This window comes from Tenrec ecaudatus, chromosome 3 (genome assembly GCF_050624435.1).
Source record: "Tenrec ecaudatus isolate mTenEca1 chromosome 3, mTenEca1.hap1, whole genome shotgun sequence".
Taxonomy (NCBI): Eukaryota; Metazoa; Chordata; class Mammalia; order Afrosoricida; family Tenrecidae; genus Tenrec; species Tenrec ecaudatus.
Window position 1 is genome coordinate 218178773 of NC_134532.1, and position 560960 is coordinate 218739732.

Below are 560960 nucleotides of genomic sequence, written 5' to 3' on the forward strand. Positions count from 1 at the left end.
ATCCAGCCCAGTCACCTGGGCCTGGGGGTGGGCAGCCCCATGCCTCAGTGCGGCAAGGGCAAACTAGAAAGCCAGGCTCCAGCTTGGGCCTCAGGGAGCTCTCAAAACCCAGAGGGGGACCTGGCTGCCCTGCAAGCGGCCTGGGGTCTCAGGCAGGGCCCCTGAGAGAGTGCCCAATCCAAAGCCTGCAGAGCCTGGACGGTGCAGGGCTAAAGTCCACACAAAGCAGACAGGTATGGTCAGCTGGGAGCCAGGCTGAAGGTGTACCCAAACCAGGTGGTTCCCCCACTGCCCTACCTGCAGAAAACAGGGCCTGGCTGTCCTCCAGTCCCTTATACCTTACCTGGCACTCAGGACCGGGGGTGGCAGGTAGAGTGACCGTGAGAGATTGGAGGGCAGGATGGGGCAGCAGGCAGGCTGTGGCATGGAGTCTGGGCAGGCCAGGTAGATGGGTCAAGGGTCAACCAGGTGGTGGCAAGGGGTGGCCTCTGTGTCCCGGGAGCCCTGTGTTGGTGGTGAGCAGGGCTCATGAGGATCCCAGGGGTTCAGGGTAAGGCGGCGTGCCACCGAAGGGGCTCGAGCCAATTGGAGTTCCCACCATGCTGCTGAGAGCCCCTCTGCCTAGCGGCCCCAGAAGGCCTAGCCACCAGACCACAGCTGGTCCTACTGGGTAGACCGGCCCCTCCTGACATCCAGATGTGGGCTGGCTCATGCTGTGAGCCCCTCTGGTCTGGGGTGAGCAGTAGCCCCCAGGCAGTGACCTACACACCCACAGGCTGCACATGCCCACCATGTCCCTTGGGCTCTCTAGGCCTATGTTCAGGAGGGAGTGAGGTCCCCCCCACCTCCTGAGGAGCCCATCTGTGTCTCAGGAAAAGTGGCCTTGTGGCTGACTGCTCAGCCAGGGCCCAGCACCACTGCTCCAGGGCTTCAGACCAGGCAGCAGGCAATCTGCGCCGTCCCCAGCTCCTGGGCCACCTACAGGTGTCCTTGGGTTGGTGAGGGCCTGGCCTGGCCAGGTGGCAGGATGAGAATCCCTGACAACAGCAGGAACAAACATACACACGCACGGCAGACAAAGCAGACAGGTAATCCAGGTGACACTTTATTCCGTGGTCCCCCCACAGGGCACGTGGCACGGCAGGCCCTGCCTCGTCACAGGAGCCCGCTGTGGCTCAGGACCTGGGAATAGGCTGGCCTGATGCTGCCTGCTCTACATGGCTGCCAGAGGCCAGGCCGGGGCCCCGCCCCACCCCGCAGTGCAGAGCCACCTCCAGGGACATGGGCACCCCGGTTTCTTAGGGGCATGTGGTTCTGGAGTGGTACTTTGGGTTTCTTTGTGAACATTAGTTCGGTCTTTTAATAGATACAATTACTAAATGTGTCCCACCAGCCTCAGGCTTGGGGGATAAGGGGGTGCCCCAGAATCGCCCATCTGCAGCTCCCAGTTCCCGCCCCAGCGGGCACAGGCTGCCGGGTTCCAGCACCGCGCCCTGAGAACCTCTGGAGGGGTTACTTCCCATGAACCACCACCTTCATTTAAAAACATGGGGAACGTGGCCTTCCAACAGGCCCGCAAAGAAAGCCCACGCGCGAGAGTCTGACTCCCCGATTCCAAAGGGGCCTTCAGAGGAGTGGAGACGCTCTGGCTTTCCAAGGCTTCCCGGAGTGGAGACGCTCTGGCTTTCCAAGGCTTCCTGCCAATTTGGCTCCGGATAAAAAGCTGCCCGAAGGTAGCCGCCATCTTTAAGCTGACTTCCGGATCATGGTCTCAGGCGGACAGCGAGGCACCGCACCACTGCAGGGCAGACCCCTGAGCTCCCCTGGGCCGGGGCACACATTGGGGCGGGGACAGTCGCGAAAGAAGGGTACCTGGCGGTATGGAGCAGAGGTGGCAGAAGTTTTCTGGCCGGAAGGGCAGGGCGGACAAGGAGGAAGGTCAGGGCACAGCGGGCCCCATGAGGAAGGACTCACATCCACAGGGCCCGCTGCCCTCGGGCAACGTAAGCGTGTTTTCAAAGTTAGGTACACTTGACAACTGAAAACCAGCCTCCTGAGAGTGAGGCTGCAGAGGTGACTTATAAATAGGGAGGAAGCAGGGAGCACTCTCCGCTCACTGAGCACATCAACCCTTGGGCCGTGGTGAACAACTGCCTGAGCCTACCTGGCAGGGTCACCTTTGAGAGACTCCAGGCCAGCGCTCAAGCTGCCCTTGGACATGCCCATGCTACTGCTCACCTGCCCGAATCGGGTCGGCCCCAAAGGAACAGCCTACCTGGATGGGGGTAGTCGCCAACAGCCCCGGGCAGGCAGGTGGGGAGAGCCTGGATGCGTCTCCCTACCCCACCCCGAGCTGTGCCACCGGGTGTGGGCCTGGGGGGGTGAGGTACCCCAAGTCTGTAGCAGCCACTGCTATAGAGTCACTGGAGTGTGAAGAAGCACCCAGGTCACGTGAGGTGGCTCTGAGACAGACATCTGGTCACCCCTCTGGATGCCACCTGTGGCCCCGACAGCCTGCCACCCCACACACCTCCTGAGCATGGTCATTAAGCTTCATACGAGGACTCAAGAGGCCTGGGGGGAGGGGAAGGGAGACACACAGAGCCCTGCTGGCAAGCTCGGGCTCCCGTAGATTCCAGACCAGAGCGCAGAAGGGCCATCTTTGCCGCACACTTTGTTGGGTGTCCCGTCAGCTACAGGCTGAGGAGTGGTTCGCTGGAGCCGGGGGGAGTGGAGGGGTTTGGGGTACACATGATGGGAATCTCGGGGTGCAGACACTGCCTTCATGTCGTTGCACACAGGCGCTTGGAGTCAAAGTCCACAGATGAGCTTCGGTGTCGTCTTCAGAGATGGGGGCTTTTCCGATGTCGCTTTGTTTGTTAAGAATTCCTATGCAGATGGACGTCTCAGGGAAGCTCTCCTGCCCCAGGCAGCCCATGCCACCGCAGAGCTGGGGGAGTCGGGGCAGGCTCAGGGTAGCTCCCCCGCACGTGGCACCAGGGCAAGAGTCCAGACCAGCTTCCTCCCTGTGAAGGACGGGAGTCCAGGCAGATGGCATCTTCGTGGAATGATGGGAATCACAATTCATCGGATTACGGAAGTTTCTGATTTATTCCAGACAAAAATACTAGCTCTGTCGCTGGGAGGCACCTCAGGATGCCACCACAGGGCCATGGCCACAGGGTGGAGGGCGGCGGGCACAGGGGGCGCGTCCGGGGCGGGAGCCCTCGCACTACTCAGTTCTTCCCCTCGGCTGCCTCCCTTCCCTTCTCCGCCTTCTCCTTGGCCTTCTCCTTCTCCTCCACCTTCTCCTCCTTCTCCAGAGTGGCCATGATCTCGGCCACCTGGCTGGTGGAGATGTGGATGTCTTCCTTGTCGATCAGCTCGATCACCTGTCAGGGAAGGGGCACACACTCAGGGGGAGCCAGGGAGGGGGCAGGGCCTCCGGGGAGGCAGCAGTGTGCTTCCCGAAGGCCCAGAGGTGGGGAGATGGGAACAGGCAGCCGGCACCACAGCAAAGTCGCAGACCAATGACCCTGCTCCCGACTGGGCAGGCACTGGTCTGCTTCCACTTGGGCAGGTGTGCCTGCAACACCTTGCTTTTTAACCCAGAAGGCTCTGACTGACCCGAAACCACTAAGTTACCCAAGTTTCCCATCAGGAACCAGCCAGGTTGTGCATGGAGGGCCTATCCGCCAGGTGGCTTCTACCTCGCTCCTGCCCTCTCAGGCAGCCACTGGCCCTCAGGCTCGTCCTCCCCCAGGTCCCACGGGGCCTAATTGGTCATCCCCAGGCACACCCACAAGCTCGCCAACAGCCCACCTGGACTCCTCCCGGTGTGGGGACCCCGGAGCTCGCCCACCCCAAGGGGCTGGGCAGCCGCACCTTGACGAGGTCGTTGATGTCGATCCGGCCGTCCTTGTTCTCATCCAGCGCAGAAGCCAGGCGCAGCAGTTTGCCTTCTGGAATGTGCTTCACCTGCTTCATGGCACTGATGAGCTCGGGGATGCTGATGAAGTTCTCCCTGCGGGGGGCGGGGAGCAAGCCTGCCTGTGGCCGTGGACAATGGAAGGGCTCTCGCCTGGTGGGGGAACGGCCCAGGCCCCCTTTGCGGGCAGGCCACACAGGCCACCTGCTCAGCCTGGCTGGGTGCTCCCTAATTCAGGGACCAGCACCCAAACAGGACTGAGGGGGACCTGTGGACCTCACCTGCTCGAGGGGGCCCTTTGCAGACCCCGTGGTGGTGGAGGGAGAGGGCACACCAGACTGCAGGTGGAAGGGTGAAGAGTGCAGCCCTGTGGGACACTGACCTGGTCTGGGGGTGGAGCAAGGCTTCCATGAGCAAGGACCTGGAGGACGAGCAGGGTCATGGAGGTAAGTGGTGAGGGGCTCGGGGCTGACCTGCTTGCCACCTCTGGGTCTGAGAGACCCACGTGAGGCAAGGTGTGTGTGAAGGGCCCTGGGCCCGGCTGGGCAGTGTGGCACTAGTGGTTGTGGCAGCTCCTTGGAAACGGGCTGGCTCCTGTCTGGGGCTCAGAGGACATAGGCTCAGAGCAGACAGGCTGCTGCCCTCATGAGCACCACAGGGGGCGAGTGTAGGCTCAGGAAGGAGGGACAGCGAGAGCCCAGCAGTATGAACAGCCTAGGGCTGCCAGGAGAGAGCCACGATTCTGTGGGTGCACGTTCTGCAAAGTTCTGCCTGGCTGCAGTCTGCAGGAAGCATAGGCAAGGGAGGCAGGGGTGTTCAGACAGGCCATGGATAGGCCAGTCACTGACATCCCTGAACACCAAAGTCAAGTCCCTTAGATAATCTCCAGCTTACCCTGACTGAACCAGTTGAGTTTGAGCTGCGAGGGCCTGCTCACGTGGGGTTCATTTCTCCTTCAACCCCTGGTGCCCACTGGCCGCATGCCCCTCTGGGTGAGAGCTCAGTGCTGGGGCACCGTGGGGAGGTGGGGGCGCCATGGAGTGGTCAGAGTTTGAGATAGACCCTTGAGGCACCTGGACTCACTGCTGCAGCTTCCCACCTCCCCATGAGCTGAGTTTCCTCTGCAAGTGTCTCATCTTCCTGGGTGATCGGCCATCCCACCCCACCCTGCCCCACCTCTGGGCCCTCAGGCTTGTGCTCACCCTGAAGGCGTGCCCCGGCCAGGGCTCAGTGTGCCGGCCTTCTGCTCCATCTCCAGCTGGGCGATCATCTCGTCGATGTGGCCGATCATCTGCTGGACCCTCCGGGTCAGCCGCTGGCTGGCTTTGGACTCCTCCACAAGCTGCTCCTCGCCAGTCTTGGACAGCTCCTTCTTGATCTCCTGCAGGTCCTACAAAAATGGGTTCCCAGCTTCACGGACCGCACTAAACGCCACTAAACCTTGCCTTCCTTTAGGCACGAGATGCAAGCCCAAGACACCCACATGGTGGGGTGGACGATCACTGTGGGCACACACGCAGGCACCCAGGTCCTCCTCTCACTCAGTCATGGGGGTGGGGGAGGGGGAAAGAAAGAGAAGAGGCAGGGGAGGCCGTAAAGGCCGCACTTCTTCAAGTCTCCTAGCTCCCTTAGAACGTGATGCAGATACATAAAAACGTGTTAAGAAGTCTTGGGTCGGTCAGTATGCAAAATACAGAAAAGGAGTGGTTTTCATTTTTAAAAAAAGGAGGGGGATTCAGTGAGTCCCAGCTGGCACCAGGCAGTGGAAAGTTCCAGGCTGGGCAGGAAACAGGAAGTCCATTGATGCCCACCGGGGAGGGCTGCTAGTCGTGTTTGTGTTTATCCTCCGAATTTGTTTTTGATTTCTGCAAACACCAAGAGTGTTTCCTTGACAGACGAGACAAGATGAGACCTGCTCAGAACCCCACTTCTCTCCCCCTCATTAAGAACAAGGTGCTCTGGGAGAACTGCGGACGTGGGAAGGTGATGCCAGGACCTGGATGTGCATGTGGGATGTGTGGGGGAGCCCAACCCCCAAGCTGGAGCTGCGTCTGTGTTCTGGTGCAGACTCCCCGATCGGGTCTGGAGTGTCTTCTTAAACCAAGTCTCCTGTGCCCACAGCCAACACCAGAGCTGGGGCTGTGCCAAGGGCAGGGGCTGGAAAAGACCGAGGTCTCTCTGCAGACCACAAGATCAGGCCTCGTTCTCACTGGAGTGAGCGGACTTCTTGGTGGCGGTGGTGCTGCCGGCAGCAGTGTCGACTCTGGAAGCACTCCATCCTTTGACACCCGCAGGTCCACGCCCACCACCCGAGTGCAGAACACACCTGTCTCAGGGTTCCCGGTCTCCAGGTCTTCTGAGGAACTTCCAGGTGGACCCAAACCTCCGACATAGGTCAGTTGCCCAGCGTGCTTGCGAGCGCCTCCCAAAGGCCCTCGGTCTGCCCGCAGTCTGCCTCAGGGCGGGTCGGATGGCCGGGGCAGTGCTCCTCCCCAGAGCTTGCTTTCATTTCCCTCAGCACGCCCAAGAAACGCAGATGGCCGGGCTTCGCTGCCCCACGTCACCTCGCTGTCCAGTCCCCGGCGGCCCCGCCCCACGCTCACCTCGCTGTAGTCCTGCACGTCTTCCTTGAGCAGCTCCAGCTCCTCCTTCTCCTTGGTCAGGGACTTCTTCTGCTCCTGCAGCTTGGAGCAGGCATCGCTGAGGATGTCGATCTCCTCCTTGGTGATCTCTTCCCCCTGAGTGAACACAAGCCAGCCGGACCCTCAGTGGAGGGAGACGGCCCTTCCCACGGACTCGGGGACCTGGGAGCAGTCAGTGAGCCTCCACGGAAACAGATCAGCCGCAGTCACCTCCTGTAGGGAGCCCCGGCCCCTTGCCACTCCAGTGCCGTCTCAGGTGCCCCTGGCACTCCCATAATCAACCCTGCCCTGTCTTCAGGCTGGCATGTGCTTCTGCACCATCTGGCACCCATCTACCTGCTGGCTCCTATCCCTCTGCAGGGCCAGTCTGTGACTCATATTAAGGGGACCCACCTTCAGGGCCCCAGCCCCAGAACCAAGCCTAGCCTCCATCCAGCTCCTGCCCCCACTGCCCTAAATGCCAGTTTGACCTCAAGTCCCTGACCCCTGACCCCCAGGGCCCTGCCCTCTGTGTCAAGGACACAACTGCACGGTTGACGGGTCTGTCCCCCGCCGTCTCAGGAGGGACCGTCCTCCCAGGAACCTCAGGGCCACCTGGGGGCAAGACTGGGTTCTCAGGCCTATGGCCTCAGGCAGGTCAGCCAGATTTGGGGGCTGCAGCCTGCCCCCCAGGACTACCTCAGTGTCCACCTGCCTCAGCCCCTGCTGGCTCTGGATGGCCCCATTGTGTGGGGGGACGCACAGCCACGCACCTTGACGCCCTCCAGGACAGGGGCGGTGTCCCTCAGCACCTCATCAGGCACGATCACGTCGGGCACCTCAGGCTGTGGCTCCACTAGGGGCCTCCCTGGGGGGGTATCCACCACCACCTCCAGCTCACCTTCTTTCTGCAATGCGGCACAATGCTCACCCAGGCCCACGGCGCCACCCTCCCACAGCCCCCACCGGGAGCAAGCAAGCGCCAGGCAGGTGTACCACTCATGACCGAGGCCACACAGGACTCCTTACTGCGCCCGAGGCAGACACGCCTCTGGGAGCCCCCCCCCCCCAACCCTGGGGAGCAGCTCAGCACTACATACCCATGGGCCTGCTTCCCAGCATTGAGGGCGACCCCACTCCGGGCAGAATAGGCTGCGGCGGTGTGGATGCGAGTGAGAGCATGCATGGGATTTGCCTGTAGGTGCCGCCCGTGTGTACATGAGGTGTGATGTGTCCCTGTGTCCCTGAGAGGCGCAGCATGGCTTCCCATGGTCCCCCATGGGCAGGGCCCAAGGAGATTGAGTGGGGGCAGGCTCTGGACACCCTGCAGAGGGCACACAGAGAGGGGTGGGCTCTGTGTTCACGTTCAGGGCCCCTCCTATTGAAGAGAAGAGCAGGGGCTGCGAAGCCCCAGCCCCTGGCTTTAGCAGTGAGACCATGAAGCCGCTGTCCGTGGGGGCAGCCAAGGTGCTGGGTCTGGGATAGGGAGCACACACCGGAATCTAGGAGCAACCCCCCACAGCAGCTCCTCCCCCCAGGCAGGGCGTGACGTGCACGCTCACCGCCGCCGCTGCCGCCTCCTCTGAGCGACGCTCCAGCTCCTTTTCCTCGTGCTCCTGCCGGATGGCTGCCTCCTCCTGCAGCGTGGCCTCCAGCTTGGCCTTGTTGTCCACCTTCTCGCCCTCCACCTCAGCTGCCTTCACCTGCGCCTCCTTGGCCTGAGGACAGACGCCCACATCACCACCGTCCAGAGCAGAAGATCCAGCCCGGCTCCCCCCACCCCCCCGGAGCTGCCACCCCAAGATTTCACTCAAGACGCAGGAACCAAGGGCAGAAACAGTGAGGGCAGCATCTGATGCCCGCCGACCTGGCCACCTAGGCCTAGCTGAGGCTCCCATGATGGGAGTGGTGGTTTGGCCTGGGCTGGGGGAGCGGGAGTCCCCCCCCCCTCCACCACGCACCACTATTTCCGGCAGGGTCTGTAGCGTGGACTTGAGCTGGTCAGCGGGCGAGAGGGTGTCTGGAAGGTACATGGCCCGGGACAGGATCAGCAGCGACGTGGGGATCTCCTGGTTCAAGTGCAGGTCCAGCCACTGCAGGTTAGGACACAGATGGGTCTCAGAGTGGGTAGGGGCAGGGGGGGCGGAGGAGGCTGATGGCAGAGAAGGGCAGGCTCAGGAGGGTGGGTGCTGGCCTGGGTGGCCTTGCCAAACCTCTCCTGGGCTCAGGGAGCCCTGGTGGTTGGGTGGGCTATGCGCTGGGCCAACCGGAAAGCCTACTCTTTGAAACCATCCGTCACTCTGCAGGGGAGAGGCGAGGCTGCCTGAAGCAGTGGGGGCCTTCCCGGGGCCCTGGCTAACAAAGGTTACCTGGGCCCTCGTCCAACTGCAGAGCCAGCAGAGGCCGCCTTTGGAGTGTGGCTCCACAGGGCAGTGCCTGGGAGAAAGGCCTGCTGGTCCTCCCCTAAGAGGGCAGCCCCTGTGAAGCCCGGTGGAGCAGTCAGTCCTGTTCCACACACAGGGTCGCCATTGAGTCAGGGGCAACCGCACGGCAGCTAATAACCACCACTTAAGGGGGAAAGAAAAGCGAAATAAAACCCCAAGCAATCAATGGAAAGGCGAGATGTGAAGATCTTGGAAATCGACCTGGGGAGGCTGAGGCAAAAAGAGCAGAAGCATGCCAGTCACCCAGAGCCCAGGCACCGGGGGAGCTTCAGCGCATGGGGACCAAGGAAGCTGCGGCCCAGAAACACATACTTGCTCGCCCGCCTGCCTGCCTGCCCACCGTTTGGGTGGGCTCCAAGTCATGGCGGGTGTGTTGGAGGTGTGCCCTGCGGGCCAGGTACCTGCTTCAGCTGACCCTTCAGGCGGTCTTCGGTGACGCCCAGTGCCCGCATGCCCCGTGCCCGGCAGGCCGCCTGCAGCTCCTTGACGGTGAGAGTGTCCACCCCTTCCTCGGAGATGAGCTGTAGAGAGAGCACAACCTCAGCCGCTGGGCACAGCCCGACAGGGGCCACTAGCCCACCGAGGGGTTCAGTCCTAGACTGCATGACTCAGGGTCTGGAACGTAAACTTTCTCCTGATCCACAAAAAAAAATAAGTTTTTTAAAAAAGCCCCAAAAGGTGTTAAGAGGTTTTCAGGGCTCCGTTACCACAACCAGGAAACTGGGTCTCAACCCCCCCCAGCATGCACTCTGCCTGCTGAGGGAGAGGACAGCAGAACTCCAGGTGGGGTCAGAGACGGTGGTGGGCGCTCTCTGCCAGCCAGACCCCAGCCCTGCTGCGCCACGCTGCTCAACCCCACAATGGGTCCTGCGGTTGGCTCCACTTGTAAAGCGCTATCTTGCAGCAAGTGCCATCCAAGCTTGGGGTTGCGGGACATAGTGCCGAGTACGCATCTGCATACCCTGCATCTGCTTCCCACCCCCATGGCACCACCCGTGGCAAGACCTCACGCTGACGTTAACACGGCGCACCCAGGGCGCCCACACCGACACGCCCAGCCCCTCGGTGGCCCCAGCAGCAGGGAGAAGAGGCTTGTGTCGATGAGACTGCAGGATGCAGAGGAGTCCTGGCAGCACCAGCTGCTGGGGTGCCCCTTCTCTGGTCGCCTAGCAGGTGCCTCTATCCCGCATGACCTGGGAGGCCGTCCTGAAGCTAGAATCTCCCAACCAGTGTCCACTTTGGGCACCAGCGGCTTCGCCCACTCACTAGGGCTCTCTGGAGACAGTTGTGGGCGCATGCATGGTCTGGAGCCCCTGTGGCGCCAGGGAAGCGCTGGGCTGCTCACCCAAAGCTTAGGGCGTTGGGTCGGCCCACGGGGGTCTCCTGTCTGCCACGTCATCCATGTGGCCAACCTTGTGGATGGGGAAACCGAGCCCCCCCACCCCCAGCTCGTGGAAATGCAATCGGGCCAGCCAAGGTGGAGCACTGAGAGCAATGAGGACAGGCGCAGGGCCCAGGGCTCTGCTCCCAGGTTCTACACCCAAAGGAGGGACAGCTACATGCCCAGCAGCCAACCAACAGCCTTAACAATATGGTGCACGCATACGCCCAGAGGGCCCTGGTGGCCCCTGGTTCAAGCCTGCCAGTCACTCTGCAGGAGCATGAGGGGCAACTAGCTTCTGTAGACTCCAGTTTTGCACAGACACTGTCCCCCGCCTGTCCCCACTCAAAACTCAAACTCTCTGCCGTCCAGTCCACTCCAACTCCGTGACCAGGGCTGCCTCTGGGGGTCAGTGACCGAAGCTGCCACTGTAGGGGAGTAGAAAGCCTCATCCCTCCCCCCCCACCCAAGGAGCAGCTGGTGTTATCGAACTGCTGACTGGGGCTTAGCAGCCCAGCACGTAACCACACCGCCACCAGGACCCTGCTCTGGAAGCACAGTCAGAGTGCAGCAGCCCGGCGAGGACGAGGGGGCGACCCGATCCCGGCATGCAGGAAGGGCCCTGGTTGGGTGGCCCATTCTGCCAGAGCGTCCGAGGACAAAGTGGACTCCACTCTAGGCCCACCAGGGAGGGCACCGCCACGGCGCTAGGCATTGCTGGTGCTCACGGGGCAGGTTGGCGCAGGGAGGGAGAGAGAGGAGGAGGACAAATGAGTGCAGTAAACCCAGGGACAAAGGGGGACGAGGGTATGACTGTCAACAGCACAGAGCAAGTCGGGTAGGACGGAGAGTTAAACACAGAGGAAGCAAAAGACGGGGGCTCGAGCCATGGGTCTCACAAGTATCGGTATCCAAGCCCCATTTCCGGCTTCCTCTTGAATCCCACCACCACAAATAGGGGCTCCCCCCCAAAACACAAGTCCTGCCTTGGACGTGTCCACCTTGGAAGCATAGGGGTGAGGCCACACTAGGGCAGACTGGGTCCCCCTTCTCTTTGTGACCGCGGTCCTTCTGAAAAAGGGACGCAGGGGACACAGCCAGCCCCCATGTGGCATAGGCAGACCGACAGGGGTGATGTGGCCCCAAGCCCAGGAACGCCCCGGGCCACCAGGTTCCGCCCTCTCGGGCAGTGGTTCCCGACCTTCCTCAGGCTGCGACCCTTTCATACAGTTTATGGTTGGCGACCCCCAACCATAAAATTATTTTCACTGCTACTTGATCATTGTCATTTTGCTCCTGTGATCAATCAGGTGACCCCTGTGAAAGGGTCGTTCAACCCCCAGGTTGAGAACTGCTGGTTTAGGGTCTGGACTCTGAGTCTAGGAGGGTATGTCTTGAGCCTCCCGCCAGGGGTTGAACAATACCCGCGAGGGCATGGCAGCCTGGCAGTCGCACAACGCTTTGCTGCCTGCCCGCGTCCCTCCCCAGGACCCCCTACTCCAGGGTGCCGTGTTTAAGGTCATTATCAGGCGGAGAGACTGATGGCAGGCTTGTTTAGACTGAAAGTTAAATGGATTACAGTGCTTAGTTCTTACAGCCCATTGTTTCTGCAACCGTAAAGAGAAGAGGGACAACCATGTGATGTCCTGTCAAGTTATAACATCTTATGAGCCCCAAGGAGTCCAATACGAATTTCAACTGGTAAACACCACACTCACACACGTAGACACCCGTACTTACTTAAGCCCGACACAACATGGATACAAACTTACACTCACATTCCCACACTCCTACACCAACCCCCATCACCTCACACTATATGGATACAAACTTACACTCCCACACTACATGGATACAAACTTACACTCAAGCAAGCAGACACATTGCCACACTCCCACACATGCATATCCACAATCTCACAGTGTGCACACTCCTACACACACACACACACACACACACACACACACACACACACACACACACCCTGCTGAGCGCCCGCCCGCCTGCCCACCTTGTCATCTGCTTTGATGGAGCGGAGCCGCATGGTGAGCTGGAAGCGCAGGAAGTTGTTGGTGCCGATGGACTGCAGCTCCAGCAGTTTGCAGAGCGCCACCAGCTGCGGCCGAGTCAGGTTGTCCAGGGTCAGCTCATCTTCAAATAGCTTCGAGAAGCGCAAGATCTCCTCATTGCTGGGCCTCTCACCAGTCTCTCGGATCTGCGAGGTCATCAAGGCGCTCACCCACTGGGGGTCAGCGTCTAAGCAGCACCCTCCTCCACCGGCCGTGCTGGGAGGACGTACTTTCACGGCCTCATCCCCAGCTGCCCAAGACCTGCCCTTCCCGTCTTCTCCTGCTGGGGTCCCCCTTCCCACCCTGGAGACTCCTAGCACCAGGTCTGCCACTGGGCAGGCACCCCAAGCACATGCACACATTGCCTCTGGGCCCCAGGAGCCCCTCAAGCTGGTGCTCTAGTTTGCAAGCACAAGGCCCAGGGCAGCCTGGCCATCTGCATGCAGGCTCCGACGCCTTCTCCCACCTGAAAAAAGCTGCAGGCAGTGCCCCAGGGCACCCTACTGCCTAGGGGCTGTGGGCCCAGAGGAGCACCAGGGAAAGGCTGGCCAGCTCAGGGTGCTGGTGTCCACTTTTTGGTCCTCAAGGAAGGACATTTAGCAAAGTTATCTCAAGGCTCTTCAGGCAGGTGCCTGCCTTGTGCCCAGCCTGGGCCAGCACGTCTGAGGGCTCAAGCCAACGGGGCAGCTCCAGGAACCTAACCCGGTGCTATGACTCGGACCTGGCCACCTGCCCTGTCCCTGCACAGCCTCCACCTGGAGTCTGTCTCCTCCAGTCCCCAGTGCAGATTCTCCCCTCAGACCTGTGTCCTCACCATACCTCAAATCACCCTCAGGGCCAGGGGCCCCTGCTCTTGCCCCCACCCTGCCGACAGACGAATGAGCCCCCAGGGCAGGTGTCCAACACCGCCCTGAAGGACCAGGCAGGACCACAATAGCCTCAACCGGCAACAGAAACAGCGGCCACATCTCACAGGCCTGTGGACGTGGACACACCTGCCCCGGGGACAGTCTGTTGGCCCTGGTTTATGCTCTTCTGATCGACTCCAGAAATATTCCACGTGTGCTTCCAATGTCACAAGCCTGAGCCCACCCCCTCCTCTGCTTCACACAGCCTGGGGAGTTCCCAGGGGCTGTCCCCTCACTGTCCGGCCCTCTCTGCCCCCCAGCCAGGCCTAGGCGACAGTCCACAGGGCTCTTTCTGGCTGACCTTGGGTTGGCAGAAGGGCCAGCCGTGATCACCCAACCAGTCCTCGCTGCCCCTTATGTCCCCCCCACCCCTGCCCCCCCAGAAGGCTGGAACAGCCATGCGGCACAGACAAAGGGGGCCACACTGGGAGCATATGACTGGGGTATATGTAGGTGGCGCCCGCCGGCAGGCCAGGCTCCTAGCTAGCGCCCGCGGGCTCGGTAAACATTTGCCTGGGAGCTCGGCGCTCTGGCGTGCAGCGAGAAGGGCGGGCGGGCACAGACAAGCGGCTGGCGCAGGCACAGGCACCTTCTGGAAGAAGGCAGAGAAGTCTTTGGTGGCGCTCCCCTTGGCGGCTTTGTTTTTCAGGGCGATCTCCTCGATGGTGTCCTGGAGGAACTTGGCCAGCTCCAGCTTGACCCGCAGCTCCTTCTTCATCTTCTCCTCCTGCACCGCAGAGAGAGGGGGAGAGGGCGCTGCAGACATGAACACCCACCCGCCCCGCCCCAGCCCCCAGTAAGAAAGGCGCCGTCCACCTCACGCAGTGCCCGATTACAGGCGCACGGGTGCACGCGCACATGCCCACCAAGGGCCAGGGCGCGCACGCTCGGAACAGCGGGTCTGTGAAAACCTTTGCAGCAGTGGCCTCCACTGCCAGGAGAACAGACGACCTGGCTGGTGCCCAGCTGCCGCTCACCCAGCACCCTGACCCAGGATTCCACGGTAGAATCCGGACACCGCAGACCAGAATTCCAAATTTCCCGCAGCGTCGACGTTTCTGGGATTGTGGAAACTCCGTGAACTCTTGGAACCCCTGCCCTGAGGTCACCTCTAAGCAAACCTGCCACCAAAAATATCCCTGCAAAAGTCTTAAAACCCAAGCAACAACTGGCTTAGCTAAGTTAGCTTCACGTCGCTGTAGGGACATGCACTGTGAGCCTGTGCTCCCAGATGGTCTCCCCTGGACTAAAGGGGCACCAGCGAGGTCAGGTAAGACACTCAGGGGCCTGAAGCAGGTGCCTGCTGACTGGGGAACAACATGGGTCAGGAGGTGACTGTGGCCCCACATCTCAAAGACTGTCACCAGGGACACAGACTTGGGCGTGTGGGATGTCGTCCTCCCTGCTATGTGCGTTTTCAACAACAAAAGAAAGGAGCAGAGTAGGGTCTTAGGGTGGCTGCAGATCCTTAAGGCAGCTGTTACCCATAAAAGGGGGTAGCTATCTATGTCCTGTAGGCTCTCCAGGGGGGCTCATTATACTGCCCTCCCCCAAGTGGGTTTTAGCCTGTGAGCTTCTAAATGGGGGTGCTGAGTACCCATGAGCAATCTCTGGCACAGTAGAAGGTCTGGATTCTGAGGACAACAGAGCCCCCCGTGGTCCCCTCCCCATGCACATTTAACAGCCCGGGTGGCTGGTGGCAGTAAGGTCCTGCTCCTGGGAAGTGTGTGTGTCACCTTGACCGACTGGGTCTCGAACGTGGACGGCAGCATGTTGGGGAAGAGCTTCACAGCCACGGGCAGCAGGAACTCCATGAAGGGCACCACGATGAAGACCAGGAAGGGCACCAGGCGGAAGAGGTCGGCGCAGATCCGCAGGAACTGGCGGGGAGAGGCTCGCTCAGTACGGTGCAGCAAGGATGGGTGGGCCAAGCCTGTGCTGCCTGCCTGCTCACTACTACCTCGGCAACACAATCTCAGGCACGGGGAGAGGCTCGCTCAGTACGGTGCAGCGGGGATGGGTGGGCCAAGCCTGTGCTGCCTGCCTGCTCACTACTACCTCGGCAACACAATCTCAGGCAGCCCAGCATCTCCATGGAATGCTTGGGAAAGAGGAGCATCACCAGGGGGTGGGATTCAGCCGGCTCACACTGGTTGGGCAAAACCAAGACCTAATTTTGTGTTGAGTTCACCAAACCGTTGGTTACCATAGCGCTTGTACGTAGGGTTCTGAGAGAGCTGTCCCACATGGAAATCACGATCTATACTCCATCTTTTTAGAGGAGTCTTGGTGGGGGAATGGTTACCCACTGGGCCGAGAGCCGCAGGGTCAGCAGTTCAAAGCCACTATCAGCTCTGCAGGAGACAGACTGGGGTTTCTACTCGCAAAAACCGTTACAGTCTTGGAAACCCACGGGGTGGGTGTGCGGGGGTCTGCTATGAGTTCAAGGTGACGCCATGACAGCGAGCTTGGAGCTGAATTGTTTGAACGTTCATCTGTGCGACAGGGTTTCTGGTATCGCACTGAAATCATAAGCTACCTTTCAGGCTATTATTTTTTTTTAATACTTAAAACGGTTATTCTGGCCGTGTTCAATCTGCTGTTACATAATCTGAATCCCACCACTGGGCACAACCCTGTCCTTGGGGCAAAAAAGACAGTGGGTGAACTCTCACAGTCACCTTGCCAGGAGGAGTTATAGAGGCCCTGCTGCTGGGGTCGTACTGGGTGAAGACAACTAGACAGGGACTCAGACCTGCCCTGTAGGTCAAGGGTGGCGAGGGTGCCCACCCATGAGCGTGTAGCAAGGAGACTGGCACCCATTTGAGCAGTGTCACTAAACTGAGACCCTGTAGGAAAGGCAGGAGCTGCCACGGTCTCTGGGCCCAGAGGCCAGGGCAGTGGTGCAATCACAGGCAGCTGGATTCCCTACAGGAGGGGTCACAGGGGTGCAGCAGACCACAGGGTCAACAGTCTGAACCCACCAGCTGTTCTGAGGGAGAAAGACGAGGCTGTTGCTGCTGTAAAGATCTACTATTTCAGAAACCCACAGGGACAGCCCTCCCTGTGCTGCACGGTCGCTGTGGGTCAGGAGTAACTTGATGGCAGAGAGTACTTACAGCACACCAGGACCCAATGCACTGTGACACAGCCATCCCAGAGGGCGAGGCAGCAAAAGCACCGGCCCTCACTAGAGCTGGGGTGGAGCAAAGTCGGGGATGACAGCTAAGGGGCTGGGACTGTCAATAGGACGAGGGAAATGTTCTACAAGGGGCAGCAGCAGGTACAGCGTCACACTCTGTGATCACACCGATACCCACTGCCCTGTGTGCATCCAGTGGATGAGCTCTGTGCTGTGTCTTAGCATGAGCTCTCAACAGAACCAGAACAGAGAGCATAGCAAAAGCTCAAAACACTGGGACCGGAACACAGAGTCTGGTACACAGAGCCCAAGAACACAGAGCATAGAGAAGAGGTCAGAACACAGCCCGGAACCCAGAGCCCAGAACCAAGAACAGAGCACAGAACCCAGAACCCAGAGCCCACATAGAACACAGAACCTGGAACACAGAGCACAGAAAACAGAGCCCGGAATAGAGCCCGGAACATAGAGCTCAGAACAGAGCATAGAACACAGAGCCCAAAACAGAGCCCGGAACACAGAGCCAAGAACACAGCCAGAACACAGTGCCCAGAACAGAGTGCAGAGCCTAGGGCAGAACCCGGAACACAGGAGAAAGTGCAGCACCAGGAAGTAGTGCAGTGTCGTGATTTAAACCTCTCACTGCCACTGAGTCTATTCCGATGCACAACGATGCGACAAGACAGGGTAGCACTGCCCTGGTGGGTTTCAAGGCAGTAAGTCTTTCTGGGATCAGAAGACCTTCTCCGAGGAGCGGCTAGTGGGTTCAAACTTCTGACCTTGTGGTTAGCAGCACGACTACAGGGCTCCTTCGGCTACAATCTGCCTTCAAAGTCAACGGCCAACACGTGTGATCAGGATGACTCTGTCAGTCAGACACAGTGCCTCCCTGGCCACTTTGTGGTCACAGACCTGCCTCCGCAATGGCTCGGCCAAACCACAGACGGGCCTGGAAGGTGAACAACACATCAGGGAGTGGCGTACCCCTACAGCGGCAACCACCCAGGCCCTCGGGCAGCGCTGGCCCAGGAGAGCACAGGAAAAAGTGGGAAGAGGTCTGTCACACTGTGGGGACAGCACCCAAAGTCACCAAGCCAACACGCAGATCACTGAACGGCAAACCAATCTGCTCTGGACACTTTCACCCAAATCCCCCAAAAACACCTAAGGGAAGACAGGATGGTGGAGAGACACAAAAATGACACCGAGTCTGTGGGAGCCGAGCCACGAAGTTTACACCTGTACTCAGTCATCCTTGGGGAACCAGCCTGGCCACAGCAGAGACGACAGCTGCTGTCATGTGGAACAGGGGGTTCCCCAGACCACATGACTCTTGCTCCTGCTCTCCCAGCTCGGTGCAGTGCGGCAGGTCTGCCCGGTGGGTGCCGGGGCATCTCTGTGGCCTCCTCAGGACTTGGAGGGTATGAAGCTGCCGCTTACCCTCTGGGACCAAGTTGAGCACGGGAAGATGTAAGAACGGCCACGCTTACAGATGGAACCCGAGGGGCTGGATGTCTGCATTGTTTCCTGGGCAGAGTGCCTGCACAGGCAGCCCTCTGTGGCCCACTGGCATGACACTCGTTCTCTCAGATCCCGACTGTCAGTGGAAGCCCTCGCCAACAACAAAGCCAGGAGGTCACAAGAGCAGGCCACGTGGCACCTGCCGAACCCTCAGGGACTCCTGACTCCTGTGTGGTGGCACCCAGAGTGTGTAAGTGGCCTCAACAGCCCAATGCACCAGGCCAGAGAAGAAATCATGTCTCAAACGTTCATAAGCACACGCATCCCATGTATGCTACTGAGCACCCTGAGCCAGGAGTCTATGGCAGCCCAGAGTCCTGATTGAAAGGGGGAAGAAAAGCAGGACAGAATTTCAAAATCTCGGGGACTGCGGACTTTCTAGAACTGAAGAGGCTGGGTGAACCCCGGAAACTACTGCCCTGAGATCATCTTCAAACCGTAGACCAAAAGCAAACTCTGAAGTCGCCTTCGGGGGCCAGCAGTACTGTGCAGCTTAAACTAGTAGCAGAAGGTCTGCCTTGAGCATCCCAACAGGGATCCGATGAACAGCAGCCATCAGGAAATAGGCGCCGAAGAGGCAGTGAGTTTCTGTTCCTGGGGAAGGAGCAACCCGGAGAGGGAGCGGAGAAAGGGCGCTCAGCTCCCAGGGCAGAGTCAGGGTGGCCGGGCTGTCGTGGAAGCCCCACCGAATTTGCGCGTGGTCTGCTGTGTGTCTTCCCTACAACAGCGACAAGGAGATAAAGTAACGGTTTTGGAAATGAGCATGACAGCAGCAGAAATGCAGAGCGGAGGAGGAGGAAGGAACCTAGAGGCACAGGGTGCGCGCGCTCCAGGCGTGGTAGGCTTGTTTTTCAAGGCACCTCTGGGGAGGGCTGAACTGCCCACCTGGGAGCGTCCACGCAAAGGTTTCACTGGCTACACCACTCAGCACTCCCACAGAAACCCAGTGCCACGAAGTCGATTCTGACTCACGGGGGGCCCTCACACAGGTTATCAAGCTCTGTGGGCACAAACAGCTCCGGCTTCTCCTGCGGAGCCCCTGCTGGGTTTGCACCACCCATCGCTTATTCCACAGCGGCACCCAGGCTCCTCTGTGGACCACTCCAGGATGCATACTGCCCCAGGGCATCGGAGGCTGCGGGCGGGTTACAGACAATATTCTCAGAGAGGAGGGCAGAGCGAGGTGGCGCCACACCTGCCCAGCCAGAAGCTCTGACAGGCCACAGGCTGGCGGGCACGCCTGCTCTGGGGGGCTGTGCTCTCTTACAGGGAAGGTCAAGCTCTCGGGCCGTTGATAAGACAAGCAGCCTGCTCCAGCGCCAGCACCCGAGGCAAAAGCAAGCTCGGTGTGCACGACGGTGTCGTTGGCCCGGCCCACCCTCACCTGCCTGCGCTCACGGCGCGTCAGCGTGTGGCCGTGCAGGATGCGCCAGAGCATGCGCGCAGCGATCTTGGTGTCGATCCACAGCAGGCGGAAGCCGTGGTAGTAGTGCTTCAGCTCATCCAGCACCCGCTGCCCGATGGACTTCTTTACGGACGCGGGCGAGGGGGGGCTGTACACGGGGCCGCCCTCCTCCAGCTTCTTGTTCTTGTCCTTCAGGGACTTGAGGGACTTCTCCACCAGGGAGTCGTCCCATCGGGGCTGGGACGAGTGCCAGCCACGCAGCGGCAAGGCCCAGGGTCCGGGGAGAACCGCGCCCACCAGGAGAGGGGTCCATGGTGCCCCGGGCCCCGTGTGCGCATGCTCTGGCTTCCGAGTCCAGTGGCTGACACGCTGGCTGTCAAGGGCGACATAGATGGGGCGGGCAAGGCAGCAGCTACAGTTCACGGGCCTGTGAGGGGGTGGACAGGGGAGAGCAGTCAGAGTCCCGCCGTGGCTCCCCCCACCCCTTACACCGCCGCCACAGCCAGACAGCCCATACGCTGTGGACAGAGTGGCCTCTCCTTGCAGGCACCTGCCTCCAGGCCAGCTGGAAATGCCACATCAGGTCACGTCCTCACTGCCAGGAAGTCTGACTCACAGAGACACTACAGGCTGGGGCAGAACTGCCAGCTGTGGGTTTTCTGAGACTGCAGTGCTTTATGGGAGTAGAAAGCCTCATCTTTCTCCCAAGAAGCATCTGGTGGTTTCAAACTGCTGACCTTGGGGTTAGCAGCCCCCAGCAGGGCCCCTTGGAAACATACACTCTATTATATAGTGCACGGCGTAAGTCAAACACAGAGGGATCGAGACTGCACAACCCCACAACAGGCGATGCACACAGACCAAGGCTGACCTGTGCTGGACAAGAGCTGAGAGTGGTGGTGGTGGTGGTGAGGATGGGTAATGGCCTCCACGTGTGGGGGTGAAAGGTTGTAGAGATAGACAAGGGTGCTGGGTAGATGACATGGTAAGTGAGTGTAACACCTCCACTGAAGGGTTGGCTAAAATGGCAACATCGGGCGGTGGGTAGGTGGGTGGGTCTGTTTTTACCACAACAGCACGTGGACACACAGAAACTGTGTCTTCCACCAAACATTAACATGCAGGCAGCCAACACGGTCTTTCACTGTCCTGGTACCAACAGGGTGACTGCTACTTCTGCTCAGCGGCCTGCGGCCCGGCTGGAAGTGATGGGGCATGGTCTGTTACTGGACCCCTGCCCTGAAGCCATGCCCTTTGACACCTTCCCGTCCTGGAAATGGACTCAGCCTGCAGCTCAGCATTGAGCTGGACAGCGGGCACTTCTGCTTGTAACAGGAATGAGGTACACACACCTGCCAATCATCAGCCCTTTGAGACTCCAGAGGCCAGCATCTGTGTGCCCAAGGCCCCAGTTTAGCGGGGTTAGCCTGGGGGGGCGGGGATGGTGGAGTCAGGAGCCACAGGGAGGACTCAGGAAGGCTGTCGAGGACAGGGAACACCAGGTGTGTGAGTTGAGGAGTGGAGAACGGGTTTGCTGTGTATACCTTCTCCCGTTCAAAGTAACATGGTTTTAAGAACAATAGTCCGTTCTGAGCCCCGAAGAGACTCACAATCGTTAACAAGAATCGTATTCACACAAGACCACGTTGGGTGAGGTGGCTGGACATAGGAAAGCATTTTCCCATCAGAAGCCTGTAGCAGTAACCCACGGGTGGGGCTCAGGGAACAAACACACTGGGCTGTGATCAATGGCTGGCAGGCTGATCCCCACCCAGCAGTACCTCGGAAGAAAGGCCTGGAGACCTACTTCCAAAACAACCAGTGCCTGAGTGCTCCAAGGAGCCCAGTTCCACGCCGGCCCACACAGAGTGCCATGCGTGGCAGGCAACTCCACAGCGACTGGGTGGCACAGATGTTTAAGTGCCTGGGCTACGAACCAAAATGTCAGTGGTTCAAATCCACCCAGAGATGTCTCACGAGAAAAGCTTGGTTAGAAATCTACTTCTGCAAACAAAACAAAGCCAGCCAGCCACTGCCCATGCGGTGGGGTGCAGCTCTACCTCTGACCCATACGGGGCGCCATGAGAGGGCATCGAAGCTGCCTCTGGTTTTGGGGATCCCCTTGGAGAGAAAGACCAGAGAAAAGGAGGCCCCGACCACCCAAGAGAAAGCACTGGGGACGCGCTGTCTGCACGCACAGAGCCCAGTCAGATGAGGAACAAGAGGCACAAGGGTGGTCTCCAGGCCCCAGAGCATCAGCCACCCAAGGGCTAGTAGGGAAGCAGGAGACACAGAGGTGACTGACAGCACACCTTGGGCGCTGCTATGGACGAAGCGAAAGAAACTGTCCGAATGACCTGACGTTGCGCCCACCTTCACCCCATCCCGTCCACGGGCAACGGGCAAAGCCTGTCCCGAACCTGTTTCTGAGGTCTCCCTACAGCCAGGGCTCTCCCCTGGGAAAGCGCACACACACCCTGTGTCAACGAGTCCTCTCACAACGGCCCAGATAGTCTCGACGACACTGGTCACAAGGCCAGAGGGACTTTTGAGAAGGGAAGTCATCAGATGCTCATCTAGAATGAACAGAGCGTCAGAGAGTTCCCAACAGCACGAGTCTCAGAGCCTCGTTGCTGCTGAAGAATTCCATGAGGAAGAGGTCTAGGGGCAGCAATCAACAACCCAGAGAAGGGAGGGCAGGCGAGGCCTTGATGTGGCCCTTCTGGCCACGGTCTGGGTGACACCCGCCCCCCCATGATGACTGGGTGGGACTGTGCTGACAAGGTGCTTGTGGCCCCTGCCCAGGAGACTGGAGAGCTTGCTAAAAATGCAAATCAGGTGCATGGCACCCTTGCAAGGGTGAGACTATGCAAATAATATGTGTGGAACCTTAACAAGGGCACTGGCTTTGCCGTCCCTCTAGGCTTAGAAGGGAGCCAAGCCCAAAAGCCGAGAAGGGGACTTCCTGACCATCAAGAGAGACCTGAGCTGAGCAGGGACAGCAGCAGACCCAGGAGACAGGTAAGAGGCGGAAGGAGGGAGGCAGCTACACAGGGTGCGCCGACCCACAGTGAGGGAGCAGCTGGTGGAGTGGGGGGGGGCCTCTGCACACACATTGACAGGGCAGAGGCCCAGGCAAGGCAGAGGCTGGCCTAAGAGCAAAGAGCCCTGAGAGGGATTGTCAAGAAGCATCTGTCCTGAACAAAGCACTGTATGCAGAGTTGTTCCTGCTCTTGAATCATAAGGTGTTAGCTTCCCGAATAAGCTAGTAAGGGCTACCCCGTACTGTGCTGGCTCACAGATGCCCCCTCTGAGAGGGTGTGGAGTGTGCCATGTGGCACACCCCTCCATAGCCACAGGGCAGGGCATTCAGGTGAGAGCCGGTGGGGTGGGGCAGGAAGAGCACTGTCTCCCTGGTCAGGCAGACCCTCTCTCAGGACACTGTCTGACTACAGAGACCACAGAATCGGACTCACTCCCTGCCACGGAGTCCACAGGAAAGGGTGGCATGGCCCCCGTAGGTTCCCGAGACTGTGCTTCTTTACAGAAGTAGAAGGCCTCGCCTTTTCCCCATGGAATGGCTGGTGGTTTCAAACTACCAACCATGTGGTTAGCAGCCTGCTCGTAAGCACGGTGCCCCAGGGCTCCTCGTGAGGAAGGGAAAGGCCAGGGACGGTGGCAGCAAGGACAGCGGGAGGCTTCCAGGAGTTCCTAGAAACTCGGACTAAAAGTGCGGACGTTTTACTTTGTTGCTTGCTTTTGCTCCGTCTTGTTTTTGTGCATATTATTATCTCTGCAGGTCTGTCTAAATAACATAGGCTGGATGAACAATCTGGAGGAGAAAACAACCAGACCGACAGTTTGGGGGGACATGGGAGAGGGGGAGGTGGGGGGAAAGGAAGTGGTGTTAACAAACCCAGGGACAAGGGAACAACGTGATCCAAATCGGTGATGAGGAGGGTGTAAGAGGCCTGGTAGGGTGTGATCAAGGGTAACGTAACCAAGAGGAATTACTGTAACCCAAATGAAGGTTGAGCATCATAGTGGGTCAAGAGGAAAGTAAAAAGAAATAGAAGAAAGAGCTAGGAGGCAAAGGGCATTTTATAAAGGTCTAAATAAAGGCATGTACATATGTAAATATATTTATATATGAGGATGGGGAAATAGATCTATGTGCATATATTTATAGTTTTAGTATTAAGGTAGCAGATGGACATTGGGCCCCACTCAAGTACTCCCTCAATGCAAGAACACTTTGTTCTATTAAACTGGCATTCCATGATGCTCACCTTCCCTACACAATCGCTGAAGACAAAGTAGGTGCATAAGTAAATGTGGTGAAGAAAGCTGTTGGACCCCGGATACCAAAAATATAGCATCTGGGTCTTAAAGGCAAACAGGCGGCCATCTAGCTTGGAAGCGACAAAGTCCACATAGAAGAATCACACCAGCCTGTGTGATCACGAGGTGTTGAAGGGACGAGGTATCAGGCATCAAAGAACAAAAAAATCATATCATTGTGAATGAGGGGGACTGCGAAGTGAGGACCCAAAGCCCATCTGTAGGCAACTGGACATCCCCTTATGGAAGGGTTGCGGGGTGACGAGCCAGTCAGGGTACAGTGTAGCAACGATGAAGCATACAGCTTTCCTCTAGTTCCTAAATGCTTCCTCCCCACCACTATCATGACCCCAATTCTACCTTACAAATCTGGCTAGACCAGAGGGTGTGCACAGGTACAGATAGGAACTGGAAACTCAGGGAATCCAGGATGGATGATCCCTTTAGGACAAGTGGTGTGAGTGGCGATACCAGGAGGGTGGGTGGGGGGTAAGAGAGGGAGAACTGATTATAAGGATCTGCATATATCCTCCTCCCTGGGGGATGGACAACAGAAAAGTGGGTGAAGGGAGACATCAGATAGTGTAAGATATGACAAAACAATAATTTATAAATTATCAAGGGCTCATGAAGAAGTGGGGAATGGGGAAGAAGGGGGAAAAATGAGGAGCTGATGCCAGGGGCTTACATGGAGAGCAAATACCTGGAGAATGATGAGGGTAACAAATGTACAAATGCGCTTTATACAACTGATGTATGTATGGATTGTGATAAGAGTTGTATGTGCCCCCCAATAAAATGATTTTTTAAATTGATGTACAGATTGTTATAAGAGCTGCAAGAGCCCCCAATAAAATGATTATTAAAATTAATATATATAAGAAAAAAGAAAAAACAAACCAACAAATAAAAATAAAGCGTCTTTATAAAAATAAAATACGGATGTTCCCACGTGGCTGTGAAGCCCTGGTGCAGGGCCTGAGGAGAGCTGCGGGTCGGCACATGTGATGAACAACACACAGCGTATGGGAACACTATTTAGGGGAAACTGCAGCACAACACTAAGCAATGTGTAGCAGTGTCTTGCGAGATGACAAACCTTTATTTTCTGAAGATTCAGTAGTGCATGTGGCCCAGATTTTTGTCCAAAGGACAAGAAAGCAGGGAATTCTTTTCCTTTAAAATCCAGACTCCAAGCCCTATGCCCTGGCCAGGTCCTGTGAAAAGGGTCTACTTACACACGACTGATCAGTCCCACAGTGTTGGCCCAGCCGAGACAGGCGTGGTTCCCCAGGCTGCCTACAACACAGATGGAGAAAAGGTGAGTCAACCAGTCCCAAACCAGGCCACCTCCCCCTTTGTAGAGGTTCCGGAAGCTGGTTCCGAGTGTTGGATGGCTCAAGCCAGGGTTTGTCCCAACCAGGGAGGGTATGCAGAGTCACAGGGTGGCCCCCGAGGAAGCTCTGGGCACCCTGAAAGGATCAAGGAGGCGGCCCCATGCCCATGAACGAGTGGCCTGGGGCCTTCACAAGGTGGGCCCACTCTCCCAAGGAGCCCTTGGGGCTGGCTCTGGTGGCCAGGGCTGGGGAGGGTACCAAAGACCTCCAGAACAGTCCCACAGAACAAGCAAGGGCCCCAAGAGAAATCACTGCACGCCCTTCCCCCCAAGTGAATGGGGACAAGGGCGCAGAGAACAAGACAACAAACCCAGAGGTGGCCATCCCCCAGACAGACAAGGGCACAGTGAGGAAGGTGTCGACCCATTCGGGGTTTGGGCCTATTTCTGAGGCTCCCCCTCCCTCATTCCAGGCTTGGGTTCCTGTCAGTCTAAGGTCAGGGTCCATCTGCACAGCCAACTTTCACGGTCTGTCTGTGCTGCTCCAGACAGAAGCCTAGACAGACAGGGTAGACAGGTGTCCACCCACGGAGGCAGGCTTCAGGCCCGTGCAGCCCCATGGGGAGAGGTGAGCCTGGGGCGGCAGGCAGTGTGGCCCTCTCCCCTTAGGGCTTGGTTTGGATTGTGGCCAGGCCACTCTGGGAGCTAGCAGGGGACAAACAAGCCAAGGAGGGCAGGGGCAGCCGCCAGGCACCAAGCTGCAAGCGGCGAGTCCCTTTGCTCCTTGTGTCACTGGAGAGGGGCAGACTGGACAGAGGGCAGGGAGGACCGCGCGACAGGTCTTTGGAAACTCTGACGTCTGCTGACTGGTTCTATGCTGGGGCCGGAGAGCCTCTGCTCAGCTATCCCTCAGGGCCCATGGGTCAAGGGCTCCTTTCCTTATGCCGAATCCGAAAGTACACATCACATTACAAATGAAGCGCTCAGGGCTGGGCCACACCAAACCCACCACACTCGGAGGCCCTCAAATAGAAGCAACTGGGAGGGAAGGCCCCAGTTGGCCACCAGGGTACCCCTGCGCCCTCCCCCTTAAGGGCTCCCAGAGACTCCGCTGGGAAATGCGCCCCCACTTCAAGCAATGTCCACCACCAGCCAGGTACACAGACCACAGCAAACATGGGGGTGGAAACAACTCCACCTTTTCCCCTGTGCTGAGTGCCCCACTCCTCCCTGAGAACAGGGCCCCCCTCTCTCAGGTCTCCCTACAATGAGCACTGTCCCCTCACCTCTCCCTGCAGTAAGTGGCCCCTCTCTCCTTAGACATCACTGTTGTGAGTGGCCCCCTCCTGGGTAAGGACCCCTCCCCCAGGTCTCCCCTGCAATGGGTGTCCCCTCCTGAAGACAGTGCCCCCCCACCACCTCAGATTCTCCCCTGCAGCAAGGACCACCTCCTAAGGTCAAAACCCCGATTCCTCTCTGGTGAAGGAGACCCCCCCATGTTCCATGCCCCCTTCTGAAGACAGACCCCTACCCCAGATACCCCTGTAGTGAGTGCCCCGTTCTCTGAGGATGCAGATCCCCCCACTCTCCCAGGAGTGAGCCTCCCCTTCAGAACACAACCCTCTTTGATCCCCTGTGGTAAACACCCCTCCTCTCTGAGGACAGCACCCCTCAAATCCTCCACAGAGACACCCGCCCACTCCCACCTCTGAGCTGTGCCCCTCTGTCCCCTTGGTTTGAGTCTCAGTGTATCCCAGGAGTCTCCAGCCCCCTGCTCTGCAAGGGAAGTGTTGCCACCAGCCCCTCCCCAGAGTGCCTTTCACCCAGGGCCGGCTACCTCTGGAGGGGGGGCATTCACACAGTCCAAGGGTGGCCACAACTCCACTCCCGGCACACTCTCACCACACCCCCAACCTGCTACCTCCAGAGCCTCCCTGCTGACAAGGGCATCCCCATGCCATCCCTCCTGACAGCCCACTCTCCTCTAACCACCTTGCGGGGACCTCAGTGTGGGCCGCTGCAGGGACGCCCTTCCAAAGGGCCAAGGCCAGGGCCAGGGCGGGACAGACTTGGCCAAGGTTCACATCAACAGTGACAAGTGGGAGGTACCACTGTGTCTCCTAGATGACGGGATGAGAAGGGTACCCCCCTCCCCCAGGTGGTGGTCCTCCCCAAGTCCTCTCCTAAGTCTGATGCAGGCATGAGGCCAAGGGAGGGGGCAACCACCCGACCAGCAGGACTCAGAAGAGTCCGGGTCATGGCTCAGGGGAGGCTGGGCAGGCAGCACAGCCAACCGCACACGGAGTCAGCTCCTGAGGGTCCAGCAGCTCCTTACTCGGGACAAGAGGGTAACAGTGAGGTAGCAATGGCTACTTGCTCACCACCAGTTCAATGTTCCCTGCAAGTCAACAAAGCACTCAGCCCTGCACTGTCTGAAACATGGGGAGCCCAACCCACTGCCATGGAGCCAACCTGGAGGGCAGGAGGGGCGCCAGACCCAGGGGGCCTCCAGAGCCATCAACTGGACAGAAGCAGGCGGGCAGCTCTTCTCCTGTGGAGCGCCTGGGGGGCTGAAACCACAGACCTTTCGGTTAACAGCCAGGTTCTGAGCTGCTGCTCCGCCCAACCATGGCCAGGCAGCAGTCTGTGCCCACTTCACAAGGAGGAAGTGAGGTGGCAGCGAGAGACGGTTCCTCGTCCGGCTCAGAATCAGATCATGTAGTTGGGAGGTAGGCAGTGAGGATGTGGACCAGGGGCAGCACTCTGGGGCCGTGCCTGTGTCCCCAGGGACATACTTGCCATCTCCCATGCCCAAAGGCTTACATGCATGTCACTGTGGTTCTGAATGGGTTTCGGCAGAGCTTCCAGGCAACCACTCCAAAAACACAACCCCCAAAACCAAAACCAGACTCACTGCCATTAGATGCCACCTGACATCGATCTTGTGGGACAGAGAAGAGCTGCCCTGTGGGGTCCCAGACTGCCAGTCTTTGCGGCCTAGAAAGCCCTGTTTTCCTCCTGCAGCCTGGCGGGGGCGGGGCGGGGGTGTTTGGATTTGTTGCCTTTACAGTAAGCAGCCCAATTTGTAGCCCACAAGTGGCACTACGGGCAGTGCTTCGCATCACTGGGTTGGATATGGGGTGTGGGGTCATGATCAAACCATGGCCAAGGGGGTCTTGGACCCCTGAGAGAATCTATGGGCACCAAGGGCCCTCTCTCTAGAAAAAGATCTACAAGCGCTCAGGCTGGGGCAGGTGCTTGTTTCCAAGGTTCCAGGATCTCTCTGAAGCTCACCTCCATGCGTGGAGAATCTGGTGAAAGGCTCTGACTGCCCCTTGGGGCCTACTGTAAACTGGCCTCAGAACCCACTCTTCATCACTCAGAGCCTCCATAGACTCACACCCAAGCACCCTGCCGCCAGTGCATTCCAACTCACAGCGACCCCACGGGACCAAGCAGGGCAGCCTCGGGTGTCTGAGCCACGGACCTTGTGGAGAACAGCCCAGGACACCACCAGGCCTCCTCAGCGCCTCCCGAGAAGCACAGCAACAACCGTGATCAGATCGAAGCTGAAAAAACCCCCGAGTCTATGGGGCCTGTCGCCCTCTCAGCCTGGACCTGAATCCAAGCTCTGTGGCTCTACTTTCAGTCAAATGACAGGTGGACAAGGGCATCAATGAGCCAGCCAGCTGGGCTCAAAGGGCAGCACTTGCCCCTGGAGGGAACTGTGCAGGCAGTCAGGGAGAGGGAATAGGAGGAGGAGGAGGAGGAGGAGGAGGAGGAGGAGGAGGAGGAGGAGGAGGAGGAGGAAGGGAGCGGTAAAGCAAGGGAGGAAGTGGGAACCGAGGGCTGAGCCACTGTGGGGACAGCCAGCCTCGTCACGCCGACAGACGTGTGGTAATCGTCAAATTAGCTCGGTAAACTCTCACCCCAATCGCAACGAAGAGAAGATGAAGAGTAAGGCTTACTATTGAGGACATTAGTGTTCCAAAGTGGATAAAATTACACACATAAAAAATCTTTTCTTCTTACCCACCACTTGCTGTCCACATGTGAGAGGGCAAAATCACAGTCACGGGCATCCCCGCTGGGACATTTCAGCATGTGCGGAGTGTGCACCTGAACAGCGACAACAAATGAACCAGAGCGGGCCTGGGCTGCCAGCCACCAGCCTGCCCACAGCTCCAATGGTCACCACTGCTAAGTTGTTCACTGTTAGGGATGACAAACTAGATGGTGCCCAGCTACCAGTACCAAGCTACTCTGAAGATGCTGGGTAGACTTGGGGAAAAGGGTACAACTACAGTCAAAATCTGGGAAGCAGGCAGGGAGACCATTACTGGCCTGATAGAGGCTAGTGGACATGAAACTCAACTTCCCCAAGGGTTCAATTTCCAGCCAAACAATAGACAGGTTTTAAAAAACATGTGTGCACGTGTGTATGCAGATGTGTATACATGTACATATGTATGTGTACGCATATATGTGTGTATGTATTTGACAAGGAGTCCCGTTTCTCCACAAGCTGGAAAGCACCTTTTCTATCTCACTCAAGTCTCTTTTCAATTTTTTTAAGACAAATATTAAGCTTACCCCAGTCTTACAAGTGGCCCAATAAGGAAACTAATCTGGAGCGGGGAAGTAATGAACAGGGTTCTTCTAGCTGTTGTCTTTGTGATGCCCATGCAACAATTGGATGGGGCAGTGCCAAGAAGGTGCTTTGGGACCTCCAAAGGGTCTGGACAGCTTGCTGCTCATGTTGGTGGCAGGGAAGGACGCCATGATGGAGCACCTGGCCTGGAGCGTGACTTTGGGTGGTCCTCACTCACATAATGCCAAAATTTGAAAGCTGCTTCCCGACTCACCCTGCAGTTTGTCATGTGCTTCTATGCCTGGGGCTACGGTCCATTTGGCAGAGTTGTCGGGCACATTCATGAGTCAGGATTAGGGTGGGTCACTGCCTGACTAGAGTCCCCATCCTTCCTTCCATGAGGGCGTGGTCACTCAGGCTAGCAACCCTTTGGCATCCAGTTTGGGGTTCTGCCCCTAGAACCACCTGAACAGAGAAGCCCCACCACTTTGGAACTTGCCAACTTCCAAGAGGGGGTGGGTGGGTGTGTGTGTGTGTGTGTGTGTGAGAGAGAGAGAGAACACACCAGAGAGAGAGAGAGAGAGAGAGAGAGAGAGAGAGAGAGAGAGAGAGAGAGAGAGAGAGAGAGAGAGAACACACATCAGTGAGCATTTTCTAGGAGCCAAGTGTGTCTCAGCTGTTAAAAGCCTGTGAGTTAGGTGTGATCCAGGAGTTAAAAGCCCTGAAGGTCATGCACTGCAATGTCTGGGTAGGAGGGGCCTCTGGCTGACAGGCTGGCCCCCACATCGGAGTCCCTCCCCGTTGTCCAGCTCATCATGTCGATGTCCCCTGATCCTTCTGAAGTGCTCTCCTCCTCCAGCCCTCAGCAAACTGGGTGCACACACACCCAGGCCAGTTCCACAGTTCCACCTGAGTGCACCTAGCTCAAAGCTCCCCTGCCCCACCATCCCACACACAGTCAGGTACCACACAGGTGGGTGCCCCCTAACTACAAAAGGATCAGGACCCAGAGGTCTCAAGCAACCAAAGCCTCACACTTTAAGATCCCGGACGGTGGCGGGTCCCAACTGTGCCCAGGAGCCAGCTTGCACTTTTCAAAACTTTCCTAAGGTCACAGCCAGGACGCAGGCAGTGACGGGCAAAAGCAAAGCCACCCGACGATGCCACTCGGCACCAAGCGACACCTCTGCGCACCAGGCCCCAGAGATCGTCAGGCGGGGCGGCGACCCCAGCTGCAGTCGCCAGGCGCGGGGAGGCCCGGGTCGCCCTGCAGCCGGTCCGGTCCCGCCCGGCCTCTGGGCGCAGCGCACCCGGAGGCATAAGGCCGACGGCCAGGCGGGGCGCTGCGGAGCCGGCGGGGTGGGGGGCGCTGACCGCTGGCTCCGCCTGGCCACCTTGGAGCCATCTGAGGTCTCTTCCCCGGCGTGACCCCGAGGGAGGCGGGTGCGGGGGGCCCCCGCCCGCCGCCCGGGCGCAGGGCAGGCGCCCCGCTCCGCCCGTGGTCCCAATCCCGCGGAACCCGAGGCCCGCCCAGCCCAGGCCCGCGTCCGCAGCCCGTCCCGCGTCCGCAGCCCGGCCCCCGCCGGCTTACCCCTGGGTGTGGCGGCGCGGGGCGGCGGGAGGCGGGTTGGCCCCCGGCTGCGGCAGCTCCTCAGTAAGATGGACGCCATGTGCCCGGGCGCGGCGGCCGCTGCCCGCCTGCAGCCTCGTCTCCGCGGCCGCGGCTCCTGGCCGTGCTGGCGGCGCCTCCGGGCCCCGCGGGCGGACGGGCCTGGGCCCACGTGGACCGTTGGCGGCGACGGTTAGCTCCCAGCGGAGGACGCTCAGCTCAAGGACCCGGCACCGGTGGCAGCCATGTCCCTACACCGACGTCCGGCGGGCGCGGGGCGGGGCGGCCGGCCGCCGCTCCCATTGGGCACATGGGATGCCCGGGGCCGGCCAGGTGAGGGGCGGGCCTGAGGCTGCGGACTACAGCTCCCGGCGTGCATCGGGTGGCCGGAACGCCCGGGCCGCTCTCGCCTGCGGACTACAGCTCCCGGCGTGCACCGGACTGCCAGACGGCCGGACTCTCCCACTCTTGCGGACTGCAGCTCCCGGCGTGCATCGGGGCGTCTAGAATGCGCGGGGTGCAGCGGCCCAGGTAGGCCGCATTCGGGTCCTTGTAGTTCTACAGAAAGGTCGTAATCCTGGTTTCCAGCCAGGGTGCACTTCTCCGGGACTAAGCTCTGCACTGAACTTTAGCAACCAGGTTCTGAGACATTCTGGAGAAGGGCCCAGCTAGGGTCTGGACGTCCACTAGGCACTTCCAGACCAAGCACCGAGGGGGGCCAGGGGCCAGAAATTCTATCTGAGCACCTTCGGCTTTGCCAAACCCTGGCTGGCTTCTCCTTGCCAGACTGCAGCTCTGTCCTCGGTTAGGCTGCAGCTGAGCGCGCGCAGCCCCGACTGGCTTTCCCCAGGCTCCAGGGTGCCGCTGCCTGGTCTCCCGCGCTGCTTGGAGTTGGCAATCCGTCCAGCTCAGAGGAACCAGAGTATGAGGTCCCGTCCCTGCGAGGAACACCCACACGTGGTGGCGCGCTGGCACGGGTCCTCAAACACCCGCTGCGTCCCCCAGATGACTTTCCGGGCAGTGCTGAGTTCCCTTAAGTTAGAAGTCAACCTTCAACTCAGGCTTGTGAGTGGCCCCGCGCTAGTGGGCGTCAGGATTCCTGCCTTCGCATGTCTCTGCCTGCACCCTTCCTCCGAATGCCTGGATGGGTAACCGAAGGTTAGTTTAGGCTTCCACGATGCCGTGCTAACGGCTCTAACCAAGCTCGCGGGAGCCCCCTCCCTGCCTAGCCTGCAGCCAGCCCCGCTCACTCCTGAACATAGCCAACAGACGGATAGTCTTCTAGCAGCCCACCACTGACCTCCTCTGAGTTCTCCTGGGTCGCATATCCATGGGTGGTACGAGTGTTCACAGAGGTGAGGCAGAGAAAGCAGGGGAGGAAATGGGGTGGCTCCCAGAGCCCAGTGGGGTCTTATCTGGATGATGTTCAGCCCACTCACATTGGCCTGTCCCCAGCCCCACCCTACTGCTGTGGGGTGCACCCCAGTATTGGGATGCATCTAATCGTAAAACTCCTATCGTGGCCGTTCCCCGACAAAATATTTCAGAGGCTAGTTGTATGGCAGGGCCTTCTAGAAGACCCCTGACCCAGGGCCCCCATAACTCACCCTTGCCCAGCTGAGACCTGGATCCAGCCTAAGAAGGAGCCTGGCTTCTCCGAATGGGAAGCACTAGGATCTGTGACCCCCTGCTGAGTTCCCTATCCCCACCGGGAGAGGTGATGTGGAACTGCCTATACCCATCGTAGGAGTGGGTGTTATGAACTTGGATTACAGAGTTCATCTAAAGCACACTGATTCCTGCCCAATATCCTACCTCTGGAGGCAAAAGGACGGCAGTCCTTGCCGCCCCACCCCCCACCCCCAACTTAGAGTCAGGCTGAGCCAGGGCAGGTGGGACTGGTCTCTGAGACCTGCAGTATAGGTATTGGTGCTAGTTAGCAATTGGGTTAGCAGCCCAACCCTTAACCCACTGCACCATCGAGACACCTACTCTAGGCACCAGGAATAAGAGAATGCAGTGTGGGCAGTGGAGTCTCTATTGTCTGGCAGTGCTTCTCAACTTTCCTAATGCAGCGACCCTTTAATACAGCTCATGTGGTGGTGACCCCAACCATAAAAGTATTTTCGTTGCTATTTCATAACTAATTTTGCAACTGTTATGAATCGTAATGTAAATAAATATCTGATATGCAGGATGTATTTTCATCGTTACAAATTGATTATTAAAGCATAGTGATTAATTACAAAAACAATATGCAATTACATATTGTAAAATATTTATTTCTAATTAAAAATAAATGAAATTTTGCCTTGAAGCATGGTGTAGCATGGGTAACAGTCTTCACACTGGGTACTCGTATGTGGGCATATCTGCATATGGGCCGGACCCACCTGGAGACGGATAGAGGAGCAGTGTCTTGGTTCCTAAGACCATTGGAAATATGTGTTTTTGGGTGGTCTCAGGCAACCACTGTGAAAGGGTCATTCGACACCCCCCCCAAGGGGTCTAGACCCACAGGGTGAGAACCACTGGTCTAGAGGACGCCTGACATTAAGGGAAATCAGGTTTACTCGCTTGTCTTTGCCACTTTTCTTTAACTCTAAAATCACTCTGACAGCAATTTTGTGATGGGTCGCTTGATAGTTCCCTAAAATAGGTGCCGGAATTGTAAACCCTATACTTGTGATGACTCATAGTGACCCCATAGAACAGAATTGAATTGCTCCTGTGGGTTCCCAAGACTGGGACTCTTTGTCGTTACTAGGTACCCTCCAGTTGGTTCTGACCCACAGTGACCCTACATACAACACAAGGAAGCACTGCCCTGTCCTGTGCCATCCGCACCATTGTTCACGGATGGCAGCTGCCGTGTCTGTCCATCCAGCTTGTTGGAGGCCTTCCTCTTGTTCGCTGCCCCTCCACTTTACCAAGCACGGTGTCCTCCAGGGACCGGTCTCTCCTGACAACATGTCCACAGTATGTGAGAGGAAGTCTCGCCATCCTGGCCTCCACAGAGCACTCTGGTTGTGCTTCTTCCAAGACAGATCTGTTGGTCCTTCTGGCAGCCCAAGGTGGTTCCAGTATTCATTTCCAGCACCATAACTTGGATGCATTGATTTTTCTTGGGTCTTCCTTATTTAATTATCCACTTTCACATACGTATCAGGTGATTGAAAACACCATGGCTTGGGGCAGGTGCACCTCAGTCCTCAAAGTAATTGTCTTGCTTCTCAACACTTTAAAGCAATCTTGTGCAGCAGATATGCCCAGTGCAATGTGTCCTCCTTTGATCTCTTGACTGCTTTGATTTATTGTGGATCCAAGCAAGATGAAATCCTTGATAACGTCAATCTTTTCTCCATTTCTCATGATATTTTGTTACCTACTGAGCCAGCTTTACAAGATGTAACTCTTTACAGAAGTAGAAAGCCTCATCTTTCTCCCTCAGAGCAGTTGGTGATTTCAACTGCTGACCATGCTGTTAGCAGCTAACTCCAACCCAACTTTTCCTCAAAAATAAAATCACTCTAATAACAGCAACAACAGCAAATTGTTATGGATAGAGTTCCCCCAAATGGGTGTCATTAACCCTAACCCCTAAACCTGTAATATTTAGGAGCCTTGGTGGTGTAGGGGGTTAAGAGGTGGGCTACTAACCACATGGTCAGCAGTTCAAAACCAAGAGCTGCTCTGAGAGGAAAAGAGGAGGCATTCTGCTCCTTGGACGCTAATAGATGGGTGTAGTTGGCCTTGATGGTAGTGTCTGGACAAGGGAGTTTGGGAGTTTTCTTAGTTGTGTTAGTTAGAGTTCTAACAGTGGGACCTAGACCTAATCACTTTTGACTTTTCAGAAGCAACACAAATGGAACCAAGCAGATTCTGGGAGAGTTAAGGAACAAAGGAGTGGGCAGCGGCAGATGTTCAAAGAACCTTCTTCTAAAATCTATGTCCAGAATTCGACCTCCTAAAGGGTGAGAAAATAAATGTCTTCTTTAAAGCCGCTCACTTCCGGCATTTGTTAGAACAGCAGGAAAATAAGGCTGACTCTATTTTTAAAAATAGACAGGGAACCTCCGGTTTGGCGGCTGGCCGGGCTGGCCCAAGGTGGGATTTGGTGACAGGTGGGTGGTCCAGAAGAGAAGTAGCAGAGAGCACCCCGCACGGCGGGCTCAGGCCAAAGGGAAGGAGGGCTTTCACCTTGTTTTCTGCTGTTCTGCTTTGAATTTGCTGCAAAATCATCATCATTAGAGAAAAGCCTGAGAGTGCGCCACGCGAGCCCTGCCCTGGGTGGTCTTTCCCCGCCAAGGAGTCGGAGCGTGCCGGCGGCAGGAGAAATGGCCCAGAAGCCTGCTTTCGCGCCGTCCCCCTGAGGCCGCGTTTCCGGGCAGCGCGGGCTTCCCCTGGAGCGGCCCGACGCGGCTAAGGCAGCACCGCCCGCCGGGCGGCCAACGGGCTCAGGCTGAGGGCCGGAAGCGGAAGACGCCAAAGCGCGGGCGGGGCTGGAGGGGCGGGGCTAAAGGGAGGGAGGCGGGCTCTACGAAGCCGAGCTGGAACGGGGCTCCAGGGGCGGGGCCCCGGTCTGGGTGGGACCTAGGGGGCGGGGTTAGGGCGCTAGGCCTGTGTCGGGCGGGCGGGGTCAGAGTTGGTCTCTATCCCCGCAGGCCTTAGAGGCCTAGGGAGTGCCCTCGGGGTCCAAGGGCCAGATCTCTAACCTGTCAGCCAAAATATGCTAACCTGCCTGCCCCTCGCCCCGCCCAGTCCGCTGCCTCCGCCCTAGCCGTCGAGGAGGTGCGGCTCACTCCCTGGCGTCTCCTTGTGCAGCGGGCACGCACATAGTCTGAGCTGGTCCACCAGTGGGCAGGGCGGGGGTGGGGGGGTGGGGGTGACTACCAATACCCGAGGGCACGGCCACGCTGCCCACTGACTGTTCCCTACATCAACACAGCCGTTTCCTGCAGCAGCCAATGGACTATTTACTTGCCCCCTTTTACACAAAACAGTTTTAGCAACCTGAGTTGTCTGCACTCCTGTGTTTGAGAATAGCTATCCTCCACACAGATTTTCAATGGCTGCATTTTCCCAAAGTCCATCACCAAGGCTTTCCTCCCCGTGCCTTTCAGGACACTCAAAACACAGTTCAGCCTTTCTGCTTAGCAGGGGAGTGTGTGCACGTTTGCCCTGCTCAGGGGCTCCAGTGGGGGGAAAGAGGGTTGGATCCCGCGCCAGAGGAAGTTGCATCCCCTCCAGGTAAGGACTACCTCAAGGTATAAACAGGGTGCTGTGGGAACTCAGGGGAGTAAGCTAACTAGGCTGCTAACTGCAGCTGGGGTTCAAACCCAGCCAGCTAGTGGGGGCGGTGGGGGGGGGGAGAAAGATGAGGCTGCCTATTCCTGCACAGCTTTGCAACTGAACCTATCAGAGAAACGAGGCCGTTTGCTTGGGTAAAGATTGTAACCTAGGAATCAGAACCTAGTAAGGAGTGGGGATTCACTCATCCCCCACCAGCTGGCTGAGGAGTGGCCTTGGCCAGAAAATCCTGGGATTGGAAAAGTAAAGGAATACAGGCACACAAGGGTTCCTGGTGTAGTATTTCATTTACACAAAGATCAAGCATGAACACAAGGAATCCGCTGTTAGAATCAACTTGATGGCAGTGATTTTGTTTTTGTTTTGTTTTTATATTTTTCATTTTAACCTACCATAATCATCTCTACTGTACTCTCTGTGGGATAGGCTATTTACTCCCATCCCTCGATTGTGGTCAGAGGGAAACCCCTGGAGGTATATTCTATGTGTAGATTCTGTAAACGTAATACTTTGGGTAATGGAAAAACTCTCTATCCCGATTTCTGTATTGTGACAAAAAATCATTAAAATGTCCACTTCATTTCTATAATTATTCTTCTCTTTAAAAATATTCCTTAGTATACGTATGTTTGAACCAAACAGACAAAAGCCAAACCCCCTATTCAAGTCAAATCCAACTCACAGTGAGACCCTCCTAAGGCAGAGTCCAGTCAGTCACTCCCTAGGTCGTCTGATGCTGTCAACCTTTTCAGAAGCCGAAAAGCCTTACCATCCTCCCACCGAGAGGCTGCTGGATTAGAACTGCTGACCCTGTGGTTAGTAGCCCAACTTGTAACCTACTTTGCCACCAGGGATCCTTCATTTAAAAAAAGACAGAAGTAAAGATAGCCTTCTCCTGTTCCTCCTCCTTTAGTATTTCATTGTGTTTTAGATGAAACTTTGCACGGGAACTGAAGTTCCCATTTAACAAATGGCTGCAGAATACTGGTTACACTTCTTACACTGTGTCAGCTTTCTCAATATTTCCATCCTGTTTGTTCTGTTTCCTTTGACCAAGCTTCCCTCCCCTGCCTTGGCATCTCCTTTTTCCTTTTGGGTAAGTTTTGATGGTTCAGCCTCATGTTGTTTAAGAAATTACATTACTCGTGGGTATTGTTTCTTTCATAAGCCAATCTGTTACTTGGCTGTCAGGTGACCTTCAAACTGATTGTGGTAGCACTTGTACAACAACGCTTGATACGATTGAACTATGCAATGGTATGATGATGTCTGGATTAGCTCCTAATAAAATGGTTTGGAAAAAGAAAAATAGCTTCAAATTCAAGGTCAAAGGGGATCTTGGGGGTGATAGTACTGGGGTGGGGGTATCAGTCCATCCAGTCAGTCTGATCTTTTTAATGAATTTGAGTTATAGTCTATACTCTTGTCCTACACTATCCAACACGTTCTACTGTGTTCTTGAATGGTCAGAGTGGTCAGTAGTGGTGGCTGGGTACCATCTAGCTTCTTTTAGACTCGGACTGGAAGAGGTGATGGTTTATTGGCTGTTAGCCTGTGGACTTCTTTCTTCTTTGAGCCTTTGGCTTTTTCATTCTCTCCCGCTTCACACAAGTAGAGACCAATACTTGTATCTTAGATAACCACTTACAAGATTTCACGACCTCAGATGGTGTGTTAGGCTGGATTGTCTAGAGAAAGAAAACTAATGACACTCGGTAGGTTTAAGAAAGAATTTGATATGAAGGTATCCTGAAAAAAGAAGAAGGAGGCATCCTAATTCAGTCCAACTCAAGTCCACGGGTCCCATGCTACCCAGAGTCCTCTGCAGAGGCTCTTTGGCTGCGGGTCAGCGATGTAGAAAGCCTAAGTGGGATGCAAGGTATCACAGAATGCAGAGTTGTGTGGATCCAAGGTCATTGGAAAGATAGCAAGGTGCCTGCACCCCCTGGGTTGGTAGTCACCCCTGGAGGTAGACACAGGGTCCTAGGGAGGAGGAAGGCAAAGAGACAGAGACAAAGAAGGTCTCACTGCCACTCTTATAGCAAGGCCCCACCCCCCAGGAGGCACCATCAGGCTGGACCTGACTGACAGGTTCAAGTTGATATAGAATAGAACCACAATGGATGTTATTCACCAAACTAGGATGCGCAATGTTACCTTTATGGACTATGTTAGGCCAATTAACAGTTGTCCCACAAGTCTATGGTCCTAAACCTTTTAATCCAGTAAACCCATTTGAGGGGGGGGTGTCTGTTACTTGACTCCCGCCAGGTATTTTGTCATAGATGTCATTATATACACAGGACACAGGAACATGTTTATACATATGCCTAAAGATGCATCTGTACACTTATTTACACATATACTGGCCCTAGCCTTCCTATACACATACGGATACATGTATACACATGTGACCACACCTATATTTGTTGGCAATCATGGCTACTGTTGCAAAATTGTGTCTGCTATCCCAAGGCTGTGTTATTTTGTAAGGTTCCAGATTATGTTGTGTCACCGCGTAAGCATGCACACGGAAAAGTCACAAGCAAGAGAGCAGACGAGGGTGCTCAGCCGACTGGCGTCAGGGTCACTTTTGTGTGGCTTGGGAAGGGGGTATGGAGAACTGACAGGGTGGGAGAGACTGAGGCTGGGAGGGGGCCCTTGTGTCCTAATTCCCTGTAGAAAGCAGCACTGAGGCCCTGGCGGGACTGGGGCAGAGCTCTGGGCAGGGAAGGGAAGCCCAACCCAAGGGGGTTTAGGAAGTGGAGGCCTGGGGTGGGGTCTACGTCTGCTTAGGTGGAACCTTCAAGAGGCAGACATCATACATCGTGTGTGTGTGTGTGTGTGTGTGTGTGTGAGAGAGAGAGAGAGAGAGAGAGAGAGTGTGTTGGAGGGGGGAGGCAGTTGTCTGCAACTAGGAGACCTAATGGCATGATACTTAAGCGCTTGGTTGTTAGCCAGGAGGTTGGCAGTTGAAACCCGCCAGCTGCTCTGTGGGAGAATGAGGAGGCATCCATTCTGTGTCCAGGAAGATTCACAACGTGGAAACCCTCTGTGGGGGCCCCTGTGAGTCAGCAGGAATGCAGTTCCATAGCAACAGGTTGAGTGGTTTGGTCTGCAGTCCTCCCAGGCTCTCTGGTTGTGGTTCAGTCCTTAGCGCTGACTCCAGAGCCTTCATTGAGGGGGCAACTTGGGTCTCTGGGGGTCCCTGCAGTTCAACCCAGAGCCAGAGGGCCCGAGAGAAGGGTGAGCAGAGGGGTAGTAGCCTCTCAGCCAGGACTTCCCGGGGTGGGGGCTTCTCAGCTGAGGTTCAGTTCCCATGTCCACGTCAGCTCTGTGGAGGGTCAGCCCATGTGACCTCAAGGGCCCTGGCAGTACTGGCCTCTGGCTCTTGTGTCTGCAGCTGCTGCTCTTCAAGGTGGCCCCAGTGGCCTGAAGTGGTCTTTGGGCTGGGGGAGGGGCCTGGAGAGCAGAGCCAGGGCTTGGGGGGCAGGGCGGCCTCCAGCACAAGTAGGAGGCTAGGGAGCAGAGTGGTCAGGGTAGAGAAGGGCCTCCTCATGGGAAGGGACCCCTGAGCCCGCCCCCCATCCCTTGGAAGTGTACTTGGACTTTGCTCTCCTCTCTCAGCAGGCGGGCTGGTGAAGAGGAGGGAAGAAAGGTGGGGCCTCCCTGCCCTTTCCCTCTGTGGAGGCGGGGAGCCACTGAGGGCCACCTGGGGCCCGGGAGGAGGGGCAGCCAGAGACTGGGCTTCCGCTTGGAAGTCCTCTTTCTTCAGCGGAGATGGAGAAAGGCTGGGGTCAGAGAGCACATATCCCCATGGAAACAGCAGCGAGCCTGGCCCCTGGGGGACCCCAGCCCTGGCAGGGGAACAGCAGGCTCAGGGGCTCCTTCGGGCAGCCACTCTCCCAGGGCGGTCCCAGCCCTGCAGCTGCTGGGACTGTGGCCTGAGCCAGGCCCACACAGACTGCTCAAGCTCAGCCCCCCCCCCCCCCTCAGGCAGGTGCAGCTGTGGGTTGCAGCTGGAGGTTCCAGTCTCAGCTGGTTCCTGGACCCCTGGCGGTGGGCCCAGAAGAGCCAGCTCCTCAGAACTTACTGTCTTCCTGGATCTGTGGGCTGGGGCCACAAGATGGAACCCAGAGGAGGTGGCTCCTGCCTTGAGTTTTCGGCCAATGTCAGAGGATTCTGCAGTCTTTAAGATTAAAATATGGCTGAGCTCTGTCTGTTTCCCGGGCCTGGGGTCAGCTTCACGCCGGGCCCCACAGGGCTCCAGGCCTTGCCAGGGGTGCACCCTGGGTGGCTTGCCCCCTGAGATTGACTCCTGCCAGGAAACTGCCCAGGTGCCCTGAAGTTTCAGACATGCTGCAGGCTGCTAGCAGCACAGCCAGCAGGGCACCAGGCACCTGCCGAGGAAGTCTTTGTCACCTCAGGAAGCCACCTGTCAGGGTGTTCTCAGAAATGCTCCCAGCAACCCCTCCTTCGTGCCCAGAAATGTCACAGCAAACACTGCTCCCTGCCCGTTGGCAGAGGGAGCCCTCGCCAGTGAACTAGTGCTCTGGCCATGGCGGCGAGGAGCTCAGGACCTGAGAGAGCTGACACCGGCCGGCCGGCAACTGACCAGCTGGGTCCCAAGAACTTTCTTTAAGGAAACGTTTAAGCACACATTCATCTGGCATGCTGAATAAACACCTGCTATTCTAATTGCAGGTTCTTACTTTTCTCCCCGCCCACCCCAAGCTATAATACAATTGTATCAGAAATCAATATCAGAAATATTTTCTTTTTTTAAAGAGCTCTAATGTTAATGGGTCAGTGGTCCCATTGGGTAAGTGTTGAACTACTCACCGCGAGGTCAGTGATTCAGATGAGGCAGTCTATCCCCATCGTCTTGCAAACCTTAGAGCAGTGGTTCTCAACCTTCCTCATGTCACGACCCTTTCGTACAGTTCCTCACGGGTGGTGACCCCCCCCAAACATAACATTATGTTCATTGCTATTTCATCACTGTCACTTTGTTACTGTTATAAATCGGGTGACCCCTGTGAAAGGGTCGTTTGAGCCCCAAAGGGGTTGCAACACACAGATTGAGAACTACTGCTCCGTAGGGCCGCTAAGAGTTGAACTGGGCTCCATGGCTGTGGGCTTGAGAGTTTTTTTGGAGCACTGGTGGCAGGGTAGATGATTTGTTAGGCTGCTAAGTGACAGGTTAGTGGTTCAAACCCACCAGCCAGTCTGTGGGAGAAAGAAGAGGCTGTGTGCTTCTGTATTGGACAGGGTTCTCTAGAGAGACAAACCAGATTGCTAGTAATTATATATAAATATATTTATAAACTATAAACTATAGCAGCTTCCTTAAAGATGTGCCGCCTCTGAAACCCTCGTAATTATTCACTGCAGTGGGCCACGCTGAACTCCCCAGCATACTCACCACTTACAAGGGAGCTGCAGGTGACAATTCAGGGCCAGGCATGACTTGTGACACAGTTCTTTTGGTCAGGACGGACAACTTTCTCAGTGGCCTGGCCTCTACTCTACTTGGGCAAGCGCTATAAAACTCTTCAGTTTGGTCTTGCCCTGTTCTCCAAGTCTGCTGCTGTCACATCACATGGCTCACCGTCCGATGCCGTCTCTGGTGTTACAGCTCTCTGACTGCTGGGTCTGGGAGGTTCTCAGAACAGGGGCCCCAGGGGCAAAGGACATGCTCCACTCCTGGCGGTAATGGGGTTCCCCCATCTGCTACAGGCTTGGCTCTCTTTTTAGGCCTAGCAAGAGAAAGCTGACCCTTCCCACATTAAGATTCCATACAACGTATTGCTTGGTCCTTTCCTCACACACCAAAAAGAAGGTCTCGTGGTACTGTGGGCTGCTAAATTACAAGCTGATGGTTCAAAACCACCAACTGCTCTATGGGAGAAAAATGAGGCTTTCTACTTCCTTAAAGAGTTACAGTCAAGGAAATCCACACGGACAATTGGGCTGTTGTTGCTAGGCACCATTGAGCCGGCTCTGACCCTTATGTACAACAGGTCCTGGTCCTGCGCTGTCCTCCCCATGGTTCCTCTGCCTGAGCCCACGGATGCGCCACAGTGGACATCCATCTCCTTGACAGTCTTCCTCTTTTCTGCTGTCCCTCCACTGTACCACACTTGATGTCCTTCTCCAAGGACTGGTCTCTCCTGACAACATGAGCAAAGTATGTGAGGCAAAGTCTCGCCATCTTGCCTCCAAGGAGCACTCTGGCCTTACTTCTTCCAAGACAGATCTGGCTGTCCTTTTAGCAGATCCTGATGCTTTCATATTCCCCTCCAGCACCACAATGCACATGTATCTGTTCTTCATTCTTCCGTATTCAAAGTCCAACTCTCACATGCAGGAGAGGCTACGGAGAAGGCCATGACTGGGGTCAGGTGCACCTTAGTTCTCAAAGGAATCTCTTTGTTCTTCAACTCTAAAGAGATACAGTTCTACCTTGTCCTATTGACTACCATCGAATCGATGCAATTCATGGCGACCCCACATGACAGAGCACAACTGCCCTGTGAGTTTTTGAGACAGTCACTCTTGACAGTAGAAAGCTTGCCAGTCATGCCCAACCACTGCGCTACCGCTACCACGGCTCCTGTCCTAGAGGTCTGCTATAAGTCAGAACCTATAGATTCTGACTATAAGTCAGAACTGACTTGATGGAAAGAAGTTTGAATTTTGAGTTAACCTTCACCCAGAAAGGTACCATGCACCTTATTTGCATTTACGGCAAGCTGGCCAATCCCCTTGGTGAACCACAACCACTTTATTTGCATAGCCCTACTCATTTTGTGGGAGTTACAAGTCCAGCAAGAAACGTCTTAGCAGAGCTTTTCATTACATCACAGAGATTCCGAGGCTTGGAGCAGGTTGGATCAGTGCCAAACCAAGGGCCTTGGCCAGGTCTCCAAAACCCAACAACAGGGCCTATAGGTGCCTGCTACTCACTGGTGACCTAGCCACACCAGGTTAAGAGGTACACCTGGCAGGGCAGGGCAGGCCCTGGAGTAGAGGGTACAACCCTCTATTACAGGATGCCTCCCATACTTGGGCACTGGGAGGGTTCATGTCCAGAGTCAGATGGTGGGCCGGAAGCCCCTGCCTCAGCTCTTGGGTCTCCTTCCTGTTACCCACAGTAGCATGGGAGTTGGGGCCTAGGTGGGAGTGAGATCTGCCCCGGTCCTAGGCACACATAGGAAGAAAGTGAACAGAGATCGAGCCTCAGGCTGGCCTCATGCCTCATCTGTACAATCACTGTTCAGTACGTACTAGCACTCACCTTCCCATTTGCAGAAGCTTGGCTGGGGGCCCTCGGCTCTGCCTGCAAGGCTTGGCCTGGTTCCAGAGGCTTTGCCTTTTTCTGTGGGTGCTGCCTCTGACAGGTCCTGGGAAGTGCCCCCCAGAGCCTGGGGGCATGAGAAGCCATTATTTGCCTCCAGCCCCCCACCTAAGGCTCAGCTGATTCTGCTTATCCCCACCCCCTCCCTGGGGTCCCTGGTTCTAGTCCAGGTCCCCTCAGCCTGAGTAATCACAGGTGGCTTCTCCACAAACAAACTAGGTCTTCGTTTCTTGGTGCTGCTGTAACAGAAATTAAACGGGAGCTTTCAAAGAACAGAAGTAGATTTTCTCAGTTTAGCAGGCTGGAAGGCTGAGTTCTGGGCACCAGCCCTTATGGTGCTGGCTCTGGGGAAGGGGTGCCAGTAGCTCGATTTCTGCAGACCCAGCATTTTTTGATTCCTTCCCCTCCATTTGCTAGTTTCTCTGGGCCTCATTTGCTCTGCTTATATTTCAAAGGTGAGTAAGTTTAGGCCCCACCTGATGTGGCTTCATTAACATAACAGAGACGCTGGCAGAGTGAACCAGTTCACATGACTCTTCTAGCTGTAGTCCTGGGGACCCTGGTGCCATGGTGTTTATGCGCTGGGTTACTTCCTGCAAAGAAGCAGCTTGGAACCACCAGCTGCTCCTCAGGAGAAAGATGAGACTCTCTACTCCCACAAAGAGTTACTGTCTTGAAAACTCACAGCGGCAGTTCTACCCTCTCCTATATCATCACTGTGTTAATTGGCATCAACTGGATGGCAGCGAATATGGTTTTGAGCTATAATCTTGTCACTCCTACCCAAAGATTGGGCAGGACTATGCAAACAGTTCCACCAAGGGGATTGAATGGATACCAAAAAAAACCCCCAAAACTAAACCAAACCTCACTGCTGTGAAGTCCGTGATAACTCGTCGCCACCCGACAGGACAAGGTAGAACTTGTCGTGATTTTCCAAGACTGCAACCAGTTATGAGAGTAGAAAGCCCTGTCTTTCTCCCTCAGAACATCTGGTGGTTTTGAACTGCTGACTTTCCGGATGACAGCCCAATGTGTCACCTCTACACTACTAGAGATCCTACAGGGAATTGGATAGCTTGCTAATCATGCAAATAAAGTACGCATGTCCTTGGTGTGTGTGTAACCATGTAAATAAGGTATATGGATTGGTCATTTTTTTCCATCCTGTTAGCCTTCAAAGAGAGATAATCCGAGAGCAGAGGGGGACTTAACTACCAAGAAAAGCTATCAGCAAAGTAGGTCCTTCCTTGGAACCCAGGGTCCTTGTGCTGGGAAGCGCCTAGACCCAGGAGTCAGAGAGCTCTAACACCAGAGACTGAGACATGCTGAGAAGCCAAGGCAGGAGAGAGGCAGAACTGGGAGATTGGCAGGAGATAGTGTAAAGAGAATGAGCTCCTTTGAGCAGACTTCCTGGCAGAGCGGGGTGCCTCTGGGTACTTGGTAGTGAGCCCAGGGTGAGAGCTAAGTGCCTCGGATTGAGGTGTCTTGGTGGCATGGCATGTCTCCTGGCACTTACAACTAAAGAGCGTTGTAACACTTGTAGGAGCCAGGCTAGGCTGGAGCCTCAGGGAGTGAGAGGCGTAGGGCCTAGCAGAAGCCTGCCTGCAGAACTGTATCCTGATTCATTTCTGACCTGCAATTGTCACCTGTTACTTCCTTAACAATGCCCTCCCCTAACTATGAAAATGTTCTGCGAGTTGTGTGTGCCCACTGCAATAGACCATGAACCCACAAGAGAAGTAGGACATGCTGGCGGAGGGGTGGTTGGTATCAGAATTGGAAATCAGGTTGGAGGGTGAAGGCATGTCTGACCTCTGTCTACCTCAGGAGAACCCACCTTGGGCTGATGTTGGTGGTGATTCTTTCCCTCCCTGGAGAAGTTAGCAGGTCAGATGCCCTGCCAAGCCACTTTTACAAAAATCCTGTTCACCAATGGGATTTTATCTATGGATTCCAAGTCAACAGTGTCCTTATATAGTTTCTGAGGCTGTAAATTCCATTACAGATCACGGGGGAGGTGGGGGCACAGTTCAGTTCATCACAGCTCCTGAGATGGAGTTTGGGGTGTGAGATGTTTATTGGAGAACAACATCTGTGTAGGGGAGATGGATTGAGGCGGGAAATGGCCAGGCCTCCAGCCAGCGGCAGCCGTCCTAGCCAATACTGTTCTTCAGAACCCTGAATTCCTCTACTGACCAGGCCTTTGTACCCGGCTCTTCAGTCCCCGGATGTGGGGCATCCGGGAAGGGCGTGACTCTGGGTGAGGCAGCCTCTGCAGCTCTGACCCAGTAGAAACAGGCATGTGGGATGCTAGCAGGGGGCCTGAGAGGCGATCTCCTGTCTGACAGAAGCTGGGCTCTAACCTGGCCAGTCTGCTGGGGCCTTTCCCAGGCATCCCTGCCCTGTCCTTTTGCTGCCCTCCGAGGCGGCTCAGCTCCCCGCCAGACCGAAGGTGCGGGAGGACGGCCAAGCCCACACCCTGTCGTATCCTCTCGCACTACTGGAGGAGGTCCTGGCCCGGTCCCTCCCTTGAGTTTCTGGTTTGGCTCCCTGCAGCCGGTTCCAGGTGCACAGGCGTTCTGATGGGGACCCAGGACCCAAGCCAGGCTGAGAGCTCGCGCAGGCAGCTGCTACCAGCGCAGGTAGCCGCTACCAGCGCCGCCCGCAGCGCAAGGCCCGGTGTACTTGGGGATACAGGGACAGCTGGAACGCGACTCGCCGCTCTCCCGATACGGGCGGCGGAGGCCGGCCAGCCACTGCGCCTCCCGCTCCCAGGTGCCTTCCCTCTGCACTCCAGGCCGGAGCGTGGGGCGGTTGCCGCTGGGCCCCGGGGTCCGCAGTCAGCTTGGGCAACCCCGACCGCCCGCCCCCTGATCTGAGCGTGGGGCGCCCAGGAGGGACGGGGAGCTGGGTGGGGTGTTCTAGGGCCCGGTCCTCGGGCGGCGTAGAGCGAGAGCCGCACAGCGTCTCAGCCCGCGGTTTACAAAGCCCCGCTCGCGTCCTACGTCAGCTCACCCACGGCCGCGCGCCCACGAGCTCGCCGCGGCGCCGCGCGGGGCGGGCTCGCGACCGGCCATTGGGCGCGCGGGCCGTGACGTCAGCACGCCCGTCTGGCTCCTGCCGGTGTCCCAGGATCCGGGTTTTTGATTTTGCCGCCGCCTGGCGCGCACCCGGCTGAGTAGCGGGAGTAGAGCGCGCACTCGGCGCTCCTCGGAGGCGCTTCACGGAGGTGCTTTTCTGAGGCGGTTCGCGGGGTTCCCGGCCTCGCCCTCCGCCGCCATCGCCGCGCGGCCCGGCCCCGGTCCTCCGCTCCTCAGCCGCCCGCCCCGACGCGGCGCCGATTTGAAAAGCCCGGTCGGCCGGCAGCGCCAGCGCGGCAGCCAATCAGCGGCGCGCACTTTTCCCGCGGCTTCTGTGAGGGCGGCGGCGGCGGCCGACCGCGGCGGGCGGGAGGCGCGGGGGCGGGGCAGGCGCCGCGCGCGGAGAGCCTCGGCCTGGCCGCGCTTCGCCCGCCGCCGCCGCCGTCGAGCCGCCGCCGCCCCCTCCCCTTCTTCCCTCCGCTCGTCCGCCCTCCCTCCCTCCCGCCGCCGAGGCCCCCGCCCGGCCCGCCGCGCCCGGCCGCCGGAGCGCCGCGCCGAGGGAGCCGCCGCCGCGCCCGGAGGATGCGACGCACAACAGGTCACTGGAGCCGCCGGCCCAACCGCCGCGCTCGCCGTCAACCGCCGCGGCGGGCGGGGCCGGGTGGACGGGAGGTCCGGGAAGACAACCGGGGCGGGCGGGCCTGGCCTCTGGGCGGACGGGCTCGCGGCCTGGGCCTGACGGGCGCGCGCGGCGGCAGCGGCTAACGGGCGGCGGGCGCGGCCATGTTGGGCCCGGGCGGCCGGGGCGGCTGCACCTGTGCCGACCGGGTCGGCGGTCGCCTTTGTTCCCGGGCGCCCGGCGGCCGAGCCGGCCTTTGTGAGCGGCCGGGCTGGCGGGCCGGGCCCGGTGGGAGGGGCGGCCGGGCCGGGAGCCGGCGCGGGACCGGCGGGCGGCGGCGCTTTGTGTGTCCCGAGCGGCGGTCGCTGACACTCGAGTCCCGGCGGCTGGGTGTCAGCCGGGCGCTGGGCGAGGCCGCTGGCAGGTGGAGGCGGGGGCCTGAGAGGGACGCTGCGGGGGTGGGCGCGGGCCCGGGCCCCGCCTGAAGGCGCACCGTTAGCGGGCGAGGGGACCGTCCTGGGAACCGGGGGACACGTTGTGCAAGGGGCCTGGCTCCCGCCCCGCCCGCGGGCGCGGCGCATTCAAATCTCGGCCTTTCAAACGTGCCCTTGTGGAGTGTGGGCCAGCCGGAAAAAGGACGTGGGCATTGTATGGGCACGGGCTCCGCCGGAACTTGGGGCACATGTGACATTCAGGCTGAAATTGGGCATCGGCCCTGATCTGCTGAAGCGATTTTAGGCGGAGACTTGGGACTCGGCTTGTTTTTTCTCTTCTGTCTCTCTAGGGTGTGTGTGTGTTTTAAAAAAAGCAGATTAACCTCTTAAACACCCCCCACCCACCCCCCCCACCCCGATTCAATGAGTAACTTGAGAGCCAGGGCACAAGTCCCTCAGCACTACCTGCCTGCTCTGGGTCAGACTGGCCAGGCTCTGCCTGGTCTAGGCCCTCAGTAGCAGAGGTGTCACTTAACCACCTTCAATACCTCATGTGGTGTCACGGTCCTTTCTTTGGGCTCTGCTTTAGGGCTTGTGTTTGTATTTTAACCCGGGTGATCATGGTTAAAAATAATCAAGGGGCCATCCCATCTCTGAAGCTGAGCTTTTTAAACTTGGTTTCCCCACATGTTCCAAGTGGCTTAGTTATTTTACTGGGAATGGGGGGAGAGTAAGAATGTTTTAAAAGCACGACTCCAGGGTCAGTCACGTGAAGGAAAGGAGGGTGGGCCCTTGCCCTGAGGCCTGCCCTGGGTGCTCTCCTGCTCTACTCAACTCCCAGGCACAATCAATGGGGTTGGCCTTGGGGGTTGCCAGTGCTTTCCAACTGCTGAGTGTTCACATCTAAACCGCCAGGCTGGAAGTGAGAGGACTCATGCCTTAAGCATGCTCACTTTGAGTCATTTCCTTTCCGTCCATTTTCTCAGCCACCCTCAGGCCAGTGGCTGGTTCCCTGAGGGTTACAACAGGGCTGTGAGTTGGCTAAGAATGGCAGCGAAAGCTTTCCTCTCTCAACTGCACAACTGCAAAACAGGCTGCTAACCAACCCGGTCAACTGTGCTAGGGAAGTCTTTACTAATTTCGAGGGATGGTGGCTGTTTATCTGCCTGTGTGCACACATAACCATCCTGCTGGACAACAAAGCAAGGTGCAAAGGACTATCAGGAACCTGAGAGGCAGCCCAGGTCCACTAGGTTAGGCTGGGCGGGGGAGCCTAGGGGGGAGCCTCCTCTTCCAGCAATAGTCCAATTGTCAGGTGACTACAAACCAGATGAAAGGTAAATGGATTTGGGACTTCCTTTTTTAGGAGTTGATGTTTCAGTGTAAACCACAGAAAGGGAGGTGGAATTCAGTTTCTTAAATGGTGCCAGGGAGAGGACCGAAAATATAGTTCCCAAACGTGCTGGGCGAACTAAAGAGCCCTCGCCCCTGAGTGCTGAGGAAAGATGAAAGGAAGGATATGCTAAGATGGTGTTGCAGTTGGTAATCCAGACTTTGCTCTCTCTGCCCTTGTTCACCTGGGCAGTTGGCCTCAGGAAGGAACAGCGTTGGCTAGCCACATGGAAGCGTTGGCAGTAGGTTGAGTTGGTGCTGACCCAGAAAGCTTGGGAGGCTTGGTTGGTTACTGGTTTGTGTTTGTGGCCATGGACTGTAGGCAGCTTCTAGAAAGCATACAGGTCTTTCTGCATCTCTCTTGGCTTTACGCTCATCCCCCACATCTGTGGTGTCCTCTTCTGACTCCAGGCCCTTGTGTGGGTTGTCCTTGGGCACAGAGCATCCATGCTGCCTTTTTGTTTTGCTGGCTGTGTTCAAGGTAGGACTGCCATCACTGTGTTCGGCTGACCGCTGCTCATGCCTCCTCACTAAATGCTGAGTAAGTGGCCCTAAACCGGAAACACAAACTCACTGCCACTGAATGGCATTTTGATTCTCACAACCCTGTTACAGGGTTCCTGAGACTGTAAAGCTGTTCAGGGCCAGGTAGCCTCATCTATCTTTTGAGGAACAGCTGGTGGGGTTGACCCTCCAGCCTTGAGGTTAGCAGCCCAAGGCCTACCTCACAGTGCCACCCAGGGCTCCTTAGAAGGATATGGTGTGGGCTCGACCACCCGTCATTGTCTGGCTTGTATGCACCTCATTTCATAAGTCCTGTTGGGGCAGAAAGGAATCTGATGGGAGAGCTGAGTGGAGAAAAGGGTGCTGGCCTAACAGGACACTGCTCTCGCCGCAGAGCCAATTTACCAGGGAGGCCTGTGTCCTTTCTACTTCTCATCACCGTTAATGCAGATGTGTGAAGAAATTAGTTATGCAACGTGATAAACGTAAGTGCAGTAAGTGAGAGGATAGATGTGCCTCAGCCACCAAGAGGAAGCCAGCCACAGGAGGCTTCAACTCACCCCCTTGGTGATTGTCACTGGACCCTGGTGGTGAACATAACCAGCTATCCGTGGAGAAAGATGAGGCTGCTCGCCTCTGGAAAGGTTTCCTATCTGGACTAGGGTTTCACAGTGAGTCAGAACCACCTGGGTGGCATTGGGCTTTCGGCATTGGGCTTTCAGCAAGGTAGAAAGCAGACTGTGTGCAGATATGAAAGTCAAACAGGCGGCAGAAGCTGGGGAGGATTGGTTTCATACTGCCAGCTACATTTGTGTGTTTCCAGGTTTGTTTCAGGAGTAGGCAGTGCTGGGCGGGTGGCGGGGAGAGAGATAGATAGATAGATGTTGGTCACCCAGGAACTCACCAGCAGTTTGCATCTGTCTAGTAGTTGCCATGAGGAGCCCCAGGGCTGTAGTGGGTTACTTAGCTAAAACCCACCAGCTGTTCCATGGGAAAAAGGTGGTTTTCTGTTCCCATAAAGATGTATAGCCTCTGAAACCTACTGTAGGGTCACTGTGAGCTGGAATCACCTTGATTACAATGGGTTTGATTCCCTCCACCCTCACTTTATAGGTTGCCATGTAGCTTTTGAAGGAATGGTTTGATGAAACTTGGTTTACTCAGTAAAATCAGACAATTCAAAGTGACCTGTTACTTCACTTGATGTTTGAAGTTCACTTTTCTGAAACCCAGTGGCTGGAGCTTGGTTTTTTCAGAGCTGGCCCAGCCCAGGGCCTGGGAGTGGTTTCAACAGAGTATAGGGGGTGGACACTGCCCAGCATTGGTGTTGCTGAGAGCCCCAGTGTGGCTGAGGAAACTGGCATTTTGCCGTGGGGGCCTGCTTTGCAAGTTCAGTGGGGTTGGCCAGGGCAGATTGGAGTAGGACTTGTGGTTGCCAGCTGTCGAAGAGCATGTGCCTGTTAGTTGCTGTTGGCTCCCCTGGGCTGCAGAGCTTTGTGGACCCATCATGGAGTCCACACTGAAGCCACGCCTTCTTTTGCCTCCCCTCCTTAATGCCCCCCCCCCCAGGCCTTTCTAAAATGCAAATGTGGTCATGTGAGTGCCCTTTCTGCCTCTCCATGGCCCTTGAGGTTAAAGTCCTGTCTCATCCTTTTGCCCGATTGGGCCTTCCTTGAGGGGCCTCTCTCAGCCCCCGCTTGACCTCCCCAGACCTCTTTGGGCTGCCATGCTTCTTCCCGGGCCTTTGCCTGGTCAGTTTTTGTTAAGCCGCTTCCCCTCCCCCAGACCCACATGCATGCTGGCTCTCCTGCATTCCCTCTCAGTTCTGTCCCGGAACCTCCCGACCCCCTGCCTGATTCCATTCAGGAGGCCCTGGAGGGTAAAGCACTGTGCTCTAATGGTGCTGTGGTTAAAACACAGAAAGATGACAGACAGCCTTGGAAACTTCTCTGTCCTTCAGGGCTGCTCAGAGTGGAGATGGCTGGATGGCAGTGGGTTTGGCTTGGTGGGTAAGTTTTTCCATTTTTGGCCTCCCTGCCCCTCATCTTCTGCTTCAGCTCTGCTCTTCACCGGCCACCAGACTGGCTAGTCCTCCAGACTGCAGCCAGCTGTTCCCAGAGACCTGGTCTGGAGCTCTTGGCCCAAAGATCATTGCCCAGATATCACCTTGGTGGTGGCACCTTTCCTGACCATGATAGTGTATCTGGCACCTACACCCTCTGAGCTCGGTCAGGCCACCTCCCCAGCACCCTGTGGTCAATGAGGGATTTGATCAGGCTTATCCTTAACATCTAGAGTGGGACCTCCTTGCCTGTCTGCACCCAGCGGTGTCCTGCCCTTCAGCTCTTTGTGCAGTACCCAGCTGTGCACTCTGGGGATGGCTAGCATGAGGGAAGGGCGGGCCCTGGGTGCCAGAGGCTAGAGGTGGTTTTGGCCCAGTACTAGACCTATTTTCTAGGTGTAGGGAGGGGGAAGGGTGAGCAGATACTGGTGTGGGTGGGTCACAACCTAGAGGGCACGAGGAATCTGGAGGGGGCCAGACTGACATGTGGCACCTGGGAAGCCTGCCTGTCTCTTCAACACTTTTGCTGGGAGATCTCATTTCTTCTATTGCCTGCTCTCTCTTGATGATGCTGTGCCTTTGAGCAGCTTTACCTCCACCCAGGCCCTTTCATGTGCGCCTGCCTCTCTCTCCACTTGTTACAGACCCCTCCTGGGTCCCTACTGCAGGCTTTCAGTTTTCCCTCTGCAGCTTCTCAAACCTCTTTGAGTGCCCGCAGATGCCGGATTTGAGAGCTGACGTACCGCTTGGGCACTTGCCTGCCCCTTCCCAAGATGCAGGCCATTTGTGTGACCTCTAGAAGGGCCAGCACAAGTGGTGGTGGCCTTTGGGTTTCCTTCTGCTTTCCTGAGGATTTCTGTCTAATCAAAGTGTGAATTCCTGGTGGATTCTTTTGGTTTTTTTGATGATTTTGTTGGACCGTGTGTACGTGTGCAGTCCAGTGGCCTGGATTCCCTTTTCCCCGCCTTGTACCCATCTTTACCTTCCCGTTGAAAGTTGAAATTTTTCTATTTTAAATTTCACATAAATATTGGAAATTGAACTGCACGCACCCATGCAAAGTCACTGGCTTTGGCATTACAACTCAGCAGGGAGCCACCTCAGGTTGTGTACTCTGGGACTCCCCTCCCCAGGCATTCTTAGGAACATGGTGCATAAAGTCAGCTGTGGATGAGGGGTTGAGTTGAGCTGGGCCCTGACACCTTGAGTCAGCACGGCAGTATTCTGTCCCATTTCTAGATCAACTGTATGTGGAACAAGAGAATACTTTATGTTACTTTTGTGAGAATCCTATGAGACCTGTGAGAAACCTTCCATTCCTGAATTGACTCTGAGCCTGAACAAACCTCTAAACTCAACCAGATTATAGGAAGAAAATAGAGGCCAAATAACACTACAGAGGTGCCCAGGAAAACTTGAAATGTAGAGAAGGGAAGGACTGGTGTCTTGGCCTTCTTAAGAGGAAAAAAATGTAGGGACTGTGGAGGACCAGCAATTGATGGCCTCTCAAAGGATTGCACATAAGATGCCTCTTCACAGGAGTCAGACCATGATTCAGGATCAGCCAGCCAGCACTTAGGGTACTGGAGGTATGCAGTCACTTGTTGGTAGGCCCCTGGCACGGGACTAATTTGTCTTTGAGGCGTTACTCTGAGGAAGCCCTGGTGGTATAATGGTTATGCTTTGGGCTGTGATCCTTCACAAGTTGCATTCTTGGAAACCCACGGGCACAGTTCTAGCCTGTTCTGTAGGGTCACTAATAGTTGACATCGACTCGATGCGTTTTTCACCCTTTTCAGCTAGCCGGTGGTTTTGTTAGGGTTAAGAAGATGCATGCAGATATTCACAGAGGAATTGATATATGTCTGGGATTCACCCGCAGTTCAGAGGAAGAAGGAATGGGTGAAGGAGAGGTATGGTTAGGCAGGGGGTGGGTGCTGTAGTACTTAGCCTCTCTTTACATGTAAAAAGAGTTCTGCATAGACAGCAAGGAGAAAATTTTAAAAGCAAGATCAGGGATTCATCTGGTAGAGAGATTGGATCCTACTGGGACCTGGGATGTCAGGAAGGGCTTTCTGGTGAGACCCCACAGGTACGGTGAGCAGGAGAGTGCTTGGGCATTAGCTCAGTAGCAGATGGGCATAATGTTCCCTACAGAGGGCATGACCCATGCAGAGACCGTGTTTGTAGCAGGAGGGGAACTGTGTTAAAGATTTGATAGGCACCTGGTAGCCAGACACATGTTCTGAGGCTGTCGTGAGACGCCCTTTGAGGGTGTGAGGCAGGTGTGCACATGGGTGGACTGGTTTGGGAACAGTGCCTTCCTCAGAGACCTTTGTGACTGGAATTGGTGCTGGTGGAGGGGAGGCTAGAAGAGTGAAGTGTAAGTATAGGAGGTGACTTGGGGGACTGTCCAGGGCAGATTTTTCCCATTTTCTCTATTTTGGATTAAACTGCCCCATAAATTATCCCACTCTCTTGAAGTTTGGTGTGTCTGGATGACTTGCTTTGGCCAACAAAAGAGGCCCTTTCATTCTGGGAGGAAGCTCTTAAGAGATTTGCTCCTCACATACCCTCTTTCTCATCTCTCACTGGAGGACACGTGGTGGGGCCATTCTTGGCTTGGGTGCTGAGCCTCCTAGCCAACCCACAGATGACAGGTGGGGGCTTGTCATCACCACATCGATGGTAGCTATCAGTAATAGCTTCATCACTACCTAGTCCAGTGGTTCTCAAGTTTGGGTTACCCACTAAGGGGTTAAACACAAGGTCAGTGGCTCCAACCCACCAGTCTCTGGGTGGAAGAAAGATGAGGCCATCTATACCCATAAAGATCCAAAAAGTCCTAGAAACCTACAGAGGGTTGTTGTGAGTCAGAATCAATTCTATGGCAAAAAAAAAAAAAAATCAACTATGGCAGTGAGTTTGGTTTTAGACTGACTGAGTCATAAACTCTGGCCCAGCTACCTATGTACTAATCAGCAAGCTTTCAGGTGATTCTGATACCCGCTAAGTGGAGAATTATTGTCCTAGAGTTCCCTTCCCAATGGAGAGCACCCAGGAGATAGTGTTGTCAGCCCTGGGGAAGGGTGCCTGCGCTGGCTAGAGTGGGCATTGTGTGTCTGGGACCCGTGCGTGGGCAGGCTTAGCTCCGAGTGACTTTGGAGTGAAGTCATCAGGCTTACTGGTTTGGATGTGAGGAGCGATGTCGAGCGAGAGGCGGCAGTGATGGCACCTGGCCTCTGGTCTAGCAGAAAAAGGGGTGTGGAAGTGCTGGCACCATCCAGAAAAGATGTTCTTTTTCTAAGATTTCACTTTCGGGGTTCAAGGAAAGCAAGGGAAAACCTACTGAAAATATGAAAATTGTGCTGATTCTTTTGCTTTAAACACCAGCTTCTCAAGTTCCCATTGATCTGATTACTTTTTTCCCCATTTTACTTTTAATGTTTAGTACAGTCATTTGCTCCCTTTGGCTCATATATGGATGCACCTTGAAGGCGGGGAGCTTGTGTCTGTTCCACCCGTCTTGCCTCTGGAGTGTGTGCTGCATGGAGGTAGGTTTAGGGGCAGGCCAGTTGGCTGGAGGCTGGTGAGGGGATGAGACAGACCAGGGCAATCTTGTGCTTTTGGTCTGGGGATGTGAGCCAGGTGGCGTGGAGCCTGCCTTCTGGTCGTGAGTGTCCTTACTTCAGAGTCTGCTTCCAGGTGAGTGTGGGGAGAAACTGATCCATCTCCAGTCCTCTCCAATAGTACGGTATAGGGCTGCCTTTGGAGGGTTGCCAAGGCTGTAGGTGCTGATGGAAGCACACTGCCCATAGTTCTCCTACCATCGGAATGGCTGGGTGCTTAAACCACTGCACCATCAGGGCACCTCCAGACAACTTGCTCATTCCACATAAAAAATGCTTCCATAGGAGCAGGACTACCTGAAATAAAAGCTTACAAAATGAGACAATTGAGAAAGTTGCAGGCCCGAAAGTTAGATTTTTCCTCTTTTATTCTCTCTTTTCTTAACAGCAGTGAAAGCACGTGCAATAAAACCCTCACCACCCTGGAGGACCAACAGGAGGAGGGTGAGGAGGGTAGCCCTGCTTGAGGAAGCAGGCAGTGTCATCGAGCTGTCCTAGTGGAGTCAGTCAGTGGGATTGGGGTGTTCCGATGTCTGTGTTCCCAACAGTATCCAAATAAGTAATTGAAAAAGACCCTATCACTGGTTCAGCGATTCCCATGGGCACAGTTCAGCGACACTGGTTGTACCTGGGCCTTTCAAACAGTGGGTGAGGAATTCCATTAGAATTTTTTTTGATGAACTTTTAAAAGCCCTCATGTTCTTTATGTTGTGCAAACAGCCTGTGCTTCTGTCCTTTTCCAAATGATTTTACCACCATGACCGCAAACTGGATGGCCCCTAAGCAAAAAATGCCCCCTTTCCCTTCCCACTCATGGTGAGCCAGAGTCTTTGGGCTCTGGGTGTTTGCTTGGTTCTGAGTGAGCTCAGGCAGTGTGCCCTCATCAATAAGCCTGCCTGGCTCACCTCCACAGTAGGTGCCCCCTGTGCATACCGTGGTGGGAACTTGATTGCTCTCTAGGGCAGTGGTTCTCCACCTTCCTAATGCTGCGACCCTTTAATACAGTTCCTCATGTTGTGGTGACCCCCAACCATAAAATTATTTTTGTTGCTACTTCATAACTATAATTTTGCTACTGTTATGAATTGGGCGACCCCTGTGAAAAAGGGTCTTTTAATCCTCCAAAGGGGTTGCGACCCACAGATTGAGAATCATTGCTCTCAGCCGAGTGCTGTCCCAGGCCAAGGTCATGTTTTGGATACCCATTACCCCATACTGAACATTGTGCTGGTGTCCAGCTCTCCGCTTCTGTAAAAGTGTGCCTGGGAACGCATGTCAGGTTATGTATGGCCCAGCGTTGCCTTCTAGGCAGCACCTTGGATCAGGTTGCTGGGCCATAGTCTTTTTTTGTTCTTGATGTAAAATGGACCTTTATTTAGTTGCTGGTAAAGATGAGTCAGGGTTATGTATCAGGTTTGACAGCTTTCTGAAATCTGCAACAAAAAAAAGGTTTTGTTTTCTTAAAATTTAACTGCTTATCATGCTATTAAATCATCATGGTGACTCTTGTCCATTGTTGGTGTAGAGGCAAAAGGAGTGTGGCTGTGGCTGTATTGGTTTCCAGTGCTCCACAAAGAGCTCTGGTGGCCCAGTTACTGAGAGCTCCTCTGTGAATAGAAAGGTTTGAGTGTGAAGTTACCGGGCCTCCAAGCAAATTGAAAAGACCTGGCCAACTGCTTTTGTAAAGCTGACAGCCCGGAAAACCCCACAGGGCAGTTGGACTCTGCCCCATGGGGTCCCAGTGAGTCCAGTTGACTGGCCGCAGGGCCATAGCAACAGTAGTAGGTGACAGACTGCCTTTGCTTTGTTCAAGGGGATCGCAGCACATTAGCAGATTAAATCAATAAAAGGGCAAGGCGTGGTCCCTGATGAGCTTAATCACAAGATCATTGAGAAGTCTCTGCTGGTTCTGAAGAAAGTAACAAAGCATTCATAGGCCACTGGCATCTTTTCTTTATGGGGGGTCATTTTTGTACTTAACAGTCCAACTTAGAACCACTGTGCCACCAGGGCCCCGTAGTCATTTTTGTAGGCTGATAAACTTCCCAAGATAGAGGAACCTCTGTGTCTCTTCTTTTTCTAAACATTTTTATGGTGATTATGTGAAGATTAACAGATCACCAGTTTTGCATTTGATGAGTCATACACATTTTGTTTTAGTTTAGTTCATCCATTGTCATTAATTCAGTGTCCCATCATTTATTCCCCTTTCTTTGTTTCCTTTTGCCTTCTAAACTCTGAACTCTGTCTTTGGTCAAACCACGGCCCTTTTGATCTTAACTGGTTGCTTATTTTACCCCAGTTCAAGACTGGAAGGGGGACCAAGGGCCTGAGTTGGTGGGGGCAGGGGTGCGTGGAGTAAAGACCTGTTTCTATCTGACCATTAAGGCTGGTCTCTTAAGACTTTGAGGTTTGGAACCTGTGTCTTGATGTGTAAGAAGTAACCAGGTTTTGTCCTTATTCTGTATTTCTGTCCAAGGGTTCCTTGGAGCCGCAGCCTCTAGTCTGGCCCATGCAGGCACCGGGGCTGTGAGTGGAGCTGCTGGCCCATCACTGATTGTGCCCCGGTTTCTTACAGGAGCTATTGTCCACAGATTGCTTCTCTCCTCATCTCTTCCCAGCCAGAGATCTCTGAGCTGTTCCCTTGCCCCTGTCCCATCCTGATCCCCATCTTGCTGCTTCACTGTGAGTTCCCTGGCACAGGCTTGGTGAGCAAAGGCTGAAGAGGCCAAGGCAGAGCTGTTACTACAACCTGAAGCCTACAGGGCTTTTATTTTTATTTCCAAGGATGCAAAATCACACCCCCACCTATTTTTTAATTTTTATTTTATTTTTTCCCCCACCTAATTATAAAAAAACTTTATTGTGAATTTGGTGAAGATTTGCAGAGCCAACCATAGACTTTTCAGATTCAACTGATCCATTGCAATCCTCTCATTGTATCCTCACCCCACTTCCTCCTATATTTCCTGTTTTTTCCACTTTTAGCCCTTGGAACTTCTTTGTTTTGTGTAAATGCCATGTAATGATTTTAAATGGTGGCTCATTCTATTGCAGAGGGATAAGGGCCACCGGCTTGGGGGATTTTATTTTCTAGGGTGCACAATTTCTTGATAGAAAATAAAGATTTAGAATAATTTGTGTAGTCCAGAAAAGCGAACAGGAAATAAACTCACCAACCACAAGCCTTAGGTGTATTTCCATTTTATCTTTTCCTTTATCAGAAGATGGATGCTGAAGACAGTTTGTCCTCCCGTCTCTTTGCAAAAACCCAGTTTGCTTCCCTTCCCCCACCCCAGTCCCACTCCCCAAAGCAACCCCTCATTAACATAAATTCACAGCACCCTGAGGTTCTGTTTTTCAAGTTGTTCTGCTGCTGCTGTTAGTTTGATCCTATAGAGAGAATCCTTGAAAGAGTGTTAATACTCAGCATACCTTTTTGGGGTGGGGTGGGGGTGAGTGGGTTGTAGTGGGTTACAAGTTGGACTCCAAACCATAAGATCAGCAGTTTGAAACCACCAGCTTCTCCGTGGATGAAAGAGGAGGCTTTTTCTTTCTGTAAAAAATTACAGTCTAGGAAACCCACAGGCGCAATTCTACTCTGCTATACAGGGTTGCCATGAGTTGGCATCACTTAGATTGCAGTGAGTTTGGGTTTGGAGTTTTGAGTTAAGCTAACTACTGTTTAGTTTTAAGATGACTTCAGGTACTATTTTTGGTTTAAGATTTAAAGATGGTCTCAGGACCGTTGTTCCAGTTCATCTGGCCTAGTGGCTCTAAACCTCCCTAAAACTGCAACCCTTTAATACAGTTCCTCATGTGGTGGTGACCCCCAACCATAAAAGTATTTTCGTTGCTACTTCATAACTGTAATTTTGCTACTGTTATGAATCATCATGTAAATATCTGATAGGCAGGATGTATTTTCATTGTAACAAATTGAGCATAATTAAAGCATAGTGATCAATCACAAAAACAATATGTAATTCTATATTGTGAAATATTTATTTCTAATGACAAATGAAATTTTGCCTTGAAACATGGTGTAGCATGGGTCACAGTCTTCACACCCTGGAGTACTTGTATGTGGGTGTATCTGCATGGGGGCGGACCCACCCGGAGGTGGATAGAGGAGTGGCGTCTGGGTTGGTAAAATCATTGGAAATATGTGTTTTCCGATGGTCTTAGGTGACCCCTGTAAAAGGGTCGTTTGACCATCAAAGGGGTCTCAACCCTCAGGTTGAGAACCACTGTTCTAGCCTCTGGGGCTTCTGAAAGTGGAGTCCATGCGAATTTGAGATTTCATTTTGCATTTCCCTTCCTCTGATCAGGATTTTTCTATGGACTTTTTCACCAAAATGTGCAGTAATGGTAGCTGAGTACCATCCAGATTTTCTGGTCTTCCAGCAAAGGAAGCAGTTTGTTCATGCAGGCAGTTAGCCACATATTACAGAGCCTCCTCCTGTTCCTGACTTAACCTACTTCCTCTGATATTCTAGGTGGATAGAGACCAGTTTTCTGGGAAGGCTGCTTGTAAGCTTTGAAGACCCCAGGCATTATGTAACAAACTAGATGGGATAACAGACCACTAAATATACTACTCGGCCATTTAACTGCGATATCCTATGAAATCATAACCCTAAACCTCCAAACCAAGGAACCAAATCCTATGAACAGCTTCAGCAGCTATTCTTTTTAAAATCATCATTATGAATATGGTCCTGTGCCATCCTCACAATTTTTTCTGTGTCAGTCCATCTTGTGTGTGGGGGGGTGTCTTCCTCCATTTTGCTGATCCTCTACCAAGCATATTGTCCTTCTTCAAGCTCTGGCCTCTACAGATCACATGTTCAAAGTACATGAGACCATCCTGCTTTCTGAGGAGCATTCTGGCTGTACTTTCTAGACCACAGATTTGTGTGTTGTTCTGGCAGTCCAGGGTCTATTAAGTATTCTTTGCCAGCACCTTAATGATAATGTATCAATTCTTCTTAGGTCTTTCTTAATCTGACTTTCACATGTGCATGAGGCAATTGAAAAGACCTCAAAGTGACATCTTTAACACGTTAAAGAGGTCTTTTACATTGGATATGCCCAGTGCCATTTACTGTTTGGTTTCTTGACTTGTTTCCATGGATGTTGATTATGGATCCAAGTCAAATGAAATTTTTAACATTAATCCTTTCTTTGCCCTTGGTACCCACCCACTCGTAGTAGACTCTAGTCTTTACCTGACTATCCACTGCCATCAAGTCCACTCCAACTCATAGTGATCTCATACAGGTTATAAATCTTTAACGGAACCGAAAGCCTCATCTTTTGGTGGTTTGGCTGCTGGCTTTGAACCACTGTAAGTGCCATCAGGGCTCCTTTAGTCTTTATACACTTGCCCTTTCTTATCTGTTTTGTATCAGTGAGGTGTTACAGTATTCATCCTTTTGTGATTGATTGATTTCTCTTAGCATGATGTTTTCAACTCCATCCATACTGTAGCACGCATCAAGACTAATTTCTCTTACTGACTCTTTAGTGTCTATTCCATTGGATGTATGTACCACATTTTGATTGTCTGGCCATCGATGAATGAGCATTTCAATGGTTTCTGCTTCTGGCTGTGGTGGATGGTGCTGTGGGGGACATTGGTGCATAGCCTCTTTGAATCTCTGCTTTCAAGTCTTTTGGGGATACATCTAGGAGCAGAATTGGGTGAGGTGGGAGTTCTATTTAATTTTTTTTAGTGAATTGACTGACTTTGTCACAGTGGCTGGAAGCATAATCTGCTTTCCTATCAGCAGAATACCAGTATCTCCTCACCCTGGCCAAAATTTTTAAATTTTCTCCCCTTAAGAAAACACATAGCTGTCCAAGAAATCATGGCCAGCACGGCCAGGTGGGCGGGAGGCTTATCTCCTATCTTTTTTTTTTTTTTTAAGTTCCTTTTATTGTCATTTTCCTTTTTTTTTTTTTTAAAGATTGTAGATAAATGCAAAGAAGGAAACCTCACATTACCACCGTTCCTTCTCTTGCTGTTTACGTCCTGTCCTCTCCTGGGTTCACTTTCTTGATCAACTACTGCTTTTTGTGAAAGTTCTGTGTATATTAACCTACCTTAGTGTGTACCTGTGGTTATAATCTCATTTGTGAATATGTTGTCTTTGTTATGTTAATGAGACAGTTCTTACTGGTGTTTCTTGAGTCACTTCTGAGATAGGGAAGAGATAGACACACAGAGGTCTTTTAGGAAGTGGGAAGCCAAAGCGGAAGTGATCACGACTTTCCTCCCAGCCAGCATCTGATTCGGACTTCCAGCCTTTGAAACAGAGAACATGCGTTCTGTTTGCTAGAACCACCGGTCACGGTATTTGAGTTACAGCAGCATTGGAGAACTAATCGCAAAACCCAATGTCATTGAGTCAGTTCCCATTCATAGGGACCTCACTAGGGTTTCCAAGGTTGTGCGTCTGTCTCTAGCAGGCAGACAGCCTTATCTTTCTCCTGCAGAGCGGCTGGAGATCTTAACCTTGTGGCTAGCAGTCCAATACTTGAATCAAGATACTGGGCACTTATTTCCCTAACATTTCAAAACCAGGGCGGCCATCGACGCCTGTGCTTATAGAATCCAAACAAAGGTCTTTAGTTACTGCTTCACTTTTTGTTTTTCTTTCTTACTGAAGTTGGGAATTTAACTTGTTTTTTATACCGATTTAGACTAAGAGTTTCTCCACATCCCTGATGTTCTTTCATTTCACCTCAGTGGAACTAGGTGCTGATTTGCATTCATTTGTCTTCTTGCTCAAAATCCTGTTGTTAGATGCTGTCGAGTCAGTTCTAAAACTCAGTGACCCTGTGTGCAGCAGAGTGAAACACTGCCCAGTGTTGCACCACTGTGTCCATCCATTTCATTGAGGACCTTCCTCTTTTTCACCGCCCCTCCACTTTACCAAGCTTGATGCTCTTCTCCAGGGACTGGTCTCTCCTGACAACATGTCCAAAGTATGTGGGGCCAAGTCTTGCCGTCCTTGGCATTTCATTTTTAATGTAAATAATTGTGTTTACTTAGAAGCATTCAGAATGTCAACAAAACAGTTGCAACTTTTTTTGTTTTTACAATTACAGGGTGGTATTCAGTTAACAAAACAACAGTTATTTTGTATAAGCTGCATCATAGACAACTGAAGAGGAAACAAAAAACAAAAAACTATCATTCCCATATATAACTAATTTGTGCTGTGCACCAACAAGGACCTGCTTTAAATTTCCATGCCAATTTACAACCTCCATACTGTACCAGGCAAGGTTAGTGGCTATTGAAAAGACCACCAGGACAGGGCTACCTAGATGCATTCGGTAGTGTCTTAACTATACAAAAAAAAAAAAAAGACACTGCAGTTTAAAAACAAATCTTACACAGCCTTACATTTCTTTTTTTTTTTTCTTTAAAAGGAGTGAGTTGTATTCAGGGGGGTTAAATGCTTTATAGACAAGGAAAAAAAACACACTAGAACCAACTTGTTTATCATCTTCAGTTTCATGTTCGTCCTCTTCCTCCTTTTTCTTGCTTTTCTCGACCTTGACGATTCCCTTTTTGGCAGCATTGGGCTTCCCTTTAGCCTTGTACGCAGCGATATCCTGTTCATATTTCTCCTTCAGCTTTGTGGCCCTCTTCTCATAGGGCTGCTTGTCATCAGTCACAGTGTTATTCCACATCTCTCCCAACTTCTTGGCAATGTCTCCGATGGACAGGCCAGGGTACTCGCCTTTGATTTTGGGGCGATATTCAGCAAAAAAAGAAAAAGGCTGAAGGAGGCCTCTTGGGTGCATTGGGATCCTTGAATTTCTTTTTTGTCTCCCCTTTAGGAGTGTGTTAGGGTTCTCTAGAGAGACAAAACCAGATTGCTAATAATTATAAGGCAGTACAAATGGCTCAGTGCAAATCACTCCCATGAGACAGTTGTGAGACACTGGCAGTCCTTCAAGTCTTGAGGGCCGCCAGGTAGTCCTGTAGAGCAATTCAGGCTATCTGGACACAGGCAGCAAACAGTAAGACTGGTCACCAACAGTCAGCCAGATGACGGTCTGACAGCCCCCAGCTCAGGAGATGTAAATTCCAATTGTGTGGCAATGCAGGTCTTGAAGGAACCTCAAATTACAGCGACACAGTCCGTGGGTTAGGTGTCTTACAGGTAGTGTAGCTTGCAAATGGAGGCACAGAACAAGCAAGGCAAAGCACACTGGTCCAATGATCAAAGAGCAAGAGACAAGAGAGGCGAGGCTCTTCAATTAATCCCACAGGTGTTTATCGGCCAGGTTGGCACAATAAACTACCTCAAGAAGGGATATGAGTTTTCATTTTTCTCTCATAACGGGCCTTGTCCGCCTTAGCCATGTCTTCAAATTTCCCCTTCTCTATAGCAGACATGGTCTTCCCTTTCTGAGCACTTCTTAGAAAACTGAGAAATTGACAGAGGCATCCAGGTGCTTCTTAGTTCCTCCCTGCAAGTTTGCACAAAAAATGCATATGATGACATTTTGCCTGTCGGCTTCTTAGGATCGCCTTTGCCCGTGTTATGTTTTTATTTCTTCCGGGAGGCACAGAGTCGCTTAGTGCCATCCGGCTCTGCCTGGCCCGGCGCTGTCTCTATGGAGCTCAATGTACTGCAATGGCTGTCGACTTTTTTCCTCCAGTAATTTTATTGGGGACTCTTACAGCTCTTATCACAATCCATCCTGTGTTAAGCACAGTTGTACGTATGTTGCCATCATCATTTTCAAAACATTTTCTACTTCAGCCCTTGGTATCAGCTCATTTCACCCCTCCTTCCCCCCTTCCCCCCTCATGATCCCATGATAATTTATGCATTATTTTTTTTCACATCCTTCACTTTTAAGGAACATTCTGGCTGTGTTTCTTCCAAGACAGATTTGTTTGTTATTTTGACAGTCCATGGTACTTCCAGTGTTCTTCTCCAGCACCATAATCAAAAGTCATTGATTCTTCTTTAGTCTTCTCTATTCAGGGTCCAACTTTCACATGCGTATGAGGCAATTGAAAGCACCATGGCTTGGGTTAGATGTATCTTAGTCTTCAAAGTAGCCACCTTGTTTTCAACACTTTTAGCGAGGTCTTGTGTAGCAGATTTACCCAATGCAATGTGTCATTTGGTTTTCATGATTACTGCTTCCTTGAGTATTGATTGTGGATCTAAGCAAGACGAAATCGTTGGCAACTTCAATCTTTTCTCCATTTATCATTTAACTGTTGGCCCAAGTTGTGAAGATTTTGGTCTTTACATTGAGTTTTAATCTTACTGAAGGTTTCAATCCTTGATTTTTGTCAGCAGGTTCTTCAAGTCCTCCTCACTTTCAGCAAGTAAGGTTGTGTCGTCTGCATATTGTAGGTTGTTAGTAAGCCTTCCTCCAATCGTGATGCCATATGCTCCTTCATATTAACTGGTTTCTCCAATGATTTGCTCAGCATAAAGATTAAATAAATATGATGAGAGAATACAACCCTAATGCAACCCTGACACACACCTTTCCTCATTTTGAACTATGAAGCGTTCCCTCGTTCTGTTCCCACAACTGCCTCTTGATCAGTGGTTCTCAACCTTCCTAATGCCACGGCCCTTTAATATAGTTCCTCATGTGGTGAGCTCCTCAGCCATAAAATTATTATTTTAAAAAATCATTTTATTGGGCGCTCATTAACTCACAATCTATATATACATCAATTGTGTAAAGCACATTTGTACATTCGTTGCCCTCATCATTCTCAAAACATTTGTTCTCCACTTAAGGCCTTGGCATCAGCTCCTCATTTTCCCCCCTCCTTCCTGCTCCCCACTCCCTCATGAACCCTTGATAGTTTATAAATTATTATTTTGTCATCTCTTACACTGTCCAGTGTCTCCCTTCACCTACTTTTCTGTTGTTTGTCCCCCAGGGAGGAGTCGTAAAATTATTTTTGTTGCTACTTCATAACTAATTTTGCTACTGTTATGAATCGGGCAGCCCCTGTGTTGCGACTTACAGGTTGAGAACCAATGCTCTTGATCCATGTACAGGTTCCACATGAGCACAACAAAGTGTTCTGAAATTCCCATTCTTTTCAAGATTATCCGTAGTCTGATATGGTCCAATAGTTGAAGCCTTGGCATAGTCAATAAAAACCAAGTAAACATATTTCTGATATTCTTTGCTTTCAGCCAAATCCATCTGACATCAGCACTCTCTCTTGTTTCATGTCCTCTTCTGAATCGGCCTGAAACTGGCAGCACCCTGTCAATATTCTGCTGCAACCTTTGATGAGTGATTTCCAGCAAAATTTTACTTGCATATTAATTACATTGTTTTTAATTTCAACATTCTATTGGGTCACTTTTTTGGAGTGGATAAAAATGTGCATCTCTTCCAGTCAGTTGGCCAAGTAGCTGTCTTCCATATTTCTCGGCATAGATGAGTGAGTGCTTCATCAGCTTGTTGAAACATTTCAGTTAGTTTTCCATCGATTCCTGAAGCTTTGTTTGCGGATCCTTTCAGTGCAGCTTGGACGTCTTCCTTGAATATCACTGGTTTGTGTCGATGAGACGAGTGACTATTCTTTCCATTCTCTTTGATGCCTCTTGCATTATTCCATGTTTTGTCCATAGAATCTCACAAGGTCGCAACTTTAGGCTTGAATTATTCTTGATTTCTCCCAGTTGAGCGTAAGCTAAGTGGTTCTTCCTTTTTGATTTTCTAACTTTAGAATCCCAGATGCTCTTAATCTGAATTCTCAGATTTCCACTCCTTTATGGAAGCTTGTGCATCATTATCCCCTTTGCTTTTTGATGCTGTTTTGTTCAGGGCTGTAACCCCAGCACCTAAGAACCAGTGTCTAGGAAGTAGTAAGAACTCTGTTTCAACAGTCTAGCTCCCCTTCGTTACTCGTAAATATTTTTTCATCTTTTCTTTCTTGGAATTTTTAACCTTGGTGATTTCAGATTTATCTTCTCATCTATTGCATTTTCTTGCTGTCTAGTCTGTTAGCACATCTGGTTTTTTTTGTTTTGTTTTTAAATACTGCTTTCCTTTTCAAAGGAATCATGTTGGCATAATGGTTACTCACTGGACTGCTAAGTACAAGGTCAGCAGTTCAAAATTACTAGCTGCTCCATGGGAGAAAGATGAAACTTTAAGAAAAAAAAAAGATGAAACTCTCTACTCCCATAAAGAGTTATAGTCTGGGAAACCCACAGGGCCAGTTCTACTGTGTCGTGTAGGGTAACTGGGAGTCGACATTCACTTGATGGCTTTGAGTTTGGTGTGGACTTTTCCTTTTCAGACCTGTTCTGTACGCAAGACTGACCTTTCATATTGCCCTCTGCATAGCTCCTTGAATAGTTCTGATTCACTATTGGTGGTAGAATTGGGTGCTATCTAGCTAATTTTGCTAACGTGCTGATGTACGTGACACAGTTCCCTGACGCTGATCATCATCACAGGTTTGGATGAACCATCTTTGACTATGGTGTCTGTGGTGGTCTAGTAGTGCCGGCCTTCTCTTGCTTCAGGAGCAGCATCCGTCGTCAGCCTGGAGTAGATTCCTCTGAGGTGCGGGTCAGATAGACCTTCATCCTTGGACCGTTTTTCGCACCAGCCCTCCCTGTCTCCTTGCCTTCCCAAGTCTTTCCCACTCTGTTCCCAGATGCTGTATTTCTCTGCTAGGTTTGAGCCATTGATTGTAATGGCTGAGCAGATCACACAAGATCACAGTTAGAGTTAGTGGCTTATGAAGGGAGTAGCAGGGTATCACTCGGGCAGGCTCAGCATCTGGAAGCTGGGAGAACAGTTCAAAAGACTCTCCTGAAGTGGGGGTACCTCCCCTATTTCAGTGTCCATGGAAGCCAGGCACAGCCCCTCTCGGGGGGCGCAGGCTTTCTCTTGGCCCCCACACAGCTAACTGGAACAGATCAGAGGCAGTGTAGCAGTTTTGTTAGTTCCCTTAGCTAGATCTTTAGTGGCAAGAGTTAGCTTTGGGTCTCTCTTGTTGCCAGCTCTGCAGGGGCCTCTTGAAGGCCTCTCTAGGTCTTCAGTTATGTATCTGAGCCCCTGTCACTGCTCTTTCAAGAAGTTTCTCACCTCTAGGCTTCTTGATGAATCCTGTGGAGTTGACTGCATATGTAAGCACACTTCTTGTCCATTTCAAGGTATGGCCTCTTAACAGTGCCATGAACTGAAGAATTCCTCATTTCATAGTATACTTTAGTCACTTTCCTTGAAAAATATATTGCCTGGCCCCTGAAAAAGATATAAAATAGAAAAATCATTGCCCAGGGTCAGATAAAATGTACCAAACCATCATGCTATCCACAGCCCCCCAGAAAATGTCAGTCAAGCTGGACAAAAGTAACAAACCCTCTGGGGTGGAAACTAGGGGAAGAAAAACTCCCCAGGGTATAGGGAGGAAATCACTGAAGCTGTTTTTCCAAAGGACCAAGGTAAAAGGCCACAGGAAGGGACTCCTGTCACCACATGCTGCTGGGATTGATGTAGTTATGTTTTGTAATTGTTCTTGCAGATATACTTTGCAGACATTTGACTGATCTGGGTCTGTAATTTTTTTCCTTTCAGTTTTGGTATGAGGGTTATACCAACTGGTGTGATGTTTGAGGGACATTTTCCCTCCTTATGTGCAGCTTGTTATGGCTGTGAGCTTTTGGCAGCAGATTGTCAGGCCTGTTCTCACTGGTGCTTCTGGCTGGGCTTGACTCACTAGCCTTCTGGCTAGTAGTTGATCTCTTACCTGTATGTGCCCTGCAGGGACTCCCTTAATGTAGGTATTAGGATGGTACATGGATGTGATGACAGATGCACTGAGTTGGGAAGACTGACCTGGGCTTATATGCTGCACTGTGGAGAGAAAATCCAAACAGCAGTGGTGTGAGAATGGTTGTAAATCACAGACCTGGAGAAGGCATGGTGAATTTCTGACCGGGATGCCCTCTGGGAGAAGCAGAGGGCAGTAGCATGCCAGCTTGGAGGGAGACTAGAGTGGATTGCTTCTATTTTATGCATTTCCTCTTCTTCATCGAGAAGTAATCCCTGGAACTGGGATGCCTACTTTGGAAGACTGGTGCCTCTACTTTCCAGCCCTGTGACAGTGGGCAAGTTACTCAAGAATATAGTGTCCTGCTCTGCACACCAGTGAAATGGAATGCTTGTCACAGCTACCCTACAGTTGCTGAGGGCATTTTTGGTGCTGTTGTGCGCATGATTACATGACCCCTGACTTCTCTCATTCCAGGCTGCTCCACTAGGGCTGGGTGCTGCCAGTCAGTTCTTTTCCTAGTTGGTGGGTCTGGACGCCTGAGCTTAAAGCATGGATACTGCAGAATAAATACTAAGATATGATGTTATTCCTAGTTGCTGTTAACTGTGGCCAGGAAGTACAGGTGCCCTCGTGTGTTTTAGCTATTCTGTGTTCAGAAACAAGTTTGAGAATTTTCTGACATCCATTTGAGTCTTCTCCCCCTCCCCATTTCTGACTTTTTAGTAACTTCCCCCCCCCCTTTTCTTCTTCTACGTGTGATATTCTTGAGTTTCAGTGGGACATAATCCACTTATATGGTGTTCTTGATTTTTGTCCTACAACTTGTCTGTTCTTTGGTTGTTAGTTAGTGCTCATTGTATTAAATCTGTTCTTGAGATGGTGTCTGAATTTAGGTGGGGGATACTCAAGGGTGTACTTAGGCTCTTTTTGACTTGTTTTTATCTTTTTCAGCTCAGTTTAGACTGGCATATGAACAACTAATGGTCTTTCCTGCAACCCACCCCAGCCTTGTTCTCACTGATGATATTGACCATCTCTGTGGTCTTTTCACAAGATGTAGTCGATTTGATTCCTGGGTATTTTATCAGTTAAGGTCCATGTGAATAGTCCACTACTTATGCTGTTGAAAAGAGTATTTACAATGAGTAAGTTGTTGGCATTGTAAAATTCTATCATGCAATCGCTGATGTTTTTTTTCTGTCAGCAGGGTCATAATTTTCCAATGACCAATCCTTTGTTTCCTGCTGTCAGACTCACTGCCCTCAAATCATTTCTGACTCATAGTGACCTAAAGGACACTGCAGACATCAGTAATTATCAATTCATCCTGATTGTATGTTTGATCACTTTCAGATGGCAGAAGTTGATAAAAATCTTTAAAATCTTTATTATCTTCATGTTTGGCATTGGTGATTGGTATGTACATGTGAGCAATAGGCATAGTAACTGGTCTTTCCTGTAGATGTATAGATATTGCCCTATCGCTAACAGGGTAGTGATCTTCAGGGTAGATCCTGAAATGCTCTTCTTGATGATTGTGATGCTGTTCCACGGCACTTGCTCATTTCCAGCAAAGTAGACCATGACTGTCCAGTTCAAAATGGCCAGTACCCTTCACTTCAACTCATGGATGCCTGAGGCTTCTCTCTTCCAGCACTCCACTTTATTTCTGGTGACTTCCAACTTGCCTGGATTCATAAATAGTATGTCCCACATTCTGATTACTACTGGATGCTTGCAGCTGTTTATTCTCATTTTGAGTTGCGCCCCATCAGTATATAAAGGTCCTGAAATCTTTATTCCTTTCATGTTGTTAAAGCTGACTCTTTCGAGAAAGGCAACTTTTCTCCAGGTTCATTTAGAGTACCTTCCAACTCGATAGGCTCATCTTCCGGTGCGATCTGTAACGTTTTCTCCGGGTACTTTTTTCAGAAGTACATTACCAGGTCCTTCTTCCTAGTCTTTCGTTGGAAGCCCTACAAAAACCTGGCCACCATGGTGACTCAGCTCATAGATTAAATACTCGTGGTAGATCTTCCAACATCACAGCAAGACATAAGCTATCACAGAATAACAAACTGACACATCAGTAGTTCATTAACAGACTAAAAAGAAAAAACGAAGAACCAGGTGGATGTCAGACGAGACTCTGAAATTTGCCCTTGAATGTAGAATAGCTAATGTGAAAAGGACAAAAGTGCTAAATGTTAAGAGCTAGAACAGAAGTTTTCAGAGGTCAGTGTGAGAAGACAAAGCATTATGATGGCATGTGCAAGCACCTGGAGTTAGAACCCAACTTGGCATCTTTAAGCTGAAAGAACTGAAGAAAAATTCCAACCTCCAGTTGCAGGAGGGACCAGTTCCTCGCGAAGGGCGTCATGCGTAGTGAAGAATGGGGCCAGTGAAAAAGAGGACAGTTAACAAGATGGGTTGACACAAAGCCTGCAAGGATGGGTTCTTTAAACAGTGCTTTACTCTGTTGTGCATAATGCTACAATGAGTCCGAACCAATGAGTGACAACTTGTTTTCATTTATCTGTTGGATCTACACTGCTTTAAAAAAATTTTTTTTAATGTGTAGTTACTCTCCTCAGAATTGCACTGTGCTTTCTTAACTTGTAGTCTGTTAGTTACTATGGTAGATGCCATTGTAACCCCATGTACAACAGAAGGAAACATAGTCACATAGTCCAGCTCTGCACCATCCTCACAGTTGTTTCTTTGGCTAAGCCCATTGTTGTAGTCACTGTGTCAGTCTAGCTCCTTGAGGGTTAATAGAATTGCTCTCTCTCTCTCTCTCTCTCTCTCTTTTTTTAAATAAGGACCTTTATTGGGGGCTCTTACTGCTCTTATCACAATCCATACATTCATCTAGTGTGTTAAGTACATTTGCATATATGCTGCCATCCTCATTTTCAAGGCATTCTCTTCCCACTTGAGCCCCTGATATCAGCTCCCCATTCACCTTGAATATGATTTTGTTTTGGGTATTAGATGCCTGGTACCTGATTCCACTGACACCTCATGGTCACGCAGGCTGGTGAGCTTCTTCCATGTGGGCTCTGTTGCTTCTCAGCTAGATGACCACTTGTTTATCTTCAAGCCTTTAAGACCCCAGACGCTATGTCTTTTGATAGCTGGGCACCATCAGCTTTCTTTACCATATTTACTTAAGCACCCATTTTGTCTTCAGTGGATCCTGTTGGGAAGGTGAGCATCATAGACTGCTGGGTTGTTAGAACAAAGTGTTCTTGTGTTGAGGGAGTATTTGAGTCGAGGCCCAATGGCCATCTGCAACCTTAATTCTTAATATATAGATATGAGTACATAGTTCTATTCCCCTCTGATTATTTACATGTGTACATGTCTGTGTTTAGACCTCTATAAATGTCCTTTTCCTCCTGGTTCTTTCCTCTAGTTCCTTTTACTTTTCTCTTGTCCTCCATCAAGTTCTGCCTTCATTTGGGTTTAGTGATTCCTCGCTGCTACATTGCTCTTGATTAAGCCCCACTAGGCATCCTATGCCCTTCTCAACATTGATTTTAGTTGATTTGTTCTCTTGTCCCTGGGTTGATTTCCCCTCCCCCTAGTAGAGTTGCTCTTGTTGTAAGGTGCTAAGTCAGTTCTGACCCCTAGTGACTGTGCACAAGAGGACAAAACACTACACAGCACTACGCCATCCTTACAATTATGCCTGAGGAATTTTTCAGCTGAGTAATTTATTCCTTGCCCATTTTGTAGTTGTTAATGTGTTAAAATGATATGAGTTAAAATTCTCACAATATTATGTTAAAATTTTGGTTTAGGTAGTTAAATGACTTTCAAGGAAGTGAAGAGGAACAATAAACCTTTGTCTTTTTTTCTTTTTTTTTTTTAAACCTTTGTCTTTCATGTTTATTTAGTCTCCATTTCTGGTGCCCCTCATTTCTTGTAAGTAACAAAATTCCATATGGTCTCATTTCTTTCCAACCTTCCTTGGCAATTCTTACTGTGTAGGTTTGCTGTTGACCAATTTTTTGTTCTTATTTATCTCAGAGTGCTTTCACTTTGACTTCATTTTTTTAAAGCCATCATCATTGAGAATATATAAGTTTGTCCAAGTAGTTCAGTGACATTGAGAACATTCTTTTAATTATGCAACTGTTCACCCCTCCATTTCTGAGTTCCTCCCCCCGTGAGCATAAACTCACTCTTCCTAAGGGTCTGAGTTCATCTTTCCAGTTGGCCATTTGAACCCATACAGATAGTTTTAAAAAGAACTCAATGCTCAAGGCTGTTATTTTTTACTAGTGAAGCAATGGTTTTAAGATATCAGGGATATTTTTGGTTTAAAGTTTAAAGATTATCTCAGGACATTAGTTGCAGGGGTTCATCTAGTCTCCATGACCCCAGAAAATCTGGAGTCCAAAAGAATTTGAAATTTTGTTCTGCATTACATCCCTTTTGATCAGGATCCTTTTATGGAATTCATGATCACAAAGTTCGGTAGTGACAGCTGAGTACCATCCAGTTCTTCTGGTCCCGTGGCAAAGGAGGGAGTTGTTCATGGAAACAGTTAGGCGCACTTTTCACATCCTCCTCACTCCACACTCTCCACCTTCTTCAGATGCTGCAAGTGAATAGAGACTTGTCAGCCCTCAGATAGCTAGCCACTTCCAAGCTTTGGAAGATTCTAGACACTACACAACAAACTAGGGGTTGAACAGAAACAATGAACACATTAGGTTATTTAACTGGGATATCCCCGTGAAACCATGACCCTAAACCTCCAAACAAAGGACCCAAGACTTACGAGGTGTGTAGGTGTGCACAGGCGGCCTCACTTGCCACTCTGTTGTTGCCTTCATTCCTAAAGGGTTATTTTGCTAGGTATGAAATTCTAGGTAGGCTTTTTTTTTTTTTTTAAAACAATTCCATTGTGCTGTTTTCTAGCTTATGTTGCTTTGAGAAGTAGACATTCATAATGGTCTGTATGCAATGGACTCTTTTTAAACCCGACTGATTTCCCACAGTTTGAATGACCTCACTGGAGTCGCTTCTGACCTATAGTGGTCCTTTGCACAACAGAGTGAAACATAGCATGGTCCTGCACCATCCTCACAATGGCTCTTAAACTTTTTACAGCCACTGTGTCAGTCTGTCTTGTTGAGAGCCTCCCTTTTTTTCACAGCCCCTCCACTTTACCAAACATGATGTCCTTCTCCAGGGAATGGTCTCTCCTGGCAGCATGTTCTAACAAGTAAGATAAATTCTTGCCATCCTTCCAAAAACACACCACAAGAGACTCACCAGTTCAACAGTTTGCCCATGCATAATCCAGTGAAATTGAATCCACTCTTCATGTTGTGCTCCCCTTATTTTTCTGTCTTCCCTAGTTACGCCCCCAACCTGAACATAAACTCAGTGTCCCCCAAGCAAAAATTCCTTCTCTCCTCCTCTTTCCCATCCCTGGTAACCCCTTGTAAGCTTTGCTCTCTGTCTATTTGCTTGTTATAGGTGCTGTTGAGTCCCTTCCAACTCATAGTCCTCCTGCACAACAGAGTAAAACCTCCCAGTCCTGTGCCATCTCACCATTGCTGCAGTTTTTTTGCTTGTTGTTGGAGCCACTGTGTCAACCCATATAGTTGAAGGTCTTTCTTACTTTACCAATCATGGTATCCTTTTCTAGTCTGGCCCCTCGCGATAGATGACATGGCCAAAGTATGTGAGCCAAGTCTCACCATCCTAATTTCTAAGAAGTTTTGCTTATTTCATGTAAATGAGATCATAAAGTTTTGTCTTTGAGACTGACTTCTTTTGCTCAGCATACTATTTTCAAGGTTGATTCAGATTGTGGTGTATGTCAGGTCTTCATTTTTTGGTGGTCTCACCCTCTAGCCATTCATCTGTTTGAGTACACTTGGTGGTTTCTTGCTCTTAGCTATTATGGAAAACACTTGCACAAACATTGGGGTAAAGGTTTCTGTTGGCCTTCTGGGTCTGTACCTGGGCTTGAGAGTGCGTTTGGTAGCTACACATGTAGCCGTTTGAGGGAGTGCCACACTCTTGTTCCATAAGCGCCTGTGCTGTGTCACTTCCATTCCCACCAGCAGTGGATGAGGGCTCCAGCTTCACTACATTTTCCTTATCACCTCCTTTTGTAGTGTTTGGATCATTGCTGTTCTAATGAGAAGTGGTACCTTTTTGAGGTTTTAATGCACAGTGGGCTGTTAATCTCAAGGTCAGCCGTTCAAAACTACCAGCTACTGAGGGAGAAAGACAAACCTTTCTATTTGTAAAGATTTACAGCCTCAGAAGCCCACTGGGGTAGTTCTTCCTTGTTCTATAGGGTCACTGTGAGTCAGAATCGACTCCATGGCAGTGAGTTTGGTTTGAAGGTTAATGAAGGAGGTCTTCTGGCACAATGGTTTAAGTGCTCAGACCTACAGACTACATGTCAGCCTGCTTCTGTAAAGATTTACAGCCATGGAAACACTATGTGGTACTGCTACTCTGTTTTTCATGGTTACTACGAGTCAGAATGGACTTTGATGGTACTGGGTTTGCGTTTAGGTTTTAAGGGCTAATAAGGAACCATGGGGGTGCTATGGGTAAGTGCGTGGCCGCTAACTAAACTGTCAGTGGTTTGAACCCACTTGCTGCCCTAGGGGAGAAAGATGTGCTCGTCTACTTCCTCGGAACCCTGTTGGGCAGTTCTGCGCCTTGTAGGGTGGTTATGAGCCAGAATAGACATGATGACAATAGGTTTAGAGCCATGGTGGTGCTGTTGGATATGTGTTGGACTGCTAACTGCAAGGTTGATGGCTTAAAACACCCACCAGACACCTCTTGGGAGAAGGAAGAGACAGTCTGCTCCTATAAAGATAGCCTTGTGTGGCATTGCTTGAGTTGCCATTGATTTGATGGCAGTGGGTTTAATGACATTGAGCTTTTTATGTGTTGGTTGGCCATTTGAATATCTTAAAGAAAATGTCTCTTCTAGTCCTTTGTCCATTTTTTGTTTGGATTGTCTTTTGTTGCTGTTGAGTTATAGTAGTTTTCTCTCTGTGGATATTATACTCTTATCAGAGAATTAATTATTGAAAATCCTCTCCTGGTCTGGATTTTCTCATCATTGTTGATAAAGTTTTTTGGATGATTGGAAGTATTTGAATTTTTATCAGTCCTCAGTTATCAATTTGCTTACTGTTGATTGTCTTGTCTGATAATTCATTGTTGAAAACTTGGATATATAACTATGCCCCTATGTTTCCTTCTAACAAGTTGTGGTTTTTAGTTTTTGCATTTAGGCTTTTTCTCCATTTGGAATTGGTGTTTGTGTATAGTGTAAGGCCAGAATGAGATCTATTCTATTATTTTGCATGTGGAAATTCAATTTTGCAGCAACGTTTATTGAAGGATTGGCTTGGTTTTGTTCAGCATCTGGATCTCATTTTAATTATTTTACAATTTAGGCTGCTTGAAGTCAGCCCCATGCGTGCATTGGCTTGAGATTTGGATAGTTATTTGCTGAATTTGGGGCTCCCCTTTGTGGCTCTTTTCCTTTCTGAGTCTTTTTTACTGCTTCTTATAACTGCTATTTTCCAAAATTCCTCAGGCACAAAACTGTAAACATTGAGAAACTCACTGAGTGCCATTCTCTTTCTTCCAAGTGTTGACGCCCATTCAGTTTCTCCCAACTTCTGGTTGCTTTCCAGTGCCTTCAGGTAGTGATTTCTTTTGTTTTGTCCATAGTTTATAGATGTTACCTGTGGGACAGACAGTTGGTTTGCTATGAGACACTCTTGTCATTACTGGGAAGGGAAATATATATATATATGTGTGTGTGTGTGTGTGTGTGTGTGTATATATACATATATATATATTTCCCTTCCCAGTAATGACAAGAGTGCATATATTTTCCCCCCTCCCCACTATCATGATTCCAATTCTCTACCTTACAAATCCGGCTAGACCAGAGCATGTACACTGGTACAGATAGGAACTGGAAACAGGGAATCCAGGGCAGATGATCCCTTCAGGACCAGTGGTGAGAGTGGGGATACCTGGAGGTTAGAGGAAAGGTGGGATAGAAAGGGGGAACCAATTACAAGGATCTACATGTAACCTCCTCCCTGGGGGATGGATAACAGAAAAGTGGGTGAAGGGAGATGTCAAACAGTGTAAGATATGACAAAATAATAATAATTTTTAAATTATCAAGAGTTCATGAGGGAGGAGGGAGCGGGAAGGGAGGGGGAAAATGAGCTGATACCACGGGCTCAGGTAGAAAGAAAATGTTTTGAGAATGAGGACAACGAATGTACAAATGTGCTTGACACAATGCATGTATATATGGATTGTGATAAGAGTTGTATGAACCCCTAATAAAATGATAGAAAAAGAAAAAGATCAAATTCTCACAGGTGGATATTTTATATGCACTCCTAAAAACGTTCAAGGTATCAAAAACATGGGCAGTCTGACAACTGTTACAGCCAAGAGAAGCTCAGGAAACATGACAACTAAAGGCCATGTGGTATTCTGGATGGGGTCTTGGGACAAAGAACTTGAGGTGGAAACCAAGAAAATCTGAAAAAAAGTATAAACTAATTGAATAATGATATCTCCACATTGGCTATATAATTATAACAGCTATCATTTCATAATATGAGGGTAATAGGGGAAATCTGGGGTACATGCCAACACTCTACTATTTTGACAATTTTTCCATAATTCTAAAACTTTTTAGTTTTAAAAAGCCTATTTAAAAGTAAAATCTGAAAGGGAGACAATGTCAAGGGGTCCGTGTAGAAAACAAATGCTTGGACACTGATTGCAGTAACATTTGTACAATTCTACTTGATGTGTCTGAAATATGGAATGATATGGATATGTATTAAATCCTAACTAATTTTCAAAAAAAGCAAAACATACAAAGCATTTTTAACAGTAGCTTGTTGTTTAAGGTCATTTGTGGGGTAGGCATTGAACTGTTAATCCAGAAGTCAGTAATTCAAACCCACCAGCTGCTCCTTAGGAGAAAGATGAGACTATCTGTTCCTGTAAAGATCTGTGTCCTAGCAGCTCTGTAGAAGGTCACTGAGTTGGAAGGACTTGTTTGATATGGGTTTGGATAATGCATGTTAATGTGAACGGGAATGTGAAGTATTGAAGTTGTTTTACAGTTTTGAGTCTTTTCCTCGGATATCTGGCCGATCATTCTGAGGGAACTGCAGATGCAGACACCAGGGATTGCCAGATTGCTCGCGACCAGCATTTCTCAACGTTGGCACTGGTGACATTTTGGGATGGCTAATTCTTTGTTACCAAAGCTGAATAGTGAACCACGTTCTTAACCTACTCACTAGATGTCAGCAGCTGTGGTCCTCAAGCCATGGCCATCCAATACGTTTGCGTGATTATGTGCTGTCTAGTGGATTCTAATGACATTGCTGAGTGGCCTGGGTGAGGACCAAGGCTTGCATTGGCGGGCACCTCTAGCTCTTACTACTTTCTCTATCTCCCTAGAAGGAGTCTCTTTGTTATCAGTGGTTGGTCCCCTCTTGGTGGATGTCTTCTCAGCCCAGGCACATGCCCTTACTCCTTTCTAATCCAGGTGTTCTTCTCATCTCTGACGGCCCCCAGCCTGGGGATCGTAGCTGCTCAGCAGAGTCTGCAGCCAGAGACGCCTTCCTAAAGCCAGCTGCTTTTGGGGGTCGTGGCCTAGCAGTGCTGCCTACTGCTAGTTAATCTAGCAGGGGTGATAGGGGACCCGGCCTGGACTTGGGCCAAGTGGGGCTGAGTGACATCACAGCTGATGCATAAGACTTTGTCACGTTGCCACGCTCAGCTTTTGCTTCTGGAACCAAAACTGGTAGCTCCGATTTGCAAAGGGGTTCCATTCTGACAACTCTGTAAGTTGGTCCTGATATAATTTTATACCTTCTTTTTAAAAAAAGAAGTTTTAAAATGCGTTTTTTCTAATGTCCATATCTTGATACAGTCTATCTTCGAACATCTGGGAATATCAATGCCAGCAAATGAGCTGCTGTAACATTACATGCAGTGTACATTACTGATGGTTCCCAAACCACCCCCAGTGCCGCCGAGCCAATGGCCGCCCTCTTGGTTGGAGGAGAGCTGCTCCATGAGGTGTCCAAGGCTGATAATCATGACAGACGCAGACAGCCACAGGACAGTCCCAGTGGGTTTGAAGTGCTCACCGTGTACTTCGCGCTCATGGGCTTTCAGCATTGCACCACCAGACTCCTTATCACTGATGCCAGCAGAAAACCCAAGGGTCATTGAGTGGGGTTCTTTGTAACCTGAACACGCCATATGCCAGGCACTACTGTATATTTTCCTAGGACCTGGAAAATGCAAGTTTTAAACTTTGCAGCCTACGTGAACTGTGGTAGGAGGGACTGCGCCAGCTGTGTCACCGTGTATCTTATTTGAAGTTCCACCCTGCACTGTGGTGAAGCTCTAGGCCTGGCACTGGGTTAGTGGCTGTTTGCCCACATGCTTTGCGGTTTTTAAGGTTCCACTGTACTGATAGGTGGACTGTAACTTTGCTGTCAAGGGTGGTTAAACAGACTACTGTGTCCCAGGCCACAGTGCTTGCTCTGGCTAGAGCCAGGGTTTGAAGTCAGTGCTCCTGACCGCCGCCTTGCTTTTTAAAATTTTGGTTGCCTCTCTTTCCGGCTTTATCATTTTTCGATTCTGTGTCATTTTTGTGGCAGACCTGTCACCTGGGACCTCCGTCGTTACTAAGCAGGCAGAGCTGTATGGTGCCAGCGTTTTTATTCATGGTTTTAAATGGCTTTCCCCCCCCCCCCTCCCCTCTCTCATACTGTAGTGTTTTGAGGACGGGAGCATCTGGGCTGAATGGACGTTGGCATCAAGAAGAGTCCTCTTCCTGTTGAGAAAGTTGTCAGGTGCGTGAAGATGAAGCAGGCACCAGAAATCCTCAGCAGTGCTAACGGCAAGCCTCAGAACTGTGAAGTGAATCGAGAATGTTCTGTGTTCCTCAGCAAGGCCCAGCTGTCCACCACTCTGCAGGAGGGCGTCATGCAGAAGTTCAATGGCCATGACGCGCTTCCCTTTATTCCTGCCGAGAAGCTGAAAGACTTCACCTCCCGTGTGTTCAATGGCGAGCCTGGCGCTCATGATGCCAAATTGCGCTTCGAGTCTCAGGAGGTGAAAGGAATTGGGACGCCCCCTAACACGACCCCTATTAAAAATGGATCTCCAGAAATCAAGCTGAAGATCACGAAAACATACATGAATGGGAAACCACTCTTTGAGTCTTCCATTTGTGGTGACAGTGCAGCTGATGTGTCCCAGGTTGAAGAAAATGGACAAAAACCAGAGAACAAGGCACGAAGGAGCCGGAAGAGAAGCATAAAGTATGACTCCTTCCTGGAGCAGGGCCTGGTTGAAGCAGCTCTCGTATCCAAGATCTCAAGTCCCACAGACAAAAAGGTACTTAGGAATTCTGCAGTGGGGCTGACTGGACTAGGAGAGGCTACCTGCCAGCTGGTCCATCTTGTGCAGCAGAGCACCTCAACTTGGCTGCTGGAGGTCCACTGGTTGGAAAGCCTAGAGCGGTTATCCAAACACTCAAGATTCAAATGACTACAAAGAGACAGAACCAGTTTTTGACTCCAGATCTGATCAGTCCCAGGGTTCTCAGCCTCTAGGCCGGAGTGTCATGGATCTTATCTCCAGAGACATTGTTAGCTAGTTTTGTACTTCTGTTGTCATCATCACCATCAGGGCACACCAGGGCCATTTGGCTCCTCAAACAGACTCCATGGACCATGGAGAGATGAGGCTCCTGTCTTCCATCTTGTCCTTGTATCCCCTCTCCCCCCCTCCAGCAGGTGGGCCAGCATGGGGCCTGACTCCTCGAGTGTTGGGTTGGGACTTATGTGTTTATGTTCCTTGTCCCCACCCTCACACATGGAAGACAAGTGGAGAACCACATCTTCAGTTAAAAGAGCACTCGGTGACCCCAGCTAGTCTATACCACCATGCCTCACAGTGACCTTGGGGGGAGGGGGTTGGGGCTAGGGCTTAGATGAGTATAAGCTACGCATACCTACAGAGGAAGCCTGGTCTTGGCAAAAGGAAACAGGGAAGTAGCAGCCCCAAGTGTGCTTATGGCCTGTGGACATGTGCTCATTTAGGGGTGGGTTGGCTAATAGGTGTCCTGGTGCCTCTGCCTACACTCATGACTCAGGGCCTTGAGTGGCAGCTCCTCACCCTCTTGCACTTGCAGGGCTGCAGGGCCAGAGCAGGGAGGGTGGCGTAGCAGAGCCCGTTTGGGGGTTGGTATTGTCACTAGAGTTGCAGTATTTAATTGATAAGAGTTGAGGAATTTCATTTGCAAATTCCATAGGTAGGAGAGGTAAAGGGGTCAACTTCTTTGAAAGGGTTAAAGTAGCAATAGCTTTTAAAAAGCTGGCCTTTGCTGCCTAGGAGCGGCTTAGCTCTCCTTAAGGTAATGGTAACAGGGAGCATTTTGTTGTTTTCTACGAGCCTGGGGTGATAAAACAATTTTTTTTAATTTTAACAATTTATTGGGGCTCATACAATTCTTTTCACAGTTCATACATATACATACATCAATTGTATAAAGCACATCTGTACAGTCTTTGCCCTAATCATTTTTTTCTCTTTTCTTCTTTTACATTTTATTAGGGACTCATACAACTCTTACCACAATCCATACATATACATACATCAATTGTATAAAGCACATCCATACATTCCCTGCCCCAATCATTCTCAAGGCATTTGCTCTCCACTTATGCCCCTTGCATCAGGTCCTCTTCCCCCCCCCATTCCCCCCTCCCTCATATGCCCTTGGTAATTTATACATCGTTATTTTGTCATATCTTGCCCTATCCGGAGTCTCCCTTCCCCCCTTCTCTGCCGTCCCTCTCCCAAGGAAGAGGTCACATGTGGATCCTTGTAATCAGTTCCCCCTTTCCAACCCACTCACCCTCCACTCTCCCAGATAAAACAATTTTCAAAGCCCTCCTGACTGCGTGCTCCCTCCCTGGTGCTGTGACGGGAGACAGGCCTGGGTAGGCTGTCATGGACCTGGTTTGGTCCCAAGTCGGATTCATCACTTGAGATGTAGCTCTGCATTAGCATGAAGGAGGCAGCAGTACTTGTCCTCAGATGGCCGACCCTGGGCTGCGATCGCCTGACACACAACCAGACAATACTGAGCTTTCTAACAGCCAATGATGCAGGCTCACAGAGGTGGACACGGGGCCTGCACTCACATTCCCATCTGTTAGGCATGAGCCCACTCCTGGGTGCTACCTTTCCTGCTTGCTGCCATCACTCCAGTTGATACCACCTCTTAGTGACTCTATAGGACAGGCTAGAGCTTCCCCTGTCTCCTGAGGAGAGGCTGGTGGTCTCCATCTGTTGACCTTTTGTCTAGCAGCCCAACGCGAAGCCATTGCCCAACCAGGGTAATGACTTCCTACTCACTCTCATTCTATGCTTCCTGATTCATTGATGGGGGGATGGTTTTTCTGATGTGAGTAGACAAGTGGAAAGGGTTGTCAGAAAGGTGCCCACCTGCCCCTTTGGTCTTCGAGTCCTGGCCTGACCTCCTGGCTGTGAGAGCAAACTGCTAAAAGCTGGTGCTTGTTGGACCATTCTGCCCCATAACTGACTCGGGTTCTGCCAACGAAGAGGCCAAGGTTGAAGGCTGGATGAGCCCCAGTGCCTCGGCTAAGGCGAGGTGGGCTGGGCTCTCCAGGATGGCCTCTCGGAGGCCCATGCCTCCTGACCCTTCCCTGTGGGAACAGTGACAGCTAGATAGGTGGCTGTGGGGGATGGAGTCAGGACACCAGGAGACTTTCAGGGCTGTGAAGCACTCCTAGAGGCCAAGGGCTACAGGCAGGGTGAGGAGGTGATGGGGGAAGTGGGCCTCTGTGTCAGCAACTCCTCTAACTAACTTGGTAGTGGTGTTTGATTTGGTGTCTTTGTCTTTTATTTTTTCTCTTCAGGCTCCATCCAAGAAAGAGTCCTGTCCCAACAGCAGCCGAGACAAAGACCAGCTGCTGAAATACAACATTGGTGATTTGGTGTGGTCCAAAGTGTCAGGGTACCCATGGTGGCCGTGCATGGTGTCTGCCGACCCGCTTCTCCACACCTGTACCAAACTTAAAGGTATCATGGTGGGGGCTGTGTTCCCCCTGCCCTTGTGGGCACTTAGCTGGCATCCTTTTCCAGGAAAAGGCCCGTGGTCATTCATTTTTTGTAGTTTTACCTGAAGTTAGTGATTGAATTAGATGTGACACATTAGCGTTTTCTTTCTCTCTCCAGCCCTCCTATGAATCTCTCTGAATCAAGTTAGAGGAAGGAAGTTGGAAGTGGTCTTTATTTCTGCTTTTCAAGTTTTATTATACATAATCCATTCATCAAATACACGGGGTTACTTCTTTTAAGCATGGTTTGAAGAAATAATATTTCATACTACATTTGGGTTAGAAATATGCAGAGTTATTGTATTAGGCCTATGCGGTGAAGTAAGAAACTGGAAATTATCGTTTGTGGTCTCCCGCAACTTGGGAAGATCAATGTTGATGTGGATCACCTAAGAGTATATAAGGAATGTCATTGGTGCAGTTTAAGCAGATAATAGGAGGTATGTTTGCAGGAAAAGTAAACCCAGGATCAAGTGGCTTGAGGTTTCTCTGGAAAATTTGAGACTACAGTTTGGTGAGTGGAGGCTGTGTGCTTGGGGCATGGCGGCCTTGTAGGGAAGGTAATGGTCCCAAAGAAGGACTGTTTGTGGGGTAGAGCTGGCCTAGGCCGGAGCCTCACTGTCTTTACATGTCTTTACAGTGCACTTGCTCATCGGTCCCCAGGTCATCTCTACCTTCTTGCTCATAGTTAGGGGAGTGTGTGTCTGTTTTTATGTGATGTGGACCTGCCTGACTCCAGTCCTCAGCAGTTCACAACCTGGTTTCATATGTGCCATGAGGACAGCCATAAGCCACAGCCCAGCCTCACAGAAGCCATTGTTGACGTGCGTTTGTGATCTCTTGTGGGTGGGACTTGTCTTAGCCATGGCCCCTTGGGCTTGACCCTTTACACTGGACACAGTCAATTAGCTTTCAGTTCCAATGTCAGATTTGACTGGAAATAGGCATCGGCCCCTCAAAGCTTCGTCCTCTGCCTTCTCCTTCTAGAACGGGGCCCTGGGAGCTAGTCATTTTCTGTTGTGATTTTTATTATCATGGTCTTTGCATTTTGAGAGGGAATCCTTTTTATACTTTGCAAATGCATTTTTCTTTTACTTTGGATATTGTGTTAGTCTAGGCACTTTAGAGAAATAAATCCACAGAAACTCATGTAGAAGAAAACATCCCAACCCAATGCTGCTCAAGCCCACAAGTCCAACATTAACCCATATGTCCAACACCAATCCACAAAGTTCTCCATCTCACAAAACAGACACAATGATGCCAACTGCAGGAGGAAAGCCAAGTCAGTGAATGTGTAAGCATCTCAGCGCTGGCAGGGGTCTTCATATAGGTGCACCCAGGGCTGCGTTGGGTTAGGTCCATGTGGCTTCTCCTCAGGGTCGTCTTGCAAGGGACGTCTTGGAAGTGAGTCTTGCCAGCTAAAGCAGGGAACTGGCTGCACCCTGGTCTGACCATCCCAAAGCAAGAGACCTGAGAACTAGAAAGACAAGGCTCACTGAGCCATTTATTCCTCCGCCCTTCAATTAACCCCACTTGTGTTTATCGGGTTGGCACAATAAGCTTACTACCTCAGATATGTTGTGAGGAGGCACCAGTCCTTGGAGAAGGACATGGAGTTTGGTAGAGGGCCATTGAGAATGACGAAGGGCCCTCTGAGAGATGGATGGACACAGTGGCTACGACAATGGGCTCAAGCTGAGGAACAATTGTGAGGATGCTGCAGGACTGTGCAGTATTTGGTTCTGTTGTACAGAGGATTGCTGTGGGTCGGAACTGACTAGATGACACTGAACAACAAACAGCAGGTTCTATTGGTGGGAAAATGAGCTGCTAGTGGCACCCCCCCTCCCCAACCCTATAGGACCCTATAGAGCTGCTCTTGTGGTTTCTGAGACTGTTAAATCTTTTTGAAAGTAGAAAGTCATCTCTTTTACCTGAGGAGTGGTTGATGATTTCAAAGTGCCGACCTTGTGGTTAGCAGCCCAAAGCGTAGCCACACACCACCCGGGCTCCTCCTATTAATCTCTTATCTGTGTATATACAGACATTCCCAGTGTTCTCCTGTCATCTCAAACAAGCAAGTAAGGTTTTTACATGACTCTGGACCGATTTGCATGAATGAATTCATTGAAACCGGAAATAATAAGATCTAGTTGTCGGGAGTCTTACAAGTTAAAGCTCATTGTTTAATTTCTAAATTAATGTTTTTCTGGGCATATTCTAGGCCATCTGACTTCCCCAGGGCTCAGGTTGGTTTGTCATGATAACCCCATGGCCTGATGCTGTTAGGCTTAGTTCCTGAGCACTGTGGTTGTGGTTGGACCCTTTTCGGCTGGTGCTTCTATTGAAACCCTGACAAAGTGGCACCTGTCACTCCTGTAGGTAACCCTGGCCTTACCTGCATATGACTGGCCTCTGGAGTTCCCCTGAGCCTCCTTTTAAGGCAACCTGGTCTCTACATATAGTGGGGTTCTTTCTGTGTGCACAGCCATCCAGTTCTATTGGCTGCTATCAGCTCACAGTCTCCCCGTCATCTGGAGAGAAACTGGTCAAGTCCAGCCCAGAGGATGGAGAGGCCACCCTTCATCCATCAGACTGTAATGAGGAGGGGAGACAGCAGCAGGCGTCCTTAGTAAAGGTTGTGGGTGCAGCTCAGGAAAGGTGGGAAGAAAGAGTTTGGAGTAAATGATGTGGGAACAGCTGGTTATATTATGTGGTAAAATAAACCAGCTAGATAATCACCTCTCAACCTGGGTTAAAATAGAAATTCATATAGATTAAAGAAACTCATGGAAGGAGAAAATTGGGCTACATTACTAACAATAAATAGGAAAGGAAATGTGAAAATGTTAAATTCATTTATTTTTGAAACTTGGGATTAAATCATAATATCTCCCCCACCCCCGTCCTGGTATGTCAGGAGCTTTCTGTGTCACTAACTGGAGCTGTGACTTCGGTATTGGGCTGTTAACCACAAGGTAGACAGTGCAAATCCCCCAACTGCTCCATGGGAAAAAGCAGAGGCCGTCTGCTCCCTAAAGATCGACAGTCTAGGAAAATGTCTAACTAGGGTCATTCATTATGAGTCAATTAACTTGACCACAGTGAATTTAACCATTCATAAACATAATTTAAGTTTATCTAATTTCAGCATTTTTTAGTTAGAGGTTTTCTTTATTATAGATAACACTACAATATGTATCTGTTTATTTCCATGATTCAGGAAAGTTCTTTCAAAGGTCTGATGTAGTGGAGGGAGGGAACCCCTGGTTGGCATGAGTGTGTGTCAGAGTAGAACTGTGTTTGAGGGTTTTTCATTGGCTTTGTATGCACTTTTGCAAGCAGGTTGCCAGAATTTTGTTAACGAGGTGCATCTAGGCAAATTCAAGCCACCAACTTTTGGGTTACTGGCTGAGTGCTTAACTGTTCACATCACCAAAGGCTAATGTAATGGGAGAGGGCAAATGTCTCTTGACAACCTTTAGAATCTTAAATACTTTTAAATCACAGGAGTATGAGCACTTAGAAACAACTCAGATTGTACTGAAAGATGATAATGAGACATAGTCCCCTCCCTCCTCTTCCCCAGAGGTAGTTATTTTGAACCCTTTCTTTTTAATGTATTCCATTGACTTTTTATTATGGAAAATGAAGATTGGTCTTTTCAACTATTTCCTATTTCTCGTGCTCTCCCCTCCCCAATAATTTATGGTTTCTATGGCACTGCATCAAAAATAAATGTTGACACAATTTATCTTATGAGTGCATTTTCTTTGTTGTTCAACCCTTTGATTTTCCTGGAGTCAATCATTGCCTTTCTTTTTTAATGGCATGCTTTGTTGTCTTTGAGGCCTTAACTCTTAGTTAACCTCTCCATTGTTTGACTTCTCTGCTCTGTGTGGTCAGCAGCCCCACGGAACCCACTACACACCCCTGCACCTGATGCTCTGCTCATTGGATCACATCTTTTTTTTTTTAATACTTTTATTAGGGGCTCCTGCATCTCATCACAATCCATACATTCAACCAGTGTGTCAAGCATATTTGCACATAGGCCGCCATCATCATTTCAAAGTATTCTCTTCCCACTTGAGCCCCTGATGTCAGTTCCCCATTTCTTTCCCCTCCCTCCCTTGCCCACCCTCCCTCCCTCACCCTTGATAGTTATAGGTCATATTTTCCATATCTTAAATCATCCTCTGTCGCCCCTCACCCACTTTTCTGTTATTCCTTGGGGTTCTAGACTGATCCGGATCACATCTTTTAACCCTCCTCAGGGACTCCAAACTTTCCTGTCTGCCCGTTAGAGCTTGCTACGTCTCTACCTTCACTTTTTATTTGCCTGAGTGCAGAATTTTATGGTGAAAAGAATTTTCTTTGAACTTTTTATTGTGAATCAGGCCAGGGTCTCCTCTGATTTCCACAGGTACTCCTCTAATACTTTCTAGCATCCAGAGTTGCTCTTGGAGTTCTTGGCCATTCTTTCTCTAGTATTGGTGCTCGCTGGTGGGGTGCTGTGGTTCTGAGACATGGTCATGTGTTTGTTTATGTGGTGAGTGTCTCTGGTCCTGTTATTTGGGGCAGAACTTCAGAGAATGATAGGTCCCATGGATTCCAGGAGAAAACATCCTCTTTTTTTTTTAACCTCCTTTTTGGGAGATGTATTAACTCCCCTTCCAAGCAACTCTGTTTCCTTTTATATTCACGACTGCATTTCACACTATCCAATAACTTTGTCCTCTTATCCGGTTGCAAGTTAAAGTTTTTGGTGGTCTGGGGTCTTTTCCTTGCACTGTCTGAGGCTTTGTGGAGGTGGCTCTTCTGTGTGGCCCTTGGTCTCTTTCAGGATGGAGGTAGCTACAGGTGTGGGCTCCTCCTACTGAGTTTGCATGTAAGAAGCTCCCCACTCATAGCTGAATGGTGGAGATGGGCTCTGTTACCTGGCAGAATTTGCTTCAGAGGGTCTGCTGCACAGTTGGATACTTGGTTTGGAGCCCTCAAAGACTGTGTTGGGGATTTGGGCACATTCCTTCGGCCTACTTCAGTCAGGTATCCTTTGATTTCCTTTGACCATCTTTCTGCTGGCGAGAACAGTGACCGGTGACTGCCCCTTCCTCCTCCTACAGTGAACAGACTTTGAATGGGCTTTTCTCTTTTCTGCCTCGCACTGGCCTCCGAGGACATAGGCATCCCCTCAGGGGTTTGGGGGCGAGAATATCTCCTTCCTCCCCCAGGTCCCTGCTGGGTGTCCTGTGGGATGTGTCTTCTTGCTTGCTGCTAAACAGTAATAGCAAGTGGACACCTGCATGGACACCTCTGCAGCCACTTGGTGCAGCGTGAGTGAAGCCCAGTGGAGGCAGCAGAGTTGGGGGCTGATGGTGTTGGGGCAGGAGCCCTCCAGCTCCAGGCACCCCATCTTGCTGATGGTCTCTCTTCTCAGGAGGGAGGTGTGTGCTGTTGTCCTTAGAAGAGCTCAAGGGCTGTGTGGAGTCCACTTTTCTCTGCCAGCTTTGAGTCTGTTGAGTTTCCTGTCTTTGGCATAGGGCATTGTAGGGATGAGCAGGGAAGGAGTTAACTTTGATGTCAACAGGCTTAAATGGTGCCAAGTCAAGCCACTATATAGCAGCTCCCGATTTCACCCTAAATTCTGACTGTGGCAGCTTCTAATGTTTTCTCTTAAAAAACCAGGTCAGAGAAAGAGTGCGCGCCAGTACCACGTGCAGTTCTTCGGTGACGCTCCAGAAAGAGCGTGGATCTTTGAGAAGAGCCTGGTCGCCTTTGAAGGAGAAGGACAGTTTGAAAAATTGTGCCAAGAAAGTGCCAAACAGGCCCCCACGAAAGCGGAGAAGATAAAGGTGACGGGGGAATCCTAATCGTCAGCAAGATGTGCAGACAGCTGCTTCTTTCTTTTCTTAGGTTTTGAACGTAGAGTTGCCTGAAATATGATCGTGGCTGCTGCATGCTGGTTATAACTGCGTACTTTTGCCCAAGAATGATGCTCTAGACGGCAAAGCTTCTCCCGGGAGGCACTTTCTCCTTTATTACTCCTTCGATGACTCCCAGAGAGAAGTGGTTTTATAACTTGTCTTTTTCCTTTTACATTTACGTGTGGTGAAGTATTGGAATGGGTGTCTAGTTGAACAAAACATGCAGTGTATTGAGCGGAATTTGGTCTCTGCCATTTAGTTTTTGACTTCTAAGTTTATCTAAGTTTATTCTGAACAAGTTCATTTTCTTTAAAGTTAGCTAGCTCGTCTTTCTGTTTTTCTTTGCAGCTGTTGAAGCCTATTTCAGGGAAGCTGCGTGCCCAGTGGGAGATGGGGATTGTGCAGGCAAAAGAAGCCGCAGGTATGTCAGCAGATGAGCGGAAAGCCAAGTTTACCTTCCTCTACGTGGGCGATCAGCTTCATCTTAACCCGAGAGTAGCCCAGGAGGCTGGTGTGCCTGCGGAGGCCCTAGGAGACGGGGTCGAGTCCTCAGGAGCTGGTGAGGAAGTGGCCGACCTCCCCGAGTCTCTGAAAGAAGAGGGCACCCCTATCAAGAGGCGGCGGCGAGCCAGACCACCAAGCTCTGCTGACGAAAGCTACCCTGGGACGCCTCAGAAGGTGGCAGAGGCTGAGCCCAAGAGAGGAGTGTCGCCTCCCCCCGGGAGAAAGAAGACCATGGCCTGCACGCCCCGGAGCAGGAAGGGTGATGCCGCGTCTCAGTTTCTGGTCTTCTGTCAAAAGCACAGGGATGAGGTGGGTACTGGGATGGACTCGGACCTGAGACTGGTCCCTTAGCATCCTCTGCAGACTGCACTGAGCATTGCCCTCGTTTTACATCTGGGTGTTGGGGTTTTGGGGGACAGCTGCTTGTCCTTTCCACTCTGGGCTATGAAAATCTTCCTTCATGGGTGTGAGAGGGCAACACTGGGGCCAGCAGCAAAAGCTTTTGGTGGGCCATCTTTGGGTGAAGCTTTGCTGGTCCTACTGGATTAGTGCTGCCTCGTGTATTCTCCTGCAGCTCCAGGGCATTCGCAGCGCGCCCACTGAGCTGTTCTCACTGTTAAGCCGTGGGGCAGAGGAGAGCTGTGCACCCTTGTGTTTCCAAGGCCACACGTGACTTTTAGGAAGCAGGTTGACAGCTCTTTGTCCCTGGGTGCCATTGGGTGAGTTTGAGCTGCCAGCCTTCTGGTGAGGAGTCAAGTACTTAGCCAGGAACCGCATTCATTCTATTAGCCGGAGCTTCTCTGACAGAAACAGCGGAAGTGAGTGGGGGTGTGTGTGGAGGGAGGGCTAGTGGACAGAACGGATCCTCTCATTGTTTAGGAGGCTGCACGTCCCAATGCGAGATCTCAGCAGTCAGTGAAGGTGTTCTCAATTCTCAGTCCAGCTTGTTCCCTGGAGCTCTCCCGGGACGTGGCATCCGTCTTCCCTTTCGGAGACTTCCAGCACAAGCGCTGCCTCAGGAACTGACCACAGGACTCACACAATTCAACTCCTCACCCTTGTTTTAGAGACCCACGTATCTCCTGGCATTGCTGCAGCCACAGGCTCAGATAGGCACCATGTGGTGCCGGGCCGGCAGCGCTCCTTTCTAGCCTGATATGGGTGGAGTTGCACTGGGTCAGAACCAACTTGGCAGCATCGAATAACTCTGTTGACAGGTGTTAAGTATTTGGGAGGTTATTTCTGTAATGTTTGAAAGGGACGTGATGACTAAAACCACTTAACCAACTTTCGTAACAGTTTTTATGAAATACGCACCTTGTTGGTAACCAAGAAAGGGCTCCATTCCATTAGAAAGCCATGAGGGGCCAGGCTCCTGGGGCTGTGCTGTCTCACTGTCCATGAACTAAGTGGTTCTGTAGCCCGAGCCTTTTTGTTGTGTTGTTGAGTTTAAATTTCCTTTCTCAAAAACAAAACAAAATTTCCTTTCTTGGGAATCTCTTATTCAGGAACTTAAATCCATATGGTGCTTGAAAGTATGGTGAAAAATAGCGTCTGTTCCCGTGCCTTGCCTTGCGTGTGGAGGCACTCAGAGAAGCACTGGCGTGTGCTGGCCATGCCCACTGTTGGAGTGGGAAGGCTGTCATGGAAGAGCGTGTGTGCATGCGTGGCTGCCATGGCTTACTGTCAGGCAGGCTGTGACTGGGATTGACTGAGGTGGCAGGTTAAAGGTTTAGCCACCAGGGACATGTAGTGGAAAAGCATTTGATAAAAATCATTGCTTTTCTGTGGCAAAAAGTTAGCAAATTAGGACTGGGAAGGGACTGACCTTTAACCCGTTGAAAGGACTCTGATCAAGAACCTTCGGCACGTGTGCATGTTGGTGAAACTTCAGAAGCATTCTCTTTACATTTTGTCCAAGAAAGGGTGCCTTTTGTCAATATTGATCTCAGACAGTCTACTGAGAATAGCAGCTGCTACAGTAGGATTAAGAAGGAAGAGAAGACTTTAAAAGGGGGAAATTGTGCGGGAGGAACTACAACTGTCATTTCTCTCTCTCTGAAGAAAACTCAGAAAGTTCTAGCTGGAGTGAACTCACCCAGGCTGGTGGCTCTCAGGGTACAGCCACTCTATAGGCTATCTGAGCAGACTGCCTCATCTTTGTCCTAAAGAGCGGTTCGGGGGGTTGAACTGCCAGCCTTGTGGTTCAAAGCCCATATTGCTTAAACCACTATATCATTAGACTCCCAAACCACAGCCAGGCAGTGTTCCATGGTATCAGAGAGGCAAAAACAGCACCAGAATGACACCAGGGTCTGAGGAGGTGAGAGACGACGGGCCTGTCGCCTGATGGAGGTGGAGGGCTGATATGCAGCTGGCAGCCGTCAAAGCCAACAGCGCACAGCTGAACTGCCCTCTGTGCCTGCACGGATGTATGTGTCCCGGCCTCCATCAGCTCATGTGGGTTGGATGGATAGATGCTGAAGTTAGACATGTTGCCAGAGGTATGCAAGTGCGAGTGTGCTATACATGTCACTTAGGAGTGGCTGGGAGAGTGCCTGAAGGAGAGAGGCAGGGCTTTTTATTCCTGTAGAGTTAACAGTCTCAGAAACCCACAGGAGCATTTCTACTCTGTCTTTTGGGGTTCCCATGAATCAGAATCCACTTGATGGGGAGTGAGTGAGTCTTTTGAGACTGCCCATGGGGGAAAGACAGAGCTTTCTACCCCAGTAAAGAGTTACAGTCTTGGAAAGCTAGGCAGTTCTACCCTGCTACAGGAGTCCCTGTGAGTCAGCTGTGAATTGGAAATCTGCTCCTTGGAAGTGAGCTTGGATGGAGGTGGGGTGGGGTGAGGGGGTTGACCCCGGGAGGTGCTGCCACCTGGTGGACGAGTTGTAATCGCTACTGTACTTCAAATGAGACAGGAATGCCCAGCAATGTAGACAAGTACCACTTTGGGCCTCTTGCGGCTGGGGCTGGTTGGACATTCCTCCTGGTGACTTGTGACAGGTGGGTCCACGGGCATGATGGGTGAGGGGCTTCCTCCTCAATTCCAGATGTCACCCTGCAGCCAGTCACACTTTGGGCTTCTCTTCTCACCTCTGCGATCTCCTCCTTCTGTTGTGGAATAGGACAGACAGAACATTGAGTTCCCAAGAACCGAAACCACTGTCAAAGACTGCCTTTTCTGCTCCTGGGCCCCGAGTTGATCTCAGTCGGCCCCTAAGACGTGGACCAAGGAGCACAGAAACAGGTCATTCTGGAAACTGCCCGCACGTGGACACCAGTGCTCAGATCTGCTCCAAGGCCATGCTCATGGCTGGCTGTGTATGCATGTGACTGTGTGTATGCTTGTGGTGGCGCTGTGGTTGCGAGGCTTCGACCACCCCTCATCCCTGGTGCCCTTCTGCATGGTCAGAGGTGGTGCTGTGCTGACCTTGGTGTCAAAACTGGAATGGAGGTACGCTAGTGACCAGCCTCCTGGACTGGTATGTGGTCTCTGTAGGTGGGGTGGACAACCTTTGGGTCTCTGCCCACCCAACTCACTGCAGTGCAATCAAACCCAAGTCATGGTGACCCTGGAGCACAGCCTAGAACTGCCTGCATGGCTTGAGAGGCTGTAGATCTTTCCAGAATCCGACTGCCATGTCTTTTCCTCTTCCAGTGGCTGGTAGGCTCAAATGGCTGACTGTTGAGTTAAAGCTAAGGGCTTAACCACTGTGCCACCAGGTCTCAACTGTCTTGCCCACCCATGGCTGTCTACTCCATTGTGACTCTTAGTGACTGTAGGACAGAGTGAAACTGCCCCCACAGGGCTTTTGGAGCCATTAAACCTGTTGAAATGGATTGCCTTGCCGGCTGGTGGTGCAAACAGCTGATCTCTCAGCAGCCCACGGCTTAACCCACCATACCACCAGGGCACCTTTTCTCAGCCAAAGAGAGCTCTTGTTGGATAAAGGAGCTCAGGGAACACCTTGGCTGAGATTGGCAGTGTGACCAGAAGCGTGGGGAAGGAGAAGCTCTCTCTGGCAGAGGGCGAGCATCTGAGAATTGGTGGGGGGAGGGGGGCATGCCTGACCTTGGAGCTATCACCCAGTAGCTGGACGTGACCCACCAGGCAGCAAGGGGTTGTAGAGGCCACACATAGGCTTGTCTAAGTTGGCAAAGCTAGTCAATGGAGGAGGCAGGACTTGAACTCAGAACCTGTTCCCGAGTTATGCTGGTGGATCCTCCATCTGCAGACTTCCTAACTGGGTCAGATGGCACTTAGCTTTTCGGGCAGTGCGGTCTCAATCCTAATGCTCCTCTCAGCTGGGGTCATGTGAGCGCCACCGCCACCGACATATGAGATGGACTGTGGCTGCACCCTGGGAAAGCTGTGTGTGTAGACCTCCTGCACGTGTAGTTTTCACCTGGTAGGGGATGGGCTTACTTTGGATGGTTTTCAGCTATTTGAAAATGTAGAAGCAGGCTTAGCTTTGGGGCTGGCCATGGCTGTAGGGTGGTGGTGGCTGGCATCTGAGTGCACTTATACAAAAACTGACGCTGGGTGTGCTCTGTGTAATTGGCTTTGGGAGGGACTTAAGTTCCCTCTTTTTAAACTCTGAGGAACAGCCATAGTAAGAACCACTAATCCCACTGGAGGGCCCTGGTCAGTAGGGCCTGGGGTCTGCTTTTTGAGCCTGCCCGCTGGGGTGCCTACAGTGCTGCAGCGATGGTCTCAGAGGTCCAGGCTGAGCTATGACAGAAGGCAGGAAGCCCTCCTCGCTAGCCCACCATTATCATCCCCCTAATCCGAGGATCTGGGCGGGCGAGATGGGTGGGCCATGTCCATTGAGAGGCTTGGCAACCCTGCTCTGAGGCGGCCTCCAAGGATGCCTGCAGTGATTTCAAGTTGGCATTTCCATTGATGAGGGCTTAGTAAGCATAGTGGTGTTCGTAGAGGTACCAGTTGAGTGAGTGCCACACCAACTACAGCCATCTCACGGCAGCCCCCTTGTGCCCACAGGTGGTCTCTGAGCACCCCGATGCTTCTGGCGAGGAGATTGAGGAACTGCTGGGCTCACAGTGGGACATGCTCAACGCAAAGCAGAAGGCACGCTACCACACCAAGTTTGCCCTGGCAGCCTGCCCCCCTCAGCCCGGGGATGATGGCACAGGTAAACAACAGCCGGGCTCTCATGGCAGGGGCTGGGGCAGCAGCGTCCCTGCTCCCCTAGGTCTGACGTCCGGTGACCACCAGCAGCCTCTGCTGCCTGCATGTCCTTACCCACGTGCCCAAAACTCTTTTCTGTGCCCACAGGCGGGAGTCTTGAGTCAGATAGGGTACATTTCCCAGCAGGTAGCCTGAGTGATGCAGGGTGAGAAGCGGGGCAGTGGGCTGGGAGACCTCTGGTCTACAGTGGTTCTCCTATGCCCCTTGCAGCAAAGGCTTAAGAGCGTGCCGCTTTATGTAGACGGGAAGGAGCTGTGCTGCTGCTGTGAGATTTGGGGACAAGGGCTGAGCCCTGGTGTTTGGACCTACCTGTTTTGGAAAGAGGGGGCGGAGGTCCTTTTTACTGTAAATAAGTGTGTCAGGTGGGGGTGTCGCCTTCCAGTACAGAAGGTGGCTGGGAGTAGCCCCACAGGATGTGAAGACTTGCCCCTGGCCACCCAAGCTGCCCTGCTCAGGTGCTGCTGTGACTCACCTCTGGGGAGACACAGTGCTTCCCTCTTGACAGTGTTTCCCTCTTGACTTCTGGCTTGCTTTGTCTCCACCCTGGGCGGTCAGAGTAACGCTGGCTTCTCTCCCTTAGTGCTACTTTGAGGCACCGTGGGCCAGGCTCCCCGCTTCCTCAGCACACTCGGTGGGCAGTGCCACTGGCTGCTTTGAGGAACTGAAGCCCCGCGCATGCCTCCCCTTGGGCTTGAGGAGCGAACTGTGGGTCCCTGCTTCACATTCTGTCCTGTCCCTGAGAGCGTGGTGGGTCTCCATGCATGCTGCTCCCCGGTGGCTCTTTGGCCCTCATTCTCTGGGCCTCTACTGCTGGATAGTAACAGTGATGGCCAGGTGCTTGGCACAAGCTGGCCCACCACATTAGTCAGTGATTCAGGTGATTTGATGCCCGACTCGTTGCCCTGAGAGGTACCTGCCTTAACAGGCCTGGGACAGGACTGTGAACTGCCCTCAGCCCTGCCAAGGCCCGTAGTCAGGTGTTCTCAGCTGCCAAGATGGGCTAGCTGAGAAAGCCACTTCTGCAGGGGTGCCTCTGGCTGAGGGGGTGCTGGTGAGCTGGGTGTCTGGGCTGGGGATGCTCTGCATGGGCAGTGGGCATGCACCCCTTACTGTTGATGGCTCTGTGGCCAGCCTGTAGGGAGGTGGCTGGGAGGCTTGGTTGGGCCTTGACCTGGAGCTGCTAAGGGAAGGGCGCCACTTGCTCCTCCTCCTCAGGCAAGCCCTTGCTTCAGATACAGGCAGCAGCTTGCCACTTACAGAGCATCTTTAAGGAAATATGTAAAAAGGAGCAAGTTGCATTTTTTTTTTGAAGGGCTGTTCAAATGCTGCTAGTCTTACTATGCTAGAGAAGGATTTTGAATTCTGAATTCTATTGAAAAATCACTGTGACCGTGCATTTTCATCATGACCAAACCCAAAAGAAATTCACTGCCACTGAGCTGACTCTGACTCACAGCAACACCGCCCCCCTTCCCCAGGAGAGAGTAGAACTGCCCAGTGCGGCCCCCAAGGCTGCAAACCTTCATGGATGCCTGCTGCCGCACCCTTCTTTGCAGTGGTGGGTGCTGGGTTTGAATTACCTACCTTTCAGTGAGCAGCCAAGTGCTTTAACCACTACACTCCCAGGACCTGTCATTCTGACAAATGAAGGCTGCTCAGTCCCAAGTCTTGCCGTGAAGTTGGGTGTAAAGAGGCTTCTGATATAAACGGGCTGGTGTAGTCTCAGTGCTGTGCAGCGCGGCCAGTGGAGGGTTCTTCATGAACGCTCCCCACCCCAAGGTAACTTCAGTGGGAAAAAACGAAACCACACCAAGCGCACCCAGGAGACCCCAGAAGACTTGGACACCGAGGACGCTCCAAGGAAGAGACTCAGGATGGACAAGCATGGTCTTCGGAAGGTAATAGCACCCTGGCTGCCTGCCTATCAGTGCAGTGCTGCCGCAGGTCTGGGGTGTGTTTGCGGGGGGTAGGGCAAGGAGGGGGCCACGGCTCTCCTTCAGGACGTGCTTCCTTCAGGAAGGGCCACCTGGTCACCAGGGATGGGTACACAGACATAGGGACACTTTGGTTAGAGAATGCGAACCGAACCAGTTTGAATGAACTGTTAAGGATACTGTTGCCTTTGCACTCATTCTTCAGGAGAAAGCCAAAAAGCTCCCCTTAAGATGCTAGAAATAGTAAGAATGAACTCCTTCAGTGTATTAGTAGCTCACCACAATGTTCATGGAGTTTCCACTCAAGAGGCGGCCTGGCAGGCCTTGGCAGTAGGGTGAGATGTGTGAGTGGGAAGGGCACGTTTGGAGAAAGGCACTTTTGGGCCTTGCAGCCCACTTGCAGCAGCTCCCACAGGGCAGTTTGCCTGAGCAAGGCCTCATTGACTGTGAGAAGCCCTGGCATTCCAAGTGGGCCTGAGCCAACTCACATTTGTTGAGGTTTAAACAAGCAGCCTCACCTGCCCTTCCTGTTTCCTTAAAGTCCTCCTGGCAGTTCAGAGGACTTCTGGGATTCCTTTTTTGAGATGGGTTCTCAGTGGCCCAGGAGCCAGCATCTGGCCGCCTCCTCTTGTCAGAGTAGCCCTGGATTGGCACTCACTGAGTCTGGTCGCTTTGAAATGCTTGTACATGCGAATTACCTCTAGAAATGCCCTGGTCACTTGAAAGAACATTTGCCTGAAATAGCTAGGTGGCGATGTTTTCACTACAGCTAGTTCTGTTGCCTAACATTGCCAGCACACACCTGAGCACTTTGGACGGACCCGGAAGTGATCTTAGTGTCCAGTCTTTAGAACCTATCCCTAGTCATCCTGCCCCGCCCCTCCAAGTGGTCTGATCCACCAGGCAGTCCTGCCATTGTCCCCTACCTGATGCAGACTGCTGGGGGTTGGAAAGAATGCTCACGGTGCTGCCTCGTCTCTGGGTTCAGGGTGTGGACGATCTTCCTTGGTGAGACTCAGTAGGAGCCTGTCCTCGCTGTGGCTGTCACACCACAGGGCAGGAACGTGGGAACACTGGCCTTGCCTCCAGGGCTCACCTGATCTCTCAACATGCTGAGCATAGGGTAGCTGCCCATGACTTGGGCGCAGGAGGCCCCATGCATGTACAGCCCCAGACCATGTGGGAGACGGGTATCTTTCCAGCAATCACACCTTCCTAAATGTACTCACATTAGGAAATCTCCCTCCTTTTTCTTTTTGTAACAGAGAGAGGTGTTCACTGATAAAACAGCCAGAACAAGCTCCTCTAAGATCACAGAGTCAGCCTCGTCGCTGAAGGGCCAATCAGGTAATATGGTCAGCGCCTCCACCCTAAACTCTTGTTGGGAGCCTGGGGTGGGGTAGGGTGGTGGCTGTGGAGGGCCCCTGGACACATGTGGGGCCAACAATGAAACGTGTGTGTATGTGTATATGGTAGCAGTGCAGGATTAAGATGAGAAACAAGGATATGTGTTACATTTCCAGGTAGGTTGGTTGGGAGTGGGAAAGGGGGTCAGGCATCCAGCTGACATGGAAATGGGTGAGGAGCCGGCTGGATGGAATGGGGCATCTCAGATAGTTGGGAAATAGACTGTGCATGTGTGTGTTGTGTTAGAATTCTGCTCAGTGTCACTGAAGTCACTGTTCAGTTTTCTGTAGGGTTTTATACCAATTCCAACTTAACGTTCCTTAAGCAGCAGTCTAAAGTAGACCATTTGCCCGTGTCTGACCTGAAGGTCGGGTTGCTGTCTCCTGACTGCTCCGCATAGCTTAAGGAGGCATAAAAGCATTGACAAGTTATTCCCATTTCACATGAAGAGACATGCCTACCATGTTTTTGGAAAAGAGCTATCAAAAGGAGGAACCAGTCCCCCTGGTTCTTTTTCCATGCCTTCTCTCCGTTTGTTGGAGAGTTGATTACAGAGCAGGGAGCATTCGGGGCAGAAGGGAGTTGGAAATTAAGATAGGGAGTGGCCAGTTTTCCTGGCATTCTTGAGGTGCTGTTTTGAACTGTGGAACGTTCACGAGCCCTCCTTTTTTGCCCTGTGCCCCTTGGTGAGCACCAGAAATTCCAGCCCTGGCTGGGTAGTTGATGATGTAAAGAGGTATTTTGCCTCAGGTATGACCCAGGGGACTGCGTTATGGTGAAGAAACAGACTGAGCTGTTGTGTTCTGCCGTTGACTTCAGAGTAACCTGGGAGGGGGGTTGGGGGTGCTGTGTCGGGCAGAAGGGGTCCCTGGGGTCGGCATGCACGGTGTCTGCTTCCATCAGCCATCCCTTGTTGCATGATGAAAAGTGAGGGCCTCTGTCTGACCAAGGCACCTGGAGACACACCTTTGGAACTTCCTTTATTAGAGGGTGTTTTAAAGCGTTGAAAGCTCAAGGGAAGAAGGCTTCAAGCTTTTTTTTATGAGCCACCCCATTGTTTTACAGCAACGAAAAATCTGTCTGATGCATGCAAACCCCTGAAGAAGCGAAACCGAGCTTCCACAGCGGCGCCCTCCACTCTTGGGTTTAGCAAAAGCTCATCTCCTTCCACATCCTTAACTGAGAATGAGGTAAAATCATCATCATGATAACCGTGGCATTCGTGTGAAGGCCATTTAGTTAATCACGTTCAAGTGTGAGTGAAGGTCAGCCTGAACAAGCGTAATGTTGGTGTTCTTCACAAATGCAGGGCAATTGCTATAGTCCCTCCATGCTATCTGAAGTGGACAAGGTGGAGCAACCACAATCTTAGCCACACCCACACACAGTGTCTGTGTAAATGTGTATGTCTTAACCTCAGTATTGATGCAGTTGAATTGTTGCTAAATCTGTCTTTAAAATGTTGTGGTTTATGTAGCAATCACACTGTCATTTTCCCCATGGAAATAAGCTTACTTTGGGCTTGCTAGGGTAGCACGGTGTCAGCCCAAGCTGACGCCAGTCATTGTACACTCACAGGGGGCCACCTCTGTTCTTGTTGCTTCCTGCCCAGGCTTAGGGAGGATTCGGGCCGTCCCTTCATCCTCATGCACTCCACAGGTCTGCCCACAGCCCTCCCACCCCCGCCCCTGATTTCATCCTTGCACATGTTGGCATATGCTCCTAGATACGTCCGTCAAGTGTCACAGTGAATCAAAACGATAGTGGAATGAGATTCCTCCTTTCTGGACTTGCAAGATCTATGATTACCAAATAGTAACTCTTTGAGGTTGCTCCCTGCCACCAGTGTAACATGCCACCTAGATTTTACAAGCAAACTGAAAGTTAAACCCAAATCAAAAAGGTGGCCTCAAAATGCAAATCTGACCCTTGTTTGTTTTTTGCTGAATTAGTTTTGATTCTTGGAGTTCAGTTTCCAAGTTTTGATCTGTCTCCTCTCTCTCGCTCCCTCTGAGTCTGTTTCCCTCCTTGTAAACCTGAGTCCTGTTTTTTTTATAACTGCATACTATTTATTCATGAGAAGCTGTTCTGTTGGGCATGTCGGGGACAGAGTAGTGAGATGGGGTGGACCTCAGAAGATGACAGCCCTGGCCTAGTCTTCCGCCACCAGCAGGGACAGAATCTGGTGACTCTGGCCCAACCTCAGTTGGTTCTCCCTGTTAGTCTAAGGGGTGGGCCTGCCTAGCATCTGAGGTGTCTTGTGCTAAAGGTCAGTGACATAAGCACTAGTGTATTTTGCTGAATCCTCCTCTGATGATGGTGGTGGTGATAAGAGAACTATTCCTTTGAGTGGTTTTTCTTCATTGACTCAGACCAACTCAGGAATGGTGAGATGTGCCCCATCCAGGTGGGGGTAGGTTTTCTTGACATTTGGTACAGGTGGGTAACTTGGACATACCTGCTGTCTGAGTGCATCTGAGGAGATGCAGTAAAAATTCTTCACTGAACTTGGGGGAGTTCCTTGAAGCAAATTGTAGACACATTTTTTCTTATCCCTTTTTCTCTTGTCTAAATTTAGGTTAACATCGTAGACAATGTAATGAGTGAAAGGTGGTCTACAATTCTAAAGAATATTAAATAAGAAAAAGCTTTAGTTTTGTAGACACTTTCATTAAATTATTAAAAAGTAGTAATAATAATAGTGAGGGGTTTTCTGCATCCTTTTTTGGTTCCCATATTCACTGGTTGAGCTTTTACTTAGATTGTTGTCAGATACAATTGAAGGAAGCCAGCGGGCTCCTGAAATCCTGACGGTTGTCCGGATAATGGTGATAAATGGTTAAGGGTTGAAATGACATTTCTTTGCACGCAGTGGGGCTGGCAGGCCAGGGGGAGGTGAAACTTAAGTTTAACACGGGTTCAGTTGATGTTTCTGGCTCAGTACTTTTTAACTTGGTGTGGAGCATCTTCTAATCACCGGACTTAGTAGGTATTTACAAATTCTTTAGCACTTATGACGTTGACGGATGATGATCTAGATACGCCTTCACAGTCATCCCATGAGTATTCTGCCCCTGATATAACAATAGCTAAATGGGTAGGCCTTTTCTCCTGGGCCACCTTAGAAACTTTCTATTAACCTTATCTTTGCAGAATTGCACCTAGATTAAAAGGATGAGCCCAAAAGACTTGTGTGTCTCTTAGTGTAAGGTCAACCTTTACAATGTGTACAGTGCTGACTGCCTGGTAGTCTGTGACACGACATGAGTGTTACAGAGAAGCCCTGTGAAGACTTCTGAGACTAGTCAGGCAGCCAGAGGCTCTTCTTTGTCCATGGATAGGCCACTTCCTGTTCGGAGCCATGCACCTGCGTTAGATAAATACTTTCCTCCTCCTACCACATTGAACTATTGGGAGGAATTTTCTCAGAATTGGTACTTGAAGACCTCTGTGGCTCTCCCCCCGCCCCCCGGGTCTATGTGGTGAATAAAGTCTGGGTCGGAGTTCTGGTGACCTTGCCCTGCTCACCGCAACGAAGAAGAGATGGAATTCCACAGTTGCATGACAAAGGCCTGGGAAGGAATTAATGTGATTTAAGTGTTTTGTAACTTCATTTCTTATTCCTTTAGTAGAGCAATTTCTTATTTTTTTCGCCTTCACTGGTAACAGCTTTTATGGGAGCCCACATCAGTCAAGTTGGATTTGAACTCAGCTGCAATGTACTGCACTTAACATGCTGTCACATTCCAAGATGGCTGCTGCACGTGGTATCTCATCGTAGACACTAATGACATTTCTTTCACAATCATTTATGGAAGATGTGTGATAATCTGTTTTTACTGGTATTAATAAACACATACAATGAAGAAAACAGATAACAAAATTTAAGACCAAGGTAAGATACCTAATCAAGGTCATTTAATCAACCACATTCATCTCATAATAAAAACACATTCATATTCCAACGTTCAATGTAGAATTCCAGTGGGAAAGGGGCACCAGTGAGTCACACACTGTCTTAGCACGGTGACAGGGGCACCCTGGGAAGGCAGGTCAGTTTGTGGGAAGTGATCCTTCTCTTTCAGTTGGTCACTTGACTGCATCAAAACAACAGCACACGTTACAAGGAGTTCTTGTCAACGGTTCTCATTGCGTTAGGACTGTAGATATTAAACTAATGTCAACATGAAAGGCAGGAAGGGTTTTGATTCTGTCCTTTTTTACTACGCAGTTTTACTATGACACTAGAGTTAGTAAATTTTTAGGAAAAAAAATATAAATATCCTTTGCAGTATCATTGTGAACTATTTAACTGTAGCCTTCCGATCCACTAACTGCTCTCCCGGGGGAACCACAGCCAGTCCATCCGTGGCTGATGTGGCACATTCACCATCATGTTAGATGTTTTCATCTTGGACGACCAGCCTGGCTTCCTGCCCCAGGGTTTCCGCATGTTTGCATGGTGAAGAAAAAGTTTCACTTGCCCTTCAGCTCATAGAGCAGGACGCGTGCTGTTCATGTGAGCATGTTAATAGCACGCGATTTGTTCTCAGCAGACTCTTCAGGTGTGCTTTACCTTTGATGAAAGTTTCTGCCTAATACTTCCGTTGTCAATCATCCAGTAACGTAGCGCATGTACACACTTAGGATACCTGTGCCTGGCGAGGCCTCGGTGGTTTGCTGTTGTCACAATGCTGGTTCTAACAATAAAAATAATACAATCACCACCATTCCATTCTTATCCAAGAGTATCAATTTTGCTTTGGCATGAAACGTGATTCTCTTGACTTCATTATGCACGTGGGGATCAAATAAACTTAGAAGTGGCCGAACACTTGAGTTTGTGTGTGTAAACGTTAGCCGACTGGACGGTGTGCCCAGTGGCTAGTTGGATGCTTTACTACCTCTGCTGCTGTGTAGTGGGAAACAGCATCAGATATGGCCTAGGGGCAACTCCTAGGTCACTTTAGCAATCTTAAGGTATTTTTAAAGGACACACAAAAGTGAATGTGGGATTCGTCAATAGCCACTAACGTGAAGAGAGGTGAAAAGAGAGTTGATCTCAAAATGGCCCTCCTGTGAGCAATGATCCCTGAGAGTAAAGACTGTAACCTTGGAAGACTTTTGGCTGGCACTGAGGGATTTCATGTGCAAGGAAAGCAGGATGCATTTAGAAGGAATGGCCCCCCAGCTGGCGAGCACGTGATACTGGAGGCATTCGAGGTCAGCCAAAGCATAGGTGCCTCTCAATGGGGAAGCCAAGGGCCTGCAGCCGACAGCATGGTGTGGCCAGAGGCAGCAGATGTATTTAGAGAGTGGGACATGAGGTGGACAAGGGTGAGAACAAACTTGGGTTTCTAAATCAAGGGGGGAGGTGTCATCCTCTGAGGACACTTGAGAGTGTGATTAAGGAGGCAGGCAGCCTCAGTGTCCCGAATGGAGAGGGACAGTCTCCCATAAGGCAGTCTCCCAAATGCCAGTAATAGTCTCTGATGAGTGCTGGCAGAGACCAAGGTCATTCCAGGGAAGGTCATTCCATCATGGCTTTCAAGGAGAAGAGTTGAAAGGGGCTCTGGTCTGAAAAGTGCTGGGTGTCAGGCACTAGTTTGCCAAAATGCATCATGCTACAAATTGAACATGGGATTACTTCACTTCCCCAAAGGTCAAATAAAAGGACACATGCTAACCTAAGACATTGGAAGTGCCCATCGCTTATATAGACCTGTAGCTGCTATACATAGAATCATTTAAATTACTTCTTTTGACGTGCTTTAAAATCATTCTCATAGACCACACTTGTGCCGGGTGGAGGAGATAGCTTTGAGAAGGAGCACTCTACACTTAACACGTTCTCAAGAAGTGAGAACCTGTCTGATGGTGTAGAAGCCTGGATTCCAGACGGAGGGAAAGGACCGTGTTATACAGAGTCATGTCTTGAAATGAGTGTCTGGTGTTGGCAGTGCAGAGCATTGTTCTTCTAAGATAGGTCCAGGAGCCACTGGGCTAGCAGGTCTTCTTAGATCTGCCCACCTGCCCCGTCTCGAGGTCCTTTCTTCAGTGCTGATCAGGTTAGCTGTCGTCCTGTCTCAACAGTCTGTAGTGTCGTAAATGGTTTCTTATACTCTCCCAACTGGAAATCACCATGGTGTTTTCAAGAGGGTGTTCCTGAAAACCAACAAGAAAATAAATGAACCGCTGAGATAGGAAGGAGTTTTCCTTCCAGAAAAGCAGAGAAGGCAGCTCCTCCCGATTCTGGGAAGAGGAAGAAGGAGAACCAGGACAGGTGTTTGGTCCCATCTGCCCTGCCTCCCACAAGGACCAGCCTGCTGCTTGTGCTCCATGAAGGGCTTCTTAGGTGATCTGTGCGAGGTCCTCTCCCGCTGGACATTTGTCTCCTTCTCTGGTTTCCACTGCCGTAGTCCACAGTCTGCACAGAAGCATGTGGTGTACTTGTGGAGTTCTTGGGTTGTGAGAGCCATGTAAGGGAGATGACTGTTTGAAGATACTTCTGTAGTTGGGGATGATGATACTTGACTAAACTAGGGGGCAAGCAGGGAGAACATTAGCCTGTCTGGTACATCCACAGTCTCTCTGCCCCTTATATAAATGCCCAAGATTTACCACCAAAGGTGTATGACACTTGGCAGATTTGAGGGGGTAAAGGAGAGCAAGCATCTCCCCAGTGGTGGGTACTTTACTCACTGCCAGGAGTCTGGCATAGGAATGCTTACAAACGAAGAAAGTTAAGATTTCAGGTTAGCAGCTACTCACACCCCTGCCTGGCCCTCGACCTCGTTTTCCTGTATCTGTATGTAATTATGATGAGAGAGAGCGTTCTTGACCCAAAGCCCAAAGAGAAGGGGATTGTGCCCACCATGGCAAGACTGAGTTGTGATTTTGTCTATGTATTCAATGATGGTAGAGCGATGTCAAATGGGAAAAAAGTCCTTTTCTTGTTTGACTCCTGAGTGGATAGAAAAGGGCATGCTTGGCGAGTGATGCTTGGCTGCTTTACTTAAGACCACGTAGAGGAACTGATCCTACACATGGCCCTGAGAGAGGCCAGAAAGTTGGCTCAGAGGCTTCCCTGGCCCAACAATGATGACTTGAAATAAGGGTAATGTAGCCTTAGCAAATTTTCTGCATTTATTTCTCATTTGACTTCTAATATTTCTTAAGCACACCTAATCTTTTTAAGTTGTACATTAATTTTTAAGTCCTTTACTGGCCAGGTAGATATACGTTCAGGTGCTGTTTGAGAACTCTTGACGTAGTGGGAAACAGTGGCATCCAACGCTTTCCAAATAGATAGAATTGACTGGAAGAAGCCATTGCTGGGACTGCTGCTTTATCTTTAGTTTATGAATCTGAATGATAGCCCATCTCATTAGAAAAGGTCTGGGGATAGTTTTACATTTGTTGGTAGTTTCTTACCTGCTTTAAACTTTTTTTCTTTTTAGTAAGAGTATGTGCTGATTTCTGCATACTGATTTTTAAATTTTTGGTCAGTGAAGTTGGCTTTGACCCCTTGGGTACGATTTCCAATATCTTACCTGGAATGTTAGACATCACCACTCACTAACCTGCTGCTAGGCAGGGGCTGTTCTTAGCAGGTGGACGGTCCCCTTTCTTGTTTCATCTGGCTTGGGTTCTTGGGCAAGGGACACGCTCCCTTTGGAGGCATTTTTACCATCAAAGGCTGCATTCCAGGGCTGGGCTTGAGAACCTCTGGGCCACATCTTGTTACATATCTTTCAGTTAGCTTTCAGGTGACTTGTTCTTACCTATTTTGGCTGGAACTACACATTTAGTTCTTCGTTCCCCACCCCCCGCCCCACCCCGCCCCTTTTTCTTGCACACAGCTCCTTGGCATTCATTGAGAAGTACACCAGCCATCCAGGCATTATTTCCTCCTGCAGAAATGACTCGGGTGGGGGTGGGGGTGGCCCCCCAGCAGGGAGGGGTGTGTGCGCTTTCCCACAAGCAGTTACAACAGCAGGCAGACTGTTAGGCTAGGCAGTTTCCCACCCGTTTCCAAGACCCCTCCATGTGCTGACCACTGGGGAGGACACAGCTGGGTTACTAGAGTGTTAGAGAGAGTGGTTTTACCTCTGATGGGAAGGCCTTGAAAAGAGGTGCAGAGCCACGTGGCCTGGCTTTGCCAGCACCTCTGGTGACCAGCTGGTTCTCGCTGCCACCCCTCAAGGTGGTTGGCTACCCAGAAGACTGTAGCTTAGCACAAGAGCCACATGTGAAGCACAACCTGATGTCCTGTCCCCATGACATGGAGCCAGCTATTTCCCCTCAAGCTTAGGGGCTGCTGGGAGGGATCTAGTCTGTATAACCGAGAACGGTTGTTTTAATGAACATGCTTATGCACTGGAGTATTTCAGGTGCTGGGTAACACATTTAGAAATGAACTCTCCTTTAATTCACTGTGATGTTAACTCGGAAAGGTTTGTTTGCGATTATTTGATATTAAGCTCATTAACTTTACTGAGCACAAGAGTCTTTATTATTTGTAAACCCAAAAACACTGTCAAAGTATTTCCAGTTATTTCTTCCTATTTACAAAAGTAACTGAAACGTGAAAAGAACAATGTTGGTATATAGAAATATTTATTGTTCAAGGTCTGTAATTGTATTTCAAAAGTGATGTCGTACTCAACTTGTGAAGGGATCTATTTTCTCAAAAAGTTGAATTCCACGTGAATGATGAATGACACTGCTCAGAGGCGGAGGGACTGCTTTCCAGTCACAGCGGGTAGGAGCTGGACTGCACTCTGCGGGGGCAAGTCATTCTCAGTGGCCGTGCCGTCTCGAGCTGGTGGTTCACACACGCTGCCCAGGCCACATTATTCTCACTAATGTCATTGGGGGAAAGGCTGTCTACTATGTGGTACAGTACAGGAGCCCTGGTGGGGCTGTGGTTTAGCGCTTGGCTGTTCACTGGAAGGTTGGCAGTTCAAACCCACCAGCCTCTCTGTGGGAGAGACATGTGGTGGTCTGCCCCCATCAAGATTACAGCCAAGGACACCCTTGGGGGCAGTTCTAGTCTGTGCCACAGGGTCACAGTGAGTCGGACCCAACTTGGAGGCACACAGCAGCAGCAGTACATGTTCAGGAGACTATGTCCCCTGTCCCTAAAGGAATGCCTTTCTAAGGCAAAGAGGCACGTTGCTGTTCCTAACGTAGTGTGTAGCAGCCAGAGGAAGTGTTTTCAGATCCGAGAACATTCTCAAAAGTCAGGCACTGAGCTGCTTGGAAATCAGTTCCCCGAGTGTGGCTTTGATAAAGGTGGGAAAAGCAATGAGAGTAGTTTTCTAACAGTCTTGTGTCCGTTCAGTTACTGCATTTTTCTTTTTCCAAATGCATCCTATTGGATATGGAGTAGATCATTAATGTCGTATACTGAGATTTGGGACTGTGTTGATGGGACCGTAAAAGTGAATTTGTCGTTCACAAATGGCATCTCGGAGTAAGTAACGTCACCTGGTGCATGTGGAGGTGGACTCTGCGACTGGGGTAAAGGCACGCTTGTGTTGACGTCCCTCTTTGCGCACGTGGCTCTTCCTTGAGGGTGGCTGGCTGGGTGGAGAGCCGTTGGATCCTGACTGTGTGCTAGTGTCTGTTCAGTAGTGGAGGGGTATGGTGGGATGGAGTCAGAATATTCTGCCCCGATGTGTCACAGACTGTAATATTGTAAGGTTTCTTCATACATATATTATTCTGTATGTATCTCTCAGACCCCACCCACCCCACCAGGAAATGAGCCTCATGTGTGTCTTTGACATTTATATTTTCACTCAAAATATGTACTCAGTGTTTATTTTCTCAAAACAGACTTTGTTAATTTTAGGAAATATCTCCAATTGGAAACGTGCTAACTTTTTCTGTAAATCTTAAATAAAAGGTGCTGTTCCTTCCTCTGACCCAGGACTGGTCTGTGTTTTCTGTCTTTCTCTCCATGCACTGTTTGGTTTCTTTTTTTTGTTTTGTTTTGTTTGTTTGTTTGTTTTGTTTTTTAAAGCTTTGAAATTTGCTCCAGCCACACTGAGGGAAGAGCCTGGTTGGGGATAGAGCCCTGGGCATGCTCTCCGCGAGCCCCTGCTGAAGACCACGGTCTCTCTCAGCCTGGTGGGTCCACTGTGGGTGGCTGTACAGGCTGCTCATGGAGTGAACAGGGCCCTGGCCAGACAGTCCGGTCCCCTGGTTCCCCCACCTCCCTCATGGCTCCCCAAGTGTCCCCTTCAGGGTCGCCTCTGAAGTGCTCATCACTCCCACCCAGGACTCCTTATTTGGTGGACATGTAAGATTTGGGATTTGAACTCAGAGCATTGTTTCAAGTTGCCTTTTCTTCCTATTATTTTTTTAACACTAAAGTAGGAAGGAAGCAAGCTGGAGGGGGGGAGAGGGGAGGAAGGAGGGGCTCTGCACCCCCACCTCACAGCGACGAAATCTTAACAGGTGATACTACTATAGTGAAGTGGTGGTTGTTGAGGCTGCTGCTCCCTCTTCCTGGAAAAGACTCCGAGTTTAAAAGGCCACCTTTTCCTAAGACCGTGTGTTCTTAGGGCGTGTCCAGTGCACCAGAGAAGGGGATCTAGAACACTGAGCCTGTGCGCTGCCACCCACCCCACAGTTTCCTTCCAAACTAAAGAAGGACCGTAGAGACAATGGCTCGGTACCGATGCCACCTAGGAGAGCTGTGGGTGGGCGAGAACAGCGGGCAGGAAAGTAAGAGACACAGGACAGATGGAAAGGCCCTCAAACATCAGTGGGAAGCTCACGGACAAGGTCTCCGAGTGGGTCGGACTGCCTGTGGGGTGTTTGTGTTTTTTAATGTGGCCTCTTCCGTTTCTCCGTTCATGTTCCTTGGCAGACAGCAAGTCCGTGACATAATTACTTGCTGCTGTGGTTCTTCCCATGTCTAGGAATTGTAGCTTCCGCTTTGGGCTTTTGTCCCCAGTGACAAAACAGAACGTTCCACATTGGACCGTCAAGGCTTAAGAGCAGTTCAGGACCGAGCATGCCTTGAGAAAGCCCCAACGTTGGTAAACATTGAACGGTGCTGCTGCTGCTGAGGGTGAGGTTTTGGCCTGTCTTAATCTCCATGAAATGGAGACACCGCACAGAGACCCACATCTTTCACCCAGGCCCCCCGGCACTCGTGTGTTGCCAGAGGAGGCAGTGGTGGCCTCGCCCTTCCCACCCCCCTTCCTGGTGAGGAGGAGCGAGTGAGCGGCACAGTGCCGCAGAGCGGACAGCTCCGCCTGCAGGCACGCTGCGCCTGGCTGGCATGCTGGGTCTCAGGACCTCAGGGCCAGCGCTTAGCCTGTGCGACGACTTGGGAGCTGCCGCCCCAGCAGCGATAGAGCAAGCAGGATCCCTCGTAGGAAGCCGAGCCTCTGACACGGCACTGTGGTTCCTGCAGACTCTCATTTGGTATTGACATGCTTCTCTTACCGTGAACTAATTGGACCTAAGGAGATGATGGCTAGGAGAAGGGGCACAAGTCTCCGTCTGGAAGCCTGGCTTTGTTGACCCACTCGCGAAAACGGCATTTTCCTAAACGCGATTGATTTCATTGTTGAGCACTCTCACGGGAGTGCGAAGCAAGTCCATTTTTTTGAGACCCTGCTCCGTGTAGTTGCCCAATTGTGTTCCCACTGAGGTGGGCAGATCGTCTTGGAGGCAGCGACACGCCGCTGCTTTCTGCATCTCAACTGTCCTCCACGTCCTTCATCTCCAGGTCTCAGACGGCCCTGGGGACGAGCCCTCCGAGTCCCCGTACGAAAGCGCAGATGAAACACAGACCGAAGTGTCAGTCTCATCGAAGAAGTCTGAACGTGGCGTCACGGCCAAAAAGGAGTACGTGTGCCAGGTGAGTGGGAAGGTATCCGTCCGAGGCCTTGGCCCACGGTGTCTGCTGGGGGTCTGCAGTGAGCAAAGTGACCGTTGCTCTTCCCATCAGACCCCTCCCAGCCCCACCCTCCCCACGTTTTATTTTGACGGGATCAGGCTGCCAGTGGAACCCTTGGGTCCAGCAGCCTCAGGTCGCCTCGTTCATTCGTTTCCTGACTGTGTCTCTATGGGAAAGGAGCCCTGGTGTTCTCAGGATGAACACTCTTAGATGTTCACCCGCTGACCCATTCAGAGCCCCCCAGGAGCTCCCTGGGAGAAAGAGCTGGCTGGCTGTTTGCATCAGGGAGGTGGTTGAGCACCAGGGAGTCGCCCTGACTCAGAGCCGCTGTCTACAACAGGGTAGAACTGCTTCCCCGGGGTCTCCTTGTCTGTCATCTTCACAGAACCTGAAGCTGAGCACTTCACTGCTTAAGAACTGTACCTTCGATGACTGCTGACTATTTTTTAAGCCCCGAGTCTTTGCTTACCAAAGTCAGATGGTGGAGTGCTATGCTTTTGTAAGTTGCCTCCAAAATGTGTTGTTGGAGGAGGCGAGGTGCCAGCTAGCACTGGTGTTTTGGGTCACTGCTACCGTGCACGGTCAGCTGACAACTGGACTGTGAGCTGAGACAGCCATTGCTAGATCTGTGGCCTGGATTAGCAGCCTGGTCTCTGGTGGGGAGGCAGCTGCGCCCCATGGTCAAGGCCTTGGTCACTTTTCTGGGGGTTCTGTGCCTTATACAGTGACTTGTGTCCAGCCCCCACATGGGACTTTTGAGAGCCCCTCCTTGTCCTTCCCTGTGTGAAAGGCTAACCAGTGCCCACACAGACCACTTGCAACCTCTGGCCACATTAGGATGTGTTTGAGTTTGGACAATGTGTCGTGGATTTTCGGATTGGTGGCGTCTTGTGCGTCCTTAGGGCTCTCGTGCTGTGTTGCGTGCAGTATGAGTCATGTGGTCTTTAACGGTATCGTGAGATGGATTCACACCCACGTGCCCAGAGCCGTGCGAGTCGACCTCTGAGGCGCAGAAGTGTGACGCCTGCTGTGTGAGGTGGAAGGGATGAAGCCAGTCCCTGTGCTGTCAGGAAGGACAGGTGCAAGAGGGCGCCATGTGAGGTGTCGCTGACTGTCCTCTTGTGTCCCCACAGCTATGTGAGAAGACCGGGAGTCTCCTGCTGTGTGAAGGCCCCTGCTGTGGGGCTTTCCACCTCTCCTGCCTCGGGCTCTCCCGGAGACCAGAAGGGAGGTTCACCTGCAGCGAGTGTACTTCAGGCAAGTTCTGCTCTTGCTTTGTCCCCAAGGGCAGCATCTAACTGTGACGTGTCACCTTGGAGAGTTGTAGAGTCCCCCCTCCCGCCCTGTGTGGAGTGAGCTCGGGTCTGAGTTCACCAACGTGTCTGGCATTCTCCTTTCTGTCGCAGACCTGAGGCCTTAAACCAGACACTCCTCACCTGCCTCACTCTCTGCCCTCCACACTCAGCTTCTTGGGAGCACGCAGCCCTGCACCGCAGGCCTTTCCACTGCTCGGTGGCCCCGACACTGGCTCTGGCTTCCTTCCTCAATGCCTTTCCTTTGGGTAGTAGGGGTTAGTCCTTCAGGGCGCATGTGCCACCACAGCTAGCACAGCGCGAGGAGAGGTACAGTGGCAGGGAGTAGGGCCAGGAGTGGGAGGACCCAGAGTTGAACTCACTGTAGCTCCCTCAGCCTGTGGCCACCCGGGCCCCAGAGTTCTGTCAGTGCGGCAGCTGTCAGGCGCACAGCTGCTCCCCGGAGACCAAGCAAAGACAGGTACCTGTGCTACCGGCCTGATGCTCTGCAGAGGGCTGGCACTCAGAACAGGGAGTGCTTACAAAGAGGCCACCTGCGTCTGAGCTGCAGTCTCACCAGAGACCCAACAGATGGGATTGTCCTGCCTGTCACCTTGCACCATCTGAGGGTCTCCCATGCACACTGGGGCGAATGGCGGGCAGACAGGTCACAGCCCTGCCCTGTTCCCAGTATACCTGAGAAGTCCTTTCCTGATTCTTATCGGAACCTGCATTGGGGTCAGAAGGCATCTGGGGCCTTGGAGAACACCTTTAAACGAAGTGGTATCCAGTGAAAACACCTCCCCTGCGGGTGTGCCTCTTGCCTATAAGGACCATGAGCTGACGCTCCTGACCAGCGGTGTCCTCACAGTGACCAGTTCACATGAAGAGCGAAGGCCTTTCTTCAGAAGAGTCTCTTATCTTCCAGCTTCGTGCTAATTAGTGTTGGCTCCCTTCCCAGTCTGAGTAGTAAGACTTTCCTATATTTCAGGTGAAGCTGGAACTCAAACTGCAGCAAGGTAACCCTTGATGGCTGGATTTTTTTCTGAAGAATGCTGGGACTAGTCAGCAAGGTTGGAAATAGAGCCAGTCGTTTTAGCACCACGGGCTGCCTCAGAACAAGAGTTGCTTGATGCCAGTGACTTAGGAACTACAATTTAATCCTTGTTCTTTGCATCTCTCTCTCTCTCTCTCTCTTTCTCTCTCTCTCTCCACCCCTTTCTTTAACTGTTTGTTAGGGATTCACTCGTGTTTCGTGTGTAAGGAGAGCAAGACAGATGTTAAGCGCTGTGTTGTATCTCAGTGTGGAAAATTTTACCATGAAGCTTGTGTGAGAAAATACCCTCTTACTGTGTTTGAAAGTCGGGGCTTTCGTTGTCCTCTCCACAGTTGTGTGACCTGTCATGTTTCAAACCCTTCAAATCCAAGACCATCAAAAGGTACGGATGAACCTTTCACAGCTCCAGTACGTGGGGAGGTGGGCATGGTGGCTTAGCTGTTGGGTTTGTCACCAGAGAGGGTCAACCCACTTCTGATCCAGAGCAGTGGTTCTCAACCTTCCTAATGCCACGACCCTTTAACACAGTTTCTCAAGTTGTGGTGACCACCCCCAACCTTAAAATTATTTTTGTTGCTACTTCATCACTGTCATTTTGCTACTGTTATGAATCGGGTGACCCCTGTGAAAAGGTCGTTCGGCCCCAAAGGGGTGGTGACCCACAGGTTGAGAACCGTTGATCTAGAGTCGTCATTTTATCCGTTAATGACTCAAATCAGACCAGACTAGGGCTGCTCCTTGCCAGAGGGCCTGTTCCTGCCCCACCCCCATTCCCCACAGTCCAGATTCCATTGTAAAGACTTTTAATGTAGGAGAGGGGGAACTTTGGGAAAATAGATTGTTCCAGCCGTAATGGTCACTCATTTTTAAGAAACATTTTTAAATCAAATGACATTTGTATTAACGGACGTATGAGATTGAGGTGGCAGGTTATTTAGACACTGGAGGTTCTCAGCCCAGTTTGCCCTTTAAGGGACGTGTGGTCATGTCTGCTTTCTGGGGCATGTTTCTGGCATCCGGTGGTGACCAGAGAGGCTGCACAGGACGGCCCTTCCCCAAAGAATGGTCTAGCTCAGAGAGCCGGTAGCACCCAGAAGCTGAGAAGTTAGCGATTCATCTGAGCTTAGAATGTAACCCTTAAAAGCTTGGCCAGTTTCCCACGCTTTGTTCTTCTTGGAGCACTTGGATCTCGAGAAAGGGTGCGGGTGGCGCCATCAGTTCAGCCTTGGCTGGCTGGCCTTGGAGGGAGGGCTTCAAACCCAGCAGCCACTCCGCAGGAGGAAGGCTCTCTGTGTGCGTAAAGGTTTGCCAGCTCAGGAAACCTCTGCAGGATCATGATGAGTCGATGGCAGTGGTTTGGGCTTTGTCCTGAGAAAGTATATTTTCATGGTGTGTACAAATGTACTTTGCCTTCCTGACCCTGGGTATTGTTTTAGTCAGGGACGTTAGATATATTGCAGATTAACTTTCCAAAGGTATGGTGCTTCTGATCATTGTAGGGGTTACTGTGCTTGTGAAGCTTGTCCAGTGGGGCCTTTTACAGTGTGTGTGAGAGTGTGTGTGTGTGTTCCCTTCCAGGTAAAATGATGCGCTGTGTCCGTTGCCCCGTTGCCTACCATGGAGGGGACGCTTGCATGGCAGCGGGGTGTTCTGTGATTGCGTCCAACAGCATCGTCTGCACGGGACACTTCACTGCCCGGAAGGGGAAGAGGCACCATGCCCACGTCAATGTGAGCTGGTGCTTTGTGTGTTCCAAAGGTGAGGGCCTGTGGGCACCTTGACGGCACCCCATGCCTTGTTGTGTGTGGGAAGCAGCACTGTGGCCGCTCTGACTGGTGAGTGCGCTCCGTAGCTGCTGCCCACCTGCTACGGCGCTCAGAAGACCATCCCAGCCATCGCCTGTGCTGGCTTCAATCCTTTTCTGGGCTTGGTTGAGTACTGTTCTTGGTATTTTCCATCATTGCTCACCTCGCAGTCTGTTGGGATGTTTCCCATGAACATGGCACTCTGAGGGCATCTTGGGAATGATTACTGGTAGAAATAGCATTTGCTCTTAGGCATCCCGTTGCTCTTTCATGTAAGAATCGGGTGGTGGGGTGTGTGTGATCACTGTCAAGTGGGAGCCGGCACGCCTGGCCTCCCAGTGCTAGACCAGCACTGAGCCTTCCTATTTTTGCAGGGGGCAGCCTCTTGTGTTGTGAGTCCTGTCCAGCGGCCTTCCACCCCGACTGCCTGAACATCGAGATGCCCGATGGCAGCTGGTTTTGCAATGACTGCCGGGCTGGCAAGAAGCTACACTTTCAAGATATTATTTGGGTTAAACTTGGGAACTACAGGTGTGAGACGTAGACTCATTTGTTTCCTTTTCTTGTTAATTTGTGTTTATTTCACTCTAGAGTAATGTAGTGATTACTGCTGTCTCTGAAGAGTCTGTGAACCCTGTTTTTAATATTTATAATAGATGGTGGCCGGCAGAAGTTTGCCATCCCAAAAATGTCCCCCCAAATATTCAGAAAATGAAGCACGAGATTGGAGAATTTCCTGTGTTTTTCTTTGGGTCTAAAGATTATTACTGGACACATCAGGCGCGAGTGTTCCCGTACATGGAAGGTGACCGGGGCAGCAGATACCAAGGAATTAAAGGGATTGGAAAAGTCTTCAAAAACGGTACAGATACACAGAATACTGCATTTTCCAGATAGGAAATGTAACGGTTCCCTCTTTGTATAGTTTGTTAATCCTGATTTGGGGGTTTTGAAAATGTGAATTTTATTAGAAACGACTGATTAAGAATTTCATTCGTGCTTTTAAATTAGACATTTTAAATTAGAAAGTTTTCGGATTGATTTGCTGAAGTTGAGCATAAGCTGTAACTACTAACTTACCTACTTTTAAAATGTTAGTTTCACCTAATTTCATTAGAATGCACTAAAGCTGATTTTTAAAAAAATAAATCATTTTATTGGGGGCTCTTACAGCTCTTATAACAATCCATTCATCAGTTGTATCAAGCCCATTTGAACATATGTTGCCATCATCATTTTCAAAGCATCTTTCTACTTGAGCCCCTGTATTTTCCTTCCCTCCCACCCCTGTGACCCCTTGATAAATAATGATTATTATCCTGACTTTACACCATCTGTTATCTCCCTTGACCCACATTTCTGTTAGTCACTAAAGCTGATTTTTAAGAGGTTATTAGTGTTAATTTACAGGTTTTCATAGCTTCCTTTCACGTAGATGGGAATCTAGAGGCAACTTTGCTGCTGTGTAGAATTTGGGCCCCAGGGCTTGTCGCTCATCGTAACGTGCAACAGACTTGAGTGAGACTCCTGATGCCTCGCCCGGCGTTAGGTGTGAATGGTCATCAGGCTGCTCTGCTCTTGGGTGTGAGTCAGAGTTGGGACAGAGAGAACAGTGCGATGTGGCTGGCCAAGAGCAAGGGCCGGGCCAGGGCTGGACAAGCACTTGTTTCTTCATGGAGGGGTCTGGTGCTCATACTGCGTCCAGGAGCGAGGACAGGAGGAGCTGCTGACACCTGGCTGTGCAGGGCAGTAGGCAGCTGTAGCCCATAGACTCTGCTGCTCAGGGAAGCAGGGAGCTGCAGCACCCCCCACATGGCAGCTTAGGCAGCAGACATGACTCCTCAGAGGCTCTCACGACACACAGCATGCTGAGCATGCCACCTTTCTGGGCCTCTCTCCCTGGGTCCTCCAAGGCACACAGGTAGCACCAGGAGGATTAAACAAGGATCAGTAGGCATCAGGACATGTTCAGGCGGAGGGGTGGGGATGGAGAAGTAGATCGACCACTGTGTGTTCCCTCCTGTAGTTAGCTGTGATCAAGTTTGGCAGATTGATGGCCTAACGCCCTGAGGACCTTAGTGACCCATCACCAAGAGCAGACCCACAAGACAGGCTCTTGGCTAACATGGACTTTCCTTGTAGGGAACTGTAGTTGCTGGTGCAGCTTGTTCATCCTCGGAGACCTTTGTCCTTGACAAGGGGAACAAAGTAGAATTGGTGTGTTCTACCTTTGTAGAGTGAGTTCCAAATATGAATACTCGGTACTTGCGTTCTGAAGCCCAGTGGCAGCTCTTGGGAACAGCTGGCCAGCAGAAACCTGTCCCTAGGGAAGTCTCCCATGTCCAGTACCTACCCCGGACTCTGAACACTGCTGTTTAAAACATTTCTGAAGATTGAACCTTAATCCACGGGAAAGGGAAGCACGCATACTGGCGAAACAGAAATGTAGACGACGCTAACCAGGTAGATGGATGCCGTTGCTGAACTTTTGACTTGTGTGTATTGACATTTTAGCACTGCAAGAAGCTGAAGCTCGCTTTCGTGAGATCCGACTGCAAAGGGAAGCCCGAGAGACCCAGGAGAATGAGCGCAAGCCGCCGCCATACAAGCACATTAAGGTGACGTGTGGGCTATTTCTGTGTGCAGTCAGGCCTGTACCTTCGCACCCAGGCTGTGGTGACGAGGCAGATGGGAAGCCAGCCTGGGAGGCACCTCGGAGGCTGTTCTCCCGCTCTGCCTCTTGTGCACAGGGCAGGGGCCATTGAGGCAGTCCGGCTTTACCAGGAAGTGAGAGGCGTGGTTGATGGCCAGGCCACCTGGAGCCAGAGGGTCTGAGACTGAATGTCCACCAGGTGCTGGAGACCAGCAGGGGTGGAAGGTGGTTGTCTGATGGCCTCCTAGGTGACTGTGTGCAGGCCATGGGCTTGGTGATTGGACTGCCCGGTAGGAGAGATGAGCCATCTCCAACCTCACAGGCTGTGGGCTCCTGGTAGGACAACTGGGTGCCTCCGGTTGTGTTCTCATGGGAGCCTGTGTCACCGCAGTGAGCCCAGGAGCCCTGGCAGGAGGCCCCTGCTCCGTGTCCCCTGCCTGCTCCTGCCTCTCAGCGAAGGAGCACACCAAGGCTTGTGGGGCTCTCATTGCCGAGCCAGCACTGCACACCCCGTGCTGATAGCAGTCAGTGTTTGCTGTCTGCCTGGCCTGCTGGCCAGTGCCCCATCTCCTCTCCCAGGCGCAGTTGAGGTGCCCAGGGAAGAGAAAGTGGTCGGGGTGTAAGATGTCTCTGTAATGGACTCCTTCCTCGAAATGGAGTCACGGGGTCAGAGTATCCATATTTTTAGTTGTTTATTTTTAATCACTTTATTTGGTGGCTCTTACAGATATTAGAACAGTCCAGAAACCAATTATTATATCAAGCAAACTTGTCCATAATGTTGCCATCGTCATTTTCAAAACAGTGTCTTCCTACTTGAGCCCTTACTAGCTCCTCTTTCCCCCCTCCCACCCAGAGCTTGTTTAACTTGGGTTGTGACTCGGGTGGAAGCTCACAGCGCTAACTGGCGGTCTGCTCCAATGCCAGCACACCTGCCCTGTGGCGTTGATGACCTTCCCCACGGTGCATCGGCACTCCTTCCACATCCTCCCTGGCGCTGCCACCTGCCTTCTGAGCATTCTTCCTGCGCACGTGCTGCCCTTTGACCCCAGGTGGTTGGCTGCTCTGAGGGTTGCAGCTTCCTGGCCTGCCTGCCTGCTCGCCTCCTAGACAGGCCTGTCATGTTGCTGGAAGTTGAGCTACAGGGCGAGTTCGGTTCCAGGACCATGCTGTCCGATACTTGCACCACATTCCCGGTTTGCTCTCTCTCTCTCTTTTTTTTTTTAAACATTTTATTAGGGGCTCATACAACTCTTATCACAATCCATACATATACATACATGAATTGTATAAAGCACATCCGTATATCCCCTGCCCCAATCATTCTCAAAGCATTTGCTCTCCACTTAAGCCCTTTGCATCAGGTCCTCTTTTTTTTCCCCCTCCCTCCCCATTCCCCCCTCCCTCATGTGCCCTTGGTAATTTATACATTGTTATTTTGTCATATCTTGCCCTGTCCGGAGTCTCCCTTCCCCCCCTTCTCTGCCGTCCGTCTCCCAGGGAGAAGGTCACATGTGGATCCTTGTAATCAGTTCCCCATTTCCAACCCACTCTACCCTCCACTCTCCCAGCATCGCCCCTCACACCCTTGGTCCTGAAGGTATCGTCCACCCTGGATTCCCTGTGCCTCCAGCCCCCATGTACACCTCTGTACAACCTCTGTCCTATCCAGCCCTGCAAGGTAGAATTTGGATCATGGTAGTTGGGGGGAGGAAGCATCCCGGATCTGGGGGAAAGCTGTGTTCTTCATTGGAACTACCTCGCACCCTGACTGACCCATCTCCTCCCCTAAACCGCTCTATGAGGGGATCTCCAGTGGCCGACACTTGAGCCTTGGGTCTCCACTCTGCACTTCCCCCTTCATTCAATATGGTATATATATATACACACACACACACACACATATATATATATATTTTTTGCATGATGCCTTATACCCGGTCCCTTTGGCACCTCGTGATCTCACTGGCTGGTGTGCTTCTTCCATGTGGGCTTTTTTTGCTTCTGAGCTAGATGGCGGCTTGTTCACCTTCAAGCCTTTAAGACGCCAGTCACTATCTCTTTTGATAGCCGGGCACCATCAGCTTTCTTCACCACATTTACTTGTTCACCCACTTTGGCTTCAGCAGTTGTGTCGGGAGAGTGAGCATCATAGAGTGCCAATTTAATAAAAGAGGGAGTGCTTGAGTAGAGGCCCAAGGTCCTTCCGCCACCTTAATACTAAACTTATAAATGTAGACACTTAGATCTATTTCCCCATCCTCATATATATGTTTGCAGGTACATGTCTTTGTCTAGACCTCCATAAATGCCCCTTGACTCCCAGCTCCTTCCTCCATATCCCTTGACTTTCTTCCTGCCCCACTACCATGCTCCGTCCCCACCTGGGCTAGAGTATACCTCTTCTCTACACAACCTTACCCTTGATCATTCCCCACCAGGCCTGCCACTCCCCCCTCACTACCATTTTGGGTCCCATATTGTTCCCTTGTCCCTGTGTTTGTTAACACCACTTCCTTACCCCCCCCCTCCCCCTCCCCCACCCAAACTCCCCCCGGAACTGTCGGTCCGTTGTTTTTCCTCCAGATAGTTCATCCAGCCTGTCCTATTCAGACAGACCTGTGGAGACACTAACATGCATGAAAACAAGACAGAGGAAAACCAAGCAACAGTATACAACCAGACAACAAAACAACAAAAACAAACCACTGACAAAGAACAAAACAAAACACTTCACAAAAGAAAAGCTTGTAGTTCGTTCAAGGATCGTTTGCTGGCCCTTAGGAGCGTTTTCCAGTCCAGTCTGTTGGGGCACCACACCCTGGCTCCTATAGTCCACTTTCAGCATTCCCTGGGGACCTTGCCACTCCATTCCCTTGCTGTTCTGCTGCACTCCCCCAGTGCTTTGCCTCGGTGTGGTGTGATCAGGTCAGGTGCAATTCCCACACTGTGTCTCCGGTGCTGTCCCCTGTATCGCCCTTAGTCACTGAGGGGCATCATGTCTCATAGTGGGGCCAGCCATGTTGTTCTCTCTGTGGACTGGCTGCTCTACTCAGGAACATCATCCTCACGGCCTGGTGGGCCAGGCTGTGTTCCACTGTCTCCTCCTGCCTCTTCATCTGCTCCCGTGTGCTCTGATCAGATAAGTCCCTCTCCCGGAGCTGCAGAATCAATGTCGTCCTTTGGAACAAATTCTTTTCGGGGGAGGGGCAGGAATCCACTTAATTTTTGGTGCTGGGGCCAGCCTCCCAGACCTCTCCACTGGTTCCCTACTCCATGCCGGGATATTGCATTCACACCTTGCGGCACTGGGTTGAAGTCTGGTCCCACTTTCCCCCAGTTTGCTCTCTTAAGGGCGATCGCAGTTTTGTCATACCAACAGCCTGTGAGAAGGGGATCTTAGTTACCCAGCTCTGGTTTATTTTATTTTAGTGGGGGTTTTGTTTGTTTGTTAAAATTTTCTCTACTTCTTATTATTTGATTGCTCTTGTTCCTGTTAGTTCTTAGCTGCAGGCTTCGCAAGGTAGGGGAGATGCCTCCTCACTCACCACCCATCCCCGCCTGTGCTGCCCTCTGGCATCGTTGGGCAGGAGATGCCTGCAGGAGAGAGCTCCCAGGTGTTGACTAGGCACCTGGCTTTGACTGTGGGCCCATGTTCTCTCTCACGGCAGCCTACCTGCTGGAGAAGTCTAGCTGCCTGAGTAAGCACTAAGCCAAGCTAAAGTTGGGGCAGGGGTGCAGGCTTTCCACTACAGCCCCAGGCCAGGGCCTGCCCTGGAGGCTGCTGAGAAGACAGCGAGGAGCTGCTGCCAGGACTGGGTGAGGGCTGTGACCTCCCGGCTTAGCTCTGATGCTGACACCTTTGAATGGTTGGGAACTCGAGTGGACGGGGCTGGGGTGGGTGTTGGGATGCCAAGAAGTCTCTGCATATGATGTGTGGGTGAAGATGGCATGCCTTCTTCTCTTGCAGGTGAATAAGCCATATGGGAAAGTCCAGATCTACACAGCTGATATTTCTGAAATTCCTAAGTGTAACTGTAAGCCCACAGATGAAAACCCTTGTGGCTTTGACTCAGAGTGTTTGAACAGGATGCTGATGTTCGAGTGCCACCCACAGGTGTGCCCTGCGGGCGAGTACTGCCAGAACCAGTGCTTCACCAAACGCCAGTACCCTGAGACCAAGACCATCAAGACTGATGGCAAAGGCTGGGGCCTGGTTGCCAAGAGGGATATTAAAAAGGTAGGTGTGGTGCAGACATCAGCTGAATAGCCATTTGGAGTTGGTGTGTGTGTGTGTGTGTGTGTTTGTGTGCGCACACAGGTCAGAATGGCCTTTTAAACTATTATAGTGAATGTTGTATATAGCAAAGTAAATTCACTAATTTCTTCAAACTTGCCCACTTAGAGTTCTAATGCTTTTTTTGGGAAATGACAGATTTGAAAAATAACCCTTATCCTAGACTAGCAGCCAGGAGCCAACACCACCTAGTAAACAGAAGCCAGGAGGGGAAAGATCGTCCTGGGGAGATGCACGAGCTGATCTCAGTACACGAGGTCCTCAGATGGGACCCCCTGCAGTCAGTGACCAAGCCCAGCTATTTGTGGAGACCGGGTCATGGGCTGTTTGATCAAAGCCCGTCCTGCAATTAGGACTCCGTGGTTTCAGGCACTGGGAAGGGTGAGCCTTGTTAGCCAGAGACTGCTTAGGAGCACCCAGCTCCAAGAGCTCTGCTCCTCTGCCTGCCTGGATCGCCGATGGATCTGCAGGGTTCCGCCTGGCCTGTCCTTTTTTCTGTGTGAGATGGTCCCCCACATGCTGTCACGAGACTAGGAGTGTAAGCTGCTTCAGCCTTCGTGAAGGAACTTTCCGTGCACAGCCTGTCCTTGTGTACCATGCATGCAACTATTGAGTGCACTGTGCACACGCAGGGCCCAGGCCGGCGCGGCCTCGCTTCCGCAGCCGTGCGTGTCCTTTCGCACCGAGGGCTGCTCTCGTCAGCGAGGTCTTCTGGTTTTCAGGGGGAGTTTGTGAATGAGTATGTTGGTGAGCTGATTGACGAAGAGGAGTGCATGGCCCGGATCAAGCACGCGCACGAGAACGACATCACCCACTTCTACATGCTCACTATAGACAAGGTAACGCTGCCCGGGCCCCAGCCAGCCAGCTAGCTGCAGGAAGATGAGACAAGTTTGGTGCCAGCAAAGATAAAGTTAAAACTGGTGGGGCAACAGTGCCCGTTACCCCCACATCTCTAAGGAGCACATTGGCACCCTCTTTCATCCACACCGTGGCCAGTGACACCCTCTGCAGGCTCCCTCATTGCTGTGACCCCAAAAGTCAGGGCTCCGAGGAGCTTCATGATGTAGAAGACCTTGGCCTCTAGCTGTCGAGGGGACAACCCATGGCTGCCCATCCTTAACCTGGTGGCACCGGGCCATGCGGTCTGTGTCCTAAAAATGCACACATTCGCTCTTAATACCCACACGCACACACGTTTGTGTGAATTCACAAATGCCATGCTTTATGTGTGTGGCCGTTTAAGAACCTGCCCATTGTTGCTTCAGGCCATTCATATTTGCAGCTTGACCTGTTTCTCTCCTACACCCCCTGGGCTCAGAACCCCTGTGCTGTGCAGTGGGTCTCCACTACCCTGAGGAGATCCTACTGAGGGTCTCCAGCACGTGCACTCGGTGACCTCTCACAACAGCTGCGCTGCCCCCGCCATGACTTTGCTTGGCCGTCAGGGTCAGGGATGTCCCTGCGCGGGTATCCCCGAAGTCTTCAGCCCTTCCCTGTCCGGATTGTGCTGCGGGCTCACGAGCTCCTTGGCAAACTTTGCACTGTGGTCTCACTCTTGTTCTTGCTAGAGGCTTTTGCGTGTGTCTGTTGACGTGCCCGTAGTCAGCCAGACAGAAGGCCAAGGTTGGCCCTGGCTCCTTGGTCCGACCCTACTGGTGGTCAGGGTGCGGGGTCCCTGCCCTTGTGCTCACTGGCACTCACTAAGGCTTGATCCTTCCTACATGATCCCAGCCTGTCCGCGTGAGCAAGAGAAGGTGGGCTGGTTTGGGGGTGTCCTGTCCAAGGGCCCCAGGACTCCACGGTTTCCAGGCCAACAAGCATGTCTCCGGGCGGCCACTGTGCAGCCTCATTTTGGTTGTGACTGACTGGAGCCCTGGTGTCCCTGTAGGACCGCATTATCGATGCTGGCCCCAAAGGGAACTACTCGCGCTTCATGAACCACAGCTGCCAGCCCAACTGCGAGACCCTGAAGTGGACGGTCAACGGAGACACGCGAGTGGGCCTCTTTGCCGTGTGTGACATTCCTGCAGGTACCACTGGGCCGAGCTGGGAAGACTACAGGCAGGCGGGGGCCAGGAGAGTCTCTGCTCTGCTCTGCTGTGCACCTCAGCTCTGAAGCAGAGTGGGAAAGCTGTGGAGTCATTCTGTGTCAGCGCTACCCTGTAGGATTTGTGGTGGTGGTGGACGGGGGAGCTGCTCAGCAGGGATTGGGAGACTGTTGATTTTGGGGGCCACAGCCAGCCTCATTGTTCTCCCTCAGAGTGACTGGTCGGTGCAAACTGCTGACCTTTGGGTGAGCAGCGGATGCTTTACCCAGTACCCTCAGGGCTCCTGTGTTGTCTGTAACCCCTGCTGGATACCTACTCCTCTGGCTATTTAGATAGCAGGTCCATGTTATAGCAGGTTCTGTGTCCCCTCTCCCCCAGGAACAGAGCTGACCTTTAATTACAACCTGGACTGTCTGGGCAATGAGAAGACCGTCTGTCGGTGTGGTGCTCCCAACTGCAGCGGATTCCTGGGAGACCGGCCCAAGGTATTGCCGGAGGGTTTGTTACTCTAGGCCAGGTGTGGGACACCCCGGCAGGCAACAGTTTGGCATTTGGTTTGGTCCTGTTGCTGACAGCCAGACCCTACTACTGCAGCGAGGGGACCAGCCGGGCTAGGAGTGACCCCAGGCCCCTGACGCTGATGAAACCTCCTTGGGTGTGATGTCATCAGTCGTGGACACCATGGGAGACTGAGACGCCCACACCTCACCCTGTGCGTTTGTCTTGTCTCTGCTGGGTGAAGGGTGGGCCACTTTCTGGAGTCTTCGAGTCATGGCATCAGACTGTCACACCTAAGACCCGGGTGGGGGGGATGGGAGGGTCAGTTCCCACTGAGCTGGCCCGGTATGCGGGTGGGGGCATGCTGGGGACAGATAGCATCAGGCTGAATGAGGGTCTGCACTGACCAGGGCAGGAAGACAAGGGAGTGGGCCTGGTTGTCCACCACCCACCATGTGTCAGAGGAGGGAGGGGACCCTACCCTGTGGCCAGTGCAACGAACAGTGTCGTCAGGGCTCACCGTGGTGAGGAGTGAGGGCTGGGCAGGTGACTGACTCCCTGACCTAGTCCCAGTAGTGGGCAGTCTAGTCAAAGACATTTGGAAATTGCCTCACCCTGCGCCCGGAGTCCGCCTCTTGGACATGGGCCTCTGCCCTGGGCACTTTTTTCGAGTTCCTGCAGTGTCCGCCAAGTGAGACACCCCATGGCTGCCCTTGGTGCTGAGCTGGCCCCAGGACCCAGGGCTCACCGGGGGAAAGTAGGACACGCTTAGCAGGAGCGGCTTCCTCCCCTGCCCTCAGCTCTCCCTGTTCAGTAAAAACCTCTGCTGAGCGGCCCCAGGCAAGGCCCTCTGCCTTGGACGGACGCTGGGACGTGTGCAGAGCCTGCAGCACTCACACCTCCCTCTCGCCCTCGATCTGTGACCATGACCCCTGAAGCCAGCACCATCCTTGTCTTTGGCTTCCAGACCTCGGCATCCCTCTCTTCAGAGGACAAAGGCAAAAAGATCAAGAAGAAAACCAGGAGACGGAGGACCAGGGGCGAAGGCAAGAAGGTGTCCGAGGATGAGTGCTTCCGCTGTGGTGACGGGGGCCAGCTGGTCCTGTGTGACCGCAAGTACTGCACCAAGGCCTACCACCTCTCGTGCCTCGGGCTTGGCAAGCGGCCTTTCGGTGAGTGGCTGGGTGTCACTGTGGCGGCGTTGGAAGCCTGTCAGAGCGTGCACCCCTGTCCCTTCTGAGGGCCCTGTGGTAAGCCACCTTGTCGTGGCAGCTTGCAAACTCCATGTCCCTGTGGGCTGTAACAGCCCACAACTCGCCATGTCCCAGCAGCAGGGCATCCTTCCTTTATGCTGGCTTTCACTGACGGCAAACCTGCCAGAGCACCCCACCCCCTACCCCCAGCCTCCAAGGCATTGCCGCCTGTGTTGCTGTCAGGGACTGAAGCCCAGAGGACAGGCTCAGACTTTGGGATGGGCTTTTCTGTAGCCTAGGCCCTGTGACTTGTGGGCCACTCCTCAGGAGGCGCAGGAAGGGGGAGCAGCGCCGGGTTCAGACCGCTAGGCCTCAGTCGGAGATCAGGGACATCATGGATACTGCAGAAGAAGAGGCAGAGGCCCACTCAGGGACCAGAAGCTTAGAAGGAGTCAGACATGCTGGGCTACCCAGACCTCTCCTGGCTGTAGAGTCCCGGTGGCCTCAGCAGTGCCTGTGGGTTTGGGAGTCAAAAGCCCAGGGACCAGGTTTGGAACTGCCCACCAGGTGGGTCACAGCGCAGCTCTAACTGTTAGGCCACTTCGACCTAGAGGAGAGGAGTGTTTGCAGGGTCCTGATGAAGCTTGGGCCAGAGCCCGAGCCATTCATGCCCAAGACATCTGTTGGGGGAAGAATCAGTTCAAGACACCTGTTGGGGGAAGAATCAGTTTCCATGGAAGCAAAGGGCAGAGAGCCCCCAGGCGGCTGGGGCGGAAAGTTGCTGGTGGGGCAAGGCCTTCTCCTTTTGGGTGTGAAGTGCATGCGTTGGGTTGAGTCGCCGTGCAAACGGGTTCCGCCGTGCCCGATGTCTGCTGACGCCATCTCCTTTGTTGCAGGAAAGTGGGAGTGCCCCTGGCACCATTGTGATGTGTGTGGCAAACCTTCGACTTCGTTTTGCCACTTTTGCCCCAATTCTTTTTGCAAGGACCACCTCGATGGGACAGCCTTCAGCTCCACACAGGACGGGCGGCTCTACTGCGCCGAGCACGATGGGGGGGGCGAAGCGCCTAGGGGCGCCAAGACTGAGAAGCCCTGCCCGGAACCCAGGAAAGGGAAAGGGAAGAGGCGGCGGAGGCGCTGCTGGCGGCAGGTCCCTGAGGGCAAATAGCGCCTGGCGGTGTGGGCCCTCAGCCTCACTGCCCACCCCCAGGACAGACGCCCAGGCCCGGGAGGGAGGGCCTGCCCCACCACTGAGCCACCTCAGCAGCGTCTGCTGCATCTGCACTGATGACCAGCTCAGAACGTTCCAGACAAACCAGTCTCCAGCCTTGCCCCACAGTCTCACTGGAACCTCAACCCTGCAGGGCTCCCTCCCACTTTGTTCTCTAGGAAAAGTTACGATGGGAACTTAAGTGAATGCTTTCATCACGCCCGCCATGGAGGGTCTTTTTCCCCTCGAGGATTGATGCCCCACAGCTTCTTCCTACCGGAGTTACCCTTACTCGGGAGACAGGGTGAGGCCTTGCTCCAGGATGGCCTCTGACCTCCACCCTGAGTCTTGAAAGACCACGGCTTTGATCAATATTGTGCGCTTCTGGAATGGGCTATGTGATTGTTGTACTAATGTGAAGTTCTCCTGCTGCTGCTGCTTCTCCATCCTAGTGAGCAGCTGGCCCGGGGCCGGGGATGGTGAGCAGCACAGCGTCACGGGACGTGTCTCCCCTCCCCTTCTCTACAACGGGAACTAGATGCCGGCAGGTGCCTCTGGGGCCAGGTTTCGGAGCACACTAAGTCCTACTCGACATTTTGGGGCGACAGTTTGTGTGTTTTCTCCTTTGGCTTTTCTCGACCGTTTTCTGGCTTTTATTCTCAGTCTATGTTTGCTACACTCAGTTCACAGACCGCCATCGACCGAGCCAGGTATTCCTGATGGGCCCTGCACCACCAGCTGGCAGCCCCGCAGCGTCCATGTTGGCACCAGTGAAAAGCACCTGTGCAGGAGGACTGTGTTCTGCCCTGTGAGCACCTTAGGAGATAGGCCGGGCTGGTCTGGCCCATCCATGGAAACCCTCTCCTCAGGGACTGGTGGGGCTGCTGACATCCACCCAGGGTCCATCTCACTGGCCTGGCAACTCTGCCGGCTGCAAACTTGAATCCCGTGTGCTGTGTCCTGCTCTCCCGAGCCCCAGCCCTGTGCAGACAGCTGAGCAGGGAGTGCCTGTGGAGGAGGGCACCCTTCTCTCCAGGGGGTGCTCCTGACCCTGGGATGCTTGCAGCATCCTGAGGAAGGGGCACCCAGGGTGTGCCTTGGCCTCTCCTGGCACGGTTGGGCACACCACACTCAGATGCAGGTGCTTTTGCCCCCACACTCTCATCTGATACAGGAGCCTCAGGAGACCTGCTTTAGCGAGTTGACTCACGCTCCTTAGTAATCACCCTGCCTTCTCTTGAGGGCTTGGCGAAATTGTACTGAAAACTTGGGTTTAAGACTCTTGATTTCTGTGATTTTGTGACCTCTGCTCTGGGAGCCACTTCCCTCCTGGGCCACCCTGGGACCTCGTGGGTGAATCTGCCTTCAGTGTATGAGTCCCTGGCCACGCGGAATTGGTGAGGAGGCGGGCAGCACTGGTGCCCACCTCTGTCCCTGTGCAGGGACCAAGCATGTCCCTGCTGCCTTGTGGTCAAACCGCCACACATGGACCGAGAGGAACCAACACTCTCCAAATGGAACACAGGCTACTTCTGGCCATGTGGGCAGACCCCTCTGGGACAGCCTTCCGTAGTTGAACCCTCACCTTTTCTGGGAAGGTCTGAGGAGGTTGCATGTCGTGGGGCGGTGCTCAGACAGTTGTTGAAAGGCTGTTGGAGGGTGTAAACCCAGCAGTAGCCTCTACTTCACGGAGACCGTTCCTAGCCAGGGGGTGGAGAGGAACCGGGTAGACCAGGCAGCCCTGCTCTCACTGGCCCAGAAGCCCCTTCCTCAGCAGCTGGTGGACTTGCCTGAGTGCCCTGACCCGAGCTGGTTTGCAGTACACTTTGGGAGACAGGTCATGCTTCATATGAGACGGAAGTAAAATCTGGCTAGGTTTGACTCACTGGTAGATTTCCAAATTATTTCTTAGATCTTTCCAAGAGCGATACTACAAGATGTGTTTTTAATGTGGTTCCTGTTTGTAAAACCTGCTAATGAGAAAATAACACTAACTGGCAATCTCTCTGAGACGATGGGAAGAGCTGCAGGATGCGGGCCAGCCGGCCTCTGCTGTCGGCACAGGGTGCTTTCATTCCAAGGACCAGCTTCGAGCCTTGTCGTTCGTTACTGTGAAGCAGCAAAACCAAACCCAGAGTGGCCCCGCCCTTCAAAACGGCCTCGGGAACCCACCTCTCAGTGCACACTGCTGCCCACTGCCAGCACTGGGCCTTCAACACAACCGTGGTGCCTCTCAAGACTGTCGGGCCAGAGATGTGGCAGCTTCAGCCACACAGCACGTGCCAACTGGTAGGGAACCACTCTGGCCCCGTAGACCCCCTACAGGATTCCAGACCCGAGCTGGGCCCGTCCTGGTGACCACACGGCCCCATGGCACGTGGCCTGCATCCCGACAAGTCTCTAGTCTCCACGTCTGGACCAGGATGCACATGCTACCCTCTTTTAGAACAGCCTATTGTACGCGAGAGCACAATACCTAGACAACGCCTGCCCCCCCCCCCCCCAACCCTGGCAAGGAGCCCTCATGGACACCCGTCTGGACTGAGGAGTGTCTGCCCAGGGCGGCGTGGGCCTCACCTTGCTGAGCCGTGAACCACCTGTCAGAGGTGTAAACTGAAGCGTGTCTCGGCTTTTACCCGCCCTTCTTCGCAGGGGAAGGCCAGGTGGGTGCCGTGCCCGTCATCAGCCTTGATAGTTAGATTTTAAAACTTGAAGTTCACTTGGGGGGGGCAATATATTGAAATGTAGATTTGAGAATTGCCAGTTGGGGGGGAAATAGCATTTAAAGTGAAAGTTGTGTTGGAAAATGGTGTATGAGTATTTTTGTATTAAAAAAAGTTTTAAAGGCTTTTTTCTTAAACTTAATTTGTAGGTGAGGTGGTGTATTGATTGAGACTTTTTCAGTTTCTACTCGAGGTCAGGGCGACGATGGGTTAGGGGGAACCTGCCTTATTTAGACATACTTTTTCATAAAAAAAGTTGTTCATCTGGTTCCTAAGTTACATTAAAGGTCAAGTAGGCCAAGGGGACCCCTATTTCCAGCCCTACATTGGGACACTCGCTTGTCTTCTCTACTGTCTGTACAGGCACAGGGTGGAAGGGTGCACAGAGCATGTGGGGGATCAGCCTGAGGCATGGGAGGACAAAGAGTGGCATTCTCAAGAGAAAGCTCAACTTTATTCAGGTTGTTTTACAAGGAAAATAGGTGTCCGAAGGCCCCTTCTGAAATGGTCACAACTTTACAAAAATACAAAATTGCGGTGGGGGGCCCCACTGTCCCCCAGATCCCACCTTTGGTCCCTTCAACCTGGGGGGGGCATCAAGCTGGCAAGTCCTCGGTCCCAGTCATTGGAATTCTTGCCCCAATAAGAAAGGTACAAGGAACCACTGCTCAATGGGGATCTCCCAACCTGTGGTTCATATGCAAAAACAATCGTGGATTACACAAAAAGGAACCCACGTTTAAAATGCTGAAATTAGGTCCCTTCCTCTGAGGGTGTCCTGGGCTAAAGACTTGAGCAGGCTGGGTGTCAGCATCCTGCCAGGTGTCTTATCAGTCTGTACTCAGCCAAGCAAGGGAAGCCGCAGCTCCTTGGAGGCCCGTCGAGGCTGGCTAGGATGCGTTGGTCACGGGCTTGTACTTCTTGAAGCGTGTCCACTGGCCTGTGGCGTAGTTCATCTCGAACACAGTGTCCACCAGCATGGTGGTGCTGCCTTGGCCATCCGCCTTGGGCAGGTCCTCGGTGTGCTCGCTCAGCTTGATCTGGATCACATCCCCCTGCTCCTGGCATGGGTTCTCTGAGTGGGGGGGGGAACGGGACTGATGGGCTGGCCACCCTCAGGCCTCACCCATAGCTTGCCCCAGGGCCCAGTCCAGCCCTCAAGCCCCAAGGACCTACCTCGGTACCCTGCCATGAAGCCCAGGATCAGGGCCTTCTCGGGCCGGGTCACTTTGTTGGCCGTCTTGAACATCTCCTGAGCTGCGAACATGTGCTCCGTCTGTGGGCAGGGCATACATAGGCCACATGAGGACCCCAGGAGACCAAGTTGGGGGGGGGGGGAGGCAGGTGGCCCAGGCCACATCAAGGCCACTTACCATGAGGAGCAGTTTCTTCTTGGGCTGGGTCTGTGGGGCAACCATGGCCACTGGAGGCGTCTGGGCTGCAGGGGCACCAGTCGGGGCTGTGGTGGGCGTCAGGGGCACAGTGGGAGTGGCAGGCGTCGGGGTGGGCATGGCTGTGGCCGGGCTTAGGCTGCTGCTGTACATGGATGCCCTCTGTTTGAACTGGGCCGGGAGTGTGGGGCTTGGGGTGTTGGACTCCTCAGGGGGCCGGCTGGCCTGTAAGCTGGCTTCTCGGGAAGACAATGCTGTGTGAAATGGGCATCGTGAGGTCTGGCACATTGTGCCCAGGCACACTGTACCCACCCCCCATTCCAGACAGGTTGGAGGATCAACTCAGGAAAGGCAGGGTGGAGCTGGATGCTCAGGGTTACGTGCCCTCCGTCAGCAGCCCAGCAGCGACCCCGAGCCTGTTCTCGCCTCCCACGTCCCTCCTCCCCTGCTGCCCCAGCTGGGCGAAGGGTGCTGTGGTCTCGGGTCCTCCTCCTGAGCAGGGTGCCTCCTGTGCTGTTCCAGGCAAACTGCAGGGCAGGACCGACAGGTGATGCCTGGCCCAGTAGAGGAAGACTGGCCCCTTGGCACCGCACCCACTTACAAAGGGGTTGCACTCTGCTCACCACCAGCAGTACCCTTGCTGAGGGGAGTCTTGAGCATGCATGTGCGACAGCAGAGCATGGCTGAGCAGGCGGGGACAGCAGCCCTCGTGGCTCACCTGGGGGGGCCTCGGAGCTGGGGGCGTAGGAGGAGGCTGGGACCACGCTGGGTGTGGCGGGCAGGTAGCTGGTGGACGGTAGCGCTGGCTCGTTCAGGGACCCAAGTTTCTGGAAGACAGTTCTGGTGGGTCTGGGAAGGGTGCAGCTTCTGCTTGGGCCCCTCCCCTAACAGGTGCAGCAAGGCCTGTCCCCCACCATGTTCCTGGCTGGACCAACAGAAGTGGGGCGGTCGGTGAGGAGGGATGGTCTAAGAGACTCCCAGATACAAATCAGGTTCCATGACGCTCTCTGACCACAGAGGCACCCAAGAAGCAGGCGTGTCTGCGGCGAGAGGCATCAGAGTCCCCGGCTCTGCGGGAGGATAGGCCAACGCTGCCACCCGCCTGTGCTTCACGTGCCAAGAACCGCTGTACCCCACTAGGCACTGTTGGGCTCTCGTGCCCCAGGCTGCACTCCCTCCTGCCCTGCGGGTCAGCACAGGTGGCTCTGGACACATCAAGCCCATCTGACAAGCCTCCTATGTCCCTCAAATGAACACAGCTGCACATGGACCCAGAGACACACCAACAGACGCTTGGGTGGCCAGCCCTGGGGTGAGGAGGGGAGGGGGCGACCTGATCAAGCAGAGGGGCTCTCTTCTCGGGTGGTGGCAGAAGCCCACCTGGGTGGACAGCAGGCCGGCTGCATACTCAGGGGTGGCATTCTCCACGGTGGTTTCTTCCTTGGGTTGCTTTTCCACCACTTCTGTGTCTGAGACAGAGCAGGTCCTCAGCACCGTGGGCGCCCCACCCCCTGCCAGCACAGGCTGAAGACCATACCTCCAGCACGAGGCCACCCTGACACACCGACACCCACAGGCCCCTCAAGGACGAGGAGTTGGGGTGGGACCAGCAGAGGGGGGTTGCAAGCCCCATGTCAGCACGGTAGCCCCAAGCTGCACCAGCTCTTGGCCCTGAGGACATTCTCAGAATGTGTCCACCCCTCGGAGTCCCCCAGCAGTCTCCCTGCTACCACACACCCAAAGTCTTTCTCCTCTTCTTTGTCTCCCGGCCAGCACCAACCGCGTCCAGCTCAGAAATGTCTAGTAGCTTCAGGAAGACAGAAGGTACACTTGACACCCTGCCCCCCACCCAGCACCCACGGGGTGGGGGTGGGGCGGGGCGGAGCAGGACAGGCGCACCTTCACGCCCCTTTCCTTGCGCAGCGGAGTCCTGGATGGTGGGATGGGGGTCCGGTTCCCAGCAGGGCTGAAGACGCTAGGGGTGGCAGGGCTGCGGAATGCGGCCTGCTTCGGGATGCCTTTGAGCGGGGCTGGAGGACAAGCTTGCCAGTGGTCTGGGGGTCGAAGGGGTGTCCCATCCCAGGTGCAGCTCTCTACCCAGCCCATGCCATCCAGTCCCCCTCCCTAGCCCGAGTTGCTAGGGTGGTGACAGAGAGCACCCGTCACCAGGAAGCTGTCCATGCCTGGCCTGGCTCCCCATGTCCCTGCCCCGTCCTGCTTGGGGCTGTCCCACAGAGCAAGGGTCAAAGCACATGCTCTCATGCACAGAGCACATGTACTTCACAGAGCCCGAGCGACCGCCACAGCCCACCCACCAGACTCCTCACCCTGCTCCCATGGTCCAGAGCTCAGAGCCGGCTGCAAACAGGACCAGCAACCTGACACAAGGCTGCAGCTCCCTCCCATGGGGCCAGCCACTCCTCTGCCCACTTACTTGTGGTGTCCATCTTGCGGAGCAGGCCCCGCCCCTTGGCATGGAAGGGCACCCCTGCACTGCGCTTCAGCTGCTGGGCAGTCTCGGTGGCTGAAAGGACAAAGGCCATGTGTTCCACCTGCCGGCCACACAGGGGCCTTGCTGCCTGCCAGGTGCATCAGAAGCCAGACTGTAAAGTCTGAGGGTGACAAACCTGAGGAGCAGAAACCCTGTGGAGCAGAGCCACTGTGAGTCCAAGGACGGCACCCAAGGACCCACAAGGTCCCCTGGCTTGTGGCTGGCAGAGCCTGTGCTCCCTCATGCACAGCAGGGCAGGGTGAGTGAGCATCCCCAGCCTAACCTGGCACAGCAAGACTTAAACCCGTGTGTGTCAGTGACCGGGAGGGAGTCCCTGGGGACAGGGGACAGGACCTGAGGAAGAGAGGCCTCTGAGACACCCTGTGCTTGGAAACGCCCACTCTGATCCCAAAATACGGCAGCAGCTGATTCTTCTGTGTACCACTCAAAATGCCAAAGGAAAATACAACAACTCGAAGCGCCAGTGCCCGGCTGCATTGCCCTCTGGGGGAATATTGAAGAGAAGACCCACTCATCCCACTGGTCAAGATAGGGGGCACTGGCTGGTCGCGAGGTGCCTGCAGCACCCTGGGCCTCGGTAGCCACGGGGCTGCCCTGGCTCTCGTGGGGATGGTGTGGGACAGAAGGCCCAGTCGGCACGGGCCTCATTTCTGTGCTGAGACCCCCTGTTCCCTGGACATTCTCAAGTTCCTCCAGCCGATTTTCAGAGTAGCCTGCTTCAAGCAGCGGCGGCGTCCAAGAGAACGTCCCCCGCTCTGTCTCCGTGAAGAGACAGCGGTGGGTCTGGCAGGGAGCAGGCGGGCCGCAGACTCACACTTCTGCAGGAGCTCTGCACGCAGCGTGGCACTCTTGGGTTTCCGTTTCAGCTGGAAGTGCTTCACGGGGGGCGTCAGGGGCCCAGCCAGGGTGGTCAGAGCGCTCTTGTTCAGGTACTGGCATTCCAGGGGCAGCATGGCCGACGCCTCACACTCGCCCACTGCACGCCAGGAAGCAATGGGAGGTCAGGCCCCGGCTTGCCCCCCCACCCCGCCCCCGCCCCCACTGGCCCGGTCACCACAGTCTCCTCCTTGAGGACAAAGGGGGCTCAGGGGGGGCCTGGGGGCTAGAGGACTGGGAGGGCTGGCTGTGCCCGAGGTACTGCCACACGGGAGGGCATGCTGGGGGTGGAATGGGGGACAGTCCTAGTTCTCATGACACTGGCAGCCATCCTAAGACCCCTGTTCCACCTAGACGGGCTTCTGCCCCCATGCAGAGCCAGTGCCCAGGACACCCGCCCCGGGAAATGACTTCAGAATGTCTGCCACCATAAGGACCCAGGGGTCCGAGTCCAGGGCGGCCAGCTGGGTGATCTCTGTCAGGGCGCCCTTCATCTGCAGAGAGAAGGCAGCCTGTGGGCAGTGCCAGCAACCAGCCGCAGCGGTCCTTTGGGACTGGGAGCGGTGCGGAGGCGAGTGTCATGTGGCAGGGGCTAGGCTTCGCTGGCCTGAGGCCTCGGGCATGTGTGTGATGACAGAGGAAGAACCATCTGAAGGCAGTGTGACCTCCCCCCACGACCCATGTGGGTGCCCCTATCCTTGTCTCCCAGCAGTTCACCGGGCAGAAGCCTCTAGTGCAGTGGTTCTCAACTTGTGGGTCGCAACCTCTTTGGGAGTCGAATGACCCTTTCACAGGGGTCGCCCAATTCGTTACAGTAGCAAAATGACAGTTATGAAGTCGTAGCAACGAAAACACTTTTTATGGTTGGGAGGTCAGCACAACATGAGGGACTGTACGAAAGGGTCTGGGCATCAGGAAGGTTGAGAACCACTGCCCTAGTGAGCAGCGGTCCTGCCTGCCGAGAGTGAGAACACACACCCCTGTCAGGAGAAAGGCGGGGAGGGAGGGAGGAGGGAGTGTGCGTGTGCATGTGAGTGTGTGTATGTGTAGCTGTTTTAGGACTCACACAGGTGGGAGTCTCTACAAGTTCACACCTTTCACAAAACAAGACCCCCGTCACCCTCCTTGCTGCAGACAAGCAACATACCCTTTTCTCGAAGCTCTCCCAAAATATCCTGAACATTGGGGTTCTGCTCCTCCAGGTCGAGGTTCAGGGAGCCCGTGTCGGGAAATGACTTCAGAATGTCCGCCACCATAAGGACCCAGGGGTCCGAGTCCAGGGCGGCCAGCTGGGTGATCTCTGCCAGGGCGCCCTTCATCTGCAGAGAGAAGGCAGCCTTCTCAGGAAGGGTGTGGGTGGGGGCTGTACCCCTGGGGGCAGTTAGTGAGGGTGAGAAGGAGGGCTGCACTCTGGGGGGCTGGCACACTTCCTGGAGTCCACCATGTGCCACCTGTGGCTCTTCCTGCATGGAGCTTGATTCTCCCTCAGCCACGTGCGGCCAGAGGTGAGCAGTGACCTTCCCGCTGTTTGCCACCGCAGGAGACCAGGAGTGGCCTGGAGACCTTCCGGAATGGAGCAGGGAGGGTCCCGGAGGTAGAAAAGAGGGACCTGCCTAACCAAGAATAGAGCTGAGAATAGTCCTTTGGACCCAGAGTCCCTGTACTGGGAACCTGCCAGGCCCAGGTGCATGTGAGCTCTCGAGAGGGAGAGCACCGTCCATCAGACAGCAGGAGCGGGAAAACTGCGTGCCTGCGCCTTCCCAGAGGCTGGTTGGTGAAGGAGGGCGCCTCGGGCCCGAGTCCTCCCCAAGCGAAGCCACAAACACACTGTGTCTTCCAGGGCAAATCTCATCACTCGGTTGTTGAGGTGTGGCATGCGGTGGCCTGCCTGCTGCTGGGACACTGGAGGATATGCCACCAGTACTTCCAATACTCACAGTCACCAGAGTGAGCTACTTCTGCCAAGAACTGGCCAGTGACAATCTTTCGGCCGCCCGAGTCAGGGCCAGAGAGGCAGCCCCTCGGGGTGTAGGGATGCTTCGTTTGTAGATGGGGCAGGGTGCACCATGGGAAGAAACCGGCACAAGCACCCTTCAATCATCGTGAGGCGGCATGGACCCAGTAGAACGGAGAAAACTGGAAGTTGTGGAAAGGAAGCGGGAAGCCTGAAAATCGCCACCACAGGCCAGAGAGAGCTGGCCTGGCTGGGCACCGCCAGCCCTGTGTCCTACTCGGCCGGGGGACAGGCTGAAGGGGGACAGGGACGGTGTCACACTCCTCCCCAGAAACAACATTCCAACATCGCTAGGGAGACCAGTTACTACGACCACTAATCACAGCTACACACCAACCACAGGCAGTCACATGAAGACATGGAAGGGGACCCTGCTTGCCCCAAGCAGGCCCTGGTGAGAACAGGAAGCCAGGGGATGGACGGTTAGGTGACCCTGGAACCTGAATCGCTGTGGACCAGAGAGCCTCCAGAAGGGTGGCTGCCCTCAGCAAGGGTCTCTTTAGCTCAGACATTGTTCCAAGCGAGCCAGCGCTCTAGAAGGCAGACACAGCCGAAAGCCACGGTTCAAGAGCTACGTTCACAACAGCCAGAGGATGACGGAGGAGACGGAGAGTGCAGCCTTGAACCGGCCGGCCGTGTTTCAAGCCCACGCAGAGGAAGCCCTCAGGAAGAAAGGCCCCCGGGCTGAGCACCCCTGGGTGGGGCTCTCTGAAAAGGCAAGGCATAACTTAGGAGATGTCCCAAGTCAGCTTTACTTAGCCTCCCAACAGACTGCAGCGGAGGCTCTGAATGCCGCAGGCACTCGGGACAGAAGACAAGGGGTATGAACTTGGTGGGTGGACAGCGGTGAACCCCACGCCTTTGAGACGACTCTGTGTCCCTAACAGGGTGGGTTCTGGAAATGCCGCACAGGAGCAGACAGCCGGTCTCAGCTTTCCCCTGAGGAGCGGCCAGTGGGTTTGAACCACTGCCCACCGAACTCACTGCGCTGGCAGCACAGACCTGCCTGCCCCCTGGGGCTTCCGAGAAGAGCTGGTGACCAGGCGGGCAGCCACGGCCTTGGGGCCACCTGTGGTCAGCAGCCCAACCCTCACCCAATGCTGCCCACGGCTCCTTTTCATAAGCTTGGGGCGCCCCAGACAAGGACAAGAGGAGGGAGCAGAGCCCCAACAGATGGCCGGCAGTCTTTTCAATGACCCCGGGGCATGGTCCCCGCTTCACAGGGCATCAATGGCAGTCAGACCAGAGACCCCCACATGAAGGACAAGGTTCCCGGCTCTTCCGGAACATCAGGAGTCTTCCAAGTCCAGAGGGATGCCTAAGCTAAACAGGGCAGGAAGGGACAGAAGAACCCATCTGTCCAGGGAAACCAAGAGCCATTCAAAGGGCAGCCCTATGTCACCCAGCATTCACGAGCCAGGGCAGGGAGGAGAAACAGGGACTCAGCTCAGACAGACTGCTCACAAACAGGATGAGAAACCGAGTAAGCATGGAAAGAGGCTGCCACTGTCTTTCGGCCTCAAGAAGGCGAACCACTCTGCTCACAGGAAGCAGGTTGCTCTCTCACCCCCAGAAGCAGCTGGTGGGCGCGACTCCCTGACCTTGGGGCTACCACCCTCCCGAATACCCACTGCGCCACCAGGCACCCCTGGTTTAGCCAGCGGCAGGAAGGGCCTAGGACCACCTACCAGCACACCTTTCTAGACCCGCCAGGAAATCGGGCGCCTAAGGCAGGCACCCAGGGTTCTTAGAGGGCCAAGGGCAGGGGGTCACCCCAGTGGCGGTGGGAGGTGGACCGTGATAAGGAGTAGATGGGAGTGTTGCCCTGGGGCGAAGCGAGAGAAGGAGGTGGCAAGCCCGCCGGACAGGGTTGCTGAGAGTCAGAATTTACTCCAGGGCAGCGTGGCAGTCTTGTTAGTGTTCCTAATTCTCTAAGCGGACCAATCGCATCCAGTACTCGCACACCCCGCCCGTGGAAACCCAGTTCTAGAGGAGGGCGGGGACGAAGCAAACAGCGTGGAGCATCGCCTCCTGTTTGGAACGACGGCGACTTTGTTTGCAGAGTGACAGACCCCGAGACTGATGTGAAAACATCAACTGTGTAGGGGTAAAGATTACCCACTGAGCTCCGCAGCTGGGTACTTTGTAGGAAAAGTAACGAAGCTGCTGTGCCGGGCACTCCACACTTGCAGAGAATGGGAGGGCAGGCTTTCTATGGGTTCCGCCAAAAGCAGCACCCACGACCGTACCTCCTGACCACCCGCCGCCGGAGCTCGCAGGGAGGCCCCCCAGACGCTAACAGGAGCCCTAGCCTGAGCCCACCGAGCCCGGAAGCCTGTCCGCCCAGGAAGATGTGCTGGCAGCGGGCTGGGGGCAGGGGAGGTTCGGGTGGGTGATGTTGCGAGAGGGAGGGTGGGTCGGTGCAGGTCGGGGGGATGGCCAGAGTGGGAGAGGTAAGAGGGGGTGAAAGTTTGCCGTGGGTGACGCTGGCGAGGGCAGGGGGACCAGAGCAGGAAGGTGGTGGGGGTACTGGGGTGGGCATGGGTGAGGTCAGAGGGCCTGATGCTGGGGAAGGGGAGGAGGGGGTCACGGGGTGAATGAAGGAGGGCGTTCGGGGTTCAGGGTGAGCGAGGCCGGAGAGGAGGAGGAGATGGAGTCAGAGGCGTAGGGGAGGGGAGAAGTGGAGGCAGAAGGTGTGAGGTTGGAGGGGAGGAGGGTTCGGGGTGGGAGGGTAAGTGGGAGGGTGTGGAAAGCCAGCGTCAGGTGGGCGAGGCGGCCGAGGGGCCCTGCGGAGCCGAGGCCCGGCGGAGCCAGGGCCCGGGGGTGTCGGGGGGCGCGGGGTGGGTCGCGGCCCCTCCGCCCGCCTCACCTCGTCCACCGTGCGGCGCGGGAGGTGCAGCGTCCCCAGCAGCAGCTTGAGCTTCACGGCCGACGAGAGACCGTGGAAGCAGAGGCGAATGTTGTCGATGACCGCGGCCGTGAGCAGGGATGCGATGCTGGGCGGCGCCCACAGCTCGTCCGTCGCCCCGAGCTTGTTGTGGAGCCACAGGCCCGTGTCGCTCTCCCGCATCGACGCCATCTTGGCGGGAGGAAAGCCCGGGGCCTCTGAACCGGCATCTTAAGAGGATACCTACACGCCTCTGCGAGGACCCCGCAACATGGCGGCGCCCGGGCGGGCCGCAGGACCTGGGGTGGGGGCAGCAGGTCCTCCTCCGGCTGCTCGTCCCTCACGGGGCGTGGCCCCCACAAGGACGCCCCTGAATGGCGAGCACGCTTTCGGGAAGCTTCGTGGCGATGCCTGAGAGCCCGAGAGGCGGGCGCCTTGAAAGGAAGCCTGCGGCCTTCCGTAACACATCATGGCGGCGCCCAGGGCCGGCTTTTAAGGCGGCCGTAGGGGGTAACGTCAGACGGGGGCGTCGTTTGTTTGTGGTGCGCAGAGGCTACGTCTGGGTCGACTGGGGCTACGTCGAGCCGGAGGCGGGGCTACGTCGAGCCGGAGGCGTGTCGCCGCCGGGAATCCCGCGTCCCTGGACCCCTCCCAGACGTCCCTGTCCGGCTTGCATCTTCTTGAGTAGTGCTTCTCAACCTGTGGGTCCCGACCCCTTGGGGGGGGGTCGAACGATGCTTTCACAAGGGTCGCCTAAGATAGGTGACCAGGTTTTAACATATGTAAAGCGGAACACCATTGACCGGGGGTTGGGGTGGGGGTAGGGGGGTGTTCTTGATTAAAAATTTGGTCTATATGGAGCAACAAAAATTTTCATAGAACGCAAAAATAGTATTGTAATATATTTTTTAATTTCAACATAAGTACAATTTACAAATATAAAACATTTTAAAAATTATGTATAGTATTGTATTCTTTGACATATTTCTCATTTGAGTGAATTTTTTGGTAGATTGCTGTCGTTTAAAAGGTCATAAGATTTTTCACAAGAATTTGTTAAATTATATCTCACACATAAAATGGCTTTCAAAGTCTCAACACTTAATTGTGATTTTTCTGATGCCCACACTTTATTTACCGTAGAAAAAAACACGTTCAGTCGCAGCATTAGTTCCTGGTAAAGACAGCGCGTATTCCACAATTTTTAGTGCATTATTGTATGGAACATGGTTTGTTTCAAAAAGATGAAATATTTCTAACCATTTTTTCTCTATTGTGATTTTTGCTGATGCCCGAGATTTAAGCTTTTCCTTATCAATATATTTTTAATAATGATATCTCATTAAAAAGATCATTTTTGGAAATATTACTATATGGGAAATTTTGAGTAATAGGATCGAATGATTTTTGCACATCATTCCAATTAAGTTCTTGTTTTAATGTAACCCACTGAAAATGTTCAATATCATTGTAATGTACAGTCCACTCTTCTAAAGAATCTATGCAGTTACCATATAACTTTTTAACGTGATTCATGATATCTGCACGATTTATTGGACCTTGTTCTTCTAGCTGGCTTATACTATTACAGATAATTAACGGAAGAAAATTATTTTCTAACTGCCCTTGACACTGAAATTTTAAATTATTAACTTCATTTGCTACTTCGATTGCCGAAATTTTGTCACCTTCAATAAACTTTATAGCATTTTGATAAAAAGCTGCTTGATTGTGTACAAACTCTAGCCAAATTTTTGAAGATTCTTTTTCAAACAACTCTTCTAAAATTCTAGGACGTTTATCCTGTGATAGAAAGTAGGATTTCAAAGGATCGTATATTTTCAAAATTCTTTTGACAGCTGGCAAAAGAGCTAACCAGCGCATTTTACCGTATCCGAGTATTTTCTGATATTCGACTTCCGCAGTTTCACAAAATTCTTTAAGCATTTCAACACGCACAGTGTATATATAGAAATAAGAATATATCTTAATAACAATATTTTGCACATCTACAGGCAACAAATCAGCAGCTGTTTGAATGGCATTATGTATTATGTGCGCTGCACAACCAACACCAATAATGTTTTAATTAAGGTTTTTGCTTAATTTATAAAAATATTATTTATACCTCTTCTCGCTTTTCCTCCAAAATGTGTGTTCATGATGTCTCTACAATATGCAATCATTTTATGTTTTAAATTGTATTTTTCTAAAATATTAATAATGGAACTGAAAATTATTTCAGAAGTTTCACCGGGCACAAAAACTAAATATAAAATTCTAATTTTTATTCCAGTTTCCAAATAAAAAAAATCTAATAATGGTTGGAAATAACTTTTATCCTTATGATTAGATGCATCAGAATATATGGATATAAAATTAATTTTTTCTAGATTTTTTGTTTAATTCTGAAAATGCATACGGGGAAAGCACATTACACACAATTACCTTGGGTTTTGTTCTAGCACAGGCAGATTTCTGGTTGATTAACTTTTTGATAACTTGTGATGTACAGTCCATAGATCCGAAGGAATGATTGTGATTAAATAGCATGAAAAGACATAAGTCCTTCTGCTAATGATAATTTCTTTTCTTCGTCTCCATAAGTTGTTTTCCCAAAACATTCCTGTATTTTGGAGGAAGCTCGAGCAGTATTTAAATATCTTTTATGTTCCTGTGTCTCCAAGTGCTTTGAAATATCATTCTTCCCGCCATGCGAAATAGAAAATTCACCATTACATTTCTCACATTTTACCATGTAATCATTTTTTGTTTTTTAATAAAAGGCAATTCACTCCTTAGATCATCGTTGAATTTGCATCCTATTTTCTTACTCATTATGTTTAAAATTTTGATAATTTAAAATTATACTATAAATTATTATATACATATTGCTTAAAAACACAGCAAGTAGGTACATAATTACATAAACATATTTTATAGTTATTTTATATATTAAATTAATTTGAGTGTTATAAAGTAACTATATTTAAAAAATTATTTTATTTTAATCCTATATTCCTTTCTAAATAATAACAATACTAACTTGTATTATTTTTTCTCTGAATTTGCTGTAACGTAAGTTGTAAGAATCACTTTCAAGGCCGGCGATAGACTTTTTGCTGCCACTATAAAATATAAATAATACGAGTACTGTCTGCTGAATTCAAGAAAATGTATGTATTTATGGAATAAATAAATAAATCACTTACCTAAATTATCTGAATAGCTGATTTGCTGACATCACTTGTTTAACCAGCACTAGCACGCAGTACGGTGTGTATCGTCTGAGAGACAGTTACAAAATGTTTCCGTCATTGCCAATGCCAAAAAATGCCATTGCTCATTAAGTCCAAACAATGGTGCTCGAATTCTAACAACTTGTCAACAATGCAGACTTTGATAAACAGTTCTCGATAATCAGTTCTCAACAATTATTTGTCATTATTAAAGTTTAACATTATAAAATTAAAAATAATATGAAACTCATATCCTGGTGAAGTAGCCACATGGCAGCTGAAAGCTGTATATTCCCTCCCGTTCTCCCGCCGGTCCCTAGCCCGTCGTGCATTCTTTCCAAAAACCGGGACTTTTTTAAAACGCCACGGGGCGCGGCACAAATTGTTAAAAAGCGGGGCTGACCCGCCAAAAGCGGGACGTCTGGTCTCCTCATTCAAGACCTGCTTCGCCACACTGCCGGAGTGTACATCGCTTGAGCTGGGGACTGTGGGACCCGATCATCTGGCTGACTGCTGGTGACCTGTCTGGTTGTTTGCTGCCTGAGGCCGGTCGGCCTAAACTGCTTGACAGAGGACTTCCCTCCGGCGGCCCTCAAGACTTGAAGGACTGTCTCATGGAAGTGAGTTGCACTCAGCCATTTGTACTACTTTGTAGATTAATGACGGTTTGTTTCTTATGGTATATCTACATCTATATAAATATATATAAAACCATTAGCGTCCTGGTTGTGTTTCTCTCGAGAACGCTGTCTAACATATCCACGTTGCTTTCCTCCAGACGGGAAAGTGCCAGCAGCTGGACCTTAGAAGGCTGCTCTGCCAAGGCAGATGTAGCACGCCAGCTTTGCAGACTCTGCTACCCCAATTGGCCTTGGTGTGCCCCAGACCACAGTCCTGAGCCCTCAGGTCCAATGACTCACTTCTGCCAGGTGTTGGTTTTACTGCCGAAGTTTTCATAATTTTCCTCCTGTCTGCGCCACTACATTCATGAGTATACGACGGGTACCCCCAAACAGAAAAAATGTTTCCCCCCCTAAAGCTAGACATTTAATTTTTTTTTTTACAAAACAACCTTATCACCTTCAAAATACTCTATTACACTTAATACATTTGTCAAATATGCGATTCCATTCTTGGAAACTGCTTTCAAACTCATCTGTTTGGACGGCTGATGGAACCTCCCTTGTTTTTTTCTTCACCTCTTCTACGTCATCAATCGCTGTCCTTTCATGTCCCTTTGCATTCTCAGAAACGGGAAAAAGTCACGTCAGGTGAGTCAGGTGCGTGGGGCAAGAGAGGCATGTTGATTTCTCTGAAAAGCTGACGCACGGAGACGGCTGTGCGAGCAGGTGGACCGTCGTGGCAAAGCCAGCCCTCCCCCGCCCCGTCTGCCACCAATCAGGTCTTTTTGGTTGTATACTGTTATCAATCATTGTACACTGCAATCTTTTCAGAACCTCTAAATAGCTTGATTAACAGTCTGACATTTTCATCTCTTCAGGAAGTTGACGGACATCCAGAATGAGCGCTTTTTTTAAAAAACATTTTATTAGGGGCTCATACAACTCTTATCACAATCCATACATATACATACATCAATTGTATAAAGCACATCTGTACATTCTTTGCCCTAATCATTTTCAAAGCATTTGCTCTCCACTTAAGCCCTTTGCATCAGGTCCTCTTTTTTTCCCCCTCCCTCCCCGCTTCCTCCTCCCTCAGGAGCCCTTGATAATTTATAGGTTATTATTTTGTCATATCTTGCCCTATCCGGCATCTCCTTTCACCCCTTTTCTGTTGTCCATCCCCCAGGGAGGAGGTCACATGTGGATCCTTGTAATCGGTTCCCTCTTTCCAACCCACTCACCCTCTACCCTCCCAGTATCGCCACTCACACCCCTGGTCCTGGAGGTATCATCCACCCTGGATTCCCTGTGCCTCCAGCTCCTATCTGCACCAGTGTACAACCTCTGCTCTATCCAGACTTGCAAGGTAGAATTCGGATCATGGTAGTTGGGGGGGAGGAAGCATCCAGGATCTGGGGGAGAGCTGTATTCTTCACCCGTGCTACATCGCACCCTGACTGACTCATCTCCTCCCCTAAACCCCTCTGTGAGGGGATCTCCAGTGGCCAACAAATGGGCTTTGGGTCTCCACTCTGCACTTCCCCCTTCATTCACTATGGTAAGATTTTTTTTTTTGATGATGCCTTATACCTGATCCCTTTGGCACCTCGTGATCACACAGGCTGGTGTGCTTCTTCCATGTGGGCTTTGTTGCTTCTGAGCTAGATGGCCGCTTGTTCACCTTCAAGCCTTTAAGACCCCAGACACTATCTCTTTTGATAGTCGGACACCATCAGCTTTCTTTGCCACATTTGCTTATGCACCCGTTTGTCTTCGGCAATTGTATCATGGAGGTGTGCAGCCAATGATATGACTTTTTGTTCTTTGATGCCTGATAACTGATCGCTTCGGCACCACGTGGTCACACAGGCTGGTGTATTCTTCCATGTGGACTTTGTTGCAGAATGAGCTTTGTCATCAACATTTCACCTTTTTGAAATGAGAAAACCACTCATACACCTTTTCCCCATAGTGCTGTGTGTCCCTGTGTATTGGACAGGGTTCTCTAGAGAGACAAACCAGATTGCTAGTAATTATATATAAATATATTTATAAAGATAGATATATAATTCAAGAAATAAACCGTTAAATTATATACAGCTAGATAATACAAAAAATTAACAGTTAAATTATAAAGCAGTGAGACACTAGCAGTCCTTCAAGTTTTGAGAGCTGCCAGGTGCCAGTCCCCTTCTGTAGAGAGAGCTGGGCTATATATATCCAGGCAGCAAACAGCAAGGCAGGTCCCCAACTGTCATCAACTGTCAGTCCCCAGCTCCAGAGATGAACATTCCAATCGTGTGGGCTTAAAGGGACCTCAACTTACAGCGACACAATCCACAGGCTAGGCATCCCACAGGTAGTGTACCCCTTTAAACTGAGGCACAGAACAACCAAGGTGAGGCTCACCGAGCCATTTATCCCTCTGCCCTTCAGTTAATCCTACTTGTGTTTATCGGCCAGGCTGGCACAATAAACTATAGCAATCCACCCCTTGCCAGCCTGGCACCTGTACACAATTCTTTACCCATACATACTTATATAATTTCCAGATACTAATGAAATCACACTTATACTTATCATCAATCATCTATCATACATATAAATGAAAACACACTGAGTCAAATTATATCTGATATAAATACTTGAACAAAGGAAATATACGCAATAATCACATACAAAGAAAATACATTAACAATTACAAGCCTCTCTTTTGCAATTGATCACGTGGTCGTAATTGATAGGTAGAGCTACCTTCTACTGCTACCCATTCTGTATTACCTTTGCCCTCAGCAAGCACCTCAGCTGGCTGTGGTTTTTGGCCTGGCGGGGTGACCCAGACCTTCATTCCTGAGGGGGCTGGGTCATTATAAGTCCTGTCAGGATTGGGTTGCTGCAACTTACCATTTACTTTAATAACAGGACATGGTAACACTAAGAGTCGGCCTATGGGATCTCCTGGATCCCAGACATATTCTTCTTTACCTCCATTATGCAGCACCTGTCCAATTTATCCTTGGTAATCAGCATCAATCACACCACTTAGTACAGTGACACCCTTCCTGACCTGTTCATCCAAAGGCATGAGAAGTCCAAAGTGCCCAGGGGGCATTCTCAGCTGCCAGTTCAGTGGAATCCGTGCTGTGTTTCCAGGTGGGAGAGTTCCTTCCTTCGGGACCAGGACCTCCAGGCCTGAGGAACACAGGGTTGCTGGGACAGGAAGCAAAAATGCTGCATGGGGATCACTAGGAGTAATAGTGAGTGGTGCCACTCCAGCTTCCACCCCTTGGCTCCTGGACCCATGAATTCTGCCTATTGGAGACACAGCACCATATATTGGCCGCTGGTTTAGAGCATATACAGCTTCCTGGAGAACATTACCCCAGCCCCGCAAGTTGTTGCCACCTAGTTGGCGCCGTAATTATGTCTTTAGGAGCCCATTCCATCGTTCTATCAAGTCGGCAGCTTCAGGATGATGAGGAACTTGATACGACCAGTGGATTCCATGGGAATGGGCCCATTGCCGCACTGTATTTGCTGTAAAGTGAGTTCCTTGATCTGAAGCCATGCTATGTGGGATGCCATGCCGGTGGATGAGGCATTCTGTAAGTCCACGAATAGTAGTTTTGGCAGAAGCATCACGTGCAGGGAAGGCAAATCCATATCCAGAGAAGGTGTCTATTCCAGTAAGAACAAAACGCTGTCCCCTCCATGATGGAAATGGTCCTATGCAATCAACCTGCCACCAAGTTGCTGGTTGATCTCCCCGAGGAATGGTCCCATATCTTGGACTTAATGTTGGTTTCTGTTGCTGGCAAATGGGGCACTCAGCAGTGGCAGTGGCCAAGTCAGCTTGGTGAGTGGAAGTCCATGTTGCTGTGCCCATGCATAACCTCCATCCCTGCCGCCATGTCCACTTTGTTCCTGTGCCCATTGGGCGATAACAGGGGTGGCAGAGGAAAGAGCGGGACCAGTCTCCACAGCGTGTGTCTTCTTATCCACTTGATTATTCAAGTCCTCCTCTTCAGAGGTAATCCTTTGGTGAGCGTTCGCGTGAGATACAATTAACTTTACTTTCTTGGCCCATTCAGAGAGGTCTATCCACATACCTCTTCCCCACACCTTGTCACCAATTTTCCAATCATGGTCCTTCCAATTCCCTGACCATCCAGCCAAGCCATTAGCCACAGCCCATGAATCAGTATATAATCTCACATCTGGCCATTTTTCCTTATATGCAAACTGAATGGCCAGGTGCACTGCTCAAAGTTCTGCCCATTGGGAAGATTTCCCTTCACCACTGTCCTTTAGGGAGATCCCAGAAAGGGGTTGTAGTGCTGCTGCTGTCCACTGTCCACTTACGAGTGGAACCTGCATATCGTGCAGAGCCATCTGTAAATCAAGCACGACTTTTTTGGTCTTCACTTAAAGTATGGTAAGGAACTCCCCAGGAGGCCATAGGTGCAGACTGAGAGAAAGGAGGCAATGTGACAGGAGTGGAGACTGTGGGCATTTGGGCCACTTCTTCATGTAGCTTACTTGTTCCTTCAGGTCCTGCTTTGGCCCGATCTCGTATATACCACTTCCATTTAACAATGGAGTGTTGCTGCGCATGTCCAACTTTATGATTACCTGGGTCAGAAAATGCCCAGTTCATGATAGGAAATTCAGGACTCATGGTGACTTGGTGGCCCATGGTGAGGCGTTCAGTCTCCACCAAGGCCCAGTAACAGGCCAACAGCTGTTTTTCAAAGGGGGAGTAGTTGTTTGCAGAGGATGGCAAGACTTTACTCCAAAAGCCCAATGGTCTACGTTGTGATTCACCAATAGGGGTCTGCCAAAGACTCCACACTGCATCTTTATCTATAACTGACACCTCTAGCACCGTTGGGTCAGCAGGATCATATGGTCCCAGTGGCAAAGCAGCTTGCACGGCAGCCGAACCTGTTGAAGAGCCTTTTCTTGTTCTGGGCCCCACTCAAAAATGGAGGCTTTTCATGTCACTTGATAAATAGGTCGAAGTAGAACACCCAAGTAAGGAATATGTTGCCTCCAAAATCCGAAGAGGTCCACTAGGCGTTGTGCCTCTTTTTTAGTCGTTGGGAGAGCTAAATGTAATAGCTTACCCTTCACTTTAGTAGGAATATCTCGACATGCCCCACACCACTGGACCCCTAGAAATTTTACTGATGTGGAGGGTACCTGAATCTTTGTTGGGTTAATTTCCCAACCCCTTGTACGCAGATATTGTACCAATTAATCTAGAGTCTTTGATACATCCTCCTTAGTGGGTCCAATCAGCATAATGTCATCAATATAATGGACCAGTGTGACATTTTGTGGAATAGACAGGTGGTCAAGGTCCCTTCGGACTAAATGATGGCACAGGGCAGAAGAGCTGATGTACCCCTGGGGGAGAGTTGTGAAAGTATATTGTTGCCCCTGCCAGGTGAAGGCAAACTGCTTCTGGTGGTCCTTTGAGACTGGTATGGAGAAGAAGGCATTAGCCAGATCAATAGCTGCATACCATGTACCAGGAGAAGTATTAATTTGCTCAAGCAATGTAATCACATCTGGGACAGCAGCTGCAATTGGAGTCACCACCTGGTTAAGTTTACGATAATCCACTGTCATTCTCCAGGATCCATCTGTCTTCTTTACAGGCCAAATTGGTGAATCAAATGGGGATGTAGTAGGAATCACCACCCCTGCATCTTTCAAGTCTTTGATGGTGGCACTGATCTCTGCAATCCCTCTGGGAATGCGGTATTGCTTTTGGTTCACTATTTTCCTAGGTAATGGCAATTCTTTTTTTTTTTAATTTTATTTTTTAATTTTTTTTATTTTTTGAATGTAATGGCAATTCTAATGGTGTCCACTTGGCCTTTCCTACCATGATAGCCCTTATTCCATATTTTAGGGATCCAATATGGGGGTTCTGCCAGTTACTAAGTATGTCTATTCCAATGATGCATTCTGGAACTGGGGAAATAACCATAGGATGGGTCCGGGGGCCCACTGAACCCACAGTGAGGTGTACTTGAGATAAAACTCCATTGATAACTTGACCTCCATAAGCCCGCACTCTGATTGGTGGGCCTTCGAAACATTTTGGGTCTCCTGGAATTAGTGTCAGTTCTGAGCTGGTGTCTAGTAATCCCCGAAAAGTTTGATTATTTCCTTTCCCCCAATGAACAGTCACTCTTGTGAAAGGCCGCAGGTCCCTTTGGGGAAGGCTAGAAGAAAGACTAACAGTATAAACCTTCAGTGATGTAGCAGGATCCTCCTTACAAGGGACCCAGCCTCCCCTTCATTCAAGGGGTTGTGGGTCTGTAAACTGGTTCAGGTCTGGGAATTGATTGAGTGATCGTGACTGTCTATTCTGCTGTTCACCTGATCTACCATTCTTTTGCCTGTACAGATCACGTAAATATTTAGTAGGCTTCCCATCTATTTCATTCCTAGGGACACCGTGGCTAAGTAGCCAATGCCATAATTCCACACGAGACAGGTTGCTTTGATTATTATTGAAAACTTGTTGTCTATTATAACCACGCCCACCCTGTCTCTGTTGATTCAGTGCTGACACCTGCCCTCTACCATCACGGGGACCAATCAGCCCCATTGTGGGCAAATGTCGGCGTTCGCTTAGGGCAGTGCCCATTGTTAATCCTGGTGCACATAGAATAGCAATTACAGGAGTCTTAAGAGATGCTGGGGCCCACTTCACAAACTTGTTCCTTATGGTTGTAGTAAAGGGTATGTCTTCTGGACACCCCCTTTTTGGAATTCCTATGGGAATATCTTGATAGATCCATTCTAACATACCAATTTCTCTAAGCTTTTGGATGCCTTCCTCTACAGTGTACCAAGGTACATCAGGTACTTCAAGTTGGTCTAATCCAGGCCATCTGGCAGTCCATGCTTCATTGAACCAACCAAATAAAGACTTAGATCTTCCTCAGGTAATGCTACTGATGCAGCCCCACCTGGCATATCAACTCGAATAGTTTGGCTAATGTGCTCAGGTGTTTCTAAGGGCTCAATATCCTCCTCTTCTGGATCATCAGCCCATATGTTCCCATCCCATGTTTCAGGGTCCCAACTTTTCCCAATTAATGCCCTCAGTTTGGTTTCAGACACTACTCTAGATCTGCAATTCAGCTACCGATGTAATTCAGCCACTCGTATAATGAGAATCTGGACCTGATTCTCAGCAATGTCAGCTCTTTTACTAGAGGAGAGAAGGCTCTCCTTTGTAGCACAGATGGAAGTTTTCAAATCTGTTAGTCTGCACCTGAGGCGTGCTTTTGAGGCTCTGAGATCATCCCTCTCCTTAATAACATTTTCCATTGTACGAAGGACCAGCCAACCAGCTTCCCTATACTTGTCATTATCACAAACCTCCTGGAAAATATCAAATATACGATTGCCTAGAGCATCTCCTTTATCCAGCACGTCATCTACTTTAGGTGCTACTTTAGGTATTATCTGTGCTATTTCACACCATGGATTACTAAGGGTAGCAGACGTATCCCTGTCAAGACTAAATAGTTTGGAAAACCAATGTAAGAAATCCATATTTATAGTTTATTTCTCTAGAAGCACCCCTGGTACCAAAATGTATTGGACAGGGTTCTCTAGAGAGACAAACCAGATTGCTAGTAATTATATATAAATATATTTATAAAGAGAGATATATAATTCAAGAAATAAACTGTTAAATAATATACAGATAGATAATACAAGAAATAAACAGTTAAATTATAGAGCAGTGAGACACTAGCAGTCCTTCAAGTTTTGAGAGCTGCCAGGTGCCAATCCCCTTCTGTAGAGAGTGCTGGGCTATATATATCCAGGCAGCAAACAGCAAGGCAGGTCCCCAACTGTCATCAACTGTCAGTCCCCAGCTCCAGAGATGAACATTCCAATCGTGTGGGCTTAAAGGGACCTCAACTTACAGCGACACAGTCCACAGGCTAGGCATCCCACAGGTAGTGTACCCCTTTAAACTGAGGCACAGAACAACCAAGGTGAGGCTCACCGAGCCATTTATCCCTCTGCCCTTCAGTTAATCCTACTTGTGTTTATCGGCCAGGCTGGCACAATAAACTATAGCAATCCACCCCTTGCCAGCCTGGCACCTGTACACAATTCTTTACCCATACATACTTATATAACTTCCAGATACTAATGAAATCACACTTATACTTATCATCAATCATCTATCATACATATAAATGAAAACACACTGAGTCAAATTATATCTGATATAAATACTTGAACAAAGGAAATATACACAATAATCACATACAAAGAAAATATATTGACACCCTGTAAGCTGTGTTCAACCTCACAACATTTTCTGTGGCAGGAAACAAAATTTCACAGCTGCACGCTGTTTTCTTAAATGGGCCTTCACACAAAAATTAGGTTCAAGTGAAACTGCTTTCAGGAAACTCTTCACTCTGACCAGAGAGAACTTTCCCAGGTGATGTCGCTGGATGCACTAACTCAGAGCGAGTCGCTCAACGCTTGCCTAGCGGGAAACATACATTACTTCCTCTTTGGGGGGCTACCCCCTCTTATTCCCACCCTCCCTCCAGGCTCACCCAGCCTGTGTAAATTACTCCTTCTGCAGTATTGGGTTGGGAAAGGTACTGACCTCAGTTCCTTTTTCTCCCGCACGCCCTCGTTAGTCTTGTTCATCTCCCTCTGACTGTAGCTTACCCAGGTCAACACGTGTCGACCTTCTAGCCCAGGGGTTCTCAATCTTCCGAATGCCACAACCCTTTCATACAGTTCCTCATGTTGTGGGGGCCCCCCAACCATGAAATTATTTTCATTGTTACTTCATAGCTGTCATCGCTACTGTTGTGAATGGTCATAAATATCTGACATGCAGGATGTATTTCATTGTTACAAATGCAACATAACTAAACACAATTAAAGCATAGTGATTAATCACATAGCAATATGTAATTATATTGTGAAATATTTGTGTGTTTTCTGATGGTGTAAGGCCAACGTCACAATTGCACTTACACTGAGGCCCACGGGGGCAGCCACCCTGTCACCCCATTTTGTCAAAGGTTTTCCTCTCTGTTGCTGACCCTCTACTTTACCAAGTCTGATGTCCTTTCCAGGGACTAACTTCTCCTGACAACGTGTCCAAAGTATGTAAGACTAAGTCTTGCCACCCTGGCCTCTAAGGAGCGCTCTGGCCGTGTTTCTTCCAGGACAGATTTGTTAGTGCTTTGGGCACGGGACTTCAGTGTTCTTCTCCAGAAACACACAGAGTTCACATGCATCAGTTTCTCTTCTGTCTTCCTTAGTCAAGGTCCAGTGCTCACATGCAGCTGAGGCGATTGAAAACACCCTGGCTCGGGTCTGTCTTCCAAGTATCACCCTTGCTGTGGGATGCAGAAGGGCTTTCCCCCGGGTTGTCCCCCAAATATATGCCAAAGCTAGGGCGCTGCTTGCGTCACATGGTAAATGGCTGCACACTTGGAGGTCAATGCAAGCTGCGTAGAGATTCTTCCCCCGGAGGGTTATCAGCCCATCTAGAGCAATCCGACTATAGTCTGTCCCTCTCTAAGTAGGACCCACTCACTCCCTGCTGAAGGATAGTGGATTGTCTCCCTGAAAGAGAGCCCAGAGACAAGGTGGAGCCCACTCAAGGAGGACCAAGGTTAGGCCGCCACCTTGAATCTAGGGCCCGCTCGTTCTGTCACATGGGCACCCACCCTTAGTGCCGCCCCTTCCAATTGCGTGTACACCCCGAGCTTGTCCCCCTCGACTGATGCATGCTGATTGTCCAATCCCTTCCTGTGACGTATGTGGTCACCTGTAATTGGGGGGGGGGCTTGCACGTCCCCTAAGGATATATTTGCCTTGGTTAGAAATCTACTCAGACTCACCTCCTCTACATGTGGGCCACCAAGAGGGGCTGAGGTGAGCATGCTACCATGGAAATGTGTCTGACTCCTTCATTTGCTCTCTCTTCTGTCTCTGTGAGTTCACTGTGATCTGTATGTGTTATTGCCACCCATTCGCACCTCTGAACCCCGAGATACTGTTGGAGGTTGGGTGACTCCAGCACCTTGCTTTTCAACATCTTAAGGACGTCCCGTGCGTTAGCTCCACTCAATGCACGGTGACACTGGGTTTCTTGGTTGCTGCTGCCATAAGCATTGAGGTGGATCCAGGTGAGACAACATCCTCGATAACATCCCTCTTTTCTCTGTTTATAATGTCACTGCTGGTGCAGGGGTGAGGCCTGGGGCTCCCTTACACACTGAGCTGTCATCCATCCTGACTGCCGTCCATGACCTTCATCAGCAAGTGCTCCACTCTCAGCCAGCGAGTAAAGTAGTTTCAACTCTGTCGCAAGTTGTTGATAAGCCTTCCTCCAGTTCCAGGGTCTCACCCCATTCCTCTTCATAGGATCCAACTTCTCAGACTAGTTCCTCAGTGCACTTCATAGCTCATCGCTACAAAGGATGTAGCAATGATCTATCAGGAAAGGGGCTAGTTTCAAAAATCTGTAATTAACTACAAATACAAAGAAAAATACAAATACCCAACAAAAATGAGCATAAGACATGAGTAGACAATTTACTAAAGATGACATCCAGAGGGCCAACCATTACATGAAGAAATGTTCCCATTCATTAGCCAAAGAGAAATACAAATGAAATTAACAGTGAGATACCCCCTCACACTGACATTCTTAGTAAAATTGGAAAAAAAAATCAGTGCTGGAGAAGACCTGGAGAGATTGGAATGCTCACACGGCATTGCTGGTGGGGTTGTAGAAATGTACAGCCACTGTGGAAAGCTACATGGCACTTCCTGAAACCACTGCACACCCCAATTCCTGAACACCCTTAAATAAATATAGAGCAAAGCACAGAGAAAAGACATTTGCACACCCACGGTGTTTCCCCGAAAGTAAGACATCCCCCGAAAATAAGGCCTACTTATAATTTTACCTGTCGCTGAAATATAAGGTATCCCACAAAATAAGACCCCCCTGAACATAAGGCCTCCCCGATAATAAGCCCCCAAAGTGCCGTAACTCTGGACTCCGGACCGCAGCGGCGGGCGCCACAGTGCAGCTCACTGTTGGCCGCAGCGCAGCCAGAGCAGACAGGAAGTGCGAGCAAATGTGCGATAGACGGTTGTGCATGGAAATAATGGAAGTAACAAGGAGTTCTCGATACTGTGGGATCACAGTTTGTCTGTTATGCTGGTTTGTGACGACAATTACTACCATACCGTATACAGGTAATACATTTCCTTTTTTTTTTTTGTTCCAACCATAAATGTGTACCGTATTCTTCTTCATGGAAAAATAAGATATCCCCTGAAAATAAGACCTAGTGCATTTTGGGGAGAAAAAATGAATATAAGACTTTGTCTTAGGGTGGGTTGGAAAAGGGGAACTAATTACAAGGATCTACATGTGACCTCCTCCCTGGGGGACGGACAACAAAAAAGTGGGTGAAGGGAGACATCAGACAGGGCATGATATGACAAAATAATAATTTATAAATTATCAAGGGTTCTTGAGGGAGGGAGAGCAGGGAGGGAGAGGAAAAATGAGGAGCTGATGCCAGGGGCTTAAGTGGAGAGCAAATGTTTTGAGGATGATGAGGGCAATGAATGTACAAATGCGCTTTACACAATTGATGTATTTATGGATTGTGATAAGAGTTGTATGAGCTTCTAATAAAATGATTAAGAAAAAGAGGTATATTCTCAGCAACAGTTCTACCTTGTCCTGTAGAGTCACTATGAATCAGAATTAGCTCACTAGCAATGAGTAACAAAAAGATGACCACAAGTGTATTACTGAGAAACCTTGTCTGCAGCCATCCACTGATCATAGAAACATGTTTAAACTTGTTTCATTTGGAAAAAATAAAACTGGACGCCCCGCCCCCCCAAAAAAAGACACTGTCTTATTTTCAGGGAAACAGGGTATGTTTATTAAGGCAATTTCTATAATAGGTGGGAACTTTTTTTTTTAAGTCCTTCTCCAGAGGAATGGATACACAGAGTCCCTTCACACCATGGAATGTCATGCATCCATCAAAACAATGGCGTGTCTGTCAAGCACCCTAAGACATGGACAAAGTGAGAGAACATTTTGCCGACCAAAGCTCATCAATCTCATAAATACAAATCTATCTTTTGACACCACTGTTCTATAAAGAAAAAGTGGCGTTCACACTCCAGGCTAAGACTGTAGAGACTCGGAGGAGGTGGGGGACAGGGCGGAGGCAGGAGGGGGAGGGCAGGAGAGGACCGAGGGAGGCAGGGAGGGAAAGAGAAGACATGTCGGGGTCCCGACAGAGCACCGTCGCTGCTTTGACGGGCTGGGCTGTGCAGCCCATCTATTCTATTCCATTAACGAAAGGGGGACGTGTGGAAAGAAATAAGAACAAAATTAGATGAAGTTAAAATGTATATATAGAGAGCGAGGCGAGTCACTCCCTCATTAACCCTCCGTACTCCATCCCTGGGCGCTGTGAACGCCGCCGGTCAAACAGGGAAAAGCAAAACTCAAGCACACTCGGCTTCTTTTGTGACAAACTCCAAAACCTAGCTCCAGGAGCCGACAGTGGCCACATCAATGGGCGCAGGCACAGGACCAATGGTGCGGACGGCGCAGGACTGGGCAGTGTTTCCTTCTGTCGCGATCGGGGTCGCGGTGGGTCAGAGCAGACTGATGGCACCTGACAGCAACAACAATTGTGAGCAAGCTTCCCTGCGCTGCCATCCTGCTTTGCATCAGAAGAGCCCTCTGAGAGCAAGGAAGCGGGATCTCATTACCCACAGGGCCCCAGATCCCTGCTCAGTGAACCCCTTGGAGGCAGAAGGCAGCAGCCGGCTAGTCCATCAGAGGAGCAGCAGCAGAGCCAGGGGCCACAGCAGCAGCAGAGGGAGGGGCGTCCCAGCCCACGGAGCAGAGGAAGCTGAGTGTTTCTGTGCTGGAGGCTGGCTTGCGGAGGGGGGCGCCTCGGGACACTTAATGGGGAAGGTGGGCTTGCTGACCCACAGAGGTGGAGCTGAGTGCCTTTGGGGTGAGGCTTACTAGAGTGGGGTGCCTCTGGGAACTTAATTCAGGGAGCTGAGTTTGTTGACCCTGAAGCTTGAGCTGAATGCCTTCCAGTTGAGGCTTACAGGGGAGTGGGGCGCCCTGGGGGCATTTATTAGCAGCCCTGAGAGAACTTTGTAACATGTCCTCATCAACAACCCGGCCCTGAATGGCTTTCACACTCACTACAATTTAACTCCCTTAATAAAACCAAGCTCCCTGCCCATTCTAACTCATGGCAACCCTATAGAACAGGGTAGAACTGCCTCTGTGGATTTCCAAGACTATAACTCTTTATGGGAGTAGCAAATCTTTCTCTCCCAGAGTGGCTGGTGGCTTCTTTGAACTGCTAACTTCGCAGTTAGTAGCCCAACTCATAGGGAGCCTTGGTGGCATAGTGCTTACGAGTTGGGTCACCATCCACAAGGCCAGCGGTTCAAGACCAGCAGCAGGAATATGGGCTTTCTACTACCACAGTTACAGTCTCAAAAGCCTGCAGCAGGGTCACCACGAGCCAGTCTTGACTTGGCGGCAGTAAGTTTGGGGTCTTGTGGAGACCCAACCTGTAGCCCACGACAGCGCCAGGATGTGCACGTTGACGACAAACAAATTGGTTTCAAACAAAAAAATAATAATAATAGTAAGAGGGCAGGAATACAGAGTCGTCGCACCCACCATTTCAACCCACCATTTCGGGAGGTAGGATGTTGCTTTTATTACTGTTTTCTGTTGTCCACCTCTGGAGCCCCCGAGGGTGCATGGGCCCAACTGTAAGGTGAGCAGTTCTAAACCATCAGCTGCTCTTTCTACTCCCAGAAGGGGTCTTCGAAACCCGCAGAGGCAGTTCTACCCGCCCAGGGCCGCCACCGGTCGGAACAGACTTGATGGCAGTGAGGTTGGTCTTATGGGTATTAAGGAGTTAACAAGCCGTATTCCTGCCTGTGAAAGTCGCTCAGGGCTGGTTGTTGATGAGGACGTGTTACAAAGTTATTTCAGGGCTGCTAATAAATGCCCACAGGGAACCCCACTGCCCTAAGCCTCATGGAAGGCTCTCCACTCAAGCTCTGTGGTAAACTGAGGACTTGGTAGATCGTGTTTGGCCTTTTTCCTATGGGTGCAACTGCAGGCATAGAGAACGCACCCTGTTTTGAGAAAAATCTCCACTATTCCGAGATAGACAAGTTTCTCAAATACACATTCTCGAGGCAGAACCACAGCCCGGCATTCCAGAGGAGCAGGCCTAGAGGAGCTGCCCTGGGAGATGAATCCTTCTTATGTCTGGCTATTCCCGGTACCTGAAGGGCATCTTCAGATAAGAGCAATCAGGCTCTCTACCTTGACCCACACCAAATGTAGCAAATGCTGTTTTGTAATTCTCTTCTGATAAGGATCAGAGGTTGCTTCCCTGAGGATGCCCGCTCCCCCCACCCAGCTCAGGATGATGACTCCCTTCATTGCTGGTTTATCACACCACCCAGTGATGATGTTACCCACTGACTATGTAGTGTGTTCGATAAATGTTGTGTACGCTTTTAGAAAGATCTGTAAGCCCCATTCCATAGACCCACTGGAAAATACATTCACTTTCTCAGTCTGGACATTGACAGGGAGCCCCTGCACCCCGCTGTCTGTCTCATTTTCCACAATCACAAAATCACTCCTGAAGACCTATTTGAGTGTTGGGGACACCCCAACCCATGCCCCAACAAAGCTGCAGGGTCAACAAACTCAGCTCCCTGAATTAAGTTCCCAGAGGCACCCCACTCTAGTAAGCCTCACCCCAAAGGCACTCAGCTCCACCTCTGTGGGTCAGCAAGCCCACCTTCCCCATTAAGTGTCCCGAGACGCCCCGCCTCCGCAAGCCAGCCTCCAGCACAGAAACACTCAGCTTCCTCTGCTCCGTGGGCTGGGACGCCCCTCCCTCTGCTGCTGCTGTGGCCCCTGGCTCTGCTGCTGCTCCTCTGATGGACTAGCCGGCTGCTGCCTTCTGCCTCCAAGGGGTTCACTGAGCAGGGATCTGGGGCCCTGTGGGTAATGAGATCCCGCTTCCTTGCTCTCAGAGGGCTCGTCTGATGTGAAGCAGGATGGCAGCGCAGGGAAGCTTGCTCACAATTGTTGTTGCTGTCAGGTGCCATTGAGTTGGCACCTTCACGACAGAAGGAAACACTGCCCAGCCCTGTGCCGTCTGCACCATTGATCCTGTGCCTGCACCCATGGGTGCAATCACTGTGTCCGTCTATCTTTGTCTCTCCCTTTCTATTTCACCAAACATGATGTCCTCTCCAGAGATTGGTCTCCCCTGGCATGTATAAGATTTGTAAGACCAGGTCTCACCATCCTAGCCTCTCAGAAGCACTCTGGTCTTACTTCTTTTAGTACAGATCCATCTGTCCTTTTAGCGGTGCCTGGTACTTCCAACATTCTTCTCCAGCACCACCATCCGAGTGCACCGATTCTTCTACGGTCTCCCTTACTGAGGGTGGGGCTTTCACGTGCACAGGGTGCAGTAACAGGAGGGTAACTTCCATGTAGCCATTTCAACTATGCAACCATACTTTATTACTAGCCTGAATGTAACCACTTTGTATTAATTCGAGTGTGGCCACTTTGTAACGACTGTCATTCCTTTGGCAACTTCTGCAACTGCTGACCCACTGCATTTATTTTTGAAATTGCTGCTGTTGCTTGTAGCCCCCACCACATTTGATTTAAAAAAATCATTTTATTGGGAGCTTGTACAACTCTTATCACAATCCATCCATCCATTGTGTTAAGCACATCTACATTTGTGGCCAACATCATTCTCAAAACATTTGCTTTCTACTTAAGCCCTTGGTATCAGCTCATTCCACCCCACCTCCCTCCCTTACCAACCCTTGATAAATTATAAATTACTATTATTCTGTCATATCTTACACTGTCTGAAGTCTCTCTTCACCCACTTTTCTGTTGGGTTATATGTAAATCTTTGTGATCAGTTCCCCCTTTCTACCCCACCTTCCCTCCACCCTCCAGTATTGCCACTCTCACCACCGGTTCTGGATTCCCTGTGTTTCTAGTTCCTGTCTTTATCAGTGTACATCATCTGGTCTATCCTGATTTGTAAGGTAGAATTGGGATCATGAGAGGGGGGAGGGGGAGGAAGCATTAAAGAACTAGAGGGAAATTGTATATTTCATTGTTGCTACACTGCACCCTTACTGGCTTGTCTCCTCCCAGAGACCCTTCTGTAAGGGGATGTCCAGTTGCCTACAGATGGGCTTTGGGTCTCCACTCCACGCTCCCCGTCATTCACAATGATATGATTTTTTGTTCTTTGATGCCTTATACCTGATCCCATCAACACCTTGTGATCACACAGGCTGGTGTGCTTCTTCCATGTGGGCTTTGTTGCTTCTCAGTTAGCTGGCCGCTTGTTTATCTTCAACACTTTAAGACCCCAGATGCTATCTCTTTTGATAGCCAGGCACATTTGCTAATGCACCCACTTTGTCTTCAGTGATCATATCAGGAAGGTGAGCATCATGGAATGCCAGTTTAATAGAACAAAGTGTTCTTGCATTGAGGGAGTACTTGAGTGGAGGCCCAGTGTCCATCTGCTACCTTAGTACTAAACCTATAAATATAAGCACATAGTTCAATTTCCCCATCGTCATATATAAATATATTTACATATGTACATGCCTATAATTAGACCTCTATAAATGATTTATGCCTCCTAGTTCTTTCCTCTATTTCCTTTGACTTTCCTCTTGTCCCACTATCATGCTCAGCCATCATTTGGGTTTCACTAATTCCTCTTGGTTACATTGAAGGGCTGTGTCTTTCGGCATGAAAATATTTTCTTTATTTTTCAAAACTGACGGTGGCCTCACACAATATTTGCCCCTTTGTTTGCAACTAAAGTCACTCAGCAGAAGGTCCTCCAAATCCACCCGTCATGGTGTCGGACCGTTTGATCACGACGATCGATTGATGCACAGAATACCACTGTGTGTCTGCAGCCAAGTGTTTTTTGTTTTAATCCCTCTTCCACTAATGGGCCCTTAGGTAGTTTCTGTCTTCTTGTTGCTGTGACCCGGGCTGCAATGATCATGGGTGTGCATGTGTGCTCAGTTCTGCACGTTGTTGGGTCACTTCCAGTCCCATTGTTTAAGAAAGCGCAAGACGACTCTCCACAGTGGTGGGGCGGTGTCCCAGTGGGCCTGCAGCTGTGAGAGTTCTAATCCTCAGGCACTTGTTGATTCCTGCTGCTTTGGATGGAGCGATCAGTTCCACGGGGATGGATGTCTCCTTACCATTTTGATCAATGACTCCCTTCTGGGAGGCTGGTGGGGGACTGGGGGGTCATTTCTTCATGTGCTTGTTGGCCTGCTGAATATCATCTTTGGGGAGCTGTCTGTTCATGTCCTCTGTCCATTTTTTTTGGTAATTGTGTTGCTCGTCTTTTTTTAATTAATCATTTTACTGGGGGTTCTTACAAATCTTGTAACAATCCATCATACAATTGTATCAAGCACACTTGTACATTGGTTGCTGTCAACATTTCCAAAGTTCACTCCCCCACCCTTCCACCACTCCCACTGTTGGTCTGTCTTGAGATGTCGACATTTTCTATAGATTTTAGAGATCAGTCCCTTGTCTGATATGCTATTGTCCCCCTCCCCAATTTTTCCCCACTCTGTGGGTTCTCTTTTACTTTTCTTGGTGAAATCTCCCGAAGCACAGTTTCTTACTGTCACAAGGTCCCGGGCGTCCAGCCTGGCATGCCGCGAGCTGTCCATTGGTCTGATGGTGTGTTGATGTCGCGTGTCACAGTCTTGATCCTTCTAAGGTTGACGTGTCGGTGTTCCTCCATCCTGGGTTCATTTTGTATGGCTTTGTATGTGGAGGGAGGTATGGGTCCTGACTCTTCCTTTGGCAACTGCCAAGCCGATGTTGCCAGCACCATTTGTGGAAGGGACCATGTCTAACCCAGCAGAAATCCAACCTCCGTTGGAGGTGGGGTCCGCTGAGTAGGAGGCAGTGAGGGGAGGCAGTGAGACATAGCACTTACCCTTTCCAGTAGTGCTTTGCTTATGCTGAGCCTGCACAGTGAGCGACGACTTCTTCCACCTCTTTAAAGAATGCGGCTGGGGGCTGGCTTAGCAGGCAGTACTATGGATAGTTTGGGCGTTTCCACGAGGTGATTGGCGTCTGGTTTGGGCTGCGATTAGTGGCGCTTTCCCCCGGGGTTCCCTATCCACAGCCTGAACCGGCTCCTGGGTCAGTCACGGCCCACCTCGGCCCCTTTAACCCAGAGGCTGCGCAGTCCCGGGGTTTCCATGACGACAACTTCGGTAGGGGGACCCGGACGGGTGGGGCCCCTAGGGGGCGTGCGCATGCGCGCTGCCTGCAGGACGCGGAACGTCTTCTGGAGTCGCGGACGCCGCTGGTGGCGGGGTTCCCTGAGCCCCGGTAAGGGCGACGTGGGGGCTCCTGCAACCTGGGGTCCGGCGGGCGAGCAAGGGGTTCGGGGAACCCTGGGGGCCAGGCTGGAGGTCTTCAGGGCCTGCGGAGGGCGGCCTGGGGGTTCTCAAGATTCGGGGGTCAGGCTGGGGGTTCGGGGGCCAGAGGGGGCTGGCTAGGGGTTCTCACGGCCTGGAGATCGGGCTGAGGGTTCGTGGGGGTCCGGCGGGGGACTCGTGGGGTTTCTGGAGGCGGGCTGGGGGGTGTGGTGGTGGCCCACGGGGTTGGGGGCAGACTGGGTGTTCCCGGGGCCTGGACATATCGGCATGAGGTCCGGGGGTCCCGAGCGGCCATCGCGCTGACCCCACCCGCTGGCCGCAGCGGCCATGGCGTCCCCGGCCCTGTGCAGGTCCCCGATGCCGCCCCCTGCCCCGCTGCTGCTGCCGCTGCTGCTGAGCGTCGCCCTGCTGGGCGCCCAGGCCCGCGCCGAGCCCCCCGCCGCCGGGAGCGCCGTCCCCGCGCAGAGTAGGTCGCCCTGAGATCTTGCCCCGTCCCCCACGGTGCGCCCAGGCGGGGAGCTCCTGCGGCTGTGCCTCGCCTTTGTTCCCTGCGCGCCCCGCCCCTGCGGCGCCCCTGGATGGCAGGTGGGTGGCGGTGGGGTGGGTGTTGACTGGGACCCAGCCACGGGGCCCCTGACCGGCGTCCCCCGCAGGCCGGCCGTGCGTCGACTGCCACGCGTTCGAATTCATGCAACGAGCCCTGCAGGACCTCCGGAAGACGGCCTACAGCCTGGATTCGCGGGTGAGCACTGAGGGGGCCTGCGAGGGAGGGGGAGGCGAAGACCACCATGACGGAGCCCTCCACCCGGTCTATGGCTGGGGCCTGCGAGACCCTACGGCCAGCTGCAATGATCCTTGGGGTTTGGGGTGCTGGCCCCCTCTTGAGTATCACACACACACACCCATCACCCAGCAGCCCCTGCAGCTAGTTCCTGTGGGAAGGAAGAGGGCAGCGTGGGGGGGCGAAGGGAGGGGAGCTGGACACTTTTGCCTTCTGAACACCCACAGTTGGCAGGGCTGTGGCTGAGCCAGGCCTCAGGTGGTCAAGGCCCAGTGGGCAGAGGGAACTCGGAGTCCCAGAAATAGATGGTCTCTTCCTCCTCTGGCACCTGGAGGCTTCTGCTGGTGGAGTCCCAGCCAGAAGTGGGCGTGGCTGGGTTGTCAGGGATGAGAAGAGAGGGGCTGGCCACCTGCCCAATCTGGGAGTTTGGTCTCAGGTCCCCTAGCCTGGGAGCCTAGCAGCCCCGGGGAAGCAGGTGGGGCACTGGCCATTGGCGTGGGCAGGGCTCTGACCTCAGATTTGGGGGTTAGTGGGACACACCCCTTCTGAGCCCGGAGGTGGACACCCAGCCGCTGACTAGAGTGCTCCAGTGTGTCAGAGGACCCTGCTTAGTCCTGCCTTCACAGCGCTGGTTCCAGTGAGGGCCAGTGGGGAACCAAGAGCTGAGAGGTGGGGTGTAAGTTGAAGGCTAGGATGCTCGGCAGGGGGTGTGGGGAGGACACACAGACAGGACAGGAGGTCTGGGGAGCTGCTCAGGGACCCAGGTGAGTGGAGAGGGGGAGCAGAGGCTGGAGCACAGGAGGAGCCGTCCAGTGTGGTTGGGGTGGTGCTGGTCCAGGGGTGACTGGCTGGCCAGGGAGAGGCAGTCAGTCCCTCACGGGCTCTCGGTGTCTTCCAGACGGATACCCTTCTGCTGCAGGCCGAACGCCGAGCCCTGTGTGCCTGCTGGCCTGCTGGCCGCTGAGGACCGACGGCGGGGTACCTACTGTCCCCTGGTCAATAAACACCTGCCTCCACACCTGCCTCCTTGTCCTGTCTCTGTGTGTAGCCTGCCTGCATTCAGGCTGTTTCTGAGCCTCTGTTTCCCCAGCTGTCCCATGGGCACTTTGCCGGGACAGCGATGGGCACCTGCTCCCCAAGGCTCCCCTGCCCCTGCACTGGATGGGGCTTTGAGAAAGACTCCCTGAGAGGGCTGCTGTGATCGGGGAGGTTTGGCCTGAAGGTGGGTGGCTGGACAGTGGGTAGTTCCCCTCCCTGCAGCCTTGGAACCAGCTTTGCTCTGTCCACTGGTGGCCCCTCTGCCACTCCAGAGACTAAGGGATGGGACTCTGGTCCCCAACAGAGGTGCTCACCCCTGTGGCTGGAAGTCCACACTGCCCTTCAGGGTGCACTGCCCACAGGTGCTGCCTGGCCAGGAGGGCCACGGGCGGCGGGGACTTAGTGGTCAAAGCAAGTCACTCTCCCTCCCTCCCCACTTCCGAGTGGTTTCAAAGTAATGCCTTGTATCAGAGTGGTGTCTGCATGTCCCTAGGAAGACCCCGCAGTCCGCACACATGTAAGATCAGCACTCGGCACACTGTCCCTGGGGGACCACTTGCGCTTCCCCAGCTTCCCTCTGGCCTGTAACCCTCCACAGTGCCACCTGGCACCATTGCTAGAAGACAACGGGCGTTGAGCCCGCAGACCCCGTCCTTGTTTCTCAGGCCTCAGTCACCCTTTACCTAGGACAGGCTGGCAGGCGGGCAGGTGGGCCCCACTGTTGCCTCAGTGGAGCCCTCTGTGTCAGCCGCTTGGCTGAGGGGTGCGTGTGCCTGCATGTGTGAGGAGCCCAGGTGGTGCTGTGGCCAGACCCTCGACTGGCAACTGCAAGGTTGGTGGTTTGAACCCACTGGCCGCTGCACGAGAGGGAGAGGCAGCAGTCGACTTCCGTACAGATGCTTGGCCTGGACCTACCCCCGGGGACAGTTCTCTGTCCTACAGGGGTGCTGGGAGCCGGAGCTGATGGCAGCAGGCTACGTCTGAGTTCTGCCACCCTGCCTTCTACACTGGGCTCTTGGCCATCCCCTGTCTGGCTGTTAGTGCCTGAGAGCACCCTGGAGGATCTGGGAGGGGGTCTGGGAGAGCTTTGAGGCCTTGGAGAGTTTTGAACATCTGGAAGGGCCATGGAGGACCTGGAAGGGGGTCTGGGAGCCCCTAGCCGGCTGTTGCCTGGGCCCTCGTCCAGCTGCTAGGACACCCTGAACAAGCCAGAGTCCCCTTTGGGCAGCTCTATGGGGCAGAAGACAGGCACCAGGCCCAGTGGTCACTAGGGAGACCCTGAGGCAGGCAGGGAGTGGTGAGTAATGGGGCGTGGGGGTGGGGCAGGGCCCTGCCACACCTTGGTGTGTGCTCACCTGTGGGGCCTTGGCTCCTCTGATCTGGCCCAGCAGCTTCCAACAAGGAACTGAGGATGTGGTGTGGTAGCAGAGGCCTGCCATTCAGTCCTGGTGGGACTGAATCACCTAGGTGTGAGTTTGTAATGCCCACAGAAAAATTGCAGGAGGCTCTTAATGAGGGGCCTGACCAGGTGTGCTCTCCTCCTGGGCTTAGAAGAAGCTGTCCCAGGGGTGGTCAGCAGAGCGCGACCACCACCAAGGAGAAGAGATGGGACCACAGCGCTTCCGATGGAGACCCAAGGTCGCTGTGCTGGAAACCCGAGACTCGGGAGACGTTGGAAAGCAGTGGCGCCAACCACAGAACCAGGAGAGTGGCAGGAGAAGGCACCGGAGCAGGGCAGAATTGGTGCCCCGTGGGCACTTGGTGGAGCGAGGCTAGCTCACAAGCGAGAGAAAGCTGAGTGCCTCTGGGCGGCAGCACCCTGGCAATGAGGTGTCTCCTGGTGGGCACTTAACAACAGAGCTAAAGCTGAAGAGCTTTCTACACTTGCCTGAGCCGGGCAGAGGCCCAAGGGGCAGGAGAGGCCTGCCCTGACTGAAGAACGGTATCCTGAGTGACTTCTGATCCTGAATTGTAATCGTTCACTTCCCGAATAAACCCCATAGCCTTGAATGTTGTCTGAATTCTGTGTGGCCACCGTACCGAATGAGCAAACCCAGCAGAGGAGAGAGTGCTGTGGGAGGGACAGAGGGTGGGGGTGTGGGTGGCTTCTGCCTCAGAGGAACTGTCCCTGCTTGGGCAGATGCTAATGATGATTCTCTCTCTCCCGTGTTAAGCTGAGTTGTCTAGAGAAAGACAGAAATCAAACCAGTGACAGTCATAGATGTAGAAGAAAAAAATTTTATATCAAGAAAGTAGCCCAGCCCAGCCCAATTCAAGTCCATGGGTCAGATGCTAGTGAAGCGCTCACCAGACTCCTACAGCTGCTGGCCGGTGACGAAATGCAGGGAGCTGGGAGAGGGCAGGCTGGTGGGTGCACAGTGACACCAATCCAAGGTCTCTAGGAACACGGCAGAGCACGGCAGCTCTCAGGGACAGCAGGCCACATGCCCCCCAGGTGCCAGTCATAGAATCCAAGCCAGCAGGAAAGCAAAGAGGAGAGACAGAAGTTCCCAGTCTGGCGCTTACAAAAAGGCCACACCCCCAAGGCTGCATCATCAGGCTGTGTGACCTGATTGACAGGTTGGACTTTACTTTCACACAAGTGCAAGTTGACATAAATCCTCACCTTCACGTTCTCCCTCCTGAACCTAGAGGGGTTCAGGTGTCCCCCCCCCCATGCTGTTGGGGCAAAGCCTTTAAAGGTGCAACCTGGCCATCCTGAGCTGCAAAGGAAGCTGGGAATGACGCCTTTGTGCTAGGCATGGGTTGCCAGGTGCAGCAAATACACGGTTTCTAGTGTGGGTATGTCCCCTGCCATATTTGAGAAACGTTTCCATTAAAAATTATTTCCCCCCTTTCCCCCCACAATTGAATGCTTTCTGTACGTCATCTCTCTGGCCACTCAAGTCTGAGGAGCCACAAGCCCTGCTGAACCTGCGGTGCCAGTGTTGCGGGTTGTTAGGTGCTGACCAGTCAGTTCCAGCTCCTAATGATCCTGCGCCAGCTGCCCTCACATGTCCCTGTGTCTGAGCCAATGACGAAGCCACGTGTCAGTCCCATTCATCGAGGCTCTGCCTCTCGCTGTCCCTCTCCGCAGCACGATGTCCTCCTCCAGGGACTGGGCTCTCTGAATAACATGTTCAAAGTCCGTGGGACGAAGTCTCACCACCCTGGCTTCTAAGGAGCACTCTGGCTATCTCTCTGAGTTCTAGCACTGTTAATTCAAATTTACTACTGTAATTCTATAAACAGAGTTAAAGGAGCGTTGATGGTGTGGTGGCGGCCACGTGTCGGGCCGCTCCCCGAGGTCAGCTCACAGTGTAAAGAATGGCACACGGACTGCTGGAAGGACAGACCAATCTGTGTTGGGAGAAGCACGGCCAGAGTGCTCCTGAGAGGCAAGGGTGGCAAGACTTGGCCTCACATCTTGTGGACGTGTTGTCAGGAGAGACCGGTCCCTGGAGAAGGGCATCGGGCTTGGTCAAGTGGAGGGGCAGTGAAGGAGAGGAAGGCCCTTGAAGAGATGGACGGACACACATGACTGTGACCATCCTGTGGTCTATCAGGTCATTGTAAGTCAAGACCAGTTCCGGTGGGGGGGGAGCGGGGGGAAGGGTGTTTGTTGTAGAAAGCCTTCTACTTGGGGGTTTCTGGTCCAGTGGCTGCCGGGAGGACCCTGGGGTCTCAGGAATGTGTGGTATAACGAGCTTCCTGCAGAATTTTGACAGCACAGGGTCACCATCTGACAATCACCCCAACAGGACCCTTCTGGCTGCTAGGTGAGAAGAACTCCGGAGGGGACAATGACAGAACTGGGGACCCAGGAACGTGGGAAGAGGCCACTTGGGTCCTCACCACCACCGAGGGCAGTGTCTGGGGCAAGGGGCAGAGGCCATGGCTGTGTGGGAAGCGGTTTGTTTCCGTGTCTTTCTGTGTGTGTGTGTGGGGGGGTGTTGTTACTGAGCAGATCTGCCACAGAGGGCTCTCCTGAGCGGTTCATGAGGATGGTGCTGGACCAGGCGGCAATCGGTTCTGTTGTGCCTGTGACTCCGGTGGGACCTCACAACAGCGCCAATGACAGCCATCACCTTCACAACCAAGGCTCCTGGGAGCAGCAGCTCAGGAATCAAACAGCAGATTGCACCGGGCACACCTGCTACACAAGACCTCTGCAGGGTGTTACACAGCCCCAGCGTCACCTTGACGACCAAGACGCACCTGACCCACGCCAGGCCGTTTCCAATCACCTCACAGGCTAGTGGGAGCCGGACACTGAATAGGGATGATCACAGAAGAACTGACGCATTTGAACTTGGGCGCTGGCCGAGAATACCGAAAGCATGGCTGCCTGCTAGGAGAAGGCCAGCCCAGGGGCTCCTGAGCAGCTCTCCCCAGACAGAGGCCACCAGGAGTCAGAGTCCACTTGGAGGCCACTTGCGGTGCGCAAGAAGTCTGGCCAGAGTGCTCCGTGGAGGCACGGACGGCGGGGCTTTGTCTCATACACAGTGGACGTGTTGTCAGCAGAGACCAGTCCCTGGAGGAGGACTTCCTGCTGGGGAGAGCGGAGGGGTTAGGGAGAGAGGAAGGCCCTGGAGATGAACAGACACTGTGGCTGGAGCCATGGAGGATGGCACTGCACTGGGTGGCGGTTCCTTCTGCTGGGCACAGGGTTACTGTGAGCCGGAACCCGCTCACCCAGAGGCACCCCACAACTATAAGAACAAGGCGTGGGCATCTCAAAAAAAAGTTGCAAATTGCAAATGAGGCAAAGGTTTACAAAACAGGTCATCGATGTCACAGTCAATCTTGTTTCAACTCATCTGTGACAATGACCCCCATCCAATGATGTCCCCCGCACCCTCACTTCCTTCTTGTGCTTCCCGTTTCTGTCCCCCGTCTCACCGAAGTAAGCGCTGCCCACCCTCTTTGATCCTGAGTGTTGGCCTCTTCTACCAGGGAAGCACATTCACTTCCAGACCTGCAGGGTGACGAAGGGCTGTCTTCCTAGGGGTCCCCTCGGTCTAGCTTGGTCGGTGGTATTTTTCGGTTTACAGCATGCTGTCCAAGGGGGTCGCTGGAACAGCCAAATACCTACACTTGCTCCTCACTGTGAGCTGGCCTACAAACGTCTTTTATTGCTAGGGAGATTCTGAGTAATTTCTTTTTTAACTGAGAAGGGGGCTCGCTCACTGCATTGAGTCGATTCTGACTCCTGGTCCCCAGATAGGACAGGGCAGAACCGCCCCCGTGGGTTTCTGAGACGGTCACTCTTCGCAGGAGTAGAAAGCCCTGTCTGCCTCCCTGTCAAGGGGGCAGTGGGCCAAAGACCCTGCACACAACAGAAGGAAGCCCAGCCTGGCCCTGTGCCGTCCTCACCTGGTGCCCGTGCTGAGCCCAGGGTTGCCGCCGATCCAGCGGCTCATCCTCCAGCTGTCTCCGGCAGGGTCCGGCTCCCTTCCTTTGGCTCTCAGGATCTGAGACTGCCTCCGTGTGCGTGTGGGCATTCAGCTCTGGATAAGGCTTCCAGGGGCCCCTTCATCTGAAGGGGGCGCCGTCTGTTCTGCGCCTGGAAGCTCCATGGACACCTGTTCCCTGCTGGGCTGCCCTGCTGGCATTTGGACCGCCAGCCACTAGCTTTCCAGCTCATGGAGACACAGGGCCCACCACCTTGTGACACATGGACAGACAGAGGGGTGGAGTAACTTCCAGAGGTGGTGCATGAACTGGGATCGCAGCCAGCTATTGGTTTACCTGGTCTTCAGGGTGATCTCCTCCCCCGCCGCCCTCCCCCACCCCCCACCCGCCCTTGCCTGCCTTTGTCCTCCTATTCTCAAGGCTTGGAGACCTGGTGCTCTTCCAGCTGGGAGCCACTATTTCTGACTCAGCCCCTCAGGTGGCTCTCACACATCTCCCAGGACAGTGGGGCCCGGATGCTCCCTTGCTGAGTCAGCCCGCCTGGAAATCGTTCCTGTTGGCACTTTGCTGTGGCATCTCCCCTACCCCAGGGCCTTTGCACAGTTTGTTCTCTGTTGACTGTCTGCTGCCCCTGTACCACTGCCCCCTCTCCAGTCCCTTGCCCTGCCTGGATTTCACATGAAGTCCCCAAGGGACACCCAGGCCAGCCAGAGAGAGCTTGATTGAAGGTGGCTTAGCATTTGGCTTCTTTCCTCCCCGCTCCTCTTTTGGGGGAGAGAGGGTCTTTCTGGGGACTGGCATGCCCACAATGGGCTTTTTGAGGGGTTTCTGGTATTCCGTGCTGGACAGATTTTAAAAACCAATAGATGTTGACAATATACACAAAGACAATACGGTATTTCCCATCAACCCACATGCACTTGAAAATTAAGCATTGGATAGAGAAGGCCTAGGGAGAATGGATGCCTTTGAATGAAGGCGCCCACACAGAATGCCAAGAGCACGTCTCCATCGAAGGCCGGCTGGCCAGGGTGTCCCTGCCAAGTGAGGAGGGCAAGACTTTGTCTCACACATTTCAGCCATGTTCTCAGGACAAACCAGTTCCCAGAAGAAGGTTAGCCCGATTGGAAGAGGTTCCATGAAAAAGAGGAAGGCCCTTGAGGAGACAGATTGACCCAGTGGCTGCAACCATGGGCTCAACCCTCATGCCGGTGGCGAGGGCAGGGCAGGGCAGGAGCGGGAGGCGCTTCGCTCTGTTGTGAGTCTGGCAGCTGTGGTCGGGGCCATCAGTCACTTCCAAGGAGTCCATACTTACCTTTGTGTAACTCGCAAACACGGGCATGGAAAACTAGCCCTATTTCAAGAAAGATCTCTAGTGTTCTGATAGAAATGGTTTTTCAAATACACTTCTCCAGGCCGCAGAGGTGCCCCTGTAACAGGAGCACCTGGCTACTCACTGTGCTGAAGGTTATCTGTAGATAAGGGCAATCAGTTCTACAAGGCACCCACCTTAAAACGTAGCAACCTCTGCTTTGACATCCCTGGCTGATAGGGATCTTAGCTCGGTCCTGGGGAGAGCTCAGGGGCACTGACACTCGCTAAGGAGTGCAGAGGTCAAGAGTTGAATCACCTCAGGGCTTGTTAACTTTATATTCATATCATCCACTGCCTTTGTAACAGTCACTGTTATCCCCGTAGGTCTCTCAAAGATCTCTGCGTCCCATTACACAGACCCATTGACAAATACATTCACTCTCAGTCGGGACATGGGACAGAGGCCCCCTGTGCCCCACTACCTGCTCCGTCTGTCTTATTTCCCACAATCTCAACGTTGCTCCTGAGGGCTTGTTTGAGTGTTGGGGACCCCTTCACACGGACATCCTTCCCTGCTGCTCTCTGCGGCTTCTGAACGCAGCGCTGCTCACTCACTCTCCTGTTTTTGTCAAGGGGCTTGCTCTGCCTTTCAGGAGCACGTCCTCTTCCACAAGGTCCCTTGGGAACACCCCTGGCTTTGCTCTGGGTCGGCTTAAAGACTCCTTTTCCTTAGGCTAGTTGCTCTAGCCCCTGTTTTGGGGATGTTCTGTTTGGGGCCACAGAGAGTGCCCAGGGGGTGGTGGGCAGTGGTGCCCTCCCTGCACCAGCTTCTAAAGCTTAGGGTGGGGCTTTGTGTCCTGCTCCAGCCCATCCCTCTGGCTCTGGGCACTCACTGTCCTGGGGTGGGGCCCCTGGACCATGATGATGGGGTGGTGGTGGGCGGTCTTTCAGGCTAGGCCAAGGCAGTTCAAAGATGGCATACTGGGGAAGAGGGATGGAGAAGCCCACTTTACAAGAGGGTGTGGGGTTTGGAGGGGACCCTCCTAGTGGTGGCAGCCTGGGCTCAGGGAGCCCTCCGGCCGGGTTTTTGCGCGTGTGCAGCGGACTGCCGGCAGACGGCGCTGTGGTCGCGCGCCTTCCTGGGCAGCCTCCACCCCGGCAGGTCTCTGGCTGGGCACAGGGCCAGCCTGACCGTCATGGGCCCTGGGGACTCCCATGGGAACTGGGCTTAGCCTAGGGGCAGACCGCTAGGGTCCCTCCACCTTGACCCCGCCCTTGAGCGGGCCTGCTGGTGGGGGCGGACAGGAGGCCCTTGCATTCCTAAGCCTGGGGTCAGGGCTGGCTCTGGAGGGCAGAACATGGGATCCAGCCGCCCCCCGCCCCTCACTCTCTGGTCCCCATCACTGAGCTGACAGCATCTTCTCCAAATCGCTGACCCCAAGGCTCAGGAAAGGCTTTCAAAACCCAGCCCCAGCCCTACTACGGGGGGGGGCACTATGGGAACCCCTCTCCCGTTGGGCTCCACTGTGCGCTCTGTCCTGAGTGAGTGTCCAGTGGCCCAGGGGCAGCAGGGCACGGGAGGGTTAATGGACTGTGTCCCTGCGGTTTCCTGGCGATGCCCCCTGCTCTCCTGGAAGGTCACAGCGCCGGAATTCACACGAGTCCTGGCGTCTATGAGGGTGGGGGCGCCTTCCCAAGGGGGCCTCCTCGCCCTTCTCCCCATGCCGGGTGCCTGGGCGAGAGGCCGGGTACCCCCAGCTTCAGCCCCACAGGCAGGCATAGCGTTTGGTCCCAGGACTGAGTGACCTCAGCCGCCCCACTGACCCGCTTGCCCACCTGAGAGGGTGCGGGGCTTTTAGCGTGGACCACCAGACAGGGTGACGGGGTGTGTGTGACAGCGAGCAGGCAGAGCCGCAGAGGCTGGGTTTGAAGAATGAAGGGTGGTGGCGGCAGGAATGCTGCCGTTAGGATCGCGAAGCGGGGTCTGTTATTGTCCCCCCCCTCCCCTGGCATCCCCGTCTGCAGCGTCGGCAGGTCGCGCCGCGGGGGACCCGGAGGACACAGCTCCGCTCGGAGAGGCCCCTCCTTACCGCCCCCCCGCCCCCCCCCACCGCCTCGCAGCCCGGCTGCACCTGCACCAAGGCCGCGGGGCGCATGCGCGGGCCAAGAAGGGCGGGGGCCGGCGGGAGGGGTCCTCGACTCACCCCACCGTGTCTCTGCGGGGAGCGGGGTGCGTGGGGTGCTGCGCAGGGGCAGGCGCTAGGGGCGTCCGGCTCGTTTAGGCCGCGCCCCTGCCCTCCCCACGCGGGTGGGAGCGCTGCGGGGCGGGGAGCGGGGAGTCCCCTCCTCAGGGCCCGGCCGGGCGCCGCGTACAGACAAAGGCGCGGGAGACGGAGCCCGGGAGGCGGCTGTGGCCGCGCCGCGTCCGGGGACGCGCGGGGGGAGGACGCGGCGGCAGCAGCGACGGGCGGCGCGGCGTGCAGGTTCTGCGTTTGCAGCCCTGCGGGGCCGGCGGCGGGGAAGCAGGGCGCGGTGGCCGCGCTCGCTCACCGCCCGCTCCGCTCCGAGTGGCGCTCTTTGCAGCGCCCCTCTACCCGGAGCCCCGCTCAGGGGTCCCCAGCCGCCGAGTCCCCGGCTCCCCCTCGCGCGCGGGCAGCCCAGTCGCTACCCCAGCGTCCGGCGCCCCAGCCCGAGCGCACGCCGACTCCGGCTGCGCCCGGGCCGCCGCGCCAGCGCCGAAGTGTGCTATCCGGCGGGCCCGCGCGCGGAGGCGGCGTCCCCCCTCCCAGATCACATGGTGACCCTCGGCAGCCAATGCAGTGGACGCTAGGACCCTGCGGGACCCCGGGCGCCGAGATTGCACGGGCTCCGCTGCATTATAAATACTTCTCCAAAATGCGGCGCAGCTCCCTGCGCGCGCCCCGGCCGCCCGCCGCCTCCGCCCCGCGCCCCTGATCCGCCGCCGCCGCCGCCGCCACCGCCGCCGCCACCGCCGCTGCCGCTGCCGCCGGGTCGGGAGGGCGCCGCGCCCTTGCCGTCGGCCCGGGGCTGAGCCGGCCCAGCCCGGCCGCCTTCTCCGCGCTGCGCCCCCCGGCCGGCTTGCATGCAGTGTGGGCCTCCCGACATGGTCTGCGAGACGAAGATCGTGGCCGCCGAGGACCATGAGGCGCTGCCGGGGGCCAAGAAGGACGCGCTGCTCGTCGCCGCCGGCGCCATGTGGCCCCCGCTGCCCGCGCCCGCGCCCGCCGCCCCGCCGCCCGCGCCCGCGCCCCCGCCCCGAGGCCGCCCGGACGGCGCGGGGGGCGCGGGACCGCCGGTGGGGCGCGGCGTGTGCATCCGTGAGTTCCGTGCGGCCGAGCAAGAGGCGGCGTGCCGCATCTTCTACGACGGCATCCTGGAGCGCGTCCCCAACACGGCCTTCCGCGGCCTGCGGCAGCACCCGCGCACGCAGCTCCTCTACGCCCTGCTGGCTGGTCAGTGCGGCGGCCGCGCCGGGCGCGTCCGCTCCGCGGGTCTCCGGTCCTGCCGCAGCCCGCGCCGCGGGGCCCTCCGGGGACGGGCGCGCAGGGACCACCCTGCGTTTCTAACCAAGACCACCCCCACCCCGCTCCCCACTGCTCCGAACCCGGACCGCGCATCGGCCGAGCGCATTGGGCCCGCCGGGACACGAACCCCTGGCCTGGATGGCCGCTCGCGTGCCCCCTTCCTCAGCTACACAGCCGCGGGGGCGCTGGGCCGGGGGTGTGGGAATGAGTGCGGGGGTAGGGGGCAGGTGCGGGGCCGCGCGGTGGCGGCCTCCGGCTGACACTGGCCCTTGCCCGGGTGTCACTGACCCTGGGTGGGAGCGGGGTGGGGGGGCAGGTAGCGCCCGCTGAGGCGTCTCCTCGCCTGATGCGTGTAACTATATATAATCCACGGGGCGGAGGAGGCTGCCTCGGCGGCTTCAAGTGCTAATTTATGAGGGGCAGGCTGCCAGCTCTGGGGTGCCAGCGGCGTGTATGCAGAGGGGGCGGGGGCGGGCCCCTGCGGGCTCCGGGAACCCCTATCCCCTTGGATTCCAGCCAGGCTTGTTCTCCCCATTTCTCAGATGGAAGAGCTTGAGGCTGGGGCCCCGAGACTGTCCCAAGGTCACGCTCATGGCTCAAGCTTGCGCCTGTCTCCTCCGCAGCCTCACTGCGCCAGGAGGATCCTAGTAGCCCCGGACGCCACCGCCACCCCAGGCTCACAGCTGCCAGGGAGGGGGCATCCCCCCCATGAAGTGGCTCTGGGGATGGCCTACAGCATCGCCTGGGGGGGGGGTTAGCCCCCAAACCAGCACTGCTGGGTTCCTTGTCATTCTACCAGGCTGGAGTGGTGGAGTGGCAGCTGCACCACGTGGGTGGTGGACATAGGCCCCCTGCCTCCCTGTGGGGTACACTCTCCCATGCCCAGCTCCTTGGCCAGCTGCTGGGCTTAGCCTGCCCAGAGGCAACTCGTGGGAGTCCTGGGTCTTAAAGGTGTGTGTGTGCACTGTGCCAGGAAGTTAGGGTGCACCCCTGTAGCCTGTCCCCTAAGTGGCTGGCTGAGCAGGGGGCCCTGTGGGTGGGTGCTCTGGACACCCTGCTGACCCCTGTCCTCTGCCCTGCAGCACTGTGCTTCGCTGTGTCCCGCTCGCTGGTGCTGACCTGCCTGGTGCCGGCTGGCCTGCTGGGCCTACGTTACTACTATAGCCGCAAGGTTATCCTCGCCTACCTCGAGTGCGCACTGCACACAGACATGGCGGACATCGAGCAGTACTACATGAAGCCGCCCGGTGAGTTCCTGAGCCTGGCCAGGCGGTTGGCCCCAGCGTGCTTGGGGACTAGGGCTTTGGCTGGATTTGGACAAGTAGCTGTGGGCTCTTGGTGTGGGGACACCCCTGTCTCTGAGCCCCTGCTGTCCTCTCTTGGGAGCTCTGGTAGTCTGGGTTAGTCCTGAGTTGGGGGACCCTTTCTTTGGTCCATTGCTGTGGGGGAGGGTGTGCAGAGATGATGTTTTTCCTGAGTCTGGGTCCCGGAGCACCCTAGACTCAGGGGTAGGAGACAGAGGACCGGACCTGAGGGCCTGGACCTCAGTCAGTCTCCCTGCACTCTGGCTGGGTCTCTGGTGACTCCAGGCCTTTGTGACCTTCTGCTAGGCTGGGGCTGGGACCTGGGTGGCCCGAGTCTGGCAGGGCCCTGAGGTTCCCTCATTGTGGGCAGGGTCCCAGGGCCAAGAGGAGACAGTGGCAGTAGCAGGGTCAACCCTCTCTTCTGGTGAGTGAAGGCAGTGGGGATTGGGGTGGCCTTGGCATGGCCAGTTCTGTGCCCCCTGGCTCATCCCATCCCTTGGAGCTGCCCCACCTCCGCGGCCTTGAGCGCTACCCCTTCCTCTTGACCCCTCAAACCCAAACAAGGCGTCTTCTGGCCTTGGGGGAGCCCGGAGGAGGGGGGGCGGAGCCGTGAGGCAGCCCAAAGCCCAGACTCGCAGTGGGAGAGGGGCTGGCATGGGGAGCCTGCTCTTGAATAGGGGGATGGGGGGCCTTGCTCACTGCTGTTGGCACATCTGGGGGTCACAGCAGGCTGCTGACCAGCCCTGCTGGACTTTGGGGTGCTGCTAGTGCCCCAAGATGGGAAACCTGAAGTTTGCAGACGCTCATGGTACACCCAGGTCAGGTAGGCTGGGGGACTGGGTCTCCCAGGACTGTTCTGACCTCGGGTGTAGGTGGCCTGGGTGGTGGGGGTGGGCCTGCTGGCAGAGCAGGGACCCAGCTAGGGGTGGAGTAGTGGCTGGCAGAGAGCCCGGGGCTTGGGGATCAGGAACCCCTTGTGTCCTTGACTGCGTGGGGCTGCAGAGGGGTGCACTGCAGGGGGCCTGCGTGGCCAGTGGTGACCCGTGGCTCAATCATGGGCTCAGACTTCCTGTCCTTCCTGCTGGCTGGGGGCCAGGCCTCAGGGTCTGGGGGTGAAGGAGAAATGGGGAGATGCCCCTCACAGCTGATGTGTGTGTGTGTGTGTGTGGGGGGGGGGCGCTCTTCAGAAAAGTCCTTGGAGCCTGTAAAGGCACTCACTCGAGTGGAGGCCAGTCTGCAGGGGACCCTCTGCATAGGCTTGAGGGCAGGAGTGCTGAGGGGAGGCGTTGGGGGTGTGTGGACCACAATGCTGCTGACCAGCAGGACCAACGGTCAGTCCTCAGGCCTCTAACCTGCATTACCAGAGGTGACCAGCTCTCCTTTTGGCTGTGTCCTCCCTGGCATCCTTGTCCCCTTTCACTTCTCCCTTCCTGGCCTTGCTGAGGCCACCCTCTCTCTCCACCCTTGCCCTGCACTCGCCTGTGATTGGGCTCAGCAGTGGGTGGGAAGGCTGGCCTGACCATTGGGCTTACTGCCCAGGGGAGACTAGGGTCAGTGTTGGGGGATGGGGATACTTCTCACGGGTCCTGTGATGGCCATTGGAGAGAATGGGATTGAGGAGTGTCCTCATGGCTGTATGTTTATGGCTGGGACAGTCTGTCCTGGACAGTCTGTCTGGGGCTATGTGTCCTGGACTGTCTGCCTCCAGACGGGGTGGGGTCTGGGCGTGGTGGAGGCTGCAGTGCTTGAGAGGAGGGCATCTGACCGCCCTGTCCCCTGCAGGCTCCTGCTTCTGGGTGGCCGTGCTGGACGGCAACGTGGTGGGCATCGTGGCAGCGCGCGGCCACGAGGAGGACAACACAGTGGAGCTGCAGCGCATGTCTGTGGACTCGCGGTTCCGTGGCAAGGGCATCGCCAAGGCGCTGGGCCGCAAGGTGCTGGAGTTCGCCCTAGTGCACAACTACTCGGCGGTGGTGCTGGGCACGACGGCCGTCAAGGTGGCCGCCCACAAGCTCTACGAGTCACTGGGCTTCAGACACATGGGCGCGAGCGACCACTACGTGCTGCCCGGCATGACCCACTCTCTGGCTGAGCGCCTCTTCTTCCAAGTCCGCTACCACCGCTACCGCCTGCAGCTGCGTGAGGAGTGAGCGCCTGCTGCCCGCTGCTCCAGGCCACCCGACCGCCCTCCCCACGTCTGCCCACCGCCTGCCTGCAGCCCACCTGCCCACGTGCCCGCCCGCCCGCCGCCGCGGCCGGCTTCCAGACACTCACATTATCATTTTAGGTTGGGTTTCGCCTTTCTCCATGTCCCGTGGTTCTCTGACCATTTCGTGGGGTGCAGGGGTGCCTTGTTTGCGGCACTTCGGAGGGGGTGAGTTTGTCTGCAGGGCCCTCTTCCCCCCTCCCCTCCCCCCACTGTCACAGCCTGCTGAGCCATCCTTCCCAGGCCCCGGAGGAGGACCTGGAAGCCCACTGCAGCTGCTGCCGCTCACCCTGCCCGGCCCCCACCGTCTGGGGCCACCTTGTCCATTGAGCACAGAACCCCTGCCACCGTGTGGGTGGCTGGGCCACTGGGTGTGGGGCCGCTTTGCTCCAAGCATGCTGAGGCTGTGGTCTGGCCACTGTGCACCCGCATGCCTGCAGCCCCCGCCCACTGCCTGTCCGGACCGGACCCCACCCCAGACCCACCCGGCTGAGCGAGGGAGGGAGGGAACGCAGGAGGATGGGCCCTGCTGCCCCGTCCTAATCGGCCCCTGGCTTCACCCTGTTCATCGCCCATGGTCCCCTTTGCTTTGCTGTCCTGCCCACCTCCTTTCCTCTGCTCCAACCCCTCCCTTGCCAGGGCCTTGGCTGATTAGCTGCACGTTCGAGGTGTGGTTCCCATAGCAACCAAGCACAGCTTGGTCTGGCCCCTCCTGAGTGGGCCTGGGCAGGGGGCGGTGGGGGGGGAGAGGGAGGGGTCCTCCTCCCACCGCTCCAGCTCTTGCCTGGCCCCCTCAGCCCTCCCCAGGGACTGCCCTGTTTCCGAGTGGGCCAGTCTGTGCACCTGACGAACCCAGGCCACCCCAGGTCGCAGCTGCCGCCACCCAGCGGGCCCAAAGCTTCCCCAGCCTGAACCCCACCCTGTTTTTTAATAAGTTATTTAGACAGAATAGCAACACTGCATGATTTTACTTCTTGGGACAAAACGGTAGCTTGTACCTTAAGACAACATGCACACCTCTGGGTGGTGGAGGGCAGTGCCCAGTTCTGGCCAGGGTGGCCTGAGGGTTTTAGGGGGGCCCTCAGAGGGAGAGCAGCGTTTCTCCCAAGGGAGCACCTGGTGATAAGCAGTTGGGGGTGCCCCACGCCCACCTGGGCAGAAGTGTCCGGGGGTGCCCTAGGGCAGGACTTCAGGGATGAGGGGGAGAGGGGTCTCAGCCCTGCCCCACCCTGGGGCCTAGCTATGTCCCCAGGCCCCAGGCAGGCCTGGCCTGGCTTGGGGGTGGACTGGGAGGGGAGAGGCAGGCCATGATGGTGGTGGTGCTCCTGCTGCTGCCGCCGCTGACACGTCCAGCTGTGAGCCTGGGCGAGCCACTCTGTGGCCAAGGGACAAGAGTGCCAGCCAGACCCCCTTTCTCTGGGGGCTCTTGGAGGGGAGGGTGGAGGCGGTGGCCCACCCAGCTAAGCCCCAGCCCCCAGGCCCTTGGCGGGTGGGCGGGCGCCTCCCTGGCAGGCGCTGCAGTGAATGGGTCCGTGGAGCCCGGCCAGCTCCCGGGCTTTGTTCTGGTGGCGCCCGCGTCCCTCCGCACCGTTTGCGGAACCCTGTACAGCCCCCGCTCCCTGTGCGTTCCGCGGCGGCGGGGTTGTAGACTGTACAGAAATCGGCACCCTATTTTCTTGCTGCGCTCAGATTTTGTTAATCTGGACATACAGACAGACGTAAAGTGTTTTAGCAAAACAGAAAACAGTCTGTGCCTTTCTTCCCTCTTCCCGTTTGCTGTAGTTGTGACTTGGGGCTGGTCTCAGCGGGCTTTGGTGTGCAGAGGGGGCCTGCTTGCTGGGCTGCCGGGCTAGGGGCCTGCGGGACAGGTTCTGGTGGGGGCAGCCTAGTTGATCCTGTGCCTTTGCAACTTCGGGGGTCTGGATGGGGACCGAGTAGGGGGTGTGTGTCCCTGGGGCCCACTGAGACAAGCAGAACCTGTCCTCCCCTGGCATTTGGCTGCCTGTGCTGGTGGTGTTCAAGGGCCCTGGTGGAGTCTGGCCATGCTGTCCTGGGGTGTCTGTCTGTCTGCCCACCAGCCATGGAGTCTGTGGGTAGTGGTGGGGCTTGTCCTCTCCCAGCTGCAGGGGCAGTGGGTTGTGGGGGATGCTTTTCTTCTTTGTTGCTCTCGTTGCTGCCCAGGATGTGGGGCTCGGAGCCGCTGACTGGCCATGGCCCTCTGTACTCCCTGCTAAACAGGCAGAGGGGCCCAGCGGGCTGGGTTCCCACCATGCCCTGCGATGGAGCCTGGCCAAGCCCTGTGACCTCCCCCCACAGAACTGCCACCCCTGACCTGAAAGTGGACGCGGTGCCAGGGTGCACTGAGCCAGGTCTTTGGTACACCTGTGCCCACACTAACTCTGTGATGTGTCCGTGTGCTGGACCTGCTTTCTCTGAGTGAATGACCCTGGGCCTTGCTCTCCTGCCCTGCTGCCTCCTGGGTGTCCTCTGGTTGGTGGGGACCCAGCCTTGGCACTTGGCAGAGGCCTTGTGCTTGGGGAGGGGTGGGAGTTGTTAGAGGAACTGGGCAGACAGACCTGACCCCCCAGCTCTGGGTGGGGCATTGGGGCATCCTTGGCTGTTGTGGCCGGAGTGGCCCCAGCAACTCTGGATGCCTGACTGACCTCCAGGCCCTGGTCATACCCTGAGGCTATCCTGATGCCCGTGGGGACTCTGTGTGTGGCTGCATGTGACAGCTTGGGTATTTGTTCTTGAATGTGGTGGGCCCATTGGTCACTGGTCACCAGGAGGGCGTCTCCCACTGACCTTCACCCCCAGGCTAGGCTACGGAGCCAGACTGGTCTGGCAGCCAGAGCACGTCTCCCAATTGTGGGAGCCGAGGGGTGGCCCTGTGGTGGGTGGGCCTCTCTGGCGGGAGGCCCTGTGGACAGATGGCCTGGCCCCACAAGGCCTTGGGGAGCCTCTCTGGGGTCTCTCTGAGCAGCTTTCCCTAGAGGAGGGGGTGGGCCACTCCAGGCCCTTGGGGGAGGTAGGGCAGAGGGTAGCCCCTATTTGGGGTGAGGGCGCCCTTGAAGTTGGTTCCTTTGGGTACCTCGAAAGTGCTCAGGAAGGTCTCTGGGACCTCGGCTCTGGCTCTGGCAGCCTGTGTTGTAGTGGTCCTCCCCTCAGCCAGGGGCCCCACGGGGCTTCTTGCGGCTCACTGGGGCCTGGGGCAGCTTCTCTGATGGCGTCTGTGTCTGGGACCTGGGGTGAGTGCTGGCTGGGTGGCAGAGGCTGGTGCCAGCTGACGGGCGTTATGCAGAGGGGGGTGCCAGGCAGGGCATCTTGGGGCCTGGGGTCCAGGAGCATGAAACCTAGCAAGGACCACTATTGGATATGTTTTTCTTTGTTTTAAACAGCAATAATTAGCCATTTTAAAGATGTTGAGTGGTGTGTGTGTGTGTGTGTGTGTTATTGGAGGAACCCTGGGGGAGCTGAGTAAGGGACCGTGGGAGAACCAGGCAGAGAAGGCAGGCTGCCTCAGGTCCTTTGCCCACTACTCCTACCCATGCCACCCCAGAGCCTGTAGGGGTTCCTCCTCCGTGCCCCTCTGGTCTTGTCCTGGCTGTCTGGGGTCCAGCGTAGGGCCGTGAACATGGCCCATGTTCCCTTGCTGGTCTGTGGGAGCTCACTAGCTGCACATAGCCTGGGGGTCACGGGTGGCCGTGCTGCAGGGAGTGGACCCTGGGGCTGGGAGTGTGGGGAGGCAGGGCTGCCGGGGCCATGTGATTGCATCACCACATTCCTGGAGCTGCTGCAGTCTGTTGTGGAGATGTAGTCGGCAGGCAAGCCCACCGAGGGGAGGGTGAGAGCATGAGCTGTGGTGACTGTCCTGAGACCTCAGGATGTGCCAAAAAGCCCCTGGGGGGCATGTGGGGGTGAAGGAGCCAAGTTTTGAGACGGCGTGGGGCTACCGCCTGCTGGTCTCGGGGGGAGCCCTGGTCCTTGGTGCTGTGTGACCCCTGCCTGCATGGCCCCAAACTGCTGTTTGTCAATAAAACCAGTTGACGGATCCCCGTCCAAGTGCTTCTTGAGGACCTCTGATCCCTCCCTAGTCCTCCCAGCCAGGCTGGACCCGTTTCCCTCTGCACTGTGGGCCGAGCTGCCCTGAGAGGGAGGACATCCCCCTCAGAGGGGCTCCTGGCTGAGCTTGAGGACAGTTGGTGGTAGAAGAATCAGCCTGAGGTCCTCTGACACCCTCCGCCCACAGCACCCCTGGACCCTCACTCTCCACAGGGCTGCGATGTGCTCAGCCCGCCTTGCCTCAGGGGTCGGTCCCTCCCTGAGTGTCCTGGCCCTCCTGCCCAGCCTGAGGAGGACTTTTTTTCACTCAGCCCAGAAGCCTCGAGGGCTAGTGGTGCCTCCCGGACTGTGGTCAGCGGCTCTTTGAAGACAACCCTTCTCGGAGCCTGGTGTCCAAAGAGGACACATGAGGGCAGACCTGGTAGTGGAGACTGCCCACCCAGGTCCTCACGGTTGGTTCTGAGCGCCAGGGGAGAGGTTTGCTGGGTGGCAGGCGAGAGGCCTCTGGGCAAGGCCGGCTAGAACAACTCGAGGAGAGCTGGAATGGAGATGCTTTTCAGTGACTGAGCGGTGAAACCTGCAGCTCCCCAGGAAGCTCTCAGACTGTACACCCCCTGGCCACCCCTGCCATCAGCCCTCCCTGGCAGACCCCACTAACTGCCTCTGTCTGCCTGGTGAACCTACCCAGGTGCCCCATCCTGTCTCCTAACCTACCCTCAGGGCTGCCCCTGCCTGGTGTCTTCTCAGGGGCACACAGACATATCTACACTCACTGCTTCAGTGCACACACATGCTCACATGTACTAACATGCGGAGACATACCAACACTCACAGGGTGCACATGCACACAAACATGCTCCCATGGGCAAACATGCACACAGATACCCCCACACTCACAGTATACACACAATCACATGCTTACAAGTGCAAACACATGCACAGACATGTCCACAGTGCATGTATGCACACACACAACAATGTGCTCATGTGGACACATACACCCACACTTTCAGTGTACACGCAATCACGTACTCATATGTACTAACTATGAAGAATCAGGCTTACACTTTTTCACAGTGCACATACAATCATGTGTTCACATGTACTAGCATGCACATACAAATAGGTGCTCATGTGTACAAACATGCACACACAGACCAGCCCACACTTGCTCACACAGTGAATACCCGCGCACAAACAGGTGCTCACTTGTAGGATCACAGGCAATACATTCCCATGTTACTCCCATTGTGTGTACCCACATGTATACAAAGACATGTTCATGTGCACACCCATGCTGACATGAACATTCTTAAATGTGTACATGCGTGAACACGTGCACACTTGCAATGCACCCCCTGGGCACATAGCAACACACGCCCTCACCACACACACATGCATGTGCACAGGATCCAGAGGGGCCAACTGCAGTCCCAGTCCATTTCTCACTCCTGGGAGCAGCCAGCCCAGCTGTCCAGCCCCCAACCCCACTCCAGCAACCAGCGCCAGCCCGGCGTGCGGGAGGCTGGGCCCTGGCACTGGTCATCAGGAAGCCACTGGGACAAGACGGAGAGCCCGAGGAACCTCTTTACTCTGTGGCCAGGCCGCCCTGGGGCGGGCGAGGGCCTCCCCGGGTGCCAGCTGCAGAGCTGCACGCAGCAGTCTGTGACCTTGGACAGGCTGCTCTGCTGGTTCCAGGAGCTCGCCTCTCCCCTCCTGCTGCCGTAGCCTGGGTCTCCTGGTGACAGGGTGGCAGAGAATGCGGAGAGAGGCCCCTGGCAGCGCTGTTGCTTGGAGACTCCTGCAGGGGGGTCAGGCAGCCCCACGAGCGGCCAGTGCTCAGGCTCACCTTCAGGGGCACCTGTGGGCACAGCCAGAGTTGAGCCCAAGTCCGGGACCCACCTGCATGTGGGGTCAGGACCCATGCCTCTGGGCGGTGCCTGCAAAGACCCACACCAGAGACAAGCCCTGGAGCTGCTCCACGGGTGGGCACCTGTCTACACACACATCACAGGCATGGATGAGTGCTCCATGCACGCACAGACACACATGTGTGCACGCAGACATGTAGGCTCCTGCAAGGGGCTCTAGAACATTCTGACAGAAACTCCTGAATTGTCCTTTCCATTTCCCTCAATCTTTTTGAAGCCCCATGTCTGTTGGAGGGACCCGTCACCACCCCAGCCCCCATCCCACCTGCCTTGTCACAAGCGGATCCCACCTGCCTTGTCACAAGCGGATCCCTCCTGCCCACGTCTGCCAGTAAGCAGGCCTGTAGGCCATGCCAGGAAAGGTGCCCTTGGTGGGCCAGGCACGTGGGTGATCCCCCCATTGCTGGGCGGACCCAGAGATAGGTGAGGAGAGTGCGGACACTGGCCACTCCTTGCGACTTCCACTCCCTGGAGGGGACCCTGGATGGGGTGGGAGGTATTGGGGAGGGGAAGGGAGGCTGGAGGGGTGTTGCTGGTGGGGGTGGGGCAGGCAGCAGTCCTGGGGGGGCACCTCTCACCTGCAGCTGCAGCCCCAGGGCAGGGACTTGATGCAGGGCCTCCATGGTAGCTCTCAGGAGAGCTGCGTGGAAGGAGGCCAAAGTCAGGGCGGACGCACCACAGTACTTGTGGCCCGCTCACTCCGGGACCCCTGCTCTGCTCTTGCCTTCCCCTTTGACCCCTTCCACCCCAGTGTCCACTGTCTGGTCCAGCCAGGGGCTGTCAGCTCTGTCAGGCCTCCCTACCCCCGCCTGCCGCTGGAAGGGGCCGGGTGAGCATGCACAGGCCTTCACCCCAGCTGTGAGGGGCACTTGGGGGTCCTGGGAAGGGGACTGTGTGGCGGGTAAGGTAGATGGCACTGCAGGCCAGAGAGGGTGACAGAAGCCCCCAGGCTGCCCATTCCCATCCAGGGAGGGAGTGAGGTTGGGGCAGTTCAGCCAGGTCATCTGCTGTGAGCCCGTGGCCAGGGTGGAGGGGCAGGGAGTCTGGTCCACAGGAGCAGAGGTTTTGGCCCGGGGGTGGGGCCCCTGCTGTTCCAGCCCTTCCCTTTCCGGGGCAGACAGCTGGTGAACACTGGAGGCTCTGGGGGCCCTGTCTCCAGAAGGGAGGGATGGCATCCCGTCTGTGCTCCATGTGTGCTGCCCCTCACACTTCTCAGGGGCTCGGTGGCCACTGAGGCTCAGAGGGGCAGCCGTGACTTGTCCCAGCCTGTACAACCGCTTGTGCCCACCCGGCGCCCCTCAGTCCTCGCTACCCACTCACCCCAGCCCCACACAGTGGGGGACGGGCAGTGGGCTCTGGCCTCACCTGCAAACTCGGGGACCTGCAGGTCTTCCACCTCAAACAGGAGCTCGTCGTGGATTTGGGCAACTAACCTGGAAGACAGCCAGGAGGGGAGGGGAGGGCCCCCGAGAGCCAAGTCACGGTGGGCCGCAGTGGGGCCTGGGGCATCACGGCCCGGACCTGTGCGTGGGAGGCAGGAGGACCCAGCCTGCTCAGTGGGAGATGGAGGAGGGCAAGGGAAGGTCAGGGTGGGAGAGAGGTGGCAAAGGTGTCGTGGGCTGTGGTCAGGGACTGAGGGGTAAGGGAGGCTCCCCTTGGACTATTGTGGGAGGAGTTCCTGCTGAGCACTAGGAAGTCCCTGCGTTTGGGAAAATCAGGCACCCACACTCAAGGCCAGGAGGCGATGGTAGAGACAGGTGCTTTAAAAAGTTCACTTTTGTAAGTCAGACAAGTAATGGCTTATGTAGGATACTGGGAAAGCACATGACCATTCAACTATGGGCAAGGTGGGGGGATCCCTAACTCTGGGCAACCCCCCTCTTTTCCAGGGGACATGTCGGAAGGCCCTGCCAGCTCTGTGCTGACTTCTTTGAGTGTGCATACACCCCACCCCCCTGCATCACCCTGCTGACAGCCTTGGGCAGAGCCCCCCTCTGCCTCCCTCAAGGGGGTATGTGCCCGGCTGAGCTCCATGAGGGACACCTGCCCCTGTTCTGGGTTGGCCCTGGAGGTGGTGGAGGAGGTTGGGGTGGGCTCCCCGCTTTCTCTGGCTGGGCCGAGGTGGCTGGTGGCAATAAGGACAGGGCTGCTGGATCCTGGGCTCCAGGCCTGGCTGCCCTGCATCACCCCTCAGCCACCTCTTCCTGGTGTCCAGGGGTCTGGCAGAGGATGCACGTGCTCTGTGACTTGGATGCGGGGTGATGCCCTCCACATGGGGAGGTTCTCCCGGTGTGGCACTGGGGTGGGTAACGCTCTATGGTGAGGGTGGAGCCGGGTGGTTCAGAGGTGCTGATGCTGCTGGGCTTCAGCTGTGGCTCCCAGGCCCATGTAGCCTGCCACGGGGGTGAAGGTGGTCCACGCTGTACACTGGGGTGGAGGGCACCTGGCATAGTTGTTAGGAACCCAGATCAGAGGTTGGTGTGGGCCCCATGTCTCCTGAGGTGTTTCCTGACTGTTGACGGTGGGGACACACTCCATCCTTTGGTTATGCCTGTTGCCTGTCCTACAGCAGCAATGTGGGAAGGGGATAGCACCCACTGCGTCAGGTCCAGAGACCCCAGGACGCCCTTCAGCATCAGTGCTCAGACTCCCTCAGCACCCCCTCTGTATCAGTACTCAGACTCCCTCAGCACCCTCCCTCAGCACTCCTCAGTATGAGTACTCAGACTCCCTCAGCACCCCCCCACTATGAGTACTCAGACTCCCTCAGCACCCCTCAGTATGAGTACTCAGACTCCCTCAGCACCCCTCAGTATCAGTGCTCAGACTCCCTCAGCACCCCTCAGTATGAGTACTCAGACTCCCTCAGCACCCCCTCTGTATCAGTACTCAGACTCCCTCAGCACCTCTCAGTATGAGTACTCAGACCCCCTCAGCACCCCTCAGTATGAGTACTCAGACTCTCTCAACAGTCCCTCCATACTTTTCCCCCACCCCCGCGCTCTAGGCAGGCAATGCCCACCCTGGGCTTGATGGCTGGCACTTGGTTGCTGTTCTCCCCATCAGGCCCTTTCTTGTTGATGGGGACAGCGGGGCGGAGGACAGGGTCCAGGCCCTGGGCAGGTCCTGCCTTCTTCCTCCTCCCGGAGGCTGGCACCTCGGGGCCATCGGTGCCCCTCTTTTCTTGCACCTGTAAGGCCCACAGCGGCCAGAGCAGAGTGGCAGCTCCCTCATGGCTTCTCTGAGGGAAAGACCAAGGGCTCATGGGAACCTCTGTCCTGTTATTTCTCCTCAGGGGATGGTGACACATCAGCCCTCCGTCGGGGTGTTGGTAGCTGTGTGCGGCCTGGCCACTGCCCTCCCACCTGCCTCAGAGGCCTCCTGCTCTTAGACTCCTGGCTTCTGGAGGGTCTTTGGCTCTCAAGGTGCTGAGTTTTCCGATGGACAGAATCCTCGGCTTAGACACTTGTAACTTCCTCCCGATTTAGAAGGAGCCGTTTTCACACCTCGTGAAACTACGTTGTGAATTCCGAGCTGCTGTTTTGTGGCAGCGATCTAAGAATAGTGAAAACTGTTAGTCACCCACAGCTCACAGCCCCGGCGGGGGCAGAGTCACCTCGGACGCAGAAGTGGGCCACAGGACACGAGAGGGATGGGTGATGGCCCCATCTGGGATGGCAAGGGGCCACTCCTGTCCCGGTGCCAGAGGAAGCCCACGTGTCCTCTGGATAGCCTGGCTGAGGTGGCACCGGGCCTTGCTCTTGTGGGGGAACATTCTAGAAGCACCTCCCTTTATCTGTTGTCTGTGACTGCCTGGTGCCCCCAGCCCGGTCCTGGGGCTCCCTAGGAAGCGTCACATCCAGCACTGAAGGACGATGTCCCATGCAGGCCTGCTCTGAGGTCCGGTCGTGGCCGCCATGAGGCGTCGTTCAAGCCCAGCTTTCAGGACTGGCCACAGCAGCCTCAGGTCTCCCCGAGCCGGCCCTGGCCCTGGTGAGTGCCATTGGCGTTCCCTTGTGTGTCACCAGGGCCCCACATGGCTACCTGATGACCCTGCCTGCAGAGTGACTCCCTTACCCCCTTCTCCCCACAGAAGCCACAAGCATCAAAGAATGGGAGGTGCCTGCCTCCACAAACAGCTGCCTAGGCCACCCTCGTTAACCTCTGGCCAGGTCACTGACTGCCTGCCCAGATGGGACCACCGTGAAGCCTGGGGAAGCCCCCTTTACCCCCCACGGTCGCTATGTGACTTTCTGTCCAAGGGTCAGTGAGCACCACCCCTTGGGGCCAGATGTGTGCCCCACCCAGGGGGGCTTCCTCCAGGATGTCCATGTGTCCAGCAAGATCAGGAGGGCCTCTGTCTGGGGGTGGGCTGCGCGGGCCTTCTCACATCAGCGTGGGGCCCCAGTGCAGAGTGGCTGGAAGGGACGGACCTCTGCATCCAGTTTGCCTTACACTAGTGACTTCTGACGCCCCTCTATGCCCGCAAGGGTGTGTGGGGGTAAGCAGGGCCTTGCCCACTGAGGTGGGGGCACGCTGGGTTCCCCCGCCCTAATCAAGAGGAGCTGCTCCCGTAGTACCCTTCATAGGAATTCTGGCTGAGTGGAGGGCTGGAGGGTCCCGAGCATCCGCAGAGGGTTCAAGGAGGCTCCTGGGAGACAGGTGGCAGCTCCTTGTGAGGCCCCAAGGTCCTGAGGGCTCCCGAGGCAGGAGGAGTCCACCAGTCGTGCGCATGTGTATGTGTGTGTGCGTGCTCGTGTGTGTGTGATAGTCTGGGCCGTATGACTGAAGGAGGCAGACAGTGAGCTGAGAGCACTGTCCCCAGAGGGGTTGGTATGGCGCTCCAGCCCACAGCCATGGTGGGAACTCATCAGTCTGGGAACAACTGACCGTACCAAAAGCACACGCGAGATTTGGAGGTAGGAGCAGGGGCAGGGGAGTTCGCTGCTGTGGGCCTAAGGAACGTGGTGGGGGAGAAGTGGGCATAGCATTGCAGCACTAGTTGAAGGGACACAATGATGGGATTGACTGGTCCAAGCCCATGAAGCGACCTGCACGCCAGGGCATGCCTGCCTTAGGCAAGCCACACGCTGGGCCCTGCTTCCCCAGCCCGAGAGATGGAAGCAAAGGGAGCGCAGGTCAGGCTGATGGGGGTACTCTTATTGGGACCCTCTGATGACTGTTGGGCATTGAAAATAGAGATTCTACAGGGTAACAGCTGGCAGTGTCCCCAAGGGAGCCACACAGAGTCCCCTCCCACAGTGAGGAGAGAACCCTGTCCCAGAATACGATGAATCCCCTCCACTCCCTGGACCAGTCATGTGAGCAGCTAGGTCAGGGCTGTGGGCAGGCTGCTGGCGCGGTAGACTGACCTGGCCGTAAGGGTGGGCGAAGAGGCCACTGCGGCGAAGATGTGGACCATGGCCATCTTGCAGAGGTCGGCAGCTGACCCTGTGGGACATAGAGGTCTTGCTCCCACCCAGCCTCACAGTTGCCCTGCCCAGAGGAGGCCGCTGGACTCCATGTTGCAGGCAGAGCCGTACAGGGTCGTGCACCATGTGACCAGGGACAGCCCACATGCATCATATCTGTGCCCCGTCCCTTCCGGCTGAGCTCAGGGAGGCTGCCTGCATCCCATCCTCATTGGACGCGTGACTGGGAAGACACGCACCCACGTGTTCTTGGGTCCCTGCGGCAGAGGGATTGAGGTCCCTGTTTAACTTGGTTGCACCTGTGGGGACTTCACAGCCCTCGTGGCTGCTCTCAGGTCCCTGCCACAGGCATCTCCCAAGGTGCCGTCTGCTCTCTCTGCTGCTGCTGGGACGCCAAGCTAGAAAGCATCTTTTGACGGGCTGACCTAATCAGGACAGGCCCTCCCAGAATCAAGTAGCCTTGGCCTCATGTGTGAGGTGCCATCGAGTCAGCTCCGACCCACAGCGAGCCCATGCATGAGAATGAAACACCGCCCAGGCCCGCACCGTCCTCACGATGGTGTTTATGTTTGAGCCCATCCGGGAGCCACTGTGTCCGTCCACTGACAAACTGGCAGACAAGTGGTGGCCTAGTCTCAGGGTGACCCTATAGGGCAGGGTAGAACTGTCCCTGTGGATTCCTGAGACTGTAAGTCTTTATGGGAGTAGAAAGCTTCATCTTTCTCCCGTGGAGCAGTTGGTGGTTTTGAACTGCTGACCTTGTGGTTTGCAGGTCAACGTGTAAGCCACTTTATACCACCAGAGCTCCTAGGAGCCAGAATCAACTTGATGGCAGTGAGTTTAGCTCTTGGTTTGGTGGTGTAGTGGGCTATGAGTCGTGCTACCTGCAAGGTCACCAGTTTGAAACCACCAGCCACTCCAATGGCAAAAGACGATGCTTTCTACACCGCTAGACTTACAGTCTTAGAAACCCACAGGGGCAGCTCTAGCCTGTCTTACTGGGTCCCCTGTGAATTGGAATTAACTCGATGTCTGTGAGTTTTTGGGGGCTCTGTGGGTTAGGCCTTGGGCTGCTAACGAGAAGGTTGGCAGTTCAAACCCACCTGCTGCTCTGTGGGAGAACGATGAGCCTGCCTGCTCCTTTAAACATCGACAGTCTTGGAAACCCTATCTAGGCCCAGAGTAGGTGGCCTGGCAAATTGGCTGCATCCATGGGCTCACATAGAAAATCCGTGTGACTGACAGAGGACTGGCGGCATTTCCTGCTCTTGTCCTAGTAGCAACGTGACTTGGGCTGGACCCGTCCAGACTCAGCACTGCAGGTGCTGAAAGCCAGGTAAGACAGTGGGTGCAGGGCAGCCATCAGCCGCATCTCCAGGCCTGTCCCTGGGGCCCACGGTACCTTGGACCACGAAGTTCACAGCCTGCCGTTCTGCCTGTGCCCGGAGTTCCTGGTTCTGGGCCTGGATCCTGGGCAGGGGTCTCCTTCGGCCCATGATGGATGCCACATACCCTTTGATTACATGAAGGAAAAGCAGGATGAGTGACAGCAGTGGACAGGGGGACATCCCCCTCGGTGGTCCTGGCTCACCCGGGGGATGCCTGCAGAGCTCGTGGGGACTGCTCGGGGGGGCTGACCCTGAGTGTGCTGTCTGTGGCTCTCCCAGGAAGTGGGCACTGAGACTGGAAGGCCTTTGTTTGCCTGGTGGCGGGGCTTCCCTAGTCCCCTCTGACATCTGGCTGAGCTGACAGCTGTGTAAGACAGTGGTGGCCTGGTTTACATGATTACCTTCCCGTCAGCCCAACACGGTTCTCTCGATTTCGATTCTTGTTGACGCCATGTGGCTGAGCACAACTGCCCATTGGGCCTTCTGGGCTGGCAGCTTACAGGGGGCAGGTAGACAGGGGTTGTTTCCACAATACCAAGTGGGTTCTTAATGCCTATTTTGAGGAAAACAACCAAACCCCCAAACCTCAAATAAATGCAAACCCCCTGCCATTGAGTCGATTCTCACACAGGACTGCCCCTTTGATGGGAGTAGCCAGCCTCGTCTTTCTCCGGTGGGATCCCAACCACTGACCCCGTAGTTAGCCACCCCACATCTAAGCTCCTCGGCCCCCAGGTGTTCCTCAGGTCCATAGTTGAACTCAAGCCATTTATGCCCCGCTCTGGACCTCTGAACACCACAGACATTGCTAGAAGTCCTGTGTGGAACTTGGAGAACAGATGGTGCACCGTGTGGCTGCTGTGCAGGCAGGGAAAGGCATCCACACATTCCCACTGGAGGAGGGGGTGGTGCGTGGCTTGAGCTGGATCCCACATCCCTACACATGCAGGCTCATCCCAGCTTTGTGAGGCCTCTTTCAAAAAATGAACACAGATGAACAGATTCTAGAATGACTGCTGTTCTCGTTGGGTGCCATGGCGTCGGCTCTGACCCCTGGTGACCCTGCACATGACAGAACACAGCACTGCACAGTCCTGCCCGAGCCCGTGGATGCAGCCACAGTGTCCGTCCATCTCCTTGAGGGCCTTCCTCTGTTTTCATTTTTGCCACCCCTCCACTTTACCAAGCCTGATGGCCTTCTCCAAGTACTGGGCTCTCTCGACAATATGCCTGAAGTATGTGAGACTAAGTCTTGCCATCTTGTCATGATCCGCATAGTCAGAGGCCTTGACAGAGTCAATAAACCACAAGTGCACATCTTTCTGCTGGTCTCTGATTTCAGCCAAGATCCATCTGACATCAGCAAGGACATCCTTGTCCACGCCCTCTTCTAAATCTGGCAGCTTCCTGACAATGGATTGCTACAACCATTGTTGAATGATCTTCAGCAAGTGTGCTATCAAGGAAGTGACCCCATAACGCGTGCATTCTCCTGCTGGACACGGTGATTGGGGCTGGATGCTGAAGCTTATCAGTGTTATGTTAGTGAGAGCTGGATTTGTTTTCTTCAAGATGAGTTGGGAAGCCAAGTGACTTGCAAATCAGCCTGATTCTTGAGGTCTCTTTTTAGAGTAGTCTCTACTCTCGGGCTGTTGCTAGCTGTCAGAGTTGGTTCCAAATCCCAGAGACCCCGAGAGTAGCAGGGCAAAACCCTGCCCAGTCCGGGGCTCTTCTCACAATTATGAGGGCTCCTTGTTGCTGTCGTGCCAACCCACCTTGTCAAGGTCTGCCTTCTCTTGTGGGTCCTCTAGGTGTCAAGTAGGGTGTCCTTTCCCAGGCACCGAGAGGAGGTCCACATCTGCTGCATGAGACGTCTTCACAGTATTAAAGAGCAAAAGTATTACTTTGAGGACTCAGGTGCGCCTGATTCAAATGATGGCATTTTCAATGAATAAGGACAGTGAATAAGGAAGACTTCGGAAGAAGGGATGCAGTTGAAGCATGGTGCTGGTGAAGAACACTGAAAGTACCACGGACTGCCGGGAGCACACACAAGTCTTCCTTGAAGAAAGTACAGCCCAACTGCTTCTTCGCAGCTGGGATGATGAGCCCTCATTTCATTCTCTTTGGACTTTGGGAAATCTAGGGCTAGTTTAGCCTTGCTAATCAGCCATGATCCTTCTGGGGCTGAGGTGGGATATTCAGGGATAAAGTACCCCCTACCCCTGCACAAGTCTGGGAATGATCCACCTGATTGCTCTACACTGTTGATTTCCAGTGCCTGAAAACCACTTTCTATTTTTGCCCCATTTCCTAGTTGTTCATGGTAGGAGGGAGAGTCTAGTACTTCACGGTAGCCAAAGTGGAAGTCTCCTGGCGCCCTGTATTTCAAGCTCCTCTTCTCTGTACTGCAGACTTCCGGTGAAGGCTACCATAGTTCTCAACCCTGTCACAAGACCACCTGTGCCTCCAAGTCTGCTGCTGGGGAAGTGAGCCCAGTGGGTGGGATCTTATCCCTTCCCCATCGCCCTGCCTCTCTGGTCCCCGTTTGCTCTTGGCTCCCTGTCCACCTGCTATGTCATTTCTCACATCCCTGCTCAGGCCTGCCTGCCTTGTGGCCAGTGAGGCCAGCGCTGACACCTTTTGCCAGTGACCTTGGCCATCCCACTTGGTTCTTTCATAGTGAGGTTCGCCACTCCTCTTCTGAACTGGCTGGCTTTATTGTGGGTTATCTGCCTTCTCCATGGGGCTGTCAGCTCCACAGAGCAGTAGCTTGGGTCACGGCTATCAAGTATAGTGCCCTGACACACGGGGGGCACCCAGCAAATGCGGTGGGATAATTTAATGATTGTCTGAGTATTTCTTTGCAGTATCTTTTCAGAAGGGCATGCCGACATCAAGTTTGGCTCCGCAATGCTCAGAGTCCCTTAGGGAACACGAACTACATGCCATGGGGGTGCAGCTGAGTGGCTGAGGGCAGTGCCAAGTCTGGAGCCCCACTGCCTGAGCGCGGTCCAGGCACTGTGCCACCTAGTGGATGCTCAACCCATCAATGACTTAGTTTCTCGATCTGTAAAGTGGGGTCAGTGACAGAGCCCTGAGTAAGCATTACAGTGAGGACCAGCGGAGCCATTTTATGGAAAGCACTTGGCATGAGCCTGGCACCCAGTTAGTGGCCCCGGAGGGTGGCCCTTGTTAGAACTTGTCCATGGACAGTGCACGGGAAGCTCCTCGCTGGGTGCTCTCACCTACGCAGCCATGATCACGGTGTAACCTTTCGAATTGACATTTTTATTCCTGCCCAGTGTGGAGCTCCTGGGTCTAGAACCAGGGCAGGATTTGTGGGCTGCCATGGGGGTGTTGGGGAGCAGGTAGAGCTGTGGGCTATGCAGGCTCGGCCTTTCCCAGCCCAGGAGTCAGAGGTGAACAGACTTGGGATGGGCGACACTCACTTGCTGTCCTGTGAGCAGGTGGGGATGGACCATTGACACCTGGGCTCAGAGACTGCTCTCTTGTGCTGGGTCTCAGGTAGACAGAGGGAGATACTGCTCAAGGTCCCATCAGTGGTCACCAGGGAGCAGCGAGGGAGGGGCTGCCCTGGGACCAAGGGGCTTGTCCATGGCTTCCCTGGAGAGTCCCATAGAGACTCCCTTAGAGGGAGCACGCTGGGGCTTCTGGAATGCTGGCCCTACCCAGCAAGCGGTGTCGCTGACATGGACAGGGCAGGTCTGAATGAGCACCCACCCTGCAGGCCAGCAGTCCCTAGGAGCTGGTGCCCAGGTATCTGCCCCTCTTCCCCACCAATACCCCTCCTCGTCTCTAGTGCTGTGCTGTTCTCCAGGATTTTGCCCCTTTCTCTATGCTGCAGGAGAGGGAGTAGACACACATGGTCAGTTCGCCCTTCTGGATCACAGTCCGACCTCTCCTTATGCTCCATTGGCCCTGTGGGACCCTGGTTTTCCTAGTGCCGTGATCAGCCCACCTTGCTGGACCAAAGTCTCCTGCTCTTTGTGGTCAACCTGCCCTGCTGGCCAGAGACTTTCTGCTCCCGGGGTCAGTCTGCCCTGATGGACCCACCCCCACCCCTACTACAGCTGTGACTCAGGGCCTGAAAGCATGCGGCCCCTCCCTGATGCCCAGGATGGCCATCCCTGTAGCACACCTTCACTGAGCCCTCCCAGGTGAGCATGTGACTCCTAGGAGCCAAGCTGAAATAATTCCAGGAAGATGAAGGAAACACTCGACTAGAACAAGATGCTTCTTGAGAAGTCCTCCCTGCCGCCACACTCAGGATGCTGGGCCCTCCCACCAGGATGGCCAGGTTTCTTGGGAAACAGCATGCCAGCTAGGACAGGAAGTTGGGTTCTGTATGGTCAGATGTGTCTAGTGAGTTCTGCCCGCTGCATCAGCAGCCAGGCCAGGTATCTTGGGCAAAGGCCTCAGGGGCCCTGGGCTGCTGTCCTGGCACCAGGGCTCTGATCCTAAGGTGCTCTCATGGTCACGTGTGACCAGGTGGGTGGTGCCAGAGCTACCTCCTGGTCTCTGGGTGCTGCGGGCTCCGTGCGAACAAGCAAGCACCCCCACCTGCCAGCAGCGGGAAACACCCCTACAGCTTCACAGGACCCTCTTCTGAGCACAGAGGGCGGCTGGGCTCCAGGCAGGACTTGTCTGTGTGTATGGATCCTGTATGCTCCCCCGGAGGGCTGGAGAGCAGTGGGCTACATGCTCTGGCTGTGCAGGCCACCCTGGAGGTATATTGCCCATCCCTGCCATTTCTACTTCTTGTCCTTTAAAAATATATATGTATATGTTTTAAAACTAACAAGTACCTCCAGCAAACATACGTATGTGAGCACCAGGTGTCTGTTGTTAACAGGAGCCTGTATTTATGTCCATATTTCATTCTGGGTGCAAACGTGGCAGCTGCAGTGAGTGAGCCCCCACCCTGCTGCAAGGCCCCTGGGTCCTGCAGGGCAGGAGTGGTTGAGTCAGATTCCAATGTGATTTGCTCACATTGCCCCCAAACTCAAATTTATTGCCATCAAGTCGAATCTGACTCAGCGACTCAGGTGCGTGCGACTCAAGCCACAGTAGTTCCCATCGCCTCCTCTGCATGCGGGACATTCCCTAAGGAAGACCACGGAGGAGCGGATGCATTTGAATTACGGTGCTGGTGAGGACCAGCAAAAGGGCAAGGGACTCCCCAAAGGCCGCACGGCTCCATGTTCTTTAGAAGTGAGGGGGAGGAAGCTTCCTCTCAGGCACTTGGGACACGTCAGGAGAGGCCAGTCCCTGGACAAGGACATCATGCGTGGTCAAGCGGAGGGGTGAGGCGCTGCATTCATACAGTGGTGGCAACAGTGGCTCCATCAACACAACCCCCAATGAGTGGTACTTCGTTGCGTTGTGGATCAGAAACAACTCACAGGCATGAAACAGCCCTGTGGATGTACTACTTCAGCCCTTTAAAAAGTACCTGCAGCAAAATTTTATTTGCATGTGGTATTGTTCTGACCTTAAACCTAGTTTTCACCTTTCTTTGGAATGGGGACACATTGGGATTCTCCTCCGGTTGGCTGGTCGAGTGGCTGTCTTCCAAAGTTCTTGGTATAGACTAGTAAGTGCTTCCAGTACCGCGTCCGTTTGGGGGAACATTTTGATCAGTGTTCCATTAGTTCCTTGCTTTCGCTAATGCTCTCAAGGCAGTTTGGACTTCTTCCTTCAGTGTTACTGCGTTTGATCCTATGCTACCTTATTGAAATGGCTGAATGTCAACCAATTATTTTGGGTACAGTGAGTCTGTGTATTCCTTTCAAGCTTCTTGCATGGTTCAGTATTTTGTCCCCAACTTCCATATTGCAACTGAAAGCTTGATTTCGCCCCACCTTCAGCGATTCCACCATGAAAAATGCTGAGCCTGTTCTTTGCTTTTGGTTTTTAAATCCTAGGGTTTTTGCCCATTTTATTATATTTTACTTGATTTTCTGTTCAGCTCTTTTACTTCATCATTTCTTCCATGTGCTTTTGCCAGTTCATACTCAAAGTGAGTTTCAGCGTCCTTTCTCAATTCCACTGTTTTTTCCTCTGTCCTGTCTTCTTAAGGACTTGCTTCCATCATGCACGATGTTCTCGACTTCCTCTTAGAAATCATGTGGTCTTCTGCCATTCGTGTTCAATGTATCCCATCTGTTATCGAGATGCTCTCTAAATCCATGTGGGACATACTCACGATTATAGTTTGGTTCTCGTGGACTTGTTCCGGCTTCTTCCGCTTTAACCTGAACTTGCATTGAGCTAGTTAAAGTCTGTCTGTCCTAGCCAGCCCCTGGCCTTGTTTTGGCTAATGTTCTGGAGCTTCTCCAGATATAGTTGGTTTGATTCTTATGTATTTCATTTGGTGAGGTTGAAGTATGTAGTCACCAGTTACGTTGTTGAAAAGGATATTTCAATGAAAAAGCCATTGGGGTTGCAAAATTTTATCAAGGAATTTCCAGCCCCACTTCTATCACCAAGGCCATATTTTTTGACTATCGATCCTTGCAAATGTCAGAGTTCAATAATTATCAATGCACCTCGATTGTAGGCTTGATAAATTTCAGCCTGACAAAGTTGTCAGGGTTCTTCAGTTTCTTGATTACTGGCTTTAGTGGTTGGTGCACACGTTCAAGCAATAGTTCTACTAACTGTGCTTCCTGCAGGCCTGCAGCTCTTACTCCATCCACAGGCAACACTGCACTTGGAGCTAGATCTCAGAATGTTCCTTTGGACCATGAATGGTGCCATTCTCTTCTTACTAGTCATTCTCAGCATAGTGAACCATACAAGTGTCCAACTCAAAATGGCAATGCCCTTCCCTTGTCGCTCACTATACCACGGATATAGAGCTTTATATATTCCATTTAATTTTTGATGACTTCTAATTTTTCTAGATTCGTACTCTGTACATGCCATGTTCTAATTATTGCTGGGTATTTATAGCTGCTTTGTTTTCGTTTTAAGCCGTGCCTCATCAACCGGGGAAGGCCTAAGAGCTTGGCTTCATCCACTTCATGAAGGTTGACTACTTTAAAGAGCCAGCTCTCGATCAGTCATGTTCAGGGTCTTTTAACCTGAGGGGCTTGTTTCCTGGCACCATGCCAGACAATGCTCCACTGCTCTTTTTAAGGTTTTCAGTGGCTCATTCCTCCCAAGTGGACAACCTGTTCCTCCTTCCTAGTCTGTTCCTGGCCTGGGAGCTCCACTGGAAAACCTGTTCCTGTTGAGCGACTCTGCTGGCTTTTGGAGCACCAGCACAGCGACCTGCACATCCCACGGAGTAACACACTGACAAGGGAGTGGTGGCGCGTCGGTGTAGCTGGCAGCGAGCATAGCATGTCTGCAGCTCAGGCCTTGTATCTTCCTTTCTATTCATATATTTCCCTTTCTTCTTTAATTACATTACCAGAATAGGGTTGTCTGGGAGAACTGTTTGTGATGCCGAGGAAGCTCTGCAATGTGGCCAGTGGCTACTGTGTTGGGTGGTTCAGGCCCAGAGAACACCCAGTGGAGGCACTAACGGAGGAGATTCTTGCCTTGCTCCTGACGTGAGTGAGGGACAGCTCGGACGTCCTTCCACGTAAGTTAGAGAACGTCTCTTTGCTCTCAGGGTGCCTTATTTACAATTGGCACCTCAAGATTGCGGTCGGCTTGCCGTTTTCCCCCTCTCTCTGCATTTCCAGGACGTCTTCATGCAGCAGGCGTGGCTCTGCTTTAGTGAACGAGTGTTACTGAATGCATTGCCCTGGCTCCAGTCCTCACTGGTGGTATAAATTGTGTCTAGTCACTTAGGTTTTTGATCTGTACAAGTCAACAAGTCATGCATTTTAGTCTAAAAAAGCTATCCTGTACACGTACATGCTCCTTTTCTCAAAAGTATGTTACATTCTGACCCCCAAAGCAAACCCTCAGCCAGCCTCCCACTCAGCCATCTGCCCATCTACCCATCTGTTCAAAAATCACCCAACAGAGCCAGCTGCAGTCCCTGGTAGGATTACTGCGGAGTCAGGGTGCGAGTAGGTGGCTGTAGCTGCTTACCTGTCTGGTGACATCGAGCAATAGTTGCTTGGGCAAAGTCCTTGATTTTCTTGTATTTCTGTGAAAAACTCTCTAGAAACTGAGCAGCTTCCTGAGCAGTGGATCCAAGGCAAGCAGCAAGTCGATCCTTCCCTGTACAGGTCAGAACAAGTCCAGGGCGGTGTCAATTCCCAGTGCACACTCAGAAGAGTCTCTGACACCAGAGGTGACCAGCCACGCACGTTAAGGAGCCGCCGACACCACCGCTGCCGCCGCTGCCACCACCACCACCTAACACCAAACTCACTGCCATTCCCCCGTGGGTTTCTGAGACTGTAACTGTTTATAGAAGTGGAAAGCCCCTCTTCCTCCCTCAGAGCTGCCCGTGTTTTTGAACTGCCAACCTCTTGGATGGCAGTCCAACATGTAACCACTCTTGGTTGGTGAAACAAGGTACCACAAATACCAATAGTATTTTCCTCCACTGCTTTGTCTCAGTAACTGGACTGGTCAGGGTGGTGGTGGGTTTTGGGCTTCAAGAACTGAGGTGTCAGTTGCTAGCCAACCTGGATGGAGGCTTGTTCCTCCATGCCGTCGTCGAGTTGATGCTGATGCACAGAGGCTCTGTCGGACAGGGTAGAACTGCCCCTGAGAGTTTCAGACTGTCACTGTATATGGGAGTAGAAAGCCCCGTCTTTCTCATATCATAGTTCAATAGGATTGACTGAGCGCCAGCGAGGTACTAGACGTGAAGCAGTTAACGAAGTGGGCATGGTGCCTGCTCTTGGTGGTCCGGTGGGAGAGCTGATTCCCGAACTGGGGGAAGATAGCAGCGAGCACAGCACAGCAGGGAAGAAGGTTCCGTTGCCGGGCGATGAGAGAGTGGTACTCGGCAGCGGCCCACTGGGAGTTCTTATCCGAGACAGACACCTTTGGTCTAGACCATGTTTGGTTCTAGAGGCTGCTCCCTGCAGAAAGGTCAGGATGCTCTCATGGCACAAACTGGCTGGGGGCAGGGGCTGGACTCACAGGTCTGAATCTGAGTCCCACAGATCACCCGTTGAAGGTGTTCCAGGACTTTGGGGATGTTTCCTGACCTGCAGCAGATCCTGTTTCCTCAGAGAAATGGTGACGGTTATTTCCCAGGGTTGTAGAGAGGACCCAGTGAGCCAGAGCAAGGAGAGTTCCAAGCACAGCACATGCTTGTCTCCCACTTGGAGCTTCCTATGCACCCCTCCCCCAAATCCCTGGTGTGCCGTCACTCTAGAAAAGACTGACCATCTCTGATAGAGACTGAGGAATCCATGAGGGCAGGTGCAGGAGCCTTGCTGGATGGTAGAGACCATGGGGAAAGCCCTGGGCTCTGAGCGGCAGCGCCTTTGGATGAGACTGCAGCGAGACTAGACTCCCAGAGAAGGGCTTCATGCTGGCAAAGAGAAAGACGCTCCGCAAGACGGACTGACTCAGTGGCTGCCACAGTGGGCTCAGACAGCACACTCGTGAGGGTGCTGCAGGGCATTCTGTTGTGCAGAGGGCCACGCTGGGTCAGGACTGACTCGATGGCACTCCAAAGCCACCCCAACAACCTGCTAGACAAGCAGCCTGAAGACCAGTATTCCTGGGGAGGCGTGACTCGGACCCATAGCAGGCCTTCTCCTCTTCCGTACCTACCGGGCTCACTCTGGGCTCACATTAGGGGGAACCCAAGGGGCCTTCAGACAACATGGTGCAGAAGTCATGGCCTAAGGGGTGGAGATGTGAAGTCTGAGAAGGTGGGATCCATCGACCTCACAATCCTTTCTTTAGTTTGGGCTCCTCTTGGCCCAGGCCACCTGCCACCTGCCGTGGTTCTAGATAGAAGGTGGTTCCAGGCTTGGGAGGGTGCGGGGCCATCATGGCTTGTTCCACTTGGTTGAGGACGGAAACCTGAGTTTTCCAGTTCCCGCTCGCCCAGAGCCCTTGGCCGGGCCTGCTCTGCCCAGGCCTGTCTGACTGCTCTGGACCACGGGTGGGAAACAACTTTCTTCAGAGCTTGTGAGCTTAATTAGGACCGTGTGCTGCCTTCATGAATACATTAGCGTGTGTTTGCTACATTTCACTGCGAGACTCCATCTCTGGCTCGTCCACTCAGTGACATTCCAATCACCAGCCCTCCGCTAAGGCCCTCGAATGGAAAATTCCATCGGCTTGCAGAGAGCAGTCAGTCACGTGGTGTCTGAGGTCCACCTCCAGCCCCTGGTTGTCCATCCAGAGGCCCCACTGGTGCTGAGAGGAGTGGGGAGCTCCAGGGGAGCCTTCCTGCCTGTGGGTCCGAGCGTGGCTGTCTCTAGTGGGACCCCTGTGACCCTCCTCCTGACCCAGGCCACTCTCCTTCTATGCAGATGGCTTCCTTCCTCAGCCCGTTGGCACTTCCCACTGGGGGCCCTTTCAAAGCGACCTCCCTCAGAGTTCCTAGCACCTGCTAGGCTGCTCTCGCACCCATCAGCACCTGTCTGCCTTCATCTCGTTCACCTGTGGTTCAAGCCGTGGGCCATTTTTTTGCAGGTGGACGCTGGTGATCCTGCTCCTATGGTCAGGGAACATTGGCTCCGATGTCCAGTCCACCTTCCTAGGTGCCGTCCATCCTCTACTGACTACAGGGGCTGGACGCAGGGCACTGCCTTCCCAGAGTCCCTTGCAGTCAGGCTCAGGCTATGGCTGAGGCCTGGCCCATTGTGTGCATGTGAATGTAACTTGGAGGCAGCAGTGGGAGGTGCAGGTGTTTTGGAAACTTCTGCCAGGGCACCCACAGGGAGGCTTTCCCACGACAGAGCTAGCAGAGGCCAGAGAGGGGTGGCCAGCCCAAGGGGAAGGATTAAAGTGGATGCTGAAAGCAACAGCGGCTCCTCCTGGCCATGGCAGAGGGCGAGACGGTGCTGCACCACGCACTCGGGGTCTTCTGCCTCTGCACATATACTTCCGGGTCGGTCTGCAGACACCCACAGAAGAACTTGTTGGTTTTGAACTGGGGTTTCCCACAGTCCATAAGCCCCAGTGAGGAATGGACATCCTGGTGCTGTGAAGCTGGCATGGGGTCAACACGGAATGTGTTCTTTTGTCTCCCACACGTGGCTAGCAGTTTCCCCCTTCTGGCTTCCCTCTCAGGGGCCTCACTGGTGCCTGGCATCCAGTGGGTCTTCAGGAACGATGGCTAGTCTGAACTGGAGCAGACTTGGTAACTCCTGCCTCCCTCTCCAGAGCCATCTGTGGTGTTGCTGCCCCAGGGCAGTCTTCCCGGGCTCCCCTAGCCCTTGGGGACAAGTCTGTAGATGCACGCACCACACAGTGGCAAGCTTTCAGGCTCTGGCAACTCTGGACAGCACATGCCACTCTTGGGGAGCAGAAACGGTGCCACCATTGTGTTCCAGGCCTGGCATGGAGCAGAATACAGGTGCCCACGCCACGGTCAGTCAATGCTTGTCAAGCAAATAGTGGCTGGACGTGGGGCAAAATTAGCAACCATTAGAGAGCAGTCAAGACTTAAGTGTGAGCTGCAGGGAGCGGTGGCCCAGTGGGCTCAGCCGTGGCTGGGAGAGGTGCTAGGTGGTGTGGAGGGACCTCGCTGAAGATGGAGCAGTGGGCCAATGAGTCAGCCTTCCAGCCCAGGTCCCGATGGCTCTGTTGCTCGGGCTTGCCTGTTCCTGGGTCTGAGGGGGCTATGAGTAGAGCCTGCCCCATGACTGGGGGGCTCAGTCTACCTTGTGCCCCCCCCCCTCTTTGAGGATCTTCTGACTTCTTTTCTGGTGCTGCTTCACCAGATACCCACAGAAGGCATATGGCACAGGTGGCTCCTGCCACACTTCCGCCATAGGGGTCCTGGCCCCCAGGGGAACGTTCATGTGAAAACATCGTTCCCCTCCTCGGAGCACAGCTGATCCAGAGCCTGGCTCCTGAATTTTCCAGGGGCCTGTAGCCAGGCGCCCCAAGCCGCAGGCCCTGTCCCTCTGGTGCTGAGCCTCGGTACCAGTGGATCTGCAGTAATTTCTGTTATTCTGGGCAGGGACTGGGAAGCAGAGAGGAGGCTCAGGGTGGGACCCTCTGTGTCACTGTTAGGCTAAAAGCAGCTAAATTACCCTTTTCACTAATGTCACGGCCGGCGGGTGACTCACTGCTTATTTACAGAGCCCAGCACTTGTCCTCTCCCAAAGAGAAGGATGCTCCTGAGGTACCACACCGATCCACAGGAGCAAGACACATTTCTCTGTGGGAGCCAGGGAGCAGTGGGGGCCAGGCACGGGGGGAACGTCCATCAGCCCCACTGGGTGCCGGGCACTAGAGAAGGCATGCAGGGGCCACTCAGTGATGTGGCAGACATTTACTCAAGTTCTCCCTCCTTGACTCAGTGTCGGATGACAAAGATGAGCATTGCCTGCTTGTCGAGTGAGCTCCCAAACCTGGTGAGACAAGCATCTGACCATCAGGTGAGCTCCGACAGCCCCAGGAAATGGACACTCTGATCACATCTACCAGCAAAGAAACTCAGGGACATGGAGGTGGGCCCTGTACCAAGCTGAGGGAGCTGGGACTTGAGCTGGGGCTGCTTGGCCCAGTGAGGGTGGCGACAGTCTGTCTGTGTAGCAGGATGCAGGGGATGGAGAGCTAACCTGACTTGGTAGGACGCTGCCTTCTCCCTAGGACAGAGGTCCCCGGAAGGATCTGGGGCACAGATGAGACATAGGCTAAATAACACTAAAGAACCCATTTCCTGCTACCCTACTGTCACCCATGGACTCAGACCCTTTGCAGCAACATCTCTTAGTGTGCTTTCCAAAGGTTGGACGGCATGAGCATGCTTCCAAAGTTGAGTGGCACATCAACTCCGTTCACTACTCTGTTTCGCCAGCATTCATGGTGTGCCAGGGAGCAGGCAAAACCGACCGGGATTCTGGTCTTCAGGGGCCAACGCTCAAGTTGGGAGAGTACACGTATATCTGAGAGTGTGGTGGGGCACTGAGGCAGCAGGGAGGATAGAGAGGTGTGGGGCAGGGTTGGGAAAGATAGCCTCCAAGGGGCTCCCATGCTGCCTGCCTCCTGTGGGACCCCTTGCCCGAGTGTGGGGGCTGCCTTCTGACAGAGAGACTGTGACAACGGTGATGGCTGCTGGGGTCCCAAGACTCTAGATTGTAGCAACTGTCTTGCTGGCATGTTTTTCTGCCTCGCTGGTTTGGAGAAGGGAGCTAACATGCTGACGACTGCCTACGCTGGAAGGCTCAGGAGGCAGAGAGCTGGGGGCAGCCTGTGGCTGATGCCAGTGTGTAGCTGAAGCCTGTTGACCAGAGTGGATCCCTCCCCAGTCGAGTCTCAGATGAGACCACAGCCCCAGCTGACATCAGGATGGCAGCCTTCCTTGCTGTGCCCAGACTTGGGACCTGCATAAACAGAGGGGATTCTGTGTGTGTATATGTGTGTGTGAAGTTGCTCAGCTTGTGGTGATTTCATACAGCGAGCAAGGCAGGCAGAGGAGGGAGTATGTGAGTGAAGAGCAGAGAGGTGAGTGTGGGAGGGAAGGGGACCAATGCCCAGGGTGGGCGCCACCCTGGCAGTCTGAGGTGGGCTCGGGTTCATCATAAACATTGCATTTTCAACTATGGCAAGAGGCCGTTGGGGAAGCACATGGGATGCAACTGTGCCCCCACTGGGAAATACAAGGCGACTCTTCGGACAATTCCCTGTGCCTGCCCAGCTGTTCTTTCACTAGGGGTGTGTTCAGTCGTGCAGCCTCTCCTTGAATAAATGAAGAATTTCTGAGGCAGACAGATGGAGTCTCTTCTCAGAGTCTTTTCAAGAGCTCCACTGCTCCTAGAAGACCAGTCAAAGGGAGCAGGTAGTTGGCACAGACCTGGCCAGACAGCGGAATGGAGGGTCCCTAACTAGGGGCTGACTGGTCACCATCCTGTCCTGACCCTCTCCCCCTGCACTCCTGGGTCAAAATCAGGCCTTGTGGCCATAGCATGTCCCAGAGGAGGAAAGAGCCTACAAGGCCCTGGTAGCCCATGAGGGGGAACCCAGGGTGAGGAGGAGATAGAGTGGAAGACCCCTTTCCTGGGGGTGTAGCTGAGAGGAGGAGGAACAGGAAGAGGAAGAGGGGAGGGAGGAGAGGGGGAAGGTAGGAGGAGGAGAGGAACAGTGGGGCTGTCATCAAGACAGGGAACAACCCTGCACTCCATTCTCATTCGAAGTGGTGGCTGTGAGGGCTGAGTGACTTGAGCAATGTCACAGGGCCCTCAAGGGGCTGTGTAAACATCACAAAGAGAGGGGCAACACAGACCCCTAAGCCCACTTTCTCCTGTGTGACAGACCACATGGGACCCTACTTCCTTGCCACAGCCTTACCTGCTCCGTAGACCACCGAGTATACCACCTTCTTGGTCTGCTCTCTGTCCACGTGGTTCACATGCTCCTCGGGAATGCCCTTCCTGTGTGGCAAGACAGTCAGAATGTCACCAGGCAGCCAGTGTGGATTCAGAGAGGTGGACATGAGAGGCCAACCCGTGGCTCCACTCCAATGCGCTCTCACTGGGGCTTCTCAGCTGTGTCACAGGGGCCTCGCACGAAGGCAGGGGAGAGGGAAGGTGGGGCTGTGTAGCATTGGCTTGATATGGACATCAGTACCTTCAAGGAAGAAGCAACAGAAGCCACAAGGTTTCTAATGGAAATGCCACATGTCAGAACCAGTGAATCATAGTTAAAGCAATGAGGATATTCCATAGCTCAAAAACATGGCAATAAGGAGCCCTGGTGGTGCAGCTGAGCCATTAACTGAGAAGTCTGTGATGCAAACCCACCAGTGGCTCCAAGGGAGAAAGAAGAGGCAGCCTGCTTCTCTGAAGACTGGCCACCCCAGGACCCCTGTGGACAGTTCTAGTCTGTCCTATAAGGTCATGATGAGTTGGAATGGATTCAACTGCACTGGGTTTGGTGCTTGAGCCTAAACTCCTTTATTAGTAAACATTGAGAAAATGAATGTAAATGAATTAAGGTTCAGCTCAGGAGGTAAAATCAAAGCCAGCCAAAAGAATGTATAAGAAAAGAAATAAAGCTAGAAGCAGAAACTACTGTGGTAGAGAAGAGAAAAAGAGCAGTTCGAATTAATACATAAAGTCACAGTTCTTATAAAAAATAAGACAAGCCATTAGCTAATTTAATTTTACACATGAGAAAGCACATGTACCCTGAATAAGAACTCATAAGGAAAAAATAGCTATTGATGTGGATGAAGTCATAAAAGACTAGGAAGCTAGTTTATACAAATTCAAATGAGTAAGTATGAAAACCTAGATGTAACCAACAATCTCTTAAGGAAACACAGTTTCAATAGAGATAGAAAGTTCAATAGCTTAACATTCACAGAAGAGACTGAGGAAATTGTTGAAGAAAATACTTAACATGACAATATATTCTTTCCTTGATCACACACAACTCAAAATAAGAAACAGTTCCAAACATCCATTAATTATTAGAACGTGTCACAAAGTATAAATCTAGAAACATTGTAACTTGAAGAAAAAAAAAAGAAATGCTTAAAGATTGATATCCTGGATGAGATGAAATAGACTGGTATTTGCCATCCTGAATCAGAAAATCATATGGTTTACTGTGCAGGGAGTAACAAAATCAAGAGCCACGTGCCAAATTCATTATCAACAAGAACACTGCAAGACTGGTTTTAAAGTACAGTGCTGCTTGTGATTAGACAACACCCGAACACCTACAGGGAGACGAGCCAACACAGCTGTCCTTCAAGCTTATGCGCAACCACTAGAGCCAGCAATGGACAAGTGAAGAATTCTACCCACGTGTTCACGCCGAGATTTATTAAACACACAATCAAGATGCGTTGGTGATTTTGGTGATTGGAATATGAAAGTTGGAAACAAAGAGGAAGGATCAGCAGTTGAAAACATGGGCGTGGTGAGAGAAATGAAGCCAAAGGGGGAATGGGGAGCTGATAGGATCGATGATTGTATCACTTCACTTGACGGGATTGAATGACAGAATTATATGTGAATGGAGGTATTAGATTGTGTAAGATATGTCAATAAAACATATAATTAAAAATGCTTCTTAGTAATTGCTCTCGGATACAATTCAATTGTTCAAAATATGCCTAAGAAGCATCTTGGCTGTGCTTCCTCCAAAGTAGATTTGGTTGTTCTGACAACCCACGGCAATGGTTTCTAATATTATTCAACAATCTCCTAACTCAACGGCCTCAGTTCTTCTCCTGTCCTCCTCATTCGTTGTCTAGCTTTCACATGCATCAGAGGTAACCAGGCAACATTCGTTCTTTTATACATGAGCGGGAACCAACTTGGCAGTGAGTTAAACCACACCATGCATATGTGTACATATACCGTATATACTCGTGTATAAGCCGAGTTTTTCAGCACATTTTTAATGCAGTTTTTGTGGTAAAATTAGGAGCCTTTGCTGATATTTTCATCGGCTTATACTCGAGTATGTATGGTAATGATGAAATAAATTCATTTCAAAGGTCAACTCAAGAAGACAAAGTGAAATATGATCATGAAATGCGCAAAAACACAGATAAAAATAAAAAAGTAAGAGCAGGCTCGGTGTATCTTAAATGGAAAGAACTCCAGAAGAAATTCAAGCCTTGAGTTGTAATAGGGCTCTATGGGTCGATCAAAGCGGCTGTCAAAAGAGCTAGTGAAACTCGCTCTGAATTACAGAGTGCTGATGCCAAGTGGAAGGAAAAGTGGAATGAATGCACAGCCACGGTACCAGAAAGAACTGGCCCATGCCTACCATATCCAGAGCGCCATGTGACCAAGAAGCGCCAGCACGACAGGAAGACATCAAGCTGCACTGACGGCGTTGGTGAAAGACCACGTTCCAGGAATTGGCAGACCACCACCCTACTTTTAATAGTGAATGTAATGCTGGAAGTCCTTACTCGCTATGTCAAGAAATTTAGAAGACAGCTACCTGGAACACCAACGGAAAGAAATCTAAATCTATCCCCATCCCCAAGAGAGGTAATCAAGTCAGATGCAGAAATTACCAGACAAAATCATGAAACTCACACCCTGGCAACATTTTGCTACAGAGGATGTAGACACACTGCCACCACACAGCAACAAGGTGCTGCCAGAAACGCAACCTGGACTCAGAGGGGACAGAGTACACTGCCCACGGCACGTGGGTCTTGGCAAAAGCCGTGAGTACCAGAAACGTGCTGACTTGCGCTTTATTGATACGAGGAGGCATTAGGCTGTGTGGAACTTAACAAGTATGGTCATAGGACGGAGAGTGAGAATTCCAGAATGTTTAATTGTGCTCAGGCTAATTTGGACATGGACAGAGCGGCCGTCCTTTGAACAGAATAAAGGATGTTGTGCAGTTTAACGTGGAAAAAGGTGCCCTCCTCCCCAAGCCGTGGTCTTTCTCCTCGCTTGGTGCGCACGTTAAAATTTGAAGATGAAAGAGGAAGGCAGGGCTGCGGTCACACTGTGGTGCAGGGCCGGGCGGCGCTTTGTTCTGTTGTGCACAGGGTCACTGCGGGTCGCAGCGGACTCGATGGCACTAAATAAAGCGAGGTTGTGATGGGCTGGAGCCAACCCGACAGGCGCTAACATCCAGAACCACAACGCCCTTCGGAGGGGCCACCACAGATGAGGAATAAAGTACACACTTATACAGAATGAAACCTCAGTTTTTGGTGGGGGAGGCACTAAAATAAATACACAAATAAACTTTAAGCAATAGGAATTTTTTTCTTAAACAATGAAGAAAAGCTAGCCTATTTTCTTTGTTCTTGAAAGTAAGGACATTTTCTGTTGCCCAGACATCAAAAAAGCATCCTTTTGGGAGATCCAATTCTCCCTTCCCAACTCTTGATATTGTTCTCGTGTCTCCGGCATTTCTCAGAAGAGAAGTTTGTTGCTAACAGAAATTAAACAAATTTGAGGGAAAGAGAGAGAGAGAGAGAGAATGAGTGGGAATTCTGGCAGCCAAAGGAAGTTGTGAAGCTGCACAGAAACAGTGATTTGGATGTTGGATGACGAGCAGTGTCCCACAGACACGGTCTTGGCAGACAGATAATAGAGCACACAGTCAAGTTGGGGACCATGGCAGCCAGTGATTTCAAAAGGCCAGACATATCTCATGTGAAGGCAGCCAAAGGTGGATTCCTGTTCAGTGGTGGGAAATGGAAAAATGGATTGGGATTTGTATTAAAAATGACACAACTGAAGTCCTATCTGCTCTCCGTTGTCCAGCCTACACGATGGGTCAGCTCCGGGCAGCAGAGATTCTAGGGACTGGGGTTGTAACTGTAGGTCTAGCAGTGCTGTGGTGGAGACCAAGCAGAGAAGAGAGGAAGAAAAGCTAAGTTCCTAGGAATACAGGGGACTGTTGGGACAAGAGGCTGGCAAGGAGCTACAGTCAGGGACAAGAGCGGATAATTTAGATGCCTCCTATGGGGACTAAGGTGCCCCTGGTCCAAGCTGTGGTCTTTTAAAAAAAATCACTTTATTGGGGGCTTGTACAACCCTTATCACAATCCATCCATCCATCCATTGTGTCAAGCACATTTGTATATTTATTGCCACCATCATTTTAAAAACATTTTCTTTCTACTTGAGCCCATGGTATCAGCTCCTCATTTGTTCCCCTCCCTGCCCATGGCTGTGGTCTTTTCCATGGCCTCATGCACATGTGAAAGGCGGCCAAAGGAAGAACAGAGATGCAGAAAGAACTGATGTATGTGAATTACAGTGTTGGTGAGGAGTGCTGAACCATGCACTTCCAGGAGAATGGGCAAATCCACTTTAGAAAAAATACAACCAGAAGGCTTCTTAGAAGCAAAAGATAGTTCCACTTTGGCTTGCTTACTTTGAATATGGCATCAGGAAAGATCTACCACTGGAAAGGGCATGGTGTTTGGTAGAGGGTCAGCAAAAATAAGTGAAAGTCCCAGTAAGATGGAGGGACGCGTGGCCACCACCATGGCCTCAAGCCTATCTGGGAGCATGAAGGCGTGACCGGACTGGGCTGGGTTTCATTCTGCTCAGGGTCACAGTTGACTTGATGGCAACCAAGACCCACAGCCACAATAACACCAAGACCCACAGCCACAATAACACCAAGACCCACAGGTGAAAAGGCGACCAACAGGGCTGCTGGGACAGGCATCAGGCTGCCCCCAGGACAGAGTTAGCAAAGGTTTGGAAGTTCCTAGAAAGACCCAGGAGCAGGAGAGAATCTACCAGCCCTTCAGAAACCTCTCTGGGCCACACCAGGGCCTGCCCTGGGAAGCGGTGAGTCCATCCAGTGAAGCCACATGACCCATGACGGTTGTGTCTGCAGCTGCGGAAGGAAGCAGGGCCTTGATGGGTAGATTATGGCCGTGGGTCATGGTTCAAGGCTGCCCAGTCCTGTCAGTTTCTGGGACCAGCCAAAGCAGGGCAAAGTGACAGTACGTAAGCCACAGTTACCATCCTACCACATTTCCTCCTCCTCCTCCTCTTCCTCCTCCGCACCCTTTCAAGAGCAGTGTGCCTGCTATGAGAAGTGTGTCCTGGGCCGGCCTGAGATGAGGGGCTCCAACTGAGGATGCACATAAGTATGAAACAAGAGGGCAGTGACAGTAACAGCTACTACAAACTGAGGCACACAATGGTGTGTCCAGCCCAGACCACTTCCAGGCCTCTAGTCTTGTGAATGTAACTGTGTCTAACGTCTCCACATGGGACTTGCAAGTTCCACAAATGCAAGGCTGAAGTCTTAATTCCACCCACCCTAAACCCACTCTATTGTTCCAGCCATGGTGTCAGTCCATCTCCTTGAGGGCCTTCCTCTTTGTCGCTGCCCCCCACTTGACCATGGCTGCAACAATGGCTCAGGCATAGGAACAGGGGTGAGGAAGGTGCAGGAGCAGGCAGTGCTTTGGTCTATTGTACATCAGGTTGCTGTGGGTCAGAACTGACTGGATGGCACCTAACAACAACAGTACCCCTTTCATCTCTTTTCCCACATCCAGTTCACCCCCAGATCTTGTCAATCCCACCCCTTGTATAGCTGGGATCTGGACTTTCCTGATATCTGTCTTGGATATAAGACCTGTCATTCCCTCCTGGATGAGTACACCCACCTATTGTGGCCTCTCTTGACCACAGCCCATTGTCTGCTCAGCGATCAGAGAGCAATTTAAATGCTGAACATCTTTTAACAGGCTTCAAGTTAAAGAGGAGAGATCAGTCACAGAGCCCACTAAAATAAGAAAAGGGGATCAAAGATATGCATTTACAAGAAGGAGGAGGAAAAGGAGGAGAAGGAGGAGGAGGAGGAGGAGGAGGAGGAGGAGGAGGAGGAGGGAGGAGAAGGAGGAGGGAGGAGAAGAAAGGAACGGGACACGGGATACAGGCAGGAAAGAGATTCCTGCACATTTATGAGAAGATGGAGACATGTTGGGAGCTGAAACTAATCAAGTTGCACCTGAAAGGGTATGACGGTTGAGAGATGAGCCCATTGGCCCAGTGCAACCAAGAGGAGACTTGAAATTGGTACCATCGGTGACAGTCCAAGGCAGGAGAGAGGAAGTGATGATGGGGAAGGGGTGTTGATGTAAGTTTATTTGCAGGTTAGTCGGGTCCTCTCTCTGACTTATGACCCACATCGCCTGCCAAACACACGCAATATGTATCTAGGCACGAATCTAGTCTTCTAGCCAAATGATGGAAGATATGGAGATAATTTAAACAAGTCAGAGGATTCCTGCCACAGAAATTGATGGCCCTACACCTGGCCATTAAAGGTCCCACCATGTCTTGTGCCCAATCCTTATGCCTGTCCATCTGTTTTGATCACTGTAAAGTCAGGTTGACAGGTCAGCAGTCTCCACTTACTGGTGCTCTGACCAACATTGCCGACCCTAGCCTCCCCAACTCCCATCTGCCTTGAGTGATTCACTGCCCTTCCTCTCCCACCCTGGTACCCATCACAGAATGTTTCTTTCTGTATGGAAACCTTTCCTTACCTTTTGATAGTGGGTCATACAATATGTATCGTTTGTGAGCGACTAATTTCACTCCACCTAATGTCCTCAGGCTCATTCATGTGAGGAGGGGTTTCATAGAAGCACCATCACTGCGTAATGTTCCGTTGTGTGTATGTACCGGAGTGTTTCCTCTCTTCCATCGATGGGCATTTGGGTTGCTCCCCTCTTTTTGTGACAGTGAACATGGCTAGGAGGAACATACTCACTCAAACGCTCATGCCACTGAGTTGCCTGGGAAACCTGCACCAGACTATCCAGCCCCCTTCTCCCGTGAAACAGGAAAATGGAGTTAAATCCTGGACTGTGGACCACCTGCTCCTTTCTGTTTTTGTAAACTGTCCCCTGGAAGACTCTCAGGTTCTAACATTGGTTGCTGTGTCCAGTAAAAATCTTAAAGATGCCTGGCTTGTACAACTCTTGATAAATTTTTTGATAGGTAAAATGTTGTTTTTGGTTTTTTTTTGCCATGGAATGATGCCGTAATTGGCATGCCTGCATTCCAAATCTATAAATGTTTAAAAGATTTGGTATTGAGATGTGAATGCAACATACCAGCATGAAGCAGGGAACCAATAGAGAGGTCTGTGGTGCCAGCCCCAATCCCAACTACATGGACAGCCTCCCTCCCCCCAGAAGTGACAGTCTGATCAGAGCACACAGGAGCAAACGAAGGGGAAAGGAGAAAAAGGGGGGCACATCCTAGCTCACCAATCTCCAAGGACAATATTCCTGTTCAGAGTAGCCAATGCACCAAGAGGACCCTAGGGCCGGCCCCACCACGAGAGGATTTCCCTCACTGACCCATAGTGCTATGGGGGACAACACTGGAGACACAGTGTGGGAATTGTGCCTGACCCACCACACCGAGGCATGCAACAGAACAGGGAGCAAGGAAAGCAGAGCAATGAAGTCCCCGGGGAATACCAAAAATAGGCTGTGGGGCCAGGGAGCAGCACCCCATCAGACTCAACTGTAAAACATTTGTAAAGGTCAACAAATGGACCTTGAACTATTTATAATATAAATTTTATAGGCTTTTCTTTTTTTATTGTTGGTATTTGTTGTTTTGTTTTCTCTTGTTGCTTTGTTTTACCTTTTCTTGGTTTTGTGCATATTATTGTCTCTGTATGTCTATCTAGATAAGATAGGCGGGATAAACAATCCAGAGGAGAACACAATGGGACTGATGGTTCCAAGGTACATGGGAGAGGGGGAGGTAGGGGGAAAGGCAGTAGGTGTTAACAACCCAGGGCCAAGGGAACACAAGTGATCTAAAATCAATGATGAGGAGGGTGTAGGAGGCCTGGTAGGGCTTGATCAAGGGTAATATAACTGAGAGGAATTACTGAAACCCAAATGAAGACTGAACATGATAGTGGTACAAGAGGAAAGTACAAAGAAAATAGAGGAAAGAACTAGGAGGCAAAGGGTATTTATAAAGGTCTAAATACAGGCATGTACATATGTAAATATATTTATATATGACAATGGGGAGAGAGACCTATGTACATATATTTATAGGTTTAGTATTAAGGTAGCAGATGGACATTGGGCCTCTACTCAAGTACTACCTCAATGCAAGAACACTTTGTTCTAATAGTCTGGCATTCCATGATGCTCACTTTCCTGACACGATTGCTGAAGACAGAGTAGGTACATAAGCAAATGTGAAGAAAGTTGATGGTGCTTGGCTATCAAAAGACATATCATCTGGGGTCTTAAAGGCTTGAAGATAAACAAGCGGCCACCTAGCTGAGAAGCAACAAAGCCCACATGGAAGAAGCACACCAGCCTGTGTGATCATGAGGTGTCAATAGGATCAAGTATCAGGCATCAAATACCCAGAACAAAAAAAATCATGAGGGTAAGTGTGGAGTGGAGACTCAAAGTCTATCTGTAGGCAATTGGACATTCCCTTACGGAAGGGTTGCGGGGAGATGATGAGCCAGTCAGGGTGCAGTATAGCACAGATGAAACATACAACTTTCCTCTAGTTTTTAACGCTTCCTTCCCCCCCCACTATCATGACCCCAATTCTACCTTACAAATCCGGCTAGACCAGAGCATGTACACGGGTACAGATAAGAGTTGGAAACACAGGGAATCCAGGACAGATAAACCCCTCAGGACCAATATTGAGAGGAGCCATACCAGGAGGGTAAGGGGAGAGTTGAGGGAGAAAGGGAGAGCCAATCACAATGATCTATATATAACCCCCTCCCAGTGGGATGGACAACAGAAAAGTGAGTGAAGGGAGACATCGGTCAGTGTAAGTACATGAAAAAATAATAACTTATAAATTATCAAGGGTTTATGTGGGAGGGAGGGTAAAAACTGAGGAGCTGATACTAAGGGCTCAAGTAGAAAGAAAATGTTTTGAGAATGATGATGGCAACAAATGTACAAATGTGCTTGACACAATGGATGGATGTCTGGATTGTGTTGAGTTATACAAACCCCCATAAAATGATAAAAAAAGATTTGGTATTGCATAAGAAGAGCATCGCTGAAAATTTCTTCCTCTAAAATATATATCACCAGTTATGGAAAACAAACAAACAAAACAACCTCATGACTCTGACAGAGGATTTTTAAACAAATAATTTGAGAGCCTCATTTACAAAAATGGACATCTTTCTCATACATGTGTGTTTGAAATCTCTGTCTACTTTCTCAATTTCACTTTTTTCTATCCATCTATTCAGTTTTACATCAATACCACAATGTTTTAGTAATTGGGGCCTTATAGTATATTATATTTATAGTATGTTTTAATATTTGGTATGACTTGGTCTACTTTATTGCTCCATTTAACTTTTCCCCCATGGTTGCTATGCATTATTGTTGTACCACAAATTACTGAATAGTTGTGTTTCATTACGAAAAAATTCTAAATGGTATTTTGGGCATATTTACTTGGGTATTTCTGAATTTGTATATTAATTTAAGGAGAACTTACATCGTTATAAAATCGGGATATGTCATCTTTTCTGTCCCTTCCACTAGATGGTAGTGGGGATACTTTTTAAAACTTAAAAAATATTTTTTATACTGATCTTGAACGTTTTTAAGCTTTTCACGAATATATTATTGCATTGCATCTTTTCTCCTATTACATTTTTCTGATTGTTGTTTATTGGTAGGCACTGTTGACTCAATTCCAACCCTCTGTACAACAGAATAAAATACTGCTAGGTTTGGCACCATTCTCGTTACGTTTGAGCCCACTGCTGCGGCCACCGTGTCCATCCATCTCATTGAGCACGCTCCCCTTTTGTGCTGACCCTCTATTCTCTGCTTGATCAAGCGCCGGTCTCGCCTGATAACATGTCCAAAATCTGTGAGACAAACTCTTTTAGCCTTTCTCCAGTACCATAATTTCTTGATCATATACTGTCTCTTGAAATAAGTGAACAGCGATCAAAACTTTTTTTAAAGATCATTTTATTGGGGGCTCTTATTACAATCCATACATCAATTGTATCAAGCACATTTGTACATATGTTGCCATAATTTTCTAAACATTTACTTTCTACTTGAGCCCTTATCGGCTCCTCTTTTTCCTCCCCCCTCCCCTCTCCCCCATGACCCCTTGTTAAATTATTATTTTCATATTTTAACACCAACTACTGTCCCCCTTCCCCCACAGATTCTGTTGTTTGCCTCCCTGGGTGTGTGTGTGCTGTTATGTGTTGTTCATTGTGATTGGTTCTCCCTTCCTCCCCTCCTCACCCCACTGTCTCCCTCCCCTCCCCATTCCTATTCCTGAGGGGTTTATCTGACCTGGATTCTGTGTGTTGTCAGCTCTGTCTGTACCTGTGCACATGTTCCGGTCTAGCTTGAAGTGAAAGGCAGGACAGGGGTCATGATAGGGGGGTGAGGAAGCCTCAAGGAACCAGAAGAATATTGTGTGTTTCATTGGTGTTATACTGCACCCTTGTTGACTCATCCCTTCCTTGTGACCCTTCTGTGAGGGGATGTCCCATTGTCTACAGATGGGTTTGGGGTCTCTGCTCCGACCCCCACCATTCTCAACAATATGCTTTTTTTGTTTTGGGTCTTCTGATGCCTGTTATCTGATCTTGTTGACACCTCATGATTGGACAGGCTGGTGTGCTTCTTCCATGTGGACTTGTTGCTTCTCTGCTAGATGGCTACTTTTTAACTACAAGCCTTTAAGACCCAGACACTATATCTTTGATAACCAAGCACCATGAGCTTTCTTCACACATTTGCTTGTGCACCCATTTTGTCTTCAGCAGGCTTACAGGGAGAGTGAGTATCATAGAATTCCAAGTTGTTAGAACAAAGTCTTCTTGCATTGAGGGAGGGCTTGGGCAGAGGCCCAAAGACCATCCACTACCTCAATGTATTGCCATATAAATATATGTACATAGGCCAATAGCTCTATTTTAATGAATTAATATATGTATACACCTATGTTTACACCTCTATTCATATCTTTGCTTTCTAGATCTTTCCTGTTTCCTTTTACCTTCCTTCCGACCCACCATCACGGTCACTTCTTAGTAATTCCTCTCAGCTATATTGCTGTTGCTCCAACACCCCTAGCATTTCTACCTCCCTTGTTGTTAATTTTAATTCCCTGGTTGTTCTTCTGTCTATGGCATTGTTTGCTCACCGTTCCCTTCCTCCCCCTCCTCCTCCCCCCAAGTTCCTCTGGAACCATCAGTCTTGTTGCTTTCTCCGTGGGCTTGCTTCCCATGCCCATCTCTAATTTTCTGGTCTAACAACAGGAGCTCTGTGAGTCTACTGGACGCCATCTTGACTCCTCCTCCAATCAATTCTTCCTATACATTGACTCTGTGTATTCCTTAAGTCGTCTTTGGATGCTTCCTGCATCGTTCAACACTGTACCCACATAATCTTTCTATATTTCAACTCAACACTTGAACTTTTTCTTCATTTTTTTTCCAGCTTGAAAAATGCTGAGTATGTTCTTCCCTTTAGGTTTTCTAACTCAGTGCCTTTGCACATGTCATGATCATGTGTAAATCTGCCTTCTCAAGTGATTCTTTGAAATATTTTGCTCAGTCTCTTTAATTATTTCTTCCAGTCACTTTAGCTTCTCTATATTCAAAAGTACAAGTTTCAGAGTCATCTGATAATGATTTTGGTCACTTCTTTCTTCCCTGTCTTTTTAATGACATTGTGGTTTTTTTCATGTGTGATGTTTTTGATGCCATCTCACCATTTGTTTGGTCTTCAATCATCAGTGTTCAATGTGTCAAATGTATTCTTAAGATAGTCTCTAAATTAAGGGAGGGTATTTATTTAAGTCTTGGCCCCATCTTTTAACTATTCTGCACGGCAAGATGGAAGGTACACATAATGCATTCAGCTACACGCACAATGAAGGGCAGGGGTGGTCTCCAGGAAGGGAGCCAGCACATCGCAGAGCTGGGAGGCGAACTGGCTGCTTCTCCGAGGAGTTATTCTTTTCACTTGGGAGAGCAACTGATGGGCGAGCTAGGCTTCCTGAGGACCAGGCTTCCTGAGGACCAGGCTTCCTGAGGACCAGGCTTCCTGAGGACCAGGTGGGTGTTTCCTCAGAGCTCACAGTGAGCCTGCCACTGGCCGCGTCTACTCACAGTCAGGCCGGATGTTCTTCAAATAATTCAACCAAAATATCGATCACCACAGATTAAAGGAAGTAGCAGATACGAGAATCAGGACTTTAAAAGAAATTCACGAACATGTAAAACAGTGCTTTTCATTAAAAGAGGTCCTTGGTAAAAATAAATAAATAGATAAATAAATAAATTAAGGGAGGATATACTCAAAGTTGTACTTTGATTCTTGCGAACTTGCTTTAATTTCTTTCAGCTTCAACCTGAACTTGCATACAGTAATTGATAGTCATTTGGTCCACAGTTAACCTCTGGTCTTATTTTGACTGATGATACTGAGCTTCTCCATTGTCTCTTTCTACAGAAGTAGTCGATGCACCTTCTATATATTCACATGGTTAGGTCCATGTATAAAGTTGCTATTTGTGTTATTTGAAAAATGTTTTTGCAATGAGTATCACTGATCATGCAAAATTATATCATAGGCTCTCTAGCTTCATTTCCATAAATAAGACCATGCTTTCCAGCTACAGATCTTTCACTTTTGTATCTAACTTTCATATTTAAAATATCTGTAATTATGATCAACACATCTTGATAGAATATTTGTTGTTTCAAACTGAAGAAGATGTTGTTGTTAGGTGCCAACGAGGGTTCCAACCCCTTGTACCCCTATGCCCAATAGAACAAAATCTGCCAGCTCCTTGTGCCATCCTCACAATTATCCTGGAGGCTGTTGCTGCAGCCACTGTGTCAATCCAGCTTACTGATGGCCTTCTTCTCTTTCGCTACCCTTCTACTTCACCTTCTCCAGGGCCTGGTCTCTCTGGACAGGTAGAAGGCTTTACATCATTACTTTAGTGGTTGCTATGTAGATTTGAATAATAGCAGAATTAACTGGTCTGCATTGTAGCCACAGAGGCATTATCCCATCACAGAAAGCGTGTGCTTCACGATAGATCTTGAAATGTTCTTTTTGATAAAGAATGTGACGCCATTTCTATTTAATTTGCTATTCCAGGTATAGTAAACCATACGATTTGTCCAATTAAAAATGACCCAATCTATTTTAGCTCACTAATGCCTAGGACATCAATCTTTATGTGTTCCATTTTATTTTTGATGACTTCTAATTTTCCCAGAGGCATACTTCATGTATTCCACATTCTGATTATGAATGGATGTTTGCAGCTACTGTATATATTCAAATATAAGCCAAAATTTTCAGCACATTTTAAATACAGTTTTTGTGGTAAAATTAGGTACCTCAGCTGATATTCGGATTGGCTTATCCTGGAGTATATTTGGGATCTTATTTCATTTTGCTGCATGCATCATCAATAAATGAAGATCCTGAAAGCTTTTCTTCATCCATGTCATTAAGGTCCACTCTGTTCTCTAATTGAATTTTGAGTGCCCTGGTGGTGTGGTGGCAATGCGTTGGGCTGTGATCTTCATGGTTGGCAGTTTGAAACCACTAGCAGCTCCTCAGGATGAAGACAGGGCTTTCTACTCCTGCAAACAGTTATAGTCTTGGAAACCCACAGGAGGATACTAGGAGTCAGTATTTAATCTGAGGGGCTCATCTCCTGGCACTGTATCAAACAGTGTCCTGTTTTTCAGACAGCTTCCAGTGGCTACTTTTCCAGAAGCCGTATGCCTGTTCTAGCTTTCGAGTTTATACTTAGGGAAGCAATTTCTGTATATTAATTTGTACATAGTGCTTCTTCCTGAGCCCTAGGACAGTTGTAATATCTTTAAAAATCAATTCTCTGTGCTTTACACAACTGATGTATGTATGGATTGCGATAAGAGTTATATGAGCCCCTAATCAAATGATTTAAAAAACAACAAAAAACAAAACAATCATTTCTCTTAGTTTATGTCCTAATGCCATTTCCAAAAAAATGTTCAACTCCCTCCCAGCTTTAAAATCAACTTTGTGTACTTTATTTTTCCCCTCCCAGCTTTATGCTTATTCTTTTTTTCCTGATCATGTCTCTTTTATTTTTTTTATCACTTATTATTTTATGACATCTGCCAGAGCAGTCACAAACCCTGGGAGAGTGGCTCTTGAAAACTACAGGAGTGCTTCCAGGTCTCACGACTGACCTGCCTGCTGTTTGTTGGCTTGTGGAGTGAAGTATCATCAGTTGCTGAAGGGTTTGAAGGCCACCTGAGCAGATGGAATCTTAGAGAGAGGATGGTGGTCACAGTAGGGGATGGATTATGAGAAGAGAGCTCTCACAGGCAGTTGCCGGCAGGGACTAGGTGAGGTGCATTGCTCCTTCGAGATCTGTGGAAGTTAGAAGTGCTGTCCATGGGGTACCCGGGGAATACCTTCAGTTAGAACCACAATGCTGTCCTGGAGCTGAGGACATCAGGGTGATGATGGCAACAAGTTGGGGCTCGCATGATGGTAGGTGTGATCTCATCCCGGGGCAGGCACTTGGGTAAACACCTTGCACACATGTCTCACTCCATCCTTGGCACCCGCCAGGACAAGCTTTGTCCTAGCGTCTTCTCATGCCCATCCTCTGCCTCGAGAGCAAGCCTCCCACTGCCCTGGTTGTCTTTTTCCTTCTTCTTAGAGCTCAGCTCAACCTCACTGCTTCCAGGCAGCCTTTCCTGCCCCTGGACTAGGATGGAACAGTGAAATGCCCTCCCAGGACCTGTCTTTGACCTTGACCATCTGAAAGTGTACACATAAAAGACCAGCTGCATTGCTTCATGGCCACCTTCCCAGCTGTCAGTGGGCAGTGCAATCCAGATTTCCACTGCTGGTCCAACAGCTCTTGCTTAGTGGTTTGCATATGACTGATGTCCAATTCTTATTTGCTGAGTGGAATGACAATCCTGGGGCATATGTCCCCCTATTCCCATGATCTGAATGAGTTATTCCAGGTCACACAACCATCAACTGTATAGCTGCAACTGGAGCCCAGCAGTACCCCGTGGAGGGGATGAGGCCACTCTGGGGCACACACACAATGGGAAGCCCTGCATTAGATGGCTCCAAGCTCTGAGGGCCCCTCAGGGAGGACTGTGGACCTCTCTCTGCCTGTAGGTCCATCTGCCCACTGAATGGATGCATTCTAGTGTGTTCTCACAAGCTTTTAAGACTCCAGACACTATTTTTATCTGATAGCTGGACACCTTCTAATTTCTTCACCACACTTTGCCATAGTGCCCATATCTTCTGTGTTCCCTTCCTGAGGGTATAGAGCAGGGTCAGAATGTAAGAACGAATTGTTCTTAAATTGAAGCTAGGATTTAGTGAGAGCCCAACCCCATTCCTAGATCTATGTTTGTTTGTTTTTTTAATCTGCTTTTGGCTCCCTTTAGAGACTTCCTTGTTAATTTATGGTCTTATCCATCGTCTCCCTGGAACATAAAGATCTTCTATTAATACTGTCATTGACTAGCCCGTTACTATTTTTTTAGAAAACTTGTTGAGAGGGATATTGGGCCAATGGGCTAACTCCATATCACAATACCTGAATCACTCACTCACACAGAATAACTCCTTTTGTGGCTAGGGGGGAGAACACATTGAGCTCAGTTGTTTTCTGGGCCTGAAAAACTGGAGAGGCAGGTCTAAAGTATCCTTGTAGTGCTGAGATCCAGGTCCCACATCTGAAGTCACAGAATTGGCCTCCTCATCTGTGGCTCTCTGGATCACACAAGGGGAGTTCTAGGCAGGGGACTCTCTCAGCACCATCTTCCCAGAGTCTTCTCCAGACTGTAACTCTTCCCAGGAGTAGAAAGCTTCACCTTTCTCCAGATGGAGGGCAGTGAAAATCCTGACTCCATTTACAGCCCCCACATGGATTAGGCCTCCAGTAACTTCGCTCTGACCACAGTTGAGGGATGTGAATCGCCCTGCTCTCAGACACAAAGCATCGTGAACTCAATTGTGGCAGATGGAGTTTGGCTAAAATGTAAAGTCTTATCATTTGATCACCCTTTTAACCCATTTTAAAAGTTCGGTTTTTAATGTTTTCTGCTTTATTTTCAATTGAGATGATCTGTTTTGTCTGTTGATATTCCCCCCCCCCCAATTTCTTGTTTGGTTTTATATGGTTTTCTGTCTACGCAATTCGGGATGAGTAAGTCTATAGAGGGACTGGATTAATCATAACCTCGGGGCATGGCAGGGGCAGTTCGGGTGGAAATGGAGTGCTAACAACAATGGGTATGAGAAGAAAATGTTCTGAAATTAATTGTGATGATTGCACAACTCATCTTGATACAATGGAAGATTTAAATTGTATGCTATGTGAAGTATATGCTGATGGGATTATTTTAAAAATAAATGAGAAATGCTAAACCAATGAAAGGCATATGGTAAGTAATCAACAGGGCTGGGTGACTTTTATTGCAGGAGGGCTGGGAAGCAGAGAGCAAAGTGAGGGAATCTGCTAGGGCATTAAAGAGAGCACATTCTGCTCGACACAATGGATGCATGGAGGGATTGTGATAAGAGTTGTACGAGCCCCAATAAAATGATGATGATGAGAGAGAGAGAGAGTGAGAGAGAGAGAGAGAGAGAGAGAGAGCACAGTAACAGGCAGACAGAATACAAGTATACACTCTATGATTCCTCTTTCTAAATATCTACTGTGGTTCAGAGTCTCCAGGCCAACTCCTGCTCATCCCCATGGCAACTTCATGTGACACAGCAGAACTGCCCACTATGGTTTTTGTTGCCTGTAGTCTTCACAGGAGCCGACTGCCAGGTCTTTCTCCTGCAGAGCTGCTGCAGGGTTTGAACTGCTAAACTTTCAGGTAGCAGCTGAGTGCTTAACCGTTTGGCCACACAAACCCACTGACATGGTAGAGTCTATTCTGACTCACAGTGATGACTAAGACAGAGTAGACCTTCCTCCTGGGTTTCTGGGCCTATATATTCTGATGGGATCAAGACAGCCTCATCGTTCTCCCTCAGAGTGCCTGGTAGGTTGCTGACCTTGTGGTTAGCAACCCAAGGTGTAAACTGCTCTTCCACCTGGGCTCCCTGAGATTTTGATCACAGATCCAAATTATCTATCTATCTATCTATCTATCTATCTATCTATCTATCTATCTATCATCTATCTATCATCTCTTACATTACATGTATTGAAGCCCATTAAAATGAAGCATTTCCTCCCAGAGCAATGCTGTCACAACGACTCTCTCCTAGCCTTTCTAGTTGTAACGCATGCAGTGATATTCCTTTGTCTACTGCTCGCTGACCAAGGAGACCACTGAGATGTCTGGGTTTGTGGCTGACACTTGCCCTTCCCCCCTGGTGCCCCTCCTCTGTACAGCATCCTCTGAAAGAACAGAGAAATGACCGTGGCCCCAGGCTTGCAAACACACCTTTCTCTTTGACAATGAAGGACCAGTTAATAACACTTTCCCATTAAAAGTGACAATTCGGTTCATTAACAGGAGTTGGCTATCTGACTTTGCCTATTAATCTGTGTGTGTCACTACTGTGCTGTTTGGGAGAATATTTAGCATTAGGAAACTCTGAGGGCTGCTACAAGGCTAAATTGTTTCAAAATTGCTAATGTGTATAGGGATACTGGGGGGAATTAAATGTATCAGGGATCAGATCAACTTTTTAATAGAAGAATTTGGAAGATTAAGCAATACCATTTAGGAGGAAATGACTAAATAAGAAAAAACAACCCAAAAAAGCTCTGAAGGAGAACTAATAATGAGAGATTAGAGGAGCCCTTTGTCACAATTAGTCAGGAGCACTAGGCAGGACCTAGGAAAAAGTGCTGTGTGCTAGCCCAGCGTTGACAACGTGCCTACCTGTACACTACAGCCTACCAGCAGAGGGATCTCATCTGACATCCTAATTGCCTATTTATTAAAATTGTCTTCAAACTCTCCAGAAGAGTCGGGCTGCTAAGCACAAGGTCAGCAGTTTGAAGCCACCAGCCCCTCCCGGGAGAAAGAAGAGGCTTTCTACGCCACGTGAAGAGAATCAGTGGTCTTCGACACGCACAGGGCAGTTCTGCTCTGTCCTACAGGGGCTGCTTTGGAGAATTTAAAATGATAAACACCTTCTCCTAGTTATTGTGGTACTCACTCCTTCTGGTGCTCTCCCCTGCTAGGTCATTTCTGTGCAGCTGGAACACCTTTTCTCCCCCTTTCCAGTCAGGCAGGTGCAGCGAGACGAAACCAGACTGCCCTACCAGGGCTCCTGGATGTCTGAAAACGCCTTCAGTCCGCTTGATGTGTGAAAGGCAATTTCGAGGAGGGTAGAATTCTAGATGGACATTTTTTCCTTTCACACCTTTCATATCTTATACCCTGTGCTCTGCCATGCACTGTTTTTGGTAGGAAGCCAGCTGCATTTATATTGTTGTTTGTGGGTATGTACTGTGATCCCGCCTCCTCCCCAATGCACAGCACCCCCCTCCCTGATTTTCTCATTGTCTGCGGTTTTCATTAGTCTTCATATTTCTAAATGCAGTCTTCGTTGTATTTGCGCAGTTTGTTGAGCTTTCTGGATAGGTGGATGGATAACTTTCATCCGTTTTTGTAAAGTTTTCAGTCATTTTATCTTCAGTTATCTCCTTTACCTCATCCTGTCCTTTGTCTCTCTGCGAGACTCTGAGTCTACACAGGTTGGCCCGTCTGACATCATCCTGTAGGTCTTGGAAGTTCTGCTCAGTTTCTGCCTCTCTTACACGTTCTGAATTTCACTGTAGACACGTTCTACTGACTGGCCTTCAGGTCTATGGAGTCATCCCTCCACCGAGTTCTGCTGACTGTGCAGCTGATCTAACGAGACCCTTGGCATTTATACTGCATTTCCAGTTTCTTCCAATCTATTATGTTCCTTTCCATAATTTCCTTATCTTTATTTCCACCTACCTACTTTCACTTGGCCAATCCTGAACCAAGAGGGCAAAGAAGTATACTCAACCCCTAGGAATAATATTTTTGAACAGTAATGATAATACAGTCTACCACAGTCTAACTCTGATTAAAAATATTTACTTTTCCCCCTATTGCCCATGCAGAACATACTCATATCCTTGCCAAGGGTCACTGCCCACACTTCCGCCCAATCAGGGCATCTGGCTCAAAGTATAGGATTTTGTGATCATTCAGCATGTGTTTCTCTTTATTCAGGAAATGAATGAATTAAAAAGGCAAGCCTGTCTGTCACCCTACACATGTGACACAATGGCGGGTCAGAGATAGGATGACCATAACAAACACTCCCACTTGGGAAGAGGAAGAATGAGAGACAGATAAGAGTCCTTGGTCCATAGAAAATATTAAATTCTTACTGAGTGGGTGTTGAAGAGGATCCTTCTCTAGGGCTGAAAAGGGGCCCTTGCTTCATCTCTGAATTTGTTCTCTGAGAGTATTTATCCAAGTCCCATGACCATTTGCTCGGTCTTTTGTGAGTCCCTTTCCCATAATGCTTTGGCCACATATAAAGAAGATATTGAAGAATTTACTTTCCTTGATGGAGAAGTAGATATTCCAGACTGCTTCTTATCTATGAGACCTGGGAGTACAATGCTTGCTTTAAATCACAATTGTTGTCCCTTTTAGCCTGATGGTTCTTTGCGAAGAACAATGCTCTTAAAAATAAATCAGTTTCTTATTTGACTTCAGTTGGCTTCATGTGCCAGACAGATATACCAGATAGACACACAAACCATTCATTTTAATTTATATTCCTGCCTAGATTTCATTGCCGGTACCTCGAGTTTATCAGAATGGGGAAGCTACTCATAGCCCCTTTCCCCCAGAAGCTCATTGTCTTGTACAAATGAGCTTATTTGAGACATGTTACCAGTAGGTATGAAGGCCATATCTTTATTTTAAACAGGCTGTGTTTTAATTGACTTTGTTGTCCAAAGATCTTAGATTTACCTTTTATTGGTTGGAAATGATAATTCTTTTTCTAACATGCAGGTCTCCAAGTTTCTTGACTCTCCTATTACTTCTCATTCCTAATTATACACTGGCCGATACTTTTTTGAGTTTGCCTCTCTTCTTGTTAGGTACCATCAATTCAGTTCCAGTTCACAGTGACCCATATATACAAGAGAACAAACACTGCCTAACAATCTTGCATCATCCTCACGATTGTTGTTGAGGCCATTCTTGTAGCCACTGTGTCAATCTATCTTGTTGAGAGTCTTCCGCTTTTGATCCCTCTACTTAGGCAAACATGATGTCCCTTTTCCAGGAACTAGTCTCTCCTGATAATATATCTAAACGATGTGAGACCAGGCCTTGCCAACCTTATTTCAAAGGAGCATTCTGGTTACATATCTCCCAAGTCAGATTTGTTTGTTCTTCTGGCAGTCCGTGGTACTTTCAATCTTCTCTGCCAACACTGTAATTCAAATGTATCAATTCTTCTGCTGTCTTCCTTATTCGTTGTCCCACTTTCACATGCATCTGAGGCACACGTCAGTCCTCGGTGACATCTTCGATCCTCAACACTTGAAATAGATTTTGTTCAGATTTGCCCAATGCAATTCCATTTGATTTCTTGATCACTGTTTCTAGGAATATTTATTGTGGATCCTTAATGACGTCAATGTTCTCACTGTTTATCATGATGTTCTCTATTGGTCCTGTTGGGAGGATTTTGGTTTTCCTTTTACTGGGTTGCAACCCGTACTAAAGGGTGCAGTCTTTGATCCTCACTAGCAAGTGCTTCAAGTCTTCCTTGGTTCAGCCAGCAAGGTTGTGGAGTCTGCATGCCAGTTTGCTAAGAAGCCTTCTTCCAATCCTGATGCCCATTCTTCTTCAGAGACTCCAGCTTTGGGATGATTTGCTCAGAATACAGATTTAATAAGTAGGGCGAAAGGGTACAACCCTGATGCACACCTTTCCTGATTTTATTTTTTCAGTTATTAATGGTGTTTTAATTTGATGTAGAGTTTACAAAACCATTTTATTAGTAGTATTAATATAATCTAAGAAATACTACACTTAAGTAATTTTCAACTATATCTAACACTATTATTCTGTAATTTACAGAAGGACTAAGGATTCTGTATAAACTGACATGGGAGGAGGTCCACAGGTGGGTCATCTTTCCTGATTTTAAGCCATGCAGTATCCCCTTGTTCTGTTTGAATGACGGCCTCTTGGTCCATAAGCACAATGAAATGTTCTGGAATCAGAGTTTGTTAGGATCCACACAGCTGAATGGGTTTGCATGGTCAATAAAACCCAAGCAAACATCTTTCTGGCATTCAAGAGCTATTTGACACCAGCAGTGATATCCCTCATGCCACAATCTCTTCTGAATCTGGCTTGACTTCCTAGCCACTCCATGATAACATACTGCTGCCACTGTTTTTTAAGCTATCTTCACAACAACTTCATTTGCATGTGATAGGGAAGATATTGTTTGATCATTTCTGCCTCTGCTGCCTCTTGTGGAGTACTATCACATGCCGACGGAAGGACGTTTCAATGTTCTGTTGGGCTGTTGCTTGGCTCCACGAAGTTGATTTCAATTCATGGTCACCTTGTGTACACAACTCAGTTTGGCACCACTCTCAAACTTGGTTTTGGAGCCCATTGTTGCAGCCACTGTGTAAATCCATTTAGTTGGAGATCTTTCTCTGCTTTAGCAAACATGATGTCCTCTTTCAGGGGCTGGTGCCTCCTGGTTTACCTCTACTTAAAGCCACAAATTCATTAGGATATTATCTGCCTTTCAAGTTATCAAAAGTAATAGTTTTACTCCATATTATATTATGTAAAAAATATTATACTATTTACCTCCAGCCTCCAGTAACTAGCTCCTCACTGCCTGCCACCTGTCCCTGAAGCCACTGCCAAGATTTAGGTTAAAGAAAATTTTTCCCACTAATTTACAAAATCTATATAATTCTGCAACACTTCAATTAGAAAAAAATTCTAATTAAAAAGTGGGCAAAAATACATGAACAGACCGCTCACCAAAAAATTATGCTCAAATGGCTAACAGACACTTGAAAAAATGTTCATGAAAAAATGAGGAACTGATGCCAGGGGCTTAAGTGGAGAGCAAATGTTTTGAGAATGATGAGGGTAATGAATGTACAAATGTGCTTTACACAATTGATGTATGTATGAATTGTGATAAGAGTTGTATGAGCCTCTAATAAAATGATTTAAACACACACACACACAAGAAAAAATGCTCATGATCACTAGCCATAGGGGAGATGCAAGTGAAAACAATGAGATATCACCTTACACTCACCATGAGAACCCAATTACAAAACTGAAAACAGAAAAAAAAATGCTAGAGAGGATGTAGAGAGATTGGAACTCTTAAACACTGCTGGACATCATGTTTGGTAAATAAGGCAGACAGTGAAACAGAGGAAGGCCCTCAACGAGATGGACTGACACAGTGGCTGCAACAATGGGCTGAGGCAGAGGAACAGGTGAGAGGATGGCACAGGACCAAGCAGTGCTTCATTCTGTTGTACATCAAGCTGCTACGTGTGGGAAACAACAACAGCACACACTGCTGTTGTGCCTTCAAACATGTACAACCGTGATGGAAAGCAACAGAGTGCTGCCCAAACCAACGGGGAATCAAAATGCCATATAACCCAGTAATACCTCTGCTGAGTATTCATCCCCAAAGAGTGAGAGACAGACCAAGGCCAGACATATGTTCTCCATGTCCATTGCAGTACAGTTCACAATGACAAGCAGCTGGGAACAGCCCAAATGTCCATCAGTAGAAGACTGGATAAAGAAACTCTGGTACACACACACAGTGGAATACTACGCATCCCTAATGATGAAACCATGAAACATCTCATGACATGCATGGACCGGGAGACCATTGTACTGAGTGAGGTTAGTTAATCACCCAAGGATTATCCTTCTTTATAAGGATAAACACCACGCAAAAGGCAGGTTTTTATTTTCAGGTCATGTCATCTTCTAATCTGGTCTCCCAATGAGGTAGTGAACCTGTCTAGTGTCCATGAGTCATATCACCCCCTTATTGGTGCATCTTAAAAACTGCTTTAGAAAAAGGAGACCTCACTTCAGCTGGGGACAGTCTCTTAGGGTGGGGGAAGATGGAGAAGACCAATAAGTTCCTGCCTTATGACATTGTTTTACGGTCAGCTACAAGAGTGATTAGTGAGCCTCACTGGAACTATCAGTCAAGAGGTGGTGGCAGCATAAGCATGTTTGTCCAGGGGAGGCAATTACACTTCTGTTGATGGGTAAACTCCATGGGGGGAAATGCTTGGCTTTACTTATTTAGACCCCCCCAAGGGGAGAATACACCTGATATAATGTTCGTAGTTGGACACTCTTTGGAACTAGCTTTTATCCAGACCTTGGTGACTCAGGCCTTGGGCTATAGACAACTGCAACTTCAGACTCTGGTCTTTCAAGGCGCAGAACACCCTTCACAGGCCACACTAGAAAAATTCAATTTGGATACCCTACTAAGTGAACTGGACTTTATCTTACACTTGTCTATAGCAGATTTAAGGAAATTAAATACTCCTTTGGACTTACAGTGGCAACACTCTAGTGTGAGAAGAGGTGGATGACCATTATCCTAAGGTTATAGGTTATAGAGTTTGGTGGTCGTTGAGCTTTGAGTTGGGCTTCTGGCTTTGAGGGTGGCCAATGAATGCTGGTCCCAGACTATCATATAGTTACCATTTTCATGCTCTCTTTGCTTAACTTTTTAATTATAACATGTTAGCCTATTAGCTTGGCAGATATGGTTCTGCCTTTGTGAATGAGTGTTATTGAAAAAGTTTCCCTATCCCCAGTCCTCACTGTGTCCAGCCATATAAGTTTTTAATCTGTACAAGTCAACAATTCACATTGTGGTCTAAAAAGTTGGCCTATCCAAATGTAATTTCCTTTTCTAAACAGGGTTTTAAATTCTATGCCACTAGCCAAACTATTGATGCTATCAGTAGAATGACCATGTGCGCCATTAAGATGATATATAATGTTTCCTATTATAAATCAAGAGTAGCTAAGGTAAATAAAATATTTGATGAAGTCAAATAGTTGAATAGAAAATTTCAAAGGGTAGCTCGAGAAAACAAGCCAAATAGTATAATGAAATGTGCAAAGACCTCGAATTAGAAAACTCAAAGGGAAGACCATGCTCTGAAACTGAAAGAACTCAAAAGAACATTCAAGTCTCGAGTTGCAAATTTGAAACATTCTATGGTATGACTGTTGAGTGATGCAGGAAGCATCAAGGGAAGATGGAAATGATATACAGAATCACTGCACCAAAAAAAACTAATCAGCATCCCACCATTTCAGGAGGTAGCATATGAGCAAGAACCAATGGTGCTGAAGGAGAACTTCAAGTTGCATTGAAAGTATTAGCCAAAACCAAGTTTCCAAGAATTGATGGAATACCCATAGAAATGTTTCAACAAGTTGATGAAGCACAGGGAGGACTTACTACTCTATGCCAGAAAATTTGGAAGACAGCTGCCTGGCCAATTGACCAGAAGAGATCTATATTTGTACCTATTCCAAAGAAAGGTGATCCAACAGAATGTTCAGATTATAGAACGGTATCATTAATATCACATGCAAGTAAATTTTGCTGAAGATGATCCAACAGTGGTTGCAGCAGTGCATTGACAAGGAGCTCAGGCCAGATTCAGAGAAGAATGTGGAACAAAGGATATCACCGCTTATGTCAGATGGATCTTGGCTGAAAGTGGTGCATATCAGAAAGATGTTTGCTTGTGTTTCATTGATTATTCAAAGGCATTTGACTATGTGGATCATAACAAACTAATATAGCCTTAAGAAGAATGGGAATTCCAGAACACTTCATAGAGGAAGTTATAAGAACAAAACAAGGGAATATTGCATAGTTTAAAATGAGGACTGTCCACGGCAGGGTGGTGGAGCAGCTGCTACAGACATCTTGCCGGTTGTCATGATGGAGGGAAGCGAATGAGAGGAATCACTGTGGAGCTCCTCGTTAAAGCCTCAGGGCAAGCGCCACACATGCTGCCTCTGCTCACCGTTTGTTAAGCAGAGTAAGTCACCTGGCCCAGCCTGATACTCAGTGGGTAGGGAAGAACCTTCCTCCGTGGAGGAGAGGGCTAGACATCACTGCGGTCTACCGCACGCAGAGACCAGATTCCATAAGGCCCCAGGAGTGAAAAGAAAAGGATAAAAAAGAAATAAAGGGTCTTGGGCACAGGAAGGATAATACTATATTTGAAGTTCTTCTTTTAATTGGAGCACACAGTTGATAAGGAATGCTTTTTTATCTTCATATTACAACACGTAACTACCACCGGGTACAAGTACATTCAGGGTGAAGGAACTGGCTCCCTGGATCTTCCTGTAGAACAGCTTTGTGTTTCTAGCAGCAGCTCGGAGTCCATGGCCTGGCTCTGCTGGGGGCTTCCTGGGCAAGCCCAGGTTCTCTGGGACTCAGGCTTTATTGATTAGATAGAGGGCTTATACATGAATTCTACACTCCTCTCAAGTCTCCCATTTTTATCTAGGGTCTATATAATCTGAGTCATTTCAGGAAAATGTTAGCCTTTGAAGATGCTACTAAAGATTGTCAATCTGCCATTTTGCTTTTTGAGTTTCAAATAATAAGGCATTAACATATAACATAAAACAACATTTTCCAGAGTATATATGATCGTGCTGTTGTTTTACCCTGTGCTATTTTCGCCTTCTGCTTGCAACATAAAAATCATTTCCACGGCAACTAATTATAGTATAATCACAAGTGTTGAGCTACTACTGCTGATGATAAATAAGAAGCAACCTTCCTCTAAATGTTAAAAGCTTCTAATTTGTAAAGTTCTCCCACGAACTAATAGAAGCTAATGAAACAAAGGAAGACATGCAGAATAGCTAATGCAGTCAAGAACTTTTCTGAGTGATCAGTCTAATATGAACCTGAGAGAATGATTTTTTGGGGGCCTAATGCTTGTTGTTAGGGGCTAGAGAGTCCATTCTGACTCACAGTGACCCTATGCACCACAGAATGAACCACCATCTAGTCCTCTGTCATCCTCAGAATTGTGGCTATGCTTGAACTCATTGTTGCAGCCACCGGGTCAATCCATCACATTAAGGGTCTTCCCCTTTTTTCTCTGTCCCTGTACTGACTCCAGCCTGAACCTCTGGCCGTTCCCCATCAGAGTACTGCTGCAAACCTGTTGGAGCCTCTTCTGCAAAACTTTAATTTTATGTGGTATCCTTGATATCGTTCTATAATTTGAGCATTCTATTGGGTCACCTCTCTTTGGAATGGACACAAATATGAATCTCCTCCAGGCAGTTGACCAAGTAACGGTCCTCCAAATTTCCTGGCTAGACGAGTGTTTCGTGCTTCGTCATGTGGTTGATGCATTTCCATTGGTGTGCCATTGGTTCCTGGACTCTTGCTTTTGGCGAAGGCTTGCTGTGGGACGTGAAGCTCTCCCTCAACACCTTTGGTTCTTGCTCAGACGCTGCCTGTCGATGTGGGGGATGGCTGATTACTTTACCAAGTATGATAGATTTTCTTAATTAAATGAAGGAGAATGTTCAGGGTTGTTGCTATTAGATGTCATCAAGCCGGCTCTGACCCACAGTGACCCCATGCACAACAGAATAAAACACTGCATCATCTTCACAACCCTTCCTATGCCTGAGCCCATTGTTACCGCCTCTGTGTCCATCCACCTCCTTGAGGACCTGCCTTTTTCATTGTCCCTCCACTTTACTGAGCAAGATGTCCTGCTCCAGGGACAGGTCTCTCCTGACAATATGTCCAAATTATGTAAGACGAAGTCTTGCTATTTTTGCCTCACAGGAGCCCTCTGGTCAGACTTCTTCCAAGACAGATTTGTTTGTCCTTTTAATAGTCCTTGGTTCTCTCAATATTCTTCAGCACCACAATTCCAATACATAGATTCTTCTTCAGTATTTTTATTCAATGTTTAACTGTCACAAGTATATGAGGCTTTGAAAATACCATGTTTTGGGTTAGGCACATCTTTGTCCTCAAAATAACATCCTTGCTCTTCAATACTCTAAAGAGGTCTTGTGCAGCAAATTTACCTAATACAATACATCCTTTGATCTCTTAACTGCTTCTTCTGTGAGCATGGATTGTGGATATAGCATGACATAATCCTTGACAACTTCAACCTTTTCTCCATATATCATGATGTATCCTGTTGGACCAGTTGAGAGGATGTTGGTCTTCTTTATATTGAGTTGTCATCCACCCTGAAGGCTGCAATCCTTGATCTTCATCAGCAAGTGCTTCAATTCCTCCTCACTTTCAGCAAGCAAGGTTGTGTCAAGTGCATACTGCAGGTTGTTAATTAAATCTTCCTCTAATTCTGATGTCACATTATTCTTCATCTAAGCCAGGTTCTCTGATCGTTTGTTCAGAAGATAGATTGAACAAGTATGGTGAGAGACTACAACCCTGCGGCACACCTTTCCCGATTTTAAACCATGCAGGATGCCCTTGTTCCTTGCACACACTGCCTCTTGATCCACGGACAAGTTCCAAATAAGCACAATGAAGTACTCTGGAATTCCCATTCTCCTGAAGGCTATCCATAGTTTATTATGGTCCACATAGTCCAATGCCTTTGCATAGTCAATAAATCACAAGTAAACATCTTTCTGCTTTGAGTCAAGATCGATCTGACATCAGCAATGATATCCCTTGGTCCACATCCTCTTCTGGATCCACCTGAACATCTGGGAGTTCACTATCAATGTCCTCCTGCAACCCTTGTGGGATGATCATCAGCAAACTTACTTTTGTACGTGTGATATTAATAACATTGTTCTATAATTTGAACATTATGTTGGGTCACCTTTTTTTTGAATGAGTATCAATATGGATCTCTTCCAGTCAGTTGGCCAACAAGTTGTCCTATGACTTTCCTGTCATATAGGAGTAAGTGCTTCCAGCGCTTCGTCAACTTTCTGAAACATTTCAATTGATAGTTATTTAAGTCCTGAAGTTTTGTTTTTTGATAATGCTTTCAGTGCAGCTTGAACTTCTTCCTTTAGCACCATTGTTTTTTGCTCATCTGCTACCTCCTAAAATGGGGGAACATTAACTTAGTTCTTTTTGGTACAGTGACTGTGTTCTTTCCATCTTCTCTTGATGTTCCTGCATCACTCAATATTTTGGCCATAGAATCTTTCAATATTTCAACTCGAGGCTGGAATTTTTTTCTTGAGTTCTTTCAGTTTCAGATCTGCTGAGCATTGTTCTTCCCTTTGGGTTTTCTAATTCGAGGCCTTTGCACGTTTCATGATACTATTGGGATTTGTCTTCTCGAGGTGCCCTTTGACATTTTCTGACTTCATGTTCTCTTCCATTTGCTTAGCTACTCTACGGTTAAGAGTACGATGATTACAACATTCAGAAGACAAAAAATCTCAAGAGTTAACCAAGTAAACAAATAGTCATCCTTGTCTAAACTGTAGTCATCTTTCAAGACTCCCTCTCCCTCTGGAGCAAGCATGCAGGGTAGTCACTTACTCTATTACATGCTTGAAAAAGAAGTCTACATATCTCTTAGCTGAAGGAAAAGTCAAACTGAGAAGAAAAGGCATTTTTGGGAGGGTGAGCGAAAGCTTCATGGTGGACTTGTATTCAAGGTGCAGAAGGTGTCCTGGAGGGACAAGAGACCCCAATAAAGAAGCAAAATGAAGAACACAGGAAAAGGTGCTTGACGCCACAGTCATTAGGGATGTACACCAACCCTGAACAGGACACAACTCCATGCCCACTAGGATGGCTGGGAAAAGGTCCGCTAACAAGTGTTGTGGAGGTTGTGAGGGAAAACGGCACCCGCCCATATGCGTTGTTGGTGGTAATGTAAGATGGTGCGGCTGTTTGGGAAGCAGTTTCGCAGTGCCTCGCAATGCTCAACAGTGCCGCCCGGGAATTGGACGGGTGAAGATGGCGACCTTTACGTGATGTGTAATTCAGCACAATAAAATAGTGAGCTGTAGTCATCCCCCGCTGCTGCCGAGGGGATTCTGATCCTATCAGGAGAGGGGAGAACTGCCCATTGGGTTCCCAAGACTGTCTGTCATGGGAACAGCCTCCTACTTCTTCCTCCTGCAGAGCAGCTGGTGGGTTTGAGCCACCGACCTTCCAGTTAGCAGCTCAGCTTTTCAACCACAGGTCTTTTGAGTGTTATCTTGTGACCCAGGCACCCCACTGGTAGGTATATACACAAGAGAATGAAAACATGCGTTCACACAAAAACATATACTCAAATGTCCATAGCAGCAATAGTTAATAATACCTTAGAAGAGAAAGTGACAACAATGCCTATCAACTGTTGAAAGGATAGATAAAATATAGTCTTAGCAATCAAGTGAAATATTTGGCCCTAAGAAGAAGTAAGGTACTGATACATGCTACAACCAAGATAAGCTAAGCACTAAAGGCCACATGCTGACTCCATCCTATGAGCTATCTTTTTAAAAAAATTATAAATAAATCATTTTATTGGGGACTCATAGGTCTTATAACAATCGATACACCAATTGTATCAAGCACATTTATACATTTGTCATATGTTGCTTTCATCATTTTCAAAATATTTCCCTTCTGTTTGAACCCTTGGTATCCACCCTTCTTTTTCCCCCCCTACCTCCCTCACCTTCCCACCCTCATGGACCCCTGATGAATTATAAATTATTATTATTTTCATATCTTACACTGCCCGCTGTCCCTGGGGAGGGGGTAACTCTGTTTTTGTTGATACGTTCCATGGAGGCAGCGCAGACCCCACACACAACAGAACAAAGCATTGCACGGTCGGTGCCAACTTCACACTGGTTCCTGCCGTTAAGTGCATTGTTGCAGCTGTCTAGCACAGGTGACTTTACAGAGAAAGAAAGACGACTAGTGGTGGGGGCAGAGGATGGGAAGAATGGGGAGGACTCCCCTTAGGTGTGGCACTTCTTTCAGAGGGCTACAAATTTTTCTGAAATACAAGAGTCTGATCTCTCAACTTGATAGACAACTTCAGTACCTCAGCAAGAAAAAAAGGCAAATAATCCCAATGTAGAAATGAGCAGAGGACATGAACAGATGCTTCACCAAAGATATTCAGGCAGCCAACAACCATATGACGAAATGAATGGGGTCATGACCCAGTCAAGCGATATAAATCAAAGCAGTGAGATTATCACCTCACCACAGCATTCTTAGTAAAGTTCTGAAACACAGAAAACAACAACTGTTGGCAAGGGTGCTGGGAGACTGGAGCCAGGGTGAGACTGGAAAGTGGACCAATCTCCACAATGGCCCTTCCTGAAAGAGTTGGGAATAGAAATGCCATGTTACTCAGTAATCCCACTTCCTGGCAGGTGTCCTAGTGACGACAGGATAGATAGCCACGCACCTGGCGCACAGCAGCCCTCTCACAATAGCAACGATGTGGGAACAACCTAAACACCCATCGGTAGAAGAAGGGATAAACAACCTTTGGTACCTACACACAATGGAATACTACACAACATTAAAGATCAGGAAACACCTCACAGTATGGCCAGACTTGGGGGGCGTTATGCTGAGTGAAATCAGTCAATCACAGGAGGACAAATACTGTAGGAGATCGCTATTATAAAATGTCCAAAAAAGGCTTCACCACGAAAAGAACCATTTCTTTGGTGGTTTCCAGGAGTGGCAAGGGGACGGGTTGGAGGGGCAGTATGGTAATCTGGTGTCAATTTAAAGATTGAGATTATAGGGGTGGAGTCTAGTATGTCAATCTGGAGATAGCCAATGAGACTTCTTTCTGTATGGGCATGGCCTTCTCCTAAGAATTCTGGGAAATCTGGTAATTCTTTCTTGGAGACAGGAGAGACCCTCTCTCTCTACTACTCTCTGGGAGACATTGCAGATGACAAGACCTCTAAAGCTGGAAGAGTCATGTAGAGACCCCTGCCAAGGCTGAGATGCTTACTATGCCACTGGATCCAAAGACTTTCTACATACTGGCTTGTGATCTTCCGGCATTCGGCATCATTGCATGTGTCTCGTGAGTCTGAAGAGGACTTTATAGATTGATATCAGAAATATGGGCTAACATTGGACTTATGGACTTGATCTGGACTGGGCTGGGATGTTTTCTCAATGTTCAATTGTTCTTGTATATAAATCTCTTTCTTATACACATATGTGTGTCCATGGATTTGTTTCTCTAGTCTACCCAGACTAACACAGGCAGTCTGGGACTAGAAGGCAGACAAGTACTGACGTGGGTGAAGGGAAGGCACCAAGCAATCAGAGGGAATGATGTGGCAAAACACGACGGAGGCAGGAGAGGACAGACATGGGAAGTGTGCAAGAACTTAAGACAAGTGGAAGTAGGAGTACCCTACAGTATAGCCCAGTATATGAAGAAGAACGCAGCACCAGGATTGGAGGAAGGCTTGTTAACAACCTGCAGATTGCAGATGACACAGCCTTGCTTGTTGAACGTGAGGAGGAATTGATGCATTTACTGATGAAGATCAAGGATTGTAGCCTTCAGTGTGGAAGACAACTCAATGTAAGGAAGAACCAAATCCTCACAATTGGATCAATAGGTAGCATGATAAATGGAGAAAAGGTTGAAGTTGTCAAGGATTTTGTTTCATTTGGATCCACAATCAATGCTCATGGAAGTAGCAGTCAAGAGATAAAAAGACAGGTCGTCTTAGGTAAATCTGCACAAGACCTCTTTAGAGTATTGAAGAGCAAAGATGTCACTTTGAGTACTACGGTGCACCTGACCCCAGCCATGGTGTTCTCTGTTACATCACATGCATGTGAAAGTTGGGTAATGAATAAGGAAGCTCACAGAAGAATAGATGCATGTGAATTGTGCTGAGGAGTATTGAAAATACCATGGATTGCTAAAAGGACAAACAGATCTGTATTAGAAGAAGTAAGGCCAGAGTGCTCCTTAGAGGCAAAGATGGCGACACCGTCTTACATACTCGACATATTTTCAGGAGAGACCAGTCCCTGAAGAAGGACATCCTGTTTGGGAAAATGGAGGGGCGGTGGAAAAGAGGAAGGCCGCCGATGAGGTGGATTGACAATTGTGAGGCTAGTGCAGGACTGTGCATGTTTCGCTTTCTTGCACATAGGGGTCACCTTGATGGCACCTCACCACAGCAGTATACAGCCCACCTGGACCCTCCTGATTTAGTTTGGGTCACAGTGAAAGGCTGTCTGTCCAAGCTGATTACAATCGTCCTGCCCCTCTTTCTACCAGCTTTCTTTGCAGCTAGAGCAGTGGTTCTCAACCTTCCTCAGGCCGCGACCCTTTCATACAGTTCCTCATGTGGTGGGGACCCCCAACCATAACATTATTTTCATGGCTACTTCATAACTGTCATGAATCGGGCGACTCCCAAAGGGGTCACAACCCACAGGGTGAGAACTGCTGGGCTAGGAGAAGCGCATGACTTAGCTCTGGGAAATGAGATGCACATGTAATCTGTGGTGGCCTGGGTGACCCCACATGTTACAGACAGAACTGATCCCCACCATGTCCTTCACTGTCACCCTTATGGAAGCCGTTTGCCAGGCCTTTCTATAGTGGTGCAACTGGACGTATTTGCACTCGCCACCCTGGGTGCGCAGCCTGGGTCACAGGCAAGCTGACCTCACTCACTGCCATTTGCCATTGCATTGTTCCAACTCGTAGTGACCCTATATGAAAGGGCAAGGCTGTCCTTGTGGGTTTCTAGACTGTAACTCTCTCTCCCATGGATTCTTTCTCCCGCGGAGCAGCTGGTGGTTTTGAACTGCTGACCTTGGGGTTAGCAGCCCAACATGTAACCACTACACCGTCAGAGCTAGTGCCCACCTGGCAGGCAGGCTGGCCCAGTGTTTCAGCACCCTGCGGAAGAAGCACCAGCCTCGTGTGGGTAGTGAAAGGGTGCAGCGACGCTGGAACCACAGGCATTGCTAGCTCCACGTCCCTGCCCTGCGAGGTGGTGGCCAAGCTCGACTCACTTTCTCCCAGAGGCAGGCAGCTCACACTCTGGAATCAGGGGCGACGTTGACTCTGTGTCAGCTCTCATACATGGGTGACACAGGACTTAACTTTCCCTAATATTCTGTGACACTCACTAGCAATGGGCCTCTTTGTTTAGCCGTGAAAAACGACCAGCTTTTTCATAACTCTTGGCGCCCCAGTTATTGACTCTTCTTTTTCAAATGATAAACTACGACAGACAAAACGTCATTTCTCTCAGGTGGAAATAGCCTTGGGAGAAGTCCCTGTCAGCATTCCTGCAGGTCTGATAACAATCTGGGTGGGCACGGGTAACTCACCACTGTGAAGCCAGCATTGAGAATACGTCCTCCCTTGCCGAGTCCTGGAACAACTTCAGAAGTTCTGGGTCTCCAGATAAGTGCGCAAGAATCCGCAATTCGATCTGTGAAAAGTCTGGAAGATAGGGCTCCCTGTGAACTTGGAAGCTCTGAGTGATGCCCTTCATTGCCACAGCCCACTTCCCCAGCCCCTGCCTGAGACTACCCACTGGGCTGCTTGCTCCCTCACAGTGGCATCAGGGTCAACATCCTACCCCTGCTGGCCACTGGCCACTCCCCATGTCTCCAAGCCTAAGAATCCTCTCCTGCCCCCGCTGAGGCCAGCATCACCCCTGTGATGCTCTGGGCTCTGCACACTCACCCAGTGTCTGGCTCTGTGCTCAGGCATCTAGTGACTGAAACATCAGAAAACCTGTCTGTGCATTTGTCAGTGTATGTGTGTGTATTTGAGCGTATGTGTGCATTTGTGTGATTGTATGTGTTTGTGCATATGGCTATGTGTGTGAGTGTATGTGTGTGCAGGGAAGCTGCTGTCATACAGCAGAGGCCTCATTAAGAAAGTTGCACTTGAGCAAAGGCAAGGAAGAACCAAGGGAGAGAGCCAAGTTGGTGTCTGGAGAATGTTCTGGGCACAGGCTCCATCAGGGGGTGTCTGGTGTGCTGGGGGCAGGCCACATGGCCAGGTGGCTGCAGTAAGTCATGGTGGGGAGTGGCAGGTGATAAGAACAGAGAAGCTACAGGAGGGCAGAGTTTACAGGGCTGTGTGGTTGAACCTGGGACTTCATTGTGGAAGGTGAAGGGGTCCTAGAAGCTCATGTTAATATTGGGAGTGCACAAGATTTATTTGAATAAGTTCTGTAAGTGTCTTTGAATGATTTGGTTTCCAAATCTGAGCAGTGTAACACACAAACCCCCAAGCCAACCACCTGGTCTTAGGGACCCAGTGGGGCAGAGTAGAACTGCCCCGAGGGTTTCTAAGGCTGTAACTCTGGTGGAAGCACACAGCCTCCTCTCATCTCCCTCCTAGAGGCCAGTGGGCTTGAACTGCAATCCTTACACTTAGCTGCTGAACACTTTAATTCCTGTGCCACGGGCACTGTCCTTCCTACCTGCTGCCAGGAAGGTGTGGCCTTTGGACGAAATGAACATGGTCCTGGGGGCGACGGTGAGGGGCCTGTCTTCCTCTCTGGCGCCGCTGTTCGAAGAGCGCTCTGTGGATTGGTCAGATACAGACTCATAGCTACTCCTCAGACAAAAACTGTGTTTACTATCCTTCCAGAGCAAAGGGGATGAATTTTGGATTTTTTTCCTTAGTGATTTTTATTAATGTAATTATGTATATTACTATTTAAAATTAACTAGGCTATAAAGATTTTCTGCCTTGGCTGGAATTTAAGGAAGAAAACAGCAGCATGGACAACTGGCTCCATCCCCCAAAGGCCTCCTTATTGGTCAACGTGGGGGCAGCATGATCCTGTGACTCGCCACTTCCACAGTTAGGTGATTCTCAAAACCATGCTTCTCAATTATAAAGCGTTTTCTAGAAAACATTCAGTGAGACTTTACAGATGAAACAAATATTCCGTTATTCATGTGTTTAGTTCAGGGCTGATGCTGGTTTCCCTTGAAAGTAACAAAGTCCAGTTGCCTACACATGGTTCTTGGGTGTCCAAATCTGCACTCCCCCTCATTCACAATGATTTGATTTTTTGTTCTTTTTTGATGACTGATACCTGATCCCTTTGACACCTCATGATCACACAGGGCGGTGTGCTTCTTCCTTGTGGGCTTTGTTGCTTCTGAGCTAGATGGCCACTTGTTTATCTTCAAGCCTTTAAGACCCTAGACATTGTATCTTTTGATAGCCAAAACCCATCTGTAGGCAACTGGACATCCCCCCTTACAGAAGGGTTGCAGGGAGGAGACGAGCCAGTCAGGGTGCAGTGTAGCAACAATGAAACATACAACTTTCCTCTAGTTCCTAAATGCTTCCCCCCCTCCCCACTATCATGATCCCAATTCTACCTTACAAATCTGGCTAGACCAGAGGATGTACACTGGTACAGATAGGAACTGGAAACAGGGAATTCAGGACAAATGACCCCTTCAGAACCGGTGGTGAGAGTAGTGATACTGGGAGGGTGGAGGGAGCGAGGGGTGGAAAGGGGAAACCGATTACAGGGATTTACATATAACCTCCTCCCTGTGGGATGGACAACAGAAAAGTGGGTGAAGGGAGACATTGGACAGTGTAGGATATGACAAAATAATAATAGTTTATAGATTATCAAGGGATCATGAGGGAAGGGCATCGGGGAGGGAGGGGAAAAATGAGAAGCTGATACCCAGGGCTCAAGTGGAAGGCAAATGTTTTGAGAATGTTGATGGTGACAGATGTACAAATGTGCTTGACACAATGGATGTATGCATGGATTGTGATGAGTTGTATAAGCCCCAAAGAAAATGATTTAAAAAAAAGAAAGTAATGAAGTCCAAGTAATCTTGTGATTTCCATCTCCAGATAAGTATACACCCTCACATATTTTGTATGATATTTAACCAGGATCTGTGGAAAGTTATTATCAACGGCATTGTTCCTACTGGCAATTCAGAGTGTGTTCAGGGCCCCTGGAAAGAAATTCAAGGCAAGTAGAAGGGATTATTTTCCTAAAAATTGTCAGAGAGGGGTGTGTGTGTGTGTGTGTGTGTGACTTCAGGCCAATAAAAGACCGTGAGTGACTACTGGAATCCCTCCCACATGATCAGCCACACTTTTCCCAAGGAAAACACCTGCCTTGGTTGGTGGGAACGTCTCACTTTGCCTCGGATTACTTTGACCTGTTTATTGACCCTGTGGGACTTTTCTGGAAAAGGACTCTGCAAATCCCCAGGCCTTGCTGCACCAAACTGCCATTCAGAGGGCAAGCCAGGTGGCCTTGAGGCCATCTGAGCTTCTTGGGTCCAGTGGAAAGTTCCAGAGTGTCAACAGTGGCAGCACCTCCAGAGTGGTTGGTGACTGAAGAGGGTGGGGGTAGGGGCGGTGAGTAAAAAACAATGCCATGATCCTCCACTCTGCCCCGATCCAGCCAATGGGGGCATGGTCAGGGCCAGCTCCTCCCCTCACAGATGCCTCCTCCAGTTCCTAGGGGAGGCAGGAACTCCCGAGTGTAGACAGGGATGCAGGCCGCCCCTCACAGAAGACTTGGGTGGGGCCTGCTAACAGTCAGAGAACAGCTCACAGAGCTCCAGTCCAGAGCCTCCGCAGTGGATAGAGCCTCTTGAGGCCACTCAGTTGGTAGAGAGGCAGCTCCAGACTGGGGCTGGGCGGGGTCACTCTGAAAAATGGCCTTATGGCTCTAGGTGAAGAACACTTCCGGGGAAAGATTGCTCTCCAAGGGGAGAGGGTACTTGGCTCTCACTTTGCATAGCACTACAATAGCAAGTTTGACTCTTCTGAGGAGTAGACTCCATTCTCCGGGAGAAGATGGCTGTTTGTGAGTTCAGGGGCTTAACTAGAGAAGTTTTGGAACCTATAGGGACCCAAGAACGTTTCTCACGGAGGCCACTGAGAGGCTGTATGTAGGAGACACTTGCTGAAACTCACTTTCCACAGGTCTGGCTGACCCACCAGTACTATCTAGGCCAGCACTTCCCAAAGGGGGTGCTACCACTTCCCGGGGTGCTGGAATGATCCAGGGGGCTGCAAATGCAGACACCTACACTTTATCCTGGATTATGGGCTGTAGTACAAAAAGGGTGAGTTGTGGAGTTTTTTGTTTGTTTGTTTTCTGAAGCGGAGGTGGTAGGGAATCTGCGTTCTAAGGGACGCTCCTCAAGTAGGTGTGTTTTGCCAAGACCCTCCCCGAGGGCAGCAGTGCCTCAAGCCAAGGGTGGAAGTGCAGCATTTGTTGGAAATGCGCACTAACAACCGAGACCTGTTCTTCGGTGGACATTTACCCATTAGCATACTGCAGTGGCTTCCTGAAGAGAAGGACAGTGTGGAGTGGTTTTGCAACTGTCCCCAGTGGTTTCCTGACTTTAAGGGGGTGCTATTGTGTGTTTTCTTTCTTGGGAGAGGTGGTAGGAGTGGAGCTACTGACTTTGTGTAATTATCATCTATTTTAACTTGCAGACTGCTAAAGGGAGGGACCTGAGCTCTCATGTTTGGTTTTGTTTTTCTTTTTGACGCATATTTAGAGCTGGGTGAACTGTTAGTAGAGAACAACCATTCCAAGGGCATCTAGGTTTTTAGAAACAAAGCTAGCAGAGATTTTAGCAAATGAGAAAGAAAGGTATCAGTTACCTTTGCAGTGCTGAGGCTGAGTGATTTGAATCGGGTACTTGGAGATACCCTGGATGTTCTGTTAATGATAAAGGGGAGCATGGCTTCAGTTGGAATGCCCACTCTTACATCAATCTGTACTATTTAAGGGTACTTCAAAGGTGTCACATTTATTAAACATGAACTAAATAAGTAATGGCAATGTATTATGCATAAGAATATGTAATATATTGTATAATAAGCAAAGTTGATAACAATTCTTTCTGTTACAGTAATTACATACAGTCCTTCATTTTTTAGTAGCCTAAATTATGAACTCAGTTTAGGTCTTAAAAATTCCTACATAATATGGGAAAGGTAGATTTCTACAAAATTTGTATATGGTACCTTCATTTAAAGATAGCTTTTAAGATAAGGTGTCTGTTATTCCCCCATAACCACTCCTTTTCTCCTTTGATGCCCTGACCCTTGGTACCTTCCTCCATCTCAGCACTTAGGACCAATAGTTCGTGGCTATGTGTCTGCGTCCCTTCAGGAGCCTCTGTTAGGCACCTTTGTCCCTTCGCGGTTCAGGGGCAATGTGCCACAGACCACAGACACTCAGATCAGGAGAACGCCTGTCACAACCTTCTTGGCTGTTGGCGGTACATCGGCTGCTAGCACACGGCTTTGTCTGCTGCTAGAACTACGTGGCTTAGCTGGTCTTGATGGTTGTGATGTGAGGGTTGGTGCTAACTCTGAGCAGGCACAGAAGCCACTTGAGGAGGGAAAGCCGGCATTAGTGTTCCCACCTTTTCAGATTTAGGTGATGGCACTGAGGCCTGGAGGGCATAAGCCAGTGGCTTTCAAGATTTTTAAAAATCATTTAATTGGGGCTCATACAACTCTTATCACAATCCATACATCCATCGTTGTATAAAGCACATCTGTACATTCATTATGTTCACCATCCTCAAAGCATTTGCTCTCTACGTAAGCTCCTGACATCAGCTCCTCGTTTCCCCACTCCCTCCCTGGCTTTCAAGATTTTTGTACATTAGAATCAAAGGTACATTAGGATCTTTAAAAAATACCAATTAAGAAAAGAGAAAAAAATGATTAGGGCAAAGACTGTACAGATGTGCTTTATACAATTGATGTATGTATTTGTATGAACTGTGAAAAGAATTGTATCAGCCCCAATAAATTGTTAAAAATAAATAAATAAATAAATAAAAGTTTAAAAAAAAACCAATTATTCACCAGAGAAACTCAGTGGTGGAAGAGGGTTGACAGGAAAAATAGCCAGTCGGTTTGAAGTGAGATCAGAAGAAAGTATCCAAAGTGAAGAAGAGAGCGGAAACTACCGGCACGGGGGAATGAACCAACCACAGGGACTTATGAAGTAGTAGCAAAACAACATCCTCACATTGGGTCCCTTTCGTCTCTGAAGAAAAAAATGTGCAAAAACTTTTGAAGAGTTAATCGCTAAAATTTCTCCAAGTTAGTAAGAGACATACCGTATACACTCATGTATAAGCCGAGTTTTTCAGCACAAAAAATGTGCTGGAAAACTGGGGTTCAGCTTATACATGGGTCAGTGGTACCCCAGCGAGGTGTAACATCTCACTGGCCGCTCCCCTCCGCCCCCCACCCCAGGTAACGGGATGAGCACCCGTTATCTCACAGGTGATTGCCATTTCTCTACTGTTCATTCAAAGCCCCGCTGACACTGCAGGGCTTTGAATGTTTGTTTACTCACATCTCACCAATCAGAGCCGTCCTATGACGTGCATCTTTGAATAAGCCTTTTAAAGACCGTGTGCGAAGGATGTGGCATGAGTGGATGTCATCTGGTCAAGCCCGACTAACAAAAGGAAGGAATCTCATGAAGCCTGACATAGAGTTAATAGCAAAGTGGGTTCGAGATGCATGGGAAGACATTCCAGAAGACATGGTGCGACGTGCCTTCCAGAAATGTAGTCTTAGTATGCTATGGATGGCAGTGAAGACTGCGCTTTGTATGAAAATGACAGCAGTGATGGTGATGACGGCGATCTCAGTGAGGACAGCGTCTATGATGACCTCACACCAGCTGAAGCTCTGCATTGGGATACGGATGATGATGAGGAATCCAGTTTTGAAGGATTTGAATTTTTTACATTTTAGCTTGGTTGCTGATTGAGCTCAGGGAATAGTACTCTTAAGGTATCATTGGTGATACCTTATTGTTTTTGTTGAACCTATTTTCTCCTTACTGTGCTGGCTTACTAACGTTAAATGACTTGTCCTTTTATTTATGTTTTGTATTTAAAATAAATATTTAAATACATTACCCTACTGATGTCTCAGTTTTTAGTAATTTTATTTTCATTTGTTTTGATGATTGAAACTCACCAATAGCTTCTGAATTTCCCACCCTACGCTTATACTTGTCAATCAGTTTTTCTGGTTTCCCAGGTAATAATTAGGTACCTCGGCTTATACTTGGGTTGGCTTATATTCAAGTATATACAGTAATTTTTAGGATTCAAGAAGCTGGAAACAAACAAATAAAACAAAAACACCAGTTTTTTAAAAAAAGTTAAACTAAAAGGAAAGTAAGTGCTGAAAACCAAAGATTAAAAAAATATTAAGAACAGAGAAAGCAAAGTGATGCATTCCATAGAGAGGGCCAATGATTAGAACGACTACAGATTTCCCATCAGCAACCATGCAAGCCAGAAGACAGTGGGACCCTCTACATTCCATCCTGGAAACTCAGACCTCATAAGGGATTTTTAAAAATTTTGCATACATAAAAGTTTACTGTTTTGGTGTAAATCCCTGTGGACTTTAAAAAGACATGATCTCATGTATCCACAATTCTAATATCATCTAGGATAGTTTACAATCCTGAAAATTGTCCTGTGCTCCACTTATTCAACCTCATGTCCCTGAATCTGAACTGGGAACTACTGATCTATTGGGTCTCAGTTTTGCCTCTTTGAGAATTATAACTAGAACATACAGTATGTAGCCTTTTCAGGTTGTTTTTTTTTAATTCACTTACAAATATCAATGTGCATTTAAGATTCACCCATGTCCTGTGCTTTGATGGCTTAATCTTTTGTATTGTATGAGTGCATCACAGTTTGTTTAACCATTCTCCTACTGCAAGACATTTTGGCTGCTTCCAGATATGGATCAAGCTGCTGTAAGCATTTGTGTGGAGGGTTTCATGTGGACATAAGTTGTCGATGCATTTTGATAATACCTCAGAACACGATTACCAGATTGTGTGGCAGGACCCTGCTTAGTTTTGTAAGAAGCTGTCGGACTGTGCCTGAGCGATGCATGAGAGTTCCTGCTGCTCCCCATCGTCATCAGCAATTAGTATTATCAGTTGGTTAGGTGTTAGCCTTTCTCGTAGCTCTATTGCTGTTGTTTTAACATCTCTTCCTCTTTTTTGATACAACAAACTCCTCCTCATTCGCCTCTTCCTTGAGGTAGAAATTTCTAGCTCCCCAACCAGGCTTGAGTGGTCCTCATGATGCTGACTGCATCTACATACTTCTCAGGGTCCCAATATTGATCTTAGCATCATGTAACTAGGGTAATGGGTCCCTATTTCCTAGAAGAGTGCCTAGCACATGGGAAGTATTTAATGTTTGTTTATTGAATGAGTGAAGGTGAAGGTCATTCAAAGCATATCAGTAATCAAAAAGTGAGTATACATAAAATGTAAATTGCAACTTTTAAAACCTATTTCTACTTATGCTTTTTGTATCAGTTCATCAATGTTTAGGACAGGGATCCTCAAGATTTTTAAACAGGGGACCAGTACACTGTCCCTCAGACTCGTTGGAGAGCTGGACTATTGTTTTTTTTAAAAAAACTATGAACAAATTCCTATGCACACTGCACATATCTTATTTTGAAGTAAAAAACAAAGGGGGCAAAAATGCCTGGAGGGCCAGATAAATGTCTTCGGTGGGCCGCGTGTGGGCCGTGGTCTGAGGCCGCCTGGTTTAGGAAGTGCTGCTGCATGTATAATGCACTATAAGTATCCCCGTGAGGGGTAGCGATATCAGATGAACTAAGCACAAATTTCACCCTCTGGGAATTACCATCTAGTTTGGGACACACACACATACATTGTTGCAGTTCCATAGTCTCCTGTGGAGTCTAGCCTGTCAATCAGGTCATAGCCAAGGTGGCTTCTGTGTGGGCATGGCCTTCTCCTGTCTTCCTCCCTGGAGGTGGGACACACACTGTCCCTGTGAGACATTCCTGTTGACAAGCCACATGGAGACATACCGAAGTAGCCAGAGCCCTGGAGCTGGAGGAGCTACCTGGAGACTCACAACAGCACTGAGATGCTTCCACGGCCACTGGATCCACAAGACTATCCACCCACTGGCCTGTGATCTTCCTGCATTTGGCATCATTGTATGGCTTCGTGAGCCTAAAGAGGAATTTATGGACTAGTATCAGATATATGGGCTAATGTCAGACTTATGGACTGGACTGGGATGTTTTCTCAATATACAATTACTCTTTTATATAAAGCTCTTTCTTATACACACATGAATCTGCCTGGATGTATTTCTCTAGTCTACCAGGACTAACACATACATATAACATATAACATACTGCTCTTGTCTATGCGAGATAACCCGAGTTACCAAAGACAACTAAGGGCGCTCAAAGTCACCATGGTGGTGATACGATAAATGACAAACGCCTGCAACTTTCTGGAAGGAGATAGGTTCCCCTCGGGGTGGTCTGAATGTGGGCTAAGCCCTAGAACAGGACCCACCACACTGGGAGTGGGCAGATAGAAGCACGGTTGTCACATGCCTGTCATAACATCCATATCAGAAGTCACTCCAGCAAACAGATGCTGTCAAAGATCCAAACCAGGTCTTACAGACCAAGTGGCAACTGTGCCACCTGAGGAAGAAGGAGAAGGAGGAAAGCATAACCACCTATAGATACCAGGCTGCCTGGAAGCCGAAGGGCCGGGCTCTCCACTAATCTCCTCTGTCAAGGAGTTGGTCATTCGCCTTGAGTGGCATTGTCCACTCCTGATTTTTTAGGACCACTCCTATATGATTTTGAGAGGAATTTTCATGGCCAAATTGAATGAAAAGATAATGGGAACATTGAGCCGAACTTCTTGCCATCCCTAACATCAATGAGCTTTTCTCGGTGGTGAATTTCCTCACATTGATCACCCAGCACCTGTGACTATTTTAACCTCAGCCTGTCCTGTGGGCAGTGCTCAGGGTCACAATTCTCTTGCAGACTCTCATGCCCAGCGTACAGTGAGCACCTAAGTGATATGTAGTCATACATCAGAGTTTTTAAAAGTCCACCAGAATACGGAAATTGAAAGCAAATTGGGACATTTTTCTAACACTTTTTTCCTTCAAGAGCATAACTTTTGGGGGGGAGCGGGGAGGGAGGGGAAAAAAGAGGACTTGATGCAAAGGGCTTAAGTGGAGAGCAAATGCTTTGAAAATGATTAGGGCAAAGAATGTACGGCTGTGCTTTATACAATTGATGTATGTATATGTATGGATTGTGATAAGAGTTGGATGAGCCACTCATAAAATGTTTTAAAAAAAGAGTACAACTTTTGTTTCCATTAAATCGGATATGACAATTTATGAAAATTGTTTCCAAGTTCTTTGTATAAATAGACCCTGTGGAGAAGCTGCCCGGTGCTCTGTGCTCCTAGGGGTGGCTCGCGAGAAAAGTGCCATTAATGAAAATTGGGCATGCTCCTAGCATTTTTCCCCCATGATGAACTTTGATGTGTTTATAAACATAGACCTGGTCTAGGAAAATCATTATGAACAGTTTTTATTTCACATCCAGCCAAAAGGAAAGGTGCTGATTCAACTTTTTATTAGACAATTTGGCGTTTGTTCAGCTGTCAGGAGTTATAAGTGAAAATGCCACGGAGGAAAGTTTTAACCGTGGGACAGGAAGTTCTGCCAGGTCCCATTGTCTTTTAACTCAAGTCCTAACTGGTTCTGGACCTTGTTCTCAATCTACTCCAAACTTCCATATTGAGAGTGCAATAGCCGGTCAGCCTCATTACACTAACCCTGAGCTGGCAATCGCTTATCTTTTTACGGAGCCTACACTTTGCCCCCTTTTCCAGGTCATATAATTAGAATTCAACAGTAAGTAGACGCTTCAGGCTGGCTTCTTTCACTATGTTATGTTAGGTGCCATCCAGCTGGTTCTGATTTACAGCAACCCCTGTACGACACAATGAGATGCCACCTGGTCCTGTGTCAGCCTCACAATGGTTTTTTATGTTAGAGCCCATGGGTGCAGCCACTGTGTCAATAGGTTAGCTCTCTACAAAGGCCTTCTTCAGGGAGAGGCGCTGAGGATTTTTCTTCGCATGGCTGCCAAGAGCGGCATTCTTACATTTCTTCATCATCTAAAACCTTCTTATCAATTGTGGCTTTAGATGTCTCTTCTAACGTTTCTGTCTTGGCATAGCTCGTTTTTATCACTGTCCCCCTTTCACTGTGATACCACTTGTGATGCTTGCTGGCTTCAGCAATGTCTACAAGGGAACCCAGTGACATTGGTTACATTCTTCCAGGTGTGCTCCCATCCTCACTGTCTTTTTGTACTTCTAGTCCAGTCCTCCTCTTGTTCTTTTAACTCTTCCTTGTGAATTAGGTGAAAGTTATCATTATTCTTACACTCAACAATCCATACACATTTCAACTCATCCATTGCAATTTCCTCATGGTATCATCACTGATCCTGCTGCCACCATGTGTCCTCTGTCCATTCCTAACTCTCTGAACTCTATTCTTAGGTAAATACTGTCCTTTCTATTTAATGACTGATTACTCCACCATGTAGGGGAGTTCAGTACCAGACATGAGGGTGACTAACAGCCATAGTCTTGAGGTGTTCTACCCGTCTCCACCATTATTTCCTTAAGCTTACTGCTACCTGAGATTTCCATACACTTTTGAGTTGCTATTGTCCATTTCCCACCATTTGTCTGTCAGTCTGACATACTTGGGTGACTGGTGTGTTGCTGTAATTCTGGAAGAAACTACGTTACTGGTACTTCAAATGCTAGCAGGGTCACTCAGAGTGAACAGGTTTCAGCGGAGCTTCCAGAAAATGAAGAAGGAAGTAGATGCTTGAAAACTGATGCATAGAATCGAAACACTGTCAAATACTGAGAGCGAAATGAATGGAAGCAGAGCACTGTCAGAGAGAGAGAGTGCTAGAAGATGGGTCCCTTGGATCCAAGGGCACTCAAAATGTGACAGAGGGGGCAATATTTTCTTGAAATAGAGGCAACCATGGCAATGCGATTGAAGTAAAACCTGTGGGAGTGGAGCCTGATGGGTATCCATTTGCGGATGGGGCAAAACTCAAGATAAGAAGAAACCATTGCAAAAATCTACTAATAATCTTAACCTGGAAAATACAAAGTACGAATCTAGAGAAATTGAAAGTAGTAATTAAAAATGAAATGGAATGCATTAAGATTGATGTCCTATTTTCAATTGACTTATATGCGTGTGAAACTTTGGACATTGAATGAGAATAACTGATGCATTTGAAATATGGTGCTGATGAAGAATATTGAACACCCCATGTTGTTGTTGTTAGGTGTTATTGAGTCTGTCCCTGCCCATAGCGACCCTTTGAACCACAGAAGGAAACACTGCCTGGTCCTGCACCATCCTCACAATTGTGCCTTTGCTTGAGCCCATTGATGCAGTCACTGTGTCAGTCCATCTCATTGATGACCTTTCTTTCTTTTGTTGCCCGTCTATATTTCTAAGCCCAATGTCCTCCAGGGATTCATCTCTTCTGACATGTCCAAAGTATGTGAGATGAAGTTTCACCATCCTTGCCTCTAAGGAGCACTCTGGTGAAACTTTTTCCAAGACAGATTGGTTTGTCCTTTTAGCAGTCCCTGGAACTTCCAATATTCTTTACCAGCATCACAATTCAAATTCGTCATTCTTCTACGATTGTCCTTATCCAGTGTCCAACTTTCACATGCATCTGAGGCAACTGAAAATGCATGACTTGAGTCAGACACACCTTAGTCTCTGTTTTGAACTACAATCCATCTGAAGTCCGATGATAGCATGCGTTCTACTTCCTTTTCTGAATTCAGCCATGTACTGCTACAATTGTTCTGGAATAATCTTAAGCAAAAATGATATTGTTCTATAATTTGAGCATTCTGTTGGGTCACCTTGCTTTGGAATGGGTACAAATATGGCTCTCTTCTAGTCAGTTGGCCAAGTAGCTGTCTTCCAAATTTCCTGGTATAGACAAGTGTGGTAAACTAAGGGACTAGATGAGAATGCCATGCAGCTAGATCATCCATGCTCAAAATTACGGGTCTGGAAAGCCAACTCCAGTGGGGAAAACCTTCATGGTTCTGAGACATAAATAAATCCTAATATACATTCTCATGAATGAACACAGTCCCTCCTATAGCCCCCATAAAGGAGCTACCATAAGATGAATCATTCAAGGGCTTAAGTGGAGAGCAAATGCTTTCAAAATGATGAGGGCAAAGAATGTAGAAATGTGCTTTACACAATTGATGTATGTATGGATTGCGATAAGAGTTGTATGAGCCCCTAATAAAAAAAAGATGAATCATTCATGTGTCTGACTATTCCCTATGCCTGGAAGTTATCTGTAGATAAGAGTGACCAGGTTCTATAGGTAACCCACCGTAAAATGTAGCAAACTTATTTTTTTTGTTTTTAAAAAAATAATTTTTATTGGGCACTTACAGCTCTTATGACAATCCATACATACACCCACTGTGTCAAGCACATTTGTACATATGTTGCCATCATCAATTTCAAGACATTTTCTTTCTACTTGAGACCTTGGTATCAGCTCATTCCTGCACCCTCCCTTCCTGTAAACTCTGTTTCGATATCTCTTGCTGATCAGAGGTTACTAACCCTGGGGAGGGTTGGGTCGGGAGGGGGAATGTGGTCAACTAGCACTAGGTCAGTCAAGAGGATGACTCACCTCATTGCTTGTTTATTATGTATTTGCTTATGATCACCCATTGACTTTGTAACATGCTAGCTGTATGACGTGCATACTTTATGAAAGAGCTGTAAGCCCCATTATATATACTCATTGGAAAACACATTCATTCTCTCCGTCCTGAAATTGGACAAGGAGACCCTTTGCCCTGTTGCATTGTTTCATAAGCTTGTGGAAACATTTTAATTGCTATTCCATCAATTCCTAGAGCCTTGTTTTTGGCTAATGCTTTCAGTGCCTACAATATTGATCTTTATTCATCCCATATAATTTTTAATGACTCCCGACTTTCTTTGACTCCTACCTCATACAGTCTGCATTCCCATTATTATTGACGCGTGTAGCTGTTTCTTCTTATTTTGAACAGTGCCCCACAAGCACGTGAATGTCATGGAGCTTCACTCCATCCCCATCGCTATAGCACGGACAGGGCAGCTCTTCATCAGTCATATTGTGAGTGTCTTCCAACCTGAGCGGCTCATCTTTTGGCACTATCTCTGACAATATTTTGTTTCTGTTCACTAGGTTTTTAGTAACGGATGGTCTTGATAGAGCTTTCAGTGGCTAATTCCTCTGAAGTGGGACAGCCTACTCCTTCATATTTTATTCTTAGTCTGAAAGCTCTGCTGAGTCCTGTTCCCACAGGGTGACCTGACTGGGATTTGAAACACCAATGGCATGGGTTTCAGCATCACAGCAACTCCCAAACCACCACAGTATGACAGACTGGCGGGCAAGTTGTGGGAAGATGTTATTAAAGTTCTTCAATTTCTTCACTAGGGTTAGGGTGTGAATTTGAATAACAGTTGCATTAATTTGGATTTCCTTGAATGTAGCTGGATATAATCTTATCACAGACAGCATTGTACTCCAACACAGTTGTGGAAATGTCCTTTTTGACAATGATTGTATCATATCCAGCCTCGTAACATGATGTCCTGATTTAAAATGACCAACAGCAATCCATTTCAGCTCGTACGTTCCATTTCATTTGTGGTGACTTCCCATTTTCCTGGATTCATACTTCATACATCCCAAGTTCCCATTATTAGATTTTCTGAGCAGTTTCTTCTCCTTTTGAGGAGTGCCCCATTAGTAAATGAAAGTCTCAAAGGCTTCCGTTTCTAACAGTGTTTCAATGCTAAGGTTTTTATCAGCTAATTCCTCCAAAATGGGCAGCCTATTCCTTCTTCATAGTATACTCTTAGTCTGGAAGCTCTGCTGAAGTCCAAACACTTTGGGTGCTCCTGCTGGTATTTGAAATACCAGTGATATAGCTTCCAGTATTACAGCAGGCCACCACAGTACGACAAACTGACTGACACGTGGCGAGTACTTGATATAGACCCTGACAAATTAAAAAATTATATTGTAAATTCTCAATGAACCACTAAAATAACCAATCAAAATGTGAAGCTAATAAGCCAAAAAAGAATATAAAATAAAATCATTAAAAAGCCAAAGTAAAAAAAAATCTTTTAAAGGAGGCAAAGGGAAGCAAATACCATTTGAGATAAATAAAAAAATAACAAAATAATAATAGACTTTTACCTAATCCTATGAATAGTCACATTAAATGTAAGTGAACTGAACATGCTGGTAAAAGGAAGGTATTCAAAGGAATTATGATGGTTTGGATTATATTTCCCAAAAGCGTGTTTCAAGTTGACTGGGTCATGATTTTCAACAATTTGCAAGTTATGTAGTGATGCTATATAATGATGTAGTTACATAATGATTCAGTCCTCCTCGGTAATGTGATCTGCTGAGATCCTCCAATCAGTTGCGAAGGGATTAGAGTAGCATATAACACCCCTAATCAAGTCTCAGCCCTGGTCCAATGTAAGGGGGCTTCCTAGGAGTGTGGTCCACATCACCTTTCATCTTACAAGAGATACAAAGAGAGAGAAATGAACTGAGAAAGAGGGATCTCAGCACCTAAATACCATCAAGAAGAAGAGCTAGGATGGTAATGAACTGTGAACCTCCTGCGCTCAGGGGACAATTGAAGACAAGGCACATGGAGATCTACAAGGGATGCCAAGCTCATAAATGTTGAATGGAAAAAGGGCCTTCTAAAAGCTAAGAGAGAGCAAAAGCCATCCATTAGAGCTGGTGCTCTGAATTCAGACATCTGGCTTCTTAAATTATGAGATAATGCATTTCTGCTTGTTAAAGTAAAAAATAAAGTAAAATTAAAAGGCAGACATTGTCAGAAGGGATAAAAAAGCAAGACCTAGCTGTATGCTGCTAACAGTAAACGTGCATTAAATATGAAGTCACAGAGAGGTGAAAAGTGAAAGGATGAAAAAGGCTAAGCTCACACTAGTCTAAAGAAAACTGGAGTGGATATTTTGTATTCACATTAGATTTTATACATTTATTCTTCATAAAATCATCTTAAATTTCCAATTCATTTAGTAAACTAATATTAAATTTATATTTAAACGTTAGACAAAATGGATTTCAAAGCAAAGAATAAATAGTGCCAGGGAATTAAAAAAAGGTCAATTCCTCAAAATGGGTATAAAATGTGGTAAAGAAAGCTGATGGTGCCCAGCTATTAAAAGATATAGTGTCTGGGGTCTTAAAGGCTTGCAGTTAAACAGGAGGCTATCTAGTCGGGAAGCAACAAAACCCACACGGAAGAAGTACACCAGTCTGTGTGATCATGAGGTGTTGATCAGAAAAGGTATCAGAAGTTCAAAAGCAAGCAATCAAATCAATGTGAAGGAACCTGGACAAGTGGAGACCCAAAACCCACCTGCAGTTAACTGGATAGTCTCTCTCAGAAGGGCCACACAGAAGAGATGACAAATCAGGATGAAACACATAACTATCTTGTAGTTCTTTAATATTTCCTCCCCTTACTATTATGGTTTTTACTTGTTTTACCTCATTAGTCACGTTAGATTTGTGTATGTTCATTTGTATAATTAACACCATTTAATACCAACAAAGCCCACATGGAAGAAGCACACCAACCTGTGTGACCATGAGGTGTTGATAGGATCAGGTATCAGGCATCAAAGAACAAAAAATCATATCATTGTGAATGAGGGGGAGTGTGGAGTGGAGACCCAAAGCCCATCTGTAGGCAACTGGCATCCCCCTACAGAAGGGTCGTGGGGAGCTGACGAGCCAGTCAGGGTGCAGTATAGCACTGATGAAACATACAACTTTCCTCATGAAACATACAACTTAGTTCATGATCCCAATTCTACCTTTCAAATCCGGCTAGACCAGGGGATGTACACTGGTATAAATAAGAGCTGGAAACACAGGGAATCCAGGACAGATAAACCCCTCAGGACCAATAATGAAAGTAGAGATACCAGGAGGGTAAGTGGAAGGTGAGGGAGAAAGAGGGAATCAATCACAATGATCTACACATGACCTCCTCCCTGGGGGTTGGAAAACAGAAAAGTGGGTGAAGGGAGACATCGGACAGTGTAAGACATGGAAAAATAATAATAATTTATAAATTATCAAGGGTTTGTGAGTGAAGGAGGGTGAGGAAAAAATGAGGAGCTGATACCAAGGGCTCAAGTAGAAAGCAAATGTTTTGAGAATGATGATGGCAACAAATGTACAAATGTGCCTGACACAATATGTATGTATTGTGATAAGAGTTGTACGAGCCCCCCCAGTACAATGATTTATTAAAAAAAAAAAGATCATTTGGTACATGAAAGCCAAGATAGATAACCCTTCAGAACCAGTAACAGGAGTAGTGGCTCCCTGAGGGAATGGGAAGTGAGGGGGGGAAGGGAAGAGGAGAAAGGGGGACTGATAGCACTGGTGACTGTATAACTCCACTGAGGGGAGCAAACAATAGAATTGTACATGAGTGGATATATTAGATGGTGTAAGATGTGGCTAAATAAGTAAATAAAAATAAGGGTTCCTTGGGAATAAGGTGGGGGAGGGAGGGCATAAAGGGGAACTTACATGAAGAAGTTCAAGAAGAAAAACGTTTGGAAACTGACTGTGGTAGCAATTGTACAATATTACTCGATGTGATTGAACTATGCAATGTTATGATATCTGTAAGAACGCTCAATAAAATGATAAAAATAAAAGTAAAAAAGAGTTTGTTAAAAAAGGTCAGTTTCTAAAAGACAAAAACAACTCTAAACATTTCTTCCCCTAATAAAAGGGCTATAAATTACATGAGACAAAAACTGCAAGGTAATTACAAGTGATGGACCTGCAACAAGAAAAAGAAAAATCCACAATCATGATTAGAGATTTAAATATCTTGCGAAAATTATGGAGGCCCGATGGCACCAAGGCTTACGTGCTGAGTCGTGAACCTCAAGGCCGGTGGTCCACACTGGCCAGCTGTTCGGAGGGAGAAAGGAGACTGACTATCTCTTCCCACAAAGGTTCCCGGCCTCAGACACCCCACGGAGCAGTTCTTTTCTACTCTGTTTTCCAGAGTCCCACTCTGAATCAGAATTGAGGCAACAGCAGGTTTTTTGTTTTGTTTTTTAAGTCTGTCAATAAGTGATCAAACAATCAAAACAAAATTTGCAAATATAAAGTAGATTTGGACAAAACCAATTTGCTTTAATTGGTACTTACAGAACATTTCACCCACCAGTAGTAGAATACATAACCTGCTCAACCGTACATGGAACATTTACCAAGATAGACATTTTTATGGGCCATAAAACAAGACTGAATAACTTTAAAAGGATTCAAGTCATGTAAAGTGCATTCTCTGACCAGAATGGATTAAGTTAGTAACAGAAAGATATTGGATTTATACCCTTCAGTGGCACTGAATTATACATGTGGAAGTTATTGAATTGGAGAATGTTTAGCTGTGTATATTTTTGCCATAATTTAAAAATAATTAACTGAATAACAATGAGTACAAGAAGAAAGTGTTCTAAATTGATTGTGGTAATGACTTTACAACTCTTCTTGATATGATTGAACTACTGAATGTATGATATGTGGATGAAGTGCCAATAAAACTGCTAAATGTATAGAATGATATAAATACTACATTAATGTATATTCCATATAACATTAATATATAAGTAGATTAACACACAAGTATATAACCATACCAGCATATTAACATAAAGCTATACCATAAATATTAAATGATATATAAATCTTAAAAAGATATTTGGAAAATCACCAAAGATTTAGAAACTAAGTAACAAACTTCTAATTACCTCATGGGTTAAAAAAATAGCAAAGAGGTTACTAGAAAGATTTCTGAAATGAAGAAAATGAAATTACAACATGTCAGAATTTTTAACGATGCTACTAAAGCAGTACTTAGGGTACTGGTTCTCAACCAGTGAGTCATGACCCCTTTGAGGGCTGAATGACCCCTTCCCAGGGGCCACCTAAGACCATCGGAAAATACATGTTTCCAATGGTCTTAGGAACCAGGTGGGTCTTAGGAACATGTCTTAGGAACATGTCTCCAGGCGGGTCCGCCTACATGCAGATACAACCATTACAAGTACCCAGCGTGATGACATCATTTAGTCAACCCCATCACATACACTCTGTACAAATACAGGTCGATATGACAGAGTTGGCGCCATAATGTACTTATGCAGACCAGTCACACGTGTGGAGAGCAGCTACTGTGTAGAAAGCAGCTGCTGTGCTGAAAGCAGCTACTCTGTTAAATGCAGCAGTATTAGAGGTAAAACGACACTTCATGCTACTCTGTTAAATGCAGCAGTATTAGAGGTAAAACGACAATTATGATTACTGGGTACATGTAAAATCATCAACTACTGAAAAAAATCTGTACAATGGGAAAAGATTCTGGATGCTGATCAGTCTTTTTATATTCAACTGTGGTTGGTGTGAATACTGCCCCCTTGTGAAAGTAACAGAATGGTAAATCATAGGAAACTAATGAACTGTATTGACTGAACTATGCATGTATCATCTTTTATATTATTAAAGCTATTGTTACATATTATTTTCATTAGCAAACCATCCTATGACAATGGATTATGTAGAGAAGGACGTTAAGAAAAGAAAATATAGTGAGAATTTTTTACAGTATGGTTTTACCTCAATAATTAAAGCACTGGGGGAGTGCAGTGGAACAGCAAGGGAATGGAGTGGCAAGGTCCCCAGGGAATGCTGAAAGTGGACTTTGGGGCCAGGGCATGGTGCCCCAACAGACTTGACTGGAAAACACTCCTAAAGGCCAACAAACGATCCTTGAATTAACTAAAACAAAAACAAAAAAAAACACAGGCTCTAAATGCTTCTTGCCCCCCCTCTCCCACTGTCATGATCCGAATCCTACCTTGCAAGTCTGACTAGACCAGAGGATGTACACTGGTACAGATGGGAATTGGAAGCACAGGGAATCCAGGGCGGATGATCCCCTCAGGACCAGGGGTGTGGGTGGCGATACTGGGAGGGCCTAGGGAGGGTGGGTTGGAAAGGGGTAACCGATTACAAGGATCCACATATAACCTTCTCCCTGGGGGACATACAACAGAAAAGTGGGTGCAGGGAGACATGGGACAGAGCAAGATATGACAAAATAATAATTTATAAACAATCAAGGGTTCATGAGGGAGGGCGAGTGGGGAGGGAGGGGAAAAATGAGGACCTGATGCCAGGGGCTTGGGTGGAGAGCAAATGTTTTGAGAATGATGAGGGCAACGAATGTAAAAATGTTCTTTACACAATTGATGTACGTATGGATTTTGATGAGTTGTATGAGTTCCTAATAAAATGATTTTTAAAAAATTACAGCAGGAATTGAGAAACCGCAAAGTGTTATTTGTTGTGAAGTTCTATCAGCTGAATCTATGAAGCTGAACAAACTAAAATGCCATTTTGATAGCAATCATGTGAGCTTTGCCGGCACGGATGCCAACTCTTTTAGAAGCAAAGCTGATGGACTGAAGAAAGTCAGACTTGGCACTGGTGGCATGTACCCCAAACAAACGTAGCAGCTGTTGAAGCTTCCTATTTGGTGGCACTCAGAATCGCCAGAGCTATGAAACCTCACACCATTGCTGAGGATTGACTGTTGCCAGCACCCAAAGACATTGTTCCAGTGATGATCAGAGATGAATTTGTTACGAAATTGAGTGCAAGTTCCTTATCTAATGACACTGTCTGCAGAAGAATAGATGACATGTCTGCTGATATTCTTATCAGGTAATCCATGAAATTAAATTTGCCCCACTTCCAATATTGAGCATCCAGCTTGATGACTCTACAGACGTTGCAAACTGTTCAGTTACTGGTTTCCGTGAGGTATATTAACGATGGCGACTTCAAAGATGAGTTTCTTTTTTGCACACCTCTTGAAATGACAACTACTGCACATGATGTATTTGACACTGTTGGCTCATTTCTGAAAGAGCATAAGGTCTCTTGAGAAAAGGTTTGTGGTGTTTGCACAGATGGTGCTGCAGCTCTGCTAGGATGTCGATCTGGATTTCAACATTTGGTGCTGAATGAGGCACCAAAAGTCATCGGAACTCACTATATAATTCATCAGCAAATATTAGCAACAAAGACGCTGCCACAAGAGTTACACAAAACAATGACAAGCGTCATAAATTCTGTCAATTTTGTAAAAACGGTTTTTGCAACTGTGCAACAAGTTGGATGCACCAAATAATGCTGCGCTATTTTACACTGAAGTGAGATGGTGGTTGAGAGAAAAACTTTTATTTTTTTCTGTTCTTTACTTTTTAAAATCTTTTTTTTTCTTCCTTTTACATTTTATTAGGGACTCATACAACTCTTACCACAATCCATACATATACATACATCAATTGTATAAAGCACATCCATACATTCCCTGCCCCAATCATTCTCAAGGCATTTGCTCTCCACTTAAGCCCCTTGCATCAGGTCCTCTTTTTTTCTCCCCTCCCTCCCCATTCCCCCCTCCCTCATATGCCCTTGGTAATTTATACATCGTTATTTTGTCATATCTTGCCCTATCCGGAGTCTCCCTTCCCCCTTCTCTGCTGTCCCTCTCCCAGGGAAGAGGTCACATGTGGATCCTTGTAATCAGTTCCCCCTTTCCAACCCACTCACCCTCCACTCTCCCAGCATCGTCCCTCACACCCTTGGTCCTGAAGGTATCATCCACCCTGGATTCCCTGTACCTCCAACCCTCATATGCACCAGTGTACAGCCTCTGTCCTATCCAACCCTGCAAGGTAGAATTCGGATCATGGTAGTTGGGGGGTTTAAAATCATTTTATTGGGGGCTTATACAACTCTTCTCACAACCTATACCTACATCCATTGTGTCAAGCACATTTGTACATTTGTTGACACCATCATCATTCTCAAAACATTTGCTTTCTACTTGAGCCGTTGGTATCAGCTCATTTTCCCCTCCCTCGTGAACCCTTGATAATTTATAAATGATTACTTTGTCATATCTTACACTGTCTGACGTCTCCCTTTACCCACTTTTCTGTTGTCCTTTCCCAGGGAGGAGGTTATATGTAGATCCCTGTAATCAGGTCCCCCTTTCTACCCCACCCTCCCTTTGCCCTCCTGGTATTGCCACTCTCAGCACTGGTCCTGAAGGGATCATCTGTCCAGGATTCCCTGAGTTTCCAGTTCCTATCTGTACCAGTGTATAAGAGAGGAAAGGCTTTAAAACGTGTTTTTGAGGTTCGTGATGAACTCAAAACGTTTTTTAATGAGAAAGCAAGACCACAGTTCGAAGAACTTTTCAGTAATAATAGTGAACTGCAGAAAATAGCTTACTTGGTTGCCATCTTGAATGAGTTAAATTTATCACTGCAACATGCCTCAATTTGTCTAAAAAGATCCAATCATTCCAAATGAAACTTCAGCTAGGGTTAAAAAAAACTGAATGAAAATAAAATTTACATGTTGCCTACCTTATCTGTTTTCTGTGAGGAACATGACATTGAACCAGACAAAAGGATTACAATGACAATTTCTGTGAAAGAACCCTTGCAAATGCTTGCAGAAGAAATTTCATCGTACTTCCCAGATGTACCTGACACTCCATTTGCACTTGCCAGAAGCTCGTTCAGTTAAAGTTGAAGATGTTCCTGAGACAGCACAAGAGGAGTTCATTGAACTTATTAACAGCGATGCAGCGAGAACTGATTTCTCTGCGATGCCAGTTATAAAATTCTGGATCAAGTGTTTGCAGTCATGTCCTTTTGTGTCTGAGACTGTATTGCGCCTTCTTCTTCCATTTCCAACAACATATCTTTGTGAACAGGGTTTTCCAGCTTATTGGTTATTAAGTCTAGATACAGAAGTAGACTTGTTGTGGAAGATGATCCTTGTTGTGCTCTTGCAAGGACTGCCCCAAGAATTTCTGATCTGGTGAGAAAGAAGCTATCTCAACCTTCCCACTGACATTGGCTTTTTCTTCCTACTGTTGCAAATGTAGCAATGCAGTTTACTGTTGTTATATTAAGACTGTTACCCATGCTGCACCGTGCATCAAAACATAGTTAGAAATAAATATTTCACAATATTGTGATTAATCACTATGCTTTAATTCTGTTCCGTTTGTAACAATGAAAATATATCCCACATACCAGATATTTACATTATGATTCATAACAGTAGCAAAATTACAGTTATGAAGTAGCAACAAAAATAATTTTATGGTTGGGGTCACCACAACATGAGGAACTGTATTAAAAGGTCACAGCATTACAAAGGTTGAGAACCACTGACAGGGGGAAATTTATAGCACCAAATGCCTATATTGGAAAAGAAGAAAGGTCTTAATCAAAATGCAGTTCTATCTGAGGAAACTGAAGAAAGGAGCAAATTAAACCCAGAGTAAGCAGAAGAAAGTGATGGCACAGATAAAAGCATAAATCAATTAAGTTGAAAACAAAAACAATCTCGAAAACAATAGAACCCAAACCTAGTTCCTCGAGGACATCAATAAAATTGATAAACCTCTAGCCAAACTGATCAGAAAAAAACAGCGAGAAGACACAAATGACCACATTAGAAATAAAAGAAGTAGCATCATTCCAGATTCTATAAATATTAAAATAAAGAAATGTTATGAGTAACTTTATGCCAATAATTTTGACAATCAAAATGAGGTGGGCAAATTCCTTGAAATATGCAAACTACCAAACTCACTCTAAACGAAGCAGATAACCCAAGTAGCTCTGTAACTACTAAATAAATTGAATTTGTAGCTTAATACCCTCCACAAGGAACACTCAATGCCCAGATGGCCTCACTAGTGAATTTCACCAAAGAAGTAAAGAAGAAATAATACCAAATCTATACAAATACTTCCAGAGAATTGAAGAGGAGGGAATACTTTTCAATTCATTATCTGAGGTCAGCATCACCCTGATATCAAGACCAGATAAAGACATTAAAATAAAATAAATCTGCTAACCTATAGTCTTCTTTCAATTAGTTGCAAAAGTTCTAAACAAAATGTTATTAAATTCAATCCAACAACATAAAATATTATGTTGTGGTACTTACATAACCTGGTGGCAATTTGAGATGAGAGAGGATAAAGAGTGAAGAGGTGGGATCTAGTCTGTCAATTGGGTTATAGCCAATGAGATCTCTGTAGGCATGACCTTCCCCTGAGGATTCTGGGAACTCATATTTCCTCCTTGGAGGCTGGAGAGACTCTCTTGGCTCACTCCCTGAGACACACTCTACTGACAAGACACATGGCACAACGCTGATAGACCCTGAGACCTGGGAACTGGAGGAGCCATGTGGAGACCCCTGCTAGTGCTGAAATGTGTCCACCACCACTGGATCCACAAAACTTTGCACCCACTGGCCTGTGATTTTCCTGCCCTTGGCATCACTGCATGTGTTGTGTGAGTCTGAAGAGGACTTTATAGATGGGTATGGGACACATGGGCTAATATCGGAATTATGGACTTGACTGGACTGGGCAGGGATGTTTTCTCAGTGTTCAACTGCTCTTGTGTATAAACCTCTTCTTTATACACATGAGTCTCCCTGGATTTGTTTCTCCAGTCTACCCAGACTAGCATACGTGCTAAGACAAAGTGAGGTAATACATCATTGTGGTAATTAAAAAAGTAAAAACCTATTATCACCTCAATAAAAAATGGCATCTGAAAAAAAAAAAGACATCTACCATCCATTCCTGATACAAAGTCTTAGCTGACTGGTACTAGAAGGGAGCTTCCTCAATTTGCCTAAGGGTAGCTGTGTGAAACCTACCACTGATATCCTTAACAATGAAATGAATGATTTCGTTAATAGGCAACCAGGGAAAAAACAGATGTATGCTCTTACTCCTTTTATTCAGGAATAGGAAGTTCTGGTTAATGAAATTAGGCAAGAAAAAGAAGTTTAAAAATTCATATTGGAAAAAAAGTAGAAATTCCTTTATTCACAACTGGCACGATCACTTATATAGAAACTGAGGAAATCTGCAGGAAAATTACTAGAACTAATAAGTTAATTTAGCAAAGCTACAGGATGCAAAGTCAAGATTTAAAAGTCAACTACATGTCTAGAAGCATAGCAATGAAAAAATGAATATGGCTTGAGTGTTTATTATCTTACATATCTAATTTATAATAGCATCAAAATATAAAATACTCAGAAATATGGCAAAATATACATTAGATCTGTATTCTAAACACTTCTTAGGGAGAAATTAAAGACTATCTAAATCAGTGGTTCTCAATGTTCCTAATACCACGACCCTTTAATACAGTTCCTCATGTTGTGGTGACCCCAACCATAAAATTATTTTCATTGCTACTTCATAACTGTAATTTTGCTACTGTTATGAATTGGGCAAGCCCTGTGAAAGGGTCGCTCAACCCTCCAAAGAGGTCATGACCCACAGGTTCAGAGCTGCTGATCTAAGTAAATAGAGAGTGATACCTTTTCCATAAATGGAAGACAAAATATTTTTAAGTTGTCAATTTTCCCCAAATTGAATCACTGAGTCAATGTAATTCCATCAATTTCAGTATATCTTTTCTTTGGTAGAAATTGGTAAGATGATTCTAAAATTGATATACAAATGCAAATGTCCCAGTATAACAAAACATTTTTAAAGAAAAAATGTATAATGTTGGAAGATTTGTAAATGTGCCAATTTCAAAACTTACTAAAAATCTCTAATAATGAAGACAGTGCATTACTGGAATAATATGAATCAGTTGGACAGAATTTAGAGTATAGAAACAAGTCCTCACAGTTATGGTGAATACACTTTTAACACAGGTCTCAGAGCAATTAATAAATAGGGGGAAAGATGGTATTTTCAGCAAATGGTGCTGAGATAATTAAATATCCCCTTGCAAAAGATGGATTTAGACATTTACCTCACACTAAATGAAAAAATCAATTCCAAATGGGTCACAGACTTAAATGTAAAACCAAAAACTTCTAGAAGAAAATGTTGATTTACAAAATATATTTTAGATATGATAGTGAAAGAATAACCTACAAAAGAACACACTGACAAATGATAATTCATCAAACACTCGTGTGCTCATCAAAAGAAAGTGTTAAGAAAGTGAAAGACACAAGCTACAGAGTGGAAGAAAATATTTTTACAGTATATATATGATAAGGAACTTGTTTAAAGGATGTATAAGAACTATTAAAACTCAATGACAGGAAGCACATCAGCCTGTGTGATCTAAGGATTGTAAGGAATAAAGTCAAAATCTAAAGGAGGGAATGGTTTCGGAGCTTAAATTGTGAACACCTAGTTTGCAGAAGGATGTGAATGACAATGGAAGCCCCAAATCCATTTGCAGAATTCCACATACAGATTAAGCCTCTGGTGAACTCCCTCTGATGACAGTGGAGGAATATGAATAGCCGTCTGACCAGAAAGTGAGCATTGTAGAGTCTCTTATGGCAGATGTACTTAAAATGTAACATTTCATCTTTTGAGCAATTTTAAATGTTTCAGTTTTTTAAAAAGAAGGGGACATGTATGTGGGTGAGCCTCTCGTGACCCGCTGACCACTGACCAGGGATGTGAGTAGCCGTGCTGTCGTGCAGACCAGCTGCAAAGTGGATCACTGCAGATGCAGTGAGGTGAACATTTAACACTTTATTATTTGGTCTCCCCTTTGACCCTATTTTAAATTTGTTCTAGTATTTAATATTTTCTGCTTTTTGATTGAGGTTTTTCTCTGTTTTGCTTTATTATTACTGTGCGTGTGTGTGTGTATTCCCCCGTCTATGATAATCCAGGTTAGGTAATCTATAGAGACTGGATGAATTGTTTCTTGGAGACATGGCAGGAAGGGGGGAGGGGGGAATGGAGAGCTAGCAACAATAAGTACGAGGAAGGAGAAATTGTTCTAACATTGACTGTGGGGTGGCTGTGCAACTCTTCTTAATAGGATTGAATTACTGAATTGTATATGTGAATTATCTGCCAGTGAAACTGTTAAAAAGAAAAAGACACAGACTTTGACGGCTACCAAGGGAGGGAAGGGAAGGGAGGGAGAGGGAAGCAATATGTTAGAGGACAGACAGGTGGAAAGATCGTGTACTAAAAGAGGGAGACAGAGAAAAGGGGTGGGGAGTGCACAGGGAACCACTGGAAGGTTTGATAAGTTTTTGAATTAAAAAATGATGATCTGATATGTAAACCCCCTGCTAATTCATGATAAAAAGTAAAAAACAAAACAACCTAGCCATGGAAACACCTCTGCGGCTCAGCTCTTCTCTGAGACTCGGGCTGCCAAAGCCAGAGCCCTCTTGACAGCACTTAGTGTGGACACTAGAAATAAACTAGTGTTGTTGTTGTTGTTGTTAGAGGCCATCAGTTGGTGCTGACCCATGGTGACCCCGTGCACAACAGAATGAAATGCTGCCCAGTTCTGGACTGTCCTTACAACGGTTCCTTTGCCTGAGCCCACTGATGCAGCCACTGTGTCCGTCCACCTCCTGGAGGGCCTTCCTCTGGTTCACTGCCCTCCACTGTACCAAGCATGATTCTCTTCTCCAGAATTGGTCTTTCTTGATAATATGTCCAAAGAAATAAACTGCTACTCAATTTTTAAAACTCAATCATAATAAAACAAAAAAATGGAATAGATGCTTTGCTGAAGAAAAAAATATGGCAATTGAGCACATGGAAAGATGTTTGTCTTCGTTAATAACCAACGCCATGAAAATAAAATCATAATTATTAAAATCAGAAATATTGACAACACCAAATGTCGGTGAAGATGTGAAGTACCTGGAATTCCCATATATAACACTGCTGATAGAAATGCATATTGTTCAACTGCTTTAGAATACAGTTTTTCCACTTCCTAAAAAGCAAAGCAAAACATAGCCTACAATAAATCTAGCATCTGATTTCCATTCCACTCAGAGATATTTACCTATCAGGGCTGTGTGTAAGTGTACACAACAGCTTTACCGGTAACAGCCCCAAGTTATCAGCCAAAACAAGACTAGGGACTGACTGTGGAGCAGTCCAGCAATTGTTCATATGCAAGTTCAGGTTGACATTGAAGAAAATTAAAACAAATCCAGGAAAACAAAAAATACAGCCTTATTTATAGCCCATCTGACTTAGGAGACCTTTTTTTTTTTTTTTAACAATTTATTGGGGCTGATACAATTCTTTTCACAGTTCATACATATACATACATCAATTGTATAAAGCACATCTGTACAGTCTTTGCCCTAATCATTTTTTTCTCTTTTCTTCTTTTACATTTTATTAGGGAGACCTTTTTAAAAGCAGATTTCACACAGAACACTGATGGCCACCTGAGGACTTGTGGGATCATAACAAGAACATTATATGTGGAGATCATTTAAAACACAAGAAAGAAAAAGAGACCAAAGTAAATATAAGAAGAAACTCTGAAACTTGTTCTTTTAGTAGCTAAAGTGAATGGAAGACACGATGAAATAAAAGAGCTGAACAGAACATTTCAAAGGGTAGCTAGAGATGGCATGGTATAGTATGAGATATGTAAAGACCTAGAGTTAGAAAACCAAAATGCAACGGCACATTCAGCATTTCTCAAGCTGAAAAAAACAACGGGGAAAAAAATTCAAGCCTCACAATGCAATATGGAAAGATTGTGGGGGAAATACTGAATGATGCAATAAAAAAACCCACTGCTATCAAGTCAATTATGATTCTGACCCATAATGACACTATATAGGACAGGGGAGAACTCTCCTGTGGCATTCCAAGACTTCAACTCTTTACAGGAGTAGAAAACCATATCTTCCACCTTTGGTGCAGCTAATGGATTCAAACTGCTGACCTTGTGGTTAGCAGCCCAATGCATAAACCACTACGCCACCAGGGCTTATTTCTGAACAAAGTAGGGGGCATCAGAAGACTGTTGAAAGAATACATAGTTAATGTACAAAAAATGCTAACAAACATTTCAAGAAGTAGCATATGATCAAGCACCAATGGTATTGCGGGAAGTAGTCCAAGTTGTACTGAATGCAATGGTGAAAAACAATAGAAAGGTCTCAGTTCACTAATGCAGTGCTGGAAACACTTGCCTATGCCAAGACATGGGGAAGGCAGCTACCTGGCCAATGACTGGAAGAGATTCATATTAGTACTCATTCCAAAGGATGGTGACCCAACAGAGTACAGAAACTATTGAACAATATCATCAATATTGCATGCAAGTAATTTTGCTGAAACTGAACCCTGCAGGGAAGTAGAAAGTACCTTAATTGATAAAAAAAAAAAAAAGGTTTGGATATAAAAGGTATGTGACCTTCACCTCATAACAGTCAGTCTGGGGCTGTTGATGTTGATAGTGGTAGCGAAGTTAGACAAGGAAACCTTATGCCCAATTATGTATGTGCCTATACTTTGGTTCACCTGAACCAAATCAAGGTAGACCAAGGAAGTTGTGCAGTAAATCACAGCGTTGGCAAATAATATTGAAAGTCCCATAGACAGCCAAAAAGATAAACAAGGCTGTCTTGTAACAAATATAACCAGAATGCTCCTTAGAATTGAGGATGAGACGAGCCAGTCAGGGTGCAGTATAGCACCAATGAACCATACAACTTTCTTCTAGCTCTTTAATGCTTCCTTCCCCCCACCATCAGAACCCCAATTCCATCTTACAAATCCGGCTAGACCAGAGCACATACATGGGAACAGATACGAGCTGGAATCACATGGAATCCAGGACAGATAAACCCCTCAGGACCAATAATGAGAGTACCAATACTAGGAGGGAAAGGGGAAGGTGGGGGAGAAAGGGGGAACCAATCAACATGATCTACATATAACACTTTCCCAGGAGGATGGACAACAGAAAAGTGGGTGATGGGAAACATTGGTCAGTGTAAGACATGGGAAACATTTTATAAATTATTAAGGGTTCATGAAAGAGGGAGGGTTGGGGGGAGGGAGGGAAAAATGAGCTGATACCAAGGACTCAAGTAGAAAGAAAATGTTTTGAAAATGATGGCAACAAATGTACAAATGTGTTCAACACAATGAATGTATGTTTGGATTGTGATAACAGCTGCATGGTCCCCCAATAAAATGATTTTTTTAAAAGGAATTGAGGATGTAAAATGTTGCTTAACGTACTTTGGACATGTTATCAGCAGAGACCTGCATCTGGAAGAGGACATCCTGCTTGGACGAGGGCCAGTGAGAGAGAGAGAGAGAGAGAGAGACCCAGATGAGATAGAGTGACACAGCAGCTGCAAAGCTGGTCTCAGATAGAACTATCGGGAGCACTGGGTAACACTTATTTCTGTTGTACCTGGGGTGCACCTGACCCAAGCCATGGTATTTACAATTGCCTCATCTGCAGGTGAAAGTTGGACACTGAAAAAGGATGACCAAAGAAGAATTGATGTATTCAAATTGTGCTAGAGAAGAATATTAGAAATGCCATGGTTTGCCAAAAACAAACAAACAAACAAATCTGTCTTGGAAAAAGTACAGCTTTAGAGTCAAAGATGGAGAGACTTTACCTTACATATTCAAATTTATGCACCAACCACCAAAGCTAGTGATGAAGAAATTGAAGAATCCTGCCAATGTCTGCAGTCTGAAATGGATCAAGCATACATTCAAGATGCATTGGTAGTTATGGGTGGCTGGGATGCAAAAGTTGGAAACAAAGAGGAAGGAATGGTAGTTGGAAACTATGGTCTTAGTGACAAAATGAAGCTGTAGACCGCATGACTGAATTTTGCAAGATAAATATTAATAGTGCCACGCACAGAATGCCAAAAGGACAAATAAATCTATCCTGAAAGTGTGACCAGAATGTTCCTTAGAGGCAAGGATGGCGAGACTTGGCCTCAAGTACTTTGGACGTGTTGTGAGGAGTGATGCCAGTCCCTGGAGAAGGACCCCATGCTTGGTAGCGCAGAGGGGAGATAAAAAGAGGAAGGCCCTGGACAGGGGGATTGGCACAGTGGGTGTAAGAATGGGCTCAAACATACGAACAACTGAGATGGCACAGGACCAGCTGGGGTTTCATTCTATGAGGTGGAGCCTACTCCACGACCCCTGACAACAAGAACTGAGAGGAGCCATTAAATAAGGGCTCAGGGAATTCATAGTCACAGGGAGAGCGGAGAAACAGACCAGAATTTGAAATGCTACCAAATTGTTTTAGAGGCAAGGAGGGCAAGATTTTGCCTCCCCTGCTTTGGACATGTTGTCAGGAGAGATCAGGCCCTGGAGAAGGACGTCATGCTGGTAAAACATAGGGGCAGTGAAAAAGGCCCTCAAGGAGGTGGACTGACACCATGGTTGCATCCATGGGCTCAGGCACAGGCACAATGGTGAGACTGGCGCACAGCCGGCAGTGCTCCGTTCTGTTGTGCGGAGGCTTGCTACTGGTCAGGGCCGACTCAATGGCACCTAACAACCACCACTACCAAATAGGCAGCATTTTCCCCCGGTCCTCCTGCTTCTTGGCCTGAGGCACAGGAACTGTGGGGGTAGTATGTGGCCTACTGAGTTAACTAGACTCAGATTTCTTGCCTGAAGACTGGAGAAAGGAATGCTAAAGATCTAGAAATGATCAGGCCAACCACAGAGAAGGCAGAACTTGAAAAAGGAACACCACAGAATTAGTTTCAAACCAATGAATTCCACCTCAGGCTGTTCATGTTAACAGTTTACCAAAGGGCTTGAGAACTGATCTAACAAGTAGACCATCGTTCGATTCCCAAACTCATCACTGGGTGCCGATCATGTGGGAATATCTGAGGAGCATTACAACAACTTTGAAACAGAATAACATTGACCCAGAGTCCATGGAAGCTGAGTCAGAATTTGTAGCCAAAACTTAAATAAATTGAATTCTAATCAAAATAAAAATATGAAGGAGCCCTGGTAGCATGGTGGGTTGTGCATTGGACTGCCAACTGCAAAGTACGCAGTGTGAGTCCACCCACTGCTCCTTGGGAGAAAGATGAGGCAGTCTGTTCTTGTACAGATTTACAGTCTCAGAAACTCACAGGAGCAGCTCTATTCTGGCCAAAGAGTTGCTAAGAGTTGGAATTAACGCAATGACAGTGGATTTGTTTTCTTTTTACTTCAGTAGGGTTTAAACATGATCCACTCTCGTAGCACAATCACCAGAAGCTAATGCTGCGACAATATAGATCCTGGTCATAGCTCACAATTTTTTAAACAATATATTAGTGTGTAGCTGATTTGGTAAGTAGGGGTGAACAGTCTTGAAACAAATGGAAGTATGTTGCAGGTAGGTGCCATTGAGTTGTTTCCAATTCATAGGGACCCTCTGCCCAACAGAACAAAACTACCCAGTCCTGCACGTCCTCACAATTACTCTTATGTGTGAGCCCATTGTTGCAGCCACTGTTGACCCACCTCCTTGAGGGCCTTCCTCTTTGTTTGCTGATCCTCTACATTATCAAGCATAATGTCCTTTTCAGGGACTGGTTCCTCCTGATAACAGGTCCAAAGTACATGAAAGGCAGTTTCACCATCCTCTCTTCTTAACAAGCATTCTGGCTGTTCTTCACTCACTGCCATCTAGTCAATTCTGACTCATATAGGCATTGTCTAGGAAAGGGTGGAACTTCCCCGGTGGCTTTCAAAGACTGTAACTCCTCAGGAGTAGAAAGCCTGGTCTTTCCCCCCAAAGGAGCCGCTGGTGGTTTTGAACTTCTGACCTTGTGATTAACAGCCCAACATATTACCCACCAGGGCTCTTCTTGTGGAAGGATAGATATCAAATATTAGTCACAAATTAGTTATGCATGATGGAACAACCAAACCCGGACCCCAACCTGTTACTGCCAAGTTGGTCCCAACAGACAGAAGCACTGTCTTATAGGGTTTCCAAGGTTATAATCTGTACATAAAGACTGCCCGCCACCCCCACGCCCTGCTCACCACCAGGGGCCTTGGTGTAACCACAGGTGACCCTGATTTCTTTCTTTCCATCTCTAGACTACAGGAACTTGTTTCTTTGACATGAGAAAATAGTCTTCTTTAATTCAAAAGTAGATGACCATTCAATCCTCTCAGTGCTGTGAAGCTGCATTGTAAAAGCAGGACATGTATAGTTTTTTCCACAGCACTAGCCTTTCTCTCTCTCTCTCTCACACACACACACACACACACACACACACACACACACACACACACGGTTGGTGGCAGCAGCAGGGGTAGCAAGAAAGTAGGAGACACATTTATGGATGCCAGAGCAGAACCTGAGACCACAGAGTAGGCAGTGGGCAGGGGTTCCTGCGCCTCTGGGCACTGGGGGGTATATTTTCTTGGACATGAAGACTCCCTCCTCTTACTTACTCACATGCATCCTAGGTCTTCTTCCCTCACTATGTTCCTAGTCATAGCCATACATGTTGACAGACTGAAGCAAGAGCCTAAAACACGGCTTCCGTATGGGCCCCTGTCTTATAAATGGCAAGCTTCATGTTCTAAGTACCTGAGGAAACACACATCTAGACAAAACTTCAGCTGTAAGACAAAGAAACTGGAATTCAACAAAAATCAGCTCACTTACAGGATGCTTGGCTGAAAGTCTTCCAGTCACAGTTCCAGTTTGGTTCCATGTCGAGGAAATGAAGCCCTTTAGCAGTTAAGAAGAGGCATGTTAGACTCTGAGCAAGACCATGCTACACCTAGGCCTTGAAACTGGCTCATCAATAAAGCAGAATTGGAACACACTAAAAGAAATTGGGTGACATGGGATGATAATCAGAAAGGGGGAAATGATAGTGGATGGCCTTCCAGGCACCTGGCATGGGAGTCAGGACTGTGGACAGTGGGACAGGTCAAAGTGGCACAGGGAACTACCATCTTTGAGCGGGGCACCATTAGTCCCCACTCTGCTTGTCAGATTTGGTTGCTGTGCAATGCGCCCATTGCCCTGTTTCCCAAGACGGTGGCTAAGTGTCTAGCAGGGCATTAATTGTATTTTTCCTGTTCTGGTTATCATTCGGGCTCCCCCACATTGAATAAATGCAGGCACTCTGGTTTCGCTTCCCCAGCCAGGACTGAACTGGGAAAAAGGGCTTTGAATTCCTGGCTAAATCAAGAGCATGTTGGGCTCTTTTTGTTTCTTCATCCGCACTGTACAACACTTACATCCCTCCTCTGGCAGGACGCCCAACCCTGCATTGACTTTGGAGATACCAAACTCTGAGATGTGATCTGGGACTGGGACGCCCATGTGGAGATTGTGATGAGGACTTTGCGTCGCTGTGCATGGGGAGGGACATGATTCAGGGGCTGTGGTAGGAATGCCTGGGCGGGTCCCTGTGGGACGGGAGTCCAAGGGCAGGTCCTGTCCCTTACTGGATGGCTCCAAAAAGTCACGGAGCAGCTCTAAGACATAAAGCAGTGACTTGAGTTTTGGCTCCTGCAAAGGACTCCAAAAGAAGAGATGCAAATATAGTTGGGCAAGGGCACAAGCCGCTGTGTAGCTTCCAGGGAAACCCACGGGTTACGATGTCAAGTTCACGCTATACAGAGGGCCGGTAGATGACAAAAGCAGGGTTCCTAGTTTTAAGAATAGTAGCTGATCACAGTGTTTCCCGAAACATTGAAAAATCATACATGTATCTGAATCCATGTATAACCCTTCTTACTCATCACGGGGTCGATTTTATTGGAGCTTCACTTGCCTTTTTCATGCAGGCTAGCAATCCATCTACAAAGGTTGACTTGATCTTGTGAACCTAAAGGAACAAAAGCAAGAGAAGTAATTTTCTTTTTATTAAGTGCTTAAGTTGGAATAATCCTCTGAGCGGTGTAGACCCATACTTCAGAGCAGTGTAGGCATGTTTCAGAGAAGGCCAGGTGGCTCTGTTGTTGGTGTTAGGTGCCATTGAGCCAATATGACCCATAGCAACCCTATGCACAACTGCCGACAACATGGAGTGAAGGCTGAGGTCTCAGTAAATAGTAGCACCAGCAGCATGGCTGGTGGTAAAAGCTGGAAATGCAGTCCAGAAGCCCCAGAGAACTCCTGAAGTCAATGGTAAATGTACGATGGGGTAAACATGAGTGGCTAGAGGAGGAGAAGGGAAGTTATCAATGAAACACTAGTCAATACTCATGCCAGATGGGTAGCAAATTTACCCAATGCAGCTCGGCTTTTGATCTCTTGACTGCTGAGTCCATGAGCATTCATTGTGGATCTTAGCAAGACAAAGTCCTTGACAACTTCAATCTTTTCTCCATTTACCATATGTTATCTATTGTTCCAGTGGTGAGGATTGTGTTCTTCTTTACACTGAGCCACGCTCCATCCTGAAGGCTGCAATCCTTAGTCTCCATCAGCAAGCACTTCACGTTCTCCTCTCAGCAAGCAAGGTTATGTTATCTGTATATTGCAGGGTGTTCATAAGCCTCCCTCCAATCCTGATGCGACATTCTTCATCTAGCCCAGTTTCTCTTATTATTTGCTCAGCATACAGATTGAGTAAGCATGGTGAAAAGATACAGCCCTGTCACACACCTTTCCTGATTGTAAACCATGCAGTTTTCCCTTGTTTTGTCCACGCACTGGCCTCTTGATTCACGTACAGGTTGCACATGAGCACCATGGTATGATGTGTTCTGGAAATCCCATTCTGAAGGTTATCCACAGTTTGTTATGATCCACACAGACAAATCCCTTGGCCTAGTCAATAGAACACAAGTCAACATCTTTCTGATATTCTTGCTTTTAGCCAAGATCCAGCTGACATCAGCAATGATATCCTTGTTCCACGCAGTCTTCTGAATCCGGCCTAAACCTTTGGCAGCCCCGTCAATGTACTGCTGCAAATGTTGCTGGATGATCTCCAGCAAAATTGTACTTGCGTGTGTGTTAGTGATATTGTTTCAATTTCAGCATTCTATTGAGTCGCCTTTCTTTGGAAGGGGTAAAAATATGGATCTTTTCCAGTCAGATGGTCAAGTAGCTGTCTTCCATATTTCCTAGCACAGATGAGTGCTTCCAGGGCTTCATCAACTTGTTGAAACATTCCCGTTGGTAGTTATTCAATTCCTGGAGCTTTGATTTTTGGGCTAATGCTTTGAGAGCAGCTTGAACTTCTTCCTTCAGCACCATTGGTTCTTGCTCATCTGCTCCCTCCTGAAATGGGGGAATATCAACTTAGTTCTTTCTGGTGCAGTGACTCTGTATTCTTTCCATCTTCTCTTGATGCTTCCTGCATCACTCAATGTTTGGCCATAGAGGTGTGGGAAACAGAGAATCAGGAAGAGAATGTATGCAGACAAATTCTCTAGGCTCATAGTGAAGGAGTCTGGGAAGCAGATCTGGTGGAGGAAGGCTTCCATGCTCGTGAGATAGAGATGCATCCCAGTCACATTCTCCTAAGTAAGTTATTCCCCACAATGTCCCCCGTAATGATGACAATTTTAAGATGTTGCTTGTGAGCACATGATTGCTACTATACTCACAAAGGTTAATTTCTGGAAGGTTATCTGTCTGAAGGTTATCTGCCATCAAAAGCAATCATGCTACCTGACCCTAAGTAGGGCCTACTCCCTTCTGATAAGGATCATAGATTGCTCCACTGGAGAAGAGCTCAGGGACACTTAAGGTCAAGCCAGCTCAAAGATGACCACTGTTAGGTCATCATCTTAACTGTAGAACCCGCTCATCTTGTTATGTATGTACCTTCCTGTTACGTGTATACCTCTATTATAACCCCTTCCTATTACATATGTGTATCCTGTGGCTTGCATGCCTGAGATTAATTAGCCTGTGAAAGAATACATTCACCCACTCTGGTCTGGTCTTCATGGAAGAGATGAGCCCTTTCATGCATTGTCTGCTGCCCCTTTAATCTACCCTTCAATTACACAACTGCCTCCTAGGCCCTGTTTGGTTGTAGAGGCTGGTTTTTTCTTGAGTTCTTTCAGTTTCAGATCTGCTGAGCATGTTCTTACCTTTGGGTTTTCTAATTCTAGGTGTTTGCATGTTTCATTATACTATTTCGCTTTGTCTCCTCGAGGTGCCCTTTGAAATTTTCTATTCAGCCCTTTGACTTCATGTTTTCTTGCATTTGCTTAGCTACTCTATGAGTATGATGATTACAACATTCAGAAGACAAAAAATCTCAGGAGTTAACCAAATAAACAAATAGTCATCCTTGTCTAAACAGTAGTCATCTTTCAAGACTCCCTCTCCCTCTGGAGCATGCAGGGAAGTCACTTAAATCTATTACATGCTTGAAAAAGAAGTCTACATATCTCTTAACTGAAGGAAAAGTCAAACTGAGAAGAAAAGAAATTTGGGGGAGGAAGACCCAAGAGTAAGCTATGGTGAGCAAACACTCTGTGGTGGACTTGTATTCAAGGTGCAGAAGGTGTCCTGGAGGGACAAGAGACCCCAATAAAGAAGCAAAATGAAGAACACAGGAAAAGGTGCTTGACACCCACAGTCACTGGGGACGCACACCAACCCTTAACAAGACGCAATTCCTCGCCCACTAGGATGGTTGGGATGAAAAAATGAGCTAACAAGTGTGGAGCTTGTGTGGGAAACGGCATGTTGCGGCCGTTTGGGAAGCAGTTTCGCAGTGCCTCACAATGCTCAACAGTGCTGCCCGGGAATTGGACGGGTGAAGATGGCGACCTTTACGTGACATGTAATTCAGCACAATAAAATAGTGAGCTGTAGTTATCCCCCGCTGCTGCCGAGGCGATTCTGATCCTATCAGGAGAGGGGAGAACTGCCCATTGGGTTCCCAAGACTGTCTGTCATGGGAACAGCCTCCTACTTCTTCCTCCTGCAGAGCAGCTGGTGGGTTTGAACCACCGACCTTCCAGTTAGCAGCTCAGCTTTTCACTAAATGTTGGCATGGCACTCATCACCATGACTCATCACATTGAGTTGGCATGGCACTCAATGGCACACAAACAGCAGATTGCTGTTTGCAGCAGATTGCCAACATGGTCCTCCTTTCAGTTAGCAGCTGAGTACTTTACTGCACAACCAGGGTTGTGCTCCTTCTCTGTCAACTTCGCTGGATTCACAATGCTGAGCAGCACTGGGTGTTGACGTGAGGAAAATCATATGAGAGAGCCAACAAGTGGGGTTAGAGCCGGTCAACTTGAAACAAAGAGACTAATCCCGTTACCAGAAAGTGCCCACCAGGGTCATCTGCATCTGTCCCAAATCCCATCTGCACCTTAGAGCATCGTCAGGCTGCTTCGGCTAAGATAGGACTTTTCCTGGACAGAGCTGGTCTCACATGGATCCTCTTCATCACTCTCTGTTTATAAAAACCATCCAACATACCTGCCTATATTCCAAAATGATCTTGGGCAATGGGTGAAGGTCTTGTAATGCATTCAACTACAAAAACAAAAATAAAAATCACCAATATAATTCCTCCATTTTAGTTTACACTTCAATCAAGTTCCGTCAGAAAAAATCCTAAGAACAAAGGGTCTAAATTAAGCACAAAATTAAGATTCATCATAAACTCTACTGATGAGTGTCAGAATCTTTATCCTACCCAAATCATTTTAGTATCCACACAAACCAAATGAAAAGTTCTTCCCAGAAGCTTGGAAATAAGATTCCTCTTGAGGTATAAATTAGTGAAATTTAACTCTAGTGCTTGTGAATTGCCATTTTGGAGGGAGGAAGAAAACACCTACAAATGAATTACTTGAAAGCTTGAGAACATCCAACCTCTGAATTATGGTTGTCTGGACATGATTTCAGGGAGGGTGAAGCAAAATGGGATTTTAAAAAATTAATCTAAAAATATATATATTTTAAATTAACTTAAAAAATTAAAGCATATACACAGACAGGTATAAGATCATAAGAACAATGGTTTGTTGAATTATCCTGAAGGCAACATAGTTGTTCGATGTCACAATGAATTGTGTGCCCTGAAGATATGTGGTGACTTGTCTAAGCCATGATGCTCTGTGTTTGACAATTATGTAATGATGCATTTATACTCCTTAATGTGATCTGATGTGATTACCCTCCATTTTTGTGATGTGCTGTAAATTCTGATCTCTGCCTATGGCTAATGAGGCCAGAATACATTTTGTTAATGATTAGGCTATGTTTTTATGTTACTGGCAGGATTCAGATAGGATATAACACCCTTACTTAGGTCAGAGTTCTGATAAGAGTTTCCCTGGGGTGTGTGGCCCACATCACCTTTTATCTTATAAGACATCAAAGGAGAAGCCAGAAGAGAGCGAGCGAGACCTCAGAACCACCACGAAAGAAGAGCTGGGAGTGCAGTGCATTCTTTGGACCCACGGTTTCTCTGTTGAAAGCCTCCTAGACAAGATGTCTGTAGAGCTCTAAGTGGCGCTGGATCCTCAGATGCTGAATGTAGCAAAGACCTTCGCCCAAGCTGACAGATAGAGCTGGACCCTGGTCCTTCGAGCCGGCCTCCTGAATTCAGATGTCTAACTTCCTACATTTCTGTTGCCAAAGCTATCCCCTTTGGGGGTTTCTGTTACAGCAGCACTAGCGAGCCAGGACCTCTGACTACTGCCCAGAGCAAGCAGACTCACATGCCTTCTCCGAACGTCACTGTCATCCTGACCTCTACCACGTGATTTTTCCCTGTTTTTAGACAGCAAATCAATGAACTGCAGGGTACACACTCTGTATATCATTCTTTTTGCTCATCATTATGGCATTAGGATTCATCCATGTTATTGTGTGAAGCAATCTTTAATGTATTTGCACTGTTCTATTGTACTCAATTATATGAATGGGTAACAATCATTTACTACTCCACTGTTGATGGATATTTGGGTTGTTTGGAATTTGAGGCTATTGTAAACAGTGCTACCATGAGCATTCTGGTATGGAGATTTGGGTTAACACATGAACACAATTCTTAAATTGTGTTGAAATGGAAATTATTGGATCTCTGAAGTCCATGTATCACATTATTCCCCATCAGTGATACATGGAGCCTCCATTTACTTCACATCGTACAATCATCCGTCTTACTGTTAGTCATTCTGGGAACTGAGAAGTGGTTTAATTTGTACTTAAGCCGAGACCAGTACAGTTGGAAACTACTGTATTCCTTGACTAACACATACCTTCTTCAGTTAAACCTGTTCATATCTTTTACCCATACAAAAAACTGTTTGTCTTTCTTTTTCTTTTGGATTTGGAGGAAGTTGTTCTTCTTGATGGACTTTTGGTCCGTTTTAAAGGTACCTTCTTTCTCTTCCTGTGACTTACTTTTCCACTTGTTTGATAACGTCTTTTCATGTTAATTTCATTGCTGTCCAATTTATCAATCTTCTCCCTTATGGTTGCATTTTGTGTTCTGTTTAATAATTTTTGCCTCAGTGCCTTGAAGACATTCACTCGTGATTATCCTCCATTGCTTTACTCTTTACAATTCATTTGGAATCTATTTTTGCACATGATGTGAAGTAGTGGTTAAGAGGCATTAATCCCAGAACCATTTGTGTAAAGAAAAGCTTCCTTACCCACACTTTGTCACAGGTCATTCATTTTATAGATGTGCATGGAAATCAGTTTTGGATTCTCTGTCCTGTGCCACTGGTCTGTTTGTTTATCTGTATCCAACACTGTATTGTATTGTCTAAGTAATTCCTATTGCTTTGTAAATAGTCTTCCTAGCTAATTTTGTGAGCCTTTAGTCTGTTTTGAATTTCCATATAAATTTAGGAATTAAGTGTTACAGCTCTTTTAGAATTTGTCTAGCAGGTTTTCTGTTTTTTTCCCAGACTGCCCCTCCCCCCACCCAACACACACACACACACACACACACACACACACACCAGTAAAACAGGAACCGTTCTCGGGAGGGGGTTCTTCCCGTGGGTTCTCTGCACATGGACTTTCTCTAGCCCTATCTGGCACCCGCTTCGACCCAGTCCACAGCATTGTGCGCTGAACAGGCCAATGTGGTCCTGGCCGAAGTCACCCAGGCATTCTCGGCCTCAGAGAACGCTGTGCGCAGGACAAAGTTGGGACAACATGTGCAATGACATGGGCAAGATGCTGCAATTTGTTTTGCCCGTGGCCACGCAGATCCAGCAGAAGGTCATCAAAGCCTATGGTTTCAGCTGTGATGGGGAAGGTGTCCTGAAGTTTGCCCGCTTGGTCAAGTCTTACAATGCCAAGGACTCTGAAATTGCCAGTCTGTCGGGCAAGCTGAAGGCCCTGTTCCTGCCACCCAGGACATTGCCACCCCATGGGCCTGCTCTGGGGAGGTCGGGGGGGGGGGGCGCAACATCGCTGCCACCTGAGGGGCTTGGCCCTTTCCTGTGGCCCCGGGGCCACTATGGGGAGGGAAAGACCATGTTGTTCCCAGAAGCTAATAAATGTGCCTGTGACTCAGCAAAACAAATTTAGGAATCAGAATGTTAATGTACACACACACACACACATACACAATCCAGTTGGGATTTTAATTAGGATTGTTTCGAATCAATGGATCCGTTTGGGGAGAGTTAACTATATGATTTTAATGTAACTGCATCAGCCAGTGACTCCTATAGCTCTCTGTTAGACTCAGCAGCGAGGATAAAAGTGTCTTGGGCAACTGCAGACACAAGGAGAGACTCGATGCTGCTGTCCTCAGAGACACCTGCCCAGCAGGGAGGCCTCTTGTCTTAGTGTTATCCAGAATTGCAATTTTCTTGGAAGAGCTAGCCATAGGGGGTTGAAAGTACATAAAAATACTTTGCCAAGGCAACTGTGTAAGATCAACTAACTCTCCTTATCCCAATTTCTTACTAACAAAATCACTTTCTAACCAATAGTTTCCTTGTATATCTTGACTTAAGCAGTCTGAGAACCCTTGAAAAAATTAAGTGTTTGATCAAATAAAACATTGGATCCAGTATTACCAACATTGGTTCACGATCAGAGGCAGGGTGCTGTAAAGTTGGCTGCAGTTCCACAGCTTTATCAGACTCTCTTTGTTGACTCTCGCCACTGATAACACATTCTTCCTATCTCCATTTTCACTTGTTGGCTCCTCCTTGGTCTCCTGCTGGCGGCTCCTCTCCCTCTGACCTTCTAAGGGGTCACTCTGGGGCCCTCCTCTGTTTTTCTGCCATAACTGGTGCTTATCAAGGCTGCTTGTATCAGCATTGCTGAGGGCGCCTCAGGAGTCTTCCCATGACTGGGTCCCCCAGCCAGAACGTCTACTTGGTGACTCAGCGATGAGCCCTGCACCGCTGTTGTTCAAAGTTCCCAGGGGATTCTAATGTGCGGCCAGGGTGACTTTCATCAAACCGGTCTCAGCTGGAATCTTCGGCCCGAGACTTTCACTGAGCTCCATCCCTGTGTACCATCTGTCTGTGTGGCTTCTCCTCACCAACGGCTCACAAGCATTTCCATCTTCATATATTTAAGACTGAAACCTTGATCCTCCCCATCATAAAACCTGCTCTTCTCCCAGTTTCCCTGAGCAATGGCCATGGCCCTCCACAGGCGCAGGGATCCAGCTCGCCAACCAGGAGTCACCGTGTCTTCCTGCCTTTTGCTCACATGCAGCAATGTGCCAGAGGGGTCGGGGTTTGCAGAGGGCTAGGCTTGACAGCGGAAGCCCCAGCTCTACTTGCAAATTCTCCTCTGACCATAGCTAAGGGATGCGAACAGCGTTGTTATCAGACAGAGAGCATTGCAAAATTGATTGTGACAGACATCTTTAGATTAAAATGTAATCGCTTATCATTCGATCTCCCTTTTGACCCATTTTAAAGTAAAAAAAAGTAGTAACTGGGAGGTACACATGGCCTAAGCCTCCAGTGACTCCCCTCTGACAGCAGACCAGGGATGTGACTGGCCTGCAGAGGGCGTTGGAAAGTGGATTACCGCAGACGCAGTTAGGTTAAAATGGAACTCCTTATCATTCGATCTCCCATTTTAAATTTGATTCTACTTTTAATATTTTCCACTTTCTTTTTAAAAAAATAATTATTTTATTGGGGCTCTTCCAGCTCTTATAACAATCCATACATCCATTGTATTAAGCACATTTGTATATATATTGCCATCATCCTTTTCAAAACATTTTCTTTCTACTTGAGCCCTTGGTATCAGCTCATTTTTTTCCTCACTCCCCCACCCTCATGAATCCTTGATAAATTATAAATTATTATTTCCATATCTTACACCATCCATTGTCTCCCTTTACCCATATTTCTGTTGTTCGTCACCCTGGGTGGGAGGTTGTTATACATCAATCTTTGCCATCGCTTCCCTTCCCCTTATCTCCCCCACCTTCTCCCTACCCTCATGGTATCACTACTCCCATCATTGTTCCTGAGGGGTTTATGTGTCCTGGATCCCATGTGTCCAGAGCTCTTATCTGTGCCAGTGTACATGCTCTGGTCTAGCCAGATTTGTAAGGTAGAACTGGGATCATGATCATAGGGGGGAGTCTTCTTTTTTTTTTAATTTGTTTCTGCTTTCTTTTCCATTGAGGTTTTTCTGTTTTACTTTGTTATTGTTGTTTTTTAAGAATGTTTTTCTGCATGTGAAATCCAAAGAAAACTCACTGCCATCAAGTCACTGCTGGGTCACAGTGGCCCCCCTGTGGATTTCTAAGACTATAACTGTTTATGGGAGTAGAACGTCCAGTCGTTCACCCTCAGAGCTGGTGCTGGTTTCAAACTGCTGACCCTGCAGTTCGCAGCCCAATGCATAACCACTACACCATCAGGGGTAAATCTCCAGAGATAGTAACTGGATTAATTGTTTCTTAGGGGTATGGCAGGGGAGGTTGGGAATAAATGTGGAGCTAATAACAGGGAGTACAAGAAAGAAGAAAATGTTCTCAGATTGACAGTGGTGATGATTGTACAACTCTACTCAGAACTACAAAGGCGATCTTATTCCCAGACCCAGTGGCATCCATCTCCAGACCACAGCAGCACCTATCCCTGGACTACAGGGCCACCATCCTGACTATGACCCCATCACTGGCCACAGTGATAATTGCCCCAGACCACAGCAGCACCCATCCCTGGACTACAGGGCCACTCATCCTGACTATGACCCCATCCCTGGCCACAGTGATAATTGCCCCAGACCACAGCAGCACCCATCCCTGGACTACAGGGCCACCATCCCAGACTACTCCACAATCCCTAAAGTATTTCAATAGCCTATTAATGAGTCCATTTTCCTCCATTCTCAGCCAGCTATGAAGGATTTTCAGAAAACCTATCTAAGATCATAATTACATCCTGATTTAGACCCATTTTGCTTATAAATCTTAAAATTTCTCTCCTGGGCCTGCAAAACTCAGCCTGACTGGGTCTGTGACGTCTCTCAAGTAGATGACTTGTCTTTCTCTGTCAGTCACAGTGCTCAGTCTTGGGCACCCGAGAAGCTGGAGTCATTCCTATGTCTAGACTTTGTCCGCATTCTCGTTGTGCATAGCTCCTTATCTCTACCTTTGCATTCCAACATCATCTCCTCAGAGGTCTTTCCTCCCTGTCGACTCAAGTGGATCCCTGTCTCTGCTATTTTTCTCAGAACTCTTTTCTCTTTAATGAAGCGTATCCTTGTTTGTAACTACATAATCAATGGATTGTTTGCATGTTTATAGTTTGTGCCCCTGCTCAAATATATATCCAATGATGACAGGGACCATTGAACTTTAGCAGTATCTAGCACAGAGCGGGGGTCACAGTAAATGCTTATGGAATGAAGAAGGGAAGGCGCTGGGGCTGGTTCATGACTACACACCTAGAGCCCAGCTGGATGTATGGCACATATTTGACTCAGCAGAGGGCAGTCATTACCCTCATCACTGTGTGATGCCCAAGGACAGCACCTGGTGATGTGCCTCGTGTAACCTGGTTGTTATGTCTGAGACCCAGAAAAGATGGGTGGGTTGTTCATGCTTTGATTAGATCAAATAAAGCTGCCTGTGATTCAACATTGCTGATTCCCAGTGCAAACCCCCTTTCTAGCACTTGAACGTTGTGATGTTCTGAGAAAAATGTGGCCTCACTGGAGAAGAAATAGAAGAGGCTCCCCCATTGTGCTGGCAGCAGTAACTCTGTTCCCACATCTGGCGTTTCTCCAGAGTGGAGGGATTTCCTGTCTGTGGAGGGAGTCCCGAGCGTGAGAACAGAATCCTGCACTCCAGAGCTGTAGAAGACACGTGCTCTCCAGCCCAAGAGGGACATCTGTGAAGACTGGCCATGTGCTGGACCACAACTTTAAAGAAGTGGCTCTGTGCAGGCCATATTCTCTGACCACAATGCAGTAGAAAGAAACCCATCATCAGAAATATACCCCTACATTTGCCACACGACAGTCAAAGAAAAATCATAATGGGAACGAGAAAATATTTGGAATGACACAATACAAGAAAGTATCAAAACTTGAGGGATTCATTCAAGATTAACAGAGCACTTACTATGTCCCAACCATTGATCAAAGCCCTGAAAGACAATAGCATAGCTATTGTCAGGCCAGCTGAGCAGGCAGTGAATACACACCAGGAGCCTAGAAAGCACCAGACCACACAAAGGCTGCGGGGAGAGCCAGCGGGAAGAGGACAGGTGAGTAGGAGGAGACGTGATGTTAAAGAGGCTGTTCCCAGAGGCTGGCTGACAGGTACCGGGGAGCAGGGAGCAGAAGGAAATGGAGGGAGCCAAGGCAGAGGTCTGAGGGCATGCTCGGCAGAAGTAGATGTCCACAGGGCCGGGGGATGGTGAGGCTGAGGGAGTGACAGAGAAGAGAATGGGAAGTGGCAAGAGAGAAACTTTCAAGCCCTTGGGAGGACCTCTGCTTCATTGTGAGGGACATGGAAAGCCCTTGGAGAAGCTTAAGCAAACTGATGGATGGGGCCTGGAAAGAACCACTGTCTTTGCAGGCAGCTGGGTGGATGCAAAGTCAAGGGCGTGTGTTGCTCAGCGGAGGGAGTGGATGGGGTTGGGGAGTGAAGAGAAGGCAGCCGGACGAAACAAGAATACTGTGTAGCAATTAAAAAAAAACCGCCCAGCACACATAGGCTCCCATTCATGTGAAAGCATCTGCCTATGGAAACAGCAGAGGCTGTGTGTGTGTGTGCGTGTGCATGCGTGCGTGTGCGTGCGTAGGGGGGTGAGTCTCCTGTCTGTTCAGGCCTCTTTGCCTTTTTTCTGAACTTTTTATTGTGAATTGGGTGAAGGTTCATGGAACAGTTTAATTTTCCATTCAACAATGTACACCTCACAATGCAGCATCACTTAACCCACTTCCTGTTCCCGGTCTCCCCTCCTTCTTCACTAACCCTTCTGAACTCTGCCCTTGAATGAATGCTGACCTTGTGATCTCAAAGGGCTGATTAATCTATGGACTGTGTCCCTCTGTGGTGTAACTGTTCCGCTTCTAGCACTGTCTATTTGGGCTGAAAAATGAGCTACAGGGATGTGTAGGGGCATCGAATTATTTAATATGGCTCTTTTAGCCAGTCTCTAATGCCCACCAAATGACCGTTTCCCTCATGGATCTGGGTAAGTTTTTGAGGCTTGGGGTGGGGGGTGGGGGAAGGGGGCAAAGAGCATCCACCTGTGAGCAATTGTTAATAGGATCCATTGTGATTGCCATCTTTCTGGGTATAAAAGGAGCTCTCTGAGAAGCAGAAAGAGGGAATCTCACTAATATCAGGAGCTAGGATGGGGTTCATCCTCTGGAACCCAAGGCCCTGCACCATGAACTTCTGGATCCAGAAGACATTACAGAAGCTTCAGCAGAACTAGGAGGCAGAGCGCAAGACAGAGTGGTGGAGAGCCCAGCCCACAGAGCAAATAAAGCTGAGTGCTTTGGGGCAGGAAGCTCGCTTGTGGAGCAGGGTGCCCCTGGGCACTCACTTGGAGGAGGTGAGCATGCTGAACCATGAAGGTTCTGTGGGAGGAAACTTTGGGGTTGCTGGGTGCCTTCAGACTGAGGCTTACTGGAGTGGGGTGCCTCTGGGCACTGAATTCGGGGAGCTGGCTCGCTGACCCATGGAGCCTGAATGGCATATTTGCTGGTTGAGGTTTACGGTGGAGTGGCATACCCTTTGGGCATTTACTAGCAGCCCTGAAGGAGCTTTGTAATTGTTCTGACTGAACCTATCTACCCTGAGTGTTTCTCACCTGCATTGCAACCTGCTAACTTCCTACATAAACCCTTTAATCTTGAACACTCTCTGTGAGTTCTGTGTGGCCATTGCAATGAGTTATCAATCTCATCAGCTAGACAACTGGGAGAGTTCATCTCCAGGCCTAATGGGTGACCAACGGTTTCTATCCAACCATGAGCCTGGGTCTTTCTTTATGACTGAGTTTGCTTCCATGTTTTTCTCCAGCTTTATGCAGGACCTTCACATCTAATGTGATCCCTTTCAGAGCAGTTGGTAGTGAGAGTGGGGCACCATCTAGTTCTTCTGCTCACAACACATTTTCAAGAAAGAAAAGCAAATTACAGAATAATAAATGGTGGATAAATCCTCTTGCTGGGCACACATGACCCCTGTAGAGCTGTGTGCATGCTTCTCAGGTAAAGATGCGTCAGGGGCCGGGGAAGGACATGGCCAGACCTTTGGTGTCGGGCACCTCAGGAGGTGCAGCTGGGGATGGGCAGCTTCACTGCCACACACTTTTTGCTGTTAACCACCTGGCATGATTTCAGTGTGAGAAATAGCAGTTTCAAAATGAGGGTGAGAAAGGGAGGGCCAAAAAGAGAAACATTTGAAAAGGAATGTCATTCCCACAATTACTTCTGAGCCTCTTGCTAACAATCTACTGTGCGAGTGAGGCTGGGGAGAGAGAGAGATGGCTTTGATTTGTCTTTCCAAACGAAGGTCATAACCTCGAGCCTCTCAGAAAACAACAAACTCACTGCCACCCAATTAATTCTGACTCACAGTGACCCTGCAGTACAGGGTAGAATTGCCCCTGAGGGTTTCTGAGACTGTCATGCTTCACAGGAATAGAAAGCCTTGTCTTTCTCTCACGGAGCAGCTGGTAGTTTCTACCCACTGACCTTGCATTTGGCAGCCCAATGCATAACCCGCTACACTATGAGTTGACATTCCTTTTAAAAGTTGGCACTGCATTCCCAAACCCCATCAAAAAGAAGAGGTGCCAACTTTGAAAAGGAATGAAGCATTATGTCCAAGAACTATCTCCAAATGAAATGGAAAAGGCCAGGTCTGAGGAAGTGCTGCCACAGTGTGATAACAAGGATCAGTGTCAGAAGAGACCCTGTGTGCACCTGAGGATTCTGGGAGAAGCAGAGCAACCATTCTCCCGAGACAGGAAATAGGATGGCGGAAAGCAGAGGATGAGCCCAGAATAAATAGCCTGGTTTGTCCACTTAATGGAAGAAAGCAAAGCTAATATGATTTATGTCGACTGTGTCTCTGAGGAAAAAAAAGGTCAAATTGTCTGAATTCTGTTACAAGAAAACAATCAAAATCTGATGAGAGTTTCTTTGCTTTCTGATATCATTGCCTGCCTGGACTAGCTAAGAAAGGGCTGTGTGCCTGCCAGCTGGTGGCAGGGCAGGGAGGGAGGTATGCTCAGGTCTGGAGGCCCAGATCTGTTCCCACTCCCATGCAGACTGGAGGAGGCAATGCTTGGCTTTTGTGGGCATCTCCTGTTGCTGGAATGTTCTGGAATTCTGCTGATGTCTGCTACACAGTAGACCTTCCCATGGGCATTACTAATGCAGTCAGGGAAGAGGGGAGAAGGTGGTGATATCCAAGCCAGTTTTTCCAGGTAGACAGGGCTCTCCTCCCAGGAGCCCCTGCAGCCTGCTGTCCAGGGAGCAAGCAAAGAGCTTGGTGCTGGGCCCTTGGGTGTCTGACCTTGGGTGAAAGTCTAATGAGGGTGGGGTCCCTGCAGCCTCCATTCCAGTGGAATAACTTGAGGTGCAGAGATGTCTGTACAGAAAATCAGGGTGAAGAAATAGAGCGATGGAGTCTGGAGGCCAGAGATAGTCCTCTGCAAGCCTGACATGCAGAAGCCTGGGTGCGGGCGCTGAGGGCAGAGATTGCCCCAGCCAGGAGATCAGTGTGCCAGGCTCCCAGTGCTGGCAAATGTGTCTGTTCTAGTAGAGGTGGCCAGTGCCTTGGGCAGCATGAGGCCCAGAGGCACAGAGCCAGGCCTGCTGGGCACCTGGGTGCTTGACTGTATTCAAGTGTAAAGGAAAGTCTGTGTCGCTTTGGTGGGAGAAGAACATGGCTTCACACTGCCTGCATATCTTGAGTGATCAGCAGGGGGAGAAGACCATGGCTTCACACTGCCTGCATATCTTGAGTGATCAGCAGGGGTGTGATCAGAAGCAGAGAGACCAGTTAGAAGTCAGACAGAAGACCTGGACAAGCGGCAGTGTGGCTGCACCAGAGACGAGGCCAGCCCACGTGTGTTCCGGGTGGCGGTTAGGAGACCTGCTGTGTGGCGAGATGACAAGAACAAGAAGGATGTCTCCGAGGTTTGGGGACGGACGGAGCTGTTACTGATGACAGCAGCAAAGACAACGACCCTGTTGCTGTGAGGTAATCAGTGGGCTCACACTGACAGCCTTTCAGCGAGCAGCAGAGTACCTTCCTTAGCCGCTGTACCACAATGGCTTCTGATAGTTATTTCTTGAGAGTTTATGGGTCAGGTGTTGTCCTAAGTACTAAACATCTCTCTCACACACACAGGCGCGCACACACATACATTCATACATATGCTCATTAACTCCTCAAAAGATTTCAGTGAAGGAAGTACCAGAAGAGGGAACTTCAAAACCTTGGTAGAGAAATTCCAAGATCGTTTCATTCAATTTTTCTAGCTTTCTGAAGTGCCCTCATGTTGTCCCTCTTTGATAGATCAGAAAACTGGGCAGAGAGCAGACAACACTTGGCCAGCCCCATGCTGTGAACCTGGGGTGAAAGGCCATGGCCTTGAAAAGCAGGCTCTAAAAGGGGGCAGTTTTGCATTCACCTCAGCCCTTAGTTCACTCAGAAAAGCCTATGGAGGGCCAAGGGGCAAGACAGCCTGTGAGTGGAGTCCCATGAGCACCACGTCCTCGAAGCCTTCCCTAAAAGGGTTGTGAAAAGTGGGAGAGCAAGGCATGTGGAGACGGATCATGGCAGAAAATGTTTCTCTCTCTGCTGGGGCACCGCATGCTCAGACTCAGAGCTGAGCCCCTAGGCTCTTGCTACAGAGTCACCCTCCACTTCTCTGCTGACTGCTGTGCTTTCTCAGTGAAATGCCTGAATGGAGGCTGAATGTGGCTCTACTCCACCCTCCTGAGGAGGTGGGATTTCACTATCTCCTGCCTCTTTGAATACATATTCCTCTCAAGAAAAGGGACGCGAAATTACCCTAAAATAATGGAAATGTGGAGACTGGTGGCTTCCCCATCATCCCTACCATCCCTGGTCACCACAGGGGCATGAAACAGTGAGGAGTGACTGGCAGAAGCAAGTTAGCTTTCAGAACCAAATCCCACCCAATGATCCCTTGCAGGGAATCAACCCAATTAGATGCTTCTGGAGAGTGCTTGTGTCTGCCTCGTCCTGCAAAGGACCAGCTCACACGAAGGGGACTGGGGTTCCCTAAACCAGTTCACAAATATAGTATATATGTTATCAGTTCAAGAACAAAACAGTGGCTGGGGGCTTACCACAGCCTCCGAGGTGGATGTGTGCTTCTGCAATGCTGTTTTGGGCAGAGTCTTCTTCTGAGGCAGCAGGTGCAGCTTTAGTTTGCCAAACAGTATCTTCAATGAAAGCAATGGTCCCGAGATAAGAGACGGCAAGTCAAAGCCCAAGACACACACACACACACACACACACACACGGCAAGTCAAAGCCCAAGACACACACACACACACACACACATCACCACCACCACCCACACACAAACACATCACACACTCACTCACTTCACCCCACCCCACCCCAACACAACCCTGAGGCAATTTGATCTGCTTTCCTCAGCCCAGAGTGCTGCAGGGGTGGCTCGCTGTGTGTGAGAATCTGAGCACCTGGCAGACTGGTCAGATAACTGACAGGAAATGACCTGCATGGCATGAGAACATCACCCCCCTGGTGTCCCCGGAGGAGAAACCCATTTTCGAAGAGAGCCTCGATTTCACGTCACCTCTCGGAGCTGGTTGTTACTTGTCATCAGAAACTGTTCTCCTGCCACGAAATGAGCTTCTTGTTCCAGCTCCTTGAGGCGAGACTGCAAATGTGATCAACACTATCTCGTCAAATAGGCAATCTCAAAGTCAGCTGATCTGCTCATCAAATAATTCCCCCAATGCAAGTAAAGTTCATTGTGAAATGAAAATAACCCTCAATGGACAAAAATGGACATTGAAAGTTTAGAAAGACAGAATGGGGCAATACTCAGGGAAAGGACCTAAAAGAAGTGAACCCAGTAACTAGTGCCCTGGAAGGAGGGAGGCAAAGAAGGTATTGTCCAGAAATGCCACCCTTAGAACAAGGATGCCCACTGCCCACCATGGACTTCAATGCCACCTTCACAACAAGGATGCCCACCATGAACTTCAATGCCACTTTTAGAACAAAGACGCCTACATCACACCATGAACTTCCAAGACTGTCCCAAAGTAGAAGTGTTAGGACCAAGCGAACTGGTCACCACAGGGATGACAAGGTAGTATCGCCCTTCCTCACAGAGAGCAGCTCTTAGGCAAAAAGGGAATGAAGACAGGTGGAGACACAGCCTGTGCTGAAGGGTGGAAGGTGTGGCTGACCCAGGAGTCCCTGGGAATAATGTTCCTACCCAGCTGACCTAGGCCCTGGGCACAGCAGTGAGACCTGCAGAACTGACCTCGCATTCAGCCGGAGTTGGGAGAAAGGCAGAGCAGGAGCAGGACTCTGAGAAGAACGAACCAAAGAAATGAGGGAGAAGGATGGCCATCAGCCAAGTCTGTGGAGAAATGTCCTCCCCTCCCCTCGGCAGTAGATGAGAACCTGAGACTGAAGCTCTGAAAGAGGGTTAGCGAAGGGGCCAGGGAAACTGAGAGGGACAAGCATGCTACCAACACGTTGTTAGGTGCCGTCACATCCATTAGAACGAGATAGCGAGTCGCTTCAGGGATAAGTCAGGCATTAAAAAAAAAACAAACCTGTGATAGTTAAGGTTTATTGTGCCAACCTGGCTGATGAACACATGTGGGATTAATTGAAGGGTGGAGAGATAAATGGCTCAGCAAGCCTCACATGTCTTATCTCTTGCTCTCTGATGGTCGGACCAGTTGCCTTAGCTAGTTCTCTGCCTCAGCTGGCAAGGCTCACTTCCTGGGAGACGTCCCGAGGAGAAGCCTCATGGACCTACTCTGATGCAGCCTTGGGTGCTGGAGCAACCGTGTGGAGACCCCTGCCAGCACTGAGATGCTTACACATTCACTGACTCGGCTTTCCTCCTGCAATCAGCATCATTGCGTGTGTTTTTGAGTTTGAGGAGGACTTTGTAGATTGATGTCAGACATATGAGCTAATGTTGGACTAATGGGCTTGGACTGGACTGGGTTGGGATGCTTAATGTACAATTACCCTTTATATAAAACTCTCTCATACATATACGAGTGTCTATGGATTTTGTTTCTTTAGTCTACCCAGACTAATCTACCACCTCACTGCCCTCAAGTTAATCTGATTCACAGTGACCCTATAGGACAGGATAGAACTGCCCCTGTGAGTTTCTGAGACTGCAACTATCCCTGGGAGCAGAAAGCCTCATCTTTCTTCATGGAACATCTGGTGGATCCAAACTGCTGGCCTTGCAGTTAGCAGTCCAGCACATAACTCACTATGCCACCAGGGCTCCTATAAGTCACACATTAGGAAATTGACATTTTGGGTACCAAATTGTTTGAATTAAAAGAATCCAAGAGGGAAAGAGGAATCTAAGACCAAAGGAAAATCAGTGCATTTGAATTATGGTATTAGAGAAGAATACTGGAAGTACTGTGGACTGCCAAAAGACAAACACATTTGTCTGGGAAGAAGTACAGCCAGTGTGTTCCTTAAAGGCAAGAATGGCAAGACTTCCCATCTTGCATACTTTGGACATGTTGTCAGGAGAGCCCAGTCCCTGGAGAAAGACATCATGTTTGGTAAAGTGGAGGGGCGGTGAAAAAGGAAGGCACTCAAGGAGATGGAAGGACACGGTGGCTGCAACAATGGGCTCAGGCACAGGAACAATTGTGAGGATGCAGCAAGACTGGGAAGTGCTTCATTCTGCTGTACATAGGGTCTCTATGGATCACAATGGACTCAATGGCACCTGATAGCAACAATATAGCTATGGGCCAGCAGCATGGCCCAATTGGCAGCTCAATTGGCCACAGTCCTGGGACTTGACTGGTAAGGAGGGCCTCCAATGCCTCATCCTTGGTGCCTACAAACCAAATGAACTCAGCTAGGCAGCCTGGACTTCCTAACTTGGTGGCTATGCTGGAAGACGCAAGGTCCAGTGAGTTCCAGTGCTTTTCAAACACCTGCTTGCTTCCATTCCTGATAGTCAACTGCCCTACAGAGAAGACCCCACTGAAGGTGGTAGGGGAGTGGATAGGACATGGTTAAGAGGCCATGGGGACCACCACTGTAAACATGGACTGGCCTGCCCTCTGGTCAGGAGGATCCATGTCCCTCTGACATGCAAGGGCTCCAATCACAGCAGCAGGCCTGCAGGCAGCAGTGCACCCTTTAGACCCAGAGACAACCTTCTAAGTTAAAGATCAGCTGTCTCTTCCCACGCCTCACAGGCAACAGCCAGATCCAACACAAAAGGAGTTTTCCCTGAGGTGTGGCCTGCATCACCTTGCATCTCACTAGGTAAGAGGAGAGAGATGTGAGTAGAATTGAGGGGCCTCAGTACCAACAAGAAAGAAGCGTCAGGCTCTGACCACACCTCATGGTGGTGGTGGGTTGGGCATGGTGTGGCAGTCGCTGACCTGCGAGGCTGGTAGGCAGGCGCTGAGTCCCAGCCCAGCCTCTGCATGGCCCCTGATGCTGCGAGGGTGCTGAGCCCTATCTGGCCGGGATGATAGTGAAGTATTTCCTGGGGAAGAGCGTGCTCCAGAGTTCCTAGGAGCAAGAGTTCGCCGCCTTCTGGAAGCAGTACCCAAATCCCTATAGCAAGCATGTCCCGACAGAAGACCCTTGATCAGAAGCTCCTGTCCAGGACCAACAGGATGCCTCGCTGGACTGAGCGACTACTTCCTGCCAATGTTGCTCACTCGGTGTAAATCCTAGAGGACTCCATTGTGGACCCACAGAATCAGACCTTGACCACCTTCCCCTGGACCATCAACCATGCCTGACTAGTGGTGATGGAGGAGCCCCATGTTTCCCGCTTGAACACTGACAACAGTGGCTGGACCGAAATCCACCGGGAAGCTTGGGTCTCCTCCAACTTGTTTGGTGTCTCCAAGCTGTCCAGGAATTTAGTCTGGTCCAGGTTAAAAGCGATGTGACCAAGACGATGAAGGACTTTGAGTACATCCTGGCCAAACTGCAAGATGAGGCCCTTTCTAAGATGCTTGTTGAAACTGCCAAGGAAGCCACAGAAGATGCAAAGGAGATGGCACTGGCAGCTACGAAGAAGGCCAAGGACTTGCCAGCAAGGCAGCCACCAAGCAGCAGTAGCAGCAGCAGCAACAGGTCGTCTAGCCCTACCAGTCCCCTGCCCCCACCCTTGACCAGACGATATGGTTCCATCCCCTTGACCTACCTGCAGTATACTTTCTTTATTAAAAATCAACTTCCAAAGAAAGAAGTGTTGGAAGGGAAGGGCCTAGGGTCCCTATGCAGAGAACCTAGTAGTCCAGCAGAAGACTGATGCCGAGATCATAGAGATCTCCATGGGGTCCTGGGGCTACAGATGTTGAAAGGGGGCAAGGATCTACTTCTACATGAGCGAGAGAAAGAGAGAGAGAGAAAGAGAATTTTTAGCTGGAGCTGGAGCCCTGACTTTGGACATGCAGCCTCCTAAACTGTGAGAGAATCAATTCGTTAAACTGCTGGTTAAAGCTACACCCTTGTGCTATTTCTATCACAGCAGCCCTCGATGGCCAAGATAAAGATGTAAACATGAATGAAGATTTCTATAATTTGCAATGGGGAAAGCTTTTTAAGCATGACACCAAAGTCAGAAGTTATAAAGGAAATGATTTATGAATGCAACCATAGCAACCTTAGAACTTGTCATTGCTTGGACTCCCCAGTCTGTAGGAACCAAAGAGAAGGAGGACAGCCCAGCCTCAGTCCAGGGTACATGAGGAAGGGAAGAAGCAGGAAATCTCTCTAGAACTGCCACTGGGAACAGCTTCCCAATCAGGAGAAAACTAGCAAATCCAGACAGTCAGACTAATACTTTACCCCCAATAGAGCAGAAGTCCTCCGCATTTCTTCTTTGTTTATCTGGATGTTATGACTTTCCATCACTGGATTCAAAAACCAAACAGATAGTATTTATATTACATAAATCAGCAGTTGTCAACCTGTGGGTCGCAACCCTTTTGGGGGTTGAACAACCCTTTCACAGGGGTCGCCCGGTTCATAACAGTAGCAAAATTACAGTTATGAAGTAGCAAGAAAAATAATTTTATGGTTGGAGGGTCACCACAACATGAGGAACTATATATTAAAGGGTCACAGAATTAGGAAGGTTGAGAACCACTGACATAAATGAATTATTTCTTGATGAAAGACTGAATGAAGTACCCACACTAAGCTATAATGCTAGCAGTTACTGCTGCTTTTGCACCTAGGACGGGACAGCCTCTGTGGAAGATTTGCTAATCATCCAATAATAATTGTATTTGTTCTCACAGCAAGAACATGGTAACTTAGGGAATTCACTCGAACCGCGCAACATCAACACAGCTGGTATTCAGGCCATGGGGTAGGTGGGAGAGGGCGTGGGCATGGGGACAACACCCTGATGAAATATCTCTCCACCAGCCAGCTCAGCTGTAGGAGAGTGGCAAGGATAGAATTGACCCTCCATCGTTGTTCTCGGGAAGTTTACAAGACCCCATCATCCTAGGGAGGGAAGTGTTAAAAATATATCAAATAAAAGCGCGAGAGGATTATTAATGGGTCAAACACCCAGAGAAGTCTCCCTTTCTCAGCCTGCTACTTCTCCAGGCAGGGGAGGCGAGGTGGCATTGGCAGCCAGCAGAGCCACCCAAGGGACACTGTATGACAGGAATGGCAGAAAGTTCTAGCCCTCTAGACCCCCGAGAGGAGGTGATCCCAACCCCTGGTGTGGCAGAGAGGGTAAGAAAGGACTTGCCACTCTGTGAACACAATAAAGCCTGTGGAAGCAGGAACCTGAGTAAGGCAGGCCCCTGTCCAAGCAGCAGAATGGCTGACCTCTGCTGCTAAAATGGGCCATGGAGAAGCAGTAGGCATCCTGGGTAGTTCCTGCTCTCTCAGGCTTCACTGTAATCTAACAAAGAAACAATCGTTCTCAAACAATTTAAACAATGCTCTGAAAATTAAAAATGCCTACACTTCATCTCTATGATGACTTTACCTGCCAAAATTGGTATCAGAGGACGCTCCAAGGTACAGAACAGTCGCCATAAGCCGTCAGCCTGTTTCAAAGGAGGCAATAATGTCACGGTTGCATTGTGCCGAAAAGCCTACCTGATGCCATTGGGCAAAGTTGAAGGCCAAAGCCAAAGTGGGCACAGTCGGTTTCACACACACCTCGCCTCCTGTTTTCTTCTGAACCCCACTCCTAGTGTATTATTGTGGCTCTGGGAGTACCGGGTAGGGCAAGCCAATCCTCTCTTCTATTAGCCTGTCTCATTCTTAATATACATTTAGGTATTTGCGGACTTTCAGTCTCCACTGGGGAGAGAAGTTCCAGCCTCAGAAACCCGCAGGGACCATTCTACCCTGTCCTATAGGCTCGCGAGGAGTTGGAATGAGCTCAATGGAGATGGATTTCTGGTTTGAGTCTTCCATTGAAATTTATGAAGGAGTTTACTGCATTTCTTAAAAAAACAAAACAAAACAAAAAACCTCCCTGAAAGTTTCTTTGGTTTTGCCCTAACTTTCCATGTAATGTGGGAAGAGGGGAACTGTCACAAGAAACACCCCTCCACCCACACAGAAAACAAAACCCCTCCCTGCGCTCTCATCCGTTCTAACTCCCAGCCACCTACAGGATGTGCTGGAATGGCGCCAGGCAGGGGCTTTCTGAGGCTGTTCGTCTTCTCAGAAGCAAACTGCCTAACAGGACTCCTGTGGGCAGCAAGTGAGTTTGAACCACTGACCTTCTATTAGCAGTCCGGTGCTTAGCCCACTGCACCCCTGGGCTCTTCTCCATCTAGCTCACCCAGGAGATAAAAGCATCTCCACTTAGTCAGAATGCCTCCCATTCTCTCTACTCCCCTGCCCTGGCTCTGAGAATCATGCCCTCCCCTGCCCTGGCCCGTCTGCTCTCTGTTGAGCCCTGCTGATTCAGACTCTGCTCTGCTCAGCAGGCAGGGTGTGTGTGTGATCCCCCCAGACCTGCTGCTCTCTGGTGGATGGACCCACCTGGAACCCCTGCAAGGAGACCAGAGGGAGGAGGGGCCAGGAAGCTGGGTTTTTCAAGAACTTGCCTTCAATTTGGAGCAGAGGTTCAGGGTCAGTCTGTGGAGAATCCTCAAGTTCACACACACATTCTGGTTCTTTAAAAGAGTGAAAGCATTAACCATCAGGCAGGTCTGGCAGCTGGCACACACTGCTCACTTGCTACTGGATGGACCGTGACCAGACTCCCAGGTCCCCAAGGCTCCCATCCCAACCAAGGTATTAACTCCCAGATGGCATCAACACCCACAGCCTGACGTCTTCAAGTTGCAAAGCTACACACAAACTAACCAACCCTAAAAGACCAAACTCATGGTCTTGGAGTCCATTCTGATTTCCAGCAACGCTGGGGAACAGAGCAGAACTGCTCCACAGAGTGTGCGAGGCTGTTCAAACTGCCAGCCTCTCCTTTAGCAGCCCATGTTTAACCCACTGCCCGTCAGAGGGTCTCTCCAGAGCCAGGGAGGCGCAAGCTGTGCAGTGCAATCGCTCTGCAGCCCGGCATTGCCTCGCCATGTCAATGTTTACCTTCATTCTCTAGACCAGAAATAGAACCACAAGGAGGCTCGATGGCCCAGTCCAATGGTGGGGCTTGGCTCTCCACATGGCACCCACACACAGTCAAGGGGTCAGGAGTCCTGCCCTCCCCCAAGCCATGCTCACCCATCCCATCTTTACCCTAGAATGGACACAAGGAGCCCTATGTGATGGACAGAGAGGGTCTGTGTTCAACTGATGAAAAGACCATCTGTGACGGAATGCAGCCTGTCAGCACCTGGTCTCCTGTCGGCCACCACTGGGCATGGAGCTCCAGGGCCACCGTGGGCCACCTCAGGCAGCCCGAGGTTCCCCAGCCCCCAGATGCTAGTGTGGTCAGTCTTTGTTCCCCGGCTCCAGGCCTCTGACAAGCCCTCCCTCTGCCCACACACAACAGGCCAACAGCAGGTTGCATGTATCTTGGCGTTTCTTTCTCAGCCCTTTCCTGGTCTTCGATTCGTGTGACCAAGTCGAAGGTGCTGGATGAAGATCCCCAGTGATGGGGGTGGTGATAACAGCCATAAAACATGATTCCCAGCACTCCTCCTAGCAGAGGGATGGCACATGTTTCTGGCCAGTCAGCTAGACGTCCATATCCAACCTTGGCATCCCCCTTGCAGCGGAGAAGGTGGCTGTGTGGCAGCGCGCTGAGAGCAGCAACTGGGGCGCACTAGGCTTCTTGCAGGGGAGGAAAACAACCTCTGGCAGCTGGCTTTTCTGTCTCCTGCAGCCATTTCAATCCCTAACTCGCTGCATGCAAACTGGAAAAGAAACGGCACTTGGAGGTCAGAAATCCAATGTAGGAATTGTAACTTCCACTTGAGCTTGGCCAAGGAGCTTCTTTCTACACCTCATTGTTCGCTGGACCTGGGACGGATAATACTGAGAGAACCTCTCCTTTGGGGATTAATGCCTTTGAACTCTTCCTGTGGGATTCCTGTGGGACTGGGTTGAACTGATAATCAAGATGCCCTGCCCTCTGCTGTCACGGTCAGGTTGATGGGTCAACTTGGTTAGGCCATGTTATTCAATGAAACACCAGTCCAGGTGTGGTGCAGGTATTTTGTAGATGTGATTGTTGTTGTCAGATGCCATTGTGTTCATGGTGCCCCAGTGTGCAGCCACCCTCACCCGTCATCAAGCCCATCTGTTTCAGCTTTGTGTTTACCAATCTCATCAAGGGTCTTCCTCTCTTATCCTGAGCTTCAGCTGAACCAAGTAAGATGTCCTTCTCCAGAAATGGGTCCCTCCTGATCACAGGTCCAAAGTACGCTGACAAAATCTGGCTGTACTTCTGCCAAGATAAGTCTTGTTCATTCTATGGGTAGTCCATGGTGTAGTCAAGGCTCTTCATTATCACCGTAATTCAAGGGCATCCATTCTTCTCTGGTCTTCTTTAGCATGTCAATAACAACTCTAATCAGGAGGCCTTATACATATAGAGAAGATGATCCCTGATCATCTGAGTGGACTTCATCCAGTCATGTGAAAGGCTGAAGAACAGAACTGAGGTTTTCTTGAGAAGCACCAGCTCCTGACCGGGAGTGTCTAGCCTACCAGTCACTCTACAGCCTTCACGCATGCCCACACCAAGCCAGCCATGATTGGCAAGTCGTCCATCAATCCCGCTGGTCTTATTTCTCCAGTGGGATCTTGAGAATCTGGTGGGATCCTGCTGACACCAGTGAGTGAGGTGAGACATGGGCTAAGTGCTGAGTGTGTGAATCTTGAGCAATGTCATGGCATGGTGTTGGCACCCTGCCTGTTGATTCCTGCTCCTGAGTCCGCTGTTCCTGCTTTCCTCAGATTCAGAGAGCTACTTCATAGTCTTCTGCTACCATCTTAATGATGGCAGAGTGAGTTTCTGTGGGTTATAACCTAAAGCCTGCTGTGAGAACGAGAGGTGGGGATGCTGAGGGGGCACTTAGCACTGCTGCTTTGCTCTGGTTCCTCCCAGCCCCATAGCCCTGCTCAGTGTGCGTCCCACCTCCCAGCCCCAGTCCAACACAGGGCCTTCAGGGCACAGCCTCCATAGGCCGGTCAAATCTCTTCCACAAGAGGCCTGGGAGCTGGGCACACCCTCCCCTAACTATGGTTCCTAAAGAGTGGCTGTAGCAACAGGGAAATTGGAGAGATGCGCTTCTGTGACACCAGAGCTTGTCTAGAAGAATTGTGATGGCAACTAGGTTTCCCAGGAACAGGCTTGACAAGGGAACAGAAAAATACAACCCAACACAACACTCCATCCTTATTCAAGACCTGCTGCTAAAAGAGGCATTTGTGCCCAAAAAGAGAGTCAGAGAGAGAGAGAGAGAGAGAGAGAGAGAGAGAGAAATGCTAGCAATATTCCTTTATACTTTGAGACTATTTGTTTCTGAGGAAAGTTGGAGTTGTATTCAGGTGGATAACAACTTTACCTTACAAGACCAGCCACTCACCACGAGACTTCTTGACGAATTTCCATAAGTGCTGTTTACTGTCACTGTGATGGTTTTTCCAAGGTATTTTGCCACCAAATCTTCAAAGGAAGGCACAGTGTCCCTGGGATCTATAAGCCATGCTGCAATTCTGGGATCTAACCCTACAAAACCAGCAACTGGAGAGACAGAGGTTATTTAAGAACCTGGAGGAAAATGAGTATCTGGTTTTTGCCTGCTTTTAAAAGGCTGCGAAGGTTGAAATGAAAACTGATGGTATTGCCATCCCCTTCAGCTAACAGAGCAGAGCCCCCAAGGGAACGTGGGATCATCCGTCATTAGCTTAAAACTGTGGGCAAGAGTGACCTCCGTGAATCTAGCCCCACAGGCTCCTGCTCAATGGGAGACCCCTTAAAGAAGCAAACTCTAAACAGCCAGAAGAAGGGGTAGAGGACTCCAAACAACTTGGAGTCTCAGCTGCACTTTTGCAAGAACATGCTAGAAGATTAGAACTAATACAGGAGTTCAGCAATGTTGCCAGGTAAATATTAAGTAACAAAATCCATTGTATTTCTATAGTCAGGAACACTGAACAAAGTGAAAATGAAATGAAGGAAGCAACTTTTAAATTTAAAATGGCATCAGAAAGAAAAACAATACTTAGTAATCAAAAAAAACCCCACCTAAACACATATTCTAAAAACCCCACGACATTCTGGACAGAAATGAAAATGGGTCTAAACAAATGGAAAGTTGGCCATATTCCTGGATCAGAAGTGTTTGCGATGCTGAGACAATGATGCTCCCTAACCTGATCTACATAATCCCAATCCCAAACCCACTTGATTCCAGGGGACTAATTGACACACTGAACCAAAAATCCATACGGAATTGCAAAGGATCTAGAATTCCCAAAACCATTCTGAGGGAGAAGAATGAAAAAGGATTTCAGGCCTGTGAAAACCTCCAGGAGCAACGGTTATCAAAGCAGTGTGGTGCTGACATGGGACGAGACATAAAGATCAGGTACTGATTTTAAACTTCAGAAATAAACCCAAACATCCAAGGCCAAATGACTTTCCACAGAGAGCCTGGTCTGTCCCAGGGGGAGAAAAGTCTGTTCAACAAATGATGCTGGAAAATTGGGGTCTCCACATGCAAAAGAATGAAGGTGTACCCTTTGTATATGAGCAGATAAAATTTTAACTCAAAGTGGATGGTGGCATACATCCAAGTGCAAAAACCGTAGAAATATGAGACTAACAAGCAAAGAAAGTCTTCCTGACCTTGGATTGACACCAAAAGCACAAGTAATAGGATGAAAAATAGATAAATTAAACTTGGCCAAAATTTTACACCTTTGTTTCAAAAAAATAACACAAAGAAAGTTAAAAGACAACCCAATGACAGAGGAAAGATCTGAAAATCATACGTCTGGAAAAGACTTAGATGCAAATACTGTTACTGATTTCATTTGTTGAGATGGACTGTGTAACTATATAGAATATGCTTCTTTAAAAACCAAAATAAATTATTAAAAAAGAGAGAGGACTCACAGCCTTAAAACAAAACACAAAACCAAAACAAGACAAAAAGACCCCTCCAGATTCCTTACCCCTTGGGAATAAATATTGACCCGAGTGTCTAAAAAAATAAAAGGAGGAAAAGCACTAGTGAAGTAGACTTGGAGTTTTTAGTAACATGCAAGTTAATTATGTAAAGTTTTAAAACTCAAGAAAATAAACAACCCAATTTAAAATATCTGAAGATACTTCGCCAAAGAATATATACAAATGAAAAGCTGCCCAGTATCATACGGCATTAGTGAGTTATATTCCGTTAATATGGCCCTTCTCGCCCTCATTTCCTATATCATTCTGGACTCGATGCCTGTGGCTGCAATCCATGCCTCGGTGCTCCCTCTATGCGAGTAGGCAGGACAAGAGTGGGGTTAAGACCTACCTTTAGTAGAGGATGGGAACCAAGTCAAACCCCTTTCCTCAGGGCATTTAAAAAAATTTATTTATTTATTTATTTAAACGTTTTATTAGGGGCTCATACAACTCTTACCACAATCCATACATATACATACATCAATTGTATAAAGCACATCCATACATTCCCTGCCCCAATCATTCTCAAAGCATTTGCTCTCCACTTAAAGCCCTTTGCATCAGGCACTCTTTTGTTTTTCCCCTCCCTCCCGACTCCCCCCTCCCTCATGTGCCCTTGGTAATTTATACATCGTTATTTTGTCAATATCTTGCCCTATCCGGAGTCTCCCTTCCCCACCTTCTCTGCTGTCCCTCTCCCAGGGAGGAGGTCACATGTGGATCCTTGTAATCAGTTCCCCCTTTCCAACCCACTCACCCTCCACTCTCCCTCGGGGCATTTTTTTAGACTAGCTTAATAGAGGGTATGAACCCAGCCACACCTTTTGTTTCCTTTGGGGTATCTTTAAGATTCTATCTTAGGAGAGAGTATGACTTAAGTCACCAGCCCTTGTTTTCTTTGGATGGGATATATATATGATATCATGATAAAGTCTAACACACATTACCTCACCTGGAAAGCCATAGCTCTGTTTCCTGACTGAAGCTTTGGTAGAAGCAAGAAGCCCTGCTGTGAATTTTTGACATTTTTGGGTTTCTGGCTCTGGACCCTGCATTTGGCTCACCTCTGCCTGACCTTAGGATTTGGGACTGAACAGCATCCACCACCATGTAAGACATTTCCTTAAAGCTTCCTGACTTTCAGTGGGCATGGCAGCAAATTGCAGGAACCAGAGAAATGAGGGAATATACTCGAGGGAGGTGTGGAGGGAAAATGGAGCAAATACATCTTGGAAGAGTGGGGTACTTTGTACATCTTCCATCTTTAATCTCCAATCACTAGGGATTAGTCTAGTATTAATTCCTCTAAAAGAAATTATTACTAGGAGTAGTGAACTGCAAATTAAGCAACAATAGGACTACACACCTATGGTTGTTGTTAGGTGCTTTCAGGTCATAATAACCCTGGGTGGGAGTTGGGTGCTTTTATGCCAACTAGACATCATGGAAGAGCTCTTGTGGCATAATGATGACTTGCTGGGCTGCAATCACTACGTCATCAGTTCAAATCCACCAGCCATTCTGCAGGGGAAAGAGAAGGCCTTCTATTCTAATAAAGAGTTACAGTCTCAACTCACAGGGAAAATCCTACTTTGTCCTATTGAGTCACTATGAGTCAGCATCACCTTGATGGCAGTGGATTTTTTGAGAGTTCTAGACAATCCTGGCTAGGGGTGGAGTTGAACCTGTCAATCAACTGGTAGCTTGATGACACCTCCTTGGGGATATGACCTTTTGTATAAGAGTGAGGGACTTCGGCAACAACTCTCTCTCTGCCCTTTCACCTTCCTACCTGCTGGGCCTCTATTGTGATCCTGAGAGCTGTTGGCACTCTGCATGTTTCAATTTCCACTGACTTGGATCCACGCAGCTCTGCACACACCAGCCTGTGACCTTCCTGCTTCCCAGTTCACCATTCTGCATCCCTGGCATGTGTCGAGGTGAGTCTGAAGAGGGACTTATGGACCAGCATCGGACTTACGGACTTGAATTGGACTGGGCTGGGTGGGATTCCTTCTTAATGTATACATGCTTCATAATGTAAAGTTCTTTCTTGTACATAGGTCAAGTGTTGCTGTGCTTGTTTCTCTAGCCAACCCAGCCTAACACACGCTGTGGGGCAGAGTGGAACTGCCCCACAGGGTTTTCTTGGCTGTAATATTGACAGGAGGGGATCATAAGGTCCTCCTCCCCATGGAGGCACATGGTGGGCTCAATTTTTGTTTGTTTGTTTGTTAGCAGCTGGGTGCTTAGCTGTTGTGCTGCCAGGGCTCCTTAAAATGGCTAACACCCAGAACACTGACAGGAATGCAAAATGGTGTAGACACTTTGGAACACAGTCTGGAAATTTCTCACAAAGCTAAATTTATTCTTATCACACAATCCAGCCATCACGTTTCTTGGTATTTACCGAAATGAGTTGAAAATGTTTATCCACACAAAATCCTGTACACACATGTTTGTAATGACTGTGTAACTATAAATGCCCTGAACTGGAAGCAGCCAGCATGCCCTTTCTAAGGTGAATATATAAATAAATGGTGGCAAATTCAAACAATGGAATGCTATTTAACAATAAAAAGAGCTATTGTAGTGCAGTGATGTATCTGATACAGTTCTTTGTAACTCCCACCAAATGACTGTGCAGAACATGCAGTTGGCTGTACTCCCTATTTTCTTGATGGGCATGGGTAAGAGAAGGTGAGGGAAGAGAAGACACTGATGGGATTATATGGTTCAGTTGTGTTTTTAACAGGATTCACTGTGATTGTAGAAAGGTGGGACTCTAATGTGGTGATCGGTCCATTTTGCCATCCTTCTGCGAGTAAAATGAGTCATCTCAGAAGCAGGAATGGGCCACAGCAATGAACCGAAAAAGAAGAAAATGTTTTGAAATTGATTGTGGGGCTGATTGTACAACTCTTCTTAATATGACCAAACTATTAAATTGTATGATATGTAAATTATGAAGATAGATCTCACTGTCATCATAGAGACAAGTACATGTCCTTTGGACCCCAAGGTCCCTGTGTGCTAAATCTCCTCAATCCAGGGCACACCTGTGACATTCGGGAAGTGGTAGTGGCAGTGGAACCAGGAGCACCAGACAGAGTGGTGGCTTCCCGGTACATGCAGTCAGAAAAGCTGAATGCCTTTGGGCAGGAGGATAGCTTGTGAAGTGTGGTGTCTCCAGACAGTTCATTGCTGAACCAGGCTTGCTGACCCATGGAGGTATAACCGAGTGCCTAACATGTTGTTTGTTGTCAGGTGCCATCAACCAGTTCTGACCCCTAGCGACCCTGTACATGACAGCAGGGAAAACTTTCCTGCCCTGCACCATCCTCACAATTGTCCCTATGCTTGAGCCCATTGTTTCAGCCATGGTGTCAATCCCTCTCTCAAGGCCCTTAATCTTTTTGCTGCCCCTCTACTTTACCAAGCAAGGACTGGTCTCTCCTGACAACATATATGTGTTAGGCAGGGTTCTCTAGAGAAACAAAGCCAGGTCACTTATGATTAAATATATACGGATAGCTTTAGATAGTCAGAAGATATAGAACAGCTAATTAGTCCACACAGCAGCACAGAGGGCTCAGTTCAACTCACTTTCGTGGAACAGTCAATATACTGAAGGTCCTGGGACTCACTAGGGCTGCTGGCCCAAGGTCATAGAAGCAGACGGCAGAGTCTGCCCTCAGACAAGACAAGCAGAGTGGCGCAGCAACAGTAGAAAGGCGAGAAGTTGAGGCGTAGCAGAGGCCAGTAGCCTAGGGGAGCATAGTGAAGTGGTCCCGATGGATCCTCAAGAAGTGTGGCAAAGCAGGTCTGGATGGAACCTCAAGCCCTAGCAATGCATGCACAGCAAGGGCACACGACCCACAGGTTCGGTTGGCCCACAATAGCGCAGTACACAGTTGAGGCAAAGGACTAGCTTGGCCTGATCAACAGGGAGAGAGAAGGGGGCCAGCCTTGGAAAGCCCTCTGATCAAGCCGCAACCTGATTAAACTCCACCCATATATTCCTATGGAAACCTAGTTGGCACAATAAACATAACACAATATCCAAAGTATATAAAACAAAGTCTCGCTATCCTTTCCTTTAAGGAGCACCCTGGCCATACTTCTTCCAAGACAGATTCATTTGTCCTTCTGGAAATCCATAGTACTTTCAATAGTCTTCTCCTTCATGCTGAGGATTATCTCAGAGCACTGCCCTTTGGGACATTTATTGAAAATGCTAAAAGGACTTTGTGACTGATACTGAGCAGGGCAGAGGCAAGGGTCACGTGGCTGTGAGGACAAAGATCAGAAAGAGGCCTATCTGTGGGTACAACTAAGAAGAGGCTGTCCTGACCAAAAGTACTGCATCCCGAGCTTCTCTGATACTGAATTGTAACCTGTTAACTTTCTTCATAAGTCATGTACTGTCTGAGTTCTGTGTGGCCATTGCAAAAAACTGTTGAACCCAGTAGAGAAGAAGAGAGTGACTTGGGACAGATAGTTGGTGTCAGAATTGGTGAAAGAGTTGAGGGTGGAGGCATGTCTGACCTCTTCCTCGTAAGATTCAGCCTTGGGATGATATTGATTTCGGTTCTCCTTTCCCCTTGTGATGCCTCCATACCACTCCTACAGTTATACAAACACGAAAAGGCACAGAGTAACCTATCTATGAGGCACTTATAAAAATGTTCATGGAAAAATTGTATTATCCTTTAATTCAATTTTTTCCATGGACTTTTGGGAGCTTTGTAGTACATTTCTGGTGAAAACAAACAATGGTCTGATAAAGCTTGTTGTTGTTAGGTGGTGTTGAGTCAATTCCAGCTCATAGCAGCTTTATGTACAACAGAACAAAACACTGCCCAGTGCTACACCATCCCACAACCCTTGTGGTGTCTGAGCCCACTATTGCTGTCATTGTGCCAGCATACTGTTGGAAAGGCTACATGCTGAAAAGACAACACTGTTAGAGACAGTAAGATTAGAGGTTGCCAGAGGTTCTGGGAGCAAGAGAGAGAGATGAACAGGTGGGGAACAGGGGGTTTTTAGGGCAGTGAAACTATTCTGTGTGGTAGATACTTGAGATGTGGTCAACTGATATGGCCCTTCTAGCCTTAATCTTTTATATGACATATTATAAATTCTCATTCATGCCTATCATCCCATTTTGGAGAGCGTTCTCTGCTATGCGAATGGACAGGGTTAAGACAAAATGAAGTCTCCACTTGAGTAGAGAGTAAAAGCCAAGTCACATGCTTTGTTTACTTGGGGACATGTCTGCTGACAGCCAATGACCACATTTCCATCCGTCACTCCTCTGAATGTAAGAGCCGTCTCAGGATCCCCGAGAGAAGTCCCAGGACCATTGGAAGAGGGGGGCACATTTCCGATCTCTACCCGCAATGGCAGAGGCGGAGATCAGAGGCACCAGAGGCTGTGGCACAGAGACCACGGGACAAAACAAAGGAGCCAGCTGCAGGCCAGAGACCAAGTTAAGGAGACCATGAGACACATCAGAGGAGCAGCACTAGACTATGGAACATGAGGCTGAGGGCCAGTGGGGCTTCCTGGTCCATGGAAGGAGAAGTCAAAGACCTATGTGGCTGAGACACTGAGGATGAGAGAGAGACTTGCCTCCTGGCTGAGGAGAGGTGTTGCTGTGGACTGTGTATTGAGCCTGACTTATGCTAACCCGTTACCTTCTCCAGTCAACCCCCATGATTGTGAGTTTTGTCTGTGAGTTCCGTGTGGCCATTGCAATGGATGATCCAACCCAGCATCGGACTAGAGAGCTGTCAGAGGAGCAGTTGGTGTCAGAACAGGGTCAAAGAGGATGCAGGGCAGAGGCATGTCTGACCTCTGCTTCATGGCAATATGAAAGCCAGAGAGGTTAGATTTGGCCCCCTCCACTCAGTTTAAATAATAGTGTAGTGGTGGGCAGATGATATCATACCTTTTCCAAAACACACAGAACTGCACATATGAAGAGTGAACCCTCATGTAAATATAGATTTTAGTAAATAAAACTCACCAGTATAATAAAGATAGCATAATAATGGAAATGTCACATGAGTCAGAATTGACTCAAAGCCAACCAACAGCAACAACAATGCCAGCTGCTCATAAAGGAGATCTGCGCATCAAGAAGGGGTGAGGGAAAAATGCTCTGGTCAATTGTCATGGGATTAAAACACACCCTTAGAACTAATGAACTCTTTGATTAAAAAAAATAGCTTGGAAATGTGACCCAGATAGCCAACACCAAGACATAGTCTACAAAATGACTAGACTTTAAAGAAGAAGGAAAACAAAACAAACCCCAAACTTTCAACACCTAGACAGAGAGACTAAGTGACTCATTGGGGATTTTGAATAAAGCCTTCAGGGTCACAACAGGCCTCCTGGGAGAAGCACCTGATTCTACGACTGACATAGTTCTGCTCCCTCCTCCAAAATCCAGGCAGCATCAGCTCAAGCCACAAGATCTAACTGCCGTCCCTGGTTCATATCCAGGCGCCCCCTCCAAAAAAAAAAAAAAAAGATCTAACTGCCAATGACGGGGAGAGAGAAGTATACCCGTTGGTTTAGACACAGGGCAACTTTGTGTGTTAGAGTGACACAGCTCCATAGGGCTTTCTTAGCTGTGATCTGTATGGAAGCAGGCCACCAGGTCTTTCTTCGGTTGCCCCTGGAGACCATAAGAAAAGAGACAACATGCTGAATAGCAACATGGGGCTGTAACAATGAAGTCTAGCCTGTGGAACTCAATCCTACAAGACAAGGTCTTTGTCTGTCAGCAGACAAATAAGACAAACAACCAGGTTTGTTCCACAACAAAACAACATGTAGAAGGAGAACACAAAGATTAAAAAAGACTTCAGAGATATATGCTTTCATTCCAAGATACGGGCCTTGCTTGGATCCTAATTCACACAAACTATCAAAAATATAATGAAATAAAACAACAAGCAAAACACTGACCAGACCTAATGATAGTAAATATATATATATTGCTATTTGGAGGAGGGGCAGTGATGGCGGTATTGTCTCAAAGGCAGGAATCCCTACAATCAACACATACAGAACTATTTACAGATCATTGATACCACTTTGGAGATTTGCTACAAAATAATCCAAAGGGTGAAGCCTGAAAGTGTGAGGTCATAAATTGAAAACTGCTGAAACTGGATGACGGACACTTTTGTATTTATTGGGGGAAATTCTGGAATAAAAGGGCTTTGGATTTTTCCCATCATGTCATTGATTTCCAAGCATCCAGAAAAGTTAAAAGAACAGAATAGTCATCGCTCCAGTAGCCGCCAGCCAGGCTTCACAATGAACATCCTGCTATGCTTGCTTTGTCACACTTCCGTCCATCTAGTGGAGAACAGTTATAGACATCTTCTTTATTATTCTGAACAAAAGATGGAAGATGTTCTAGATAGTTTTGATGGTAATTTCCCTGGAGTATAGTTTCATTCTTAGAAATGTTTCAAGGCCTTCAGTCACAACAAACCCCATTCTGACCACACTGCATAAATGAATCCCTGCCTTTCTTCAACTACAAAAGTAAGAGATGCTTGCAAGATTCCAGTCCTGTAGAAACAGAGGGGAAAGAGCTTCCTCACACTGAGGGCTCCCAGCCTCCCAGGGGCACATCAGAGGGACTGGCCTTGTAGTCCCTGGAGCTGCTCAGCTGGCAGCCCCAGTCACCCTCCCTCCCCCGGAGGAACCACTGCTGGGAAAGGAGAGTTAAGAGATCCCAGAAATGCTGTCTCACCACACTTCCAGCTGCCATCGTCACCAATAAACTGGAGCAGGGCTCTCACAAAATCCTTGGCATTGAAACATATCACAGGGTGTTGAGATGTCAGGATTTGAAGCAGCACTTTCCTGGGGTATGAAAAGAAATCAATTGACTTAGACGTCCATCCGTTTAGGACTTGAGACCTGGGGAGTTTTCGCCTGACTATGTGGCTCTTCAGAGCTGGCAGCCAGGCAGGGTTCTCGCTTCTGTGAGCTGCACACAGATGCACTCAAAGCTCCTCGGAGGCAGGGATGGCTCACCCTCGGCATTTACAGCCATAGAAACCGAGGCAGTGAGGGATGAGGGTCATTCCAGGGCCACACAGCACTAAGTACCCCTTGCTGGGGAAGCCCACATTCCCTAGCAGAGTATGGATAGTCCGGGCCCCGCTCAGCTCTCCCTCCACATTTTCTTTGCCCGGCACCAGAACAGGTCTCGCCCTTGCACACTCCTGGACCACTGCACACACAGTAGTCATGCTGGGAATCCTCTGGCCATGACGTGGGCATGTTTCTTTCAGAAAGGCCTGCCCTGCCCTGGTTCTCCAGGCTGGTCCACAGACCAACAACAGGACCCATGTTGCTCTGCCTTGGATCTCCTGCCACCTCTCCAGTTCCTTGATGATCAGGGTTTCAGACATCAAGGTTGACCGCGCATTCACCATGTGTGGGGAAGGCACTAATTGCCAAGTTGGCAGCACTGGAACCTCATCACAGTCCTATGAACAGGCACAAGTCCATTTTGCAGATGAGGAAATTGAGGTTCACAGAGGTTAAGCAACTTGTCCCAGGTTATAAAACTGACAAGTTGGTGAAGCTGAAGTTCAGAGAAGTTTGAGGCCCTATCTGGCCGCTGCCAGAGGCCAAACTCTTAGCCATGAAGCTGTATCTGCCTTTACAGGAAATGCTTATTAATCCAGTAATGAGACTCTCCAGAAAGAGCTGAGAAAGGAAAAAAAACCAAGAGGCTGGCAGACTCTGCTGACCAAGTTAGTGTGTACTTAGATTTAGCTTATCTGTGCTCCCTTTTTTTTACATTTGGAAAAGGTAAGCCAGGATCGGGGGAAATGCCAAGTGCTGATGGCACTGTTCCACGTCGTGTCTCGGTTGGACTGGGGAGCAAGGTGCACAGGTCTGGAGATGGAGGAGAAGGAGTGAGGTGCTGAAAAGGGAGATAGACGAAGGGCAGCTGGAGCTGCGATGATCTAATAACTACAGTTCCTTCAGCTAACAAGAGACAGGTATGCGCTGATTTCTAACTGGTAAGACAAACAGAAAGAATGCCATGTAATGGATACTACCCACCTAAGGTAGGAACCCAAGTCAGGGCCACTATACTGGGGTGCAGGCTTCAACCCAGAACAAGACGTCTCAGGATCTCCATGTACACATCCCTGCCTGTTCTAGAACTCTGGTGAAATACATCGTGCTCATTTTCACGGCCTCCGGGATTTGAAATTAGTAATGTCCTTCATGGTAGTGCAGGGTTGCCCTGAGTCGGTGAGGAGACTCCTCTGAGGACCTGGCTGTGCGGGGAGCTGGGCTTCAGGCCTCAGGGAGGAGGCTTTACCCAGAACTGCACAGTGATGCTGACTCAAACCCTGGGCAGGCTCCAAAGCAGGCTGTGGAATGGCTCTCCAGAAGCTCTTGGGGGAGCAGTTCAATGTATGCAGAGGTTTATGGGGTGATCTGAGCACCTTTTTTTGGTCCCTATCATTGGTGTATTTGAGATACCTTTCATTTCACACGTATTCGTGTAAAACATCTAAACATTGAAATAGTGAATCGGTGTTTGGAATTTTTTTTAATTAGGCAAAATCCAGCACGTATAAGAGGGCTTCAAAAAGTTCATGAGGGGACTCAGGACCAATAATGAAAGTAGCGCTACAAGATGGGTAGGGGGAAGGTGAGGGGAGGAAGGGGGAACCAGTTGTAATGATTGACATATAACTCCGTACCTAGGGGGACGAACAACAGAAAAGTGGGTGAAGAGAGACAGTGGATGATGTAAGATATGAGGATAATAATATTTATTATTTATCAAGGGTTGATGAGGGAGGAAGGGTGGGAGAGGGAGGGAAAAAATGAGGAGCTGATCCAAGGTCTCAAGTAGAAAGAAAATGTTTTGAAAATGATGATGGCAACATATGTACAAAAGAGCTTGACACCATGGATGGATGGATGGATTGTGATAAGAGCCCCCAATGAAATGATTTAAAAATAAGTTCATGAGGGGGAAAAATCCATTACCTTTTCATTCCACTACTCCATACCCTTTTGGAAGCCCTCCTAAGGAAGATTTGCAATAACTACGATGCCAGCCCCGAACATGGCCGCAGGCGTGAGAATGCCGCAGGCCCAGGCAGCGTGTCACTCCTGATGTGCACAGGCTACCATGGAGCGGAGGGAAAGGCTGGGGGTAGCCAGTGCGATCATGAGGTGTTGATGCAATCAGGTAACAGGTACCAGCAGACACAAAACAAAACAAAAAAAACATGGTTGAGAATGAGGGGAGTCAGAGCAGAGACCAAAAACCCATCTGTAGACAATAGGACATCCCCTCACAGAAGGGTCACAAGGAAGGGATGAGTCAACCAGAGCACAGTATAGCACCAATGAAACACACAATATTCTTCTGGTTCTTTGAGACTTCCTCACCTCCCACACACACACACCCCATATCTTGACTCCAGTCCTGTCTTTCAGTTCTGGTTAGACTGGAGCATGTACACTGGTACACATAAAAGCTCATGACACATGGAATCCAGGTCAGATAAAGCCCTCAGGAACAGAAATGGGAGTAGTGATACCAGGAGGGTAGGGGCAAGGTAGGAAGAGGAGGGGAGAAAGAGGGAACCAATCACAATGAACGACACATAACCACCACCCCATCCCACAGGGGAATGAACAACAGAAACATGGATGAGGGGGACAGTGGTCAGTATAAGATATGAAAACAATAATAATCTATCATTTATCAGGGGATCATGAGGGTTGAAGGGGGAGGGAGGGGAAAAAGAAAAACTGATAAGGGCTCAAATAGAGTAAATGTTTTGAAAATGATGATGGCAACATATGTACAAATATGCTTGAAATCATTGATGTAGAATTTTATTAGAGCTGTAAGAGCCCCCAATAAAATGATTTAAAAGAAAGAAAGAAAGAAAGAAAGAAAGAAAGAAAGAAAGAAAGAAAGAAAAGAAAAGAAAAGAAAAGAAAGAAAAGGCTGGTGGTTTGAACCCACCAGCTGTTCCAAGGAAGAAAGATGAGTTGGTCTGTTTCTGGACAGATTTATAGCCTGGACCCACTGTGGGGCAGTTGTACTCTATCCTACAGATAGAGATGCTCTGGATGAGAGTCAACTGGACAGCGGTGGGTTTTGTTTCCTGGTGTCTATCTATGTAGAAGTTAAAGGAACACAATTTTTTACCTGGCAAATTGAGTATATATCTCTTGTTCCTCGTCCCATAGAGAAGAGTCCTCTATCTTTATGTACATGTACCTATCGTCAGAAGCAGGTCCCTCGGGAAGGCCATCACAGACTGAGGCATTAAGAGGACTGCTGGTTTCTCGCACTTGGCTCTTCAGTAATATTACAACTCCTTTAACAGGAGAAGCTGTTGCCTGTGAATACACAATAGGATCAAGTTTCAAAATTAAAAACAGATAATGCTATTGGGTAACACGTTGAGCTAAAAATCACCAGGTCATCAGTTTGAAACCAGCAGCTGCTCTGTGGGAGAAAGAAGAGGCTGTAAAGAGTTACCATCTTGGAAATGCACAGGGGCAGGGGCAGTTCTAACAAGTCCTGTAGTGTTGCTATATCAGAACTGGATCAATGGCAGTGAGTGAGAGGATAGACAACACTTTAGAATTATGGAAGAAGGCCTGAAATGACAAATTTGTGAATGACCATCCCTCTGATAACCAGTATCAAAGGCCAAGTGCACAATTTCACATCAAAATATGATTTCTTCCCTACTCAACATCATAATGGAAATCTCAGCCCAGGCAATAAGGCAAGAAAAAGCAGTAAAAGGCATACAATTTGTAGTCAACTTGATTCCTGTGTGTTCTAGCTCATTGAGAGTCCTCGTATCCACTGACCGTGCTCTTTACCCTGTTCCCTAAAATAGGGCAGATGGTTTCGGTGAAGACTTCTACCAGGCACTTAAGAAGAATTAAAGCAATTCTACACAATCTCTTCAAGAACACAGGCAGGAAGAAACATTTCTCAACTCCTATGGATCAGCATTTTCCTGATCCTAAAACCAAACAAAGACATTACAAGGAAAGAAAACTACAGATCGATATACCCCATGAATATATATTAAAAATTGCTTGACCACATTTTAATAGCAATCCATGGGTAGTCAAGAATGCCTGAATTTGAAGCTTTTCCCTAGCTGTTATTTTTAGTGTGTTCAATTATTGATTGATTTTAAGGTTTAACTTACAAAGGACAATCTCCTTTCTTTTATTTTCATGGCAGATATCCATCTCTGGGTATCATGAGAATGAATATTATTCTCCTCATTCAGAAACAAAGGGATCTTAAATTGAGACAGGCTAGGTAACTTGTCAAAGTGCAGACAGCAACTACTAGTGAATTCTAAAATCCAAATCCTTTGTACTATACCAAGCTGCCTCGCTTATGATGGATAGGTTACACTTTTTTTTTTGCGTAATTCACATGAAAATTCTACATGAGTTGATTAGCTACGTATTCTCTATATATTAAAGATTAGAAAAATTAGCTACAGAAAGCTTACAAACTCTTTACTCAGGTTGTTATGTGCGATTTAAGCTGGATTTTGAGAGACCAATGACTTTTTCATTGCAAATGATCCTTTTTTTTCTTTTTTATAAAAGTTTATTCTTAAATGTACAGCCGGCTCCAAGACAACACTTCATTCTAACTATAAGTGGCAACAAAAGTTCTAGCAGGGAATCCAGATGTCTACACAGGAATGGAATCAAGGGCCATCATTGCCTCAGCCACCAAGAACAGCTCACTTTTTGCCAGATTTCTTAATTCCACCTGTGGCCAGGGGCCCCTTCCCCGCAGCCTTCGCCTTTAGCTCCTCCAGTTTCTTTTGTTCTTCCTTCTGTTTCTGCTTGAAAGCCTTCTCTTCCTCGTCCATTTCCTTGTTCTGCATCTTGGGTTGTTTCAGGGACTTCTTCTTGCCACCTTCGCGGCCTGACATGGCGCCTGCCGCCCCTTCTCCAGACCTGCCACCGAAAGTCACAAATGATCTATTTTTTAAAAATAAGAGTTTATTCTTTTTTTCAAATAAGAGTTTATTATCACAAATAATCTTTATTCAACAACATAAACAGTGATTGTATATGTGAACCTTGCCAACTTGCAATCAAATTCACAGGAATCAAATTGACTACATCTGTGGGAAGAGACTATGGAGAAGCTCAATAATCAGCAGCTAAAACCATGCCAGGGATTGACTGTGGAACAGGCCATCAATTGCTCATATGTAAGTTCAGATTAAAGCTGAAGAAAATTAAAACAAGTTCATGAGAACCAAAATATGACCTTGAGTCTATCCAACTGAACTGAGAGGCCATCTCAAAAACAGATTTAAAGCACTGAACGCTAATGACAAAGACCAGACCATTTGTGAGATTCCATCAAGAGCATCATACACGAAAAAGGTAAAGACAAGGAAGAAAGAAAAGATCAAAGGATCAAAGTATATGTCAGAAGAGACTCTCAAACTTGCTCTTACCTAAAAGTAAAATATTATAAATGAAATGTACAAAGACCTGGGGTTAGAAAGCTGAAAAGTAAAAAAAACAAAATTCTTGGCATATCTCAAGCTAAAAGAACTGAAGAAGAAATTCAAGTCTTGAGTTAAAATATTGAAATATTATTCTATAAGGCAAAATATTGAACAATACAAGAAGTATGAAAAGAAGATGGAAGGAATACAGTCACTGTGCCAAAAATAATTTGTAGACTTTCAATCATTCAAGAGGTAGTAGGTACAGAGAAGAAGCACACGGCCTAAGCGAATACAAGGTGCTGAATGGACCATGTAGCAGACACCAAGGAACAAAAACAATCATTGTGTGATCACCTTCCTCACATAATCGCTGAAGACAAAAGTGTGCACAAGCAAGTGTGGTGAAGAAGGCTGATGGTGCCCTGCTACTGAGAGATACAGCGTCTGGGGACTTAAAGGCTTGAAAGCAAACAAGTGGCCATCTAGCCCAGAAGCAACAAAGCCCACACGGAAGCAGCACACCAACATAGGTGATTGTGAAGGGCAGAGGAGACCAGGTCTCAAACAACAAAGGTGGGGTGGTAGCGAGAATCACATCACCATGAATGAAGGGGAGTGCATGATGGGAACCCAAAGACCATCTGTAGACAGCTGGACATCCCTTCCAGAGGGGTAGTGTGGAGGAGATGAGTCACTCAGGGTTCAGTGTAGCAACAATGAAACTCAAAACCTTCCTCTAGTTCCTGAACGCTTCCTCCCCTCTCCCAATTATCATGACCCCAATTCTACCTTGCGGACCTGGTTATACCAGAGGATGTACAGCGGTGCAGTAGGGATCTGGAAACACAGGGAATCTAGGACAGACGAACCCCTCAACACCCGCGGTAGGAGTGGTGACACCAGGATGGAAGGGGGTGTAGAAAGGGAGAACCGATCTTGGAGATCTATGTGTAACCTCCTCTCTGGGAGATGGGCAATGGGGAGGTGGGTGAGGGGAGACGCCAGGGAGTGTAAGATAAGATATAATAATTATTTATAAACTATCAAGGGACCAGGGGGAAGGGGGAGTGGGGAAGGAGGGGGAGGGGGAAAAAAAGGGAAACCGAGCTGATTCCAGGAACCCAAGTGGAAGGTGAATTTTGAGAATGACGAGTGCAACAAATGTATAAGGGTGCTTTGCTCAATTGATGTACGTACGGATTGTGATAAGAGTTGTATGAGCCCCAATAAAAAGATTTATTAATTTAAAAAAAGAGGTAGCAGGTAATCAAGAACTGATGGTACTGAAGGAAGAAATTCAAGCTGTATTAAAGGCATTGTACACGGTTACAGGCATTGACATAATATCAACTGAAATGTTTCAACAAGCTAAGGAAACACTGGTAACACTCACACACCCGTGCCAAGAAATCTAGACATCAACTACCTTAGCCACCTACTGGGAGAGATTCATATTTGTACCCATTCCAAAGAAAAGCACCTAACAGAAAATAGAAATAATCCAATAATATAATTAATATTACATACAAGTAAAATTTTGTTGACGATTGTTCAACAATAGTTTCAGTAGGACATTGACAGAGTGTTGCCAGAAATTCAAACAAGATTCAGAAGTGGATCTTGGATGAAAGCAGAGGGCACCAGAAAGATGTTTCCTTATATTATATCGACTATGTAAAGGCATTCAACTGTGTGCATTGTAACAAACTATGATAAAATTGTGAAGAGCAGATATCCCAGTACGCTTCATTGTATGCATGCAGAACTTGTCCATAAACCAAGCCATTAAAACAGAGCAAGAGAATACTGCATGGTTTAAAATCAGGAAAAGTGTGCATCAGGGTTGTAGCCTGTCACCATACTTATTTAATCCATGTACTGAGCAAATAACCAGAGAAGCTGGACTATAGAAAGCAAAACAAGGCATCAGGGTTGGAGGAAGGCTTATGAACAGCAGATGACACACCCTTGCTTACTGAAAGCGAAGAGGACTTGAAGCACTTGCTGAGGAAGATCAAAAGCTACAGTCTTCAGTATGACTTTCAACTCAGTGTCAAGGAAACAAAAATCCTCACCATGGACCGAGAGATAGAACCACGATAAACTGAGAAAACACTGAAGTTGTCAAGCATTTTATTTTACTTGAATCCACAATCAATGTTCATGGAAGCAGCGATCAAACATCAAAGGATGTGATCCAAATCTAAAGGGAAAAATGGTATCAGATTGTAAATTGTGAACACCTGTTTGCAGAAGGCTGTGGAGGACAGTGGACGCCCAAATCCATCTGCAGGGTGCAGTGGAGTAAGCCTCTGGGGATGCCCTCCGATCATTGTTAAGGAATGTGAATATTCTTGCTATCAGATCGAGGGCATTGCAAAGTCATTGATGGCAGACATGGTTAGGTCAAAATGTAGTATCTTATCATTTGATCTCCCTTTGACCGTTTTAAAATTGTTTCAGTTTTTTTTTTTAAGTGAAAAGGAAATACATGTGGATTAGGCCCCTGATAACTCACCTCTGACAGTGGACCAGAGAGATGAATGACCTTGCTATCGTGCAGAATACATTCGAAAGTGAACTGTTGCACACACAGGCTAACATTTAGCACCTTGTATTTGATCTCCCTTATTATTTAAATGTATGCTAGTTTTTAATACTTTCTGCTTCTTTTTCAATTGAGGTTTTTATCTTTTACTTGTTATTGGTGTGAGGTTTTTAAAATGCTTCTCTGTATGTGAAATCCAGCACAGGTAAATCTCTAGAGACAATAACTGGATCAAAGGTCCCGTAAGTGGTATGGCAGAGGAAGGGGGGAAATGAGGAGATAAAAACAATGAGGACAAGAATGAAGAAAATGTTCTAAAACTGATTGTGCTGATAATTTCAGAACTCTTCTTGATGTGACTGAACTATTGAATTGTATGATATATGAATTATATGCCAATAAGACTTTTTTTAAAAGAGCACAGTAAAAAAATCAAAGAGCGTATTCATTGTGCCAGTCTGCTATATACAACCACTTTAAAATGACAAGGAACAAAGATGTCACTTTGAGAACTAAGGAACACCTGACCCAAGCAGAGTATTTATAATGCCTCACATGCAAGTAAAAGCCGAACAATGAATAAGAACGAATGTATGTAAAATTTGGTGTTGGCAAAGAACATTGAAAGTATTGTGGTCTCCCCGAATCAAACTCGCTGCCATGGAGCTGATTCTGACTCATATCGACCCCAGACCCTATAGGATAGGGTATAAATTCTCCTATGGATTTCTGAGACTAAATCTTTACTGGAATAGAAAGGCGCATCCTTCTCCCACAGAGCAGCTGGTGGTTTTGAACTACCACCTCTGTGGTTAGCAGCCCAGTGCATAACCATTATGACACCAGGGCACCTGGCAGAGATCATCCAGGAAAAGGACATCATGCTCAGTAAGGCAGAGGGACAGCGAAAAGAGAGATACTTGACGAGGTGGGCTGACACAGCAGCTCCAACAACGGGCTCCAACATAGCAATTCCCAGGCTATCAAAGAACCAGGCCATGTATGTGGGGTTGCTCTAAGTCAGAACCAGCTCAACTGCACCGAACAATATGTGTAAAGTCAAAGTATCTGCTTCATACACAATGATAACTAAGCCCACTGCCACCAAGTTGATTCAGACTCACAGTGACCCTGGAGTTTTCAAGACTGTAGATCTTCCAGGGAGCAGGCAGCCTCATCTTTCTCCCTCAGCGTGGCTAGTGGATTCAAACTGCAGAACTTGTGGTTAACAACCCACTGTTTATCCAACAGAGCTACCAGAGCTCCTTTACATGTGCTACAATGGTCTAGAAGCTGGTTTTATGCAGTTATTTTTAAGGTCTAAAATAAATATTAAAGGCAGAGATGTGTTGGGCACCGAGGATACTAGTTCCTGGATTTTGAAGGGGTCTGGTTGGAGAGAATCATCAGAAATGTGCATTTTAAGGAAGGAAAGTATCACAAAATTCTAAGTATAGATATAAAAAATTACTTGTATTCCACTAGGGGGGAAAGCAATGTTTTATCATTTAAGTACCACATCAAAGATTGTTTCTAAATTAATTATTAAAAGAATTTATCCCATTTTAAGATCTAAAACACAGAATGTTCATATAAATCCTATTAATATGAGCCAATTGTTAGTTAAGATTAGATTAGAAGCAATCTTACCAACTACTGAAGTGCACAATAGCTTTGGGATACTGTTAATCACACTGGAGAAAACAGAAAAACTTCAATTATTTCTACTCTCCTATCAAAACCAGACATCTGAATGTGGGCTTCTTTCACACTGTTTCCTTCCCACAATAGACCCCCCCCCCGACACACACACACACACACACACACACACACATTGTTTACTAACCTGACCAGTTCTTAGCTGAGTTGAACCATCCTTATATATCAGAGTTACCACCAGGGCTGGTGCCTGTTTGAGGAATTCAATCAACTGGCTTTTCTCCCAATCTTTGAGATACCTAATATCACAAAACTGGTTTGCATTCCCAGAATTGAGATGGGCTCCAACCTCCTCCTCCTCTTCCAGTGCCATCTGTTTACTGGTTTTCTCTGCTTTAGAATCAGAAGCACAACGTTTCCTTGTGTGATTCATGCTCTCCTTCTTTACATGCTCACTGCTATTTTCTCTCAGAATATGCTTTTCTTTACATTCCTTCCTCTGTCCACCTGAAGCCTCCTGATGACCCCGAGGAATCAAGCAGCTGGGTAGAGCCAGGGAGCCGACGCTCTTCTGCTTGTGGTCAGGAGACAGCGGGTCGGCCAGCACGACACTGGCTGGCTGAGGGGGAAATCTGATGGAACTTCTTGATGTCTGGCTTGTTAAAGAAATACGATTCTATGAAAAATGGAAGATATTTCATTAGAATATTACCCAGGCATGCCTTGCCCTGTTGTGTTTCACTTGACTGTACTTCGCTGATACAGAATTTCTTACAAATGGAAGTTTTGGGCCATCCCTGCATCCAGCAAGTCTATCACTGTCACTTTTCCATAAGGGTGTGCTCACTTTGTGTCTCTATCTCACATTTTGGTCACCCTCACAGTATTTCACACTGTTTCAGAATTGCACACTTCATAGACTACAGTATGGTGCAAACGTAACTTTGACATTTGTCGGAAAACCAAAATATCTTAGTGACTCATTTTATGGTGATATTCTCTTTATTGCGGGGTTCCGGAACCAAACCTGCAATACCTCTGAGGTATGCCTGCATTGTGGAGTCTACTTATAAAGCTTTCTAGAACGGGCAAATTTACAGAGACAGAAAGCAGATTAGAGGTTGCCAGGGTCTATGGGGGCAACAGAGAATGGGGTTATTGTTTAAGGGGTACTGAGTTTCTGTTGTGGGTAATGGGAAGGTTTTGGAAATATAGCAATGAGTGCACAATAAAATGAATGCTACTGGATTGTTGACCTAAAATGGTTAAAATGGCCATTTTAACCAGTCTTTTGTCACTTAATGCCTCTGATACGTTCTGTGAAATAGGGGAGTATATGTTTTGAGTGTTATGTGAATTTGCCTACATCATGAGGACTAGCACTCCTGATTTCTACCTTCTTAGTGTTCGATAACCTTGTTTCGCATCCAAATAGCTTCTTCTCCTTTGCTTCTTGCTGCTGCTATGGCTTGCTGCATTTGTGAGTCATGGAGTACTTACTGATCATAGTTTTGGAAGAAAACTAAACAGTGAATGCTTCGAAGCTCAAGAAACACGCAAGAATTAGGTTGGATGGTGCTGGCTACGGTTCAAAACATACACTGCTATATAGAAAACATTTTATTTGTAAGAAGGGAACGTTCATTTTAATACAATACAAAGTACACTACAGTACAGTAACATGGATGTCTGTCATAACTATTGAGACATATATGGCATAGGTATAAAGGTGGTCAGGTAGGCATTAAAATGCTGGTTCATACCAGGTGAAAAGATGAGATAGCCCGGTGAAGATTTACAAAGCCTCAAACACTCTAGATCGGTCTCTATGACGCAGAATCGGCTCTATAGGTTTAGTTTGGGGGTTTTATTCTAGAGAATAAATGTTCTCCAGGAAGTGCAATCACTTTGTGTGTGTGGGTGTGGGTGTGTGTGTGAGAGAGAAAGAGAGAGAGAGAGAGAGAGAGAGAGAGAGAGAGCAGCTTCTGGGGGAAAGGTCATTTGAGTGAAAGAAGAGGTAGAATCTAAGTGGTCCAGGATATTCCTATAAGGAGAATGGAACATGCCAATGGTCTTTTCTAATTTCCACAAAAGAAAGATGTACATTTCTAAGTGTGAAATAATGATTATAGCTATTATTTATTTTCACATTTTCATCCTTATTCTCTATTTTCACTAGATGTCTCTCACTTAATTTTCTCTTTATATTTTTCAACTATGAATTATTGTTCTTGAGAATAAATTTGATTTGTAGCTCTACCAATTAGTACCACTTTTCAATGTTAGAAATTCCCATAGGTTACTGATTTTTGCCCCCAGAAATGGAAAATCTGCCCATAAACCCTTACTTGTGTGCATCCCTCATAAATCATGTCATTCATTGTTGGTTAAAGATACAGATAAACTGGCAGGCCTTATAGATGACCATATGAGGGAGTAGCCACCCAAAAAACAGAATTTTTTTAAAGCTATGTATTTAATTTTTTTTTTTTTTTACAAAACATCTTCAAACAGATTTGTCAAATCTGTGATTTCATTCTTGGGAACAGTTTTCAAACTCATCTGTTCAGATGATTGATAGCACCTCCCTTGTTTTTCTTTCTTCACCTCTTCTATGTCCTTCCATGTCCCTCTTTATTTGTGGAAACACATAGAAGTCACATGGAGCAAAGTCAGGTGAGTAAGATGTGTGGGACAAGAGAGGCATACTGTTTTTTGCCAAGAACTGGGGCACTGAAATGGTTGTGTGAACAGGCGCATTGTCATGGTGGCAAAACCAGTAAGTTCCCTGTCTGCCACAAATTATGCCTTTTTATAAAAAGGTTGTTTCAGTTTTTAATTTTTCCTGCTTTCTTTTTAAAATCATTTTATTGGGTGCTCGTACAACTCTTATCACAACCCATACATATATCCATTGTGTCAAGCACATTTATACATTTGTTGTCAACATTATTTTCAAAACATTTTCTTTCTACTTGAGCCATTTGTATCAACTCCTCATTTCCCCCTCCCTGCCCCACCCCTGCTCCCTCCCTGTAATCAGTTCCCCCTTTTCACCCCACCTTCCCTCCACCCTCCAGTATCGCCACTCTCACCACTGGTCCTAAAGGGATCATCCGGCCTGGATTCCCTGTTTCCTGTTCCTATCTGTACCAGTGTACATCCTCTGGTCTAGCCACATTTGTAAAGTAGAATTGGGATCATGAGAGTTGGGAGTGGGGAGCACGTAGGAACTAGAGGAAAGTTGTATGTTTCATCATTGCTACACTGTAACCTGACTGGCTCTCCCCCTCCCAGGACCCTTCTGTAAGGGGATGTTCAGTTGCCCACAGATGGGCTTTGGGTCCCCATTTTGCACTCCCCCTCATTCACAATGATACGATTTTTTTTGTTCTTTGATGCCTGATACCTCATCTCTTCAATATCTCGTGATCACTCAGGCCATTGTGCTTCTTCCATGTGGGCTTTGTTGCTTCTGAGCTAGATGGATGCTTGTTTACCTTCAAGCCTTTAAGAATCCAGACACTATATATCTTTTGATAGCCGGGCACCATCAGTTTTCTTCACCACATCTGCTTATGCAGACAATTGTCTTCAGCAATCATATCAGGGAGACTGGCCATACTTCTTCCAAGCCAGATTTGTCTGTCCTTTTAGCAGTTCATGGTACTTTTCGATATTCTTCTTTAGTACTACAATTCCAATGCATCACCTTTTCTTCGGTTTTCCTTATTCAATATCCAATTTTCACATGCATATGAGGAAATGGAAAATATCATGGCATGGGTCAGGCACACCTTAGTCCTCTAAGTTTTAATTCATAGTGAACACTGCAAACTTTGAACTTTATTAGCAATTACTTCAGGTCATCCTCACTTTCAAGATTAAGGCTGTATCATCTGCATATCACACATTGTTAATAAGCCTTCCTCCAATCCTGATGTCAGCTTCTTCTTCATACATCTTAAATGCATGTTGGATTAATTTCTGGCTGAAGACTTTGGTAGGATTCTTCCATTTCTTCATCATTAGCTTTGGTGGCTGGTGCATAAATTTGAATACTAGTGATTGAATTTCCTTGAAGGTGGGTAGATATAATCCTATCACATAGAACATTCTACTTTGTGATGGATTTTGCAGTATCCTTTGTGACAATGAATGCCATGCCATTCCTCAGATTATGTTATTCCCAATGTAGAACAACATATGATTTTCTAATTCAAATAGAAAATAGTAGTCTATTTCACCCCACTAATGCCTAGGATATTTATCTTTCTGCGTTCCATTTCATTTTTATGACTTCCAATTTTCCTAGACCCATACTTCTCAAAGTATGAAGGATCTCAAAATACGAAGAGCTCAGTCTCCATTCCCACAGGCTTTACCCAGCTCACGTCACCATGATCAATTCCACTCTGAGAAATCAACTCCTCCTTAGTCACAATTCAAGTGCCCCCAGATCTGAGAGAGCTATGCTCTGGCACTATCTCTGACAATGTTCTGTTTCCATTAATTAGGTTTTTGGTATCTGACAATTTTTCAAAGTGGTACATAAAAGTTTTCAGCAGCTCCTGCCTCAGAAGTGGTAAATCATCCAATGGGATTAAACAACAGAACTGTATGGGAAGGGAAGGGATATATTGGAATGAGTAAGATATGTCAATAAAAATTTTTTTTTAAGTAGGGAACTGAGTCCTTCTTCTGGAAGCTCTATTGAAACTGGTTCACTGTGTGTGATGCTGTTGGCATCTGAAACACCAGTGACATAGCTACCAGCATTACAGCAACACACAAGCCACCACAGTAGAACAAACTGACAAACAAGCTGTTTCTAATCATTTTTCTAATAAAATTTTTCCATAACTTATTTCTCGGTTGTTTACAGTTGGAGCCCTAGTCACACAGTGGGCTAAGCAGTGGGAACTAACCAGATCAGCCATTAAACCCACCAGCTGTTCCATGGGAGAAAGATGGAGCAATCTGATCCTATAAAGATGTATAGCCTTGGAATTCCATGGAGTGGTTTCATTCTGTCCTATTGGTCACTATGAGTGAAAATCAACTCGATGGCAGGGCGTTTGGGCACGATATACCTATGAGTTGGACTGGACATAATGGCAGTGGGGAGGCTATTTTTTCCATAATATTCTCCAGAAACACATAATAACCCAGTTATTTTCATTCAAATACAAAGTCAGACTTTTCTCAGACATCAAAACAAGTCCAATTTGGCTGCCTAATTTGACAAGAATGAGATTTTCCAATTTGGTTATTTGCCCAATCTTTTCATTAACTGAATGAGCTAGCTTTGCAAGGTTTTGACAACATATGTAAACCATGTGTTAAGAAAAATAATTTTAAAAGATATTATACTGAAAAATGTGTAGTGAACTAGCATTTCTATTTTTCCAATACTTTTTGAGAACATCAAGAGAACAGAGACAAGATCTCTATATGAAAAGGTGCCAATTAGTAATCACTTGTGGAGTCTCGATAAAGCCACTTTGCTATATATTTGAACATTGAGAAAGCAAATGACTCCAATAATGAGTAAAACATCTTTTTACAAATTGGATCATTTCTTTGTCTGTCCTTTCAGAAAAAATAAAAGAATTGTCATATGAGAAACAATTAAAATGTGTCTTTTATTTATGATTAAGCATCTTGTAGGGCTTTTTTCAAATGACTAGGAAAAGCTTAAAGGAATTAAGTAGCATTGCAGTAACCAGGCTCCATTTATTCCCTTCTACTTCTACAAAGTTTCTCAAAACTTGCATTTACTAAAAGTAAAAAAAAAAAATAATAAGGTTAAACAACAATTTTCTTCTTGTCTCATTCTAGCAATATGCAATATGAATTCATAGATCCACAAACTAAGAGGAAAAATCACCCCTATTCATTTCATTCAATATCTGAGAACATTTCAATTCTATCCATAAGGTTTTCAGTGGCTCATTCCTCAAAAATGGACAGCCTAGCCCTTCCTTGTAATCTGTTCTTACTCTTCAAACTCTGCTAAAACCTGTTTACTTTGGGTGACTCTGCTGGCATTTAAAACACCTGTGATTTAGCTTCCAACATTACAACATACAAGCCACCACAGTACAATAAAGGATTTCATCTTGCTTGGATACACCATCAATACTCATGAACACAGCAGTCAATAAATCAAAAGATACTTTCCATTAGGTAATTCTGCTGCACAAGATCCCTTTTGGAGTACTAAAAACAAAGATGTTATTTTGGGGGCTGAGGTGCGCCTCATTCAAGCCATGGTGTTTTCCTTTGCCTTATATGCATGTGAAAGTTGGACAATGAATAAGGAAGACCAGCGAAGACTCAATGCATTTGTACTGTGGATGTAGAGAAGACTATTGAAAGCATCATGGACTGCTGCTAAAAGGACAAACAGATCTGACTTGGAAGAAGTGAGAGCAGAGGGCTCCTGAGAGACAAGAATGGCAAGACTTCAACTTTCATTCTGTAGACATGTCAGGAGAGATCAGTACCTGTAGAAGGACATTGTGTTTGGTAAAGTGGAGAGGCAGCGAAAAAGAGGAGGTCCTCAAGGAGATGGATTGACACAGTGGCTGCAACAATGGGCTCAGGCAGAGAGCAATTGTGAGGGTGGGGCAGGACTGGGTAGTGCTCCATTCTGCTGTTCATTGGGTCACTATGGCTTGGAACTGACTCGGTGGTACCTAACAAGAACAACATCTATTTCATTATCTATTTACGGTATATAAAATATTTTTAGCTATTCCACAGACACATTGCTTTTGTTAAGTGCCATGGAATCAGTGACCCTATGTACAACATAGAAGCCCTGGTGACACAGTGGTTAAGCATTGGGCTGTTAACCTCAAATCAGCAGTTTGAAACCACCAAGAGCTCCTGAAGAGAAAGAAAGGCTTTTTACACCTGTAAAGAGTTATGGTCTCAGAAACCCACAGGGTCAGTTCTACACTGTCCTATAGGGTCACTATGAGTCAGAATCCACTCAATGGCAGTGAGTTTGGTTTGGGTTTATCTATAACAGAAGGAAACACTGCCTGGTCCTGTGCCATCCCCAGTTGCTGTGTGAGCTCGTTGTTACCACCACTGTGTCACTCCATTTCATTGAGAGTCTTCTTTTTTTCTGATCTTCTCTTTTCCCAAGCATGGTGTCCTTCTCCAGGGACTGGGCTCTCCTGATAACATGTCAAAAGTATGTGAGATGACATCTTGCCATCTTTGTTTCTCAGAAGCATTCTGGTTGTTTCTTCCAAGTCAGATTTTTGTTCCAAGAGTGTAACTCAATAACAGCATTCAAATGCATCGATTCTTCCGTGGTCTTCCTTATTCACTCCCAACTTCTGCACACATGTAAGTGATTGAAAGTACCATGGATCGGGTCCCCTTAGCCCTCGATCTTTGCTCTGTAACCCTTTCAACAGCTTTTTTGCAGCAGATTTACTCAGTGCAGAGCCTCAAAGAAATTTCATTGCAGACTTAGTTCCAGACCACAGCAATACAGTGATATCACAAACGAGAAACCCACACGGATTTTCCCCCAGTGCATATAAAAGACAGCACTGGACTAATAGTTTCCTAGGGGCATGGCTGGCAAGGTTGGTGGGTAAGGAGGAGTTAACAACAATGAGTACAAGGAAGAAGATACATCCTAAAATGGTTTGTGGTGATGATTACACAACTCTCCTAAATACAAGTTAACTATTAAAAGGCAAGATGTGTGAACTATCTGTTAATAAAATTATTCTTTAAAAGTTATGCTTACATGATATACTGCAGTGTACTAAGTGTACAGTAGCATTGTTAAAATTCTGAAATACTGTGAGAATCACCAAGATGGAACAGAGAGACAGCATGGGAAAACAAGCTGCTGGCAAAATGGTGCTGATAGACTTACTGGATACGGGGTTGTCACAAACCTTCAGTTAATAAAAAATACAATCTCTGTAACGTGGAAGAAAACTAGGTATGCCTGAAATAACTTCTCAATATTTATAGCATATGTATAAGTAAGACCTCACGTTCGTGCACCCTGCAGCTATCACTATGGGTTAGAACCACTGCGGTAGCACCTGATGACAACAACAACAGCAAAACATACTGTTTTAAACCGTGCTTGACATCATTTAGAAGGGCAATTTTGCACACTGAGAATCATATGGCCATAGAAAACTTTAGTTTATACTCATGTTTTGTAATAGAGAGGTAGCATGAGGTTTTCAAGAGAATTCTTAAGTATAAAAGTCTATTACATTTAAAATCTGTGAATAAAAAAGAAAAGGGAGTCCCAGGAGGAAAAGAAAAACACAAGAATTTAAAATTGTTATGGAAGAGCTTGGTCATATATTTTTAACATAGATGATTGTGGCTACCACATTGCCAGAGTCCAGTTACTTCAATTTGAATAGATAAATCTGAAACCATGAGGCAGCATTTTTTTAAATGTTAGTGTTAACAATACACTAGAAATTACATCCTTTGCAACTATTTAAATTTGTGATGAAGATTTTAAGTGTCAGTTTAAAAATATATGCTGGGGGAAGGTATATGGCTTTTCAAAATGGTTTTGAGGAAAAGGGCCAAAAAATTGTGAAGACCTCTGCCTTTCAACTCTTAAGAAGCATAGTTGAAAATCACTGAGGGGTCATGTGTTAGTCTGGGTACTTTAGAGAAACAAATCCACAGCAACTCATTTATAAGAGAGTTTTATATAAAGGGTAAGTGCGTATCAAGAAAACATCCCAACCCAATGCTGCCCAAGCCCACAAGTCCAACATTAACCCATATGTCCAACACCAGTCCACAAAGTCCTCCTCCATCTCACAGAACAGTCGCAATGATACCGACTGCAGGAGGAAAGTCAGTGAATGTGTAACCATCTCAGTGCTGGCAGAGGTCTCCACATGGGTGCTCCAACACCCAGGGCTGCATCAGGTAGGTCCATGTAGCTTCTCGTTAGGGATGCCTTGCAAGAAGTCGGCATTGTCAGCTGAAACAGGGAAGTGCTAAGGCAGCTGCACCCTGGTCCAACCATCACAAAGCAAGAGACCCAAGAACTCGAAAGGTGAGGCTCACCGAGCTATTTATCTCTCTGCTCTTCAATTAATCCACATGTGTTTACCAGCGGGTGGCACAATAAACTAACTCAGGTCACTTCCATTCACTTATATATAATTTATATAATTTCCATTCTTTTATATAGAAATTCTAGTCATCTACAAAGGACTGCAATGCCTTCCCTCTGTGAAATATGCCTTTTTTTCCACTCCTTGGACAAGTATTTATTCTTTCAATCTGGGAAGGCCTGTGATATAGGTTGAATTTACATGCCCGTTGTACTAAAAGAATTTAAGTTGATTATGTTGGGTGGGAATTTGAACATAGATAGTTTGGCTCTAGTGTCCACATCCTTGACCACTATGCTGTCTCTCCCACAATTTCATATACAAGGTCTTTGATGACAGGATCTCTGCTACCAATCCTCTCTCTAGCTCGACCATAGAAGCTACTTTTGTGAATTACATCCCCCAGCCTTAATCCCAGCTCTCAGTGTTCTCCAGCTCTCTAGGATGACCCACCCTAACCACTCTTGAGATCTCAACTCAGTTAATATTTACCCACGTCAGAGGATAGCCCAGACTCCTCTACTGGTTACCTCCCCAAAGCAAAGGAAACAACACAAACACGGAGTTAGCTGTCCTTCCCAGTATTCTCAGCACTCTCTCCCTGCTCCTCCCTCTTACTTCATTGTGGTGCAGAGATGGACTACACCACCCCCTCCCACCTGCTCTGTAGTCGAATTGGACTATTAGCACCTTGAGAAGAAAGAGCCCTTTAGTGACCTGCATAGCTTCAGTGTCCAGCATATAGTAGACACCTAGCAAGTATTTGCTGACTGAGGGTTATGTTGTTGTTAAGGATTACTGGCGGCACAGTGGATAAAGCTTTGGGCCACTAAATGGAAAGTTGGCGGTTCCAGCCCACCAGCTGCTCTACAACAGAAAAACGTTATGCCTCCCAAATCCTGTGGGAGCAATTCTACTCTGCCAGAAGAACAAACAAATCTGTCTTGTAAAAAGTACAGCCAGAATGCTCCTGCAATTGAGGATGGCAAGATGCTGTCTTACATGCTTTGGGCATGTTGACAGGAGGGACCAGTCACTGGAAAAGAACATCATGTTTGTTAAAGTAAAGGGTCAGGGAAAAGGAGAAAGACCCCCAATGAGATGGATTGGTACAGTGGCTTCAACAATATGCTCAACTATAACAATTGTGAGGATGGAGCAGGGCCAATAGGGTCACTATGAGTCAGAAACAACTTGATGGCAGCAAACAACATACGGTCATTATGGATCGAAATCAACTCAGTGGCCATGGGTAATGTTGTAGATATGTGTCACTGAATAGATCCCAACTCACAGAAGAGAGTAGAACTGTCCCATAGGCTGTAACCTTTCCAGAAATAGAATGCCAGGTCTTTATCCCGTGGAACCACTGGATAAGCCCAATCCATGAACCTTTACAGTTAGCAGCCAAGTGCTTAAACACTGCACCATCAAGGCCCTTATAAGGGTGAAATATATTCATATTTACAATGATCTACCTTTCCCTCCAGTATTCGATTCTTCCCATCTTCAAGTAGGACAGCAGACTTAACACTGGGTTTGCTCAGGACTGAAACAGCTTTTAAAAGAAAACAAAAAGAAAAATGTAGCATTAGAGACACATTGAGATCTAAGTTATCTAACTTAAAACAATGCAATAAAATTCACAAACAAATGTTATTGCATGCAATCATTTATATAAAAATGCCTTCAAATTAATTAGAGGTAGATCTGTGAAATCAGGCAATATATATTAAAATTATTACTTGGATTTTGCATTTGAATACTCCATTCTGAAATCCCAAGGACAATCTCCTACAGAAATCTTAGAAATATCAAAGGTTTCAGAAAACCCTTAGACCAAATAACATTGCAATTACACAACTAGAGTTTTGGTAAAATATCATTAATATGAGAGGGCTTCAAAAGTATATGGATTTAAAAGTCAATGAACTCTGCCCAGGAACTTTCTGAAGCCCCCTCATATAATCATCTAAGTGAGATTTTGCTTTACTTGGAATAAACCTGAGCTGAGCAATAAGAGGAGGAGGCAGGCGAAGGGATCAGTTATCAGGCATCAAAGAACAAAAAATCATAACATTGTGTGCTCACCTCCATGATATAATCGCTGAAGACAAATGGGTGAATAAGCAAACGGGGTGAAGAAAGCTGATGGTGTCCGGCTATCAAAAGCTATAGTATCTGGGGTATTAAAGGCTTGAAGGTAACAAGTGGCCATCTAGCTCAGAAGCAACAAAGCCCACATGGAAGAAGCACACCAGCCTGTGCAATCACGAGGTGTTGAAGGGATCAGGTATCAGGCATCATCAGAACAAAAAGTCTTACCATAGTGAATGAGGGGGAGAGTGTGGAGTGAAGACTCAAAGCCCATTTGTAGGCCACTGGAGATCCCCTTGCAGAGGGGTCTCAGGGAGGAGATGAGCCAGACAGGGTACAATGTAGCAACAATGAAAAATACAACTTTCCTCTAGTTCCTAAATGCTTCCTCCCCTCCCGCCCCCAACTATCATGATCCCAATTCTACCTTGCAAGTCTGGCTAGACCAGAGAATGTATACTGGTACAGATAGGAACCAGAAATACAGGGAATCCAGGGCAGACGATCCCCTCAAGACCAGTGGTGTGTGTGCCGATACTGGGAACGTAGAGGGAGGGTAGGTTGGAAAGGGGGAACTATTTACAAGGATCTACATATGACCTCCTCCCTGTGGGATGGACAACAGAAAAGTGGGTGAAGGGAGATGTCGGACAGGGCAAGATATGACAAAATAATAATTCATAAATTATCAAGGGTTCATAAGGGAGGGGGGTGGGGGAGAGGGAGGGGAAAAATGAGGACCTGATGCCAGGGGCTTAAGTGGAGAGCAAATGTTTTGAGAATGATGAGGGCAAAGAATGTACAAATGTGCTTTACACAATTGATATATGTATGGATTGTGATAAGAGTGGTATGAATCCCTAATAAAATGATTTTAAAAAAGAGAGAGGAGGCAGGATTCAGCCCCAAACAAGTATGACTGGAATCTGTGTGCGCTCACCCACTCTGACATAAGCTCCCTTAATTGTAGCAAGAACAACCCAAAATGCAAATGCGAATATTTTTATTAACAATGGAAGAAATTATAACCAAATTCACTACTATGAAGTCAATTCTGACTCATGGTGACCCTATAGGAGAGAATAGCCTCCCATGTGGATTTCCAAGACTGGACAGTTTCACGGCAGTAGAAGCTTCAGCTTTCTCCTACATAGGAGCTGGTGGTTTCGAAATTACTGACCCTGAGGTTAGCAGCTCAGCACAGAACCCACTATGCCCAAAGAAAGGGCCACTGCTATCATGTCAGCTCCAACTCATAGCAACCCTGTGGGACAGAGAATTGCTCTCTAGTGTCTGCGACTTAATGAAAGTTTTTTGTTTTGTTTTGTTTTGGTTTTGACTTAATGAAAATTGTACAGAACCATACATTTATCCTGTAGAGTAGCTAGGGTGTTTGAACTACCAACCATACAGTTAACAGTCCAATGCTTAATCCAACATACCATTAATGATCCTTAACCAGAAAGGCACAGGGCTCTAAATGAGGGAAAAGCTAAGTTAATATGAAATGGCATACAAGAGCTGAACAAAAATAAGTTTAATAAAATTCTAATTAGACCCTGAAGGGTTCTTTTAATCTAATAAGATAATTTCAAAATATATATGAAAAGTCAAATAGGCAAGATATGTAAGTTTTGAAAAATAAAAGACTTGCCTTACCACATTATCAGAACATTTTCTAAATCACTATAATATGATACACATGGTATTTGAATAGGAATATGTTAAAAATCCCCAGAACAGGACAGACAATACAGAAACAGCTCTGATAAGACTTTAATACACAGAAAAGAATGGCATTTTATCTTTGAAATCAATTATCCTTTGAAAACAGCCAGTTAATAAACAGGGCTGGAACAATGATCACCTCATCTGAAAGACAAGAATGTACTGGAAGAAAATTGGGGCCAAATATATATATTTGGTTTTTTACTGTCATAGTATCAACATCCATTCTCTGTCATATATATAATGACAGGAAGACAATACACAAAAGAAGAGAAAATCCAAACAAGAAACACACAACCTAATACTCAGACATAATACTTGACAGGGGAATACAGAATACTTACAATTGAAAATGTAGAGAAAGAGCAGTCTCATGAGTTGATAGTTAAAATAGGAATTGTTAGAATTTTGTGCCTAGCACACTGACAAGGTTTAGTAAAAATAAAAACGTAAGATTTCAAAACAAGTTTGTTGATAAACTCCATGATCTTTTACTTCTATCTTTCCATATATTTTTTGAAGCCCCTTGTATCTAATCACCCTTGGGAGTGAGGATGGGAGTCATGATCCGAAGGAAGAACAAGGTGCAAGATGCTGGTAACGTTCTGCTTCTTGAACTGGGTGCAGGTTACACAGATAGGTTAGGTTTGAGCTGAAACCTATATATATATATTGTAAACATCCAGTAATAGTGGAAGGTAAAATGAAGATGTTTAAAGCCAGGAAACTTGGAAGTTGTCAAAATGAAATGGAGCACATAAAGATCACTGAAATGGATGCTACTGGCCATTTTGAATCAGACAATTGTATGATCTACTACACTTGGAATTAAAAATTGAAAAGGAATGGATGGCATCCCTTTCAATCATCGGGCAGAACACTGAAACATACAACCCCTTCAGTGAAACATTAATATTAATATACCTACAAGGAATATCAGTATATGTGACTATTATTCATATTTATCTACCAACTATTAATACCAAAGATGAAGAAATTGAAGTTTTACAACTTTTGGCAGTTTGAAATCAATCAAATGCAATCAAGATGCACTGATAATTTTTTTATTAGGGACTCATACAACTCTTATCACAATCCATACATATACATATATCAATTGTGTAAAGCACATCTGTACATTCTTTGCCCTCATCATTGTCAAAGCATTTGCTCTCCACTTAAGCCCTTTGCATCAGGTCCTCTTTTTTTCCCCTCCCTCCCTGCTCCCCCCTCCCTCATGAGCCCTTGATAATTTATAAATTATTATTTTGTCATATCTTGCCCTGTTCGACATCTCCTTTCACCTCCTTTTCTGTTGTCCATCCCCGAGGGAGGAGGTCACATGTGGCTCCTTGTAATCGGTTCCCTCTTTCCAACCCACTCACCCTCCACTCTCCCAGTATCGCCCCTCACACCCCTGGTCCTGAAGGTATCATCCGCCCTGGATTCCCTGTGCCTCAAGATGCACTGAATGATAATTACTGGTGACTGGAATGTGAAAGTCGGAAACAAAAAGGAAGGATCAGTAGCTGGCACATATGGCCTTGGTGATAGATATGACACTGAAAATTACTTGATAGAATTTTATAAGACTAATGACTTATTCATTGCAAATATCCTTTAGAGCACATAAATGGTGACTATATATGTGGATCTTGCCAGCTGAAATGCACAAGAACCAAATCAACTATAAATGTAGAAAAAGACAAGAAGCTTGATCTTATCAGCCAAAACAAGGCCAAAGGTCAATTACAGAACAGACCATCAATTACTCATATTCAAGTTCAAGTTGAAGCTGAAGAAAATCAAAACAAGTACACGAGAGCCAAAGGAAGAACTGGAGAACATCCCACCTGAATTTAGAAACCATCTCAAGAATAGAATTGATGCAGTGAACGCTGATGACAGAAGACCTGATGAGTTATGGGATGACATCAAGAACATCAGGCATGTGGTACTGGTATTGTGAGATATACTCAGACAAATGGGTAAGAACAGAAAACCCAGAAATAAAAACAGTGGCCTACAGACAATTGATCTTTGATAAGGGCCCAAAAATATCAAACTGGAAGTGAAGGCTCTGGTTCAACAAATGGTGCTGGCAAAAGTAGATATGAACCTGCAGAAGAATGAAGCAGGATCCTTACCTCACTCCACACACAAGAACAAATTCAAGATGGATCACAGACCTCGAGGTAAAACCCCAAACTCTCAGGATCATCAATGGAAAAATTGGGACAAAGCTAAGAACCTTAGTGCAGGGAATACATGGGCTATTAGAATTAAGGAAGGACACACTCTCAGAGGAAGATAAAATAGGCGGGTGGACATACGAAACAGCACACTGTGTACCTCAACGACTGCAGCAAGAGAAGAGCAAGATAGCGCACAGACTAGGAGAAGATATTTACAAATGACGTATTAGATGCAGAGTTCATCACTAAAATCTACAGAATCCTCATCCTCCAAGCCTACAACAGCAACAACAACAACAAAAAACCCACAAAAACAAATGAATAGCCCACTGAGGAGGTGGACAAAAGACTTGAACAGAAGATTCACAGAAGAGGAAACCCAAATAGCCAATACACATCTGAGAAAACGTTCCAGATCACTAACCATTCAGGAATTGCAAATTAAAACAACTATGAGACACCACCTACCACCCACAAAGATAGCCCACTTAAAAAAACAAACCAGAAAGCAGCAAATGTTGGAGAGAGTGTGGTGAGACAGGGACTCTAATTCACTGCTGGTGATCTTGTAGATATGTACAGTCACTGTGGAAAGCGATTTGGCAATACCTAAAACAGTTGGAAACTAAGATACCTTATGACCCAGCAATTCAACTGATGGGCACATACCCAGGAGAATTATGTAATAGGCCATGACCAGACATCTACCCTCCAATGTTCATTGTTGTGCAGTTCACTATTGCAAAAAATTGAAAATAGCCTAAATTTTCATCAATAGAAAAATGGATTAAAAAACTAGTATATACACACAATTGATTAGTATGTATCCCTAAAAAATAGTGATGACAATATGAAACACCTCATCTAGTGAAAAGAACGGGAGGATATTATGCTGAGTTAAGTTAGCCAAGCACAAAGATCAAGTTCAACATGAGTCCACTGAGGTAAGTCCAAACAGCCAAACAGGCCTATGGGGAAATGCACAGAACACACAATTCCTGGGCTGAGGACCAAATATTCTGGCATGAGCCAGACCAATCCTAATGAAACATATGTCAGTAAACAAAAATAAATAAAATAAACAAATTAAAAAAACAAAGATGCAGATAGCACCTGTACTGCAAGGCATCTTCCTCACCCCTCTCATATGCCTCTACAGCCCACAGAGGGGTGGGGGAAGAAAACTAACAGCAAAGTGGGACCAGGGCACTGACTCACCCAAGGAGAGGGTATTGTCCAAATTGGACTTTGGGCCGCTACTAAAATACTTTTCCACAGGAAAGGGAGACCCAGAGTAGACTTCATTTCTGTGTGCCTATCCTTGAGGGTGGTGTTCCTGCTCGGAACAGCTTGCTCCCAGAGATGACTGCAGGGCTGGCCTCAGCTCTTAGCGTGATGACAGTGCTAGAGAGGACAGCCTTGAAGATCCAGTTCCAGGAGATCAGCTGGTCTGACATGCACACATGCAAACCAACAGAAGCCTGCAACAGACCAGCAATGGGAGCAAAGCCCCTCAAGGAATCACGATCATAGACTTCTGACGACCCTGGGGGCAACTCTTGGCACCTCACCCAAACTGGGTGGGGGTTACCCACAAGGGAACCACAATGAAATTCTAAAGGTGAAATGGACTTGTAGAGAGGGTGAGGGTGGGGGCAGCACTAGACCATTCCATCCCTGACTTCAGGAAGATCAATAGGGACCTGTAGGGTGCGCTTCTTTCGGACATGAAGGCTGAGGACTAACAGGACATAAGTGCTGTTAGGTAAGCGGTCCCAGGATATGACACCCTGAAAGAAAAGGGGATCAGGCTGAGGGATTATAACTGGCCCTGCTCACTATTTAACACAGAGATAATCATCTACTCTGGGTCACAGGATACCAGTTAGTCTTGGAACTATTTATATGGTCTCTCTCTCTCTCTCTCTCTCTCTCTCTCTCTCTCTCTCTCTCTCTCTCTCTCTCTCTCTCTCTCTCTCTCTCTCTCTGGTGTCTAGCTATATAAGATAGGCAGGATAACCAACACCATGGAGACAGCTTTGGGACCAATGGTATGGGAGGGGAGGGGAGGTGGGGGAAGGCAGGGGTAAGTGGTGAGCCAATAATGACAGGGACAGGGGAAGAGCAAGGGTTATAAAATTGACAGTGAGGGAGATGTAGTGTTCCTGGTCAGGTATGACCAATCAAAGAGTCTGAGAGAAATAACTGAGAGGTGAACAATGGGTAAGCATGATAGTGGGACAGGAGGGAGAAAAAGAAAAAGATGAAAACAAAAAAATTATATATATAGGTATAAATATAGGTGTATTTGTCTATACATATACACATATGTAAATACAATAAAGAAGCAGATGGACTTTGGGCCGCTACTAAAATCTCACCTAAGTACAAGAACAATTTGTTCTAACAATGTGGCACTATGTGATACTAACCTTCCCCACATGATCACTGAAGACAAAATGGGTGCATAAGCAAATGTGGTGAAGAACGCTGATGGTACCGGGTTATTAAAACATATAGCATCTGGGGTCTTAAAGGCTTGTAGTCAAACAAGTGGCCATCAAGCAGGGAAGCAAAAAAGCCCACATGGAAAAAGCACACCAGCCTGTGTGATCATGAAGTGTTGATGGAAATCGGTAACAGAGGTTCTAAAGCAAGCAATCAAATTGATGTGAAGGAACCTGGACAAGTGGAGACCCAAAGCCCACTTGCAAGTCAATTGGACAGGTCCTCACAGAGGGACCACATGGTGCAGGGCATGAGGAATTCAGGGTGTGGTATAGCACTGATGAAACACACAACTATCCTCTAGTGGTTCTAATACAGTTCATCATATTGTGGCGACCCATATGTAAGCGTATCTGCATGTGGGCAAACTCGTGTGGAGATGGATAGAGGAGCGGTGTCTCAGTTCCTAAGACAATCGGAAATAAGATCTTAGGTGACTCCTGTGAAAGGGTAGTTCAACCCCCAAAGGGATTGAGACCCACAGGTTGAGAACTGCTGCTCTAGTTCTTTAATATTCCCTCCTTTATTAAGGCTTAGGTTTAACCTCATTAAAACTGTTAGACCTACATATGTTCACATGTATAATTAAGTTCGTTGTATGCAGGAATGCCAGGATGGATGACCCTTTAGGAACAGCAACAGGAGTAATGATTCCCTGACGATACAGGAAAGGTGGAGGGGTGGGGAACGGGGAAACTGATAGCAATGATGACTGTTTAACCCCAGTAGAGGGGAGCACATTACAGAATTGTAGGTGAATGGATATATCAGATGGTGTAAGATACGGATATATATGTGTTTATATATGTATTTATATATATAAATAAAAATAACAAGGGTTCCTGGAGGGAAGGGAAGGAAGGAATAAAGGGGAGCTGATATCAAAGAATTCAAGAAGAAAGTAAATGTTTTGGAACTGATTATAGTAGCAACTGTATAAATATGCATGATCTATTTGAATAATGGGATGTTATGACACCTGTAAGAGCTCCCAATAAGGAGAGCCAGACAGGGTGCGATGTAGCAACGATGAAAAATATAACTTTCCTCTAGTTCCTAAATGCTGCCCCCCCCTCCCGCCCCAATTCTACCTTTCAAGTCTGGCTAGGCCAGAGGATGTACACTGGTACAGATAGGAACCAGAAACACAGAATCCAGGGCGGATGATCCCTTCAGGACCAGTGGTGTGAGTGGCGATACTGGGAACATAGAGGGAGGGTGGGTTGGAAAGGGGGAACTGATTACAAGGATCTATATGTGACCACCTCCCTGGGGGATGGACAACAGAAAAGTGGATGAAGGAGATGCCAGACAGGGCAAGATATGACAAAATAATAATTTATAAATCATCAAGGGTTCATGAGGGAGAGGGGAGCGGGGAGGGAGGGGAAAAAGAAAAAGATACTATGAGACATGATGCCCCTCAGTGACTAAGGACGATACAGGGGACAGCACCGGAGACACAGTGTGGGAATTGCACCTGACCTGATCCCACCACACCGAGGCAAATCACTGGGGGAGTGCAGCGGAACAGCAAGGGAATGGAGTGGCAAGGTCCCCAGGGAATGCTGAAAGTGGACTTTGGGGCCAGGGCGTGGTGCCCCAACAGACTGGACTGGAAAACGCTCCTAAGGGCCAGCAAACGATCCCTGAACTAACTACAAGCTTTTCTCTTGTGAACTGTTTTGTTCTGTTCTTTTTCAGTGGTTTGTTTTGGTTGTTTTGTTGTCTGGTTGTTGTATACTGTTGCTTTGTGTTCCTCTGTCTAGTTTTCGTGCATGTTAGTGACTCCACAGGTCTGTCTGAATAGGACAGGCTGGATGAACTATCTGGATGAAAAACAACGGGACCGACAGTTCCGGGGGGACTTGGGGTGGGGGGGTAGGGGGGGGTAAGGAAGTGGTGTTAACAAACCCAGGGACAAGGGAAAAACATGGGACCCCAAATGGTAGAGAAGGGGGAGTGGCAGGCCTGGTGGGAAATGATCAAGGGTAAGGTTGCTTAGAGAAGAGGTATACTCTAGCCCAGGTGGCGATGAAGCATGCTAGTAGGGCAGGAGGAAGGTTAAGGGAGATGGAGGAAAGAGCTAGGAGTCAAAGGGCATTCATGGAGGTCTAGACAAAGACAGGTACATGCAAATATATATAGGAGGTTGGGGAAATAGATCTTTGTGTCTATATTTATAGGTCAAGTATTAAGGTGGCGGAAGGACCTTGGGCCTCTACTCAAACACTCCCTCTATGCATGAATACCTTCTTTTATTAAATTGGAACTCTATGATGCTCACTCTCCCGACACAACGGCTGGAGTCAAAGTGGGTGAACAAGTAAATGTGGTGAAGAAAGCTGATGGTGCCCGGCTATCAAAAGAGATAGTGACTGGGGTCTTAAAGGCTTGAAGATAAACAAGCGGCCATCTAGCTCAGAAGCAACAAAGTCCACATGGAAGAACACACCAGCCTGTGTGATCGAGTGGTCCCAAAGGGATCAGTTACCAGGCATCAAAGAACAAAAAATCATATCATTGACTGCACACCTCCATGATAGGATCGCTGAAGACAAATGGGTGCACAAGCAAATGTGGTGAAGAAAGCTGATGGTGCCCGGCTATCAAAAGAGATAGTGTCTGGGGTCTTAAAGGCTTGAAGGTGAACAAGCGGCCATCTAGCTCAGAAGCAAATAAGCCCACATGGAAGAAGCACACTGGCCAGTGCGATCACGAGGTGCCCAAGGGACCAGATATAAGGCATCATTCAAAAAAAAAAAAGATATAAGTGTGTGTATGTATGTGTATATATGTGTATATGTATATATGTATGTGTATATATATATCATATTAAATGAAGGGGGAAGTGCAGAGTGGAGACCCAAGGCCCAAGTGTCGGCCAATGGAGATCCCCTCATAGAGGGGCTTAGGAGAGGAGATGGGTTAATTAGGGTGTGAGGTAGTATCGATGAAGAACACAGCTTTCCCCCAGATCCTAGATGCTTCCTCCCCCCAACTACCATGATCCGAATTCTACCTTGCAGGGCTGGATAGGACAGAGGCTGTACACTGGTGCATATGAGGGTTGGAGGTACAGGGAATCCAGGGTGGATGATACCTTCAGGACCAAGGGTGTGAGGGACGATGCTGGGAGAGTGGAGGGTGAGTGGGTTGGAAAGGGGGAACTGATTACAAGGAGCCACATGTGACCTCTTCCCTGGGAGAGGGACAGCAGAGAAGGGGGGAAGGGAGACCCCGGATAGGGCAAGATATGACAAAATAACGAGGTATAAATTACCAAGGGCATATGAGGGAGGGGGGAAAGGGGAGGGAGGGGGGGAAAAAAAAGAGGACCTGATGCAAGGGGCTTAAGTGGAGAGCAAATGACTTGAGAATGATTGGGGCAGGGAATGTATGGATGTGCTTTATACAATTGATGTATGTATATGTATGGATTGTGGTAAGAGTTGTTTGAGTCCCTAATAAAATGTAAAAGAAGAAAAGAGAAAAAAATGATTAGGGCAAAGACTGTACAGATGTGCTTTATACAATTGATGTATGTATATGTATGAACTGTGAAAAGAATTGTATCAGCCCCAATAAATTGTTAAAATAAAAAAAAATAAGAAAAAGAAAAAAAAGAGCTCCCAATAAAATGAACAAAGCAAAACAGAATATTCATGCATTAAGAAAGCAAAAAATCATTAGGAAAACAGGAAAGAAAAGACCAAAGTGGCTATCAGAAGAGACTCTGAAACTTGCTCTTGAATGTAGAGTCACTCAAGTGAATGGATGAAACGATAAAGTACAAGAGCTGAACAAAAGATTTCAGAGGGTAGCTCAAGAAAGCAAGGTGGCACCATGGATTAAGCACTCAACTGCCAACTGAAAGAAAGATCAGTGTTTCAACCAGCTGCACCTTGGGAGAAGGGAGTGCAGTCTGCTTTTGTGAAGGCTTTCAGGCTCAGAGACCCGATGGAGCTGTTCCACTCTGTCCTCTGGGTCAGTGTGCATTGGCATCCACTGCACGACAATGGGTCTGGTTTGGAGGCTTTGTTATGCCACACTCGGTGCGGCAGCTGTCATCAGGGAAGTTACTTGGTGGAGTGTGAGGTAGATCATGTTATCCTTTGTAGGACTTATATAAATATAATGAAGAATTAAACGGAGATATGATAGAAAATGCCCCCTCCCCTGAATCCTTTTTTTATTTTTCCCAAGGCAGATGTCTTTCATTTTTTAATGCAGATATCTTTTAATAATTGTTAAACTATGTTTGGTTTTAAAGACTTCAGAGAGGGGGAGCTGATTACAAGGATCTACATGTGACCTCTTCCCTGGGGGACGGACAACAGAGAAGGAGGGGAAGGGAGACTCCGGATAGGGCAAGATATGACAAAATAATAATTTATAAATTATCAAGGGCTCATGAGGGAGTGGGGAAGGAGGGGAAAAAAGAGGACCTGATGCAAAGGGCTTAAGTGGAGAGCAAATGCTTTGAAAATGATTAGGGCAAAGAATGTACAGATGTGCTTTACACAATTGATGTATGTATATGTATGGATTGTGATAAGAGTTGTATGAGCCCCTAATAAAATGTTTTTAAAAAAGACTTCAGAGAATAGTTTAGGTTTAAGGTTTCTTTTCATTTTATTGGGGACTCATACAGCTCTTATCACAATCCATCCATCCATCCATTGTGTCAAGCACATTTGTACATCTGTTGCCTTCATCATTTTCAAAACATTTTCTTTCTACTTGAGCCCTTGGATCAGCTCATTTTTCCTTGCCCTCCCTCACGAATCCTTGATAATTTATAATTTTTTTTCATGTCTTACACTAACCCATGTCTCCTTTCACCCACTTTTCTGTTGTCCGTCCCCCAGGGAGGGGCTTATATGCAGAACATTGTGTTCAGTTTCCCCTTTCTCCCCCTTACCCTCCTGCCCTGAATCCTTTTAAGCCTTTATGGATAGCACTAATTTCTATTCCTCTTAGTTTGCCATATTGCTTTTTATTTACTCTTGGCTATAAGGAAACAAGTTTAGAATCTTTCACTTATCCTTCTTCATTATAATGGCTCTTATCCTACAGACCAAGACCAGATATCTGGGTGTGCTACCAACAAACTATGTCCATTCCAATAACATAGTTATTTGAAAATGGCTACCAAGTGGGTTCGTGAGCCCAAGAAACCCACTAGGAGTCTGATCTGAATCCACTCTTTATTTACTGATCTCTTATGCCATCCCTCTAACAAAGGGCCCATATTGGCATTTCAAGGGTCTGGGTACTGCTGTTATATTGGGTCACGTGCCCAACTGATCTTAAAATGTTTAATTATTTCTCTGTATAAATTCCAGGGTAAAATGGCCACACTCTGGGAGGGACCAGAGGAAGAATTATTTTCTGGTCTGGCAGCAGGAGATCCGGACAGGTGAGTCCTATCGGGTCGCCATTTTTTTCCCGGCCTCCTCAAGAATTATTGATATACCAGTCATATTGATATACCAGTCATGATACTGCCTGGTCTTTCCTCCCGGGGACCTGATCTTGCTTTCAGACAACCAGTTCTAGGTCTGAAACTACTCTTAACAATTGCTTCTAATCTTCTTCTGATAGTTAAATACTACCACCTGGTCTCTATTTCAGGATGCTATCAAACCTGATCATCCCCACCCCATTACCAGAGAGCATCTTCTACCATCAGCCCCGGCCTCGAGTTTCTCAGTGACATTGGTATCTCTTCCACAAGAGCAGTCATTAATGTTTGGTAAATGAAGTATCTTCTCAGCCTTCCTGCTGACCATTGGTAGCAGCTGAGCTTTCCAGCCTTACATAAAACTATAGTGAAGCCAATCTCTTTTTACCTTTTTCCCCCACCATCTTTCATGGCAATTCTAAACCTTCTACTTCACTTCAGTGTGGGCCATCTCCTCTAATGGACCACGGGCCACTCTAGCAGCATGGGAAGCCTTGTCAGTGTTAGGTCTGACATCCCTACAGTGTGCTTCCACATCAGTCAACCTTCCTTTTCCAGCCTCTGTTCCATTTCTCTTGATACGGCCCCCTCAGCATCCAGTCCCATAAGCACTCTCAGGCCCTACTTGCAAATATTTGATTAGGTTCTACAAGTTATTTATGGGTAGTTTCTTTCTTCCTTGTGCAAATTATCAATGTATTAATTCTGTTACAAATCCACCCTTCATTATCCTGTTTGTAATATTAGATCCTGACTATACAAATTTCTCCTTTACTAACTGGCACAATGTCGAGCTTTGTCAGTAGATGGTGCTGGAGGGACACTGTAAAAGGAAGGGTCTTGTCTTCCTAGTTCATGTGCTTTTCTTGTTGCTCCTGCAGCTGGCTCTATTGGATAGTGTGCTACACACCCAGTGGCACTCATACCTAGCTAGTTTCTGCAGCATCCCTTCAAGGGGCTTCCAATCTGGTTTGAAGTCCCTCCAGCCAGCTTTCCAGCAAATTGCAGTAGATCCCTATGGGCAACCTCCCATGAATCACACAGGTGCCCCAGTCAGCTATACCCTGTAGATGCTCCCTTGTTTGCCAGACTTCATCTATAGCAGCTCAGTAAGCTTCATGGCAATACAGTAAGCTACACCCATACCCTCTCTGTGGTAGTTACATAATCTGTTGTCAACTTGCAGATATTAAGAAGGAAGGGGTAGAGGTTAGTCTGTCAATCAGGTCACAGCTTGATCACTTCATTTGGAGGCTATAAGGCAGCAGTTTTCTTTCTTTTTTTAAAAACATTTTATTAGGGGCTCATACAACTCTTATCACAATCCAAACATACATCAATTGTGTAAAGCACATCTATACATTCTTTGCCCTAATCATTTTCAAAGCATTTGCTCTCCACTTAAGCCCTTTGTATCAGGTCCGCTTTTTTTCCCCCTCCCTCCCCGCTCCCCACTCCCTCATGAGCCCTTGATAATTTATAAATTATTATTTTGTCATATCTTGCCCTGTCCAACGTCTCCCTTCACCCCCTTTTCTGTTGTCCGTCCCCCAGGGAGGAGGTCACATGTAGATCCTTGTAATTGGTTCCTTCTTTCCAACCCCCTCTCCCTCTACCCTCCCAGTATCGCCACTCACACCCCTGGTCCTGAAGGTATCCTCTGCCATGGATTCCCTGAAGGCAGCAGTTTTCAACCTGTGGGTCACGACCCCTTTGGCGGTCAAATGACCCTTTCACAGGGATTGCTCAATTTATAACAGTAGCAAAATTACAGTTATGAAGTAGCAAGGAAAATAATTTTATGGTTGGGGGGGTCACCACAACATGAGGAATTATATTAAAGGGTCACGGCATTAGGAAGGTTGAGGACCACTGCTCTAAGGAAATAAATAGCTCGCTGGAGACGGACACTCATTCACTCCCTATGAAACATTCCTGTTGACAAGCCATATTGAACAATGCTGATGGCAGCCAGAGCCTTGGAACTGGAGGAGCCAGGTGGAGACCCACAGCAGTGCTAAGATGTTTCCACAACCACTGGATCCACAAGACTTTCCACCCATTGACCTGTGATCATCCTGCACTTGGCGTCATTTCATGTGAGTCTGAAGAGGAATCTAGACTGGTACTGGGCATATGGGCTAAAACCGGATTTATGTATTTGATCTGGACTGGACTGGGATGTTTCTCAATATACAATTGCTCTTTGATATAAAGTTCTTTCTTATACACATGAGTGTCCCTGGATTTGTTTCTCTAGTCAACCCAGACTAACACACTCTCCAAGGAGGTCAGAATCTCAGCCATGAGGGTAGTGCTCCTTCCAAAGATATCCCTCCTCTCTTTACCTCAGTCTTACTGAGTAAGCAGCTGCTCCCAATATCTGTTATTCTTTAAGCCTTTTGATGAATTGCACTACTTAATATTTTTTTTATAAGCGCTCCCTGTTCAAGTGACTATATGGTTTTTGTTTTGAACTGGACTCTCTCCTACCCTCCCTGAGCTGACCCAGTAACTCTTTGTCTGGTTATGTTGTAAGTTAATGGCCAAGAGAGGAGGTGTGACAGATCCTGAGGGAGCTTGTTCTTATGTTTCGACAGTTGTCTCTGCATTGTCTCCCTGCAAAAGAGGAGCACTGGCCTAACGGGGGAGCAGGCTGTTCTGCAGTTCCAGAGTGTTCAGGTGTATGATGAATCTAGATTTGAAAGCATCAACCCAAATACTCCCATCTCATATTTCAGGGTCTGGTCCTCTTTCTTTTTGATCAAGGTCCTGACCTTGAGGAAACAGGCATGCCAGGGTTGAGAACGCCTCCATTTTCTGTGAAGCTCTTCAATTTTCAGGATTAAGTCTCAGGGCCTGTGGCTGCAGTTAATGATTCTCTTTGTAGGCTGCCAAGAAAACCCTCTGGCCCTCACATTGAGCCTTTAATTGCTGAGTAATCATCCTCAGTCATTATCTTTTTCCAAAGAATCTATTGTCCCCACTATAGCTACTGAATTCCACTGTCTCCCAATGCCCTGTCCTTTTTGAATACTTAGTACATTGTCCCAGCAGTGCTACTGCTTCTGCTTTACACCAGACCATCCACCCCTAGTGAAAGTTTGAACTGCAATGCTGCCACCTGCCAGAGACTATCAGTATGTCCGCCAGCCTGGGGGTTATGCAACTCCCAACACCAAGTCTACTTTCAGGTCAGTTCCCTGGGAATCACTCGGATTTGTGTGCAAAAAGTTTACTGGAGTGCCTTGGGGGGTAGGGGGCGGGAATAAAGGATTGGGTTGAGGAAAACTTGGATGTGATGTGGTTGCAACAAAGATTTTGTTGGTATGAGGGACCATCAAGTTGCTTCCAACTCATAATGACCCCATGCACAACAGAACAAACCATTGCCAGGTCCTGAGCCATCCTCACAATTGTTCCTATGCTTCAGCCCATTGTTTCAGCCATTGTGTCAGTCCATCTCCTGAAGGGCCTTTTTTTTTTTTTTTTGCTGCCCCTCTATCAAACATGATGTCCTTCTCTAGGGACTGGTTTCTCCTGACAACATATTCAAAGTATGTAAGACGGACAAAGCCTTGCCATCCTTGCTTCTAAGGAGCTGGTCTGGCCATTACTCCCCCAAGACAAATTTGTTTGTCCTTTTGACAGCCCATGGTAATTTTAAAATGCTTTGCCTGCACAATTCAAACGCACCAAATCTTTTTCAGTCTTCCTTATTCAATGTCCAACTTTCACATGCATTTAAGGAAACTGAAAATATAGCTTGAGTCAGGTGCACCTTAGTGCTCAAAGTAACATCCTTCCTTTTAAACACTATAAAGAGGTCTTATGCAGATTTACCCAATGCAATGTGTTGTTTGATCTCTTTACTGCTACTTCCATGAGCATTGCTTGTGGATCCAAGCAAGACAAAATACTTGACAACTTCGATCTTTTCTCTATTTATCACGATGATACCTATGGGTCCAATTGTGAGGATTTGGATCTTTACATCGAGTTGCTATCTGTATTTGAGGGCTACAATCCTGTTTGACTGTCCTCATCAAGGCCAGCTGGTTCAGCCAGATTAATCCCTTTGGATCCCTTTCTATTCTTCTTCATCAGCATCTGTCAGCTTCATGTAGAAGATATCACAGCCATCACGACTTGTACATGTAGGGGTTCTGAGAAGATGTTAGAGAATTCTATTCATTGCTTTCATGGATCTACAACCTTTATTAGTGTGAGATGATATCTTTTAAATCAAATAACAATCCAATCTAAAATATTTGCTTACTGTGATCAAGACATCATCAAGCAAAAACATAACACAGAAAACTGAGCTACATACATATGGATTAAACAGTGAAAATATTTACTTCCCAATCTCAATACTCAGGTAATGGAAAGCAGGCCTTGCAAAATACTTAATGATGCTGTCACCGTGCAGAACTGGAATGAAGGGCACACAGAACAGAGTAAGGGTGAAGACAGAGACGTGTCAGGTATTTGAAAGCTGCAGTCAAACCTGAATCGAGCATAAAATAAAGGCGGGAAAACAGTGGAACATAGAATGAAAGAAGACTGAAGCCAGATCAGTCTGGAGGAGCTGATGCCATTTAGAAAATCAGTTTTACAGAGACAGGGACAAAAGCTGAGAAAATTCCAGAGATGGTGAATAAAAAATGACCAAAGTAGCAAAACACTGAAGGCAAACAAAAGTTGAGAAACTGTAATGGACTGAACTGTCCCCAACTGCCACCCCCCCCAACCCCAAATAGGTTGTAAATTATAAATCTGCACCTGTTTAAAAGCAATAAAGATACCACTTTGAAAACTAGTGTGCTTGACTCGAGGTATGGTATTTTCAATAGCCTCTTATGCATACAACTGGGCAAGTTAGACCAAACAATTGGTACCTTTGAAATATAAAGTTGGGTGGTCTCTTTGCCCTTTATAGTGTCCTCAAATTATGACCCAAGATGTGGCTACATACTCTTTTGTTAAAGGGGTTAAGTCTGTGTCTCATGAACCTAACCAAGGACCACAGCAGAAAACAGCTTAGATCAAAGGAATCATAAAGGACAAGAGAACAGCCTGTTTCTTGAAATTCTTCAGGCAGGAAATAGACCAAAGGAATTACATCCATTGTCCTCCAAGAAAAGCAACAATCCTCCCTGCAGCAGAGCCCAGAAGGCCGACACCCAGTGTCTGAGAGGGTCATTGCCCAAATGGGCTCAAAGAACAAATTATGTTCAATCTTGAGGGCTATCGTAAATTGACCTGTTTTAGACTTGCTTGGCACCCATAATTCTATCTTTCTTGCCAATTTCAACCATTTGTAATGAAATTATCTACCCCATCTACCATTGTACTTCCAAACAGGTAACTTAGAGTCCAGGTTTCACAGGTTCAGAGGAATTTTGCCCCAGGAAGGAATTAAATCAGTGGTTCCCAAAGTGGGCAATACTGCCCCCTGGGAGTAAGGCACTGGAACAGTCTACGGGGGAGGAGGGTGCCAAACCGGATACCTATGCTTTATCCCACATTATGGGTTATTGTACAAAAACTAGGGGAGCACCATTTTTTCTTTTCATGAAAAGGGAGTGGTAGGCCAAGTCAAATTTGGGAACCTTTGATTTAGATGATTCAGAAATAAGTCGTTGGCCTTGGAGTTCAGACTCTGAGGTTGATGTGATGCGATGAGGTGAAGAAACTTTACATATGGCAAAGATATCAACCTTGGGAGGCCAAAGGGTAAAATGTTATGAATTACATGCTCCAAGATGTTATAAACCCTAACTTCTATGCCTCTGGTTAAAATCCTATTTTGGAATTGGTTTTGTGAATGAGGCAGAATTAATGTAGCATGTATCTTGACTCAAAAGATACAAGATCAAACAAGCAAGCAATAGAGATGGGGGAAGGGATGTGAAACCAAATTACACTCCCCGGGAGCAGCAGCTCAAAAGGAAAGGACCTTCTTCCAGAGTGGACAGGGTTCCTTCCTTGAGAGGAAGCACCCTAAATTCAACTTCTAGCCTGTGAATAGTGACCAAACGTCTGTTAAAAGTCACCCACCCGTGATATGTTATAGCAGCACTAGATGAACTGAGACACAACTTAAAATTCCCACAAACATTAAAAAAAAAAAATCTGTTTAAGTGGAAACACATAAGACCCTAACTGAAAGAAGTGACAATGGGAGCTGAAATCTTAAGTCTCTGCAAGTAATTGAATGAGCATAAGGATTTTGAATTTGATGTGGCAGAAATAGAATCCACATATTCATTAGAATACACAATCACAAAGATACACAGTCATTTACTTTCACATACCTGTCCCTGAATTGACAGACTTTAATAAGGAATGGGAGTAAAATTAACATTTCATATTGCTGAAAGGGATTTGAACATATATTTACCTTAAGGGGTCTTAGGCCCCTAAGGGTAATGTTTATAAAAATTTTTTATACTTGATCTTAGCCAAACGGCCAAGAAGCGATTGGAAAATTGTTGGTATTAGTGGAAAATACCACATTTACCTATAAACTCTAAGATAAAATGAAAAAGAATCCTAGGAAGTCTTTACTAAAAAATTTTATTTCTATACACATGGAAGGAGAAAGGAGCCTTGGTGGGTTACACACTGGGCTCCTAACTAAAAGGTCCGTAGTTCAGAGCCACTGGCTGCTCCATAGATGGAAATGAAGCTTTCTACTCCCATAGTTACAATCTCAGAACCCACAGGTGCACTTCTTCCCTGTCTTGTGAGATCAGAGGTGGAATCAACTTGATAGCAATGAGTTGGAGTTGTTACTTTTTAGTATCGGTATTGATATAAATAAAAAACATACACCAATAAATAAGTACTCAATCATATGTATAAGCCTAGCACCAGATCAAATGAAGTCCCTAAAATGACCCTGAAAATTACCCCTACCCTAGTATTTACCAGAGACTTTCAACATTACTGAGTAAAATGGAACATTTGAGTCTGGTGGACTCAATTTTGGTTACAGTTCTATGTTGTATGAATGAAAGAAAAGAGCTAGGTAGTAGTAATGAAAGACTCGGCATCAGTGGCTTCCAAAAAGGGCATTTATTTCTCTCATGTTCTGAAGTGAGCTGTCCCAGTCAATGGTACAGTTGGGTTTCATGAAGTCACTCGGGAAACTGCCTCGAGGCTCTTCCAGCATGGTGCTCCACAATCTTCTACGACGCTGTCATCATTCACAAGGCCCTCGTTTCAGGTTCCAGCTGACAGAAAAGCAGTAGAGGTGGCAAGTCTACTTTCCGCAGGCCTAGCCTGGAAATGGCACACACCACTGGAACTCATATTCTGATAAGAATGTGACTACGCGGTCACACCTGAATGCAATGAGACAGACTCAGTCTGACGGGGTGGCTGAGAAGGAAACAATGAATGTTGCTGTGGGGGACAACACATCATTTCTGCCAAAAAGGTCTTGGGAACAATAGAAAATGTTGGTGATTGGGATGTAGGTGCCAGAAAAGACAGAAGAATGGTTACCTTTAAGTGAGGACAGGTTTGTCACTGAGAAGGAAACTTTGAAGCATTAGCAATTTAAGTAGTTACATGGACATTCACATTTTTAAATAAGGATTTTTAAATAAGGAGCTATGCTAGTTGCAAAATGTTATTATCAGGAAAGGGTCAGTCTAATCTTTACTGGATTTGTATTTTGAGATAGTTCAGTCTAACAGATAAAAAATTAGGCTTCAAAATGATAGGGAGTTTTCATATTCCTTGGGTTTACAAAAGCAAGTGTTTGTATTTTATGTATTGCTATTCCATTTTTGTTTTCAATTATGATATTTATTTGATATGAAGCAAGCTATTAAAATTCAGATTTATAATATTTTACTTATAGGAAAGAAAAGTATCAAAAGAGTCTAGGAATCAACCAGTCTTGAGTTGATCATCACCAACAAATAAGCCAATAACAATGCAGCGTTAATTCAGACTCCCATGAAATATAAGGAAAACTGGTGGGAGTGTATGGGGGTCAGACTCTTAGGTGGTCTGCTTCCAGGTATTCACACTTTTGAGAAATCCCCTCTTCAGTATGAGTAGAATTTAGCAAATAGTTTCTAACCAACAAACATAGCAAAGGCAATAGGATGGAGGTGTGTAACCACATAAAACGAATGTCAGCCTTGTTAGACACTTATTGGCTTTGACAGAGCAAGCTGCCAAGTGAGAGGGCCATGAGGAAAGGAAGTGAGGGAAGCTGAAGCCAGCAACACATGGAGGCCTTCTCTCCAAAAGCATGCAAAAATACGGAATTCTGCCAGCAATCAGGTCAACTTGGAAGCAAATCCTTCCACATTCGAGTTTCAGAGGAGACCAGCCCCGGCAGAAACCTTGATTGTAGTAGTCTGGCCTGATACACAAAGTGTTGTTTCAAGTCACTAACTTTGTAGTGGAGGAGCCCTGCTGGTGTCGTGGCTAAGCTCTTGGCTGCGAACTCAAAAGCCAGAGCTCATATCCACCAGCAGCTCCGTGGGAGAAAGGTGTGGCCGTCTGCTTCCATAGAGATGGAGCCTACAGAGCAATTCTCCTCTGTCCTAGAGGGTCACTATCAATCTCAATTGACTTGATGGCAATGTGGTTTTTTGTTGTTGCTATTATTTGAAAACCGTAGCATTGCTGTTATGCAGCAATAGATGGAACATTCTTAAAAATATTATTCAAATTCTTTAATTCCAAAAACACCTGGCAGAAAAGTAATGTTATGTTTCCCCCTATCTTCTGAGTAATATTTACTAAAACTGGGATTTTAAGAGCTAGTTCAAGAACACAACTAGAGCTGACATGAAATGGGCTGATGACCACAAGAGTGGTTCTCAATAGACCCATGTTGTAGCAGCCTCCAGTGGCATTTCATTCTTAATTAAGCTTATGAAGGGACGCATACTTGTGCCTCTGAAGTATCGCTTGTTCTTTGCTTTAGAAAGCTAAGTATAAAGGAGAAAGTTCTTTCACGTTTATTATCTTAACTATGATGTTGAATATTTATCTTCAATATTGCCTCCATTCTCTCCAAAATATTATCAAGGTAAGAAGTCCAGAGGCAGCCCTGGCGGCGCGGTAGATGCGGGCACTCCCTCCCGCCGACGTGATTAAAGATGCTGCTGGGAAAAATCTCCCAGAAGTTCTGCAGCTTAAAGCAACTCCCAGTCATCCGACTCCAGATCCTTCCAGTATTTTAAAAGGTGGATCACGAGCGCATCAGGGACGTGGGCGCAGACAGGGCGGCGTCCGAGTGGCTGCTGCGCTGTGGGGCCATGGTGCAGTATCATGGCCAGGAGCGGTGGCAGGACCCTACAACAACCTCCCAACTGGCCCTCTGGACAAATATAAGATTCAAGCAATAGAAGCAACTGGCTCCTGTGTCATGAACATTGGATTTGACCACATGGAGGACCTGCTTCATGTTGAAAAAAATAAAACTATGCAAGTGTCATTACATCAAGATGACTGTTTAGAGAGGCTCAGTCAACTTGAAACTGTACGGGAAAGCATCTTGGAAATGGAAATCATTTCCTGTGGGAATATCACAGACCGGGGCATCATTGCTCTGCATCATTTGAGAAACCTCAAGTATTTGCCGTTAAGTGATCTTCCTGGAGTAAAAGAAACAACTGTCTAAGCCTTTCAGTTAGCACTGCCTTCTCGGAACCTACAATTAAACCTGAAGTAACCAAACAAAAACAAGTACCTAGTTTCAATGCAAAGAATCATTCGAAAACTCCAGCTCTCAACAGTAGTTATTACTATCTAATTATTAATAGAACAGAGAGGAAAAGTCATGCTGAGTCCATCACACGTAGACAGTCGTCAGGTGTGACTCACGCTCGTGCTAAGATGGGAGACTGGATTTTTGTACATTAAAATGCCAAGTGAGTGACAATTAAATTCGAATATATGAGAGGGCTTCAAAATGCTTATGGAAAATGGAATTAAGATAATGGAGTTTTTGCAAACTTTGAAGTTCCCCCACCCCACCCCCGACCCCCATATTACTTGATAATAATGATAAAGCTACTTCTTGGTGTAACAATATAGAAGTGATTTAAATGTTCAACAGATAATTCTTTATTATAGTATATGTAACAGTAATTTACAGTATATTTCACTGTAGCTTGAATGTTACTTAAACATGTTACCATAAATGCACAATTGTGAAAATGTGAAGCTAAATTATAGACTCAGTGGTGGGGGGAAAAAAAGTCCACACCCCAAAATTCTTACTGGTTTATTATTTACTAGCAATATCTACTGTAATAAGACATACATAGATACCTCAATGTGCCAAGATGAAAATGTTAAATGTTACTATATCTTAATCAACAAATAGCATTTATAATAGCTTTTGCTTAATACTTAATTTCACCTAAAATAAAATTTTACTTGTTTCATTCACCTTACTATGTAAGAAACATTTAAAATTTAAACTGTTCCTGGAGTTCCAAACATTACAGTTACACTTTTAAACATGTTACTCACACCTTTTTTATTATAATATCACCTAATGTCCTAAACTAGGAGCCATGGTGTCATTGTCAGGTAAACACTAAACCACTGGGTGGGATCTACCAGCCACTCTGCAGGAGAAAGATGCAGCTGTCTGCTCCTACAAGTATTTAGAGCCTCAGAAACCATATATAAAGTCAACAAAAGTTGTAATAAACTCGATGGCAGTGATTAATGTAATAAACACCTATGTGTACAAATACACGGATCTTTGTCACATAAAGCTTGTATTTCTACTACGACATATATTAGCAAAACACTTCTCTTGTCCACTGTGCACAGCAGAAACCTATGTTCAAGTTCAATGACTTGAGGGCCAAAATTAAAAGACCATAAAAAAGTCCATCTCTAGGCATCAAAGAACAAAAAAATCATATCATTGTGAATGAGGAGGAGCGCTACTGGGGACCCAAAGCCCATCTGTAGGCAACTGGACATCCCTTACAGAAGAGTCACGGGGAGGAGACAAGCCTGTCAGGGTTCAGTGTAGCAACAATGAAACATACAACCTTCCTCTAGTTCTTAAATGCTTCCTCCCTCCACTATCATGATCCCAGTTCTATCTTACAAATCCAGCTAGACCAGAGGGTGTACATTGGTACAGATAGGAACTGAAAACCAGGGAATCCAGGACAGATGATCCCTTCAGGGCTAGTGGTGAGTGGCGATACTGGGAGGGTGGAAGGAAGGTGGGGTAGAAAGGGGGAACCGATTACAAGGATCTACATATAACCTCTTCCCTGGGTAAGGGACAACAGAAAAGCGGGTGAAGGGAGACATCGGGCAGTGTAAGATATGACAAAATAATAATAATTTATAAATTATCAAGGGTTCATGAGGGAGGAGGGAGTGGGTTGGGAAAGGAAAAATGAGGAGCTGATACCAAGAGCTCAAGTAGAAAGCAAATGTTTTGAGAATGATGAGGGAAATAAATGTACAAATGTGCTTGACACAATGGATGGATGTATGGATTTTATAAGAGTTGTATGAGCCCCAATAAAATGATTAAAAAAAAAATCTCTTTTGAGGATACTTAAATACACAATACAGATTCTAAGGAAATCCCTGGACATTCAGTAAGCAGCTTCAAGAGCACAGAGCCAAGAAAGGAGGCATTATAAAGGGAGACTGAGTTTCATTTATTTGTAGGCATGGCATTTTCCTACAAAGTTCTAGACTGAAAAGTAAAAAAAAAATTAGTATTTTTTTATTAAGTAAGGTTCCAGTTAAAACATACACAGGTTTATTCCACAGCATGGTCAAGCATACTGTCTGTGAATGGCTACAGACAAGCCCTCTCAGTAATGCAGTCTTAATCTCATGAGGCTGCCTCAAAAAACAAAGATCCAATCACAGTGGCTTCCAAAGGGACGTGCAGGGCCAGTTATGTTCTAGGGAGAGTGATGGGTTAGCTCAGGTTCTAGTAACTGGTTTATAGAACTCCAAAGGTAAAAAGATTTTCTTGAAGAAAAATCAGAGGGACTTAGTAGGAAGAAATTTCCAGAAAATTAAAAACTGCATTGGTGAGAAAAGGTCTGAAAAGCTATGCCAGATTTTATTCTATGATGACACAACATACTTGTTCACTCTTTAAGGGAACCAAGCGCTGTACTAGGAGAACTTTTCATTAGGAAACCTTACTCCAATCTCCCAACAGCCTTGCTCTTGTACCTTCAAACTTTTTGTTCCCAAAATAAAACACATTAAAAAAAATACAGTTTAGGTGTATTCTTCAGCAAGGATTCTTCAGCAAGGGTTAGAGATGGAAAAGGAAATGTGTAGACTTAGATGGAGGAGCTGCTGAGAAACAATAGCTTCACAAATTCGATAATTTTATTTAATAAAGGTTTCTATTCTTGTGTCGAGAAACAGTAACTTCACATTCTTGCTGTTTGTTTAATAATGGTTTGTCTCTTTGTAGCTATACTTCTCTACTTATCCTTGTATGGAAAAATTCTGTGACCTTTTCAAGTCTTAGAATGAACATTCAAGGTAACAAAACCCAGCAAAGTTCATAAAAAATTACTCACTCTTTTCACTCTCTGTCAAATTTTCAGAATCCACTAAGTGAACTGAGTGCATAGCAGACATAATCTTCTGAGCAACACTGGAGAGCGGAGGCTGACAGAGTTCAAAGCCTACAAATGCCTCATTATTGTCCATTTTCATAAAATCCTAAATGTAAGATAAATGTCCACATATTAATTTTGAGACTTGAAAACAGAAAGCACTAGTTATTTGAAAAACTAAGCACTGAAGCCTTTTTTTAAAAATGAATATACTAATAACCACCACAGTAAACTGGTATCAATTACTCCATAGCAAAGAACAGTACAGAAATAAAGCTAAGAATCAATTCAAACATTGTATTAAACAAGCAGAAAACTAAAAAACATATTTCAGGTAAACCAATTTTGAAGTATGCACTCTCTCCCAATATTATGGAAGTTTGAAAAATGGCTGTTACTAGTCTTAAAATATATAAATCTAAAGCCACAAAAAATTATTTATAGCTGACTTGGGGAACTAGGGTAGATACACAAACTCATCATACCACTCAGCTCTACTAGCCCCTGGCTGAAGGTTCCAAACCAAAGTCACTGCTATCCAGCCGATGGCAAGCAACTCGTACAGGACAGGCTAGAACTGTAGCTGTGGGTTTCTGAGACTGTAAATCTTTATGGGAGTAGAGAGCCTCGTCTTCTCCCACAGAGTAGTTAGCGGTTTCAAGTTGCTGACTTTGAGGTTAGCAGCCCAACCTACAGCTTACACCACCAGGACTAAGCTGAAGGTACAGTAGGGGCTAATACACATTACCAAGCATATAGTCATATACCTAACATATTTGACACTAAACTGAATTTACTACCATGAGCAAAGAAACGAGGCATGATAGTTTTCCATATTATCTGAGGAAAGAAAAATTAAAAGTATATTCTCCGTCAGCAAGTAAATAGAAAAAAAATAAGCCACTCAAGTGAGAAGCAGCTGATAGTAAAATCTTACACATTTATTGCTATAAAATTGTCAAGTATATTAACACCTAATTAATATAAAACTTTAAATGTATAAATACAGTTAGAAAAAACATTTTTGTTCAATGGACTAAGAACATCAACAGGCCTCACCTTCTGACTATAATTCTGAATATAAGAGAAAAAGAAACACATTCAATGTCATTGAGTTGGTTCTGACTCATAGTCATCCCATAGGGCATCATAGAACTGCTCCTTAAGTTTACAAGACTCTTTATAGATGACAGCAGTTCCATAATGACCACCTATATTTTTAGTTTGGCATTCCCTGGTAAATGCAGGTATATATTTTAAAATAATGTCTTCTCTTTCTTCTGTAAAGTTCACGTTTAATACCATCATGTCTAAATTGGACTTCAGGAAGCATTTGAAACAATAACTGGTAAATAAGCTACTTTTAATTACTTTATACCAACATCAAGTGTTTTCTAATTGCTCAAATACTATGGTAGTCTCCTAAAAGAAATACAAGCCAATGTTTGCTTTGTCATTTCAGAGAAACTGAAAAAAAAAGAGCATCACACATCCTTCTAGCAATTCTTCAACGGAATTGTTTCATCTGGAGGCCACGCAGTGTTCAGTCACAGTAAAGGTAATTGTCTTGCAGAAGTTTGGAGTGCCCAGGACCTTATGCCTAAAAAGGACAATGGCCAGTGGAGTCCTGATTTTTTTCATGCTTTAAGTGGCCAGTGGAGTCCTGATTTTTTTTCATGCTTTAAGTAGAACATTAATTAATACAGCCTCAAATTTTATAGCTGGGAAGTATGGGGAAAGGTTGGTGGAGGGGTAGAATTTTACTTTATAGTCAGATACAAAGAAACCTGTCGTGTCACATATTTAAGGCCTACAAATTTAACAATGCCGGCGCAAACTTGTAAAAATATCTTCAGTATCTAAACAGTAGAAAATTTCTATTTCCCTCTATACATACATGGGAAAAAAGGGGGGTAAAGGAGAGGTATAACTAATTTTTAAAATATCTACATTACATAATAGTGCTTTTTCCTTGTAGATAAAAAATTACTATAACTAAGTAACTCATCCACTAAGTGCCAACAAGCAAATAAATGTTCAAGTCATAAAAAGTCTGAAACTTTGAACAAACATGTTCTATTAGGGGACAAAACAATCAGATATAATACTAGAGTTCATTAAATAAAATGTTCCATTGACCTTGAATTTTAAAATTGAGTGGTGTTGGATAGAATGTATTCTTATAGGTAAAACATTAAAACATGACATTCCAAATAAGGATAGTAAAGATTCAATTTTTAGTAGTTTTCAATCTTCAAGACCAACAGCTTTCATCTTTGACTGACTTTCTAAATTTTCCACAATCTCTTGCAGATAAGCTTCATTTTTAAAAAAATAGACATATAATTCTCTTTCCAATCGATGCAGTTTATTAGTTGCCAAAATTTTCCTTTTAGCCTTCACATCAGCAAGAATATCTGTGAGGAACTGATTTAACGTGTTCAGGTGAGACTCAACTTGACGAAACTGGTCCATGAGACCCTAAGGGAAGTAAATGAAAACACTTTCAATTCAAGAGCTTTATATTCATACCACCAGATTTCAAATGTAACTTACATGGCAAAACTCACAATGAGTTAATAACATTCCCATAATGATAACAATAAACTGCATTTAACAATCTATGATAAATTTAATACAAGTGATGCAGGATCAATTGCAACTTCTGAGAAGTCATCTTAAATTTTTAAACTCCTTTCTTAAAAGACTTGCTGTGTAGGACTGCAGGAGCATGAGGGGTAGTGAATTTGTTCCAAGGCAGCGCTGAACCTTCCAAAAGGTGCAATGAGCAAACTTAGCCGGTCGAGTTGAAAAAAAAAATGTAGACAAGAAATTATTATTGAAATTAAATAGTGGCAGGCATGTCTAAGTGATATTGAAGGCATCTGATTCCTTTACGAATTATGTTAGAGAGGAGATAGTAGCTAGTGGACAACAGACACTACTGGAATGGTGGTAGAGCCCTTACAAATCTGGCTAGACCAGAGCATGTACACTGGTACACATAGGAACTGGAAACACAGGGAATCCAGGACGGATGATCCCCTAAGGACCAGTGGTGAGAGTGGCGATACCAGGAGGGTAGGGTAGAGAGGGGGAACCAATTATAAGGATCTATATGTAACCTCCTCCCTAGGGGATGGACAACAGAAAAGTGGGTGAAGGGAGACATCAGACAGTGTAATATATGACAATATAATAATTTATTAATTATCAAGGTTCATGAGGGGGGGGTGAGTGGGGAGGGAGGGGGAAAATGAGGAGCTGATGCCAGGGGCTTACATGGAGAACAAATGTTTTGAGAATGATGACAGTAACGAATGTCCAAAGTGCTTTAGACAATTGATGTATGTATGGACGATGATGAGTTGTTATGAGCCCTAATAAAGTGATTTTTTTTAAATTGGTGGTAATACAAGGAAACAGTATCATCATGTTGGGAACCGTGGAAGGACTATGAGTGAAGACTATGGGCAGCAAAGTAATCAACTGCTTCCACACACCCCCCTCCAAAGGCCTGGTTTGACTATAATGTAAAAAATGAGGCTACGTACATTGTTTCATATTTTTTGTTAAACACTTGATATGTAAACTATTCTGCACATTCAAGTAGTTTTCCAAAATTATTGAATGCCTTTCCCAAGTGCCAAGCACTGTTTTAGAGACAAGACATACAAGAACAAACAACCTTTTCCCTCATGGAGTTTGCATTTAGCTAAATCAAATCTTGCCTTGGCCTAACCTCTCTTTGCTCCAGCCAGAGATACCAAGAAACCCTAAAAACAAAACAATTATCAATAAAAATATTTCACCTCAACAAATGCTCCATTATTCTTTTTCAAAGTTATAGCAAATAGATAAGACATTTAACAAAAAAATTCCAGAAGTACAGACTTAAATAATTCTTATTCTTATAAATGTAGCCCTACTAGACTCAATAAACTCAATAAATTCAAATTCCTAGCTTCTTAGAATTTAAAATAATGCATTAAAAAGTTTCCACAGCTTTCTAACGAAGTACTCTACTCTTACACATTTTCAGCCAGTTGATGTTTTCTGAAAATCTATGAATTACTTCAACTTTCCCACCACTTGTCTGCAGTCTGTCATATTTGTATGTTGCTGTGATGCTGGAAGCCAATGTCACTGGTATTTCAAAGGCCAGCAGGACCAACGTGAACATGTTTCAGCAGAGCTTCCTGTGGCTCCCCACTTCAGTGGAAGAAGCCGCTGAAAACCATATGCATACTTTTGAAGCATTTTCACATGCTGAAAGCCTGAACCAAGGAAGCAGAATATTGTAGGAGACACTGCACACAGATGGGTCCTCAGAGGTCTGAGGGGACTCAAAATGTGACTAAACAGATTATTTTTTTGAAGGAGAGCAGACCATGGTGAAATGCGTTGAATAAAGCCTGTGGGCGTGGAACCTTGGGGATCTTCATTTGTCAATGGTAAAGAAAAAAGCTGCAAAAATCTTATAATGTTTGGATGTTAGAATGTACAAAGTATGAATTTAGGAAAATTGGAGGGGGCTTAAAAATGAAATGGAATGCATAAAAAGATCGAGATCCTAGGCATTAGTAAATTGAAATGGACTGGTTTGGCCATTTTGAATCAGCAAATTTTATGATTTACTATTCTGGGAATAAGACAGTCAAGTGGAATGGCATGGTATTCATTGTCAGAAGAGATTTTGTTAAATCCATCATGAAGTACAACGCTTTCTGTGATAGGATTATATCTATCCACCTTCAAAGAAGTCCAATCAATACAACTATTATTCAATTTTATGCATCAGTCACAAAAGCTAGTACTGGAGACATATAAGAAGTAACCAGTGACTGCAGTTGGAAATTGATCAAACATGCCATCAGGATGCATTAATAGTTACTGGACACTGAAATGCAAAAGTATGAAACAAAGAAGAAGGGGCAGTAGTTGGAAAATATGGACTCGGTGACAGAAATGACACTGGAGATCACATGATAGAATTTTATAAAACCAAAGACTTGTACACAGAAAATATCTTTTTTCACCCACAGAAAAGGTGAGTGTACACATGGACTTCCCCAGATGAAGTACACAGAAATCAAACTGACTACATCTGTGAGAAGACACAATGGAGAACAAATGTTCTCCCACTGTGGATCTGTCCCACTGTGGAACAGATCATCAGTTGCTCATTTACGTTCAAAGATAAAGCTAAAAAAAATTAAAACAAGTCTACAGGAGCCAAAATACGGCCTTGAGTCTATCCCACCTGAATTTCAAGAAGATCTGACACAATGAACACTAATAACAGAAGACATGAAGAGCTGTGGAAGGACATCAGACCATCTTTCATGAAAAGCAAAAGGTTATTAAAAAGAAAGGAAAGATCAAAGTGGATGTCAAAAGGGACTCTGAAACTTATATTCATCATGGACTAGCTAAAGCAAGTGGAAGGATGAAGTCAAGGAGCTAAAACAATTTCAAAGGGCAGCTTGAGAAGACAAAGCCAAGTATTATAATGAAATGTGCAAGGACCTAGAATTAGAAAATCAAAAGGGAGGAAGGAACACAGTCAGAATATGTGAAACTGAAAGAACTCAGAAAAATTTAAGCCTCGAGTTGAAATATTGAAAGATTCTATGGGCAAAATATTGAGTGATGCAGGAACATTAAGAGAAGATGGAAAGAACACACAGAGTCACTGCACCAGAAAGAACTAGTCAACAGTTCACCATTTCAGAAGATAGTATATAAGAACCAATGATGCTGAAGGAAGAAGTTCGAACTGCACTGAATGCATTAGCCAATAACAAGTCTCCTGGAATTGAGAGAACCCATTGAAATGTTTCAGAAAGTGGAAGAGAGGTGACCCGACAGAATGTTCAAACTATAGAATGATATCATTGATATTGCACACAAATAAAATTTTGCTTAAGATCATCCAACAACGGCTCACAGCAATACATTAACGGTTGCTGCCAGAAGGTCATGTCAGATTTAGAAGAAAATATGGAACAAGGGATATCATTGCTGATGTCAGATGGATCTTGGCTGAAAGCAGAGATACCAGAAAGATATGTACTCCTATTTCCTTTACTATGCAAAGGCATCGGACTGTGTGCTCCATCACAGACTGTGGATGACCTTGAGAAGGAGAATTCTGGAACACTTCATTGTGCGCATTCAGAACTTGTACTCGGATCAAGAGGTAATAGTGTGAATAGATCAAGAAAATATTGCATGGTATAACATCAGCAAAGGTGAACATTGGGTTGTATCCTCACCATACTTGTTCAATCTATATGTTGAGCAAATCAACAGAGAAAGTGGTTTATATGAAGAAGAGTGTGACATCAGAATTGGAGGAAGGCTTACTAACAACCTGTGGTATGCAAATGACACAACCTTGCTTGCTGAAATTGAGGAGAAATTAAAGCACTTGCTCATGAAGACCAAGGATTGCAGCCTTCAGTATAGATTAAAAGTCAATATAAGGAAGACCAAAATCCTCACAATTGGACCAAAAGATAGCATCATAATAAATAGAGAAGAGATTGAAATTGTCAAGGATTTTCTCTTACTTGGATCCACAATAAAAGTTTATGGAAGCAACAGTCAAGAGATCCAAAGAGGTATTGCATTAGGTAAATCTGCTGCACAAGACCTCTTAAGGTGTGCCTGGCCCAAGCCATGGTATTTTCAATTGCATCACATGCATGTGAAAGCTGAACACTGAGTGGTAAGATTGTAAAAGAATTGATGCCTTTGACTTGTGTGTGGTGCTGCAGAAGAATCTTGAAAGTACCACAGACTGATAAAAGGACAAAGTGGTGTGAACAAGTAAATGTGGTGAAGAAAGCTGATGGTGCCCGGCTATCAAAAGAGATAGTGACTGGGGTCTTAAAGGCTTGAAGATAAACAAGCGGCCATCTAGCTCAGAAGCAACAAAGTCCACATGGAAGAACACACCAGCCTGAGTGAGCGAGTGGTCCCAAAGGGATCAGTTACCAGGCATCAAAGAACAAAAAATCATATCATTGACTGCACACCTCCATGATAGGATCGCTGAAGACAAATGGGTGCACAAGCAAATGTGGTGAAGAAAGCTGATGGTGCCCGGCTATCAAAAGAGATAGTGTCTGGGGTCTTAAAGGCTTGAAGGTGAACAAGCGGCCATCTAGCTCAGAAGCAAATAAGCCCACATGGAAGAAGCACACCGGCCAGTGCGATCACGAGGTGCCCAAGGGACCAGGTATAAGGCATCATGCAAAAAAAAAAAAAAGATGTAAGTGTGTGTATGTATGTGTATATATGTGTATATGTATATATGTATGTATATATATGTATATATATATCATATTAAATGAAGGGGGAAGTGCAGAGTGGAGACCCAAGGCCCAAGTGTCGACCAATGGAGATCCCCTCATAGAGGGGTTTAGGAGAGGAGATGGGTTAATTAGGGTGTGAGGTAGTATGGATGAAGAACACAGCTTTCCCCCGGATCCTGGATGCTTCCTCCCCCCAACTACCATGATCCGAATTCTACCTTGCAGGGCTGGATAGGACAGAGGCTGAACACTGGTGCATATGAGGGTTGGAGGTACAGGGAATCCAGGGTGGATGATAACTTCAGGACCAAGGGTGTGAGGGACGATGCTGGGAGAGTGGAGGGTGAGTGGGTTGGAAAGGGGGAATTGATTACAAGGATCCACATGTGACCTCTTCCCTGGGAGAGGGACAGCAGAGAAGGGGGGAAGGGAGACTCCGGATAGGGCAAGATATGACAAAACAACGATGTATAAATTACCAAGGGCATATGAGGGAGGGGGGAATGGGGAGGGAGGAGGGGAAAAAAAAGAGGACCTGATGCAAGGGGCTTAAGTGGAGAGCAAATGCCTTGAGAATGATTGGGGCAGGGAATGTATGGATGTGCTTTATACAATTGATGTATGTATATGTATGGATTGTGGTAAGAGTTGTATGAGTCCCTAATAAAATGTAAAAGAAGAAAAGAGAAAAAAAAAATATAATGGATCAGCACAAACTTCTTCCATTACAGTCTATGGTTTTATTGGGTATAACTTGTTGTACTATTCCCACTAGTGTTGAATTTATTAATGCATTAATCTAACAGAATTCCTTCCAAATTCTGCACCCATTCAATGCTGCATTAAGAAATTAAAAACAATAAATAGTAATTGAGCATAAAAAAAAAAAAAAAAAGGACAAAGTGATCTGTGCTGGAAGAAGTAAGGCCTCTAAGAGGCAAGGATGGCAAGACACTGTCTTACAGACTTTGGATATATTGTCAGGAGGGACCAGTGTCTGGAGAAGGACATCATACTTGGTAAAGTAGATGGTGGCAAAAGAGAGGAAGGCCCTCGATGAGATGGACAGACACGGTGCTGCATCAATGAACTCATGGGGTCACTGTGAGTCAGACACCTACCAACAACAGCCTCCACCTTCTAGCTTCCCAACATAGCCCGCCAGAACCAAAATCTCCTGAAGAGCGTGTTACAAATACAGGTTTCTTATCTCACTCCACACAGTTACTCAATCTCTGGGGACCGGCCTAGGAAGTTGCATTTGCAACAGGTTCCCAGGTGAATTTAATGTACAAAGTCAAGAATGACTTGTCATAAATTTAAGTTCCATGAGCAAAAACCAACTAAACAAAAAATCACTGCCATCAAGTTGATTCTGGCCCCTAGCAACCAATGAGATCAAAATAGAATTTCTCTTTGGGTATGTGAGCCTAGAAATCTTTCTGGGAGCAGAAAGCCTCATCCTTCTCTGGCAGACCAACTGGTGGATTTGGTCTGCTGACCCTGTGGTTCGCAGCCCACAGCCTAACTTGGAATCCCCTGTACCACCAGGGATCCTTCTAAGTTCCATAGAACGGTACTATTTTTTGAACCAAGTAATATCTAATATGTATATCTACATTTAGCATACTCCTTTAAGAAAAATCTGATGAACTTGATTATAGTTTTGATTATGAGATTACAATCTCATCTTTAATTTCAGTTAATAATGACCTTAAAATACAACTGCTATACCAGATACTGAAAAAAAAAAAGTTCTACTTCATTAATAAAGTCAATTGAAGAAAACATGCTATGGCCTCACTAATATGAAATAAACAAATACACAGAACACAAAAAACATTATAGCTTACTAAGGGTGGGGGTGAGGTACTGGGCTGATGTTAATGGTGTTAGAATAATTTGAAAAGATAGAGAGAATGCTTTCATAATCTGAACATAGTCAATGTCACTGAATTATACATGCAGAAATTGTTGAAAGGCAGATATTTTGTTGTGTGTATTTTCACCACAAAAAAATCAAACTAACCCACTGGAGATCCCCTCACAGAGGGGTTTAGGAGGAGATGGGTTAATTAGGGTGTGATGTAGTACCGATGAAGAACACAGCTTTCCCCCAGATCCTGGATGCTTCCTCCCCCCAACTACCATGATCCGAATTCTACCTTGCAGGGCTGGATAGGACAGAGGCTGTACACTGGTACATATGAGGGCTGGAGGCACAGGGAATCCAGGGTGGATGATACCTTCAGGACCAAGGGTGTGAGGGACAATGCTGGGAGAGTGGAGGGTGAGTAGGTTGGAAAGGGGGAACTGATTACAAGGATCCACATGTGACCTCTTCCCTGGGAGAGGGACAGCAGAGAAGGGGGGAAGGGAGACTCCGGATAGGGCAAGATATGACAAAATAACGATGTATAAATTACCAAGGGCACAAGAGGGAGGGGGGAAAGGGGAGGGAAAAAAAAAAAGAGGACCTGATGCAAGGGGCTTAAGTGGAGAGCAAATGCCTTGAGAATGATTTGGGCAGGGAATGTATGGATGTGCTTTATACAATTGATGTATGTATATGTATGGATTGTGGTAAAAGTTGTATGAGTCCCTAATAAAATGTAAAAAAAGAAAAGAGAAAAAAATGATTAGGGCAAAGACTGTACAGATGTGCTTTATACAATTGATGTATGTATATGTATGAATTGTGATAAGAATTGTATGAGCCCCAATAAATTGCTTAAAAAAAATCAAACTAACCATTTAAAAAATAATAAATTTTAAAGTATTAAGCCTCCAATGAATCCTTTATGACCATAGACCAGGGCTGCAAATAGTCTTGCTATCATGCAAAATGCATTGGAAAGTGGATTATTGTAGCTGCAGTTAGGTTAAAATTTAACTATCATTTGATCTCCCTTTGACTCATTTTAAATTTGTTCTAGTTTTTAATATTTTCTGCTTTCCTTTCAATTGAGGCTTTTATATTTTACTCCATTAATTATTGTTGAGTTTTCTGTAGTTCCTTTTTTGACTAGTTTTCTGTAAATGAAATCCAGGATAGGAATATCTATAGAGGCTGGAGGGAAATAGGGAGTTAACAACAATGAGTACAAGAAAGAAGAAAATGTTCTAAACTTGACTGTGGGGATGAATGTACAATTCTTCTCAATATGACTGAACTATTTAAATGTATGATATGTGAATCATACGTCAATAAAACTGTTACAAAAATTTTGAAAGTGTTTTATGCCTCACTATCTATAATACAATACTATGTAATAGAGAAAGCTATAAACAAACTACAGCTATATGTTTAGCAATATTAACCTCAAAACCTTAACGTTATGAAACAAGCAAGTTGCTGAAGAATCCATACAGTATAAAACCATGTTTATAAAGTTCAAAAACATATTTTAAAAAATAGTCTACAGTTATGTGTGGATAATCAGGCTATTAATAAAAGCAAGAAAATGGTAACATCAAGCATCAACCTAAGAAAGAAAATGCTATCGGTAAGGGTACACATGATTTTAAGTATGGGGGCCATCTTCTACTTATTAGATGAATGGGGAAAAAAATGCAGGGGTGGATGTTATGGTTTAATACTTAATATAAACGTGTGTGTCTGAAATATTTTAGAATTGCTTCCAATATATTTATATGTGAACAAAACCATAAGAAAACACACAGAAATTTTATATTAGCACAATATAATTGTGTTTCCTCATGTTCACATTTCATTTATGATACACATTATTTTCTAAAGATTTTATAATCCGTATGGTAAGCACTTACCTGATCAGTAAGCAAAAGCTGATTTCCTCCTTGATACAAAGTTTCACAAAGCATATCCACTCCATTATTCAGTTTAGACAGAAAGAAAGAGTATTCTTTAACAGATATTGCCAACTGATCTTGTAATACAGAAATATCCAGTTTCAGTTTCTCAGCGGCTTCCTCCAGGTTTCCATGGGTTCTGAACAGTTCTTTTTGTTTATTCTCTCCTTCTAGAAGTTGGTAGAGTCTAAAATGTGAAAATAAAAATTACTGGAAAATATTCCCAACTTAGAAGTTTACAAAATTATAATCCACTGTATTGTAATTAGGTGATATTTGGAAACAGCTAGACAGCACAAGAATCTGTCGGCTGCAGAACCAAGTAACTGGAACGATTCCAACTATACTGTATCAGTACAGAAATATATACACATCCTAACTTTTGCAAATAATGTCCAGTTCCCACATATCCAAAATTTTAGATATATAATTTTTGTCTTTAATTTCTACAAACTTACATATACTTAAAATCGTGTTTGAGAGAGATCATTCACACGCTTACATACAACCTAGGTCAAAGTTCTGATTCTACTTCATGTGACTTAGGGCAAATCAGTCTCTGAGGCTTAATAGTCTCACCTTAAAATAACTGTCTATCTCACAAGATTGGGGTGGGATGAAATTAAAATATAAAAAAGGAAACCATGATGAAACTACATAATTAATAATAAATGGCTACTATTTCAATCTTCTTATACATGAGATTTCAGAAAGCTTATAGAAAAATGGAATTGAAAGATAATGGAACTTTTCTATGAACTTTCACACCCCTTTTTATTTGGCTGATAAATCTTGATGAGCCGAGCCATAAGGCCACTTTAAAACCTCATCATTAGTAGCAGAAAAACTCTCTTATCCGATGAAACAAATAGAAAAATGACAGGAAAATGTGAGGAATCACATTAGAAGTATTTTTGTTTTTCAACAAGTTGCAAGACTTCATAAAATTGGTCCAAGGTCAAGGTTACTAATTATGGCCCTGTGGGATAGGACTACACAATTCTAGGAGGCACCATTCACATAGCTTGTGATACCAAATGGTACTCCCTGGAACTGAATGAGACAGATACTAGTCCAAGCTCCTTATCTTCTTAGAGGGAAAAAAAGGATTAAATGATTCTATTGTAGGTCCTAGGTAAATACTTGGAATTGGTTACCGATTTTTCAGGCCTTAGACTCAGTACCCATTTGCCAGCAATTTTTCAGACTTAGAGAAAAGAGCTGGGAAGTAGGAATCATTCTCACCAAGTCATCTGACAAAACAGAGACAAGAAGTACCTCTCGACTGGCACCTTTTCCAAAGACCGTCTGTCTCCTGCCCAGTTAATACCCACTATCTCAAGCTGTAGCTGCTAAACTTCTGCCCCAAATCTAAAATAACACCCAAATAATAGTGCCTAAAGGGATGTGAGTCTAAACTAATTTAAGAGCAAACATTTTGTATAAAAGAATAAGACTCTATACACACACACACACACACACACACGTCTTCCTTCTAGATCAAACATGAATGGAAAAAGAGAACAAAAATTTAAAGAGAAAAGAGGCAAACAGAAGTGAAAAAATAGAATTTAAAATCCAAAATAGGAGTGTAAATAATCTGTTAAATTTCCACAATTTTAGAAATCTGTTATTTTACAAACACAGAAGAAAACAATTAAGAGTACTTGGGAAATGATAAAGTATACCTATGAGTGGAATGATCGTTGGTAGCGATCGTATTTCTTGGGTTTATCTGCTGAGATACTGATGGGTCTTTTATCATTTCTAAGCGCTGGTGTAGCATCTTGTTACTTTGACTTAGTTCCTGAACCAAATTATCAAGTTGACGAAATATGTCCCCATGTCTTCTCAATTCAATTTCATACGCTAAATGTAGAAGTTCAAACGACGCCTTTTGTCTTATTAACTGATTTAAAACCAATTCTTGTCTTGCTGTGTAACAGTCTTGTTTAGCAATCTGGAGATCAAAGTCCCCCTTTACAACTGGCATATTCAATAACTGAGCATTCTCCTTCACCACAGCAGGCAAACTTTTGTTTTTCATATGAGTGATTTGTTCTTCAAGTTTCAGAATCTCACTGTTCAAGCTGGAAATTTTAACATCCAAATTTTCTTTGCCAACAGCCTAAACAAAGAAAACAATTACATTTCAAACTATAGATATAAACTTGAATTAGTTTTAAATTTATTTTCACTGTCCATTGTAGGGGATTAGATAGTATTTCCAATGAATAAAAATGGATTTTTAAATTATCATCAGCCAAAATACTAGAAAGATAAATGTACTGTTATGAACATTTCAAATCAAAATAATTAAGGAAAAATTGTGGGCTGAGTGAACTACTAAATTTTAATGCTATTACCATAAATAAGGTTCCTGGGTGGCAAAAGCAGCTTGCACTGGACCCCAAACTACAAACTGGCAGTTCAAACCTATCCATCAGACTACGGAAGAAGTAGCCGGTTACTTGCCTCTGTAACAATCACAGCCAGGAAAATGCTATGGAACAGCTCTAGTGTGCAATAATAAATGGGGCCACCATGAGTGGAAGATTGGACAAGACGTGTGTCTGGTTGTTGTGACTATAAACACATATATAAAGTAAAAGCTAACAAAATAGAGCTCTTGTCATATTTGTTTTTTACTTAATGAAACTGTTATCAGCACAACTACTCACTGAATAGAAACAAATCCTGGTTAAGTTAAATATAAAGTTAAAATAGAATTAGTCCTGAAGTTGTTCTTTTAGTCAGCTGTTCTTAGCACTTGAGTAGAATTATAGGACTTCTTATATTATTCCAAAGGTCTCATCACTTACAGTAACTAACTTAGTGATGGTGTTCAGTTTCAGAAGAGTGACATAAAGTGACTTCCAAAAGGTGGTAGGAAAATTCCATCATTCAATTCCACCACCCCCCCCCCCACACACACCCAACCCCTGAGCTTTTTGAAGACTCCTCCTATGTCAAGGTTACATAACCAAGAAACCAAGCTTTCCAAGAGAACATAGATAGCTACAAAACACCTATCCAGTCTCGATGAGGAATCAGGGTTCCAGTGTACTTTACTTAACTTGGACCTCTGACTGAATGAGGACCAAGTTCTGGTCAGGACAGACAGGAAAATCCCCAATGCACAACCAAAAGGCTAGTGACTCATCCATCACTAGAAAAGGACATTCCAATTCTGCCTGCATCTAAATTAACAGAAATTTCCAATTCAGACAGCAAATTCCTTTTGTTAAAATGTACTCAGTAATCTGTAATCTGTGTTGCAGGTTATAATTCATTTTTCTGCTGTCCATCCATTTAAAGATTTCTGTATTTAACAGAGGCCTACTCCAGCTAAGTCCTAATCAAAGAGAAAACAAGACAACATAATTTTACTTTCAAATGTCTATACCTCAATAATAGTATATCCTAACAACAATCACGCCACCAATCCCTCTAGCTTCGTGCACTCACCTTGCTGGTTAAGACATGAAGGTTCTCCTCAGTCCACTTTACACTTGATTTGAGGCCCAAATTGTTTGCTTTCAAATGAATTAACTGATGTTGAGCACAAATGTATGCCAGCTGCAGCCTCACCAGCTCTAGCCGTCTCTCCTCAAGGATTTCTTGATTATCACAAATAGATGGTGCCTGTATATCCAACAATTGAAAATGTTCTTCATTTGAACTTTCCACTACTTCATGTATCCCTGGGAAGAACTGTTGTTTGGTATATAAGGTCAGTGCTGTGGTGCTGTGCTCTTCTTGGCTGAGGTATTTTTCCAAGGAAAACTGAGATAAAAACACCAGTGGGTTTGTCCCTTGCCCTCCATCAGGAGGTTTGTAGAACATCATCAATTTTGCAACTCCATCTGTAAGTGCCTGAAGTTCATTACTGATTTTTGTGTTCACCACATTTAGAATTCCTTGACTCTGCTTCAGCTTTTTCATGGCCGCTTCTCCGGTAGCATGGAGCTTCAGGGACTTGTGGGTCACCACCGAAGCCCTCAGCTGGCACTGATTCCGCCGCTGAATTCTGAGGTTCTTCAATTTCTGCAACACTTGAACCTCCTCCTCCAATTTCTCCAGCTCTTTGCCATCCACTCGAGGTTTCTTCAGATTCAAAGGCTGGCAGGTTTTAAGAACTTCATCCAGTGCTGCTTCTTCAAGGATGGGCTGACCAGACTTTTGAAGGCGGCTGAAGGCTTGCAATTCTTCTTCAGACAATACGTTCTGTTCACTCACAGTTCCACAAAACCACTTCAAAAAGGACTTGTCTTCAGCAGTCTCAAACAACCAGTCAAAATCTCCTCCGTTTAGTGTATCAGCCTTGGGATAGCCAATTTTTTTTAAGACTTCCACGAACTCATGTCCACAACTCATGGTTTAACTACCCCAATTTTTAAAGAACAGATACTGATTGACTTGATGGTGTTATGGTTTAGAAAGCAATCAATAAAACTAACCTTACATTAAGTCCACAGAGAAAGGGGAAAAATATTTTTAGAATTTTTAAATCTTTTACCTAGGAGGGAGGGAAAAAACAAGTATTAGACCACAAAATAAGGCCAATGCATTTTATTTTTAATGTACAAGAGTGTCACATGATATCTGGGAACCATCTAACTGAAATGTCTGATGAAGAAATGTGGGCATTGGGCTGCTAACTCCAAGATCAGCAGTTTGGAACCACCCACCACTCTGTGGGAGAAAGATGCTGCTTTCTACTCTTGCAAAAAGTTACCGTCTCGAGAACCTGCAGGAGCAGTTCTACCCTGTCCTCTTTGGGTCGCTGTAAGTTGGAATCTACACAGATGGCAGTGAGTTTGTTTTTTGGTTAGTACTCGCCGATGAGGAACATTATGGTGGTGCAGTGGGTTAAGCCTTGGGGTGCTAGATGAAAGGCTGCGGGTCTGAATGCATCAGTGGCGCCGAGGAAGAGAGATGTGGCAGTCTGTTTTCATGAAAGCATGTCTGTCCTGATGGCTCTTCGATAAGAAACTCTTACGATTTCCCAAAGAGCCCTGGGTCTAAACTACATGCGATTTCCCCTGAACAGTTCAGCTTTCCATTCAAAGTGGATGATTTCCAAACCAATCCAAGCCGGACCTTGGCCCATGGGCCTCTCTCCCTGCCCGCCTAACTCAGAAAATGGACCTAAATATGGCCTTAAAAAAAAGGCATTTACTTCAGTGTCCCCATTATCCCTCGTCCTCCCCATACACCCCCCAGGAAAACCAAGGTCGAGATCCGAACGACCTAAACCCAACCCACTGTCGGCCAGTGGAGTCCGACCCCCACAGCACAGCGTGAGCTGGCCGCACCGGGTTTCGGTAAAGACGTCTTCCCGGGCGCAGAGCGGCTGGCGGGTCTCAACGACCACCTTTCGGTTAGCATCCCAAAGCTTAAACCAGTGCGCCCCCGACCCCTTCCGATGGTGAGCCTTAGGGATAAGCAGCGTGGGCTCCACCACGACCAGGCCTCACAGCCACCGAATCAACATTCCTCAGGCGCAACGCCGAAGGTTGACAAGAGACTCGAGTGCGCGACCTCCGGGAGCGGCGACAAGTCCCACTGAAGGATAACCGCGAATGCACCCTCTTCGGACAACACGGCTAGTTAGTTGGTTGGTTGGTTTGGGTGGAATCTGGTGAGGCTCGCCTGCGCGGGGGTAAAACACATTCTCCCGCTGTCGGCTCCCCGCGTCGGCGCCGACACTCAGAAGCTCACATCCACCGCCTCGGGACCCTCGCCTTAGCATCTCAGCGCCCCCGCCGCCCCCCGCTCGGGCACTCGGCCTCACGACGACCCCGGTGGGGGACGCCCTCGCCCCGGCACCTCACCCCTCAGGACAGCGAGCGGCTCCTCCCGAGCCTGAAGGGAGGCCATCCCGGACGCGGGGAAAGAATGGCGACAGGGCGTGAAGGTGGGCATCACTACCACTCCCGTCCCGCCTCCCCACACTTAGCGACGCCCGTAGCTGCCTAGGCCGGCCCCGCTCACCTCAGATGGCTCCCGCGCGCGTTCCCACAGGAGCCCTCCGCCCTCCGAGCCTCGCGCGCCTCGCAATGCCTCACGGGAGCGCCGTGAGGTAACGCCCCCTCCCGGGGCCGCGCGCACGCGCAGAGGGCTGAAGCCGGATTGCGAGTCTGCGCATGCGTGGTATAGGAAGCCCCGGAGACTCGCAGGGGCTGGCTTGAGGGTGGGGCTATACAATGGCTCCGCCTCCGACAAAAGGACGGGAAACGCAGAGGAGGACCAGGAAGCGAGCTGGTCTTGGGTACGGATAGCCTGGCGATTACCCACCCACCATGGTATTTTCGATCACTATATCATATGCACGTTGATGATAGATACGGGTGATCGAAGATTAATTCATGCATTTGAATTATGGTGTTGGTGAAGAATATTGAAAATACCACGGACTGCCAGAAGAAACAAATCTGTCTTGGAAAATGTATAGCCAGAATGCCCCTTAGAAACGACAGTGCAGGGAGCCTTTGTCTTGTGTGCTTTGGACATGTTCTCAGAAAAGACCCATCTCTGGAGAGAGACATAGTTGAGGGCCAATGAATAAAATAGGCCCTCCCAACAAGAGAATTGACACAGTAGCTTCAACAATAGGCTCAAATAAAACAATTGTGAGGATGGGCAGTGTTTCGAGCTGTTGTGTACAGGGACATTTTGAGTGGAAGCCAAGTCAACACCTAAATATATACCCTGTACCCCAAACTGAACTCTCCCCATTCTTCTAATGCACCTGACAGCACCCCTACCTGCAATTCTATTTCTGCTTACAGAACCGCAAATCCAAATTCTCTACTGATACTTTTTAGGGGGGAGGGGGAAACTTGCCTGGAGACAAGATGGTCTGTCCCAAGCCCCAGCTATATCAGCTACCAGCTGCTTGCCTTCTGCATCTCTACAGAGACCTTAGTGTTTCTGTCTGTGGTACGGTCCTAATAAAAGTGCTCCCTTCTAGATGCAAATCAGAACATAGATGATACATCACCTTACACCTGCAACAATAGCCCAATCCAAGTCAGGGGGAAAAAAGTGGTGAATAGTACATGCCAGAGAGGGTGTGGAAGGACTGGAACTCTTATACACTGCTGATGGCCTGGCAAACGCGTATAACCATTGTGGAAAGTGATATGGCACCACCTACAACAAATGGAAAAGCAGTACCATAAGACCCAGCAATACTCTGCTGGGCATATACTCCAAAGAAGTAAGAGATAGAACACGGACAGATGTGTGCTCTCCCATGTTCACAGTTCACAATAGCAAGAAGCCGGACATAGCCCAAATATACATACATAGAAAATGGATAAAGAAACTATGGTACATACACATAGCAGAATCCTATGCATCCCTAAAAAACAGCCATGAAGCCACAAAACACGACATAGAGGAACCTGGAAACCACTATGCTGAGTGAAGTCACTCAATCACAAAAGAACAAGTATTGTCTGAGTCCACTACTATCAGGCCAAACACCAAGATGAAGGCTGGCTTCGGCTCTCAGGTTTACTAATCCAGTCTCCTAAACAACAAGGTGGTGAGCTTGTCTGGTGCCCATGAACCATTTATCATCTCCTTTATTTGTACATCTTAAAAGTCACTTTGAACATCTCAGCTGGGATCAGTTTCTCAAGATGGGGGAAGAAGGAGAAGACCAATCAGTTGCTGCCATACAATATGGTTCTAAGGTCACCCCAAAGCAACAAACACTTCTCCAAGAGTGATTAGTGAGCCCCTCTGGAGAGTCAAGTCAAGACAGGGCAGGGGGGACAGGGGGGATCCGGACATGACCTGTCTGATTCTGTAAAGGTGTTTACACTCCTGTTGGTGGGTAAACTCAGTGCAGCAACCTGTCATCAGGAGGGAAAAAAACCTCTTATGAATCCTTCTGTAGATCCCAAGGGGAGAATACACCTAGGACTCTGGTCCTGATTGGACACTTTTGACCTAGTTTCTATCCAGCCTTTGGTAATCTAGGCTTTGTGCTGTAGACTACTAGGACTTTAGACTGTCCTGAGGCACACAACATCCTTCATAAGGCCACATCAGAAGGATTCAATCTGGAAACTGCACTAAGTGATCTGGGCTTTACGTTAAACTCACCTGTATCAGATTTAAAGCAGATGACCACTAGCCCAAGATTATAGAATTGATAGCCAAGCTATCAGAATATTGTCTGGGATCTTAAAGGTTGGCCTTAAAACAAGCAGCTATCTAAGTGAGGCATCAACTAAGACCACATGGAAGAAGTACACCAGCCTGTGTGATCTAAGGACTGTAACTAATAAAATCCAAATCTGAAGGAGGGAACAGTATCAGAGCTTAAATTCTGAACACCCAGTTTGCAGGAGGCTATGAATGACCGTGGAAGCCCCAAATCCATTTGCAGAGTCCCCACACAGATTAAACATCCAGTGAGTTTTCTCCAGCCACAGTCCAAGGATATGAATACTCTTGCTCTCATACAGAGAGCATTGTAAAATCGGTATGTCAGATGTATTGCTGTGGTGTCATCCAGTCAGTTCTGACTCACAGCGACCCCGTGCACAACAAAATGAAACACTTGCGGGTCCTGCACTGTCCTCACCATGGTTCCAATGCCCGAGTCCAGGGTGGCACCCACTGTGGCCGTCCAGCTCCTAGAGGACCGTCTTCTTTCTCTCTGCCCATTCACTTTACCAGGCACAATGTCCTCCAAGGATGTCTCCCTCCTGACAAGTCCAAAGCATTTAAGATGAAGTCTCACCATCCTTGCCTCAAGGGCACTCTGGCCTTACTTCTAAGACCAATTGGCTCATTCTTGTAGCAAATGGCAAATGGAGTGAGGTTACAATGTAGCACCTGGCCATGTGATCTCCCTTGGGCACATTTTACAATGGCTTCAGCGTGTCTTTCCTGCTTCCTTTCAATGGCAGCTTTTCTTTTGTTTTGTTTTGTTGTTGTTGTTTTGTATGACTTTCTGAACTTGACCTCTAGGAAAGGTAAAGCGATAGAGACCGTCACTGGATTAATAATTACCTAGAGGCATGGCTGGGGGGGGCTCGGGGGGATGGAGGAGGGAGTGGGAGCTATCAATAAGGAGCACAAAGAAAAAAGAGCAAGTTCTGAATTGACTGCACAACTCTGCTTGATGGGATCGACTGAGCTGTTCAGTTGCACGATATGTGAATGATATGCCGATCAAACATTTCCCCCCTAAGCGCTCCCTTCTGTTGCAGGACAGGCAGCCACTGAAGACCCAAAGGAGCCTATCCTGCTGATACGCGTGGGGGTGCCATGAGTCAGAAGGGGCAGCCATTACTAGAACGATCCCTGGTACCGACTGGCATTGCAGTGGGAGTAAATGCATGCCTCTGTCTGTCGCAGACAATTTTGAGCGGTGTTCAGTTGGCTGGAGCAGCCTTTACAGAAGTATCACACAAGTGGTTGACTTTAAAGAACGGACGCTTATTTTCTTACTCTTCTGGGGGTTCAACATTCAAATCAGAGTCTCAGCTGCGTCCACTCCTTCTGTAGGGTGCTCTCAGAGTTTCTGCTGGCAACCCTGGGCTTGCCTTTGCTTATAGACAGCCCTCATGTGGCGTGACGTCTATCTTCTCTCTGCGTGTCTCTTTATAAGACATCTGTGGTGACATGGGTCTCTTGCTGTGGCCTTTTGCCTCCGTTCTTAAGAAAAATGGTTTGAGAGAATTTTCTCCTCAGCCCTAAGGAGTTACCCTAAAAGCCTTTTTTCCACCCCTTTCCCACCCTCTCATCCCCAGATGGTTGGGTACTTTTGTCGAGCTTCATTGAGATTTCCTGGACAAGCTCTAAACAACTTGACATTTGGTACTTTTAGTCAGATCCTGGGCTCTACAGTCCGATGTGGCTGGTATGCACCTTGCAGGGAGGGGTCAGTAGATGACACAAATGATGTGACATAGGCTATGCAAATGAAGAGACTATAGCCCACAAGGGAAATGAAGCGGCTGTGGCAGAGGGTGGATTGGTGAGTTCATGGCCCTGTGGGGAGAGATGTGCTTGAAGTTTACAATGAGTTATATACGTGAGTAACCCAGCCCACAGAGGTTTTAAACAGAAAGGAGGAAGAAGAGAAGGAGAAGCAGCAGGAGAAGGAGGAAAGGGAGAAAGCAGACGGAAGCAGGAAGAAACAAAGACAAGAGATGAGAGGGGGAGAGAAAAGCAGCAAGGAGCCACCTAAAAGAGGTGTGACTTGGGTCAAGGGCTCTAACACTGAGGACGGCAGGGCCCGGTGAGCAACAGCGGGCCTAAGAGGCACCTGCTGGAGGGTCTGAGAGGGCGCATGCATGGTCCGGAGAAGGGTGTTGGCACAGCCAAGAGGTGTCCTACACTGCAGAGAGGGGCGTGCTTTCCACTTTGGGGGGTGGGGGCTTCCAGCCTGATCTTGATCCTGAGCTGTACCTCATTACTAGAGTCTGTGAGTTGGGAATGGCCGCTGCAAGGAATGAGCAGACCCCGCAGAGAAGCGGAGAGAGGCAAGGGGAGGGTGCCTGTGGCGAGAACTGGTCAGACGGTGGGAAGGTATGTCCAGGAATCCTCCTGAGTGCCATGATCCTTGCTGAATTTAGATGCTACTGCTACCATTTTGGAGCCCTGGTGGCAAAGCGGTTACACACTGGGCTGCTAACCGCAAGGTCAGCAGTTTGAACTCACCCGCTGCTCCACAGGAGATAGACGAGGCTTTGTACCCCAGTCAGAGTTCCAGTCTCAGAAACCCACAGGGGGAGTTCTACCCTGCCTGTAGGGTCGCTATGAGTCAGAAGTGACTTGATAGCAGCATGTTTGGGATTTTTTTAAACTACCATTTTTCAGGGAAGTTATCAGGGATTTTATCTTGCTTGGATCTACAGGCAATGCTTGGAAGCAGCAGTCAGGAGATGAAGTGCCGAGTGCTGCATTAGGTACATCTGCTGCTGCTGCACAAGACCTCTTTTACAGGACTGAAGAGCAGTGTTACTTTGACTCCAGCCATGGTGTTTTCAATGGTCTCGTGTGTACATGAAAGTTGGACACGGAATCAAGAAGACTCAGGAAGAGTCGATGCACTTGAGTGGCGGTGTAGGAGACCGCTGCAAGGACAGCCGGTCTGTGTTGGAAGAAGGACGGTCAGAGGGCTCCTTGGAGGCAAGGATGGCAAGACTCAGGCCCGCGTACTTTGGACAGGTTGTCAAGAGAGACCAGTCTGTGGAGAAGGACATCGTGTTTGGTAAAGTAGAGGCGCAGCGAAGGGAAGGAAGGCCCTCGGGGAGCTGGATGGACACCCTGGCTGCAGCAAGGGGCTCAGGCAGAGGAACCTTCATGAAGGTGGCACAGGACCCATGGCGTTCCGTTATGTTGCGCATGAGGTCTCTGTGGGTCGGAACTGACTTGATGGCACCCAACGACTACAACATTTTACACCAGCACCTAGAAGTTATTAGGGTTAGGACTCCCCCCTACTCCAGTACGAAATCCTTACTATTAGACAAGAGACCCCAGCTTCACACTCCCTGCCACTGAGCCCGTCCTGACGCATAGCGACCCCATAGGGCACAGTAGGACACCCCTGTGTATTGCTGAGGCTGTAAATCTTATGCATGCAGAAAACCTTATCTCGTTTCCAATAGAGTGGCGGGTGGTTTCAAACTGCTGGTCTCAGGGTCAGCAGTTCAACGTGTAATCACTCCACACCCAGGGCTCCTTACTTACAGGCAACAAATCCACAATCGCCAAGCCCACTGCCATCAAGTCAACATTGACTCAGAGTGGCACTCTGGGACAGGGCAGAACTGCCCCTGTGGAGTTCAATAGTTTACCGGAGCAGATTGTAATTGTTTACCAGAGCAGAAAGGTCCATCTCTCTTCCTCAGAACCACTGGTGAGTTTGACATGCCAACCATGCAGATTAAAGTCCCACACGTAAACACTACACCACAAGGGTACCTTGTCCATAGGTAAGGGTCAAGGCTTTCAACATATTGGGGGGGGGCACAGTTAAACCCATAATCAACTCTTCTATTCTAAGGGCTATTGTGATTATCATTCATTACGATCAGTTGGCTCCAGCTCGTGGCACCCTGATGTGCAGCGGGATGAAACCCTTCCCAGCCCTGGGCCACCTTCACGACCATCTATGCTTGAGCACATTGATGTGACTATTGTGCCCCCACATAGTACATAGTATCAAAATGTAACTTCCAACAAGGTTGCCATGCAACTCATATAAACCGTAGGAATGGGCAGGAGCCAACATGCACTTAACTCACTGAACATGGGATGCCTTCTCCTGCGAGGCGCATTTAAGAAATGGATACATGGATCAGTGGAAGGAAGAACGCCAAAACAGGATTGCTGGCTTTCTGTCTGAACTGGTCAATATCAGAAAACCAATAAACCAGACCTTGGGGGTTGTTTACCTTTTATACCGGGCAGATTTCATTTGTATTGATACCAGGCAAAAACCACTTGCAAACATCAAATGGAGTATGGTGCTGGGAAAAATCTGTTCCAAAGTACCTCTTTTAGGGTCTTAAAAAGAAAAAGGAAAAAGTCACTTTGATGACTAAAAGGAGCTCTGATGGTGTCGTAGTTACGAGTCGGGCTGCTAACCACCAGGTTGGCAGTTTGAAACCACCAACTGCCCCTTGGGGGCAAGAGGAGGCTTTCTACTCCCGTAAAGAGTTGCAGTCTTGGAAACCCGTGGGGGCGGGTCTACCCTGTCCTGGAGACTCGCCGTGCTGTCATCGACTCGGGGGCACTGTGTTTGGTTATGATGACTGCTGTTAGGCTTATTTTAGAACACATTTCCTTTCTCAAACACAGAGCTTTACTTCCTATCACATTCTAACGCATTTGGCCCTGACATGTGACTTGATCTTCTCAGTAGCCTCGTGTGAATGCAAAAGCTGGATGAGAATTTTTTTTAAGGAGAAGAGAAACTGATGCATTTGAATGGTAGTGGTACCAAGGAACATTAATATACCAGAAAATACACAAGTCTTAGGAGGAATTCCACCAGAATGATCTTCCAAGCATAGATAATGCCACTTCATCATGCTCACTTTCATCGGAACACACCGATGATTAGAGAAGGGTATCCTGTTTGTCAAGTGCAGGGTCACCCAAAGGAGGTGGGAACCTTGGAGAGATGTCCTGACGTCGTCGCCACCGCTACGGGGCAAACGTACCAAAGACTGCACAGGACAGGGCAACTTCCACTCGGTCCGACCTGAAGAACGAAGCGTCCTCTCACTGTACTCATTCAACCTGTGTGCGGAGCGAGGAATCAGGAGCTGGACCACACGAGGGGCGTGGCATCAGGACTGGAGGAAGACTCGTGAACAACCTGCGCTACGCAGGTGATGCCATCTTGCTTGCTGAAAGCCAACCGAAGCACTGGTTGCTGAAGATCGAAGACTTCAGTCTTCTGTATGAATGACCGCCCGGCGTGAAGAAGGCAAACAGCCTCACGCCAGATGAGTAAACATCAGGATAAACAAAGCACTGGCCTGGTCAAGGACGTTGTTTAACTTGTGCCCACAATCAATGCCCCAAAACTTCTAATTATCATTATTTTGACCTTTCCTCATCTTCCTTTCTTTTTTTTAATCGTTTTATTAGGGCTCATACAACTCTTATCACAATCCATACATACATCAACTGTGTAAAGCACATCTGTATATTCATTGCCCTCATCATTCTCAAAACATTTGCTCTCCACCTAAGCCCCTGGCATCAGCTCCTCATTCCCCCCCTCCCCGTTCCCCCTTCCTCATGAACCCTTGATAATTTAGAAATGATTATTTTGTCATATCTTACACTGTCCAACGTCTCCCTTCACCCACTTTTCTGTTGTCCGTCCCGAGAGGAGGTTATATGTAGATCCTTATAATCGGTTCCCCCTTTCCAGCCCACTCTCCCTCCATCCTCCCAGTATTGCCACTCACACCACTTGTCCTGAAGGGATCATCCACCCTGGATTCCCTGTGTTTACAGTTCCTATTTGTACCAGTGTACATCCTCTGTTCTAGCCAGATTTGTAAGGTAGAATTTGGATCATGAGAGTGGGGGGTAGGGAGGAAGCATTTAGGAACTAGAGGAAAGTTGTATGTTTCATTGTTGCTACATCGCACCCTGACTGGCTCTTCTCCTCCCTGAGCCAGACACTTCTGTAAGGGGATGTCCAGTGGCCTACAAATGGGCTTTGGTTCTCCACTCCGCACTCCCCGTCCCCCCCACCCCATTCACAATGATATGATTTTTTTGTTCTGATGATGCCTGATACCTGATCCCTTCAACACCTCATGATCGCACAGGCTGGTGTGCTTCTTCCATGTGGGCTTTGTTGCTTCTGAGCTACATGGCCGCTTGTTTACCTTCAAGCCTTTAAGACCCCAGAGGCTATATCTTTTGATAGCCGGACACCATCAGCTTTCTTCACCACATTTGCTTATGCACCCGCTTTGTCTTCAGCGACTGTGTCGGGAAGGTGAGCATCATGGAATGCATTTAGCAGAACAAAGTGTTCTCCTCATCTTCCTTTCTAAAGTCTGATCTGAGAGACAAGCTGTACAAGGGAGAATGGTCTCTGAGTGGTGCCAGGCCGGTGGGGTCCCAGCTGGGAGCAGAGAGGAGGCTGCCCTCACTGGAGGTTTGAGGTGGGAGGCTGGACTCTGTGGAAACCACTGAGCTAGGAAGAGCATGCTAAGCCGGACATGAGGGTCAAGGACTCAGGAGTTGAGCCAGGGCTAGCAGGGAGGAAGTCCAGGCTCTGCTGGTGGCCTGGTCAAGAAATCTTGCTGAGGAGGGAAAAGCCCAGGGGGAGAAAGAAAGTGAAATGGCACCCGCTGAGGGGGTGGGGATGCAGGGCTGAGGGGAGGGTTTGGGATTGGATTTTGTTTTGTTTTAAAATGAGAGGGACTTGGGGATCGTGATAGGCTGTGAGTAGCAACTTGGGAGAGGCAGACTTGAAGATGGCAAAGAGGTGAGAACTAGAGCAGGAAGAGGTCATTCAAGGGGCCCACTAGACTCCTGGGTGGTCTCCGGCCCGAAAATCCTCCCCCTGGTTTTGCATCACTGATCACAGTTGTTTGAAAGGAGGTCACAGGGCATAAAGAGCCATCATGTATGTGCATCCTTATATATGACATATAAAGTAGGACCTATTCTATAGACATAGGGGCCTGTGGGCAGAGTGGGTTTCACACTGGAATGCTAACACAAGGTCAGCAGTCTGAAACCACCAGCTGCTCTGAGGGAGAAAGGGAAGGCATCTGCTCCTGCAGAGGGCTAGGAAGTACAGTCTGGGAAACTCGCAGGGGCTGTCCCACCCTGTCCTGTAGGGTCACTGTGAGTGGAGTCAGCTCAATGGCAGGGAGTTATATTAGGCATATAATGTCATAAATTACAATAGCAACACAAGCCCAATGAGCCTAACTATCTCACTAGAAGTTGCACCTGGTATTTCAGAAAGTAAACATGTATGCTTATTTCCAGGACAAGCCTCTTGTGCTCCAGACCAAACCACTCTAGGGCAAAGATTCTCAATCTGTGGGTAGTGAGCCCTTTGGGGGTCCAATGATCCTTTCACAGGGGTCACCGGATTCATAACAGTAGCAAAATTACTTTTTTTTGCTACTGTAGTTATGAAGTAGCAACGAAAATAATTTCATGGTTAGGGGTCACCACAACATGAAGAACTGTATTAAGGGTTGAGGCATTAGGAAGGTTGAGAACCACTGCTCTGGGGTGTTTAGTGGGGGTACACAGGAGTCTAAAGATAAGGGGCAATGGAAAATCTCACATGAAATGATAATGGGAAAAACATACTCATATACAGTGCTGGGAAGATCAAGTGTTTTTGTTGTTTGCTTTTTCTCTGTCCTGTGTTATGTTAGGTGCCACCAAGTCAGTTCTGATGAAACACCTCGAAGAAAGAAAATATAACTAGCGATACAAGTTATTAAAATTGAAGATACTTACGCACGGAGACTGTTGTCAGGTGCCAGGCAAGTCAGTTTTAACTCACAGTGACCCGATGCAAAACAGAACGAGACACTGCCCCGTCCTGCGCCATCCTCATAGATCTTGGAGTCTGTCCATGTCATCTAGACCCTCCTCCTCCTCTTCGCTGCCCCTCTACCGAGCATGATGTCCTTTTCCAGGGACCGGGCTCTCCTGACCTGTCCAAAGCTCGTGAGATGAAGTCTTGCCATCTTTGCCTCCAAGGAGCACTCTGGATATGCTTTTTGCAGTATACATCTGTCTGTTCTTTTGGCAATCTATGGGGCTTTCAACATTCTTCCCCAGCACCACAGTTCAAGTGCATCCGTTCCTCCTTGTTCGATGTCCCACTTTCACGTGCATATGATGCAATGGAGAATACCCTGGCTCGGGTCAGGTTCACTAAGGCGCCCCTTAGTCCTCAAAGGAACATCCTTGCTTTTCAACACTCCAGAAAGAGGTCCGGTGCAGTACATTTACCTACTGCAAGGAATCTTTCGACCTCTTGACTGCTACTTCCATGAGCATCACCGGTGGACCCAAGCAAGACAAAATTCGTGACGTCAACCTTTCACCCACTTCTCCATTTATCAACTGTCTTGTAGGAGCATTTTCCCACCCCTTCCCTCTAAAGAGCGTTGGTGAGGTAGCATTTACAAGTCGAGCTGCAATCTGCACGATCAGAGTGCAAAACTGCCCGTGGATCTGCAGGGGAGACGGGAGTTTCTACCTCCATTAAACAAAAAAAGTCTCAGAAACCCACTCGGGCAGTTCTCCCTGTCCTTTAGGGTCACTGAGTCAGCATTGACTCCTTTGTTGTGGTTTTGGTACTGACACTAAAAACTCTTTTCAGGGTTTGGATCATGTTGCTTCAGACTTTACGCTTTCGAAGTTAAAAACGGTAACAAAAACCAGGCATCCCAATAGAATGACTCTCCACAGGATGTTCAATGGCGGTGCTCTCTGGCTTTTTTCTGGGAACCTCTGGGTGGGCTCAAACGCCCAACCTTGCGGTTAGCAGCCAGATATGTTAGCTGTTTACACCACCCAAGGACACACCTTAGAAAGTTCAAGTCTGATGTGAATGATGGTTTTGCTTCCAACAGACTTCTCAGTACGGTCAGGGGATCCTGTATGGGCGTTGTTAGGCAGGAGAGTGATCTTCTCAGTCCTGTGTTGGGACCACGAAGGTCCAGTTGTGTGGAGGCGGATGCCAGTAAGAGGCAGGAGGGGCGGCAACATGGTGTGGATGGGCTGAGAGAGAAACATGGAGATTGCAGAACCCCCGGGAGGGAGCCGTGCTCAGTGACAAGGAGCGGGGATCTGGGCTGGTTCTTGAGTTTTCAGCTGGGGCAGGAAGGCGACAGAAGCTTTGTACTACTGAGAAGACATTTAAAATAAACGAGTCTACAGAAGAAACAGTCTATCTCAGTGGTTCTCAACCTTCCTCGTGCCGCGACCCTTTAACACAGTCCATGTGTAGTGAACCCCAACCTTAACACTATTTCCCTTGCTGCTTCATCACTGTAATGTTGCTACTGTTATGGATTGGTGACCTCTATGAAAGGGTCGTTTGACCCCCCCAAATGGGTCACGACCCACAGGTTGAGAACCGCTGGTCTATATGCATCATGGCTTTGTCTACCTGGAGACCAGGCCGAGAGTGGTGTGGAAAAAGCGAGTCCCTTCTCGGAACCTGTTTATTGTATATGCAATGGGCGTAGTGTGCCACCTCCTGGCAGCCACACCCCCTCCATTTAAAAAATGGGCAGTAGGAACATTTAAAATCCAAATCGTGAAAGCTGAGCCCGTTGATTTGTCACTTTGTCTGAGGTGGCTTATGGGTGGCTGTGGTGCTGGAAGCAATGCCTTATACGGTATTCCATTTACTAGCAGGACCATCCCTGGCGAACAGGCTTCAGTGGCATTTCCAGACTAAGAACAGACGACAGAGAAGGAATAGGCTGTCCACGTCTGAGGGGCTAGCCATCGAACACCTTAGGGACAGCAGGGGGACACTGCCTGACAGCGCGCAGAAGGCACTCAGAATACAACTGAGGAAGAGCTGCCTCAGCTCACACTGACCTCAGTGGTGTGGACAGAGCAAAGCTGTTTCGATCTTCATTTGCTGATGGGTCACAACTCAAAGTCAGAAGAAACAGCTGCAAACATCTAGTGATAATCCGGGTGTAGAATGCACAAAGTATAAATCTAGAACACTTGGAAGTCAGCAGAAACTAAATGGAACACATTCCGATTGATGTGAGCTAACCAGGACTGGCGTTAGTCATTTTGAACCAAATAATTGTGTGGTGGGAATGACAAATTGCAGAGGGATGGTGCTGTGTTCATCATGAAAAGGAACATTTCAAGGTCTGTCTTGAAGAACAATGATGCTGTCTGTGATAGGACAATGGCGATACCCCAACAAGACCAGTCAATACAACCGTTATTCCCCCTGAAGGCCATGATGAAGAAATGGAAGAAGTCTACCGATTTTCTTGTCCAAAATCGATCAAACATGCGATCAAGGTGCACTCACTGCTGGTGAATGGAATGAGGAAGTTGGAAACAAAGAGGAAGTATCCGTCGGAAAACAGGTCCTTGGTGATAGACACAAAGCTGGAGATGGCGTAATACAAGTTGTAAGACCAGTAACTTCTTCATGGAAAATACCTTTCTCAACAACCAAATGAGAACACACATGGACCTGACCACTTAGCATACTGGGGACTCAAATGGACAACATCTGTGGACAGAGATGCTGTGGTCGTGAGGTGCCACCGAGTCACGTCTGACCCATGGCGACCCCATGTACAACAGAAAGAAATACTGCCCAGTCTGGCGCCGTCCCCGTCCTTTCTTAGGTTTGAGCCCATTGTTGTAGCCACTGTGTCAGTCCATCGTGGTGAGGGTCTCCCACTGTTTCGCTTCCTCTCCACTTTCATAAGCATGATGTCCTTTTCCAGGGACTGGTCTTCCTGATAACCTGTCCAAAGCACAATGCCGCCATTCTTTAAAAAAAAAAAAAAGACTCACCCTTCTTGCTTCTAAGGAGTCCTATGACTGCATCTCTTCCGACACAGATGTTTTTCTGTCCTTTTGGCGGTCCGTGGTCCTCACGATATTCTTTGCCAGCTCCATCATTCAAAAGCATCGATTATTCTGTTATTTTTTGTTTAATGTCTAACTTTTCACATGAACGTGAGATGATTGAGAATATCATGGCTTGACACCTTAGTCCTCAGCGGGGCACCCTTGTGTTTAACGTTCTATAGAGGTCTTGTGCAGCAGAGCCCCCTCTCACTAGTCCTTTGATCTCGACTGCTGTTGCTGTGGGCATTCGTTGTGGATCCGAGCAAGATAAAATCCTTGACAGTTCCAATCTCTTCTCCATGGATCATGATGCTACCGACAGGTCTAGTTGTGAAGATTCTTGTCTTCTTTCCATGGAGTTTTAATCCCTACTGAAGGCTGAAATCCTGGCTCTTCATCAAGTGCTTCAAGTCCTGCTGACTGAGTAAGCAAGGTTCGGTTAGCTGTGTCTCGCAGGTCGTTACTAAGCCTTCCTCCAATCCTGATACCGTGTTCCTCTTCAGAGTCCAGCTTCTCCGACGAGTCAGCATGCAGACTGAATGAGTATAGTAAGAAGATACAACCCAGACAGATACCTTTCCTGATTTTAAACCATGCCGTATTCCCTTGTTCTGTTCCCACAACTGCCTCTCCACCCATGTTCAGGCTCTACACGAGTTCAACGAAATCCTCATTCTTCTCAAACTATGTGTTGTTTGCTATGATCTACACAATCAAATGCCTTTGCATCGTCAATGAAACACTAGTGAACATCTTTCTGGTATTCTCTGCTTTGAGCCCAGATCCATCTGACGTCAATAATGATGTCCCCCAGTCCACACCCGCTTCTGAATCTGGCACGAACTGCTCTCTGCCAAGGTACTGTCACAATAGTTGTTAAATTATCTTTAGCAACGTTTGACTTGCATCTGATATTGATTATACCATTCTATAATTTGCACATTCGGTTGGGTAACCTCTTTGGAATGAGTGCACATACGGATCTCTTCCAGTCTGTTGGCCAGGTGGTAGCCTTCCCAATTTCTTAGCATAGACAGGTGACTGCCTTCAGGGCTCCACCAGATAGAGCATTTCAAGATCTTTCTTGAGGGTCAATGCTATGATCGCATATTATCTGTGCCAACAAGAAAGGCCAGTTAATACAATTATTATTCAAATGTATGTACTAACCAATGATGGAGAAATTGAGGAACTCTACCCATTTCTAAATATTGATCAAACATGCAATCAGGAGGCATTGATAATTACTGGTTAGTGGAATGTGGAAGTTGGGAACAGAAGAAGGATCAATAGTTGGGAGCTATAGCCTTGTGACAGAAAGAAAGCTGGAGATGGCCCGGTAGAAGTTTGTAAGACCAACGACTTCTTTGTTGCAAATACCTTTTCTTTTCCAAACACATAAACAACAACTATGCACATGGGTCAGACCAAATGGCATACACAGAAATCAAACTGACTACATGAGCCCTGTAGCACAGTGGTTATGAGTTGGGTTGGTAACAAGGCCAGCAGTTCGAAACCACCAGCTGCTCTTTGGGAGAAAGAGAAGGCTTTCTACTCCTGTAAAGAGTTGGTCTTGGAAGCCCACAGGGGAAGTTCCACCCTGTCTCATTAGGGTCGCTGTGTGTTGGAACCAACTTGATAGCATCGAGCCTGGTTGATTTTCGAGTGAGAAGGGACACTGGAGAAGCTCACCTACCAGGAGCTCACACCAGGCCAGGGGCCGACTGTGGAACACACCACCCATTGCTCCTAAGTAAGTTCAGGTTGAAATAGAAAATGAAAACAAGTCTAGGAGAGCCACAACATGGCCTTCCATGCATGCCACCGGAGTGTGTTTTGTTCTGTTACACAGTCTCGCTGGCAGTCCGAGCCCAGCAAGGGCACCTAATAACCACCATGACTGTGTGGAGTTCAAAGTCCCACTTGCAACACAATGGCCGCATCTGGAGAGCGCGGAGGCCACACCTACCCTCCTCACAGGACATCTCTTCTCTCCTAGAGGCACCCCCTATAACTACTTGGGCATGGGGTCCGGGCAGCCAAGTCGCCTCCAACCAGTTGCCCTCTGAGGGACTCCTTTTGCTCAGTACCAGGGTGGCTGAACCCATAGTATCCCACCTTGCTATGGTGGGCCACCCCAGACAGACCAGGGGATCCCTGGGGCCCAGCTGCTAGAGGGCTGGCTCCCTCTGCCCATCCCATGACCGTGTTGAAAGCACCCCTCCCCCAATACCTCTTGAGAACTGCACCCCTGCCCCATGGTCCAGATTGCATATAGGAGGGCTCCTGGATGCCCCCCTTGCCCAGCTAAGGCCATGCCTAGGACTGCTGGGGACACTGGGGACCTCACAGGGGGATTTCCAAGATCCATCACTGAGGGTCATTGGAATAAGACACAGAACCCATTGGAGGAGGGGCCAAGTGTCCCCAGAGAGAGGAGCTGACCTCTAGGGGCAATGCTTACATGCCAACAGGCACCAGCTCCTGGATGGCAAATAGCACCAGGGGAAGGCTCGTCCTCCTGGCTTCCCATCAGCACTAGGCATCCAGCGTGAGCATGGTGGCTGTGATGAGCAAGAGTCTCAGGTGGGGCAGGGCATGGTCTGTCAGGGTTCCCGCACAGTAGAGTCCGGAGGGCATCAAAAACCAGTGCCCTATGGCCAGATGCCTCAAGCCCCGCTCCCGGCTGCAATTCTCGGGCTGGAGGGAGAGGGGAGTTCAGGGGAGGGGGCAGAGTGCGCACAGTAGGTGAAAAAAGAACCTGAAACCAGTCGCCATGGAGGTATAAAAATCTGTATTTATATTACAACGACAGGATGATACAGTACAGTCCCATACGGGGGCCGGGGAGTGGCTGCCCCATCACTCTCCAGTGGGGATCTGATGGCACAGTCTACCATACACGCCCCCACCCCACCCCGCCCCAGCATCAGGCCTTGACCTAACCCCAGACTTTGGCACGGAACCTGCCCTTGTGCCCTGGATGGAGTCCGGCAAGTACAATGCCCCTGCTGTGGGGGGGGGCCTCTGGTTAACTGACTCAGTTGGGGCTGGGGGCCTTCCTGCCCTGATGGGTGGGGGTGGTGGTCAGGTGGGTATAGGTGTGGTGGGCCCAGGTGCAGAGCTCAGCCCAAGGCTGAGTCAGGAAAGCAGGCTGGGCTGGTGCACCTGGAGATGGGTGGCTCAGTGCACAGGGAGGCCTCCAGCAGACTCTCATCTGGCCAGGCACCTGCATCAGGACAAAGGTGGCCTGCCCCATGGGGCCCTGCCTCCCAGAGCGGTAGGGGAACCAAGATCTTAACCCAAATCTGAGCAGGGTGCTTGCTCTGGCTGAGTTCAGCAGGCACAACAGTAGGTGTGCTGAGATCCACCTAGATGCTACCAAGAGCAGCAGCAGTAGCAGCTGCCAACCTGGGGCCAGAAACCGGGAAGAGTGGATGTCTGAGTAACCCTAGCACCAGACTCCTGCCTGTGTCCCTCCCCCGACACCCCTTGACTCTTTAAGTCCAGTGCCTGCTCCACTCATGCTGAGGGTACCGAGGGAGTACCCAGCCAACAGCTCCTACCCTGGTGGTCAATAACACCCACTTCCCAGCCCAGATGGAAACTGAGGCCAGGAAAGCGCACAGCCAGAAGGCTGAACCAGTCTGCCAAGGGGCCACACTGGTTCTCGAGAGTGGGGGGGCGGGGAGTAGGGGAAGCCTGCTGATCGGAAAAAGATGTCAGGAATTCAAAGCTTATCACAGACTTGGGGACCCTGTCCATCTCCCTCCTGAGCAGATCTCAAATCTGCCAGAAAGCCCCTGTGAGCTAACTGGGAGTCCCCAGCCTCCCAAGAGGCAGCAGCAGGCCCTGTGGACAATTCCCCAAGCTGGGGCAGGAAGGGGGGAGCCGCCCCCAGGGCTGTGCTCTTCATCCTCCTGCTAGCTGTCTGTTAGCTGGGGTAGCTTCTGAGCCCAGGCTGGTGCTAGGAACCCCTTTCTGCCTGTGGAGAGCACCATGGGGGTGGGGGCCTGGCAGTCAGCATGACGGAAAACACTCCACTCCCCCCACAAGACTTGGGGATTGGTCACAATGCACGGGAGGTGGCAGGGGCCGTTGCCACTCAAGTATTGCTACGGAGGTCTCCGGGGCTATGAACTTGGGGACGAGGGGAGTGAAGGGCGGCCAGTGGGAACCTTCTAGAGGCCAGGCCTGTGCCATCTGGGAAGGGCTGTCTTCATCAGCTGCCCACAACAGGAACCTGGAGTTTTGCCCCAGGATGGGTGGAGATGGGGTGAGGCGAAGAGGGGTTGAGGAGTGACTCTTCAGTTAGCAAGCAAGCTCCTGCTCAGGACACTGGGAGGGGGGAGGGCTAGCGATGGCCCCTCCTGTCAGGGAAGGGGAAGCAATTGAGCTGACAGAACAGACCCTTCTAGACTAGAGGGGTCGAGTGGAAGGGGGGCGGAGGATGCTGGTGCTTGGGGCAGTACGGCACAAGGCACACGAGGGCGAGGTGACCGATCACGCGAGTCCCTGAGACGCGGGGTCACTCCCATTCCCCCTTACCCCCCTCCCCCCTAACAAGGACCTAACAACGGCTAGGAAAATAGAGTACAAAAATCTCGCACAGGAAAAATAGGCGGTACACGCCCACATCTGAGGCCGTGGCCTACGGAGCTTCTTTCTTTCTAAAAAGGGGTTTTGTATTTTTGTTCTCTGAGACACCCCCCTCCCGCCTCGAGGGGGCTCTGGGAGGTGCAGCATTTTCTTTCCTCGAATTGCTTTGAGAGGGAGGTAAGAAGCATTTGGGGCCCCAGCAGCTACACCCTGCCCCTTCACACCACCAGTGCCTGCTAGGCAGAGCTGCCCCTCCTGGGGGTCACCATCTCCCCCACGCCCCATTTCAATAAGCAGAGCCCTGTGGTGAGGCCAGGGGTGGGGGCAGGGGAGGCAGACGCTGGCCAGGGCCAGCACTGGCTCATGGGATCCCGGAAGGCTGGCCATCCCAGGGCCATTCCCTCCAGGTCCTGGGTGTGTCTGCACGTCCCACAGCTGCGTGCGCACGCGCGCATGCGTGCGGGGATGCCTAGGCGTACGCATGTGCGCCGGAAGGTGCTGGTGTCACTGGCCACCCTGGGCAGAGCGGAAGCTGCTGGCGTGGTGGGGTGGGGCCCACCAGTCCTAGGAGCCTGGGGGAAGGGAAAGTCCCTCTCCTGTCCCCTGCCCCAGGGTGCTCACCCGAGTTCCGCCCTTCACGATCGGTCCCCTCTGTCCACACCTCAGGAGCCTACATGGACCGCACCGATGGACGGAAGGATGGTAGGACAGATGGGCGCAGGTCTACTCCTCTCTCCTGGGATCCGGGGTTGGGTGGTCATTAAGCCCACCGAGGTTTGCAGCAATGACATTTAATACTTCTGGAATGGTTAGGATTCTGAGAACAGACGGTGGGCGGCTACGTGGGCTCCCCAGGCTGGGGGAGCGGGCCCTGCCTCCCTGCAGGGGGCCCTGCCCAGTTGGGAGGGGTGGGCGGCTCGGTGGGCCCTGGCGGCAGGCAGGCGGGTAGGTGGGCGGGCAGCAGGCAGCCCAGGTGGCAGCTGGGCTTCCTGAATGGCACAGCAGTGGGCCGTGGAGAAGGCTAGCGTCGGTCACAGGGAGACTAGAGGGCAGGCCGGTCAGCCCATGGAGGAGGGCACCAAGCTTACGAGAGGCCCGGACAGCCTGGCCGCCGGCAGGGGGGCCCATAGCTCCCATCGCTGCAGCCGCCACTCTGCAGACTGTAGTGGTCATCCGCGTCACTGCTGCTGCCCACACTGTCCAGCTCGCCTGGGACAAACTCCATGCCCTCTATGTCGACTTCTGGGGAGGGAGAGAAGGGTTCGAGTCAGGGCCGAAGGAATGGCCACGGTCGCCATTTTTTCTGCAGGCCAGTGGTCACTGCCCTGTGCCTGCCGGCCCCTTCGTGCAGCCCAACGAGGTGCATGGGAGACCCGCCCCTGCCCCCCAGTACCTGGCCCCATCCCCTGTCCATGTGCTCATAGACCCACACCCAGCCCCGCCCTGCCTCCCCACAAGCACAGCCCAGGTTAAGCCCCACCCAAACGCATGTGCCTGCAGGCCTAGCCCCACCCACTAGCGCATGTGCCCAGAGACCTGGAGCTACACTTCCTGCTTCTCCCACCTAGTGTTTGCACCCAGCCCCAGGATTTACTCAGAACCTGATCCACCCAGGCGCATGCCCACAGATTCATCCCCTGGTTGTGCACCCAGGCCAACCCCACAGCTCCAGAGCGTTTATCCAGGCTCCTGGGTGTGTGCGCGTGTGCACGCGCGCCTAGGCCCAGCACCGCTCCCCAAAAGCTTGTGCCCACATACCCTAATGCGCTTGCCTACAAACCCCAGTTCCGCCCCAGCAGTTGTGCTGACAGACCCACTCCTCCAGTGTTCGCGACCCAGCCCTGCCTCTGCGTGGTGTGAGCACCCACAGACCACCCCTCACTCCCGGGTGTACCCACAGACCCGGTCCCGCCCCCACCTTGCTCAGAGTCGTCTGTGGAGATGGCAGAGCCTGTGCTGTCGGTGCGCACACGCTCCACGCTCTGCACCGACAGCTGCTCCAGGCGCCGCTTTAGGAAGCGGTGCTCACGCTGCAGCTGCTCTTTGATGCTCAGCGCCCGGCGGTCCTGCTCCTCCAGTTTCTGGGGGCAAAGGGGGCTGTGAGCCATAGGGCACACCCAGCCCACTCCTACCCGGACACAGTGGGCCAGAGGCATCAGGCCTCGGAGGCCCCAACAGTTTGCAGGATCCCTGGTCCTTCCACCCACCTGAGTGTCACACCCAGGCCACCTCTCAGGCTCACGCTGGCCATTACTGGCCAGTTCTCAATTGCCCATGCTCTCAGTCCACTGAAAGCTCTTACACACTGCTTTTCCATCCCAGCTCCTCCCTGTACCTAGACAGGGGTGAGGAGGGGAGTGCATCTGAGAGGTGACTGGGCCACGCCCCTACCCAGGTGCTCACACCAGGGCAGAGGACTCCCCTGCTAGGGTTGAACCCCCTTGACTATCCCGATTGTCCTCACCTGCTAAACCTACAGGTGGGTCCGCACCTGTCTCCCATGTACTTCCTTCTCCTGGCCTGTGAGACTGGCCCAGCTTTATCTCATGTGTCTCTCAACAATGGCCTTCCCACCCACTTTGACTGTCCTCTTCTCCCAGCCCACCCATCCTCCCACCCCTGCCTGGCAGCTCCTCCCCATAGCCCATTACCACTGGAAGCTACCAGGGGCCGCTCACCTTGATGTGCACCTTGGCACGCTTCAGCAAGCTCAGCGTTGTGTGGCGGGTGCTGTCAGGGCCCAGCGGCACCAGCTGCTTGAGCTGCTCCAAGTACAGCCTGAGTTTGGCTCTCCTGGAAGGCCAGAGGCAGGACTCTAGAGGAGCATGATGGTCCCTGCACAGACTTCACCCCATCCCATCCCCATGGGTAGTCCTGAACCCCAACCACTCTGGCTCCTGTACCTAAGCAAAGCAGATGGTCCGTGGCCTGGGTTCACATGGCCAGCTTAGCCCACCGAGGCCCTTCAAAGCCCTGGAGTGAACACCGGCCAAATGCTGCCCCGGAGCCCAGCTCAGTCCTGTTGACACCATCCTCTACCCTGGAGCCAGGAGGCCTAGGGCAGCCTGGGGAGGCTGGGTAAGGCCTTTGTGTCTACTCCTTCATCGAGTAGTGTCCCTGCACTCATTCTCACCACCAAAAATATCATTCTGCCACGGCAGGGCCGACTGAGCCCGTCCAATACATCCACCCTCCAAGTCTGGAGTCCCTTTGGAAACTGCTTTGTTCCAGACTTTGTCGCCAGTCCTAACAGACGGATGCCATACATTCAATGCCACCTGCTCTCACACCTCCTACCCCAGACTCTTGGAGCTCAGGGACTGGGATTCAGGTGCTTGGGTGCTGGGGCTAAGCTCAAGAGCTCAAGTGCTAGGGAGGTGTTGGTTTGAGCAGGCAAAGAGAATCATGGGGGAGGGGGCAGTCCATGCTCACCCAGAGTTTTTCAAGGACGCCACCCTCCCCAAGATAGCTGGCCTGTCCCTCCTCCCATGAAAGACCCCAGCCAACACCGATATGCCACCACGTCACTGTCTGACATCTACACAGTACCGTGGCAGTGGGTCCACAATATTTTAGTAGTGCATCCCCAGACTTTCTGCAGCCTGCTACCTATTCCCCCAGACAGCACGGGCTAGTAGAAGCCTACTGAGACATGCTGAAAGAAACTGCCTAGACGCCTCACAGTGCAAACATACAGTCAGGGGGCCCCAGGCTCACCCTACATGAGAAGCTGGGGACAGCTGCACGGGGACAAAGTTCCGAAGCAGAGAGGTGGGTGGATTCTCGCTCACAGTGGCTCTATGAGTCAGAATGGTACTGTTTCAGAGAGTTCTCTTGGTGGCAATTTTTATAGAAATTCTTTTAGATACAAAAGCCTTCTGCAGTACAACCTTTTGGCTAATGGTCTAGCACAAACTGTGCCACCCAGGGTCCCTGCACTCATTATACATAACACACACACGCGCGCACACACACCCCTTTATGGAAGCAGGTTTTCGTGGACAACTAGTGCGTTCAAACTGCCGACTCTTCAGGTAACTGCCAAGCACTAAGCTACAGCAACCCCGGCCGTGTACAGGGCCACCGAGTTCATTCTGACTTGGCACAACTCTACAAGGGCCTTTCCCAGGGTATAAACCTTCACGGGAGCAAAGAGCCCCATTTTTCCCCTAGTGAGTTTGAACCCCTAACCTTGAAGGTAGCTTCCCTTGATTCCCCCTAATAGCAATCCTATGGGCAGACCTATCCCTGTGGGTTTAGGAGGCTGTAACTCTGCATGGGAGCAGACAGTCTCCTCTTTCTCCCTCTGAGCAGCTTGTCGATACCATCCAAACAGGAAGCAGCCATTTCTACCACCCACCATCTAATTCCGAAGTGATCTCAGTGGGAAGTTCGGAGCACGCAATCAATCACCATAAAGAACAGAAGCCCGAATCCCACCGTTGCAGACACAACCTTCTGATCTTTTCAGTCCCTTCTGCGTTTTCCCTGGCTGAAGACTAAGTGAAAAAAAATTACATATACCACAAATGACCAGATTTTGTTTAAAATAAACAGCGGATGCACACGGAAGACTCAATGCGCCATCTCCAAGGGACACAATTTATTTCGTGGGGTTCTGCTCGAGCCTCCAGGCCAGCGATTCTACATCACATGGACCACATCTTGCCTTCACCATCCGAAAGACACACCAGTACAAGAAAGGACAACACGCAGTGAAAAGACTCGTCTTGGTTGGGGGCAGAGCCACAGGGCGTGAAAGAGACAAACAGGTAAGTATTCATCATATCCCGAGACGATACACATAGTAACAAAAAAGGAGGGACACGTGGATCTCGGCAGAGTAAACAGCACAACAGCTAAATTGCAGAAAACAAACTGCCTAAAAACTGTCCCACGTAAAAAACCAACCCCATCTCCCATGGAATCTTGGGAAGTCCGGTTCCGTCTCCCGTGGACCCCTGGGAAGACAGCCCCGTCTCCCGTGGAACCCTGAGCCCCATCTCCCGTGGAACTCTGGGAAGGCTGAGTCCCATCTCCCGTGGAACCCTGGGAAGGCTGAGCCCTGTCTCATCTGTGAATTCCTGTTAAGTTCAGCCCTGTCTCCCATGTAATAATGGGAATATCAACCTGTCTCCAGTGGAACTCTGGGAAGGCTGAGCCCCATTTCCTCTGGAATCCTGGGAAGATTGCTCGACCTCCCATGGAATCCTGGGAAGGCCCAGCTGACTGCAGCCAGGGATCCCTGGTTTTGGCCCCCTAGTGGGCTCACATGAAGGATGACTGGCACCCGTGATGGACGCCGGTCAGAGGATGGATCAGTGTGCGGTCACATGTGTCCCGATGGACCATCTGCCAAACATTTGCAAAGCTCTGCGTCTTGGGTTTGTGTGCCACCAAATGGGGCGCACTGGGAGGTGAGTCCCCAGGATCTAACAACAGTGTTCCCCCTAAGGGCCAGCTGTCTGGAACGATCCACGAGCTGGCCACTAGGGGGAACGACAGAGGCCTACCCTGGCAGGTTGAGGGCGCTTTGTGAGCATGGGAGACCAAGAGGCAGAGGGTGGCGTAGATACGACGCAATTCAGCAGGGTCCTGTGAAAAACGTGAGTTAGGAAATGCCAGCTTTGCATGAGCCCATCCTATCCGAGTTAACCGGTCGGTTCCCGGAGGAGCCGCCCACTGGGGCAGGTGCAACAGGTGTTGCCTGGAGGTCCGTCACTCCAACAGACCACTTAGAAATCACCGGGCAGATTTCCCAGGAGCAGCGAGAGCCCATCTGCAGCATGAAAACACTATGCCATGTCCACCAGTCCTGGGGATACAGAGATGGAACTGTGGGGTATGTCCTGTGGCTCAGGCTGGGTGCAGGGGGCATAGAAGCCCAGAAGGAAAGCCAAAGGACATCTGAGGGGGCTGATCGTCCCTAAGTTGAGGGTCTCAGAGGGTAACCGAGGACAGCAGTGGTGCTGGGGAGCTATAGTTCTGGCTGGGAACAGGTCCCAGAGTCCTAGTGACCCCAGGGCCCAGCTCTGTGGAGACTGGAGGGTAGGATGCAGAAAGTCTAAGCCAATGAGACCTTGACAGCACCACCCCACCCCCACCCATGGAAGAACTTGCTGTTGATTCAAGAGGCAAAATCAAAATCTGCACCCCCCCCCCACTTGCCACCCACTCAGGGAATGGCTGCACAAGGGTCCACAGTGGCCCAGCCCTTCATACCCACGCCCCACCCCCATCTGCGTACCAAGTCCTCACTGCTCAGAGGGACCCTGGGGGCCTTCACTCCATGCCAGGGACCCTGAGTATCAGGGCAGAGTGCCCGCCCAGCAGGCCTGGATGGTGGGAAAGAGATCGATGGTCCCAGCAGAGTTGAAGGGACATGAATGGGGGGCGCTTTTCACCTGGGTTTCCCAGGTATCACTGTGGGCAGTTAACACCTGCTCCTGCGTGCTTTGTAAAGGCCGGGCCTGGCTGCTGCCCAGGCCCATGCACCAAGCTCAGACAAGTGCTGGAAGGGGGTACAGGCCAGGGACCACATGGAGGGGGTGGGCAGGAAAGAGAGCTGGGTCCTTTCACCAGCCAGAGGACACCACCCTGGGTCCTCAAGAGCAGGCTTAGCAGACCTGAGGGAGCTGATCACTGGGAGAAGATAGGTAAGAATAGGCTGGGGCAGGAACAGGGCAGGGCGGGCCCAGAGCTCCATCCACAGAGGACATGGCCAGAGGTCGGGACCTTCTCCCTGCCTCCCGGGGCTGGCTAAGCAGCCAGTCCAGTGCTTCCACCCTTCCTGGGATGTCCAGGGTAGCCCTTCCTGCAGCTAAGTGGCCAGGCACACCCAGGTGGTCACACCCCTTTCTGTGTCTCCAAAGGGTCCCCTGAGGCCCTAAAGACAGCCCTGGAAGGAGAGGGCAGAGACCAAAGTTAGGGTCAAAGGGCAGCTGCAGGACCAGGGGTCAGAAGCCAGCTCCCATTCTCCCCCAGGCTGTGTGTCCCAGGCACCTGTACTCCCTCAAGGACATCCCCACTTTCTTCCCAGGTCCCACTTCAGGGCCTCTTTCCCCAGGACACTGCATCCCCCCAGGTTCCTAAGGGCCTGACAAGGCCAGGTCCATCCCCTCTGACTGGCACTGTCTTGGTCTCTGCACCTGTCCCAACCTCGGTGGCCCCTAGGGAACCCCCAACATCCCCCCCCCCCCACACACACACACACGGTGCAGGAAGCACAGTTCTTTCCAGAGAACACAGTGTCCTGTCCCTGCCCAGCACCCGCCCAGCCAGAAGCCAGCATCTCGGGGGACCGGAAGTGGCTGCTGCCGTGGGCACAGACACGGGGCGAGGCAGGACACAGATCTGGCCAGGCACCAAAGCTTCCCCGAGTTGGTGGGAGCAATCAGTTTGGATCCAGAAACCCACCATCAGCCAAGCAGTGAGGGAAGAACCCATCTCACAGCTGGGAACAAAGGGCAAGAGAAGGTTAATACAGCTCAGGATCCCTCAGGACCCCAGCCTCATCCAAGCTCAGCGCTCCCACCTTCAGGGCTGCCTGCACCCACCTTCCAGGGCCAGAGACCAGTCTGGCGGGCGTTCATCCACAAAGCTGGCACACACCTCGTCCCACCTGGACATTCAGGGGTCCTAGGTTCACGTGCCCATGTGCCCATCAGATGTGATCTAGCTCCTTGCAAAAGAAACCCAGGACAGGAAGCCCCTAACCCACAGGGCCAACTCCTCTAGGCAGCAGCCTTGGTCCTGAGGGGCTCAGACCACCCCCAGAAGGACCCATCTCCTCCTGGCAGCCACAACACCCAGGGCCTGCCTGAGGCCTTGGCCTCCACAGTCTGTCCCCAGCTGAGCTCGCAGCAGGGCCCAAGACCTACCCAGACTGACTCCCTCAGAAGGAGGGCAGAGAGCTCAATCATGCCAGGACACCTCAGGCCCGGGGAGGGCTGCAGGAGGAGACATGCCAGGCCGCTCATGTGGGGATGAGAGGAGACGGAGTCTTACCTGTGCTTCTCCAGCTCATTGTGTGAAGACCTGTCCAGAGAAAAGAGAGAGGGGCACTCACTCCACAGCCTGATCACCAGGGTGCAAAGAGCGACCATCTTGACAAACATCTGCTCCCCCCCCCCCCATACCCTCAGCCAGGGCTCCCGAGGCCCAAGGCAGCCCTGGACAGTGAGGGAGCTGAGGGACACCTGAAACCAAGGACAGGAGGGACAGATGCAGGGTGCCCAAGCTCTCTCCGCTCACATAATGAGCCATGGGGACCTGCTGGCAGAGGGGTCCAGGCAAGGGAGGGAGCAGATCCTGGTGGCTTGTCTCCTCCGTGATGCCCAGGCAGCTCAAGCACCTCACCGCCTGCCCACTCAGCTCCCCACTCCTGAGGGCCAAAACTTCAGAGAGGGGGCAGTCTGTGCCCATGCTAAGGAGACAGCAGCCTGGACCAGGCTCAAATGGCAGCGGACAGCCCCACCGCATCAGAGGACACCAAGGACAGACCAGTCCCAGTCAGCTCAGCCCATGAGGTGGCCTCTTCAAGGGAGACGCTCCTCAGGCCAGTGTGCCAGGCAAGGCACACCTAAATGAATCCCCCCACCCCTTTCCTTGGCTCCTCCCTGGAGCTTCTGCTGACCACTGCCCTCCACCATTCTCCCACTTCAGGAGCTGGATCCTGGGGGGAAGGGGGTCTCTATGTCCACTTCTCCCACAGTGATGGCCCACATGGCCTGCCTGTCACTCTCCTCTCTCCTCTCTCGGGGTTCAGTGGGTAAGCCCCAGGAGAGCCTCCAGACCCAGGTTCCAGTCCTCATGAGACTTCCTGTCACGCTGGCTGGGCAAAGAGCCTGGACACCTGGCCGAGGGCCACTGGGGCCAGGATGAGTCTCCTCACCACCTGCCAGGCACTGCTCCGCAGCCATCTGGGCCTGTGGTCAGCCCATCCCCTCACACGGTGGCTCCTGTTGCTCCCCTACTTGGGAGGCAGAGTGCGTCAAGGGCGAGGGGAGGCAGGGGGCATGTGGGAAGGGACCAGGGCTCTTCCTCTGTCTGATGGTGTGGGGGCAGTTCCTCCTGCTGCCTCAAGTAGAGCGATCCCTGACTTTCATCTCACCTACCATGCCCTTCTCCCCCATTTCCCGTGAGTCTGATGGCCTACCTGAGGCTGCGTACCCCATTTATCCTGCAGCTCTCCTGCTTGCCTCACCTGCTCCCAGCTTCACCCTCATTGCCCCCCCTCCTCCAGCAGGACACAGAGCCTAGCTAGTCTAAAAGCCGGGTGTGGTGTAGTGTGTGTGTGTGTGTGTGTGTGTGTGTGTGTGTGTGTGTATTCCAGATTCAAGAACCGGAGTAAGGCCTGTGTGTGTGTGTTCCAGAGAGAAGGGGAGGGAGGGAGGGAGGGAGGGGGGGAGAGGGAGAGAGAGGGAGAGAGAGAGAGAGAGAGAGAGAGAGAGAGAGAGAGAGAGAGAGAGAGAGAGAGTGTGTGTGTGTGTGTGTGTATGTATTCCAGATTCAAGAACCGGGGTAAGGGCTGGACCAAGCGGTAAGGGCTGGACCAAGCGGGGACTGAGGCAGGGACAGGAAGCTGGTCCCAGCACTGTCAGGGATAAAGGACTGGTCCAGGTACTAGGGGGAATGATCCACACATTGGGGAGAGCTGGTCCAGGTACTAGGTGGCTGCTCTGGGCACTGAGGATGGTTGGTCTAGGTATTTTGGAGGGAGCTGGTACAGGGACTTGCAGCAATGGGGAGACAGGCTCTGCTCAGAGCAGCAGCAGGGAGGTACACACAAAGACTCCCAGGTCCTATCCTGGCAGCCTGTGGAAGGCAAGAAGCCCCACCCCCACCTTCACGTGTCACGCACTCCCTCAGACCAGGAGCTGGGCACGCAGACCTGTGCAAGGAGCCGCCTCTCCGTCTCTATTGGCTCTGCTTTGAAGTGGCAGCATGGGACACCTCTGCGCGGCCACGGGGGATAGTTAACCAGGTTACCAGCTTAGGGCGCCCAAGACACAGGAGCCCGAGGTCACACCAACGTTTTCCCTGGGTGGCAGGGCCTGCGACAGCAGGGACCAGGCTGGCGTTCCAAGGAGACCAAGGCAGTGGTGCCCCACAATGGCATCCTGTCCCAAACTGTCCTCAGCAGAGATGTGTTCCAGCCGGGGCAGCAGAAGACTCAGCTGACGCTTGCCAGGCCCAGGGCGCCAATCTGTCACACAAGATGGTCCCTGAGCCAGTCTTTCAATTTCTCAAGAGCAGCCGCAGGAATGGGTCAGACCCCCTGCCAAGGGGCCCCGAAGGGTTACCCCCCCTCAAGCACAGCTCCAACCCAGTGCCTCAGGAGTGGCCAGGTCAAAGGAGACCCCTGCAGGAACCAGAGTGACCCTCCTTCCCCCTGGGGAGATGTGCACCCAAGCCCTGGTGGCTGCAGCCCCAAAGGGTAAGGCCAGAGGAGCAGACTTGGGGCAACAGGCAGCAGGTGACCGGTCCTGGCAGCCTGCCCACTCCTCTGGCCTCCTGGGTGCCGCAGGTCACCACCCTCCCCACTTTAAAGGGACCTCCTGTCCCCCAGAGGCCACTGTTGCACTTGTCGCTGGAGTCTGAGGGGGTCTCGGGCCAGGGCCTCCAGGAGCCGCCTTTGTCCAGTCACATGAGAGAGAGGCCGTTCTTGGTTACAGTCTGAGCATGCAGCGGAGCACCAGCAGAGAGGCCCCTGCCCTAGGGGTCGAGCGACAGCTTCCTTGTGCTGTCTACAGAGCCTCTGCTTCCCAGTGTCCAGGGGACACTAGCCGACGCCCGTGACAACTTTTCCCTCCCCGGAAAAGTCAGGAACAAATCGGAGGGTCTGGGGGACAGCTGTCGGGGGACCCCGTCAGCGGGCGCTGTACGCGTGGCACTGTTTACGCGAAAGGCCAGGAGGCGCGGCCGGCAGGAAGATGGCGACGGCGCGGGCGGGGCACGCCGTGGCCGCGCGCCGCCTCCTCCAGGCTGGCCGCCGGGGCGCGCGGCAGGGCCTGAGCTGCGTGGCCAGAGTCAAGGCGCAGAGTGGCTCGGGCCGGGGGTGGGGTGGCGCGACCCCAGTTCGGGCTGCGGATGGTACCTGTTGTTCGGGGCCTTGCGCACCAGGCCGGCCGCCTTTGTTTTCTTCCTGGCGAAGTCCCCGTCAAAGGGCAGCACCGACGCGTAGCCGTGCTCGGCCTCTGCGGACAGACGGCGTGGTCAGCGGGCCTGCACCCCCCGTGGCCCTCCCCGCGGCCGGCACACAAAGGGGCGCGGTACCTCGGTCCCTGCGCTCCAGGTACTCGGCCGCCTCCAGCAAGATCAGGAGGGAGTTCAGCTCCATCCTCGCGCGCCCGCCGCCCGCCGCGCCCCAGGGACGGCGGCGGTCTGTCCGGCCAGCCCACTCCGGCCCGCTCCCAGCGCTCCCGCTCCACCGGACCCGCTCCCAGCGGCCCTGCTCGCCGCCCGCGGCGCCCACTTCCCCGACTCCCGCGACTCCAACGCGCCCGGCCGCCACCCTCCGCCTGGGGCCACGCAAATTGACACATAAGGACGAGTGGCAGCCGGAGCAGCCAATACACTTGGGCACCCCGACTTCGGAGGCGGGCACTGAGGCGGCCCTGGACCAATAGGAGTGGGCAGAACACCTCGGGCGGGGACCGAGAATGTTGACAGATCCGAATCTCGGTCAGGATAGGCCAGCCAGGGTAGTAACAATTTAGAAGCTCAAGCTTAGCAACAGCACGTGGTGGCCCGGCCCCCTCGCCCGCTGACTGGCGGCCGTCGTGCATGTTAAGTAGGCACTGAGCGCTGATTGGCCCGGAGAGTCTATGTAAAACAGGTGCCACGGGCCAATGAGCGGCCGCGGAGCGCCGGCCAATGACGGCCGCTTGCGGCCGGACGCGTTGCGGAGAGGAAGGAGCACAGCTAGGACTGGCCCTGCCTGGCCTGCCTCAGCCTGGCCTGCCTGCCTGGCCTGGCCCGGGGCCGTTAGGGTGCGGGCGTGTTCCGAGCTCAGACCGGGGCCTACGAGGTCTTCAGGCCCTGTGCGCGCTCCCCACGTCCTGTGCCCACCGGACGGTGGAACCTGTTGCCCCGGGTAGTTGCAAATCGGGGCGTCCTGAGCCTTCTGGGAAGTCTGCGGGGGTGAGCGGGCGGGGGGAGGCACGGGGCAGCAACAAATGGAACCCCCTCTCTACCAAACATTGTCCCTGAGAAAGGCTGGGGCTTCTAAGAGTGAAAAGGACGCACATTGAGCCCAAGAGCCAAGCCTCCCCAAGCGTCTCAATGGGGAAACTGAGGCGCAGAGCCATAGCTAGTCTCTTGGAGCTGTCCAGGTGACCCAGTGCTGAAGGAAGGGGCAGGACTGGAGAAGGCGCGCAGATCTGGAAGGATTGTCCCAAGAAGGGAGCACCGTGCGCGCATGTCGACTGGACGACCGCGCGCGCACACGCGTGCGCGGACGCGCGCGCGCGCGGACCTTCTCTGTCCAGAGTGGTAGCTTACCAAGGTCTTGGCTGGCAGGTGGCCTTCGGGACCCTGAACCCTCACAGCAAGGCAGGGAGAGAGGGGATCCCCGCACTGGACAGTTGCAGGCCTTGGGCATGATACCGGCTGGAAAATGTGGGGTTGGTGTCTGGACCTTCTAGTCGCTCTCCATGGCATGGGGCTGGCGACACCGCGGTTGCCAACATACATCCCCCAGGTCCCGCGTGTCCCTTGTTTTGTTGAGCCTAAGCACAGAGAAGGAAACTGGGGCCCACGAGGTTTAAGGACTTGCCCAAGGTCCCCAGCGAAATGAGATTCTCGCTGCTCCCACGTTTATCCCAGAGCTGGCGGTGTGCACACCCAGTGAGGCTTGCTGAGGAGGTTGCCTGTAAATCAGACATTGCCACCAGGCAGCCCTGTGTGGGTAGCATGGGAGCCTGCACCCTCCCACTATGCACGCCCCTAATGAGGGCTGTATTCCAGAGCTGCGCTGGGTTAAGGCCCCCACTCCCACCCCACTTAAGAAAGTAGAGAAGACCCCAGGCTCTGGGGTAGGAGGGACAGGGTCCCCCTTCTCTCTGGGCACCTGGGACAGCCTTCCAAATGGCATGGGGTGACTGTGCCAAGCAGGCAGTGTGATGCCCAAGTGTGAGTGTGGAGGGCTCTGTGTGAGCCCAGGTTAGGGGCTCCCACCAGCCATGCTTCCTTATTGTCCGCCTGGGGCAGGGCAGGGCCAGGTGGGGATGGAGAAGTGGAGGACTTGGGGGAGTCTTTTGTGAGCACCCTGTGGAGCCCTGGTGGTGCTTGGAGTTAAGCACTAGGCCGCACATCGGAAGGTCAGTGGTTTGAACCCACCAGGGAGGAAGATGGTGCCATCGGCGCCCACCAGGGAGGAAGAAGGTGGGAAGCCTCAGAAACACAGTGGTGTGGGGTCCTCCTTCATCTTTCAGGGTCACCTAGCCTAACATGAGATGTAGTCAGCATCACCTTTTTGTTTAAAAGAAGAGCGACGTCCAGCCTGTAGGTGAATATGCTTGCTGTACTTGGTTAGGCCACTAGGCTCCCATACCTCCGGGGCAGCTTTGTGGATTGTAAAACGTAGCCCAAACCATCAACAGTAATGTCTGGCAGGACAGAGAAGGGGTTGTGGAGGGCTGTGTGTGCAGGTTCCTGTACTTGTTACGGTGCTGTGCGCCCTCCTCAAGGGTGTCCCTCCCATCCAGCAATGCTGGTCTGATCACCCACCGCCTCCAGGAAACCCCTTAGCACCTGCAGGTCATTTACTGCCTACATCCTGGTCGGTCCGGTCTCCTCTACTCTTGGTTGGAGGTGCTGAGGGTCCTGAGCCCGACCGTGGCCCTCCCAGAGTGCAGCAGGGACAGCTTTAGCAAGTGTGGCCTGAGTGGCCACATCCCAGGGCCAGAAGCCTCTCCAGATGCCCCTGAAATCACAGGGAAGACCTGCCCCTTCTGGGTCCCTGGCGTGGTCAGACCATGGCGAAGCTGCCATGTGCTTTTGATGGAGGCTCCAGTCCTGGCCATGTGCCCCGACCCAAACTCTGCCTTCAGCGCTTGGCCCTGAGGGGCCACGTCCTCCCTGCCAGCCACCACCCCGCCTACCGGCCGGAGCTGTCCCATGGTCCCCAGTGCCGTCCGGAGGAAGTGACCCAGCCTTGCTTCCGCCCTCTGCTCCACCCTTCCGGAGGGGGGGGGGTGTCACCCAAGATGTCCAAGCCTCTGCCAACGTTTCCCTCTCCCCCAGCACACCCTCCCAGGCCTGTCCACTCAGCCAGATGCCAGCTGCCCCCTCCCAGGACCCCAAAGTGTGGATGCCCAGCCTCCAGCCCGGAGAGCCCTGACGAATTCTGGAACACACCAGGAAAATTACCCAACAGTCCTCTGGAGCTTGCCTAGCTCAGTCTCTGTGGCGCGCCTGCGTGCTAAGCAAGGGCGCCAAGCTGGCCCGGAACAACACCCACCCCACTGCCCACCCTCACCCCGCCCCAACTTGCTTCCCAGGCTCAAAGGCAGCCGAGCTCGCAGAGGGTCATGGATTTGCAAGAAGGGACCCAGACCTGGCTGGGGTGCTGCGGATGGACGGGCTGCGAACCGAAAGATGTAGGTGCAAAGTGGGGCGCTGCTCTCTTGGAAAGTGGCCTGGAAGAGGGGTCTGGGTGGGCCCTGGGAGGTGACAAGCACCTCCAGGACTCTGAGGTGGGGTAGCCTGGGGGACACCCCGTCCTTGCCCCCAGCTTCCACTGTGAGACTCGATCAGGAAGAGGCGTGCCTGCCACACGGGGGCAGTGTGGTCCAGGCCCGGGGAAGCGTGCAGGCACCCCGTCCAGGGTGCTATGGGCCCCCCACCTTCCTCCATCTCCACCCTAGGGGTCCCACAAGTACCCCTCCCTCATCATTCCCCTTGAGCTAGTTGAAGTGTGGTCCACTCTGGCTGCGGACCCCACTGGGCCAGCCCCGGATCCCTCCGGGCCCTCCACTTCCCGTGGGACCCTGAGGGCCAGAGCACCCTGTCTCACTCTGCACGGAGGAACCAAGCTGTCCTTGAGGCGCCTATCCACCCCGTGGTGACTTCTGTGGCCAGGGCTCCAGGTGCCCCAACACGCCGGAACCCACTGGGAGAGTAGGGCCGGGACCCCCTCTGGTGGCCACTGGAGGCTGTACCTGGGACTTTAAGGTGAGTCCAACCTGCAGGCTCCTTACCGAGGGTCCTTGTCACCTTCACCCCTCCACCCACCTGTCAGTGTGTCCAACTGTGGAGGCCTGTGCCTCACTGTGATGCTGGAAACTGTGTCGCCGGTGTTTCCAACACCAGCAGGGTTACCACGGTGCTGCCGGTGGAGCTTCCCTATTAAGACAGACTCAAAGCACACTGCCACAGAATCGATTCTCCTTTGCCGCTTGCTGTCAGGTGCCCCTCGTGTCGATTCTGACTCACAGCGCCCTGTGTACCAAGGAACAAAACACCGACCGGTCCTACGCTGGCCTCACTACTCTCCTTATGTCGTCTGAGCCCACTGCTGCGGCCACTGAGTCCATCCACCCCAGTGACAGTCTTCCTCCTGTACGCTACACCTCCATCTTCCTCATCCCCACGTTGCTGTCAGTTTGCAGGCGGTGGTGACTTGTGTGGGGGTGTGATGCTGGAAGATGTGTCACTTGAGTTTCAAATCCCAGCAGGGTCACCCATGGTGGACCGGGGTCAGTGGACCTTTCCGATTCAGGCAGACTCAAACCTCACTGCCGTTGAGGGGGCTCTGATTTGGTTGCTGTCAGGTGCCCTCCAGTCGGTTCCGACGCACAGCCACCCCGTGTACACCCCAAGTGCAGTGAAACACTGCCTGGTCCTGCGCCCTTTTTATGTCTGAGCCCATTGTTGCGGGCACCGCGTGTGAGTCCACCTTGTCCAGGGCCTTCTCTTTCACTGTCCCTCCGCGTTACTAAGGAAGATGTCCTGCTCCACGGACTGGTTTCTCCTGACACGTCCAAAGTCCATGAGACGCAGTCTCACCATCGTTGCCTCTAAGAAGTGCTCTGGCCGTGCTTCTGAGACAGCCTGGTTTGTCCTTGTGGCAGTCAATGGCACTTTTAGTATTCTTTGCCAGCACCAAGATTCAGACGCATTGGCTCTTCTTTGGTCTTCCTTATTCAAATGTGTCCAACTTTCACTTGCATACGAGGTGATTGAGCATACCCTGGCTTGGATCAGGCGACCTCCTTGCTTTTCAATCCTTTAAAGAGGTCTTGTGCAGCAGGTGTACCCAATGCAACTTGTCTTCTGGTCTCTTGACTGCTGCTTCCAGGAGCATCAGCTGAGAACCCAAGCAGGACGAAATCCTTGACAAGCTGAACCGTTTTCTCCCTTTATCATGTTGTTACGTGTTGGTCCAGTTGTGAGGACTGGGGTCTCCTTGACATGGAGTTGTCATCCAGACTGAAGGCGACAGGTCTTAGTCACTTTCAGTGAGCGAGGCTGTCTGCATGCAGCAGGTTTTTAATAAGCCTTCCTCTAATTCTGATGCCACATTTTTCTTCCTACAATCCAGGTTCTTTGGTGATTTGCTCAACACACAGGTTAAATAACTATGCTGAGAGGAGTCAGCCCTGTCACACACCTTCCCTGATTTTAAACCCTGCAGAATGCCCTTGTTCTGTTCAGACAACAGCCTCTTGATCCATGTATAGGTTCCGCATGAGCACAGTAATTGGGATTCCCATTCTTTTCCAGGTTACTCATAATTTGGTATGGTCCACACAGTTGAATTCCTTGGCCTAGTCAATAAAATACAAGTAAACATCTTTCTAGTGGTCTTAGCTTTCAGCCGAGATCCATCTGACATCAGCCAGGACATTCCCTGTTCCGGGTCCTCTTCTGAATCCGGCTCCTGGCAGTTCCCTGTTAGCGTATTGCAGCAACCATTGTTGGATCATCTTCAGCAACATTTTACTTGCATGTGCTATTAATGATACTGTCCTATGACTTGAGGCTGTAAATCTTTATAGGAATAGAAAAGAGAGGTTCGTCTTCCTCCTGCAGAGTGAGCCAGGTGGGACTGAACCACTGACCTTGTCGTGAGCAGCCCAATGCATAGCCCACGACACCACCAGTTACTTTTAGATTAGTAAGAAAGAGTAGGCGGCCCACATCTGAGGGACTAGCTACTGAGAAAAAGAAAACACTTATCAACAGAAGGGGACCCTGTCAGCTATAATGTCAGAAAATGAGACCCTTTAGCTTGGTGGGCACTCAAAATATGTGGGACTGAGGAAGAGCCGCCTCCTCAAAATAGATGGGAGAAAGCTTTCAGGACCGCATGTGCTGGTGGACGACGACTGAACATGCGAATAAACAGCTGGAGACATCTAGTCATAATCAGCATATAGAACCAACCAAGTATGATCCAGCCACGGGGAAAAGAACAACATGCTTGGTAAAGCAGGGTGTCAGCGAATACAAAGACCCTGTTATAGTTCAGCTGGGCCAGGATTCCCAGTAGTTTGGTAGTTGAGCACACCCCTCCCCCCAGCCCCCATGATGTGATCTAGCATCATGTGGTCCATCAACTCCAGGACAGCATCGGCTGTGAGCAGCCAAGCAGCTTCGGGAAGATTAGGGTGGAGAGCAGCCCCTGATCAGGTCCCAGCCCTGGTGCGTGGGTAGGACATTTCATCAGGGGTGTGACGCTGTGTGGGAGCTAGCCTGACATCCCTGAATTCATTCGCCCGGCAGCCACGTGCCTGGTCTTATGACCCTGGATTCATCCGTGCCTGCCTCCACCGGCCTGCACTTTCCTACTTTCTGGTTCTTCCGCCTCAGCAGCTACGTGGTGAGTCAGGAAAAGCCTCCATTTTAACATCTGACCGCGGACTTGAACCAGACAGGATTTACCTGTTGTGCGGCGTGTGAGCCACGGGGTTGATATGAATGTCTTTCTTGAGAGGCGACCTATAAGCCTCACTGGTTTTGTTTCTCCGGAGAACCCATCCTGAGACAAATTTCAAGGAGATGACTGGACACACTGACCGCAACCATGGGCGCCATCCACAGTAATGCGCTGGTCCAAGACCGGGCAGTGTTTCCCTCTGTTGTACATGGGGGGGGGGGACACTATGAGTCGGAACTGACTCAATGACACCCTCCTCATCACCTACAAGGACACGAACTGGGTTTCTGGGGCACATCCTCTGCTGTCACTCCCACAGCCACCATTTAAAAGCCCAGGAAGGAGATCTGGTGAGAGTGGGCAGACCACACCCGCCCTCTGCACAGCAGGACCACTTGTAAACATCTAGGCAAACTATGGGTCACGTGGCCAAGGTGACACGTTTGTGGAGCAGAGCAGCTTGGGCTCCTCTATGTGGGAAGAGGGGAATCACTTCTGTTGGTGGCTGTGCTGAGCCAGCAGGGAGGTGAGTTATCAGCCACCGTCCCTTATGCGATAGTTTTGGACTTCATACGCATGTGACTGTTGTCTACCGAACAAAAACAGGACAAGATTACGACCTGATCTGAGTAGAGGCTGTGAATTGGACCATGCTCTGTTTAAAGGCTGAGTCTGTACAGAGTGGCGTGTTACCACCGCAAGAAGAAAGGCTGCTTCTGGAGTGGCTTGGGAAGTCCTGGGGATTAAGATTCATTCCCAGGAGGCCAATGCCTACTGGGAACATCCCGACAGAGCCCCAGGTCCGAAGATACAGTCGGGGGTGGAGAACAGATGATGCCATTTGGGTATTGTGAGAAAGGTGAAGAAGGGTGTGACGTTCATCTGATGTCATCATTGCTCCTCAAGGTCACTCCCACCAGATGGCCTTTCCCCGCGTGGATCTGGCCAGGTGATGGGGAAGGGGCCATCCTGCCGCACTGTCGAATGAACCCTCCGAGAAACGGGGCGTGATCGCATCGCTGGCAAGAGCCAGGAGTGGGGCGCATCCTCCGGACCCTGCCTGACCTTTGGACTTGGGACTGAGCAGCACCCACTAGCACATGAGACCTGTTTTCAAACGTCCGTGAGTTTCGGTGGGCTCCTGAGGCAATTCTCACAACCCGGGCATGTGGGAGGAAATATGCAAGGGAAGAGGTGGGGGGAGGGGAGACAGAGCTGGGCGGCACCGGGGAAGAGCTAGACATCTGAGGCATCGCGGTCTCTAACTCCTTGGGACTGTTGCTGGGTGCCGCTGGGTGGGCTCCGACCACAGCAACCCGTGCAGAACAGAAGGAAAGCCGCCCGGCCCTGCGACATCTCACAGTGGTTGCAGCCACGCTGTCCGTCCGTCTCCTTGAGGGCCTCCTTCTTTGCTGCCCTCTATTAGTTTTTAAAATCATTTCATTGGGGACTCATACAAGTCTTACCACAATCCATACATCCACCCATGGTGTCAGGCATATTTGTACATTTGTTGCCATCATCGTTCTCAAAACATTTGCTTTCTACTTGAGCCCTTGGCATCAGCTCCTCATTTTTCCCCTCCCTCCCTGATCCCCTCTCCCTCAGGAACCCCTGATAATTTATAAATTATTATTATTTGGTCATGTCTTACACCTCCCTTCTCCCACTTTTCTGTTGTCCACCCCCCAGGGAGGAGATTATATGTAGATGCTTGTAACCGGTTCCCCCTTTCTATCTCACCTTCCCTCCACCCTCCAGGTATTGCCACTCTCACCACTGGTCCTGAGGGGTCATTTGTCCTGGATTCCTTGTGTTTCCAGTTCCTATGTATGTTTCACTGTTGCTCCACTGCACGCTGACTTGACTGGCTTATCTCCTCCCATGACCCTTTTGTAAGGGGATGTCCAGTGGCCTACAGATGGGTCTCGGGTGCCCAATATGCAATCCCCCTCATTCACAATGATTTGATTTTTTGTTCTGATGATGCCTTGTACCTGATCCCTTCGACACCTCATGATCACACCGGCTGGTGTGCTTCTTCCACGTGGGCTTTGTTGCTTCTGAGCTAGGTGGCCGCTTGTTTACCTTGTTTATCTTTTGATAGCCGGGCTCCATCAGCTTTCTTCACATTTGCATATGCACCCGCTTTGTCTTCAGCGACCCTGTTGGGAGGGTGAGCCTCATGGAATGTCAATTTAATAGAACTAAGTGTTCTTGCATTGGCTGCCCCTCTATTTGACCAAGCGTGACTTTGACAGTACTTCTAAGCTGTGCGTGACGTTTCCGGTGGCTACTTTCTCCAAGGTGGGCATTCGAGTGCATCTTCATGATCCGTTCCTAGTCTGAAAGGTCTGCTAAGACCCACTTCACTTGGGGTGGCAAGAGCCCAGTGCCATAGCTTCTATGCAGTGTCACAGCGACACGCTAACCGTGTTTGCCCGAGAGACTGTTGCTGTTGTAGAGTCGGCTCCGACCACAGCGACCCCGTGCAGAGTAGAAGGAAACCCCTCCCGGCCCTGCGCCACCCTCACCATGGTTCCTGTGCCTGAGCCCATGGTTGCAGCCAGTGTCCGTCCATCTCCTGGAGGGTCTTCCTCTCTCTCGCTGTCCCTCCACTTCACCAAGCACTGGTCCTTCCCCAAGGACTGGTCTCTCCTGGCAACGCGGCCAAAGAACGTAAGACCAAGTCTCACCATACTTACCTCTAAGGAAACTAGTCTGGTATTAACCCTTCCAGCGCTGTGATCAACTTGATGGCAGGGAAAAGACTATTACCACAGGATGGGTGTGCTGGTTTCCGGTGTAAGTCCTCCTGGCTCAGCTGTGATTCTCTGTGGTTTGTCAGATTCTGGGCTGGGGCTCCTGCAGGGCTTCCCCTCCAGCTGTGACGCCCCCAAGGCCAGACACAGCCCATCTCTCTGCCCAGAGTACTTGGAGGCCCTTGGCCCCCACACACGCTAAATAATCCCTTACCTGTTCACCAGCCGGCCCATCACTGTTGGGCTTGGCAGCCTGCGTCCTGGGGAGCTGCGGGCCATGGCCAGGGTCAGAGCCCCTGTCCCTGCGGTTTCTAGCAGCTTTCCTGGGGTGACATTACAGGGACTCTTGCCCTCTGGGGGGCACTGATTTGTTTGCGCCAAAGCACAGAGAGCAGTGACATCATGCCCGAGGGCCGAGAGCCAGCAAGGGTGGGTGACTCGGACCCCAGAGCAGTGCCCCTGGTGTCCCTCCAGCTGCTGGGCAGGGAGGGGAGTGTGTGTGTCCACTGGGTCCATCAGAGACCCCACCCAAGCTCAGAGCTCTGGCATTGAGTCGGGTACCTGGATTCATGCAGTGCCGCCCCAGTCCTACATGTGGGTGGGTCAAGGCTGGTGGGGCGGCTTCTAGGGCTAGGCCAGGGCCACAACCCTCCTCACCTCCCTGGGTCCATGCAGCCTCCCCTTGTCTGAGCTGGGCAGAGAGGGGAAGTATAACCCCCACTCCCAGTCCCACCCCAGATCGGAGGGCCGACATGGCTGAATAAGAAGGTGACGGCTGAGGTAGGGGGCCTCCAGGTGGCTTCACGAGAGGCCGACACCCTGTGAGGGGCAGCCTCCCCCATCAGCTGATGATGATTATACAACGGCGGGGACAGGGGACATCTCTGATGCTCAGCCATGTGAGACCAGGGGGTAGGGGCTGAGTCCTCCTTCCCAAGAGCCTCTCCTCTGCTGCTCCGCCTTGCTCGGAGCCTGCCGCCCCCCTCCCCCAATCTCTGAAAGAAGAGGGTATGTCTCCACTTTTCACAGCCCCACCCCCTTCTCCAGCCACCTCTGAGGGACTCCTACCCTCGGACTTGGCAGTGAAGTCAATAGGACTCAAAGCCATGACTACAGACACCAGTACCACGGCCACCCCACCAGGCGGCCCCCCTCTGCACCCTCCCCCAGGGTACCTGCCCCTGCAGGGTGCTGAGTGAGGCAGTCCTCTGTGCGGGGCAGAGGGACACAGGCTGAGACTCCCCATGCTGGCTTGGGGAGAGCATGGTTGGACCCCAAAAGCCTGGGTTGGGGTTTTCAGGGGCTGGACAGGGCCCCACTCTGGGGATCCCTGTGATAAAAGTGCTGGGCGCTGAGCATGGTGCAGGGAGAGCCAAGTCCTGCCCCGGAATTATCCCGAGTCCCAAAGCCATAGAGCGGCGAGGCGAAGAACCAGGCAGTCTCCTGATTCTCCCCTGGAGCGGCTGGTGGAGCGGAACCGCTGTCTCTGTGCCCCTCATCGCCTAGTCGTTGACACGCACGGAACAATCAAGAGAACACTGTACAGAGCAGCACCGGGCACGCCTGCCATCCTTAAATAGATTTATGGAAATGGCTCCAAATTACAGCATTTAGAAAATAAAGATAATATCAAATACAGAATACCATTCACTCGGTGACGTCCCCTCCCTCTCCTCACAGAGGCCGTCCTGGCGCGGGGCTGACCCGCTGGGGAGGCACCTGGAGGTTTCTCTTCTGAAAGCAGCGGCAGGTCCGCCCTCTCTCTGAAAGTAAAACCGCAGTCATCCTTGCCAAACGAAGCCTGAGATTGAAGCCTGAGGAGGGGTCTGCACCGGAGCTGCCAGCGCCTTGGCCTGGCACGGCCCATCGGCTCTGAGGACAGTCCTGGGCACAGGGGGGTGCAGAGGGAAAGGGACAGTAGGGCGGCCATGGGGCCAGCCCCTCCCGAGGAGGCCCAGGGCCCTCTGCCTGGGATGGCTGGCGCTCTTCCCATCAGCGCCAGCGGGCCCTGAGGCAGGGCCGTGGTGGGGAGAAGGTGGTGGCAAAGGGGATGAGGTGTGGGTGAGGAGGGCTGAGCCCTGCCGTGACCTGCCTCTGCCCTGTCCCTTGTGTGTCCCTCCCCCACCTGCTCCGGATTGGGGCCTGGGGCTGCCTGGAGCTCTGCCAGTAACCCCGGCTGGGTTCATGTGAGGGCACCAGCAGTGCATGGGTCACAGTGGCTGGACCCCAAGGCAGCAGGGACAGGGTGCAGCAGCCCCACACCCAGCTCTCGAGGGGCAGGCACCTAGGGTGCATGGGAAGGCAGCCCTGTGGCCCCAGCAGCAGTAGCAGCGGCGGTGGATGAGATGCGATGAGAATCCCAGAGGTGCAGCTGGGGAGGGCGGAAATGGGGGCCGTGGCAGGGCGGGCATGGGTCAGACAGCTGCCTTGTCACTGTAGAAGGGTGTCACGTGGAACATGTAGCAGTGCGTGCACACGCGGACCGGCTTCATCTGTCCATAGCGCGGCAGTGGGGCCGAGTGCGAGGAGCAGCGGGAGCAGAAGATCTGGAAGGGGAAATGGGGTGGGGGGAGTGCTGGGGTCCCTGCAGCCAAAAAGGGCCTCCCCATTTCCCACCCCAGCTCCATGTGCCTCTTGCCTCCCCTCCAGAGCAGCCTCTAGACATGCGTGGGGTCTGCCTGGACCTAACCTGTGGGGCTGGGCCTGGGGTGCAGGTCTTGGTTCCAGGAGCTGAATCCAGACTATAAACAAAGCACCAGTCTAGCCCGCTGCCATCGGGGAGATTCTGGCTCCAAGAGGCTCCGCCGGGCAGAGTAAACTGCCCCCAAGGGTTTCTGAGGCTGGAAACATTTTCTAGGCAGAACAGCCTCCGCTTTCTCCCCTGGAGCAGGCGGTGGGTTTGAACCATCAGCCTTGCCGTTCGCAGCCAGACCCTGACCCCACTGTGCCACCAGGGCTCAGCCCCTCCAGCATCTTCTCCCACGCCAGCTTGGAAGCAGTGGGGTCCAGCCGTGGGCTTCAAGGACGAATGCCCTGTGGGCCGGGGCGCAGATGCGGGGCCTCAGCACAGGGACCCCCCCCACACACACGCATGCTCTGCGTGCCGGAGAGATGCGCACAGTCTGGCATCAGGTTGTGAGACCCCAGCATCCACTCACCTTCCCGCAGCTCCGGCAGTGGTGTTTCCGGCGGATAACGGTGAAGGGCGCTTTGCAGGTGGTGCACAAGCCACAGGCCTCATCCGGGACCCACTCGGGGGGGTCTGTGACAAGGAGAACCAGGAGCGGTCAGCTGGGTGACTGTGGGGCCAGGGCTGTGCCACCAGTCCCTCTGTCTACGTGCTTTCTGGTCCCCCCTGGACCTCAGTTCACTAGCTGGCATGGTCCTTCCTTGTGGATATGGGAAGTGCCCATGAATGAAATCCCAGCTGGGCACCTCATCCTGGCCCAGGCCACCTGGATGGTCAGGCCACCAGTGTGATGGTCGGTTTCAGGGAGCACCTTGGCTCAGCTGTCGGTTCAGATGCAGGTTTGCGTTGAGTTGCCCCTGGCTCTCGGCAAGCCCACCAGCACTGGGTGGGCCCGGCTCGTAGCATTGCCATTGGACGGAGGAGGGCAAGGGCAAAGATCTGCCACAGCCCATCCACCTTCCAAGGAATGCCTGCTGGGTTCGAACTGCTGGCCTTTTGGATAGCAGCCTGATGCTTAACCGATGGGGCCACTGGTGCTCCCTCCGGCACATGGAGAGCTGATGAGCTGTCGGTCAGCAGGCTGCCTGGCTCCGTGCCATCTCGGGCTCTCTGATGGGGGTGACCGGCTGTGCATCTGTTATAGCACCAGTCCATGGCCATGACAGCCACCCCGGATGATGGAACCTGTAATTTCAGATCGAGACGCCCTTCCAGCACGTGCAAGGTGAACTTCTTTATCCAATCAGTCCCAGTCCCCTCAGCTCAAGGCCTGACGTGCAAAATAGGGGGTTGCCCTGGGGTGGGTCCTGCCTCTGCACCGAAAGGACATTTCTCCAGAACTCTCCCACTCCTCCTGCTGCCCAGTCTTCAGATTTGGAGGCACAGACCCACAGGAACCCCCGGCCTGCCAGCTGGCCTCTGGGCCGTGGACACGTCAGTGCCTCTCTTCGCCTCTGTGGACCAGGGGAGTCTTTGTATTTTGTGTGTGTGACAGTGTGGGTAGAAACCCTATAAGACAGGATAGGAGTGCCCCCATTGGATTTCCTTGGCTCTAATCTTTTATCCCACAGAGGTACCTTTGGGCCTGCACCACCCACCTTTTGGTGAACACCTGAACACAAAACCACTGTGCCACCAGGTCTCTGTCTCTCTGTCTGTCTGTCTCTACACACACACACACACACACACACACACACACCAAAACCAAACCCACTACAAGCTCAAACCTCAGAAGCTGTGGCTTCCTGGCGCTGAAGACTTTGGGTCCTGGTTTCATGGACATCCTAGTTAAATGGCCCAATAACAAGTGAGAGCCTCTCTTCTACCTCCCACTGAGATGCAGAGGGTCTGGAGGCAGGGGGTCTTAAAAGCTTGCAAGGCACCACACCCAAGGCAGAGCAGTGGGTCTCTGTTCACCTGGGGTGACCGATGGGGGAGGCGGAGGACATGGGATGTGTGGCTGACCACCTCTGTGAGCAAGGGCTGCCTCTGCTTTGAGGCCAGAAGCCGTGGCGGGGGGTGGGGGGTGGGGATTTGAGGAGGGTGTGTGAGTGCCTGCTACCATTCCTGAATGTTTTGATCCAAGATTGCACAGAAGATTCCAGATCCAAAGTGGGGAAATACAAAACAGATCCTCAAATTCTCACCGACTCCAGACTTTCAGGAGCTTCCGAAGCTGGCTGAACTGCTGGGACTGTTGTGCAGAGAGGTCTTTAAAGCTCAAATCAAAAACACTCACTGAGGCCACCTTCAGGCCATCATTCAGCTCCTCGCTGGGGTCCACCGAGCTGGCTCGGACACACAGCGGCTCCAAGTTCCACAGAGCAAAGCCTGCCGGCCTGCGCCAGCCTCACCACAACTGCGGGAGCCCACGGTTTCGCCCAACGGCTACGCAAGGTTCTGCTGGAGGACTACGCTCTCCTAAGAGCCCTTTGAGCACGACCGACTGGACGGACTGTGAGTTTATATGACTGCAAAGTCCCTGAAATGATCACAGATAGACGCGTCACACGGAAACACCAGTCTCAGAAGGTCATCATGCTTGGTCAAATGAGGGCTGGTGATAATAGGAAGATGGACTGGCGCAGTGGCTGGGACCACGGGCTCCGGCGTAAGAACAAGGTGTGCGGATGGCGCAGGACCCGGTACTGTTCTGTTCTGCTGTGCCTTGGTTTCTGTGACTCAGAACAGGCCAGCAGGACCTCACACAGGCACAATGTACTAAACAAACAAACCGGTCTCTGTCACATCAACTGCAACAAGAAGCCACCCCACAGGACACAGAACTGCCTCAGAGGGCTTCCGAGGGGGAGGGGGGTTCTTCTTTAGGAAAGCAGACAGCCTCATCTCTCTCTGGTAGAGCAGCTGGTAGATTCAAACTGCTAACCTTTAGATGCACAGCCAAGTGTTTAACCACGGAGCCACCAGGGCTCCATGAGTGTGGTGTGTCTGTCTGTCTCTCCTCTCTCTCTCTCTCTCTCTCTCTCTCTCACTATGTATACACGGGGACTTCAAAATGGTCATGGGAATTTTGCTCTTCCTGCCCACAATGTTTGGAAGCCCCTTCGGATATGTCCTAGAGGCACCCTGGGGCCAAGATCCAAGGCTCTCCTGCCAGCCCCAGTCTGGTGGGCTCCACAGCAAGATGGTGCTAAGAATCACGGAAACAAGCCCCTGCCGAGTGGTGGGCATCTACTGGGCTTCAGTCCCCTTGCCCAGAACACTGGTAGTGTCCTATGCCAGGTGCCCAGACCCCACCTGGCAAAGCGCTCCCTGGGCCCAGGGCACATTCAGCAAGAGTGGCTGCCATTGGGGACAGAGCAGAAATGCCCTGATGGGTTTCCAAGACGGGAACTCTTTACAGGAGTAGAAAGCTTCCTCTTTCTCCCATGGAGTGAGCTGGTGGGTTCAAACTGCTGACCTTGCAGTTAGCAGCCTCGCAACTCATAATCATGATACCACCGGGGCTCAGACCCCATGGCAGAGGGGTGGAAGCATCCAGAAGCCGTGCCCCAGGGCTGGCCCGACTTCCTGTACCTTCGAAGTCACCATCTCGGGCTTTGGCTGTGAGCTCGGAGGATGACAGGGTCTCCTGGCACAGGGCGCAGTCCTCCAGGGCCGCCCGCCGAAGGGGCTGGGTGACTGAGAGAGAGAGAGAGAGAGAGAGAGAGAGAGAGGGAGAGAGAGAGAGAGAGACCAATCATAAGCAGCACAGTCATCAGCCCCAGGTAATGCCCTGGGGCAGAGGGGCTTGGGCATGCACACACTCTGGGCCAAGGTCTCCAGGGTCCCCAATGTGGGAATTCACATCTACCACCACCCCTGCCCCTGCACTCAGAGGGTAGCCCTGTAGCTTTTGTCCACTGCCCTGGGGGCCTGCCCACCTTACGGCCCGGGTTTGAGGCTGTTTCTCACCCACCCACCATGACCCTCCTTCTCTGGAATTTATAACCGATGGCCCCCAGCAGATTGCCTGGCAACTGCTGAGCTGTTTCTACTGGGGACATGCAGGTCACAGAAAACCCAGCCGGGGTGGCTGAGAGAGGCAGGTTCCTGGCCCCTCTTCCTGAGGACAGTGGGCAGGAAAGTCACACACAGCTGACCTGAGTGGGCGGCTCTCTGTCCCCACTTTCCTGGGGACAGGGGGCAGGGTGGCCACACGAAGCCAGCCTGAGTGAGTGGGCGCTCACCCTTCTTCAGCTTTTCTTTGTCGTCTGTCTCGGGCTTGGTGGCCATGACCTCAAACAGCGTTTTCAGGATGCTTCTCAGGTCACTGGCGTAGTTCGTCTGTAGCTGGTCGGCCACACCTGGGCAGGTGAGAAGAGCAGGTCAACAGGGGCTGTGCTGGGCAGGCTGACTGCAGTCTCGCTGAACCCTGCAGGGTTGGCTCCCCACTCAGGCCCTCAGACCCTCTGACTACCCAGGGAGGACCCCACAGGCCCTCAGACCACTCAGGGGTTGCTCCACGCACCGAGACCACTCGGGGTACTCCACATATCCTCAGATCACTCAACGGGGACTCCACACACCCTAAGACCACTCGGGGAGAAGGTGATGCTTAGCCCCCAAAGAGACAATCCACTGGCTCCTCGCAGGAAAATGCTCCACCTTAACCTGCAGGGCCTTCCTGTCCTCAGCCTCCTCAGACCAGCGTTCTGCACACGCACATAAGCTGCCGGGCTGCTGGCATTGACAGCACATTGGGGAGAGCCCCGCCCACTGCCAAATGCAGTGTCCCCAGCCCAGGGCAGCGCTTCCTCTGGCTCGGTCTCTGCAGGCCAGGCTGAGCTGGGGGTGGTCAGGTCATAGGAAGGTGGAACTCAGCATAAGCCGGGTGGTTCTGGCAGGGGCAGCTGCCGGCTGCAGAAGTTCAGGGTCTCAGCACACCTGGCCTCGCTCTGGGACCACTGACCCTCGCTGCTGCCTTCTGCAACCGGCCAGCCCCGAGGGAGGACCAGGACAACAGCCATGGCCAGACCTCCTGCTCCCCAGAGGTGGGGTACAGGCTGGGCAGGACACATCATGTGTGACATATGAATGCATGTCAGCTATTATATATACTACATGCTAACCACACACAGATAATATACACATGACACATGCCAAACACATACGCTATGCCAACTACACACCAGATATGTATAACATACCTGTCATACAACACACACTGCACATGCCAGATATAACATACATATCACCCATGCAATATACACACCATACCTCCATACTTATCACACACTAAACACACATATATACCAAACATACATCATACACTACACAGCACACACCAAAACTCATACCATACATACTACACACAGTGGGCACACATAGATGTACACGCACCACATACCATATGCCACACACCAGACTGACCACGCACTGGTGTATGGGCCTCGAGAACTAAGCCTCTGTCTGTCCCCACTGCGTGGCGTATTGGCCACCCTGGCAGTCGGGGCTGGTCAAGCAGGACTGGGCCCCACAGGCTTCAGAGGCTGGTTGCTGGGAGGCAGCACCTTTCTGCCAGGGCACCACAAGGTGGGCTCAAAACACCTTCCTTTCGATCAGCAACCCAGCACGTGGTCTGTTTACAGGAGCGGGGCCCTGTCCCTGCAGGAGGCCATGGGAACGAACTCGGGCCAGGCAGCCAGAGAGCTCCCCATCCACTACTGGGCACTAGGGTGGCCATCCCACCCTGCCAGCAGCCCCCAGCCCCCAGTGCGTACCTGATATGCAGACAAAGAGGCGGTGGATCAGGTCATGGCTGCTGTGGAAACGTGAACGGATCTTTTCTCTCGTGACAGCAGGGGTGGTGTGGGGGGTCTTGGGGACAGCCTCGGGCCTGGCCTCTGCAGAGCAGGCCACCGTGGGGTCACTGCACAGAGGAAGAGAAATGTGCTGTGGGGCCCAGAGCAGCCCCATGGGCTTCCGCTGCCTAGGTACAGGGCTGTGCACCCACAGCTCCCTGTCCTTACCTGAAGGCGTGATCAGTGACACGCCGCCTCCCCGCTGGCAGAATGGTGGTGACGAAACAGGTAGGGCACCTACAGGGAGTTCCTCAGAAAGTGGGACGCGACCCAGCAGCCGAAAGCACACACCCGGAGGTGAAGGCGCCAACAGAAACCTGGTGGGGGTGGGGCTAAACCAGGACTCCACTCGGCCACAGGAAGCAATGAAGTCCTGCTGTACGCCCATCGCAACGGGCCAGCTGCTGTATGACCTCACTCACGTGGGACACCCGGTGCCCCAGAAACCAAAGCGTTCCCGGGGACAGCAGGCAAGGGAGCAGGGCGCGGAGGATACCTCCCCGCGGTGGCGGTGTGGTGTGGGGGTGGCATCTGGGAAGGGACAGTCACAGAGGAGGCACAACTTGAATTGCGTGACCAGGGCACGGAGGTGCCCACGTTCTGTTGTGAAGATGGTCCACGTGCACGCATCGCCGGGGCAGTCAGGGTACCACAAGCTCTGACCCAGGGTGTCCATCTTGCCCTCCTCCCTGCCCCCCACAAGGCCACCCCTCCGACTCTTGCTGGCGTGGACGGCTGGTGGTGCCGGAACACATGTACCTCGTGGTTTTGAAAGTGTGACAACGGCGGCACCAGGCACCTGCGTCTTTCTTTCTCAACCAAGGGGAAGAGAATCACTGTCAGCATCAGCAGCCTGACTGCCATGAGGCAGAGGTCCAACGCCCATCCGTCCGTCTGTCCGTCCGTCCTCCAACCTGCCTACCAGCTCCGACACCAGCCACTCCTCCTCCCCGAGTTCAACACGTGATGGAATCGCCCACACACAACTCACAGGCCATGTTCATAAGCATGTAGTTGATTAGGAAATTAAAAGGCCACCAAGCCAATTCTGGCTCCTCATCACCTTCTGGGGCAGGGTCGAGCTGCCCCTTGGAGGCTGTAGACATGTACAGGAGCAGCTGCTTTCTTCTCCCTCAAGCTGCTGGAAGGTTTGAACCTCTGAGCAGCCTGAATGCAGCAGCACACCAGTGCTCCCCTCTTGAAGAAGTACAGTAGAACCCCGGACCTCAACGTGAATCTGTTCTAGAAGGCGCGTCGAGATGCGATGCAGTCGAGTTCTGAATCATTTTTTTCCATAAGAAGTAACTGGAAACGGATTAATCTGTTCTCGACTACCAGGTGTTTACCCCAGCCTTGCCTTTTTATACAAAACATGACATGAAAATTTCCAAGTCAAAAAGTCCATAGTTAAATAATATAAATTAAATAAGAAACACAACATTAAATGAGTTTGTAACAACTACAGTACGGCCTATACCTTGAGACGGATGAGGATCTGGATCTGTGGACACGGAGGTGGAGAGGAGGGATGGAGACAGTCATGTTTGGAAGGGGACTCCCCTTCCATCAAATCAACTGGGAGCTGCTTTTCAGGAGTTTTCCTCCCTTCTCTGCCTTTTTTCACTAGGACCTGGCTGGCTGTCTCTAAAAAAAAAACAAACAAAGATCTGTCTCATGGGGTCTGCTGTGGGCTTTTCCATAGCTGTTTTCTGAAAGGGTTTACTAAATGATCATCCACAATATCGATACCATGGTTAAGCAGTTCCTTATCATGATGATGCTTTTCAAAAGAAACCTCTCTCCTAAGACCCATGTTTTTTTATCTACAAACAGTACAAAAAGTCACAAAACTAAGAAAATTATAGCAAAACGCTTGGAACACGGCCTCAAAAGGTTTAAAATACTCGTACTAACAACGCCAACTAACACCAAGTGACCAAAAACACGAACTGCTTTTGTTTATAAGAATCACGTGCGTCTGGTCGGATTCCGATGTTTTGTTTGAGCTCCGATGCAAAATTTTCTCAAAATTTCGAGTCGAAATCCGATTATGTTGAGGACTGATGCAGTTGAGTACCAGGGTTCTACGGTGACAGGATACAATTTAGGATCAGGAGGGACTCTTTGGTCGGCCATGCAGACAGCCCCTGGCCTGGCCTCTGCCATCCTCAAGCAAGGGTTACACAACTCGGTATCTTTGCCAGTACGTGCCTGGGGGCCTGCCACTCCACCAGGAAGCCTCCTGCCGGGAGGTGCCCGGCTCTCTTGTTCCCTGGTTCAGCATGCCCTCTGCAGCCACCTCACTCTGATTGCGCTGCCATCTGGGCTCTGTTGCTGCTTCCTCTGCCTCCTGGGTCTAGGAGGTTCTCAGCAGAGAGATCCCAGGTCCCAATGACATGCTGGTTCCCATTTCTTCTTGGTTCCGCGAGGCCCGCCCCTTGCTTAGAGATCGGCTGTCTTTTTTAAAGCCTACTGGGATTTCAGAACTGACCCATCTCCTCCACGGGGCTATAAATACCTGATTTGCACGCCCAGCCTCCACGAGTTCAACACACCTGGTTTGCATTCTTAGCGGCTGCCCAGCCCTTGTTGGTGGGTGCCACTGAGTCGGTGCTGACTCACAGTGACCCCGTGTACCACGGAGTGAACACTGCCCAGTCCTGTGCCACCCTCACATGGTTCTTAGGTTTGGACCCACCGATTAGCCACGGTGACCGTCCATCTTGCAGAAGGGCTTCCTCTTTGCTTGAGGAAGCATGGCGTCCTTCTGCAGGACGGCGCTCTCCTGCCAACTCGTCTACAGGACGTGAGATGATGTCGCACCGCCCTTGCCTCCAAGGAGCTTTCTGGTTGGGCTTCTTTCGTGACAGATGTGTTTGTTCTTTGGGCCGTCCGGGTGCTTCCCATAGCCTTCGTCAGCACCACCGTTCACATACATGGATTCTTTTTCAGTCTTGCTCATTTACTGTCCAACTTTGACAGGCCTATGAGCCAACTGACGATACCACAGCTTGGGTCAGACACACCCTGCTCCTCAAAGGGACACCCTGGCTTTCCAACACTCTACAGAGGCCTTCTGCAGCAGACCCACTCAATGTAATTTGTCTTTGGATTCTCTCGACTTCTGCTCCCATGAGCATGGATTGCGGATCTAAGCAAGACGAAATCCTTAACAACTTCGGTCTCTTTGCCATTTACCACAATGTGACCTACCGGCCCAATCCCTCAGTGGCTTACACACAGCATACTCGCCACGGCCTACCCAGTCATTGTGTGGAAATCCCACCCATGGCCTGGAAGGGCCTTACCAGGCTTTTCCCTGCACTGTGCCCATCACCCACAACTGCCTTCTGTGGGGCATCAACTGGCCTCTTTGATTGCACCTGTAGTGGGGGGAACAGCAGCCCCTCACAAGACAGGCCCACATCCTCAAACCTGGGACATGATCTTATTTGGACAAAGGGTCTTTGAGGTTATAATCAAGTTAAGAACCTTGAGACAAGGAGATCAACCTGGATTTTCCAATGGACCAACCCCCTATCTAATGGTCAGGATCCTCAGAGACAGCCCAGCAGTGGTCAGATGAGGGCCACAGCCGCGCTTAGAGGCAGTGGTTCTCAATCTGGGGGTTGAACGACCCTTTCACGGGGTCGCCTGATTCCTGACTGTAGCAAAATGACAGTGATGAAGTAGCAACAAAAATAATTTTATGGTTGGGGGTCATCACAACATGAGGAACTATATTAAAGGGTCGAGGCATTAGGAAAGTTGAGAACCACCGGATGAGAGGGATGTGACCAGAAGCCAAGGAAAGCTGAGAGCCACCAGACAGACACTAGAAGGGGCAAAGACTGTTTCTCCCCCAGGCGTCTGGTGTGGATGGAATAGTGCCTCCCTCCCAATAATTAACACTGAATAACCCTGCTTAGAAATAGTTTTCTTTTGTTATCACGATAGGATCATAACAGAGTAGGATGGGTCGAAATGGGATCCTAGCTGAATGGTGTCTTATAACAAGAGCAGAAGATACTCAGGGACACCCCCCCCACCCCCGGGAGGGGAGGGGACCATTCGATACAAAAGGCGTGGGGGTGTGGCTGGATGTAAGCACAGAATGACCATTGCCTTCAGAAGACTGGCCCAGCACAGCTGGGAGAACGAGTCAGGAAGACAGACTTGCGAGGAGGCTTTGGGGAGCTCATGAGAAGATGGACTGAAAAGACGATGGCAGTTTCCCCGTGAGCTTCTTGGGGAGTCCTGGTAGTGTAGTGGTTATGCATTGGGCTGCCATCTGCAAGGTCCACAGTTCAAAACCACCGGCCACCCCGAGGGAAAAAGATGGGGCTTTCTACTCCCCCAGCCAGTCAGTCTCAGAGACTCACAGGGACAGCTCCCCTCCCTAGAGGGTTGCTGTGAGTCGGCATTGACTGCGGGCAGAGAGAGCTTCCTGAAGTGCAGGGCTGTGTGAAGGAGGGAGGATGCCAACGTGGAGAAACTATCAGCGCCGTGAGAGACTGCTCGCGGTGCCGTCAGACCGATCTATGAGCTGGGGAACCCCGTGTTTCAAGGGAGAGAAGCACACGAGACAACAAGACTGTCTGGGGCAGGGCTGGCAACGACTGGATGGAAAGACGCAAAGCGAGGCCAGCGACACAACTGCACGGCCACTCTAATGACCAGTCACGTCGGTTCAGCGAGAAAGACAAAACGAAACTCATGACAGAGTCAATTCTGGCTCACAGCAACCCTAGAAGACACGGTGGAACTGCCCCTGCGGCTACTCCTCTACTTGCAAAATGCACGCATAAATCCACCCACCCACCCCTCCATCATTATCATCCACCCATACCTCCCATCATGCATCCATCTACCCCATCCACCCCTCTATCCAATCATCCACTCACCCAGCCATCCACCCATGAGATCATTCAACACCCATCCATTCACCCTTCCAATGACCCAACCAAATACCACCTTCTTACCCAGTGACTCACCATTCATCCATCTGGTCACACATTCTTCCATCTGTCCATCTATTCACTCATCTGCCCTCCAGTCAAGTCCTCCTCTCTGACTAGGAGCCAAGGAGCACCTTGGGCCCAGCTCGGGACTTGCCAAGGAGATACAGGGCACAGCCACACCCCAATAGAATCTTGCCCTCCAGTGAGGCCAGGGATAGACGGGAAGTCTGGTGCCAAGGACAGCACATCACCTGGACCCCTCTGTCTGAGCACCTGCTGTGTATGGCACACGCCCAGGACCTTGGGGAGATCGCTGCCCTGTGTGGTGATACCCATGTTGCTGGGTTTATTTGCCATGAACACCTGGACTCCCAGCTGGCCATAGTGTGACTGCTGGTGAGGGGCTAGGACCAGTACCAGCCACACCCTGACTTCCAGCTGCTCATGCTCTGGCATCCAACCTCACACCCATCTTGACGTCTCCTGTAGCCCCATGCCCCCCGCCCCGCCCCAAGTGAATGATTGCCTTGAAGAGAAGTCATTACGCCTAATCTGTTTTTCAAGGGTCTAATTAATTACAAGTCTTCCTCTACTTCTAAATCCATCCATCATTCCTGCTGTTGCTTCCAGGGCACCAGAGGGTGGCGAAACCTTGGGAATTCTGCACAGCTGCAGGATCTGCTGCGGCTCCGATGGCCTCCAGCACTTGTCCCCTAAGGATTTGGGCGGGAACGGTGGCAGCACACTTGTTCTAGTTGGGGGAGGTCCTGGGCCAGGGTCTGCTGACTAGGTTCATAGCCTCCCCATGGCTAGGCTGAGCCCCACCCTGTTTCCCAGACCCCAGAGTGGGCCCTGAGTCCAGCCTCCTCCCCTGTCCTGGAGCCCCGGGAAGAGCTCACAGACAGTGGGAAGGCCAGCTCCTCTGCAACAAGGCTCACAGCGTGGTCACTCAGGTCAGCACTGTCCACTGCTGCCCTCCTTGGCTTGTGTCACTCAGCTCTCAGGACCCAGCTCAGGGACAGCCCCTAGGGGTCCCTCCCTGCAGCCGGTACTGGAAGCTTTGGCTGTGGACACTAACGGACTGTGGAGGGCCGGTCTGAAGCACACTGGGGCGGTCTCTCACCGGGATGTGTACAGTCGGATTTGCTCGCTGTGGCCCTTCTGGCCAGATTCCCTATAAGGCTCACCAAGCCGGCTGGTGGGATCGCATCGACAGTATTCCCTCTTTCCCTGGTGGGTCTGAGTAAAAGGGGGTGGGAGAAGATGCTGAAAGGATGATGTGACCCCGCTGTGAGCGGTTGTTCACAGGGTTGGTTCCGATGATGAAAACCTGAAACTCTTAGTAGGGATTGGGTAGTTTGGCCTTCATTGCTGGATATACAATGAGCTACCTGAGAAACCAGGATGGGGGACTCTTACAACCATCACAAAAGGGGTGGGTGTGTCATTTGGATCCTGAGAGCCTTGCGTGCTGTACCTCCTCGGTCTCAGGTGGAACTGTGGCCGAAGCGGCAGCCGAACCAAGAGTGCCAGCAGAGGGATGGGCTTCCCAGTCCCGAGACCCTCTGGGCCGGAGCAGGCTGCCCCTGGGCACTTACGTGGGGAGCTAGATCGGCTGGCCCGTGGAGCGACAGCTGGTTTCCTAAGGCTCAGGAGAATGTGTCTTGAGCATCTCCTGGCTGCAGAACAGCTTTGGGCAGAGGCCAGGCACCAAGGAGAAGCCCACCTGCAGGACCGGAGAACTGTGTCCTGAGCATCTCTGATCCTGAATGGTAACCTGTTAACTCGCAACACAATACGCCCCACGTCTTGAGTCTTGCCTGTGAGTTCTGTGTGGCCATTGCGAGCGGTGGTAGAGGCCAGCCGCCAGGAAGGATGCCATGGAAGGTGGGGGGCGTCGGTGCCAACATTGGTAAGAAGTTTGCAGGGGGTGGTTCTCTTTTCTTCTGCCTGTGTCCACACGGAGATGCCAAACTGTCGCCAAGCTATGCGGAGCTCCTCGTGGGTCTCTGCCCTGAGTGGTTCTCATCCTCACCTGTGATGTTCAGAGGGGGTCAGGCACGGTCCCCACGCCATTCTTACTCAAGGCACAAACCTCCCCCATCTGTGGCAAGTGGGCAAAGTGCCACTGGGCTGACAGTAGGCATCTGTCAATGTCACCCAGGAGGTAAAGACAAGACTGATAACAGCAATGATGGGGACGAGTGAGGGGGAGGGGCAGCAGTGACTACACGCGTCACGGTGCGTGAGAGTGGTGAGGGGTGGAGGGACACCTGGGAGTGAAGGCGGCAAGTCACCATGGTCCCGGTGGCGAGCTCCGGAGGGAGCCCTGGCGGGAACATTCTCTAGCAACGGCAAGGCCATGAGGCATGGTGGTGGTGAGCGAAGGTGGGGTGTCAACCAGGAACCATGCGTGTGATGCAGGTTGGAATGACAGCGGTGAGTTACAGAGTCACGATGGAGGGGCAGGGGCGGGGGTGGGGAGTAGCGGGGAGTTGAGCGAAGTCACGGGGAGGTCAGCGGAGCGCTGGACCAATGACAAGACCATGGGTGACGTTGGGGAGTGATGGCGGCCAGGAACAGCTGGGAGTCAGTGACTAGCAGTCGCGAGCGAGGGTGGGGAGCAATGGTGAGACACAATGGGGAGGCCACGCAAGTCGCAGCCGGGAAGGCTGTCCCAATGACAAGGCGGGTGGTAATGATGGATTAGATGGCTTACGGCAGCAAGGACCGCGGTGACCAACGCTGGGGAGTGATGGTGGGCAAGGGCTGGTGGAGGCGGTAAGAGGCGGAGCACCGCTGTGGCGACCGTGCGTGCCAGTGGTGAGTGACGGTGGAAGGCGTGGCGAGTGAGGGCTTCAATGGTGACAACGAGTAACGGGCAGTGAGTGGGGGTGCGAGGAGCCAGGAGCCAGGGCGAGTGAGGATAGAGTGGTGAGGACCGATGGTGGATGGGGCCTTGGAGCAGCAGCAGCGAGCGACGATGGCACGCCTCTGAGTCACGGCGAGAAGGGCAGTGGGGAGCAAGCAGCAGCAGAGGATGGCCGTGGAACACCAGAGAGGAGGACGGTGATGACAGCGAGGAAGGCGGCGGGCTCTGTGTGCGCTGCGCCTCCCGGTTCACCCTCGGGAGGCTGTGTGCGAGAATAGGACGCAGCTCTTGGCAGATGACACAAGCCTCAGGAAGGCTGGTGACCGATCTTGGGTGCCACAGCCAGGGTGGGCCAGAGCCAGCACCACCACCCTCAGGCCAAGGCCATGCCACATCACAGCATGTCTCTGCAGAGATGTCACTGTCTGCCACCATCCATCCAACAGGTGCAGCCCGGTCAGAGCAGAAGTCTGGGGCCCCGATGGCTGTGCTGGGTTTAGCCCTATGGGAATCCCATGACTGAACTCCAAGCGGTGACTCGGTAGGGCTGCGGGAGCCCAGCCACACAGCACTGACTTCGGAGGCCTCCTCGAGCCAGGGATTGACCACCTGGATCCAGATGGCCTCCAGCTCCCTGACAGTCACACACTGTGTGTGGGAGAGGCGGTCTCAGAGGACAAGGCGGGTCTCCTGCTTCGCGGCTCTCTCCTCAAGGTGGGGACTGCTGAAGGGGCGCAAAAGGAACCGTGGGGCAGGAGAGGAGGCGGCCCTCCCTCACCTAGCGGAGCGGGAGAACCAAAGCCCTCTGGCACTTTCACACTTTTAACCGTAGGAAGTCGAACAGAAGACACACGAGACAAAACCAAAGAGCAGACCACAAGCTGGGCAAAGGGACCTGCTGAGACCACACCCAGCTGAAGGCCCGTTTCAAAGGTGTAAGAAAATCCCAAAGGCTCCAATGGAAAACAGGTCCAGGGTGTCTCTCTCTCTCTCTCTCTCTCTCTCTCTCTCTATATATATATATATATATATATATATATATATATATATATATATATATATATATATATATATATATACACATACACACATATATATACATACACATATATATACACACACACATACACACACACACATAACATCGAGTCGATGCCAACTCATAGCAACCCTATAGGGCAGAGAAGAACTGTCCCTGTGGGTTTCCAAGAGTGTACCACTAGATGGGAGTAGAAAGCCTCATCTTCTGCTCTCGGAACAACTGGTGGCTTTGAACTGCTGATCCTGTGGTTAGCAGCCCAACGGATAACCACTATGCCACCAGGGCCCCTGGGGTTTTGTTTACTTGGTGTTCATTTACACACTCATCCATCGCCTTTAAGTCAGTTCCCAATCATAGCAACCTACAGGACAGAGTACAACTGCCACCTGGAATTTCCAAGGCTGTAAACATTTTAGAAGCAGACTGCCTGCTCTCAACAGACTGCCTCCCTCCAGCATCTGGTGGGTTTCAACTGCTGGCCTTTCAGTTAGCAGTGTGACACTTAACCCACTGTGCCACTGGGACTCCGTGGACTGTTCACCTAACTACCTCAATTAGCTCTACTTAATAGAAAAAATTTTAAAGCTCTTGGTTTTCCCAAATAAGCTACATCAGCTAAAATAAAAAACAAACAAGACCCTCAACTTTCTGGTTGTCCATTCTTGGTGGCAGTGTTCTGTCCCTGTTGGACACCTCTGTATCCCGGGAGGAGGCTAATAAGTGATTTTGGGGGGAGGGTGTCATGGAGATGTAGGGCTTTCTATAGGGAGAGAGAAGATGGGGTGAAAGGTCATCAAAGTTCCTCTGGGACCGGGGCGTCCCACATTCTCATTTGAAGAGGCAGGATCAACGCATGATAGACTTGTGAAAAACAGAAGTCCGCCAGAACCTTCGGGCGTGGCTGGTGGCGCTGTCCACGTGCCACACCACTGTGGCGAGTGGGAGGTGCTTCCACAACTGCGAATAGATATCGCACACGGCCCAGCAATCCCCCACTCGGCGTGGAGCCCACGGGACGCAGGAGACCACCCCATGCCCGTGGGGGAGGGCGGAGAAGCAAGCACCGGTACAGACACTACGCGTTGTTAGAGAGGAGGATGCGAGTGAAACACCGCGTGTCGGGGCTGGGTTGTGAGCAGAGCTCCTCGGTCACACACCCCACCCCGGGCATCAGCCTGGCCCCACTGCCACAAGCCCAACCGGCGCAGGTCCACGCACCCTACTTGCCTGGTCCCACTCCATCACTGTGTGCGGCAGTCTCGAAGACTACATGGCTCACAGAGCCTGAGCAAATCATTCCCTGCACTGCAATCACACAACTGGAAAGAGGAATGAGAGAGAGACTGTCCGCGATTACGTTTGGAGGCAGCTAGGACATCAACTTGGCATTCTGAAAACCTGCCGCTCAATAAGGAATAAAAATATATATCCCCTGCCTTGTCCCCACCAAGTTTATCTCTCATGTCACCAGATATTAGACGAGGGAATTCTCTTTGTGGAGCTGACCCAGCTTCTCATTAAAAGGAGAAAAAGCAATGCTAGAGTTGAGCAAGTGGCCTTGCAGCCTGGATGGGGCCCTGGGCGGGGCTCGGCAGGGCTGCTGACTGAGGGGCTGGAGGCTCGACACCACCCGGAGGGGCCTCAGAAGAAAGGCCCGGTGATCCATCTCTCAGACACAAAGCCACAGAAAGCCCCCAGGAGTGCGGTTCGATTCTCCACACAGGCCAGGCTTGCTGTGAGCAACTGGTCGTGGTGACAGGATGGGTCTCAAACTCTCAGACTCTTACTCCCTGCCCTGAGTCCAGCCTGACTCACAGCGACCCTGCACAAGATGGGCTGAGGCACCCGCAAAAGCCAGGCCGTGGGGAATCCTGCCAGACCAGGGCCAGGTGTCCTCATCAAGTGGATTTTAAAGACAAGAGTGGGGGTGGGGGATGGGGAGAAGAAAAGGGGAACAGAGACCTGGATGAGGGGCAGTCTAGGCGGGGGAGAGCCGGGGAAGGCACCCGTCAATGGTGAGGTGTGACCTGTGTTTGGATCCTGATTCAAACCGAGTGCTGGGAAACAAGGTGCTGGAGGCTCTGAGCACAGATGGACATCAGATGACAGAGACGGCTGGCTTTTTAGACGTGTGGCCTGGCTGTGGCTATGATGTCAGTATCGTGAGGCCTTATCTTAGAGGGATGCAAGGCTCTGGGTTCTGTCTCCCAATGACGTACGTGTGTGTGTGTGCGCGCACGCATTGTGGGGTGGGAATGGTGGGAACAGAGGTCATGTCTGTGGACAACTCTGCTGCTCCTGCTTGTCTGAGATTTTCCACATCGAAACTTATTTCCCGAGGCGTGTCAGGGGCGTGGTGCTGAGGCTGACTGCCGAGGGCACCCCACTGACGGCGAGGGGAGCCCTTGGCTTTGCCACTCTGAACAAACAGGACAACACAGTGGTCTTCTCAGAGCCCATCAGAGTGGGGGGTCATGCCCACCACTGCAGCTGGCTCGGCCATCCAACCAGGATCTTGGAGGGTGGAGGCGGTGGCTAAGGGCAGATTGCAGGGATATATATCCCTGGCCAGGGGAAGGTGGGCTTCGGGCGGCTGGATGAATGGGAACAGGCCTGACGGCACTTCCCCCATCCCCCAGCCCATCACAGGGTGGCACTCCCTCACAGGGGACCACGAGGCCCACACAAGACGGTGCAGACGGGACCCTGGGCACGGCCCTGGTGCACAGGACAGCTATGACCATCATTCCATTCTCCGTGGCACAAGGACACACTCGGGACTTATCAAGGGTCAGTGTGCTGGGGGCTGGGCCACTTCCACTGGACGGCCCTCAGGTGACTCGGCTGGGCCAGTCTCCTGGGTCTGTGTCTGAAGGAAAACGTGACTTCTTTCTGAGCACTGCTGCCCGTCTCCTGGGATGTGGGCCCCCTAGTTCCTGAGGCCGGGGGTCTGCGGGCTCCTGCAGTCCTGGGGATCTCCTGTGACCGTGTGTGCCGTCGATGGATCCTCCTGCTGGCCTCCCCAGCATGTGCCTCTGTTTCCCCACCTGCCCTTCTCTTCTGAAGGGCGCCGCTCAGAAGGGATTAGGAGCAAGGCCCGCCCTGCTCCAATAGGGCCTCGCGACCTAGCCAGAGGGCGGCGCCTGCACAGGAAGGCCTATTTCCCCAGTCAAGGCTGCCTTCACAGGGCCTGCTGACCCAGGTGGCGGGGTGGGGGTGGGGGTGTGTTCCCGGCTGTGGTAGTAACATAAATCACGTGTCAACTTGAGGATGTCAAATAGAAAGGGGGTGGAGTCTAGCCTGCCAATCAGGTCACAGCCTGATGATGCCTCCTCATGGGCATGGCCTTCTCAGGAGGATTCTGGGAACTCCCTCGCTCGTGATTCTGCCCTCAGAAGAGGCGGGCCTCTCTCTTCCTGCTTTCACCCTCCTGCAGACCAGGCACGTGGAGCCACATTGAGGAACCATGCTCAGAGAGCTGGAGGAGCGCCACAGAGAACTGCCAACACAGCCCTGTGGTGCTTCCACTGGCACTGGATCCACAAGACTTTTCACCCACCAACCTGCGGTCCTCCTGCATTCGGCATCACTGCATGTGCTGCGTGAGTCTGAAGAGGGATTTATGGACCAGTATCTGACATATGGGCTCATATCGGACTGATGGACTGAACCGGGAATGTTTTCTTGATATACAATTACTCTTTGATACAAAGGTCTGCTCACACACATACGAGTGTGTCTCTGGATTCGTTTCTCTCGTCAACCCTGGACTCACACTGGTGCACCAAAAAGTCAGGTCGACGCTCTACTGCCCTGTATGAGAGGAGCCCGGTGGCACCGTGGGGACCAGCTGCTCCTGGGAGAAAGAGGAAGCTGACTGCTCCTGTAGACTTGTCGTTGCCGGTCGGTGCTACGGAGCTGTTAGGTGCCACGGAGTCGGTTTATAGATTTGTGGTTGCTGGTAAGGGCCACGGAGCCAGTTCCCACTCACCGGGACCGGATGCCCAACAGAACAAAACACCTCCTGGTCCCATCTTCCCAGCGGTTCTTATGTTTCTGAGACTGTAAAGATGTACAGTCTCGGAAACCCAATGTAGGGGTGCACCCCCACCAAAAAAAGTCAAGCTCACTGCTCATCAACTCATTTCTGACTCGCAGCGACTCTGCGTGGGTTTTGGAGACTGTAATTCTCTACTGGAGTAGAAAGCCTCATTGTTCTCCTGTGGAGTGGCTGGTGGTTTTGAACTGCTGGCCTTGATTCTGGCAGCCCAACATATCACCTGCTACAGACTTCACCAGGCCTCCTTATATAGGGGCCCAGTGAACTGGAATTGACTCGGTGGTCGGTTTGGGCTTGGCAAAGGACGCCATGAAAACCACTGCTGGGGGGAGGCAATCCTCAATCAGGTGACCCTGCAGGGCAGGTAGAACAGCCTCCAGGCATTTCCAACACTGTCACTCTTGACGAGAGCAGACAGCCTCGTGTCCTCCCTCAGAGCGGCTGGTGGGTTCGAAGGGCTGACCCTGCAGTGAGCAGACCGACAGTATCAAAATATCGAGAGAACGACTGAAACAAGGCACAGAGACAGGAGCTAACTGTCGGGAAAACAAGTCTGTCCAATGGCACGCTAGACTTCCACGTAGGACTGCCACCAACCTTCCACTTGTCAAGAGGAAGAGTGTCGTGATCTGTGAGTGCCATCAAGGGGAGGGCCATCAAACGAGGTGCGACAGCCAATGCGTCTTTGGGGGACACAAATGAGCCCCCGACAGCTGGTCCCCAGGAAGAACCGGGTTTACCGGGGCAGCCACACTGGGCCCTCAAATCAAACCAGGTGGCTGTCCATGGGACTCGGGCAATGGTCGCCGACTTGGCCTCGTCTTCCACAGGGCTTGTGACCTGTTCCTAACCCACTACCTGGACTTGCCCAGGGGCCTGCGCAAGGCCAGGGTCACAGTTGCATTGATCTCATGAGAAGGTGCTGCTAGCATCGGGCTGTGGGGAGGTGTCAAGGGGCAGGGACGGGGGAGATGTGCACACTTCTGCAGCACCCGGTACAGCAGACACCACCCTACAGGTCCCGCTCTGTTAAGACTGGTGAGGGTTGCAAGACCAAGCCCCATCTGCTCCCTTGGGCAGCTTGTGAGCCAGCTAAGGAGGTGAGGTGGGGCACACTCAGCGGCAGTGGCCGCAGCACTGCCGTCATGAATGAGGGCACATTTGTCTGCCGGCTCTACCCCACCCCCGATGGATGGCGCACCTGAGGCCGGCACGTCACCATCCGGTGCACAGAGTGAGGCCAGCTACCCCTCCACCCCCCGCCTCGAGGCCTTACCTGGGGCCGGGTGGACTCCGGGCTTCCTCCTGGGTGCCTGGCTCTTGAGGCCTGTCCTCCTGGGCCTCCTTCCCAGTGTCCTTGGTCTGGGCCTCACCCTGCTGCTGACCTCCGCCGCCATCACCCTCACCTGGCGACCCACCTCCTGGGTCCACCTGGGACCCGGCCGGCTCCAGGCCCTGTGAGGATGGAGGGACCGCAAGCTCCTGCACGTTGGGGGCATCTTCTGGGGACAAAGGGGCTGTGGCGCCTTGAGGCAATGGCTCTGGAGCCAGGGGCTGTGGCTCTAGGCTCTCCCCAGGGACCTTGCCGCCCGCATGACAAGTCTTGACCGAGTCCCCAGGGCTGCACTTCTGCACCCGTTCCACAGCCTCGTCCCCGCCATCCCCACAGCCCCGGCAGCACACACACGAGTTGATGAGGCAGTGGGTGGCGGCCGGGCTGAGCATACGCTGGTCCGTGTCCACCCTCTCCACTGCCCGGTCCCCCGGTGCGGCTTCCAGGGTGGCTGAGGACGTCGGCGACTTGGGGTTGAAGATGACCGTGGCCGAGAGCTTCATGCCCCCGGTCCGGTGGGCGATCAGCTCGGCCGTCTCAGCGTCCTCAGAGCTGGCTTCCCAGCTCTCCAGTGACAGCTGGGCGGCATCCAGGCAGCTGCAGGAGTTGGGCCCCGAGAGGCCTGCCGCCCGCGCCTTGGCATCCTCAATGTTGTTGTTGCGTGCGTCTTCGTCCTTCTCCAAGGAAGGCTGGTTGAGCCCCGTCTCGACACACTCTCCAGCCCGGGGCTGGGCACAGGGGCTGGGCACCCACCGTGAGGGACTGCCCCGGGCCTCTGGCCTGCCGGGCCCCTCTCCTGCTCCCTCTACATCATCCATGAAGAACACCCTGACCTCTTCGTCGCTCCTGGGCTCCCGCGCCGCCCTGGCAGGAGAGGCCTGGCTACAGGGGCTGCCCTGGGCAGCCGGCCGGTGGGCGGGGGATTGGCAGGCACTGGGCGGGGAGAGGAGGGACGACATCTCGTCCCCCGCCCGGTGGACCAGGCGGTTGAGCTGCTCCAGCTCCTGGTCATCGTACTGCATGGAGCAGGCCAGCTCCACGTCCGGTGCGTCTGGCACGTCCGGAGCCTTGGTCTTCGAGGAGAGGGGCTCAGCGGGCGGCAGGGTAGACGGCAGGGTGGTGGGGGGCGCCTGGGCGTCGGCCCGGGTGGGGTACTCCACGTCCTGGGAGATGCAGAGGTTTCTCTCCAGCGTGTGCAGTTCCTCATCCGACAGGGTCTGCAGCAAGTCCCTATGGAAACCAAGACAAACCAGGGGGTGAGGTCCCACAGAAGGGACCTGGTGCCTGGACACCAGCCCATAGCGGCGGCGGATGCTATGGTCACCTGGGCCGTAGAGTGGGCCTGGCACCAGGACCATAAGGACATTGGAGCAGACTTCCCCAGGGACTTTCAGAGCCTCGGGTCAGAACCAGTGGCCACGTCAGATTCCAGAGTGGTTTCCCCCTTTACAATGTGTGGCAGTGACATCATCGCCTGTCAACTTAAGTGAAGGGGTGGAGTCTAGCCTGTCAGACAGGTCATAGCCAATGAGGCCTCTGTGTGGGTGTGGCCTTTTCCTGAGGATTCTGGGAACTCCGGTCTGTTCCTCCTTAGAGGTGGGACACACAGTCCCTGCTCGACATTCCTGCTGACAAGACACAAGGAGCTGCGCTGATGCAGTGAGAGCCCTGAGCTGGAGGAGCCACGTGGAGGCCCATACCAGCACTGAGATGCTTCCACCACCACTGGATCCAAGACTTCCCACCCACTGGCCTGTGATCTTCCTGCACTCAGCATCACTGCATGTGTTGTGTGAGTCCGAAGAGGAATTTACAGGCTGGTATCGGACATATGGGCTAATATCGCACTGATGGACTTGATCTGGACTGGACTGGGATGTTTTCTCATTATACAATTGCTTTTTATAGAAAGCTCTCTCTTTCACACGAGTGTCTCTGGATCTGTTTTTCAAGTTGACCCGGACTAAGACACAGTGGGATCCCGAACCTGACAAAACCCCAGTGGCTGTTGGGTAGGCTCTGGCCGATAACTGCAGGGGCGGCGGTTCAAACCAACCCGCCACTCGATGGCAGAAGGATGAGGCAGTGTGCTCCTGAAAAGACTGGCAGTGAAGGGAGGGAGCCCTACATCGGTCAGACTTGGCTGGATGGTGGATAACCGGGAAATCCAGAATGAGTTGGTTTTTGGGGTGGTGCTCGCTGTATTAGTAGGTCTCAAACAATACACAGGGGGGTGGCCAAGGGACAAAGCGACGTGCATCTGTCCACTCCACAAATGCTGCCAGGACTCAGCACCCAGGGCCCCTTGAATGTCTGGCCCCACGGCCACCCTCCCTGCAGATCAGATATGGAGGCGAAACTCTGGAGAGGTGGGGGGCAATGCCGTCAGTACCCTGGTGCCGGCCTCACTTGCCGCTGTCTCCTGTGTGCCGGGCTCGCAGGCAGAATCCAAGGTGCTGGAAAATTCTGAGTTTCAGATACACAGCGTGTTGTGCTTTCAGTGGACTCAGCACTGCAGTGAACTAGGTAGTGCGGCTCTCCTAGCCGCTGGACTCCCACCAATGCCTTCAGGTAACTGCCTGACCCTGCTCCTGCCGCGAGGAGCTTTTTAAATCCCAACAGCTGCGCTGTGGGAGCAAGGAGGGGCAGTCTTGCCTCAGTCAAGGTAACAGTCTCAGAAACCCCATGGGCAGTCCTACCCTCCCCTGCTGTGCAGCCAAGAGGAGTTGGGATTGGCTTGAAGGCAGTGGGGTTGGAGTTTTGTGGGGGCGGTTCGGATGGGCAGTGTACCACTCGCTGGTGTAGGGGTCAGGAAACAGCACAAAGGGGGCTGGATTGGCCCAGTCTCAGGCAGGGCCAAGTGAGGCTGCAGGTCCCGTCACCAGCCCACCCGGTCTCACTTGAAGTCCCAGGAAGGGTAACCCCAGATGGTTCCGGTCATCAAAATTCCACTTCCTCCCCTCCCTGCATGCCACCCGTAGAGGAAACCCCCCACTCCAGAGAACCCTTCCCTCTCTTCTACCCGCCCCTGGCCACCTTATTTTCCGCAGCAACGTGTGGAAGGGGCGGAACAGCTCGGACATGTCCTCCGCTTTGCGGTCCAGGTTCAGAGGTCCCTCCGCATACACCACAAGGCCACTGAAGTCAAGACACAAAAGTCAGGCCTGGACCAGGAGCCAAGGACTCTGGGACTCACTGCCTGGCTGGGAACACACTCAAGGACCAGTGACAGATACCAGGGGGGCTGGGTCTCCCAGCACACAGGGAATACACTTACCGGACTGTCCCCCATGCCCCCATGACCCCCCTCCTTGCCTTCTTGGAGTTGAATCTCAGTAAGAGGCAGACACTGCCCCCCTGGCTGGGCCCATTTCTGCATTCACTTGTGATGATTTGAGGTACCACTGAAGCATCATGAAACCCCCTCCCCCAATCACCGCTGCAGCCATCCAGGGGCGGACTTACTGACCTAAGGCTGCACATGGACAATGAGAGGACAGGGCTTGTGGACACTAACTTGAATGACCCGGAAACGACTCCGGAATATGGCTGGAGAAACCACCCAGGGAAAGTGGACAGTGGGCAATCAGCCTGGAGTGAACCGGGATTCCCACTCCCACTGACCACCCCTAGCCAGCACCCCTGTGGCAGTCACCTAATCTGGTGTCAATTTAAGGATTAAGAGTGTAGGGGTGGAGTCTAGACTGTCGATCTGGGGGTAGCCAATGAGACTTCTGTGGGCATGGCCTTCCCCTGAGAATTCTGGGAAATCTGGTACTTCCTCCTTGGAGGCAGAAGACACCTCTCTCTCTCTGTGACTCCCTGGGAGACATTGCAGAAGACAAGCCACATGGACGCAACCAGACCTCAGAAAGCGGAGAAGCCACAGGGAGACCCTTGCCAGCACTGGGATGCTTACAACGCCACTGGACCCAAAGACTTTCTACCCACTGGCTTGTGATCATCCTGCATTTGGCTTCATTGCATGTGTTTCGTGAGTCTGAAGAGGACTTTATAGATTGCTATCGGACATGTGGGCTAATGTTGGACTTATGGTCTTGAACTGGACTAGGTTGGGATGTTTTCTCAATGTTCAAGTCCTCTTGTATATAAAACTCTTTCTTATACATATATGTGTATCCATGGATTTGTTTCTCTAGTCTACCCAGACTGCCACAAGCCCTCACCTGGCCAGAAACAAACTCAACTCAAACCCACTGCCATCTAACAGTGCAGGACCGGGCAGCAGTTGGAGCCTCATCATTTTCCCCACCCAAGGCTCCTTCAGGGCTAAGAGGACCCGCTTCAGAAACATCTCGGGTGGAGCTTGAGGAACAAATGGTCAGGCTGGGAGCCCTGGTGGCATAGGGGTTACATGTTGGACTTTGAAACTGCAGTGTCTGTTAACAAACCCAGGGACAAGGGAAAAACATGGGACCCCAAATGGTAGAGAAGGGGGAGTGGCAGGCCTGGTGGGAAATGATCAAGGGTAAGGTGCTTAGAGAAGAGGTATACTCTAGCCCAGGTGGCGATGAAGCATGGTAGTAGGGCAGGAGGAAAGTCAAGGGAGATGGAGGAAAGAGCTAGGAGTCAAAGGGCATTCATGGAGGTCTAGACAAAGACATGTACATGCAAATATATATATAGGAGGATGGGGAAATAGATCTATGTGTCTATATTTATAGGTCAAGTATTAAGGTGGCGGAAGGACCTTGGGCCTCTACTCAAATACTCCCTCAATGCATGAATACCTTCTTTTATTAAATTGGAACTCTATGATGCTCACTCTCCCGACACAACGGCTGGAGCCAAAGTGGGTGAACAAGTAAATGTGGTGAAGAAAGCTGATGGTGCCCGGCTATCAAAAGAGATAGTGACTGGGGTCTTAAAGGCTTGAAGATAAACAAGCGGCCATCTAGCTCAGAAGCAACAAAGTCCACATGGAAGAACACACCAGCCTGTGTGATCGAGTGGTCCCAAAGGGATCAGTTACCAGGCATCAAAGAACAAAAAATCATATCATTGACTGCACACCTCCATGACAGGATCGCTGAAGTCAAATGGGTGCAAAAGCAAATGTGGTGAAGAAAGCTGATGGTGCCCAGCTATCAAAAGAGATAGTGTCTGAGGTCTTAAAGGCTTGAAGATGAACAAGCGGCCATCTAGCTCAGAAGCAAATAAGCCCACATGGAAGAAGCACACCGGCCAGTGCGATCACGAGGTGCCAAGGGACCAGGTATAAGGCATCATGCAAAAAAAAAAAAAGATATAAGTGTGTGTATGTATGTGTATATATGTGTACATGTATATATATGTGTGTATATATGTATATATATATCATATTAAATGAAGGGGGAAGTGCAGAGTGGAGACCCAAGGCCCAAGTGTCGGCCAATGGAGATCCCCTCATAGAGGGGTTTAGGAGAGGAGATGGGTTAATTAGGGTGTGAGGTAGTATCGATGAAGAACACAGCTTTCCCCCAGATCCTGGATGCTTCCTCCCCCCAACTACCATGATCCGAATTCTACCTTGCAGGGCTGGATAGGACAGAGGCTGTACACTGGTACATATGAGGGTTGGAGGTACAGGGAATCCAGAGTGGATGATACCTTCAGGACCAAGGGTGTGAGGGACGATGCTGGGAGAGTGGAGGGTGAGTGGGTTGGAAAGGGGGAACTGATTACAAGGATCCACATGTGACCTCTTTCCTGGGAGAGGGATAGCAGAGAAGGGGGGAAGGGAGACTCCGGATAGGGCAAGATATGACAAAATAACGATGTATAAACTACCAAGGGCATATGAGGGAGGGGGGAATGGGGAGGGAGGGGGGGGGGAAAGAGGACCTGATGCAAGGGGCTTAAGTGGAGAGCAAATGCCTTGAGAATGATTGGGGCAGGGAATGTATGGATGTGCTTTATACAATTGATGTATGTATATGTATGGATTGTGGTAAGAGTTGTATGAGTCCCTAATAAAATGTAAAAGAAGAAATGAGAAAAAAATGATTAGGGCAAAGACTGTACAGATGTGCTTTATACAATTGATGTATGTATATGTATGAACTGTGAAAAGAATTGTATCAGCCCCAATAAATTGTTAAAATAAATAAATAAATTAATTTAAAAAACAAACAAACAAAAAAGAAACTGCAGTGTCAACTGTTCGAAACTGCCAGCAGCTCCAAGGGAGAAAGATGAGGCTTTCTACTCCTGTAAAGAGTCACCGTCGCTGGGAGGGTGGGTGAGGGAGGATGAAAAGAGGAGCTGATACTAACAGCTCAAGCAGAAAGAAAATGTTTTGAAAATGATGATGGCAATGTATGTACAAATATGTGTGATACAATTGATGTATGGATTGTGACAACAGCTTTAAGAGCCCTCAATAAGATGATTTATTAATTTTTTTTAAAAAGAGTTACAATCTCAGAAACCAACAGGGGTGGTTCTGTTCTGTCCTGTAAGGTCAATAAGGGTCAGGATCAACTCTATGGCAGAGTGTGTGAGTGTGAATGTGTGTGTGAATGTATGGGTTTGTGAAATGTGAGTGTGTGTCTGTGGAATGTGTATGCTTGTGAATAGGTGTGTATATGTGAGTATGTGCATGTGTGAAGTGTGTGTGAGTGGTAATGTGTATATGAGTGTGTGTGTGTGCATGCATGTAGGAGCGTGTGAAATGTGTGTGAGTAGTATATGTGTATGTGTGAGTGTGTGTGAGTGTGTGTGCATGTAGGAGTGTATGAAATGTGAGTGTGAGTGAGAGGTGTGAGTGTGTGAGTGTGTGTGTGCATGTAGGAGCGTGTGAAATGTGTGTGAGTGGTATGTGTGTATGAGTGTGAGTGTGTGTGCATGTAGGAGCGTATGAAATGTGTGAGTGTGAGTGAGAGGTATGTGTGTGAGTGTGTGTGTGCATGTAGGAGTGTGTGAAATGTGAGTGTGAGTGAGTGGTATGTGTGTATCAGTATGTGAGTCTGTGAGTCTGTGTCCAGGATGGGTTTCGGCCTTTTCCCTCCAGGAAGTTCTGTGTCTCAGGGTCCAGGACAGGCTCACAGTCCCCGGCTAGAAAAACCCGCTTCAAGTCCTATTATATTTTAAAAACAATAATGATAATTATTATCTATGTCTGTACTTTATCACATCGCTCTTTGCTTTATGCTTTTTCTTGTGGTACTTCCATGGCTCCTCATTTGCTTCAAATTCAATGTGGCCTCGGAGAGGACACTGTCTAACACAGCCATGTGGACATCATGGGGGGCAGCAGGGGAACACCCCCCCCTACACCTCCAGTTCAGTTCCCACTGTTGAAGGGGTCCTAAAAGGAGGCCCCTGTGGAGTGACGAGGCCCACTTCCACGTGTTGATTTCCAGAAGGTTGGCAATGAGTCGGGCTCAAGGCCGAGGGGCCACCTAGGGCAGGATGGAGGTGGAGGGCCAAGCGCTGTGTGGTGTCCTCACTCCACAATCGGGAGACACCAGGACTGGAGCCAGAGAGTTCTCAGGCTACTGCTCAGTCGCCCAAATCCTGAGGGAGCTCCCAGCTTCTGTCTCCCAGCCCACGAGGAGCAGTCAGTCTGACCTGCCAGCTCCAGAATCACACTGGCAGGGGACACAGCCAGCCCTGTCCAGAGCTGTGTCCGGGCACCTTGCCCTCACCCTCCTCCTTCCCTCAGTTCTGGGCTGCTCCCCTCACAAGGGAGGTACTCGGCCCTCTGGGCCTGGTTCTCAGTCCCCACCCTGTTCTGGCTCTGCACTCCCCTCCCCAGGCTCTGCACATGCCCACTCAGGTTCTGTTCCCCACTCAGGCTCTTGCCTCCATATCCCAGGAGGGGCTGTGCTGCAGTCCCATGTCCAAGGTTCTCCTCCCCCCCACCCCCAGCAGCCTTGCTGCCTGGCCCCACGTCCACATCCCACCCTCCCAGGACCCTTCTCCAGCATCCATGTTGACACCTGGTATCTGAAGGTGAGGACTCTTGGCTCCCACTTCTGCCAGCTCCCCACCTGTCAGCCCACCACAGCCCCCCTCCCCCACACCTCTCCACATGTCAGCCCCCGAGCCTGCCCTTCCTCCCTCAGGAGCTTTGCCCACACTCCCTCCTCACCAGGTGCAGTCAGGTGTGGCCACGTCCGTGGGCACCTGAGTCTGGCCTGACTCAGAGATGCTCTGAGACGCTCAGCAAGAGACCAAGCATCCTGGACTACTTCCTCACCACAGCGGGCCTGCCGGGCTCCCTGATTCAGCGCCTCCAGGGGGCCAGAGCCACCAGGTCCAGACGGGGCAATCCGGTCAGGTGTCTGCCAAGCCACGGTCGGCGCCACAGGCAGGAGGGACACTCACCACACAATGGCCAGCCTGGGGATGGTGAACATGAGTGCTGGCTCGTAGTCGTCAATCATGTCCTGGGTGAGGTACCCGCAGTCCAGGGCCCTGTGGAGGAAGGAGACCATGGAGAGGGACAGGTCAGCGGCTCCTGCCTGTGTCCACGCATCAGGCCTGTGTCACCACAGGGGAGCAGGGCTGCTGCCGGAGGGTGATGCCAGCTCCATCCCAGAGGTTCTGGAACCTTCCACCCCACTTCACCTCTCTACTTTGCTCACCTCCCCGTTAGTCTACTAGATCGCATCCCCCAACCCCTGCCCCAGGAATGGAGGGAGAAGCAGGGATGGGCAAAGGCGGTGCGCACCGGGGCCCTGCGGACAATGGGACAGGTCATCCAAACACAGGGCTGAGAGGACCAGCAGCACCCCCCCAGAAGGGGGCGGTTCCTTTCACTCCCTGGGACAGGCAGGTGCCGGGGCCACCACTCTCCTCAAAATCAGATGTCGGATTTCCTGCCTCCTGATTTCCGAGGGCATCAAAGACCTTTCCAAATGGAATCAGGACACACTCGTCTTGGGGCAAAAATGACACCACGGTGTGACAACAGGCCGGGTGCAAATGTTATCTGACCGAGGCCATTGCCCAGATCAAGCGGGAGAAACATTTCAGGTTACATGGTGGCCCCCAAAGCCCATGCAGAAATTGGGCTTCAGATGGCTGTAAAGGCCCCGGGGAGAGGGCTGATCATTCACACAAACACCCCAGAACCTTGCTCTGCGGGGCTGGGATCTGGCAAGTGTGCTGCCCTTGCCTGTGGAGGTGAGGGGGGTGGGGGGACGGGAACATGGCGGAGGTGAGTGAGCTGGTGATGTAAGGAGCAGTGGTGATCCCAGGAAGGTGAGGGGGTGACATTGTGGGCAGGGCAGCTCCAGGGAGGCAGGGAGGTGAGCGGGTGAGAAAGTGGGGAGTGTGGAGGTGAGGAGGGGAAGGGAAGTATGGAGGACTGGCGGTCTTCAGGGGAGGGGAGGAAGGTACAGGGGATGAGGTGAGGGAGTGCAGGGTGGAGTCGTGACAGAGGGTGGTGATGGGCACGGAGGTGAGGTGGATGGAAGCGAGGAGGTGATGGAGTATGCGGGTGAAGTGGGAGGCTTCAAGGGGAGGGGAGGGGAGGGAAAGGTAGGGAGGGGGAGGCTGTGCAGCGTTAAGAGGAAGAGGCAGGAACTGCCCGCTGCTGAGGCCTTGGCCGCTCTGGTGACAGAGCCTGGTGGACCCTCATCCTGAGCCGTCTGCTCTTCATCTGTGGGGCCGGCTCCCCAGAGCCAGAGGACAGGGTCCTTGGGACTGAGACTTGAGGCTGGCCGCTCCGCACTGCTGAGGAGAAGCACCTGTGCATACACACATGCACACACACACCAGGGTGCCTCAGCGGGCTGGGGGCCGGGAGGAGCAGGGGCTGACACACCCCCAACTCTCCTACCTCTCCACCGTCTCGCAGAAGAGGACAGCAACCTCCTGCTGCACGTAGTACTCCCGAGGGGACTTCACAGGCACCATGGCAGAGACGTAGCTGCAGACACACGTGGACACGTCAGGGTCACGCCATCCAAACTCCACACACCCCACATGTAGTCCAGGGGCAGGTGAGACAGGGCATCCTCCGGCCCACCCCGGGCCGCTCCCCTGCTGCAGCGAGTGCAGAGACAGTGGGTCTACCCAACCAGTGCCCAGATGGGCATGTTCTTTTTCTTCTCATAATGAATTCTAATTTTTCTTGTTATGGAATCGCTTCTAGAAAAACTAGAAATGAGGAAAATTGAAAGAAGGGATAAAACTCAACTCCCATAAACCCCCTCCTAGAGAGCATCATGGTTGTCTTTGGTTCCATCGACCATAGGAAGGCTGAAGGGGGGACAGTGGCTGTGAGCAGGGGCCAGGGGGCAAAGTGCACCTGTGCAGAGTGGGGAGGGGCTGATCAACCATGAGGGAGGCTGGTGGGCTCCCAATCTTAAAGGATGAATAGCAGTTCCTGGCAGGGTTGGGGACAAGGCAAAAGGGGAAAGGGGAGAGGGGGGAGGGGGGGAGGGGAGAGGAGGGGAGACTGGTGTGTGTGCAGTATGCAGGTGTGCATGTGCAGTGTGTGCATAACTGTGCATGATATATGCATATGGGGTTTGAGGAAATGTGTAGTATGTGGATGTGGGGTGTGTGAGTATGTATTTGGTGTGGGGTGCTTTATTGGGGGTGTGTGTATATGTGTGGAGAATGGGTTTGAGAAGGACTTCAAAAACTTTATGGAAATTTTACATTATTTTAAATTCCATTTTCCCACACACTTTTAAAAGCTCCTTTATGTGTATATACTGACTGGGCATGTGTGTGGTGTGTACATGTGTAGGATATGTGTGTGGTACATGCACATGTGGAGATACATGTTTGTGTTGCATAAAAACATGATGTCTATATGTGATGTGCATACATATGGAGGATGTGTACATATAGTTCATATACCTATGGGGTTTCTATTGTGTAGTGTACATATGCATGGGGTATTTATATGTGTGTACGTGTATGTGTGTGGTGTGTACTCATGAGATGCGTGTGGTATATGTACATGTGTTGTTTATGTATGTGTGTGGTGCATACACACATGGGATATGTATGTGTATGGGGTATATATATGATGTATGTGTGTGGTGTACATATAGTATATGTATGTGTGTGGTGTATATATAGGGTATAGGTGCATGGTATATATATAAGGTGTGTGTCTGTGGAATATCACTTTATGGGGTGTGTGTGGTGCATACAAGTATGAGGTGTGTACAAACATGTGTGCTATATATATATATGTATGGTGGCTGTATCATGTGGTATGCACACACACAGGGTATGTGTATGTGGTATGTGTACAAACATGGTGTACGTACGTGTGTAGTGCATCCATACATGGGGTATGCATGTGTGTGGTCTGTCTGGGGGGATGTGAGGCTACCCTGGGAGCCATCCCCCAGCCCCAGCATTGGTGCCCTTACCACACGCAGCTGGGGGAGCCCAGACCCCAGTGCACAAAGAAGGGCCCCAGCAGGCATTGTGGGAGGAGTGTCTAACCATGGCCTAAGGGGAGAGCTGGGATAGACATGGCCCGTGGGCAGGAGGTCAGAGGCCAGACGTGGAGACCAGCATGCAGCACTGACCGGTGACCATTGTGGCTGACTACTACTGGCAGGAAGTTCCGGGGTGAGGTGGGAGGGGCAGAGGTGGGCATCTGGGGAGAGGAGCGGCCGTGGCGTGGGGTGGGGGCACTGGATGCTGGGGGGTTCTTTAGCCTTGGATCTGCTCCCTCGCCTCACTAGCGCCCCTGGTGGGACACTCACCTGAGCTCGAACTCGGCGAACAGGACGTCGAAGTGGCGCAGCGCCTCCCGCATCTTCTCTGTGTAGGCGCTGAGGTCGCGCAGTGCCTGGTCACGCAGAGTGCTCCGCACGTCCTCTAGGCTGCGGGTCAGCTCCTTGGCCAGCGGCCTCATGGCCATGCTCTCCAGCTCCCGGTTCATGATGATGGAGCCGGCGGCCAGGCACTGCAGGGTAGGGGGTGTCGGAGGAAGGAGACAGAGCTCAGTCCCAACAGGGAGCCATGTCCACCTGCTCAGGCCAGGCGTCCTCTCTCAGCTCCCCACAGCCGCCCAGTGCCCTGGGGCTCCGCTCTACAGAGGGAAAACTGAGGCTCAATCGGGGGGCACCCACAAACAACCAGAACAGCGGAGGGGAAATCCCAGGCATGCAGAGGAATGGAGTACACCGCTCGGGTGCCCACGCTCCCCTTTGTCACGGGGCTTGCCAAGGGGAGGAGCCTCGGCAGACTGGCTCCGGCCCTGGGGCGGGGCGCTCGTTGATGGAGATGAAGATAGACACTGCGATCACTGTGAGATAACCTGGGGTGGGCAGGGCGCACCTTGGCATCGGGGCATGGGCGTGAACACTCTGTGGTCATGGCTGCGCGGGAGGGCAAGCGGCCGCTGCCCACTGTGGATCTCCGGCTGCGTAGAACCGCTTCCGCAGATGCCGGAGAGGCCAAGTCCCTGGCTAAGGAGGCCCAGTGATGCTCAGCTGCTACAAGTTGGTGGTTTGAACCCACCCAGTGGGTGAAGGATCTGGTGACCCACTCCTGCAAGGCTTGCTGTTCTTAGGGGCCCACCAGTCACCCCTGATGGGAAACCGCCCTATTTGCAGCTTAAGGAAGCACCTCCCTGCATTTGAGCCCACGGGTGCAGCCATTGCCAATCCATCTTTTAGGTGCCCTCTACTTTACCAGGACAGCTGATGCCCCTCTCCAGGAACTGGTCTCTCCTGGCAATATCTCCAAAGTATGTAAGACGAAGTCTCGCCACCCTTGCTTCTAAGGGGCACACAGCCTGGAAAGCACTAGGGGCCCCTTCTGATCTCTCACGTGGGGTTCACAGGAGTTAGAAATCGACCGGACAGTGTCCACCAACAAGTGCTCCTCTCTCCAGCAGAAGGCTGGCTGCTCAAGTCTACCCAGACGCAGAAAAACCAAACCAAACGCACTGCCTGTGCACTGAAGCAGGGACCGGGTGCAGGGCATCCAGCACAGCCCTATGGGACAGCGCAGAACTGTCCCTGTGGATTTCTGAGACTAACTCTTTACAGGAGTAGAAAGCACAAAACCCACTGCCATCCAGCTGATTCCAACTCAGCAACCCGTCAGGGCAGAGCAACATGAGCCCTGTGGGTTTCCCGGGTTCTAACACTTAACAGGAGTCCAAAGCCACCTCTATCTCCCATGGAGCGGCTGGTGGTTTTAACCGGGTAGTTGGCAGACCAACGTGGAGCCACTGCGACACCAGGGTCTCCTTCTGAGGTGAAAATCCCTTCTTTCTCCCTCCGAAGCGCCTGTGGTTTTGAACTCCTGACCCTACAGTGAGGCTGCCAACCCGAAACCACTATGCCACCAGGGCTCCAACACAGACCTAGAGACATCTCCAGAAAGAGCCATGCAAAGTCCTATGGGGTAGTGTCCTGATAGACACAGGCTGGACGGACATCCCGATCTGAGAACCCCGTAAGGCAGCTCATCAAAATCGCAGGTGGGAACCCATGTCTGTATCTTCAAGTGTACTTTGTATAGTTCCGAGGAAGTGGGCCCATGGCCCTTTCCCCAGTAGGAAACAGGGAGGAGAAACCCCCTAATGGGGACACATGTCCCTGGCACGTGCAGGGATCGGTCCCAGACACGCCACGCAACGTTAGCTCCGACACCTGCCCCCGCCTACCTCGGCGCCGAACCACAGCTGCCCGGCCAGGTTGTCGTGCCGGATCTCCTCCGGGAACTTGACGCAGAAGTCCCGCGGGGCGCGCTCCTGGGGGATGCACTCGTCCATGATCTGGTTGATGATGTTCAGCACGTTGTCCTGGAATGGAAATGGGCGGGGGACACCGCTGGGCTGAGCCTCTGCCCGCCAGCAAGAGCCCCAAAGCAGGCCGCTCCAATGCCAGGTTCCACCTGCAAGATGCATGTGGTCTCTACGTCTTGTAAGATGACAGAAGTCGGGCAGGAACGCCTCCCCACGCCTCCCACCCCCGTGTGATTACTGTAAAAAGTCTGAGACGATCCAGAAGTACCCCACATGCACTGGCACCCCATCTCCCACCCAAAGCTCACTCGACACGGGTGGGCCTTTCGCACATTTCTCTACGGTGCCCGGAGGTGTGTCCCAGGCAGGCCCACGTGACTGTGGACATTGGACGCCATCTTCTTAACCTCAGCTCTGCACTCCTCTGAACAGAGATGGAACAGCCATGGGGAGAGCCTCTGAGCCTCAGTGCATGATGCTGTGGCCCCCGAAGCCCTTTGCCTCGTGGCAACCCCAAGTCTCTCTGATCATGAGTACACACATTCCGTAGGATAAAAAACCCACTGCCGGGAGACGGACGGGCTTCTACTCCCATAAAAACGCAGTCTCAAAAACCCAAAACAACAGTTCTGGCCTGACCTGTGGGACCGCCAGGAGATGGAATTGACTCCGTGACTGTGAGGTTTTGGTTGGCCATTGCCGAGCCACACTACCGGGCCCACGGGAACTGTCTCTGTGGACGAGTTTGCTCCTGTGGGTTTCCAAGACTATAGGAATAGAAAGCCTCATCTTTCCCCAAGGAATGGCTGGAGGCTTCAAATGGCTAACCTCCGTGGTGATCAGCCCAACACATAGCCTACTGTGCTGCCAGGCTCCTCCACAGACAACATAAGAATACAAAAATTTTGACTGCCACAGGGTGGGTAGTGGGTTGAACAGTGTCCCCACCAACGGACTCTGCTCATGTCCTAATCCTAGAGCCTGTGAGTGTGACCTTATTAAGAAAGGGGCTTTGCAGGTGTGATTAAGGATGTGTAGATGAGGGGGCCACAACCTGGATGGCCCAGGTAGGTGCCCAATCTAACGGCTGGAGTCCTTGAGACACACACAGAGAAGACAGGGCTCGAGGGAAGGCCCGGGGGAGGGCAGAGGCAGAGACTCGCATGATGTGGCCACAAAAGAGAAGGCTTGGAGCCCCCCAAAGCCAGAGAGGATCCCCCCAGGGTCTTCAGAGGGAGCAGGACACCTTGATCGCAGGCTTCCGGCCTCCAGCGCTGAGGCAGGATGACTGTCAGATGCTTAAAGCCAGGGGCTTTGGTTCTCTGTCCAGCAACTTTGGGCTATGGACACACGGTCATGTTGTACTGGGAACTTCATGTGCCTCCTTCAGGGCAGCTGTGCACACAATACGGATGAAGGACAGTGGGCCCTATGTCACAGCAGGCTAAACACACCGTCTCAGACTGACCCAGAGTGCTTCCAGGTCTGGTCCTGTAAGGATATCTGTGTCCCCAAAGAGAGCATGGGAGTCTCCTCTGACACCACGGGGCCTGGGAGGCTTCCTGTCTCCGACTCTCTCCCCACTGCAAACTCTGGAAAAGCCCTCGTCCTCTGGGAATCTGACTTTTCTCTCGGGGGGAGTGTATTAGTCTGGGTAGACTAGAGAAACAAATCCAGAGACGTTCCTATGTGTATAAGAAAGAGCTTTATAGACAAGAGCAACTGTATATTGAGAAAACATCCCAGCCCAGATCAAGTCCGTAAGTCTGATATTAGCCCATATGTCCGATACTAATCCATAGACTTACACAGCACATGCAATGATGCCGAATGCAGGAAGATCACAGACCAGTGGGTAGAAAGTCTTGCAGATCCAGTGGTGGTGGAAGCATCTCACCACTGGTGCGGATCTCCACATGGCTCCTTCAGCTCCAGGGCTCTGGCTGCCATCAGCGTGCCTCCATGTGGCTTGTCAACAGGAATGTGTAGCAGAGTGTGTGTACGTGTCCCGCCTCCTGGGAGGAAGACGGGCGTTCCCAGCATCCTCAGGAGAAGGCCACACCCACAGAGACCTCCTTGGCTATGACCTGATGGACAGGCTAGACTCCACCCCTTCGCTCAAGTTGACAGGCGATAATGTCACTGCCACAGGGAGTCGGGGCACAGACCTGCCTCCTGGGTCAAGTGACATCAGGAGCATCTGGGCCAAGGACAGTGGGCCCCCTGCTCCCCCACTTAGGTGTCACCCGTCCCCATGCCTCTCTGACCAGCAGCGGTGGTGGGATTCAGGAACCCTGACTCTGCCCTTACAGGTGTCCAGCCTGAACGTCTCTGAACCTTGTGCCCCATACCCTTCATATGTGGCACGCAATCTATTAAAGGGTCTTTAAAACAATCTTCTTCTGTTTCCTCGTGTCCACAGTGTCACAAACATTTTAAGGTTTTGTCCTGGACTGGGCAAAGGTTTACAGAGCAAATCAGTTTCCAATCAAGAGTTCAAACACGGTGTTTCAGGTCACTGGTTGCAATCTGCACAATGTAACAGCACACACTCTTCCCCTCAGCCTCGCTGTGCTCCCAGTGGCCACTTCCCTTCTCTCCAGGCCCATCCAGCCTTCTCACCTTTGCCCTGAGCACACGTTGCCCTTTGACCTCAAATGGCTGGGTGTTTTATGGAACAGTGGCTACCAGTCGGAATGAACTAGATGGCAGCGAATTTGGCTTCAGAGTTTCCCTAGTGCTTCACACCCACTCCCACCCCCTGCCGGAACACTGGCGGCACAGTGGTTACACGTGTGTGATTGAAAATCATGTGTCTCAGAAGGAGAAAGGCAGGGGCTTCCTACCCCCATGAACAGTTACCATCTCAGAAAGCCCACAGGAACAGTTCCACCCTGTCCTACAGGGTCACTCGGAGCCCGGACCCACCCCATGGCAGTGAGGTGGGGTTGTATCTCTCTTTATAGTCGGTCGGTCGTTCAGCTGAAAATGGACTCACGGTGACAAGTTGGTTTCGGGCCTGAAGGAGGACTAAGGGCCGTGTCCGGATGGTTCTGCCAGTCTTTAGTCAAGTAAACAGTAAGCTTGTTTTTTTGGTGGTTGTCGTCGTTTTGTTTGTTTGAATGACGTGGGGTTTGTCCAACCTTGGACTCCCCCCACCTGCAGAGCTTTGTAATGTGATTCCTTTTGGAGCAGTCAGCAGAGTCGTGGGAGCCCTGCTCTCGGGGGCAGAGCGGCTGAAGTCCAAGTGGTCTGTCCGTCTACTGGACTACTTGTTTCCACGCGTCTGATTTCCTTCTCTCTCCTTGGTTCCAGATGGGGAGAGGCCGAGAGCTGCCCCTAACGGGCTGTCTCTTTAACGCTTTCTGTACGGAGGTGGAATGGCTGGTGCTGCTGGCTGCCCTTGAGTCCATGCCAACTCTTGGTGTGCTTGTGCAGAACAGAACAGAACACTGACCTGGTCCACCGCCCTCTTGGTGGTGGCTGGCGTGTTGGAGGCTTGGGGCTGCTGCTCATGCGTTAATCGACCCCCTGAGGGTCTCCCTGGTTTCCTCACCAAACACAATGTCCTTTGCCAGGGGTGAGTCTCTCCTGGTGGCGGGTCGGTAGTAAGACAGCGGACGTCGCACCAGCCCAGCATTTAAGCGACACTCGCTGCCATGGAGCCGATGCCGACTCACAGCGACCCCATGGGCCAGAGTAACACGGCCCCTGTGGGTTTCCGAGCCGGCGACTCTACGACTCTACGGGAGGAGAAGCCTCGTCTTTCTCCCGCTGAGCGGTGGGTGGCCAACGGCTGACCTGGCAGTGAGCAGGCCAAGGCGTGACCACTACGCCACCAGCACGCCTCTCTTCTAAGCAATAGTCTGGCTTAAAAAGGCCAAGAAGCCTGTTTTATTTGCATTTTTAAATTTGCGCTCATTCTTTCTTTTAAAATTATCCTGCTCTTAAAAACAAAATAAAACACTACCATTTATTCTGTAGCCGTACATAAACATGGAAAGGCTGTTTGGGTTTTTTTTTCTTCTCCGTTTGTTAAATATAAAGCATGTTCATCAGAGAAAATCTGGAAACAATGGAAAAGTACAGGAACAAGGACGAAGCCCTTGGGAAACAGCTGCCAGTGAGCAAGCGGTTCCTGTTCCTGCTCCCTCACTCGCTCTCTTCAATCACGCTCTGATCCTCCGTGACGTCGTCGTCGTCGTGTAACCTGCTGCTGGCAGGTGTCGCCAGCGTGTGCCATCGAGACTTTCATAAACCCAGGGGAGACTCCCGGTGAAGCAGCAGGAAACACCACCCAGTCCTGCGCCATCCCCACAATTCCTGTTACCTTGGAACCCCTGGTCGCAGCCACTGCATCAGTCCATTGTCTACGGAACTGACCGTGTTAGACTGGGTTGACTAGAGAAACAAATCTAGACATACTCCTGTGTGTGAGAGGGCTTTCTATCAAAGAGAAATCGTAGATTAAGAAAACATCCCCCACAGGGCCGGCCCACCATGAGACACGACGTCCCTCACTGACCCATAGTGCTCCAGGGGATGATACTGGAGACACAGTGCGGGAACTGTGCCCAATCTGATCCCACCACACGGGCGAAACACTGGGGTGTGCAACAGAGGAGCAAGGGGAGCAAAGCAATGAAATCCCCAGGGAATTCCAAAAGGAGACTTTGGGGCCAGGGCATGGCACTCCATCAGTTTCAGCGGGAAAACACTCCTAAAGGTCAACAAACAGACCTGGAACTATTTATAAGCTTTTCTCTTTTTTTGCCATTGGTTTTTGTTATTTTGTTTGTTTTCTTTCGTCTTGTTTGGGGGCTTAGTATTGTCTCTGCAGGTCTATCTAGATAAGATAGGTGGGATAAACAATCCAGAAGAGAAAACAACAGGACCGACCGTTCTGGGGGACATGGAAGAGGGTGGGGCAGGGGAAAGGAAGGGGATGGCAACAAATCCAGGGACAAGGGAACAACAAGTGATATAAAATCGATGGCGAGGAGGGTATAGGATGCCTGGTAGGGCTTGATCAAGGGCAACATAGCCGAGAGGAATTACTGAAACCCAAATGAAGGCCAAACATGAAAGTGGGACAAAAGGAAAGTAAAAGGAAATAGGGGCAAGAACTAGGAGGCAAAGGACATTTATAGAGGTCTAAATACAGGCATGTACATATGTAAATATATTTACATAGAAGGATAAAGAAACAGATCTATGTACATATATTTAAATGTTAAGTATTAAGGTAACAGATGGACCCTGGGTCTCTGCTCAAGCACTCCCTCAATACAAGAACACTTTGTTCTAATAACCTGACATTATGTAATACTCACCTTCTTGACACAAAATGGGTACATAAGTAAATGTGGTGAAGAAAGCTGATGGTGCTCAGCTATCAGAAGATAACGCATCTGGGGTCTTAAAGGCTTGAAGATAAACAAGCGGCCATCTAGCTGAGAAGCAACAAAGCCCACATGGAAGAAGCGCAACAGCCTGTGTGATCATGAGGTGTCCATGGGATCAGGTATCAGGCATCAAAGACCCAGAACAAAAAATCACATCGATGTGAATGAGGGGGAGTGCAGAGTGGAGACCCAAGGCCATCTATAGACAATTGGACATACCCTTACAGAAGGGTCACAAGGAAGAGACGAGCCGGTCAGGGTACAAGTATAGCACCGATGAAACATACAACTTTCATCTAGTTCTATAATGCTTCCCCTACCCCACTATCATGACCCCAATTCTACCTTATAAATTGAACAAGACCAGAGCATGTACACTGGTACAGATAAGAGCTGGAAACACAGGGAATCCAGGACCTATAAACCCCTCAGGACTAATAATAATAGTATCAATACCAGAATGATAAGGGGAAGGTGTGGGGGGAAAGGGGGAACCAATCACAATGATCTACAAATATAACCCCCTCTAGGGGGACAGACAACAGAAAAGTTTGTGAAGGGAGACAGCGGTCGGTGAAAGACATGAAAAAATTCATAAATTATCAAAGATTCATAGGGAGGGAGGGAGAGTGGAGGAAGAGGAAAATGAGCTGATACCAAGGGCTCAAGTAGAAAGACAATGTTTTGAAAATGATGGCAACATATGTAAAAATGTGCTCAATGGATGTATATATGGATTGTGATAAGAGCTGTAAAAGCCCCCAATAAAATGATTAAAAAGAAATGAAAAAATAAAACATCCTAGTCCAGTCCACATCAAGTCCATAAGTCCGATATTTGCTCGTATGTCTGCTACTAGTCCATACATTCCTCTTCAGACTCACACAGCCATGCAATAATGTTGAATTCTGGAGGATCACAGGCCAGTGGGTAGTAAGTCTTTTGGATCCAGTGGTGGTAGAAGCATCTCCAGGGATCTGGCTGCCATCAGCGTGACTCCATGTGGCTTGTCAATAGGAAGGCGAAGTAGAGTGTCCCACCTCCAGGAAGGAAGAGAGGCTGTGACCTAATTGACAGGCTAGTTACCACCCCTCCGTTCTATTGATCAAGTTGACATGAAATGGTGTAACTACCACACTGACCTATTTTAACAAGCATGATGCCCTCTTCCGAGTATGGAACACAAACTCCCTGCCATCGAGTGCCCTGTGAACCACAGTGACACTGAAGGGCAGAACAGAACTGCTGTGCATCATTACCAGAGAAGGAAATCGTATCTGGCTCCCGAGGGGTGGCTTTGAACTGCTGATCTTGCGTCCAGCAGCCCAGTAAATAACCCACTATTACCGCCTTGTTGTCGTTACTGTTAGGTGCTGCCAAGCCAGTTCTCACTCATTGAAACCCTGTCTGCACAACAGAGCGGCACATGCCCAGTCCACGTCGTCTTCCCCATAGTTCTTGTGTCGTAGCCCATCCGTGCAGCCATTGTTAGCCTTCTTCCTTCTCCCTGCTCCCCCCCCCCACCCCTTACCAGGCATGATGATGTCCTTTCCGGGGACTGGTCTCTCTCCGGGTAACATGTCCAAAGTACTTGAAACGAACTCTCCCACCCTTGTTTCTAAGGGGCACTCTGACTGTACTTCTAAGACAGGTCAGTTTGTCCTTTTGGCAGTCCATGGCGCTTTCAAAACTCTTCCCCAGCACCACCATTCTAATGCATCGATCCTTCTTTGGTCTTCCACAGTCAATGTCCAACGTTCAAGTGCATATGACGCTTGAGTCAGGTGCACCTCAGTCCTCAAAGTAACCTCCTTGCTTTTCAACACTTTAAGAGGCCTTGTGCAGCAGAATTACCCTACATGATGTCATTGGGTCTCCTGAGTGCTGCTTCTGTGGAGCACTGACTGTGGATCCAAGACGACATCCTTGACCACTTCAGTCTTGTGGCAGTTACATCATCTACTGTCAACTTGAAGAAAGGGTGGAGTGTATCCTGTCAATCAGGTTGCAGCTGGATGGCCTCATTTTTAGCTGCTAAGGAGATAAATAACTCGCTGGAGGTCCGACACACTCTCTCTGCGACACATTCCTATTGACAAGCCACATGGAGCTACGCTGATGGAACCAGAGCCCTTGAGCTGGAGGAGCCACGTTGAGACCCCACGTCTGTGCTGAGATGCTTCTACCACCACTGGATCCACAAGACATTCCACCCACTGGCCTGTGATCTTCCTGCACTCAGCATCATTGCATGTGTTTCATGAGTCTGAAGAGGGATTCATAGATTGGTATTGGACATGTGGGCTAATATCGAACTTATGGACTTGATCTGGACAAGAATAGCAAGACATGTCCACATATTGTCAGGAGAGACCAGGCCCTGGAGAGCATCATGCTTGATAAAATGGAGGGCAAACCAAAAAGAGGAAGGCCCTCAATGAGAGAGGCTGGCACAAAGTCTGCCACCAGGAGCTCAATCATAGAAGCAGCTGCCATGATGGCCAGGACCTGGAAGTGTTTAGTTCTGCTGTGCGCCGGGCTGTTATGGGTCGGAGTGGACTCATTGATACCTAGCAACGATGATGATGACATTATGAAGAGCCAGGTTTTTCAGGCTCAGAGATGGGGCATAGTTTGCCCAAAGCTGCCTGGATCTTTGGGGGTGGGGAGGCTGGTGAACTGCTCCCCATCCTGCCTGCTCCGTCATGAGCATCCACTGCCTGACAAGGTCTTTGTTTTACTCCCTGATAGAGCCCCAGCACCTGGAACAATGTCTAGCCCAAAACATGGTTCCATGAACCTCCGTTGGAACTGCTGGGACTTGGTTCCCCTGCCCCAACAAGTGGGCAACTAAAACAATGGCTCTTAAGACACAGGACACCAGGCAGACAAGGACAGTGTTCCTGGAGAGAAGGACAGCACATGCAGTGAGCCTCCCATGCCCAGTTCCTTGCCTTGGATGTCCTAGAATCATGCAATGGGGAAAGGGAACCGAGGGGGATACATGCAGGCTCTCTGGTTGAAGAGCTGAGCTGAGAGCCCTGGGAAGCTTGGCCGTATTCACAGAGCGGGCTGTGCATAAGAGAACGCTGGGGATCTGGAGAGATCCTCTGGAAGCCACCGGCAGAGGAGCTCTGATCAGCACATGCCCCTGAGAAGACCACCTGCCCAGACCTGTGAGAGAGGCCGAAGGGCTCCACAGAACAGTAGCCAGAGCTCCAACAGAGGCACAGTAGCCTGTCTCCAGCACATAACCAAGGGAAGCGTTGTCGTTCATAAGGCGGTAGAGGGGAATGCAGAATCATAAGGGATACATTGCACACATAAAACTTGTCATAGAGAAGGTCGACGGAGCAAATTAATCAGGAATGCAAAAGGGAGAAAGTGGGCCAAAGAATGGATGAGGCCAAGAGAACAAACAGCAAGATGATAAATGTGAACGGCCCCTCTCAAGGATCACCCATGGCTATCGAGCTGATCCTGACCTGTCGTGGGAGGGTGTGCAGGGGAGAGCTGAACTGCCCTGCAGGGTTCCAAGCTGCACATCTCTGTGGAAGCACACCGCCCCATCTTTCTCCTATGGAGTGATTGGTAGGTTTGCAGCAAAGACCTTTTGATTAGCAAGCAAGTGCTTAACCACTGACCCAGCGGTCTCCTTCATCAAAGATCACATTAAATATAAATGACCTACACACTCCAACTAAAAGGCAGAGAATGTCATGTATGAAAAAACAAGACCTGGGGATAAACTACCCACTTTAAATACAAAGACATAAACAGGCTAAACATAAAGGGAGAGGAAAAATAGGCCATGCTCACACCAGTCAAAAGAGAGCTGGAACAGTTATATGATTATTAACAACAGCTTTCAGGGCAAAGAATATTATCAGCAGATAAAGAAAGTAATTGCAGAGTGATAGGACAAAACTCTCACTGCCGTTGAGTCTGTTCTGACCCATAGTGACCCTCGAGGACAGGGCAGAGCTGTCTCTGTGGGCTTCTGAGACTGTAACTCTTTACAGGAGTACAAAACCTCGTTGTTTTCCCAGGGAGCAGCTGGTGGTTTCAAACAGCTGACCTTGCAGTTAGCAGCCCGACACACCACCAGTGCACCACCCAGGCAGGCTCCTTCATAGGGACAAAGGAGTCCATTTATCAGGAACAGATACCAATCCTTCACATCTGTGAACCTAGTAACAGAACTACCCCAGGCAGGAGACAGGGAGAGACACCACTGGTCTGTCAGGTGTGAGGTGCTGTGAAGGTACGTCACTGGTGTTTCAAACACTGGCAGATTCAGCAGAGCTTTCAGGCTCAGAAAAGTCGGCGAATGAGGAATCGGCTGTCCCTTCAGAGATATGAGCCGCTGGACAACCTGTGGACAGCAGTGACACGTGGTCAGAGATAAAGCCAGAAGAGGCAGCCCCTCAGGACAGAGGGCACCCGCAACGTGATCGAGGATCTGCTGCCTTCTCAAAGCGGAGTCGGCCACAATGACGCGAATGGAATAAAAGCCTCAGGAGCACGAATCAAAATGAGAAGAAACAGCTGCAAACATCTGCTAATAATCAGAGCCTGGTACGGACAAAGTTATGAGTCCAGGAAAACGGAAAGTTGTCAAAATTGAAAAGGAATGCACAAAGACCGATGTTGGCATTCGTGAGGTGACAGGGGTCAGAAAATCATACGGCTCCAATGTTGGGGATGACACAGTCAAGAGGAATGGCCTTGCGTTCATCGTCAAAAAGAACATTTCAAGGTCTGCCGTGAAGTTCAGTGCTGCCTGTGATGGGATTATATCTCTGCATACAAGGAAATCCAAACCAATACAATTATTATTTAAGTTTATGCACCAACCATGAGAGCTGATGACAAAGAAATTGAGGAATCCTACCAATGTCTCTAGTCTGCAATTAGTCAAACAGGCAATCAAGATGCATTGGTAATTATTAGTGATTAGAATGCAAAAGTTGAAAACAAAGAGGAAGGAACTGTGGTCAGAAAATCGGGTGCTGGTGATCGAAAGGCAATTGGAGACCATGCGAGAGGATTTTTCGAGACCCACGACTTGTTGGCAGCAAGTGCCTTTTTTCAACACCACAAGCCCCAACCACACCCTCTGCCATCAAGAGGCTCCTGAGTCACAGAGACACTGCAGGGCAGGGGAATATCACTGCTCAAGGTTTCTGAGGCTGGAGCAGGCAGCCTCATCTCTCCCCCACAGAGAAGGTCGTGGGTTTGAACTGCTGACCTTGTGGTTCGCAATTCAATGCTCAGCCCACTGTGCCACCAGGGCCCCAGTATGCCCAAGCAGCTCACTAAAGGGAATGCAGGCTGGCCTCACATCCTGCTGGTCTCCACCACATCTGGACAAACCCCGGAGCCACTGGCTTTCATAGGGCTTCCATGGGCTGTTTCCAGCGGCAGTAGACTGCCAGCCTCTTTTCCTTGTCCTAGACGGAAGCTCGGTCTAGAAGCCCCGCTGAAACCTGTACAGCATCCTAACAACGGAAGCCTCCACTGAGAGATGCGTGGGGGGCGCACAGGAGGGGCCCGGCCTGGGAATGGAACCCAGAACCTCTCCTGAGTAGAGGGGTCAATATTCCCCCAAGGAACCCCCGTGCCCACCCTGCCCCAAATGTACAAAGAGTTTCAAAACTCAATTCCAAAATAACCAACTAAGAACAAGAACTACAATGACAGCCGATGTAATTCGCCCTGGCTTGCCACATGGGGGAGGGTTGAGTCTTCTAAGTTGAGACATCAGTCCCACACAATGACCCCGAGGGGAAGTGACACTTTCTATAGGACCAATGCAGACCAATATAGGACCGACATAGACCAACATAGGACCACCGAATGGTTTTGTGCTGTCTGTGTGTGCCCCAGGAATGCCAGTCGGGTAGGAGCGACAGTGGTGGCCTGACTGCTCACCTCAGACTGCTGTTTCTGTAGTTTTGTTATCTGACTTTGTATGTCAAATATAACATTCACGGAACTGACCGCCACTGAGTCGATTCCAACTCAAGAGTAGGGTGGCAGTGGGTTAGGTAATTTTCTGTGTCCGTATTACCCAGAAAATCACCCAGCACAAATATAAACTGGGCAGAGTAGAACTCTGAGCCCACATATGCTGAAAGGAGAGAAGGACGCTTCTTTGGGGCTGGTGCCCTGGACTCAGCCTTCTAACCTCCTAAACTGTGGGAAGATAAAATTCTGTTTGTCACAGCCACCCAGGAAGGGTATTTGGGGTACAGCAGCAGCAGAGAGCTAAGCTGGGTGAAGATCGTTGGAAGGTCCATGGGCAGTACAATTGGTTTGAGATCAGCTCCTCACTGAAAGGTTGGCAGTTCAAACTTACCTAGTGGCTTTGTCAGGACAAGAAACCTGGCAACCTGCTCCCATAAAGATTACAGTCTAGAACAGAGTGTTCTTGCGCCGAGGAAGAAAGCTGATGTGCCTGGCCATCAAAATATATAGTGTCTGGGGTCTTAAAGGCTTGAAGATAAACAAGCGGCCATCTAGCTGAGAAGCAACGAAGTCCACATGGAAGAAGCACACCAGCCTGTGTGATCATGAGGTGGCAATAGGATCAGGTATCAGGCATCAAAGACCCAGAACAAAAAGTCATATTGATGTGAATGAGGGGGAGCACGGAGTGGATATCCAAAGCCCAACTGTAGACAATTGGACATCCCCTCACAGAAGGGTCACAAGGAAGAGTTGAGCCAGTCAGGGCGCAGTGTAGCAACGATGAAACATACAACTTTCCTTTAGTTCTTAAATGCTTCCTCCACCCCCACTATCATGACCCCAATTCTACCTTACAAATCTGGCTAGACCAGAGTCTGTACACAAGAACAGATAAGAGCTGGAAACACAGGGAATCCAGGACAGATAAGCCCCTGAGGATCAATAATGACAATAATAATACCAAGAGGGTAAGGGTAAGGTGGGGGGTGAAAGGGAGAACCAATCACAATGATCGACATAAAGCATCCCCCCTCCCAGGGGGACAGACAACAGAAAAGTGGGTAAGGGAGACAGCAGTTGATGTAAGACATGAAAATTGTTTTTAATAAATTATCAAGGGTTCATGAGGGAGGGAGGGGAGGGGAGGGGAGAAATGAGCTGATACCAAGGGCTCAAGTAGAAAGACAATGTTTTTTAAATGATGATGGCAACATAAGTACAAAGGTGCTTGAAACGATGGATGGATGGATGGATGGATGGATGGATGGATGGATGGATGGATGAATGGATTGTGATAAGAGCTGTAAGAGCCCCCAGTAAAATGATTTTTAAAATGATTATAGTCTAGAGAATCCAGGGATGCTATGCGTCAGAATCCACTTGACAACACCTTATGTGCTGGACTGAATTGTCTAGAGAAACTAGTTCAGGGGACTCATGTGCTTACAAGAAAGAGCTTTATCTCAAGAAGCAATTATATATCAAGAAGACATCCCAGTCCAATGCAACTCAAGTCCATTCCTTGTGCCTAAGGCCCTCTTCAGACTCGCCTAGCCACATGCAGTACTGCAGAAGGCAGGAGGCCAAAGGCCAGTGGGTGCAGAGGATGTGGATCCAAGGCTGGGGGAAACACAGTGGCTCTCAGGGTCAGAGGCAGAATCCCCCCAAGCAAGAAGGCAAGTGAGCACAGAGTGGGGGAGGTCCCAGGGGCCCTTATGAGAAGGCCACCCCCCCCAAGAAGGCCCCATCAGGCTGCGACGTGACTGGCAGGTTGGATTCCACCCCTATACTTTCATGCATCTTCAAGTTGACCTGAAATCCTCCAACTACCACACCTAACACCACCACCACCAAAGATCATAGAGGCTGGCCATTCCAACACACCCGATGGGGCCACCGAAGACAAGACCTGGTGACCTTTGTCCATAAAGATGAAAACCACAGCCACTGAGTCACATCGACCAATTCATGGCAACTGCTTACCACTGCGCCAACCAAACCCATGGCCACTGAGTTCATGCTGACCCACAGAACCCTGCAGAGCCGAGCAGACTGTCCTACATGCTTCACAAAGCCAACAGCCACCTCTTTCTCCTGCAGAGTATTCCTTCACCTCTAGGTTCATAGGAGGAGGTACCCAAAAATACTGGGATTTTATTTTTCAAAGCTATATTTATTTATTTACAAAACAACCTTATCACCAGGAATTCCATTCTTGGAAACATTTTTCAAACTCATCTGTTTGGATGGCTGACAGCACCTCCCTCGTTTTTTATCTTCACCTCTTCTACATAGTCAAATCGCTGTCCTTTCATGTCCTGCTGCATTCTCAGAAACAAAAGAAGTCCCATGGAATGAGGTCAGGTGAGTCAGGTGGGCGGGACAAGAGGCATGCTGATTATTGCCAAAAACTGGTACACTGAGATGGCTGCGTGAGCAGGTGCAGGTCATGGCAAAACCAGTCCCGCCTGCCACAAATCAGGCATTTTTTGTCACACACCGTTACACACTCTTTTCAGAACCTCGACTTAGAAAGCTTGATTAACAGTCTGACCTGGTAGAACAAACTCCAAATGCACTGAGTCGGCATTTTCATCCATTTGGGAAGATGACGGGCATCCAGAACAAAGTCATCAATTGATATTTGATGGGATTTGTCATCAATTGAGCTCTCATCTTTTTTTGAAATGAGAAAACCACTTATTCTTTGAGTTTTTCCCACAGTGCTGTTCTTGTAAGCTGTGTTCAACATCACAACAGTTTCTACGACATTTTTCCCCAAGCAGAAAACAAAATTTCATAGGCACACACGTCCTCTTAAATTGGCCATCACAAATAAACGAGGTTCCAGCGAAACTGCTTTTATAAAAAAATTCATTGTGACCAGAGAGAACCTTCCCAGGTGACGCCACTGGGTGCACTGACTCAGCAAGTTGCTCGATGTACCTCGTATCTGAGCACAACTGTACCACTAGGTCTTATTGCACGGCCAGGCCTCCAAAAATACCTGGGCACTGAGTCTTGAATGAGCTTCCCTGCTGGCCACATGCAGGGTTAGGAGAACGTGGTGCCCCACTGTGGCTTCACCGTGAAAGGGCTCTGGTTTCCCTGGTTCACATAGAGCTCACAGTCCCCACCACTGGTCTGTCAAAGTGTGTGTGTGTGTGTGTGTGTGTGTCACACTGCGGTTGGCTTGTGTGTTGCTGTGAGGCTAGAAGCTATGTTGCCGGTATTTCAAATGACAACAGGTCACCCATCACAAACCAGTTTCACCACAGCTTCCAGACTAAGAAGAGACAACAAAGTGGGACTCAGCTGTTGAAACTTTATGCATAGCTTCAAAACATTGTCACAGACAAGACTCCTGATTAAGTGGGGGGGGGCAGGAGTTAATTAGGGAAGCCAAGATGTGAGAACACTGTGGATGCAGTCATTGGTCCCAGCAACCTCTCTCCTCAGCCCTCAGCCATGTGGTCCCTTGGCCTCTGTGGGCCAGGAAGTCAGCCTGCTGCTCTGTCTCACAGCCCCATGGTCTCAGTGCTGCCCCTCTGTTCTGTCTCACGGTGCCTTGCTCTCAGCCTCCGCCCTCAAACGTCCTCCACTGGTGACTTCTTCCAATGGCCCTGGGATTTCTCTCTTCCTGCTGACACAGCACATCCTTGCAGGCAGGGGAACCGTCACTAACACTGACCAGCCCCCTCTATTCGTGTGGCACATGCCTTGTTCTCATTGTCCCACTCAAACCCTGGGTGGGCCTGACAGAGGCATGGCCAGAAGAGTCACATGGAGAACTCTCACTCCACCACAAGCGGTCTTGGAGCGCCCGGCATGGAAGCCCTGGGTGTGGGGTGAGAAGGCACTCGTGTTACCACGTGGACACGTCAGCCTTGGGGATCTAAGATTGGTCTCGCTCGCCGTTGCCCACACCCAATTCCAGAGCCATTTCTATTTTTGTTTTCCAGAAGGCTGTCCAAGTCGAGTGAAAACTTCACCCTTTATTTAGTCAGTTTGTATTTTACACGAAATTGGAACAAGTGAACTGGTACACGCAAGCCTGGGAGCAAAAGCCATTCTTGGGAGTCAGGGCCTCTCCTTGTGTCTCTCGGTGAGTGCGGACCTGGGCAAGGGTGTTAGCAGTGCGCTCTGGGTGTCTGGGGGGATGGGCGTAAAGGCGGACACTATGTGGTGGCAGAGGGTGTCACTGGCCAAGCCAAACAGAGGGCCTATGGCCTCTCAGGTCCTCGATCATCCTGCTGCTTCCATGAGTATTGATTGTGGAATCAAGCAAGACGAAATCCTTGACTACTTGACCTTTTCCCCATCGATCACGATGTTGCCTCTTGGTCCAGTGGTGAGGATCTGGGTCTTCCTGACACTGAGTCGTCATCCACACAAAGGCTGCAGTCCTTGATGGATATCAGTAAGTGCTTCCAGCCCCTGCACTTTCAGCCAGCCAGGTCGTGTCAATCTGCACGTCACAGGGTGTTCCTTCCGCCCCATGTCACATTCTTCTTCATATAAGCCAGCTTCCTTGGAAAATAAACCCTCTAATCCTCACTATTGTCCGTGAGTTGTGTGTGGCCATTGCAGTGAATCACAGAACCTAAGTGGACACAGTCAGAACACACTGACGCTCACGCTGTGTGGTGGGACCCTGATACCCCGCTGTCATGGTCTGGATTATGTCCCCCAAAACACATGCCGCAGTCCTCAGCTCTCTGATCTGTTGAGCTGCTAGCCACAAGGCTGGCGGCTCAAACTGTTAGGTAGCAGGAATTAGGGACAGGGACTGCCCCTCTCCATGCCTGAAGGCCCCCTACAGGAGGTTGGAAGAGAATCAGGCAAGCCCTTAGCCAGTCATAAAGACTACTGGGCATGCGCCAATTCAAGCCTGAGCCAGGTGGGCAGCATACCTGGGCAGCCCAAACTAGGCTCGGGTGGGCATAATTCAGTCAATGGGGTCAACCATGGCTCCCAGCCAAAGGCCTCAAAAACCTTGACCATGAGACCCCCTGCCCCTTTTTTCCCCCTTCTTGGCCCCTTGGCTCCTGCCCTGTACCTGCTCAGCAGTGGTTGCCTATGCTCAGTAACTGTAAAACTTGAAACTTCTTCCATCCTTTATAAAAAACCCACCTGGATCACAAACTAGACTTCGGCATGAATTCTTTCTCGTGCAAAAGCCTAGCACCGAGGTGCTTCCCACCCGAGAAATCTAACAAAACCAGCAGCGGCTCCAGGGAGAACGATGAGGCTGTGCCTCTATAAGACATAAAGTCTCCAGAAGCCAAAAGGGAAGTTTGACTCCGTCTTGCAGGGTCATGATGAGAGGACTCAGTGGACACACACCTGTGTGCCTGAACCCACGAGCACAGAATCTTGTCGTGTTCAGGAGAACAAATCCACGTCGGGTGGGCCTGAAACGGGATCGCGTCTAGTTTCACAAAACCAGCTGACTAGACACAGGGAGGGGTGTAAGTGCCGCCCCACCAGCCGCCCCTCAGGAGAGAGATGAGGCTGTCTGCTCCCAGGAAGACTCAGCCTCAGAGAGCCCGTGGGGCAGTTCTGCTCCGTCCTGTAGCGTTGTCTACTGGCTGTGTGGCAGGGGATCTTTTTGAGACAGAGAGGCCAGTAGGCGGAAGCAGGCCTCTGTGGGGTCTGCAATACATAGGCACTGGGAGCCAGAGATGCACAGTCAGACCTGGCCTCACTCCTGCCCGGGGCGTCCCCTCTGATGTTTAGGCCACACTCTGGGCTGGGATGGGGAAATCTCTGTTCCTCTACTTTGTTTGCTGCTTTAGTTTCTGTGCTCTGTGGAGCCCCTTCCCAAGCGTCCCGGAGTTCCACACGGCATTCTGCACCGCCCCGGCCTCCCCAAGGCCCACGGTCCAGGGCCCGCCTCTTCCTCTTCACAGCATCAGAACCTCCATGTGGGCGTTGGTCCCCCACGCGGACACTTCGTCTCCCGAGTCCTGGCTGGAGGCCCTCCTCCAAGCCCTCAGTATCTGCTCAGACAAGTGAGGAGGGCCTCTGGGCTCAGGAGGGTTTGGGGGCACTACCCAGAGGGTCTGCTGAAGCAGGGTGGGGTACAGTCCCACACAGGGGCCAGGTTAGAGGGCCCGGTGCCTTGGACAGTTTTTGTAGGTTCTGGCACAAGAGAGTCGTGGGTCTGCCTCCACTGTCCTCAGGGTGTACTGACCGCTAGCTGAGAGAAAATCGACGCGAGGCAGAGGCTGAAGCTGAGGACAATGGAGTCCCTGAGGCTCCTGGAGAAGAAACGACAATGTCTGGGGAGGGGGCCGGGCGGCTGGAATCGGGAGATGGGTGGACGGTGGCACCAATGGGAATTGCAGACCTGCGGGACTTGGGTCTGAGAGGGGCAGGAGAGGGAGGGGGCTCTGTGTGTAATGCACATACTGCAGAGCGTGTCTCAGTGATGCCAGCGCCACGCCCCAGGGAGCGGCTGCAGAGCTCCTGGCCCCTGCTGCCCGTGGCCCCCGCTTCTCAGACCTTCCATGCTCAGGGGCATTTGCTTCAAGTGTCCGAGTTTGGACCACACCCCAGACCACTTCTCCTGGATGGGGGCCGTGGGCAGGGGGCCCTGGGCTGACAGCCGTGTGACAGGGTGGAATCACCCCGGGATGTTTCTGTGCAAAGACCAGGCCCCTCTTGCGGAGACACTGATGGGTTCCAGCCGCCAACAATTCAGTTTGCAGCGGAGTGCTTCACACGTGCACCTCCGGGCAACTTCATCCCCTTGGGGTACGCCCTTAAAGCAACGGTGCACCAACACAATCATCCTTTAAAAAAAACCACCACACACACACACAGGCCAGAGAGGGGATGTCTAAAGGGATACCCCCTGCCCACCATCCCGCTGCAACAGGCAACCACGTCCTTTCTTGCAGACAGGACCTGAGCGCAGAGGATGAGCTGTGGTTCCCTCGGAGCCCCCCCACAAGGGCGGGCCCTCCTTCTGTGAGGTCCCCCCCTATAGGCAGGCTTCCACCCCAGGTTCCAGGGGTGACCTGCTCCTGCCACGCGGGGCAGGAACTTCAGTGACCCTGAACTCCTGAGAGCTCGACTAGCCTTGGCCACCCAGAGGCCGCCTGAGAACGGGCCCAAGAGTGCTCCAGGCCACCAACAAGGCCCACCAGGGTTGCTTCTGAGTACAGGGGACAGACCGCAGGCTCGACCACATCACAGGAGACACCCAGGGCAGGATCCTCAGGAGGGCGCATGCCCCATCGGTCGGCACTTCCAGCCCATCCATACAAAGTGGCAAGGGCCCAGCAAGGCCTCGAGAGGAGGATGTGCCCAGAACAGGCTGGCAGCGGTGTGAAGGGCCTTGACTGTCACTTTGCTAAAAGTCAAGGCACATGCTCCCCCGCTTGGAGAGTCTGGTGAGTGCTTTATAAACTGGGGAGAAAATGCTCTTGGCTGGAGGTATTTTTAGCGGCAGCTCCTGGGGCCATGGCTGGATTCAGCAGCAGCAGCAGCAGCAGCAGCAACAGCAGCAGCAGCAGCTCGGGAACAATGACTCAGCAGTGGGGGAGGCTGGTGGCCAAGCAGAGGTCCCCCTAGTCCTGAACAGAGAGCAACTCAGCAAGTTCTGGCCCTTCCAGACTCGAGCTCACACCCCGGCTGCCTCCTCATCGCCCTGCTCCTGTCAACTCCAGTTGGCCAAGGGTCTCCTGCATGTGACCTCCTGACGTCTAACCTGCTTCGTGACCCCACCATCCTGCTCAAAGCTGGTCCCTTCTCTGTTTCTCCAGCCCCCACGATGGATTGCATCAAGTCCCCCAAAAGATGAGTGAAACAATGCCGGGGATGGCACAGCAGGGCTACCACTGTTACCAAGACCAGTGTCCTCTCCATTGCAAATATTCTACTTCAGCAACATAAATGTCAGCCAGGTACATCGGTGGCCCTATCAGTGGAATGTATGAAATCATACTACATCTGTGGAGAGAGATGATGGAGACCCCTAATAGCATTTAAATAGGTGATAATCGATTGTTATAATAGATTACAACAAACCATGGATAGCCTTGAGAAGAATGGGAATTCCAGAACACTTCATTGTGCTTATTCGGAACTTGTACTTGGATCAAGAGGCAATTGTTAAAAAAGAAATGGAATACTGCATGGTCTACAATCAGGAAAGGTGTGTGTCCTCGCATCCTACCTGTTCACAATCAGGAAAGGTGTGTGTCCTCGCATCCTACCTGTTCACAATCAGGAAAGGTGTGTGTCCTCGCATCCTACCTGTTCACAATCAGGAAAGGTGTGTGTCCTCGCATCCTACCTGTTCACAATCAGGAAAGGTGTGTGTCCTCGCATCCTACCTGTTCACAATCAGGAAAGGTGTGTGTCCTCGCATGCTACCTGTTCACAATCAGGAAAGGTGTGTGTCCTCGCATCCTACCTGTTCACAATCAGGAAAGGTGTGTGTCCTCGCATCCTACCTGTTCACAATCAGGAAAGGTGTGTGTCCTCGCATCCTACCTGTTCACAATCAGGAAAGGTGTGTGTCCTCGCATCCTACCTGTTCACAATCAGGAAAGGTGTGTGTCCTCGCATCCTACCTGTTCACAATCAGGAAAGGTGTGTGTCCTCGCATCCTACCTGTTCACAATCAGGAAAGGTGTGTGTCCTCGCATCCTACCTGTTCACAATCAGGAAAGGTGTGTGTCCTCGCATCCTACCTGTTCACAATCAGGAAAGGTGTGTGTCCTCGCATCCTACCTGTTCACAATCAGGAAAGGTGTGTGTCCTCGCATCCTACCTGTTCAATCTGTACGCTGAGCAAATCGTCAGATAAACTGGATTCTACGAAGACTGTGGCATCAGGATGGGAGGAAGGCTTATTCATAACCTGCGATGTGCAGATGACACAACCTTGCCTGCTGAAAGTGAGGATGAATTGAAGCCCTTGCTGATGAGGTCAAGGATGGCAGCCTTCAGCGTGGACTACGACTCTCTGTGAGGAAGACCAAAGTCCTCACAATTGACCAAAAGGTAACATCATTTTAAAGGGAGAAGAGGTTGACGTTGTCAAGGATTTCATCCTGCTTGGACCCACAGGCAATGCTCATGGAAGCAGCAGTCAGAGATCAAATGACGCATGGCACTGGGTATGTGTGCTGCACCAAGACCTCTCCAGAGTGCTGAAGAGCAAGGAGGTGACGGAGGACAAAGTGCGCCTGGCCATGGCCTCATCTGCATGTGGAAGTGCACCCTGAATAAGGAAGACTGAAGAATCTAAACATTTGAATTAGGGTGTGACCAAGAAAACGGAAAGAACCATAGACTGCCCGAAGAACAAACAAGCGTGTCTCGGAAGAGGCCAGGCTGGTGAGACTGCATCTCACGTCCTTTGGACACGTGAAAGTTGGGCACTGAATAGGAAGACCACGCCTAACAAGGCAGAGGGCACCTAATACCACCACCGCCAGAAGAACGAGCAAACCTGTCTTGGAGGAAGTACAACCAGACGGCGTTTTGGAAACAAAGACGCTCAGACTTCCTCTTACTTCCTCGTAGGTACTTTGTGTAGAAGGAACGAGTCCCTAGAAAGGGCCTCATGCTCAGTAAAGCAGCTGTTGTCGCTGCTGTGGATGTTGTTTAGGTGCCTCCCCGAGTCAGTTCTGATGGACACGCCCAGAGACATCGGGAAGCACACACCGCCCAGGGCTGTCACCGCACAACTGCTGCTGGGCTTGCGCCCATGGTGGCAGCTACTGTGTCCACCCATCTCACCGAGGGTCTTCCTCTCTCTCTCCGCCCCTTGACTTGACCAAGCATGGCGTCCTTCTCCAGACTGGTCTCTCCTGGGAACACGCCCAAAGCACGTGAGCAGAGTCTCGCCACCCTCGCTTCTAGGGGCATCGCTGCACTTCTTGCGGGGCAGCTCTGTCGATTACTGCCCGGCTCGCAGTTACTTCCGGGCTTCTTCTCCAGCCCACAATTCAAATGTATCGCCTCTTCCTATCTTCCATATTCAGCTTCTGACGTTCGCACACATTGCAGGTGATGAGATAGCACGGTCGGGGCAGCAGGTGCCTCAGCCCTGGCTCGTCAGCACTTTAAAGGGATCGCCTGCAGATGTACCCAGTGCGATGTACACGATCATCAGAAGAGAGGACGAGCCGGCAGACACAGTGTCTGCAAGGGTGATATTCAAGAGCAGCTGTGACGACAGCAGGGGACTGGGCAGTCTTGCCGTATGGCTCATGGGCAGCTGTGAGTCGGAACCAACTCGAAGCCACAAAGAACACCAAATGACGTGTTGGCAGGAGAGGGGATGGATGGGAAATTGAGGGCGGTGGGAAGTAGGACTGGGGGGTAGAGGAGGAGAACTACATATATAGAGTGTTTAACAGGATATTGTTGTTGATTTCACTTCTTGAGATGGGCAGTGTAAATATATAGTGCCTTTTTTTTTAAGTCACTTTATTGTGGGCTCGTACAACTCTTACCACAAACCATACACGCATTCATTACGTCAAGCACTTTTGTCCATTTGTGTTTGCTTCCCTCATTATTCTTAAAACATTTGCTTTCTACTTGAGCCCTTGGTATCAGTTCCTCAATTTTCCCCCTCCCTCCCCACTCCCCTCTCCCCCGTGAACCCTTGATAATTTATAAATTATTATTTTGTCATACCTTATGCCATCCAAAGTCTCCCTGATATAGTGCCAATCTGGCCCATAAACACATGTGAGCTTAATTGAAGAGCAGAGAGATACATGGCTCCGTGGGCCTCATCTTTCAAGCTCTTGTGTCTCTTGCTTTCTGATGGTTGGACCAGGGTGCAGCTGCCTTAGCCGGTTCCCTGCTTTAGCTGGCAACGCTCACTTCCTGCAAGACATCCCTGAGGAGAAGCCTCATGGACCTACCCCGATGCAGCCCTGGGTGCTGGAGCACCCATGTGGAGACCCCTGCCAGCACTGAGATGCTTACACGTTCATTGACTCGGCTTTCCTCCTGCAGTTAGCATCATTGCATGTGTTTTGTGAGATAGAGGAGGACTTTGTGGATTGGTGTTGGACATATGGGTTAATGTTGGACTTGTGGGCTTGGGCAGCACTGGGTTGGGATATTTTCTTGATGTACACTTAACCTTTATATAAAACTCTCTCTTATACAGATGAGTTTCTGTGGATTTGTTTCTCTAAAGGACCCAGACTAATACATTCCCTTCACCCACTTCTCTGCTGTCCGTCACCCAGGGAGGAGATTACATATAGATCCTTGTAATCGGCTCCCCTTTCTCCACCACCTTCCCTCCACCCTCCCAGTGTGTGTACGTATATTAAAACAAACGACCAAATACCCACAACAGGGAATCCAGGGTAGATAAAGCCCTCAGGGCCACCAAGGAAAGTAGAGCTACCAGGAGGATTAGGGGAGGGGAGGGGAGAAAGCAGGAACTGATCACAAGGATCAACCTAGAACCCTATTATCAAGGGTTCGTGGGCAGGGGAGGGAGGGGGAAGAAAAGGGAAGCTGATATCAGGGGCTCAGTGGGAAGAGAATGCTTTGAAAATGATGACGGCAGCATATGTGCTTGACACACTGGATGAATGTATGGATTGTGCTAAGAGATGTAAGAGCCCCAATAAAAGCATTTAAAAAAAAACAAATAGTGGTCTGAGTGGCTTAAAAAAAGGGGGGAAGAGTGAAATTGAAATGGGCTTGGAGTCTTTATTGACAAACAAGTTCATTTCGCACCAAAAAAAAAAAGACATCTTGAAAAGCTGCCCCTACGCACATGGAGGGCCTTTGAAGCTGTGGTCAGTTAGGTCCGCGGGTTGGCCTACAGGAGAGGATGGAGGGCCTTTGAAGCTGTGGTCAGTTAGGTCTGCGGTTGGCCTACAGGAGAGGATGGAGGGCCTTTGAAGCTGTGGTCAGTTAGGTCTGCGGGTTGGCCTACAGGAGAGGATGGAGGGCCTTTGAAGCTGTGGTCAGTTAGGTCCGCGGGTTGGCCTACAGGAGAGGATGGAGGGCCTTTGAAGCTGTGGTCAGTTAGGTCTGCGGGTTGGCCTACAGGAGAGGATGGAGGGCCTTTGAAGCTGTGGTCAGTTAGGTCTGCGGTTGGCCTACAGGAGAGGATGGAGGGCCTTTGAAGCTGTGGTCAGTTAGGTCTGCGGTTGGCCTACAGGAGAGGATGGAGGGCCTTTGAAGCTGTGGTCAGTTAGGTCTGCGGTTGGCCTACAGGAGAGGATGGAGGGCCTTTGAAGCTGTGGTCAGTTAGGTCTGCGGGTTGGCCTACAGGAGAGGATGGAGGGCCTTTGAAGCTGTGGTCAGTTAGGTCTGCGGGTTGGCCTACAGGAGAGGATGGAGGGCCTTTGAAGCTGTGGTCAGTTAGGTCTGCGGGTTGGCCTACAGGAGAGGATGGAGGGCCTTTGAAGCTGTGGTCAGTTAGGTCTGCGGTTGGCCTACAGGAGAGGATGGAGGGCCTTTGAAGCTGTGGTCAGTTAGGTCTGCGGTTGGCCTACAGGAGAGGATGGAGGGCCTTTGAAGCTGTGGTCAGTTAGGTCTGCGGTTGGCCTACAGGAGAGGATGGAGGGCCTTTGAAGCTGTGGTCAGTTAGGTCTGCGGTTGGCCTACAGGAGAGGATGGAGGGCCTTTGAAGCTGTGGTCAGTTAGGTCTGCGGTTGGCCTACAGGAGAGGATGGAGGGCCTTTGAAGCTGTGGTCAGTTAGGTCTGCGGTTGGCCTACAGGAGAGGATGGAGGGCCTTTGAAGCTGTGGTCAGTTAGGTCTGCGGTTGGCCTACAGGAGAGGATGGAGGGCCTTTGAAGCTGTGGTCAGTTAGGTCTGCGGTTGGCCTACAGGAGAGGATGGAGGGCCTTTGAAGCTGTGGTCAGTTAGGTCTGCGGTTGGCCTACAGGAGAGGATGGAGGGCCTTTGAAGCTGTGGTCAGTTAGGTCTGCGGGTTGGCCTACAGGAGAGGATGGAGGGCCTTTGAAGCTGTGGTCAGTTAGGTCTGCGGGTTGGCCTACAGGAGAGGATGGAGGGCCTTTGAAGCTGTGGTCAGTTAGGTCTGCGGTTGGCCTACAGGAGAGGATGGAGGGCCTTTGAAGCTGTGGTCAGTTAGGTCTGCGGTTGGCCTACAGGAGAGGATGGAGGGCCTTTGAAGCTGTGGTCAGTTAGGTCTGCGGTTGGCCTACAGGAGAGGATGGAGGGCCTTTGAAGCTGTGGTCAGTTAGGTCTGCGGGTTGGCCTACAGGAGAGGATGGAGGGCCTTTGAAGCTGTGGTCAGTTAGGTCTGCGGGTTGGCCTACAGGAGAGGATGGAGGGCCTTTGAAGCTGTGGTCAGTTAGGTCTGCGGGTTGGCCTACAGGAGAGGATGGAGGGCCTTTGAAGCTGTGGTCAGTTAGGTCTGCGGGTTGGCCTACAGGAGAGGATGGAGGGCCTTTGAAGCTGTGGTCAGTTAGGTCTGCGGGTTGGCCTACAGGAGAGGATGGAGGGCCTTTGAAGCTGTGGTCAGTTAGGTCTGCGGGTTGGCCTACAGGAGAGGATGGAGGGCCTTTGAAGCTGTGGTCAGTTAGGTCTGCGGGTTGGCCTACAGGAGAGGATGGAGGGCCTTTGAAGCTGTGGTCAGTTAGGTCTGCGGGTTGGCCTACAGGAGAGGATGGAGGGCCTTTGAAGCTGTGGTCAGTTAGGTCTGCGGGTTGGCCTACAGGAGAGGATGGAGGGCCTTTGAAGCTGTGGTCAGTTAGGTCTGCGGGTTGGCCTACAGGAGAGGATGGAGGGCCTTTGAAGCTGTGGTCAGTTAGGTCTGCGGGTTGGCCTACAGGAGAGGATGGAGGGCCTTTGAAGCTGTGGTCAGTTAGGTCTGCGGGTTGGCCTACAGGAGAGGATGGAGGGCCTTTGAAGCTGTGGTCAGTTAGGTCTGCGGGTTGGCCTACAGGAGAGGATGGAGGGCCTTTGAAGCTGTGGTCAGTTAGGTCTGCGGTTGGCCTACAGGAGAGGATGGAGGGCCTTTGAAGCTGTGGTCAGTTAGGTCTGCGGGTTGGCCTACAGGAGAGGATGGAGGGCCTTTGAAGCTGTGGTCAGTTAGGTCTGCGGGTTGGCCTACAGGAGAGGATGGAGGGCCTTTGAAGCTGTGGTCAGTTAGGTCTGCGGGTTGGCCTACAGGAGAGGATGGAGGGCCTTTGAAGCTGTGGTCAGTTAGGTCTGCGGGTTGGCCTACAGGAGAGGATGGAGGGCCTTTGAAGCTGTGGTCAGTTAGGTCTGCGGGTTGGCCTACAGGAGAGGATGGAGGGCCTTTGAAGCTGTGGTCAGTTAGGTCTGCGGGTTGGCCTACAGGAGAGGATGGAGGGCCTTTGAAGCTGTGGTCAGTTAGGTCTGCGGGTTGGCCTACAGGAGAGGATGGAGGGCCTTTGAAGCTGTGGTCAGTTAGGTCTGCGGGTTGGCCTACAGGAGAGGGAGGTTCCTTCCTACATGACTGAGGGCCTCGTGAAAGAGGAGGCCCAGAGGGAAGGCGGCCGTGTCACCACAGAAGCAGAGACTGGTGTAGAGATTGGTGTGACCCTGCATAAGCCAAGGAATTCCCAGGGCCCAGGGCCCAGCAAGACAAGGATATGTCCTCTGGAGGGAATGTGCCCAGCGGATGCCCCGAATGCAGACTTGCGGCTTTCAGGTTCTCACAGCCCCCACTTTCAGGCACCTGGTTGCAGCAGCCCCAGAGACCAAGTGGACCCGAGGACGTGGGCCTGAGCTCTTCTTCACCCCCACTCCTTCCCTGCCCTCTACTCCCACCTCCCCTCAGATACACACACACACACACACACACACCAGCAGAGAAGCAGGCCCAGGGGGTGGGGGCTGGCCACTCCTGTTGGGACCCCACTCGGGCCACTCACCTGACAGGAGCGGAACTGACTGACCAGCAGTGTGCACCTCTGCGGGTCCTTCCGGCCGTCCAGGCTGTCCAGCTCGGCCGCCACCTGGTTCAGCTCCTCGTCAGCATAGTAGAACTGGGCGAGCAGCTGCGGGTCTGACCTCTGCAAGAGAGACAGGGAGGTCACGGGAGGGGACAAGGCGGCTTAGCCCACCCCACAGGCACCATCACCCCTAAGGCCCTGCCCTCAGTGGCCCCTGTTGAGCCTGCCCTGTGTCAATCCCTCAATCCCTTCTATAGGCCACACCCTTCTGTGGGCCAAGCCCCCGCAGGGTACCTCTCTCTAGGGGGCTACCCTACAGGAGAGGTACCTCCAGTTCCATCCCATCTGCAAACTCAGTCCCACTCAACATCCTCCCCAAGCCCTGCCCCCACCAGCCCCACTGGGCCCTCTCTCCCAGGTTCTACCACTTATGCACCTACAGAACTTCTCCTATAAGGTCCACCATGGTCCCTGTCCCTCTGGTCCCTCCCTCCAACAGCCTGACCCTTCCATAGGAGGGGCTGGCCCTCCACCATCCCCCCCACCCTCCAGAGGCCCCCACCTACCACACATCCTCCCTGCACCAGCCCACATGCACACCCATAGACCAATGCAGGCCCACCCCCTCTGCAGGCCACTCTCCACTGGTCCTGGCTCTAGATAATCTTCCGCTCAGGTCCACCCGCAGCAAATCCCACTGTGAAGTGTGCCCGCCTGCCTTGCCTGAGGGAGGACTCTGCTGTCTGCTTCCTTGACCGTGGGCCCAGCAGCCCGTGTAAGTTGAAGGACTTCAGTCTATTAACTGTTCCACAAAAGTGAGTTGAACTGAGCCCTCTGTACTGCCGTGTACACTAATTAGCTGTCATATTCTTTCTCATTGTATAAAACTACATATATATATATATATATATATGTGTAATCATAAGTGTCCTGGTCTTGTTTCTCAAGAGAACCCTGCCTAACACACCACATCTGCCACAACTGACTTTACACTGCTCTGTAAGCAAGGGCATTCACATCCCTCAACTGTGGTCATCGGGAATCACGGGAGGCTTGATCCATGAGGGGACCCTGCAAATGGATTTGGGGCTTCCATGGTCATCGACAGCCTTCTGCAAACCAGGCGCTCATAATTTGAGCTCTGATACCATTCCATCCTTCGAATTTGGATTCTATTGTTTATAATGCTTGGATCACACAGGCTGGTGGACTTCTACGTGGGCTTAGTTGACATCCTACTTGGCTGGATGGCTGCCTGTTTTAAGACAAGCCTTTCAGACTGCAGACACTGTTCCTCCTGGTGGCTGGGCACCATCTGGTTTCTCCACCACACTTGGCTACAGAACACACATATTCAGTGATCTCTTCATGAGGGCGAGCCATGTCCCAAGAACTAATTGTTCTTAGACAAGGCCTAGAATTGGGTCCAAATCCAAAATTTATTCATATATCTATAGTTTACATATATCTCTGGTGTACTTTAGAGATATAATTACCATTTTATGACATAGAACATTATAAATCATAGTCCCCAACCCCTGGGGCATAAGGAAATTCTATGAGTAACCCAAAGCCAAACTCCCTGTTGAGTAGATGTCGACTCATAGAAACTCTAGGACAGAGTGGAACTGTCTCTATGGGTTTTCAAGACTGTAACTCTTTGCAGAATAAAAGGCCTCATCTTTCTTCCAAAGAGCGTCTGGTGGTCTCAAACTGCTGACCTTGAGGTTAGCAGCCCAAAGACTAACCACTATGCTACTAGGGTTCCTAATTCTATTGATAGTGCCATTAATTAAGGCAATGGTACAAAATAAAATCCAATTCTGGAATCTCTCTCTATTCTCTCTAAGGACCGGGTCCTGCTTGTATTGACGTTCCATATTTTGTTCACTAGAACATCGACTTACTTTGTTTCCCCTTTTCTTGCAGTTTGTTCTCCTATCAAACCTGTGTCTCCATCCACTCTGACATTCTGCTTCCTCCCATTATGTGGGCTTGGGCCAGGGCTGTTGCCAAGGCTACTGGGTGTCTTGGCTGCTCTGATCACGGACTGTCCGAAACCTGCTGCATGTCTCAATGACCTGCAGGTGCTGGCCCAGGCCTTCTGGAGAGAGAGAGTACCCCACATGGGGGTACCCAGCTCAGAAGAATTTCTAGAGCCCCAGCTGTGTTTCCCCATGTCTTCTGGTAATCAAGGCAGCCCAGAATCTGCTGGGCCACTCAGGATACTTAGTGCCTGGTCCCCAGTGATTGGTTCAAAGGTGTGACCCAGGCAGAACCAACGAGAACCCTTTTCTGAGACTTTCTGAACAGGGGTGGAGAGAGAAGAGCCTCTGCTCTACATCCCTGACGGCAGGTAAGCCTGGCAGGTGCTGGAGGTGCCTGAGCTGTGGAGAGGCCTATCATAGGATAAGAGAATGGCCACTGGTCATCTGTCATCCATCCAGCCCTTTGCCCGCCCACCCATTTACCTACCTACCCACTAATCTCTCCACCCACCCATCACCTACCATTTGCCTATCCACCAAAATATCAACCATTCAACCTTCCCTCTATCTGCCCATACATCTGCTCATGTTTCTATCCACCCATCATCCATTTATCACCTACTCACCAACCCATCATCCATCGTTACCCATCCACTCATCCTTCCTTCATCTATCCATCCACCCATGCACACTTATCCAATAGATGCCCCCTGAAAACCCCCTCTATGCCAGGGGCTGCTCTAGATTAGGGCCAGAGGGAAAGGGATGGATCAAGGCCGCTCCCCATGGGCTGGTGTCCCAGCAAACATCAGGAGACATGGAAACAAGGGTGGCCACATCCTGCTGCCATCCCTAACATTCTCACCAGTCCTAGCATCTCATGCCTGCCTGCTCCCAGGGGCCAGCAGGTCCCCTCCTGTGGTTATTACACCATCTGGGGTCAACTTGAGAGGACTGAGTGAAGGGGTGGAGTGTAGTCTGCCAATCAGGTCGCAGCTTGATGACCTCATTTGGAGGTGCTAAGGAGATAAATAGCTCTCTTGGAGACAGGACACACGCTCACTCCCTGGGAGACATTGCATCTGAGAAGACACATGAAGCTATGCTAGTGCCCTGGAGCTGGAGGAGCCACGTGGAGACCCCTGCCAGCGCTGAGATGCTTGCACCACCACTGGATCCACAAGACTTTCCACCCACTGGCCTGTGATCCTCCTGCATTCAACACCATTGCATGTGCTTCCTGAGTCTGAAGAGGGCTTTAAAGATTGGTATCGGACATATGGGCTAATATTGGACATATAGACTTGATCTGGACTGGGCTGGGCCATTTTCTCAATATTCAATTGCCCTTGTCTATGAAGCTCTTTTGTACACACATACAAGTGTCTCTCTGATTTTGTTTCTCTAGTCAACCCGCATTAACACACCTCCACAGGCACAGCCCACTCAGCCAGGTTCCTTCACAACCTGGGGGAAAGGTCACCAGTGAATGATCCCAAGAAGGGGGCCAGGATAGGGGGACTTTCTCCTACTGACTGGAAGCATGAGAGGACAAGCTGTCCAGAGCAGCCCTTCCTCTATGCCCGGGGAGGGGCATCAGCTTATAGAATGGGACCCAGGCCTTGTACCTTTGCATCTGAGATGCAGCCCCCACAAAATCCAGCCAGCCTCTAGCCAGCCCCAGACTGGGGCTCCCATGCCAAGGAAGGAGGGGACAGGGATAGAAAGTGCCTTTCTCCCAGTGCACCTGGCCCCCACCCTTCAAAGCCTCCCTCCCACTCCTGCTGTGGGGTTGGGGGACATGGTCCCTCCTTGGGGAGAGGACTGGACCATGCTTTCCGCCTATGATGCCCCCCTTGGAGACCTGACCCAGAGTCCATGGCTGCCTTAGGGCCCAACCTGCCAGGTGCACTCAGAACCCAGGTTCAGCAGACAAAGCAGGCAGCAGCCGCTCATTCCTGCAGCCAGGCTTCGGGCCAGCTGGAGCAAAGCCACCGGCCCCAACAGCCGGGCCAGCAGCGGGAGCCCACCCTGGGGCACGGAGCTGCCATCTGCCGGCTTATGTGCAAGCGTGAATTTAGGGCACCAATAGCCATGCTTCTGGAGACAAGATCCTGGCCCAAAAATGAGGGTGTGATGGGGTGGAGTCAGGCCCAAACCTCTCCCGAGAGTGACAGAGTTGGTGTCTGCCTACTTGTAATGGTTCCCCAGATATAAGCAGCCCCCACCCACAGGCCCAGGCCAGCTGCCCTGGCAAGCAGGGGTCCATGCTGCTGGACAATCCCCGTGGAGGATCACATGCTCCTGCTTGGACCCAAGGGGGCACCACCCTCCCCCAGAGAGGGCTGCTTGCCTGTCCCCTGGGCTTCCGTGAGCCTCTATGGACAGAATGACAATCAGCTGGCGTCCGGGGTGCTTGTAAGAGTGTGCCCACGTCTTAAAGGCTTGAAGGTGAACAAGCGGCCATCTAGCTCCGAAGCAATAAAGCCCACATGGAAGAAGCACACCGGCCTGTGCGATCACAAGGTGCCAAAGGGACCAGGATAAGGCATCATGAAAAAAAAAAATATATATATATATATATATATACCATAGTGAATGAAGGGGGAAGTGCAGAGTGGAGACCCGAGGCCCAAGTGTCGGCCAATGGAGATCCCCTCACAGAGGGGTTTAGGAGAGGAGATGGGTTAATTAGGGTGCGAGGTAGTACCAATGAAGAACACAGCTTTCCCCCAGATCCTGGATGCTTCCTCCCCCCAACTACCATGATCCGAATTCTACCTTGCAGGGCTGGATAGGGCAGAGGCTGTACACTGGTACATATGAGGGTTGGAGGTACAGGGAATCCAGGGTGGATGATACCTTCAGGACCAAGGGTGTGAGGGACGATGCTGGGAGAGTGGAGGGTGAGTGGGTTGGAAAGGGGGAACTGATTACAAGGATCCACATGTGACCTCCTCCCTGGGAGACGGACGGCAGAGAAGGGGGGGAAGGGAGACTCTGGATAGGGCAAGATATGACAAAATAACAATCTATAAATTATCAAGGGCTCATGAGGGAGGGGGGAGCGGGGAGGGAGGGAGGGGAAAAAAAGAGGACCTGATGCAAAGGGCTTAAGTAGAGAGCAAATGCTTTGAAAATGATTAGGGCAAAGAATGTGCAGATGTGCTTTATACAATTGGTGTATGTATATGCATGGATTGTGATGAGCTGTATGAGCCCCTAATAAAATTTTTAAAAATAAAAAGAGTGTGCCCACAAAGTGCATGTGTGTGCCTGTGCAGTCATGTGACAACTATGCGCTCAAGTGACATGTGTGCCGTGTGCCTGTGTGAGTGTACTGTGAATGTGCGAGTGCACGTGTGAGTGTAACTCGGTGTGCCCCTGTGATGGTGAGGGAGCGTGTCGACCAGATACTCCTGGCCCAGAGTGGGGCAGAGCCTGAGCTCTCAGTCAGGTCACAGCCCGAGGGCACCTCCTCGACAGGACAAGCCTTTTAGTAGGAGAGAGAGACACCACGAGGGATCGACTTCTCTGAGTCCTTGGCCATCTGTCTGCCGGAGCAGGATCTCATGTCGGGTTCCTCCATCTCCTGCGGCCTCACCTGCAGAGCCCAGGAGCCATCGCAGACTACTGACGGTGGATTCATTCAGCCAACTTTGGACATCTGTATCAACCAGCCTGTGCCCCTGCTGTCTCTGCTCGGTCCTACTGCTGCCACCAGTCAGGAGAAGACTGAATCACACCAGAATGGACTTCCTGGTTTCTGAACCCCAAACTGCATAAGCTACGTCTTGCTATCGATTTCTTCCTGTCTGCTACACAGGCAAGTGTCCACACACGTCAATGCACAACACCCATGCTGATTACACACGAGTGCCACTACCGGGTGGGCCTGTGGGTGTGAGTCCACATGTGCATGGGCTGGGGAGAGGTGCCTGGAGCAGAAGGAGTGCATCAGCTGGCACCCTAAGAGGGTCTCACTCCCCACTTGCCCCCGAACCCTGAAGCCGAGGTAAGTTACCATTAAAGGGGGCCGTCTTCCTCCACCGTCCTTTCAGTTTTAGGCTAAAGCTGGGGGAGGAGAGAGGTGACCTCAAGCCCACAGGCCAGAAGCTCTACGCCCAACAAGGGTTCACCTACAGGCCTGCAAGGCCAAACACGCAGTGTGACTTGTGTAGAGGGGGCATAAAAGGGAGTGGTGGGGTCTGAGGAAAACTGGAAAGGCCCGCCATGCCCCTGGGGAGGCATGGAAAAGAGCACAACAGTGATCCCCAAAGCAGCACCTGTTGGAGGCTCGGCCATGATCATAAAGAGAGGAAATACATTCCTGAACTGGGGCTTTTGCAGGACTGTCATGGCAGGGTGTCGATTCAGACTCCCCCACATCTGTCTGCAGGAAGTGTCAGAAGGGGTCCGGCTGCGCTGCACCCCATCCTGTGTCGTGTCTTCCTTCAGCAAGGGAGGTCACTGCCAGAGTCAGCAGGAGCCACTACAGACCCCAGCCCAACTTTTGGCCACCTGTGAGCCACGCACAATGCTGCCCAGAATTGTGCTGCCCCCACCCTCAGGTACAGACCACGCTGCTGTGCCCGGGTGGAGGCTCAGACGTGGGCCACCAGGCCTTTCTTCCTCTGGCAGACGGACTCAGCTGGCCAGGGATCGAAGCTGAGGATTCCACCACTGCCCCAGCCTAAAACACGCTGGCCGTTGAAAGAGAGCTGTCATGTCTCACACACATGTATACCCCAAGCAGGAAAAACCAAACCAGAGGACTCGGAAAATTAAAAACTGGCCAGTGGTCTTTCCTCTCCACAACAAAATGCCTGAACCAGTTCAGTCTCGTGGGCATCGCCCCCAATACCTCTTCAGACCCCCAGCACTGGCATCAGATGGTGCAGCAGGCTTCCCTCCAGCCTCCGGGTGGAGCTGCCACGGCGTGGCGGCCAAGAGAACAACCCGCATTCCTGTGTCCGTGCCCGGACCTCCCTCCGTGCAGGCTGAGGCCAGCCCTCCTCCAGGCAGGGGTCCTGCGAAGCGAAGGTACTGGGCTTCCAAAATTAAGTCTGTCCTGATTAGCAGGATCTGAGAGGCACGTGTCAGTGCTACATTTCCATTTCTGAGCAAGAAGCAGGACGGAGCACACAATTATCATCCCCACCTGCTCATCGCTGCGATCTAAATTGGACCTGCACGGCTCGCACAGGCAGCCTGCCAGCCAAGCCCGGGGTGGGGGGGGGCGGCGGGCCGGGGAGCCTGCGAAGGAAGCCCGTGGGATCGTCACCTGGCCCGGCTTTGATGTGACTCAGCTCCTCTCTACTGGGTGTCCTCCGGGTGGTCTCCGTGCAGGACGGGTGAAGCACCGGGGCTTGGGCCGGCCGCACAGCTGTCAGGGCAGGGCCCATTGTTGCGGCCGCCGTCCCAGTGCCCCTCATCAAGGGCCTCCTCCTTTGGCGCTCACCCTCCAGTTCACCAAACACGACCCTCCTGGGCACTTGATCAAAAGATGGGAGTGGTGGTCTCCCCACCCCCGCTTCCCAGGAGCATTCTGGCAGTGCTACGGCGTTCTCTGAGACAGACGTCCTCATTCCAGGGGCAGTCCGAGGTTTTTTCCATAGTCTTCACCAGCACCATCACTGACATGCATCAACTCTTCGGTTTGCCTGCTTCGGCGCCCAACGTTCCGACGCACGTGAAGCCCCCAGGAAAGCCCACGGCCGGTGCTCCGAGGGATATCTTCTGCTCTCCCCACTTCAATCTTTTCTCCATGTGTCAGGATGTTGTGAGGCTGCTGACTGCTCCACCTGTGGGGATTTGGGTTTTCCTCCATGCTGGGGGCCGTGGTTTCCGCTTTGGCTTGGCAAGTGCTTCAAGACCTGCAGGCAAGCAGAGCTGGGTCACCTGCCTATCGCAGGGTGTCAAGACTCCTCCCTCCAATCCCGACGCCACATACGTCTTCATGTAATGCAGCTTCGCCGATGATTTGCTCAGAACTGATGATTCTAACACAAACCCACTCGGCCGACAGCCAGTGCATTTTCTAAGGTGGCATCCACAGATGGCACCATCACCTTTCTGCCTGGCTGCCGAGAGGCCAAGCAGTGGCGGCTGTAGCCTCTCGGCTCCTAATCAAAACCCAACTCAGTGCCTTCAAGACAATTCTAACTCAGAGCAGCCCTACAGGGCAGGGTAGAACTGCCGTTTTCCAAGACTGTCGCTCTTCGCAGGAGTAGAAAGCCTCGTCTTTCTCCCTCGGAGTGACTGGTGGTTTCAAACTGCTGACCTTGCAATTAGCAGCCCAACGAGGCGCCTCTCTCAGCTCGTACGCTGGGCGGAAATCTGCGTGTAGGAAATGGAAACTCAAGCTGCTTCTTTATGAAGTGCTCCTCTCCTTCCCAAAGGATCTGGGAGGAAAGGCCCGACTGTCAGACACCCTGAGATGATTTCCCTGGGATAGTCTTAAATGTCGAAAAGGAACTATGCCGAGGTTACCTTTCAGCCAAATGGAAGAGTGGGGCACTGCTAAACGACCGTCTACACCTGCCCCACTTACCGACTATCTTGTTGCCCGACATGAATCGACCACACCAGGAAAACGTCTGTTCTCCCAACGGCTCTGCACACTGACGACATCCCCCTGGAGTAACGGATGTCGAGGTGTAAGGCTGATGCTGGCTGGGATGGTTAAGGTTAAAGGTCAGCTTGGCTGGGCCGTGATTCTCAGTGGATTGACAGCTCTAAGAGTCGGCGGTTTGCAGTGGTCATCCTCATTTGCATGCGATGCCGACTTTCGCATCGTGACCCGGTCACGGGAGCCTAACCGCTGGCAGCGGGTGAGGAGTGGGTATGTCTGGGACCTGTGAGGTCCATGTTTACTCGGATGCAAAGAGGAAAAGATAAAGGAGGCAGAGAAACTGAGGTACTGGAAACAGGGCGATCAGAGCAATGAAAGAGAATGTTGACATCTGAGCCCACTGAACAATCTGTGCGCGAAATGTCAGAGAGGCGCCTAATTTACCGTGTGAGCTTTCACCCAACACGGTATTTTAAAAAGGACCTGAGGTGGTGGAAACAGCCCAAGTGTCCACCAAACAGAGGAGAACAAGGCCACCTCACTGCCATCGAGTCCGCGCCGACGCACGGTGACCCAGGGGCATAAGGCAGAACTGCCCGGTGAGTTTTCGAGGCTCTAACTCTTTGCAGGAGTGGAAAGCCTCTTCTTTCTCCCACAGAGTGGCTGTTAGTTTTGAACTCCTGACTCAGTAATTAGCAGCCCAGGGCACAACCCAAGGCGCCACTGGGGCAGAAGGCGGTCATCCACACAGAGGACTATTAACAGTCCTGGAAGGGGAGGAAGTCCCAGCACTTGCACGTGCTACTCATTATGTTGTTGTGGTTAGGTACCATCGAATCGGCTCTGACCCATAGCGACCCTGTGCACCACAGAACGAAGCACTGCCCAGTCCTGCGCCACCCTCACAATTGTTCCTCGGCCCGAGCCCATGGTTGCACCACTGTGTCCATCCGTCTCGTTGAGGGCCTTCCTCTTTTCACTGCCCCTCCACTTTATCAAACATGGTGCCCTTCTCCAGGGACTGGTCTCTCCTGACAACATGTCCAAAGTATGGGAGATGGAGTCTTGCCATGCTTGCCTCCTAAGAACACTCTGGCTGTACTTGATCTGTTTGTCCTTTCGGCAGTCCATGGAACTTTCAATGTTCTTCTCCGGCACCACCGTCCACATGCATCCCTTCTTCTTCAGCCTTCCTCATTCAGTGTCCAACTGTCACGTGAGTGTGGTGCCGTGGAGAACACCATGGCTGGGGCAGGCGCACCTCAGTCCTCAAAGGCAGCCTTGCTCTTCAGTGCTCTAAAGAGATCTTGTGCAGCAGACTGACCTATTGCAATGGGTCTTTAGATCTCCTGACTGCTGCTTCCACGAGCATTGATTGCGGATCCAAGCAACACAAAATCCTCGACAACTTCAACCTTTTCTCCATTGATTGTGATGTTACCCATTGGTCCAGATGTGACGGTTTGGGTCTTCTTGACACTGAGTTGTCATCCACACTGAAGGCTGCAGTCCTTGATCTTGCTTCGAGTCCTTCTCACTTTGAACAAGCAGGGTTATGCCATCCGCGTCCTGCAGGTTGTTAACAAGCCTTCCTCCAAGCCTTTACATCACCCAGCTTCTCTGATGATGTGCTCAGCATCCAGGCTGAACAAGTGTGGCGAGAGGACACAACCCTAACTCACACACGTCCTGATTTTAAACCATGCAGTATTCCCTTGTTCTGTTCACACAACGGCCTCTTGATCCCTGTACAAGTGCTGAATGAGCACAGGGCAGGGTTCCGGAATTCCCCTTCTCCTCAAGGTGATCCAGTTCCTCCTGGTCCACACAGTCAGTTTCCTTTGCATTGTCAATGGAACACAAGCCAACATCTTCCTGGTACTCGGTGCTTTGGGACAGACCCATCTGACATCAGCAGTGATAGCCCTTGTTCCACGTGCTCTTCTGAATCCAGCCTGAACTTCTGGAAGGTCCCTGTCGATTTACTACTGTCGTTTGATACTTTGTGGAAAGAGTTGAAGGCGCTGAGTTTCTGTTTGGGATAATAAGGGGAGGGGGAATGGCGGTAATGGTCACTCAACATGGTCAACCTGATGGATGTCACTGAATCGTACTTTCAACAGGGAAACTCGCCTTGTACACAAGGGGCTCAGGTGGCGCAGTGGGCTGAGCAACGGGCTTCTAAGAGGAACTGGAGCAGCTCGAACCCACCAGCCCCTTCGTGGGAGAAAGATGAGACGGTCTGCTTCCAGAACGATCCTACGGTAGAAGTGAGCTCGCTGCCACATCGTCAGCCTGTACTAAGAGCAGGCCGTGCCCCGGATGAAGCCCCCATCCTCTGTATCAAGACTGTGGCCAGAGTAACTGCCTGGCTGCCTCAGAGAAGGCCCCAGCATGTAGCCGACCACTCTAGGTGAGACCACTTCCCGGGAGAATCCTGGCCCAGCCAAGTTGACATAGAATCTAACTATCACAATAGCTGAGCACCTGCCACCTCCTTGGGATCCATCTTACAGGGCGGGGGCCCACCATCTGGCCACGTGTCACACTGGGTCACTCAGGTGGGTGCTGGCCCAGGACGGGCTGGGAACAGGTATCTCCACGCAAGCCCAGCATCCCTCCGCAGAGAGCAGAAGGCTTTCGTTTTTGAACAGCTGTACTGAGATGTCCCTTGCCCCACATAAAACCCTCCCTGTTAAGGATGAACAAGTCGGTACTCCTGCGTATACTCACAAGTTGTGCAAACATCACCACAACCTAAATTTAGAATGCTAAATTCATTGCCCCAAAAAGGAACATCACCCCACTCCCCAACCGCTGGCCCCAGACAACCACTAACTGGCCTATTTCTGGCTCTGTCGATTTGCCTATTCTCAACGCGCCATATAAATAGGATTGCACCCCCCAGATCCTGGATGCTTCCTCTCCCCAACTACCATGATCCGAATTCTACCTTGCAGGGCTGGATAGGGCAGAGGCTGTACACTGGTACATATGAGGGTTGGAGGTACAGGGAATCCAGGGTGGATGATACCTCCAGGACCGAGGGTGTGAGGGACGATGCTGGGAGAGTGGAGGGTGAGTGGGTTGGAAAGGGGGAACTGATTACAAGGAACCACATGTGACCTCTTCCCTGGGAGAGGGACAGCAGAGAAGGGGGGAAGGGAGACTCCAGATAGGGCAAGATATGACAAAATAACGATGTATAAATTACCAAGGGCATATGAGGGAGGGGGGAATGGGGAGGGAGGGGGGAAAAAAAGAGGACCTGATGCAAGGGGCTTAAGTGGAGAGCAAATGCCTTGAGAATGATTGGGGCAGGGAATGTATGGATGTGCTTTACACAATTGATGTATGTATATGTATGGATTGTGGTAAGAGTTGTTTGAGTCCCTAATAAAATGTAAAAGAAGAAAAGAGAAAAAAATGATTAGGGCAAAGACTGTACAGATGTGCTTTATACAATTGATGTATGTATATGTATGAACTGTGAAAAGAATTGTATCAGCCCCAATAAATTGTTAAAATAAAAAAATTAAAATAAATAAATAAATAAATAGATAGGATTGCACACAACGCTTGTCCTTCTGTGCCTGGCTTCCTTCCCTCTGTCCACACCATTTGCACGCGGTCTCCCCAGGCTGCAAGGGCCGAGTCGTTCTCCAGTGCATGGGTGTCCGTCCACTGTCTGCCAGTGGCCATGGTGGGCTACCATGGAGGATGATGCAGTGTACATTGGTCTACAAGTTTTGTTTGAGGTCCACTTTCTAGTCTGTTGGGTGCAGGCCCTGAGAGGGCTTGCTGAGTCATATCGTCACAGGACTGTATGCTCCAACTCAATGTAAAGAAAACCCAGATCCTCCCAACTGGACCAGAGGGCATCACCACGACCAAGATTGGAGCAGTCGAGGGTCTCATGCTCGGATCCACTGTCAGTGCTCACGGAATCCACCGTCAAGACAGCAGAGCGTGTATCGCATTGGGCAGGTCTGCGGAACAAGACCGCTTTGAAAGTGTTACAGAAAGGTTGCAGGAAGGAGAAGAGCCAGTCAGGGTGCAGTGTAGCAATGATGAAACATACAACTTTCCTCTAGTTCCTAAGTGCTTCCTCCCCCCCAAACCTCCCCTCCACCCCCACTATCATGATCCCAATTCTACCTTACAAATCTGGCTAGACCAGAGGATGTACACTGGTACAGATAGGAACTGGAGACACAGGGAATGCAGGACAGATGATCCCTTCAGGACCAGTGGTGAGAGTGGCGATACCAGGAGGGTAGAGGGAGGGTGGGGCGGAAAGGGGGAACCAATTACAAGGATCTACATGTGACCTCCTCCCTGGGGGACGGACAACAGAAAAGTGGGTGAAGGGAGACGTCAGACATTGTAGGATATGACAAAATAATAACAACCTATAAATTGTCAAGAGTTCATGAGGGAGGGTGGAGCAGGGAGGGATGGGAAAAAAGAGGAGCTGATACCAAGGGCTCAAGCAGAAAGCAAATGTTTTGAGAGTGATGATGGCAACAAATGTATAAACGTGCTTGACACAATGGGTGGATGGATGTATTGTGATAAGAGTTGTACGAGCCCCCAATAAAAAGATTAAAAAACAAAAAAAGAATGTGGGAAAGGAAGGGTGTTCCTTTGAGGACCGAGGTGCCCCTGCCCCCACAAGCCACGGTATTTTCGATCGTTTCCCAGGCATGTGAAAGTCGGAGATGGAATCAGGAAGACCTGTGAAGAACAGATGCACGTGGATGACAGTGCTGGGAGAGAATACTGGAAGGACCACGGCAGCCAAAAGGACAAACGCATCTGTCTCAGAAATCCGGCCAGAGCGCTCCCTAGAGGCAAGGGTGGCGAGACTCAGTCTCACGTACTTTGTCATCGGAGGAGCCCGGCCGCTGGAGAAGGGCTCGTGCTTGGTCAAGCAGAGGGGTGCCCTCCACGAGATAGACTGACACGGTGGCTGCACAATCGTTTCAACCCTAACAGCAATTGTGACGACGTCGCAGGCCTGGCCAGTTTGCCCTCGCGTGTGCATGGGGTCGCTATGGGGTGGGACCGACCCGACGGCGCCTTACCACCCCCACAACCGCACACGACACCGAGCACGTGCTCACGTGAGTCTGGGCCATCTACAGGTCTTCCTTGGGAACAGGTCCACTCCGACCAACACCGGAGGCACAGGCACAGCAGCCCCGGGGCCCTGTGGCCACATCTGCTCCCAAGGACCCTGAGCCCATAGCCAGGTGACTGCATGGCCTACAGCAGAGCCCTCGGACTGCCAGTCCCAGGGCCCCTCCACACGCCACATGATCTCCCAGAGGCTGCAGGGCCTGTACGTGGCAACACGGCCCCTGCGTCTCAATTCAGAATCAGGTCTGCAGTCAAGAGAGTTCCCCAGGACCAGACAGAAGGGCCCCCCTGGAGCCTTCCCGGGGGCCCCAGAACCTTCCCACCCTGCCCTTTGATGCTTAAACAGTGGGGGCAGACTGGTTTGTCTTGTGCCACTGTGAAAATCTCTTCGTTTTCCAATAGAGCCCATTTGAAATTCAGCCCAACTGAAAGATGCTGTCCTGGGCCTACAGGGGGACCGGGCTCAGCTCAGATCGGTGCTGCCATCCAGCCATAGGCCTTGCCGCTGGACCGTGTGCGGGGACTTGCTCTGAGGCACTGCGTCCTTCCATGGCCACCACCAACCCCTCACGTGGTCACCCTGGCTGACCTTCTGGGCAGCTGTGCGGCTCCCCATTGGGCAGAGTAGGGTGGCGACTCCCATGTGGTCCCATGGTGCGGCAGTTAGGGATGGAGTCAACTAGACACTCCTGGCTGGGGGTGGAGTCACACCTGTCATTCAAGTTGCAGCCTGAGGACACTCCTTGATGTCATAGCCTTTGTATAGGAGCGAGGCGAACAGAGACTGTCTCTGTACTTGGCCTTCCCCCTTGCTGGAATGTCCCTGGGTCACTGATCCTGTGTCTGCCTCCAGGGGTGGTCCCATGTGACTGCTTGGTTACCTGCCACATTTCCACCAACCGTGGACTCATGTGACTCTACGCCCACCGGCCTGTGGTCTTGCTGCTTCCTGGGTCACTGGCCCACAGCCACATTAGTCTGCAGAGGGCCCCGGCCCACAGGGGATTTATGGGCATGAGCTGGACAGGGCAGGGCCTCCCTCTGGATCTACAACTCTTCCTTACACACACAGGAGTGTCACTGGATTTGTTTCTCTGGACAGCCCAGCCTGACACACACAGGACCACGGAAAGGGTCGCCAGAAGTCTGCAGGAAACACGGCTGAAGAGGTGTGTACTGCCCCCTCGTCCCCGAATTCTGAGGCTGAACGTGCCTGGCTTCTAACTTCACTAAGAGCTGTGGGTGTCGACTCCCAGTCCTTCAGGGTAGAAGCAAAGAGTGGGCGGGCAAAGCGAGGGGGAGGGCACAGAACTGTCAGAGTGGTAAGGGGCGCGGCAAGCATGGGGAAGCCACCAGAACGCAGGGCATTCCAGGCTGCTAGATGGCCAGAAATGGGACAGGAAGGAGCACCTGGCCTTGCCGTGAGCCCACGCAGCTCCCTCACACCGACTGCCACCAAAGGGAAGACCACTGGTTAGCTCCGTCGCTGTTAGCATCCCAGCCCATGGACCTCTTGCACACACACAGGATCCGGCTGAAGGCTTTCATGAGCTGGTTTCCAGCAGTGGGTCACCAGGTCTTTCTTCCTAGTCCCTCTCAGTTTGGACACTCCATGGAAGCCTGTCCAGCATCCTAGTAGTGCTTCCTAGTAGTGCTCCAGCCCCCACTGGGAGGAGGCTGGGGACAGCACACGAGGTACTCTGGCCGGGAACCAAACCTGGGTCCCCCGCATGCCAGGCAAGGATCCTACCACGGAATCAACACTGTGGCCAACAAAATTTGGACCTACCTATGTCACGCCGCTGCCACCCTCGCCAAGTCAGGAGGGGCGACCGGGCCCATCCCTGCAGCCTTAAAATAGCTGCTCTCAGGAGCACCTGCTCGCCCACATGTGCTGTTTATCAGAAGACAAAAAGTATTTGCAAAATAGGCCAGCGTGCGTGGGGACTCTGTTTGGGCACATTTTCAAAGGGATACATGCAGCCATGGGAGGGTGGCCTGCAGAGCCGCTGGGCGTGTGCTGGGCAGGGAAACGGTCTGCAGAGCTAGGACGCAGCTGCAGATGCTCAGGGCAGGCCAACCGCTCCCGCAGACAACCCCACCACCTCCCACCCCCCACCCAGAAAACAAACGGACAGAGGGGCGCCCTTCCAGGGCAGCAGGCAGGTCATGAAGGCTGCCCAGATATCCAGTCTTACACGGATGCATGGATACACTAGGGGTAGAATTCTGCCCACTCCCCAGAATGTGTGTGAGTCCTGACCCCCATACCGGTGGAGGTGCTGGTGGAGCAATGGTTAAAGTGCTCAGCAGCTAACTGGAAGATACAAGGTTCAAATCACCAACCACTCCCGGGGGGAGGGGGGAGATGCAGCCATCTGCTCCCATAAAGACTGCACAGCCACTGACATAGAACCCCCTCCCAGGGGAACCGACAACAGAAGTGGGTGAGGGGAGACAGCGGCTGGTGTAAGACATGAAAGAAAAAAAAGATAAATTACCAAGGGTTCATGAGGGAAGCTGGGCCGGGGGTGGGGGGAATGAGCTGATACCAAGGGTTCAAGAAGAAAGAACATGTTTTAAAAATGATGATGGCAAACTATGTACAAATGTGCTTGACACATGGGATGGATGGATGGATGTTGATAAGAGCCGTAACAGCCCCCAATAAAATGATTTTTAAAGAGACTGCAGAGCCTATTAGCAACTGGGGCCTTAAAACCTCAAAACCCCCTGCCTTTGAATGGATGCCGACTCATAGCAACCCTATAGGGGGAACTGCCCCTGTGAGTTTCTGAGACGGTAACACTGTGGAGAGTCCATCTTTCGCCAGAGGAACCGCTAGTGGTTCCGAATTTCTGACCTCACAGACACAGCCCAACTCATCACCACGACGCCACCAGGGCCCCTCAGCCATCTTCAGTGCAGCTATTGGTCTCTCCCGGTCTAGAGGGGAGGAGACGAAAACGCAAGACACAGAGAAGTCACTCGTGGGATGGACTGATGGACCACACTAGCATCTGTCTCCAACAACCCTGAGAACAGAAGAACGAGATGGTGCCCGGCGTCCACCACCCACTGGTCCTCTGAAAAGGACCACACTGGAAGGTCCTGGGTAAAGTGGGAATGACATGAAATGTGGACAGAACTCAAAATCATCCAAAGGGGCCAGGCTTACTGGTTAGACAGAGACTGGGGGGACCCCAGAGACTATGACCCTCCGTCATTAGAACTAGATGCATCCTTTAAAGTTCAATTTTCAGCCAAACCATAGACAGGTTCATAAGGGGAAAGTAACACCTGTGAGATCTGCATCCCTCAGAATACTCAACCATTTGAGGCCAAAAGGGCATCACTGATCCAAGCTCCAAGTCCAGAGGGTTGGGAAAGGGGCGGTGGATTAGTGACGCTATCTTAAGAGCCTCAAGGGATGAGTTGAAACAAACGTGGATGAATTGTTGGATGTACAACGAGGGTCTGCTCTGTAAACCTTCACCTGATTCACAAAAATTTTAATTAAAATGAATTTTTAAAAACTGCAGCCTTGTAAACCTTACCAGGCAATGCTACCGCATCAGTCATGATTCAGGATCAGCCCTGGATGGCAATCGGGTTTTATACCTGGGGGTGGGGAAAGGGTTCTATTTGTTATGTTAATGAAGCCAAACTAGTGCGAACCCCACACCTGCTGCCATCTATTTGGACTCAGAACAACCCTATTGATTGAGACCATACATCTTTCAGGAGCAGACAATCTCCAATTTCTCCCAAAGAGTGTCTGTGTGTTAGTCCAGGTTGACTAGAGAAACAAATTCATACACATTCATATGTGTATAAGAAACAGTCTTATGTAAAAAGAGCAATTGTATATTGAGAAAACATCCCAGCTCAGTCCAGATCAAGGCCATTAAGTCCGAAATTAGCCCATATGGTCGATGCCAAGTCTATGAAGTCCTCTTCAGACTCACACAGCACATGCAATGACACCAAACACAGGAAGATCACAGGCCAGTGGGTGGGAAGTCTTGTGGATCCAGTGGTGTTGTAAGCATCTCAGCACTGGTGTGGGTATGTGTGTGTCTACTCCAGCTCCAGGGCTCTGGCTCTATCAGTGTGTCTTCATGTGGCTTGTCAGCAGGAATGTGAAGCAGCGAGTGTGTCCCACCTCCAGGGAGGAAGACAGGAGTTCCCAGCATCCTCAGGTGAAGTCCACGCCCACACAGAGGCCTCATTGGCTAAGACCTGATTGACAGGATAGATTCCACCCCTTCACTCAAGCAGACAAGAGATGAATGTAATTGCCACAGTCTGGTAAGTTTGAACCACTGATCTTGTGGCTCACAGCCCAACACTTACTGCATAGTGCCACCAGGACTGCATATACGTTAGTGTGTGTGTGTGTGTGTGTACGCTTATCTTAAATCAATCTCCTCCAGGCTAGCACACAACTCCTGGACCTCCACGGTTCTGCTGTGCCCCAGTCTAAATCCCTCAGGGTAAAGTCCTCGCCCAGTGTCACACACACACACACACACACACACACACACACACACCTCACAGAAACCCACCTGGCACCGCCCATGCCGCCCTCAGCAGAGGAGCGGCGGCCCCCTTGGAGTGGAAAACAACTCCCTACACAACTTTCCTGGGCTTTCTCTTGCCAGTGCGCGTGTACTTTTCTTCAAACTTCTCCCTAAGAAGCCTTCCTGATGATGCTGGGGCTTAGAGAACATCGGGCAGGACCACTCCCTTAGAATCCCAAAACTCGGTCGCCAAAGCTTTCTGATTGGAGCTGACCCCTTGCCTTGAATGTACCTGGTCCAGCAGCTCCCCTTAAAAGCCACCTAACAAGACTAAGGCAAGCATTTCAGCGAGCGAACTTGTCTGCCGCCACCCACTGATGGCAGAGACGTGTGGAAGGTGGATTCAGTGGCACATTAGTGGTGAACAGTGGCCCGCTGCCTATCTGCCATCTGTCCCCCTGGGGGGGGGGCTGCACTGGATGTCCTGCCACTGGTACAGGCCCACACACTAGCAGGGTCAACCGTGAGAGACAGGTTTCCGTAGCCTCCAGACTGAGAGGAGCACTGTTGCCGTAGTGGTTAGGCATTGGTCTGCGATCAGAAAGGCCTGCAGTTCGAAACCACGAGCTTCTGCTTGGGAGAGCTACTGGGCTTCTGAGTCCCATAGAGTCACAGTCTCGGGAACTCCCAGGGGCCCTTCTACCTTGTCCTGTAGACTCACTAGGAGTGAGCACAGGCTCTACGGCAGTGCACTCTGTGCTCCAGACTAAATCAGGTTAGGAAGGAAGGTCTGGCGATCTATTTCTCAAGAAATAGTCCTTGGAAATCTACGGCTACAAGATTGTAGCCATATTGTCTGATGCAGCCTTGAGAGAGAGTCCTCTGACTTGGAAAGCGCTGGAAATACACCCTAGCTACAAAAACTGGATTCAAACACCAACAGCCACGAAGATAACATAGGACCGAGCAGCCCCTCAGTGGCCCCTTCTGCATCAGGCTGCCATGGACTGGAGCCAACTTGACAGCCACTCTGCACAAGACCGCCTTGACTCACCACCCACCATGGAGGCAGAAGTCGGAAAACCAAACCACCGGCTGCACAAGGCACATCTGCCCCACACGCGCTCCCGGTCGTGTTAAAAAGGAAGGAGGTCACTATGAGCACTAAGGAGCCCTGACCCCAGCCACGGTCTTTCAACTGTGTGGCAGTTCCATCATCTGGGGTCGATTTGAGGATTAAGAGTGTAGAGGTTAAAATTTTAAAAAAAGAGTATAGGGGTGGAGGTCTAACCTGTCAATCAGGATAAAGCCACTGAGGCCTCTGTGTGGGCATGGCCTTCTCCTGAGGATTCTGGGATCTCCTATATTTCCTCCTCTCTCTGCTCACTCTCTGAGAGACATCCTGTGGAGAAGACACCTGGAGAGAGGCTGATGGAGCCAGACCTCTGGAGTCAGAGGAGCCACGTGGAAACCCCTGCCAGTGCTGAGATGCTTACAATGCCACTGGACCCACAAGACTTTCCACCCACCAGCCTGTGATCCTCCTGTGTTTGGTGTCACTGCATGTGCTGCGTGAGTCTGAAGAGGACTTCATAGACTTGGCATTGGCCATATGGGCTAATGTCGGACTTACAAGCTTGATCTGGACTGGGCTGGGGTGTTTCCTCAATATTCAATTGCTCTTGTATATAAACCTCTTTCTTACACACATATGTGTGTCTATGAATTTGTTTCTCTAGTCCACCCGGACTAACACAAACTGCCTCGTGTGCCTGTGAAAGATGGACAATGAATAAGGAAGACCAAGAGGAACTGACCCCTTCGAATGACAATGAGGGTGAAAATTAGTAAACGTGTCGCAGGGCTGGCAGGAGAATGCACACATGCGTGTCTGAAGGACAGCCAGAATGGGGGCACATCATCAGGAGGGACCAGGCATCAAGCCTGGTCGAGCAGAGGACCCGTGAAAAAGAGGAAGACCGTCCGTGAGATGGGGTGGCACGGAGGCTGCAACAATGGGCTCCGAGGTAGGGACCAGTGTGAGGATGGCCCAGACCCAGGCAGTGTCACTCTGACCAGAACCAATTCCACAGCACCTGCCAACCACAAGGTGGGAGACAACACCCCCGGACCCTTCTTCAAGGAGCTCCCAGCCTCCTGGGGAAGACAGAGGGGTCCACAGGAGGCTGTGGTGAAGTTAGAGAGATTCTGGGGGGTGTGGGGGAGAGCCGGACAAGCAGGTGAAGCTGAACACCTGCGCCACCACCTGGGGGCGCCCCTACAGTTCAGCAAGGACTGACCAGGACCCGCCCCTGTGACCAGCCTGGGTGGATGGCTGCGTCCGTGGCTGGTCCTTGCAGAGTGGAAAGGCCCAGCTGCCTGGGCCCCTGGGGGGGGGGGGGACACCCTGCATAGCAGCCCAGCTCCTCCCTCTCTGCCATCTTCCTGCCTTCCTTTCTCTTTGCACCCCTCGCCGCCTTAGCGGTGGGAACCTAGGAGCTCCGCCCACCGGGTCCGGCATACACACAGGGCCTGGCTTCTGAGCTCCTCCATGCGGCCATCTGGTCCTCATGTTAACGCAGTCAGAGCCCAAGCCAAACCTTGGGCTGGTTCTGACTCTCAGGGTGCCTTGGGAGGGGGTGGAACTGCCCCCCAGGGTTTCCACGGCTGTAGATGGTTCCGGGAATAGGTTGCCCTGCCTTTGTCTTTCTCCCTCGGGGAGGTCAGTGGATCCAAACCATTGAAGCTTTGGTTAGCAGCCGCTTGCTTTAACTGAAATATCACAAGGGCTTCTTTACCACAAATGTTTGTTTTTGTAATTACAAATCTGTTGCCATGAAGTCAATTCAGACTCATAGCGACCATAAGTCTTCCCGGGAGCAGGCAGTCTCTGCTTTCTCCCTCAGAGGTGGCCGGTGAGTTTGAACTGCTGACCTTGTAGTTTGCAGCCTACAGGGCTCCTTGCACTACACCATAAACTCCACCAATCTCCCTGCCGTTGAGTCAATGTCAACCTGCACCGGCCCTGTGAACAACAGAACAAAGCAACACCGGCCCTGCACCTCCTCACCAGTGCTCCTGGGCTGGAGCCCGGTGCTGCAGTTGCCGCCTCCATCGGTCCTGCCCAAGGTCTTCCTCTCTCTCACTGCCCCTCCTGTGGGCCACACCTGATGCCCTTCTCCAGAGACTGTGTCCAAACCAGGCGGGACCCAGCCTCGCCATCCTTGCCCCTAAGGAACATTCTGACCCTACTTCTGCCGAGATGGACTTGAGTGTCCTTTGGGCGGGCAGGCCGTGGCGCCTGCGGTATTTTTCTGCCGGCAAAGCAATCTGAAGCCATCGGTTCTTCTCCACGTTCCCTATTCAATGCCCAACCTTCACACACACCTGGGGCTCCCGAAAATGACCTGGCCTGGGCAAGGCTCACCTCCGTCCTCAAAGAAACCGCCGTGCTGTTCAACACTCACTCCAAACCCTCTGAGCAGAACAGCTGCCCGTGCAATGCGTCCTTTGATCTCTTGACTGCTGCGACCACCACCCCGCCATTGACTGTGGCTCGAAGCTACCCCTATCAACAAGGTGTCGCTGCCCCAGAGGTTTCCTCACAGGCTGTGATCTTTCCAGAAGCAGAAGGCCACAGAGCAGCTGTGGGGTTCCAACAGCCAGTTTTTCGGTTCCCCCGTTTGAGCGCTTTAACCACCATGCCACCTGGGCCCCTGTTTTGGGGGTGGGGAAAGAGTTGCCTGCTCACCCATCCCCCACCCCTGTCTTCTGCTTCTTTTCAGAAGCTGTCTGATGGACATCCCCTCCTGTCAACAGGACAAACTAGACTTCTAGAATCAAGCCCGGGTCCCCAACAGGTGGGGCCGGTGCACTAGCACGACCTGTGGGTGCACAGGGGTTCCTGTCGCTTTTAGCATGTGGCTCCCTGCCTCTTCACACACACACTCCATTCCACTTTCCTCTTTCCTGATGTGGACGTCACTTGTTCCACATCTATTATTCTGGCACTCTGTCTGTGCCAGAGAGTTCCTGGTGGCAAAGTGGCTGCTCGCTTGGCTGCAAACCGCAAGGTCAGTCATTCGAAACCACCAGACGCTCTGCGGGAGAGAGACGAGGCTCTCTATTCCTACAGTTAGTCTCAGGAACCCACGGGAGCAGTTCTTCCCCATCCTGCGGGGTCACTCCGAGCTGAATCAACTTGATGGTAGTGAGTTTGGGCTTAACTTGTGTGGAGAGTCCCTGAGTGACTTAGGAGTGAAGCGCTTGGCTACTGTGATGAAATTCAATGTCTTAATTTGGCTCTTCCACCCATGTCTCCATAGCTGCCATCCAGTAACTGGGTAGGACTATGCGAACAGGATGTGTGTTACTCCAGAAGAGGGGGCTGGTCCCTTTTCATCGCCACTCCCTTGGTTGTAAGGATGAGCTCACTCTGAAGCAGGACCAGAGAGAAATCCCAGAACCAACTAGAATGCAGAGTGACCAGAAGAGCCTGTCTGAGGGGGTGGAGGCCAGGAGCAGGGCTGCAGCAGGGGGTCACAGGGCAGAGCAAAGCAGCCAGCCCAGGTCCAGAGGCTGTGGCAAGGAGACCACAAAATAAAACAGGGGAGCGAGAATCTGGACTGAGCAGCAGGTTGGCTTCCTGACCCACAGAATCAGAGGTCAAGGGACCACATGGCTGAGAGGTTCAGGACTGGAGAGAACCTCGCTGCTCTCTGAAAAGAGGAAGGGACTCCATCATTACTGCTCACCGATGCTGACCTGTTAACCTGCTCACCTCTCCAGCAACCCCCCCCCCACGTGAGTCATTGCGTGGCCACTGGAACGGATATCAGACCCACCATGGGGAGAACAGCCAGTATTAGAGTGGGCTAAGAAGTCCCACCTTTGGGAGGATGGGGGTGCGTCTGACCTCTGCCCCGTGGCAGTCGGCCTTGGGCTGCTGAGAGATTGGATTTCTCTGCTCCCTTGTACAGCCCAGGGAGGTCCTATATGGCCCGCCGTGCCCTTTTACTAAGCCACTGAACGAAAAGAGGGCAGTTCTAGCCCACCCCACAGAGCCTTGGGAGAGAGGCCAGCGACCTACTCTCAAAACAGCCCAGCGTTTGGAAACCTGAACGACCGCAGTGCTTCTCGGGGCCATGTGGGGTCGCTGCTGAGTCAGAACCAACTCCGCAGCAGCTGGTGGCACCCAGTTGCTACGCCACATGCTTAGTTCTCAGGCCCGAGTTCTCAAAGACCTTAAGACTATCTGACCTCCCCCTTCCAGCATTTAACCCCCCTGTATTTCCATTTGCCTGTTTTCGGGGGGGGGGGGACGGGAGGCCGCTGGTAACATGGGTCTGTGTGGCAAGGCTTGCTGAGACTTCCCCCGCTCCCCGACAGTGATGTCTGTAGCCCCCGCTGCTTCTCGCCTCCCACGCCTTCCTGCTGACTCCGAGTTCTCTTTTGGAGCACAGTTTCCAGAACTTCCAGAGCCGGGCTGGGGGTGGCTCTGTTTCTGTCTTCGTCTGAAACTGCCTTCCACTTCACTCTCCCCGATAAGCAGCGAGAACTCGGTTCAGCCCAGAGATCTTCATCAAGCCTAGCTCCCCGGAGTCCTGGTCTTCCTCGCCTGGCACCGGGCAATGTGGCTCTGTGACCGGCTCAGCTGTCGTCCTAGGGGGTCATCAGCCTATCGCATCAGGCCCCTGGAGTTCCACCAGGATGTGTCTGGCTGTGTCATTAGGATCTGTGTCCTTTTTGGGGCACATCTTGCACAAAAACAGAGGTGTCACCTGGTTGAGTCAGGTGCATCTGACCCCAGCCATAGTCTTGTTCGGTCTCCTGACAAAGCCAGATCAGGAAGACTGGAGGGTCGGGGCACCTGGACTGTGCTGTTGGCCAAGAACACTGGGCATTCTCTGGTCTGCAAAGGGACCAACAAGCCAGCCTTAGGAGACACATGATCAGAATGTCCCTGGGGAGTAGGGATGGCATGCCGGGGACTCATTTCTTCAGACACATCACCAGGAGAGAACACTTACTGGAAAAGGGCATCCCAGTCAGGCAGGGCACAGTAAAGCACCGATGAAACACACAACACTCCTCTGGTTCTTCCAGGCTTCCTCACCCCCCCCCCCCACTAGCCCTGCAGGCTAGACCGGAGCATGTGCACAAGTACGGTAAAGACATAAGAGCTCACGACACACGGAATCCAGGAACAGGAATGGGAGTAGCGATACCAGGAGGGCAGGGCAAAGGTTGGGAAAGGTGGGGAGGAAGGGGGAACCTATTGTGACCATTGACACATACCAGTCCCTGGGTAGGGGGTGCGGGATGGACAACAGAAACTGTGGGGGGAGACAGCGGTCAGTGTAAAATATGAAAATAAGTTACAATTTATCAAGGGACCACAAGGGTGAGGTGGGGGGGGGGAAGAGGAGCTGACACTAAGGGCTCAATAGACAATAAATGTCTAGAAAATAATGATGGCGACATCTGTACAAATGTGTTTGATACAATTGTTACAAGCGCTGTAAGAGCCCCCAATAAAATGTTTTTTAAATAAATAAAATAAAGTAGGCTGTCTCCTTAAAAAATAAAAGATGGACGAAAAGGAGCTCCTATCTGGCAGCATAGGGGGTCAGAGCAAACGAGAGGCCCTCCCTGAGGCTGAGGGGCACAGCAGCCACAGCAAGGGCTCAAGCATCATGGGAGCTGGCACCGCCCCATATTGTGTGGGGTGGTGCTTGCTGAAGCCGAGCACTCATCAGCTCACGAAAACTCTGGTCCCTGAGCTCCGAGACAACCTCTCTCCGGTCTCTCCTTCTGGACTTCTCCTTCGGATTCATCTTGAACCTGGGACACCATCTGTCTGCTTCCCTGAGAGGTGTGCTGGGTGATTTCCTCAGGCCTGTCTTCCAGACCACGGATTCTCCTTTCCGCTGCCCGGCCCGATTCCAACGACAGCGGCGACCATTCCCCTTTGCGATGGGCCTTGGTTGGCCCCATTTCTAGGGAGAGGAGCCTACAGGCACCTCCCTTGCATGCTGTGACCGTGACCCTGGGGATGCATGCCCACAGCTTCCAAGCTGGGTCCACACATGCTCTCTTGCCATCCTGAGACCACCCTGTAAAAATAAACCCGACTCAGCCTCCTGTAGAATGAGAGAGCAGGGAGAGAGAGCCCAGGAGCAAGGGCATCAACCACCGGACACATTAGGAGGCCACAGCTGAGCACCCACTCAGCCCCGCCTCCTGCTAGCTGCCGCCACGGGTATAAGCGCAGAAGAGACGAGCAGCCCCGCCCAGCCCCGCCCAGTCCCTCCTCATCAGCCCAGCCCGACCCCACCAAGCCCCGCCCTGCCCCGCTCTGCACCCTCCCGCCCATGACCCACCCCGTTCAGGCCCGCCCAGCCGTTCCCGGCCCCGCCCAGCCCCGCCTAGGCCAGCAGGCTGACCCCACAGGATCACGGCAAATAAGACTTGAAGGACGACCAAGCAGAGGTGGCTTTTCACAGGCCTGGAGAAGGGGTGCACACCACCATGCTTAACTCTGGCTTTTAGGTTCCTTAGGGACGCCCCTTCTCTCTTGCCAACTCAAGTCCATAATGCCCACACCTGTACACTGTACAACATTTCTGGGTACCAGCAGTGGGGCAGTCCACCTGCTCTGGGTTCACCACTCCTTCCTTCCAGCTCTGCATGGGCATTCCATGGGTCCATCCAACATGACAGACAGCCCAGAGCTGGGCATCCCGACCTCCCCATCCTCCCTCACTCCTCTCGCTGGGCTCCCCACGAAGCAAACAGACCCCCCCCCCCAGGATACCCACCAGCCTGCCTAGGCCTTCCCTGACTCTATGCCCTGCTCACCCACTTCACTTCTACCCACCCCAGAGTCACCCGCCACCCTCCTCTCTCAGTCACTGGGCCCAGTTTCCAGTCTGCTCTGCTCACCCAGCAGGCCAGGGGGTGGCCCCCACTGCAAACCTGACCCCATTACCCCCACATACACACTCTGGCTCCAGTCTTCAAACCACACGACTGGCACAGCCACCACCCCTGCCTCCCACATGCAGCCATCCTGTCTGAATCCCCCCCCCCACGAGCTCCAGGCTCACTCCCCACCCCCATCCTCGCATGCACATCACATTCATCTTGGCAGCAGATGCCCTGCCCTGCCTCACTCTGCTGACCAGACTTTCCCGCCAGCCCCAGCTGCCCGTCCCTCCTTCCCTCCTTCCTGAGCCATGACAACCAGGCTCTCACAGCCACGCCCCAGGCTCCCCCCGCAACCTGCCCCCAAAGTGTCCCAACCACACTCCTGCAAACTAAGCTTTGCAATCTGACCGGGCAGCCCGCATGGAATGAAGTCTGGTTTTAGAAATATGAGGGAATGGACGCTGTGTGATCAGACTCCCAACCAAGACCGCCCCCGCTGCTCTGGACAATGGGAGATGAGGCCCTGCAAGGTCAAGGGACCCAGGATGGGGTGGGGGCCTCTGGAACCTGACTCACAGCACCCCACCCCCGTGGGGAAGAGAGTAGAGGTCACCTCCACCAGGTTTTTTCTTCGCTGTCATCTTTCCTGGATGACAGGTCACCAGGCTTGTCTTCTGTGGTCCACTAGGCGGTTTCCAGGGGCCCACCTTTCCACTAGAAGTCAAGCCCCAGGCAGGGACCTTGACGATAGAGGGACACGTGGCACTGGGTAAATCTGCTGCACAAAACAATCCAAACCAAACCAAACTAACTCAGCCACCCTACAAGATCGGGAAGAACTGCCCCGGTGAGTCTCTGAGACTGTAATGATTTACGGGAGTAGAAAGCCCCATCTTTCTCCATCGGAACTGCTGGTGGTTTGGAACTGCTGACCTGGCAGACTGCAGCCCGACTCATAACCACTATGCCACTAGGGGTCCTACCTACTGCCCAAGGCCTCTTTAAAGTGCTGACTAGCAAGGAGGTTACTTTAAGGACTAAGGTGTCCCTGACCCGAGCATGGTATGTTTAATCGTCTCGTATGCATGTGAAAGTTGGACACATTTGCATACAGAAGACCAAAGAAGAGTGGGTGAGTTTGAATGGTGGTGCTGGAGAAGAACACTGAAAGTACCATGGACTGCCACAGGACAAGCCAATCACTCTTCCAAGATGTGCGGCCAAGGGGCTCCTCAGAGGCAAGGATGGCAACATGGTCTCACGGACTTTGGGTACGTTGTCAGGAGAGGCCAGTCCCTGGAGAAGGACATGGTGCTTGGAGGGGCAGCGAACAAGAGGAAGACTTTCAGCAAGATGGATGGGCACCATGCTGTACAGATGGGCTCAAACCAAAGACCAACTATGACGACGGTGAGGGCCGGGCAGCGTTTGGTTCTGCTGTGCACGGGGTCACTAGGGCCCAGAACCGACTGGACAGCTCCTAACAACAACCACAAGGACCTTGACTGCCTCATAGCCTCTTCCCGAATGTCATGATTCTTAAATGTACCTAAAACATCACTCCTTTTTCTTTTTCAAAAACCATTTTATTGAGGGCTCTTACAGCACTTGTAACAATCCATATGTCAATTGTATCAAGCACATTTGTACATATGTTGCCATCATTATTTTCTAGACATTCAATTTCTATTGTCCTTGGTGTCAGTTCCCCCCCCCAACTTTGTGGCCCCTTGATAAATTTCAAATTATTATTTTCATATCTTACACTGACCACTCTCTCCCCTCCCCCACGGTTTCTGTTGTTTGTCTCCCTGGTGGCGGGTGTGTGTGTGCGTGCTTATGTGTTGATCATCACAATCAGTTCCCCCTTCCTTCCTTCCTATCCCCACCTCCCCCCTGCCCTCCTGATATTACTACTCCCATCCCTGCTCCTGGATTCTGTGTGTCGTGAGTCCTTATGTCTTATCTGTACCTGCTGTGCACATGCTCCGGTCTAGCCGCAGTGAGAGGCAGGATTGGGGCTGTAATACTGGGGAGTGAGGAAGCCTCTGGGAACCAGAGGAGTATTGCGTGTTTCACTGGTGCTATACTGTGCCCTGGTTGACTCGTCCCCTCCCTGTGACCCCTCTGTGAGGGGACGTCCTATTGTCTACTAAAACATCACTCTTACCTAGGACTCTGCTTTTATACATACATACACTCACACGCAGACAATAGCCTTAAAATTAACTGGGGGACAGTCTAAAAACTGAGAACCCAAAGAACAGAGTCTGCCCCAAAGTCGCATGACCTAAGCAGGCAAGCTTCGAGGCTGGCGGGTGGAATGGGACAAGGTCAGAGGGAAAGGTCAGCAACCCCGGTCTCCCTCCCGCCCAGAAGAGAAGGGGTGTTCTGAGGGATACCTCCCTCAACCCCCCAAGCCATAGAAAGAACCCCACTCAGGGGCTCCAAACCCCCTGCCTCCACCCTACATGAAAACAATGAGAAACAGAAAGGCATCCAAAAACGTACTGTAAATGGGGAGGAAAAGCAACCCTTCTCCATGAATTACCGTCACATCAAATGTCCTCTTCTGCTTTGGCTTACAGTATTCTGATCAGTTAAAAACCACATTCATTCTGTCACTCTCCTTCAAACATCTGAATGGTGTCCATCCCCATCCAAGTTCCTGTGCAGTCCAACCAAGCCACTGCTTCAACGGGACTCAGAGGGGAGAAGGGACAGCAGCCTCACTGGCGCAGGGCAGTCAGGGCCGAAGTCTGCCAGCCGGAGTTCAAATACCAATTCTGCCTCTTTCTGGCTGCTAGGCCAGCAGCAAGACATGGGCTATCTCTGAGGCCCCCTTTGCCAAGTGGGGGGCAGTGGGGGGCAGTGCATGACCAGCAAACTACCTCAGAGCAGACTCTGTGCATGGCGTCCCCCCCCAACCCCCACCCTGACGTGTGTCAGCAGAACTGGGTGCCCCGACTCAGGGCAGATTTGAACTTTGAACCCTTTGGTTGGCAGCCAAATGCGTGAACCATTGGCACCACCCACGGACTTGGTGGTCTAGGCTGGGAAAGTCCGCTCACTAAGAGCAACCCAAACCTCAGGGCTGTGGCTGTAGCAGGAACTCGGGGTGGAGGTGGGAGTGGATCTCTCCCTGAGGCTGGCTGCAGCTCCCCTCCCTCCCTGACAGCCCCACACCCCCACCCTTCCCCCTCCCACTGCACTGGCCCCACCTGCATTTGCTACCACCTTCCACAAGGCTCAAGAACTGCTCTTAAGCTCTTAAGTGGTTTCTTAAGGGACAAGGAACGGGCTGCACTCAGGCTCAAGACCAGGAGACAGTCTCCAGCCAGAGGGTGGCTCACTCCACTCCCCTCAGCCCCCCAGATCACATGCCTTTTGGCCCCCTGAGGACAGGCAGGCTCCTCCTGGGCCCTCAGGATGGGCTCTCCTCAAGCCCATCTGGCAGGCTCCTTCAGTCCCTACAGACAAGCCCTCCCTTGGGGCCTGGGGACAGGCTCCACTGAGCCCCTGAGACAAGACTGGTCTGGTCCCTTAGGCAGGCTTCCTCGGTCCCCTTAAGAGACTCCTCTTGGCCCTGCCATCTGTCATCACCATGAGGTCCCTTTCATACCTGTTACCAGTGACTGCCTCTGGGTCCCTTCCAGGCCCCTGCTGTCCCCTGACCATGTGACAGCTCTTTCAGAAGGTGACTTGACTCCGCGTGCTGCTTCCCTCCCTTGTCTGGCTCTTTCTATCTCCTCAGCTTTTGGAGGGCAGGCCGCATAGATACCCCAACCCTTGTCAATGTCCAAGGTGGGCCCCTCCCAGCCAAGGGGACCACAGATTGACAAATCCCCTCTCAGTAGGCCATGGGCATTGCATCTGCATAGTAGACTGTGGCCCCTTCGTTTCCAGCATTAAGCGTAGATTCGTTTGCGTGGCTGTATGGACTAGTCCCTGAAGGGATTCTAAAACAGACTAGCCACGCGGCAGGCTGCTGCCTAAAGATGTATGCAGTGTCAAACCAGACGAAAGTTAACACCCCCTCCAGGGCAGGGCAGGAGGCCCAAGGCAGCTGTGATTCACAGCGGCCTGATGTAGAACAGAGCAAAGCCCTGCCTGGCCCTGCACCAGCCCTCCACTCGTTATGTGGGAACGCTTGCTTGCTGCCACAGTGTCCACCCATCTCACTGGGACTCCTCCTCCTTTTTGTCAACTTCACACTGTCCCGCTCCAGGGGCTGGTCCTTCCTGATCATGTATCCAGACGGAGCCTCTCCAGCTTCAATTCCAAGGTGCGTTCTGCCTGTACTCCTTCCGACACAGGCTTGTCCGTTCTCCTGGAAGCTTTGTGGTCCATGCAGTCCTCTTCACCGACGCCATCATTCAGACGCCTGGGCGCCTCTCCAGTCTCCTCTCTGTTGTCCAGTGCGGTGCACAGCTCGGAGGCGCCTGGAAGCATGCTGGGTTAGGTCAGGTGCGCCTCAGTCCTCAAGGCAACAGCACCGTTTGACATTTGCAAGATGTCTTTCGCAGCCGATCTGCTCCATGCGACACGCTGTTTGATTTTTTTTTTTTTTGGACTGCTGTCTCCAAGGGTGTTGACCATGGGTGCATTCAAGGCGACCGAAAATGCCAGGACTTGGGTCAACACACCTTAGTCCTGGAGCTGATGTCTTTGCCTAGCAACGCTTTAAAGTGGTCCCATGAAGCCAATTGGCTCAGTGTAATTTCTGGTCAGCTGCTGCCAAGGAGGTGCTGCTTGTGGATGCCAGTCCCGCTCTTCTCCCCTGTTGACCAGGATGCTGTCGATCGGTCCGGCTGTGAGGGCTTTACCTTCGTTATGCTGGGCTGCCATGCAGACTGAAGGTCGTGGTCTTTATCCTCATCGGTGCAGGCCTCAAGTCCTCCTCCCCTGCAGCAAGCACGGTGGTGGCGTCTGCATCCTGCAGGCCCTTCGCGAGACATCCTCCAATCCGGATGCCAGCTCTCCCTCATGTAGTCCAGCTGCTTGGACTATTTGCTCAGCATCCAGACAGAGTAAGTATGGTGAAAACATACAACCCGGACACAGACCTTGCCTGTAATAAGCACCCAGTGTTCTCTGGCTCTGTTGGAACTAAATGTCCCTCGCAGGAGAGCAGTCTGGTGGTCTGGGATTCCCCCCCACTTCACAATTCTACCCGTAGCAAGGTCACGGGAAGGAACTCTTTTCCCTACCACAAGCCAAACCTACCGTCCCTGGGTCAGTTCTGACTCACGCCGACCCTTTGGAGGGTCCCCAAGACTGCAAATCTTTAGGGAGCGGACCAGCCTCCCTTTCTCTTGGGGAGTGACTGCGGGTTTGAATTGCCCACCTTGCCGCTGGCAGCCCAGCCCTTAACCTACAGGACCATCAGGTCTCCTTATCATGCAAACTTTGGCACAGAGGAGACAGCCAAGGAAGACAGAGGCAGGGCCTGAAGCGATGCGGCCAAGGGCCAAGGGGGCACCACTGAGAGTCACCAAAAGCACCCCCACCCCCCACCCCCGAAGCGGGAAGCAGCAAGCACCCTTCCTCCCCTGGCCCTGATCTCCCAGAACTTGATCTCATTTCCAGTTTGAGGTGGGTTGTGGCGACAGCTGCAGGGAGCTACCACACTCGTGCTCTGACCCCACGCAGACCCCTGAGCGGTCAGAGGCGCAAAACCCTCGCCAGCGTCCAGTTGATTCCAACTCAAAGCAACCATGTAGGGCAGGGTCGAACTCCTGCTGCCACGGGTTTCCAAGACTGGGACTCATTACGGGAGTAGGAAGCCTCCCCTTGCTTCTTCGGAGCAGGCTGGGTGTTTAGAACTGCTGATCTCGCGGTGAGCAGTCCACTGTGTCCCCACTATGCCCCAGCTCCTTGGGAAAGCAAAGGGACAGTCAACACAGGAGAGAAGTATGGAAAGCGCACAGCATCCTGGGTACTCGCGGCTCTCCTGGGCTGGCGTCAGGCAGCTCCGACTTCCCTCTGCACAGGCCCACGGCCTATAGTGAGAGCTGTGGGGACAAAGGGCCACCAACCCAAACCGCCTAACACCACAGTCCCTCTATCACCTGCTCGGGACTTCTTTCTACATGTGCTCCGAGGAAACGTGCATGGTGTTCTGGGGTCCTGGGCACCAACACCACACACACAAGGACTCCTCACTTCCTCTCTGCCCTCTTAAGGTCAAAGAACGCTGCCCACTTATGAGTGCAGGCGGGACGCCAGGCACAGGAGCCACCGCCTGTCGGACAGGGCGAGCCCCACATCAATTACAAGAAGCTCATAACTCCCTGCCTGTAACTGACGGAACAGAAACCATCACCGATGTTTCCAGTAAAGAAATGGCTCTGATTGTAAACTGTCTGCCTGAGCGATGACATCAGAGTCACCGCTTGGCCTCTCGTGGGTCCACCTGCCAATGTCAGTCACACCCGGGCCCGGACCTTGGTGAAACAAACAAGGTGGGGGGCGTGGGAAGCCTGGCGGTGGGTGGTTTCCTCTACAAACACAAGAACTGATGCCCCTCAGCCTGCAGCCCCCATAGTTCTCCATGGGGGATGTTGGCAGGGAAAGGGGGAGAAGACCTAACACCCGCCTGGTTTTGCTGAGAACCAAGCCCCTGTGGCTCTGAGGAGTCCTCAAGCTCCCTTTCTGCTCTGACTCAGCACTCTGAGCCTCCCTGCAGGACTGGGTGGTCCCCACCTTGACCAGGCACCCCGGGGAGCAGGAGCTGACCCCCAGCCAAGTGTCAAGGGCTACCCTCAGCTCAAGCAAGGACGCTACCAGCCGCATCTTGGCAGCTGAGGTTCCTCTGCTGAAATCAAATACATCAGCAGGGCAAGCCTCTGGACGGACATGGTGAGTGGGGTGGGGGAAATCTTCAGGGCAGCAACACTGTTCTGTGGGGGGCTGTCACAGAGGACAAAAAGCCAGTGGCATGTCACAGCCCCCGGGACAGCCATTAATCTGTGGCAATAAGGCCCACCAGATGTGACCCACGCACAGCAGGAACTCGGGATGGGAACAGGAGGGGATTCGGATACCAGTGGTAGAGAAAGCCGGGACGGGTGATGGCGGCAGTTGGCGAGCACAGTGGGCATGTTAATATCCCTGCGCTGGATACAAGGCCACAGCAGCAGGGATGGCAGACACTCGGGATTCTCTGTCCTCCCAAACGAGGCTCATTGTCGTCGGGTACTGGGGAGCCTGTAAGGCAGAGGGGAACTGACTCACGGGGCTAGCATCTTTCTGGACACAGACGGCCACATCTTCCTGCTGAGGCACAGTGGCTGGGGGTTCCAGCCTCTGGCCTCTGGCTAGCACCATATGTCCAAGCCCAAGTCCACCTGCCAGCGAGCGATTCCGACTCATCATCACCGCATGGGACAAAAAGGAAATGTCCCACTGGGCTTCCAAGGCTCTCACGGATTCCACTGATAGTTGTGAGGGTGGTGTGGGGCCATGCAGGCGGTGTGTCATTCTATTGTGCACACAGGGTGACTGTGAATCAAAACCAACTTGACGGCCCCTAACAACAACAGGCATCTTTAGGGAAGCAGAGGATGCAGCTCGCTCTCCCTTAGAGTGGCTGGGGGAGGTCCAAATGCTGGCCTCTCTGTAGCAGCCCCGTGCTTAACCCGCTGTGCCACCAGGGCTCCTACACTGAACACAATAAAGAACAGGGAAGCAATAAAAGGAAAAAGGAACCCATGAGCCAGGTGAGAGGTTATGGAGGGGAACTTTCAACTCAGTGTGTCCTCAACCTCAAAACCTAAAACTCACTGCCATTGAGTCCACGCCGACTCACGGTGACCCTAGAGGACAGAGTAGAACTGCCCTGGCAGTGTGTCTGAGATGGTGACTCTTTAAGGAGCGGAAAGCCACCTCTCTCTTGAGAAGCAGCTGGTGGCTTCGAACTTCAGACCTTGCAGGTCACAGGCCAGTGCATAACCGCTATGCCACTGGCGCTCTTTCATCTTCAATAGGAGCCTGCACTTAAATATCCATTATTTTTCAAGAGCCCAATGAATTGGCACCTGGCCAGAATCTTGCACAAAAACTGCAAATGCCAACACAGCATTGTGGAAGGGCACATGCGTGGATGGGTGGCCTCAAAAGCCAGGTGGGGACATCGGGGCCCCTGCTAGCGGCCACCCCACAGAAGACAGGCTCCAGTCCGGGTCCCCAGGCAGGTGGGACCAGGTTGTGGCAGCAAACCCCCATGGCCACCACCTCAGCTGATCTCAGGACCTCAGTTGACATGGTAGCTGTCTTTCAAGAGGTCTCTGTCATCTGGGCCAACCCCTCATCACTCTCGGCCATCAGGAGCCCCGAGAGAAGGACCTGGGGGGGACCATGAGACCCAGGCCTCCTCTTCTACCCCGAGACCTGCTGGTTTCATATACAAGCAACTTCCAGTGTACATCACCCTAGGCAGGCAGAATGCCACCACCTGCCTGACTGAGCCAGTAGCAAGGTGGACTGGACTTTGGAAACCAGGGGGTTCTTAACCCCCTGTAATGTATAGTCGTGAGGTTAATGCAACAGTAACTGGCAGGAAATGCCACAGAACACACTAACTTTCCAAAGCCTGGGGCTCCTCTTTGGAAAACTACCCAGCCAACCAGGCTTCTCCTCTCAGTGAAGGTCATTCCATCTCTGCTTTGGATGCAGAATGTCTACAGGTCAGCAAAGAGAGGCACTGGGACACCAAGAATGTGTTCCTCCAGGGATGGGGTGGGGTAGACCAGGAGGGCGAGTAACCCCGTCCCCAGAAGCACTTGGGGTGCAGAGAGAGTTTGTCCGGTGTCACGTGGCTGACCGCATCTATGGCCCATGGCTCTGCTTCCAGGTGGAAGTGTACATTCATCCGGGATCAGCATCAAAAGGCCAGGAACCCAGCCCCGCCCACCACCCCACACCCTCTGCACCTGCCCTCCACCCTGCCCATCAAGAGGGAAAGCAACAACATCATTGACTAGAAACACAAGCGCTGATGGTGTCGTTTCAGATAAGGATAGCAACTCCCCCAAAACATTCCTCTTCAGGACGCATCAGCTCTGCTCCTGGGAAAATGGCAGCCAAGGGCACCCTAAGGGGGTGTCTGTGACACCCAGGGTCCCCTGAGTTAGGATCAACCCGGACAACTAACACCAAGGATTTCCCTGGGAAGGCTTTGCAGTGAAGCAAATCAAGCACAGCACTTCCCTTGCTTCAACATGAGGCCCCAGGCCCTGCCAAGACGCAGACGCTGTTCCGACTGGACTCGGGGCAGCCCAGGAAGGAACCACCAGGCTGCTACTGGGGGGGACACTTGACTTAGAGCACTGTTTGCAAAAGCCATTTCCATGTTAAGCCACTGCATCAGAAGACTGGCTTTTCAATTGCTTGTGTGTGTGTGTGTGTGTGTGTGTGTGTGTGTGTGTGTGTGTGTGTGTGTGTGTGCGCGCGCGCGCGTGTTACTAAACTTGGGTACTTATTAATGACTCAGATATCAAAAATGTTCAGTGTCATGTTAAGAACATTTTTTAAGCATTTCCAAGCCCTTTTCAGAACTCCGGGAACAATGAATAACAGCTTTTGTTCTGGAATATTTTCAACCAACCGCATGGTAATGAACAAGAAGCTCCGTGTTTGGCTTTCAACACAAAGCATGCCATTAGAAACGCCTAACTATCTAAACATCAGAAAGGAAAATGAAGCACACTACCTGCGGGTGCAAGCTCCCCCAGACACCCCCCACTCTCACACTCAGACTCTGCTGGACCAGACTGGACCCCCACCCCCAAATGACCCAGGGCTGACGGGGTGCCCCCTTGTGCCAAAACTGGCTGGGTTTCACAAGGAGCGAGGGCAAGGGGCTCAGCTTATGGACGGAGGCAAAAATCAGAGCTTTGATTTGAAACACAAAAGGCTACTACAGAGACCAAACATACTCTGGGCCTTCCATCAGAACCCCTGAGGCAAGCTCAGAATTCCAATGAGAAACCATCTAAGCTGGGGCTGGGGAGAGGAGCTCTTTGTCCAGTCCAGGGTCAGCCAGAGATAGCAGTGAAGTAAAGGAGAGGTCTCAGCAAGTCTCTGGCTTGCACAGATGGCTAAGCCCGGGACTCTTAGCTGAAAGGCTGGTGGTCTGAATGACCCTCGGAAGAAAGGCCTGGCACTCTGCTCTCCGGAGGTCACAGAAGGTTCACACATAAATAGCACACCTTCTCCCCATCCTCCAGAACACATGGCTTTGGGCTGAAATAGCAGCAGTGTTGTTAGTTAAGGAGCCATCGAGTTAGTTAAGGTGCTGCCATCAAGTAAGCATTGGTCTGCTCACTGCAACGTCAGTGGTTCACACCCGCCAGCCACTCCCAGGGAGAACAATGAGGCTGTCTGCTCCTGTAAAGATTTAGACTCAGAAACCCTATTTGTAGCAGGTGCTATCAATCAGAATCAACTCCATGGCAGTCGGTTTGGGGAGGGAGGTTGAGTGACAGTGATTAAAGCACTCGGCTTTTGACCAAAAGGTCGGCGGTTCAAATACCAGCTGCTCTGTAGGAGTAAGATGAGGCAGCCTGCTTTTGCAAAAGGACAGCCTTTGAAGCCCAGTGGGGCAGTCCTGCTCTGTCCTACAGGGCCAGTATGAGCCAGAACCAAGTGGAAAGCAATGGGTTTTTCTTTGGGGTGGAGCTTTGGGTTTTTTATTTTTGGGGAGGGGAACTTATTCATTCTGCAGCTCTCCACTTTGCTGGGTCAGTGCCCAGAGCTGGCAGCGGGGCACTGGGGTGGGGGCAGCTTGCTGAGAAGGGCAAGCTAAGCACATGGTCCTACATTGTGGGACAGGCACAGGCATGTTGTGTCTCACTGGTAAAGATTTTTGCCTAAACTAGAATTCTGCATCTCCCACCGGCACACCACACTGTGAACCTACAATTGCTTCTCCATCCCCCTACCCCTACCCCCAGCCCGAAAGCCCAGCACCCTAGAGGGGGAGGTCCCGGCAGCCCTCCAGCCCACCTGTCCACTGAGACTCCCCACCAGACCTTCGCTATCAGCTCCCCTCCAGAGAGAGGCGAGTGGCACTTAATACCTTCCTCTGTCTGCTCACTGCCATTTGTCAATGAAAACGCTGCTGCTGCCCCCAGAACGACCTCTAGACAAGTGGACTCGGTGGTCACCTAACTGGTCACAAGAGGAAAACCGCTCTGGTGCAGTGTCCCAGGAGAGGCTGCCGCCCCGCCCCCTCCAACCCCCCTGCAGAGGAGCCGGCAGGACCTTGGGAGGGACTGTCGCAGGGGAGAGTAGCAGCCAAGGGCAGGGAAGCCCCCAAGCCACGCTCAGGTCTCCAGGGGCTGGAGTTTGAGACACCAGGAGGAAGGAGCGGGGCTTCACCTGCACAGTGGTAGAAGGAACACCACACACTGACTCGGACGAACCGGGGATACCCTTCCCACGCATACCCGAAACTCCCAACCCAGCACCCTGAAACCTACCTCCCACACCCCAAGGCTGGACAGTAGGAGCCCCCTGGGTCCCTGAACTCTCGCTTTGAACCGGCACACAGCTAGCTGGGCTTACGCAGAACCCTTTTCTAGGCCATGGACTACAGGGTAGTAGGCAGCAAGTAGGATCCCAGCCCAAGAAAGTGATTAAGCCAGGGGTGTCGGTTCCATAGGATGGCAACCGCAGTCTCCGAGGTTGGAGGGGGCGCTGGGACGCGGTGACCGCCCCCCCCACCCCCCCTCGCTCTCATCCTTGCGTAGCAAGGACCCCACCCGTGGCGCGACTCTTCTCCTTCAAAACTCCGATCCCCGGGTCCTCTCGCAGCGCCAGCCTCCAACGTGCCACCCCCGGACCCAAGCCCCAATCCCAGGTCCCAAAGCGCCCAACCCCGCACCCCAATCCCAGGCCTCGCCGCACCCAGACCCTGCACCCGCACGACAGTCCGGCTCCAGCCGCCACGGGGACGCAGCGCCCGCAGTGCGACTGGCGCAGCAGCCGGGGCGCGGGGCGGCGGGGCGCACCGGCCAGGCCTCGACCCCGCGGCGCAGGAGGGGCGCTCTTACGCAGTGGGGAACGGCACCTCCAGTCACCTGGCCACTGTGGCCGAGGACATTCGCCCCGCTCGTCGGAGGAGACCCGGACAGCACCTGGGGGCTCAGTCGTGATTCGGAAAGGGAGGACCAGACACGGGTGGGGGGATACGCTAGGGGAAAGGACCTGCTCCAGCCAGGGGAGGATGGAGGCCGCCTGCGGACCCCGAGGAAGTGGAGAGGGGTCGCGACGGAGCAGAAGAGTGAGTGGGGGGGGGGGGGTCTGTCCAGGACCCAGAATAGTTGGGAGGCAGGAAAGGAAGGAGGATTCGTACCCCTAGAAGCTGGGAGGAGGGTCAGCAAGGTCCTTTCCGGGACCTAGCAGAGATGGGGAGTCCTGCAGAGTAAGGAACAGCGGATGCATGGAGGGGACTCCAAGCCTGGGGGTCCCAGGCAGGGCGGCCTTTCTGGAGAGCGGGGAGGGGTCTCATCTTTCCAGGACGGGGCCTGGGAGGACAGTGGGGCCGAAGCCCCTGGGGCAGTGAGAGGGGTCGGGGGACCCGGGGCTGGGGTGGGGGTCTCGGGTCCTCGGTCTATACTCACCTTAGGTTTATACAGCCACTTTCGGAACCTGTGCATCATCGCCGCGCGGGCCCGGCCCGGCTGGGCGCCCTCCCCGGCGGCTTCGCCCGGGTGGCTGCGGGCCAGAAGGCCGGGCCGGGCCGGCTGGGTCGGGGTCCCGGGGCGGAGGCACGAGCGGAGCCTGGCGCCCGGCGGGCAGCGGCGGAGGAGGAGGCAGGTGCGCGGCAGGAGGATGCTCAGTGGCGGCGCCGACGACCGGCCGACTCGCGGACAGACAGACAGTGGACGCGCAGACTGACGCGGCACGCGGCTCCCCGCCGCTCCCCGCCACCCGCGCCTCCTCCGGTCACGGCCGCCCCGCGCCGCACATGCGCGAGGGCGCCGCGAGCCCCCCGGCCCGCCGAGAGCCGCGGGCGGAGCCGAGCGGGGCGGAGCCGCCCAATCGTCGCCGTGCCCCGCCCGGAGGCCGAAAAACTACAGGTCCCGAAGGGTATTGCGGGAAGGAGGGCTCTAGATTCGGCGTCTGTAGTCACCTCGCGGGCGACGTGCATTCTGGGGATTGTATTCTCTCCCGCCGATAGCGCCCCAGCGTGCCGCCGGTTGCTAGGTGACGAAGACTCAACCGCACCGGTCTTCTCCCGCCCCTCACCCGTAGGTTTGCACAGACCAAGAGTCAATTGGGAGACGGACTGTGACCCTGGAAGACCCTTCCCTCCGGCTGGACCCAGAAATTGCGGCGGCGGCCGGGGTAAACGAGAAGGAAGGTCCTTCGGCCGGGAGTAGAGGAAGGCAGGTGAGGGGCCAGGAACCCTACGGGAATCGGAGAGGAGAGAAGGATGCCAGCATCTTCTTCCCGGCCGCTTTCGGTATCTGCAGACTAGTTCTCAACTTCCTCGCTTCTTTCTCATCACCTTTTTTTATCCTAAACCTTTTTTATGTGTCTTTACCATAGTCTGCTAGTGCTGCTGTCATAAAAATATACCACAAGGGGGTGGTTTTCTCAGACAGGCATTCATTTTCTCACAGTTTCCAAGGTTAGAAGGCTGAAATCCAGGCTCTGGTGCTAGGGCAGGACTTTCTGTCTATGTGGGCTCTGGAGGAACCATCTTGACTCCTTTGAGTTTCTGCTTCTGGGTGATCTTCATGTGCCTTGGTATCCCTCTTCCCCCATCTCTCTAGTGCTGGTTTGTTGTAATCCTGCTGCATGAACATTACAAAGACGACCCTTTCCCACATGGGATTATAACCACAGGCACAGAGACTGGGAATTACCGCACAGATCCTGGGGGCTAGGGTGGGCTGGGGGCGCCAGTGGGGGCAGCAAGGAGATGCATTGACTGAGGGCTACAACAGCAGGCCCAGGCAATGGAACACTTGTGAGGATGGCCCAGGGCCAGGCAGTGTTCTGTTCTGTGGTGCACTGGGTCGCTATGAGTTGTACAGCCTTGTCTTTCCCCTGCAGAGGGGCTGTTGGTTTCGAACTGCTGACCTTGAGGTTAGCAACCCAGCGTGGAACCACTATGCCACCAGGGCTCCCTAGTACTGACCACAGTAAATGCTCATCTTACTCATCACTTGTCCCTGGGACCTACACAGAGTCACCAGTGGTGTGCCTGTCAGGTGCTGAGGAGTCCCTGGTGGGCTCAAATAGTTAAGCACGCCCAGAGGTGCCCCAGAAGAAAGGCCTGGTGACCTGCTTCTGAGAAGTCATGACCTTATGGAGCAGCTGGGTCTTAATGCTCCCAAGATTGTCCCCGTGACTCGGCATCAACTCCACGGCTGAGCACAGAGAGCCGGCGGCCACAAACACATGGTCCCATTTGAATTCCCCATCGACAGCTTTTCCACAAATAAACCAAAACATGACCAAGAGACGCCCGTGCATGAAGATGCCCTGTCTGGTCTGAAGTGGTCCCGAGATCAAAACCAGGGCTGCCTTGTGCAGTCCCCGAGCCAGCACCCCTTCTTGGCCACAATGCTGGCATATACCGATTCAAGACTCCAATCGTCGCCACCCTCTGGGACAGGGCAGAATTGCCCCATAGGGGTTCCTGCAGACTGGTGGGTTGGAACCTGACCTTCCACCTTTCTGTTAGCAGCCAAATGCTTTCACCACTGGGTCACCACGGCCCCTTTAAGACCAGGCTGGCGAAGGAAGGTCTCTCTTGAGGACCAGCATTCAAGACTCTTACTGCTCCTCCTTGCTGTCACAGGCCCATGGTCCCAGGACTCAGGTGGGACCCTGAGCCAAAGAACTCAGCATGCGTCTCCACCCCGGGGCCAGGTCTGAGCAGGGTTATGAATCCACATTAGTTGTTGAGTCCAGGACCAGTTTTCTCCCAGCTGCTTCCAGCTACCACCCAGGTACTGCACCCCTTAAAAGCAACCCCCAAAGTTGCCTATGAGCCCCAATTCCTCTCCCCTATCCTCTTGTGAGCCCACCCTGACTGCCACCCATAGGAAGCTCTGTATCCAGGCCACCCTCCCCGAAGGGTTGCTGACTCTGGTGACCTGAACTACCAGCAGTAAGGGACCCAGTAGGCCACTTCCCCTCCTGACTGGGAGTACCAACACCCCACCCCTAACCCATCATCCTTCTCTGCCTACTTGGCCTCCACCCCACCCACGCCCAGGATGCAGCCCATGGGAACTTCCCTATTATGCGCCCTTCTCTCCAGCATACTTCCTGGAGTCGTAAGGTTTTATAAATCACTGTTTTCTGGAAGACCTTTACCACCATCCACCACCATCCAGCCTCCTTTCCCTGTCTATTGACTCTGCAGTGGCTGGCCACCTCCTCACCCTCCGTTCAGTCTTCCCTGTGAAACCACACCATGTCCTCAGCACTGAAATTGAAGGGGACCCTTGGGGGACTAGGCAGGTGACCTTCCCTGGGGCTGCCCTGGGCCACTTCTAAGGCCCGGGGCTACTGCAGTCGGGGGGCCACTCCCAGGCTCCTTTCCTATGCCTGCTCCACTCCATGTAGCAGAAAGTTAGCCTCTTAGTGGCCCAAGAGAAGACAATTCAGGTCCCTGTGAAAGAGGCTCACAGGGACAGAATGGCCCCCAGGGTTATCAGATTCTGCTAACTGTTTCTTGTGCCATCTTTATCAAGTGTCCTCATGGCCCAGGGGGTGTGCCCAGATTCCCGCCATTGCCTCCTATGTATCGGCCAAACCCGAAATCCAAACTGCCTGCCGCTGAGTGGAGGCTGACTTGCATAGGACAGGGTAGAACTCCCCCTGGGGGTTTCTGACGCTAACTTTTTTAAAGAGTTTCATTGGTATGCATTTCACATGTCATACAGTTCAATAGTTCCATCACATTAGAGCTGTCCCACAATCTGTTTTAGAACGGTTGCATCTTTCCTGTACTCGTTGTTATCAGCTCCCCACCTCTCGCAACACCCCCACCACATCCCTGCCAGAAGCAGTCCGTGAAGTCACTGTCCGTACAGCTTTGCCCATCCTGAATTCATATACAGAAAAGCATGGGAAACAAGATACAGAGGTGGGGAGGGGGGTGTCCCTGCACTCTGCCTGATAGCCAGGCTATTCTTATCCCTGGTCTATGGTCTAATCCAAGATTGGATCCTCTGAATGGATCTTGGGATCCCACTGTCACCCATAGCTTTCCCCCAACTGGGTGTTCACCATGTAAGCTCAGTACGTTCCCTCCTTTGAGCTTGGTTTTTATCCTTCACAATCCTAAGATCACTCAGGCTAATGTGCTTCTGCTGTGTGGACCCAGTTTGAGACTAACTCTTTGTGGGAGTAGAAAGCCCTGTCTTTCTCTCACAGAGCTGTTCGTGGTTTTGCGCTGCAGACCCTGCAGGGAGCAACTCAACTTCCAAGCACTGCAACAACAGAGTCCCCTCTGGGGTTCAGAGCAGGATGGAAAAGAGACAGGGGAGTTTCCTCAGAGCCTCGCAGCCTTGCACATCTTGATGGTGGAAGAATTGAGCCATGTGACTCTATGCAGGTGCCAGGGAGGTGTCCCAGCACCCGGGGAAACGAATGCCATCACCCTCTGAAAAGCAGGGTTCTGTGACTCAGAAGAAAAGGCAGGTGGAGATGGCAAAGCATCCAGCAGACTCGGCCATGGGTGCTGAGCATCAGAGCATCGGGGCAGGACTGGGCAGGGGCCCTTGGGAGACCAGCTCTAATCACAGGAAAAGCAGGTCTTAATTAACACTCTGGGGTCTTCTGTAAACGGAGCCTCTCAGTGGGGGATTGTGGTGCTCTCATCTGGCCTCAGGGGACCTGAAGCCTTCCCATGTCATCTCACTGCTGCCTGGAGATGACTTGCCAAGGAGAGAGGCTTTCATTCCTCCCACCTTTACCTCTTTACTGGTCCTTCCATACGGCTTCGCCAAACCCAGACTTACACCCCCAAACCAAGCGGGCAAACCCGTGTGCCACGTACTCACAGGGATGCTGGAGGACAGGGGACCTACCTGCCCCATGTAAGTACGTAAGGAAGCAGACAGCCACTTCTTTCTCCGGAGGGGCAGCTGTTCGAATCCAAACTGCTTACCTCCTAGTTAACAGCCAAGCACTAACCACTGCACCAACTGGACTCCTAAACTCACATTCCCAAACCACGCCCACTGCCAGCACTTAGACTCCAACTCAGAACGACCCTTTATAGCAGTGGGGGGTGGGGGGAGACACCTGCCTCGAGGAGTATGTAACAACTGTGTGCCTACTGAGGTGGCCCCTGCACACCACCTCCCTGCTCTGGAGCCCAGTGACCCCTGCACCACCATCCCAGAAATTGACCACCACCACCCCTGTACCCCACTTCCTCCCATCTCCTCCCTCGGCCCACTCCCCAAGTTCGGCCGCTGTGGAATAGTCAGCCTCCTATGCAGAGAGTTCTACTTGGCCTGGGCTCTGGATGGAGCCTCTCTGGCAGGTGTCACGTGCTGCTTCTGGGCACCCCGTTCCTGGATTCCCCATCCTTCAGCGAGACTGGCCTCCTCTGTCCATCAGGGCTGTCGGCAGTGCCCTGGACGTCACCGTGAGGCAGGTCATGCTCAGCACCAGGTGCTCTTTCACCGGGCCCTGGGACCGCAGACAGGATGTCCTCCAGTTCTGCAATGCTCTTTTCTTTCTTTGCTTCCTTCCTGTCGGAATGTCCGCTGTCACGCTAATCTGGGAAGGGGGCTTCAATGCAACGTTCTCCACGAACGTTGTGGGTGTTGTGCTCTCCTTTCACAGTCCATGCAGCTACTCATAAAAGAATAAATAGCTAAAAGCACTGCCATCAAGTCAGCTCCGACCCACAGGGACCTTATACACAACAGAGGGAAACCCCGCCCAGTCCTGTGCCACCCTCACAGTGGCCCCTCTGCCTGAGCCGTAGTTGCAGCCACAGTGTCCGTCCGTCTCCTCGAGGGCCTTCCTCTCCTTCACTGCCCCTCCACTTTACCAAACACCACGTCCTTCTCCAGGGACTGCCTCCCCTGACAACACGTCCAAAGGATGTAAGATGAAATCTTGCCATCTTTGCCTCTAAGGAGCTCCCTGGCCATATTTCTTCCAACACAGGTGTGTCTGTCCTTTTGGCAGCCCATGGCACCGCCAATGTGCTTCTCCGGCACCACCATTCAAATGCAGTTCTGACTGACACAGGGTCTCCCAGACCTTACAGAACAGCTACATGTTTACAAGAGCAGACAGCCTAAACTTTACCCTTTGCAGCAACTGGTAGGTTTGAACCATCAACCTTGCAGTTCCTAATCCAGCACACAACCCAACTCCTAACCCACAACCCTACAAAATTGTGTAGATAACAGTATCTCTGCTGTCAGGTTAAAAATATTTTATTGGCATATAATTCACATCGCATACAATTCAATTGTCCGATCATATTAAGAAGAGTTGTACAATCATCACTACAGTCGATGCTAGAACATTTCTTCCTTCTTGAACTCATTGTTATCAGCTCCCCACTGTACCCCAACCTCCCCTGCCACCCCCACCCCCCATGGAACAGTAATCCAGTCACTGTCTCTCGGTTCAGCATCCTGGATTTCACCCCTGTTGTCTTTTACTCGTGACTTCTTCTAATGTGCTCTTTGGCCTTCACTACCGTTTGCTGAGCCAACCTCCCTCTTACACACATGCCTGTCCCCTTCACCCTAGTGGTTCACCCTCCCGTCCCCATTCACCCCTGGCCGTCATCAGAGGATGTTTCTTTTTCAATAAAAAACCTTTTCTTGGCTTTTATAATAGTGGTCTCATACAATATTTGTCCCTCTCCCATTAAAAATAAGACTCTTAGGCACATTAAAAGATTCCACCAACCCCCCAAATAAAATAATTTTTTAAATTAAAAAAAAAAGATTCCACCCACGGAGAACCCACAGACTGGGTAGGAATTTGTGGCAGTGACATGTCAGACAAGGGACTAATCTCTCAGAGGTGTGGAAAACAACAACCACAAAGATGGTCAACCCAGTTTAAAAATGGGCAGAGGACACTAGCATGCAGTTGACCAAAGAAGACCTCCAGGCGTCCAACAAACATGAAGAGAGGCACAAAGCAGACATCCATGAGATACCACCTTATCCCAGCATTGATAAGGAAACAAAATGGTAATAAAAAAACAACCAATGCTGGCGAGGGTGTGGAGGGACTGGGTGTCTGTAGGTGTAACCCACAGCGAGACTGCGGTGTCATCCGGCACTTCCATTCCCAATCATTCAAGGAGGCACCATGCCGTTTTCCACGGTGGTTCTATTGCTTTTTGTTTAAAAAAAAAAATCAGAAACAGCATCGCTCACATGCTCACCACAGCACTAGCTGCGAGACCGAGCCGACAGAAACAACCTCAGTGCCCACTTGTGGGAGAACGGATACATGAGCTGAGGCGTGCACCCAGCGGAAGACTTAGGTATTGTCAAGAACATGATGATAATGGAACTGTGAAACGCCTCAAGACATGGGTGGATTTGGAAGCCATTAGGCTGAGTGACGTTAGTTCGTGTCACAAAAGGTTGACTATTATTTGAGACCACTGATAGGAAAAATAAATTAAGAAAAAGTTCCCATTCCGTAAGATACAGCCTTAGAAGGCCAAAGAGGGAGCGGAAGTAATCAGGAAGTAGCAGACTAGAGGGTGTAAACTTGGGTGCAGGGGGATCCAAGATCCCAAAAGAGGAAAGGCGGGTGGGAAGGACAGGAATAGGACAAGCCCACGGGAAGGGTTAATGGTTGCTAAGTTGTTGAATGCAGAACAGAAGGGTGATCTGATATTTAACCCTCTCCTAGCCCATAATTACAAGTTTTTAAAATTGTCTTATGGCAGACCGATTTCACTCAGCACAGTATCCTCTACTATGGTCTCTTTGTCTTTTAAATATGTACATAGATTCTTTTCACTGTGGCCCAGGTGGCTGTTTATAGAGTAAATAAATGGATCTCCCTGCCACAATTCATACACGTTTTGCATCGTAACATTGATTGTGGTCCCCACAGTGTAACTGTCCTCCTCCTCCTTCCTCCCTGGTTTCCCTGTTTCCACTCACCCTTCCTGCCCTCTGGACAGATACTGCCCGTTGGGTCTCCTGTGATTGGTTGTTCTAGAAAGCCTCTTCTGCCATTTCTTGGACTGTTTCCCTCCCCTGCCCCCTCTGCTTTTCCAGAACTCCCATTCATTGGAACTTGGACACCCTGGAATGATTCCTCATTTTCTTATCTTGTTTCCTCTTACTGTATTGCCATGACTTTTTCCTGCTTTCTGGAAGATTCCTTCAAGTTCAGCTTTCTCCTCTCCCATTTGCGTTTTTAGCCCTGCTGTCATACTTTTAGCTTCCAAAAGAACTCCTTCTCCTTCCCCAAGGCCACTTCTTCTGCTCTTGGTGATCTTGCTTTGACCCTGCACCTCTTAGAGGTGGTACTTGTGGTTGCTTCTGGGTTGATTGGTTGATTGGCTGGCTGCATGATTGTTGGTTGGGTGGCTGGCTGGTTGGCTGGCTGGTTGTTGGTTGGCTGGCTGGTTGGCTGGCTGTTGGTTGGTTGGTTGGTTGGTTGGTTGGTTGGTTGGTTGGTTGGTTGACTAGCTATCTGGCTGGTTGACTGGCCAGCTAGTTGTTGGTTTGTTGGCTGGCTGTTGGTTAGTTAGCTGGTTGACTTGCTGGCTGGCTGGCTGGTGGTTGGTTGGCTGGTGGTTGGTTGGCTGGTTGTTGGTTGACTAGCTGGTTGTTGATTGGTTGACTGCTGGTTGTTGGCTGGTAGGCTGGCTGGTGATTGGTTGGCTGGCTGGCTGACTTTCGTTTTTCTGCCCTCTGCACTGCCTCTTCTCTGGTTCCTTCTCTGCTGGTTGCTTTGGTTCCATGTCTCGTGTACAGGCTTTTCTGAATTTTCAGCTGACCTGTGGCCCTCCACTAACCTCTGATGTGACTAGGGGACTTGTCAGCCAGTGGGCCTCTCTGTGGATAACAATACAGACAGCGATTGACTGCCTCCCTGGAAATGCTCCAGTGTCAGTGGGTGGAGAGTTTCTCTTTGTCCTTTTCCGCAGAAAGGGATGAGCCAGGGCCCAGCCAGGGTCTAGGCTGGGTGCTGGTACCTGGAGCTGGTACTCTGGCTAGGCCAGAGCTAGGCTTTTGCTGGTGCCCAACTGTGACCTCTGACCTGACCAAGCCAGCATAGCCTCCCAGTCAGTGTGACTCCCAAGGGAGGCAGAAAGGACCTCTCAATCCCATCACAGCCCAAACACACACCGTGGAAGAGAATCCCCACCTTCCATTTCAGGGTCCACCTTCCGGTGTCCTCAGGGCCAGCTCCTGGGGTCCTAGCCCCTCCCCAAGCAGAGGTGTCCCCGGCATATGTGTTAATGCTCCAACCCCAGATGCAACTGGACACTTACCAGCTCAGAGTTCTCTCTGGACCTGGTCTCGCCTTTCAAATACACTGTTGCATCCACAGGCCCTGGGGTCACTTACTGCCCACCCTCTGGGTGCATCCCCACAGACAGGGCTGCTGAATGAGCTGGGCGGAGGAGCACAGAGGCCTGCCTTTTGGGTGACACACCCCCTCCTGCCCAGGCCTGGCCCCTCCACAGGTGAGTTGCTGCACAGGCCTTGGTGGGGAGGGTGAATCTGGAGAAGTTGGAAGACCCTGTGCACACATGGAGACCTGGGCAACACTGGTCTTAGAGGACAATCCAGAAGTTGGGGTCCCCTCCCATCCCATGATACACACCCTGCAGAGTCTCATCTCTGTCCCCAGGGGCCTAACACTGCTGAGGGTTCTGGCAGCCTCACAGACCTCACCCTGTAGTGTAGTGATACTTTGTCCCCTGGTCACCTTGTAGGACCTGCCTGCCCACCTGGAAGATGACCTACTACGGAAAATGCATCGAGGCTGTGGTAGAGCGGCTGGGCCAGTTCCGGCCTGAGAAGGACAGCACCCAGCAGTTCCTGGAGGCCATGAACCCTGACCTGCAGGTGGACTGATAAGTTCCCCGGACCCCACACCTGTCAGCTCCCTGGGGACCCATCACCCCTCTGGCCCCTTCCCAGGGCAGCCTGAGCCCAGTGGCCTCTGCCACACAGGTGGGAAATGCCATCATCTCCCAATTCCATGTGGCCACCCAATGATGAAGCCCAGCTCCTTCACACTAAGTCACCGGAGGGGTTCCTGGCTCCTACCATGTGGCAGGCCCAGCTCTTGTGGGCAGCAAGCCTAGCACCGGGACCCTGCCCCTCCCCCACCCTGCACCCAGAGCACCTCCATCTCCACCCTGTGCCATTGATATCACGGGAAATGAGGAGAAGCCCGAAGCCCTGGGAATATGGGGGCCCATTTTCATTTCCCCCCTCAACCAAGGACCGTGTGGTCCTGATGTGATAGGCCCTCCCCTGTCCTCAGCTCAGGTCTCAGCCTGCTTTTGAGAAACGAGCTTGGAGGCAAGCCGCTTGTCTCAGGAGGGGAGGGTGGGGTCATCAGCAGGCCTGCCACTACAGGGCTCACACCCACCCCGTACCAGCTGCAGGTCCTAGGAGCCTCCTCTCCAGCCTGGGCAAGTCTCTGAACAAGGACACGGGCCCAGTGTGTCCTTCAGGGAAGCAGCTCATGGGGCAGGAGTCCCAGCCCTGGCCCAGTGTTGGCTTTGACAGTCACATGGGGATTCCTAGGGACAATGCTACTCTATTGAGAAGAAGTGCTGTCGAGTGACCCTTAGGATGAGTGGAGCCTGACAGTTTCCAGGGCAGTCGGCCAGGCCTTTCTTCCACTGAGCACATGGTGGGTTTGAACCACTGACCTTTGTGCCAGCAGCCAGGAAATTAGCCAAGTACCACAAGGGTCCTCAGCATCATCCTAGAGTGTCCCTCTCAGGGACAAGGCCCTACCTGCATGTCCCACCAGCTCACACACTTCCATAGATCAGACCGGGGGTACTCCCCTAGAGAGGCAGATGCTATAGGCAGGTAGCCCCACAGCTATGAGCAGGGCTGGGGAGGCATGGATGAGGAGCCCCCACAGGGAACCCCTGCAGGCAAGACAGAGGTGGGGGCGGGGTATGGACAGAGAGCTCTGGGGCTGCAGGCAGGGCTGTTAGCAAGGCTGGGTAGGGGGATGGGGACCCTGGACTGTGTGGGCAGGGCTGTGGTGGGGGCATGGGTGGGGATACCCAGGGTCTCGGGCAGGGCTATGGGGAAAGATGTGGTCATGGCAGTTGGTGGCTCTGATGGCCAGCCCCACTGCTGGAGGTGACCATGGACTCCTGGGGTGTACGCAGCCGGCCTCTATGCATAGGCACCCTTGGGCTACAGCTGGGACCCAGCAGGGAGGGCCCTGGCAAGCTGAGTGCCCTGGCCAGTCTCCAGGGTCCCACAGAGGATACTTAGGGCTGCTGCCCGCCTCTACTCCCCAATGGGGATTCAGGTCAGCAAGGACCAAACAGGTGGGCAAGACGGGGTGAGGGACAATGGCGGGTACAAAGCACAGGACTAGAGAAGAGGCAGCCCCTTCCTAGGGGCTCCCCACACATGACCAAAGGGGGGCCACTAGTACTGCCTCATAGGAGGCCCAGCTGTCCCCTCATGGGCCACACAAGCAGGTCACAGCTCTGAGCCAGGCTTTGGGTCACTTGCCCTTGCCACACTGCCTGTCTATCAGGAGCTGGGCACCGGCAGGCCACCAGGGTCATCCCCCTTGGCAGGGTCAGAGAAGTGGGGAGCTGCCTGAGAGGAGAGGGGCTGTGGCAGGTGCAGTAGATGAGGGGAGGGGGTCTGGAAAGGGGTCCGGCACAGGCCTGAGGCTGCCTCGCTGGCCCCTTCACTCGGTCAGGTCCCCACCCCACCCTCCAGCATGAGCCACAGCCTGGGATAAAGAGTTGGACCAGGGCATCTCCAGGTATCTCAAACTATCCCAGGACATCTGGGGGTGGGTGTCTCAGCTGTCTTGGGGTGTCTTCACTCTGCCTCAAGTCATCTTTGGGCATCTCAAGGTATCTTGGGGTATCCTGGCTGTCTCAGGGCATCTAGGGCTGCCTCAGAGCATCTTGGACTATCTCGGGGTGTCTTGGGACACCTCAGATATCTTGGGGTACAGCGTGGGGAGGTGTAGACGAGAAGAGCCTGAGGAGGGTCCCCGATACACTGGCAGGGCAGGTGGGAGCAGCCATCACTGGGCTGCCTCTGAGCTGCTGGGCCCTAGACCTGGCTGGGAATGTGGAGAGGGGGCTGGAGGGGAGAGCAGCACCCCTCACCCCTCACGGCCTCTGCCCACCTCTCCCTTGCTGCCTCTACCCTGAGCCACATCACAGACCATACCTGTCCCACCCACCCCACCTTCTTTCTGTCATCTGGTCTGGATCCTGGTCACCCCCACTACCACCCAGATCTTTCACAGCAATGTCAGGGACCACCCCACCCACCCACCCTGAGTTCCCGGCTCTGCCCTGAGACCCTGCGCAGCTTCAGGGCTGCCAACACCCCACAGTTCAGAGCACCACCTGCCCCTCCCAGCCAGGCCCTCCCAGCCCCCTCTGTCTCCTTTTGGGGAGCGGGTTTTCTTGTCAGCACAGGAATGTACTGGAAACCTCCAGGTCCCGGGGCTCCTGCCCCGCCCACAGACTGCCCCTCCCACACATAGTGCCTACATTCTCCCTCAGTCACAGCCCCAGCCCGGCCTCACTCAGGCCCCGGGTTCAAGCCAGTCTGCTTAGCTCACCCTCTCAGCTCAGGAACTATGGCCGAGACCTCTCCCCAACACCCAGTCCAGGGGACTCCACCTCCCTCTACATCCAACAGCTGGTGTGAAGTCTGTCTGCACACACACACACACCCAGCCTCTCACTTGCTGGCAATCCCCCAAATCAAGTCCTCAAAGCCCAGCTCCCCCATCCACAGGTTAAACTCAGGCCCCATGATGAGGGTCCCAGCAAACCGCCCCCCACTCCCCAATCAACCACCCAAACTGCTTCCACCCAAACTGCCCCTAACTCAGGTGGTAAGTCTTGAACAAGTCTTGAGACTCCTCCTCAGCTCTACCTTAGATGCTGACACCCCACCCCCATGCTCTACTAGTCGCCCCCCACAGCCCCCCAACAGCAGCTGACACTGCTCTGCCTGGGCTAATCACAAAGCCTCCTAACCCGCCTTCTGCCTCCAGGTCTGCACCTGGGAAGGCATAGCCAGGTCTGCTCAGGAGCTCCCTTCTCGCCCTCCCCCACAGTTCCTGCCTCCTGCATCCACACTGCCCCCCCACCAGGCTGCTTCTGGGACAGCCCCCCAGCTGCTCACAGGCCTATCCATACACAGCCTGGGGAGGGGACAGAGGTCTTCTTCACCCCCTATCCCCCCCCCAAAAAAAAGGTCAGGTTGATGTTTCTATTTGTCAAAGGGCAAAACCCAGAAAACAAAAGTGGATGTCGCCTCACAGGGGCTCCCGAGGACTGGGTAGAACTGCCCCTGTGGGTTTCCAAGACTGTAATTCTTTCTCCCGAGAAGTAGCTGGTGGTTTCGAACTGCTGACCTGGTCCACCAGACTCCTTCTCAGAGGCTAAAGCTAACAGATCACCCTGTTTAGCACTGATGGAAAATGCCACCTGGACCCACCATCAGGGGCGCACCTGACCATCCCCCAGTGTTCTGTGCTCTGCTGAGGGGGCAGGGGATAGGGAAGGAGGGGAAAAGGAGGTGGAGGGCAGTTTACTTCAGCTGCCTTTCTGACTTGTTGGGGTGCCCTAGGGCATGCCAGTATCCAGCCCCACCCAGGCCCGGCCCTGGTCTGCTCTACCCAAACCCTGTGGTCCCAGCAGACAAGCTCAGTTCTGCTCAGTTCACGAGGAGATGACAGGACAGGAACAAGCTAGCAGGCTCTGGGTCTCCGGTTCCTGGCACCCAGCCTGTGCATAGGACTGCCTGGGAGTCTGGGATCAGCTCTCTCTTCTCCCCTGCCACCATCCCAATCAGAGCCCTGATCCCAAACCCCCTCTGCTCTCAGTGAGTGAGGGCAGCTCAGGGCCCTGACCCCAAAGCCCACCCTGACCTCAGTGACTAGGGATTGCTCAGAGTCCTGACCTGGAAGCCCCCTCTGACTTCAGGGACTGGGGCAGAATGAGAGTCTGCTCTCATCCCTGCCTGGGACTGGTGCCTCCACGGCCTGGAGCAGTCAAGGCAGCCGAGCCTGTGTGGGGAGGGGGGAAGAGGAGGACGGGCCCTGTGGCCAGGTGTGTCTCTTCCCCGGACCTCAGTCCCCTCTCCGTGGACGGAGTAGGACTCCATATGTCTCCTGCAGCTTCTGGAACCATGGCTCTCCGCCTCCCTTCCCCAGTGGTGAGACCAGGTCACAGGCCCAGCCTGGTGCGTGTCACTTACTGGTACCTGCCTGCTTCCCGCTGGGCCCTGGGCCCTCCAGGACCCCTCCCCCCATGCACACACACCAATGGTGGCATTGGAGCCGGCCTCTGCGGGCTCAGAGCTGTAGCCAGTGAAAACCTTGTGGACAGTTCCTAGGCCCAGCTGGGAGTAAGCGGTGGAGCTGCCAGGGCCAGCTTCAAGGCTGCGGGGTGTGAGTGGAGTGAAGAGGGGGAAGTGGGGGTAGCTGTGGGCAGCACCCCAGCTGGCCAGTCACTGGCTTGGGTGCCCTTAAGCAGCAGCCACCCCAGGGCCCCAGGCTTCTTAGACAAAACAGAGAAAGTCCAAGGTGGGAGAAGCTGGGCTGGGGACCGCCCCAGTGGCTGCGGCCTGGACTGAGGGGGAATCTGAGAGGAGAAGAGTTGGGGGACAGCTCTGGAGGACACAGCCAGGCTCAGACAGCAAAGCCAGGGAAGGCCCTCCCCCATAGGGCCCGCTCTGAGCAGGTCTGGACTCCGGCTGTGACCAGACTCAGGGGCTGGGAGGGAGGGGGGAACTTGCTATTTGGGGGTGATGCCAAACTTCTGGAAGTGGATCACGGTGCTGGCATCACTGCCTCATCCAGGCCATTAACTTGGCAAAGGTTATGGAAATGGTTCAAACAGAAATACTTTTGTTGCTCATGTCTCTTAACCCACAATACAGCCCCACACCCCAAGGAGAAATTAAGTTTTCCCAGAATCCTACACTGCTAATGATGTTTCCCTCCCTCCACAGCAGCAGCGTCAATGTAGCTGGGATCCTGGCTGGGTCTCCTGGGCACATTGTATCAGCGACTGCCTTGCTGTAGTTTCCCAGAAGCGTCCTGCACTGGCTGCTGGGCGCTGGTCCCTGGCATGGAGTCCGAGCTGCCGGGCACTTGATTCAGACCGTGCTCTACAGGCAGTGGTTCTCAACCTGTGGGTCGTGACCCCTTTGGGGGTTGAACAACCCTTTCACAGGGGTCACCTGACTCATAACAGTGGCAAAATGACAGTGATGAAGTAGCAACAAAAATAATTTTATGGTTTGGGGATCACCACAACATGAGGAACTGTATGAAAGGGTGGCGGCATTAGGAAGGTTGAGAACCACTGCTCTACAGGATCTTCATGGCTGTGACCTTTTCAGATGCCGGTAACCAGGCTGACATTACCAGAGGCCTCTGGGTGGATCTGAACCAGCAGCAGCCAAGTGCCTAGCCATTTGGGCTAGCTTGGAACGCCATCTATTCTACACAATCAACACACACACACCTGCCTTTCTGCCGGACGTGTGTGTGTGCATTTTCCATCACCCTGACGCCTACTTATGCTTGACTGTGACCTCCCTCCTAGGCAATTCCCTTTGATTCCCAGAAGTGTAATCACAGGATTAAAGAGCCGGGAAAATGCAAGGTTCCTGACACCCTGGCTCCCCAGTCACTTTCTGGGAAGGCTGACAGCATCTGTCCCCACCAGCCGCTCCCCTCTCTTCCTGCTGTCTCAGCAGCCTCCTCCTCCTGTCTTCTCTTCCAGAATCCAGCCCCTGGTCTGAAAAGGTCATGCATACCACCTGGGCTGGACAAACCCAAAGCCCTGCCCGCTCACCTGCCCACCCCACAGCTCCTCTCCCAGCCAGCTCTCACCTTGCAGCCTTTGGTTGGCAGTCTGGCTCTCCTCTGAAGTCTCACCCTGCCCCGGTTTGTCTGTCTGTGTCTCTGCACCCACCTTACTGGCACACATGCAAGGGCACCTGGGGGTCTTTGGGCCAAGGGGCTCCTGGGTTCATGACCTCGAGGCTACTGCCACCTGCCGCCTCCCTCCCGGCTCACTTGGCAGTTCCCACGAGTGGCATTCTCTGCCTGTCACCCTCACAGACGCTGAGCCCCCCGCAGCAGGTGTTTATCCTGGAGCTCCTGTCTGGCTGCCTGGAGTACCGGAAGTTGCTGAAGGTTGTGGTGGACGCCTTCTACGTGCGGGATGGGCGGTTCTGCCTGTGGGCAGACTACCATCTCTTCGAGGGTCAGTACTGGACCCCTGGCCACCTGGCTCTGCTCCCTGGGGGCTTCCACAGCCTTCACCTCACATGCTCCTCAAGACTGGGCCCCTGAGTGGTTGGGCCAGGGTGTTCCCCGATCCCACAGACCTGCACACTGAGTCTGCTCTGGGTGGATGCAGCCAGCCTCAGCAGACATAGTCAGGGCCTCGAAGTCAGGGGCACAGACAAGGCTGGGAGAAAATAACCCAGAAGAGGCCAGCGTGGGAAAAGTGACCATCCCTTCACAGGCTAAGCTCGTGACCTCTGACCTCAAGGCCTGCGGACAGGCTTGTAGACGCACTTTGGACTCTCCAGAGGGTGGGGACTGAGATGAGTTACCTTCTCCATACGACTTTCTGAAGCGTGACAACTGTCCCCCCGGGGTGAGGTCCATCCCCACACAGGGCTAGGAGGCCACTGCCCCCATCGGCATCCGTGGAGCTCACACCAGGTGGCACAGAATGGGCCTGGCTCCAAGGACCCTCACTGAACCCAGGAACATTCAGGTCCCCAGTCTCCCTGGGGGGCATCACATGCCTCCACGTGCAAACGCCGCAGGCCACTGTGTCCCTACCTCATCCCCCAGGGGGCCTGGACTGCTGGACTCTGCCCACAGTACTCGCTGGGTCTCAGAGCAATGCCCTTGCGTGGGGCTGTCCTGGTCACCTGGGTGGCAGCTGGTGACTTTGCTTAGGCACCACACACACTGTGACCACGCCACTGGGCCACAGTCCGGGTGGCCCCGAGGCCTTCTGTGGGGTGGTGGTCTGCTCAGCCCATGCTCACACTGTCCCCATGTCCTCAGTGATCTGCTACCTGGCCACCTTCCAGCTGGAGGAGCTTGGCTTCCAGCTCTTCTGCAAGATCATCAAGTCCCAACCCCTGGACAAGATGTGTAAGGTCAGCAGCAGCAGCCCGCCCTACTTCCCCTTCAGAGCTGCAGAGGGGCACCCACAGGGGGTGGGGCTGAAGTTCTGGTTCTATACCCAAGGGCCAAGCTCCACCCCTCCATCATGACCTTTAGTCTCTGTGGAGCCATCTGTGTGTAAAAGGCCCAAGCACCCTCCCTTACTGTCCCCTGCTGCCCATCGCTGTTCTCTCTGCCCTTGCTGCCCCTCACTGCCCACTGCTGCCCCTCACTGCCCTCTGCTGCCCCTTAATAGGCTAAACTTCAGACCTCTGACCTCTCTGCCCACTGCCCTCTCTGCCCCTCACTGCCCACTACTATCCCTCACTGCCCCTTGCTGTTCCACTCTGCCCCCAGTGTCCTTGCTGCCCCTTGCTGCCCCTGGGCTGTTCTCCTGGGATCAGTGACACTAGGTCCTTAGTGCTGCCCAGGGCAGTACCAGCTGGTGATGCGGCATACGTCAGGGCAGGGAGTCCTTGCCTGGCCATCAGGAGAGTCTGGACTCAGAGAGCTGTGCTTGGGCCTCTGGATTCACAAGCTGGCACCAGGACAGACTCTGAGGGCAGGCTGCCAGGGAGAGGCCCCCACAGTGGCCCACCTGCCCTGCCCAGGCCACACCTGTGCCTTCCCACTTGCCGCTGCATGGAGCTGGGTGCAGGCCCCTTGGGATGGAGCAGGCCCTATGGGGAAGCAGGGCACAGGGAGTCCCATAAGGTGCCCCCATGACAAAGTGTCAGGGGTGACACAGGCTCTCAAGCTCTGGTGGGAGCTGGCCTGCTCCTCCTCAACCACCTGGGGCATAACAGCTGCCAGGCCTGGGAGAAAGAAGCTTTACCTAGAGAAGCCTCCCTCATGAGGACCCAGGCCTGGAAGAACCTGACCCAGGAAGAACTGCACCCTGGAGGCCCCTCACCCAGAAGCACCCAGACCCAGGAAGACCCTTCCCCTGGAGGCCCCTCCCCTAGGAGCTATCCGCAGTGAGGAGGACTTCGTGTGCTCAGTGCTCTGAGGGGGCCATCCCAAGACCCTTATTGGAGCCCGTACCCTTCAGGGCTCTGGGGAGGCAGCCAGCCTTGGCTCGAAGACAGGAACAAACGTTCATTACCAGCTGGCCACCTTCTGCCAGTGCTGTGACCAGAGTGATACAGCCAGCAGTGACACTGAGGAGAGACGGTGGTCCCAGCTGGTCCTCCAGACCCTTGCAGTTGCCTGCCATTCTGGGGTGCCACGGTCTGGGGACACTGCCCAGAGGGGACTGAGTGGTCTCGCAGGCCCCCAGGTCTCGAGCCTTCACCTGCTGATGAAGTCCAATCACTCTGTCCACCCACCTGCCTGCCCTCCAGCGCGGTCGCCTGCGGGGGCTGCCCCCACCTCCCCTCCTCTCGCCCCTGGGTGGCACGTGGGCTGGGAGCCTGGGTGGGTAGAGCCTGGTGAATGGTCTAGGGGTGTCCGAGGAAGGGAGGGGACAGATACGGGCTCAGGGGGCAGGTAGCACAGCACGGACAGATGAAACTGAGAAGGGACAGAACAAGGGAGAGGGGGCCATGGGGGCAAAGTGGTGGGGGCTTTGCACCCCAACAGGAGGAGAGGGCCGAGCTGTGCCTGCCTCAGGGAGCTGCTTCCTCTCTGTGGTGTGGCCCACTGGCTTCCCACATGCCCTGTAAGATGGCCATGGGCCAGTCTCCCAGCCATTCTGACTCAGTTCCCTAAAACAGGGCTGTGAGGAGGCAGCCCAGCCCCCTGGGGATTCCTGCTTCCTTCAGGCCTCAGGTCCTTTCCCCCTGCTCCCCACCAGCTCCTCAACTCCCCACTGCTCCCCACAGTTCCTCAAGTTCTTCCTCAACCCTCTGTACCTGTGCACCTGGATCAAGGACGAGTGGAGTCTGATCTATGAGACAACCCACGTCCAGACGAACTGGATCAGTCCCTTGATGAGGTGGGTCTGCACAGCAGGACGGCAAGCAGATGAGGAAGGAAGGTCAGAGGTGCTCTGTGAGGCCTCACACCGCAAAACCGAACTCACTGCCACTGAGTGGATTCTGACCCCTGGGGCACTCTCGGGTGGGCCTGCGCCCAGGGGTCTCTGGAGCTGTAGCTCTTCCCGGGAGCAGGAGGGCTCCCCTCTCTCCCACGGTTTGGTGGTTCAACCTGCTGCTCACCTTGCAGGCAGCAGCCAATCTGCTGCCTCTGCAGGGCTCCTCTGAGAGGTTAGGGGTGGGTTCACTGTGCATGTTCAGATGGGAAGCAAGGCAGGCTGGTGGCATCGTGGGGCTGCTAACGGAAAGGCCAGCCATTCAAACCGCCCCCCGACCCCAGACATCTCTCCGTGGGAGAAAGAGGGAGTTGTCTCTTCCGTAAGGATGCATACCCTCAGGAACTCAAAGGGGCAGCCCTCCTCTGTCCTATAGGGTCACTGTGCGCTAGAATCCACTCAGTGGGTTTGGGGAGGTGTTTTGTTTGGGGTGAGGGACTGGGGGCTCAGAGCAGCCTCAAGCCCCCAGTATCCTCCACGCCAGGTGGCCATCTGAGAAGCTGCCAGCCCACAGGGCTGTGACAGGAGCCACTGGTGGAAAGAGGAAATAGGTCCTCTGGGGACCCCCGCACTGACTTCCTGCAGATGGGGGTGGCCGGTGGTACTAAGGAAATGGCAGCTGCACTCCTGACCACCGAGAGCCCTCTCTGGTATCCAGAAGGCACCACGCCTAGGCCTTTTCCCCAGAGCTGCCCTGGCTCCCCCCGTCCCCTGGGCTCTCTGTGCAGTTGCCAGGGCCCCTCCCTTAGCCCCCCAAAAGCTGCTGGGGTCAGCGTGCCACTGGACATACTTGGGCTCCTCTCCCGGCAGGGGCAGGGCAGGGAGGGACACATGATTACCTCCCTCCTGGACAGCCTCACCTCCCTGTCTGCCCGAGGCATGGGGGCTCAGGGAAGGGATGTGGTCCCTGAAGCTTCCTTTTGCCTAGAAGGGAGTTCCTCAGTTTAGTCCAGCCATACCCTTGGAGCACTGGGATGCCGCTATAGCAGCCGGTGACAGTCCCAGCTTCCCCACCTCCCATCCCGCCAGTCCCTGGATCTAGGGCCTCAGCTAATGCCAGGTTCCCCATTCCTGTGTCCAGATAAGTCCTTCCTCCTCCTTGGTAGCCAGAGTTCTAAGGGGGGGGGGGGACCCTCAGGGCAGCAACAGATGACTGGCAGGACTGGTGTGGATACAGAAAGCTGGGAACACATGCTCCCCAGCTGGGCATGGCCCAGTAAGGGCATGCAGGGCCTCCAGAGGCTCTCCCCAGGGTAGCAGGGGGGACACTCGGCCCCCTCCAGTCTAGTGCCTTGCCTTGAGACTTCATCTTCTCCCACTCGGCACACTCCCCCAGGCCATCTGCTCTGCCCAGATTAACTCCCTACCCCCAGCTGCTCCTCCTCAGAACCCCCCACCATCCCTGCAGAGCCCCCCACCCTCCACTAACCTCCCCACAGCCCTATATTCCCCAGTGAGGCAAGGAAGCACAATGTTTTAGGGGCTCAGGGTCTGCATCCAAAAAAGGAGTCTGCTGATATGTCCCAGGGGGTGCTTAACCCCAGGCCTGCAAATGGGGGGTGTCCAGTAGTAAAAGGGGGGGGGGGCTGCCCTTCCCCCAGCCAAGGCAGTGACTGAGCACCAAGCATTGGAGAGACAGTGACAGACTCAATGCCCCCCACCTCGGGCCCTACTACACTCCCCACCCGCAGACCCCAAGTGCTGGGACTCTCACAGGACCCTGAAGTCCAGCACCCTGCCCACATGCACAGGTAGCAATGCTAACCAACCTCTCTCACTTTGGGCTCTAAGGTGGCAGCCGGAGGTCCAGGAGCTGATTGCCGAGTTGGAGACAATCTTGGCCAATGGGCAGCCTGTCGTGAAGACCAAGGCCAAGGTCACAGAGCCCAAGGAGTTCAAGCTGACTGTCCCCAGGCCCCGTGCCATCCCAGTGCCCGAGCCAGTGCCTGTCGTGGCCAAGCCCAAGCCAGTAAGTTCAGGCACCTGCCACGCTGTGCTCCTGTGGGGGCTTGACGCCACACCCGTGGCAACCTGGCAGTAGCATCATGTGCTGGCTTGACGCACACACCGTGGCAACCTGGAGACAGGAGCATGCGGGCCCCATGGGGTGCTGTACTCCACTGGAGAGCCGTACTTCCCATAGTGGGGTCACTTCTGCAGACACTGAACAAACCTTTCTGCCACTCCCTCCTTGACCCAATTACCTCTGACCTGTGCAAATCACCACTCTCCTCTTCAGTCCTGGGCAGGTCAGGGCGTGAGCCTGTTGGTGTGAGCCCTGGTTACACAGGCCTATCCCCACGTCTGTGCCACTACCTAGAGCCTCTCCCTCCCTCTCTCACCCTCCCTCTCTCGCTCTCTGCCTCATGGGCATGTTGTATCAATCAGTATGTCCTTTGTGACAAGAAGGAAACCGTGCAGTTCTAACAGGGCTAAGCCACAGAGAACCTGCTGGCCCTCCTAACTGTAGTGTAGATGCAGGACAAGCTCTGGTCTGGTTTGATCAGCTCTCCACCTCGATGTCTCTCTCCCCACATCCCATTCTCCACGGGTCAACTTCATCCTTGGGATGGATTTTCTCATTACAGCAAAAAGCCCAGCGTCCCACGCACCCCAACACCCACATTCTAAATTGTCCAGCGCAAGAGGCCAGGGGCCAGAATCTAGAGCCATCTAGGAGCCAGAATTTTTAGTAGACATCTGATGGGCTCCACTGAGTTCCCATGTCTACCCTTGAACCGATGACCTTGACCAACAGTGCAGTGTCCTGACTGGTGACGGACCCCCTTCTGAGGACTTGGGGGCTGTGGACTCAACTACCCAAACCTAATCCAATTCCTCCACAGAATTGAGAACTCCGTGGGACAGTAAGGGGAGAGCCCTGGGCAGTCACCCCACTTCCACGACACTTCAGGACTTACCATCTCTCTTCCCAGAAGGCCTTTCACAAACCCCTCAACTAACTCAGTTCATTTCCTTCTCGTTGATCCTAGCTGCATTGATCCACAGCACCAATTAAGAGTGCATAGTTGTCATGACCCGTGTGTCTGCATCAGACCTCAACCATCTTGTTGGCCCTGCCACAGTTCTGGCTCAGAGAAGGCCCTTGGTAAATACTTGTTGGGTAGAAGGATGGCTGCTTAGATGGATGGATGGATGGAACGATGGATGGATGGATAGAGGGTGTTGTTAGGTGCCATCGAGTCAGCTCCAACCCATAGTGGACACAGCAGAATGAAACATCGCGCAGGCCTGCGCAGCCCTCACGACTGTTCCTAGGCTGAACCCATTGTTGCAGCCGCTGTGCTGATCCATCTCCTCGAGGGTCTTCCTCTCTCTCACTGCCCCTCCACTTGACCAAGCAGGACGTCCTTCCCCAGGGATGGGTTTCCTGACAACGTGTTTGAAGTCTGTAAGACGAAGTCTCGCTAGCCTTGCCTGCAAGGAGCACTCTGGCCGTACTTCCGGCACAGATCGGGTTGTCCTTGCAGCAGTCTATGTACTTTCACTGTTCTCCAGCACCACCGTTCACACGCATCCCTTCTTCTTCGGTCTTCCTGCTTCAGTGTTCCACTCTCATATGCATATGATGCAGTGGAGAGCGCCATGGCTGGGTCAGGCGTACCTCAGTCCTCAGTCACCTCCTTGCTCTTCAACACTTTAAAGAGGTCGTGTGCAGCAGATTTACTTAATGTAATTCATCTTTTGTTCTCTTGGCTGCTGCTTCCATGAATATTGATTGTGGATCCAAGGAAGAAAAAATCCTTGACACCTTCAGCCTTTTTCCTATTTAACATGATGTGCCCTATCGGTCCAGGCATGAGGATTTGGGTCGTCTATACATTGACGTGTAATCCAAGTCCTCCTCACTGTCAGCAAGCTAGGTTGGGTCAGGTGCACATCACAGGTTGTTAATCCTCCAGTCCTGATGCCACACTCTTCTGCATATAAACCTGCTTCTCTGATGAGTCCACCACTTGTTTGTTGGCTTGTCACACTGTGATGGCTGTGTGTTGCTGTGAGGCTGGAAACGATGTCACTGGTATTCCAAATGCCAACAGGGCCACCCAAAGTGAACGGGTTTCAGCAGAGCTTCCAGGCTGAGAACCGACTACCAAGATGGGCTCAGCTGTCCGCTTCACACGAGGGGCCACTGCCCATCTTAGGCATGGCGTCGACACGTCATCAGATCATGAAGCCGAACGAGTGGAAGCAGAACACAGTTGGAGAGTGTGCTGGAGGACAGGCCCCTCAGGCAGCGGCCATTAGAACTGTGAGTGAGGGAGAGCGTGGAGTCGCCATGGTGGCATGACTAGGCAAGCCCTGCGGGAGCGGAGCCTCCAGGATCTTCACTTGTTGATGGGACACACTAGTCAAGGTAAGGAGAAATAGCTGCAGAGATCTGCTGGTGCTCAGATCTCGGAATGTGCAGATTATGAAGCTAGGAAAATTGGAAGACGTCAAAAGTGAAATAGAACACATGAAGATCAATATCCTAGGCGTGAGTTGAAAGACACTGGTATCAGGAGATTCTATGATTTACGGTGCTAGGAATAACATAATCAAGAAGAATAGGGTGGCATCCATTGTCAAAAAGACATTCCAAAACTAATCAAGAAGTACAATACTGTCTGTGATGGGATTGTATCCATCCACCTTCAAGGAAAGCCAGTCAACACAACTATTATTCAAATTTACAGGCCAACAACAACTCATAGTGACCCCACTGTGGTATGGTGGGTTCCTGAGACTGTAGTCACACACACGCACACGCGCGCACACACACACACACACACACACACACACACACACCATAGGTTTCTGAGAATGTAACTTCATGGGAGTAGAAAGCCCTGTCTTTCTCTTGAGGAGCAGCTGGTGGTTTCAGACTGCCGACCATGCAGATCGCAGCCCAACTTATCACCACTACACCACCAGGGCTCCCCACAAAAGTAGTGAAGAAATTGAAGAATTCTACCAACAGCTTCCGTTTGGAAATTGATCAAACATGCGAGATGCATGGACAATTATTGGAGATCAGAATGTAAAAGTGAGACAAGAAGGAACAGTAGTTGGAAAATATTGACTTGATAGAAGTGAAGCTAGAGATCGCATGATAGAATTTTGCAAAACTAACAACATGTTCACAATAAATATCTTTCTCAACAACACAAAAGGTGACTATGCGCATGTACTTCTCCAGATGGAACGCACCGAAATCAAATCGACTACATCTGCGGGAAGAGAGGAAAGAGTAGCTTAATATCAGGAGTATAAAGTAGGTCAGGGCCGACTGTGGAATAAACCATCACTTCCTCATAGGTAAGTTCAGGATAAAGCTGAAGAGCACGCAAATAAATCCACAGAGCCAAAATATGGCCTTAAATGTATCCCACCTGAACCTATTAGAGAACATCGCAAGGACTGATTTAACGCACTGAACACTAATGATACTCAACCTGATGAGCTGCGGGAGGACATCAAGAGCATCATTCATGAAGAAAGAAAAAGGTCCCTAAAAAGACAGGAAGGAGACACAAGATCAAAGTGGATGTCAGGAGAGACTCTGAAACTTGCTCGTAATCACAGGGTAGCTAAAAGCTGTGGAAGAAAAGATGAAGTCAGAGGGCTGAATAGAACATTTCAAAAGACAGCTCTAGAAGGCAAGGCCAAATTTTTTTTTTAACAATTTATTGGGGCTGATACAATTCTTTTCACAATTCATACATATACATACATCAATTGTATAAAGCACATCTGTACAGTCTTTGCCCTAATCATTTTTTTCTCTTCTTTTACATTTTATTAGGGACTCAAACAACTCTTACCACAATCCATACATATACATACATCAATTGTATAAAGCACATCCATACATTCCCTGCCCCAATCATTCTCAAAGCATTTGCTCTCCACTTAAGCCCCTTGCATCAGGTCCTCTTTCCCCCCCACTCCCTCCCCATTCCCCCCTCCCTCATATACCCTTGGTAATTTATACATCGTTATTTTGTCATATCTTGCCCTATCCGGAGTCTCCCTTCCCCCCTTCTCTGCTGTCCCTCTCCCAGGGAAGAGGTCACATGTGGATCCTTGTAATCAGTTCCCCCTTTCCAACCCACTCACCCTCCACTCTCCCAGCATCGTCCTTCACACCCTTGGTCCTGAAGGTATCATCCACCCTGGATTCCCTGTACCTCCAACCCTCATATGCACCAGTGTACAACCTCTGCCCTATCCAGCCCTGCAAGGTAGAATTCGGATCATGGTAGTTGGGGGGAGGAAGCATCCAGGATCTGGGGGAAAGCTGTGTTCTTCATCCATACTACCTCACACCCTAATTAACCCATCTCTCCTAAACCCCTCTATGAGGGGATCTCCATTAAGGCCAAATATTTTAATGAAATGTGCACAGGCCTGGAATTAGAAAACCCAAAGGGAAGGATGCGCTCATCAGATCATAAACTGAAAAAGCTCAAGTGAAAATTCAAGCCTTGAGTTGCAATCTTGAAAAATTCTATGGACAAAATAGTAAGCGGTGCACGTAGTACCAAGAGAAGATGGAAAACACACACAGAGACACTGTATCAAAAAGAACTCACCCACAATCCACCGTTTCAGGAGGGAGCATAGGAGCAGGAACCAAGGGGGCAGGAAAATGACGTTCGAGCTGCTCTGCGATGCACCTTTTGGCACTAACCCACAACAAGGCTCCAGGAACGGGTGGGACACCACTGAAATGTTTCAGCAAGCTGATGAAGCACTGGAAGCACTCACTCGTCTCTGCCAGGAAATGTGGAAGACAGCTACAAATGCAGAGATCCGCATTTGTGCCCATTCCAAAGAAAGGTGACCCCACAGAAGGCTCAGACTAGAACAATGTTGACATCACGCGCAAGTAACATTTTGCTGAAGAGCATCTAACCGTTGCAGCAGTGCCTTGACAGGGAGCTGCCAGAGGGTCGGGATACCCTGCTGATGTCAGATGGACCTTGGCTCAAAGCAGAGAGTATCAGAAAGAGGTTGACTTGTGTTTTGTTGGCTGTGCCAAGGCATCGACTGTGTGGGTCATAACCACCTGGAGAAGAATGGGGATTCCAGAGCACTTCATCGCCCTCCTGCGGAACTTGCACGAGAATCAAGAGGCAGTGATGCAGACAGAGCAAGGGAACAGCACATGGTTAAAAATCAGGAAAGGTGTGCATCGGGATGGTATCCTCTCATCATACGAATTCAGTCTGTACGCTGAGCAGATCATCAGAGAAGCCGATGACACGAAGAAGAGTGCGGCATCAGGATGGGAGGAAGGCTTGTTAACAACCTGTGATAGGCAGGTGTCACAGCCTTGCCTGCTGAAAGTGAGGACTTGAAGCACATGCTGATGAAGATCAAGGACTGCAGCCTTCAGTCTGGATGACAACTCCATGTGAGGAAGAGCCAAATCCTCACACCTGGACCAACAGGTAATCTCATGATCAATAGAGAAAACATTCAAGTTGTCACAGACTCTGGCTTGTTGGATCCACAATCAATGCTTGTGGAAGCAGCAGTCAGGAGATCAATAGACAAGTTGCATTAGTCCATCTGCTGCACAAGACCTCTTCAGAGCACTGAAAAGCAAGGGTGTGACTTTGAGGACTCAGGTGCGCCTGACCCATGCCATGGTGTTTTCCGTTGCCTCGTGTGCGTGTGGGAGGTTAGACACTGATTAAGGAAGACTGAAGAAGAACTGATGTACCTGAACCGTGGTTCCAGAAAACAAGATTGAAAGCACCATGGACAGCTAAAAGGACAAACCATCTGTCCTGGAAGAAGGACATCCAGAGCGCTCCTTAGAGGCCAGGGTGGTGAGACTTCATCCCACGTACTTTGAACACGTGGTCAGGAGAGCCGGTTCCCTGGAGAAGGACGTCATGTTTGGCAAGGTGGAGGGGCAACCGGGATGGGGAAGGAGATGGACTGACACAGGGGCCACCACCACACAGGGCTTGTGGATGTGGGAACAATGGTGAGGACGGTGCAGGACCACGCGGTGGTTCCTTCTGTCACTCACGGGGTCGGTACGGGTCAGAACTGACTCGACAGCACCGACAGCTGATTGTTGGCTCAGCACACAGATGGAATCAGTTCAGATACACGGGCCGTAGGTGTAATGGTCGATGAATGTATTCATGGAATGGTGGCTGGGTGGCCTGGTAGGTGAATGTGCGACTAGATGGTGGAAGGATGGAATGGTAGATGAATCTGTGGCCGGTATGGTAGGTGGGATAATTGATGAACAGATGGGTGACCGGGGTTTCATGGCCAAGCAGCCCGACCGTTACCCTGTCTTAGACATTTCAGACCCCAGATTCTCTAGGCTCAGTGTGTTTCTGGTCATCCTAACTCTGTCTCTATCCCTCTGGCCCCTTGCCATGTTCTGTCCTCCATAGCTGTGGACCTCTCAGCACCAGCGGTAGACATTTGCCAGCCCCCTAGTGCTCACCTGGTGACTACAGTGTGACCACCGTTCTCACCTTCCTCTCCCGAGGTGTTCAACACCAGCTCACAGCCCTCTCAGGCGCCTGTCTCATCTTTGCCGCCCCGTTGAGATCGTTCTTAAAACTGCACACTGTAAATCAGACCGGTGTCATTGGAGAAGCAAAGCTGTTGTTTGCTTCTCAAGGGATGTTTCTGATCGAGGCTTCAAGATGCTCTCGTACAACCGTTTCCAGGTCCGTCCAGCCCCTCCGTGGCTCCAGAAAAGTCTAGAGTATGAAAGCTTGGAATTCTCTTTCGCGGTTTCCTTTCTTGACCGGGACCCTTCTGTGGGCTCTTGGATAACAAGCTCAGTAATGGTCACCAGGCGCTCGGTAAACATGTAGGGAGGTGTCCAGCGAAGGTCTAGGCACCAAGGGCTCAAGGGCACAATCACACACCACAGGCAGCCATGGGTGTCTCCAAGGAGGGACTCCGACAGCGAGCAGGCCGCGTAGCGTGTCTCGTGTGCCAGGTTGGTGACCGATGCCAAGGAGAACATGATGGTGCAGGGGGCAGATCTAAGATGTGGTGGTGCCCTGGTGCCTCTGGGTATCAGGCAGCCACATGATGTGCCTTTGAAGCGAAGGGCTGAAGAGATAAGTGCATGGGCCTGGGGGATACGTGTGAGCCAGGGAACCCACCTAGGCCAGTGGCCTGGGACGGTGACTTCCCCAAGTGCTGTGGTCAGCCAGGAGGCCAGAGAGGCCAGAACCGAGTGAGGAGGCTGGAGAGGAGAAGAGCAGGTGTGGGGGCGTGACTAGCCCCACCCTGGCGGGGACTTTGCATCTGAGTGGGTTCACAGGCTGCCCAAAGGAGAGGTGGTTTCTGGCAATGTTTGGAGGCAGGCGGGCAGGGTTTGCCGAGAGACGGGCATCAGGCAGGCGCCAACGACCGGACCAGAGGAAGGATTCCGATGGTCGGAGAGGGATTTGGCCCCAATGCTGGGTTTGTGATGCCCGCCAAACTTGCAGGTGGGGAAGGCCTGGCGTTCGGAGAATGGAGGCAGGGCTCCGGAGTCCGGGTAGGCAGGCCAGCTCCCCAGAAACACACCATGGACATGGGGCCCCCCACGGCCACAGGCCACCTCCCAGGGCTGGACCCAGGGGCCCTGGGACCCTGGTCTCTACAGTGGACAGACAGGGGCCCCTCCCCTTCATAGAGTCCAGAATATGCCTCTTCCCCTCCATCACGCTTCCTGGTCCGCTGCCCGCCCACTCTCCTGGGCTCTTCCTCCTGCAGTCTCCGTTGTCCCTTGACACCCTTTGCCCAGCCGCTCCCCCCACCCTGACTCAGATGACTCACACCCAGTGGACTCACCTCCCCAACTCTGCCCTGCCCAAACCTGCAGTGGACCTGGACAGTGCCCTCCCCCTCCCCCATCCCCCTTGCTACCAGCCCTGCCATTTCAGACCCCTGGCCATCTTCACCCCTCTGACGGGGCTCCTCCTCCACCACCCCACAGATCCCACGGAGCACCTACCAGCTGCCCAAGGAGCAGGAGCTGCTGGAGATGAGCAAGCGGTACAACCGGCGGAAGGCAGAGGTGAGCGCTGTCCTGCTAGTGGGCGGGGGGCACTCAGGCCAAGGCACCAGCCAAAGAGACAGGCAGGGGGCTCTCTGCTGAAAGCTTTGTGGGGTGGCAGAGAAGCCGGGTGAGGCTGGGAGAGGGAGGAGGAAGATGAAGAGGTGGGGAAGAGGCTGGGGGAGTGGGGAGGGAAGGAGGATGGCCAAGAGCAAGAGGAGGAAGAGCTGAGGGTGAGGCGGCCCACCTGTTGCTGCAGGAGCTGCTGCTGAAGGCGAACGTGGAGGAGCTGCGCTGCGCCATGCCCAGGGCCCGGGGGACACCCCCGACGCAGGTGAGGCCACACCAGCGTCCCTGCAGGTGCCCTGCCTGCCACCTCCCAATAAGTCCCACGAAGGGCTATCAAGGGGCCAGTGGCCAATGTCTCAGGTAGACAAAGGCATCAGGTAGGTGTAGGTGGGGCAGAGGCAGGTACAGACAGGGCAGCAGCCCCATTGCCAATGTCTCAGGGTTTGGGGACCCTCACCCTGAACCAAGGATGGTTCTTTGTGAGGAGCCGTCTCCTACTGTGTGTGCGTATGTGTGTACGTGTGTGTTGTGGTGTGTACGTGTGTGTTGTGTGTGTGTAAGTGTGTGGGGTGTGAGTGTTGTGTGTGGCATAATGTGTGTGGTGTGTGTGTGAGTGTGTGGTATGTGTGTGTGGTGTGTGAGTGTGTGGTATGTGTGTGTGGTGTGTGAGTGTGTGGTGTGTAAGTGTGTGGTGTATGTAAGTGTACGTGTGTGTTGTGTGGTAAGTGTATGGTGTGTGTGTGGTGTGTGAGTGTGTGGTATGTGTATAAGTGTGGTATGCGTGTGTGGTGTGTGTGTAGTATGTGTGGTGTGGTGTGTTTGTAAGTCTGTGGTGTATGTGTAAGTCTGTGGTGTGTATGTGTGTGTGGTGTGTATGTGTGGTGTGGTGTGTGTGTGAGTGTGAGCAGAAACATGGGGGCAGCGGCTGAGGAGGGACTGGCTCTCCCCCAGTGGTATCCCATCTCCCTGCCAAGAACCCACCTACAGGGCCCCCCCGCACAGATGTAAGTGCCCCCCCCACACACACACACACACACAGCAGCCAGACTCTGGGGTTTTGCCAGCTGTCGCCTCCTGGGCGTGACCACAGAGCAGCCCTGGATCAGTTCTGGGCCAGCTAGCCCTCCAGTCCCAACTTGGGCAAGCCAGTGTGTCCACCAGGAAAGGGATTTCAGAAACCAGGATAGGATAGTGAAGGGTGACTGGAGTCGGAATGGAGGGGTCCCAGGTTCACCACTCACTCAGGGTCCTTCTCAACTGGGGTGGGAGCCCCTGGTGGGCCTGGGACCCAGCTCCCTCCCCATTCTGGTTCCACAGAGCTCTGAGAAGAAGCTGCACATTCAGGTCCCAGCCCGGATCCGCAGGACACCGACACTGACCTTCTATAGGGTGAGGGGTGCACAGGCCTCCGCTGTGGCCCTGGGTGGGAGGTCCACACCTTCCCCCTGGCACCCACCTGTGTGGCTCCTCTGCTCTGCGGGGGCTCCAGTGGAGGGTGACAGGGACAGATGGTGGGGGGCAGGAAGCTTGTAACAGCCCCTTCAACCCATCACCCACAGCCTGACAACATCCCGGTCAAACTAAACACCGCTGCCATCCTTCGAGAAGGGGCCTTGTACCAGCGCCAAGTGGAGAGAGAGCTGGAGAGGTGGGGCAGCCGCTGGGGGAGGCTGGGACGACCCTCAGAGGCTGCTGCTCATGGGGCCCCTAGTTCCCTTCCATGCTCTGGGCTGCAGGATGGGATGGGGGGTGGGAAGGTGGGCATCTGTACAGAGGACGAGGGAGGAGAGGGTTTGGGCATCTGCACTGGGAACAAAGGGGTGCATGGGTCTGAGGCTGTGACCCTGTAGAGGACACGACTGTCTGCATTTACAGAGATCGCCCCAGCTCAGGGAGCCACTGAGCTGACCCCCAGTCCCCACAACCCTCCCTCAGCCCCTTCCTAGCAGCCCTCCTCTAGGAGGACAAACCCCTGGGCTCGCTGGTCCATGGCGGCATCAGCTGTGCAGGGCTGGAGGGCTGGCCAAGGGCGTGGTGAATGAAAGATGGGTGGGTAGGAGAGAAGGTGGGAGGTAGCCAGAGGGGTGGTGGGTGGATGGTGGATGGATAGACAGGTGGACAGAGGAGTTGCAGATGGACAGATATAGGGATGGTGCATGGACATATGGGTGGTAGATGGATAGACAGATGGACAGGGAAGTGGTGGATGGATAGAGGGATGGGTCGACAGATGGCTGGACAGAGGAGTGGGAGATGGGTAGACGGGTGGACAGAGATGATGGGTGGATAGATGTTGGGAAAAGAGAATGAATGGACAGTAGACAGACAGACAGTAGGCAAGGGAATGGCAGGCAGGTTGGCAATGGGATGGTGGGTGAGAGGTTGGATAGATGGATGAGTGGCTAAGAAAGGGGTAGACAGAAGTGGGTGCTGAGGGACAGTGTTTGGGTGGGGGTGGGGAGAAGAAACAGGCCACCCACACCTGGGAAGGCCTGGCAGGGCCGCACAGCCTGCCCCACAAAAGTCAGTCCACACCGTGCCCTCGGGCCTTCCTCCCAGGGTGGACAAGCTTGTGGATGGGGCTGGGGACTTCTCCGAGTTTCTTGAGTGGCAGAGGAAGATGCAGATGAAGGACCAGGAGGAGCGGCGGGCCGCAGAGGAGTGCCGGAGGCTTCAGGGGAAACTCAGCCACGAGGAGGCCATCCTGGCCCGGCAGAATCTCGTGCAGGAGAACAAGCAGAAGGCAGAACAGAAGAAGGAGGAGGTCAGGGGCTTCACTCCGGGGCAGGGGGTGGGGGCTGGGGTGGGCACTGAGCCATCGGACCACGGCACCATGGCCCAAGAAGCCAATTGCACATGGCCCATGTGTTAGTCTGGGCAGACTAGAGAAACAAATTCATAGACACTCATGTGTATAGGAAAGAGCTTTATATACATTAAGAAAGCATCCCAGCCCAGTTTAGATCAAGTCCATAAGTCTAATTAGCCCAGATGTCCAGTCCCAGTCTGTAAATTCCCTCTCAGCCTCACGCAACACGTGCAAGGATGCCGAGTGCAGGAAGATCACAGGCCAGTGGGTGGAAAGTCTTGTGGATCCAGTGGCGGTGGAAGCATCTCAGCGCTGGCGTGGGTCTCCATGTGGCTCATCTGGCTCCAAGGCTCTGGCTGCCATCAACATAGTTCCATGTGGCTTGTCAACAGGAATGTCTCGCAGGGAGTGAGTGTCTCTGGCCTCCAGCGAGCTATTTATCTCCTTTGTGCCTCCAAATGACGTCATCAGGCTGGGACATGAGTGACAGGCTAAATCCAAATCCATCCCTTCACTCATAATTGTCTCAACTTAAAAACAGATTATGTAACGACCACAGCCTGATTCTGTGGTCACTAGCTTGTGGACTGGCCCCAAGTCCTTTCCTGCCAGGAGTCAGAGAGTGCCGGTGGATTCTCTGTCCTCCTTAAAAAGGGTGGCTGTGTGCGCCGACTGACCATACATCTGACCAGCCAGCGGTCCATACACACCTGGGTACCCTTCAGGGAAGACCTGGGCTTCTAGCAGAACATCTAGACACACGGCCCCTTGGGGTGTGGCATCCTGACACGCAGTATGGTTTGTGACCATCAGTCTTCCCAACCAGAAGTGCTGGTGGATTGCTCCAGACTCCTCATCCTCCTCAGAAGGCAGGCTGCCAAGATGGGAGCTCCCAATCGGTGTGTCCTACAAACCCAGGCCTTCCAGGGAGACCAGGAGGGTCTCAGCAGGCCAGGCCAGGCGTGTGGCTCTGTCTGTCCCGAGAACAAGTCCTTCCGAGGGCCAGTCACCAGCGACACTCTCGGAAGTCACAGGAATGTCTCCTGATAGACTCGTCCACTGGTGCCTGTTTGTGTTCATTCCCAAGCTTTGCTCTTGTCTTTCTGTCTGTCTGTCCTCGATTCAGGCCCAAGGCTGCCCTGCAGCCCCGCGCAGCCCTCCTGCCATGTGACATGGCTGTGCCTGAACCCATTGCTGCAGCTACTGTGTCAATCCATCTCATGAAGGGTCTTCCTCTGTGGTAGGGCTTCCCCTTGAGTCCCCCAGGGACTAGTCCCCCCTGATCACATGTCCACAGTGGGAAAAACTCACTGCCATCAAATCAATTGCAACTCATAGGGGTCCTACAGAACAGATGTGGAAGTTACATCATCTCTTGTCAACTTGCAAAGGGGTGGAGTCTGGCCCGTCAATCAGGTCGCAGCTTGATGACGTCCTTTGGAGGCACAAAGGAGATAAATAGCTCGCTGGAGGCCAGAGACACTCACTCCCTGCGAGACATTCCTGTTGACAAGTCATGGAGCTACGCTGATGGAGCCAGAGCCCTGGAGCTGGAGGAGCCATGTGGAGACCCAGCGCTGAGAGGCTTCCACCTCCACTGGATCCACAAGACTTTCCACCCACTGGCCTGTGATCTTCCTGCATTCAGCATCATTGCACGGTTGCGTGAGTCTAAAGAGAAAATTATAGACTGGATATCAGGAATATAGGGTAATATCGGACTTATGGACTTGATCTGGCGGTTCAAGGATAAGAACATTTGTGAGAATGGCACAGGACTGGGTGGTGTTCTGTGCATCACGCTGGTATGCTTGAGAGCCAATTCAACAGGGTATAATGGCCCCTGTGAATTTCCGAGCCAAGCAGTCACTCTTCTTGGGCATAGAAAGCCCTCGTCTTTCTCCCCTGCCCATAGGGCAAGAGGTACATCCCTGCCACCCTCCCGTCTAAGGAACACTCTGGCTGTGCAGAAGCCCACCATTCTTCCTCCCTGGGGTGGGGGTGTCTTCTAGCTCCGCTGCCTCTGCCACCACCACGCCCTGGCCATCTCTCACTGTCTGGTGTCACCACTTTCTGTCTCCTGGATGGAGGACGTTCAGCACAGGGCTCTCAGGATCTGGAAACTGTACTCCATTCTAGGTTTTTTTTCCCTTACCTTCGAGAAAGAAATCTGGGATGGCTCCTTTTAAGTCTAGAAAGATGGCCAAACAGACCAATCCCCGTGTTCGGGTTCCATCTACCCTATTCACATGGTCCCACCCCACCTGGCATCCATGTACCTTGCTCACATTCTTCTCAAGATGTCCACTGGGCCACAAACACCTCACACTGGCACAGGCTGAAGCATTGCAGGCTACAGCATGGATAATGAGTCAATGTAAAGAAAACCCAAATCCTCAAAACCGGATCCATGGAGAAAAGACTGAAGTGGTCAAGGAATTCGTCTTACTTGGATCCACAGTCAGTGCTCACGGCAGCCACCGTCGGGAGATCAAAGACGTGGTGCACAGGGCCCACCTGCTGCGCAAGACCTCTTTAGAGCATTGAAGAGCCAGAGGACCCCTTGAGGACCCAGTTGCACCCGAGCCCAGTCATGGTCGGTTCCGTCACCTTGTGTGTGCGTGCATGCGTGCATGTGTGGAAGTTGGACACTGACTAAGGAAGGACGGTGTGTCTGCGTTACTGAGGAATACCGGCAAGTGCCATGGACTGCCGAAAGGAAAACAGTTCTGTCTTGGAAGAGGACCACCAGGACGTTCCTTAGAAGAGCAAGATTTCGTCTCACGATCTTGGGGCGCGCTGTCAGGAGAGACCAGTCCCTGAAGAAAGGCGTCACGCTTGGTCAACTAGAGGAGAAGTAAAAAATACAAAACCAGGACGACACTCGACAAGATGGATGGACACGGTGGCAGAGCCAGTGGGATCAAGCCTAAGGACACTTGGAGGATGGCACCAGAGCAGGCAGTGTTTCGTTCTAGGGTTGCTGTGAGCCGGAACCGGCTCGTTGGCGCCTAGCACCAACCGCTCTGCTCTGTGGAGGAAGCTGCAGAGACTAGCTGGCAGCCATGTCCAGGCACTGACCGTCGTGCAGGACTGGAAGGTTTTCTCCAGTTCTTCCTGCCTGAGAAACCCCGAGAGTGGACTTCCCATCTGGCTTTCTAACTCCAGGTCTTGGCACATTTCATAAGAACGCTGTCTTCTCAAGCCATGCAGTGAAACCTCCTGCTCAGCTCTTCTATGACTCTGCGTTCAAGAGCGAGCTTCCAGGTCTCCTCTGACATCCACTTGGTTTGATTTGTTGTTTCTTAATGGCCGCGTGCTTTCTTCATTTCACATGTGAGGTTCTTGATGTCAACCGCAACTCCTCTGGTGTCTGGCCATTAGTCTTAAACGCATCAGATATAATCTGGAGAAAGCTTCTAAACTTAGGTGGGGTGTACCCCAGGCCTTCGACACCGGCGGACTTGCTTAAATGAACAATAACAAGTCTGTAAAGATGGCCGCCTTGGAAATAACCCTGAGGGGCAATCCTACTGTCATAGGGTTGCAATAAATTGGAATCGACTTGACAGCCATGGATTGGGTTGGGTGGGTGGCATGGTGGCTGAATGGCCAGATGCTAACGGAAAGGTTAGCAGTGTGGAACCCACCATGTCTGCTCCCTTGCCTGGCAATTTTCGTCTGTAAAGATTTCAGCCTAGGAAATTCTATGGGGCATTTCTACCCTGGGTCAGAAATCGACATGAGGGCACCTAACAGATTTCGACATTTTTTCTTCTGCCCTTAAATCCCACCCAGGAGAGCATAACAAATTAGGTCAGCGTGTAGCCCTAGGCCCCTCTGGGCTGCAGCAGTTCTGCGGGCTCTCCTTGTTTCTGATCGCGGAGCAGTGATCAGGCAACTGTGGACCGCACTCTCCGGGTGTATGCCTGACTGGTGGCTGCGTTTCTCCGCTGTGGTGGTTTCTCCTTTTCCGAGTCTCTGCCCTTTGGAAGGGAGTCAGGGAGCGTGGTGCCCTCTGCCGGCGAGGAGGACTTCAGCGCCACCAGCTCTGTGAGGACCACACAGCTCCCCCAGTTACCCGGAGACCCGGGAGAGAAGTCTCTTCCTTCCCAGTAGATGGATTCGTTCCATCATTTATGAAACCTGAGGAGAGACTGCCTTCTCTCTCAACCCCATCATTCCACAAACCTTTTGAAGCCCCCCATATCTGTGTCATTGCGGACTCACAGATATTGACTTTATGGATTTTTGTTATCATCCTTATTGGTTTTGTTGTGTGGTTCCTGTGTCGCCCCATCCTTGTATTTTTTCTAGTCTTTCCTTAACTTCCAGGTACTGTAAGCTGCTCCAGGCTCATCCCTGCCTCCGCCCGAAGGGCCATTTCTCCAAGGTCTTGTTTCCTTTGACTGAAGGGTGACACAAAAGGTCGTTTTAGCAGTGCCCGCGGTCCCCGGTGCCAGGTGGTAGCCAGAAGCCCCCACCCCATTTGAGTCAGAGAGTCAGGAATGAATGAGCGACAGCATGGACGGGGTCATCTTCCGTTTCTTCCTTTTTGCTGTGTGCGTTTGTGCGTTTGTTGCTACAAGCTGCCCTCTGAGTACTGCTTTTGCAAATGGCCCAAAAGTTTGGGTTTGCTGTGTTTTCATTCTGATTTGAATTCAAGGATTTACTTTGAAATTTTCCTCCATTACCAGTTTTTAAGTAGGATGCTACTCAGTTTCCATGTGTCCAATTATTCCCTCCCCTTCATTCTTCCTATTGGGGATTTCAAATTTAATAGCATCGTGATCTGATCAGATACTTTGTAGAATCTTGATGTCCTGAAGCTTACTGAAGCTGCTTTGTATCCTAACATGTGATCTATTACGGAGTATGCTTCCTGCACACTGGAAAAGAATGCATATGGACTTTTTGTTGGGGGGAGTGTTCTGTATTTGCCCATGAAGTTTGGTTGCTTCAATGGATGTGCTCATTAATTCTTCCACGTCTTTGCTGAGTTTCTTTCTGTTGTCCCTGTCCCTCCTTGGAAATGGTGCATGAATGTCTCCTGCTATGTTTATGAGGGTGTCTATTTCTGTCTGCAAGTCTTTTCGAATGTGGTTTATCGATTAGAGTTTCTTCGATTGGGTTGGTAAGGGGGTGGTCATTTCAAAGCTTCTTCTCCCAGGTCAGCAAATGCATTACGTAATGAATTCTTTATGCTCAGTCTCTATTCCAGCGGCCAAGCTACCCAAGGCCATTTCTCTTGGCTTACTGTGTGGTTGAGAAGGCGCTCCAGGAGGCTGGGCTGCTGCTGGCTCCCTGGCAGCGCTGGGCCAGGGACAGGCATTACGGGTCCCACCCTGCCCTGCAGTGTTCTGAGCATTCAAAGCACCTCTCTGAATGGCTCACAGTGGCTCCAGACTAGAAACGCTCTTGCTGTTTTTCCACTGTTATGGCTTCATTTGTTTCCCTCTTGATATGTGTCGGGCTAGCTAGGTCATGAGTCTCTGGTGGTCTGACAGTTGTGTGATGCTGTATCATCCCCCCGCCCCATGATGTCATCTCAAGCATTATCAGCCAATCGGTTGGAAGAGGAGTAGGGTTGGGATCGAACACCACCACTCAGGTCACAGCTCTTGTCCAAGGCAAGTGGGGCGTGGTCAGCATCACCTTTCACCTTCGAAATAAAACTAACTGCCGTCGAGTCCATACTGACTCATAGGGACCCTGTAGGACAGGGCAGAACTGACCCTGCGAGTTTCTGAGACTGTGACTCTTTACAGGAGTAGAAAAACCCATCTTCCTCCCACGGAGTAGTGGTGGTTTCAAACTGCTGACCTGATGGTTAGCAGCCCAGCACCTAACCATCATGCCACAGCGGAGAGAGAAGTGAACAGAGAAGGAAGGGTGTCAATATGATCAAGAGAGAAGAGCTGTCATGCGGTATATCCTTTGTTTCCAGGACCCTTGTGCTGGGAACCTCCTAGACCCAGAGATGATTGGTCTGAGACACATGGAGATTTCCAACGAATGCCAGGCCCACAGATGTTGGAAGGAGACAAGGGCCTTCCCCCAAAGCTCATAGAGTCTCCGCCTAGAGCCGGTGCCTGGGATCCAGACGACTAGTCTCCTAACTCTAAGAGGAAACATTTCCTCCGCTGCCACCCACTGTGGCACTGCTGCTGTAGCAGCGCCAGCTAATGACGGCACTGCCCAATGAGAGGCTAGATCAGCGGCTCTCAACCTGTGGGTTGCAACCCCTTTGAGGTCACCCAATTCATAACAGTAGCAAAATGATAGTTATGAAGTAGCAACGAACATAATTTTATGGTTGGGGGGTCCCCACGACATAAGTGAGTTTATTAAAGAGACGTGGTGTGAGAAAGGTTGAGAACCCCTGGACTAGAGGAAGCTGTACAATCTGCACAGAAGCAGACAGACAAAAGGTAATAGAGTAGGTGCACCTAAGCACGACAGAAGGAAAGGGTGCTGGGGGACCCCTGCATTCACCATGGCCCAGAAGCAGAAAGCTGCCTCTGTCCTTATGGAGGGGCCCTTCTGAGTCATAAGGACTAAACAAAGCATGGGAAGCACTGTTCACCTACAGCTGACAACGAAGGGGAGGCCAGGTGCTCCCCAGGGCCTGGTATGCCCTCAGGGTGGCCTGAGCAGTGTTGAGTATTCAGCCCCATCAGCAAACAATTACCATTGTGTCTCATCTGGGTGCGGGGAGGCAGTGGTTGATGGGTTTCTGGGGATATCTCTGGCCTCACTCTAGCTTCATCCTCAGATCTGGGTAGGGCATGGTGTGGTGCTGAGGCTCAGACAGCCCCCCCGCACACACACACACTCACCCACCCACATATAACCACACTGGGAGCAGTACACATGGTGGAACTTCCCAGAGGCAGCTGGACTGTTATGGGGCCCACCTGGTGCCAAGATTGGCTTAGGCCCAGGACCCTGAGTCAAGCCCCCAGACCCTTTCCCTCACGGCCTGCGTGGTCTGTTGTCTGGCAGGCAGAAGCCCTCAGGCAGCTGTGTGAGCAGAGGCGCCTCCAAGAGCAAAGGTCCATGAAGCAGCTGGTGACGCAGGTGGCAGAGGCCCAGAAGAATGTCCGGGTGGCACAGATGAGGCTGGCAAAGGGCCGCCGGCAGATCGGTATGGCGGGTGAGCTGTGGTGCTGGCTGGCAGGCCCCAGGCGAGACCGCCCCCAGGCCCCTCAGGACCCTGCTTGGCCCCCAAGCTCAGGAGGTGATGGAGAAGAGCCGGGAGCTGCTGCAGCAGAGTGCCCAGGAAGTCCGGGAGCAGCAGCGGCAGCGGTGTGAGCTCATCTCCCAGCTGCGCGCCATGGAGACCCAGCCCCCGCACCCGGGCAAGCTGGTGGACCTGACCCAGGTGGGCTTGCCCCCCACCCCCCACCCCCACGCCCTCACATGTCTTGCCAGGCGCAGAATGGATCTGGAAGGGTGTGTCCAGAAAGCCCACGCTGGCTGTGGGTGGGTCTCACTGCACCCTGAAATCCACTATCACTAGCCATGGGCTAAACCTCTCCATGCTGGTGAGCTAGGTCTTGCTCCAAGGGACAGACATGGACCCAGGCCCCAACACCCCAAGGCCACCTGAGAGGAGGAGGCCGGGCTTGCTGTGAGCTGGCCAGCCTGGGAAGATCCTCCAAGTGGGCAGGGAGGGAAGGGGCTGCCTGGTCCAGGGGATGGGAACTTTAGGAGGCCCCAGCTGGAGAGGTGCTGTCAGAACAGAGGTGCAAGGGGGAGGGGCTAAAGGGATGGGAGGTCCAGGGAATGATGCTGACCGCAGGAAAGGAGGTCGATGGGTCCAGCGAGCAGGGGCTGCAGCCAGGAGTCCAGGGGACCTGTCCCCAGACCGTCTAGTGAGCTGCCTGGTGACCCTGCCAAAGGTCTCGCTTGTTGGGGTGGCATCCGAACAGTGGCTGCAGCACTGGGGCAGCAGAAAGGCCAGGGCTCAGTGACAGGCGGGGCATCATCTGTGGAGGCGACTGGGACCACTGCACCCCAGTTCTGGGCCAGCGAGACCCAGCGGGCCACTCACCTGGTGCCTGATGCATCTCCGCAGATCCCGGGGCATAGGCTGGAGGGGGAGATGTCCATCGTGGAGCTCCGAGAACGCTTGGCCCTGCTCAGGGAGGCCCAGCAGCGGGCACAGGAGGAGAAGCGAGACCAGATCATCCAGGGTAAGCGTGCCAGGAGCCAGGAGCTGCAGGACACCATGGAGCGCCTGTCAATGTGCCGTGCGGCCATGGGCAGGGCCGCCGCCCTGAGGTCAGTGCCCTGCCAGCGGCAGCCCACCCACCACCACCCCTTCCCTGCCTGGATGGCACCCCACAACCACTCTCCACAGCCTGGCATTGTAATAGTCACTCTCCAGGCACCCCGAAAACCAAACCCACAGGGGGGAGTTCTATAGGGTTGCTATGAGTCAAAATTGACTGGCTGGCAGTGTGTTTGGTTGTTGTTGTTTTGGGTCATGCCACTGTACATTGAGGTCGTTGAGGATCTCACCTTGCATGGGTCCACACTCAATGCTCACCGAAGCAGCAACCAGGAGATCAAAAGATGTATCACACTAGGTCAGTCTGCTGCACAAGACCTCTTCAGAAGACTGAAGAGCACGGCTGACTTTGAGGACTGAAAGGAGCCAGCTCCAAGCCGTGCTATTTTCAGTGGCCTCATATGCGTGCTCAAGTGCGGCCCTGCATTAGGAAGGCTGAAGAATGGACTCACTGGAGTGGGGGTGCCGACGAATACTGAAAGTGCCATGGGCAAATGGGACAAGCCCACCTGTCTTGGAAGAAGTGTGTATGTGTCCAGAGTGCTCCTTAGAGGCAAGGCCTCATCTTACACTCTTTTGACATGTTGCCAGGTCAGGGGAAACGAGGAAGGCACCCTAAGAGATGGATGGACACAGTGGCTGCAACAATGGCCTCACACCTAACAGTTGAGGGCGGTGCAGGACTGTGCAGTGTTAGGTTTTGCTGTGCACGGGGCACTCTGGGTCGGAGCTGACTGGATGGCACTTAAAAAATGAGAAGCCCAATGGAACAGTTCTCTTCCACAACACAAGGGGCCACTGTGATCTGGGATCAACTTTATGAGAACAGATTTGGGGTGGTGTTTTGTTTTGATGTATGTTTTTATTTAGCACAAACAAACTGGCAAATGGGCCATCTATCTTTCTTCGCTGCGCAGCCTGGAGTTGTGATTGGTAGCTGGCTGGTGGCCGGCCGGGCTGCTCTTTCTTCGGTGGCTTTGTGATTCTCAGAGGACAGGTTGTGGACGACCTTGGCACAGTAGGGCTTGTCACTGCACAACAGCAGCAGCAGCACTCCCAGCTCCTCCACGTGTGGACAGGAACTTGCAGAAGCCACTGGGCAGCAGGTGCTTGGTTTTCTGATTGTCACCAATGTTGGGCATCAAGATCTGCCCCCTTGAATCTTCTCCCCACCCTGCTGTCGATGCCTCTGAGCTTGCCCCAGGTGTGCTTCATCTTGACGTAGAGGTCTGATTAGTGCCAGATGAACTACTTGGGTCCCTAGGCTTCACCAGGGGTGGGAGATGGCTGCCCTCCTCTGTAGGCAGCATGGCAGCCAAGGCCCTTCAGTTGTTTTTTGAGCAACTGCTGATCAGAGCTGAGTCCGGATCAACTCAATGACAGTGAGTTTCTGAGCTGGGAGGAGACCCGTGAGAAGTGCAGGGTCAAGGGCTGCCCCGGAGGACCAGTGAGCCACCCGGCAGATCCCCGAGATGGCATTCACACAAGGAGACTTCACTACATCCACTGCAGTTGGCCTTCAGGCCAAGGTGTGCACTGGGAAGTCACAGACCAAGTTTCTTTTTTTAAAGAAATCATGTTAAAAATTTTTTTAAAGAAAATCATGTTATTGGGGGCTCATACAGCTCTTATCACATTCCATCCATCCATTGTGTCAAGCACATCTGTACATTTGTTGCCATTATCATTTTCAAAACATTTTCTCTCTACTTAAGTGAGCCCTTTGTATCAGTTCATTTTTCCCCTCCCTCCCTCAGGAACCCTTGATAATTTATAAATTGTTATTATTTTTTCATGTCTTACAACTGACCAATGTCTCCCTTTGCCCACTTTTCTGTTGTCCATCCCCCTGGGAGGAAGATATATGTCCACCATTGTGATCGGTTCCCTTTTCTCCCCCACCTTCCATTTCCCCTCCTGATATGGCTACTCCCATTATTGGTCTTGAGGAGTTTATCTGTACTGGATTCCCTATGTTTCCAACTCTTACACAGACCAAGTTTCAACAGGAAAACGGCCCTTGATGGAAGGATACCCACCGACCTATCCAGAGGGAGTGTGAGATGAACGGGGGCTTCACTTTTTATATCATGTTAAGAAGACTGTATGTGTGGGCTTCAAAAAGTTCGTGGGAAAAGCACATTATCCTTCCATTCCATATTTCCACGAACTTTTTGAAGTCCCCTCACACACCAGTACTGGTGGGAAATTCTCCCTGAGTGAGATCCCACGGATGGCCGCAGGGTCTTGGGCCTCGAGTCCCCCACCAAAAAAAGAGAAAAAGTTCCGTCCAGCTTCACCTCCTCAGATAAGGGCTCCTCTGCTGGGGCGGCCACTTCTGACTCGGGCTGCCCGACCGCCCCCACCTGTCCCCTTGCAGGTGGGAGGAGAAAAAAGGCCAGGTGGCGGACCCGGGCCCGCAGGACGAGCGCGTGCTGGAGCTGCGGCGCAGGATCGCCGAGAAGGCCGCCCAGCGCCGGGGGCAGGCGGCGGTGCTGCGCGTGTCCGCGCCGCGGCCCGTGCGCCCCAAACCCCGGGTGAGCCGCAGGGTGCGGTGCGGAGGGGCGGGAGGAGTGTGCCGGGCTGGGGACGCAGCGGGCGAAGGGGTGGTCGCCAAGTGCGCTGGGGAGGGGGGCGGTGCTCAGCGGGGCGTCCTGGCTGTGTCCGTGAAGGGCGCCGTGGGGGTGCGAAGTGGACGTGGTGTCCATGGCGGCGCGGGGTCTGGGACCTCCGCTGACCCCCAGTCTCCCCGCAGGCGCAGCTGGAGGTGCAGCACTGGCTGGAGTTGGAGCAGAGCCGCGAGCGGAAGCTGCAGTCCGGGCAGCAGGGGGGCCCCGCGCGCCGCCTGGAGGCCGCCTGACCGGGCGCGCTCGCGAATAAAGCTGGGACCACCTGAGGGGCTCCTTTCGATGGGTCTTCGGCCCGCCGCCACTAGCGCCCCCGGGCCATCCGCCTGCAAAAGGCTGCGCTCCATCCGCCACGCCCCCGCAAGTTAGCGCCACGCCCATCACGCCCTCTTCCGGTCCCTCCCTCTTACGTCACGCCCCGCCCGCCAATAGCCACACCCCAAGCTCCACCAATCCAAAAGAAGGTTGCAAATTAAAGTGGTCCAGGCCCTCATGCCCCGCCTACTCTGCCCACCACGCCCCCTTCACGCCACGCCCTCCCGGAGCCACGTTTAGAGCCCCACCAGTTCCAACCTCAACCTGCCTAGGGGGAAGGTTGCTGGTGAAGCACTGGCCACGCCCCTATGGGCCATGGCCCCCACACTACCCTCCTTCCTACTGCCCAGCCTCGCCGGGGACTGCACCTGGTCCCAGCCACCTCCCCAGGCAAGGGTTGCTGATGAAGCCTGGGTCACGCAATATTGCACGGAACGTATGCTTAAAAGCATCTGTTGTTTATCTGGAATTTAAGTTTAGCTGGGCGACCTGTGTTTTCCTATGCTAAGTCTGCCATCCTTGTGCCCGTTCTAGAGCTTCTTTGGGTCCCCGCCCAAGGCCTTCCTATTCCAGGACTCTTACCCGCTAAGGATACAAAAACCCAGAACCACTACTCCTGCCTGTCCCCAGATAGTCTCACCTGGAGAGTTCCCAGGACCAGAAACAGCCAGTCGTCATGGGCCTCATCTTAAGTACCCCTCACATTGATCCTGGCGATGTAGCACCTGTTCCCCCATTCAGCTGGTCTGGACAAGGTCAGAGAGAAGAAATGTCCTGTCCAGAGAGCCAGGTGACTTTAAGGAGCCTAGGTGGCAGAGCGAATCCACTCCACATTAGATGTTAACGGCAAGGCCAGCAGTCCAAACCTGCCAGCCACGCTGCCTGAGAAAGACAGGGCTTTCTACCACCCTAAAGAGTTCTATTATTGGCATTTCCCAGGGGCTCTTCTACCCTGTTCTACAGAGTCGCTGTGAGCAGGCATCCATTCAATGGAAGTGAGCCTGGTTTATTGTTGAGTAACTTTAGCACCACAATCTGAGCTTCTTACCACAAGGTCAGCAGTTCAAACCTAGCAGTAACTGCTGGGACAAAGGTGAAGCTTTCTGCTCCTATAATGATTGATAGCCTCAAAAAGCCACAGGAGCAGTGGGGCCCCGTCCTATAGGGACAGTATAAGGCAGTGAGTTTGGGGTTTTCAACCCCAGCTTCTCCAACATCTCCACTGAGCTGGCTAAAAGTACTGGGACACAGTCTCCCCCAGCAGTCACCAGGACAGTCACTCTTCTGGCCCCCTCCCAGCCGCTGGGCAGCTTGAGGACAAACCTTCAGGGTGAAAACAGCAGGAGGAAAGGATGAAGCGTGGGGTGTGGTGGCACCCCAGGAGGGAGAGAGCAGACAGGCTCATGTGGGAGGAGGAGGAAGAAGGGCAGGTGGGAAATTCTCACTTCCAGGAGTCTCCCCTCTCCATAGCCTGGGGGGACTTCAGAGGTGATGGCAGAGGGGGGTCCCAGACTAGGACAGATGGCCTCTCAGCAGGTATAAGAGGCAACCACAGGACACACACGCATACACACAAATAAAAACAAACTCACTGCCATGAGTCACCAGGAGTAAAAACCCCAGTCTCTCTCCTGAGGAGCTGCAGGTGGTTTTGAACTGCCTACCCTGCACATTTCAGCCCAACTTGTCACCACTACACCTCCTGGACTCCTAAAGGCCACAAGTATTACCTAATATCCTGACCTGTGCCAGAATCCCAGGATCTTCCCCAAAACACAGACAGACTGACTGACTGACCGACTGACTGGTAAGGAGAGCGCTTTCCTACCTCCCTGCGGATTCAGGGCTGGGAGCAGAAGGCACTCCAGTGAGAAGAAATAAACATGGCATTCTTTACACCCAGCTTTGTGCAATTAAGTTCAAATCCATCTGAGCAAACACGGGCCCATTCAGATGGGTTTCCGTAGCAAGCAGCACACCTCCATCTGGCTTTTGATTTCATTCGCTCTCCATACTAACCCTCTAAAGGTCACTGGGCTTCAGGACGTACGTGCCTGACTCAGGAGCTCTTGCCTTCAGGACAGTACCAAGCACGTTCGGTCTCACCACATGCAGGAAAAGAAAGATCCTCTCTCTCTGGCTGCTCTCTTAGGAGAGAAACATCTGTTTTAAAGAACCTCTGCTCCAATCTCACTGTCGTGAATCAGACATGCCTAGGCTTAGCCAGTTCCTGTCGCAGGAGCAAAGTCTGAATGCGTGTCTGAGAAAGCAGTAGAAGAAGGAGGGGGATCTATTTTCAAGCTGACCTCGGGAGCACAGGGGGAAGGTGGTGACCAGACAGCTGGATGCAACTGGCAAATATGTAAGGAGCTCTGGTGGCGTCATGGTTAGGTGCTGGGTTGTCATCCTCAAGATCAGCAGTTCAAAACCACCGGCCGCTCTACTGGAGAAAGATGAGTCTTTCTACCCTCATTAACAATTGTTGTTAGGTGCCAAGGTGTTGGCTCCAACTCTCAGCGACCCTATGCACAACAAAGCACTACACGGTCCTGTGCCATCCTCACCATTGCCGCCCTCCTACTTGACCAAACATGATGTCCTTCTCGCCAGGGAATGCTCTCTGCTAACAATGTGTTCAAAGTATATTTAAAAAGTCTTGCCATCCTTGCCTCTAAAGAGCCCTTGGGCCTTCCTTATTCCAAGACATCTGTTTGTCCTTTTAGCAGTCCATGGTACTTTCAATGTTCTCCAGCACCACCGTTCACATGCATCCATTCTTCTTTGGTCGGTCTTATTCAATGTCCAACTGTCACATGCATGTGAGGTGATGGAGAATACCATGGCTTGGGTCAGGCGCACCTTAGTCCTCAAAGGAACATCCTTGCTCTTCAATACTATAAAGAGATCTTGTGAAGCCGATTTACCTAATGCAATGCGTCTTTGGATCTCCTGACTGCTGCTTCCACGAGCATTGATTGTGGATCCAAGCAAAACAAAGTCCTTGACAACTTCCATCTTTTCTCCATTAATCATGATGCTATTAGTCCAGTTGTGAGGAGTTTGGTCTTCTGTACATTGAGTTATAATCCATACTGAAGGCTACAATCCCTGATCTTTATCAGCAAGTGCTTCAAGTCCTCCTCACTTTCAGCAGCAAGGTTGTGTCATCTGCACAGTGCAGGTTGTGACTCAGCCTTCCTCCCATCCTGATGCCGCACTCTTCTTCATATGACCCAGCTTCTCGTTAACAGTTAGCCTTTGAAATTCACAGGGACAATTCTACCTGTACTGTAGGGTCACTATGAGTCGCACACACACACAAACACACTCACTGCCATGAGTCACCAGGAGTCAATGGCAGTGAGTTTGTGAGGTAGTTTATTGTGCCAACCTGGCCAATAAACACGTGGCGTTAATTGAAGGGCAGAGGGATAAATGGCTCGGTGAGCCTCGCCTTTCTAGTTCTCGGATCTCTTGCTTTGTGATGGTTGGACCAGGGTGCAGCTGCCTTAGCAGGTCCCTGCTTCAGCTTGCAAGGCTGACTTCCAGCAAAACATCCCCAAGGAGAAGCTGCATGGACCTACCCTGATGCAGCCCTGGGTGCTGGAGCAGCCGTGTGGAGAGACCCGTGCCAGAGCTGAGATGCTTATACATTCACTGACTCGGCTTTCCTCCTGCAGTCGGCATCATTGCATCTGTTTTGTGAGATGGAGGAGGACTTTGTGGTTTGGTGTTGGACATATATGTTAATGGGTTAATGTTGGACTTGTGGGCTTGGGCAGCACTGGGTTGGGATGTTTTCTTGATGCACTTAATCTTTATATAAAACTCTCTCTGATACATGAGTTTCTGTGGATTTGTTTCTCTAAAGTACCCAGACTAACACAGTTTGGTTTTCAGGTTTGGGTGGTATAATGGGTCATGTGCCAGTCTGTTAACCACCAGATTGGCAATTCAAACCCACCAGCTACTTTGTGGGGAAAGATGAGGCTTTCTGCTCCAGCGAAGATTTACAAGATCGGAGACGCACAGGGCCAGTTCCATTCTGACCGATAGGGTTGCCGTGAATGGGAATCAATTTAAGGGCAGTGGCTTGGTCTATTGATCATAATAATGAATGGGCTTGTGGCTCAGTGGTAGAAGAGACTCCAGTTTGATTCTCGGCCCAGTTTGCCTCCTGCGGAGCCAACACCCATCTGTCAGTGGAGGCTTGAAGGTTGTAGTGCCAAGCAGGTTTTCAGCCGAGTTTCCAGACTCAGACAGAGGACAAAGGCCTGGAGATCTGCTTCTGAAGATTACCCAGAGAAAAGCTCACGGATCACAATGGGTCAAAAATGATCAGCGAGAGAGAGCATGGGGCCAGGCAGTGTTTTCTTCTGCTGTGTATGGGATCTCCTGCCACCAGTGAGGACAGGCTTCATGGCAGCTGAGGACAACAGTACTGCCAGGATTCTGGTTGGCAGCCAAGAAGCTCTCCCACCACCTCTCACATTCCTGAGCCTCAACAGCTGCTCAGAGATGCCAGCTTGCCAGCACTCCGGTCCTCTCCCACAGACTCCGTTCCCTGTTGACTTGGCCATTTCTAAGAGGCTCATGAGCAGCGGTTCTCAACCTGTGGGTCACAACCCTTTTGAGGGGTCAAACGACCCTTTCATAGGGGTCGCCTAAAACCATCAGAAAACAGATATTTCCAATGGCCTTAGGAACTGAGACACCGCTCCTCTATCCGTCTCCAGGTGGGTCCACCCACATGCAGATACACCCACAGACGGGTACCCGGTGTGAAGACTGTTACCCACGCTACACCATATTTCAAGACAAAATTTCATTGATTTGTTATTAGAAAGAAATATTTCGCACTATATAATGACATATTGTTTTTGTGATTCATCGCTATGCTTTAATTATGTTCAATTTGTAACAATGAAGATTCATCCTGCCTATCAGCTATTTACAGGATGATTCATAAGAGTAGCAAATGAAAAGAAAAGTAGCAAAATGACAGTGATGAAGTAACAACGAAAATACTTTTATGGTTGGGGGTCCCCACCACATGAGGAACCACATGAAAGGGTCCCAGCATCAGGAAGGTTGAGAACCAGAAGCTCTGATGACGGTGGTGTAGGGGTTACACATTGGGCTGCTAACTGCCAGGTCGGCAGTTTGAAACTGCTAGCCACTCTTTGGGAGACCGATGGGGCTTTCTACTCTCCTAAAGAGTTACAGACTCAGGATCAGAGCACACGGCAAACAAAGAAGGAAGGAAAGAGGGTGGAAAACATCCTGGCCCACCAAGCCCCGAGGACAATATTCCTGCTCAGAGCAGCCAATGCACAGAGAGGACCATAGGGCCGGCCCCACCACGAGACATGATGTCCCTCACTGACCCATAGTGCTACAACACTGGAGACAGTGCGGGAATTGTGCCCCATCTGACCCCACCACACCTGCGAGAAACACTCAGGCTGCAACAGAGCAACAAGGGGAGCAAAGCTATGAAGTTCCAAGGGAATACCAAAAATAGACCTTGGGGCCAGGGTGTGGCATCCCATTAGACACAACCAGGAAACACTCCTAAAGGTTAACAAACAGACCTGGAACTATTTATAGGCTTTTAGTTTTTTGTCCTTGGGTTTTTGTTGGTTTGCTCTGTCTTGTTTTTGTGTTTATTATTGTCTCTGCATGTCTATCGAGATAAGACAGGTGTGATAAACAATCTGGAAGAGAAAACAACAGACTGATGGTTCTGGGGGTGGACATGGGAGAGGAGGAGGTTGGGGAAAGGAAGGAGGGTGTCAAGCAACCCAGGGACAAAAGATTAATTGATCTAAAATCAATTTCAAGGAGGGGATAGGATGCTTGGTAGGCCTTGACCAAGGGCAATGTAACTGAGAAAAATTCTTGAAATCCAAATGAAGGCTGAGTATGATAATGGGACAAGAGGAAAGTAAAAGGAAATAGAGGAAAGAATTAGGAGGCAAAGGATATTTATAGAGTTCTAAATACAGGCATGTATATATGTAAATATATTTATAATGATAGGGAAATAGATCTATATACATATACTTATATGTTAAGTATTAAGGTAGCAGATGGACATTGGGCCTCTACTCAAGGGCTCCCTCAACTCAAGAATACTTTGTTCTAATAACCTAGCATTCTTTGATGCTCACCATCCCGACATGATTGCTGAAGACAAAATAGGTACATAAACAAATGTGGTGAAGAAACTGATGGTGCCCGGCTATCAAAAGAGAGTGTCTGGAGTCTTAAAAGCTTGAATTTAAACAAGCGGCCATCTAGCGCAGAAGCAACAAAGTCCACATGAAAGAAGCACACCAACCTGTGTGATCACGAGGTGTTGATGGGATGGGGTATCAGGCATCAAAGACCCAGAGCAAAAAATAATATCAATGTGAATGAGTGGGAGTGCAATGGAGACCCAAAGCCCTTCTGTAGACAATTGGAGATGCCCTTACAGAAGTGTCACAAGGAAGAGATGAGCCAGTCAGTGTGCAGTGTAGCACTGATGAAACATACAATTTTCCTCTAATTCCTAAATGCTTCCTCCCCACAACTATCATGACCCCAGTTCTACCTTACAAATCCGGCTAGATCAGAGCATGTACATGGGTACAGATAAGAGCTGGTAACTCAGAGAATCCAGGACAGATTAACCCCTCAGGACCAATAGTGAGAGTAGCAATACCAGGAGGGGAAGGGGAAGGTGGGGTGGGGGGAAATGGGGGAACCAATCACGATGATCTACATATACCTTAACCCCCTCTCAGGGGACACAGACAACAGAAAAGAGGGTGAAGAGAGACATTGATCAGTGTAAGACATGAAAAAAATAATAATTTATAGATTATCAAGGGTTCACAAGGAAGGGAGGGTGTGAGAGGGAGAGCAAAATGAGCTGATACCTAGGGCTCAAGTAGAAAGAAAATTGTGAGGGAAACCAGCCCCTAACACATCATCGCAGGTCTGGTAGGCGCAATTTTACAGTGATAATAAGTAAAGGTTATAGTAAGGTCATAGAGAGCATGAGAGAAGAGATATTGTAATAATGGAGTCAGACACAATTCATGGTAGCATGCTCACCTCAGCCTCACATGATGGTCCACATGGAGAGAGAGAGAGAGATTTATTGCTAACCAAGGCTTTTATATTATCTGGGCACATATAAGCCCCCTAAGTATAGGTGAAGACATACATCACAGGAAAGGGTTGTGCTATAGGTAATACAGTAATGGGAGGGGGTGATCTAGGGGTATCCACGTAATAGGAAGTGGAGGTAATGGGGGTACACATATGACAAGATGGGCAGCCCTAGATTCAGGATGGCAGCCTAACTTTGGATGTCACTGAGCTGGTTTGACCTGTTCTCTGGCTCACTATAGAAACCATTATCAGTAGGGTGTAAACCCCACCTACAGGGACCAAATTGATGACCACAAGCTTTTCAGGAGAAGTAGCCCATTGTCCTTAACAGAAGGGAGTGGGCCTACCTGTGGTGGGACCAGATAGTAGTCTGGCAACTGTCTGCCTTCAGGGAGGTAACTTGACAATCATTTACCATTAGCTGCAAGCAGTGTCCTAAGTCTCACATACATTTGGGGAAGATGACTTGGGAGAAATCTTTCTGTTTCCCACAGAAAATGTTTTGCAAATGATGGCAACATATGTACATATGTGCTTGACACAATGGATGGATGGATGTATAGAGTGTGTTAAGAGCTGTATGAGCCCCCAATACAATGATTTTTTGAAAAGAACAAAAAAAACAGAGTTACAGACTCAGAAACCTTCTGGACAGTTCTATGCAGTCCAAAAGGGTTGCTACGAGTCAGCAGTGACTCAATGGCAGTAAATTTTGAATTTGAAGCATTGGTTTCAACATTGAACTTCGTGGTGGTTTGTTCAAAGCAAAAGCCAGCTGATACACCTTCAAGGGGGCCACAGTTAGAATCCTGCCTCTACTTCCCGCAGGAGCCCTTGGAGAGGAAATCAAATTGCCCTGGAAGGGGCTGGGCATAGGGAGATCAAGTCCTGCTGGTGCAGAGAAAACTTTTTCTGAAACTTTATTGGCTGGAGTGCCTGCAGAGTTGACATTCTGGTGTGTTTTCTGGGCCAAAAGATACCCGATGAGGGTGTGTGTGTGTGCTACTCTGGAGATTAAGAGGGGTTTGAAGTCAGGAAAGGTGGGCAACAGGGTTGTATCCTGTCACCATACTTAGTCTGTACACCGAGCAGATTCTTTCACGTGCGGCTTCGAGACCCAAGACTGCTTCTGATTGGCTCCCCACTGAGTGACTGTGGATTTCCAGAGAAGTGTGTCCTTTCTTGAGGATGGTGACGGATTGAGTGGCAGGAGGGAGCCAGGCCTCTCCCACCACAAGTTTCAGTGTCAAGTGAGGTGTGGAGGAGGTAACATTTGGAACGTTCAGCTTAGTTTCAGAAGAGGACATAGAACCAGGGGCATCACTGCTGATGCTGGGTGTGTTAGGCAGGCTAGCGCAGGGCTGGGACGTC

At 50.6% G+C, this 560960-nt stretch overlaps 11 protein-coding genes, 2 non-coding genes and 4 pseudogenes across 22 annotated transcripts; 9 read left to right on the forward strand and 8 right to left on the reverse strand.

The window, feature by feature from the left end:
* Positions 1 to 1084: 1084 nt before the first annotated feature.
* Positions 1085 to 31572, reverse strand: LETM1 (leucine zipper and EF-hand containing transmembrane protein 1). Of its 2 annotated transcripts, XM_075544598.1 has the most exons (15): positions 31279 to 31572; positions 24999 to 25059; positions 19399 to 19846; positions 15088 to 15231; positions 13941 to 14078; positions 12386 to 12589; positions 9395 to 9514; positions 8511 to 8642; positions 8112 to 8267; positions 7323 to 7457; positions 6532 to 6666; positions 5131 to 5318; positions 4311 to 4349; positions 3886 to 4024; positions 1085 to 3392 (listed from the first exon to the last, which is right to left on the reverse strand). In XM_075544598.1, the coding sequence occupies exons 1-15, from the start codon at positions 31355 to 31357 to the stop codon at positions 3237 to 3239; spliced, it is 2274 nt and encodes a 757-aa protein (XP_075400713.1). In that variant the 5' UTR covers positions 31358 to 31572; the 3' UTR covers positions 1085 to 3236. The 2 variants fall into 2 exon arrangements, with proteins under 2 accessions (XP_075400713.1, XP_075400714.1); XM_075544599.1 differs by lacking the exon at positions 4311 to 4349.
* A 15560-nt stretch (positions 31573 to 47132) lies between these two features.
* NSD2 (nuclear receptor binding SET domain protein 2) lies at positions 47133 to 128511 on the forward strand. 3 transcript variants are annotated; one of them, XM_075544601.1, is made up of 22 exons: positions 47133 to 47198; positions 79341 to 79966; positions 82519 to 82681; positions 88411 to 88577; positions 88998 to 89462; positions 94162 to 94312; positions 96148 to 96266; positions 97568 to 97649; positions 98775 to 98899; positions 109462 to 109593; positions 110766 to 110889; positions 112163 to 112363; positions 113560 to 113739; positions 114161 to 114317; positions 114443 to 114648; positions 116301 to 116404; positions 120410 to 120679; positions 121459 to 121575; positions 122628 to 122769; positions 123166 to 123272; positions 124253 to 124457; positions 125375 to 128511. In XM_075544601.1, the coding sequence occupies exons 2-22, from the start codon at positions 79370 to 79372 to the stop codon at positions 125644 to 125646; spliced, it is 4086 nt and encodes a 1361-aa protein (XP_075400716.1). In that variant the 5' UTR covers positions 47133 to 47198; positions 79341 to 79369; the 3' UTR covers positions 125647 to 128511. The 3 variants fall into 3 exon arrangements, with proteins under 3 accessions (XP_075400716.1, XP_075400718.1, XP_075400715.1); XM_075544600.1 differs by lacking the exon at positions 47133 to 47198 and adding an exon at positions 47483 to 47647; XM_075544603.1 differs by lacking the exons at positions 47133 to 47198; positions 109462 to 109593; positions 110766 to 110889; ... (9 more) ...; positions 124253 to 124457; positions 125375 to 128511 and adding exons at positions 47482 to 47647; positions 101379 to 109447.
* On the reverse strand, positions 48164 to 64259 carry LOC142442535 (high mobility group protein B1 pseudogene; annotated as a pseudogene).
* LOC142444194 (small Cajal body-specific RNA 23) lies at positions 122433 to 122555 on the forward strand. Its single transcript, XR_012783848.1, has one exon.
* Positions 128512 to 128843: 332 nt separating the features above from the next.
* On the reverse strand, positions 128844 to 138540 carry NELFA (negative elongation factor complex member A). 4 transcript variants are annotated; one of them, XM_075544604.1, is made up of 11 exons: positions 138074 to 138538; positions 134338 to 134509; positions 133129 to 133290; positions 132237 to 132326; positions 131702 to 131856; positions 131540 to 131609; positions 131183 to 131271; positions 130521 to 130629; positions 129785 to 130056; positions 129588 to 129687; positions 128844 to 129486 (listed from the first exon to the last, which is right to left on the reverse strand). In XM_075544604.1, the coding sequence occupies exons 1-11, from the start codon at positions 138281 to 138283 to the stop codon at positions 129302 to 129304; spliced, it is 1614 nt and encodes a 537-aa protein (XP_075400719.1). In that variant the 5' UTR covers positions 138284 to 138538; the 3' UTR covers positions 128844 to 129301. The 4 variants fall into 4 exon arrangements, with proteins under 4 accessions (XP_075400719.1, XP_075400720.1, XP_075400721.1 ...); XM_075544605.1 differs by having other exon boundaries at positions 131702 to 131832; positions 138074 to 138537; XM_075544606.1 differs by lacking the exon at positions 133129 to 133290 and having other exon boundaries at positions 138074 to 138540.
* Positions 138541 to 160297: 21757 nt separating this feature from the next.
* On the forward strand, positions 160298 to 162372 carry NICOL1 (NELL2 interacting cell ontogeny regulator 1). The gene is made up of 4 exons (XM_075544608.1): positions 160298 to 160518; positions 160891 to 161034; positions 161222 to 161310; positions 162248 to 162372. The coding sequence occupies exons 1-4, from the start codon at positions 160386 to 160388 to the stop codon at positions 162311 to 162313; spliced, it is 432 nt and encodes a 143-aa protein (XP_075400723.1). The 5' UTR covers positions 160298 to 160385; the 3' UTR covers positions 162314 to 162372.
* Positions 162373 to 172219: 9847 nt separating this feature from the next.
* Positions 172220 to 176844, forward strand: NAT8L (N-acetyltransferase 8 like). The gene is made up of 3 exons (XM_075545037.1): positions 172220 to 172589; positions 173744 to 173908; positions 175748 to 176844. The coding sequence occupies exons 1-3, from the start codon at positions 172220 to 172222 to the stop codon at positions 176113 to 176115; spliced, it is 903 nt and encodes a 300-aa protein (XP_075401152.1). The 3' UTR covers positions 176116 to 176844.
* Positions 176845 to 181678: 4834 nt separating this feature from the next.
* POLN (DNA polymerase nu) lies at positions 181679 to 352564 on the reverse strand. Its single transcript, XM_075543610.1, has 26 exons — positions 352426 to 352564; positions 327337 to 327416; positions 316909 to 317397; positions 310204 to 310397; positions 306748 to 306860; positions 297376 to 297533; positions 294430 to 294498; positions 293352 to 293412; positions 292190 to 292254; positions 287937 to 288020; positions 287458 to 287553; positions 275116 to 275172; positions 271484 to 271537; positions 270361 to 270426; positions 241328 to 241385; positions 239842 to 239846; positions 238134 to 238206; positions 237025 to 237139; positions 203409 to 203491; positions 197058 to 197189; positions 188999 to 189109; positions 187537 to 187615; positions 183530 to 183597; positions 182743 to 182804; positions 182025 to 182094; positions 181679 to 181971 (listed from the first exon to the last, which is right to left on the reverse strand). Exons 1-26 carry the CDS (start codon positions 352562 to 352564, stop codon positions 181679 to 181681), a joined length of 2874 nt encoding a protein of 957 aa, XP_075399725.1.
* LOC142443108 (protein C10 pseudogene) lies at positions 276651 to 279018 on the forward strand (annotated as a pseudogene).
* LOC142444058 (U7 small nuclear RNA) lies at positions 277515 to 277577 on the forward strand. Its single transcript, XR_012783736.1, has one exon. It is a non-coding gene; the product is annotated as a U7 small nuclear RNA (small nuclear RNA).
* On the forward strand, positions 290853 to 291481 carry LOC142443109 (PRELI domain-containing protein 1, mitochondrial pseudogene; annotated as a pseudogene).
* On the reverse strand, positions 311755 to 311980 carry LOC142443757 (translation machinery-associated protein 7-like). Its single transcript, XM_075545038.1, has one exon. The coding sequence runs from the start codon at positions 311978 to 311980 to the stop codon at positions 311786 to 311788; it is 195 nt and encodes a 64-aa protein (XP_075401153.1). The 3' UTR covers positions 311755 to 311785.
* On the forward strand, positions 348988 to 349562 carry LOC142443110 (ATP synthase subunit s, mitochondrial pseudogene; annotated as a pseudogene).
* An 889-nt stretch (positions 352565 to 353453) lies between the features above and the next one.
* On the reverse strand, positions 353454 to 369713 carry HAUS3 (HAUS augmin like complex subunit 3). Of its 2 annotated transcripts, none has more exons than XM_075544609.1 (5): positions 369615 to 369713; positions 367086 to 368136; positions 365306 to 365745; positions 363576 to 363804; positions 353454 to 354945 (listed from the first exon to the last, which is right to left on the reverse strand). In XM_075544609.1, the coding sequence occupies exons 2-5, from the start codon at positions 367992 to 367994 to the stop codon at positions 354712 to 354714; spliced, it is 1812 nt and encodes a 603-aa protein (XP_075400724.1). In that variant the 5' UTR covers positions 367995 to 368136; positions 369615 to 369713; the 3' UTR covers positions 353454 to 354711. The 2 variants fall into 2 exon arrangements, with proteins under 2 accessions (XP_075400724.1, XP_075400725.1); XM_075544610.1 differs by lacking the exon at positions 369615 to 369713 and adding an exon at positions 369455 to 369580.
* Positions 369714 to 385513: 15800 nt separating this feature from the next.
* MXD4 (MAX dimerization protein 4) lies at positions 385514 to 398865 on the reverse strand. Its single transcript, XM_075544613.1, has 6 exons — positions 398613 to 398865; positions 398434 to 398533; positions 395343 to 395372; positions 390014 to 390128; positions 389254 to 389416; positions 385514 to 388577 (listed from the first exon to the last, which is right to left on the reverse strand). The coding sequence occupies exons 1-6, from the start codon at positions 398674 to 398676 to the stop codon at positions 388420 to 388422; spliced, it is 630 nt and encodes a 209-aa protein (XP_075400728.1). The 5' UTR covers positions 398677 to 398865; the 3' UTR covers positions 385514 to 388419.
* A 10682-nt stretch (positions 398866 to 409547) lies between these two features.
* ZFYVE28 (zinc finger FYVE-type containing 28) lies at positions 409548 to 509831 on the reverse strand. Of its 3 annotated transcripts, XM_075544614.1 has the most exons (13): positions 509480 to 509828; positions 470677 to 470817; positions 444346 to 444483; positions 442430 to 442632; positions 440533 to 440622; positions 439074 to 439163; positions 433779 to 433880; positions 430686 to 431972; positions 416394 to 416542; positions 414861 to 414977; positions 414208 to 414312; positions 411140 to 411243; positions 409548 to 410527 (listed from the first exon to the last, which is right to left on the reverse strand). In XM_075544614.1, the coding sequence occupies exons 1-13, from the start codon at positions 509516 to 509518 to the stop codon at positions 410396 to 410398; spliced, it is 2697 nt and encodes an 898-aa protein (XP_075400729.1). In that variant the 5' UTR covers positions 509519 to 509828; the 3' UTR covers positions 409548 to 410395. The 3 variants fall into 3 exon arrangements, 2 of the variants coding, with proteins under 2 accessions (XP_075400729.1, XP_075400730.1); XM_075544615.1 differs by lacking the exons at positions 470677 to 470817; positions 509480 to 509828 and adding an exon at positions 446235 to 447350; XR_012783497.1 differs by lacking the exons at positions 409548 to 410527; positions 411140 to 411243; positions 414208 to 414312; positions 414861 to 414977 and adding an exon at positions 416643 to 418118 and having other exon boundaries at positions 416434 to 416542; positions 509480 to 509831.
* An 8972-nt stretch (positions 509832 to 518803) lies between these two features.
* CFAP99 (cilia and flagella associated protein 99) lies at positions 518804 to 552343 on the forward strand. Its single transcript, XM_075543611.1, has 15 exons — positions 518804 to 518914; positions 525171 to 525315; positions 526137 to 526231; positions 528062 to 528174; positions 530062 to 530239; positions 538250 to 538330; positions 538569 to 538643; positions 539696 to 539767; positions 539938 to 540026; positions 540938 to 541142; positions 548193 to 548334; positions 548420 to 548571; positions 549268 to 549473; positions 551864 to 552020; positions 552239 to 552343. The coding sequence occupies exons 1-15, from the start codon at positions 518804 to 518806 to the stop codon at positions 552341 to 552343; spliced, it is 1926 nt and encodes a 641-aa protein (XP_075399726.1).
* The last annotated feature ends 8617 nt before the right edge of the window (positions 552344 to 560960 follow it).

Excerpts from the sequence above, each read along its gene's own strand:
- NELFA (XM_075544604.1), bottom strand. The coding sequence starts at position 138,283 with ATGGCGTCGATGCGGGAGAGCGACACGGGCCTGTGGCTCCACAACAAG. Across the intron at positions 134,510-138,073 it reads CGCGCCGCACGGTGGACGAG|ATGAAGGGCGCCCTGGCAGA; the intron begins GTGAGGCGGGCG and ends TTCTCTCTGCAG. Across the intron at positions 129,487-129,587 it reads CTTCATGGCAGGGTACCGAG|AGAACCCATGCCAGGAGCAG; the intron begins GTAGGTCCTTGG and ends CCCCCCACTCAG.
- NAT8L (XM_075545037.1), top strand. The coding sequence starts at position 172,220 with ATGCAGTGTGGGCCTCCCGACATGGTCTGCGAGACGAAGATCGTGGCC. Across the intron at positions 172,590-173,743 it reads CCTCTACGCCCTGCTGGCTG|CACTGTGCTTCGCTGTGTCC; the intron begins GTCAGTGCGGCG and ends TCTGCCCTGCAG. Across the intron at positions 173,909-175,747 it reads GTACTACATGAAGCCGCCCG|GCTCCTGCTTCTGGGTGGCC; the intron begins GTGAGTTCCTGA and ends TGTCCCCTGCAG.
- POLN (XM_075543610.1), bottom strand. The coding sequence starts at position 352,564 with ATGAAAATGGACAATAATGAGGCATTTGTAGGCTTTGAACTCTGTCAG. Across the intron at positions 237,140-238,133 it reads CCACACCTTCCTGGCAGCAG|ACTTTTCACAGATCGAATTG; the intron begins GTAGGAAGGACA and ends CCTATCTTCCAG. Across the intron at positions 189,110-197,057 it reads TGCTCGATGTCACCAGACAG|GGTATGTGGCATCCATCATG; the intron begins GTAAGCAGCTAC and ends ATGTAATCAAAG.
- LETM1 (XM_075544598.1), bottom strand. The coding sequence starts at position 31,357 with ATGGCGTCCATCTTACTGAGGAGCTGCCGCAGCCGGGGGCCAACCCGC. Across the intron at positions 25,060-31,278 it reads CCGCGCCGCCACACCCAGGG|GCAGCCTGGGGAACCACGCC; the intron begins GTAAGCCGGCGG and ends TCTGTGTTGTAG. Across the intron at positions 19,847-24,998 it reads GTGGGACTGATCAGTCGTGT|GCCCGTGAACTGTAGCTGCT; the intron begins GTAAGTAGACCC and ends ACCCCCTCACAG.
- NSD2 (XM_075544601.1), top strand. The coding sequence starts at position 79,370 with ATGGACGTTGGCATCAAGAAGAGTCCTCTTCCTGTTGAGAAAGTTGTC. Across the intron at positions 94,313-96,147 it reads GCCCGGGGATGATGGCACAG|GTAACTTCAGTGGGAAAAAA; the intron begins GTAAACAACAGC and ends CCCCACCCCAAG. Across the intron at positions 113,740-114,160 it reads GTGCTTTGTGTGTTCCAAAG|GGGGCAGCCTCTTGTGTTGT; the intron begins GTGAGGGCCTGT and ends CTATTTTTGCAG.
- NICOL1 (XM_075544608.1), top strand. The coding sequence starts at position 160,386 with ATGACGACAACTTCGGTAGGGGGACCCGGACGGGTGGGGCCCCTAGGG. Across the intron at positions 161,035-161,221 it reads GAGCGCCGTCCCCGCGCAGA|GCCGGCCGTGCGTCGACTGC; the intron begins GTAGGTCGCCCT and ends CGTCCCCCGCAG. Across the intron at positions 161,311-162,247 it reads CCTACAGCCTGGATTCGCGG|ACGGATACCCTTCTGCTGCA; the intron begins GTGAGCACTGAG and ends GGTGTCTTCCAG.
- HAUS3 (XM_075544609.1), bottom strand. The coding sequence starts at position 367,994 with ATGAGTTGTGGACATGAGTTCGTGGAAGTCTTAAAAAAAATTGGCTAT. Across the intron at positions 365,746-367,085 it reads TTCATGTCTTAACCAGCAAG|GCTGTTGGCAAAGAAAATTT; the intron begins GTGAGTGCACGA and ends TTCTTTGTTTAG. Across the intron at positions 363,805-365,305 it reads AACGATCATTCCACTCATAG|ACTCTACCAACTTCTAGAAG; the intron begins GTATACTTTATC and ends TTCACATTTTAG.
- ZFYVE28 (XM_075544614.1), bottom strand. The coding sequence starts at position 509,518 with ATGATGCACAGGTTCCGAAAGTGGCTGTATAAACCTAAG. Across the intron at positions 431,973-433,778 it reads ACGTTGCTGCGGAAAATAAG|GGACTTGCTGCAGACCCTGT; the intron begins GTGGCCAGGGGC and ends TGGTTTCCATAG. Across the intron at positions 410,528-411,139 it reads ACTGCCGGAGCTGCGGGAAG|ATCTTCTGCTCCCGCTGCTC; the intron begins GTGAGTGGATGC and ends TTCCCCTTCCAG.
- MXD4 (XM_075544613.1), bottom strand. The coding sequence starts at position 398,676 with ATGGAGCTGAACTCCCTCCTGATCTTGCTGGAGGCGGCCGAGTACCTG. Across the intron at positions 398,534-398,612 it reads CCTGGAGCGCAGGGACCGAG|AGGCCGAGCACGGCTACGCG; the intron begins GTACCGCGCCCC and ends GTCTGTCCGCAG. Across the intron at positions 395,373-398,433 it reads CGCAAGGCCCCGAACAACAG|GTCTTCACACAATGAGCTGG; the intron begins GTACCATCCGCA and ends TTCTCTGGACAG.
- CFAP99 (XM_075543611.1), top strand. The coding sequence starts at position 518,804 with ATGACCTACTACGGAAAATGCATCGAGGCTGTGGTAGAGCGGCTGGGC. Across the intron at positions 526,232-528,061 it reads CCCTGGACAAGATGTGTAAG|TTCCTCAAGTTCTTCCTCAA; the intron begins GTCAGCAGCAGC and ends TGCTCCCCACAG. Across the intron at positions 541,143-548,192 it reads CAGAACAGAAGAAGGAGGAG|GCAGAAGCCCTCAGGCAGCT; the intron begins GTCAGGGGCTTC and ends GTTGTCTGGCAG.
- LOC142443757 (XM_075545038.1), bottom strand. The coding sequence starts at position 311,980 with ATGTCAGGCCGCGAAGGTGGCAAGAAGAAGTCCCTGAAACAACCCAAG.